General features: G+C 41.4%; 11 protein-coding genes, 2 long non-coding RNA genes and 1 pseudogene across 18 annotated transcripts; 7 read left to right on the forward strand and 7 right to left on the reverse strand.

Annotated features, from left to right (window-relative positions):
- The first annotated feature begins 35,658 nt into the window (after window positions 1–35,658).
- On the forward strand, window positions 35,659–51,530 carry slc26a1 (solute carrier family 26 member 1). The gene is given in 9 exon segments (XM_049559873.1): window positions 35,659–35,716; window positions 45,111–45,140; window positions 45,143–45,576; window positions 45,926–46,132; window positions 47,047–47,293; window positions 47,463–47,694; window positions 48,020–48,203; window positions 48,321–48,608; window positions 48,732–51,530. Coding segments are annotated over 9 exon segments (2,247 nt in total). The 5' UTR covers window positions 35,659–35,673; the 3' UTR covers window positions 49,314–51,530.
- A 3,128-nt stretch (window positions 51,531–54,658) lies between these two features.
- LOC125878591 (progestin and adipoQ receptor family member 3-like) lies at window positions 54,659–63,178 on the reverse strand. Its single transcript, XM_049559886.1, has 6 exons — window positions 62,982–63,178; window positions 61,391–61,553; window positions 60,531–60,686; window positions 60,168–60,365; window positions 59,908–59,998; window positions 54,659–58,189 (listed from the first exon to the last, which is right to left on the reverse strand). The coding sequence occupies exons 1-6, from the start codon at window positions 63,176–63,178 to the stop codon at window positions 58,044–58,046; spliced, it is 951 nt and encodes a 316-aa protein (XP_049415843.1). The 3' UTR covers window positions 54,659–58,043.
- LOC125878600 (uncharacterized) lies at window positions 63,089–68,242 on the forward strand. Its single transcript, XR_007447763.1, has 3 exons — window positions 63,089–63,221; window positions 64,294–64,409; window positions 65,980–68,242. It is a non-coding gene; the product is annotated as an uncharacterized LOC125878600 (long non-coding RNA).
- An 850-nt stretch (window positions 68,243–69,092) lies between these two features.
- Window positions 69,093–90,259, forward strand: LOC125878584 (anthrax toxin receptor 2-like). The gene is made up of 17 exons (XM_049559878.1): window positions 69,093–69,478; window positions 70,030–70,101; window positions 72,211–72,282; window positions 72,465–72,546; window positions 72,872–72,976; window positions 75,086–75,154; window positions 76,281–76,361; window positions 76,455–76,515; window positions 79,137–79,232; window positions 80,136–80,205; window positions 83,238–83,316; window positions 83,607–83,702; window positions 83,903–83,953; window positions 86,516–86,608; window positions 86,712–86,885; window positions 86,993–87,073; window positions 90,099–90,259. Exons 1-17 carry the CDS (start codon window positions 69,354–69,356, stop codon window positions 90,135–90,137), a joined length of 1,446 nt encoding a protein of 481 aa, XP_049415835.1. The 5' UTR covers window positions 69,093–69,353; the 3' UTR covers window positions 90,138–90,259.
- Window positions 90,260–90,469: 210 nt separating this feature from the next.
- LOC125878581 (ras-GEF domain-containing family member 1B-B-like) lies at window positions 90,470–108,540 on the reverse strand. Its single transcript, XM_049559875.1, has 14 exons — window positions 108,299–108,540; window positions 100,395–100,922; window positions 100,166–100,288; window positions 99,641–99,778; window positions 97,695–97,910; window positions 96,990–97,064; window positions 93,967–94,059; window positions 93,732–93,834; window positions 93,369–93,448; window positions 93,158–93,253; window positions 92,966–93,061; window positions 92,163–92,286; window positions 91,978–92,050; window positions 90,470–91,871 (listed from the first exon to the last, which is right to left on the reverse strand). Exons 2-14 carry the CDS (start codon window positions 100,914–100,916, stop codon window positions 91,838–91,840), a joined length of 1,773 nt encoding a protein of 590 aa, XP_049415832.1. The 5' UTR covers window positions 100,917–100,922; window positions 108,299–108,540; the 3' UTR covers window positions 90,470–91,837.
- On the forward strand, window positions 93,243–164,093 carry LOC125878574 (chondroitin sulfate proteoglycan 4-like). Of its 4 annotated transcripts, XM_049559863.1 has the most exons (24): window positions 108,734–108,800; window positions 109,439–109,513; window positions 118,335–118,470; window positions 146,776–146,939; window positions 147,629–148,747; window positions 148,866–149,276; window positions 149,360–149,481; window positions 149,672–149,780; window positions 149,889–151,217; window positions 152,261–152,353; window positions 152,490–152,987; window positions 153,349–153,495; window positions 154,833–155,018; window positions 155,161–155,343; window positions 156,620–156,796; window positions 157,005–157,206; window positions 157,310–157,441; window positions 158,771–158,946; window positions 159,050–159,245; window positions 159,343–159,514; window positions 159,612–159,927; window positions 160,291–160,443; window positions 160,829–161,410; window positions 161,985–164,093. In XM_049559863.1, the coding sequence occupies exons 3-24, from the start codon at window positions 118,419–118,421 to the stop codon at window positions 163,074–163,076; spliced, it is 7,611 nt and encodes a 2,536-aa protein (XP_049415820.1). In that variant the 5' UTR covers window positions 108,734–108,800; window positions 109,439–109,513; window positions 118,335–118,418; the 3' UTR covers window positions 163,077–164,093. The 4 variants fall into 4 exon arrangements, with proteins under 4 accessions (XP_049415821.1, XP_049415820.1, XP_049415819.1 ...); XM_049559864.1 differs by lacking the exons at window positions 108,734–108,800; window positions 109,439–109,513 and adding an exon at window positions 93,243–93,327; XM_049559862.1 differs by lacking the exons at window positions 108,734–108,800; window positions 109,439–109,513; window positions 118,335–118,470 and adding an exon at window positions 141,958–142,051.
- A 14,923-nt stretch (window positions 164,094–179,016) lies between these two features.
- Window positions 179,017–189,903, reverse strand: LOC125878582 (sorting nexin-18-like). The gene is made up of 4 exons (XM_049559876.1): window positions 188,629–189,903; window positions 187,846–188,139; window positions 186,651–187,033; window positions 179,017–180,059 (listed from the first exon to the last, which is right to left on the reverse strand). The coding sequence occupies exons 1-4, from the start codon at window positions 189,396–189,398 to the stop codon at window positions 179,833–179,835; spliced, it is 1,674 nt and encodes a 557-aa protein (XP_049415833.1). The 5' UTR covers window positions 189,399–189,903; the 3' UTR covers window positions 179,017–179,832.
- A 6,094-nt stretch (window positions 189,904–195,997) lies between these two features.
- On the forward strand, window positions 195,998–207,469 carry LOC125878578 (volume-regulated anion channel subunit LRRC8A-like; annotated as a pseudogene).
- LOC125878599 (uncharacterized) lies at window positions 201,760–208,907 on the reverse strand. Its single transcript, XR_007447762.1, has 4 exons — window positions 208,826–208,907; window positions 207,298–207,488; window positions 203,810–204,083; window positions 201,760–202,218 (listed from the first exon to the last, which is right to left on the reverse strand). It is a non-coding gene; the product is annotated as an uncharacterized LOC125878599 (long non-coding RNA).
- Window positions 208,908–210,783: 1,876 nt separating this feature from the next.
- On the forward strand, window positions 210,784–219,155 carry LOC125878583 (uncharacterized protein KIAA1958 homolog). The gene is made up of 6 exons (XM_049559877.1): window positions 210,784–211,117; window positions 213,392–213,700; window positions 213,921–214,398; window positions 214,513–214,686; window positions 216,896–217,090; window positions 217,230–219,155. Exons 2-6 carry the CDS (start codon window positions 213,401–213,403, stop codon window positions 217,535–217,537), a joined length of 1,455 nt encoding a protein of 484 aa, XP_049415834.1. The 5' UTR covers window positions 210,784–211,117; window positions 213,392–213,400; the 3' UTR covers window positions 217,538–219,155.
- Window positions 219,156–220,075: 920 nt separating this feature from the next.
- Window positions 220,076–222,453, reverse strand: LOC125878596 (ints3 and nabp interacting protein). Its single transcript, XM_049559891.1, has 4 exons — window positions 222,135–222,453; window positions 221,659–221,740; window positions 220,803–220,890; window positions 220,076–220,487 (listed from the first exon to the last, which is right to left on the reverse strand). The coding sequence occupies exons 1-4, from the start codon at window positions 222,157–222,159 to the stop codon at window positions 220,389–220,391; spliced, it is 294 nt and encodes a 97-aa protein (XP_049415848.1). The 5' UTR covers window positions 222,160–222,453; the 3' UTR covers window positions 220,076–220,388.
- A 2,219-nt stretch (window positions 222,454–224,672) lies between these two features.
- On the forward strand, window positions 224,673–248,446 carry snx30 (sorting nexin family member 30). Its single transcript, XM_049559879.1, has 9 exons — window positions 224,673–224,960; window positions 231,957–232,175; window positions 235,781–235,891; window positions 236,006–236,164; window positions 236,856–237,045; window positions 238,768–238,967; window positions 241,148–241,240; window positions 241,702–241,854; window positions 244,409–248,446. Exons 1-9 carry the CDS (start codon window positions 224,838–224,840, stop codon window positions 244,484–244,486), a joined length of 1,326 nt encoding a protein of 441 aa, XP_049415836.1. The 5' UTR covers window positions 224,673–224,837; the 3' UTR covers window positions 244,487–248,446.
- Window positions 248,447–251,887: 3,441 nt separating this feature from the next.
- Window positions 251,888–263,810, reverse strand: LOC125878601 (thymic stromal cotransporter homolog). The gene is made up of 7 exons (XM_049559892.1): window positions 263,179–263,810; window positions 261,979–262,149; window positions 261,018–261,233; window positions 260,669–260,840; window positions 255,476–255,559; window positions 254,021–254,177; window positions 251,888–253,140 (listed from the first exon to the last, which is right to left on the reverse strand). Exons 1-7 carry the CDS (start codon window positions 263,656–263,658, stop codon window positions 253,083–253,085), a joined length of 1,338 nt encoding a protein of 445 aa, XP_049415849.1. The 5' UTR covers window positions 263,659–263,810; the 3' UTR covers window positions 251,888–253,082.
- Window positions 263,811–267,492: 3,682 nt separating this feature from the next.
- On the reverse strand, window positions 267,493–396,375 carry LOC125878602 (A-kinase anchor protein 2). Of its 3 annotated transcripts, XR_007447764.1 has the most exons (17): window positions 395,848–396,375; window positions 376,952–377,003; window positions 359,459–359,539; window positions 350,400–350,521; window positions 327,328–327,442; window positions 325,828–325,849; window positions 324,876–325,001; window positions 321,651–322,478; window positions 311,432–311,517; window positions 279,293–279,514; window positions 278,704–279,066; window positions 276,958–277,056; window positions 276,746–276,847; window positions 275,113–276,571; window positions 274,849–275,024; window positions 269,800–272,173; window positions 267,493–269,516 (listed from the first exon to the last, which is right to left on the reverse strand). XR_007447764.1 is itself a non-coding variant. In XM_049559894.1 (16 exons), exons 1-16 carry the CDS (start codon window positions 395,889–395,891, stop codon window positions 272,045–272,047), a joined length of 4,026 nt encoding a protein of 1,341 aa, XP_049415851.1. In that variant the 5' UTR covers window positions 395,892–396,375; the 3' UTR covers window positions 267,493–272,044. The 3 variants fall into 3 exon arrangements, 2 of the variants coding, with proteins under 2 accessions (XP_049415851.1, XP_049415852.1); XM_049559894.1 differs by having other exon boundaries at window positions 267,493–272,173; XM_049559895.1 differs by lacking the exon at window positions 321,651–322,478 and having other exon boundaries at window positions 267,493–272,173; window positions 395,848–396,370.
- Window positions 396,376–404,844: the final 8,469 nt, after the last annotated feature.

The following is a 404,844-nucleotide window of genomic DNA, read 5'->3' on the forward strand; positions in this document are numbered from 1 at the left end:
TATTTTGAATTTGAGTGCAGTAACCGTTTTGGCCACATTCTTACATACAGCGCCTTTAATGGCTAGTTAATAACATGGATGGTCAAATGTATCATGCTCACCTGAGGTTATTACTGCATGAAAGCATCAGGAAGTAAAGTGCTGCATGCAGCAATTTGAATTTGGCGCTCTGCCTCTTGATGGTTAATCATAGATGTGTCTTCAAAAAAACTTGACTTGGTCTTGGTGTGTTTAGACTGCAGCTGATGCCAAACAAGGTCGCCTCACAAATCTGATTAGTATGTGTTCCACTTCCTTCATTACTCTACTCCTAGTATCAGCACACATTTACTTTGTTGCTGATATTCTCTTGTTTTTGTGTGTACTGTATTTAATCAGATTTGAGTCTAGATTGTTGATTGGATTTTAACAACAGACAGATTTTCTTTGCTGTTTTTTTTAAAACACATATTCACACGGCTGAATTTAGCCTCAGCCTTCTGCTGTTGGTCACTGAGCTGCTCCACTCTGTGGTCACACACTTTGCCAAACTGCACATGAGGTGTAGCAGCTGAGGAGACAAAGAGCACTTCTTATTTACTGTCTTCCTCCACATTCCCTCCTGCCTTCCTGCAATGTTCTGTGTGCTGTGAGCCCTCTGATGAACCAGACATTTAAAGAGATTTGTTAAAATTGTTATGCCTTCAGTGTTGTGTTTTTTTTTTACTATTTGTTTCCTTAGCAACAGCAAGCAGGTAGGAGAAAATGATGCTTTTTGTAACTCATGGGTTAGTCATCAAAATGGGTCACAGACCAACTTCACTCCAATGTACTGAACAGATAAGACAGAATCATTGTAGCCTACATCAGTCTGACAGCCTTATGTCTGTGGGTGAAAATGTGTTCATGTGTTAAAAGCAAAAAGTAAATAGCTTTAATGATAGTCATCATTCTGTGAGTCTTTTGAAGAATAGGTGTTGGGGTGTTCAGATGATGGTTAAAGGGGACCTATAATGCTTATTTTCAGGTTTCTACTAGAACATATTAACATGCTTTAATGCTTGAAAAACAGTTTATTTACCTCATACTGTCCATGCTGGAACACCTGCATTCATCCTCTGTCTGAGACGCTACGTTTTAGTGCCTGTCTCTTTAAATCCCCCTCCAGAAAAAGCCCAGTCTGCTCTGATCAACCCGGTCTCACTTTAAAGTCTAAATCCAGCACTTGGTCAGTGACTTCTGGCGTCAGACACCAATAAAAAAAATCCTTCCTTTCACATCGGCATGCCAGTCACCGTTATTGTTTGATGGCAGCCAGTAGCATCAGGGTGAAATGTGGCAGGACAACACTGAACATTAAGGCAGCAGAAGTCCGAGTAGGATGGGCAGGAGTGGTGGTAGATGGGTTCAACAACCACTGACTTCCACCCGGGAGGCTGTTGTATGCCTTCTGTAAGATTGTAAAGCCAAACCCATATTTTTTCCAAATTCCAACCATGTGCATTTTTCGCCTAAACCCAACCACGTGTTTGTTGTTGAAGGAAAAAAAAAACGATTTTATTCGGTAACCGATTCACGGTGTTGTAGCCTACCGATGTAGTACATTTATTTTGAAAGAGACTGTCAGCAAAGGGTACTTTGTATTTTGAAAACAGAAAATGCATGTAACAGGCAGAACTTGACATGGCGTACCAGAATATCAACAACCAATACACCCAGGGTACCTTGTATGTCTTATATCAACGTATAAAGTCCATGACAAAACTTCACTATGTGACGAGGTCAGAGTGAAAATGTATTGCTCTAAATGGTCAGTGTTTGCGGGTCCTCCATATCTGAGCTCTCTGCACAGTCATTGCAGTGGGGGGATGAATGCTACAAAGTAAAGCAGCACATTTTACACTGAAAAATCACCAATAAAAGCTTCTAAACCAAAATCTTCACAACCAGACATGTTCCAGCAGGAATACTATCTGAAATCAGAGAGAAATTTACCACATTGGCAATCAAGAGTACCTACATGTTAACATGTAGCTACATGTAGTCATGTACTTAAAGCCAGGGAATGATTTTAATGTATAATAGTGGCACTTTCTATCATAAAAAATAATTACCAAGCTTCTAAACCGGACATGTTCCAAGAGGACTGTGATCCGAAATTGTAGAGAAATTAACATGGTCAACCAAGATTATATGTTTCCCTGATGTTAGCATGTAGCTACATGTAGCAGTGTAGGTTATGTAATGTTAACACTTGCAGAAATATAAAGAAATCTATCATGAGTTGATGTCAGCTTGTCCCGAAAGTAGAGAAATGTTGGAGTATTCAGAACAGTCTGAAGCCTGAGGTTTTGCTCCCACGGATTACTTTTTACGTAAATTTACCTCAACATTTAAACTTTGGCCGTATTTAATATGAACATCCATCATTTGATATGACAGAGAATAGGAGAAAACATAATATGTCCCCTTTAACTGAAACAGAGGGTGTGCTGTGTACCTGGCATCCTGCAAAACATGGCAAATAGCTTTTTCCTCTGTTTTATTTTCTTGTTTTTTAATTTCAGTTCTCCTCTGCAGAAAAGATTCAGAAATTGGGGTGCAAATTGAGCAAGCATTTACGGTGGAAAAAAACTGCACAGAATAAGTGTAGTCCATTTGGAAAAACTGTGTTGCATGTCTGGAAATTTTGATAGAACAATTTTTTTCCCTTAGTGAAGCTGCTAACAATGACTCTAAGGAGCATTCATTCTTCACTCTTTTTTAAGAAGCAGATGCTCCAAAAAATATTGTAACAGAAAATTGCTAATACATAAATATTTAAAAGATTTAATGAAGGAAAGAACATGGGTGAAAGGTAAAATCTCGTCTTTGGCTTCACAAATGGCATAAATAAATGTTAACTTTCTTCGTCTTTCAGTTCCTTATTTGTAGGAAAATTAGGACTGTCAAAGAAAGCAAAAATAATGAATGTGACAAGCTCTTTCCTCTCTGTGGTCACGACAATTTTGCCACCTAAAATTGGTGTTTCAGAAACATTGACCTTTAAAGACTCGGATAGATATGGATGCCATCAGAAATTAGTGGCAGGCAGCTCGTCTGCAGAGACTGTGGATGCGCACTAAGACGGGACAATGAAAAATGACGGGCAGCTTGAAGTGAGGCGTCTCAGCCGCTGTCAGATCTGCCATAATCCATCAGCACTGATGTTCTTCTTCTGCTGCTCTCCAGATTGATTTTGGCTGCAAACAGCTCCTAACTATTTCAGCTTTTGCCAAAAGATTGAATCTGGATAGTCATATTTTTCATTAGTTAGTGAGTGACAAGGCTGTGTGTGTCCATGTGAGTGAGATTGTGTGTTTCTGATTGACAGAAAGATAGTTGCATGTTTTTGGTCTGAGGTGCACAGTAGTGATGGGCCAGGAGTTCGGCAGTCCTTAGAGCTCTGTCCAAAAACTCTGGTACAGCCAGATAAAACTGTGGGCTAGGCTGCATGTCGATCTTTTTTCTTTTTTCTTTTTTTAATTGAGTTTTATTAAATAAAAACAACTTTCACTCTTGGGTATAGATATAAATAACGATTGGAATTCTGAATCAATGGGAAAGGCTCACTGACAGCCAATAGTCCCTTTTTCTCTCAGTGTTATATGAACTTAAGAAAGAAAATACAAACAACAAACATTGTTGTGGACTGCTTCCCCGGGAGGAGAGTGGGCAGCAGCTCTGGAGGCGGGTCTTCGATTGGCAGCTGTTGGAGCTCAACTTCGGCCAACACAAACCCCCCCACACTGGGTCTCCCAGCGGGCTGGTAGCGTAACAGCAGCAACAGAAAGTTTACTGATGCCACTGGCTGGGGGTCAGTGTCTGGAGCTGCTGCCAGCTCCCCTCCCGGCAAGGTGGTCTATAGCCATGGGGACTGAGGTCAAGGACACACTTGTGATTTGAGGCTCCACGTAAATGTCAACTTGAAGCCGCAGCCATGAGCCTTTGGCTCCAGTTAGCAGAAACTATTAGCAACATTTTCCCTCCATCTCTGAAATGCTTCGCTAATATCAACATGTTTTATTTCATTTATTGTCAGACTCGGTTTTGTCAGGAATTAGTTCAGGAAGGACCCGAATGCAGAGCAGGGGGCAGGTTGAAAATTAAACAAGAAAACAAGCTTTAACGCTGATGAAAAAATCCTCAAACAGGCAGGCAACAAAACACAAAGTCCAATAGAAAGGAAAACCAAAAATAAACTGAAACAAATCAGGAAAGCAACAACAGCACGAACACTAGGATGATACACAGACGAAATGACAAGGATTAAATGGAAACACACAGATATATATACACAGAACACTAATCACAAGAACGAGACACAGCTGGAGTAGGTGGACACGAGGAAAAAGAAGGGAAATGGGGATTGGCTAACAACAAGGGTGTGAAGGGGAACACCAGGGTGGAGCACACAAGACTAATACAGAACAGGTATGAAAGGAAGATTCTGGGGACAGGGAAGGACTAATGAGACAGGTGTGACAGAACAAAGACAGGAAGTAAAATCAAAAAATGAGGAGAGAATCTACAAAATAAAACAGGAAACAGATTAAACGTGAATGAATGACATGAAACAAGGAACACAAACAGAACACTCCTAAACAAAGTCCATAAGATAACAGAATATAAACAGAAGCAGGATCATGACACCTTTATACTCTGTTTTTTTTTTAAAGTCTGTCTTCCTGTTTTGGGTTGTTTTACAGTGTAGGCCGATTTTTGCCAATGCTCGGTATGTAGCAACTTTCTCTGCAGGATTCTCTGTCACTGAATCAGGGTTTTACCATCTTAAGGCATATGCATGCGCATCTGCACTTGTAGAACAGCCAAAAGGAACGCCATCTTTCTCTGAAATGACCTGTGATTGACCAAAGTCTCCTTTCAAAGCCTACATTTTTTAAAGCCTGAAAACACAGCCAAAAGGAGATGCAGAAGTCTAGTTTTCTCAGACCACTTGATTTACAATATGCTTAAAGTTTATTGTGGGATTTTTGCCCAGTGATGCCTAAATGAAACTGCCTACCCCAGCCTTAATGTATTGAATTTGACTTACTACAGCAGATGAATGGAGCAGGACAAAATTACAGTAACTTTTGGTAAACATCTGAGCATCCTGGATTTCACCAATAGTCCTGACAAATAAATAAAGGCCATGTGATATTTAGTGATATTCAATCAAGCAAGTTTGGACTGTAGAAAATCAGTGTAACCAGTAGCACACGTACAGCCAAGGAGTTTATCCAAATAATTGCTAATATGCAATGAGTTACAAGGTTAGGTTTAATGATGGATCATGATTGTACCTGTCAAAAAAGTAAACAAATGAGATCATCTTACATTCTGACACACATGTGCAAACACGCAGACGTACGGCGTCTAAAATAGGAGCAGCGTCTCACTATCAGGTAGTCCATCTCTGAGCAGGAAGTGAAGTGGTTTAACCTCAAAACTCTGTCAGATGAAATCGTTTTCGATCTTCTCTAACAAAACAAGCTGTGTCTGGAGAAAGGAAGGGATTTTCTTTGTTTTCTCAAAACCAGTGCTTGCTTTATGATGGGAGTCTGAACAGAGTCGGCACTGAGGCTGGGTGATATGGACAAAATTAATATGGTATCAGTATATTGAAGAACCACGTTAAATAAATACACTGATCTCATTCCAGTGGGCTGCAGAGCCCTATAAAGTATGATTTAAAGGTTCCTTCTAATAATATTACCTCATATGTGTTCTCATTTTGTGGGATTTTGTGGGAACTATTTTCTTTTGATTTGGAAATACCAGTCTTTCAGCAAAGTATGACATAACTGAAAGATTAGCTGTAGATTCTAAGATCCAGATTTAGACGAAAGAAGGCTCTTTTTAAACTTAATGACCCATCAGACAGTCTATGTAAAACACTCGACAGTGAGCCTTATTTTCAGGGGAATAGTTGTACCTGGAGACCTCTGGTAATAGGTAGTAATAGAGGAGGTCGTCTATGATCTTAAGGCTGTGTGAATCTGCCATTTCTATAATTTGTCCATTAAAAATTCCACTGCAAATTACCTACCATATTTAGCCAAACACAGAAGTCATGTTACTAGAAATATTAGTCCCATGCGAATCAGCGTCTTGGTGATTTAGGGTCATGTATATATTTTTGTTTTGTTTTCTCCATGCCTTCTTTCTTCCTCTTTCCCAGTTGAGAATTGTGCAGGCTACATTAGCAATTATAAATGACAGTTTTTACAGCATTCTGGGTGCAAATTCAGAAGGCTCATGTTGCTTACACAGCACGAAGACCCAACCAATACAGCAATTAAACTGAGTGTCTCTTTGCGCACCTAATGCCTGTTTATCTTCATAGCAGCCATTGCGACTGTCATTCAGGAAGCCACTGTTAGGCCTTGACATCATATCTAGGGAATAATGTCAGTACATTCAAGTAAAATAAAGACTTTGCTTGTCCTTTACCAATGCGCCACATGAAACACAGATGTGGGGATAGCCTTTATTCTAAATAACATGAGATTCCCTGGTAATGCTCGTGCAATAGGGCTTTTGATGCTACCCAGTCACCAGAATAAATGTCAGCAGTGTATGTTTCTGCAAACCACAGGTAAGTAACATTTGTACGTTATTATGAAGCACATATGCTTAAACTTTACACTTATTACATTTCAACATTGCTTTGGTTAATGTATGATTATGTTTAGGCACAAAAATCACTTGGTTATGGTTGGGAATCATCTTTGTGCTTAAAATACACAGTTTTGTTGGCACAATTGCCGCTGGAAATGTTGCTGATGTGTAACCCAAGAACAACCCGTTTTGTGGTCTGCAGCTTTGCAGCCGTCCCCCCTGTGTTTCACACCATCTACCATCCCCTCCACCTTCTAAATTCAACTCATATAGATGTATTCAGGACTACGTCAACTACAAAATTATTTTGATATGATACGTATGAAATCTACAAATATAATGTATCCCTGGTTGGCAGAGATGTACAATGCCAACATTTTCGTCTAGTGACTGGGCTGTTTGATGCTAATAAAAATGACTGAAGTGCTGAATTTATTTCTTATTAGACCCTAATTGCACAGAAAGTATTTTAGCAGCTGGAGGCGGCTTTTTGTAATTGTGTTTCTGCGCTCTAGGCGCCTGGCATTTTTGCCAGAGCTCTCTGAACTCCTTTAGTGGAAAAATTTCGACTCAAAGTGGAAGAGCGCCCCACGTCATCTCTTTTTACATCATCTTTATTCCATTGTCCAATTGGATGATTTGAGAGAAAGGGGCAGAGACAACATGTTTACAGTTGGTAAACAATGGAGGAGAAACTGGTGGTAGCGGCTGCTGGATACCCAGAGCTATGATAGACAGCAGGTTGTCAAACTGTCCCTGAGTCATCCTAAAATATGCCTGGAAACGGCCATCATGGAGACAAAGCTCCTGGACCAACTGGTGGTACTCCCCATGACCCACCCTCTTTTTTAGGGTCTCATGTACCCACACAGATCTCTGTCTCCCTGTGCCCAACAAACTATTTACTGACAGCCTCTCACCCTCAACCACAGCTACAGCAAGTACCCTCTGCCTCAACACTTTAGGAACTAGACACTAATTGCCGTGAGAAAAAAAAAATCGGTCTATTGATAAAACGGGAAGGTTAGTGGAAGGATGTGATGGGGTGGTTGCCTGGCAACAATAAAAAGGTGCAGCAAGCTTTTTTTTTTCACTAGTGCCATTTAATTGTGAGATGTGCCTCGTGCTTTGCAACCTGCAAAATGCTTTCTGTGTGATTGGGGCCTAAGACCTGTTGAGAGGTGGTGTCAGGTCATTGCATGAAAACAGATTTTCTGTCCTAGAAACCCATACTGTGCTCACGAAGGGGCTGCAGGACACCAGTGTGGAGTGATGCTAAAGTGAGCAGTTTGTGGTTTGGTCAGTCAGTGTCAAAGTTTGTGCTAAAACTTCAATATTTAAGGAATATTTAAGGCATTTTTTTGGCCATGTGAATGTAGTTGAAGTCATCCCGGAGCACAGACTTCAACATAGACTCTCCAGTGGAGCATCTCAGGTTTCTCACAGCATGTTTTGATGTTAAGAGGAATGAACTTGGCTCAAGACCCTAACCACTGCTCATGTTTGGATTTTTTGTTGCGTGTGTTTGTGTACTCTGTGAATGCTCAGACTATCCATAGTTTTTGATTTGTTTTAGTGCACCGTCTATTTATAAGATGACGTTTGTGTTGTGCCCCTCAATATTTTCTTTCTGTTTGGTTTAAGGCAGAGAGATGAGAATCTTCACTTTGAAATGACTTGAGGTTTCGGAAAGAACGGTCCTAGAAAAGCAGATATCTTATGCATTGACCACCGGGAGCAAAACTAATTTCAGAGAGGAGGGAGGAAGTGACATTGTTTATATAAGTTCGCAGTAAGAAGCAGAAGAACGAATCTGGGTCTCTGAAAGCCTGTAATATATAATTAATAAGTTTGAGTGTTCACGATCTAACATGTCAATACAAAAACAAATCAAGCCACTGTAACACATGGCAGGGTGATACTTAGTAAAATGCCTTTTTGTTTACCACAAGAAGAGCTCATATATCACAGCACAGTCATTCTGCTTTGTTTTGTTTTGAGGATCGTGTTTTCAATACAGTTCAGCTGCTCCTACTATATAAACTAGATCCAGCATACCTGGATTTCAGGTCCCAAGTTGCATCCTTCGACTCCCAGTTGACCTGCCCAACATATTTGTTGTACTGAAAACACTGAAGCCCTCACTGGCCCAGATTCCAGCGTATCCTTACACATTCACACTTCCAATTAGCTGATGAATTTCCCTCGAGTGCCGGGAGCTGTCCAGGCAACGCTGCAGTCTGTACTTGTTGTTCTATTTATGTGCATGTGTGTGCATAGACACAACAGTTGAAGTGAGAGTAAAGACAGAAGTAAAAGTCTTGTTTATGTTATTTAAAGGAATACTTCACCCACAAAATGAGCGTATGTGTGTCTGTTACTCACCTTGTGTTATGCTGAATTTGAGAAAAATTTTTTTGCTTTTCTCACATGCCTTCATGGTGAACACAAGATCCAAAAGCTGAGAAAATTCTTGATGAATTGAAATCATAGGGGTCCACGTTTAACAGCTGCAAAATTATGTCAAAACATCATTTACAAACACTCACACAACTCGTGCAGTATCATCCAAATCTCATGTATCTAACTGTACGCTCAGTACTTCCCAAACACACAGCCCTTTTGGATAAGGACAAGAACAGTCACTTTATCTCACTGAATACAGGAGCTGCTAGTCTAACGCTGCCTGATCAGTCAGATCAGATTCACCAAAGTCACACATAACACAAAAACCCCGTTTCCACCAAGCATTTTCAGTATGGTACCTTTGGAACCAACAGTAACCCTTCAGACATGGTACCTAGACCCCAGCGTTTCCACCGCAAGCAGTACTCTTAAATGTGGGCAGGGTTGTTGTCACTCACTGCTCCGTCCAGCACTCACTGTATTTCTTCCTTTATCAGTCTGCACCTTGTTTATCGTCCACAGTACGGAATTTCTTACCTTACTATTTAAAACACATAACAGTAGCAAGTCTGGTCAAGCACGTGTGTGTTTGAACTCTGCTCTCCACTGAGAAGAATTCAAACGCTAGATGGTGTCTCTGGAGGAAATGTATAAGATGCATAGACGGAGCGAAACCAGCTCTTCCCATCATATCCTCAGCGATGCTGTGGGAAAACACACCTTATCTCCCTTCCTCATCAGCGCTCCCTCCTCGCTACTTCAGCTCCCAAAACGAGGAGATAAGACTGAAATTTGATTATTTAATGTCCCCGAAAGATATTAGTGCTAAATTAAAGGAACACAAACCTCGTCTGTATCTTGTGCCGATCTCTCTTAAGGTCACATTACAGATCAGATGACAGGACAGCGTTGTTATTTTGTGACTGAGAAGGAGACAAGGAATTTTAGCTATTCAAGTGGTGTACATAATGGAAATATTAAAGGGTGTGGGGAGTCTGAACTTTCATGGGTATTGACAGCAACAATAGGAGTGTACTTGAGATATCATAGTCAACAGTCGAGATAAAGTTGCTTGTAGGATGTGTGTATATGCGTTGTTATCTTGACATGATCATCATAAAACAAATATATACATCAGTCATGATTGCAGTGTGAACCGATTAATGGTTATACACAGACATTTTAAGCGTCAAATTGAAAATGAATGAATTAAAAGCTGATATTTTTTCAGTGTTTTGTTATTTTAAAAAATGCAAAACATTATTTGTTTGTCAAACATCCACATATCATCGCAAGAGCAGTACATTTACAGGGACAAATAAGTCCATTTGTCATCAGAAAACAATCAACAGCCTGAAGCAGTACAAACTGTTGACAGACAAGAGAAGAAGAAACAGCCAACATACACAAATGACTGCGTAAACAGAAAATAAAGCAATAAATACAGTTTGTAAAGCCTCATGTGCAATGCCCGCTGTCCTTCTCAATCCCCTCTTTCCCCTAAAAGTCTAAAAATCCCTTTGAAAATCAGATCAAGCAGTGTTTCTCACGATCTCGTCTTTAAGCATGTAGCTTTTTTGATGTGTGTTTTGATCTACTGTTTCAATTTGTCAGACTGGAATTCAGCCACAGATCAAACTAACTGACGGATAACTGCAGATCTGGCAGCGTATAGGCGCCAGATGCAGTCGTGGACAGTAAGTTGAATGCATGACCTGTACTGGGCTGTTTTTAACTTGGCTTTCTTTCCCCCTGCTGCGTCTCAGGAACTCAGGCACGTTTCCAGTGAACGATCTCAAGTTTGTGGATTGAAGAAATTATAATAAATTAGTATATAAAAGTTACAAGATGGCATTAAAAGTTCAGATATATGTCGATCCAGCCAGGTTTTTTTTCCAGCTTTTTGTCAAAAGTGCAACAGAAGGGCAGTTGGTGGGTCTGTTTACAGCACAGCCAAGCAAACTCACGTTGTTTTAATAAGTGAGTCAGTCAATAATGATTGCAACCGAGATCTTATTTCATGCTGCACTCGGCTCGATTAAGTTCCCACACAACAGCAAACAGTGGAGTTGATTATCTTTCGGAGGAGCTGGAGGTGTACAAGTGTCTCCATGTTGCAGAGAAATTGCCAAAATGACCGTTTCTTGTTTTGCAAACACATTTTTAATGAACGTTCATGGTCACTGCGAAACACAGTGAAGAGTACATTGCATTTATTGTGGCTTCTTTACAATGGGAGCCAGATAAATGCTTTTAATATGAATCAGCAGCCATAGAAAATGTTGGGTTTGCAATGTACTGCTGTGGTGGGTATCAGACACAAAATCCAAAGTTCAGGGTTTTTAATACACGAAAAGGCGGTCAGCTCAGGCAAACCAAATCAACAGGCAAAAACACACTGGTCTGAATATGAAAAAAGGTCAATCTCATGAGGAATACACACTGGGAAGAACACAGGAACGCTCACACGAAGGACAAGACAATCTAGCAGAGACAAAAGGGAAGACACAGACTTATACACTCTGACAGGGGAGATAATGAGACACAGGTGACAGCAATCCGACAATCAGGGTGGTGGGAAACTTGACAGGACATGGGAGACAAATAACAGACTTTCAGAATAAAACAGGAAACAGGGTCAGCAACAAACGTATCTTAGCCACCTAAAAAAAAATGTATGCAAGTTTAAGTGTATACTATAGTGAGAATATTTTCACTGCGATTTCTTTTTTTTAACCTTTATTTTAGGATTTTCAATGTAAAACAAACGCTCAGTACAGTTACAAATATCTTCACAGGTAGAAAAACAAAAAACAAGTCCTTCAACATTGCTAGTAAAATAAAATACACAGCGATAGAGAGAATACTGCTACTCAGTTAGACCATTAAAATTCACTTCACTTGAGATACTCAAGTACAGTGCTCAAAATTCTGACAAATATTTGAATCTTATTTTTATTAGAGAACTTAAACCTTTCTAAATAAAGTACATTCATCAGCTCTCTTATTCACATATCATATTGGTGCACAGTCTGACTTCCACATAAGTAGAATAAGTTTCCTCACCACAACCATACCAAATGAAACAGTGTCATACTTGTCTGCCAAAGTTAACATACTGGTGGCACCTAGGACAGCAACTAGTAGGTTAGATTCCCAGTTCTACTCAAAGGCATTAGAGAAACATTCACATAAATTTTTCCAATAAGTAAACAATTAACGAAACATTAATCAAATAAATTAAATAAAATAAAATAGAATAGAATCAATAAAATAGAATTTTTAAAATAAAATGGAATAAATAAAATAGAATAGAATAAAATAAAATAAAATAGAATAAATAAAATAAAATAGAATAGAATAAATAAAATAAAATGAAATAATAATCCATAGGGAGGTAGGGAGGGAAATGGTCCAGAAAGGATGAAGTACACTGAATTTAGACGTTATAGGCAGTTTTGAAAAGGGTTTTCTTGAAGATGGAGAGTGAGGAGGAGTCTCGGATGTCTTTAGAGAGTGAGTTCCAGAGGGTTGGAGCAGCAATGGAAAAGGCCCTGTCCCCCCCTGTTGTGGGGGGACAGAAGGTTTGCATCAGCAGACCTAAGAGTGCGGAGGGGAGTGTGCTGGTGGAGGAGCTCAGACAGGTAGAGGGGAGCCAGGTTGTGTAGAGCTTTGTAAGTGATGATGAGGAGTTTAAAGTGAATATGCTGGGGTATATGGAGCCAGTGGAGGTTATGAAGGGGTGTGGGAGTGTGTGAGAACATGAGCAGCTAAGTTATGGATATACTGTAGTTTCTTGAGAGTTTTGGGTGATAAAGCGTAGAGGAGACTGCTGCAGTTGTCGAGTCTGGAAGTGATGTAAGCGTGGGTCATGAGTAGGGTTGGGTACCTGTTACATGCCCCCCCCCTTTGCTCCTTGATCCTTGATCCTCATCCTGTGTCTGCCTCTTCTCCACCAGGTGTGGCTGCACACTAATCAAGAGTACTTATAAAGAGGGGGAGGGGAATGCAGCTGACTCTCTTTTCCTCACTCTGGCCTGGCAGCAGCAGCAGCAGGAGCTGCTGCAGTGTTTTTTGGTGAGACCTTATGTAGCTTTTTTGGTTTCCTTTATTTTCTCTTTTCTGGTGGGTCCAGTGGTTCAGTTTTCGTGGCTTCTTTTCATTGTTTAGGGTAGTTGTTTATGTTAGGGTAGAAGGGAGAACTGTGTTCCGCCGGCCCCATGTGGGCTGGGCAGTGGTGGCTCCCTTTCTTTTGTTCTTTTCAGCTGGCCCACCAGTAGTTAGTTAGTTTGGGAGGGGGGGGGGGCTTATTTAGTCAGGGTTTTTTTCTTGTATGACTTGGTCTTTGAGTTGGTCACATTTTGTTGATTAATAAAAAAAAACATGCTTTTCAATCGCAACTCCTGGCTCCTGTGATTATGTTCGATCCCACTGGCACGAGCTGATTCATGGGATCGTAACATAATTTGGGGCTCGTCTTAACTAGTTGGGAACTTTTAAGTTCTCAATGTGGTTTTGTGACATCTAGCTTTGGTGGCTTAGTGGCAGTAGGCCTGTGTAAGTCGGGATGTTTTGGTAGTTTATGGGTGTAGCCTTTTTGTACTGTGTGTTGCCTTTTGTGTGTTTGGTAACTTTGTGGACACAGTTTTGTGGGCTTTGTGGTAGCAGCAGTCGTGGCTGTACTGTGTGTGCAGTGATTTGTGGGTCAAGAGTTGCCGTGGTGTTGAGGCTGTGTAGTGTGTCTGTGTTTGTGCTGTAGGCCGAGTTGTGGAGACATTTCAGATGGAGTTCAAGTTGGCTGAGTTTGTTGATTCTCCATCTTTGGAGGTTTTTGATCAGTGTACTAAGGCTAATTTGGTGTTAATTGCTGACCATTATGAGGTAGCTGTTTTAAAGCAGGCTAAAAAGCAGGCTATTAAAGCAGTGTTGTATGCTGCCTTGGTGGATAAAGGTATTTTGCCCCTGGTGCAGAGTACTTCAGAGCAGTCAGGTCGGTCTGTTGATGAGGCAGTAAGACTTAAGGAGTTAGAGGTTGAGTTGCAGCGTCTGGCTTTGAAAGAGAAGGAGTTGCACTATATTAATGATCTTGAAACTAAAAAAATTGAACAGCAAACTAAGATCCGCATGCGTGAATTAGAACTTGGTGCCGCTTCTCCAGTTCCTAGTAGAACCACTGATTTTGATGTGAGTAAAAACATCCGCTTGGTTCCTCCTTTCAATGAAAGGGACGTTGATAAATATTTTGTCTTGTTTGAGCGGGTGGCATCAACATTGAAGTGGCCGAGAAATGTGTGGACATTGTTGTTACAATGTGTTTTGAGTGGTAAAGCGCAGAGGGTTTACTCATCTCTTCCAGCAGATGATAGCCTTGATTTTGATAAAGTAAAAGCTGCTGTGCTTGGAGCATATGAGCTGGTACCTGAGGCGTACCGTCAGAGGTTTCGTAGGTTGAAGAAGCCGGGTATCAAACTTTTGTTGAGTTTGCTCGGGACAAAGAGTCTCTTTTGATCGCGGGTACGTCCAGCAAAGTTGAAGATTTTGAGCAGCTTAGGCAGTTGGTGTTGATGGAGGACTTTAAAAATTGTCTCCCTGAGCGAGTGTCAACATATTTGAATGAGCAGAAGGTTTCTGATGTGTTTAAGGCGGCTGTCTTAGTGGACGAGTATGCTCTGACTCATAAGACCGTTTTTGTGGATCGCCCTTTCAGTAGTAAGCCTGTTGAAAACATGAATGGTACTGTGAGGGATAGTACTAGAGGTACGGCTATGGGGTCTGAGCTGGTCAGAAGTGTTGGTCCCTCAGAACCTGAGGTTAAGGTTGAGAAGGAGGACTTGAGGGAAAGAGATAATGTGATGTGCTTCTATTGTAAGAAAAAGGGGCATATTGTGGCGACGTGTCCTGTGTTGAAAAAGCGGAATTCTAAACCGGTGGCTTTGGTCAACAAATTTGGTGACGCCTTGGATGAGTTCCCTGCAGTGTCCGGTGACCTAGCAGATTTTGCTCCATTTGTTATGGATGGTTTTGTCTCCATGCCTGGTTGCAGTTGTAAGGTTCCTGTAAAAATTCTGAGGGATACTGCTGCCTCCCAGTCTTTTATTTTGGAGGGAGTATTGCCATTCAGTGACAAGTCTGCTGTGGGTTCTGATGTTCCTGTGTTGGGTTTTGGCATGAAAGACATAGGTGTGCCTTTGCATCGAGTCTGTGTGGAGTCTGACCTTGTTTCAGGTGAAGTGACTGTGGGAGTGCGTCCTGGTTTCCCAATTCAGGGGGTTTCCTTTTTACTTGGGAACGATTCGGCAGGAGGAAAGGTGCTGGTTACCCCTGAAGTGACACCAGTCCCTGTTAGGCAGTCTCCTGATGAGCTCGATGTGAAGTTTCCAAAGGTTTTTGCAGCTTGTGCTGTTACTTGGTCTCGCTCTAAAAAGGACGAAGCTGATGTTGATTTGAGTGACAGTTTTATGTGATCCTGGTGTTGATTCCCAGATTTCTCCAGAAACTGTTGAGAGTAAAGGTGTGGATGTAGGGCCTTTCTCTGAGGTTGAGCATTTGTCCCTGACTCGTGACCAGTTGATTGTGGAGCAGAAAAATGATGCTACTTTGTCTCCCTTGTTTGAAGCTGTGATGGCTGGGGATGCAGTGGATTCTGTGTCGACTGGTTATTTTGTGAGGGATGGGTTGCTGATGCGTAAATGGACGCCATTGACTTCCTCGGTTGCAGATGATTGGAGTGTTGTCACTCAGATTGTAGTTCCTGTTCCATACCGAGCAACAATTTTGAATCTGGCTCATGATAATCCCCTCGCTGGTCATTTGGGTGTTAAGAAGACATATGATCGCATTTTGCGGCATTTCTTTTGGCCAGGATTGAAGAGGGATGTGGCACGCTATTGTAAATCTTGTCATACATGTCAGGTGGCTGGGAAACCAAACCAGACCATTCTTCCTGCTCCGTTGTATCCGATTCCAGTAGTGTGTGAGCCTTTTGAACGTGTTTTGGTTGACTGTGTGGGCCCACTTCCTCGCACAAAAGCAGGCAATAAGTTTTTGGTGACAGTGATGTGTGCATCTACTCGATTTCCGGAGGTGTTTCCTGTCCGTAAGGTCACGACTCCTGTTGTTGTGAAAGCTCTGACGAAGTTTTTTTCGCTGTTTGGCTTGCCGAAAGTTGTACAGACAGACCAGGGTTCAAACTTCATGTCTCGTGTGTTTGCTCAGGTGTTAAAGCAGCTAAACATTAAACACTGTCATTCCAGTGCATACCACCCTGAGAGCCAGGGCGCTCGAGCGTTTTCACCAGACATTGAAAACCATGTTGCGTGCATATTGTCTGGAGTTCGAGAGGGACTGGGATGACGGGGTTCACTTGCAGATGTTTGCCATACGGGAGGTGGTTCAGGAATCTCTGGGGTTTAGTCCATCGGAGTTGGTATTTGCCCATTCTGTACGTGGTCCCTTGAAGCTCTTGAGTGAGAAGTGGTTGTGTGAGGGGACAGAGCAGAACTTGTTGGACTATGTGAGTAACTTCAGATTCAAGCTGCGCCGTGCATGTGAGATAGCAAGGAATAATCTCGAGGTGGCGCAGGTAAGGATGAAGGGATGGTTTGATAAGCGTGCTAAAAGCCGGGAGTTTCAGCCTGGTGACAAGGTTTTAGTGTTGCTGCCGATCCCTGGGTCTAGCCTGCAAGCTCGCTATAGTGGTCCTTACCTGATCCAGGAAAAGGTGGGTGATAGGGATTACCTTGTAGCCACTCCAGATCGCCGTCGAGAAATCGTCTCTGTCACGTTAATATGTTAAAACCTTATTGGGATAGGGATAAGGTGCAGGCGGAGTCCAGTTCTGAGGCAGGTGAGGTCACTGTGTCACCTGTGGTGCTGTCCTGAAGTTGCTGCACCATGTGTTAGTCTTGTGACAGGGAAAGTCTCAGCGCTGTCTAGTGCTGAAACAGATGACAGGGTTTTGTCTCAGGCCCTGACTAAGGGAAAGTTGTCAAACTCTGAGATCTTGAATGATCTTCCAGCTCGTTTGTCTCATCTCCCTGAGCCACAGTGCTCGGATTTGGTTGAGTTAATTGAGTCTAACAGGTCACTGTTTGCTGATGTTCCTTCTCAGACCCATTTGTTGAAGCATGATATTGATGTGGGGGATTCACCCCCGATTAAACAGCATCCGTATCGAGTGAACCCAGACAAGCGTCGTCGGCTTAAGCAGCAGGTGAAGTACATGGTGCGGCATAATATTGCTGAGCCCAGTAACAGTGCGTGGAGCTCCCCATGCTTGCTTGCTGATAAAGCTAATGGTGAAGATCGCTTTTGTACAGACTTTCGTAAAGTTAATGGTGTGACAAAGCCTGACTGTTATCCTCTTCCCAGAATGGAGGATTGTGTGGATCGTGTTGGGGGTGCCAGGTTTGTGACAAAGTTGGACTTGCTGAAAGGTTATTGGCAGGTCCCTTTGACTGAAAGGGCAAAGGAGATTTCTGCTTTGTTACACCTGATGACTTTTTGCAGTATACGGTCATGGCTTTTGGTATGTAATGCGCCAGCCACCTTTCAGCGTTTGATGAATGTTGTCCTTTCTGGTCTGCCGTTTTGTGAAGCGTATCTGGATGATTTGGTTGTCTGTTCTGAGTCATGGTCTGAGCATATGGAACATTTGCGCAGTGTTTTGTCGCTTGGAGGAGGCAGGGTTGACAGTGAACTTGTCCAAATGTGAGTTTGGGCAGGCCACGGTGACGTACCTTGGGAAAGTAGTGGGTGGAGGTCAAGTTCGTCCTGTGTGAGCAAAGGTGGAGTGCATCGAAGCTTTTCCTGTTCCGACCAACCGAACAGAGCTTCGCCGTTACCTTGCGATGGTTGGTTATTATAGGGGCTTCTGCAAAAATTTTTCTGCCGTTGCCTCCCCCTTAACTGATCTGTTGAGTCCAAAGGTAAGCTTTAATTGGTCCAATGCCTGCCAGTCGGCGTTTGAGCAGACAAAAGTCTTTTAGTGAATGCACCTATTCTTGCGGCACCCGGTTTGATCAGCCCTTTAAGCTGGCTGTGGGACGCGAGCGATACTGGCGTCGGCGCTGTCCTTCTGCAAGAAGGTTCGGATGGGGTTGAGCATCCAGTTTCTTATTTTTCTAGGAAACTCGATGTTCAGCAGAAATGGTACTCAACCATTGAAAAGGAAGCGCTGGCGCTTGTTATGGCTCTGGAGCACTTTGAGGTTTATGTCGGCTCAACTATAGCTCCTGTTATTGTTTATACCGATCACAACCCGCTTGTTTTCCTACATAGAATGCGAAACAAAAACAGACGTTTGATGAATTGGAGTTTGCGGTTACAGGCCTTCAATGTGGAAGTCAGACATATCCGTGGCAGGGATAATGTTCTGGCTGACGCATTGTCGCGCCTGTGAATGGTTGTTCCTGAACAATGTATCCTGTGAAGACTGTAAGTTTTTTCCTTGTTTACTTGTTTTGTTTTGTTTTTCCTGATATGCATTGTTCAGTAACTTAGGGTGGGGGTGTTACATGCCCCCCCCCTTTGCTCCTTGATCCTTGATCCTCATCCTGTGTCTGCCTCTTCTCCACCAGGTGTGGCTGCACACTAATCAAGAGTACTTATAAAGAGGGGGAGGGGAATGCAGCTGACTCTCTTTTCCTCACTCTGGCCTGGCAGCAGCAGCAGCAGGAGCTGCTGCAGTGTTTTTTGGTGAGACCTTATGTAGCTTTTTTGGTTTCCTTTATTTTCTCTTTTCTGGTGGGTCCAGTGGTTCAGTTTTCGTGGCTTCTTTTCATTGTTTAGGGTAGTTGTTTATGTTAGGGTAGAAGGGAGAACCGTGTTCCGCCGGCCCCATGTGGGCTGGGCAGTGGTGGCTCCCTTTCTTTTGTTCTTTTCAGCTGGCCCACCAGTAGTTAGTTAGTTTGGGAGGGGGGGGGGCTTATTTAGTCAGGGTTTTTTTTTTCTTGTATGACTTGGTCTTTTGAGTTGGTCACATTTTGTTGATTAATAAAAAAAAACATGCTTTTCAATCGCAACTCCTGGCTCCTGTGATTATGTTCGATCCCACTGGCACGAGCTGATTCATGGGATCGTAACAGTACCGAAAGTAGGTGCTTATATGGAACCGGTACCTATACAATCGATACCTACCGGACTGAAACAAAACGCACATTATGGTGCCTCCTTTTGGTGCTTTTTTTAATGCTATGTCTCTCTCTATTGGACATTACACATAACAGAATCATTCATCATTCATTCGTTCATTTGTTGAGTGTATATTATTATTTAAAGGTGCGCTAAGCACCGTTGCGCATCACTTCTGTTTACTTTCAACAATGTTATCAAACACAACGGAGCTATCTCGCCCCCTCATCCTCCGTGACTCTGTCATGAACGAGCGATAGCTGCTAGTTACCCTGGATTTACACACCTATTCAAGGGATAGTGCACTCAACATGAAAATTCACCCTTTATCTACTCACCCTCATGCCGATGGAGGGCCAGGTGAAGTTTTAGAGTCCTCACAACTCTTGCGGGGAGAGGAGGCAGCAACACAACTCCACCTCATGCAGGCTTAAGGTGCCCCAGATTCAAACGTCCAAAAACACATAATTGAAACCACAAAATATCTCCATACTGCTCGTCCATAGTGATTCAAGTGTCCTGAAGCCCCGACATAAGAAGTTGTTTGGAAAAACGTCATTTGAACTCTGTTTTTAGCCTCATTGTAGCCTGTAGCTCTAGCTGCCTCTCTGGGCACTGTGTTCGTGTGTGCGGCTGCTTTCGCTGGTCTCGCGCTGGCTGGTTCTGTCTGGACCCAAATGTTTTTGTTGCCATTTGCGGAGCCTGGGCTGCCTACAGACACCAGACTTTAATAAAGTTAATATTATTGTAGTGTTTATTTGTTAAGTGTCCTTTATTATATTTTAAAAGTGTTAAAATAAAAACATTGTTTTTATTATAATTTAAAACTGTTATACAAAATACTCACACACTTCTGAAAGGTGGCCCATTTGTGCCACTTTTCAACCTCCATAAAAAAACCTCATATTTTGAGGTATCAGTTCAGGCACCATTTAAGCACCGGTACCGTTTTAAAAGAATCTGTTTGGCACCGGTATCAGGAAACACCCAAACGATATTCAACCCTAGTCATGAGTCTCTGCAGCTGAAAAGGACAAATCTCATTGTCTAACTCTTCACACAACTCACTCCCCCAAGACTTAAGCATTTAAAGGGTTGATTTGGATTCACCCGAAGTCACAAAGTAAGACAAATAAACTAAGTGATTGAGGCAGCAGTAGACCAGCAGCTCCTGTGTTCAGCAAGTTAAAATTACTGTTTTCGTTAATGGAGTCTGGTGGCTTTGACGAGAGCATCCCCTGTTGGGAAGGGCTGTCTGTTGCAAAGTAAACAGTGAAAAATATTCAAAATACAGTGCACACATAAACTTTTTTAGGTGGCTTAAATTTGTTTTGTTGCCCCCCATCCACAGCAGTAAATTGCTTAGCTTCTGTGTCAGTACTCCTGCCTGCTTCTCCAAACTGGGGGTGTACCAAACGACAACTACCGTATGTTATACACTGACTATGGATAATGACCTCAAACAACCCCACTTCAAAAGATCCAAACAATCCCTTTAATGCGATTTAATTAAAACAGTAAGGCTGGATTACAAGAATTCGTCTGAATGTGTAAATGAAGGCAGTTTGAATCCAGTGTGGGAATGGGCAACTCTACCACCCAGGCACCATGAAAACTACTATATAAAGATGTTATTACTGAATGTATGGCTATAGCTGACAAAACGCAGACTATAAATAGCGTCACAAATGGCGTTTCATGTCATGAAAATCCTACACAAACAACCGTCTGCTGTCCTCACCCCTGCTGCTCACAGTGTCAGAATAGAAACAGAACATATTTGAAGATTCCCATGAGAGGAGTTAGCAAAACACCGCAAGTCGTTTCTGCTCTCTCTCCTTCTGACTGTGCACGAGGCTCCGCTGTTCCCTACAAGTTTTTATTTTTATCATAACGGACAGCTGACACAGCCGCACAAAACGTTTCACCGCCCTCAAACTGAAGAAAATTATGGAAAATGACCAAAAAGCACACACGACACCCCTCTCACCTTTTCCTTTTTTACCCCCAAAATTGGATGGCGAAGAAGCAGAAAGTGAGACAAATGAGAGGAGACACATGAGGGAACGCTCCATTGGGAGTTGACCACTAATATCTCTGGACAAAGCGTCAGCGCTGCGGTTTCTTCATGAAAGTGATGTTATGAGATTTGATTGAACATGTGGGAAAATTACAAAACACAGGGAATGTTCTCTTATGGGGGCAGGGGGTATCTGTTCCAATTTTTAATGCTATAGATTGAATTGAAGCTACACTCGTGGTCAAAAGCTGCTGCTGGACGTCAGAGGGAAGATATGTGCAGTGTGTGGGGCTCATATGTTTAACGTGTATATGTTTAAGTGTCATGTATCATCTGATATACGAAGTCAAAACATCTACTTGGGGCCTCACAGAGATTTAAGGATAATACGTCCGTGTTTTGCTTTTGAAGAACACCATATAAGTCAGTCCAGCCAAGTGACCCGTGTCTCAACTGAATGAGAATTCATTTGTGGTGATAAGAAGTATAAACATCATCTTTGCTCTCTAAGCAGTATATTAGTGTTTTGATCCAACTGCGCATGTGAATTTAAACGTGAGTCTTAAGCTGCTGCATGAATCCAAAATGCCCCCAGATGTTTAGGAAAGCATTAATTTAATGATGCTGAATCACATATTTGTTTATGATTGACTTAAAATGGTTTTTAACTTCATCCCTACAAAGATGTTGTATGTAGTTTTCACATAATGTCATGCGGGGTCATATCTCTGGAATAAGCAGGGCTTTGTTTTGACTCATGAAGAGCAATAGATGAAATAAATAAGTTTGCAGGAGGGTCTGTTTGAGGATTTCTGCATAACAATTCGATTAAAATGAACTCAATAAACTTGTAATCTTCCTCGAGGCAGTGGGGACAACTGTTGCTGGCAGACATTTGTTGCTGACTTGAATTCCCTCCTTACAGTTGTGTCAGGATGTCCAGATAGACGTCCTTATACCTTCAGATCTCAGATGATAATTGTCAGATTCAGACCTTGTCGTCAGTATCAGAGTAATCCAGGTCTGCACAGTGCAAACAGGAAGGGCAGCATGACTTTTACATGATGCAGATGTGCCAAAATGTAAACACATATGCTGAAAAAAAACAGAGGTTAGTTTAATATTCAGACATTCAGCCATGTTCATCCTCTTCACCAGGCTACTGTAGTTATGCAGTATGAGATGGAGCTTGGCTTGACGTTAGTGTTAGGGTCAAAGGGTACAGATGACTGTGGGCCCAAGGACGGGGAGGCATGAAAAGGTCAAAGGCTGACCTTTAAATTAGATCAAGTACAAGAGTACAATATCATGGACAATACAATTGTATACAAAGCTACAGTGAGGATAATATTATCATATTAAACTAGAGGATCTAAGACATCCACTGGTATCAACCATGTTTTGGGATCTTGAAGGAAAGGGGGCCAAATAATGCTCCAAAGCTATTTAAATTTTGGCGAGGGAAAAAGGAAGGAAGCCATTTTTCTTTTGTATTTCTGCACACTGAGGTCCTTTAACAGTCTTGCAATTTCATAAACTAGGTATGACTGGAAAATAGACAGTTGTCAGCCATGTAAGGGTTAATCCACTAGTAGGTGTGTTCCAAGCGGTTTTAATGCACGACGTGGGGGCGAAGAACTACCCGATGAAGAACTACCCGATGCACTTCGCCTCCGTGAAGTGCATTAAAACCGTTTTGAACACACCTACTAGTGGATTAACCCGCTTATACCATGGTCATTTGCCAAGAATATAGGAATGAAAGGATTCGACAACTTTTGGTGAAAGTTTCGTATTCAAAATCGAAAGTTTTTGAAGCAAGAGCTTACCATTGTCATGACAAGGAATAAACTAGTCCCTTTTACAACCACGGCATTTACAGTAGTCACAGTAGGACAGGATGAGGCTCAATCGCTTTAACAAAGCCAAAAGTATTAGTAGTAGGCATCCCATTCCTCAAAATCCTTGTACTCTCCAAATAAGTTAAAATCTGTTTGTTTTTCCCTCGAATGTTGTTTGACGGCTGCAGTGTTTTTTTTTTCCCTCGGCAGTTGACAGTTTGACAGCTGCGCTCGTTAATGTTGCTATGGTTACAGGCTGGTTAGCGGATGAATTTAGACAGCTATAAAGTTTAGCCGAACTACGTGTGCATTAAAGGGTTTTAACGCATACCTGCTGACCAATCAGAAGAGTATTCACCCAGACCATGGTATAAATAGTCTTTACACTGTTTCAGTTCTGCCCACAATTTGACTAATATTTGATTAAAGTAGTATTTTTTTCATGATTTGATCTCATGATGTAATAATAACTTTAGGGCTGTAGTCAACCACAGAAAATCTTGGTCGACTAAAGTCGAACATAATCTTCAACTAGCCTAATCGATTAGTCGTGAGGAAAAAAAAAATCTGCATGTTATTTTTACTTCTGCGGTGGTGGGTCTGTGTCTCTCTGCTGTTACACCTCCAAAACACTAGGAGAGAACTGGAGAACTGTGTTAAGTGCTGTAAAGTTTAGTTGATTCAAAACACACATTAAACTTTGCTTAAAGGAGCTATATGTAAGAAATCTAAAGCAAATAGTCGTAAAATCCTCCGATTATGTCACAGAGACTAAGGAATAATGTTCATATAACATACTGATCTCACCGACAACAATAGTACAGCCAGAATATTCGCATTTAAAAAAAAATAATTACGGTCCGCAAATCATGTTCATGTTTTGAATTTGTGTTTTGGCCTGTTGCGCCACCCACCGCCGTCTACCAGTCACGCAGTCAGTAGAGTCTCAGCATCAGTTACAGTTACGACTGAGCTACAGCAGCACGGCAAGCAGCATTAGCAGTGTCCCGGTACATAGCAATAGCAGTCTCCTCAGCTGTATCCCGGCAGCAGCGTTAGCAGCAGAGAAGCCGGACTTGCTCGAATGGTCCGCTGGAAAACCGAAGATCACGGACGCGGTGACGCGGCCCTGCCACGGCAGCTGCCCGTGGGCAAACAAATCAGTCTCCAGCGTGCCGCTGTCAGCAACCTCGAATCTGTAGGGGAGGGGGGCGGACCCTGAGGCTTTGGAATAACCTGCCCGAGGATATAAGGCTGTCTGAGTCACTGGCTTCATTTCAGTCTCTCCTCAAAACACACTCTTATCGTAAAGCATATCCTGAGTTTATCTGAGCTGTCTGTTTTATCGCTATCTTATTGATTTTGTTTCCCATTTATTATCTTGATTTCAGTTTTGGTCTTCCTTCTTTTATCCTTTGCTTAGATGAAATTTTATGATGTTATTTGTTTTATTCTCCTTGTGTTTTAAATGTTTTGAAAGGTGCTATTTAAGTAAAGTTTATTATTATTCTTATTATTATCAAAACCATGCAAGCTGGTTTGACACACTGTTGGCAGTTTACTGAAGGGTTTGTGGGCAATGAGTTGGTCAAATGTTGGGTACTGTAGTTTTAATAATGTGTACAAACAGGAAATATTGACAGAAAAATGTACAACCTACCGCAGTTTGACACCTCATTGCCCAGGGTTACTCTGTTTTCCAAGTCAAGACTAAAACCTTTTTACTGAGCACATCTGTAAATCGTTGATATTTTTAGCGTCCACCATTTGTTTTTCCTGACAAGATTCACCCTGGGCAGCTCAAACCACCAAGTAAAGGTCAAGGAAAGACTGTGGTCTGGGTTCAGTACTAAAGTCAGCCTAAGTTAACTACATCTTGAATCTTGAATCATGTTGACATCTTTTACTACAGATTTTTTTTTCTGACCTTAACCAAGAGTTTTAGCATCCCAATCCAAACCACACCTGGGACACAGGAAGCTAACCTCGCTCTCTTGTACTTTTTATTCCCAACAATCCACCCCAAGCGACACTTCCTGCATCGGAACAAAGTGCTGCCGCAGTTACATTTCCTCCAAAACAAATTTGCCAGAGCAAATTAGTTGTGCTTGAATGTAATTTGTAGAGGACAGGGTTTCATGTTTGTGGTGAGGTTTCTGACCTCAGACTCTCATTCCATGTTTGTTTGTAATCCGGATGCCTGTTTCCCTGAATTTCCTCCTCAGTATTATCTAATGCTGATCCTCTCCCCTGGTGGCTGCTGGGAGTCTCTGCCGCGACTGTGTGTGTGACAGACAGATGGACAGACAGAGAGACAGACAGACAAGAGTGTGTTTAGAGTGTAAACACACTCGCTGGACAGAAAACACACAAAACAGAGGAGCAGAAGTTACAGAACATTTCTGTTTATAGTTCCCCCCTGGCCTCCACACTCTGGATATGCCTCCACATGGGACTCTGTGTGTGTGTGTGTGTGTGTGTGTGTGTGTGTATGTTCCTGTGGTTACTGTGGTGAATGGTCTGCTAACAACAAGGTAATCGCAGGGACTGACCAGGGGGAATCCACCCGGACTTCCGTTCAGGTGTGTGTGTGAGTGTGTGTGTGTTTTCTAGTTGCGTGTGAGGTCCCACAGTCTTCACACTAAGGACACATTATTAAATTCTTCCACAGTCGAGGACTTTTTGCCACTTCAGGCTAGTTTAGGATTTCCATTTGTTCTTGGATTGAGTAAAAGTTAAAGTGGCCAGTGAGTATATTGTAATTCTGTAGCTGCAGATCAAATATTTCTCTCTCTTACAGGACCCACACAATGAAACATGAACCTGCAGCTGGATGGAAACAGCTGGAAAGCACCACGATGAGGCTGAGGAGACAAACCCTTCTAAAGAAAATGATCCTGAAGATGGATACCTTTGATCCTCAAATCTAAATAACACTTCATATTTATGATTAAATATATCCAACAATCTGTTTTGTAAACATTTTGGCAAACAATATGAATATGTTCCTCATTAAACATGATAAGCACATTGAGGCCAAGGTGAATATGAAGGTCTGATGTCTCTCAAATGACAAGACTTGTCTGAGTCTTTGATGGTTCGACTGTTTTACAGCTGCATTAAGTGGTTTATGACCACTAGAGGTCACTTTTCACTCTCACTTTAGCTCTGATTTGGTCTCTATTTTCTATCATTTTCTGTCTATTAGTTTTGGCTCCCTGCAGTTTTGTGTCTGGCATGTAGTGTATTCTAAGAGTGAGTTCATTTACAGGAGGCCTGTGAGAGCCAGGGCTTGGAAAAAACAAAATAATGAACAAACAGTGGCCAAAAGCCGCTAAATACAGTTAAAATCGATGAGGAACTGCAGAGCTGGCTGTTCCTCTCACTGGGTTTGTCAGCACGAGGGACCCGCTCACATTACTCAGCCATGTGATTTGAAGGTAGATTCAAAAACGTCCTTATTACAGATTTAATTCTCTGATGTTTGATGCTGAGTTTATATATTTAAATTCAGTCTGTCTCAATCTGTCTGTCTATCACAACACATTCAGGAGATCGACACACAGAGGTGTGATACCAGCCGCCTACACTCTGCCATCACATTTTCATTTCAGTGTCTCTCTGCATCTCGGCCTCAGAAAACAGCAGTTAACTCATCATCTTGCATTTTTATTTTCAATACGCAACCACAAAGTCCAGTTTCAAAGGCGACAAGCTGACTGCCACCAAGAATTAAGGAAGTTCTGAAGGCAAAAGGGGTCCAACCCCGAGGTACTGTACACCTAGCAAGGTGTACAGTACCTCGTAAAGTGGTATTGTTCCATATCATGACCCCCCAAAATACACTTTATGACCACCTGGAGGGTCCCAGTCTCTACTTTGAGAACCACTGCCCTGCACATGTCAAATATGGTGAGAACTTTCAACTCGTTTTTTTCTAAGCAAATACATTTTTCCCCCATTTTTGGCAGGTGAGTAACTATTTCAGTCTTTGCGCATCCTGTGTCATGGTATCCACATCATAACTTGAGCTCCATCTTCAGTAAGACAATATGAGCATCAAGCCCAGACTAATACTATACCGTGTGGGCCTGAAACACATTTTTAACAAGCCTTTATTGCTGTTGGCGGTGGCAGACAGCAATTACACACAAAGCCCCTCGTCAGGAAGCCTATTTGGTAACAGCAAACATGATTATCCCCGATCATTCCCTTCGCCTCTGAAAACAATCTTGGACTTGATTTGCTGGGTTGATTGGTGCTGACCCCCGAGTCTGCTTGCTATTAACCAATCAGGGACAATCCAGAGGAGGTTTTCATTATTCTGTGAGCCCTCTCAATACTCACTGACTCCAACACAATCTCCTCGGGTTTACTTACTGTCTAAAGCATGAAGATCTCAAGGCTTTGTCTCATAGCACAGCAGTGCCAGAGCTGGACCCAGGTTTTCTAAAAGCATCTTGGCTCGGAGATTATTCGGAAGTTAGAAGAGGAACAGAAAATTATTTTTAACCCCATACGAGACAGGGATGCCGTATTTCATCCTTCTATGGGCCGCTGGAAATTAGTCATGTTAGTTTTTGTTCCTGTGTGAATCCAGCATAATCTGCTTTTCTAAGAGATATGTTCACTGTAAAAACATTTTGCTGTAGGATTTAAAATATGATTTTTTAATAAAGTCCTTCAGGGGATTATCATTTATCGTCTTCCATGTGGAGGTAAGAGGTGAGATTTAACATCAAAGCAATAACCGTGAGCCTAGCCAGGTTCAAGGAGGCTAAAAAAAGGAGAAGTCAAAGCATCATATTATGTCATATTATTGATGTACAACACATGCGCCATTTGAGCACTTGCTAAAAGGCTAAATGGGAGGCACACAATCATAGAAAATAGGGAGATTCGTTTCATGGGGACAGTCGAAGTCAACTTTGGGTTGGAATATATTTTATATGAAAAATAAAGATGAGGAACACGCGTCATTAAATCTGCAAAATGTTCTGCAATTATTGTAAAGATCTTAAATAAAAGACCATTAACAAAAGCCAAAAGCTTTCTATTTAAAAACATTCTACTGTATACTTGCCACCATCCATTCGAGCATACCCAGAAATTTCAAGAGCACCTGAGCGTTTTTTGTACCAGGCTGTAAATGTGTTCATTTTGCTGTAGAGTTGGTCGCTTTAACCTTGGTGTCTATGGAATTTATTGGCTTCTAGAGCCAGCCTCAAGCAGCCATTTAAAGAATTGCAGTTTTTGGCACTTTCATGTTGTCTTCATTTTTTAGCCCTGGAGGCTGCTTGGTCATACCCCATAGATCCCATGGGGTCAGAGACCATGTCCCAGCTTCCAACAGAAAGTCTTAGCCAGGTTCAGGATTGGCTCCCATGGAGAAGCTTGAGGCCTAACCAACCAGCTAGTCCTTATCCTTTCGACCTTTTCTCTTGTAAAACCCCCCAAATACTGTTTGGAAACACTTCTGATAAAGCATACATCTCACCTTTGTGTCCCTCTTCCAGCTAAGTTTTCTAGCACAGTGTCTCACTCATTGTGGTGCACCAAGCTGTAATGGGCTCATTACTGCCCCCTGTGGCAACCTCTGAGGCTGAAAAATGAAACCATGAAATTGCAGTTCCTCAAATGGCCACTAAAGGCTGGCTCCAAAAGCGAGTCAAACCCCATAAACTCCTATGTTAAAACGCTTACAGCACAAATAAACATGTTCACAGCATGCTACAAAAAACAGATTTGGTCTCTTTACCTAATTTCCACATTCATGACAACTACAGTGGGTGAATTCAAAATATAACTCACACGTTTAAAATGCAATAAGGCTTAAATTTATGTACATGAACGTCATGTCTTTGAGTGACAGGCTGTCTGTGAGGCATCACCACAGTCAGTTAGTCAAGTCCACACCTCGCTCCTCCACAGTTCCACCCTCTTGTCCAAATTTGGTCACTTCTAGTGACAAAAAAACAACAATATGGCGACGGTCAAACTGTCAAAGTTGAGGCCTAAAAATTGGAGTCAACTGTATTTGATTTTCCCTGCTGTTCTTGAAGGCTGATTCGGAGCACCTGGGCTGAGGGCTCCTGGGGAACTAAATTACACTACACTATTTTCACTCACTCAATTCTACATCACTGATTTACTGATTAGCCACACTCCACATGTAGTTTTTTTAGTGTTTTACTTTGTTACAATTTTGATTTAACGTCATCCACTGTATCTTCCCGTATCTGTCATGGCCTAGGAGCCAGGTTATGACAAAACCAACAGGTGACGTCATGCTGACTACATCCCTTGTATTTTTAAACAATCAATAGGTGTGACACAAAGATTCATGCTTCATCAGAGGTGTTTCCAAACATTTATCTTCAGCGTTTCAAGAGAAAAGACGTCAAGGATGAGGATTAACTGGTCAGTTTGGCCATCTACATCTCGCAAAGTTCTCCATTAGCTCACCTGAGCTTCTCTACAGGAACCGTCAGGGTCTGTCCCAAATGGGTCACCCTGAGCCTGATGACATGCTTTGCTTAAAGACAATTCAGAAACAATGATTGCAATCGTTGTTGTGTTTTGGCCAAAATATGACTTAGGCTATGAGGCTAACAAAATGATACAACCTGATCAACAGAGTAAGCCACTTAAAGTGAGCACTGAGACTCACACCCTTCTTGCAAACACTATGTAACCACCCTGTATGAATTAGGCTATGTGTGTATGCTCAGTTACGGACTGCAGAGCGATAGAAGCAGCATCAGTTGCTGTAATTTCAGCTCTAACATCCTACATGTCTATCTCCTCTTTAACCACTAGATGTAGCTACAATACTAGCTATAAAAACTGTCTCGCTGTCTAACTGTCAGGTTGACTGTGACTTTATATTGTAAAGAGTTTCAGCAGTAGGCCTTTTTTTCCGCAATAGACAGTTTGACATGTTAGAGTAGGAAAAGCACAGGTGAATACATTCAGCTGCATTGGTTTCAGGGTCCCTGTGTTGTGCATGCTGGCTCTGTCACACTGTTGTAGCTCACTGACACACTTCAGTAGAACTGAGTGATCATTAATGTTACTGCTGACACCTGTACTTTTCCTGCCATGACAAAACCACTGCTGTGATACAGACTTGTTAAACAGCAATGGAAATGTTGTTGTATGATACATACCCTAAAGTGTCATCGTCACCTTTGGGTTTAATTTTAGCATTGTTTTGACATTCCTGCAGATTTATTGGTGTTATATGACTGTATATGTTCTTTTCTGCCCTTTTCCCTGCTGAATTAATTTGTTGTAAAAAACAACAACAACAACAACAACAACAACAACAACAACTTATACTACTATTTCCACACAAAAAATAAAATCAAGCAGCCTTAAACACTTCAAATATTTTTTCCTTGCAGCTTCATTGCATAGTGCAGACATATTGCATGCTTGGTGCACCCATGCACACTCCTTTGCTTACAGATTTCCTGCTTTCAGGTCACTTAAATATAGCAGGCACAGGTGCAGCAGCAGCACACTTGTTATAATGGAAAGAAAGAAAAGAGAGAAAAAAAAACAAGCAAGAAAAAAGAAAGAAAGCATTTCTGACATTTTTGTTTGGCTGTCAAACAGCTGTCAGTGACTGTTCATTGCTGATAAGCTATTAAAAAAATGTAGTTGCATGCCACATGCTTTACCAGTCCCTCAAGGTTTTCACAGGCTTTTTTTTTTGTGATTGTTGCTGCCTGAAATGTCTCATTTCATGGAAGCTTTTCCAAAAAATTGCGATGCTTGTTGCAATGTTATATAGGCTATTTTGAGAGGCTCCTCTTCTGTTTTATCTGTCTGTATAGCACAAGCTAACACAGAAACCCCGCAGCAGCAGTTAACTTCACACTGACAGCAAAATGGCTTGACTGACATTAAACCTAATGTTAGCCATGTAATGCTAATAGTTAGCCCTGTCACTGTGTGTCCGTGACTCCAGGAACAGACATCTGGTCCTGCAGCAGTAGTCTCATCATTAACAGAAAGAGGGGGACTGAGCGCTGCATGCAGCTATATAACTAGATTTTACCCCTTTTAAATTGTCAACTTTGCAGTAAAGTTGCGGTGATTGGACAAAATTGCAAGTTCGTGCAGAATTTATTGGGACTGGCCGAATTTGTGTTAATTGTTGTGATTGCAACATTGCAAGAAACCAACCGGATTAAGACAAACTTTGTATTTGGCAACAAGTTGATTTTTACCTTGTCAACTGACGGCATTCTAAGTCATCATATTTTTAGGATTGGGCAGAAGCAGTTTTTTGTGTTGTATCTTGAAGCAGAGGGGGTTGGTAGTTTAGGCATCAAAACTACTTGGTTACAGTGGGGAAAAGACTGTAGTTGACTGACTTGACAAAATAACTCAATGTTTACTTTTAGTTTCACACGAGACACAAACTCTAGGCTACTGGGTCAAAGTCCTGTGCTTGTTGGACCCATCCTCCTGCCTACCCTAAGCCGGCTTTCTCACTCTTCATACATCCATTGCCCAGAATGTCTAACAATTAAATGGATGGGTTTACATTGGAGTTTAAAGCCTGGTGCGTCTCACACAGAGGCTTAAGTGTGTCCCTGGTGTCACTATAATGACACTGGGAGCACCCTGTGTTGTTTATCATTTGTTTAAGCTGTACATGTTCTTTTTGTAACTATCACTTCGGGTAATTGGCACAGTTTTACATTACCAACCTGTTCACTCAGTGGGATGGCAGGTTTTAAACAAAGAAGATTAGGCTGCGGTATTTTCCATTGACTTCACATTGTCATGTTACGTAAATAAGTCTTGTCCTGTGTCACTCTTATTTTTAAATAAACATCATAAAACTCATCTGGACTTCAGCGTGGATTTTTTGAACGCGTCACAGGTAGAGCCCAATAGCCTTACAGCTGCTTTTTTCACTACTCTGCCCAAGCAGTGTATTTTGACGCCCTGTGAGTGACATCATTCTTACGTGGTTAATCAGAAATAGCTAACGCACTGAAGTGGTAGCTAACGTTACTATTTTTTCATGCTGCTGGTGACTTTTTAAACCAAAACGTGTACTCCACATCCTCATGGAGGATGTTGTGTAATAACTGTACCACACTTTCCTGGAACACTGCACCAGACTACATGGACATGAATGAAACATTTGCACACTCATCACTAAATTTAAACCTGGTTCAATGAGTCAAGTGGGTCATGTTCTGAGGAAAGTGACGAGTGCATTTTAAAGAGCCTGTGAGTTTAAGGGTGTGATTGATTAGTTCTGCTGAGTCAACAAGATGTCTTTTTTCAGTCACACCAAGTCTTTAACTTTGTTACAGGTTATCAAAGTACACAACTTGACGGCAGGCATTTTGTCTGCGTGACTTTTCTTGTGTTACAGCTAATCTTCCTTAAACATTTACGTTCCCTTCAGACACCTCAAGGAGTTAATCATATGCAGAATGAACAAACTCTTCTGTTCAGTGTCTGCTGAAGGACCCTTGTAATCCTTGAGAAACGTTGGGGGAGAAGAAAGGGTAATTTGGGGGCATGTCATGGGGTTATCAAGAGTTTAAAATTTCCTTCCTGTTTCTAGAGGTCTGACAAATGCAGCTTTTTCCACATAAAACAGTTATTTAGATCAGCTTTAAGCACTTAGTCACATACCACACATAAACAAGTAGTATTGTAGTAGAATTTTGCATTACTGTAGTTTTGAAGCAAACCCACAGGTTAATACATTACCGACACACAGGATGTGTTGTAACCTCTGTGTTTATATAATGACAAAAAGACAAGATGTAGGTGAGTGGAAAGTTACGGACAGACAGCACTATAATTGGTATTAAGCAGTTCTCCAACTCATTTTTGAAATAGGCTAAATTCCTGAAACAGCTAGGCACTGAAGTTTTTGACATACGTTACTCAAACAGGAGGAAACATTTATTAGGAACTATTTTCAGTGGAGGATTAATACAGTATCATGCAACTATTGTCTGTTTATCCAAAGCATGATACTGATGATATTTGTTATAATTTTATGGCATTTAACAACCCAGTCGCCAGAATAAATGTTGGCATTGTACGTTTCTACAAACCATGACTTTAATGTTATTATGCACTGCACTTGTATAGCACTTTTCCAGTCTTCCAACCCCTCAAAGCGCTTTTATAGTACATGCCTCATTCACCCATTCACACACAAACACACCGAAGCTACCATACAAGGTGCCACATGCTACTCAGTAACCATGCACACTTACTCACACACCAATGGAACAGCTATCAGGAGCAATTTGGGGTTCAGTATCTTGCCCAAGGATAGTTTGACATGTGGTCTGGAAGAGCCGAGGATCGATCACCAGTGTTCCAATTAGTGGACGACCCACTCTACCCCTGAGCCACAGTTGCACTGTTGTCACTGTACATTTTTGCAAACCATGAAAATCTTCCATAGGTTGTACATTTCAAATGTATCATTCTAACATATCTGATGTGACATAGTATATGACCTGACTTTATCACCAGAAGGTGGAGGGCATGGTAGGTGTGTCACTTAGGAAAGATGGCTGCCGAGCTGCAGACTAGTTGCAGACCACAGTTTGAGACCAACAAACAACAAAAACCCATTGTTGCCATGATGTCGTAGCTGTTTTTCCAGCAGCATTTTAGGCAATAAATGTGGGTATTTTGTAGCGTCCCCTCACTGCTGTTTTTACCAAGACATGGCTGGGTTTCCTACAGGGATAGTGCCCCCCCAAACCAGGTATTTTAAGCCAAAATATGATCTTTTCCTGACCATAACAGGTGGGTTTTGTCCCTGAACTTAACAACATGTGGAACACAGTGTTGTTGAACCATAAAGTCAAGTATCTGCATCATAATCAGGGCAGTAGTCACCATATACATTAAGGGGGACAGGTCCCCCGCAATGTTCAGATGTGCCCAAAATGCCCCCCCGCCCCCATATACATATCTGAAACTGAAAAACACCAACAACAAAAGAAAGAAGAAAGTTTTTTTCATTGCTATTCTACGATAGGCAACCACATACCACCATCTGAAATAATGTAATCATCATAATTATAACTATACATAACAAATCTTCATTATTATTACTATCGGTTCAAGTATTGATTGTATATACAGTTCTGCGTGTGGTTTGTCCAAGTAGAGTTGCCATAGCAGAATGCCAAGGCTGGTTGCCATGGTTCCAAAGAAACTAGTAGGCAACAGCACTCACAAAAGACTAGAGTCAAAATCTATGTTTTAATGTGTGTGACACTGTGATTGGTGCTAGAACTTTACCTATGTATATATATATAGTATTCAGTGTCTTTGCCTCTGTTTGATACACTGAAGAAGGCTTAGGCCGAAACGCATCTGTCATTTTGTTTGGCCGTGTGTTGCCCTATTAAAACATAGATTTTGACTCTAGTCTTTTGAGAGTGTTGTTGCCTACTAGTTTCTTTAGAATCCCTCTGCAACTTGCACCCATCACGATTGGAAATACTGGAGTTGTGCGTCGTCCTTCCTTCAGCTTCATGGTTGCCATGGTTGCCATCAATGTTGTTGCCAGACTGCCGTATGGGTAACGTTCCAGGCAGGCAATGTAAATTTGTCTCTCTATTCATTACTGAATAAAAGTGGAAAACGAGAAGGTAATATGAGCGTTACGTAGGCTATATTGTAACTGTTTATTGTGATTTTGTAAAGTGTTATGAAATTTTGATGTTGTGAATGGTTATTGTTTTGCAAAAAAGAAACATATCTCATGTGTTAGTGAATTTGTACATATTTTACTTTAGAATTTCAGTGGCAGGAAGTAAGTGTGTGTGTGTTTGGGGGGGTGGGGGGGCGTGCAGACTTGGTCCCCCTCCAATGTTGACTCCATGGCTCCAGCCTTGGTCATAATAATGTGCAAATGTAATGTATCCATGGTTAGGAGAAATGTACGATGCCAGCATTTCTCTGAAGCTTGGTTTGGGTTAGGAAAAGATCCTATTTTGACTTAAAATACACAGTTTTGGTGCCACAAATGCTGCTGGAAATGCCACAATGTCTCATTAAAAAACAACTGATCACCAACGTGCCACACCATCCTCTCCTCCTCATGATGAGACACTCAGCTCATATACATGTAATCAGAACTAGGTCACTTTAGAAATGTTGATATGCATATGAAACGTACAAATGTGGTTTGCAGAAACTTTGCAGAACCATACGATGCCAGAATTTTCTTCAGACAACTCAGATATGTTGATATCTAGAATAAAATCACCAGACTTGGAAAGTGTCACTGTTTATATTACTTTAAATACATCATCAATTAAGGCAGCAGCACTCTGACAACAGACACATGCACACTGGCCGGAGCTTAGTCACCATGGTAACCATCAACCACAGGCAACGGTCCCCCCTCCCTCCCTCCATCTCTTCCTCCTCTCTCCCCTCCCCCTCCGCTTGGCTCCAGTCCACAGACATTAACGATACAGGGGGCTTGCTGCTCCCATCATGCTTTGCAAAAGGAAGCAGGAAGAGGCAGAGAGAGAGGCAGGAAGAGGAAGAGCAACAGAGCTGACGGGTGTAAAGGAGACTGATGGTGGATGCAGAGGCACCAGTCAGGGAGGTATGGCTGATGTTGCCTCCTGCTTGCTCCTCTGGTCCTCTCTGGGTGAGTCCCCCCTCATTTCACTTGTGCCAGAATAACAAATAGTGTCCAAAAATCATGCTGGATGGGTGATGAAGCTTGTAGACGGTGGAGCAGACAGGCAGACAGATGGATGCTGCCGGTGCATTTAAAGGGACAGTGCAGTAATCCTCTCAGCCTGGGTGGTTTTTCCTTTACAATGAGGGGTTAACCAAGATGACAAGACTACCAACATCTTATGGTTTTGTCTGCTTTCGTCTGTGGACAGTTATACTCCAGTCATACTGTGGATATGGTCATGTTATGCACACACACGCACACACACACCCTCATTGTTTCTGTCGTGTGTTACAAATGTGCCGCCAACAGTAGCTGGCTGTGTTTGAGGAAGATGAAGTGAACTGCCACGTCTACACGCTGACAATGATGCCATTCAGTCCAGGCAGCACACAGACACACACACTTTTGTCTCAGACAGTGAATTTTAGCTCCGTTTATTAAAAAAAAACAGAGTCATAAACTCAGAGTCTCATTTCTTATTAGTGATAAAAAATAAATTATTCCCTAAACAATGACTCTCAGTCACAGTGAGTGGAGCTTCACTGCTAAAAACTACTGATTCTTAATTACCTTTCTTTTTATTGTTTGACAGGGACAATGCATGTTATTAATATTTCTGAAAATATGCCAGAGTTTGACAGTCTGCATAGTAAGTAATAATATTACAATAATAATTCTGGCTATTGTGGTACAATATGTTGAAGGTATATATTCATATCTGATAGTACACATATGTGACAATAATCACATGTGTATAATAACAGTAGAAGTATGACTAATGATAACAGCAGCAGCAGCAGCAGCAGGAGGCATCTGGCAGGACCACGGCAGCAGCACAACCACTATCCAGTCACCGCTGCAATATACGTTAACCTGCGAGACAGTGGAGCTTCAGAGAAGAAGCCGAGTTAGCAAGATGCAGTAACAGGACATGAGTGTTAGCAAAGGACAGAGAGAGAGAGAGAGAGAGAGAGAGAGAGAAGGAGAGAAGGTGCCCGGTGTATTATAGGGGGGTCCTCCGGCAGACTAGGCCTAAGTCAGCCTAACTAAGGGCTGGTACAGGGCAAGCCTGAGCCAGCCCTAACTATAAGCTTTATCAAAGAGGAAAGTCTTAAGTCTAGTCTTAAATGTGGAGACGGTGTCTGCCTCCCGGACCGCAACAGGAAGATGATTCCACAGGAGAGGAGCCTGATAGCTGAAGGCTCTGGCTCCTGATCAACTTTCGGAGACTTTAGGGACCACGAGTAACCCTGCGTTCTCAGAGCGCAGTGTTCTGGTGGGATAATATGGCACTATGAGCTAGTTGGTGAGGTGAGGTGACGCAACAGTCAGCCATCAATACCACTAGTTCTGTATTGTTGGTTTGGTGTGTCTGGGCTATAAAAACATTAAAAATACAATCAATGATAAAAGCAGTATGATACACAGGGACAGAGCCTGTACTACACAGAAACAAGACAGGCAGCTGTTATGCAACACAAAGAACTACGCAAAGTAATGACAAATAAAGCAAACATGTTCTAGTGTTCACACATTTGATTTCTAATAAACCAGGCTCCTAATGTTGTGGACAAGGAATGGTAATTGTCACAAGAGAAGCATGTGTGTGTGTGCTGACCAGTTCAACTTAAAGATTCAATGTTAAAAATTCACATGCCCCCAACAAGACCTACAAGCACAGGCTGATGTCCAACAGCTTCAGACTTTGTACCGAACATGCCAGACAGACTGTGCCAGTGTCCAAGCGCATTTATCCTATTAAGTCAAAATCATGTATAATTTGTGTCGCTGCTAAACGCTGTAGTATTTAAGACTTATTAACTTATTTTCCCTTTATGAAGTAGCTGCTGTTTTTGCCTTTATTAATCAACTTGCAGAGACTTGTTTTACTTTTCTTGCAGCAGGTAGTCCACAGAGGGCATCATGTTTTTTCCTTTTTGTTACTGCTGAGCTTTTCTCTTGGGTTAATTAATTATTTGAAAGCTGCAGACTTTTTACGCCTGTCTGAACTTACGGATGCACTGACTCACAAAAATAACAGACCTTTGACAGCTACATGTACAGACAAGATGTTCACTGGTCTCTCTCACGCACGTCTATGCCAGGAGATTTTCACACTACTTAGTAAAATGGTTAGCACTGATATTATTATGTGGGCTACGTTTTTGCATACTGGTAACTAGGATAGTGTCTTTTTTAACATCAAATTAAATAATGTCAAATGAGTCGTTTATTCAGAAGCAAAATATACACTATTTTGAAACTCAAATTGCAATTAAGTATGTTTTCGAAGTAGCAAAGTTTAGCTATATGACAAAAAGTGCAGTGTGTGTTGAGTTTGGCTCTGATTGGTTGAGTATGAAGCATTTAGTGAGAATATCAAACCACTTTTTAATTGATAACATGTGAGATTATTGGTACATTACTTGTTGGCTTTGTACGTTAATGGATAAATTACATTTGTACACTTTATATGTATCATATAAATGTCTCTAAAGTGACATTATCATCAGGAATTGGAGGGGCTGGTGGATGGCATGACACTACCAAGCTGCAGACCAGTGTTTGAGACCAGCAGACAATGAAACAGGTTGTTTTGGGTTTTTTAGTGAGGCATTGGCGGCATTTTCTGCCTTAATTGTGGCCCCAAAACCAGGTATCCCATGCCAAAACATGATCTTTTCCTAAAGATAACCAAGGGGTTTTTGTGCCCACACAACTAACATAACTACACATCAATAAATATGTTGTTGAAATGTAAAGAAGCGTTAAGTTTCAAAACTTGTGCTTCATATCTACACACTCTCCTGTACTCTTAGATCCTCTTCTGCAATCCAGCTCACATCACCCGCTTTGACTACCATGGGTTCTAGAGCCTTCAGCTGTTCTCTAGGAACCCCTGCCTCTGTCCCGCATGACATTCACAATTTTGACTCCCTTTTCAGCATGGTGGTGCAGTGGTTGGCATTGTCGCCTCACAGTAAGAGGGTTACTAATTCGCACCCAGGATAGGGGAGCTCTCTGTGCAGAGTTTGCATGATCTCCCCATGTCAGCGTGGGTTTTCTCTGGGTACTCCGGCTTCCTCCCACAGTCCAAAGACATGCAGACATGTGGTGACTCTAAATTGTCCGTAGGTGTGAATGTAGCATGAATGGTTGTCTGTCTCTATGTGTCAGCCCTGTGATAGTCTGGTGACCTGTCCAGGGTGTACCCTGCCTCTCACCCAATGTCAGCTGGGATAGGCTCCAGCACAGCTGTGATCCCTAACAGGATAAGCTGTCACGGAAAATGAATGGATGAATGTTCAGTGTGATTAAATGGTGACACACATATTGAGACTTGCCCTGATGATGACTTTATGATGATGATTTTACACCTAATTTTATAAATAGGATTTTTGCTAGTCACGTATTAACTTATTATTGTATATTACTGAACTGTTTGGCCTTATGATCTATGGATGTCTTGAAAGGTGTCCTTCAAAGCTTTGAAAGGCACCTATAGATAAAATGCTTTATTATATTTATCATTACTTAATAACACACAAATGTTACATATCTGTGGTTTGGAGGATGTGCAATGCCAGCATTTATTCGAGCATGGTCTCACTCCGGAGTTGTCGAAATCCTACGCTCGGGCAGTGACTTGTGGCATCAGAAACCAACGAAAAAGCTATCCGTTAACATCGGCATGATACGCAGCCAGTTGCTGCTATAGTTTAACAACGCCCGGTGGCATCAGGGGGAAACACAGCAGGACAAGGTCGAAAGTTCAGGCAGCAAAAGTCAGAGTGGGGCAGGCGGGAGGGGTGGTGGATGGGTCCAACAAACACAGACTTTCACCCAAGAGAGTGGTGTTCTCTTCCCGTAAGATTCTAAAGCCAAACCCTGTTCTTTTTTCCTAAACCTAACCAAGTGCTTTTGTTGCCTAAACCCAACCATGTTTGTTTGTTCTTGAAGGAAAAAAAAAACATCAATTCGCAGTGTTTTACCAAGGTAGTGCATTTATTTTGAAAGAGACTTGATGTAAACGTTAAATTGTTAATATGTGACGAGGTTGGAGTGAGAATGTGCATTTATTCTGGCAATTCAGTTGCTATAGATAGTTAATACCAAGGCTTTAGGTTGGTGGTTCAGTTAACTACAAGCCCAACTCAACAATCACCTAACAGGCTATCCGGAGTTAGATACAGCACCTTTAAAAGTAGATTAGTAGATCAGATTTGTATAGGTGCACGGCTAAATTTAGGATTATGTACTTAGATTTAATTTATAGACACTTATATGATACATAAGCAGATGCAGATCAGGATCATTACATCACAGTGTGAGTTTTTATTCACCCTGGCCAGTACAAAACATTGTGAGTTCCTCTTTTCAACACAACAATAACATCTAATCTGAGTGTGTTTGCTAGTAGACATATGTAGGTTGTTTCTGGCACAGTTCACACAGATAAGGGGGGCACTTCCTTACCTTTTGCACCTCAGACACAGTTTATCTTCTGTTTGCTATGTAGTTTATTGTGTCACTGGGTTGTATTTAAACAGTATATGACATGCTGACATACCAGTCTGTGCTCATTTTCACTTTGCAAACGTGATTTCAGGCCCAGGCGTCGTACAGGGCGCACACACACACACACACACACACACACACACACACACACAGTGATCTCATAAAAAGTTGACTGGATTTAACCTCATGCCCGGAGTTGCCTCCTCTACACACACTCACACACACTCACACACACAAATGCATTTATGTTGACAAGCCCCACCCACTCCTGGCGGCCAAACCAATAGAGAACAGGTTGAGGGGGAGCAAAGGGCTGCTCTTATCTCACTATTTATCCAGCAGAGATCGCACTCGCATCTAGTGCTGTCTGACTCCTCAGATGACATCAGACACACAGAGAGAGGGACATATCAAGAGACAGAGAGGAGGACAGAGAGACAGAATGAGAAGAAGTTAATGCAGTCAGCACAGAGCTGATTTAAATACAACGCATCAGAGACTTGTGGTCCTGTTTGTTCCTGTGACTGTGACTCTGCAAGTGAGTATGTTATCACATATTACTGACTGGAGCTGTGTGTCCAAGAAGTGATCACTGATGCTTTCAGAGTTGGTTTTACTCCTACTGAAAAGCAGCTAAAGAGAGCGATGAGACTGGAGTTGACTCCTATAGTTCTGCTGTCATGGTCCAATCAGGAGGATTGCCTGTGTCACTTTGACTTGATTTTCTGATAAAGAAAGGATATGGCATTTTGGAGAGCATTACTAAATTGGTGATGTTGATCTTTGGTCCTTTTTATAGCCTTTAAAGGAGCACGTTTTGTATCTTTTCTTTATGCATTTTCAACATGAGTCATCTTTTATCTAGTTTATGATCTCAAATTAAGCACTTGAGAAGGGCTTTTCAGAAATAACCAGTTTCCTTAATGATGATCATCTATTAAAAACAGTTAGATGTGCAGCTTTCGACAATGATAAGCATCTTCTGAAAAGCACCTGTTCCCTAAATCAAAAGCGGCAAAGCAAAGGTGGAAGGGGAATTTTTGTCTGGTTGTCAAACTGCGGAACTATCAGCTTTCATGGTTACGTCATGTTCTATCTTATTGTTGTGTTTAACAATTGAAAGTGTACTCGGGATAATTACTGTATTCCTGGCTCCAGTGGTTCAGCCGTGTTTTTAAAGACTCAGGAAATCATCACCCCAAAGAATTTGAAAAGTCATATTTGTCATAAAACTAGGATAACTTTATACTTTTGGCCAACAAAATTACATCATATATGCACATACCTATTTTGTTGCTGTCTGCTGCAGTAGATTGAAAAAAAGTTGATTTTAAGACCTTATGATGGTGAAAAATATTGGTGACAACTTCAAGGAGTCATCTCTGTGCTTTCTGTTACAGCTAACCTTTTCATCTGTGAAGTCAGTATGTAGTTATCTTTGCCCCTTTAAACTTCAAACGTCACTTGATAGAAAAAAGATTTTAACTTTACCTGAAAGACAAAGGAAGGCAACTTTCAGGTCATTTGTAAGCATTACTATCACATGATTAAAGGCGGAGAACATTGATTTGAAACACTTCACAGAAACAGCTTAAATGTAATGTCTCAGGGTTGACGCTGAGGTGACTTGTATTATTTGCTTCCAAAAGGTCCTCAGTGTGATTCCTGTCATGCTCAGCTGTTAATCAGGTGTCTGTGTTTCTCTATTTGAAAGAAAACTTTGTTCAGGTGGACATTATTTATCTGTTGGCAGGAGTGTTGAACACCAGCGTGAGGTAGTTCTTGTGTTCTTAGTCTCTTTTTGGAAATATTCTTGTACCTCAAAGCTGCACAGCCTCATTTTTTATCTCCCGTGTCTTTTATCCGTTCAGAAAGTCAGGCTGGATTTATAGGACCCATGTGAACATAGACTGGCCTCTGTATTGGGTTATTTAAAGGGTAATTCCAATGCAAAGTGAACAAATATCGTCCTGAAAAGTACAACTGCCTAGAAACAGTGAGCAGTAAAAGAAGAAAATGCAAAGACAATGAAATTTAAATCTGATTGAAACAACCGCAAAATGTCAAATCTGATGTAAGTACACATAAGAAAAAAATCATTCCCCTGTTACATCAGTCCGTAAGGGTTGCCAGTTCGGCCACAGGAAGTCTAAATCATAGCACATACCAGTGTTGTGATGGCACAGGCTGATAACACACCATTTAGAGTATTTATGGTTTTTGCAACATGATAATCTCTGCGGAGACACAGCTGCTGCTGCAAACGGCTAACCTTGTAAGAAAAGCCTTCTGCAAACCACTGATCACTGTAACTTCATTCATGACTGTCGTGTTGAACATTACCTTTAATTGGATAAAGTATAAGTTAAAAGATAGTGCCAATTGTAGGTTGTTAAGACCGGTTATGGTATAATTTCCGTGAAAACCCGCTGAAACAGAATTTAGACCATCGTGTACTGCTAAAATAAAAGTCTTATACAACTGTCCTTCCCACAGTTCCCCAGTTAGACACTTACATAAACAGTACTGAGATTTTTAGCATTTTTACTCCAAAAAAGGAGTGTTAAATAAAGATGGTTAAGTTAATTTCAGCTCCTTACGTGTGTGTGCGTGTGTATGTATGTATGCTCATAGAAAAACAAAAGAAAATTCCCACACATAAATTTCACCTCTGCAATGCCCTTTCATCATTTTATCAAGGTACAGTCAAACATAAATAGAGAACGGCAATAAAAGAGCTGAATGAAGAGAAATCTACATTTGACTTTTACTGGTCTTGTCTCGGTCTCGATACACTCTAGTCTTGGTCATGACTTGTGCTGTGTCAAATAGCGTACTTCTGTAGTTACACTTAATATTTTGAGTGCATAAGTGCGTTCACACTGAGAAGTATGGAAAAATGCAGTGCATTATGAGTACCCGGATGGTGCACTCAAAATGGTCAAGAAGTTGAGTGTGGAACTATAGACTCTTCTCGCCCTCAATGGTCGAGAAGAGTAGTGGAAGGGGAGGGACCACTTTTCAAACTGGAAATAACGGCCGAGGACTGTGCGACTGTGAACGTCGCTGCATTGTACAAATACATGTGTTTTTTGCACTAAGCACCACTATACTGTTGTTGGGTATAAGCCAGCAGCGTGTTTATTGGGTTAATTTAGCAGTCTGTAATGATTTGGTACCGCGAACGATAACGCGAATGCTAATGCTAGTTTGCTAACCAGCTAATTTGTGGTTGTCATTTCCAGTGAGTGCAAAACGGCCTTGTTTGGTTTGAGACAACACTACCCTGTCGAATTTCGCGCTACGCCAATGAGCAGATAGTGCACATAGTATACTACATGGAAGTGTACTAACAGAAGTATGTGATTTGAGACACACCATTGGTCTCGTTTAGGTGGTCTTGACTACAACACTGATAGTAAGAAGATAGTTTTAAGTAGTAGCAGAGCACAGCTGTGGCCAAAGTATCTTCCTCATGGTGGTACTAGATAAAAAGTCAAAGGATAACCAAAGCTGTGAATGTCTGTACAAATTTCTTGGTATTCCATTAACACACCACTTGTAGAGCCACACCACTAGCATGGCTAATAATGTCTCAAGACAGCATCCTTTTCCTCAAACAGCACCAAGAGTGACTGAACAATTTCTTTGCTGTTCGTATACAGAGGGTTTTTCTTCCCTCCCATTGCTCTGGCATACTTTTATAATAACCCTGTCCTCACTTAGCCTCAACCTACATATCAGACCACAACAAAGAGTGCGGCACTGGTACCAGTAGTAAAGAATCTATCAAAAGAAACAGTACAGGTGAAGGACTGACAGAGATATGGATGAAAAAAAGAGTAGAATCTGAGGCATTTTTCGTTAAAACCAGGGCTAATTGTAACTCATAGGTTGTTTTTTTAGCATATGGCTAAGAAAGCTTTTAGCCAATTGACTTCAGTCTTACTATCAATACTGCACCCATTGGATTGTACTCTTGTATGGAACAGGCAATAATACTGACAGCAGACTAAACAACCCAACACTGCATGTTGCTACAAATTGATTATTCACAGTGTACATAACTACAGTGCAGTTTTCCCTATGACTGGCTCACAACAGCACATCTCAGTCACTGACTAACCTGTGCTCTGGGAAAAGGAGCTCATTAACACTGAGCCAACTGTTGGTCAGTTACCTTTGCCGTGAAATATACTGACCAGTCTGTATTATTGCATAACTATTCATTGAAGTTTAACAGAACAGTTGTCTTGGGTAAATTGTTTGATTTGGACATTGGTTTGTTGGGAAATAAGAAAGTCATTCACTGCAACACTTAAATCCTGACTGAATATTAACACAAAGGGCAGAGTGAGGAGTTTAAAGGTGATGTGCCAACCTAAAAAAAAAAAAACCTGCACTGTCCCAACAGAGCAATTAAAGGCCCCAGAATTCAAACATATGGCAAACATGCTACTGTGAACAGGAAGATACAGAATACAGATGTATGGACACTGATATTTACTGTTTTATTTTGATAAATCTCCCTTGGCAGGAAGTTAGTCCGTAGGGATTTGACTTGGGAACCAGAGGGTCACCCATCAAGTCTCCATACAGACTAAATATGGAGCATGGACTGGTAGCTGGAGGGGTGCCTGTTCTCCTCCCTGGCACTGCTCGGGACGCCTGTCCAAGGCAGCCCCCTCACTATGACATCGGTCATGTTTGTGCATGTGTATTTCGGGCCTATGTGTATATGACAACAAAGTGTAAAAGAAATTGAATTTCCCCTCAGGGATTAACAAAGTATATCTTCTTCTTCTCCTTCTCGTCCTTTGTCTTGATAATGACATCCCAGGAGCACAGCTGACCACATTACCCACCTCCCCTGCCTCTTCCTCTCACCTTGCTGCCACCTCTTCCTCCCCACAACCATGGAGGAGGTCACCAAGGTTGCGCCACCTCTCCTGGAACGCCGGGCTCGCCAGCGACAGCCCACAGTTTCGGTCCTTAAATCCAAGCTGAGGCAGAGTGTGACCTGCTCCGTGCCAAAAGTTCGGTCCACCCTGACCGGGTTCTTCCCCGTTGTACACTGGCTGCCTAAATACAAGCTCAGAGAGTATGTCTGGGGCGACCTGATGTCCGGGTTGATCGTTGGTATCATCTTGGTACCACAGGCCATTGCCTACTGCCTTCTGGCAGGAGTGGAGCCCATCTATGGTTTATACACCTCGTTTTACGCCAACATCATCTACTTCTTCATGGGGACGTCCAGACATGTCTCTGTGGGGATCTTCAGCCTCATGAGCCTCATGGTGGGACAGGTAATGGATCACAGGTGCACAAAATAATCATATAATTTGGGTCTTAAATGAAATGTTGATGTACTTTTTACTGGTAAATCTCCCACAAGTGAAAATTCTAAAGTAAAACAACATTTTCTTGTTTAGTTTATTTTAGAATGTAAATCAAAAGGGTACTGATTAATTAAACATATAATTTATGATTAACATAAAAAAAATATTTATTGGTTTTTCAGTATGCAGGGGAAGAAACACAAATTTGCATACAATCACCCAAAATGTTCATTATTTTATTTTTGACTCATTATTTTACAATTGTATTTCTTGGCTTTCATTTCATTGATTAATTAAGATTTCGACTTGCCTGCAGGTGGTGGATAAGGAGATGTTCCTGGCAGGTTTTGACCTCAATGAGGACTCAACAGCATCTGGCCCTGATGTGTTTAATGCCACGCTGGGCACTAACCTCACAGCTGGTACATTTCACAGTGTGGAGCTAATGGGAATGCAGTGTGGAAAGGAATGTTATTCCATCGCCATTGCTGCTGCCCTCACATTCCTGGCTGGCATCTATCAGGTAAGGGATGCAGGTGCAGTTTGGGACCACGAACAGTGCAATGGAACAATGTCTTCAAACCAAAGCCAAAAGAAAATGTTTGCATTGTACGTTTTTGCAAACCACGAATATGATATTGGCACATATCATGTTTCTAAAATGTCGTACTACATGAGCTGACTTTGTCTTGTGGAACTTGAGGAAAAGGTGGATGGCGCAACACCTAGACGAGATGCCGTCTGCTAAGCTGTTGACCACTGCTCGAGACCAACAAACAACACAACCAGTTGTGATTCAGCAAGTCATTGTTATGTTTTTAAGCAACAAACAGGCTTTTTAGGCATGAAAAGTCATTGTTTTTTACATAGACATTGCTAGGGTTCACTTTTCCTTCAAGAAATTGGGCCCCCAAAACTGGGTATTTTAAGCCAAAACAATTTCCTTGCATAACCAAGTGATTTTGATACCTAAACCTAACCACACATTCATCACAACCTTGTTCAAATTTTTAAAGTTTCAACATATCTGCTACATAACATGCATAATATATCTGTGGTTTGTAAAAACTTACAATACCAACATTTTTTTCTGGCAATTGGTTTGATTAAACTCAGGAGATCACCAGTTACAATTCATCCTGTGGGGACATGAATGTCTTTGCCAAATATTCGGCCAATCGCTCCAGTGGTAATTGAGAAATTTTACTCTGAACCAGAAATGTAAACCGCATAGTGATGCAACAGGAAAAGTCAGAGAATCACCGAAGTCATTAGGATGCATAATCTGGAAACCACGAATGTCTGTACCAAACTTTGTGCCAATCCATGCTTCAAACGTTGAGATATTTCCTTCTATAAAGTGACTCATATTTTCATTCCTATCCATCTTTTGTCTCCCCCTTTCTCTCCTCCTCTACCTCCTGATCTGCTCACTAGGTCTTGATGGCCGTGTTTCGACTGGGCTTTGTCTCTGTCTACCTTTCGGCTCCCATGCTCGATGGTTTTGCCACGGGAGCTTCTTTCACCATCCTCACTGTGCAGGCTAAGTACCTGTTGGGTCTTAAGATTCCCCGTCATCAGGGCTATGGCACAGTTGCTGTCACATGGTTCAACATATTCGCCAACATTCACAAGACCAACGTGTGTGACCTCATCACCAGCGCCATCTGTATCTCTGTATTAGGTAAAGACATCTATTTTACATATTAACACCAGATGTTTAGTCACTGTTATGCACTAACTCATGCCCTTCTGGTTAATGATATACTGCACTTCCCAGAATGACAAGGGACAAGGACAGGTACTGCCCATACATTTTCGATGGATTAACACTATGAATTGTTTTATCACAGTGGCGGGGAAAGAGATCCAGGAGCGCTACAAGGATCGTCTAAAGATCCCTCTGCCAACTGAGCTGGTAGTTGTGGCAGGAGCTACACTGGCCAGCCACTTTGGGCAGCTGAACAGCCAGTATGGCACCAGTGTTTCTGGTCACATACCCACAGGGTTCATTCCTCCCCAGGTGCCCAGCTTTAGTTTGATGCCACAGTTGGCGCTGGATGCCATTCCTCTGGCTGTCATTAGGTAATGTACAACCCATTTTACAACATGTTTGCTTGGCATCAACATGTGTCTCTTATCTGGGCTGTCACAACTGCAATTTAATAGCCGTAAAGGTGCTCATTTGAATGATGATAACTCATAAATTAGCATTGTAGTACATCCTGAAACAGATCAAAGCGACGTCCTTACAAGACAACAATTGAGTCTTAATTTCAAAACATTTATGGATGCAAATAAAGTCATAAGTACCATTTTATTTACACTTTGTTGGATGCCTTAAAGCATGTTTGGATCAGACTGAGAACAAAGATTAAGTCACCTTAATCACCTTTGTTTTGTCTTGTAGCTTTGCCTTCACGGTGTCGCTGTCCGAGATGTTTGCTAAGAAAAATGGCTATACGGTTCGACCCAACCAGGAGATGCTGGCCATCGGCTTTTGTAACATCATCCCCTCCTTCTTCCACTGTTTCACCACCAGTGCAGCACTGGCAAAAACCATGGTGAAGGACTCAACAGGCTGCCAGACACAGGTGCATTTTATACTTAGAAATTCTTAACTTCTTAACTTGTCTTCCTTGCATAATGAAATTGTTTCTAGGAACACGACTGAAGTTTGTCCTGAGGCCATGTTTCTGTTCCTCCATCAGGTATCGAGTCTGATCAGCGCCCTGGTCGTACTCCTCGTCCTCCTCTTCTTCGCACCTTTCTTCTACTCTCTCCAGAAGTGTGTTCTTGCCTGTATCATCATTGTAAGCCTTCGAGGGGCACTCAGGAAGTTTAAGGATGTCCCAGCTAAATGGCGTGACAGCCGGAGCGACGCCATTGTTTGGCTGGTTGCCATGTCGGCCACAGCTCTGATCAGTGTGGAGATGGGGCTCCTGGTGGGAGTAGTTTTTTCAATGATCTGCGTCATCTTCAAGACCCAGAACCCTAAGGTGAGTAATGCACTTGATGCTTATAATGTTTTTTAAAATCTGATACAAATGACAGTCACTCCAGCATGTATAAGACAAATATTGGCCTTTAGTAATAACATCTAATCTGATGTCTGATGTCAGATGTCTCTCCTGGGCCGGGCCAATGACACCGATCTTTACGAGGACATAGAGGAGTACAAGAACCTCGTGCCTCCACCTCGAGTTCACGTTTTGCGCTTCCAGGCTCCTCTGTACTATGCCAACAAGGACGCATTCCTCAGATCCCTCTACAAAGGTGTCGGAGTTGAGCCTTTCTTGGAGCTGACTAAGCGACGAAAGGCAGAGAAGAAGGCCAAAGAGATGTCCTTGAAGCAGGCCAAGGTAAATGGGGACAAAATCAACGGAGAGGTTGTTCTTGGACTCATCCAACGAGAACTGGATTTCCACACAATAGTTCTAGACTGCTCTGCCATCCCATTCATAGACTCGACAGGCATGGCCACATTTAAAGGGCTGGTCAAGGAATATAAAGAGATCGGGGTGAACGTGCTTTTCACAAACTGTAACACCTCAGTCATTGATACCCTGCAAGAGGGAAAGTTCTTCGGGAAGAACGATGAAGACATGAGCAGCCTGCTGTTTCATACAGTTCATGCGGCAGTTCTCCATGCAAACAGCATGTTTGTAGCAGCAGAGAGCAGGGCAGAGGACTCCGTGGTGTAGAGCAGCAGGAAGGAGAAGGAAATTAGGTATACTATCTTGCCACCTATAACAATACTACAATAGGTTACGTCTTTTAGGAAGCTTCATCCAAGAAAACATGGGGATACCAAGAGAACCCAAGTAGGAAGTGTTTTGTAATACCAAGTAAATATCTGATGCCTTGCCCCTCTAAAAACCAGACCACTTAAAGCCTGATCTGCTAAATGAGCATTCATTTCAACATTTAAAATGCAATTTTATTGATGGAAAGAAGGTCATTGAATAAAACTAGGTCATCTATGTAGTAGAAAGGTGACATTATTTTTAAAATAGTGCCAAGTGACTGAACGGGGTCGTATTCCCTATAGCTCTTAAGTGGAAGATACTGCAACAACTAGGATTAATTGCACATGGTGCCTTCCTAGGCAACTTTCGGGACACTCCTTTCTAGAAACAGAAGCCCCTTCCTCCTCCAGCTTTACTCCACCGAGCTCTTGTTGTATAAAGTGCCTGGAATATCTGGTTCCAACATTGTATCGTAAAACAAGTTTTCTCAGTGGTATTTTAATATCAGTTTTTCTAGGAAGACAACAGACGGTTTTGCTTGCTTAGATCGGAGACGCTCCTTCTTAACCTTCCTCAATGGCAGACAGAAAATAAAGTACAGCATGTGGTTCAAGTCCTCTGCAACCATGTTTTCTGTCATCCAGTGGATTTTTTTTCAATACAGGGGACGCAGAAGGAAATTTAGTGTCATTCATACTGTATACATAAGCAAGTAAATTAAATTTTTTTTTTTATCACAGAATGACTTTTAGCTGCTGGTTACCAGCCATGACATCAGGGCTGGAATTTTTTTTTTTACCTTGTGAGTTTGTTTGTGTGTCATCATGGCAAAATGTGGTCCTGAAGACACCTGTTGAAACACAAAGACCACAGAAGTGGTTCTTGTGTAACGTGTTTATTTTCCTGTCTTCGGACAGACTGTGTCACCACGATAACGTCTAAGTCATAAAAGATGCAATCACAAAATTTTACAGGTGTGTATTTGAGGTCACAATGAAGGCCGAGTTCAAAGACGGGTGTGGTCCAAGCAACGGTGCCAGGAGTACTGGGAAAGGAAGTAGGGAAAGGGGCAATTGACCCTCTACCCCCATTTTACAGACCTGGTCCAAACTCATTTCACGATGCAGCTGGAGTGATCCCATTGCAGGACAGTCTCTAGTTAATCTGGGTCTGTCATATAGAACATTTGTGACGCTCTGTCGAAAGCAACGTTTGTTGTGATGAAAGCATTTTTCCCTTTCTATGTCATTACAAGCCTTTGGCCAAAGTCCATAATGGCTCTAATCCAGGAGTCCAGAGTTCAGACAGGGAGATTCATCCACTATGAACGGTATTTCCTGAGTTGCAAACTATTACCTTGGACCTCAAAATCATTTCTAAAAGGCCAGTTAAACCCTTTCAGATTTGAATAACGGTTGCTGGAAGAGACACTTTACATAACTGACATGGATTGAGAGCTTTTTCAAACTCAGTCTCACACAGAAAGAGCCTTACCTGCTAACCGGGGCTCATTACAACATGTTGTACTCTTGCCCTGGTCACCCACCAGTGACAACTATATCTGTTATAGATCTGTTCTCATAAAATAAAGGATTTATACACATCTGTGATCTCTTCTCAGGTGCTGGACAAGAGCAAGTTTTCATTTGATGCTTCTGAAATGTATATTTAAAGTAATGGCAGCAGGTGATGCCACGAATTTTATCAAAATACTTCACTGCCACTGATTTGTTCAATCAATTTTTCTGCCACTTGAAAAGTAAGAGCACTGTTTTCCTTATGTTGGAGCCAAGTGTGAAATTTTAATTAAAACAATTACAATGTTCTGAAAGTATCCTAACTTATGTATGTTCAAAGGGATGTATTTTTTACTTTCACATGAACATGTTCACGTCAAATGTCATGACAGTGTCATGTCAACTGTTGATGAACTGGTGTTTTAATAAGATGTAGACATTCTCATTAGCATTTTGTATTTTCATACACTTATTTTGTCATCAACTGTAATTTCCATGTATTAATTTAACTTTAATCATGATAATGATTACATCAAGTTTTTGAGGGAGTCTGTTTGACTTTCATTGTTGACATAGTGTTGACATTCAACACCTACATACGAATACTGCCTTAATGTCCAATACTTGAATTAAACTTACAAGTTTTTAGCAACGAGCTTGTGTCTGAGTTATTGTCATTACTAACAGATGTTTATCATATCAAGGGTGTATCGATTATCGATTTTCAAGTCAAATATGTTTCAAGTAAAGGTCCTCCAAATGAAAGCTTCCCAAAATGCTGATTAGTGTTGACAACCTGTGCAGCCTTAACCATTAACACAGTTCTGCTGAGTCAGGCTCCACACAGCCATTAGTCCATGGGGTAATGGCTATTGCTAACATAATTATCACATTTTCAAACACTACAGCATGTCTTGTTGTGGTCAAAGTCAACCTGAACAATAGTGCTACCTCATCATTTCATGTGACTGCCCCTCTCGCAAACAGAGAGTCAGCTACGAGCTTACATAGTCCATGTAATTATCCACAGCATAGTCACACATTCAGGTATATCTTTTACTTATTAACTGTAAAAATACTGAGTCAGCTGTTTATCCACACTGGGCTTGTCAATGATTAAAAAGGTTTAAGTATATGAAAATTTTAAGTCACGCACCTGTCACAGAGATAATCTATGGCTTATTTCACTACTGCAACAAAACTGAAAGACACAATCTGAAACTGAGGTGTCTCCTTTAGTGAAACTTATAACAGTGGGAAAAAATGGAAGGTTATACAATTACAAGTCATCTGAATTTATTTCTACTTTAACCGTGGAGGTATCATCTTATGCTTATCGGCTTTGTGGTGGACAGTAAGATGAGAATTTGATACCACTCTCATGTACATCCGTTATATATAAGACTGCAGCCAACAGCTGGTTTATTTAGCTGAGCACAAAGACTGGAAACAGGGCCTGGCTTGGCTCAGTCTGGCAGCACCTCTAAGCTCACTATTTAACACATCATATCTTGTTTGTTCAATTTGTACAAAAAATTGAAGTGTAAAAATGACAATTCGCCATTCTCCCAATTTATCAAATATGGCAGCTTGGTCAGTGGCCCTTCACTTCAAACTGACATTCTGCCTGCTCAGGAGTCAGAAGACGTGGGAACCAATGAGCAGAAACTTTTGAGAGCCAAGCTCATTCTTCAGAATATGATCTGCTCGCTCATGTGAGATGCCCAACCTGTCTGCTACTTGACGCATTGACGATCACCAATCTTGCATGATCGTGTCCAGGGCAAGGACAAGGTTTTCTTCGGTGGTGGCAGTTGGTGGTCTGTAGACCTTGGCTCATCTTCAACACTCTCCCTGCCACACTTGAATTCTTGTACCCAGTGTTTGACTGTGGCATATGAGGGGGCATTGTGTATTGAGCTTATCTTGGTGGGATTCAGATGGTGACATTCCTTTGAGATGAAGATATTTCATCAGAGCACGGTACTCCAAATGGTTAGGTTTAGAAAAAAAACACAATGATTTGAGTGGAAATAACTACATTTGTTACTTAACTTTACTTAAGCAAGTTCATCAGTATGTGACATAGTGAAGTGACACGTATGGCGCTTTTCTAGTCTTCTGACCACTCAAAGTGCTTTTACACTACATGTCACATTCACCCATTCACACACACAGTCACACACTCGTGGCTGAGGCTACCATACAAGGTGCCACCTGTGACTTACTAACCATTCACACACTCTAATATACCAATGGAACAGCCATTGGGAGCAATTTGGGGTTCAGTTTCTTGTCTAAAGATACTACAACATGTGGACCAGAAGAGTAGGGGATCGAGCCACAGCCACCACTGGAGTTAGTTGAAAACCCAGTGGGGATCATACAAATGCAAAAGGGTGCCATGTGGGTAGGAATCAGATGCCGATGGCCATTGACCAAGCTGCTGTATTTGACACTGTGGGAATGAGAATGGGCTGATGGGGTTATTAGCCAGAGCAGTAACTTCCTTAACCCCCTAAAGTAGGTGAAATTGTTTCTTCACTTTGATTTTTGTACACTTTAAACAAACAAGATTCAGACGTTCTGGTGGGAGTGATTTGTTACCTTTGGACAGAGCCAGGCTAGATGTTTCACCCTGTTTCTGGTCTTTATGCCAAGCTAAACTAAGGTAACCTTCAGCCACAAATTTAACAGACAGTGTCATCGTTTTTTTTCATGTAACACTCAGCAAGATAGTGAGTACGATTATTTATCACAATACTAAACGACTGCATAACAAAGTCATTATCTTATTGAGTTTTATTGAGTTTTATCTGGCACATTAAGAAACATTTATGGTTCTTGAAGTCTCATCTCAGAACTTTCACAGGTTGTTCCAGATGTAGAGATTCTCGGTTATGCTATAATACAGTATTTCAGCTCCAAAAAAGTTCTGCTTTTTCTCTGCACTTAACTGTCCTTGCATACCCAGCAAAAATCAATTATAAGCCAACTGTACTTTCAGGATGATTTCCCATCATTACAGTATCAGACGCTACTTGCACAGATATTCATTACTGCATGAAGTGATTTAGTGATGGTATATCATTTTCTCTCATAACCATCACATTTACAAAACCACTGGGGAACAATAGCAGTCATTCTGGATGATAGCGTTGCCATTAGACAGAAAATAAATCACAAAATGATTGCTCTTTTTATCCAAAAAATCTGAAGCATCTGCCAGTCTTCTTGCACGATAGTAAGGTTAGACAGAGGAGGCTTTACTGTATATTTCAGGCTTGTGAGAGCGACACTGAGAGCATGTGATTTGACCCATGACCTGCTGAGTCATCAGGAGATCCCTGTGGTTAATAAGCGTGTAATTTTCAAAGTGCTAACTGAGGTGAATCTCTTGACCCTGGCTCAACAGAAAGTCCTGAGACACTCACCTCCACAGAAGACAATGGAGGGGTAAAGTGGTCAAATGGGGCAATAAACATGGTTCCTACTTTGTGAAGTTACTTTGTTTTACCACTTTCTTGCTTTATTTAACTGTTTTTATTGTCTTGTGATGCACTTTGTAACATCTATTTTGAAAAGTGCTATATAATTACATTTATCTATATTATTTTTTATCAGGGAGAAATGGATTAACAGAATTTGTTGGTGTGATATGCAAAAATCAGAAAATGTGCACCCACAATTTCTTTGGACTCGTTCTTGTAGAGGCAATTTTTGTATCAAGGCCGCCCTCTTGTGTTCAATAAGGTGAACAGCAGAAAAAAATCTCAGCAACTATTTATTTCCCAGCATTCTTTTATTCATTCAAAAATGTTTAAAAATAGATTTTCACAGAGGCACTGATATAAATATACATCTCACAAATCAGCGCCAGTGCTTCATCGTACAAATGATATTCAAGGAAAACACAAACACAAGATTAACACAATCATGAGATCATTCAAAAATCAAAAGATCAAGCGGTTTTTGATAATTAGATATTCACGTTCGGGAAATAAAAACACTCAAAAAGGCAAAAATAAAGTCACTTTTTCAGCAGATCTGCAGCTCTAACTAAAATCCATAAGTTGTTCTATACATTATATTGCAATAAATAAAAATGACAAACAATACTGGCTTTGTGGTGTAACAGCAAAGATGATATTGGTCTGAGTTTGATAATTTTTTTTGTTCTGGTTTATGTTTGATTCAAGACCCAAAACAGATTTTAACAGATAGTGCTTTTACAGTACAAATACTTGAGGATAATAAGGCAAATGAAGTACAAACATAATTGGAATCATGTAAAAATAAAATACTAAACATTAAAATATCTCCCAAAGTGTGCCGTGGAATAAACATTGTACACTGGCCTTGTTCAAACAATCGATAGTAACGACGACACCCAGCCTTTGTGATAGTTTATGATAAAACGGCTGCAGTGGTGACGTCTGATAATCACTAATAGCAACCTGCCTTAACAGCCAATCAGTGAGAGCTTACTGTAAGTGCTACCGCTCACTGGACTGTCAGCATAAATGCCTTTTTGTTCTCTTCATCGTCTGTCTGAAGTTGCAGTTCAAGGGTCATTTCATCCAAATTACAATAAACATTTTTAGATAGTCTTGGTTTTACTGGCTCAGATTTATGCACAACTTTCTGACAATAACATACAATAGTCCCTAAAAACCTACTCGAATAGTTTTTTAAATGTCACTTATTAATCGTGTGAGCTCTGAAAATGAAATTTCATTCACCTCCATTGTATCAAAGAGGTGGCATGAATCTCAGAGCACATAAAATCAAAACCATGTTCATACCAGTGAAAGTCAAGTGCGTGTCTACTGGCCAGAATTGTATTCCACTTTCTCAAATTTAAGGAAATATCCTCTTAATGTCACTGTTTACACTTGTTTTCTACAAGTGAGAGCCACATTGCTGACCCCAAGACATCATGCTATGATCATCATCGTAGCATGATGTCGAGTGGAGATGGAGATAATGGATTTAGCCACAGTTAATTAGTCAGGAAATTTAAATCACTTGCCTCTTGAGGACACATCCTGTTTAGTGACATGATTAAATCCAATGCTCTAATAATGACAATTAAAGCAAACGGGGGTGATTGTACAACATTTTGTTTAACTCTGTTGCTCTGGAATTTAGGCTGATATGACATCTTGTCCTAACATACTGGCTTTGGCAACTGTAACGAGTTATTAAGGGAATACTTCACCCACAAAATGATCATTTGTATATCAATTAATCACCCAATGTTACATTGAATTTGTGAAGAAAATTTTGTTTTTCTCACACGCCTTCATGATGAATGCAAAATCCAAAAACACAGGAAATTCTTGCTGAATTGAAGTCATAGGGAGCCACATTTAAAAACAGCAAAACCAAATGAAAGTATCTGTTTACAACCTCTCACAGAGCTTATGCTGTATGATCCGAGTTGCATTTATCCACTTGCATGCTCAGTAGGGCTGTCACTTTTTCAAAAAAAATCAAGGTCGAACAAATGAAAAATGACCCGTAATTCGTACGAATAAATTCGAGTCGTGATTGTCCGTTCAGGACGGCTTTGCTCGCTATTGTCCTCCATTTTCGTAGCAAAACAACACAATAACATTAGCTTCGTTTAGTGATAGGCAAGTAGGGCATGCAATAGGTCAACATGATAGTGAATTCTTAGAGCGCCCTCTGTTGGATCACAAGGCAAACTACATCAAATTGTCTGATGCACCTGTAGAGACTGCAACCGACATTTCAAACAGGTAATTACAGCTCTAACTTTTCACCTCATGTCCAAACGAATGTCTGAAAGTTGAATAAAAAGTGACAGCCCTAATGCTTGGTACTTCCCAAACACACGTACTTTAACTAAAACCTTATTTTTAAAACACTTCCACATACGAGTAGCGCACCAGGAAAAGCACGCATTTGAACTTAAAACAAGTTAAAACGCACACTCTTGCTAAGGCTAGTCACTCACCCGCCAGTCTGTTAATGCAGTGTTTTTAATAAGTGATAAATAAGTGTTTAATAAGGGTTGTACGTGTTTTAATGCTAAGATTTAAAGCGAAAAAGCTTGTGTCTGGGAAGTACTAAGCATACACCTAGATAAATGAGACTTGGATTATACTGCATGAGTTGTGTGAGACTTTGTAAAGGGATGTTCTGATATGGTTTTGCTGTTGTTATACATGGACCCCCATTACTTTAATTCATCAAGCATTTTCTCTGATTTTTTGGGTTGTTCGTTCATCGTAAAGGCATGCGAGAAAAACAACAATTTCCTTCATGAATTCAATGTAACACAGGGTGTGTAACTGATACACCAATTGCCATTTTGTGAGTGAAGTATTCCTTTAAATATTCTATTTTCAAAACTGCCACCTTATGTGTTCCAAAGGCAAAACAGTACACACCAAAAACAACAACAAACCACAAATCAAGCAGTGCTAAGAAAAGAAATCACTACAACCTCAATATGGTTCCCACATTTTTTCTTAGATATTGCATATTGATCGTTGATTGGCCTTTAATTATTTGTTCAAATGCTCAAGTGTGGAGACGTCATTCCTCCCAGAGACATAGTTCACAGTGTCCATATGTGGAATTTCCAATCATGTCTTTGTTCTGCGTTTTCCACCTTTGATCAATACATTTCATACAATCTAATCTTGTAGGAACTCATAGAACAAAATCAGATGCAAAAAAAGGCATTGTTCACACATGCTAAAATATTTGATTCAAAAGAATCTGTCTGGATATTTTTTCAATGCTTCTGTACACAAATATTACAATCAATCATGAGATGACATGATCACTGATTAAAAACACCAAGCTTAGTCTGTTTCTACAAATTAGTTCCTGTTTCATGCATCATTCTTAATGGTTATGGTGGTTAAGAGAGAAGATTTACAGTAGCACTTAGCTTATATCTACTGTTGGAGACAGCAGACTTTTAACATGAGCCAAACAGTAACCAGCAGCTCAGTTAAAGATGCTAGCTACTGTGAGTTTTACACCTAATAGTCAGGAGTGTCTGGTAGTTAGTGGTTTAAAAACCTTTAGGCAGCACCTTCTAACCAGCAGCTAACTGGTAAGAAGTCTTTAAATATTAACATAGTGAGTTAATGATTGCCTTTCTGTAACATTATGTGATCAGTTTAACTTAGCTGCTGCTGCTGGTCCGGGTCGGGCAGGACTGGCTGTGCCTGAAGCGCATGATGTGTACAGCTGTCTGATGCCACCAGTAAAACATCACCACCACCAGTATGTGCCACAGCTGGTGGCTGGCGCCAAGGTAGTTCATCTGGCCTGGAAGTGGAGGGGGAAATGCTTAAAATCCTATTTACGTATTGCTTTTGTTAATTGTCATACTTTATTCACAATGTACAAGAATGAAAATATATTTGAGGAGGAAATTTAATACGACAGGAATGAGACCTAAACATGTCAGTCTATCCTCGTCCTCCTATACACACAGCTCACTGTCACACTGTGATGCTTTACTGGGACCCCTGAATGGAAAAGAGCCACCATTAACATTATGAGTAACACCTAGGATTTTCCCACCATGACAAGTCAAAATATCGGCATTAAAAATGGGCCATCAGCACTGTGCAATCACTTGTTAAGTGGCAATTAAGGAAATCATTAACAGTTCTTTGATTTTCCAGACCAGCTGACCTCACTCACTACTGCGGAAAGAGTGTAACAAATACTTCTGATGCAATATAGCGTGTGTTTTATCATTTCTAGTCTACTTGCACTACAGGGTATCACAAAATTGTATTTTTATCAGTATAAATCAAATGTAAATTGTATCGTACAACATTTTCCCGCTATAATAGTAACACTGCCTCCTTAAAATCTACTGCAGTGTAAATAATCTGTCAAATATATTTGACTTAAATGAAAATCACAGTATGAATCTGTCTTACAATGCATCTCTGAACATGTCCACTACCTTACCTTAAAATTTATTAACACACTGATCTTCTCAGTTTGTCAAAATTACAGGATTACAAAATGATTTGAGGTAGTTGTGACAACGCGGTTGCTTTATTTTGATGCTTATGGTAATGTAAGTGTTGCTTTCATACAATAATACATGGTGAAATATTTTTACTATTTACTTCTGAGGACAGATCCGTGAGGTTTTAGAGACGATGTAGTTTTGTTCCAGACAAGAAGGGTCTGAGCCACAGCTAAGCTCATGACAGAAACATAGCCCAGCCCCGATTTTCTGCTCGACAACAGTTTTTGGAACTACCCAACAGAACGCTGAGATCCAATTAGCAATAAGCAAATTGGCGCACACAAATCGGCACTCAAGCACTATGTGTTAACAGCTTAAAGAGACAAGCTGAAAGGCTCGTTGATGCATTGCAGACACTCCCCTGATGTCTAGCATGTTAGATACGAGGACCTGTTGGGGAAATTGTAGGCGAGCTACAGGCAGTGAGAGCACAAGACACAAGCTGTGGACAGAGAGAGCTGCGGCGCTTTTCATGCTGTGTGTGTTTGAGAGGAAGAGAAAGTTATAAAGAGAGAAGGAAAAGAGAAGGTGGAAGGTGGACTATTGCATGCAACATTTTTGTGAGTTACCAGCCTAATAACTTATAGCAGAATGCTGCTTTGTCACTTTTGGACATAGTAAGCACCCCCCTCCCCCACCCAGGTTTTGGTTCGAACTGTGCATCACAAGACATACTCATCAGGGACTCCTTTCAGTGAAACATCTTGATGTGTGTGTGTGTGTGTGTGTGTGTGTGTGTGTGTGTGTGTGTCATGTAATGTGAAAAACACAACGTCTTTCTTTAAGACCCCCAAATACAAGAAAGAAATTTGGTAGTGTGAAATGTATAGCAATATGACGTCTTGTTGTGTAGTGTGAACTTTGCTTTATTAACAGACATGCAGTCACCTCATTTACTTTTTAAAAAACTTTTTCCAGATATCTCAGTCGGTTTGACACTAACGCATCCTACTCCAGGCTCGTACACACAGAGAGACAGAGGAGAAAGACTCACCAGGGAAATAGCGTTCTGGTATCTTGGTGACGTAGAACAAAAAGGCAGATCCAGCAATCAGGTACATCACTATCACACGAGGCAGGAACAGCTGCACATACCATAAAAACAAAGTCTGTTAGGCTGAACATTAAACAGTCAGGAGGAGAAAGTGCTGAGATTCATGAGTGAAACTTGTTACATGATCACCTGAGGAACACTTAGTGCACATGCATAAGCTCTCACTTAGCTTGTTCTCTAATATAACTGTGTCTCCTGACCTTCACAACATCAGTGGTGTATCCTCCGTTGAGCCAGACCCAGTGGCATGCAGGCACCACGCTGATGCCAGCTACACAGCAGAAGATCGCCATTCGTATCCGTCGCCACTCGTTGCTGAGGTAATGAGGGTGGACTTGAGCACAGAAGACGGCCAGGATTAGGGACAGCACTGTCAGCAGGTAGACCTGTCGCCAAAACTGCACGACAGAAGAGTAAAGATTAAGTAGCCTAATCAAGAGCTTGAACATCTGTTTCTTTATCAATGTAACATCTTGAGAAAAAGAACAATTATCGAACAGTTTAAGTTTACGCATTTTTATCTGCATCACTGTGATACAAATCGCCATCTTGAGTGCACTTACAGCGTTACAGTAGAAAGCATAGAAGATCCCAGGTACGTAACAGCCCAGGATGCCAACAGAGATGCCTGCATAGTCCAGCGACAGCCAGCGACGGCAAGTCTTCTCTGATCGGTGGCATGAAAACAGGTGGTACCCCACAGAGCACAACATGCACACCTAAGAAGAAAACACACTGTACCGTTACAGAGATATTGCAAAGGAACATCCAACACAAATTTATTTTGTGTCAGAGTTTTTCATGGAAATAAATCTTTATGTGTTACCTTTTAGGATTTTAAGGTCATTCTACTAACAAGATCAATTTATATGGACAAAGAAATGTGTTTAAGGAGGAGGATGGGCAGGTAACACATACTACTCTATACACTTACTGTAAGTTGGAATCCACTGGCTTGTAATTCATGACATTAACAAGTTTCCAATCCCATCATCAGCTGCTACACAACCTACATCACAAACCATACACAGCTAACACAGACACAACTGAAACTGTCTCTACAATGAACCACTGTAGCTCTTTATAATATGATACACTTTGCTCCACCTATATAACAGTTACACCTACACACAGCTTACACACCTGGGTAGGTTGAGGTGAACTGATTGCACCTGTGTCAGGAAACGTGAACCTACATGAATCAGTTTGTTAGGCCATACATACTTTATTTATGTACAGTGCAGATACTCTGCTAATGAACATGTTCATTGTAAACTTATAGTTCAGTTCCAATAAACACAAGAAGTTTGTGCTCTAGAGAAAGGATCAGCACTAAGTGAATAAAAATACAGACACCTACACCTGTGGACCAGGCACATTCTTCTTGTGTGGATGCTGGAAAGACAAGCAAAGTAAGTTTTACCTGGAAGCAGAACAGTCCTATAGCGTAGATGACGTAGTCCTCTCTGTTCGCTCCGGAGGCTGGTAGTACTGTGGAGAGGTCGTTGACCGCCAGAGAGAAGAAGAGCAGGAAACCCAGAAGGTGGCTCCAGATGTTCACAGTCTCATTGGACAGCATAAAAATACTACAACAGAAAATAGGAAACAAAGATGCACATGTCAGCAAGGACAGTCTGTACTCACACTAACATGCACCAGTGTAATGCTCATACTTTATAAGTTGCAAGATGTTTACATGCAGCGACTCCATCTTAAATTCTAAAGCCGGCTGCACAAAACACCTTAAGTTAAGATTTTCTAGTAAGGTAAGGTTTCCTCAAAATAAAATCCCTTAAGTCTTCTTTTTAAGGTTTCCTTTAAATGTTCACTTAAGTATTTATGGTTTTATCCTTGACTTTGTCTTATACTTAAGGAATCCCTAGACCGTTGCATGAAAGACCTACCAAAGCAAGGTAAAAATAAAAACTTAAGGTACCTCTGATTCTATCTTAACTGCAACATGACTGAGTTTATGGTGATAAATGGGGGAGAAAAAAAAAAAAAAAACACCCGAGAAAACTGTTCTGTGACCAGGAAAACCCGATGAATACGCTTTTGATTTTACACTTTAGATCTGACTGACTTAATTTTCGTTGCAATTTCTTCCTGTAATTGTTTTGTTTTCTGTTACTTGGGGATCAAATTGACTTTGTAGTTTTTGCTTTCTCTGTTTGTATTCCTCCAGGACTATAATCTTTTTCTCCTCTGACGATTAAGGTTTTCTTGTCTTCTTTTCTTCAGCCATTTTTTCACTTACTATAAGCCAACTTTGTGAGACAATAACAGGCATCACAAGCGTGAGTCCAGGCCAACAAACTTTTTTACTTAACTAAAGAAAACTTTTAAGGGATTCTGTTCAACTGTGTAAGTCCCTCAGCTAGTCACCCACACTCTCATCTCCTCCTCTTTAGACTACTGTAACTCTCTGTACATCAGTATTAGTCAGACCTCTCTCTATCCTGCCTCCAAGTGGCTCCTCACAGGTACATGGACGAGAGACCATATCACACCTGTTTTAGCCTCTCTCCATTGGTTGCCTGTAAAGTTCAGAATTGACTTTAAGTTTCTCCTGTTAGTGTATAAAGCCCTTAATGGTCTGGCCCTATCCTACATCGCAGACCTCCTAACCCCCTCTTCTACCCCCTGGTCCCTCAGGTCAGCTGCCCTAGGGCTCCTGGCTGTCCCACGCTCCAGACTTAAACTCAGGGGTGATGGTGCCTTAGCTGTGTTGCCCCCTCCATTGACTCTTTAAGTCCAGGTTCAAAACTTACTTTTATTCATTAGCGTTTTGAGTCCTCCTGATGTGGCTTTCGCTGATGTGTGACGTATGTACCTGACAGTCATGTTGCCTCTCATGCATGTGTTATAAGCATCCTATCCTGCTTCAGTTAAGGTGACTTGTGTTTAAATGTGCTTTAAGAGAGAAATTAAGCCTTAAGTGTCATACTTAAGGAAAAAACTTAAGGAAGGTGTTTTGTGCAACTGGTCCCTGATCATTTCTGTATGACTCCCACCTCCTCAGGCAGAGTTTGGAGGGCAGGTGGGCCCTGTAGCCATCTGTGATGTAGGGGTTTTCTTTGAGAAACAGGGGGATTTGTTCGTAGGTGTACAGTCTTATCCTCTGAGGTATCAGCACCGGCCAGTGCTGGTAGCTGCCCAGCTCTATGTAATGGGCAGTCTTCAGCAGCTTCTGAGGCATCTTCAGCAGCATCTTGTGCTCGGCAGCTCCTCTGGTGCAAGGCAAGCTGGGGAGGGTAAGGCTGGGGAGAGAGGCACCTTCATGGAGGTCATTTTAAAATTAGCGTACAATGGTGAAACTGTTTTTGCAAGTGACATGATTGAGATTCAACGGCAGATAGCACTGCTAACATCTAGCGCTAATGACACAAATGCCTGTGTCAGTTAATCCCATTCAAAAACGTGTGTTTACATGTTAGCTAGCTAAAGCTAACGGTCATATTTACCACCTATTTGCTTACCACACACGCAACAGCATTTATCTAGTATTTCACTCTGAAACAAATATGTTTAAAAAGCAAAACAAAGATACTAACGTTTTTTTTTAATTCAGTGTCAGACCGCTTTGTTACTGCCAAGCTATGTTAGCTAGCAGGCTAAATTCCAGCTAGCTAACGTTCATGCTAACGTTGCTAGCTAGCCTGCTAACCTGCTTCACTGATTGAAAACAGGGTTACAGAGCTCACCATTAGTCGCAGTCCGACCGCCAGTATCCTTGTTCGCGCAACTCAGCCATATTTGGATGGCTATTAAGCTAGTGTTGCGATTAAAATATTACATTTTGGTAACAATAAACACACATCCTCAGCTTCTGGATAACACCAGCAAACCTGTCCTACTTTTTCTGATAGTAAACGGTGCGTTACCGCCGCCATGTGGTGAGTGTGGAGGATTGTACCTGGAGCCATTCATTCAATCTGAAAATAAAGTAATCTCAAGAGCTTTACTGCAAAATATCTCCTAAATCCTATATTAAATTAATGTCTCAAAGGGTTAGAATTAGGTCTCTCCTCTCTATTAAAGCATTAACTGTCCTGCAGTGTGTTTTATTGCAGTGGTTTGAGGCAGTTCCCAGTAGATATCTCCACCAAAGCTGAAATAAAAAATCACGCCCTTGATGTTGGCAGCAGTTTAATTACACTGCAGATTGTCTGCTGACAGTAAGAACGTTTCTCATTTCATACACCAGACTTGTGGCTACGCCCGAAAAGAAATTTAATTTGTTTTGTCTCTGATGAAGAGATTGACCAGTCGTAAACTTAACCAGCAGTGGCATGAAGAAATACTATCTCTGCTTTTGTTTTTCAGCTGAGGTCAAAGGAAAGCCTGGTTGCCATGTCTGGACTGCACTGCTGATGTCTCCTTTCTGCCATCACTCCATTTAGTCTGGAAGAAACGAGACTAGCCCTCCTTCTGGCATACAGGTATCCAACTTTTCCCGTTTTAAATTCAGGTCTTAACATCCCATATCATCTCATTTCCACTTTGAATAGCTTTAAAGGAATGGATCACCCCCAAATCAAAACAACATATTTTTCCTCTTACCATATTTATTAATCTAGATTGTTTTGATGTGAGTTGCAGAGTGTTGGAGATATTGGCCGCAGAGATGTCTTCCTTCTCTCCAGTGTAATCGGACTAGACGGCACTCAGCCTGTGGTGCTCAAAGCGCCAAAAATAAATGAAGTTGAATTACTCAACAGCAGTTTCTCTTTCCAGAAATCATGACCCGGTTACTCAGGATAATCCACAGACTGTGTTGTGAGCAGTTTCGTGTAGGAACTATTTTCTCTCTACCAAACCACACCCCACCTTGTGGTCTAGTTCAGGAGTGATGGTGGAATAGAGCGTGACATGGATCGCCTGTTATGTGTGGCATCTGCAGTGATGCAGGCGCTGTGCTTGTCCGTCGTGGTGAAGAGGGAGCTGAGCCAGAAGGTGTGACTTTTGAGTTATTGGTCCATCTATCTCCCTACCCTCATCTATGGTCATGAGTGCTGGGTAGTGACCGAAAGAATGCGATCATGGATGCAAGGAGTTTCCTCTGTTGGGTGGCTGGGCTCAGCCTTAGAGATAGGGTAAGGAGCTCAGACATCTGGAGGGAGTTCGGAGTAGAGCTGCTGCTCCTTCACGTGGAAAGGGGTCAGTTGAGGTGGTTCGGGCATCTGATCAGGATGCCTCCTGGGCGCCTCCCGCTGGAGGTGTTCTGGGCACGTCCCACTGGTAGGAGGCCCCGGGGCAGATCCAGAACACGCTGGAGGGATTACATATCTCATCTGGCCTGGGAACACCTTGGGATACCCCAGGAGGAGCTGGGAAGTGTTGCTGGGGAGAGGGACGTCTAGGGTGCTTTGCTCGGCCTGCTGCCCCTGCGACCTGGCCTCGGATAAGCAGATGAATATGGATGGCAAACCACACCCGCCAACCAAACCACTGCGCAGAGGGAAGAGTGCATCTGCTGTTAGCTTTACATTGTGCATTGTCACAAGCATTAGCCTCTCGTCCATTAGCAGATGCACACCTCCCTCTGCACAGTGATTCGGTTGGTGTGTGTGGTTCAATAGAAAGAAAATAGTTCCTACATGAAGCTGCTCACGACAAGGTCTGTGGATTAATTGGATCATGATTTCTGGAAAGAAACATTGCTGCTCTTCTTTTTGGCACTTCAGGTACCACAAGCCGGGTGCCATCTGGATCCATTACATTCAAAACAAGGCAGACATCTCTTACAGCCAATATCTAAAACACTCTGCAATTTACACCAAAAATATCTAGACCGATAAATAGCACTACAGGTAAGAGGAAAATATGTGTTTTTGATTTTACAGTGATCTGTCCCTTTAAATTTGGAAAAAACAATTTTATTTGTAATTGTCTTTTTGCACAGTCTTTGATTATCTGCCTTATGACCATTACTTGGTTGTCTCTTTTTCCTATATATTTTTCCTAAGTCTTTATTTGTTTTAAACTGCACACTTTGTGTTCATTTGAAAGGGCGAGAGATAGAACAATGATTGGAGGAGACATGCAGCAACTCTGCCTTCCAGTCCAACTGCTACACCCAAAAAGTAAGGCACAGATCACATAATCCGAAACAGCCATCCATGAAATATCCAAGGGGGATCCCTGGCTAGCACAGGATTAAACAGAATAGATACAACTTGCTGACACAATGACTTTGGTATGTTATTATTGGAGTTGTTTACTGTCATGACTTCATCTTGCTTCAAAGTTGAAATTAAATGTACTGGGAAGCCACAGGCGGTCATCACATTGAATTGCAGCGAACACAATGAAATATATAATTACAGCATTACACCACACACGAACTCCTGGAATGTGTTGATGATAAACATGTAAAGGTATGAAAGACAATTTTGCTTTCAACATATTCAATGCTTATGCCTGTAAACATAATATAGTGTGCGTTTGAGGACGTGGTCATGTTCCAGTGTTCAAAGGACATGCTTGGAAGAATCAGTAAGCTCAGTCCTTCCTCTTGAGACAAAGGAGTAATTTCCTTTGGGGATTCACATTTTGGATCGGACTCATGCAAAGCAGCAAATCACTCTGACATACCAAGGGCGTTGTGTTAGCATATTCAATTCTGCTTTCCATCTGCAACAGATTTACAGGAACACGATGCACTTGTTTATCATGAACAGAAAAAAAGACATCAGGCAAACAGTACAAAGTTAATTTTGCTCAGTGATTTATGACTCAATGAAAAAATTACTGCAATAAGCCACTGCTGGGTTGTTCATTGACTGACTGTTATTAAATCTTGACACATGGCACCCCCTATAACGACACTTTTAACCTATGAACAAAAGGGGATTCATTGTTTTATAGGAGGGATATGGCTTCCTTTACTTCTGTTTTAAAACATGGGGATATTTATGCCTCACATTCTTTCTTTTGTAGTTATAATTAGTCAGCTGAACCATCAGTCTGTCATTTTTTGTATTGTTATCTCAGTCAGTCGCGATGCCAGCTGCTCTAGCTGCTGAATGTCAAGTCTAGATGGCATCTGCCACACAGGAAGATGAATGAATTTGCCTTCAAAATAAAAGCCCGGTGGTGTGAGATATAGCATATAGGAATAACATTAGATGAGATTTTTTTTTTCATTCTTTTATCATTCATTCGTTTTCCGTAACAGCTTATCCTGTTAGGGGTTGTGGAGGGCTGGAGCCTTTCCCAGCTGACATTGGGCAAGAGGCAGGGTACACCCTGGACAGGTCGCCAGACTATCACAGAGCTGACACACAGAGACAGACAACCACTCACACTCACATTCATAGGAATAACGTTAAATCAAATAAAATCTTTTCATTCTTTATTATGTTGTTTTATTTTGTAAGGGTGTAGGTTTCATCTAAACATGGCGGAGGGTTACACATATGAGACAAAGGATTTGGGGAGCTGCCGTCAGAGAATTTTGATACTCAAATACTTAATTTCCTGCATTCTGATGAAATATAATGCACCAATTTGCGCCTTTTCTGCATCAAGTTATGGCATAAATGTCTTTAATTGTGTCAAAATAAAAGTCCTCCACAATTTCACATATTTAATGGGAGAGACAAACAGGTGTATTGTAAATATGTACCCCAAAATCTACACCTATGTTATTTTGACACCTATGGTATTTTGTAACATAACATGTATTTAATTAAATTACATAATAGGAATACATTTATGTAATTGCTTTACAAACTACAGTTTAAGCTTTTTTTGTATTTACTTTATTCATAGATAGATAGATGGATAAATGGATAGGTAGGTAGATAGGTAGTCTCGCTCACCAGACCTTTCTCAAGAAAAGAAAGGTCTGGCTGGGCCAACTCTCACTTTGAGATTGGAGAAAAAAAAACCCGGCTGCTTGTATTTCTTTCAGCCAATCACAATCATTCTGGGCGGTGCCACAGCAACAGTGCGCTTGCAAAAATATTGCCGGGGGGAAACAAGTTTTGGTGCAACACGCCCACAAAAATATCGCCTACAGGACGGAAACCATGGCAGAAAAATGGCTACATCCCCACAAGATCAAACACCGCAAAAGTTAGTAAAGGACGTGTTGAAAACTACAGCCGGAGGTGGTAGAGCAGGACTTCAGTGGCTGATCTATGCAGCGAACTTCCGCCCACTCAGACAAGTAGATAGGTAGTTTGGTAGGTAGGTAGGTAGTTTGGTTGTTTGATTGGTTGGTTGGTTGATTGGTAGGTAGGTAGGTAGGTAGGTAGGTAGGTAGGTAGATAGGTGGGTAGTTTGGTTGGTTGGTAGGTAGGTAGGTGGGTAGGTAGGTAGGTAGGTAGTTTGGTTGTTTGGTTGGTTGGTAGGTAGGTAGGTAGGTAGGTAGTTTGGTTGGTTGGTTGGTAGGTAGGTGGGTGCAGGCAGGCAGGCAGGCAGGCAGTGCAGTGCAGTGCAGGCAGTCTGGTTGGATTGGTTGGTTGCAGGCAGTAGTGCAGGCAGGCAGGCAGGCAGTTGGTTGATTGGCTGCAGGCAGGCAGGCAGGCAGGCAGGCAGGCAGGCAGTAGAGTTTGGTGGTTGGTTGCAGGCAGGCAGGCAGGGTAGGCAGGTAGGCAGGCAGGGTAGTTGGTTGGTTGGAGGCAGGTGGGCAGGCAGGCAGGCAGGCAGTAGGTGGGTAGGTGAGTGCAGTGTGATTTGGTTGGTTGGTAGGTAGGTAGGTAGGTAGGTAGGTAGGTAGGTAGGTAGGTAGTTTGGTTGGTTGGAAGGTCGGTAGATAGATAGATAGATAGATAGATAGATAGATAGATAGATAGATAGATAAAAGTACATATATAGATATACCTGAAAATGTAGACTATACTGTCCAATTAGAATCTGACATTGTAGCATTATACTTTTCTTTATTGTATCATTATTATTGTCTTTTTATTATCCCTCTGTATCTTTATAAACTATTATTATTATTATTATTATTATTGTTATTAACAGCTGTTTTACTTTTAGGTGCCATATGCAACTGTCCTTTATCTGCCCAAATGAGAATTATAAAAAGAAAATAACATGATGTACAATAATTTATTAAGGATGTAGTGGTAGTATTTTTCTGCACTGATGTTTACAGTTTAATTTGAAGGATCCTGGAGGAAGTCCTGCTCTGAGTGTGTTGCTGCTGTGTGACAGTGGTGTGCAGCAGCTGTAGCAGCCCTGCCCCGTTTATTTCATTATCAGAGTGCTGTCAGAGAACCCACATGTAGCCTACTGTGTTTCCACCCAGCAGTGATTCAACATGTGAACCACCGGGCTGATGCTGTGAAGATGATGACAGACTCACAGTTGCTGATTTTTGGGATTTCATTTTTTAAACAAACACACTGCTGATATGAAACACATGGAATATGGATCTGATATGGATATGTTGCAAAATCCTGCTTTTTCTAAGTGTTTGCGTGAATTCATCGTCGCATGACAGCGAGGACGCCTCTTGTGATGGAGCGTTTGATATTTATTTTGTCCTAGACAGGTGAGTGAATACAGTTTGCATTGCATGTGTTTATTTGAGGGAGCCAACAGGGACAGACCAGTATATTAACTTAATATTTGTTACCTAAGTGCAGAGACAGTCTTGACTCTGTCCTCTCCATGTATGGCTGTGTTTAGTTCCCATGTTACTCTGCTGCTTCACTGCAGGTTTGGCTGAGTTTACTTTAATATTTTCTGCTCTGAACATCAGTGTTTAATGTGTACACTTGGAGAAAGTTCACTTTTACAGCCTCCAGAGGCCCTCTCAGTGTACTTTGTTGTTAATTATTAACAAACCAAGTTCTTGATAGACTCTCCAGCAACAACAGAGTACATCATCTGGTCTCAGTTTATATGCAACAACAGAATATACTGGCAGAAATGCAGAAAATATAAGCCATACAAATATCTGGTTTACCTCATCCATACACCTCCCACTGTATACACCCTTGTTGTCGTCAAGGTCAGGCATGCTTGCTGTTAAATCTTGTTGTTGATGCTTCGTGTGTGGTTGAGTGTTATTTATCACCCTGGTGCTGCCTGTTTTTGCAGGTCAGGCAGTGTGTTTGGACACTGGCATGAGATCTATGGATTTGTGGAGCAGCTCACCAACAGGTTTGTCAGGTAAGCAAAAAGGCTGTTGTGTCCCTCTCTTCTCCTCTCATCCCCTCCTCCTTAGATTTTTGGGATTTTCATACCATAAATAGCCTCAGAAAAATGCAATAATACAAAACTTTATATAGCTCAGTTCAAAAACAAGTGAAAAAGCGCTTCACAGACATCCAAGCATATGGAATTTGAACTACTGTCATATTTAAAGTGATGAAAAAAAGACTTTTTATACACAGAGGAGTCGTAATAGGTCTTTAAATTATAGTACAAACAGTAGTAGCGAGTAGAAAGTAGGCCACGTCTATTTCGGGCAGCAGACATCATACAAGGCCACCAACTGCTCCAAAACCCCTCTGGGTAACGGGGCAGAGGGTGTGTGTGATATCTTTAGGTTTAATGAGGGGTTGCTAAATATGAGCAGAATCATTCAGCCAGATGTTGAAGGTGGTGCTGACCACAACAGGCAGTCCTTTACCCCTTCACAGTCTGGAGGGTAGAGAGAGGAAGTCACAGTGGCGAGGTTAGGGGTTCAGTTTTCAGTGGGTGAGAAAAGCATCAAGATTGCCCCGTGCTGTCTAGTGATTCGGGATCAGTAACAGAATATGCAACATTATCTTCTTCGTCATGTTATGTATTGTTATGTAAAGGCCTGGGGTGAGCTATTGCTTCTATAAAGTATTTACCAATGGCAATATGAAAATTGTAGACACATCCCAATGTAATCTGTTTTTATTAACATGTTCTTAAAGCATTTTCTTACGAAGAAACAGGCCCTCCCAGCTGCCTGTGTATAGACGGTTGCTATGCAGTAATGTATTCGATTATTTTCTTTATCACCCCACAGTCCCTCTGCCTCACTCCCCGCCACTAGTAGACTACTTTGCCGAAAGGAGAGCGGACAGCAGTTCTGACATACCCTCAGTTAACAGCTGTAGCAACTCGAATTTAGCCAGGAGATTTTTTTTCATGTAGCTAGCACTGCTCAATCTACTAGTTAGGCTACCATGGAGGTCAATGTTGACCTTAAAGGTGGGCTTAGGTGGACTATTCCCTCCTCACACATGTAGTTTACCTTTAACTTGATGAAGTGGGTGGCCCAGACTGCTTGATTTGATGTATCCATCCATCCATCCAGTATATATGTTGTGTCATGTTTTATTGTGGCGGCTATGGTTTGTCATGTCGTATAATGTCATTAGATTAGATTCAAGTTTACTATCATTGCAAACAGTAAGTACCAGAACAACAAAATACAGATTAAAAAAAAGAGTAAATACAGGGATAATTATGCATTGTCATTGTATGTCATGTTATGTCACTTTCATTGCCATTGTTATCTTATTTCATGTAATCCTATTACGATTGATGTTTACAACATTACTGGAAATGTATTTTTTGGTCCAGTCAAAAGCAAAGTAATACATAAGTGGTGTGGTCAAGACCACCTAAACTGAGACCAAGTCATGACCATGACCAGAGTGTATCGAGACTGAGGCAAGGCCAATACCAAGGCAGGGTGAGACTGAGTTAGGACCAAGACCAAACCAGTTTGAGTCCGACACTGCATCACACATTAACAATAAAATGTGGAACATGCACACCATAGGCACTCCTCAAAAAATTATCTTGAGGATCCCAAATTCCCATAAAAGCACCCAAGATTCCTCTTTATTGTTCTTTATTGTGGTTTGTCATACTGTATATGTGTGTAAGTACTAATATATCATGAGAAATGTCTTGATAAAATTATCAAAAAGCATTGCAGAAGTCAATTTTATGTGGGAATTTTCTACTAAGGATCTGGAATTAACATAACCATCTTTATTCAACAGTCATTTTTGTACAGGCAGTTAAGTGATATCCTCACAGTTGTGGTCTTGACCGGTCTTGTTACAAAATCCCAAGTCCTCTTTGTATGAAGCCAAAACAAGACTGAGTACAAATGTGGTCAAGTTCAGGACGAGACCAAGACTAGCACTTACAGGAATCCTCTCTGTTGACACGAGTACCTGACCCACTTATATTTTTTTACCTTAAAAGATACAAACCTGGTTTCAGATTTTACGTGCTTTTATACTGCAGATAAGATTTACAAGCTTGCTGTATGTGTGTGTGTTTCAGTCCCAGGATGAGGGTCTCCTACATCGTCTTTTCAGCCAAAGCGGTCGTAATACTGCCACTAACTGGAGACAGGTACGGTCCTTTATTCTTTGTCCTTCTCTGCCTCACTCCCCTGACCCATCTCCCTCCTCCTCCTCCAAACTGAAAAGCAAACAACCAAACACAGATAACCAGATCACACAGAAACTGGACTCGTATCGGCCTTTATTTTAACTGTGTTGTACTAACTTGTGTTTTGTGATGTGGCTTCACAGGTATAAAATAGATGATGGTTTGAAGAAGCTGAGCCAAATTAAACCTGCTGGTGAAACTTACATGCACGAGGGCCTGATAGCGGTAGGTACACTCATCCATCAGGAACCATTGTTAACCCACTAAATTTGCTTTTGTAAAAGCTACTCTAAAACATTTGAACAACCAAAAAACTTCAGTGTGTTATGATCCTTGAACCTTGTCATACTATACTGATTTATTCTCTTAGATAAAAAAGTAAAGAAGATGATATGTTAAGCAGATATTTCAAGCAGTAGAGGTCTGGCAACCGAGAATGTTTCAGCAATCCAAAACATACAACATTTTTAGTGTCAGTTTGATTTCAAAGCTACATGTGTGCACAGTGTGTGTGACCTGCACTGAGTGTGTGTCAACATCCACTCCTCAGGTGTCAGAGCAGATGAAGACACAAACTTCGCCCTCATCCACCATCATCATTGTTTTGACTGATGGCAAGCTGGAGGTTTTCCCCTATGAACTCACCGTCCAGGAGGTATTAAACACACACACACTTCACGGATGATAATTATGATGGTTCTTCTTTGTATTTTTTGGATGTGTCTCTGTGTTTTCTTCTCCATTATTGTTTTATCAGTGTGTTTCAGTGTTGCCCAATCAAAATCAAGGTTGTTTGACACATCCTCACGCTGCTCAAATTACTCTGTTGTTTTACTGAATTACAACACTCAGTGTCAAGAAATAACAGTTTCAAGGGGTGAACTGAGCCAGTTGCTGCTTGGAAAAAGAAAAATATCTAACCTACTAGTATGTTTTGGAAATGGTGAGTTTTAAAGGGACGGTTCATCCCAAAATCCAGAAAAATATATTTTTCCTCTTACCTGTGGTGCTATTTATCAGACTAGATTGTTTTCTCGCCAGTTGCCACACACCGTGTACACGGAGTAACACTCGCCAGTCGCCACATACCGTGTACACAGAGTAACACTTGCTACACACCGTGTACACAGAGTAACACTCGCTACACACCGTGTACACAATGCTACACAACGTGGCGAACACCAGGCTGCTAACATTACATTACGTTCATAGCACCATTTCCAAGAAAATAATAAAGTACTAGGTCCAATACATGTAACAGCAACACATACTACTCATAATATAATTATAAACCAAGTCACTTACTTATCCAACAGCAGCAAGGCAACATCCATGTCTGCCCTCAGCCCAATTTCTTCCTTCAGGATACCAATACAAATCCTTGTTTGCATTCTCCGTCGGTCACTTTCCTTCTTTGCTAACCTTCAGCCAAACGTCCAGGCTTTTTCTTTGTGGTAGGATCCACTTCTGAACCGTGTCTCGGCCGCTTCTCCACCATGTTGCTTTCACTTTCTACCTGCGCTCTACCTCTTGCTGTGACACTCTCCGCTCGTCCTCCCGCTCCCTTCTTGTTGTGAGGAAGCATTTCCTGTGCGCCAGCGCTGGAATGTCGCTGGTCGACACACATACTAAAAATGATATATATTGAAAAATACCGCAAGATGTTAGAGGAGCCAATCGGCTTAATCAGCATTGTGTCATCTTAATCAGCATTGTGTCATCTCCCCCCCGAAGCAAACAAATAATTACCTGTCCAACAGAAAGACAGCAACCTCTGCATCACTTTTCAGGCCCTTCAGCTCCCTCAGTTGTCGCCACTGTTCCAAAAGCTGCACCGATGTTGACGTCTGGTTTGTCCTCTCGCTTTATCCAAAGCCTTTTTCATTGCAGCCTTTTCTGCCTCCGACTTTCTCTTCTCAGCCTGTTTAGCGGGGTGAGCCGTGATAAGTAACACTGGAAGTGCTACTTTTGGCTGCATTTTCTCTGCCATTGTTCAGCAAACTCCTGCTAACTCGGTATTTCTGCTGAGGAGTGCTGAATATTTCCGGCAATGGTGACACGTGATGAGTGCACGCAGGGAGGAGGGAGGGAGGGACAGAGGGCGGCTCGGGCACGACGAGACATGAAGGCATCTGATTGGTTCTTTCCATTTGCACCGAATGGCAGGGATTGGTCATAGTTTTGACAGGCCTGCAGCTGCCACAGAGGTCGGATTTTTTTCGTTCCTTTTTCTGAACACATTATGTATTGACTACTCTCAGGGTGGAAGGACCATTTCATCCAATATAACAAGAAGTGTTTCTGAACAGGATTACCAACTATAGCTTTAAGTTATTTTTTCTCCGACTCCAGCTGCTTCAAGAGGCAGCAAAACATCCTTTCATTTTATAGTTACAGTTTACTAATAAAACTCTCCACGGTATGAACAGTGGTTACACGAGTCTCAAAACCAGCCACAACTCAGCTCTGAGCAGAGTGACCGTCCTCTATTGACCAATCAACAGACTGCAGTGTTCACAGCTCCACCTTTTAGTACCAGATCTGTGTGCTAGGTACCCCAACAGAGAGTGGACCAAAAATGGGGACGGTAGGGAACGGTTCCATTGGTACCATCCACAACTTTTCACAGTGGAAATGGAAATAAAGTGTACTGAACTGAACTGAACTTTAACAGTTGCTTCTTTGATGATAACTGATCGTAAACATGGATTCAGTGTGTCAGTAGCAGCACTTGACTCAGGACTTTCACTCTCTGTGTTCCCAGGCTGACAAAGCCCGAGGGTTTGGAGCCAGAGTGTACTGTGTCGGGGTCATGGACTTTGACCAAAAACAGGTAGTAGGACTTCATTTTTTTTCTCTCTTTATACTCACTCATTTGCCTCTGAGAGCCGTGCAGCACTGTGAGAAAGTACACATCTCTCTGCTGCTCCTGATACTGTTGGTTGTTCAAACACTGAGGTTTTATTTGGCTTTCTGTGTTTTGTGTGTCAGCGTGTGTTAGGTTGTGGTCAGAGCTTCAATGGGCTATTGTTCTTGGCCCAGATTTATTAACACACCTTGACCTCATTGCTTAGTCTGTTTGAGTCCAACTGAAACCTCCTAAGGACAGAGTGGTGAGCAGCTGGCAGGGATTTATAGTTTGTGGTTCATGCTGCATTTGGTTTATGTAAAAACATGGAATAATTTTTGTAAGGCGGCATGTTTTGAGTTATCATATCCTTGAAGAGACTTTGACTTCTTCCTGTGCAGGTATCAGGTTGTTGAAAGGGAGCACTGTGTTCAGAACAAAGAAGGATGAAAGGATGAAAGCAAAGGCTGAATAAGAATGAGCCCGAATGTCTTCTGCTCACTGTGTTGACACTAGGTCATCCATAATAAAATCGACAGTGCAAAGAGAAGGACTTTAATTACATTTGTTGAGAAATATGATACTACAATATTTCATTTAAAGTGGCAGTCTCCACCCTAAATCATCCCTGCATTAGTGCTGTTTGGTGTGCTGTTGCAGTAGCCTTAATGATATTATTGTGACAGTAATGATCTGTATAACAAGTATTAATAAGCATATCTGAATGGCTTCACAATTGTACAACTCATGACTGGGAAAGTTTTCAGTAGTCCACGGGTGCAGGCGTCCCTCTGCCCGGTTACTGACCGAGTGTACTCTGTGGTCTGAGGAGGAAGTAATTACATCACTCTCTAATTAAATAATGCCAGGCAGGCTTCCTGTTCTGCTATCATTAAAGCAGGAGATGAAAGCTTCAGCCAGCTGTCCAGAGCTTTCATCTCCTAGAAACAGACCTTCCCTCCCTAAACGCTGCTGAAGCACTGAAGTGAAACAGGCAGAAGACCTCCCAAAGAGGCAGTGAGAATTAACACCGAAATGTGAAGTTCTTCATATATAAGCTCTTAAAATTAAATGATTTTGAAGAAGGGTAAACTTTTCATTTTTGTCTCAGCTTGCTGACATAGCAGACGGCACAGAACAAGTCTTCCCAGTGCTGTCCGGGTTTCATGCCCTCAAAGACATCGTCAACTCGGTGAGGTCACGTCACATGTAATAAAAACATTAACAAGCACGCAGTGTGAGAGTGACATCACACTTACAACCTGAGTCTGTATCTTCCACACAGATCCTGAAGCAGACATGTGCAGATGTTTTCACAATAGAGCCGTCGAGTGTTTGTGTGAATGGTAAGTTGTAATGTTTGAATTCAATAATGCAGCAAAAAATATGATGTAAATAAGTTATATTACTATGTAAAATGCATTTAGCCACACTAGCAGTGTGTCTCCACAGCAGTGATGGAAATGCAGTGGTGGAATGTAACCGAGTACATTCACTCAAGTACAGTACTCTTTTGAGGTAACTGTACTTGAGTATTTCCATTTTCTATTAATATTTAATTCTACTCCACTAAATTTCAGATGGAAATATTGTACTGTTTACTCCATTCAATTTATCTGACAGCTTTAGTTATGAGTTACTTTTCAGATTCAGATAATACAAAATGGGTTAAGAAAAGACTATTTTTTTGTAGTGGGAAAAATATAAAAAGTAAATAAAGTAGTTAAAATTAGCACCACTTTTACTATTATGTAACATTTAAGTGTATTAATATTAGTATTGGGCTACTACTCTTCTGAAAAGGGCCACTCTGCATAATGAGTACTTTTACTTTTGGTACTTTAAGTATATTTTGATGCCAGTATCTTTATAGAATAACTTGGGTAAAATTTTAAATGCAGGCACTTTTACTTGTAAAGGGGTATTTCTACACTGTGGGATTGTCACTGAGTACATCCTTCAGTATTGTGGAAACACTCATGGTCCCCGCAGGAGGAAGCCTAATGCCTTTGGTGCTCCCTTGACTTCCTATTTTCACTATGAGGTTGACAGTGATGGCTATTTAGCGCCATCATCAGGTGGACAATTAGATTTGTCCATTAAATTGGTTAATGACCAGCTACCGGCAAAACTAATGACAGTCCGATTAGCCTCAGCTGTACATTTTGTTGAATGTTAATTAGTTTCGATTCTAGGATCAGAGGTTTAGGGGTGCTGAGCACCCAGAGAGCTGCCTGGCCAGGCGAGATAAATTTCACCGTTTTGTACATTTTAACTCAATTTCATTCCCACATTTGGGAAAGAAAAACACTTTTTGGGAAAGTCTGTGACTAAACCATCAAATCTGATAAAGGTTATTTAAATGCTGGATTGGAATCATAAAAGAAACATATCGTAACCCTAATTTCTGGTGGAAGACAACTCATTTTGATACAGCAGCTCCTCAACATGCACATAAACAGTATGTATGTTTCTGGAGTAAACCAGCCCCCTATAGTGAGCACCTTGGCTTTAATATTAACACGTGCACATGACACAACATCTAGCTTCTCTCATTCCAATTCAAACAGAGGACAGTGGTACTGGGCACCTGTAACGTTTCCTAGCTAGAAAAAATGTCAGCTAACTCCTACCTAACAACATTAACAGTGACCTACGATTAAATGCAGCAAAAATGAGGACTGGTAAAGAGAATAATGTGTTGGTTTTGAGTGGTAGAAGTTAGGAAATGTGCCACATATCCTGGTTTAAGCCAGGATACTTACTTACACCACTACTGCATATCACCCACTCTGGAAGGCAGCGCATTGCTCTGTGCAGATAGAGCACTCAGAGCCAGAGTCGGGGAAAGGTGGGAGGGATGGGGTGGAGCTGCTGTATTTTTTTTGTTAAAATATTATGTTTGAACCAAGTACTGTGTGGTTTTGACACTTTTCTAGCTTGTTAAAAAAGGTCATAAGTAAACAAAAAGAAAAAAAATCTCTCAAATTTTAGGGGTGCTGGGATTCAGTTTAGGGGTGCTTCAGCCCCCCCAAAAATAGGCTAGAAACACCTATGCTAACAAGCTAAACTTAAGTAGTGAACATGGTAAACATTTTACCCAACATGAGCATGTTAGCATTGTGAGCATTTTAACATGCTAATGTCAACTGCTCTAGACTCTTTATGTTATTGACTTTAATTGGCCCAGTCATCATTTTTGCTGTTTAAAGGTATATTTTGCAGGGTATACTTTGTTGGCTACTGTTACAGCAAAAGTGAAAGTGAAAGCCAACCCCAGATTCACTCTTTTTTGCTATAATTTTAATTTTGTGGCATTATGTCTGCGATATTTGTAGTTTCTCTACCGTGGTATAAGAGCTTGACATTACCTTTGGGCTGTGTGCAGGAACTTCCTGAACACAGCAAACTAAGAATAAAATAAGCAAATACAGGCAGAGGGCAAAGTTTCTGCAGATAAAAACACCACCACTACACACTTCTAGTGGGTTATAAGTGATTTAGAGGGATTGCTTTTGTATGAGACTATACACTGAACTAGCTAACAAATTATTTATACACTCACATGCTCTCAAATTTAGAGATTTGGTGGGTTTTAAAACTGCACAATTAATGTATAAAGTAAACAAATAAGATGCTCCTAGACTGTAGCCACAAGTTGGGGTCAGTGTGAAGTAAGAGGAGCTTGTATGTTAACAAAAACTAAGATTAGAACAAATGCAAAACAGATATATAACAGTTAAATTATTTAATTTGTGGAATAGTTTTAAAAAGAATACTTCATATATTCAATATATATCTTTCTTGTGTGTATCTGAGTTGTATAAAGACGAAAACGACCAATATAAACTGAACTGAACTGGACTGAACATTGTTTCAGGGTGGATCCCACATAGTAAAGCTTTAATGATTGCTGTTTTTATGTGCTGCTATGTCACAGTTGTGTCATGTGTCTGATGTTTCTTAGAGTCTTTCAACGTGGTGCTGAGGGGCAGCGGCTTCAGTGGATCCAAGAGGACAGAAAACATACTCTGCTCCCTCACTGTCGATCAAAACAGATACGGTCAGTGAATGCCACACACTCAACACACTCATGTCCTACACAGTTGTGCTCAGCAGTCAGCTGATACAGCTGGCCTTTGGATGCTAACGCTAAGGATGCACCTATTTTAAATGTTTACTTACCAATGAAGCTAAAACGTGTGCCCCTTTTACTGCAACACACTTTCAAATATTGTTTATTGTTTATTTGGATCCCTATTAGTTGTTACCAAGGCAACAGCTACTCTTCCTAGGGTCCATGTTACGATCATAATGAACAGCATAATCTGATAACAACATCTATGAAGTGAAATGCGATACGATGTGCAGATGTCTGTGCGGCAGTGGAAAGTCAGAGTCACGACGACCAGGAACAAACAGTGGCTGCTTTTTATTGACTTCAGCCGGAGAACAGAGGATGCATTATGAGACGGAGCAGAGGGAGCGAGGACATGCTCTCTGTCCCGTTAGACTATTAACAGATCGACATCCTCTGAGAGGACATGAAGGGATAACCCATGACTGTGTCTGAATTTCCTCTTCTTCTTCAAACCAGCTTGTTTTATCCGTGTTTATCTTCATATGTGTCGCTTTAACAGCTGTGTAATGTGTCTTATGGGGGAAAATGCACACATGAAAAAGTCTGAACATATATTGCAATTAAAAATACTTGCATAATTGTGTGAAATTAGATCATCCATCCATGAGCGATTGTCTTTAAAAAGTCAAAAAACAGTGTGTCAGAGTGCACAAAGAGGCTAAAATTGTTTTGCAAGTGAACGTGATGCTTTTTTGTTTCCTTTAACAACTAAATTATTAGTAACTTGTGTGTATTTTTTTAATATCTGTGATGTTTTTGTCGAAAAATCCTTCCTTTATAGGCAATAGCACCTCTCAAAGTTTGTTTATTTCTGTTTCTTCTCAGACCAGAAGCCAAAAGTAGTCAGAGACGGCTATCTGCTCTGTCCAGCTCCTGTTCTGCACGAGGTCGGACAGTAAGTCAACACACATGCATACACACAACGTGCTCATAACTGTGTGGAGCTGTAAACAAGCTGCAAGTCTTGATGTCAGCACAAGGGCAAAAAAACAATTAAAAAATGTAATCACAATTAAATTTTTGTACAGTCACAGTTTAGCATTCTGGTCCTTGTTATGTAAATATAATGGCGTATTGTTGCAGTTGCCCGCAAAATAAAACAGTAGCCACAAGAATTTCTTAATCCACAGCTGAGAAACCACGCTCGTGTTTGAACACAGAGAATAGTCATCCTCTCCGTCCTTGTTTTTCTCTTTCTTCTTCCTTTGTTGCGCAGTAAAACCCTCGTGATTAAAGTTAGTTATCGCCAAAGGCTGTGAGTTTGTTAAGTAATACTTGTAAATATCAGAGTCATGAGCATCTCCGTGCCTCATTAGCCTTTTCTCTCACCGGCAAGCCAATACCAAGCCTGTGTTTACCTTAAATAGAAGAAGAGATTAATTTTTGTGTAAGAAAAGTCCAGGTCGGGGAAATAATTCGGCATGACATCACTTTATAGCATCACTAAGAAGGCATTTCTCTGACAACACAGGCTCGCCCCAGGCCCATAAAGAAAAAGCATCATCAACTAATGTGAGGAAACATTTCACAATGCTGATGGATAATTAAGGCCTCCTTTGCAGTTGTGTGAAAGTAATACTGACATGTTGAATGGCTTTTCTGCAAGCCAGATTTATCAGTTTCAATCACCAGGCCTGTGCAAAAACAAGAGCTTGAAATTAGAAAGTCAATATCTGTCGTGTGTGTAGCAGAGAGAGACACAAGAACAATGTTTACAGTAGAACTATCAGCAGCTCAAAGTGTTGGATGAACTGAAGCCAGTCTGACCAGAATATCTCTGTGGCATTTAGAGAGTGAGCCAAAGCTACATTTACTTCACCGGCTTCAAACAGCACCCTCTCTCTCCCCCCACTCTCTATCTGTCCCCCGTCGCCTCTCACTTTCCATCATGCCTCACCCACTCTAACACTCCCTCCTCACTGAACCACTCAGGCATAGTTGTATCATTTCTCAGGGACAAAGCTCGGTTGAGTCCAAGTCTTAAAAGCTTGAAGCAAACAATAACTAAAATGGGAAAACAAGGAAGTCTGGTTTTAAAAATGATAAGAATATGAATGGCAAAGACTTCCTTTTCCAGTGAGTCAATGTTCTTGGCACTGATGGTGTAAGAGGGTCAACAGGGAATCTGACAAGATTACCAAGAAACACAGCTATGTGGCAGTGCTTCTCACACTTTGTGGCTGTTAACCATTTAAAGGGACAGTCCACCCCAGAATCAAATATATATATTTGCTCTTACCTGTAGTGCTGTTTATCAGTCTAGATTGTATTGGTGTGAGTTGCCGATTGTTGGAGGTACTGGCTGTAGAGATGTCTATATAATGGAACCACATGGCACTCAGCTTGTGGTGCTAAGAGCGCCAAAAGAAAGATTTAAAAAAAACTCAACAGCAGTGTCTCTTTCCAGAAATCATGACCTGGATACTCAAAATAATCCACAGATTTATTGTGAGCATGGGCAGATTATGAGACAATGGGCCCCTGAGCACAGACATGCAAAAGGCCCAATACCTCTTCGATATAGGAGCAAGACACACAGACTTTGTGGTGATTTTGCCTCTTTTTTTGACACATTTTTTGTGTCTTTGTGGTAATTTTGTGAGTGGTGATTTGTGTCATCTTGTGGAAGTTTTGCATCCACGTGTCATTTTGTGTCTCCTGGAGGTAATTTCATTTCAATCAGGAGAGACTAGCTTTCATAGTAAAAAGAATATTTATAACATGGTCACATAAGAATGAAAACCCCATCAAGATGGTATGATATAAGAAGGGTGATGAATCCATAGTCGAATAGGGAACCCCCTGGGGTCTAGATGCTGGTGGTGGTAGAGGTGAAGAAGATGGAGAAGTGCTGATGATCTGGATGAGCAGAGCAATGAGCCTTTGTCGAGCTTGTCCTGGACTCTGGATACGATGGCTGGAGGTGAACGAGGTGGAGGAGGGCATGACAGTTCAGCTGACAGCAGCAAAGGAGAGAGCAGCCTTAATTTTTTTGTGGTAGCATCCTGATTGGCTGATAGACATTGTGGCGAAGTTCGACTGGATAACTAGAAGAGCGAACACCCATAGTCAGCTGATTAGAGGAAGCAGTGGGAGTGGGATGGAGAGAATTGTGAATGGATGAGCACAAAGAAAGTCTTCCTGATTGATCTCAGGCTGAGCTTCATGTCTTTGTTTTTTTTGGTCGTTCTGTGTTTTTTGGTAGCTATTTTGTGTCTCGAGTTTGAGTCTCTTCTTGGTTGGCATGTGTTACTTTGAGGAACATTTTGCAGATGGAGGCTGCGAGGGGCCCCGACACCTGGGGCCATGGTTCAGAGCAGTTTATGGAGGAACTATTTTCTTTCAACCAGACTACACCACCATGCAGAAGGAAGTGTATATTTACTCATGTGCTGTAAACATTAGCTAGCTCAGTGGTGCTAGGTGAGCTAGCTGGTTCCCTCTGTGGTGTGATTGGCAGGTGTGGTGCAGTTGAAAGAAAGTAGTTCCTACATGAAACTGCTCACAACAAGATCTGTCAATTATCTCGACTAACTGGATCATGATTTCTGGAGAGAGACATTGCTGTTAAGTTTTTCAAATGAATTTTCGGGCGCTTTTAGCACCATCTAGTTCCATTATATACAAGAGAAGGCAGACATCTCTCCAGCCGATATCTCCAACACGCAGTAACTCACACCAAAACAATCTAGATTCATATATAGTACTACAGGCAAGAGGAAAACATGTATTTTTGATTTTAGGGTGTTATTTAATAGCAATAAATCATTAAAAATCCATATGTCCCCCATAAACAAACACATGCACCCTGTCACAATGATCCTCACTGTATTTACCTCCATGTTAAAGGCTTAATGAACACGATTTGCAGCTGGTAGTACGTGTGCAAGAAGTTTTTCTTCTTCTGATTCTGTCTAATAATTGCAGATCAATTGAAGTGCTGGTTAGCCTGAACAATGGGCAGTCCTACATCTCCAGTCCCATCACCATCTATGCTACAACATGTGTGAGTATCAGCCTTATAGTACCAAAAAAATGCCCATCTTCCTTGATAGGTTGCCAATAACTACAATAAAATCATGACAGTATTAAAACAGCTGCAGTTTGCCTTGTAGAGCAAAACAGTCTTTTACCCATCATGCTTTCCGTAATAGCTAAGGAGGAAAAGTATCTCAGAGTAAGGACATAGGTATGGCTCTGTCATCGGTGCCAGTGTAATGATAACATAAGATACATAACCACATCTCCAGGTGCATGGTGTAATGAGTGTAGCTGATTAGTGTGTGTTTATTGCAGTCAGATGGGACCTGGGTGCTCTGGTTGCTGTTGGCTCTGCTGCTGTTAGTGGCTCTGGCTTTATTTTGGTGGTTCTGGCCTCTCTGCTGCACAGTGGTGAGTTTACAGTCTATGAATGTGCATGTATATGTCCAACCCTGGCCTCGTGGAAGCATGAACCATAATCCAGTGCTATTGTTATTTATGGATGTAGCCCACAAGTTTAAGTGCTGCAATTTGACCTGGGTTACTGTGGTAACACTGCTACTCTCGTTGTCCATAGGCAGTGTTAAGTGTTTTCGTATTGTTTCTTACAGGTGATCAGAGACCCACCCCCATCTCGCCCACCTCCTCCACCTCCTGTCATTGTGAGTAAACCACATTTCTCTTATGTTACCACAGCAGGTTTCTGACGTTTGGGTTTTACTACATGTTGCCATTTTGGCATTGACTGCAGTGAAGAAGCAGAGTAAGGATTTCTGGCACAACCTCACACATCTGACGAGGTCAAACTCCAGCATCAGCAGCTATAAAGAGCAACTTTATAGAGAGACCAGTGCGTTTCGGTTTTTAGCCTTCATCGGAGTAGAAGTCACTCACTCGTGTATAAAGATGTTCTCTTGATGTTTGGTACAAACCTAAATTACAAACATACTCCCTCATGAAAAGCAGCCTCAGTGTAGAGCCTCGTGTGAAACACAGTTTAACCAAAATTCAATCATGCCTAGTTGAGTTCAGGCAGGTTTATTGTCTCCCTGCACAGAGGAGGCTTTGTTTGTCAAGTGGTTTCAGTGAGATCAAAGACAAAGGCCCAGTTTACACCTCGTGTTAACATGCGTCTTGGGTGATCTGATGATGGGTGGACAGCTCAGAGTCTGTCTGTTCACAACTGGCATTAGAATGTGTCTCCACATGCATCTGGAGTAACCGCTTGTGGTCGGATCTCACTTACCTGCTCTACATACAGGCACGCACAGTCTTTGTTTGCAAAGACCACGTGATGTTTTTAACTTGCGGGAAGCAGCAATGCACTTTGTCTGTCTATTGTGCTGGGAAGAAGAAGAAGAAGAAAAAGAAGAAGAAGAAGAAGAAGAAGGAGGAGATGATGATGATTATAATGATGATGAGTATGATAAGGAGGAAGATGAGGATGATGATGATGAAGATGATGATGATGATGATGATGATGAAGAAGATGATGATGATGAGTATGATAAGGAGGAAGATGAGGATGATGATGATGAAGAAGATGATGATGATGAAGATGATGAGTATGATAAGGAGGAAGATGACGACGATGATGATGAAGAAGAAGATAAGTATGATGAAGAAGAAGATGATGAGTATGATGAAGAAGAAGAAGATGATGAAGAAAATTATGCTGAAGAAGATGAGGAGGAGGAAGAAGATGATGATGATCATGATGATGACGAAGAGAAAGATGATGATGAAGGAGAAGATGGCGATGAGTGTGACAAGGAGGAAGATGATGATGATGATATGATGAAGAAGATGATGATGAGTGTGATGAAGAAAATTACGCTGAAGAAGATGATGATGAGGAAGAAGAAGATGAGAAGGATGATAAGCAGATGATGATGAAGATGATGAAGAAGATGATGAAGAAGAGGAAGAAGAAAAAGCAGATGATGATGATGAAGAAGAGGAAGAAGATGATGATGTTAATGAAGAAGAAGAAGATGATGATAAGGAGGAAGATGATGATAAGAAAGAACAAGAAGATGATGATGATGATAATGAAGAAGAAGATGACGATGAGTATGATGAACAAGAAGAAGATGATGATAATGAAGAAGAAGAAGGAGAAGAAGAAGATGATGATGAAGAAGATGATGATGAAGAAAAAGACGGTGATGAAGAAAAAGATGATGAAGAAGAAGAAAAAGATGATGATGATGAAGATTAAGATGAAGAGGATGATGAAGAAGAAGAAGATGATGATGATGAAGATGATGATTATGATGATGAATAAGAGCACTTCCCATGAAGAACTTTACAAAGACCTTGACACACTGTTCCTATGTGTCAAGGTCTTTGTCCCTCATCTTCATCAGTCTAAACACATGGGGTCTAATCCTTGGCTTGTTCCAGCAGAACAAACCACCCAAGATGTCTGACTCCCTTGTGACACATCTGTTGTTGTTTCACACTTTCAACTGACAGTCAATTGACATGTAATGATGACATATCTCCGCCTACACAGAGGCGTCAGTGTGGCCGCAGGCACATTAGCATACGGACTGCTGAAAGAATGTGGCCATGTGTGGCCTGGGCCACCTCTGAATGTGGTCTGAGTGTTTGGCTCTCAACCCACATTGAAAACACATCGGGTGACATCACAATAGGGTGATTTTCATTGTGCTAACATGTCGCCTCATTCCCCTCACACGCGTTTCCCACTCACATCTTAGCTCCACCCAGGTAGGGTGTGAGAAAGATGCGAGGAAGGGAGGTAAGGACGGAGTAGCTGAAGCTGCCAAATGAGAAATCCTTGGTAATTAGAGCTGTCCACTCTTAATCCGATCACCCAAGATGTTAATACCGGGTGTAAACAGGGACAATTTGTGTTTTATTGCCTTTTTATATGATGATGTCAGAGCTACATTTTTTAGCAAATTTGTTCTACATATCTGAGGTTGGATAATCAGAGCTGCATTTCAAGCATTAGGAGGGGAACCATTTCTGTGGTACTCTCAGGGTCTCGTTAGTCCATGTGGGCTGGGCACTTATGTATGTGCACGACACGATATAATAAATGACCTAACTGTCTAAGTAACTGCAGCTGTGTCTGATAGGCTGCAGCAAACACACACGCACCTCTTATGTGCTATCATTTAAAAGGTTAATAATATTACACAGGGCGAGCTAACTTCTTTCAAACTTTATTTAAATGTACTTTTGTTTTCCAGGAGGAAGAAGATGTTTCGCCCAAACACAGGTGGCCTACAGTGGACGCTTCGTACTATGGAGGCAGAGGTGCTGGAGGAATCAAACGCATGGAGGTAGATAGAAATACATAATGTAGTTAGGTGTTGACAAACAAACACAGATCATCTGCCAAGAACAAACAGTGTGACATCTGTCATTTGTACACGTGGTCTACAGGTGCGCTGGGGGCAGATGGGGTCCACAGAGGAAGGGTCACGGCTCGAGAAAGCCAAAAACGCTGTGGTCACTATGCCTGAAGGAGCGGATGAGCCCTTCATGCCCCGACCCCCTCCACGCCCTCCTCCAGTCTACACCCCCCCACCACAGTCTAAATGGTACACTCCCATCAAGGTGAGACTCTAACTTTATTAATCTCCACTGACTTTATCACATATGTGCAGATAAATGTAATGTATATCATTCTTTATCTGCATTTTGAACTTGTATTCAAACTTCAGGGGCGTTTTGATGCGTTGCGGGCATTACTGAGGAGACAGTACGACAGAGTGGCGATCATGAGGCCGACACCTCAGGACAAGGTGAGAAACATCTGCAGTGTTTCCCCCCAAAACAATTAAACCCCTTGAATGACAGAAAACACTGCTGTTTATCAATTCAGAGTACAGAAAGACTGTAGTGCCACCGCCTCATATAAAGGGCAGATGAGGTAGTTTGGCACCAGGAAACATTATCAACAAAACGTTTACTGGAACAAAATGGTAATGAAAGCTGCTGCCTCACAACAGGCTCCCCTCCACCTCAGTGAATGGCACTGGAATCTACCACCTGCCAAGTTAATTAGGGGGTGTGCACTGAAATCACACAAAATAATTAACAAACCATTAATGCAAGAGTTACTGTAGTCATCACAGTTTCCCTGTGGGCACCCATACATACCAATGAGCTCACCTTATGTAATACAGTGTCACTTACTGTGGGACTGTCTCACCTATCCTCCTTCATCTTAACAGTGCCCAGCCCCTCACTGCTCTCAGGACATAATGAGGCAAACCTGTTTTCACTATCCCTGATTAAGCAGCTCAGATAGTCCCAACAATCCAGGCAGAACGACAAAGAACTTCTCCCCACAGATCATAATCCAGTAAACCTATAAAACATACCAAACAAGCTTGTGTCATTTATACAACTTGGTTGATAGTGTATTAAAACCTGAAACATTAGACTAAGCAGACACAAGAAAACACTGTTAATGTTGGGAGCAGGGCCCAGTGGAAAGGTAGAAAGGTAACCGTCTCATAGAGTTGTTTATTCCTGCCAGACTGTCTGCAACCGCCAAGACATAATAATGTTTTTGCCAGTTAATTTGATTAGAAAATTGATCCACCCTCTTGACTGCACAGTGATTTGATTAAATAATTACAGAAAATAATACAGCCCTGTCTCCCCCCTCTAATTATCTACGCAACAAATAACAGCTCACTGCACACACAGAGTCGTTCTAAATAAATCTCAATATCAACACTTACAGTGTGTCGCCAAACTCAGCTTCAATAGGCCACAGAACCTCCAGTGTTATAGGATTGTTTTCTTATTACAATGGTTGCTGATTTGATTTTGATGATTTATCGTCATATTTTGTTCCTGTGGTCCTTCTGATGCAGGCACGATGCTCAAACATTAACAAGTTCCTTCATGCATAGAAAATGCCACTGTTTATTTTTCTGAAACACTGGTTCCCAACTGGTCCAGATTTCTTACTTACTTGCACTTGGACATGTCATAAAGCTAGCTTGCTGTCTCTATTAAGTAGCTATCCATTAGCCACTCCCTCTACATCAGGAAACAGCACTTCAAAATAAAAGCTCTGTGTCAGAAATTCACTCTACGGGGCGTCGGTAGTGTAGTGGATAGTGCCGGCGCCCCATGTACAGAGGCATTGCCTCGCTGCAGCGGCCCCGGGTTTGAATCCGGCTCGCGGCCCTTTGCTGCATGTCAGTCCCCACTCTCTCTCTGTCTCCCCATTTCACCCTCTGTCCTGTCAATAAAGGCAAAAAGCCAATAAAAACAATCTTTAAAAAAAAAAAAAGAAATTCACTCTACTTAAAAATTAAGTGTGTTTTTGACAAACTTGACACGTTCCTGAGTCACTTGCGGTCCATTCGAAATGTTCCCACGACCCACTTTCGGACTGTAACCCACCAACTGGGAACCACTGTTCTAAAACATATTCTTCTTGATGCTAACTGTATTTTGTTGGTTCTGTTTTCGCTTTCTTTTTCACTTATTTCTCCATGTTGTTGGCTGTAATGCTGCTACATTTCAACCATAGACAGTATATAAAAATGGACAACATGACAGCTACCCAAAAGTGAAGCCAAAACATCGCCCCCTGGTGGCTGGCTGCAAAAGCGATCATAAACCCCACCCCCTCTATGTTAGCGGACAGGAGAGGGGTCAACTAGTGATGGCCTCATGAAGCCTCATGAAGCATTTTCTTTATTTTCTGAGCCCACTAGATGGCACTCTTGGTTTAAAGAGAGAGTCTCAAAGAATGGCAGTTCGGTTCACCTTTTGGTGAACAAAAAGCGCCATCTAGTGTGCTCAGAAAATAAAGAAAATGCTTCATGAGGCTTCATCTGGCCATCACTAGGGTCAACTAAAACCCTGGCCTTTGCCATCATCTCCTGGTTTGGCAGCCTCTCACTAGGAGATAAAAAGAGGCTGGAACACATTGTTAAAGTTGCCAGCAAAATCATTGGTGTTGCATTACCTGATCTGCCTACAATATTTAGCAGGAGGGTAAAATCTAAGGCTCAGGATGTCATACAGTGTCCTGATCATCCTCTCCATGCCGAGTTTGAACTCCTACCCTCTGGCAAGAGATTCAGATTGCCAAAGGCTAAATCAAACAGATTGAAAAATTCCTTCATAACACAAGCCATTACCCAACTTAATTTAAATTTTAAAAAATGAACAGTTATGATGCACTCTACACTCTACTCTCAGTCGCCCCCCAGGGTATTTGTGTACTTACCCTTCAGTGTCGTGTCAAAACTTGTGTGAATGTGCTTTCTATGTTTTTTTATGTGTTTGTTTTTTACCTACCTGCAAAGCAAATTTACCTTTGGGGACAATAAAGTTGAAAGTTGAAGTTGAAGTTGAAAAGATCGAAGTACACATCAAATAAATTTTTCCCAGTGATGGTTTCTGAAAATGGGAGTCTGACATCATGATTGACAGCTGGTTGTGCCAGTTGATGTGCTCACGATTGGTTGGATGGCATTAACTTGATACTGCAGTAATCACTACTGCACAGACTCTCATTTTAGATGAGGAGCACAAGGAGGCAGCCGCTGTATCTGGGATATTTTGGCTTCATTTTTGCACAGTAGGAGGGAGTGGAAATGCATCAACCGTCTTAATATACAGGCGGTGCTTCTCAAAGTCAAGGAGGGATCCTCAAATGGCTCACATGGTTTAATTTAACACGTAACACATGCATCACCTCTGGTTTGTTTATGCTGTTTTATATCATATTGATTAAAATCTGCTGCTCAGTGTGATCATCATCTGACTGTAGCATCTGTCTTGTGTTGTCTCCAGGGCCGCTGCATTAACTTCACCAGAGTTCAGAGTCACTGATGTTCAAACACGAGGATCAACACTTCACTTTATTCCAGCTTATGGCCAAAGATGACTGAAATGTACACTCAGAGATGATTGTTTGGATTCAATGTCTATTGTAAATAAATGTCTTTACTTATTCCCTGCTGTTTTTATTGCATTTATTAATCTGTTGTTTGTTGTTTGTTTTGGTGCATCAGTCAAAACCAAACCAAAGACACATTATTCAGTTGTCTTGTTTATTTGAAAGAAAAAATATAATTCTCTTTTCACAAAGACCTTCAGTACGAGTACCCTGATCGGTAACACAAGTGATACACAAAAAAGCATATATGAGAAAACACTTAGAATATGAAACATACAATGAGCTTTATTATAAAACATAATAGCATCATGTTTGCTCGTAGGCAGATTTTAAAGGATCACAACACACTCATATCATCGCCGATGAGATGAAGAGGAGGGTGAGGTCCCTGTTTGCGCACACACAGACACACACACACACACACACACACACACACACACACATCAGACCCAAAACACTCCTTTATCATACATGAACTGGTGTTGTTTTAACAAAAATAGCTTACCAATACAGAGCCAGCCAACCAGCAACAAGCTCACGGTGAGATCTCAGATTAAGTACATAAAGAAAAACATATTTTTTAAACTTCTGATACAAAATACAACTTAATACTGTAAAGAAAGACGCCTTAAAATTGGTGTCACCAAATCCTATAATACAATACACAATACCCACTGAAGTGCATTTGATTTAACTTACATGACTAGCATGATGCTGCGGACACTCGCACAATTTTGCATCACCAAAGTGCACGCGTCACAAAATGCTTAGAACCAAATAGCATGATTGGTGAGTACAGTGTCGGTAAAATGTGTTAGGGAATATGTAGCTGCTTGTATTATGTGTTTCAATGACATCAAAGGCTTGAACGACATGGAAATAGCCGTAAATTGATGCCGTGTGCAAACTGAGAGAAAAATGAGTTGGATGTTATTGCTAACGATATTATTACAACCAAGCACTCAACAAGACAACACTGCAGACAACACCACTTCTAAAAGCAGCTGTTAGCCTGTTATTTATAATACAGGTCGATGCTCTTCCTCTCAGACTGCATCTCTCTCCTCTCTCTGGGGTTCCTGTCTGAACTCAGCCAGGATGTCCGCAGAGAAACACTGCTGATGTTGCAATATATCCAATCAGGTCCACATCCGTCTTATTTAGAGACAAAACTGGTCCTTCATGCTTGCTTAGCATGAGTCCTTCTACAATATGTTGTCGCCATGATGGAGGTACTGGAGATATGAAGAAAATCCATGTCTGACTTTTTCTGCAGTCGCCTGAAGTCCTCTTTGTAAGTGTCCTGGACAGAGGTGACGTTGAAGAAACACAGCTGATCCAATTCAGGGTGATTCAAAACTGAAGCATTGAGTTCCTTTGGCACCTGATCAGTTTCATCAAGGATTGTTCCACTATCTGATTTATAAATCATTCAAGCTCCTTGTAAACTCAAAGCCCACATATTGTAATATATTCTGTTTATCTGTGAGATTTTGGGCCCAGCTGCGTTCACTGTCCAAGACCTAGAGTTGTAAATTGTGAAAATGTATCGATGAGATAACACGGAGGAACCTGTAGCTTTAAAATACCTCATTTATTTACACTCTGCAGAGCAGAGGAGATTGTCGCTCTCTTAGGACCGATTCTCTCGATGGAGAAGGGACGATCTGCAAAACAGAACGTAGATTATTGTTATATTAATTGTTTTAATATATATTATTGTTGAGGTGGTTTGATAGGTTTGAGTGCCTGTACATCTATGTGCACACCCACCTAAGAGACCTACGACTGTCTTTCTCCATGTGGTTCTCAGGTCCTTCGCTCTCGTACGAGGCCAGGTGCAGCTCTGCAGTGAAAAAACAACAAGAGTTTAATTTGTTGCCACATTTCCTTCCTTCCACATCCTTGACTGCAATTTATACATGATTGGATTAATGCGGAGAAGATTGTGTACTGACCGTCTTCGCTGAAGACTGGTGTGGTGACAAGGTACTGGAGGATGCGGCGGTCTCTCTCAAACGGACAAATCACCTGACGCCAAACCAGGAACTCGCTCACCTGCTTTGCAAGCTCCCAAAGTTTCTGTTGAGACACAATGACATCAGACTTTATTAGCACTGGCACTACTTAAACAAGACGAATCTTTGTCTTGCAGATCCAGGAAATACACAAAAACCGTGTCTACAGATATAACCCAAGTTGAATTTAAGACTTTTTAAGACCTTTTTTAAAAGAAAACAAAATCTCATCGCTGTCATAAATGCTATTTATCATTGCAATATTCAGAGAAATACCACGGGTAAAAAAATATTTTTCCTCGGTCTGTCCAATGATTGTCAACACTCAATCTGAATTTAAGCCAATTTAAGACTTTTTAAGGACTTATATTAAGAAACTTAAGACATCTTAAGACTTTTTAACGACCTGTAGACACCCTGAAAAACCATTAGGAGCGTAATGCACGACAAACAACTGTCTTAGTTTCTTAATGTCATCTGAGGAAAGAGGAGAAGATGTAATACTCTTTTTAGCCACACGGGGGTGCCATTACATCACATGTGCAAGCCTAATCTCAAGGCCTTCACTGTTCTGTGTAACAGTTACACAATGTCACAGTCAGTGATCAAATCTTAATGTGTTTAAATCAGCTTCTATCTGTTAATATTTCAAACAGCAATCTCGTCAAAGGCACAGAGCTCTACCTGATTCATTTAATGCAATTTTGTCATTTTAAAACCAATTTCTTAAACTGTGGACTGACCTCAAAGTTGATGTGCCCGTTGGTCAGCCTGCTGGCACAGCCTTCATTCAGGAAGTAGATGTCTTTAATGAGGAGACTGAAGAAAGGAATCACAATCTGGAAGAGAGAGACGATATTAAGGTTTTATGAACATTTTAACGTCAGGACATTGTTTTGTTTTTCTTCCTACAGGACTCCTGAGTGCTCTCCTACCTTCTCTTGGCTGCTGTGTGCAGTCTCAGACCTCTGGGTGGCGCCGCGGAGCGCAGTACGGTAGTTGCTGAAGTTACTGGATGGGTCCATTTGGTGCTGAGTGAGGTCAGACAGAGCAGACGTTGATCAAACACATACAGACAAGCACAAAGTTTGCACACATGAACAAGGTGAGGATCCTACACTGACGTATGATGGGGTTTTTTCTCACCTCCAGGATTTCAAACTTGTCTGTGTTGACTTTACTCCAGGTTTTCTTTAGCCTGGCGACAGGACTCATGTTCATCCCAGCTGAAAGACAGAGACAGTATTGAGTATACAGAGTGTTTGCAGACACAGACCAAACACAAAATGACCAGACTAGACTGCGTCAAGACTCCACTGACTCAGTTTGTACTTCCTTGGCCTGTTGGCCAGCTGGCAGTGTATTTGTTGACTTTACTGATTCTGATTGTTGGCTATTCAACAGAGAAATGGTGGGAACTACAATGCACTGTCATTCAAACAGTGTATGTTTGCTGCTTTGAATTATATGTCACTAAAAGTTTCCATATGTTAATTGACAAATACTCACTGATGATGGCCATAAGGGAGTTGAAGTTGCCGATGTTGAAACACTCCTGAGCCACATCAATGAAGAACTCTATGATCCGTGCTCGGTGCTTCTTCTTCACTGGCTGTAGGGAAAGAACACAACAGGAAGTGAATCACTTGATCAATAGTCTAAATGGCCAACTGGGGATTCAAAATAAGGCATGGATGAAAACTGAAACTGAAACGAGCCAATGAACTACAAGACAACAACGTACCATACAGATCTCAGTGGCGACCAGGTAACTCAGTCTGTTGAACCAGTTGACGTAGGCCTCCAGGTTACTGGTTTTACGCTTCCGGAAGAAACCCTATGAAAACATGAGGGAGATAACGTGGTCAAAACACATGCAAGTCTGCAGAATGAAAGAGACACAGTGTGATGTTAATGTTTTTCATCATGTTTCTGTCAGTATTCTATTGTTTCAGGGACTTCAGTCTTTTAACAAGAGAACTGTGAATTAAGGGTGGAAGGAGACTGATGCAACGCCAAGATTTGATCCAACTCAGGTTTCTTTTATCTTTGAATAGGGCCACCCTCTAATATTCCACCAAATATTTGTCTCAGCACTTAGCACAATCATTACTGCTTTGCCGACAGCGTCATTAACAGGCGGCTCGCTCAGTGTGTGACGTGCACTTGTAGATAAAATACAGGCCTATATTAATGAAGGTTCATTAGTACGGTTTTTTATTTCTCTGTAACGTAGCACAGTGTTAACAATGTTACTGATACTATTCTTTCTGTGTTGCCCCGCCAAAAAAATATAATTTAATAATTACATTAATATCGTAAACATGCGGGCGACTAGTCAACTACTGGTCCTAAATGACGACTATTGGTCGACTAGGAAAATTTCTAGTCGGGGGCAGCTCTATCTTTGATTACATTCAACTGGATAATAAAAGGGAACAAAATACTCAAAGTACCGTACTAGCTTTTTATTTGGAGCTTTCAATCACATCTCATGGTTTTCCTCAGCAGATAGTGTTTGCTAAGAGTTCTAAGAAAAATTAATCATTAATAAATAATAATAATATTAATACATAAGAAATGCAAACACTGAGTAAACTCCATCCACTGTGAAAAAACAGGAAAATACAGATGAGGCTAGGAAGTTTTTTTTTTGGCCATTTAACCTTCTTTTAGCATTTGGGGCACGGTGTGCCCCAAATGCTAAAAGTTCTTTCTTTAAAAAGAACTTTAAAAGTTCTTTCTTTAAAAAAACCCGACAAGACAAACTCTGATTATGATATTCTGCAGCATAATTTTCTCAAGCATATCCAAGAAATACTTTCACATAAAAAAAGAGCTGCTGTAATTTCCTTTGCAGATGGATCTTGACAGCCCTCACACCCACACAACCTGTGGACCTGCTCAACAGAGTCTGTGACGTGTCTGTTAATATTTCCATCTCATTTCCATCTGCTTTTGGGCCTTTTGGTTTTTCTGCGAGACACACGGTGGTGAACCTGTTTGCCGGGGGGCACTTCTATATAAATAAACATTAGGAAAGCGCTGTATAAATAAACTTGACTTGCTGGTGATGATGTAATCCCACGGATTCACGGCTCTATTAAATGCTTACACAACACCGGCAGCCCACTCCACTCAAAACTTCCCCTTTACACTTCAGGACCCCTTACACTGACTCAACCGCTCTTTTATACAAAGTGGGTCTTATATAACTGGCGCAGCACCGGTGAGGACCGAGAAGCAGCTTGGTCACAAGCAGCGGCTGAAAGCTTGTTCTCAGCAGCGCTGATTGAAAGCGACCCTTCAGCTGACTCACAGGACCACTTAGGAGGGAGAGAGCCCTTTAGATACACTTAGACGTACGCAGAATGGCTCTTTCATACTGTGTTTGATGCATTTTCAAAAGCTACATTAAAAAAAAAAAAAAAGCTGAACAAATTCCCAAAATCTGCCAGAAGCATCTTTCATGTGGTTTCTAAAGCAAATTAACTTGAACTGAAGCAGACCACAAATTACACTCAAAGTAGACCCAAAACGAAGACGCTTGAAATCAAAATAATACAGGATGACTTTAAAATGACTGCAATCTGGGGCTTTTCTACATAATTTCTTTGATGCTGATAAGGTCATGCTGCTGTGTTCTTCAGCAGCCTTTATAGAAAGGTATATGCTGCAAGCCGTAGTAGAAAGCTCTAATAATTTAGGATTAATTTGAATCAGCCACATTAAATACTAGGGGGGAAAAAGCAAACAATCAAATGAGGGACAAGATTAAAGGAATACCACACCCCATTTATGACCATTAGTACTTCAAACATTCATCCCATGTTAAACTGAATTCATGAAAAAGACTCTTGTTTTCTCGCATGCCTCCAAGGTGAACAAAGGATCCAAAAATGGAGAAATTTCATGATGAATTAAAGTCATCAGGGGCCATGTTTGGGAACAGTAAAAATATATCAGTACATCAACTCTCACACAACTCATGCAGTATAATCCAAGTCTCATTTATCCAGTCATATGCTCAGTATTTCCCAAACAGACACTCCTTATTAACAGTGAACTGAACAGAAAGTGAAACGTATCGATGCTTCCCTTAAAGCCAGAGTCCATTGACAAAAATACTAATTTTACCTCACTGAACACAGGAGCTGCTGGTCTACCACTGCCTCGATCTGTAGTTTGTTTGTGTTATTTTGTGACTTCACTTATGTCCAAACTAACCTTAAAATACTCAAGTCACACAATAACACAAACAAACAATAAATAAATGTGGCATCGACAGAACAGCAGCTTCCGTATTCAGCGAGGTGAAATTACTGCTTTTGTCAATGGAGTCTGGCTTTGAAGAGAGCGATAAATTTCACTTTTTGTTCAGTTCCCCTTCAGAGAGGGCTGTCCGTTTTGGGAAATACTGATATTAATATTAGACTTGGATTATACTGCATGAGTTCTGTAAGAGTTTGTAAAACAATGTTTGGTTATAGTTTTGCTGTTGTTAAACGTGGTCCCCTATGACTTCAATTCATCAAGAATTTTCTCCGTTTTTGGATTCTTCGCTCACCAGAGGCATGCAAAAAAAAAAAAAAAAGTAAGTTTTCTTTGTGATTTCAGTGTCACCCAGGGTGAGTTGTTAATATACAAAATGGTCATTTAGGAGGTGAAGTATTCCTTTAAATCCAAGAATTATGTGTTCTGGTTGAGATGTCAGGGTTATGTTTTATGTCCTGATTGAGATAATACAAAACTGAAACTCAATAGTACCTTATGGTTCTCCAGAGGATCCTTCATGGCGAACGTCTGGATGAACTCTTCAGGACCAATAAAACTCAGTCTGTCCTGCAGGCAGAGAACAGAGAGAGGAAACAGTCAGTGCAATTATATATAAAAGGAGGATGTAGGATGTATTCAAAAATAATGATGTAGAAGACCAACAAGAAGGAGATTCTTGAGCAAAATATACATGACAACTAAACTGGAGATGATGATGAAAAAAAGGAGAGCTATAATTTTAATAAAAAGCCACTGCAACAAAAAAGCTATATAAAGAGAAACACACTGACAGCTACTTAAAGTGGGCTGTAAAACTGTTTTTTTTAGATTAGGATTGCCAAAAAAACAGCACAACTGAAAGCAATTTAGCTTCATATAAAATGAGTATTAATAAACTTTCTATATGTACCGCCACCGCAAAACAGACCACACAAAGGGATTTATGGGAAAACAATAAAACTAAGAAATAACAGTCATAAAACAATAATTCAATAACTTGACACATGAGCAGCACATAAGGCAAAAAAATAATAATAAATTCCCTAAATTTAGACGGGTAAACGAGCCTGTTAAGTAGTGATCACATGTCACGCTTCATCACAGACACACAACTGCAGATTTGCCTCCAAATGTCACAACAGATGGTCACACAGGAGACGCATGACACATTAATAAGACTCCCAAATCTCCTCTTACCAGTTCAATGTGTGTGAGCTGCTGGGCCAGGATGAAGGGGTCGTCGCACACGCTCATTACGTCACTGCGCTGGCCCGAGGCCTGTTTGCTTTTCAGGGAAGCGGGCCGCTCCAGTGCCACGGCGTTGAGAGCGGCGACGGCCTCCTCGTACTGGCCGAGGGCGGATAGCCGTTTGATGAGTCGCTGGGTCATCTGCTGCATGGCTCGCCAAGAGTACTGGAAGCATGACAGAAACGTAACACAGATCATTAGATAACAGGGCGTTTGACTAACACAGAGATCACTGTCATGATACATGTAGAGATTTTTGCTGATTACTTTAGTGTGGCAGCCTGGCATGCTGATTTTAGGCTGCCGTTAGGACAACAGAAGTCATAGACCTGTCACTTCCTGGTGGTTTTTCCTGCCACAAATCTTGTGGTCTTGTTCTAAAATGTAACTACGATGAATACTGTATACTACTGGTGTAACAATCCATTGATCTGGACTGATGTATCAGTCAATAATCAATGATCCAATATCATAATCTTTAATAACACCATTATTTTCAAAATTCCCAAGGCACCACTGCGTCACCATCAAACAGCAGCAGGCAGATAATGGCAAGAAGCCAAGGAAAAGACTAGGAGGATACCTTTTCCCCTCTGAGGAATAAATCAGCAGTCAAAATATTTTGTATTTCGGACAAAGGATGGGTCAACAGACAAAGCACAGGCTGTATTGTAACAATGCTGATACTAGATAAGATACTCAGGAAACATGACAAACCTGGCCGCGCTTACTCATCCTGCTAACTTGTTGCTCTTGCTACAGCAATATTAGCTGCTCTGTTTAAACAATGTTTGGCTGAAAAATGTGCACGCAGGCTAAAATTCGACCATGCTGTTCTGTCAGGGCATGCAGTGACTTAAACCAATGGTGAGTAAAAAAAGAAAAGCATAAATAATACATATAATTTGTTAAGCTATGAGTAGGGGAAAAGTCCCCTAGCCACTAAGCTAAGCTAAGCTAATAATGGTGACTAGCATAAAACAGTTGTTTTGTCTATAAATGTTGACAGTTTATTGAGCCTGATTTCATATTTTTGTTAAATGTTCTTGTCTTGCCATGTTTTATTTCTAAGTAAACGTTACTACATTTAACCTTTTACAGTTTTTTAAGATATTTTTAGGGCATTTTTGCCTTTAATTGATAGGATAGTGAAGCGTGAAGGGGGGAGAGAGAGAGAGGGAGAGACTTGCAGCGAGAGACCACAGACTGGAGTCGAACCTGGGCCGCTGCAGCAACAGCCTTGTACATGGGGCGCCTGCTCTATCCACTAAGCCACCGACGCCCCAACCCTTTACAGTTATATACAATTATTCATGTGTTGTTTTTTTCTTTCTTTCATGGCAAAATGCGAACAAAAAGGGGTGGCAGCTTCTTCTGTAACAGATTGTGTTAAATAGGCATATGATAATATCATCAGCATAAACCACCACACACTGAACTGAACTACTGTGATTTTATACGACCGAACGACGCGTTTCGACCGCAGCTTCTTCGTTGGGCTTCGCTCAACAGATTCATATAAGCACTCACAGGTGTGCTAAATATAAATGGGTCGCATGACTTATTATCACAGCTATTTCACTTTTCTTTTTCAGTATTTTGTCTTTCACATTCTTCAAAAACATCTTTCAGTCATAAAGAGTACAACAGTTACAAGAATATGTGATTTATCCTCATCCCATTGTGTAGATGACTGAGACAAAGATTTTATAAAGAAAGATAGACTTCGGGTCCTACTTATTATCTTATATTGATCCCAGGCCCCTGAATTATATCATTGTGGTACTATGGCAGGCTTTCTTTTATCAGCAAATATCATATCATCGTCCGAAGAATCAATATAATATCGTATTGTTGTGAAACTAGAGATCTACACCTCTTACACTAACACTGACCTCATCCCCTCGGGCCACATGGTGTGTCATGTCCTTGAGGCAGCGCATCATCCTCTCATCCCTGAAGTCATATGGAAAGGTCTCCGTCCACTCGGTCAGCAGTTGCACCAGCTTAGGTGCCACCTCACGGAATCGGATCTATAAAACATCATACTGCATGTTTATTATCACTGATGTAAAAATTATATATAACTTTATAGCATTTGAGGATCTAATCTGTTCTGAGGCAAAATCTAAGCCTCCTGACACAAAAGCAGTTTGTCTTTCTAACACAAAATGCTGCTATTATCAGTTGTTTACTTCATCGTCCCCATTAAATGTGTTCCCTTCATTTTTATTTCCCTCGTGTCAAGTTGAGCCATCTGTCTGCCTGGAAAATTCTTTGCTAATGAAATAGTCAACAAATATTTCTCTCCCAAAAAAGAATTACAGACGTTTGTGTCTGTGGGTGAGTGTGACGATGACATGGTGGGTGTGAGTTTGTGTGGGAGAGAAATAATAGCCGCTCGTGTGTCATCCGCCCACCTTATCCAGCAGGGCGTCTCCAGACCGCTGCTGCTCCACACACAGGTGACAAACCCTCGTCATGAGCTCGTAGGGGTGCAGAAAGAGGCGTGAACTCAGCAGGAAGGTGAAAACATACGACCTCTGATGAGCAGAAAACAAAACAGCTCTCAGGACAGGAAAGGACGACGCACACAGGACAGCTGACATCAATCCTCTGACAGTGTAGTTTGTTTAAACTGGTACTTACATCAGGGTAGTAGTCAACTGTGGGAACCAGGTGCTGGATCAGCGCCTCAAGCGATGCTGAAACCAAACTGTTGTCATGGTAACACATCTCCCCGTAGCTAGCAGTGACGCCATGTCCGTAACGTCGGCCTTTCGCCACCACAGAGTTGTTACGAGACGACTGCTCGCTGCCGCTGCTGCTGCTGGTGTGACGGTACGCACGTCCAGGACAGGAAGTGCTGTGCTGCCGAGGGCTGTGAGGCTGCGGTGAGGAGTACGGGTTCTCTGAAACCGCGCAGCTGCTGCTGTAGTGGTGCTCCTTGGCAGTCACAGAGGAGACCGATGAGCTCCGATACGAACTGTGAGGCTGCAGTATGTCGTAGGGGTTCTCCGCGGACGTGTAGGCACCGTTGTAGACGTTTTCCTTCGCGGGCTTTGGGGCGGTGCCATTGCGGTATGGGCTGCAAGGCTGAGGGTGGTTATTGTTGTTGCCGTAAGGAGCGCAAGAGCTGAACTTTCCGGCGTATGGGGTGGTGGGAGGCATGATGACCTGGGGGAAGACACAAGAAGGTTAGGAGAGGGTAAGATGGATAAAATCAGCTGTCATGGTGTATGGAATTTTAGGACAGGATGTCAGTATATAGCATGAGGCAGTTTTGCTCCTTAATTTGCAACATACAGTGGTTCCCAGCTTTTTGTCTACGTCACCTAAAACAAAGCAATGTCAACTTGTGACACCTTGTTCATGTGTTGGCAAGGATCTGGCGATACGATACGTATCATGATACAGGGGTTACGATTCAATACTGTACGCAAGGCAATATATTGTGAGGGTTTTTTTTAAATCTAATTTTTGGAAAAATGTCGATGCTAGCATTGCACACTTTGCGAATCTGCTTGTTACATAGTCCTGTGTTCTTTGTGTTTATGCTAGTGACAGGTTGTTATGTTGGAGTAGAGTCAAATGGCTACAGATAGATTACAGTATTGATGAATCTAGCAGTCGAGGGTTTGAACACAACACAAGATGAACAACTGCCATGAATCTTTGCATGTAAACTATCAATTAAAAAGTGATACTGTTGAGGTAGAGCGGGTCGTCCACCAATCGGAAGATCGGTGGTTCGATCCCCGGCTCCTCCAGCCTACATGTCGAAGTATCCTTGAGCAAGATACTGAACCCCAAATTGCTCCTGATGGCTGTTCCATTGGTGTGTGAGTGTGTTAAGAACTGAGTAGCAGGTGGCACCTTGTATGTGTATCTGAATGTGACTTGTAGTGTAAAAAGCGCTTTGAGTGGTCCCATGACTAGAAAGGCGCTATACAAGTGCAGGTCCATTTACCAATATTGCAACACTGAAGTGTATCAATATTTACTTACACCCCTAGTTTGCACTTAGTTATGAGCAATTTGAATCATTTTTGGCAGCCTGAAGGGGTAAAGCTATCCAGTATTTCACAACAAAATTGCAGTAATTATAGATAAGTCTGAAAAATAAACATGATTTTGCATAGCAGAACATTTTTGATTCTGAGTGAAGACAAATTATTAACGTCTCATGGTGAATTTTGTCATATGATTGTGCCTAAAATGAATAAGACAGATTATTCTTTTTCCTCGCAGATCCCAAGCTGACATCTTCAAACAGATTTTTGTCCAATCAACAGTCCAAATCTCACATTGATTCATTTTTACTAATTAAAAAGCAGTGAATTCACACACTGAAGAAGGTGGAACCAGCACATGCCAAACACTTTTGTTGATTAAGCTTCTGTTGACTAGCCAATCAATTATTCCACTTGTAGTTTCAGGAGTGGCGTTGATTATGAAACTGAAAAACAGTCATCATGCTTTATAGTTATGTTCTTTCTACATAAGGTATTTGGGCATCAAGTGTCTCCTGTAGTTTTCCAGCTACTATACTATGACACAACCCCCATCCTCGCTTCCCGTGGATGACGTTTAAGCTGCGTTAATGTTGTGAAAGTATTCGTTTGAGCAACTCAATCACACAAAGGAGAGACTAACAAGTGTCTGTGAAAGTAATTGCACTTAATCACATAATGTTACCCCTCCTCTGGTGACTGTTTTGGCTTTGAACTGTTGAAAGATGCCTCCTTGTGAAATTCACTTGCCGTAAAAGTAATTTGTTCGTCAAGTTTTAGTTTACAAATATTTTTCCCACTGTTTCCTGCTTTACTGTATGCTTCAATAGGTTTCTGAGATAATTTTTCAGCGTCAGGGTGGCATACGGGTAAAAAAATAGGCCAACAGATGGATGATCTCAAGAGAGCAACAATTTTTTTCGTCTTAATGGTGTAGATAATTGGATTTGGGGAAGGTAAGCTGATCCCAGATCACCACCAAGGCGTGCTTTAACTCTGGAGCCTTCTTTATCCTGCTACTGTTGTCTGTCTAGCAACCACATGCCAGCGTAAATGAAGCCTCACACACACACACACACACACACATGCCCCACACAGCGACGTATACGCATGCACGTACACTGTGCCAGAAAACAAAAACCCTACAGGAATCCAGCAGACTTTTGTTTGTCCATCGCAGCGCCGACAGAGGAGTGTCTGCCTGAGCCAACATCTTACACACACACCCATGGCGCCTAGCCCCATGCCGGTATAATCCAAACACACACACATGTCACACATAAACAAATGATAGCTTGAGCGACACACACATACACACACACTCTTGTACCACAGCAGCTGGCGTCATGCCAGTGTAAGCCAGTCCAGTGCCAGCCCGTCTTCTGAACTCTGTGATCTGTGCCTGCTGTTTTCCTTCTAACTTGGTTATAAGATTACAGTGGCTCTACCTTCCTTAAATTACAATATAATACAATCTGGTGGTCAAGCTAAGATAAGGAATCTATTGGATAATATTTACTCCAGTGTTTTGATGCCGTTCTTCAGTCTCCGAGCTTCTGTTTGCACTGAAAGGTGACCTCGCACAAATGGAAAACGCGTCTAAAAAATTTCAAAACCAATCTCGGTTTTTCCAGACTGACTTCCTGAAAAGTTGACCCTTTGGATAGTTTGCGGCTTCCATGCTCGCAGCACTGAAATTTTACTCTCTCTAAATCATAGGTTGGACTCTCTATGGACGCCCTAATGATGGCGTTGGGAGCATAATTTCATATTGAGAGCATTGTTTAAATTCTCTTGTTTGTAAACTTTGAAAAAATTGCAGCCTTACAACAGGGTTTGATGTGGTAATCAAAGTACAGGAAAAGGCAGAAATGTATAGTTTTGTCAGAACATTGTACTGACAAAACCACAAGGGTACGGTTTCATGTGAGCAGGCTTTTTAAAATACTTTACAAGCATTGCACGCTTTGCAGTGGATTTTCCCTGCAACTGGTATCCATCTTTTAAAGTGACACAAGTGACAATATTTCCTGTTTGACAAATGGCACAGACTGTAGTGTCTGGTGCCTAAAATGCCAGGACCTGGTTCATCAAAAGGCAAAAACTAATTGAGCGTTTGAAGGAGCTGCAGCCAAATATCATCTGCTAATGGCGTTAAACCGAGAAAATTTGTCTAAACTGCTTCAAAGAGACATCATTTGGCAGTTTTAATGGATTTGACAGTTGTCAAATATCCTACTGTATGTGAATGCTGCTTTGTCCAATGTTATTTTTTTACCCTGACAGGAATAAACTGATTGGGGGGAAGTGCATTTGTTTTGCAGCTGGACTGGCTTCCTCCTCGGATCCCTGAAGATTAACAGACGCACTGATGACTAACTTCAGTCCGGTTAGTTCCAGAAAACCACCTAAATCTTTCAACCTTTCTCAGACTGTTTTTCCCTAAATCACACAATGTGGTTTGAAAAAGGTACACCGAGCTACGCTGAGGCCAGTTATACCAGGAGAGGGGGAGAACGAGGGGGAGGTATTCAACAATAGAGGTATTATCTATCCTGTCATGGCATTAACAACCGCACAAAGACCCCCAGGAAGAGATCAGAGCAGATCACAGCAGATCAGACGCACACAGCAGCTTTCACACACTCTGCTCGCCACCGTCAGGCTGTGTGACGCCCCTGTCTCTGCACGAACCGAGGCCTCATTTTCACATCAGTCAAACCAGTATTAAACAGACTTTCTTATTCTTCTGCAAGGCGTGAACTCTCATTATACCTTGACAGATATCATCTACAGTGAGGTCATACGCCATAAATCCACTCTTTTATATGCTAAGTGCAATAAAAGTGCAAGAATCTACCTTGGTGACTTTGGTATAGGAGCATATCGAAACTCACGTATTGACATAAGCAGACATTACAGCACGTCGCTCAAGGACGTCAAGCAGCTCTCATGTAGTTGTGCAAGCACTCTGCAGCTAACTTGGTCAGCCAAAATTGTCCTTAATCATGGCCAACTGACCCCAGAGAGCATCTAAGTACTCTGACCTAATGTAATCACTTGCCTAACCACGACAGGAGCCAGGCTTTGTTTGTGAAGACTCCTGCTTTTGGTGACGTCTAATCAAATCTGAGGCCTTTAAGCAAAGCTAGAAATACAAGCACGTAGGTTAACATAATGTGGACACATGGTGTGACAGAAAAGCACCTGATAAGAAGAGCTGTAAAACAATTTATCAGTTAAAGGTCAATGCGATGCGATGCTATCTTTGTTCTACTTTGTACCTTATGTACTTTGACACTAATAAGTCACATCACGTAAGGCATGCGAGCAAGACAAGTGTGTAGTCTGTGGAAAACCCTTCACAGTCAGCTTTATTTGTAACAATAAATGAGGTTAAAGTCCACGCTGTGCATATATCACTCACTCGTGGTTTTGTCAGAGCTGCACACTAGACAAGTTTTATATGTACAACAGTTAACCCTTTAACAGAACTCCTGTGAAGCCAGTAACCTACACAGGAGCACTTGTACCAAAGAAAAGCAAAGAAAGTCCATCTTTCTTAGGAAGGAGGACTCTCAAACTTCCATTTGTTACTTCCTGATGGAGGAGAAGTGACTACACTTGACCTGAGAATGCCTTTAAGCCAAGTAACATAAATCTATGATGTCAGTCTTATCTTAATTCTGTGAGGACATACCTCAAACGTGGCTGAAGGAACTTTCAAATAGCCTACTATCAGACCTGACTAATTTATTACATCTTCTTGGTAACTTTGCCAACACAAATTCTAGTTTTGATTAGCCAGTGTATCATCCCGCTTTGTTACCTGTCACCTAGCAACACCTTGCACTGATTCTGCTATTGAAATGCAGCTGGGTTTTGGTGCATTTAATGCAACACCCTTTGTAGTTGGTCAGAATTTGACCAAGGATTCTTACATTTTTCTGCGCAGGAAAACTTCTGAATATGTTGGTAACAGGCATCATTGTTTTCCTTACCTTGAATCTTAGTCTAACATGGGATACTTGAAGTTTTTTATCGTTTCACAGAAGCAGAAACTAGCCAACAAATCAGAGGGCTAAAACAATTACTCAATAAATCAATTAGTCGATTAAAAAAACGTAATTGGTTAATTGGTTTCAAATTTCTCATGAATTTTCTGGTTACTGAACTGTTGACCAAGCACAGCAAGACATTTGAAGACTTAGGCTAGCCCTGGAAAAAAAGGAATTCGTAATGGCCATTTTTCACTATTTCCTGACACTTTTAGGGCCTCGACACGCCAAGCTGACGATTGACCGACAGGCCATCGGTGAGTGTCTGTCTCCCTTGTTTTTGCAATGTATTCTGCACCGTTGGCACTAGTTGCCCTTTGTCAGCTTTTTTCAGCCAATTCAACATATCAAATTGCCGTCAGCCTGTTTTGGCAGTTCAGCTCAACTACGAGAAAAGAAATGGAAGTGAGGAAAGTAAACAAATGGCTAAAATCAAGAGGGAGTGAGATTGAAACAATATTGTTATAAAAGATAAGGGTTTTTTTAAGCAACTGAGCTCTTTAACAGACAAGGTTCGTAACTGTGCTGTTGTTCATTAGTTTTGTCAATATCAGGTTGTGTTGATAATGTGCTAACTGGCTAATTAGCGTCTTCCGGTATCCCTTTTTGAATGATGAATACAGACTGCCGCAACCTGCTGGTATGGAAAGTAAATTCCTCTCACGGCGGTGCAGAATGTACGTGCTAATTGGCCTTTAGCTATAGTCTTTGTGGTGTGCTCATGTGCAACTTTTTGGCCAAGACATAGGCAACCTGAGGTGACGTAATAGGCCAGCTTTTGTCAACACTAGTTCGGATGTCGGTTAGGTGTCTGGGCCTAATCAAAAAACATTAACTGTAAATGAATCAAGCTTGAAAAAAATTCTTAGTTGTAGCCCTACCTCAGTCCATATACTTAATGGATTTATCTGTCTCTTCTTCTGTGTTTAAGGTCGGTCGAGATGTTATTTAATTATAGTTGGCTGTCCAAGCAAAAGAACCTGCATCCCCATAATCCTTTGTGTTTGGGGGTTGTTTCCCTTTAATAACACTGGTACTTCTCTTGAGGTCACCATTACTACCACCCCTAAAGCGTCATCACCACCTGACCAAACTGCTCCACTCACACTGTCACTGTCAAAGCACCAGACGCTGGGACCCACTGACCACTTTAAAAACATGCACCTGCGACTAAATCTGATCTACAGGCAAACAGAGCCGGATACAGATACCATGTTCAGATTGACTCAAGAGATAGCTGGATTACAATTCACCCACTGCTTGTCCTGTTTTTATCTCATATTCCCACTCACACTACGCTCAAGCACGCATTTCCTTGTGTGTAGGCTCCACGCACACACCCACAGGGTGCACACAAGCACACACATACACACTCACACCTGTCCCTTGTATGATCTGGTAGGCTAGTACAGTATTAACCTAGTGTCAGAAAGGATAAAGACCCATTATCTCCTCTGCTGCTGGGATATAATAAACCCAAGCTTGTGTAAGGGGGCTCCCACACGCACATTTTTTCTATTGTCTGTAAACCTACAGATCTCACACGTTTTTTAAATTAGGATTTAAGTTAGAAAAATGAACTTTTAGATCAGTTGAAGCCCAAAATGCTGCTTGTGGTCCTCACACTGCCTTTGTGTTAATCATTAAATAAGTCAACCCATTTAATTTAAGGTTTATTTAAGCAGACTGTCACGTCAGTGTGCAAAGTAAATGGAAAACTGAGGCGTTCATTTCAGCAAGTTAAGGGACCACTGGTTTATTTAAAGGTATGCAGAGGGAATAAGGCTGTTTTAAAGTCTGTTTGGCCAGAACTACACACACTTTCTCATTCTTTCTTCTTTTCCCCACAGACACATAGACAATCTGTTAGTCTCTCTTACACACTCACATACACACACACACCAGGCCACCATGCCTGGTCTACATTATGGGTTTCTGACTGAGTCATAACACAGTAAAAGTAAAAGCTGACTGTGAAAAACTCATGCTGTGTAAACCACAGTCCCATCACAGGTGCTGGTGAGTAACGTGTGTGTGTGTCTGACAGCCAGCCTAATTATAAACACACATGGGTGATAAACAATAACAACAACAAATGGAGCTGAGAGGGAGAAAATAGACATGAGGGAGGATGATGATGGCAGTGTTGTTTCTTTTTTTTCCCCAAATATCACAAGACTGAACAAAAGCTTTTCATGCAATATGGTTTTAAGTTATGAGATAGAGTTAATTATACAAGATAACGAGAAATTAGCGATGTTAAAAAGCCTACATGAGTATTATGAGGTAAAATCTTGCAAAAATGTATGACTATAAATGTTAATTTTGTACAGCAAAATGTCTTTTAATTATATTAAACGTTTCAAAGGGTTTAAAAGCAAAGTTTAACACAGTAAAAATTATTTTCTGATGATAAAGCTTAATTCCCACAACTTTATAGTGTCTGTAAATATCCCCATCATCAACACCCTCACTAACTTACCTCTGCGGTGATGCAGCCAAATGTCTGAATCTTTTTCAAAGGCAGAAACAGTTAAAAAAAAAAAGCGATGAAACAAAACTATCCAGACTCTTTGTAATCTCCGCTGTTTGTCCTCTGCACGGTGTGTAACACACAGATAAGTGTATCAGCAGTGTGTCTGCTCCCTGCTCTCCTCCATTGTGTCTCCGCTCCTGATATTTGAGTCAATTTTGAGACCAGCAGCGCTGTGTTGAGCCTCAAAGCAAGGCGTATTCAAATGACTTCCATATAGCCGGGAAAACTGACCAATCGCAGCGCGGGGGCGGGTGCCTCTAGGGGCGTCACGGACCAATCGTAGCGGAGGAGGCGAAAAATCGAAATCTCCGGGGGTTGTGATTGGCTGGCTCGCATCCCGTCGACTCCTTTCTTTTCAACCGCAGCCAGGGGGCCGTGAATGTTTTTGTTGGAGAGCTGGAGTATGGAAGGTGTAAGGTTTCCTCCCGGAATGTGTGTGTATGTTGCCGTAAGTTGGTCCCACTGACTTAAAATCAGGAGTTTGTGAGAATATGAGCTTCTAAGCAGTTAAATTTTGTGTTAATAAGATTTAATATCGTGTATTACGTCATTAAATACACTCAGTATAAGTTGCTAGTGGGATTCAGGATGGCTGCACACAGCTAACCCTCCATGTAAAAGAATATTTGCTAGCTATTCTGTAGTTCTGTGGTTCCCAACTGGTCCAAAAGTCACAGGGTCACAGGTCCATTCTTATCAGCTTTGTAAAATAAACACACTTTATTTTTAAGTACAGTGAATTTCCAGCACCAAGCTTTTATTTCATTATTAAGTGCCATTTCCTGCTGTAAATTGAGTGGATAAGGAGCATCTACTGAACAAAGCTTGAGACATGGCCAAATGAAAGTACGACGTTGAATATATTAAACTGTGTGGACCTTCAACCAATGACTAAGGAGAAATCTGGACCCTGTGGGTGGACCAGATGGGAACCATTGCTGTAGTCAATGGCTATTGTTAGTCAGATGATAGTTGTGAATTAAAATGGGTTCAAAAATAGTCTAATCATTGTTGCATTGCTTTTGCATATCACAAATCATCAGCCTACTGCAAACCTGTACAGTTTTTTTCTTACCTGCTTTACAGGTTGCCATTTATTTCAGCCCTGAATGGAAGTCAGATTGCAGTGGGCGGATGGCATCTTGAAATCAACCCTGATAGGTAATCCTTGACAATGGCTGTTGGCTTAAAGCTGCATTCATTTATACATTTATTTAGCCTAATTATTTGTGGTGAACTGTGACATGTGGCGAGCTGCCATGCAATGGCCATGGGAAGCTGCTGCAGCCATTTTAATTCTTTGAAACCAACACGTTTTGACGAAAGATTCTTCATCAGCCTGATGAGTCGAAACGCGTTGGTTTATCCATGTATTAATGAAGGATTTTTAACTACAGTTAGAGTACCTAGGATGCACTTTTCGACGGCCTGCCTGTACTATGGACTTTGACACTGACTGAGCTGGCTGGTGATTGTTTTTTTTATCTTCAAATCAACTTTATTTATTAATCTTTATAATTTATCTTATGTGACTATTTGCCCCATCCTTGAAGAGCACCTGATTTTTTTAACAACTAACTACACTGGCTATTTTTTCTCACTAAAAGTTGGCAACTTTGACTTTTAGCAGTGAATTGCGGCTTGGAAATCCCAGCAGCCAATCAGTAAGCAGAATCCTGTGACTTCTCTGACATGTTGATTTATGTTACAAAGCATTTCTTCCTACCTGAAACACATTAACACGCCTCTCAGCCACAGAAATATGTTATTATTGTGGCGAGCAGCACTGCCAAGCCACTGCTTGGTGTGATTTTAGTGTTGTCTCATGAAGGTGTTATGGCAAACATGTTAGCAAATAAGTGTCTCCAACAAGTGGCAACCTCCAGGACTGTAAAATTAAGCTAACATGAAAGAGACAAAAAAGTGAATTACCTGGAATGGCCACTTGAGGCTGGCTTCAGAAGCGAGTCAATCCCTATAGACCCCTGTGTTAAAATGCCCAACTTTACAGCAGAAATAAACATGTTTACAGACTTATACAAAAATAGGTTTTGGGAAATTATCTATAGAGGAGGACGAACTTTTATATAACTCACCTGAGTACATATTAAAGGCTAGATTTATGCAAAGTTAAGGGCGGGTCGCTTTGAGTGCTGTCTGTCGATAGTGTCCTCAGCTTCTCAGTGACATCCAGCCTTCGCTCCTCCACAGCACCAGTCTCTCATCCAAATATGGTCACCTCTGGCTCAAAAAACCCAGGATATCAATGTCCGCAATACCAAACTTGAGGCTATGAAACGGGAGTCCACAAACCAATGGGTGACGGTACAGTAGCTGTCACTATATCGCTCTATAGAACTGAGAAGAAGTGCAGAGTTTGTTGATAATTCTCTGTGGGTTTGTCACCATGAGCAGTGCCTGTCATATTACATAGTCATTTGGACGATTGTTAATATAAAACGTACTGGTTAGTGCAGCTTTAATTTTTTTGCTATTTGTTATTGTTGTGTGGTAATGTAGTTGAAAGCAAGATTTAATCAACTGTTGTAGGTTGTGTGTGTTTTGGTAGAAAGCTCCAACATCCAAGATTTCAGTTCCACATATCCCATAACATACAAATGTTTGTGTGTAAACGTACGAACACACTCGCAAACTGCATTTTGTCACACAAACCAGACTGTTGCTCACAGGTAATTACACCTGGTCATAGCTGTTCACGCAGGTCCTAAATCTCTAAGTGTTTATTGGTAAACCATCAAATTGTACCTTTGAGTACATCTATAAACACAGTTATTGACTCTCGGTTGTAGTGTGTACACTGTTCAACGCAGCAGGCAGCGAGGGCAAAGTGGTAATTTACTGGAGTTTTCTTTATTTACAAGAACTGCATTAATTACATGTTGTCGCATTAACCTTTTTTATGCAAGAACTAAGAAAAACACTCTTGGTGACGGTGATTTTCTTGATATCCGATGGAGTTTTGAAAGGATTTAACAACCCCACAAGGCTGGAGGAATTACTCCACCCATAGCACAATGTTATCCTTAAATTGGAGTGAAAACAAGAAGATTATCTAACGTAGGTTTTCATGTAACAACAGGAATATGCACACTTAATCCTGTTGTGCTTGTGTACAGCGTTTCTGTCCTATGTGGGTCTTTTTAGGAGGCAGGTTTAAAACAGGTTTCGTAGGAGCAGAATTCAGCTTATATTTCAGAGTACGAAACACACCTCATCTTTTTCTCTAAATGTTTAGAACATGCGCTCTAAATATATATACCATGCTCCCTCCAACAGTCTAATTTGATCTAAAATATGGTAATTAAAACAAGGTGGGTGCACGCCATACCCACCCCCTCAACTGCCACCGCACCGCTGCCATCCACCTCAGCACAGTCCAGTCCTTTTTCATTGCATAAACATCAAATTACATAAACACAGCGTTTAGATTTACAGCACAGCCAGGCCCTGGCGTTGTGGGCGGCGCTCATTTTTTGATCACTGACGCCTCTTACATTCTGACACATCACCGTTCGGGCGAGAATAGCTGATCTCTCAGTGTTACAGGCTGCGGGGTTTTCTCATTTTCAATAACCCAACTCCTACACCAGGCGCCCAAGCACACAGCTTCCGGCTGTGTAGTAAGCCCATGCACACACACACACGCACCTCCTTCCGGTGATACTTGACCGTGGCGACGCTTGGTGAGGGCCCTCGTGAGATTTGGCCTTTCGATTGGCTGCTGGACGCCCACGACTGCAAGAGTGCTGCTGAGGAAGAAACCCTGTCAGAGTGGCGTATGAGTTAAAGGATGTCAGTGTAAATAAGATTAACCTCAGCTGGTGGTCACCATGACAATAACACCACCACCATTACCCAAATATTTCTTTTATGGATGTGTTCGGCATACACTTACTTTTGTTTCTTATGTCTGTTCATAAGGTCACCTGTCTCTTTCTGTTAAAATCTTCAAATGAGGCCAAAATGTTCACGAAGTAATGGATGCAAAGATTTTATGTGACCTTTAAGACCTTTAGAAACCATTTTAGAAACTTTCTCAGGCTTAAAACGGCTCCCAAACAGAACAACAGAGTCTTACACATTTTCTTATTACAAGAAAGACTGTATTGGAGAAACAGGAGAGGAACTTCCTGCAGGATTCAAACCGAGACTGCATGGTTCCAGAGGTGTAATTGGTGAAATGAAAAGGTTTTTAATTAAGTCAAGGTTGTTTCTGCTTCCTGTCTGCCCACATTGTGTAGCTAGACGACCGTTAGTGAAGTGAAGGTAGTCACGAAAAACTAATCTGTGTCTAAATGCACAGAGCAGTGCGGGTGTTTAGTACAAAGGTCGCTTTGTTTTAGTCCTGTATTTATGGAAACTACGCCAGAGAAACACTCATCAATTGCCTACGCGTCTTACAAACACTCAGACAAGATAATGCAACAGATGTTTTTTCATCTGATGCAACGCAACAATAAATTCACTGTGAATCACCTAAAATTAAGAAATAAGTAAGGAGCAGGTGTTAGCTTAAGTGAGAAATGTTTGTGATTCTTTCATTTCACTGGAGATGCACCCACATAGGTGTAAGTGATTATTATATGTCCCATCTGACAGTAAATTAAGGAGGTAGTAGTAAAATCAGTCTGACACCACTGAGCAATGAAAGACTGCGCTCCAGAGAAGACATTTCCCAAACCAATTATAATCTCTGAGAACTGTGACTCACTTGAGATAAAACAGTTAGCAAAATGTGAGGAAAAAAAGCACAGAAAAAGGTGCAGTGCTGGCGTATGTCTATCATCCACTTTAAGTTTATAAGGGATAATGTACAGCAAGCAAGTTATCACTGTAAAATAAAGCCTGGTCCAGAAGGGTGAAGCAGGTCTTACATTACCCTGAGGGGGTTTATTTCCCTATAATGGGCCGCTTGCTGTGCATTATCCCACCCATTACATGGCTACTCACTAAAAAAAATCAATAATTTGACACAAAATGATTTTTTTGCTTCTGCTAAGCATCTGTGATCAGACTGTCATCATAGCAACACCCTTTTTTCAAAGCAGTTGTCTGCTATTCAGAAATCATACAGTGCTGTAATTACAGTGTTACAGTGTTTTAGGCTACCAGTTTATTAGGAATTCAGTGCAACCCACAATACATTAGTGTTACTTTATCAAAGTTACCATATTAAAGTGGCTGTAATTCATATTTTTATATTAACAGTGGAGCACATCACTGCTTGTGTGTGAAATGAGTCATGAAAGGAGAGGTAACCCCTCAGAGAATCATCACTCTGCATTTTCTCTCATTTCTATGGCGCTTCTTTCAGCCAATGAAAACACACCAAGCAGTGGTGACGTGCGGCTAGATGCAATAATTCATGTGTTTCAGGCAGGACGAAATTCTTCGTAACATAGGTCAACATGTTGCAAGGGTCACAGGACTCAGTTTACTGAATGGTTGCAGGTCTTCTATGGCTTCAGCTTGCCGCCATATGTCAAACCAGTGGTTCCTAACTTGTTGAGCCACGGGATCCAGATTCGGCGGCACAGTGGTGTTGTGGTTAGCATTGTCGCATCACAGCAAGATATTCCATGGTTCAAACCTCTGGGTAGAGTAGCCCCTTGTTGTGGAATTTGCATGTTCTCCCCGTGTCAGCGTTGGTTTTCCCTGGGTACTCCGGCTTCCTCCCACAGTCCAAAGACATGCAGGTTAATTGGTGACTATATTGACCATAGGTGTGAATGTGAGTGTGGATGGTTGTCTGTATCTATGTGTCAGCCCTGTGATAGCCTGGTAACCTGTTCGGGTTGTACCCCGCCTCTTGCCCAATGTCAGCTGGGATAGGCTCCAGCCCCCTTGCAACCCCCAACAGCACAAGCGGTTACAGAACATGACTGGCAGAATTTCACTGCACTTAAAAATAAAGTGTTTTTTGCAAACTTAACCTGTTTGTGAGTCACTTACAGTCCATTCATAATGAACCTGTGACCCACTTTTTGACTGCGATCCACCAGTTGGGAACCTCTGAGGAAAACTATTCCTAACTTTAAGTTTGGCCGCGCTTTACCGCAGAATCAATGGCTGCAGCTTGGAGCAGCCTCCGCAGCTTTCGATAGCTATTGCGCGACGTCTCGCCGCAGGCCTCACTTTGCCACTACTTGGTGTGTTTTTTGCATAATTATTTTGGTTCTTCGGACTGCAGCGTAACAGCTTTAGTTCCCTCTCCCCGCTCCAAAGTGCCTAACGACAGGCAGCTTTTATTAACGAAAAATCTGTAAATGCTAAGCTCTAATGCTATCTGCTCAGATATATGACGTTTGCAACTAAGTAGTATAGCATTTAGCAGCTAGAGAGTCAGATGTCTCTTAGAAGATGGTAGCGACAAAAGGAAGAGCTTGAAGTAGAGTGAATATTGGACTTACTTTATCAGTTGGCCTGAAATACAACTCTACTTTCTACTCAACTTTACTTCAGTTTGTCTGTGGGATCAATAGGATTTCTACTTTCTGCTTTGAACCCTGTTTGCACAATATAATCCTGTTTATTCCCATCTCTACAGTATAAAAAGGTCACACAGCTATTCCTTTAACCTACATGTTAGAGCCTTTACAATGAATACATTTAAGTTCAACCAAAATTCCAAGGATCATTGTTCAAAAGCTCCTGACTGGCAGCATGTTTTGAATTTCCGGGAAATGGTGACACAAAACAAATGATGTCAGCCGCCGCCACCACCAGCAGAAGCAACAGACCTATGTGCTGTAGCAAGTGTGGGTGGGATTACACAGTGACAGCTGGGTGAGATCATTACGGTTCGGGAAAGGGGGGGGGGGCAAAGAAGGGGGGAGAACCCGAGAATCGGGGGAAGGGGGGGGGTCGGGGTATAATGGTGCTGGGGCACAGAGGCGGGGGGCTTTTGTGGTGACATTCTTTTCTCCGAGGAATGCCTGCACTTGTATATTGGAAAAGTTAAAGAGAAGAAATAATCCAGAGCTGCGTAATTAAACCAACCTGCCTCAAATCCCAACATGTGCATGTATGTGCGTGGAGGACCTGAAGGAAGAAACATGCTTGTAGACGGCTCAGGTTTAGAGGAGTAGTTGATATGAGGGATATATCAGGGAGTAGAGGGGGGAATTAGGGGGGAGAGGAAGACGGGTGACTCATGGGCTTCCAGTAAGAGGTCTGACTCAGCTACTGGAAGCCCCCTGACCCTGTCTGGAGATAATATGCAGCCAATAATAAGTGTTTTTTACTTTGATGGAGAAAAGAGAGATCCCAAAGGTCATAAAATATGGAAAGTAAGGGATTATGTATGGTAAACCGCTCTCACTACTTTCACTACTCTTGGGGTAGGGGTGAAAAAGTGCATATAAACTGAATAATGCACAGTATTTGCATTATTTTTACGTGTTTTAATGACATCAATTTCTGTCACTGGAGAGACAACAAAGAAAAAAATCCTCTGACAGATTTTTACACATTTGTCAGCCAACTCAACAGGCATCAGATCAGTTGTAACGATGCTTTGACTCATGTGCATTGAGCTTATGTGCATCGTTATATTCTTCGTCATCACCGTCCCTGTGAAAAGAACAGGAACAAAACAAAGCACGCTATTCCCTATTCACTTGTACCGCTCTGCTGTTTCTTTGAAGGGATCCAGCTTTCTGTTAAATCTTGTGACCCGTGAATTGTGTTGCTATAGCGATATTTAAAAAAAAGAGACAGAGAGTGAGAAAGGGGATCACTTTCACCCACGGCAACAGCAGCCATGTAATGACAGGAAGTGCTTTTCAGGTGCCCCATTATGAGTTAGGTTGGCAGACAGCTGATCGGTAGACGTACGCCAACTTTTGTAGCATTTAAAAATGTTCCTCTTTTTTTCTGTTTATTCTTTTGGTTTGGCTTTTATTTAGAAAGACAACAGGGAAAATGCAGGTGTTTGATTATGTAATTGATGACTAAGGTTTGAACGTCAATTGTCAGCTGTGTGTGCTTCCTCCTGCTGTCAAGAGCTGATACGAACACGTGAGGAGGCATCGAATAGAGCCAGTGGAACTGTCGCGTATCAGATGTACCCCATAATGCTTGTTTTAGTGTTTTCTGTATTTGGTTTTGGTTTTCACTAATAGAAAACTGCACCACAGCTCACTAAGAGAAGGACCATTGTTGTCACCTGGATATGTGCCCTAAACTAAAAGAAGAAACAGAATTTATTTGGTGCAATCGCACCCTTAAGGCCCAAACACACCAAACTGACATCAAAGAACTAGTAGCAACAAAGGCCAGTTGTTGCGATGCCTCATGCTGCCTGTGTCTCAGCCAAAAAGTTTCACATGAAAACACCGCAAAGCCTGCAGCCAATGGCAAACTAGCATGTACGTTCTGCGCCTCCATGAGAAAAATTAGCTCTCCATTGTAGCAGGCAGCGGTAGTCTGTATTCATCATTCAACAAGGGAAACCGGAAGACGGACAGGATGGATTCAAGATGCTTGTTAGCTAGTTAGCACATTGACAACTGAACTAGATGTTGAACGAACAAAGGATATTTTCTGTGTGCTAGGGAACAATAACACGAAGAGTTAGATACTGTTTATGCTGAAGAGCTCAATAGCCGAAAGAAAACTTACCTACCCAGCCAACATTTTAATGTGGGGCCCAAACTTGTAGTAAATGGACTTAAAAATGGGCCCAATATGGAATTGTCCACGGGTTACATAATGACCCTATACCGTTTGCCCACATGGGTTATGCTATGGTTACCTGAGTACCAAGTGAGTATGGGTCTTATCTTGGGCCCACTTGGGCGAAGTCACCCATGTGGGCAATTGGCATAGGGCCATTATGGAACCCGTGGATAATCCCATATTGGGCCCATTTTTCAGCCCTATTACTCCCCGCATGGGGCCCACATGAAAATGTTGGCTGGGCTGTTTAGATCTCAAGCTCTCTTGACTTAAGTTAGTTGTTTGCTTTCCTCACTTCATTTTCTTTTTCCATGCACTGAGCTGAACTGCCAATCAGATGGCTTTCTCTCATTCAGCATCTTTACATGACGTTAAAGAAATTGATTTGTGTTAATCCAACTAAAACCAGACTTTTCAAATGCATGTTAACATGTTAGTCCAACTGAAATCGTACTAAATCAAAATTCTTAAAGTCAAACTAACACAACCAGATAATGTGATTGGGAGTCGAATTACTCCTGCAATTATAAAGTCAGTCGGACCTGAACTGGCCAAGGCGCTTGGCGCATGCTCCATAGTTTCCGCCCGGCCCTTGACCCGAAAGTCAAAAGCATTAAATGTGTAACAGAAGAAGAAGCCGGTAACAACATTGTGAAATCTACATCCAGAGCCATGTATTTTTGTACCAACGAAATATACAGAGCTGTTAAGTTGTCAGCCATGGTACCAGTATGCAGCTAGCTAACCACAGCTAATTCGTCTGTTGATTGTTTGGTCTTTGACGTAATAGGTCAACCGGGAAAAGGTCTAGTACTAACAAGCTGAACAGGGGCATATTGCCAGCACCAAAGTCAGACATACTCAGGTCAATAAATCGATTCCCCTCCAGTGCTTGTATACTGGGACAAGGACAGTTGTCCAATTAATTACCCAATACCCATAGCTTGACTTAACTATGCATGTAAACGTACTGATTGACAGGCTCCAGATCCGGGTTTTTAGTCAATTTAGTATGCTGAAATTGCAAAAAAGCCAAAAAGGGCAGAATAGTGCCAACAGTACAGGACACACCTGAAAAACTAGGGCCAAACACGCCCACCAATGGTCCAACATTGACCAACGGCTGACCATTTGTTTGCTGGGTCAGTGCCCCTAGTGAGACAAGTTACTTGAACTGAAAAATAACTGTTGAACAATACAACAAACTTAAGGGACTATTTGAGTGAAGCCAAAAAGAGACAAACTCCTGTTTTTCATCCTCTTATTCCTCCTCCTCCTCCAGTTTGGCCCCTCCGCCTCTTCGTGTGGGACTCCTGTGATGGTTGCTGTTGATGGATGATAGTCGGACAGAGGGCCTGTTTCCTGGATGTGCCCTCAACTTCCATGTCACAGACACAGATATCCTCTGAGGATGGGAGGTGCGCACACACATGCGCATACATGACCCATATTCACACACACACACACACACACACACACACACACACACACACACACCTTACATTTTCTCTGTATATAACAATCTTCCTTTCCTTACACTGGCATAGACTTCAAGTTTTTGGAGCTTATTTTTCCATTTTTTGTTTTTTCGCCTGAAGTTCAGAGGTGTCAGGCACTTCTTAGAAACACCTGACACCTCTGTGCATCCATGAAACATTTGAAGTCACATTACAGCACAGTGAGCGTATAAAATATGATGAGTACCTGTGAAAAGACATCAAGCAGGTGAACCCTTTCACAAACCCTCCTCAGGCTAAATGTTCTGCCAAAAACTACAAACTTGCTTCCAACAAATCTATGAAAAACAGTGTGAATCACAGCACAGAAAATTCCAACAGAGATGGAGCCTCAGTTAAACTGTAGTGTGCTGACGGCCAAATGAAGCAGAGAAGAAGAAAGACAGTTTTTTTTTTTCAATTTTGTGGATGAAACTTATTTCATACTTGTTATGTAAGAGCTCCTTGATTTAGAAAGAAGCTTTCTCGTTTCTTGTGTAAGTGAAATATAGAACACAGAAAGTAAAAATATTAGGTGACATCTATCTTGACTTTTTGGAAATGCAACTTCTTTTTTTTCCTCTTACACTTTTGAATTTTGGTGACTAAAAATACAACCTATTAGTAACACTCGTCAGAATTTTGTTTTGAAAACACGTGTGAGCAATTAAATTGTTGTCGTCAGAGTTTCACTTCTTTGGAAACTTGCACAGTCATGTGTGGGTGAAATGGCAGAACTTTTTTTGTTTCCAAAGATAGTCACTTTCTATACAAGTGTGGCTTTATTGTTGAGTTGTAATACAAAGGTCAAACACTGGTTCACGACTCCTCTCTCCTGTGTCCTTGCCTCTTGGTCTCAATTATCCCTCCTCTCATGACCCTATTTACTGTCTAATTAAAGCTGACAACTCATGAAAAGCAAATATTTAAAAGGAGTCAGTGAAAGAAACCCATGTAACTGTTATTTTTAAAGAAGCGGCGTAGGCACTCTCGCCTTTCTTTCAGCTCTATATCTGTATGAAGTGCCCACTCTGCTGTTTCCCAATCCTTGCAAAACACGTTCAACTCAATAGATGTCTGAGGTGGGATGTGAGCCGCCCACGCTCTTACTAAAAACAAAAGTAAAGATACATCTGGGAGTGAGCGTAGACTGTGAGTGTTTTGATTTACTTCTGTAATTTCACTGCAGCTCCGGTGGTTTTACTGTAAACCACTCCTACACTGTCTGCAGATGTGGCACTGGATTTAGTGGGAGGGAATCCGTGTGTGTGTGTGTGTGTGTGTGTATGCGCGAGTGTGTTCTGCAGCACGTCCAAACCATATTGGATTCTTTCAAAGGAATTCTGTTGGTGTTTTCCAAGCAAACTGACTTGTACTCTTTTACAATGGTTGATCAATCACTCCGATTCTTTTCTCAAAATGCAGCAAAACTAGTTTTTGTCCTTCTCCGTTCCTCACAATGAGCAAAACTCTGCACTCATTAGTGGTGTTAGCAATGTAATTGTAGACATCCTGTAGACATACAATGACTGATCAATCCCGCTGGTTTGGAGAAATCTCAAAGTGCAACAAGGTCTGATGCAAGAGACAAAAGGAAGCCAGGTCTTCTGTCTTTGAGTTATTAGCAGCACAACCTTGTCGCCAGTAAAAATGTTGGCATTGTATGTTTCTACAAACCACAGATATGTTGCATTTGTAGGTTATAATGGAGAGATTACATTTAACTTTATGTTTCTTTACATTTCAATAACGCAATGGTTAACAGGTGGTTATTTTGACGCACAAAAACCATGTAAGGAAAAATCATGATTTGTCTTAAAATACCTGGTTTTGGTGCCACAATCCTGGCATATAAGGCCGTGATGACTTGGTAAAAAAAAAAAAAAAACACTCTTTGTGGCACTATCCTAGTTGGAAAAACAGCAACATGCTGCTAAAAAATACAGATGTTTAGTCGCTAAAAAGCAGCTGGAAACACAGCAATGACTTTGCTATTTGCTGCTGTTATGGTCTCAAACAATGGTCTGCAGCTTGGCAGGTGTCATGCCATATACCCTCCTCTGCATGACAAAGTCAGCTCATATACTACATATAGGAGCCAAATATGTTATTGGGAGGTTTGCTTCTAACTGTGTAATTCACTGTGTGGGCATTGGGGGGCGCTGTACTGTCACCTGGTGAGTTCAGGTATTTTAGGATGTCACTATGGTCATCAGGTGTTTGACCCAGAAGGGCAAAAGGTTTTTGACCGCTGTGGCGCTAACTGCCGGCGCTTTCTTTGTTTGATCAGTTGTCAATAAATCTGAATAAATGTTTGTTATAATGCATCAGGAGACCAGCGTCCGGACTCCTTTACTGAGCATCAAGAACGGTAACGTTAGGGTGAGAAACCAGTAAGTTAGCGAGGCGCATCAACCAGGTTACTCTGGGTCAAGCATCTCAGTAGCTTGAAGTATAAGACTTAGCTCCTATAATACTACATCATTTTATAACCCTTAATATGGTATAAAATGTCCATGTAAGGTATTTGTGGTTTGGATAAACGTATAATGCCAACATTGTCTTTTGGCAACTGACCCAAGCAGCGGTGCATAAGGCCTTTACCCACAACAGGAACCAACACATTCTCACTCCGACGTCGTCACATATCGATGTTTGGTCATGGACTTTCCACAACCAGATACGACGTGAAAGGTACCCTAAGTGCGTTGGTTGTTGACGTTCTGGGACGGTGTGTCAAGCTCTGCCTGTTACATGCATTGTCTTCTTTCAAATTACAAATATTGCGGGCGGCTGTGGCTCAGAGGTAGAGCGGGTCGTCCACCAATCGAAAGATCAGTGGTTCGATCCCAGGCTCCTCCAGGCTGCATGTCGAAGTGTCCTTGAGCAAGATACTGAACCCCAAATTGCTCCCGATGACTGTTCCATCGGTGTGTGAGTGTGTTAAAACTGAGTAGCAGGTGGCACCTTGTATGGTAGCCTCGGCCACCAGTGTATGAATGTGTGTGTGAATGGGTGAACGTGACTCGTAGTGTAAAAAGCGCTTTGAGTGGTCACTAGATGACTAGAAAGGCGCTATACAAATGCAGGTCCATTTACCATTTACCATTTACTTCCATTTTCAAGGAAATTTATCGTTATTTAAACGCACTACGTCAGTACAACACTGCAAATTGATGGTTTTTTTTGTTTGGCAACAAAAACACGTGGTTAGGTTTAGCAAAAAAGAACAGGGCTTGGCTTTATAATCTTTTGGGATATAAACACGAACACCTCTCTCCAAGTCAGTGTTTGTGGGCCCATCCACCACCCACCCCACTTGGACTTTCAATGCCTTAACTTTTATTCTTCTTTATTCTTTTATTCTTCTTCTTGACACACCCGGTTCCTCCCTGACACTGCCCAGCGCTGTTAAACCAGTACGGCGACTGGTCGGGTATCGTGCTGATCCTAAAGGACTGCTTTGTTTGTCAGTGTCTGACACCACAAGTCACTGCCCAAGTGCTGGATTTCGACGACTTCAGAGTGAGACTGGGTTGTAGGAACTCATCTATGATTTCACATAGAAGAGGAAAAACAAAACCAAATTTCTTTGCTAAGAAAGATGTGACAACAGGTAAACAACACCACATACATTTTTCTGTGTTCACCATGTTCAAATAGTTTAGTGTAGTAAGGTTTTGGCCACAGTTTAAACAGAAATCATGTTCATGATAATCCAGGCTACATTTCAAACATTTTAATGACTGCTCAGTGCTCATGTCATGACCCTTATGTAGACATTATTTACACATGTCCATGACCTCATTATTTCCCAGAAATGGGGAATTTTACCTCTGACTGTTTTTCTTCTTATTCTTGCATTATTTGTCTAAAACCTCCTAACTTTTTGTGGATGATTTCATATAATGGATTCAGCAGAGAGCAGAGTGGTAGTCCTTGTCCCCACCTGGTCCTCTTATTCGTCTACAAGACAACTGACAGTTGCATTTTATTGATTATCACATTGTGCAGTGAAGCCAACAACATGAAGTTCCTAACTAGTCAGCTCATTTCCTATATTGCAACCCCATGTTATGCCTAAAACATCAGCCCAGTCACCAGAAGAAAATGTTGGCATTATACCTTTCTGCAAACCACAGATTTGTCACAGTTGTATGTTTCATATGACGTAATTTATGAGATGGCTTTGTCATCAGGAGGTGAAGGAGACAGTGGATGGTGTGTCACCTAGACGAGAAGCCTGCCTCGCTGCAGACCACTGTCCAAAATCCAACAACCAAGAAAACCAGTTGTTTTTTAGCGAGTCATTGCTGCGTTTCCAGCAGCTTTTTAGCCACCAAACATGGGTGTTATTTAGCCCCCCATCGCTTTGTTTCCATTGGGAATAGGGCCATGAAAAGTGGTTGTTTACTACCGAGACATCTCTACATTTCCAACCAGGATTGATCCAACAAAAGCAGCTATTTTAGGCCAAAATATGAACTTTTCTTAACCATAACCAATGATTTTTGTGCCTATATATAACCACACCTTAACCACAGAACTGAATGTAAGGAAATGTAAAGTTTCAACATATTCGCTGCATAATAACATACAAATACATTATATTCGTCATTTGGAGAAATATGTTATAATGTTCTGGTCATTGGGTCGAACATATTGTTATACAGTAATATTGTGATTTCAATCAGTTTGTGCCATTTTCAAATCACATAAAATAGTTAAAATAAAATGTGTTGCATTTCATATACATTTTCAAAGAACCTCGTACAATAACAGCAGAGCACTTCTATTTTACCACATCCTTCACTGTGACCCAGATTTCTTATGTTTAACCAAAGACTGGAGCAGCTGGTCACATTCCTTTCATTCCTCGACATAATAAGATGGATGTAACATCTATATTCATCTCAGTGACCAAATGTAAACAGTTGACTCCAAACGAACAATGCAAAGGAATCTGAGGGCATCCTGGACTTTGTATTCACTCTGTCAAGGATCACTGAAAAACAAACTTGTTTTCACCCAGAAGCCGCATTGTTTCTCCACATGTGTTGTTGTGCCACTGATGAATTCAGCGTCCAGTGGAGCGCCAAGCAGCTGAAAGTGTTTACGCTGGCCTTTTAGGTGCAGGTGCACAATCGGACCCAAGGGAAGGAAATGGAGGGGAGGGGTTTGAATGTGACACAAACAGGAAACCAGCTCTGTGTTCCCTCCTGCTCAGTGGTGCACACGAGAGGTTTATTTACCCTCGTGCAATCTGTGTCATTGGCTTATCCAACACAATATGCTCCACCAGGAGCTTACATAACACACTGGTGAAAGACATTAACCCTCTAAATCCACTTCTGTCATTCTGAAACCTTTTTAAATCTCTTTGATTGATCATATTTATCACACAGACCTTTTTGTGAGGCCAGATCAGAGTTAGGATTTAATGGGAGGTCTGGGCAAAATGCCAGTGGAAGTTCAGGAAATGCCTCTTACAGTCAAAAAAAAAGTGATAACAAAACCCCCTTTTTAGCATGTACCCATTTGTATCTGTTCATATATGGGTCAACTGTCCTCTTTGTCCTATATTTGGCAAAAGATCAGACATGTCTTTTTTAATATGTTCTTGTTGGGAGAAATGAAAGTAATTCAAACCTATAACAAGCAAAAACTGCTCTTGAACCCGTGAAACTGTTAGAGTCACGTAGCCAGCAGTCAGGTTGCAGCAATAGTACATAAATACCAGTTAGTGCAAACTAGTGGATATCAGTAAATCATAACTTTCCAGCAAACAACAGGAAGTTATAAAAAGCCTCAGAGCTACAAAGTTTAAAAAACAGACACTTCTAAGTTCAAAAGTTTACTAAAGAAATGAGCGAAATACTCATACGGTTTGTATGATAGCTAACAAATTAGCACCCCAGGAATACTGTTGCATACTAAAGTTATGTAGGTTTAGGAAAAAAGAATGGTGACGACGTACCTTAAACTAACTCATAACCCCCAGTTTTACGTTAAACTAACTCATAAGCCCACTTACGGTATGGTACCTTTGGAACCAATCCGCTTAGCGTTTCCAACAAAACAGTACTCTTTAATGTGGACGAGATTGTTGTCACTCACTGGTCCGTCCAGCACTCACTGTATTTCTTCCTTTATCAGTCTGCACCTTGCTTATCGTCCACAGAACGGGGTTACATGCTGACATTTTCAGAACAAAATAGAACAGGCTGCAGTGAGAGTTGAGTGTTTTTTTTTTCCAAACGCTTGAAGATCTACTTATTACTAAAAGTGTACGTCATCCAAGAGAGACAATAAAAACTTAAGTGATGGTCCAAGTTGTCATATTGAAATTTAAGGTGAGCTGATGGATTCACCTCGTCAAGGCTACATGAGTAACGTAACAAGTAAACGTTCCAACTTGAAAGTTGCTGGCAGTCAGCCCAGTGAACTAAGTTATTTTTTCTCCAAAAACATCCTTTCATTTTATAGTTACAGTAATGAAACTCTCCACAGTATGAACAGTGGTTACATGAGCCTCAAAACCAGTCACAACTCAGCCCTGAGCAGCGTGACTGTCCTCTATTGACCAATCAACAGACTGCAGTGTTCACAGCTCCACCTTTTAGTACCAGATCTGTGTGCTAGGTACCCCAACAGAGGGGGGACCAAAAATGGGGACGATACAAAACGGTTCCATTGGTACCATCCACAACTTTTCACGGTGGAAACGGAAAAAAGGCATACCGAACTGAACTGTACCATACCATACTGCTTGGTGATGGCCGGGCAAAAATTTACTGGGTTTCACACAATCTTTAACAGTGGTCTCCTGGGGGAAAGTCCTACGTTGTTTGACTCATTTATTACACTTGCCTCCTTATGCAGGCTTTTAGACTTTATACTATGTCCTTCTTTAGTCCTGTCGGCGCAGTAGTCATGTGGTTGTGGCCTTCCCGATTAAATGGGTTATACACAGATAACTGGCCCATGATCACATGGGTTATATACGAATTATGGTGCATTACTTTTTCGTAGGTGTATGTATGAACAATACATGAGAACAGCCTGTTTTCATTTTTAATGATTGTTTGCAGTGATGATTGAGCTCGTCTTCAAATGTTTAGAATTTAATCCTCAAGGTTTATGCTGCACGTGAAGTATCTGTTCAAACTGCTACCATATGTAGGAATATATGCACAAAGAGAAGGGTGTGTTTTCTTTGTGTGTGTGTCTGAGGGGTGTCCTTAACGGTGTGGGAACAGGTCCTACCCATGTACAGGAAAGATATTAGGAACAACATCAGTGGTGGGAGGGTGGGAGAGAGACAGAGTGAGGGAGGGGCCGGGGTAAGGGGACTTTCAGGAAAATGAGGAAACGAAAGGAGAACACCCTCGACTTTTCATTCTCACAACAAAACCCCTCCCCCCTGTCCCCTCCCCACTCCCCTCCTCCTCCTCTTCCCCCAACAAGTGTGAAGTGTCCCTCCTCAACAATAAGTGCACTGCAGTGTGGAGCAACAACAAATAGTGCGTCACTAACGAGTCACGGCAAACATTCCTGCCTGTCTGCGTTTGCATGTTGTGCATGTATTACGCCTCTTCATCCCTTGAGACTTGAGAAGTGTTTTGGGACAGACAGTTTGTTATGGGAGGGGTCATCTGAATGTTTAGCTCTAATTTTTTTCTCCAAACAGTACAGAGTGTATCTGACTGACTCAGGCACAGTTGTTTTTGTTGTGATCCAGCTATCATAAGATCCCATAAAATAATTTTGGCCTGGAGGATGATTGGTGTAATCCTCCTAAGTAACTGATACCAGAGGAATAGTAAAACAGTTTGTGAGATACGCAATACTGCAGTTTGAGTATAACAAATGTTTTATAAGTGGTTATTTTATAATCTTTTTTAAGGAATATAAACAAAACAAAGCATAAAAAGCCACCTTAATTCCAGTCAGACTGCAAATCATTTCTGTGTTTATCCAACTTGATTTGAAAGATGTTTCGTAAGATTGAAAATGGCCTCAGTTCTTAGATGACTGTGTAATCCTTTAGTTGGATGTAATGGTTTTCACGTGAAGATCAGTTATAAGGGATGTAACGTTTTCATAAATAAACAGTAATTTGTGACCTGGATCTGGGCCACAAACAGTCATTCTGTAAACATCAGCGTCAAAAGGGAGGGAAGAGTTTGCTTGTTATTAGGGTGAAGTGCCACTTCAGCTCCTCTCATGAGAGTGATTCATTCCTGTAGAGAGAGCAATCAAACAGGAATAACAAAATTTACAGTAGCTTCCATGAGGTGTAAAGGAGCAAATTCAGAATAAATAAGAGCAGTATTGCCTATGGGCTATAGACACGTTTAGAGTTTGTAAACAGTGATTACATACATAAGGGTATACATGCAATATGGTAACACAAGTGTGGCGGACTGCAATAGCTTGGCAAGCTATGTAAGGACATTCACCACCAAAGATCCCAAATGCTACCAAAACTGTGTGACTTTGATAAATTGTACCAACTTCCAGATCTGTGTGCTTTTAGTGTGTTTAGAAGACAGTAGCAAGTAGCAGATACGTATACACATGTATTTGGAGGAGAAACCTTAAGTGTGCACCTGCAAAAAATTACGTGCATACAAGTCACTAGATTCTTACAACTACATTGTCTGTGGTCATGTACAGATCCCTCTTGCTGTGAGGCGACAATGCTAACCACAACAAATTTTCCTAGTCAACCAATAGCCATCATTAGTTGACTAGTCGCCCGCATGTTTACAATATTAATTTAAATGTTAAATGATATATTTTGGGCGGGGCAACACAATGGTTTGAGTCCAAGGTGTGAGAAAGAATAGTGTCAGTAACATTGTTAACACTGTGCTACATTACAGAGAAATACAAACCGTACTAATGAACCTTCATTAATATAGGCCTATATTTTATCTACAAGTGCACGTCACACACTGAGCGAGCCGCCTGTTAATGACGCTGTCGGCAAAGCAGTAATGATTGTGCTAAGTGGCTAATGGGCATGTAGCTACTTCCATGTTTCAGATGATACGTCATGTTTGTAGTCGACCAATGAAGATGAGTTCACATATCACCTTGGGTTCGTCCTTCACCTTCTCAAAATGATCCCACACTTTGGATTTCCTGCCTGACATGTTATTAACTAGCCTGTGGAATAACCGCAGGTACCAGCCCTGGAAATTAACGAGACTCCTGTCTGACTGCTGAGTGTGGCCACTTCCTGTGTCTGTCCTTTCAATTAAATTCCCACATGGTCAAGTCATATATTTCTGCAGTTAAGCAATCAATGAAATCTTACCGATGAATGACATTTCTGGTCGACTAACGTTTAGTTGACTATTAGGGGGCAGCCCGTAAAACATACACAAGAGTTTATCTCGCAAAATTTCCAAACAACTCAACAAGCAGTAACACTTTCATAGCCTGCTGACTTAACAACATCTTCATGTACAGCAACTTTCAGTAAACCAGGGATGAGAAGTGATGAGAAGAAGGACAGTTCACATGATACCATCTGATTCATGCAGAGAATGCTTTCTGGGTTTAAGTTCATGTAGTGAATGACCTCTGTATTAGAGTAAAACTCAATTACAAGCCCCTCAAAATTAGACCGTTCGAGAGACAACAATAGCTGATTTATATCTAACTCACTTAATGATCAGGTTGCAGTTTAACCTTCTGCCCCCAGTTTTTGTCCATGAGTCTCTTTGGTGGCCTCTTAAATAGTTCAACTTTACAAATGGCTCTTTCATATATCCTTCAGACGGCCTGTCCTCTCAGGCTCACTGTTGTTTTTTAAAAAAAGACATGACTGTCTGGAGTTGTTGTACTGGTTGTGCTAGTTTGGCTGGTGACGATGGAATCTCAGAAATCCAGGTCTGAAAACTATCATGAATGGATCTTGTCAACGTGGTTGTGTTATTGGTGTAAAAGAATATAAATAATAACATAAGCTGTCAACAGTTTGGTGTATTTATTTACTTAGATCAAATTAGTCATTATTTATTTCATCTTTGCATACTGGTTAATAACTGTGGTGATAAATTGGTTGTGAATATGATTGAATTACTGATGAAAAATAGTTCAACTTTAGGGCTGGGATGACTTCTCCCAATTTGATACAATCACAATACCACACCAGGTGCCACTCCTGTCAGCTAACAACAGGAAACTGAGGCTACAGTTCACACAGGCTCACCAAAACCGGACAATAGCAGATTGGAAAAACGTTGCCTGGTCTGATGAGTCTGGATTTCTGCTGCCACATTCAGATGGTAGGCTCAGAATTTGGTGTAAACAACATGAAAGCATGGATCCATCCTGCCTTGTATCAACGGTTCAGGCTGGTGGTGGTGGTGTAATGGTGTGGGAGATTTTCTTGGCACACTTTGGGCCCCTTAGTACCAACTGAGCATGATTTAAACACCACAGCCTACCTGAGTATTGTTGCTGACTGTGTCCATCCCTTCATGACCACAGTGTACTCATCTCTATCATGTCAATATGGACCAAAGTCTCTGACGAATGTTTCCAGCATCTTGTTGAATCTACGCCACAAAAAATTAAGGTAGTTCTGAAGGCAAATGGGGTCCAACCTGGTACTATCAAGGTGTACCTAATAAAGTAGCTGGTGAGTGTATACATTTCCTGAAACTTTAACTGCTGCATTTAACATTCCCTTCTCATCAAGCTATTGCAGTGTTTCCCATACACCACAATATCAGCACTGACTGCCACATATTGATTTTCCTTTTCTTTTTGTACTATTCAAAATGGGTAAAATCTTTTTCATTGTAGAACTGGATGGATTTGAAAAATTCTTTATTTTCAAAAGTGTGATACTTATCCCTGCATTTGTCAATACATTTTAAATGGAGAGGTCCAGTGTGTAGGATTTAGTGGTATCCACTGGTGAGGTTGCAGAACTGAAGCTTGTCCTGTGTGCCAAGCGTGTAGGAGAACCATGGAGGCAGAAGTATAATCGTGAATGGACCTATCTAGAGGTCCATAGAAGAGGACCCACTCAGTATGTAGATGTAAATGGTTTATTCTAAGGAATGAAATACAACAATTTTGATTTTCAGGTTTTTATAAACTAATGAAAACATAGTTATATTATTATATACCACTTCTGCTAATAGATGCCCCTAAATCCTACACACCTGACCTTTAAGTTAAGATGGATTTTCCACACTGTGTGTTCATTTGAAACACACTGTGTGCTTTTAAATAATGTCTCAGCACATTAAATATTATGATCATGTTTTTAGCAGCACGCTGTTTTTTTTCCTGGGATAAAAAAAGCACCATCCTCCAATGAAAATAGCTTTTAGTGAGGGAGCTGTACACTGAGAAATTCTATCACCATAAATAATCTAGTTAGACGTTGCATGGGAAAAGATCACAGGGAGAGAGCAGATATTAGCGGTGGGTACAGCACATGACGCGTAACGTACTTCCTGTTTTTAAACACAAACAAGTCTGCTCTTAAGGCCCACTGGCGAAACACAGGAAGGTTTGAAATGTTAGATAATCGACCAAACAGGCAAAGTTGTAACAGCACGTCACACAGATAAACTACCGTGTCCCGTGTGTGTCATTGGTCACATGTATGAATGGAGTGTTGTCTGTTCAATGCATGCAACAAGCATCTTGAAGTCCAGCTTAGTGAGTGACACAATGAACCTAATCTATCATATCTTTGTCACAGTTTGAGCACTTGTTGTTTTGACTAAAACAGAAGCAGTGACTCAGATAATGTTTTGCTTAGAAGTCTTTAACAACATTAAATCGTCTGATAAGCTGCAGGGTCAGATGGCTTGGCAGTGAGTCAGGCCGCCAGCTGCTGGCAGCCATTGTGTTTGGGGACTGACCTTTGTCACGATGATGGAGAGGAAGAGTCAGAATAAGAGCAAAACAATCCTCAGCTGAAAGCCTGACATTGTGTCAAGGGAGCAGTGTGTGTGAGAGAGAGCGTGAAATGTTGCATGTAGCTTGTGAGGATTTTGTGGGAGTAGGTGCATGTATTTGTGCGCCTTTGCTTGTAAGCTTTTTTTAAGTGTAAGTTTTCAAAGTTACCCTGAAAGTTAAATTCAAACAAAGATTAAGACATAATTTCCTCATGTACTTGTTTTGGACGAGTGTTGGAGGACAATCACGACTTACATGTGTTGATAGAGCTGATCATTGCAAAAGGAAGCCAGGCTTCTTCCATTTCTTCAACTTTCCATTTTGGACAAAAAAAACCCCCAACCTAAAACATTGTGAGACAAGCACAGGTCATTTCCTCCCATCCGTTCCCATCCGTCCTTCTCTGCACTTTCCCTTCCTGTCACTCATCACTGTAAGTGCTGATCTTGCAGATGTCGTCCGTCTTTGTTTTCTCAGATATCTTTGTTTTATAGCTTGGTAAGAAGGAAAGGAAAATTTAAGTAATTGTAAGACGACAGTTGGGATTTGACCCTCTAGACCCTTTGTTTTTGTAGGTGTGCACACTTTAAAGTCTTCCAAATTTTAATCTCAAGACTATTATTGAGGTGTAGTGTTAAAATGACCATATTTTGTAATCTTAAAGGTAACTTTTTCAATAGTAGACATGTGGACATGTATTAGCCTGCAAAGCAGCACAGGTGTAACTAATAACATAAATGATATCTGCATTCCTTTCGGTCCAGCCTGTTTAAGGCCCTGGTATCGTGCACTCACCAGGAAACTTCCATGGAGCTGAGCCGTCGTTAATGTTATTAGTTCCACCTGTGCTTTTCCTGCAATGAAAAATCAAAGGCCTCGTCCAGACTGCCAGCCCAAATCCATTTTTGCCATATCCAAATTGTATCCAGATTGATTTGTGAAAGTCTGGACAGAAAAAAAAAAAAACATTAGATGTTATTTTTGCAAATCACTTGGAGGTGGTTTGAAATCAATCTGCCAATTGTTTAAGTGTACATGGAATCATACAAGGTACAACTCCAGTGAAATGCAATCGTGTCAGCTACCGCTTCAACTTGTGCATTGTAATTTAGTCCTGTTTGCTTCCTCCTACACTGTAGGCTGCAGCTTTATAACTGTCCATGTTTCCAGACTGGCTGCAGTGCGTGAGTTAATTGCATCCTAGATGGTTCTGGTGTTTCATGGTTTCTGATTGAGGAATGATTTAACCGTCGTTTTGAGGGCTGTTGTCATTGGTGTCATTGGTGTCACTGGTGAAGTCGACAGTTGTGTCCTGGAACATGCTTCAAATTCTGATTGGCTCCATCTCTCATGTCACTGGGGGGATGCATAGTTGTTTGTTTATGTATTCTGACCTCAGCAATGCAAATCCAATCAGATTTTTCCAGATGCACCTTAGTCTGAATGGTCTGGCTGCTCAAATCGATTTTCAGTGTCTTTTCATTACTGTAACACTGAGCAGAGCTTCTCCAGCTGAGCTGCGTGCACAAGTCTGTCTCATCACCAACAACTGAACAGTACTGATGAGAGAAAATCTGACATACTGGGCACCATAGAAGTTAGCTCTGGGGTTGACGGTGTCATATGTGACATTAAAGTTACTATTGTTAAATATGTCTTTAAAGGGATAGTGCACCCAAAAATGAAAATTCAGCCATTATCTACTCACCCATATGCCGAGGGAGGCTCAGGTGAAGTTTTAGAGTCCTCACAACACTTGCGGAGATCCAAGGGGAGAGGGGGTAGCAACACAACTCCACCTAATGGAGGCTTACGGCGCCCCAGATTCAAATGTCCATTGAAACCACAAAATATCTCCGTACTGCTCGTCCGTAGTGATCCATGTGTTTGAATCTAGGGTGCCCAGCCTCCATAGGTGGAGTTGTGTTGCTACCACCTCTCCCCTTGGATCTCCTGAAGTGATGTGAGGGCTCTAAAACTTCACCTGAGCCTCCATCGGCATATGGGTGAGTAGATAACGGCTGAATTTTCATTTTTGGGTGCACTATCCCTTTCAGGCTGCATGTGACAGATGTACATTTTTTTTAAGTTGTTGAGAGGCTAACATTAGCCTTTGTGCCATTCCAACAAGGGCTCTGGTGCGATTGTGCCCCTATCAGTAGCTTCATAATCCAGCCTTAAACTGCGGTGTCTTTTTGGACACTTTGTAAAAATGAATGATAAATTCAACACTGAATGTCTTCTGTGATTATTTATCCATTTTTTGCGTTGAAAACAGTTGTTGTTAGCCTTTGATCGGGATAGAGGCAGAAAAAAGCGCAAAGAAAAGAAAAATAGTAGGGAAGTTGCAGTGGGAATTTTTACTCGACCAATTACAGACATGGCAGATGATTAAAATCACAGACGACCTCCACAGTTATTACAAATCACAAGACAGGGTCAGACAGGAACAAAATCCGGCCATTGCGTTTTTCCTTTTGATCGGCCCACTGCTACTAGTGTCACTGTCACTGGTATCACCTGTTGGGAGGTCTTCAGTAGCAGCCTCTGCTTGCCTCAGTTCTCCACTAGAATCCTCAACGGCCTGCAAATGCTCATCTGCCTTTGACGTAACTCTTCCCTTCTCTGGTGCTGCCGGCAGACTGTTGTGATTATTATCACTGTTGCTTTCATAAACAGTTTCACACTATCAACAGTTAGATTTTTTTTAAATAGCAGCATCAGCCTCAAGTAGTTCTAGTTTCTTTTGGTACTCTAACCTTCTCTGCTCAAGCTTTTTGTTGTTTGGCTCTGTTGCTCATTTTATTTGTAGCCTATTTTTATTTCAATTGGCCCTTCACTAAGTCCTGCAACCCTGGACGCAGACTGACCAATCATAGCATAGCACTGGGCTAACTCAGACCAGGTATAGCCAACTGAATGCCAAACACTGTTCATCTGCACACACTGTGATGCCACACAGCTGGTTCAACATCAGCAAAGTTTCCCTTTATATTCATTGTCTTGTGTGGCGAACTATCTTTGTCTTTTTAACCTGTTGTTGCTGCTGAGTCAGTTTGACATCCTGGATATATCCTTCAAACACAGACTGTAGACCCCTCTGTCTGCTTCTCTCTGGAATCACTGTTTCAGTTTTCCATAAATATGATAATATTTCTTCAGGGAGTGCAGTTAGTTACAGTGTGGGCTCCATGCTTACTCTGACAGCTTGTTGGACCATCACAAAGGGGCGGGGCTTAGCGAAAGGTCAGTTGATCTGCTCTGTCTGCCTGGATTTCATCTATTTCCTGCATCAATTCTTCTGCTTGACCTCTGACATTACATGATGGACCGATCCACTTGAAGGTGTGGGGGAGGTGACAATGGTCGTTACAGCTGCACCCACCTTACAGTATAGAGAGGCTATTGACAATTTGGGGACTATGTAACCCCTAATCAGATAGGCTGCTCCAACATCAAGTGGATCACAGCTGGCAGGTCTCTCTTTTTAACCCTACAATTTTTTTTGTCCAATATTGCAGGGTGTGGCCTGGCAAATGCCACACGGTGGGCCGGCCCATGTGGCATTTGTCAGAATTGCCCGATGGCCAGTCCAAACCTGTCACTAGAGGTGCCCAGATAAACCTAGTCCCATGCAAGTATGGCTTTAGCTTTATGTCTAGGAGCCTGAAACACCTGCGAACAGTCGAGAATAAATCCCAATCAAGACTGTCTTGTTGAGTCTGTGGTTGGCAAGAAGGAGAGGATGGGGAGTTGGTTTGTTTTCTGCTGGACAGTTCTGTTAGCTAAAGACACTCAGCTATAGCACTGCTGCTGTTTGTCTTTATTTCTTTTCTTTGGCTGATGATTTAATTTTAACTACTTTATATATTTTCTTGTCCTGTCTGTGATTATTATCACCTCTTCTCTTCATGTGTCTTATTATGTCTTTTCTGCTCTTTCAACAAGTGAGCTAAATAAAGTGGCTATGACTCAAAGTGACTCACACCTCAATCACTTTCGCATGTGGGCACACAGACACAGACACACACACACACACACACACACACACACAGAAACACACACAAACAAAGACTCTAAGGTGTCCCCAAGCAAAGTAGCAGCTGGTCCCAGCATCGCGTTGCATGTTTTAGGAGAGAAATATCAAGTATCTGAAAAGTTCCCCGAAACGTTTGAAGAGTTGCCTCTGGAGATGGGATACACACACACATACACAAACACACTCACAGAACAGCTCACTCTGACTGTGACTACTGTGGTGTGCCTTACAACTTAATGTAACTTGTAGTTTTCAGGGATGGAGAGAGTACACCTAATGAATGGCTGACCAAGTTCTGGCCTCCCACGCACATACGCACATGCACTCCCGCACTCGACAGGATCAAATGTCCCAAGCTGCTCTTTGTTGAGTTTTGTTAAAATGCCATGATATTTAAACTAAATGCTAAAAATGCCCAGAGCAAAGAAAAACAGCAGCTTGTTAATTATCTCTGTCCTTTCTGCTCGAATGTCTGTTTATAGATCTCGACTCTCTAAACCTCTCCGACAGCCTCTTTCTGAAATTCTTCTGTGTCTCTTTCTCTGAGACTCTGGCCTTTCTCCACAGCTCTTTTCTGCCGCTCTCTCTCAGTCGCCTCTTATGCAACCAGCTCATAAATAGAAAATGGATGTGTCACTCAATTACTGTATTTATGCTGGAAATGGACTACAGGCTTGGGCCAAGGTTTATACCGGAGCCCACACAGGGCTTTAAGCCTTCTTCCATTAACTTTATTTTTACTCCAGTATCAAAACAGGGTGACTCATTCATCTCGGCTGCACAGGTGGGTAATGTGCTGCGCTTTTTGTTCTTTTTTTAGTGCCTGTTTAGCAACTCAAAAATCGATAGATCCGTATCAGACGCCATGTGAAAATAGGAACTGACACATGAGCAAGCATGAACATGCGCCAAGACGTGGGATAACGAAGGTAAGGAAGGAAGGAAAATTCTTTTCATCAAGAGGGAAGCAGGTTCTGCTTTCTTTTCTTTATATGTTCATTTTAGCACACGTAGCAAAGTGTTGGTGACAGGGTACGAACACGTAGGGACCCTTTAGGCCTGCCCAGCAGCTGTGTGGTGTGTGTTTGTTGTTTTAGCTGCTGCTGGAGTTAAATTGGTCCCAATCTCTTCCTGGTTTACGCTGTTTGGCTTCTCCTCAGCCAGGTGGTTCCTGTTCCCTACCTCAATGGTTCTCAACTTTTTTTTAGAATTATGTACCTCCTTTGAATTTTTTTTTTCAGCCAAGTACTGCCTGACCAGTGCAAAACAATTTTGGTTAAAAAAAAAAAATTTGATTCAAGCCTGCGGCAAGCCTAATGTCAAACGTTAAACTGTTTAGTAGTGTTGCGTAGTAGTTTTGATAGAAAATTTTTGAGGGCAGATGGGCCTTTCTTGTCTAGAAACACAAACATTTGTTGCCGTGTCACTGTTTGAAAACTTTGCATTTTATATTGTTTGGCTCATGATCCTTATATTTATTTTTATTATTATCATCATTTTTTAGATAGGACAGTCTAAGTGTGAAAGGCGATGACATGCAGCAAGGGGCCACAGGATGTAATTGAGCCCGTGGCTGGTGCAGCAAGGACACAGCCTTCATATATGGGACGCCAGCTCTACCCGCTAAGCCATTGGCCACCCCTGAGTTTATCATATATACACATTTTTATTGCACTTATTTAAATAAAATTATTTAAGGAATTATGCATGACTGATATGTTTTAGTTAACATTTAAATAACATTAAAATAACATTTTAAAAAAAACTCCCCCTGCAGTACCCCAAAGTACCCCTAGGGGTACCTGTGCCCCCATTTAAGAAACATTGCTCTACCTTTAACCATTCCAGTTACATAGCTCTAGTTAGGGTTCTGTAGAGGAAGAAATTCAAAGGGTAATGATCATTACAAACAGGAAACAATTTTATTCAGCTAGATGAACATGTTACATAATTTTCACGTGTACTTTGTGCATGGAAAAAACATCTACACACATGGCTAGTAACCTACATGTGTAAGTTAAAAGCTTTATTGATTATTTGACTAGTCTCAGTGTTGTAGTTTTGGTAATCATCTGTAACTGTAACATATTACTAAATACAACCTCCTGAATTTTGGGCAGTGACTTCATTTGTCACAGCTTTACTACTGTGTCTAAGAGGGCAAGCAACATAGCGAAGACAGTGATAACTAACTGAATCAAATATATGCTTCATATTTCTTCATTGCACCCAAATAGTAGAGTTTGTTCCAACATTGAGGGGGACACATATGAAACAGGGGATTAGGGGGATACTATACTAGAAAATTATGAGCACCAAACACTGAATTTCCTGCATCCTGATCAATTTTTATGCACAAATTTGTGTATTTTTCTGCAACAATTTATGGCATATGGTGGATTGGTCCCCTACATCCCCCTGAGATCTACGCAGATGATTGTATTGAGCATGCACACACAGCTACAGCACTTAAGAGTGGAACCAGAAGGTAGCTCTGCAATATCAAAGATAATTTGAGGACTTAAATGTATAAATGATTTAACAGGTTACACTAAAAACCTGTCTGATCTCTTGTGTGGTAAATCTATGTCTAGCTGAGTGTTACTCATAAAAATGTTTTCATTAAAACATTTAAATTTCCCTTTAAAAAGAGGCTGAGGCCTTTATTATTTACAGCAGTTCTCAAATAGCACCAAATGCTAATAAAATATCTACTGGAGTTTATAGGGTTCTTTAGCAAAACCACTTTACCCACAACCTTTATGTATGTGTGATTAATTTGTTTTTATTAGTGGAGAAAAACAAATGATTTGCACTGAGCACCAGGAATAACCCTTCAAATTGGTCCTGATGCACAGAAAAGATTAACTCTTGTGAAATGTATAAATTAGAGCTCAATATAAACATTCGGTTGTTTGATAGTTTAGCTCGAGAGGTTAAAAAAAGAAACTTAAAAAGACTTTTTCCATCCCAAAAGACAAGACGCTAATCCTCTCAGCGTGGGATCCAAGCTCATTAAAACACACCACCTCTCTCGTCATGAGAGGACCCGCCACCAGCTGAACTGTGACCCATTTAGGGTGTGACCCCTCCGTCTAAGAAACTGGGCTGCAGAGTCTTTTATTCAACACACCCTGGGAACTAAACCTAAACCCAGCTCTCCTCTCATGTGCGAGCCAAGCGGAGTTTGAATCAGCAGCTGAATAAAAGCCCTTATGTGTTCTTTCAACATTTTAATGGACCAAACCCTTAAGCTACAGCATAACAGCACATTTCAATGTGTGTGTATGTGTGTGTGTGTGTGTGTGTGTGTAGAGGTGGTAGGTTAAAGGGTGGGAGGGGTGCAGGATACAGACAAGGGAGTATGTCCTGCAGTTTGAACAATCACACCCAAGCTTCCACTTTACCTCAGTCAGCCACAGGACATTTCCCTCCTTTAACCTCTCGTTCCCTTTTACTTCCCCTCTCCCTCTCTGCTGTTGCACACTCCTTCCCATTCTTCACGTCAATGTTTTCTCTGTCTGTTTTCCATTTCTCTGTCTCTCATTTTTGCTCTGTAGGTCAATTCTATCGACACTGTCGTTGCTGTATCTGAGTAGGTTGTTCATGGGGGACTTGAAGAACAATTTAAAATCCATAATTGTCTTTTGTCTTAAGTATCTGAATGTATCATTAAAGCCACTAAGTGCTGACTTTGAAAATGTCAGACTTTGTTGAGGTGATATGTCAGCGAGGTAGGAAAGATGTCGTCTTGACTTGCTTAGTTCAGCTTGGTGAAATACTGTTATTACTACCACCACTACCCAGCGACGCATGCTAGAAATCTCTTGAAAGGGTGGTGATTTAAGCTTATTGTGACATTCCTTAGACATGGTGGTGGTGGGTGTTCTATGCACAACCCGGTCTCTCTCCAAAGTCATCGAAATCCAGCGCTTGTGGCATCAGACACTGATGAAAAAGTCATTCTTTAATGTCAGCATGATAGGCAGCCTGTTGCTGTTATAGTTTAATGGCGCTTACCAACATTAAGGGGAATTTAAGACAATGAAAGGTAGGTGGGAGCGGAGGTGGATGGGTCCAACAAACACCAGCTTTTACCTGGTAGAGCAGTATTCGTGTCCCGTCAGATTATAAAGCAAAACCCTGTTCTTTCTTCCTAAACCCAACCACGGGATTTTGTTGCCCAAACCTAACCACTGCATTAATTGTTAAAGGCAACAAAACATCAATTTGCGTTGTTTTATGGTCGTAGTGTGTTTATTTTGAAAGAGACTGTATGTAAACGGTAAATTTACTGTAAAAACAAGTGTATTTTGAAAGAAGACAATGCATGTAACAGGTAGAACTTGACACAGCGTCCCAGAACATCAACAACCAACACACCCAGGGTACCTTTCATGTTGTATCGGACATGGAAAGTCCATGACCAAATGTCGATATGTGACGAGGTCAGAGTGAGAATGTGTTGCTATACAACATACAAGGAAAGGACAGAAACTTTGACATTAGTCAGGAGGTGTGGTTGATCTCATTGCTAGGTATGAGACAATATTTTCCCAAGTATGATTTGTTGTCCTTTAGTAAGCCTTCCAAGTGTGGACTCTAGTGAAATTAAATGGACTTCGTTACAATATGAGACGGCGAAAGTGTTGTAATTGTTAGTGTGATCACTGCTGATGGGAGGTTGAGACAAACCCAAGTCATCTCTGATGCACTGTTACATTTTTCCAGCTGCAAAATATCTTAGTGTTGCGGTCACTTTATTCCTGTCGTTATATCATAGTTGTGTTGGGTGGGAGCATCTGTGATGAAATCAGCCACAAACATTACCACTCAGGGGCCTAAATATGGACAGTGCAGGCAGTGTGGTTGCACTTGGGCCTGAGAGGTGGGGGGCCCATAGAGAAAATGGGCTATTCAACAATGTGTTGGGTGGACAATGGGCCCTCATGAGTGATAGCCTCCTTGAAAATATGACTGTGTTCAAAGAAGAACTCTCTTTAAATTAAAAACAGTGTTATATATCCCCATGAAAAGGAAAACCCATCTCTGTCATGTTTGTGTTTTCTTTACTTGTAAAATAGTCAATAGCATCTATGGCGAAATTAAATGCTCATTCTAGGGCCCATTGTAAGTACGGCACTGTTACCATTGCACAGTCTAATCTGTAGCATTTTATTAACACACTGTCATTCAGCGTTTGGAGAATATTTCTCTTACCTTTTTGTCTTTCCAACATTTTCTTCAGCCTCTTAAAAGTCCTCCTCCCTGCTATCACAGCATTTTGCCTTAGGACATGGATCGACAATCTTTTCTATCAAAAGAGCCATTTTTGGCCAAAACAAAACAAATGAATACATAAAAAATAAAATGCCTGAAGCTGCAAAAAAACATACTTGAGCCTTATAATGAAGGTAAAAAAAAGGGAAAAACGCCAGCACTCTCAAATGTCCTTTTAGTTCAGTTTAATAATCCATCTTATAATGAAGGTAGCACAGCCTATTAAGTCTAAATTAGCCAATAGGTCTAAATGAGCATTCATGAATATGTTTTCACACATGTGGCCACTCTGAATTTGGCTTTTTATGATATTTTGGTTCTTAAACTTTGCAGTGTTGGTGGTGAAAGCAAATGAACCTGTCCACGCACTATTAAAATCAAATTTTTTTCCCCCTTGTTTGGATTTAGAATCCATAGCTAGCTTAATGAGGGCCACTCACTACCAGCCATTGCTATTGAGGTTTGGCACAATTTAGAGGAGAAGGCACCAGGCCGTAGACTGACAAATCACATTTTAGATGACAAAATGTTAAAACATTTTTATATTGAGTGTATAGGCTGCGCAGTTTAAGAATCACTTTTGACCTTCAACAGTGATGAATGATAATAAGAATATTAAAAAACAACGTTATTCATTTCCATATCATTTTTATGAAGTCATAGGGAGCCACTGAAGAGGGGCCAAAGAGCCCCATGTGGCTCGGGCGCCATAGGTTGCCTACCCCTGCCTTAGGAGCTCTCTTAAGGGCCAAGATGCTTTGTCAGTAACTTGTATCTTTACCAGGACTTAACTTAACTTAACGGGAAATTCTTACAAAACGTGATAACTAAGAATTTTCATAGAATTTTGTCACCTGGAGCAACTTTTTGTTCTACAAAGCTTTGTGAATACGGCCTATCCCACTTTACTCCTGATGAGAGGTGGGGTACAAACTGGATGGGTTGCCAGTATATCACAAGGCTGTGTCAGATTCATTTATTAATTTTTATGAATTTATTAATGTTATTTAACCATCATAAGACATTGGCTGCGAGATATAGATCATGAAATATGCATAATGGAAATAATTACCTTCTCACTTCACCTACAAATGAATAGATTTACGAAGTTACGGTCAAACTGGATCCCATATGTATGACAGTCACGGCCACATTTTTTGGAATTGACAAATTAATAGACCCTTTAAAGAATGCCTGGTCTCCTAACCAACTTAAAAATAATGTATTGGAATGTCTCCCAGTTTGATAACGTATACCTCTGTTACACATCCCTTTTTCTCAATGTAAAATAGTTAAAGAAAGCTTTATAGGGAACACACTGTGGACCAATATCATAATAAATTGATTAACATCATTAGGGTATGCAGGAATTGGCAGCTACTGATTGTCAACAGTGTCATCAGCTTGGTGTTTTGCCTCATGATATTTGGGTTTTTCAGCACTGTGTCTGCATTTTTCATAGCATCCTCTTGGATGCATGTTGCTTGTGGTCTGATACGTGGTACTTCTTTATAACTTTACCTGAGCACTGTGGGGGTAAACAAACTTCCCAAACAGAAAAAATAACTAGAAAATAAGAATGAACAGACAAAGGGCAGAGTCCCTGCAGAAAAATACGCTGCTAAACCCCTCTAGTGGGTCATTAGTGATGACTGAGAGGGATTACTTTTGTGTGAGTCTATACGTTGTACTGTACTCATTTAGAAGGACAATGATGACAGGGTGTCCAACAGATCCCTTGTTATGGAGAGGTTGCCATGGGTAACACTAAGGATGCGCTCAATTCAGAATAAGTCTCATCCACACTGACAATTGTCTAACAAGACTTAAGATCCAGTCTCAGTCTCCCCATGAATAGGAACACAGACAACCTGCTGTACTATCAGTACTCTGTCTCTGTGTGTGTTATGATACCTCCCCCTTGTGTTCATGTTTGGTACTAAACCCTACAAGCTGAGGGGAGGATCAGAGGGTGGAGCTCCACCTCACTGCCCACAGGCACAGGTACATTTTTTTCAAAGGCTGTAAGCCAAAGCCAGCAAAGCAAGTGGGGGCTGTCTGGAAGTTGTCAGTGGTGGAAATGAATTCCAGTGCTGTGCAGTAATGACAATGGACGGCACGATGAAGCAGCCAGATGTTGCTCTTCACTAGATGCAAGTTAGATCATAAGGGCCTAACTAACAATGGGGAGTTTTGTGGCTGAGGTGTTTCTGCTCCTGCTGATTTCTGCAGGACACGTTCATGGAGGTAAGACGCTGCAGAGGCAAAATCACTTTTGCTGAGAAGGATTCTGCAGCAACATTATGGTTATGATTTGTTGCATTGCTGTGACAGGACTGGTGATGCTGTAAAATGGTTTTATCTACAGGAGCAGGTTAAACTATGGTTTTTAATTGTCATTTATTATAGTTAACTTTAACATTCTCACACGAGCTGTGGGATCCCATCCATCCCCTTTTCATCCATAGACTTAGGACATAATGATATTGTTGTAAATGCAGTATCATTTGTACAACCTGTGACACTACAGGTGAATAAGGTGTATTTTTGTATTTTCCTGAACTCTTATGTTTAGATATGCAAATAAGGGATTGTGTAATTTGATTTGTGCTAATTTTCATAAATTTCCAAAACATATAACTGCTCACTGGATAAAACCAGGTTCACATTTTTATTTTTATTTATTTATTTATTTTTTTGTTGTTGATATATTAGAGTCAAAAGCAATTTTTGGATACCAGAAAATACTGTCAACAGCCATAAAAAAAACCAAAACAAATTTGGCCATCTTTTTAGGAAAGAAATGTTATACAAATCAGGCTTTGAATGGTATATGAACAAACCCCTCTGTAAAAAAAATATATATAATTAGAATTTTATAAAAATATAAATAATAATACTAAAGCTCTACAATATAGATATAAATAAAACTGGATTTTTGAAAAACTAATTTCAAGAAATTGGCCTTTAAAGATATGTACTGTAAAATCCCATACATTTGTAGACCAAAAATAAGACACTAAAGGTGAATAGGGTAAAAAAAAAAAAAATGTAATAATAGCTATCACAATGAAACTTCCCCAGTTGATTACTTAGAATTAGACATTATATTTTCTAAAATTGTATTTTAAATATGACAAAATTCTTGTTTCATCAAAGGTTTTTTCTGATATTTTATGTTTAAATATGCAATTTATGCATTGTTTAATTAAATATGCACTTTTTTTAATACATTTTCGGAACAGAAATCTAGACTAAAACAAACACCTAAATGTGTATTTTGCACATTTTCTTTCCACTAGTCTAAAGGACAACATGGCAGCAAAACCTCAAAGTTGACCAGTGCATTAAAAAACTGCAGTGTCTCCCCAAGTTATAATGTGTCTGTGACAGTTGTCAGCTTAATGTTTAATCCAGTTTAATATTGTCTGTACACATATGGCAATATGTTGCAGGATACTGGATTACATTTTTGGGTACCTGATCGGATGTCACACTGCTCACCAAATGTCGTTCGAGACAGTTTGGTTTTGTAGGGTTTTTAAGTAGTGATGTAACTAAACACTATCATCATTATCAAGTGGCTCCTTGCTTTTCATTTCATTGCACACTCAAAATCATTATTCATATTATTCTGAGTGTCAAAATGAGCGTTTTATAAGTGTTTCTTAATTACACACTCAACAGAGTTCATTTACCAGCTCTGTATTAGCTCTGTAAGTGGACGTCTCAACCACCACTTCTTATCAAATCTGAATTATTAGCCCCTGAAATATGAACATCTCCTAACACAAGTTGCTGCATGTGCTGGAGCTAACACTCCAGGGCCGTCAGCAACGCCTCAGACATGCGTCTATCCTTACACCTGCTCATGACAGCACATTACAGACCTGCACTCACATTCGAGGAAGATTACTAATAATCCAATGTTCGCTGTTATCATAGAGGCAGATTACAGAGATGGACAGGCACGGGTTATACTGACAGCGGGCTTATAGGCTTTATGCAGAGCGGCATGCTGGGCCAGTCTGCTGACAGAGTGCTTCTCACTGGGACCAGTCTTAGAACACATAGCCTTTATAATAAACATTATTTTGCAGGCAGTGCATTTTCCAACCAGAGATTTAAAGACAATGAAATAGTCAGCCATTATTCCAAATGTTACCAACACAGGCATGAAATAAAAACAAAACAACTCGTACCCCAAATTGTTTTATCTGAAGTCAGTCAACAAAAAAACCTGTAATTTTATAATGAGCAGCATTGGCCGACTTGGCAGACCCCTTTAACCACCTGTCATAAAAACAATATTTAGAGGCTGAAAACTATGTTAAATGTTTAATAGTTATAATTTCCCCACAGGTAAAAAGTCTAGCTTGTGTTGCTGTCTGACTTTTTTCTGTGTGATGAGGAAACATAAATTATTGGTTGTCATGTAATTACACTGCAGAATCGTTGAGCCGTACACTGCAGCTTTTGTGAGTAAATTGTTCATAAAATGTTTCGGCTTGGTTTTTTATCCCCCTCAGGCCAATTCATTTTTTTATTGAGATAAGTGACGATAGAACGAGTTGGTTGTTTAAAATCATTTCTGTGTTTTGCGGATCCTTTTTTTCTTCATTAGAAACATTGAAATACCCCTTTAATTCCTATATTGTGCTCAGTCTCACTGCCAATCCATACTGCTGGACCGCTTAGAGAGTTTTTAGTGTGTCAGCCATCCCCTCCCACACACACACTATTTGACCTCTATTTGTCGTGTGTTTCTTTTTCCACAAATTGACAGTCATTTTAACAGAGTGCTCCATACGGCTGCTTTGTAGGTCAAATCGATTAAAGACTGCTTTACTGTGTTTTTCAGTTACAGACGGGAGTGGTGGGTTTACTGGCTGCACTACAAAATGAAATCACATTGTCATCACATATAAAAACAATTATAAAACACCAGAGTGGAAAAGGGTTCATCAGCTGTACCTAATTTGCACAGAGATTTAGACAAAAGCAGGACGGAGGGATAGTTGGTGGTTGATCCACCACTTTGGTCTAGACTGAAGTATCTCAACCACTAATGAGATACCACGATTCATGGTTCCTGGATAATGTGTCCTAATGATGTTGGAGCCTGACCTTACTTTTCCTTTAGCTGATAAAACTAAGGTTATGCATTTCTCAAATGCTAGAAAGAAGTCTGTGATGTTTTTACTGCTCAGGGAAGTTAGAGGTTGATAATCTTCTTAAAAAGTTGAGGCTGAATTAGGATTTTATTTCAGAAACAAGTCCTGTTTCTCCTTTGTGGCCAGAAAAAGACTTGTTGCTGCCATGTTGTTAACAGTTCTGGTTTATGGTGATTTGTTGTGCATTGTTTGCACATTTACAGTACTGCATATCATAGTGAAGTGAGATCTGTTACAAATTGTAAAACCCTCACTCATCACTGTACGCTTTATTCCAGGGTTGGTTCGTCATCTTTGACCTTTCGTAGGCTCAGTTACTAGTATTTGTTCATTTATAAAGCCTTTGTACATCTGTACCTTGATTGAACAGAGATCTGACTGTAGCTGTAGTCTGAGATCTCAAGACTTAGTTTTGTTGTCTGTTCCTAGTGCACGGACTGAGCTGGGAAAGAAAGCTTTTATGTGCTGTGCCATAACCATGTTAGCATACTTTGGTTTAAGACCAAATACCTGCAAGACTAATGACATTCACATCAGCCTCAGCGGTAGTGTTCAGTGCTAATTGGCAAATGTTAGCATGCTAACATGCTAAACTAAGATGGCTATCATAATAAACATTATACTTCAGCATGTTAGCATGATGATGTTTGCATTGCACTCCACAGGCATGGCTTTATAGACATATAATGTTGTTTTATTGTTCCAAATTCAAACTCAGCCCAGCCACTGGAAGGAAGTGTTTGCATTGTATGGTTCTGCAAACAATGCATATGTTACAGTTGTACGTTTCATACATGACATCAGACATTCCTAAAGTGATGAAGTTCTGATTATATGTATGAGTTGACTTAGTCATCGCCAAGCTGCAGACCAATGTCCAAGACCAACAGACAACCAAACTAGTTGTTCCTTAGATATCAGCCGGCATGTCCAGGTGTGATTGTGCCACCAAAACCTGGTATTTTAAGCCAAAACATGATCTTTTACCAACCATAACCAAGTGGTATTTGTGCCAAAACATAACCACACATTAACCACAGCACTGGTAAACATAAAGAAACATAAAGTTTCAACAAATCTGCTACAAATAACAAATATTACATATCTGTAGTTTGCTGAAACATACAATGCCAACATTTACTCTGGCGATTGAGTCATGAAACTAGCAGTATAGTTGGATAGTTGATATCCAGCATGAAGATGCAATACCAATATAATATCAATATGATGGCCATGAAAGAATTTTAATAGTAATGGTTTACACACTCTCATTTCTATGTGGATCATGGGTTCCCAGTTTGAGTTAGCTAAATGTGCTGTACGTGCAATGCCCACCTAAGTTTTACGTCAGCTAATGACACAGTTTTTCCTTTCAGAGAATCTCTGTCACTGAGTAAGTTTTTGCACAACTAAATGTCTAGTCTGCGTCATCTGGGTCAGCGGTGAAGTCTAATTAGCATCACACATTTCAGGATGGCCTCTCCAGAATGCATTAGTTGTCATTAATTGAATTCAGATAGCAGGTGTAAAGTGCAGAGCAGACACCACATTGACAAACCACTCAATACAGATTAATGGAATAACCTTTGCTGGGTGGTCACTGAGCATTCATTTAATTTTGCAGGGTGACTTAGCATACAGATATAACTGAGACAGTAAATTAAAAAATATATATGAACAAATTTCCAGCTTGCTCTTTTATGACTAACCCTCACTGCTCATTTGTTCTGCAAATTTTATCTTGATGGAAAACTACTCTGACTAAAGCTAAATCTGTCTTCTCCTTCATTTTTGTAGTGTCGTTCTATGGTGATGGCTACATTCACCTGCGGACAGTGGAGACATCCATTCAGACCTTACTCCATGTACGATTTAGAACCTCCAGTCAGGCGGGGATGCTGTTTTTGGCAGCTGGACCCAGAGACTACTTGCTGCTGGAGCTGGTCTCTGGGCGCCTGCAGGTAGGCTAAAGCACATGTTAGGATAGTAGCACTCTGGTCTAAATCAACTGACAGGACGTGTTTATTGTTCATTTAAAAGTACACAAATGTTATAACAGTTTTCTTTTGACCATTTGAACTTTAGTAATATGAATAAAATGTGTCAAAGTAAAAGCTGTCCAGAGGGTTTCACTCAAAGATACCTCACACCTCTAAATCAAGAGAAAATATTCGTCCCTTGGGCCATTTTAGCTCATGTGTATTGCCATTTACTATCCTGAGGAAAGACAGAGAGAAGCCTGAACACACACAGCTCGGTGTCAGATTGCTCACAGAGAGAAAAAAAAATAACCCCCCCGGCCCTTTCAGAACAAGTTCGTTCATGACCAAGGCTAAGAGAGAAGACCACAATAGTTTAATGAGAACTCCATTGCAAAGGGAGCTGCTCATGAAATAGTCTGGTTGCATTTGTGTGGAATAGCCCAATGCTTTGAACTGCAGTTAACAACGCCCTTGATTCTGTTCTCAGTTGCACACATTCAAGATCTCATCACCATGCTATGCCTGCTTTTATGTGTTTGGCTTTCCTCAGCTCTTTGTCTTACTTTATTAAAGTTTTGGCTCGGGAAAAAAATGGAAAGACTCTTGGTTATCACCTTTTATTCCTCATTTCCTCTTTCTCTCCTCACCTCCCCCTTCACCCCATTAAGGTACGTCTGGACCTGGGCTCAGGTGAGCGTTCACTACGCTCAGAAAAGGGCATCCATCTTAGTGACCTGGCGTGGCACTCCATGGAGCTGACCCACAACCACCATACTGTCAACATGACCGTGGACCGGAACTCTCATACCAGCCTCCGTATGCCAGGACCGGATCTGGAGCTCAGTGTCGAGGACGGGCTTTTTGTCGGCAGGATAGCCGGGCTGAACCATCCATACCTTCTCAACATCTCTACTGGATTTAGAGGTTGCGTAGATGAAGTTGTGTTCAATGAACATAACCTGTTGTCCAGCCTGAGGCCTTATTCTGGGTACAAGAGCATCCACGAGGTATCTCTGGGCTGCAATCCGCAGTTTTCTGCAACAGAAGAAGATCCTGTCAGTTTTTTCAGCTCTAAAGCCTTTATCGCTCTCCCGCCATGGGAAGGGCCACAGGAGGGGGTGTTTGAATGTGAACTTTACCCCTCTGCAAGAGAAGAAGATGGCATGGTCCTGTATAGCTCTGGCAACGACGGAGGGTTTGTTGCTGTAGAGATAAGAGAGGGTAACATTTTGGCAACGATAGGAAATGGAGAAGGTACTAAGACTGAGCTGCGTTCTCTAACACATGTTCACAGCAACCACACGTGGTATCCCATCCAGCTGCACCTGCTGCCCAACAGCGTCCAGCTGAAGGTGGGGGAGGAGTTGATCAAGGCCATGCTGAGTCTGGAGCTCCAGGTCATCCAGCTCACAGGGCCTCTCTTCCTGGGAGGGCTGGACGAGGAAGCCCGGGGCGAGGCAAGGCGAGCTGGGCTGATATCGTCTGTGTCAGGGGGGCAGCCGGCTGGGCGAGGAGGCTCCTTTAAAGGTTGCCTCCGGGAAATTAAAGTGAACACTCAAAGAACAGGACTACCTCATGCTGCCGTCACCAAGGACATCACTGTGGGCTGTAGGACAGGGCAAGATCCAGATGAAATCACCACCACCAACCCAACAGAACGTCCTGAGTCAGATGTTACGACCACACGACCATTTACCAACAATAAGAAGTACCCTAACTTTCTGTTGCTGAGAAAGCTAGACGTTGTGGAGGGAGGTCGGGCACCACTGGAGCCTAAACACTTGAGGGTAGGACTGATTGTCTCCTGCTGATACATAAATGTCAGTAAAAATAACATGGGAGTTGTGTAGTTTTCACATAATAACATAAATATATACGCCAGTTAATCTTTGCACTCCCCTTTAGGTGAATCTGGATTTTCGGAAATTGGGCATTCGCCCATCCCAGATGATGTTTCGCATCGAGGGGCAGCCTGTCCACGGCCAGCTTCGGCTAGACCTCAGTCCTGACACTACTGGGATATTGGGCAAAGGCAAGGAGAGGAATATCACAATACGAGCAGAGGACGTCGACCGAACTTTTAGTATGCTGGACCTGTGGCTGGGCCGGGTGATATACGTTCATAGTGGGTCAGAAGACGAGCATGATTTCTTCATGTTTTCAGTCTTCTGCAGCAGCAAAAAGGAGCTTCCTGCATTTCTTAGGGGCAACCGCCTGCACCGATTTGATATCAGCATCAGTCCTGTTAATGATGCGCCTGTGCTCAGCCTGCCGGAGGGAAACCTTTTCAGCATGCTGGAGAATTCAAAACGACAGGTAGGTATAGGTGAACTCTTGGATGCTACATGTAAGTGATTTAAATATAAAATAAAATATTAACACAACCACAATGTCCCCAGCTGACAACAGATGTGCTGAGGGTGTTGGACCCTGACAGCAGTCCTGCAGAGCTGGTGTTCAGCTCCTTGGGAAACCTCAACACTGAGGCTGGACACCTTGAGCACCAGGATTACCCTGGCAGGTTTGTGCTATGGCATGTGAGGACTTACAGTACCTTGCAAATCTTCTTACAACTAGTCATAGATGTCTGTTGAAGCAGCGGCTGAGGTTGTGAAGTTGTTATGTGCTATGCAGAAATGGTTAGCCCTTAGCCTAACAAGCAGAGGTAGGATCAGAACATGGAAGTTAACAGGATTGCATTTATCTTCCAGGGCCATTAACTTGTTCTCCCTGAATGATCTGGAGGAGGGTAAGATCAGCTTTGTCCACTCTGGGGTCTCCACCTCCCGGCTTGCACTCAGGGTCAGCGATGGGCTGAAGGTAAGTGATTTACTCCTTTTCATCTAATCTCTTCATTCTCCTCTCATCTCCTCCCTTGTTTCCTCTCCCTTTATCTCATCTTATCTTTTCTTCCCTCTCCTCTCCCAGTTGAGCAACACTGTAGTTTTGAGGATTATGGCAGTGCCACTCGAGCACAAACTGGTGAATAACACTGGACTGGAGGTGAACCAAGGCGGGGCTTCCATCATCACAAACGTTCACCTTGCAGTACAAGTTAATGTAGATGATCAGGCGGTGGAAATCCACTATGATGTTATAGAGTTGCCACGATATGGTGAGCTCCAGCGGTTGCACTCCAGCGGCGACTGGAAACCGACAACTTCCTTCTCACAGAAGCTTCTAGAAAAAGAACGGATCCGATACCTCAGCACTTACCATGGCCTTCAAACTCAGAACAACGTCACTGATAACTTCAAATGTAAAATTAGCATCAGTTCACAGGCTACTGAGGAGGTTGATTTCCACATTGCGGTACGCTGGATCCACTTTAAGGTCACACGCAGCAAGATGGAGGTTAATGGTGTTCAGACTGCTGCTATCACTCCAGAGGAACTCCATGTAATTTCAAAAGGTATTAAACTCAACGAGAGCGACCTCTTCTTCAGGCTCCTGACAGTACCAAAGAAAGGGCAGCTGTTCCTCAGTAACAAAGTTCTACAAAAAAACTCAACCTTCAGCCAAAAGAATATCACAGATGGCTTGATGAAGTACGAGCTTCTCAACAAACTGAACGACGACACAAGAGACACGTTCAGCTTTCAGGTGTTTTCAGCACATGCCAGCTCAACAGCTTACGACTTCAGAGTCAACATAAAAGCTGAGTCGACTGCAATCAATGTCGTAAACAAAGGCCTTTCAACGCTGGAAGGAGGAAGTAAAGTCATAAGCAAAGATGTTCTGTTCACTCACACAGCAAGTAATCGGGAGGTCCACTACAGTATTACAGTGAGCCCCAGGCACGGGTACATAAGGAGGATCAACCTCTCCAACTCAACTTCCATTAACGACAACATTGTGGTGTTCACAAATCAGGATATCATTGAGGAGAGGATCATGTACGTTCATGATGACAGCGAGACCAAACAGGATTCCTTCACGTTTCAAATTATGGTTTACAAACCGCACAAACGCAGTGGCAAGAAGGAGGATAAAATCACAGCCGAACACACCTTCAATATCTCTGTGCAGCTCGTCAACGATCAGAGACCTGTCAGGGTTGTCGATAAAGTTTTCCACGTGGCCCGTGATGGGCAGAGGTTGGTGACGCTGAATGACTTGCGTTACCGGGACGATGACTCAGACTTTGAGGATAGCTGGTTGGTGTACACGCGGAGGGGGATACCCATGGGAGAGCTGGTGCTGGCCAGCGATACCAGTCACAAGCTTTACGAGTTCACACAACGGGACCTCGAGCAGGTTGGCACAATTTATTTGTGAAAATTTTTGGTAATCCAGATGGTAGAATATTTAGAATCACAAAGTCAAAGGTTGGTCTTCACATGTCACACGACCCTCATGTGATCTTTAGTGTCTGACTGATCACAAAATAGGTTAAACCTCGTACACTCCCTTTCCACCAACATGAAACAGGTTCATCCAGTTCCTGCACCTGATTTTGAACTCTTCAGAGTGGGGATGCCCTGATCACGTTTTTTTCCCTGTGATCTCGATCCAAGTCATTTAATATTGAGTATCTGCCAAAACCAAGTCCCGATCTGATATTTCTGCTTTCTTAGATAATACAGCTGCACAGTACATTAAACTTATTAAAACCAGTCCAATGTGTATTCTGACAACTGAAAAGCTCTGCAATGCGTCAAGAGAAAAACACTGAATCCAGACTGTACCTTAATGTTTATCTCTTTGTTTATTTTTACAAAATAAGTAAATAGGTCTAAAATAACAAACCCACCCTTCAACCTTTTTGGCCTCAGACATTGTCTCAAGGAATGTCCTATTTCCTTTAAGAGAATGGCCCCATGGTGCTGCAGTGGTTAGCATTGTTGCCTCACAGCAAGAGGGTTCCTGGTTCAAACCTGAGGTGGGGTGCAGGAACCCTGGGGTGGGGGAGCCCCTCAGCGAGCCTGCGTGTCATCGTGGGTCTTTTCCTGGTTCTCCGGCTTCCTTCCACAGTCCAAAGACATGCAGGTTCATTGGTGACTCTAAATTGGCCATAGGTGAGAGCTTTAGAGACAAGGTCAAATCCTTCATAGTTCCTCGCCTTGTGCACACCTGGCCAATTGCTGCATAAAGTGGATGTGCATGTCAAATTATCGGTTTGTAAAGTTGCATTCCCCCAGTTTCAATGTTACAAAGGTGTGAAGAGACGCTGCACTTTAAAATAACACATCCAGCTGCCTTTGACCACTTGATCCTCTGTTGCTTTGACGGAATAATACTGGTGGTGTATGCTGATGTTTTTACTTCTTCTGTCTTCATCTCCTTTTCTTTACTCTCAGAAAAAAGTGTTGTTTGTCCACAGAGGAGTGAGTTATGGGCGTTTTGTGCTTTTCGTATCAGATGGGAAACATTATGTTTCGACCCTGCTGGAGGTGAGTATATTGTCTTTTATTTATTTATTCATGTTTCAATTGTGTGTGACCGTTTCTTTTAAGTGGTAAATTACAGCTTCTTCTACAAATGACTTGCTGGTAATTAAACATCATGAGGTATAACTGGTTGATGCAGGTGATGGCCCAGGATCCTTACCTTCGAGTCGAGAATAACACCGGCCTCATGGCCCAGCGAGGAGGGGTCACAACCTTGACCTCAGCTAACCTCAGCATCTTCAGCAACCTCGACATCCGAGACCCACAGGAAGTGACATTCGAGGTCTTCCTTCCACCCAAACACGGTGTGCTCTGCTTTAATGATGGAGATCGCGAGACTGTAACAGAAGCAGATGTGATTACAATATTCACCCAGCAAGATTTGTTGGCGGGGCGCCTGGTGTATCACCACGACGGCAGCAACGAGTTGTCAGATGGGTTCAATGTGACTGCAAGAGCGAGGGAGAAGACAACAGAAAGGCGCCTGGACAGAGGGAGGAGGGAGGTACATCTGGACATCGGAGTGGCAGTAAAAATCTACCTGGAGAGTCACCAGAGGCCACCAACGGTCATAAGTAACCGTCCGGTGGTGGTAGAGGAGGGACAGAGTGTCTCCATAACCAAGGAGCACTTAGAGGTAAGCCAATAACCATAAATTGCTTGGTCACTTTCAGCCTGTTTGTGTCTGATATTGCAAGATAAGTTTCTTGCATCTAGGCTTTTGCAAGATTTATTGTTTATTGTCTGTAACTGTGATCATATTTTGGGGATTTTATGCAGACTGGTTTCTAAGTCATATATTTTCCAAGTTCCAAGAGTCAGACTTCTCAATAATGATGAAATGAAAGTGACAGTTTCACTGTGTCTTTAAATGCAGTCCAGTGATGTCATCTATACAAAATGTCATGGGATTTTTCCAGATCTAAACAGACAAAATAATCTGTTAATATAATAAAGTCTTGTAATGCTCATAATTATGTCCTGTTTTGTTTGAACAGGTGGTTCATGAGGACAGCCAGCCCTCAGAGATAGTTTTTACTGTCCAAAGTCCTCCTGCCCTGGGCGTCCTTCAGCTGCTTTCCCCAGACGACAAGCACCAGGACAAAAATGGAGAACAGCAGCACGTCTATCAAGTACAGCCAGCTGTAGGTTTAAAGCTGAGTAGAACAGAAAGTTGGTGCATTTTTGTCACCAGCTACCTGCAAAGTAGTTTTTTGACTTAGAGATTTCTGCGTTTCCGTTTTAGTCCTCGCTTGTCCCTCTTCTTTAAAGTAGGTAGGGCTCAGCTGGAAAATAAATAGTAACTCAGGAGGTTTGCTTTCCAAACTTTGAAGGGATACTTAGGATTTTTTGAAGTGGGGTTGTATGAGGAACTTATCTATATTACCGATAGTAGATGTCAATCAGCACACCCCCAGTTTGGAGAAGCAGATGGAAGTACCGACAGGGAAGCTAAGTAATGTACTGCAGCAACAAAACATATTTTAGCCACTTAAAAAGAATCTATAAAAGCTTAAGTGTACGCTATATTGAGAAGATTTTCACTGCTTTACCTTGCCACAGAAAGCCCTTTCCTATGGTGAAGCCATTAATGGCTTCAGCTCCCCATCCATGCTCTCACTGCCAGACTCCATTGAGAAAAACAGTAATTTAAGCTCACTGAAAAACAGGAGCTGCTGGTCTACCACTGCTTTGATTGTTAGTTAGTTTGTGTTATTGTGTGACTTTGCTGAATCTAAACTAATCCTTTAGAACACCAAAGTCACACAATAACACAAACAAACTAACTGATCAAGGCAGCAGTAGACCAGCAGCTCCTGTTTTCAGGTATGTTAAATTACTGTTTTTCTCAATGGAGTCTGGCTTTGAAGAAAGCGATATTATGGCTCCAGTTTGCTGTTGAAAACAGCTGTCTGATGGCAAAGTAAAACAGTGAAAATATTCTAAATAGATGGGACTTAAGGTGGGACTTTTTTAGGAGGCTAAACTATGTTTTGTTGCTGAGCCCTCCTCAGCAGTGCATTGCTTAGCTTCTGTGGTTGTACTCCTGCCTGCCTACTATATGTAATACATTGACTATGGGTAAGTACCTTGTACAAACCCACTTTAAAAGATTAAAACTGTCCCTGTTGCTTATTTAGTCATTCATATTCAATGGTAAAAAGACATACAAAAGATTTACAGCCCAATTTTCAATGGCCTTAATGATAGCTGGCCACAAACCCACCCACAAAGCCCTGTAGTGTGAAAGGGAATGCACTGTTGGGTGATAATTTTTGGTTTTAGCACTTTAAGTTACCCCTAATCACATTCAGTCATTTTGCCACAACTTTAGAACCAAGAAAAAACGAGACTCATTTCACATATTTCTTTCTAATTCATATTTCCTGTCACTCTCCCCTCTGATCAATCAAAATAGAAGCAAAACTGGCCCCCAAAAGTTGCACACTGATGAGATGCTCTGCCCTATTCCTCCACACAGAGCACCAGAGAGCAGCCAACAATTTCCTTCACCCAGGAGGACCTCAACCAGGGACTGATCATCTACCATCAGCAGGCTGCAGGACTCACCAACGACTCTGTTCTGTGGGAGGCAACCAACGGGGTCACAAAGGTCGGACCAATCAGGCTGGAGTTTGACATCATCCCTATCCTGCTCCCTTTACAGGTACAGAATGTCTAGAAGCTGGATGACCTGGAAAAGAAAAGAATTGCATGAAAATGGAGATAAATTATTTTTTTCTCAACCAAAGGATTATACAGGAATCAGCTGATCAGGTAGCCAGTCAGTACTATCATCTGTTCTGTAGGTGTCTGACTTGACCCTTGATGAGGGGTCGTCCCTGCCGTTGACCTCTGACATCATCAAGGTGGCCAATCATCACTTCTCAGGGATGAACTTCCTGTACCAGGTCATCGTTCCACCGCGATACGGACACTTGGAGCACAGCCGGATCCCAGGGATGCCCATCACTGCTTTCACTCACACTGAGGTTTGACTGAGCTCACACACATGCACACACACATGCGCGCGCACACACACACACACACACACACACACACAGGACATTTTTTATTTTTTGTTTGGACTCTTGTTCTTTTGAAAGGGGTAATTAGGAAGATTTATATTCTAAAGAGTATTTAGATAAGTAGTAATTTTAGTGTGTATAAAGCCAGCGTATATTTACATCTAATTGGGTGAGTTAAGAATTTATTTTAACCAAACCAGAGTTAGTGATTGTTGGAACAGTGGAAAGACAACAATCTTTGTGGGGTTTGTTTTTTTTTTGCTTCTGTTGACTTTTAATAAAAGTGTGTTTCATGGTACTAAAATTATTGTTTATTTAAATGGAATCTGGTTGAAATGGCACTGGCATTTTCAGGGCTTTTTCTGGTTAAACAAAAAGGATCTTACCCAGGTAGCCAAAATGACCTGTCCCAGAATCAGCCTGAAGTGGGCATGCTGGATGAAATTAGCTAGGTCGCATCCGGTTGCCCAAATCAGCTGAGGCTTGGCATCAATGACGCCCCAGAATCAGGCCAAATCAGCCTGTTATCAAATATGACCTGGCCCAGCATTGGCCCAAACTCAGCATGCTGGATGAAATTAGCTGAGCCCCGTCCAGTTGCTCGACTCGGCTGAGACTCGGCATGAATGACACCCAAGAATCGAGCCAAATGAGCTGGCCCAACTTCAGATGCCGTCACAGCCATCACCGGGGACTCTTTAACAAAAAGTTCTATCTCTGAAGGGTTCCTTTCTATAAGCTGTCAGACATGTACAACAATAATCTGAATGTGTCAGTGGCAAAAACAGCAACTTTTAGTGGACTTATGTTGACAGAGCAAACATGCCCCGAATGGTTACATTGCAGACTGTTTTGCTGCTGCCATCTGCAGCGTTCTCACTCAATACTGGACCAATTTCAAAAAATGTTGGTTCCAGGTTGAAAAATACAGAACATACCTTTAATTTTAGTGTTTGTATGCTTTCAGGAAATGATATTCAGCTCTGTCAAAACACACAATTTTCCTGTTTTGTTTCTTCATTTTCAGCATTAGACTTCTAGGTCACAGGGAGTTACGACAATGACTGCTTCATGATTTGGAAATCACAAACTCTGACAGATTTTTACCATTAAATTTAATGGACAACACTCATCTCTGTGTGGTTACATGTTCACTGTTGATTTTCTTGCTGCTGTGTGATCAGGGTCATGCTAGAATAAATCTTAACAAGAATCTTCTTCATCCCGCTTCTTTGTCCAGGTGGAACGCGAGTACATCTCCTATATCCATGACGGCAGCGACACACTGAGAGACAACTTTACCATTGTGGCCAATCAGACAGAGATCAGGAAGCACAGTCTGCCCTGCACGGCTCACATCAACGTCACACCTGTGGATGATGAGACTCCTGTTGTTACAACCAACAAGGGTCTGAAGGTGGGGAGTGATGACATACAAACATAGGACACGTTCATAAGAAGCAGACACTGTGATTGTTTTGCTAAATGAAGCTTCTTCTGGCTCCAGCTTCATTAGTGCACAGACATTAACAGTGGTATTGATCTTGGAGTCTCTCAGTACCAAAGTGAATGAGTTTATATCCCAAACTAAAGTTAATAGCCCTCCTGTCCTCTTGTTTCCTCAGGTTTGGGTGGGTTCAGTGACAGAAATCACCACAGATGATCTCAGTGCAGAGGACCCGGACACTCCTGATCCTGAGGAGCTGGAGTTCATCGTCACACCGCCCAGCAACGGCCACCTCGCCCTGAAGAGCGCCCCCTCCAGGCACATCCTGAACTTCACCCAGAATCACATACAAACAGGACAACTGATGTTTGTGCACAGTGGTGAGTACATTTTGATATCTGCTTTTAGACCCACTGATGACTCTGGAATAAGTGAAGAAATAACCCCTCCTCTGTCTTGATGTTTGACCTCGTTGTCTTGCAGGTGCTTTATCGGGTGGCTTTCACTTCCAGGTGAACGATGGCGTGAACTTCGCCCCTCGTCAGATCTTTAGCACAACTGCCCACTCTCTGGTCCTCACCCTGCAGAGAAATCATCCCCTGGAGGTCTACCCAGGTAGAGTCTTACAATGAAAAGCCTGGTTTGACACTCTGTGTTTGTAAGTTAGCTAACTAAAGTATAGTGATTGGTGATAGGAGAGGTTCTCAGACCGGCTTTTCCCTGCTCAAGTACAGTACGTACAGGTGAAACCAGCCTGTAGATGCATCACTTCTCAACCTGGGAATTCAGACCACTCTTCAGGGTCATGACAAGATTTATTAGATGAAGTTCATTACCATCAATGTGTCCACTTTCTTGCCCATTTTTAATGAAAGTGTTTAATAGTTTGTAGCCTCATTCCTCTTGCAATTGTTGATGAGATGAAACCTGAGATGGAAAGCTAAATGTAGTGCAGTTATATAACAATGACACTGGGTGGCCTCGCTAGTCCGAGCATTATGTTGCTGCATTATGTTCCTGCCTACACAAACAGATTACAATACCTCTGTGCCCAGTCAGTGCCAGGCTGATAGTGCCACTTTCCACTCACTTATCAGTCATTTCTCTGGTCAAGGTTACATAAGCGAACCTGTTTATGAAACACTTAATGCTGTAGTTGTTGATTTCTTTTTTATATATCTCTAACAATATGTTCTTTGTCTGTTTTTAAAGGAATAATTTGTATGTCAGTCACTCGTCCTGTGTTATGTTGAATTTGAGAGGAAAATTTTGTTACCTCACATGCCTCCCGTGAACAAAAATGAAAAAGCGGAGAATATTCTTGATAAATTGAAGTCATAGTTGACCTAGTTTAGCAAAACTATATCAAAACTTAGTAAAATTTATATAAAAAAAAAATGTCCATGTCTGTAGATGATATTTTGGTATGATAGACATTCCTGAGTGGCAGCTGTGTCACAGTATCCAGCTCATGAATTGAACCACCCCCCTGAATTATCCTGCCGGTGCATATCCTGCTTTAGGCTCATGTATGGGACTTTCTTTTAATGTTTTATAATATTGTGTTTGGTGTCATTTTAAAGATGACCTTCTTGGTTTTCATTCAAGCCCAATTGTGAATCTCTGTGACAAATATTGTGGTAACTGTAGCCCTTCAAACAGTCACTGACTCACATTTTTCCACAATTTTCGCCTAATTTTTTCTTTTCTTTTCGCCCTATTGGCAAAGTTCTAAGCATATGAATGGATAAATGAGACTTGGATTATACTTCTTCGCTCATTCTTCACTTCCTCTGGTTCTGAGCCTGCCTGTCTTTTGTGGCTGTTTAAACTGAAGGCATGGTGATGTCTCCTGATAATACATTTAACCAAGATCATTCACTGCTTTCTCTCTGTTGTTGTGAGCTTTTCCTTTTTCTAACGGTCTCTTTGTCCCTTTTAAAGGCTCTGTGACACCCATCTCTGAACTGGAGCTTCAGGCTGTAACCAACGATGTCAGTGACATCAGGAGAAACCACTCTGTGGTGTTTGCAGTGACTGCTCTTCCTAAACTTGGTAGCCTGGTCCAACGTATGCCCGACAACTCCACACGAAACATTTCCACGTTCACACAGAGCATGGTAGGGACGTGTGTGTCTTCGCAACAAAGGAAAGCTTTTGTTTACTTCTCATATAAAACGATGCCCCTTTCTCCTTCGTCATGTCTTCGTCTCTGTCTCTCAGGTAAACGATGGAGTGATCTTCTACAGTCAGAACAAGCCACAGTCAGTGGGATGGTCAGCTGCAGACTCTTTCTCTTTCACCGTGTCCTCTCCTCCCGCTTTCCTTCCTCCACACACTTTCAGCATCTTAATCTCCCACCAGGCCAACGAACACCACGACAGCCCTCAACACAGGACCAGACTTCTGAACAACGCAGGTATCGTGTGACTGCGTGTTCTCTCTTTTTTATTTGTTATTTATTGTACCAGGAAGAGTAGAAGTTCAGGAGGATCTACTGAGGTGTTTGTGTTCAGGTGCCGTGGTGGCCGAGGGAGGCAGGGTGACAATCGACAGGTCGAAACTCGACGCCTCCAATCTCCTCGGGAAGGTTCCAGAGCCCCAACGAAAAGACCACCACATCCTGTACCGCGTGATTTCCCTGCCGCGCCATGGGACTCTGTCTATACAAGGACATAACCTCACCAGGTGCTGAGCTCCTTTCTCAGTGTCTCAATTACTGATTACTTACTAATCTGCATCTATTACACTTGCTAATCATGACTGTCAATTTGTCTTTTCTCAGGAACCAACCTGACTTCTCCCAGACCACCCTAAACAAGTTCGGCATCACATACATCCACGATGACTCTGAGACTACGAGCGACAGCTTCACTTTCCGGGCCTGGGTGGCACCTTTGGAACTCTCAGCCTCAAAATCCTCCCTGCCGTCACTAGATGCAGTTTCTCATCGCCATGCCAAGGACAGGCTGGAAGTGACGGAGACGTTCAACATCACAATCACGCCGGTCAACGACCAGCCGCCACTCCTCAGGAGCAGAGCCCCGAGTATGAAGGTCGTAATCGGAGAGAGAGTCATACTTGGACCAGACAGTCTGCAGGTGGGCCGGTGTTAAGAGAGCAGGTGGAGCTGTGGTTAGAGCTCCACAGTTATGGTTTAAAATGTTTTATTTTACTAGTACTGATCTTCCTATTTTCACAATTATTTACCGATTTCTGGAAATAAAATTTAACATTTTAATCTACACAACAAGCCAATACCACACCTGACTAAATGTATCCTAATAACAGAAGGGTGTTATGTTAATGGCAGTGTAAGGGGATTGTAATATTAAAGTGTATTTCTTCCACAAGCAGAGATCTAAATAAACTGGCAGCAGGACTGCTTGAATTTGAATGTTCACTTGGGATGAGCATTCCTTTTAGAGTCTTATAAAAACAATCCTATCAATCAATATGTCCAGGTTGAGGATCACGACACCCCTCCAGAGGAGCTGCACTACCTTGTGATCAGCAAGCCCAACAACGGCTACCTGACGCTGGGGGAAAGACCAGAGCCGGTGACCTCCTTCACCCAGTACGACATCAACCACGGGCGGCTGCACTTTACACAGCAGGTGAAGAGTCAGTCCGCCAAAGGAGACTTTAATTTTTTCTTTGCAAATGTGTGTGTTAGTGAGGTTTATTCGAAGCTCCAATTTGTGTAATTGGTTGTGGTTATAGAACTGTATAACATCATCTGATTGCAGAAGTAGAAAAATGTGCACACATCACTGTCCAGCAGTGCGTTTGGATTCTGCCAGTAGGGGTCGCCAAAATCAAATCCAACAAGAAAGGAGTTTAAATTTAGTTGTATGTTCTCTCTGTATTTGTCCAAAAAGTTTAAGGCACAAAAATAGAAATCAGAGTATTTTAAAGTCATCAAAGGTTTAAGGTTTTTAACTACACGTTTTAATGTCTTTATTTTTCTTTTATCCTTCCCTCCTGTGTTCCCTCTGTCAGGGAGAGTCCTCAACAGGTGTTTTCTACTTCAACGTAACCGACGGTCATCATCGTCCACTCTACAAACTATTTAGTGTCGAGGTTATAAAGCCCTCAGTCACCATGGTGAACAACACCGGCCTATCGTTGGTCCAAGGCCGGACCGCTGTGATCCTGACAACCAACCATTTTGCAGCTCAAACCAACAGCCGCACACCGGCCAACATCACCTACACTGTCGTCACTCACCCTCACCACGGACGCATTGCTATTAACGACCAGGAAGTCTCAACCTTCCGCCACGAGGACCTGCAGTTTGGCCGTGTTGTCTATCACATGACTGACCTCAGTGAATCCGAGGACAGCTTCCAAGTGTCAGTGTCAGCCTCTTCACCCAGTGTTGACTATGGGAGTGTAACAGCACAGACGGTGAGGGTGACTGTGCGGCCTCTGCTCTCTTTGAGGGAGCCGGTGAGAGTGCCCAGTGGTATTGCTGTGAAACTGGGGAAGTCCATGATCGATGCCTCTGAGCTGGCGAGAATCAGCCGAGCCGACCCAGTTTTTCATGTTCTGTCGCCACCAAAACATGGAAAATTAGTCAAGGTAAGGCCGTTAGTCATGAGCTTTTGATTAAGTTTAAAGATGTTAAGGTTTAAAGGTGACCTTTTATGCTTATTTTCAGGTTCATACTTGTATTTAAGGTTTCCATTAGAACATGTTTACATGCTTTAATGGTCAAAAAACCCACTTTATTTACCTCATACCATCTGTTCTGGAACACCTGTATTCGCCTCCTGTCCGAGACGGTTCATTTTAGCGCCTGTCTCTTTAAGCCCCACTCCCAAAAAAAGCCCAGTCTGCTCTGAAGTGTGGTGTACTGTCACAGTTTGATGTCATCTTGAAGCAAAAGTAGAAAAAGTGTTGGAAAAAAGAGCATTAACAACGGCCTGATGCCTGAAGTTTCTGCTAACAAGGATTGCTATTTCGTACATTTACATTGAAATATTAAATATATGAAAGGAAAAGCATAATAGGTCTCTTTTAAAGGAACATGCCATGCTGAATATGGATGCAATCGATAATAGAAATTGCAGAAACCTCAATGATTCATGTCACTGTGAGCTTAATCATACAATTTCAGTTCACCATCTCTCTGTCTCTGTGTGCATGTGTGCAGATGACGTACGACCCTAACCGAGCATCAGAGGTGCTGAAGTCATTCACGTTCAGAGATGTGGTGCAAGGCCGGGTCGCCATCGAGGAGACTCTCAGCGACGATGACAACCAGCTGCTTAAAAACAAATCAGCACTCACAACAGCTCGAGGCCACGCCCCCGCCAGGCCTCTGAATGATTCTTTCATCTTCCTTCTGAAGGCTGGAAACGTCCAACCAGCGAAGGGCGAGCTGCACTTCACCATCTTTCCTCACCACCAGATGCGTCATGGTCCGAGCGGTTCAAATCCAGACGGTGCAGGTCGTGAACACACGACAGCCCGTCTTCCCACACATAATAAGACCACCACTGGAAGAGGCGGCGGGCGAGGGGGTTCCACGACACTCAGCGGGGTCGGGGAGGGTTTGCCCCCCCACATTTTGTTACATAAGACCCACAACAGGACACAGCACAGGCCGAGGCCTCACAGCCGCTGGGGGAACCACACTCGCGGTCATGGAGGAAGATCAGGGAGTGGTGCAGATGGAGCAGGTGGGGGTCACAGTCATGCCCCGAAACCCCACACTCCTGTGTCAGACAAACATGGTCCAGTGCTCCCTCCTGAAACCCACCCAGTCCACGTTGAGGTCCTCCCCCGCCCTGCCTCTGACCCTCTCCTCATTATCCTGCCACTGCTGGCCTGTTTGCTCCTCATCATAATCCTCGTAGTTTTGATTCTGGTGTTCCGCCGCCGCAAGGAGAAACAGGCCCGGCTGCGACTCCTCCAGCAGCTCGCTGCGGTGGCGTTACCCACTGAGGGCAGCCCGTACATGGGCCGGGCGGAGCGGAGTGTGGCTATGCCCTCTGTGGTGGTCACACCACTGGGCCATGCGAGCTGCCCTACCTCACCCAGGGTACCCATAAGTCCCAGAAGACGGAGTCTGGCCCCTGGGATGACCTTCTGGGGACCAGTTGAAGCTGATGGAGCACGTGGTGTTGGGAATAGAAGAGGCAGTAACAGTAATGAAAGAGATAATGTGACTGCAGAATTCAAGACCCCTATTAGATCAAGGTCCTCTACTCCGACTCTGAAAGACAACCAGTACTGGGTCTGATGGAAGTAATCTAGAAACCTAGAAAAAAAACTGTGCCTTAGAGGTGTATTCGGTGTAAAGTGTATAAATAGCATGTGCTTACTCTCCAGGGGACAGCGGTAGTCATCTAAGGCCCTGTTTACACCTGGTATTAACATGTGACCTGGGTGATTGCATCACAAGTGGACTGCTCTAAGTGCAAGCATGAATGCATCCAATGCATTCCCAATGCATCTTGGGATCGGATTGCTCAGACCATTTTCAAAGGTGATTTAGGTTGCTTGTGGCCACATTCCTTCAGCAATTTGTACACTAATTTGTCCTGAAGGACCACCTACTCAGCTGATGTCCTCACTCAGCTGACACCTCAACCCATAAGAAATCTTTCTGTTGGTGCAGTTGCACAGACGCTGGAACCACTCTACTCCCAGCGAACGGTCAGTTCAACATCTGCCTGGTAAGCATGAACTAACACAGCACCAACAGCTGTCAAACAGTACCAGCATCCTTATACAGACACCGAAATGGCTTGAGTCTGTTGTCTATCCATCCATTTTCAACCACTTATCCAAAGTCAGGTCGTGGGGGCAGCAGGCTGAGCAAAGTATTCCAGACGTTCCTCTCCCCAGCAACACTTTCCAGCTCCTACTGAGGGATCCCAAACTGTTCCCTGGCCAGACGAGATGTGTAATCCCTCCACTGTGTTGTGGGTCTGCCCCAGGGCCTCCTACCAGTGGGACATGCCCGGAACATCTCTAATGGGAGGCGACTCTGTTGTTAAACCCGTTAATGACAGTTAGCCGATGCTAACAGTTAGCCCTGTCACTGTGTGTGTGGCCAGGTGGACTTTCACCAACTGTCCCCAACACGAAGCTCACACTCCTGCGGCAGTAGTGTCCTAGTGGCACTTGTCTCACGCTAAACAAAGAGAGCAGGGCAAGGAGGGGATGCTAATCAGTATCCTGTGCACAGTAATACAATTGAGATTTTAAAGGCTTTACGTATGCGAATAGAAAGACAAACCTGTCAGCTAAACAACAGAGCTCCAATCACAAGTGGGCACTTAAGATGCATTCCAGTGCCAGGTGTGAACAGATAGACTTCAAGCTCTCCATGTGTGATCCAATCACCCAAGAAACATGTTACTACCAGGTGTGAACAGGCGCTAAGGCACATCTGACCTGCTATGAACTTTTAAAATATGTGCACGCTGGTGGAAGAAATTGTTCCTTTTTTGTAGGAAATGTATAACAGCCATTTTATTTAAGTAATGTCACTGAACCAACTTGAATTGGACGCATCTTTGTTATGGTAACAATGTACTGAAAAACTGTTATTTCACCTGTAAAACGTTACCCAGCTACCTAAAAGGTGTGAGGTGCTATTCAAAGTAAACAGAATCCATTAGTACTGCTTAAGAGGCTTTACATGAGCACAACCACCATTGGTTGCTTTATGCAAAGACACAATTTTTCTAACACTCTGACTGCTTTAACTTTTATAACTGTGATGAATATAGTAGTATAATTTTGGAACTGAGGCTGAACAAAGGAAGTGAAATACAGACTTAATGTCGCTGAGTTTTAAATAAATTCAGAGGATAAACTAATGTAGCTGAAACCTCTCACTCTCAAAATTGTTACTTCACAGAGTTCAAGTTTCACTTCTTCAAAACCTTGGCTGTCAGTTGGCAGATACACTGCCTGTTTGTACATGTGACTACAGGTGCTGTAAGCGTCCAAGTCTGTGCATGCAAACTATTTTTTTTAAGCATTCACTGCTCTGAGCACTTTTCTTTTCACTTCTCCACGCACTGGTAGTTTCCTCTGTTCTCGATTAACCTCAATGTTTTTGTCCTGTTTGCCATGCACTGTGAATGATTTATTTTTAATAAAAGATATTTCTTAAAGAATTGTGTGTGTTAATCTCAAACACATTATTGCAATCACCTCAGTGAGTGGAGCAAAAACTAAGAGATAAGATGATCAGAATGAATCATCTTTGTCTCTCAATGTACAGTATTTTTTCTGCTGCACATTTTTAAATGTTGAGTACTTTACACATTAAAAACTTGAGCAATGTGTGACACTTACACAACCTCCCTTTAGGTTTTACGTAACGTGCAAAAATAGGCCTCAGCGAGCCATTCAGTAATCAAAGAAAAAAGGCTTTCAGGCATGACCTGCAGGTGCTGACACGTGATTTGTTATTTTAAGTCAGTATTGAAACTTGTTTTCAGTATATTGATGCATATATGCACCACAACACAGTATTCATACATTATCCAGAATAAATCATTTTTGGCGTATCATTGAAGTTTCTTAACCTTGTCATGTATATTAAGTCTGATTTTAATCAAGTTAATAAATGCAGCACTTCTGTTTTTGCTTCATGTTCACAGGTTTATGTAAAAAAATAATGCTTTTTTATGCACTCAATATTGCTCTTAAATTTTGTCACAAATTTGTTAAAATCTGTGTTAGTGAGCACGTCTCCTTTTCCCAGAGCAACCTTCTACCTGACAGGTGTGGCACATCAAGCTGCTGATTAACCAGCATGGTTACAACACAGGTGTGTCTTGGGATGGTCACATTAAAAAGGCCGCTCTAAAATGAGCAGCTTTAGCTTTACAAATAGGATTTCACATGACTTGCACTACAGAAATGCATTTCTTGGTCACAGATACCCCAAAACATCAGTTTCTGGTGTGGCGCCATTTGCCTCATGCAGTGTGACGTGTCTCCTTGTCATTAAGTCGATCAGGTTGACTGTGTCCTGTGGAATGTTGGCCCGCTCCTCTTCAATGGCTGTGTGAAGTTGCTGGATATCAGCAGAAATTGGAGCATGCTGTCAGAGCTTCCCAAACATGCTGGTGACTGTCTGGTGAGGATGCAGACCATGCAAGAACTAGGATGTTTTCAGCTTACAGGAATTGTGCACGGATCCTTGAAACACGTGGCTGTGCGTTATCATGCTGCAACGTGAGGTCATGGTGGCAGGTGAGTGGCATGACAATGGGTCTGAAGCTGTGTGTTCCGACACCCACACCACCATACTATATAGTATGCCAGAAGAAATATTTGGTACGTCCCGATACAATATTGAAGCATGCCAAAAATACCAGGATGTTCTACTACATCCTGTCTGATTTTGCAGTATGCAAGCCAGCATGCTTTCTTGGCTATTCTGACCCACAATCCTCTGCACAGCGGACGATACATCACATTGACTGTCAGAAATTGCAATGATGGATGACAGCACATTCTTTTGACTGATGACCAATCGATTAGTAATATTAGGGAATATTATTGTTTAATTGAATAAAATAATCATAAATATAACCAACAATGAAGGGGCTTAAGTGTCAAATATCAATGACAGAGAAATGTTTATCCTATGTAATTTTCTAGTGTGAATATAACATGATCTGTCCGCGTTGACCTCTGTCTCTAGTGAGCTTGGTGAACAGCATTTTGTTTTATCTCTGTGGTAAAGGATATATGAGTAAGAGGGTCAAAGTTAAGGTCATAACTTTAGAGAAAATAGTTATGTGCATACTGCATGCAAGAATATGTACTTTTTAAAGGCAGCTACAGCACCTACTAGAAGTAAAAAGAAAAAGTATGTGATTTAGAACACACCCAGGATCTCATCACGGTACCTCTGCCATCAATAAAACGCACCTATGTTGATTGTTCGTCGTTTAAGTCAGCATATATGATAACTCCAGCATCACCATGGGGCACTCTGTTCACAACAATAACATTAGCAAACTGCCTACACATCCCCCATAAATGCCATCTGCCAGGTTCAGTGGAAGCTGGGATTCATCTGTGAAGAGAAAACTCCATTAACAGTGATCAGTTGCCCAATCAAATCTGTTACGACAACAAATTGCTGTCAGGTTAAAAACCTGGTAAGGACAATAAGCATGTAGATGAGCCTCTCGCTGAGTTTCTAATGGTTTATGCAGACAGTGCGGGACCTTTCATATTGGATGCTCTGGTGGACATTGCTGTAGTCAGCATGCTGATGGTATACGGCCTTAAAATTTGTGACATCTGTGGCACTGTGTTGTGATAAAACTGCACATTTCAGAGTGGCCGCTGCACACCTGTGTAGTAATGATGCTGTTTAATCAGCATCTTGCTATGCTTGTCAGGTGGACGGATTATCTTGGAAAGGAGAACACAGATTTTAACAAATTTGAGGCCAATGTTTAAGAGAAAATTATTTTGTGTGCATTAAAAGACCTTTTACTCAAATTTGTGAGAAATAGGAGCCCAAAAAATTCTGTTGTGTCTGCAGGTACAGGTAGCTTCTGCTGTGATACCTAATAAATAGGTGCAGCATTTAGAGAGCAGAACAGCAGGAGAGCTTTGTTTTTTGTAATGAAGTGGAAGAAAATCTCTAATTAAATCTTTAGAATATCTTTATGAATTTGCAGCATTGGCTCAGAAAACCAAAAAAAAACATTTGAAATTATCAGGGGCGAAAAAAACAAATTAAGAATAAAAACAAGGAGGAGGAGAGAAAGAGGCAGATCTAAATAATGAAGAGCCTGCGGCTGCAGTAATCTGACCTGCAGTCTGTGAGCTCTGGTGTCAGATATCAGTGATTGGACTGCTGCTGCGTCCAAAGGAAACACTAGTGATAACAAGCCTCGCTTCAGGAAAACTCTGCACTGACAAAACACACAGAATACAGATTTGTGAGTATATTAGATTGACTTCATCGAGCATGTGTTTTGTTGAAAAAGACAAAAGTGAAAAGACATTTCATAACAAATAAGCGCTTGTAATACTGTTCTCCTGTTCTCTGTAATATCTGATAAAATAAAGCCACTTGTAAATGTTAGTATAATTCTCTCCTCCAATCACGAGCACGCATTCGCCCACTGAAATTTGCATAAGTATATCCAGCCAATTTCAATGTGCCTATACCAAAAATCCCATTTCACAGTTGGGGGGAACAATAAACAGTAAAATTTTAGATAATAATTTCGGGGGGGCAAGGAAAAAAAGTTGTAGCCTGTCTTTTACACAGCATCTTTTACCGCAATTTGATGCTTTAATCTTCTCTCTGTCTCTCCAACAGGCAGACCTTTCTTAGCACTGGCTGAGTCCACCTGCACATGTCCAGATTTAAAACAAAATGATTGAAATCAAATGAACATGTACACATCGACAACAGTCAGGTGTTAAGTGTGTCTGGAGCAGAGCAGGTCTCCGTCTCCCCATGCGCAGTAGTGTGAATATTTATGCCATTAAGTAAACGGAGAAAACATGTCTCTCCTTGTTTAATAGCAGCAAAACAATAAGGCTTCATTCACCAAAGACAGAAACTTGATCTCTCTCCTTCTCTCCCACTTTTTTCCCTGGCTCAGGTGTGTGGAATGGATCCTTCGTCTCTGGCTGGCTGCAGGAGCAAACCGTTTTTTTTTTCTTTTGTTTTTTTACCGGCAGTGAGATCATAACTTTAAAAAATGTTTTTGAAACGTTGAATTTTGAAAGCTGAAAAAGACTTCCTGTTAGGAACCTCTCGTGTTACCTTACTCATCGCACCTAACAGATCCCTCCTAACTCCTAACACTAACTTCTTACTGGCAGGAATAAGAGACATGAGACGGCCTTAAGGATGGCGGACCTCGAATGACTTCCGGTTCAAGTCAGGAGTTAGCAGTATAAAACAAGAGACTTGGGATGCAGCCTGTGTCTGTGTGAGTGTACATCTTACCCCGTGATGCATGATGTGGGCAGCCGGGTCCAGCCTAGCCCCGCCCGTTGGAAAGAGTGTGGGATATACTACTACTAGGAATGGGAGGAGGGGACTAAATCTTTTAAGATTTAAATAGCACATTATTGCGCGATTATAATGAGCACCGCTTACATTGTGCTTTCAATAAATACTACTGCATTGTTCAAAAATTATTGTGTCTCAAATTATTCTAGGGGGGTACAGCTTTACTTGAGAGGGGTGCATGCCCCCGATTTCCGCCCCTGTGTGCACCTTTGTATGAATCCAAAACAAAAATCATGAATTCATTTGGTTAGATGAATAAAAAAAAAAAAAAGAAGTTGGACTGAGTGGTAAAGTTTAAAGAGTATATTTCTAAAGCCTGGGAAAAAAGTCAAACTAGACCAAATAATACAGGCTCAAGTATTCATGGAAATTCATTTGCCTTGTACTGATCCTAGATACTACACTGATATCAGAATACAGACCCCTATCTGATTAGATTTTTGTTGTTGGACATGATTTAGTGCATCTAAATGTCAATATATTTCAGTGGTAATTATTTTCCAAAATAACATTATGATGGTCAGTTAGAGAATTTAACAGCAGTCAGGTAAAAGTCATTTGAAAATCTGCAAGGAAGTCCAACACAAGTCGTGGTTGTAGCCGTGCCAGCAGCACAGGGAGCAAATAGTCAAAGTCTATCTTTGTAAATCAATAAAATCATCTCAGCTTGAAGTTACAGTTAGGCAGGCACTCTCGTTATTGTAATTGAGTAGTTTTTTTCAATTCAATCAATCAATTTTATTTATAAAGCCCAATATCACAAATCCCAATTTGCCTCACAGGGCTTTACAGCATACGACATCCCTCTGTCCTTAGGACCCTCGCAGCGGATAAGGAAAAACTCCCCAAAAAAAACCTTTAACGGGGAAAAAAACGGTAGAAACCTCAGGAAGAGCAACTGAGGAGGGATCCCTCTTCCAGGACGGACAGACGTGAAATAGATGTCGTACTTGTACTTTTTTGAGTAATTTTTAAAATCAGTAATTTTACTTTTACTGAAGTACATATTGTTGAAAGTAATTTACTTCACTACATTTTAAATAGCTTCCGTTACAAAGTAAAAAAAAAAGTGCAAAAAGTCCAAAAGTTAATAACTTACAATTTATGGCGAAAAGGTAGTTTCTTGCAACTCTAGAATTAAGTTAAAAATATTCACAAACGAAAAAACACTTCTGGTTGCTGATAAGTAGTGTTTAACTTTTGATTTAACACTAAAAATTAAAACCCTCGGCGCAGCACAGCACGACTCAGAGTGTCACTGACACCAGACTCAGAGCGCAGTGGACCAGTGGAAAATGTCACCATCAGCATATTATTTTACATCAATAAAATCTATTCTATCATTATTTTGAGTCACATTGTTGAAAGAATTTAGTCGTCTGTGTTCAAGCAGGATAATAGGTCTCCATTCATTGCACGTAGGGCTTCCCATTTCCTTGTTGGAGATGGTGTTGCGCTCAAGGTCCCCCCAAAAAAACGGGAGGAAAAAAAGGCAGCATATTCAAATTTTTTTTTTCACAATCGAATCCCGTGCCATCTAAGGAAAATTCAAAGCTTTGAATTGTTTGGGTCAGCCCTATAACATACACTCTACAGAGCCAGGTGATGATATGATATGACATGATAGCTATTCTCCCTTAACTCACCAGTAAAGAATACCTTTGTCCATTTCAAATAACCCGTGACAATAATAATATCCCTGTTTTCTGATTTACTGTGAAACTTTTTTAGGCAATTCATGCCACTATCAGACCAGATGCCTTTATTTGTCAACCAACCAAAAACAATCAATCAATTAAAAACACAAACTGGAACTGGAACATGAAATCTTGTATGTCTAACAGACATTGCTTCTCATTCTTTGAGTTTACATATGGCTAAAAGGGAAAAAACAAGCATAAACGGACAGCATGATTAGTGTTGCGTTCAAGCCCCCCCCCCCCCAAAAAAAAAAAACAAAACAAAACAAAAAATCGAATCCCGTGCCATCGAACGAAGCTTCGAAGCTTCGAATTTTTTGGGTCAGCCCTGAATCCCACATGCAGGGGGCTAGCCATGAATAGCTGATGTTGAGCTGTAGAGCTGTGTTACTTGTTATGACCTAAGGTGTATTTTAATAAACCTGCCTTTGGTTTAATTTATTCTTTCAAGCTTTATTCCTCTTCCTATTCATCTTATCTGAGTTCTGTTGTATGTTTGTGCTCCACACATTTAATTGCAAACTACAACTGTTTAGTAAGTTAAAAATGTGTTGCTGCTAACGACAGCTTGAGGTGGTGATGAGGTCTGAAGGTTTTTTTGGAAGGTCTTAAAGTCCTAACACGGTATTGAAATTAACCTCAGGATTCCTGCATATACCCTGAAATAGCAAGTTCATTGAGTAATTAAGGCGGAACTGTAATCTGGATCTATCTGTGATCTATGTGTTTTCTTTAATAAAAAAGTGAGTTTGAGCTTTGTGTATGTTTTTTTTATTGCATGGGGAGAGATTATACATCCCCCTAAGGAGTAACTAAGTAACTTTTACTCTGAGTACATTTTAAATGAGCTACTTTTTACTTTTACTTGGGTAGATTTTTAAACCAGTACTTTTACTTTTACTTAAGTAAAATTTCATCAAGGTAACAGTACTTTTACTTGAGTAGATTTTTTTGGTACTCTTTCCACCCCTTCAGTTAGGTATGGGGTCTCCTGTAGGTTTAATGTCGGGGTTGAGGCAAAGATTAGGTTAATAGCATATTTTTAAGGTTGCAGTTTTGCTAGCTTATCCAAAAAGTGACAAGCCGATGAGAAGGTGCATTAGGCACATGAAACTGCTGCAGGATGGAAGGCACATTGCATGAACGTCTCAATGCAGTGTTGAGCAAATTTATGTTTCAGGGCTGTAGGCTATTTCCAGTAATATGTAAATGATTTTTAACGATAATTTCTTAATTCTGGAACAAAATCTTAAAGTTATAGTTTAGCTTAAGCTCTCTGTAGTCATAGTCAGGTCATCAAAGTCATTACAAGTCATTCCTCTGGGACTGTGAACACAACATGTATATAAATTTACATAATGAAATTCAGTTTAAACTATTTTTTTAAACTTGACTGTTTAAAGGATGTTAAGTATTTCTTTTTAGTAATTATTGTGCCTTAAGTTTCATTTTGTTTTGTACATGCAAGACCGGAAGGTGTTTGTGAAAGAAGTGTCTTTTTACAAAGGCATACCACTGAAATAAAATGAAAGCGTGAAATGAATGATCTAATCCATCCGTCTTTTAATCATTTCCTTCAGATTGTTCTTCTCCCTGTACCTGTGTTAGTTAGGCTCTCCACAGATGAGTATATAAAGTAGCTGCACCCAGGGGCGGATCTAGAAAAATATTTATGGGGTGGCAAGAGGGGGGCAGGAATTTTTGAGGGGTGGCAACATATGGCAGACGTATTTATGGTGCATTCCAGGCAACCCGTAACTCGTGTTTTCACAACCTGTAACCCATGAAAGTGCACTGGAATGGCAGCCAAACCCGTAACTTCCCACCCGTGAACTCGTACCAAATCGATGTACTCCCAGTTCCGACCTCTGACGTCACATAACCCACAAACAAATGTGGCAGCCCCTGTGGATGCGGTGATGCTGCGTCTGATACACGGGGAGAAATAGACTTTAGGACAATATAAAATAAATTTGCACGTTGCAATCATAATATGTTAACATAATATGTTCAACGTTAAACAGGAAGTAACTGGCAGTTTGCCGTAACTTTCCTGGAACGCTACAAAGTCGTAACTCGTGACTTGAAGTCGTGACTTACGAGTTCAGAAGCCTGCCTGGAACGCACCATTAATCACAGTTATCACAGTTTGATGAGAAATAGTATGTTCACACTACATAAGGGCACGGGCTGCCATTTACAAACTCATACAGACAAACTTAATCTCATGCAATCAATGTCTTGAGTTTGAGGTTTCATGTGATACAGTTCATATTAGGAATAAGTGTTGAAGGAGGTTCAACAAACTCTGAGTCTAACCCTGAACTCTGAGTTGATTTACCCTGAGATGGGAAACTCTGAGTTAGCGGTTCCAGAACAGCTGATCTGAGTTAGTCAACTCTGAGTATGTTCACTCACAAATAAAAGACAGCGCCTCCATTTTAATCCAGTGGATGTAGAGATATTAATGCATGTGTAGCAGACGGTGCACGTTTATCTTTAAAAGAAGAGCCTGAGTCAGAGCGAGGAAAGTGTAAATAAGTTAACCATAAAGTTAATAAAAAGTTTTATTCAGTGTTGTCCGTTTATTCATCATTTATCAGACTTACATTTCCTTAATGAAGATAAAGTGGTGGAATCTGACTGTGTATCAGGCTGTAGATACATTACATTATATTAATAATATATAATAATATATTTGTTCAGATTGAATCTGATGGGGAAAAACACAGGAGGCAGAAGATTTAAAACATATAGGCTAGGCTATAGATCAAAGACATAAAGACATGACTGTAAACTCACAGTCTGACCCAGTAATAATATGTTTGGTGATTTGCACTTGAAAAGACATTGAGGTTAAAATACAGTAGATTTTAAAATGTTGCACATCTATTTGTATCTTGACTCAACAGCATTCAGTGACTTTATTTCAGCTACAAATGTAGTAAATTTAAAGACACTGAAATGCTGCACCATTGCTCACTCAGAAATATGAACATATAATCCCCAATATTAGGCTATAGGAATTATGTTCCATCAGTGCGACCAATGACATCAGTGACAGAGATCATTAGTCATTGATACTACGTGTCTAAAGCTTCATACCGATTTTTAAAATTTAAATAATTAGGCCTACACATTATGTGCAATAAACATTTGGGAGCTGCTCTAACAGACTGACAGTCTGATCCTTGTGCACAGTGTTATAAAAAATAATGAATATAAAAAGGACAGAGGTTTGATTCTGAGCTGAGGATGAATTCTCGCTGTGTAATATTGGAATGTAAAGACAAAAACTGATGTCCAAAGAAGTGATTGATGTGCATAAATTCAGTAACTTCAGACAGTCCTGAGTAACAAACTAATATCCAGCAGGATTTAGACTGTGACAGACGGTAAATCTCCGCTAGTTAATGCGCTTCGACACGGACTGAATGAATGAGGAAATGAAACAGCGTGTAAGAGGGAGGAGACAGAGAAAAACCTAACCTGTTCACAGACTCAGTTGCCATGGTGATTGACTCAGAGTTTGATTTACCTCTCTTTCTGGAACTGAAGACCCAGAGTTTCCCTCATTTCAGGGTTAACATACTCAGAGTTTTCACTAAACCCGCTTTCTGGAATAGGCTGCGCCTCTGGCTGCACTCAGTTTCCCAAACAAAGCAGTCTGTTGCCGCTCTGCTTATCTCGTGCTGCATTCACTGCAGTCGGACATTGGAGATTCGCGCTCGTAAAAAGGCAAATTGGCCATAACTTTTCTTTGAATTCATTGCTGCCAACTGGGGTGGCAGCAGGGGTGGCATGGCTTTCTTTTAGGGTGGCAGTTGCCACCCTATGCCACCCCGGTAGATCCGCCCATGGCAGGCTGCACCTGCACAGCGCTGCTTTACAGCATGACTGCTTCCTCTAGCGGTAAACATGATGCAAATGAACACACACGCAGATTTGTGCCCGTCCCTAATGAGGTGAGACATGTCGCTGTCTGCAAGAATTGAATTGGGCTGTCAACTCATCTTGAGAATTAATGTCCCGACTCTCTCAAGGTACTCTTAGTGCAACAGGGGTGAAGAGGCCCCATGGTTCCTTGTGCTCTTCTTATCAATTTAAGTGAGGTTGTGAAGTAAACAAGTGTGGAAAAATGTCTTATTCAAAATGTATTCAAAGTCTAATTCAGAGAAAATGCACGTAATAGAGTTCATTTTATTTCAAAGCACCACGTCATACTTGAGAGAACTTCCTGTTGAGATCACCACAATGCCACGTGTGCTTCTCAAAACATAGCTTCAGTTTGTGTTGTCTGATAACATCAGCAGTACCAACTTTGCAGACTGAATTTGTTGTACTTCAGCAAGTTTTCCTTTTCCACTGCACTGTTTACATTGCCGTTTTTCACTAGAGACACTTTGCTTATGCCAACATCTTCAAAAAATAAAACTAGTGATGGTCTGTAGTTTTGTTGTTGTTAGAAAACTTTATAAAAGTAAAAACTAAATTAAACTGGTCCTAAGCCTGTTATGTCTTACTCCTCTGTGCCATAGAGCTTGATGTTGTCCAAAAACCACATCAGTGAGCAACACTGTTGCATTGGTTACATGTTCGTTCATTACAGTGAACACACACACTGTGGTTTATATCAAGAAATCACACATACACTGTGCTGCTGCTGTAAATACTGAGTAGATCACCGAACGCATATTATTCTGCAGCTGAAAATAGCCCCCTACAGATTCACTATTTACTCCTGTTTCAAGTAAGTTTCCCTCAAAAGCACAAGGCCCAGCTGTTTAAAGGAAACAACACTGTTTTGTAAAGAAACAAAACCAAATATCTGTGACCAGTCTGGACCTTACCATCGATCTGTTGGTTGATGTCTTCCATTTTTTTGGCGGTTCACATATAAGAAAACAGGCTTGTTTGGTACAAACCTGAGCAATAATCACATCATCTTCGTTTTTCTATAGATTTTTTTTTTTAATTAAAATGCAAAATTACCATTTCCACAATATTACATTTGCAATATGTCCCAATAATCACAGTATGATTTTTTTTTTTTTTTTTGCACATCTTGCAGCCCTTGTGCTAAGAGCTGCGAGCTTTCCTAGTTCTTGTGGGGCAGACACAAGAAAAAAAGGGCGTTTGTAGAACTATGGGTAAGTTCCTCTGAACTGAAAACCTCTACGCACTCCCAGACTTCCGGGGTCTGCAAGTGCGGACGTTTGGGCTGAATCCAAATGAATCCAAACTCCTGTATCAGTTTGTTCTCAGTCTCCAATCGTTTTAATTATGATAGATTAATTTATTAAAATGGCTCACAGGCAATCTGTAATTTATGTTCATGGTTCAGCCTCCATTTGACATGAATTCTCATGTAAATCAGCATCATATCAGTTTGACCTGTCGCCTCAACTACAGAAGCTAAATAAATTGTGCGTGTCCTATACAGTAGACTACATACAGTTTATGATACAGTTAAAATGGCCAAAAATGTGAATAGCAGCTGCAGGACGATTTAAGGTGTGCCCTTAAATTTTCTGCTTGTGCTCCTAAAATTTCTTAAAGCTTACTTGAACAACATAACCTACCAAACAATGTTAAATATTCAGAATCTTTTATTGCTTGCCATTGCTTTGAAATGATGATGTTATCAGTGACATCATTGTTTAATGTCACAAACTGTGATGTCGCTGATATCAGTTTGTGACATCATTGACACTTCTAGTCGTACAGGAGGTGTACAGCAAATGCAAACGACACAACTGAAAGATGTAGTTGTTATTTTATTTTATTAATTTTGTCCAATTACTTTCCAAATTTTGCCAAATTGATTTTGAGTGTCGGGGAAACCGGAGCATCCCGGAGAAAACCCGCCCTAACATAGCGCTCAGACGTTCAGTGCGATGAACGTCTGAGCGCTATGGCATGGTGCAGCAATGACATAGCACTCAGATGTTCAGTTTGTATTTCATCTGGATTGGTGTGGTTCTGCAGGATGTAGCAAGAGTTTTCCACTTTATATATGCCCTTGAAAAAGGTAAACCCATGTCTGTCATGTTTTTTTAAATTTTTTTTAAATTTTTTTTAATAAAATAGTCAGTGGCGTCTATAACAAAATTATGTGCTTATTACAAATAAACTACATTAAATTAAATGAATAATTTCTCTTTTTTTGGTATTTTTTGTGATTCTCAGACATGCAATGGTGATTGCTGGCTTATATGTATGTTACTGTTATCCAGTGTCAAGTCTCTGATCATGTGATGAGAAGATACGTACACGGTAGCATACACTATCAGGCCTGTCATGATAGTGTGCACTGAGGCCCGATGTACTACCTTACCCCGCTGCCTTCACCCTCTACCAAGCAGCGTAGGAGCAACAGGGCCCCTATAGAGGGCTGCGCCTGTGCTAATGGAACTAGTGGGTGGGTGGTGCGTGATGAATGAATGCCCTGATGGCTAAAAGTTAGTCACTGATTTGTACCTTTTCATATTCTGAATATCCTGAAGATGATTAAAACATTCATATCCATCAGAACACTAGCTGAAAGACACTGAATGGGTCAAGTGAAACTATATTTAGAGTTAACAGTCAACAGTACAGATGCGAGACTGAAATACATTCTACTTCCATTTATTTACTGAAATGCTGTTTCGATGTGTTACATCAAGTGTTAAAAAACAGTTTCATCGTGGTGAGTTCTGTGTTTGTGAAGAACACTGTTAACAACCTGGCTGGTGGTGTATCCTGTTATAAACCTTGTGAAGTACATGTGAAGGAATGTGAAGTAACACCTGATGTTATATTAAACAGAAATACTCTGTGCAAGCATCAAACTGACTGCACTTGATCCTGTAAACCATTGTAATTCATTCCATTGATTATCGCAGCGATCTACTGTATGGTCAGTTTGTAATGGTTAAATTCACCAGATCCTAAACTTCCCTCTGGATGTCAAAATATGTCTGTCAATTGGAGACGCAATTCTGTGAGCTTCCCTGCCAACATTTGAATGTGGGGCTGTGTGGGTAGGAAACATGCTGAAAAATGGGCTATAGACCCTTTTACTGTTAGTAAACAGTATGATATTTTTTGGTGGGTGGGAATTAGCTGGAGGCAAATTATGCAAGTGGTGCATTCAGAAATACTCATTCCGAGTGCCTGAGTGCACAAACTGGACCGTTTGTACATTCGCAACACTGTTGGAAACATTCGGTTATCCAAATCAGCGCACTCTCGGAGCAGCAGAGCAACGAGTAGAGTGAATGTGTGATTAACTTAACCGTTTGTTAATTCATACAAAAATATAACGCCCTGTTTCTTCGACCAAAAGGTCTCTCATTTTAGTGTAGCACGTCAAACCGATTTTATCCACCACATCAAGTCACACACACTCTGGGACTACGAATGTTACTTAAAAATGTAAACACTGACCAACAGGACCAGACTGGCCACCCCGATAACGTTATTCATCCCTACAACAGGAAATACTTTTCTCCTAATCTGATATGAAGTGCTCGCTGCACAAGTGAACATTTTTGATGATCGCCTTCGTCCAGTCCTTTCGTCTTATCACATTTAACCATAGTTGTCTTTTTTGTTGACGGGCAGTTGTGGCTGGTATGTGATAAAATTTACGTTTGAGCCATGACTCCTATTCTGGCTCCCAATAAGACGACATTTTAAGACTCCTACATAGCCTACAGCCCTGTGGTGGCAAGTGGTGTTTTGCCTCCAGCTAACAAACTGACATCCTTGTGACTTCGGCTCTTAACGGTCTATATATGGGATTGTTCATGGGTTATGTTTTGGCCCCATGCCAGTTGCCCACATAGCTGAGTTTATCCAAATGGGCCTTGGATAAGATGCCCATTTTTGGCCCATACCCACTTGGTACCCAGGTAGCCCTAGCATAAATGGGTAAAGCCATTGATGTGGCCATTGGTATGGGACCAATATGAAACCCATGGACAATCCCATATAGGGCCCATTTTTCAACCCATTTACAACCCACATAGGCCCCATATATAGCTGGCTGGGTTATTTTGGTCCGTATAAGAAGAATGTTTTTTAGCCGATTAGCATATTGAGAAGAGCAACCATCTTCAAGGCCACTGTGTAGGATCTGTCCAACTTTGTGCTTGTATCAAAAAAGACAGAACAGCATGAATGAAACACAAAGATTTTCACCAAGATTGTCTTTTACAATTAAAAAAATAACTAGCCCCCAGAAGAATTTAAAATAATAACATAAAAGCCTACACACAGTGGCTTTAAACTGGAGGATCAGGGCTCAAAGCTTTAACGCCTGGAAGCATCAACTGCGTTGAAGTATCTGTACCATGAGTCTGAACTTTTGACCTCCCCTGATTAAGGGAAAGCAGAAAGACAGATGTGGACTGAGGGTGTTAATAACCCCAGGCCTGCAGCAACCCAAAGAAACAGAACTCTGGAGCCTGTCAAAAAGTCAGATATCAATTATTATTTTAAGTAAAATGCAGAACAACACAGAGGTTCAAATTATGATAAAGTAAAGATGTGAGCACATCTGCCTCGTGAGAGATGTTAGACATCAGAAGTAGGTCAAATTTCAGCTGTAATGAAATCCAACTACCAAACTCATTAAGTAGATTACGCCTACTTTCCTCTTTCCGCATTCACGAATAATCACTTCCCCTCTGTCACGTCCCATTAAAACAATACTGAACAGGTCATTCAAGTAAAAACAGACACATATAGAGATAACAAAAATCATCAAATTCATGAAGTCTTTCAATCATTAAAACATCCAGTTGAAGTGATTTGGGGAGTTTCGTGTCTACAGCGGAAGGTTTCCATGAAGTGGTGAGGCAGCGGAGGCATGGAGAGATCACATGACCCTGAAACCGGGAATCAAGCCCCGTCACACTGAGAGCAGCTGTTTTTAATATCTGTCACAGTCCCGCTGAGTTGCAAGATGTGCCTGGAGCGTCAGCAAAATCCCTGTTACTGGTACATTCATCAGAGCCGTCCAGATAATCCAAGAAGTTGTCATTCCACAGTCCAGTGGCCTATATATTTTAAAAGAGTGGTATATTTCTTTCAATGCTTGCACCAGGCCCAGGTTTCACTGCATCAAAAAGTTTTCTCTCTTAAGGATGATAAGATGTTCTCCATTACTGCAGGAAGAACCCATCAATCATCCCCCGTCTGCTCCTCTCTTCAAGCTACCCCTCCGTTTCCTCAAGGCCTTTGTAGTCCAACTTCTCTGTTCTCTCTCTCTCTCTCTCTCTCTCTCCCTACTGGTCGTCATCGTATCTCTGAAGAGCGTCCTGCAGCTTGGCGGTGATCTTCTGGTAGAAGGCAATCTGCTGGCGGAGGTGGTGCTGCATCTGTGCGCGGAAGTCCCGTACGCGTGTGCGGTGGAAGTGCTGGATCTCTGCCAGCGTGGCGCAGGAAATGATGTTGCAGCGGTTGTGGAGCTCACCTTCCTGCTTTGGACAGTCTTTCACCTTGGTCAGTGCACCTGGAAAAAGGTGGTGGAGGGAGGGAGGGGACAGAGAGGAAGAAGACTGAGAAAGAGTGGCAGATACACAAAGCAGAACCTCCAGGATACACTTAATCATGCTCAACAGTGTGATAGAGTTTACTCCATCTGTCTGGACAGGGATGGTAAAATAACAAAGATTGTAATATTGTTGCTTCTATAATATTTCTGTTTTTAGCAGCCTTATTGCAAAGTTTTATATAGCTGAGAGTTAAATGAGAATTTAATACCACTCTTACATCTGTCTGTTATTTAAGATGCTACAGCAAAGAGACGCTTAGCTTAGTCTCTATAGGCAGATATCTGCACATGTATGCAGAATCTGAAGGCAATGGGACAAGATTTTGGTATCAGAAACGTTCTGGTTTCCGCCAGTAGTCCCTTTCTGGTCCAAGCAGTAATGACCAATCACATTTGAGCAGCAGGTACACAGTCCATGTGGGGAGGTGGAATGCATTGATCGGAGGGCAATCTCGAAAATCATCCGCTATTGTCTGACGACAAGTTACCTTTTTTTATGTATCTGCATTCATATGCAGGCAACTGATTATAGAGGTTAGCTGAAATAACTGGTGCTAGGAAGAGGAAGTCTTGGGTTGAGTATCCGCTTTCTACACCCAGATCCCCAGGAAATGTGCTTTGAAGCCAATTTTTGTAGTGTAATTACACCATATCGTTGCCCTGCCGTCCAAAAAAAGTTTTCCCCATCAACTTGCATGACAAAAGACCAACGTTTCAAAACGTTTCATTGTCAAAGCACAGCGCTGAACCTGATTTTTTTTATACACGACAGTTGAACTTTTTGGGCTTCATGTGTCACTGAGCAACTTTTATAGGAATGAACAGGGCCTCGCCTCCAACACACTATCCAATTCTCTTTATACATCAATGGCTATACCTGATCTGCACTGGCCGTTGCCCAGAGGCTTATTGTTGTTAGATGATAACTGATGGGTTCTGTGATTGCAGTTAGCTTAAATTATAATATATAATATGGTAATTAGTGAGCTTAAGAGTTTTTCCCTGCTTTCAGTCTTTATGTGAAGTAGATGGACTTGCATTTGTATAGCACCCTTCTAGTCTTCTGACCATTCACCCATTCGTTCACAGGGTCAAGGGCCAAGGCTACAATCAGGCCTTAACCGTTACACTCATTTACACAATTTGGTCTTGCTTTAACATACACACTGGAGGAGCCAGGGATCGAACCGTCAATCTTCTGATGAGCAGACGACCCCCTCTACAGCAGCCCCTAGAATATCCACTTCCTGTTTGTAGCTTCAAATCTAATGGAGTAAGAATGACCCTCTTATCTAACTGATGACGAGAGTAAATAACCAAAATGTTGAACTCACACATTTTACTGTAAACACCATCTACCAGAAGTCCAAGACAAGGGAAGACTGAAGAGACAAGAGTGAAGTAATGTCGTGACAGCACAGCCTACAGTTAGAAAGACTAAAGGGAGAAATGCAGGCATAGTCTTCAAGCTGACCATGGCATTTCTTTTCACGCTACAGAAAAAAAAGCTGGTTGTTGCATACTTTTTCCAAGATCCTTGAAGTTACCCAACGCCCAGTCATGACTCAGACAGTCTACTCAGTGTGACTAAACTTTCAGGGGGGAAGTAGTAGAGTTTGCATCTATGAAAAAATGGATCAAGAGGAACTCACAGTAATGCTCTATGTGAAGGAAATGATGACCTAGCTCATAGTCTAGCACGGCTCTCCTTCCTGACCTCATCGACCTCTCTTTCTAGATCTTTTGAAAACACATGCCATACCTGCGCAAGTACGCTAACGAACTGAAATTAACTCGGACTTTGCTCTCCGCGCTGCCAAGACGATTACAGAGCTGTAATCTGAACTCTTGTCCTGTTGGCTGGTGGGAAACTTGTTCAACTCTGTAACTATCTGCACCCCCTCTCATATACACACACACACACACACACACACACACCCCTCCCCTCTTCTTCTTCCTTCTCTTCAACTCGCTGTATCACCGGGTGGAAGGAGGAAAAGAGGGAGAAGAAAAGAGGAGGAGGGGAAACTAATCCTGAGGCTGCTCCATTTTGCATTCCTGCAGTCCCAGGGCAACACAGGACAAGAGGCCCAGGAATCTCTGCGTTCATTCAAATCAGATGTAGCCTCTGGACCTCACAGACAGAGCGAAGTCGAACGATACTGTACACCACACAACATTTAGGTCAAGAAAGCTGTCTGCATCGAGAGCCCGCAGTGGCTTTTCTATCTCATCTGTGCTGCAATGTTGCCATGTTTTTGTAATTTGGTTGTTATTGGAAACACGTTGAGCGCTATACGAGATAGATAGATAGATAGATATTTGTGGAATGTATTCCTGCGGTGAGAGGAATGACAGTTTATGTGAAATGTGAAACCTGCAGTCAGGTTTTCTTTGTGTGCCGAGAATGAAATCCAATGTTTTGTTTAGTTAGACAAAAGCAGAAAAAGACGTTTCATCTTTGCACCAGTGCAAACATTTGCCTCTCAGTTCTGTCACCAAATTGCCTGTTATGGAAACTTTGACTAAACCAATCATCTTTTGTTAAAGGTAGATCTTTTGCAACTACAACAGAAGTGCAGACTCTGCATTGTGGGGATGTGCTCATGGGTGTTACTCAGAAGACAAAGTTTCCTGTGACGGCAGTGGTAGATTACTCAGAGTCTGTGTTTTTATCTCTCGTGAACTTGTCAATGACCTTACTTATTTAACTCATAAACTCCTTCATCAGTTAGTCTGCAGCTAAACGGTCATGCATGTTACAATATGGTTTTGGTTTTTTGGGTTTGTCTATTAGGTAGTGGAACATTTTGACATAATTCGGTGACATGTTGTGAAAGATGAGGCCATGTCACAAAGTCATGTCACAGTTTTTATTTGCTGGTATACAGTCAGTATTTTTTAAATAAAAAAGAGGAAGAAATACAGACTGCTGTTCCTCTAGCTAGCATCTAATTTTAGCGTTGCTATGTATGATTTCTGGAAGTCAAAACTGGCACCCACAAATGTCGACAGGGTTTTTTGTATGATCCTGTGAAAGCAGAAATGATATCATACCCTATGACATGGCTATGACACATAACACATTGATTTGTGTTTGGCTAAATGGTGAGTTTTGTATTTTCCATACTGGACCCTATTTTCCCACGTTGCTGTGTCTAAATGACTAATCGGAACAACATTTTTTGGAAGTAGTCAAGGATTGAGCAAGAGCGCTGCAGCCGTCAGCAGAACCACTTGGTCCATGTTCACACTGTCAATTTACATCCGCTTAAAGAGCTTGTATTTGTCACTGACAGGCTCAGATTGTTATTCTTAGTATCTAACAACTTTTGGGAAGACTCCCTACATATAGACCTTTTTGTTAAGGAGTAAGATCCTTTTTGTGTGACAAGAAACAGTCCCGAAATTGGCGTTGCTAATTCCACCAGGCTCCATTTAAATAAGGATCCCACTCTTTAACAAAGAAGTGTATCTTGGTAGGTGTTCTTTCCATGAGTTGTAAGACTCTTAAAATAATAATGTGAATATGTCAGTGGCAAACTCAAGCACTTTTAGTGGATGTAATGTGGCAGAGTGAACTTGCCCTGATTAAGTTACAATACAGGCTGTTTCGACACTGCCATCTGCAGTGGTCTTGCTCAATAGTGGATCAATTTCAAAAATTGCTGCTTCCATTGGTCACTTAGGGTGCTTTCAGACCTAGTGTTGTCTTGCTTTGGTCTGAATCAGGGACGAATTTTGTTGCAAAGTTGTATAATTGCCTAGAGTTGGTTCGTGTTCTCACGGCAGCATTTACAAACGGACCAGATCAAATGCCTTGTGTGAGAAAACTGCTCTTGATTGGTCAGAATTTCCATGCGAGAAAAATCCAGGAAGTAAACAAAACATTGAAGAAGAGTACACTTGCAAGATAAATGTGACACTTTCTAATGTCACAATGGAGGGACAACTACGCAGGTTGATTTTAGCGCTGCTCATCGTGGACTATATTGCTGTCATTGTTCATTTTAGTCAAACCATACAGTTTGAAAACGAGGCGCGGCTCCAACTAGAAAACAATGTTTTGATGCATTGGATGTGCTGAATGTGCATATTAAGGCACCACAGGAGGAGGTGCACATTAATACATGCTCATGCTTGTTGTGTAATGCGGCTGCAGTTGGTTCCGATCGAGCTTGGAACACGTTTGTTTGTAACCAGACCAAGACCACCTCTTCAAGAAGGTCTTGACCCGGTTGTTTTACTGTGCACTAGAATCCAATTGCTGTGTTAACACCTGCCCAAACGAACCACACTTAGGGGGCAAACAAACTTGAGTTCAATTGAACTGAACCAAATGGCAGGTGTGAAAGCACCCATAGACACAAAAACAACAGAAATAAAGGGTTGAAAAATACTACCCTTTAAGTTTTTGAACAGTTTTTGAGGGTTGAGATAAGGTAAACATGTTTTACTTAAGGTTATGATGAGATAGGTAAAGAGTTGGGTAAAGTTTTCATCTTGTTTCATTTAGCATCAGTTCCCCCTGCCTGTTTGAATCATTATGACCCATTTCTTTTTGTGTGCTGGCCCATTTCAAACTAATAAGTACAAACTTTTCATGAGCTCGTTCTCCACAGAGACACATTATTATTCATTTTACATATTACTAAAGTTAAGTAATCGATGTAAGCTTATTACTCAGATTTCATAATAGGAATGGTATCTTCCAGTGCAGCAGAGGTGATGGAACAGTTGTAAGAAGCCTGAAGCTCTTTGAGGTACACAAAACAACGTGTTACTTGTCAGTCAGCAAGAAGGTGGACTCCTGTCAGTCACAGAGACTATTGGCATTCAGACTGTGTTTCCATAGTTCGGAGCTGTGATTGTGTCTAGAGAACAGAGCTCAGCGGACTATAGAAACAGTGCCTCTAGGTTTGGCAAACGTCAGGACTTTGCGTGCCAGGAGCAACTCCCTCCTCCCAACCTGCAGGGAACTAACAAGCTCACTCCTCTGCAAGTCCTTTGTACACGTCTGTGTGAGTGTGTGTGTGTTTTTCTGTGTTTTCCTGTGAGCGAATACAGGCTCTCACAGTACTGTTACAATGGACCAGCTATGGGTTTCAGCTTTCAACCCAGATTGACAGTAAATAAAAACAGATGTTGAAACATTCAGAATCTGGGCCTCTGTGTATTATCTGCAGTTATGTTGACATGATTAATACACAGGGAGGCTGGACGGCTTTTGGAGACATCATTAATTATTTTGTAATCCAAGTAAGAATAAATAAATCTGAGTATTTTGTTTCAATAGAGATTATACAGCTTGTGGCGTGGAGGCTGAGAATGAGAGGTCTCATGTTGTTATGAATCAACCCTGGATTCAAACCTTCCACCCTTCAGAGGCATCCATGAGCAAGAGTCCTGACCACTCCTGACCCTTGACCTCCAACCTCCCTGTTAAGAGAAGTATGCTAGGTCCTGCATCTGTTTCATTTCTTGCAAGTATGGTGGGAAGTTTAATGTATTTTTGTCAGTAACTCCTTTCACATACTTCTGCACAATCTCCTTTTGGTTTTCTCCAGGCTTTGACATGTCTGGCATTTACATCCCACACTGAAAGATGGAGTGGATAAGAGTGGAAGTCATAAGTGTGTTACAGCTGGGGTAGGCAGTTTTCTATAAAAGGCAAAAAAATCTAGCAGAATTTGAAATACGCCCTCCTCCTGCGGCTGTCTCCTCTCTGTCCTTGGCCCCTAACACAAGACGAGCATAGGTACATGCACTTGTTTCATGCAGTAATCCAGTGTTTCCCATTCATTCATATTTGTTGTTTAAGAGCTGCACACAGCACATTTCCTCAGTTCCTTCTTTATCGGACCACAAGTAAGACAAGAATTAGCTACCTAGCACCCCACAATTTCTTTGCCTCACTCCCCGCCACTGTGGACTGCTCCGCCAGGAGTAGGAAAGCGGATAGCAGCTCCAGAAACGGACCTTCAGTTGGCCAGCGCAAACCCCAGCACCAGCTGTCACAGTGGGCTGGTGGCCAGCAGCAGTGCTGAGTCTAACCTGTGTTACAGCAGCAACAGAAAGTTTGCTGATCGGCTCTAAGCGCCGAATTCCGGTCAGTCTCCGGAACTACTGCACACTCTCCTCCTGGCGCGGTGGTCTATAGCGGCGGGGAGTGAGGTGAAGGGCCCACTGTGATTCAAGACTCTAGCTAACATTAGCTACATAAACATGAACTTGTATTAGCTTCAGCTATGGCTAAACTATTAGCACCATTTTCTCTCCACCTCTGGCTACATTTTCTAAAGCCAAGCGGAGGTGCGGAAGGCTAGGTTTCTCTCAGACCACTTGAATTACAATTATGCTTAAAGGTTATTAAGGGACTTTTGCCCAATGACACCAAAATAAAACTGCCTACCCCTGCTTTAAAGAGTTCAGACTCTGATAAAGATATAAAAAGAAAATTAGGAACTATTACTCTGAGTGCAAAATGAGCTTACTGTGCAAACAATGTGGTTCTGATTTCAGAGCACATGCACAAACACACTGTCCCACCTTTCTGCACATGGATGATGTCAGGAAAATTAGCCAGGTGTCCTCTGTAGAGGTCCAGCAGGTCAGAAATGGGCGCCAGGTCCTGGGGCGGCTGTTCAGCAAAATACTCCCCCACCGCCTCATAGGCTTCACCAGTGTAGGCGATGGCTTTGTTCAGGCCCACTGAGTAGGCCTGCTGGTCCATCTCAAACGCTTGTCCCAGGATCGTGAAGGCCTGCCCGACTTTCTGGTACTCCTTCTTGAACCCCGCCATCTGCTTCCGAGCGAACTCGTTGATGGTGGCGTTCACGACCACAATGTTCTCGTCCATCTTCTTGGTGAAGGTCTTGAAGCCTTCGATCTTGCTCTCGACCTCCTGGAGGTCCAGCGGGACAGACGGTGTGCTAAAGAAAAGAAACGTTCAATTTAAACCTTGTGGCTTTATTCTGAAAATCCATTATGCTTTCTTTTTTAATTGCAGCATTACATCATCTTTATTTATTATTCCTCCAATCTACTTATCTCACCCTCACTATCAGGCACTCCCTATGATGAAAGCCTTCAGTTACAGCAGAGTGAAACAAGGAAATCTGATAACACTGTCTCGCTAAAGGGCAAATAACCTCTACTGTTACTTTATACCGTTATAAAGTGGGTGGACAAAATAACAGGAACATCTGACGCAATACCATGATGTAACCCAGCAACACAACTTGATCCATACCTCTTTGATGTCCACCCTCTGCACATCATTCATTTGCACAGTATTTAACAATAAAGTGTTATAGGTTTGGTGTAACTTCTTTCCCTCAAACTACCACATCTTGTATTGTATCTACTAACTGCCTACATTTCCCAGAATGCCTTACAATCTCCAGAGACTAGACTGTAACTTGATACACTGAGTGGCTGGTTAGAGATGCAGACTAAGCCTGTAATAGTGACGACAGTAGAGCAACAAGAGTGATAGTTTTTCAGGTAAAGAAGGTCAGGACCATGGGCCTGATCGAAAACCTGATCTCTATTGTTGCAGCACTGCACTCTGGTCTATTTCCTGCTCTTACTGGTGTAGATGTTGACCTCTTACGCCTCTTCTACAATAGATATCGCCTTGTATGATTGTTGAATGCTCTTGGAAAAGGCTGACTCTAGAAAGAAGCTTTCTATAAGCTTGTCACTAAAACAAAGTGTCCAATCCAGGAATTGAACCTCCTACCTGATTGTGAGGAAGAAATTGGCCCCAACTAGCTCGTCCCTCTCGGCTTTCCTCTTGCCCTGTTTCCAGGCCTTCTCGTCTGCCCCGCACGTTAGGAAATGCTGGAAAACATCACAGCGTGCCAGCACGGGATGGCTTGTCATGTGGTTCATCCACCAGATCAGTCCCTTCCTCCGCTTGGAGATGAAGTCCTCCTCGAAGCGGCCGGTGGCCTGCTTCTCCGGCAGGTGGGGCACTGAGATGACCGGGAAGCGCTCCACAAGCCGAGCGTACAGCCAGTCGAAGTGCTTATACCTGCAGGGATGGAAGAGGAAGAGACAGGTGGGAGGGTTTATGGGGACATTTTAGGTGGACGTAAGGATAGAGAGATGGTTCTGAGAGTGGGAGCGAAGGAGTTTAGGAAGTGAGGTAAATGGCAGGAAAGTGCAGTGAGTCAAGAAGAAGTGGGAGCATGTGTAGGGATTTTTTTTCCAGCAGGGCTGAGTGGAAACTGACATGTAAGGGAGTAAGTGTTGGTTTGAAATGACCGACCTACTGACAGGGAAACAATGTGAAAGGTGCAGAGGGAATCTCAGAAAGGAAAGGGGAGATTCCTGAGGACTGCAGAGGGCAAAAGGCCACAGTCGGCTCTGTTTTTGCCATTTTGTGGAAACAATTGTGGCTACAGGAAAGGCCACTGAAACATTTATTTTAAGTGTATGGGGGGCTGGGGGATCTGGTGAAGAAATACGTTTAAAAACCCCAGGGAAAAGGAGAAGGAAGAGGAAGAGAAGGAACTTGTACCTGCGGTTGACTTGCGTGTTGGTGTGCGTTGGTGTCAGGCCATAGGACATGTAGCTCTTCATGCCTTTGAACTTGGTCTGCTTAGTGGGGTCGTCAATGGTGCACGTGAATGGATACGGGTCCTCCTGCCACTCCGGTCCATGCTTCCCCATCACCACACAGATCCTGTCCCCGTCCTTCACGAAAGCAGAGGCCTCCCCAAGCAGGAACGCCTCCCCTCCGGACTTGACAAAGGTGGAGAACCTGTTGAGGTTCCTCCCCACTGTCGCCGAGCTCTTGGCTTGGTGTTGATGCTGCTGGGAGCTCTCACGCCGCGCTGGCAAGGAGGTGGTCACCGGGTACAAGGGAGGCGAGGTGCCAAGACCCCGAGGCGCATCTGCCGCAGGAGAGCTGTCATCCCAGTCGTCGTCCCAGTCGTCATCGCTGCCCTGGCTGGTGTGGAAGCTGCCTCCGCCACTGCCAATGCTGCCAGCCCCGAGTCCTCTCTGAGACTGGGTGTCCGGGGATGTGTAGGGGGTGTGGGTGGGCGTCAGGGCTTTGGTTTTGGGCGAGGAGATGCCGTTGTTGTTGGTGTTGGAGGTGATGTGGTCCCTGATGATCTCCACATAGGAGGCAGGGAAGAGGCCAGCCTCCCCCCTGCTGTTCTCCCCCTCCAGCCAGCCCTCCAGCTCCTCCTCAGTGAACAGGGTCACCAGCTCATTCTCTGTTATGGAGATCTCTCCAGGGTTTTCAGAGTGGAAGTCGTACAACACTCTGGCCTTCAATGCCATAATTTAAAATATTACTTATGTTTCTCTCCCTTAGAATCCTGTCTTTATTGCTTCAAGAACTTTCCTTTAATTCTCGGATTAACCCTTTCAGATCTCTTTGAAACTCGAATAAGATTTAGATCACGCAACAGCAACAATAGGGACTATTTTTTCCACTTAAGTCAAACTCAAACAGGCTTGTATCCGAGATCCATGCATAAAAGAACAAGAGGAGAAACACACAGGCTTGTACCCGACACCCACCTCCTCTCTCCGCTCCTCTCAAATATCATTTGTTTCCATGCAGAACTTAATCCAAGTCGGAAAATACAGAGGAAACCCGCCTTCATAGGATAGTTTCTCTCCGAGGAAAGATGCCGGTTATAGAGTTTGAAGCTGACCAAGTCGCGACGGCTGTGCAGCAGCTTTATTCCTCCAGATAAGAGCCGGGGGAAAGTCCTTTTTTTCCTCCTCTCCCCGAGATGCTTGTAAGTTAAAGGCACCAGTCCTAACACGTAGTAGACTGGCTGACTAACGGAGGGTGGAGCCAGCAGCAAGTTCAGTCAAGTCACTGAATTCAGACATGGAAAAACACACACACACACACACACACGCACACAACCTCATAGCTCCATCATGTAAATGTATAGTGATGTCCTGTCAGCTGTAGACACGTCATCCCCTGTGAACATGCCTCAAACATATAAATAGCTTTTAATCATATCCTGATTATATTATAGATCATTTAAATAGTTTTAGCTAATTATTTAATGTGTTCAAAAATACACATGTCTCTGCATTAAAAGTCCAAGGGTATATTGTGTTCTAACTTATGTGTTTAATTGAACTTTTCATTTGGAGACATTTTGATTAAAGCAGTTTAACTTCAGTAATATTTGCATATATATAGATTTATTTATTCATGTATTTTAATTAGGAAGAGCGAGTAATTTTAAAGCCAATAATTGAAATTTTTTCAACAAGGCAATTTAATTTTTTTTATTACTGTATTTATTATTTATCTATTTATTTATTTATTGATATGTAGAGCCTATAATTTTAAGAATTTTAAACGAGGTAATTGGATTTTTTTTCCTATTTATTTATTTATTTATTACTGTATTTAATATCTATTTATTTATTTTTTATGTGTATTAATGAAGAAGACAGAGTAGGTTTAGAGCCTGTAATTTTAAGAATTTGAAATAAGGGTAATTGATTTTTTTTAAAGATATTTATTTATTTATTTATTTATTGATGTGTTTTAATGAAGAAGAGCAAGTAAATTTAGAGTCTATATTTCCAAAGAAATTTCAACAAGGTAATTTTATTTATTTATTTATTTTTTATTTATTACTGTATTTAATATTTATTTATTTATCTGTTTATTTATTTATTTATTTATTCATCTGTTTTAATGAAGAAGATTGAATAAATTTAGAGCCCATATCTCCATATGTAGCGCCTATAATTCCAAGAATTTTTAATGAGGTAACTGGGTTTTTAAATATTTTATTTATTTATTTGTCTGTTTCAATGAGGACGAGCGAGTAAATTTAGAGCGAATAATTTAAGTTTTTTTAAAGAGGTAATTGGAATTTGTTTATTTGTGTTTAAATGAGGAAGAGCGAGTAACATTAGAGCCTATAATTTTACTTTTTTTTTTTACATGGTAATTGAATTTTCATTATTATCTATCAATTTATTTATTTATTATGGGAAAAATCACATCCAATAAATAATAATTCAAGGAAAGTATTTTTATGTGTTAAAATATATGGTAGCATTTAATGGGCTACATTACCCAAGTGCATTTTCAACCTAAATATTAGGCCTCAGGTGAAGGCATTCTTTTGCAGTGTATTCCAAATTTGTGTTTATGTTTGATTTTTTTTCCCTTCTATGTTACATCTTCCTAATAAAGTGCTGCATTTGAAAAAAAAATGAGGTTAAAATTCCTCAGTTTAAATGAACCTAAATATCTATCTATCTATCTATCTAAATATATATTTTCTGTCAATGGTTTTCCACAAAAAAGATAATATTAACAAATTACAAATTCTTAAAAAGCATATTTACTCCCCTGCTACATTGAAAAACAAATATCTTTGAATATGTAAATGTCCATTCTCAGTGTATGTGCACTGGGGATTCAAGTCTGGTAATGTAATATAATGTAACATAATATCTGTATTGTGTATTGACCCCTGGTGGCCACTAGAGGTCAGTGTTGCACACACAGTGACTGGAGACTGCAGTTCCTCCTCCCGTCCAGCTGGTGGCAGTAAAGCGACTTTCACGTTGGATTCTGGCAGCGCGTGAAACCTTCCAGACAAAGAATGTCATACATACACAAACGCTCCCGTCTGATGTGATATTCATGATATTTCATCAAACATTATTTGCGTCATTAAAACATTAATAGTCGCGTCAGTTTGAAGCTTCGGACACTGCGGAATAAACAAGGAAGATGAGATGAAGTGAAAGCCTCGATACGCGCATCGCGGAAACACTTCATGGATTACTAGACGCACGCTTCGAAGCATCGGCACAGCACCTAACATCACTGCTGAAGACGTTTCTAACTTTAGTTTAAGTGTTTTGAACAGTTATTCACTTTGTGTATTAGCTCATTAGCCACCGATGTGTTGTTAGCATTCATCACTAGCAAAGTGAATGGACTTCTAGCCGCAGTACAGCCTCTATGAGTATAGCTAACTCAGTTTACTGAGGCTGCAGTTCGTAGTTTCCGATGAGGAGAACCTGAGGAATAAACGGACTGTGCTGTGAGTAACCCAGCACTGACTGCACTGCTCGGGCCCCGCTGTCATGGACGACATCGACGGGCCGTCTTCATCTTCGCCACTGACTGAATGAATGACTGAAAGGCTGTTACACATCGTCTGGACACGTGTGACATCTTGATCCTCGCCTGCTGGTTCGAGAGACCATGGAGTTGACAGGAAATCAGACGCAAACTATCTACTATCCACTACTACTACGAAACTATCGGACTACCAAACTATGTGATGACAATGGTATTAGTACTTTTACTTAACAAAAGGATCTGAATACTTCACCACTGTATGATATATGAATATTTATGATATGAAAATTGAAATTGAATGTACTGTCCAAAGTCAAAACCACAATGTTGTACAAACCAAACTGCTGTATTGCCCTCTCTTTACTCTTGCGAGCTCTCTCAATGTTTCTTCAGTTGGCATATTGCATATAACATTCTCGGTGGTAGCCAACATTAGCTGGCACACAAAGACATTTTCCTTTAAATCATATTTTTCTACAGCTATTGCTGCAACTTTGCTTTCTTTAGTGTCAAAACTGACCCACTCCAGAGAACTTATTACAAATGCTGTCCAACTTTCAGCTGAAAACTGTATGTTATTAGGAGCTGTGCTGCCTGCTACGTGCATACAGCACTCCATATTTTCCAGGATGCATCCTGAGCTGCAGATGTGCTAGCTAAGGTAAACACGTGTTTGGGTTTATGCAAATGAGATGACAATTTAAAAAAAATTAAATCAAGTGGAGAAAACGACTCAGACTCATCACTTGTTGTATATTGTAGTTTATTAGGTAATTCATTAGACTCTAGAAGCTTATAAACTAGTCAGTTTATATACATACAAAAGAAATATATACATACATATTAAAATTACTCTTTTAGTATTAGAACAATATGAGAAGCAGATGTAACATATGCCTCTTGCATCTTACATTAAATACATCAGTTGAGCTTTAAAAGGTCACTCTAATGGCAAAATCTTATAATATAGAATATAATTTTGCCAGTAATTTTACCTTTATTTAATAGTTGTAAGGTGTACATATTTGTGTTATTTTCATATTTTTATGCTGTTATCTTATATTTCAAATTTAATACTTGGCTGCACAGTATCCAAGGTAACGATGCAGCTATAAAGCCCATCACCGGGGGAACAAGTCAGGCCGGGCTTGCATCCCCCAGGTGAGTGTGTGACTGTTAAATGGAAACCTGTAAATATTAATGTATAGCTGATCTGAGAAAGACTTTATTACTAATTATAACTATACTGACATTCAGAGTGATTATCAATGTGTACTGGTTCATCTGTATCAATAGTGTCTTTTATATAATTTGTAATATAGTAAGTCTTTGATCCTGGTCAAGGTTAGACCGTTGACCGTGTAATTTGTTATTTAACGGTTATTAAGCTTCGTCACGTTGACATCATTTATTAGTATTGTAAGTTTCCTTTGGTTATGATTTTATTTATATTAAATAGTTTTACTGAGACTGTGTACTCTTATCGATGGAGACGGATCAACACGCCCCCCCAAGAGTACCTTGCTGCAGTCAAGATGGCCGACAAGGCGCCGCCATACATCCAATCCATGCCGGAAGTCACAACCGGAAGTTGGTTAATCGCCGCTCGATCCCGGAAATATGACCGAGCTAAAACAAAAATAAAAGCTTAAAAAACACGTACGTTTACCCATAACATAATTTTATGCATTTTGTGCAGTTACATGTTTATCGTAACGGTATAAGTGACTAGTTAATTGTCTCGCCACGACTTTATAGGCTACTGTAAAACTCAGAAGTTAGTTAAATATAATAATAATAATATCACTAAGTTATAATGCTAACGTTTCATGGATTTAACTTTAATATCAACGTTATGAATACAAATGTAAATATTATGTTTGTGTGGTGGTGGCCACACATACACACACACACACACACACACACACACACACACACATTCACAATAGGACTGAAGAATAACTAAAGTTAAATAAACGGAGAATTAATAAAAAATGAGAATTTACACAACCAAATAAACAGCACTTTCAGATTAGGCTGCAGTTGCAACATGCACACATGGTCACAACAAATGTCATACTTACTTTCACATTAGCACACTCGGATGATAATTAAAAGACTATTTTTCTTACCGTTCTCTCGTTCTCTGAACACAACCCGCTAATCAGTATGGCCGCCGAATAAGCAAAAAATTACACGAAGAAGGAACTTCCGCTTGGGACTTTCCAACTTTCCGGTATAGACTAGATATATGGCGGCGCCCTAGTCGGCCATCTTGACTGCAGTTGGGTCCCTCTCACAACACGAAACACACGTTCGGCCCACCGTCTAGAAGTCTCTGGTAGCCCAGTGGGCTGTCGTACCCAGCTCATCTTATAAGTGTACTGTTTTTCATTTTAACATGCATTTGCATGAATTTTTGGGCTTGACTACAACAGGGCCAGCACTGTAAGCAAAAGTCAAGGCGAACAAAAGTCTGTGACTAGGTATATGCCGTACCATACCATTGGCACAATATGTAATGCGTTATCTTTTGTTATAGTGGATCTTTGGTGTAACATTTACCATGCTCACCATCTTGGTTGATGGTGTTAGCATGCTAACATTTGCTAATCAGCACTCAACACAAAGTTCAGCAGAGGTTGATGGAAGTGTCATGAGATGTGCCAGTATTTGATCATAAACCAAAGTATTGGACAAATTAAAATTTTAACCTAATGATGATAAAGCTACATTTTTACATTTTTAAATTCAGGTTTACTTTATTTTCTTTCTAAAGGTAGATCCAGTATATACTGCGAATATATAGTACAGTCAGGATTTTCTCTCTCTGTTGTTCTGTTTGACTGTAGCTTGAGTTGAGAGATGCTTGTGTCCTTGATGAAACTTATAGTTGGCTCTGTAATATATGGGAACTGCTCATTGGTTCGACATCCCATTGTTCCGACCATATTAAACCCATTGTTCCGAAGTCCGTTCCGAAATCATGATGCCCTGTGGTTAAGGTCTGGTTAGGTTTAGGCACAAAAACCACTTGGTTAGGGTCAGGAAAAGATCATGGTGTGGGTTAAAATGAAAAAGAAAGTGACAAACACATAAGCCGTGAGCCTGCTCCGCCTCAAGCCAGTCGCGGCGCACCATACGCCGAACCAATGACATGGACCCGTAATATATTGGCTCTCACAGCAGCCAGGTTTGCCCGCACCTCTATCAGCCCATGTGTCAGGGCCTCATCTACAATGACTGCCTACACAAAAGCAGCTCTGTTCAGGGAACAAACTCAGGAGAAATTTACCGGGGTAGGGCTACAAGCAGGATGCCAAGAGCAGAGTATCTTTATAATCCAGCCTTGACCTTTTTTTTTAAATCCAGTTTTCATTTTAGTACTAGTTTACTGAATTCCTCTGGTGGTGGTGAGAGTGATCAGATAGCTATAGTCAGTAGGTGATTTGCTAATTTTTAACAGAGGTGACGAATCCCAGTCTAATGAATAACTTGTGATATGATTCAGTAATTCACTGCCATATTGTTCTCTGTGCACTCACTTAGGAGGCCAGTCAAAGTGAGTATGTGTGCAAGGGGGAATGGCGTGTCCCTCCTCCCCCATCAAATCGCCTACTGGCTTCAGTTCCACAAAGTAGAAGTCTTTGGTAGAAAGTCTGGAGGAGTGGTTTGGAAATACATGCAGTGTGATGCACAGGCAAGATAAGCCGCTTTCAGATTGTTGTTTATTGTCCTGTGCCAGGATATTGCGAAACTAATCTTGGATGTCCTAATGATGTCAGTGACTGCATGTTTCCTGTAACTTGATGCTGGTGATGAGTCTTCAAAAACTTCTATTTTAAGGCATGGTACATGAATCTTTGTTGTTACAGTTTACTTGATCTTATCAGTGCCCTCATGTGAAGGGCCATTATCTATACAGTTTGACTTTGGGAACACGTCTGCCGCTTTAAGTTTGTCTGCTAACTGTGCTTGGCACAGGAAATAGAGATTGTAAGCAGCCTAAACACATTTATTGTGCTGTTCTAGTTTGGATGTGTGTCTAATCTGTGGCCATAGTGTAATAGAAATTGCATTGGTGTCAGAGATTTCTGTCCCTAAAACCATGTGAATGCTCACAGAGGTGTTTTGGCAGCTTTGTGTGCTGTGATTTCTCAGTTGAAGTAAAGCAGCAACCTCACAGAGGAGGCCCACAGTGACTGTACTGCCATTCTGGTTTGAACTGGATAAAACAAGGCTTTTTTTGTGACCACTTGACCAGCTATCCTATTTCATCCTTTTCCTCTAAGTAAGGGGTGAGTGGAGTGGGCAGGGTGATACATTTTCAGAACAGGAAAGCAGAAGTCATCAGAACGTGGTATTTGGATGTTCACAAAGATAACAACTTAATCTGGGGGTAACATTAAGCATTGACACAACTTGATGAAAAAAAAAATTGGTGAGATTGCTAATTTTCTTGAATTATTTACACACATAGCGTGTGAGGAAGTAGCCTAGTTGTGGTTTGAATACTCAAGTATAAATGGATGCCTGGGAGAGTCTTGGTTTTGGGGTTTCTTTGTTAAGTTGTCATCAACCAAATCTCACTTGGTATCACTCACATTTTCCTGAGAGCCTTCAGTCAAAGTTTAAGTTGTTGTTCAGTATCCTCACTGATTCTGATAATTTAATCTGATCTTGAAGGAGAGAAAATGGAAGAATAGAAATAGTCACTCATGTTTGTATTTTTTGATATGTTAAAATCTGATTTGACTGATTTGACTGAAGTATTAGCCTGAAAGAAGAGGCTTTTACCACCAAAATGTTTGCGCAGAGGAATCACTGCACATCAGGTGATAGATGAAGAAACAGTGACTTGCGTGTGAACATGCATGCTGTGTCAGGATCTGTGGCACTTTTACTTCCAGCTAACTCTGCAGTGTCTGAACCACAGTGTGGTATCAGGGCACGTAGGATAGGCAGGATATCTCTGATGCTCCGTAGACTTTACAGCTAATACAATGACTCCCGGTCTTTGTGTGCTACTTGACCTTAAACATGCTGACTGGACTGTGCGTATGATGATGAGTTCAGTACCAAATTGCATATCTGTGTGATTATGTGCAGTATATTAGCATTGAGCTCGCAGAAGGGGGAATGTCTTTCTACATGTATTAATATGGTATCCATTTGAAGCTATTCGTAGTTGTAGAGGTAGATGCTTTGCACTACATACATTTGATTTTGTTTAGAAGCCTTAGCAAAGGTAGACTTGCATTGTTGCTCCAAACATAAAGAAGCTAGTGATACACAAGGGTGGAGGGTACAAATTAATTCATCATCACAAAAGTAATCGGCAGATATTTTGAGTAGCCATTCATAGTTTGGGTTATCTTTCAAGCAAAAACTTTACATAACTGAAAATTAAATGTCTTCAAGTTCTTGAATGTTGTTTGGAAAAATGTGTATATATATATTTGAAGATGTCACCGTAGGCTCTGAGAAATTTTAATGGGCATTTTTCACTAGATTCTTCAATTTTTTTTTTAGACAGACCAATTCATCGATTGATTTAGAAAATAATCAGAACAACAGGGAATGAAAATAATCATTAGTTGCAGTGTGTGTTGAAAATACACACATAAATCTTAAAATTTCTCATTTTGTGTGATCATACTGTAACCATATGCTTAGAAATTACTCAAATATTACATCAAAATGTTATTAATACATATCCTGTCAATCAACTGATGGACTGATTGACCAATTACCCTCCCAAATATCAACGGGTTCTGGCTGTTAACACCAGGCGCTGCAATAATAAGGCCAGGTGAATCATTAAAGATCCCAACCACTCAGATAACAGCCTTTCTCCTTGCTGAGGTTGGGAAGATAGTACCGGATACACTAGGCTAGCACTGAGAGGCTCAGGAACAGGCTCTACTTTCAGGCCACAAGGATCCTAAATAATGACACTGCCTAAGACTGCCCAATCTAATATTGACTGTTACAGCCTTTTTAATGCACAAATTGAAGGAACCAATGGGATTACATTTAATTAGAATAGAGGCCCACTGGAGTTTTAAAGAGTAGAGTTTATGGAGTTTTAAACTTGATAGATCACCCACTAATTTCCAGTTTTTTCTGTCTTTTTAGATAAACCATCATGATTCCCATCACAGAGCTCCGGTACTTTGCTGACTCCCAGCCAGCGTACCGTATCCTGAAGCCATGGTGGGACGTTTTCACCGACTACATCTCAATCGTCATGCTGATGATTGCGGTGTTCGGTGGTATGCTGCAGGTCACGCAGGACAAGATGATCTGCCTGCCTTGCAAGTGGGTGGTCAACAAGTCCTGCGAGACCATGCCCACCCCAAATGTAAGCACCGCCTATGCACTGGAACCCAAAGGCATTCAGTATGACCTTGACCGTCATCAGTATAACTACGTCGATGCTGTCTGCTACGAGAACAAACTATATTGGTTTGCCAAATATTTCCCATATCTGGTGCTACTCCACACCCTTATCTTCTTGGCCTGCAGCAACTTCTGGTTCAAGTTCCCCCGCACAAGCTCTAAACTGGAGCACTTTGTCTCCATCCTCCTCAAGTGCTTTGACTCCCCGTGGACAACAAGGGCTTTGTCTGAGACCGTGGTGGAGGAGAGCGACCCCAAGCCTCTGGGGAAGATGAACGGTTCGATGGATAAGAAGGCCTCATGTGTGAGCGAGGATGTTGAGGCTAGCGTACCCATGCTGCAACGAACAAAGTCCAGAATTGAACAAGGAATTGTAGATCGCTTTGAAACTGGGGTTTTGGATAAAAAGGAAGGGGAGCAGGCCAAAGCTCTTTTTGAGAAGGTGAAGAAGTTCAGGATCCACGTAGAGGAGGGTGACATAGTATACCGTCTTTATACACAGTACGTCAGACCATCATCAAAGTAATCAAGTTTGTACTGATAATTAGCTACACAGCCTACTATGTGCGCTACATCAGGTTCAGTGTAGTGTGCACAGTGAACATACAGAAATTAACAGGGTACAGCACGTTCTATTGTGCTCACCCCTTAGCCACTTTTTTCAAGATTTTGGCCTGTTTCTACATCAGCTTGGTGGTGGTTTATGGTCTTATCTGCATGTACACTCTTTGTTGGATGCTCAGCTGCTCCCTCAAACAATATTCCTTTGAATCAATCCGTGAGGAAAGCAGCTATAGCGACATCCCTGACTTGAAGAACGATTTTGCCTTCATGCTGCACATGATAGATCAGTATGATCCTCCCTATTCCAAATGCTTTGCTGTGTTTCTGTCAGAGGTGAGCAAGAACAAGCTGAGGCAGCTGAACCTGAACAATGAGTGGATGATGGAGAAGCTGAAGCAGCGCATCACCAAGACCTCCCAGTATAAGCAGGAGCTGCATCTGTTTATGCTCAGTGGAATCCCAGACACAGTATTTGATCCAGTTGAGCTGGAAGTGCTCAAGCTGGAGCTCATCCCGGACGTAACTATCCCACCAATCATCGCCCAGCTCTCCAACATGAGAGAGATGTGGCTCTATCATACACCAGCTAAAATTGAGGCACCAGCTCTTGCTTTCCTAAGAGAGAACCTGAAGTCTCTTCACATCAAGTTCACAGACATCAAGGAGATCCCACTGTTGATCTACAGCCTGAAGAACCTCAGTGACCTTCACTTAACTGGGAACCTGAGTGCCGAGAACAATCTTTACATCGTCATTGATGGGCTTCGGGAGCTCAGAAGGCTCAAAGTGCTTTGTCTGAAAAGCAACCTTACCAAGCTGCTGCAGGTCGTGATGGGTGTGGGCGTGCACCTCCAGAAGCTCTCCATCAACAATGAGGGCACCAAGCTGATGATGCTCAACAGCCTGATGAAAATAGTCAACCTGACAGAGCTTGAGCTTGTTCGCTGCGGCCTTGAAGACATTCCAAAGTCCATTTTTAGTTTGCACAACCTGCGGGTGATTGACCTGAAGGACAACAACCTGAAGACCATAGAGGAGATCATCAACTTCCAGCACCAGCACTGGCTGGTGTGCCTGAAGCTATGGTACAACCAGATCGCCTACATCCCCACTGAGATCAAAACACTTACCAACTTGGAGAGGCTGTATCTGAACAGAAACAAGATAAAGGAGATCCCCAGCCAGCTCTTCTTCTGTCACAAGCTGCGCTTCTTAGACCTGAGTCACAACAATCTGACCAACATCCATGCTGATGTGGGCTTCCTCCAGAACCTGCAGTACTTCGCTGTGACAGCAAACAGGGTGAGAGGCTAAAATTCCTTTAAATTTCTCATTCATGGTTTAACTTAAGTAAAAGCTTATTCGTAATTCCTGTGTTTTTGGAGAGGTAATTCCCTCTATCTTTGTATCATGTGTGAATAAGATTAGCTCAAAGGCCAGGAGCCGGACCACCTCTCACTAAGTGTTTACTAACCTTAGTAAAAGTGTAAGTGTTTACTAAATCAAGATTTAGTCATTACTAAATTAAAATGGATTGTTTTCCGTTGTTACCCTAACTTACCCTAACACTAATTCAACGTTGAATCAAAATGCTATCTGGGCGAATATTAAGTGCAACACACACCGCCGCTGTACGCCGCGCGTCAAAACGCCCGCCTCCATTATATTTTATGAACCAACCCACACTGGTGTCGCGCCGCGCCGCACTGCTTCAGCCCACTGCTCTATTTCCAGCGCGGCCGGCGCTGCGAGAAAAGCCTGTTATGTACGTCCCAGCCACCGTATTATCAACTCCGGCTGCTAGGAGACACGATATTTGGCGCCACCTACCGTTTCTATTGTTGTTTGTGGTTGTTTTTGGACAGTAGCAATTGGTATAGTAATGGATGAGGAAAAATTAATCACTGAGGTGGAGAAACACCCGGAATTATATGATTCACAATCTCGACATTATAAAGATAATACGAAAAAAGATAATGCCTGGAGAGCAATAGCTTTGGAGATAGGATCCTCAGGTGAGCTTGAAAATGGTTATGGATATTTTTTTATTCTGTCTCTGTCTGTCTATCTATCTATAGTCTGTCTTATCTATCAGTCTGTCTGTCTGTCTGCCTGTGTGTCTATCTATCTATCTATCTGTGTCTATCTATCTATCAGTCTGTCTGTGTCTATCTATCTATCTATCTATCTATCTATCTGTTTGTCTATCTGTCTGTCTGTCAGTCTATCTTATCTGTCTATGACATAAACTGAAAACAGTGGTTCTCAACTTGTCTGTCCTGAGGGCCCACGTAGTCAATAAGTGATGGCCCTCCACTCAAAACTATTTCACACACACCTCATTAAAATGTAATGACTTATTCATACATCTATTCTCATCTTTGTGATATAGTCATAAATTACATGTCAAATGTCAAGTACAAAACCGTTGTTTTGAGAACAAAGTCAATTTGCGAAACCAAATAAAAATCAAGCCACATTTCATCATATTTCTATGAAATTTTTCACATATTGAATGACATTTTTATCAAAATTATTCACATATTGAATCATATTTCTTTCAAAAACATTCACATATTGAACCACAGTTTACTATATTGTCCATTAATCTATAGCCACGGCAAATTTCAATTCTAGGATCTGGCAGCTCTCCCATAAATAAAAAAAATATGCCAAATTTTAACACACATAAAAAAATCCCCATTTTCTTTTTCATCGTGTCTTCTATTTAAACCATATGGTCCTGCCATGGGACACTTCCTTGTGGTGAGTTAAAGTACTCGCACAGCTTGTCCCTCACAGCACTGGGGTGCCTGTATGCAAATGTGCTTGCCATCAATAGCTCCAATGCAATTTGGAAAGTTCCATTTTTCAATGAACCTCTGTGCTACTTTTCTCCAAGCATCTTCAGTGGGCTGGGGCATGTAGGTGTCTATCATACATTGATTGATGGCAGCACAAGTGTCCTTTATAATGCTGGCAACAGTGCTCTCTCTTAGGCGGTAGCAGAAAGCCAGGCTGGACATAGAGTCTCCTGTTGCAATGTACCTGAAAGACAAAAATTTACAGTTATCACATTTATAGTTTCAGAGTGCAAAGTGGAAGTCACTGAGAGACTCCTATGCAAAATGGCGGAGAAAGCAGCAGCTTCCCAGTGGATCTGGGGCATCAAGTCAGCGGGATTGGAGGTTTGCCCCCCTCATGACATTTCTTTTGCCACATCTGGCAAATAGAAGGTTAGTCCTCTGACAAAAGCTTTTTCAGTTTTAAATGCATTACCATTACAAAATCTGTGACAAAAATAATTATTTTACTTTTAACATCTAAAACATTCACATTAGGTTAGATGTGAATGTGTTTAAAAATGATTTACAGTTACAATTGTTACAAATAAAGTATGGTCTCAACCTGCTCTACATGAAAAGAGTCATGAGATAACTTCTATTGTGATTTGCCTCTGTAATAATAAAATTAACTCTTGATTTTTACATCAAGCACCATGGGCAATTTGGAGGCCTCTGAGCCAGGGCAGGACACAGAGGGAGAGGAGACACAGGAGCAGCAGGAGGGTGCAGCTCTATCCCCCTCTGAGCACAACCTCACCAGGCCATCCAGCAGAAGAAACCGGAGCAGAAGCCCCAACTCAATTCTGAATGAAAAATTGATGGAGTACATCACAAAGGAGGCAGAGCCAGAGAAGGTAGCTCCAAAGACAGAGACTGAGCTGTTTTTGTTGAGTTTGGCCCCGCAAATGGAGAGGCTCAACAACAGAAACAAAACAAGAGCAAAAATGAGATTTCTGCAGATTTTAGATGAACTTGAAACATCCCAGGAGTGTCCACCTCAGGTTTATGACAGGCCAAGGTCTGTCACACCACAGCAGTGGGAAGGTAGACAGCCCCCTTTTAACTACACCCAACCCTATCATGGGTGTATGGGAGGTCCGTCTGCACAGCAGGATCCTTTTTATGAACAGCTGTGAAGGAGCTACAGAGGATAGCATTGTATTGATAGTATTGTTATAAATATTCACCTTTGTTGTTAAAGATGGTTTTAAATGTTTACCTTTCAAGATTGTTCTGAGTTTGTTTATTGACCCTTTGTTTGGAAATGTGTTTATCATCATATATCTTCTTCTATTTTTGTTTGTGAAATAAAATTGGTTTCAAGGAACCATACTGATGAGTTTTCATTTAAATATATAATTCTAACTAATTCATTCATTTTAAAACATCCAGGTGATAAAATACTTACTTAAAAGCACTGGACTTAAAAAAAAGGTTACAAACAAGATGTTTGTTGTTCATCCAAACACCATAATCAGTTGGAATAAATGCAGCAGAAAGTAACTCTGGCCAATGAATACATTTGTAGCCAAATACAGAGTTACTTCCTGCTGCATTTATTGCAACTGATTATGTTGTTTGAATGAACACAAAACGTCTTGTTTGTAACCTTTTTTAAGTCCAGTGTTTTTAAATTAATCTTTTTTTGTTTGAAAGTAATTCTCACTAGTCTTCCTAATATTCAATGGCATGCTCACATAGCGTTATTGTTTTAATGGTCCTTCCACAAACAAGATAACACAAACGGCCCTAAGATGTTTACCTTATTATTAAATTATATTTTTAAGTCTTACCTTAATGTGACAGCAAGCTTCTGTTTTGCTTCAATGGGACGTCTGGAATTTGTATTCATCCTTGTGATGTCTGCACCAATTATGCAGAGAATTTGCTCCATCTCAGCTGCACTCCGGAAGTCCGGAAGTATTTTCGATGCTTTTCAGGGTCTGCCTGCAGCTCCTTGCTTTTGCCTGCGTTCGTTTATGGGGTGCACCCAAGCCCTCCTCTTTGCCCGTAGTCTGCGACGCAGCAGAAGAAAGGCGACAGCCTTTTTCTTGTCCATTACTACTTCTGTTAAAAATAAGCAAAAAAATAACCGTTGTGTTAAATTACACAACTAGGCTAAAGTTAGCTAAAAGGCTGAAAAAAAAAAACGTTAGCTTAACGCTTTAAGCTAGTCAATTGTGGGTTTCATTTGCAGCTTTCAAAGGGGTATCTGGATGCTTAACGTTAAGTTTTCAAATTTATAATATGACGATTTTGATAAGAAACTCACCCGTTACTAGCAGTTGGCAACCATTGGCAACTGGTGTAGGTACAGCCACCTAGCGGGCTGGGGTGGGAAATACACTTTAGTGTCGAAGGTGCCGCTGCGCGCCGCTGCCGGTGTGTGTGTTGGGGGGCGGCACTTGACGGCCAACGCGCCGCGCCAGCGGCGGTGTGCGTTGCACTTTATGCATCCCAAAACGACAATGCTACACAGTTTGTATGATACATATCGTTTACAGTAGGCTACTTAACGACTGAAGAGACTGTGGAGTATCTTGCCGGGCTGCGCCCAGCTGTTCCTGTGTACATTCTGCTCCGCACGCTGATGGGGTAGCCAAGTTGTTGTCGCACATCATGCGACTAGTAACCACAACGCATCTACTAGATACGGGATTGCGTAAACTGGTCTGGTGCAACCGAAATTAGTAAACAACTAGTTGCAAACTAGCTGGTAATTCCTAAGGGTTTAGTAGTGGTTTAGTAATTACTAAATCCTGAATTTAGTAGAGAGATACGCCAAACTGGTGCAACCCCACCCCGATAAGGTGTTTATGAAGGTCAACGCTTATAACTGTTGTGATCTCAGGAGACAGGTTGGGCATTATGGCTTTAAAGATAACCACATGACTGAGGCTTTGGCAATTTTGCAGTTGTGAATTATCAACATATACACGATGCTTTATATTTCTGAGTTTGAAATTGTCCTTAGAAGTTTAGATTTGAAATCAGACAGAAGTCAAGTTGAAACATTGATATAATTTTGGTCTGTTTTACGCCTGGTTCACACTACACGACATTTCTGTCTGTTCCAACAGTCACTATGTCATAATAGCCGATTGTGGAGTCATAAAATCGTGCCGTGACCTGGCCGACAGACGTGACACACTACACGACGGTACTCACCAATTATCCCCAGTCGTCTTTCACAATGTGTGATGTCATCAGGTTATTCTTGTCCATTTTTTTGTCATTATTGCTATTATTTCGGTCACTGTGTCTGTTCATGTGCCAGCCGAAATGTTGTTGTAATAAGGTAAAAAGCCCCACCAGATGGCAGGAGCTACATTTGAAGTACCACATGTAAACATGCAAGTCACTGAATCCTCCACAACAAGTTCCTGCAAGTGTTTCACAATAAAAGCATGTTTAGAAAATGAAGGGATTCTTTTAACAGATGTTATAAAGGGGCTTTTAATTTGAAACAGATACAGGAAGTGTTGAGTTTGAAATGACGTTGAAATGCATTAACTTTATCAAGGCAATCGGGAACGGATAAAAAGTAAAAATAGAAGAATTTTAAAAAAAAAATAGAATCAGGCTGATATCATGTAGTGTGAACCTGGCATTAGGGATGCATGATATATATGGGGCCAGTAAATTACCAGCAGGTAATGGGAAATTGTTAGTGTTCCTAAAGGAGGAGGCTAAGAAGGAGGACCAGCAGCTCCAGGCGACGCAAGCCAACACTAAAAGATTTTTGGACCTTTTGGAAAAATTTGTTAAAAAAAAAAACAATAAGTTTATCATTTTGTATTTATTTATTTATTTAATGTTATGTTGTTATGTCTGACAGGAGAAAAATTCTGTTGTGTAAAACAAGTAATTTGTTATATTTATGTGACAGTTTATAATTAAAATGCTGAGCAAACAAGTCTTGAGTCTGTGTTATTCAAATCCTTGGTCTGAACTAGTTTAGCCACATAGTTAACAAATGTCTCACAACTTTCTTTTCCAGGGTAATGTTCTAAAGACAGGAGTGTGGCACAACTCAGCTTCTTGTCTCATGAATAGCTTTTATTAATAGTATTTCAAAAATTGTTGCATTTTAACAGGTAAGGAGGTGTAGGGAACAAACTGGAATAATGACAACTTGTCTACAGTGCAGAAAACATCACATGTACAGTACTAAAGCATACGGTAGTATAATGAAAAGGACTCCTCGTTACTTCTTGTTTCAGTGACTTGTGTATAACCTGTTGACATGTCTGGTTTGACAGATTCTGTTGAAGCATTTAGTGCCAATTCTTAGGCAAAATGCGCTTTAAAATCGAAGTATGTTTGGGAAGTTTTTTGATGTACTTTACTAGGAAAAACAAAGGACATTTGAAGTGTCAAAACTGACACAAACTAACAAACAACTAAGCTTGGCTTTGGCTGAAGTGGATCATTTAATTCTTAATAAAATGCTGTTAATTTGCTTCACAATGCAGGAATTTCATTCTGTTCACTGTGAGAAGTTTTCCTGAAAACATTGCTTTTCACTCAGGATCATGTGTTTTAAATAAAGGCTACTATTACTGCTGTTTTATTGTGTTTACTTGTGTGGTTGCGCTCTGAAAATAGGTTCCAGCAGGTTTGTGTACAGCCAAAAATAGTTCCATTAAACAGGACCCCTCTGGTGTCTCTGGTGTTTTTAAGGCCTCTCTTATCTAACTCCTCTTCACACTGTTGGCACATTATCAGTTCAAATTAGTTGCATAATTATGAATATTGTGTCCATGTAGGTGTTTAAAGAGGATGTGATTTCTTTGGACAATCAATGAATACAGATTGAAATTTATTTTTAGATAAACAAAAATTACATATAGTTTTGCTAGATGTTGGTTTTAACTTATTCAGTGACATCTTTGAAGCCATTTTTCCCCATTATCCTAAATTTGTTAATGAGACTTTTTAACCTTAAATCTAACAGCAAAGCCCAATTGCCCTCTGATCTTATTTTAACTAGAACTGAACCTTTTTCCACTACAGTGGAAACAGCTGCCTCGTTTTCTTAATGCCCTTTGCTCACATTGCAGATTGTGGCCTCACCTGCCAACGCATATTGATTAAAAAATTTGACAACTCAGGCTTTCTGTTCACTGTTTAACTTACAGCCCTTATTATTCTTTTCCTTATCCTCTCCACTTCAGATCGAGACTTTGCCCCCAGAACTGTTCAAGTGCAAGAAGCTGTGTACTCTGAATCTGGGAAACAACTGCCTGCAGACACTGCCATCACACTTTGGAGAACTCACCGGATTGACCCAGCTGGAGCTGAGAGGGAACCGTCTCGAGTGTCTCCCGGTGGAGCTCGGCGAGTGTCGGCGGCTGAAGAGGAGCAGTCTGGTGGTGGAGGAGGACCTGTTCAACAAGCTGCCGCTAGAAGTCAAAGAGCCGCTCTGGAGGGCCGATAAGGAGCAAGCTTGAACTAAACCCCAGTGGAAAGCTGCAGAGGAGAGAAGTTTGATTTAAGAAATAATTGAGTGGTGATATTGTTTGTATATGCAAACTAGAAGTTTGCAGCAGTGTCGGCCATAATAACTTATAGTACAACTGACAGCCAATTTGTTGAGGCATGAACATTTGGTCCTGTTGTTTTCTTCAGGCTCTCTGCACCCCCAACATGCTCGGAAGCATCTTTTTATGTGAACAAAATAACTCTGACGATCAACGGTCAACAGATCGTCCCACAGCTGATCTCACAGTTTAGGCCTTAACTCAGAGGACTGATGAAACAACATCAGAGAAAACAATAGGGGACAAACTCTACAGTGCAAGTCTAAATACCCTGCAGCTGTTAATTTGTAACGTAATGTAAATCTGCCAAGTAACTAGTAACTATCAAATGAGTGTTTTATTGTAAAGTACAATATTTGTCTCTGAAATGAAACAGCAGCAGCATAACAAAAACCAACAGTCATACCATTCACTACAACAAAAATGGCCTGCCGTCATCCTGTGTTTGCTGCAACACCACCTTCAGGTGATGCAAGATACCTCATAATCTCATCGGTACGTATTAGCAAGTGTATTTCAAATGATTTTAACTGGATAAACTGATTTTTTATTGTTTCTTTCTAATGTCATTTGTTTTATTCTTTAAGAGTTGTAGTCAAAAATGAAATGATAAGTGTTTTATTTTAGCTTCATTTCTTGCCATATTTTCCTTATACACAGGAATTATTTCACTCTGACAGATGAGTACGAGAGACAGAGGTACCGTCATGTCATTTTTTTTATTAACTGTTCATGGTTTCTTTATAATAATCCACCTGAACCTGCTTTTGCTGACTGACAGTCTGTTTCAGACGGAATCTTTAATGTGAATTATTGAAGATTATAGAAGTCATGCTGTATCTTAATGGCTTTCAGACAACCACACAAATGGTGAAAAGATCTTGCATGACTGATGATGAAAACACTGCATTACAAGTCGATACTCCCAGATACAGGTCGATACCCCCAACATTCAAACATGCTAGAATATGCCCCAACGGCAGTCCCCAGTATATTGATAAAAAATATAACAAAAAAATGTTGCTATGATATGACGGGCAATCCCTCCGTCTGTAATAATCATTAGCAAAGGTAAATAAGCCAGACTAATTGCTGTTATTGTTACTACTTTTTCTAGTATTACTGTGTACTGCAGTTCTGCATGTGGTTTATAAAAGTGGTCTTGCTGTAACTCAGCAGAAGCTATTGCTGGGCTACTGTTGGTAGGTACAATACATGGCAAAATAAATGTGTAGTAGTGTAGTGTAGAAGCAGATCTGATTGTACCTGTTGCTCCTTCAGCACTTGTTGAGGGTGATGGGGTGTCTGTCTGCAGGCTGTAGAGTAGAAGCAGAGCTGGTTGTGCCTGTTGCTCTTTCACCTGAAATACATGATACATGCAAATTTGATGTTAATCCTTAAATACAGATACAGATATATGATAGCATAAGACAATACACTACCAAATTTTGTCTTATCTGTATCCATGAAATGTGGCGAGATTTGTCACTGATCTTGTCAATGCATTGTTTATCTTTTTTTTTTTTTGAGTGTTAAGTTAAATAAAATAAAGATTATTAAACAGACTTACCCATTCCAGGCTCAGTGTCCCTGGCCGGTGTTTGTCTAGTAACTGGAATGCTACATGTGGTGCTAGATGTCACTTAACCTGCAGCTGAATACAAGTATTAAGCATAACCAAATCAGTGGTGTTGAAATAAATGATCAAGAATGTGGTTGAAATATCAGTTTTACAGAAGGTGGGAAGTATATGGTCATATTTTGAACATGTTTACGTAATTTTGAACTATAACAGATAATTAGCTGTATTAAAAATCATTCAAAGGACCTACCCATTCCAGGCTCTGTCCCTGGTCAGTGTTGGACTGATGCCAGGGGTGCTACATGTGGCGCTAGGTGTTCCTTCAGCTGTTGCTGAATTCAAGCACAGAATTTCTCCAGTTACACCTTTGCATTTAGTCATACAGTCCTACAACATTATAGCAATACACAAATAAAGTTTGACCATGTGCATTTAAAGCCTAAAAATACTTCTACTACAACTACTAATACTGCTACTACTAATAATAATAATGATATGATGACGATAATGATGATAATGATGATGATGATGATGATGATGATAACTAGAGAAGCAATTTCTGAAGAAATTGCGGGTGTGAATGCTGCGAGCTGAAGCCACGCTGCAATGCTGCCTTGAATACAATGAAGTTTGAATGATTTGAATGTTTGAAAGTTTGTTGAAAAGCTGACGCCACACTGAATAGCTGCCTTTAAGAAAATAAAGTTTGAATGATTTGAATATTTGAATGTTTTACTGAGATTTATTAAATCCAATATGGCCGCCCCCTCGTGACGCCACAATATGCAAATTAGATGAGTTAGTTTACTCCCATCACAAACTTTGGGTCATGATGAATAGTTTTCTCATTTACAGTGCATGTAACATGTAGACACACACACACACATCATGTTTCTGTGAGTTTCTGTGGCACAGCGGTTGCCATGGTAATAAACTAGGTGCACCTGGCAGAAGAGCAGAGAGAGACAGACAAAACACAGAGAAGAGAGCCCTTTTAGAGGAGATTCAACTCCTCTAACAAATTCTTCCCATACCCAAACCGTTGGTCCAATCATGAAAATAAAGTGATGGTGAGAGACAGCCACTTGTCGTGAACGCGCGTGTCAAGTTTTATATTTCTCGAGTCAAAAATGTGGTCACCAGAGCGAGTTTAAAATGTGTTGCACCTGTTTTCCAGAAATTTCTCCTCTCAGATTACATGGGAGTGAATGAGAAAAAAATCGGCGCTCCCTTCGCTTTAGAGCCGCTCAGCAAAAATGTGTACGTGTGACAGATTCCATGTCAATATTTCTGTGATCAGGACAAATTTTCCTACGTTTTTTTGGATAAATTGTGTATGTACAGTGAAAATTGTGGCCGTATGAGCGAGTTGAAGAGAAAATTTTTTGATGAGTTTACAACTGCTCTTCACTCTAGTGATGACATCACCCACTCTAGCTCACGCAATACACACCCATTATAAAGTCTGAGAAGGGCTGAAAACTTCATGTATTTTAAACTTTGTAGAAAAAAAAGCACATTTACTCCCCTGCTACACTGAAAAACAAAGATCAATAAATGTGCAAATGTCCATTCTCAGTGTATGTGCACTGGGGGTTCAAGTCTGGTAATGTAATATAATGTAACATAATATCTGTATTGTGTATTGACCCCTGGTGGCCACTAGAGGTCAGTGTTGCACACACAGTGACTGGAGACTGCAGTTCCTCCTCCCGTCCAGCTGGTGGCAGTAAAGCGACTTTCACGTTGGATTCTGGCAGCGCGTGAAACCTTCCAGACAAAGAGTGTCATACATACACAAACGCTCCCGTCTGATGTGATATTCATGATATTTCATCAAACATTATTTGCGTCATTAAAACATTAATAGTCGCGTCAGTTTGAAGCTTCGGACACTGCGGAATAAACAAGGAAGATGAGATGAAGTGAAACCTGCCTGAGTCACAGCCGGGATGTTTTAATGTGTAATATAAGAGGTAAATATGAGACATGTTGATCGAGTGCAGGAGCTTTGTTCTTGAGCCTAATGAGCTGTGGTTTGCCTGCAGATCTAATTAACATGTAGCGAGTCTGAGGATTTGTTTGTCCCTGCTGATGGTTTGATTGTAGTTTAAAGAGAGAGTTGCACGTAAAAGTCACTTATTACAGCTGTGTGTTGTTGTTGTTGTTGTTGTTGTTGTGTGAGTGTGTAGTGTGAGGGGGTTCCAAATTTGCAAACAAAATAAGTAACCAGTAAATGATCATAAAGATAGTAATACAATAAAATCACAATATTAAACTTAAACCAGCTTATTCTACATTAAACATATGTAAATGTACACATTGGCTGATTGTATAGTGCTAACCATAATGGCCTGTAATATATATACATTTATACACTTGAAAATGTTAGTGTTAAATCCTCTTTAATCTCAATGACTTTCATCTTGGCTTACATTAGCTAATCTAAATAACATTAAAGTGTAGGCCTGTTAAATACTGACTATGCAAGTGGTGAACCTGCAGGTTCATTATGATTTAAGGACAGTGAGTAAGAAGACCAGCAAACCATGTGACCATTTCTCATTTATGATAAAGTTACAATGATTCATTAATTAATCGACTTGTCGAGAAAAAATGACAATTGATTGACGAAAGTGCACTCTTTGGACAGTCAAATAATCTGTTTAGTTATTTTGTATCTCAAAAGTAAGGATTTGATGCTTTTCTTTATATATATACATATATAGATATATACACATGTATCTATATACTGTGTGTATATATACACACACACACACACACACACACACATACACATACACACAGCAGGGCTGCCTGCAACTAACGATTATTTTCATTGTCGACTAATCATTTTATCGAAAAATGTGTTAAAATGTTGAAAAATATCGGACTTTCTCTCCCAAACCCCAAAATGATGTCATCTAATGTCTTGTTTTATACTCATGCCAAAGGGTTTTAGTTCACCGTCGTGGGAGAGTGTGTAAAGCTGCCAATATTTGAACATGAGAAGCTGCAATAAGAGTATTTTGGGGTACTTTTACAGTACTTTTCTATGAAAAATGACTCAAACCAATCAGTCAACTACTATCCCTCCTCAGTTGCTCTTCCTGAGGTTTCTACCGTTTTTTCCCCCCCTTAAAGGGTTTTTTTGGGGGAGTTTTACCTTATCCGCTGCAAGGGTCCTAAGGACAGAGGGATGTCGTATGCTGTAAAGCCCTGTGAGGCAAATTGTGATTTGTGATACTGGGCTTTATAAATAAAATTTAATTGAAAATTGAACTAAAATAGTCACAGATTATTTTAATAGTTGATTAGTCGACTAATCGTTGCAGCCCTAATACACATTTATATGTGTATGTACACACACATTTATATGTGTGTGTACATACAGTATCTCACATAAGTGAGTACACCCCTCCCATTTTTGCAAATATTTCATTATATCTTTTCATGGGACAACACTATGGAAATGACACTTTGATATAACTTAAAGTAGTCAGTGTACAGCTTGAGTGAACTGAATCACTTTGGGTTTTGGACTGTTCGTCAGACAAAACAAAACAAAGTTATTTTATTGAATAACCCAGAAAACAAACGACAGATTTACCACCAAATAAAGTAATCATTAGCTGCTGTCCTGATGTATTATGTCTCCATCTTGAAGAAATTCAGTATTAATTTGAGCAAATCTTTACACACATCTTACCCCGTCAGTCTGAGAGAGCTATTGGAGCTGGACTTAACCCTGTGCAGATCTGAGTCATGCAGAGTTTTAAGCAAACCTTAAGAGCACCTTAGCCGAGTACAAGTCAATCTGAGGACCAGGCCCTGAGCAAACCAAGACAGTTTCCAATACGTACAGTTTATTTCCATAAATAATTATGGAAAGCTTCTTAAAGATGAGCTGGACTGTTAGAGGCCACACATTAAACAGTAGTCCTGGAAAGAAAAGACGGTGGACCAATTGAAGAAAACACATTTTTGAAAGTGTTTTTGGTGTAATGGGAAAAGTTGAGTCAGTTGAATCCTAAGTCTGCCTTCATGTGCATGTGCTGGTGAACTGGCTGCACAAATATCATAATCTGAAGTCATGTCAACTGTGCGAATAGGTATACCATAGAACTTCAATTAAACACCCAGTCTCTTTTACAAGCCTGGTGTGGCTACATAGTTTGACAAATACAGGCCTGTCTCAATTAGAAGCCCGGTCTGGTCTGTAAGCACTTCCTCCTCTCTCTCGTCTCCAGGTTTCCATCATGTCCGACCCGGTCCAGACCACCTCTGACAGTCTGAGTAAACTCGTGCGCTGGGCCCACAGCCACGGCACCATCTGCAGCCTCATCCCCAGCCTGCAGCACTTCACCTCTGCTTCTAATGGTAATCTGCTGACATCAGAACCTGGTCCCAATGCCAGCAGCGTTCCTGTCGCCGTGTGGGGTTGTGGAGCTGGACATGCCTACCACTGGCCCCTCAGTGACCATAGCAACGGCTGCGGAGGCTCAGCCAATACCAGCCAGAGCCAGGAGAGGTTTGTTGGAGGGCGTGTGTACAATAAGGTAAAGTAGGGGCTTGAGGTGTTTAATAGTTTCTCAATTTGAGATGTTCATCATAACTTTAGGTTACTTGTGTTACCCCAGTTCTCAGAGTGGCATGAGTGAGATTTCTTACTATGGGATGTGCCTGACTGTGTATTCATTACAAGCATTTATCTTCTTGTGCCCAGTTTGTAAAATAGATGTTCTGTCAAAAACTTATTCTCTCTTTCTCATCTTCCAGGTGACAGTGAGGTCATCGTGTGACCTCTCCTGTAGCGAAGCAGCATCAGAGATGGAGGACTTCAGCAGCCAGCTCTTTGACATTGCTGGATGCGATTCGTCGGCCACAGACGATGATGCAGACTACGAGCCCCCCCCATCCAGAAAAAGAGGCGGCACATCATTAGGAGCAGTTTTCGAGAAGAAGATCAAGCAGGAAGCAACCTCTGCAGAGGATAATGTCACTGCTGCTAACGTGGCTAGCACGGCACTGGCAGTGACCGAGGCTGTCTATGCTTCACAGGCTTTTCAGGCACCAAAGCCACTGTCTCCAGACAAGCTCCTCCCACTCTGCCCTCAGCTCCAGAATGGACACGATCCAGGGTGTGAGGCAGCAGTGGACCCAAAGATGGAGCAGCTCGGAGGCAGCTGCGTGACAGGGACCACGGAGCATGCAGAGAGTTGCAGCTCCATCTCAGAGACTACAGAGAATACTGCAGGTACAGATTTATTGTGAGGTTTGGAAAGACCTGCAGAGAGGGAGCCTGCAGAACCCAAGCTTATATATCTGTCGTTAAAACAAAGTGTAATTCTGTCTGTGTGCAAATGTGCAGGGGGTCAGGATGAGCTGGAGAAGCTGCAGGCGTTACTGAGTGCAGAGCGCAGCCGTAACCAGCAGATGACAGAGATCATCTCCAGTCTGAGGCAGGACAAAGAGCTGCTGCAGCAAGAGCTTACGAAGAAAGCCGAACTCATCTGTGACTTCCTGCAGGACAAAATGCGGCCAGGTAGAAAATCCACCTGTTGATGAATTCAGTGACCTCACCAGCACTGTTTACTGTACTCTACTGTACACTAAAGTTTTGCTGCAGTGAAAGCAAATTGCAGTGCTTTTAAAGTGACTGCAGGTTAGCAGGACGTAACTATTCTTGTGTATTGCCTCCATGCAAAATTGGCAATTCAAAGTACTTCACATATAAGTAGTGATGGCCAGATGAAGCCTCATGAAGCATTTTCTTTATTTTCTGAGCCCACTAGATGGCGCTTTTTGTTCAACAAAAGGTTTAAAACACACTGAATTGCCATTCTTTGAGACTCTCTCTTTAAACCAAGAGTGCCATCTAGTGGGCTCAGATAATAAAGAAAATGCTTCATGAGGCTTCATGAGGCCGTCACTACATATAAGTGATAAAAACAGATGAACAAAACAGATGCAAACAAAAGCAATAATAAAACAGAAAGTACTGATGACTGATTTTTACAACCACTGAACATTTAATGACCGTAGTAGTAAAATAAATCAGTAAATATTAAGTTTGTACTCTAAATGTCTACAAGAAATGCCATATAAAATCAAAAATGAAACACCTAACAATAATACACTAAAAAGTAGGGCTGGGAATGACCAGAGGCTCCCTGATACGATATCATGATACTTAAGTCAAGATACAATATTATCGTGACTGTAAATGTGTTGCGATATGCAGAATATTGTGATAAACTATGTTACGATATTTTGATTTATTACCTGTTTTCAGCTGCTAATAATATCCTCAAAGGAAAACTTTGTCAACATCTGTTTTATCCAATAAGACGAAGTTCTTATTCTGTTTATCTCATGGAAGTCTTTTTTTTTTTGCAGCAGGAAAATGTATGTAGTGGACTGAAAAAGCAACTGATTATATTATTCAAGTCGGCTACCTAAAGTTTAATTTGTATTTGTAATTTATATAATTTGAAAAAAAAAATCGACACTTGGCACCATGTGATGATACGACATTGCCACACAAAAATATTGCAATACTATGCTGTATCCATTTTTCCCCCACCCCCACTGAAAAGTTTCGGTAACACTTTATGTAAAGGTATCTACATAACTATGACATGACACAGTCATGAACATTATGTACATGTCTATACATGTACATAATGTGTGTACACATGTACTTTTATGACTGCTATCATTTGGTGTCATTCAGTTTTGTAATGACAAGTTGACATTGTTTGGGTTGTCTTGATTATGACAAGTTGACATTAATCAAAGTGACATTACCAGAGAGTGTCTTTGTCATGACAAGTTGACATTAAATTTGTTTGGGATGTCCTTATAATGACAACTTGACATGAACAAGAAATGCACCTCTTTTTGTGCTTATGATTGATACAAAGACATCTTTTGGTAATGTCACTTTAATTAATGTCAAGTTTTCATAATCAAGACAACCTAAATAATGTCAACTTGTCATTACAAAAACTGAATGACACTGAGCAGTCATAAACATTTATGACATGTACACAATGTTCATGACCGTGTCATGTCATAGTTATGACAGTGTCATGTCACCCTTATGTAGATACCTTCAAGTAAAGCGTTACCAAAGTTTCTTTTGCTGCACTATTTCACTTTTAATTGGAGCTCAAAGCCTTGAAACAAATACATCTGAAAAACTCAACAGCAATGTCTCTTTCCAGAAATCATGACACAGTAATCAGGATAGTCCACTGTTTTCTTTCCATTGAACTACAACAGCCAACCGTATCACTATGCAAAAAGAAAAGTGTGGCTAGCTCACCTAGCACCGCTGAGCTAGCTAACATTACAGCTCAGCCAAAAAGGGTGCCATCACTGTTGACATCTCGTGCTGTCAACAGCATCTACTCATCCATGAGTAGATGCACTCTTCCTTCTGTGCAGTGATACGACTCCTTTATCAATATCTTACCACAAGGTCTGTGGATTATCTTGAGTAACTGTGTCATGATTTCTGGAAAGAGACATTGCTGTGGGGTTTTTCAAATGCATCATTTGGCACTTTGAGCACCACAAGCCGAGTGCCATCTGGATACGTTATATTAGAGAGAAGGCAGACAACTGTATGGCCAATATTGCAAACACTCGGCAACTCACACCAAAACAATTGAGGCCGATAAACAGTACTGTAAGTAAGAGGAAAAATATGTGAAATGTGCCTTTAACCATCGTTTTTCTATTTCTAGTTCTAGATAAGAGGAGGCCCTGCTGGTCTAATCAAAACGAACCAGGAAGTTCACGCATGCCGTCTTCTGACGATGTGGCAGCAGTCGATTCGCCGACAATGTTTGACTCATTTGAGGACATGGAGCTTCACCCTCTGAACCACCACACGCTGAAGAGCAAGAGGATTCGGGATGGAGAAAACCCCCGAGTCAGGAGTAAGAGGATGACACGGACATGGAGGATTAACCACACTTTAATATTGATACCAGTGTTATTCTGCGGGTAGAAGCATCCTTATGGTTACTATATATTGCTTTATGTACTGATGTCTCTCACTGTCCTTCTCTTCTCCAGTGAAAAACGTGGCAGGTGTGATAGCACGCTACATGGCAGCCCTCCAGGAGTTTCGCCGCAGTGTTTCCATGAAGGTGGCCTTTGACCGTGTCAGTGTGGACCGCAACACGATCGCCCGTACGGCGTCCATAGCTGAGCTCAGCCTGGCTGCTCCAGAGGTCTTTCATGCTCTGACACCGTGGGATGAGAAAGAGGAGACGCTGGCGCATTACGCCCACCGCTGCCGACAGGCCATGGATGATAACATCAAGGCCAAGATCAAAACCATGAAAACAAAAGGTGAACTGCTGCCCATTGTGTCAAAATGACGGTAACAGTAACAGACTGACCGGATCAGAGGCTCATCATAAACACTTCTCAGGCATAGAAAAAGGAAAGCCCACCCTTGGATTCTCTGATTATACTGTTCAATACTGCACCATCAGGTCCTCAACTTATTCCAGAAATGATATTGCAAGGTTGTTGTAATTTTCTTTTTCACAAACTTGTGTACTTATGATCATCATGTGGGTGCACTACACTCTGGCCACATTGCTGCTTCTGTGGGTGTAAACTTTCTACCTTCTATCCAGTGGATTTCTCCTTGAATGGTTGTAAAACATTAAAATTGTGACAGAAAGAATTGTGAGTTGTGATAGAAAGAACAAGTCCTTGATCTTAGATTCTACTGGGACGATCACTCTAAACTGCAGTCATAGTAGCTCAGAGTTCATTATAACCAAGTTCCAACTTCTGAAATAAGTAATTAAAATTAAATAAAACTGATATATAATGACATACAATAAGTGATTGGTTGATTCGGTGGTGTCCACTCAAAGCAGTTGAAATGTAAGTCGCTCATGGAGGACAGAGAGAGAGGAGAGACAGAGGTACTTGAATTTTAACAGCTACTGAATACTTAATGTTGAAATCAAAACACCACTGATTTCATAGCAGTCATAGAAATATTTTACTTTGAAAACCACCTCATATGAATAGCAACATCTGGGCCACCCAGCACAGGCTGGTCCAGGGGGTAGGCAACGTGCGGCTCTGGAGCCGCATGCAGCTTTCAGCTTGACTTTTAAGATCTGAATTAGATCAATCAAATTTGAGTAAACAAAATCACTGTTTTTAAACTGGAACTAAATTTTTTGGACCTGAATCTATGAATATTGAAAATTCAGCTTTTAAAAATGCAAATCAAGAAATTTTATATTTTAACGTCAGAGAGGTAAATTCAGAACAGATCAATTCAGTTACGGGGTTTTCAAATTAAAATCTTGATTCTTGATTTGCAATTTCAAAAGCTGAATTTTTCAATGTTCACAAATTCAGATCCAAAAATCAAGTTCCAGAATTTAACAAAAAAAAAATTGGTTTGGTTTGAGTTGCTCAAATTCAACTGGTCAATTTTGTATCTAAAAAAGTCAAGCTGAAAGTTTGGGTTTAAATTTCGAGCCGCTTACTTGGGTCATGTGACTGACAGACCGTGCTCTAACAGGCCAGAAGTTGCATTCAGGCTCAACTGGCTAGCCTGTCGATGGTAGCCCGGTTGTTGTTATTTGAAAGTTTTTTTAATATAAATTTTGGATCTGAATTTGTGAACATTGGAAAAATTCAGCTTTTGGAACTGCAAATGAAAATTGTTTGTATTTTAATTTCAGAGGTTAATTCAGAACAAATCAATTCAGATAAGTGGTTTTCAAAGTAAAATATTTAAATGCTATGAATTCAGTGGTGTTTAAATTTCAATATTAAGTGGCTGATAAAATTCAATACTCACTACTAATGTCTTATTTGCTTTCATAGTGGCTCTACTTATGATGTTCGTCTGATCAATAAGGGAATTTTAAGTATTCAAGGTTCAATGACTTTTTCATGCTTGGTGATATGCTGTATGTTTCATGTGTTGTTTTGTGTTCCACCTACCAGTTTTACAATAAACCACTAAAAACAGTGAGCACTATGAAGTTAAGGAAGTCTGCTTGAATTTTAGAAAGGAAAAATTAGGCCTTTGTCCATGGGCGGGTCCATGTCATTGGTCCAACAGCCCATTGGTTCGACATCCCATTAGTCCGACTGTCCGCAGTGCTGAACGGCTCGCGGCGGGCGCATGGTGCGCCGCGACCGGCTCTGGGTCAGCTGGGAAAGGCTTGAGACGGAGCAGGCTCACGGCTTATGTGTTTGTCGCTTTCTTTTTCATTTTAACCCACACCATGATCTTTTCCTGACCCTAACCAAGTGGTTTTTTGTGCCTAAACCTAACCAGACCTTAACCACAGGGCATCATGATGATTTCGGAACGGACTTCGGAACAATGGGTTTAATGTGGTCGGAACAATGGGTTTAATATGGTCGGAACAATGGGCTGTCGGACCAATGGGCAGTTCCCCCATGGGCACAGCGCGGCATAAAGTCCTATTTCAGGTGTTTCAAAATATAAAGCATTTAATAAATGTATGCTAAAGACACTAGGGCTGATCAACATACCAGTTTTGTGAGAAATATTCGCAATGAAACCCTTTTATTTCTCTTCTTACTAATTTCTTGCTAATTTTTTGGGTCATGTCCTCTTTCATTGCTTATCGCCTTCTTCCCGTATTCTTAAAAGACATCAAGCCTATTTGCTCAGGTTTCAAAAGGTTAAAACATGGCTGTGAACAGTGAAGACAAAAAGATCGTAAGTGGAAAAAAGTAGTAAAATAGTATAATGTGAATGTAACGGTGCATTTGGACCTTCTGTCACCATGTTTCATACTTGCAAAAATAAAAACTGAAATTCAACATATACACTGAATGTAACAATTTAATTATCCAAATATCAATACAAATCCATTCATGTAAAAACCCTGACAGATGTGCATCTAATGGATCAGTGCAGTGAGGCAACGGAGCAGGATAGCATGTACAGCGTATTTCAGCCCCTGCACCACTTGGATGTCTCACAGCTATCTGGAACCTTCTTCCAACTGTTATGAAAGCTTTCCTAAATCCGGCAGCCAGCTTGTTAGTCTGGAAAATGTACAAATGACAGATTCACACTCCCCTGAGATTGTTTACAATGTGACAAACAACTGTCCATTAATCGCAGACTTGAAAGAGAGAAACTGGGAGAGACGTGGGTCTGACGTGCTCATGTGTTGTTTGGCAGCGGGAGGAGGACAAAAGGTAAAAAGGTCAGGAATCGGGCTCCAGGCGCGGAATGACAGGGAGGATGAGGTTCCCGAACGAGGAGTCCTGAGTGATGAAGAAGCCTGTTGAGTGTGTGTGAGCGTGCTGCAAGAGAAGACGCAGAGAGGCAAATGTTTGTGTTACTACTGACTGACCACATTCAGCACTGATTAAACACTGTAACGTGTCTTTAGAGGTTCTGGTAGCTGGTATTGTTTCCTCTGGAGAGGCTAAGTTAGCTGTTTCCCCATGTTTCCTGTCTGTATGCTAAGCTAAGCTAACCGCCTGCTTACTCTGTGTATGGCATAACATAAGACAGATATTTAGACACAGATTATACCTTGTTGTTGTACTTGATGCTGTATGGAAACTTGTAAATGATCTGACATGAAGATGCACTCGTGTTCGACCCTGTCTCACCTGCAGGGCAGCTTTCTGCTGGGCAGCGATGTGCTGTTGCTCTGCATTGTCCCTGAACTCCTTCAGGTTTGGTCTGGACAGCGAGATGCTGGAGGATGAGAGGGAATGAGAAAATACTTGAGTATCGACATATAGGACAGATATACCAATCAGCCAAAACATTAAAACCATTGGTGGGGGAAGTGAATAACATTGACCATCTTGTTACAGTGCAGTGTTCTGCTGGGAAACCTTACATTGTGGCATTCATGTGGATGCTACTTGACGTCCTCCACCCATCCGAACACCGTTGCAGACAAAATAAGTGGCCCCCCAGCAGGACAATGCACCATCCCACATCACCAAAACTACTCAGGCGTGACCCCAGGGACAGGACAAAGAGCTCAAGGTGTCGACCTGGATCCCAATCTGATTGAACATTTGAAGGACGTGCTGGTACCCCAGAGGTACCCCTGATCCACGGTGGGTGTTCCTTGAACTGGACTTGGCTCTGACCTGTTGGGACATGGACACAGGACCTCTGGGGGGTGTCCTTTGGTGTCTGGCACCAGGGCGTTAGCTTCAAATCTTTTGAGTCCTGTAGGTTGTGAGGTGGGGTACCAGCACGTCTCACAGATGTTTGATCAGATGGGGATCTGGATAATTTGGAGGCCAGTTTCTCAATTCCTTGAGCTCTTTGTCATATTCCTTGGACCATTCCTGAGCAGTTTTTGTAGCATGGCATGGTGCATTGTCCTGCTGGGGGGCCACAGCTACTGGGGAGTGCCGTTGCCATGGGGGGGGGGGGGGTTACCTAAACAGGTTTCTCCGAGGACTGAGACTCCTGTCACCCTCCATGGCTGGATACGGGCCCTACCTGGCTCCAGGGGTGCTCATCAGACGTCTCCTCTCCTTCTCCAGCTCGGCCAGGATCGCCACACGTGTCTTGTTGGGGAAGGCTAGACAGAGGAGAAAGAAAATGAAGACACAGAGAGATGGTGGGGGGATCTACAGGGATGTGACAACATGTATCAGCTAACATCACTTAATTCCTGAAATGACAGGCACATAAATATGAATGCAAATGACTGTGTTACCACAAAAAATATAGGAACCAATGGTCAATAAGGAGCATATATTCACGTGTTTGCAGTGACAGTAGATGACAGATAATTAAAGACCAAAAACCGAGAAGCATTTGGCTAGTTTTCTAGAGACTTATAACCATCCATCCTCAAAGGGAACCATGTTTCCGGGGGTCCCCATTTCGTAGTTACGCCCCTGCACTTACACCTCGATAACGACAAAAACCTTCAAAAACCAATGTCGTTTGTCCCAAAATATAATAATTACCTTGTCCAGGAGGATTAGCAGCCATGTTGGTGCTTGTACCAAGAGGCAGGTCAAACTAACAAGCTACAGAGAGGCTTATATTAGCTAGCTAATGGTGTGAGATTGATTTGTCTCCCTCCGCTCGGCAAATGTTGCCTTGTTGGGTTGCGGACAACGATAAAAGTCCCCCTAGGTGATAAATATGGCGTATACTTGATAAGCTACACAGAACTTGGTGTTGTAGCAGTGAAATAAAGTTTAAAATAACGATAAAACTCTCGCTTATGTGCTGATAGTGAGTCGCATTTTGCCTCTGAAGCCAAGCGCCGGTTTTCCGGATAGGTATGTTCACGCGAAGATGTCTCACTCTGCTCCTATTTCCGGTCACCAGAAAACGTTATCAAGAAGAGTCAGAAGAGCTGGTAAACATACATGATGAAGCGAGCTATGGTACGTAAAAATAATACTTTTATTTATTTATGTATTTTATTTTTTAGCTCTTTAAATTAATTAAGGTATCATATAGATGCTTACCTCAAATATACAAACACTAGAATTCAAATGAAAATAGTTTCCTCAAATTTTTTTTACTGTACATGCTCAGTAAACTTTCAAGATTTATTTATAGAGCACCTTAACAACGAACATTGACCAAAGTCTTCACAAAAAAATAAATAAAAACAGCCATAATTAGGAAAATGTAAGTAAATTAATAAGAGCCTACAATATCTTGACAAGATCATAACACAAAATTAGCATTGCACACGATTACTGTTTGTTCAGTGTTCTTACTGCCCAGGGGGAGAAACAGGTAGCCTACAGGTAGTGTCAAGCAGTGGTCAGGCATGATATCGTGATGATGATTAAAAGGCTGATGAACAGAGATGGATCTTAAGATGGGTTTTAAATGTATCAATGGAGGGAGGAGATCTAATCATAAGTGGGAGACAAGTCCACAGTTTAGGGCCAACAACTGAAAATGCTCTGTCACCTTTAATTTTTAACTGGGTGGGTGAAATGAAGAGCAGTGATTGGTCACTAGGAGTCTTGTTTATAAAACAATGCGCAGGGTCTACACTAAGAATATACGTACAGACAAAAGCCCAAAAAAATATGAAACAGTTTCTGCAATGAGACTTCCACCTCACCATCTCCGTCACCAATTTCCTCCTCCTTAAAATGTTCATTAAACATGGGTCAGAGTTTCTCCCATCAAGTCTGTTTAAATAGATCACAGTTTTTCTGTGGGAAGTGGCATACGTCTCTTTCAGGCCTGGTTTGTGCGTACGTAGTGTTTATATACGAGACCCCAGATCTGAGGGTTCGGGACAGGGGTGTAGCACCAAAGTCTGGGCCTGTACGCATGAGCAGTCTCTGTGGGCCCCTTGCCCTTCCTTTCTTGATCCATGTCTCTCTCATGCACCTTTTAATTTTTTCCCTTTACATAGTCAGTTTGCTATATTCCCTTTTCTTTCTTTTCTTGTCTTTTCTTTTTTGGAGCCCTGATTTCCCTTTTTTAGCTTCCACATTTTTTTAAATAAAGAGTTTAGTCTCTATACCCATTTATTCAGCCATTTTCTATTAAGTTTGGGCATTAATTACTTTAAAACTTGCAAACAAAACCAAACTTTTCATGCCAGGCTTTTCGAGCCCCCCTCCCTTCAGGTAATCTGTCCCACTTTTCCCACGACTACAGTGCCCCTGTCTCTAGACCTTGAGTAAGAGATGAGCAGTGCAGAGATGTAACCAGGTGCAAGTCCATGCGGTGCTTTAAAACAAATTAGAAATTTAGAATCAATGAGCACTTCAGTCATCACGTGCTTCTCATGTAATTACTTGGTCATGTGCATAAGTTATTTGTTCGAAAGCACAAATTACTATTTCAACAAATAAATACATGAATTAGGTTACTAACTTTTTTTCCAGAGGTTTCAACCACACCGGGGCAACTGTGGTTCAGGAAGTAAAGGTAGATTGTTGCTAATCGGAAGATCTGCAGTTTAATCTCTGGCCCTTCCAGTCCTCGTGTCGACCTTAGGAGCCAGCCAACTTATGGACATGCACATCCACTGGTGTGTGAATGTGTGTGAATGTGACATGTAGCATAAACATGTTTTGAGTGGTCAGGGGACTAGAAAAGCACTATACAAGTGCAAGTCCATTTACCATCTCACGATCTTGCACAGTTAACAATGACAGTGATATCTCAATGGCAAAGAAAAGCCCATCTTTTAACCATGAGATACAGTTGAAAGCCCAGGGGAAAAAGTCAGTAAGTAGACCTTTAGTTGGGAATGTTTTTTTCATTTCAAAACAGATCATTATTTTGTATTTGTATTAATATTTCATTCATAATTACTGCCTTTTACATGATGTTTTCCTTGTATTTCTTTGTAGTAATGTGGGGAAATAAGCAGGGTTAACAGTGTCATTAACAAGCTCACTGATCCTCTCAATAGACGATCTTTACAATTTCATTCGTTGCCCGTTGTCACGTGACGCGTGTGTTTATATCCGGGTCCGCGCAGTTGAACTTCCGGAGCTGCGTGGTGGGTGTCAGCTGACAGTTGTGACCAACCAGCGGGTGTAACATCTCAACCGAAGAGACCTGAACGGAGCGAGAAGCCTCCCTGTGTCTCCACCAACCGTTACCAGCTGCGGAGAACCGGACAGCCGTTAAGCACCCCCTCCGACACCCGGTCACGTCTTCCCGCCTCCCGCAGGATGAGTGTCGGCGCTCCGAGAGGCCTGGCCAGCTCGGGGCAGAAGCCCATCGCGGAGATCCTCCACCCGCTGTCCGCCGCCGAGGAGCCGCACTCCGTCACCGTCAACATCGGAGGGGACAAGGTAGGGTCCGCTGGGGCTGCTCCCTCACCGGGTTGACTGATAGGGAACAACCAGGCGACGGGAACAGCACTGCTAACCAAAGTATACTATGTAAAGTAACCTGTTCACAGGCTGGCACCAGTGTTTGTGGCTAAACCCATTAAACAAGTGGCAGCAAAGTGATGGAAGTTTAATGGAGATAATGGGATAAACATAAGTCAACGCCTTTCCTGGGTAATATTAATTAATTTTTGTCAGTTTGAAGATTTATCACCTATGACTGGAGGTTAAAGTTCAACCTGAGTTGCACTAAATCACTGTTGCATGCATGCAAACCCCCTAAACAGTGTCTTAGCTCCAAAAAGCACTCAAAAACAAGCAGCAGATACATAAAAAAAACAGGCAGAAAATAATCCAAATAATGCACATACATTCACTGATACACACATACTCAAAGGCTACAATGAGTCACGTGTTAACACCATTTGAATTAGATCATGTTGCATTACACTGACTCCAGTTTACACCTCTTTTGGTCTCCATTTTCTGTAAAGGGCCCTGACATCATTATCAGCCTCAGCGTGCTGTGTAAACAAGGATGGACCCAGCAAACAAACCACAAAGCTTTTGTTCTTCCTGCTGTTGTTTTACATAGAGTCCACACACTTAGCAGCCACTTTGGTTTGCAGTTAATTATTGCCAGTAGGAGATGATGTGATAGGTTAATTTTTCTTATTTCTGAGTAACCAGAGGCAAAAGATCGCACTAATTAAAAATGTGAAGTCTGTAAGAGTCCCTTTGTTTTCGCCCGTCACAGAGGAGCTAATGGTTCAGGTCCCAGTCGACCAGTCTGTCAACATGTTTCAATAAAAGTTGATGGATAGCTAGATCACAGGTCTGCGAACAAGTGGTCTCTTTTTGGGGTTGGATTAGATTTTTTTGGAACCATTTCTAACTCTGCATTCTTTACATTTTGTAACCTGTGCTATTTTCTACCCACGAGAATGACAAAATCTTGTCTGTAACTTTTTTTTTAATGCAGATCCAGTTGCAGATTTAACAATTAGACAGATTCCGTCTTATTATTTTATTTAGTGGAAAACAATACATATATCATCCAACAGAATATACAAACAAAACATCTCGGCTCACAGATCAAACAGCTATAAAGTGAAGACACAGTACAGTATATAAACCCTCTCATAAGAATACTTGAAATTTCCAATCGAATATCGGACATAAAAGACATCCATGTTTTATTAAGCACATCATCTTTCGAGTGCAGGATACATGTCAAGTAATCCAAATAATTATATTCAAGTGTGACCTTTTGCTGCTTGGTTTTAGTTGAAATCACTTTCTTGCAGTTCATAGACTTAACCATTAAACGTATTCATAATAAAATCATTTGATGTACCATGTAGCATGTCTTTTGGATCATTTTTTAGATCAGTGGTGAAGACTTTATTAATTTCTTGCCCTATAACGTCCCCAAATTTCTGTATCTTCCAGCAAGACCACAAGATTTCTTATTATTAGGATAATTAATTAAGTGTATTGTACCACCTTGGATAAACGTGCTATCGCTTTGTGTTTCGTCAAGCAATATTTTTCATATGCATCTTGCATAAAATATAATGCTCTGAACTTATATGATATAGCAACAAGTCGCTGAGGTTTTCGTTTTTTCCGTCCTTTTTTATTTTTTATTCTTCCCGGGGTCCATGTGCAAAAAAAAAAGGCAGGTCACTAATGTACGGAAGCGTATTGCATTCACTTGACAAATTAAAAAAAAAAAAAAGTGTTTTATTGAGTAATTTTTTCAGTTTTTCCGAGTAATTTTTTTATTTTTCTGTTTTTTGGTGTAATTTTTTCTGTTTTTCGTGGTATTTTTTTGTTTGTTTTTCGGGGTCATTTTTTCTGTTTTCTCAGAGCAATAGAACAACAGATGCTTTCATTCCTTTCTTGAGAGCTCGATATAATGGAAGCAAACATGACCCGCTTGTTTAGTTTAATCCAGTTTTACTTTGTTTTGGGTTTGAGACACTGGGAGATACTCTTGTCTTTAAGTCATATAGATGGTGTTATCATTAGTGTGTCGACTTTACGCAGGCACCTTACTCAAGAAAGGAATGAAAGCGTCTGTTGTTCTATTGCTCTCTTAACTCAGAAAAAAATACTCAGAAAAACAGAAAAAATTACCCCGAAAAACAAAAAAAAAATACCACGAAAAAGGAAACAAAATTACCACGAGAAACAGAAAAAATTATCACGAAAAACAAAAAAAAACAAACATGAAAAACAGAAACAAAATTACCATGAAAAACAGAAAAAAATTACACCGTAAAACAGAAAAATAAAGAAATTACTCTGAAAAACAGAAAAAAATACTCAATTAAACTGTTTTTTTTTAATTTGTCAAGTGAATGCAATACGCTTCCGTACTAATGTACACACAATATTAAACAAACAGATAGATAGATAGATAGATAGATAGATAGATAGATAGACATACATACAAACATACAAGAGAAATACACAGGAATGAAATAAAAATATCAAAATTGCAGGTGTAAAAATAGAGGATCAATTATGTTATGACCAGCAGTGCAAAGTAATGGTTTTAAATGACATCACTGACCTGCTGCTATGGTTACGGTCTTAGTTTCTTTACCTGAGAAAGCAAACAAGAATTTCCGGTCGAACAGACTTCTTTGAAAATCTGGAAATTGCAGTTCATGCACAGTTTATTTTTGACTCAGTTCCACAGTATCGTTCTTATGGTAATATGAGACTTTGGGTCCAACTATTAGAGCGCATGCAGTAACAGTCATATCCTTAAACAGAGGTTGGTGCCATTTACTTGGCCCCTTTCAGCTGAGATATTTTGGCAAGTCACAGTAGGCAGAGCACAGGTTTAAATAGTACACTGAATAATAGCTGAGTTCCGTTTAACTGCTTTGGTGTCAGGGTGCTGGTATCACGCATGCTGGCCCTCTGTCACACTGGGATGCTTGAATAGAATGGAGCCATCATTAATGTTATCAGAAACATCTGTGTTTGTCCTGCTCTGACACGTCAAAATGTCTGCCCACATATTTCTCCAAAAAGCTGTCCAGTATGTTCAGAAGATTTAAAGGAGCTAGCACACTCTAAAATGCAAAATATGAGCTTTATCGCAGTATTAGCAATAAGTAGAACTTCACATCTGTCAACTCCCATATCACAGCTTCCCAACTTTTCCATGTATTTGAAACAGATCTGCTTCGCCCAGTGTAATATTTTCAGATTCTTCCTCACTGTCTGTCAGGGCTGTACCAAATAGTCTGAAACTTCAGACTTTGTAAGGGTGACATTCAAATTCTGAATCAACATTCAAAGCTGTGCAGCCTTTGTTTGCATCCCTATTCACTAAACCTGATGTTTCTGCACAGTTGCAGATTAAGATTGAGCAACACTAATACTATCAGCATTGTACTATCTGTAGTGTTAGACTCCTGACTGCACAGGATTGTTTCCAACTCATGCCATCCAAACATTTCCACATAGTTACCTAGGTTGCAGCCTCCATCATTTGCACAACGAACTTCTGCACCAGACTTTAACGATAACACTTAAATTTGAAATAATGTTCTCATTTATTTTATTGCCTCGTTTATTGTAGCATAAAGTTGCCATATGTCTAAGGGTGTGACTGTTGGCCTCTTTCAGTGGTCTTCTGTGTTTATATCTGTGCACAACAGCCTCTCTAACCTGTGTTATTGCTCTTATCGCTGCATAAATGTTTGTTTTTATTTACTAATATTAACTAAAAATTGGCAGCCAACCATTACTCATGAAATATTTATTAACAAAATGATTCAAGAATTCATCTTAAACATTTTAAATGACATCAAAGCACCAATTAGACATCCATTTAAAGGGGAAATAATGTAAGATAATCCCTGTGAAGGTTTTTAAATTCAATTAAATTACATTTTTTAGCCAGAGTTTGCCTCTTTATTAGGAAATGTGTGCACACAACATACTGATTAAAAATTAAAATTAAATTAAATTGATTCATAACTATTTGTGTAGGTCGAATATTGCAGTAATAATAATGTATGGTTGTCACAAAATCCCACAGCACACCCGGATTGGTATCATGGCACACCGTTTGAGAACCACTGGTATATTTCATTGTTATTTTATGCCCTCATTAGTAGGGATGTCCCGATCCGAAATTCGGATCCGTATCAGCCACCGATATTAGCAAAAAAACGTGCATCGGATCGGACTACATGGAAAAATGCGGATCCAGAACTCCTATCCAGTTTTTCATTGAGTCCGATCCAGGTTTTCCGGCCAGCCCAGCGCTCCGCGATTCAAGCAGTCCATTCCAGTGACCGCTCCAGCACTTACTATCAATCCACCAGGCAAGCATGTAGACACTCAGGAAACAGCAGCACCAGGCTGGCACTGACACTACAAAAACAACTGAAAAGGAAAGGCTGCATTGTTTGTTAAATGTCAACAATGTTTTGTGGTGTTAATCTATTTTTTATTTATTAGGGGGCCAAAGCACAAGTGTGTGGAGTCTTGCTGCTATTTTAATTTCAGTGTTAGACATTTTAAAGATTTCTTGTGTTGATTTATTTTCTATTTATTAAGGGGCCAAAGCAGCCAAAGCAAACTAGCAATATTTTTTATTTAATGTATGTATGTATTTAAAGTTTGTTTATTTAACCCTGTTAATAATAAACACATCAGTTTCTCATACCAACTGTTGTGGACCATTCTAACTAACCCGATTAAGTAGTTGTTCTTGTTAGAGTAATATCGCTTGATCAAACCTTTTCTAACACGACTGACAACAAAATAAGTGAATATGTATAATACGCGCTTGAATCGGATTGGTATCGGTATCAGCCAAAACTCAAGGCTGTAATATAGGTATTGGATTGGAAGTGAAAAAGCTGGATCAGGACATCCCTACTCATTAGATTAGCTTACTCCCTACATGTATTTATGTTAAGAAAACTGATGAGATATATTCATTAAAGAAATTTGATGTAATAAAAACAAGATTAAGTAATTTAATCTGTTGAATCACTTTATTCAAACTGAGAATTTTGTTTAGATTATAATCTTTTTAGGGTCATGATGACGATGTAAAATATGATGACAGATGTTCAAAACTAGTTTTTTTTTTTTTTTTAATAATTCAAGCTTTTATTGTCTTGAAATGCTCGGTATGGCATTTATATAGTGTTTTCCAGGCGTACAAGAATACAAGGCACGTACTTTTTGATAATATGGAGTTGGACTCCAGTACATAAAGAAAAATTAACAAATAAGTCTAGAAAGAAAGAGAAGAACGCTAACTAACAAACAAAAACATGTCACACGTATGTCCCTTAAGCATCACTCTACAGGGTCACATAAACACTCAGCAAGTTCATAATTATGTTGGCTTATCCTCCATTTTGATATGAGTCCATAACCAGTCCCAAGGAGATTCTCCTTTCTCCTGGTCGCCATTTATTCTACTGAGCATGCATTTGTAAGATGCTACTTCCACCATTGCACCATCGTAGGATAACTCCACAGACCCCCATTCGATAGCCTCAATAGAAGCCTCACATGTGAAAAATGAATTTGGGTACAGCCCTGTCTGTCGAGGCTACTTTGCCTCGGCCTGGTTGTTCATTCACAGTGGTGTAATGATGCAACACAACGCAATTATCTGAAGTGTGATTACCAGTGCAGGTTAGGACCACAGTGTAAAAAGTGCTCACACAACGTCAGCAGCCTATCCGTGTGAGTGTGTGTGTATACAGAAGCAGAGACAGAGTGGTGTGAAAAATTATGTGTGTGTGGTCAGCGTGTGAACTTGCAGAGAGTGTGTGTGTGTGTGTGTGTGTGTGTGTGTGTGTAGGAGTGAGAGACAGAGGGTAGCACTTCTTGACGCCGGTCAAATTGGAAAGTTGCAACACAGGAGGCGATTAAAAGAAAAAGTGATTCAGGTTGACCGTTAGCTGCTTTTTAACTCGCGCCTTAACGTGGACGGAGGTCTGGTGTCCTCACGTGAGGTCAGATGGGGCCCTGGAGGACTCGTGAGAAGTGTTGTCACAAGAACAGGTTGCTGTAGTGAGAGATGTGTGTGTTTTACTTTCAGGGCCAGTTTTGATGACGCAGCCCTGCTGTCTCTGTGTTTTGCTTACCTTCCTGTAGCGCTGTTTACATTTTAGTCTTTGTTTACACTTAACATTCTGTTGCCTTCAGCCTGCTGAGACACTTTCCACAGCCGACACTTTTGTCCAGTTATTTGCCTTTTATAGTGTTTTTTTTTAGCGCTCTTGTTGTTTTTGGATGGAGCCTGCGGGGGAAGTTTGTTGTTTGCTCTCCATTTGCTGCTATAGAAAACACTTGGAAAAACTGAAAGTGTTAGAATGAGTCTGACAGCATGTGTTTTGCACTGAAACAACCGTGTAAGAGCGTCACCTTCGAATAGTGTATGAATAGTCTTACATCAGTTTGATAGAGATATTTATTGAATCTGTTTTGTATGGATTAATGCAGCGAACACTTGTTTGTCCAGAAAATAGGCCATTAAAGGCACTACAGGAAAATGGATCTGTTTATATAAAGTAAAAGTCATCATCTGTTGATGGAAAAAACTCAAACACCAACGGTTTCTTTCAGATATTTGTTCGTTTCATCAACCTAGAGATAGTATACCTATCCACTGTTGTCCCACAGTTTGATTTTGTCGTACTGGCTGTGGAAATGTATCCCCAATTCCACAAATGCTCCATTCCTCTCCTCTCCTCCATCATTCAATTATAGAGACAGCAGTAGTGTCAGATGATGCAGGGTGTGTTCGCAGCCTCGACAACAGCCCCATTGACCGAGAGACACGACTGCATCACCGTCACCATCCCCATCCCCATCAGCATCAATCTATCAGCCCATTGTTTGCTGCTTTTTCCACATCATCTGAATTTGGTGTCACTATTGTTGTCTCTGTCCACGCAGGAAGCGGGGCTGACCAACGGCACGCCGGTCGAGACGTCGAGTCCCGCCTCCACGTCCTCGCTCTTCAACAGGCTGCAGCTGGACGACGACCTGGAAGCAGATGTGCGGGACCCCTATGCGGACGCCGCAGAGACCCGTGACCTTTTTGTCACGGTCGACGACCCAAAGAAGCACGTCTCCACCATGGAGACCTACATCACCTACAGAGTCTCCACAAAGGTCGGCTATTGGCTGGTGTCATGGTAACACCGTCTACCTGGTTCTCTTTGGGCATTTGGGGTCGTATTAAACCTCTGTCTAATTGGGTCACAGTGGTTGTTTAGCATGTTTTATGCTTGATGTTGCTCCGAACCATTTTTCTGAGCATACGGTGAAATTATCTGCGCCACCTGAAGTAGGTAATCCATCATAGAGAATACACATTAGATCGGCTCATTGTCTGACTATGGTTTAAGAGGCATCAGTCACTTTGTTGAGGTAAGGATAGTGATGTCAGTTGGGAAGACGGACTCCTTAAATACGTTTTTGGTTGCCAGAGCCACTATAGCACACTACTATATTGAGGCACTACTGCCACACTCTGTAGCACATCCTGGAGCTCAAGAGCTCAAACTGGCTGAAGATACTCCCAACTTTCTTCCTCGTCCTTTCTGTAAAGAGTTGGGTCAAGGGCTTTTGTGGCCTGCCAACTATTCTACCTGCCATTGTCACAACCCTAGAGAGTTTATTCTTGGATGTACAGTTAAGATGTAAGGTTTTATTTTGGGGAGGTCAGTCCCAGAGTCTGTTGGCTATCTGATAAAGATAAGCTTCTGGGGGGCAAAGGGCCAATATTTTGGGCCAGATATCTGAGCTAAGACATCTCAACTAATCTCTGTTAGCCTATCACAGGGGTCAGAAACCCTTATTATCCAAAGGTCTCAAATAATCTGCCTGGAGCTGTAGAACATATTTGAGCATTATGATGCAGTTAACAGTCAGTCAAAATTCGCCCATCAACATTACTAATAGATCTAAATGAGCTACATTGCAGGGTTGGCGGTAGAAGCAAACATGTCCACACACTGTTAAGTTCTCTATAGTCCTCCAAGACTTTTTAATCTGGAATCCATAGCTAGCTTAGTTTAGCTAGGGAGATCCAAGACAAGCCGTCAATATTGAAGTTTGGCAAAATTTATTAGGGATGCACCGAAATGAAAATTTGTGGCCGAAGCCGAATAATATTAAACTCTTGGCCGAATACCGAATATTGTTGTTTAGTTTTTCATTAGTTTTTGCAGATGAACCCCCTCCAGATTAGTGTTGTCACGGTACCAAAATTGGGACCCACTGTACGATACCAATGAAAATATCATGGTTCTGAGTAGTATCACGATACCACAGTGAAAATGAGGCAGATGTGCCTTTTGTCATTTATGAAAAGATAAATCACTTTTCTATAATACATCAATGATATTTCAATGGAATAAATTACTTATTGACTTATTCATACTTCAAAAACAGCATCAATAAGTGATGAACATAGGGGGGATCAAGATAAAATAAATAAATAAAATAAAATAATAAAATAAGAATCAACCAGCCACCCTCTTCCCCTGACAAGTCCCTTCATAAGTAACGAACAGTCCCTAAAGTGCGGTGAGGTTTGTGGGTCGTGAAAGGCTCGTTTCTCCTCTGACACGTCACATACCTGTGTTCGGTACCAGGAAGAGGATATTATTGGAGCCGACTTCTCCGTCGCGGTAAGCCTATGGCCGCCGTATTTAACAGGAATACATTAGACCACTGTCTGTGTCTGTGACCCCCGTTCAACCCACAACCGATGGGATTCGCCTTTCGTTTCTGCTGGTGGTTGAAATCTGTAGGCTGCTTGCACAGCGTGCTGAATGATCTGAATGAACTATTTTTAGTCGCAAATGCGAGTGTGGTGACGGGCGGATCGCCACACTGCCGACATTTTACCCAGCCCGTCACGGCACGCTGTTTGATTGCGTTATCAAAACACACCGCTATTATTCGGCCTTGCTTTTAGCTTATTCCACCGACTACCAAATGTGTGTTTTTTTGCAATATTCGGCCGAATATATTCGGTTACCGAATATTCGGTGCATCCCTGAAATTTATAGGAAAAAGAGATAGGCCATATCACGTACATTTAGTTGACGAAATGTAAAAACGTAATTTTATTCAGTGTGTAGGCTATAGGGCTGGACCTAACGATTATTTTCATTGTCGACTAATCTGTCGATTATTTCTTCAATTAGTCGACTAATCATTTCATCGAAAAAATGTGTTAAAATGTTGAAAAATGTTGGTCTGTCTCTCCCAAACCCCAAAATGATGTCATCTAATGTCTTGTTTCGTACTCACGCCAAAGGGTTTTAGTTTACCGTCATGGGAGAGTGTGTAAAGCTGCCAATATCTGAACGTAAGAAGCTGCAATAAGAGTATTTTGGGGTACTTTTATGGTACTTTTCTATGAAAAATGACTCAAACCGATTAGTCGACTACTAAAATAGTCACCGATTATTTTAATAGTCGATTAGTCATCGATTAGTCGACTAATCGTTGCAGCCCCAATAGACTACACATTTTTACAACTGAGAATGTAAGAGTCACTCAAGGCCTTTGACAAAAAATGAAAATCTTAAAAAATAGTCATTATCAGTTTCTATATTATTACTAATTTCTTTTTTTGCCAAACCCAGCCATTGGAGAGGGGCGAAAGAGCCACAGGTTGCCTACTCCTGGCCTATCATATCTGCATATAAATGGACATTAATTTAAATAAAGCTAATATGAAGCTAACTTGTCATGCTTTAAGACTCTGCTGCCGTTAGAATGTAATTGGTCAATCCCACTTGGGCCACAAATGGAAACCAGAACACTTCTGATACCAAAATTTTATCCCGTCATTTACAGATAAGTTTTTATTTTACATCCAGGCTTTGACTGGCGCTCCTTTTTAATTATGTTATCTTGTTCCGTCTTCTTCTCCTGACTGGAGAATTAGCACCACCTTCTACTTATCTTGATGAATCAACCCTCAGTATTCGCTAAACAGCAATGGATGAAAAAGTGCATAAATTTGCATTTTCTGTTGTTGATTATCTGAAAATTCTGCTAACATTTGTGCTATCAGTTCAAAGCTAATGTGCCACCTGCAGGAATGGAAAGTAAAAGGAAAGGCACCAATTTCAAACTGCGAACCCGCAGATGTTGCCTCCTGCAGGCAAAGAATGCATCCCAGGCTGGTAGAACAGATGCAGCTTCTGTTAGGAAAACACTTCCTCCAGCTCCCCATAAAAGATTTATACTCCAGCGGGGAGATGTATTCAGTAACTTATGTGGATCTTGTGTTCCATCATGACATCTGTCTGCCAGTAAACACAGCAGCAGGCCTCGGAGCCGCCGCGCTGCCTGACTCAACTTAATTTGCTCTGACTTTCAGCAGGGCCTTTCCGTCGTGTAATGAAAGAAACAGATTCAGGGGGAGACGCTGCCAGGAGCCGTCGGGTGGCGTCATGACGACAGTTGCTATGCGCACCATGGTGCCTTGGCTCAGAGGCCGTAGACAAATATCACAGCCCACTATGAGCACAAAGTGTTAATTGAGAGTATGTGGGGGCTGCCATTTAACACTATAGTGTGAAAGAGAGTGTGTGTGCGCAGTGTCAGCTATATTTCAAGGTCAGTAAGCATGTACAGTAATCCTGACGTGTGCAGAGACATGTTCCCCCTCCAGTATAATGTGTGCCTGTGATATGTGTGCTAATGCACTGGCTTTTAGAAGGTGATTTATTGTTTGTGTGTTTTTCCTTCAGACAACACGGGTAGAGTTTGACCTACCAGAGTACTGTGTGCGGCGGCGGTACCAGGACTTTGACTGGCTGAGGATCAAGTTGGAGGACAGCCAGCCAACCCACCTCATCCCTGTAGGTCAAATGAGCCCGGACGCAGCCTTGTGTACCGCTTGTCATCGAGAAACCCTCTATTTACATCCTCTAACTCTGCTTCTCCCATTTCCTCTAATCTCTGCTCATCTGCAGCCGTTGCCAGAGAAGTTCGTGATGAAGGGCGTGGTCGATCGTTTTTCGGAAGAGTTCGTGGAGACGCGGATGAAGGCTCTGGACAAGTTCCTGAAGCGAGTCGCCGACCACCCCGTCCTCTCCTTCAACCCACATCTAAACGCTTTCCTAACTGCCAAGGTGAGAGAACACAAGGGGTGGAAAGTTCACTGTTTGACTTTGTGGGACAGGAAAAAAAAGATTGCTCAACATGATCAACACACAGATGAATTCAGGTCAGTCAGGCAAACCGACAGAGCTTTTTCTGTCACATGCTTGTGTGCAATTCACTGTGTTATATAGCGTGTCGTTACACAAAACGTAATCTCAGCAGCTATCTGTCAGTAAAGTGCAGTACCACAAAACACACAGCTTCTGCTTCCGTGTGTGTGTGTGTGTGTGTGTGTGTATATGTGTGTTCTCCAGATCTGCCATCAGTCACAATTTTTGTCTCTAAGTAGCTGAGACACAAGACAAGACTTTATTGATCCCTGTGGGGAAATGAGGTTGTTGCAGCAGTAAAATAATTGGACTTGGTAAAAGAAAGTGGAGCATAAGCGTAACATCGACAGTGGTGATAAAATAGACAACCAAAGTAGCTGTCGGGTTCTTTTCAACATGCATGTGACAATTTCAGCCCGTTAGGTACGAGAGACGAACAGAATATTAACATTTTTGGATTAGATTGTATTATTTACTTACAAAATATGAATAGAAATCTGGTCATGTCTGTGTTTGAGTATCACAAAGTCCATGTTTTATTCCTGTTTGTCGATTCATGCCTGTGTACTGTGATTCTCAATGTCGGGGCCTGTTGTCACTCTGTCTGCAGGACCTGAACAAGCGTCAGGGTCTGGCCCTGCTGACCAAAGTAGGTGAGTCAGTGAAGCACGTGGCCGGAGGCTACAAGCTGCGGGCGCGGCCGCCGGAGTTCTGCGCCATGGGAGAATACCTGGACACCTTCAGCCAGAAACTGGGAACCATCGACCGCATCGCTCAGAGGATCCTCAAGGAGCAGTCAGGTTAGACCAGTGATAATGAAATGACCGGTGAAGAGCCAGGAAACACAGCGGATGCTTGACAGAGCAGTGAGTGACAACAACCCCACCCACATTTCAGAGTACTGTTTGTGGTGGAAACCCTAGGGTCTAGGTACCATGTCTGAAGGATTACTTTTGGTTCCAAAGGTAGCATACTGAAAGTTTTTGGCGGAAATGGGGCTAAAGGTCCAATACTAAGTCATCTTTTACATGTTATAGAGAACCCAGCAGGCTTGCAGATGGTTATAAACCAATTTATTGATTCATTATAATTTGACAATAAAGAGAGGGCTTTCCGCATAGACTCATACAAAAGTAATCACTTATGATCGACTACAAGTGTGGAGGTATATATATCTGCATAGACCTCTACCTGTATATGCCTTTTGTCTTTGTAAATTGCTGTATTCGGGATGATGGTGGGCACAGTGTGCAGGTGAGGTCGGGACTCTTTAAAGGTAGTGACCAGGTGCGAGGCAGTAAGGGTCAGAAAACCCCCCAAAAAACCCTGCAAACATAGTGCACTAAAATGAAACTGGGGTTGGCTTTCACTTTCACTGGAGTTGTTTACAGACAGTAACCAACATGTCCTGTATAGTATGCCTTTAACAAATGAGAAATTATTCCATTAAAATCATACTTAAAGGGTGTATAAATGAGCAACATAAAGCAATAAGTAACTGGATAAATTGAAATTATATTCAGTGTGAAAAAGAGAAATAAAAAGCTGGGTTCTGAAATGATTTTAACTGCACAGGTGTCTCCCTTTCATCCTCTTCTATTTACTGACTCTGTTATTGACACAGAGCATTATGCTGGTACACATAAGCCCTGGGATGTAACAGGCACTTCCAGTAGCGAGAGAGCAAAAGCCACTTCTTCATAATTTCTTCTTCCAAATATGTATTTGAGGCACCAGGAAGCAACATTTTGAAACAGTTGTGTGTGCTGCTTGCAACATGCCCTCAAATAGTACCCTCTATTTTCTGTTTCTTCTCTTAGTGGACTACTTCCTGCCAGCTTTTTCATATGTGCTACATTGCGGTTGTGGTTAGTTTATGTCATGCAGTGTTCAGTCGTCAGCCGGGTGGCTAACACTAGCTTGTGTGCAGTATTGATTCACTGGCGTTAGTGTTTGGTTGGAGAAAAACCCACAGCCTGTGGCCTTAAGGGTGCACGGTTGATAAGTGCAGGCCTAACTCATGCATGACAAGTGATCCTGTAAATACCTGACATCTGCCGTGTGAAATGCTCCCTGTCACCATCTGTTCGGGCTTTGGATGTGTTGCAGTGTGTGGCCTGAGTCTGCAGCGTAACCAAAGGTCCTTGTTTCCATATTGGAGGAGATAAGATGGAAGCTCAGGGAGCTGTAGATAATAAAGGCCTACGAGCTGACAGAGTGTGTGGAAAAGAAAATGCCTCGCATGCTTGACTCAGCGTTTAGCCATCACCCACCCGTGTGTAATTTACAAATATAGATTTTGCAATTAAACTCGTCGATCTCTCCGTATCGCCTGTGAGGAAAGAAAAAAAAACTTCTGCTTTGATGTTGTTACAGAATATTAGCTGCTCAAACTTAAAATCTAGAAACAGAGAATCCAAGGAGTATGAAAATTCAGCAGACATTCAACTGAAAAAGGAAAAAAGAAAGTGTCTTGTTTGTCTGTTTAATCACCTCTTTGTTTTCCTTTTACCCATCACCAGAGTACCTGACAGAGCTGCGTGAGTACGGCACAGTGTACTCCAGCTGGGTGGGGTCGGAGGATGAGCTGCGGCGCCCCCTGGAGGGCGTGGCTGGCTGTGTGACGACGTGCTGCTCAGCGCTGGATGACCTGAGTGAGAACATGACCCAGGACTTCCTGCCCGTACTCAGAGAGTATGTCCTCTACATAGAGTCCATGAAGGTGAGGGGGACGAGGGACGTCGTACAGGACGTGTTTTGTTTGTTTGCAGGTCCTAAAAAGTCTTAAATTTAATTTTAGAAATCATGGGCCTTAAAGGGATAGTGCACCCAAAAATGAAAATTCAGCCATTAACTACTCACCCTCATGCCGAGGGAGGCTCTGGTGAAGTTTTATAGCTTTTGTTTATGTCAGGGCTTCAGGACACTTGGATCACTACGGACGAGCAGTATGGAGATATTTTGTGATTTCAATTATGTGGCTTTTTGGGCGTTTTAATCTGGGGCGCCGTCAGCCATTAGGTGTGCAGTTGTGCTGCTACCCACTCCCCCCTCGGATCTCCGCAAGTGTTGTGAGGACTCTAAAACTTCACCTAAGCCCCCCTTCATTTTTGGGTGCACTATCCCTTTAATAGTAATTGAATAGTTATAAATTTGAATTTGTGGGCTCTTAATTGCCACAAACATTTAATCTAATTATATTTATCCATCTGTTAATTGTTTGTCAAAATGATTAAAGCTCATCTGCATAAAAGTCCACATTTATAATGTTACAAATCTTTAAACCTACCACTGAACCTGATACTGTCTTTTAACTTTATACTTGCACTTACCTGTTGACAAAATGTAGATTACCTAACTCATTCTGTAGATCCATTGATCCATATTCCCACATAAAATCTTCTTCTGGATATGGCCACATACATAGATCTTACCTTTTCTTCTTACCTAATGCTTTAATTTGACAAGGATATGTATCGTCCAAAAATCAGTCTTATATTCGTTTAAAAATTTATGTTGAAAAGGTCTTAAAAAGCATTAAATTTAAGGGTCTGATACCTTTAGACACCTTGGTTTGTTGTTGGGAGAGAGCTGGCTACAGAATAGCAAGTCAGCCTTGTGGGCCTAGTGGCTGGCTGCAGTACTGCAACAAAAAATCCCCTCGTAGACTTCATCATGAAAAATAAAGAGAAAATTATTATTTGATTTATAGTAATAAAAAAATCAGAGTAAATGCTTAATCAATGCCAAACACAAACACACACACACTGTGTCCCAAGTCCATACCATATACTAATTCTATTCAGGTTGGACTGCATACTAATCATCAAAGAATACTGTTTTCTATAGAAGTTGGGACACTGTCTAGAGTGTAAATAAAACACAATGTGATCATTTTCTGATCCTTTTTTTCTGACATGTATTCAATTGAAAACAATACAAAGACAAGATAACTAATGTTCTACCTCATCAGGTTCCCTTATTTTGGTAAATATATGCTTATTCTAAATTTCATGCCGGAAAAAATGTTTCAAAAGAGTTGGATCAGTGATGGGATGGCAAAGAGTTGCATTTTCAAAACTTCAACAATCAATGTCCTCAGTTCCCAACAATGATTGAGTGTTATTGAAAGAAAAGGTGATGTAACACAGTGGCTGCTTCCCTCTTTTGGAAAGTGTTGCAGCCATCAAAATAAGTGTATATTTACAAAAACTATAAGGTTTATCAGTTTGAACATTAAATATCTTGTCTATATAGGGATTGTTTTTTTTTCAATTATATTACTATACTATAAATATATTTACATTTTACATAGTGTCTTTTTTGGAGACGGGGTTGTACAAAATAAAAAAAACCCCAGCGTACGTCACCATTTTATACTAACAGGAAATGATACATGACACTGGGCGTTAATCAAACTGTCACAGACAAATAAGCATTAAAATGTTTTTCCTTATGATTTAAAACTGTTTTTTTGGTGTTTGTTTCCAAGGGATTTATGAGCTGTTTCACCAACAATTTGTTTCCTTTGTGCATCACATTGCAGGAGAATAGTGGGCATCAACACCACACTCACAAATTGCCCAGATTCATTTTGTACACTCTTATAGTTTGAGTATTCTTCACTCTGCAGTGTGAACTTACTACATACTAAAAATCTGATTAGAGTTAGTGTGCATTGTGGATTTCGGACACAGCTGCAGACTGAGCCACCTCTGACCCTGAATCGAGGAAGTAGCATCTGAAAATCTGCGTGTGTCACGTCCTGCACTCACAGAGCTCCTGAATCAGCATCTCTTCTTTCTGTTTAACTTTGTCTCTCTTTTAGAAACATTTCAGTATCAGTAAACGTCACACAAACTGTGCAAAATAAAACAACTGATGTTTTCTGGTTGATTACAGAATGTTTTGAGGAAGCGAGACCAGAGCCAGGCGGAGTACGAGAGCCGACTAGAAGCAGCCATATTGCGCAAACAGGAGGACAGCAGGACGCCAGTAAGCCTCCTTCTTCCTCTCATCTGAGTCTGAGGCTCCTTTTACACACTGAGGCCTTAAAAGTTGCTGTGTTCACTGTTGCCAGTTCCGGGATTGTCTGTTTTCCTGAAGTTCAGTTTTTCTTTCTGTAATGATTTTAAGAATGATCTTACAGAACAGAGGTTAATCTTTTTCAGAATAAGTGGAAAAATACTGTGAACAATCTCTTAAAATAAACGCCTTCAGTGCTGATAGGAATATCTTTTGTTCATGTGCCATACTAACACCACAAAGAAAGATTCTCAGAATTTTAGAGGGAAAAATAAGTCTTTTCTCGCTCTGTGATATTTCTCTAATAAAGCCCTTCTCTCCAAAACTCCTGCACCGCCCACACCCCCTCTGGCTGTAGCCCTGTAACCTGTAGTCTTGCATTATGTCCCCTGAAGGCCACTGTAGCTGTAGTTTCCTCTCTCTTGCCATAGATGCCGGCAGAGGTGGAGAAATGCCAGGACAAAGTGGAGTGTTTCAATGCCGACCTGAAGGCAGACTGGGAGCGCTGGCAGAGCAACAAGAGACAAGACTTCAAACAGCTTCTCACCGGCATGGCCGACAAAAACATCAACCACTATGAAAAGGTGCGTAGGCTGCTGTAAAGCTCTGTGTCTTGACTTTATGACACTGCAGTAGCGTGGAATTTAGATCTGTGTGAGAAGATTGAGTCGTTTCATTGATCAAAACATTAGCAAGATGACATTTTTCTTAAATTGTCATCACACAACTGAGTTTTCGCATAAGCTGTTTTAAGCATGGCGACTGGGTCACAAACGTTCTCATTTTACAGCTAAACTGTACACTAAAATGTGTTTCTAAAAACATTTGAGGTGAGAAACAGGCAATGCAGTAACAGTATCTTGATTCATATTTCATCAGCGCCGCCCAGTTTGACCGCAGTTTATGAGCAGTGACTGACATGTTTGACAGGTGTGCTAGAGGCTCTAATTGGTTGTTTTCTGTGAGCCGCGGTACATTGTAGTAAATACCATTAGAGGCAATAGGAGGAGGAGGAGGGACATATTTTTTTTCAAAGACTATCTGTCTCATATAATACTTTGTGGATGTAGTGAGCTTTAACTGTGCACAGAAACGTCTCTGTCCAGCTAAACTGATTTTTAAAAGTAGAGTCCCATTCCTCAGACGCTGCCTGGAGCCCTCAACATCTTCCCACACTCACACACTTAGGGTAATGTCATGTCCAGTAAAGACTGTGAAGTCTTTGGCTTCTAGATAAACTCGATGTGTCATATGGTTCAGGGCCAAACTGTTTTATATGCACATATGTCCTTAAGTCAGGCATTGACACAGTGTTTTTGTACCATTCTAGTTAATAACAAGTAGTCTTGTCACGGTACCAAAATTGGGACCCACTGTACGATACCAGTGAAAGTGTCATGGTTCTGAGTAGTATCACGATACCACGGCAAGAATGAGGCAGATGTGCCTTTTGTCATTTAGAAAAAGATAAATCACTTTTCTATAATACATCAATGATATTTCAATGGAATAAATTACTTATTGACTTATTCATACTTCAAAAACAGCATCAATAAGTGATGAACATAGGGGGGATCAAAATAAAATAAATAAATAAAATAAAAATCAACCAGCCACCCTCCTCCCCTGACAAGTAAAGAACAGTCCCTTCATAAGTAAAGAACAGTCCCTTCAGTGCGGTGAGGTTTGTGGACCATTACCTGCCACAAGGAGAGAAATGTGAACGGCTTGTTTCTCCTCTGACACATCACATACCTGTGTGCCGCCACGGCTCGGCTGTCCAGGTACTACTGGGCAGTCATGACACCGACAAAAGAGGAAATTATTGGACCTGAAGCTGGGCTTCTCGGTCGCCGGTAAACCGCATTATCTTGCGGTGGCCATAGTGCTCCGCCGTATTCCTGTTTGTGACCCCCGTTCAACCCACAACCGGCAGGATTCGCCTTTTGTTTCTGCTGCTGGTTGAAATCTGTACTTGCACAGCGTGCCCCTGAATGATTTCTTTTGCTCGCACAAAACTATTTTTAGTTGCAAATGCCAGTAAAATGCTCGCACCGTAGAGCTCTGAGGAAAACAAATCACTGTAGCATATATAAACAAATCTAACCTACAGGTAAAAAGAAATAAATAATAACTTTCACTGCTTAAAGATACTCAATAGCTCAGCTAATACCTGAAATGTCACTGGAAAACAAACCACTGCAGCAGCATATTGAGTGCCAGGTGGCCAGCATGCACCGTTATTGTTCGGCGTGCGCACTCACCCTCTTGCGATTGGACTTTGAACTTATCCCACAGTAGTGGTACTGTGAGGTACCATAGTACTACGGTACTCCAACATGATGGTATCATATGTACCGTGGAGTTTTAGTACTGTGGTCTACCGTTGGTACCAGTATACCGTGCAACACTAATAACAATTCTGTCTTCTCTACTTTATACTCACACTTAACTTGTTGCCGAATGTGTTTCTACATAAAAATCTGCCTCTATACGGGACCAGTAACCTTTATACTCACCTACGGTGCTTGAATGAGAAAAAGATTTGTCCAAAATGTTTAACTTGGGTCAAAATTTATCTCGAAAAGGTCTTATAATCATTATATTTAAGGGTGCTTTCAGACCTAGAGTTGTCTTGCAGACCAGATAAAATGCCTGCAAGAGAAAGCTCTTGATTGGTCAGAATTTCCATGCATCAACCATATTTCAGACAACAGGTCCACAGTGAAGCCATAGTAATACGTCAGTACTGTTGAATAATCTAGTTTGTGTAGCAAGCTGAGCTTTTGGGGCCAGATCCATTAGAGCTGAGCTGAAATAAGCTGTCAGTTGTTGACCTTTATTTATCTGGGTTAGATTCACTGAACATGAGGGCTCTTTAGCAGAAACACCCTGTTACCACTGACAGTCACAGACATTCACATTTAAAGTTGTCCAATACAACAACAAATGAGGTAAATTCATTTCTTAAGGGAGGAGCAAAGGGCGTCTTACTAGTGACCTTGAAGCTGCCAGTGCTTAAATATCTTGTATAATAATAATCGTGTAACACTGCTCTCCTTTTGTCTCTGCTTCTTTCCCTTCCACCTCCTTCTCCCCCTCCGCTGACTGACTTCATCCATCTCCACCCCTCCGCAGTGCCAGGCGGCGTGGGAGTCACTCATAACTCTTCTCCAGGACAAACAGACTGAGGACAAAACGAGTGAGACGAACTGAAACACCTCCTCATGTCTCTGCCCCGTATCTCTCTCCCTCTCAGTGTAACACACTCTCTCATGCCAAGGAAAAGGACCAACCGGGCGGCAGATGTGAACTGCTGGACTTTGCCCCCCCGTTCTCCTGTGAGATGGTTGTACGGAGAGGAGTCGTCTCTCTCGGAGATTTGACCTGTGAAGGAGGTAACAAATGGTACATTCAAGGACAGCTGGGAAAGAGGAGAGACCTACTATGTACAGACATTTTCCTTTTGTTTTGTTTTTTTTGTTCTTTGTTTGTCGTTGTTCCTATTGACTTTTTCTAATCATATTTCAAATTAACAGTTGGTTGCCAATGCTGCTTGTGTTTATTTAACCGCGGTCTCCGAGAGGCGTGTTTTCTGTCCATCCTCTCCGTGTTCGCATTGAGCCAGACGTGAAGGATACCTCCTCAGCATTGCAGGAAAGGGATACGATCAATATAATTTGCGTGAAGTATTCAGAGCATCCCCGACATATTTTTATTTTCTGTCAGGTTGCAAAAGCCTCTGAAAATGTAACACTGAAACAAGACTCGTAAATTGGAATCCAACGTCTTAAAATTAATTTAAAGGACCACACCTGTTATTTTTGCATGTTTATGCTCATAATCTTGCCATTACTGCTAACCATTTTCCAGAAGTTCATACACTTTATAGCGTTCCTATTTTCCCTTCAGCCATTATTATCAATAATATATTAAAATCAGCTTGAAAAAAGCCGTGGCATCAGAGCTTGGCATCAGCACAGCCTTGCATTCAACCAGAAGTTACTCACAGGCAGAGAAAACGCAGGAGGTGTAGCAACAGATGTCAAAACGAGATGTTATTAAAAGCCACCAATTGTTCATCAAAGGGAAACTTTAGGATGTTTTTATGATCCACGTCCTTACAGCTCAATAGACAGCTCAATAGACATGTTGAGTAATGTTGAGCTTCATCAGGGAAGTGATTTTGTTGGAGGTCATTTTGTTTTTTAAGCAGAGATACACAGAAGAGTTGGTCATACGGTTGTGTTTCCAGTGCAGTGTAGCAGCACCACCTGGTGGCTTCAACGTGTGCTACTTCTGCTGGTTCCTCTTGCTATCAAGTTGTTTAAGTTTTTTGTACCATGTCCATTTATACCTGCTGAAGGGATGTCACCTCTATTCTTCAAGCAAAAGCTCTAACTCAGTTTGAGGATGCCAAATGGTGCAAGAGGCAGATTTACCCAGTGAAAAGCACACAGAGGGAATTGAAGGTGTAATTTATTATCTTAAAACGAATGAAAGCAATCAGGTGTAGAGTCAAATGTTATTTTCTTGTAGTAATCCGAAAGAAACAAACACTGCATTGGGAGCATGTGGCATTATTGCACCCTGTTAACAAAATCTGTGTTGCTTTTTAAGAACAGTGGCGCTCACAGGCTAGATATGATCCAAAATATTTCGAAAGGAGTTGAGTTAGGAGCTGTCAGGTACGCATCTGTTCAAGTTGGAGTTCGTGAAGCTCTTACACATATCAGTGCTACGGGCCTACAGAGGAAAACAGAGCACTGAGGCTTCTGGGAAATCTCGGCTGTGTCATGTAATCATCTGAGGAATTGGTTAAACCAGCGCTCAAAGGAGTATTGTGTAGGTCAGAGCTAGAAATTGCAAAAACTCCATTCCGAGTGAGACACCGTGTCTCACTCGGAATGGAGTTTTTGCAATTAAAAACTATAGCTTTTAAATTAAAGCATGTACTGTACATGCTTTAATTTAAAAGCTATGGTTTGTTTTAATGACCCAGTAATGTGGAAATCATTTGCCGTTTACTTCTCTTAACCCCTCTGACTGATCAGTGTGACAATGTGACCTCCTCTGCTCAGCTGTGACTCATGGGAAACATTTGTTCCCCTATTTCAGATGCAGTAGCGCAGCAGCACATACGACCAACAGCAGTTTTGCGTCACACTTGTTTTGGCCTCAACATGTTGCTGATGTGGCGTTGCCTGAAAGGAAGAATCCAGCCTGAGAGATTCTGTTAGACGTCAATGCGTAACCTTATGTTGAACCAGCTTTATTGAGCTATTTCTGACTTTTTGACCACAGAGCAGAGATGCAGCCTGCTGAGTTTGTAACGCTGTGCCGGCTCATTTGAATATCCTTATTTTTATCCAACCTCAGCCGCACTGCTAGCTCATTACACTCAGCATAAAGTAGCAAAAAAACCTACCAGTGATGACTTGGGTCAGTGATATCATCCCAAAATGTTTTTTACAAAGACACTGATTTTATCTCTTGTTCATTCGTGGCGCAGATCCCGCTGTGTTGTAGCCTCGTAAACAGGCCATAACTTTATTTCTTCAACAAATGTAATCATTATTTTTGTTTGATAAAGAGTTTGTTTTGCGTAATTTTATTTATTTCAGAAAGCTGAAATAATTACGTTTCATTTCTACGTTCTGAGAGGCTCTGTGTTTTTATTTCTTTTAAATGCCCTGTAGTCAGATTGTCTTTGAATGGTCTTTGTCCTGTTTTATAGGCTGATGTCACATTACTGAGCCTGCTATCAGTGTAGCCAAATGCGAGTGCGATAAGAGAGCGACGAGATGAAGTAGCTGTGGCTGCTTGCAAACTGGTTTAAGTACTCTTGTCAGTTCTCTTTTTTCCGTCCGTCATATTTCCCCTTTGAGTTTTTAAAGCACGAAGCAGCTACTGTTCTAACGACCAGAAGTCAGCGAGGTGACATGACAGTTTTTATTTGGGCATGTTGAATGCAGCTAGTAAGATGGAGAGAAGCTTTCTGCGTCACTGTGGTCAGTCAGTGTCGAGGCAGCCACATGGGACAGAACTACAGATGCACTGATGCTAAATTATCTGGATCTTAGGGGCTGTGCACTATGATAATATGATACTGTAGGGTTGACTACTGGTGCTTTCACAAAATATCGATACAAGAGATTTTGATTAATAATCAACAGTCTGGTAAGTTCAGAAAATGACATTACTGTAATGCAGCCTTTAAAACTAGGAAAAGACAAACCTTATGATTTTATGATATCCAGAATCTAAGATGATATCTATCCATAGATTATGAATATATCGTCCAGCCATATTGTATCTATTTCGAAATATTAGAATTCACTATGAAGAACCAGGGGTGTTTAGAAATTAAAACAAAGCTCCTGTATCATCTGTTGCTCACACACAACCTGTAAAGGACCTCCATTTTTATCCCCAAATACTGCTTTAAATTAGCAGTTCCACTGTAATTTTAAGTTTTTTCTTATTTTCTGAGTTCTATCATTTTTATGTTAATTGCCATAACCTACATGAACATGCAGCAACATTAAAGAAATTTTAGAAATGGTTTATCTGGACCTCACAGATTGAGTCAATGTTGTTCATTTAGCAACAGCAGGAATTCAGGAAAGGTAATGCACTTTCTGTTTTTTGCAAGTACATTCCTTAATTTTTTTTTTGTGGGGTTAAAAAAAAAATACGCCTGTAGAGTCTTTGACCAGTAGCTGCACTATGGAGCAGTGTTTTTGTGTTGTGCTGAAACACACTAGGCTTGAGAGGTATAATGGTACTACGGTATATCATTTAGAAATCCTGGCGGTATGATTTTCAATACGGTTCAAAATACAGACACTCTTTGTACTCGTACGAAAATGCTTTTTTGAGGATTGATTGTATGTAGTGCACATAATGCGCCACCAGAGATCAGTCTCTGCTCGTGGAACAGGCCGCCGAGCTAACAGACATAACGACTAGGGATAATGTTACAGGAGTGTGAATGGTTGGCTAGCAGCAACAGAGAGAGGATGCAAAAAAGCTTGCATATTTTTTACATTTAGCCTGATAAATTCAGGGACTATTTCCAAATTTACCGAGCCGATTCTGAATTTACCGATCCAAACTTATCAATCCGAGTTTACCATCCTCAAAAAATGCTTTTTTTTTTTTTTTTTTTTTTTTAGGATCAATTGTACGTAGTACACAAAATGTCCCTCTAGAGGTCAGTCTCTACTGGTACAACAGACAGCTGAACTGACAAACATGGTGACTAGGGATAATGTAACAGGACTGTAAAAAGTTGTCAAGCAACATCAGAGACATCGTACAAAAGCCTGCATATTTTTACATCTAACTTGGTAAATTAGGGTTATATTTCCAATTTTTCCTGATTTACCGATCCGGATTTACCGTCCACACAAAAGCTTGCATGTAGTACACATCATGCACCACCAGAGGTCAGTCTCTACTGGTGGAACAGATAGCTGAGCTGACAGACATAGCATCTAGGGATTACATTACAGGGCTGTAAACAGTAATTCAGGGTTACTATTATTTTGACCAAACCAGTGCTGGTGATTGCTAGAGAAGTGGGCTAGATAACTAGACGACTAAGAAGACTAATGACGTTTTAACATAATATATATTTGTTTGTGTTGAGTATGAATGAAGTGTTTTCTGTTAAGTTAAAAAGGCAGTTAAGGTAGTTCTAGTCCAGTGAATGAGAGAAACTTAAATTCATAAGGTGTACGGTTGTATTTCTCGGTTTAAGTGGGAAAAGCTAAGAGAGCGTGGGGGACGTAGCAAACTTGCTGGTCGGGGGTGGAGGTGCACATAGAGAGCGCTGCACACAAATGTTGTCATATAATGTAAACTCTGGTTGAATTTTAAGAGGGTATGAAAATATGGATACCGTCCAAGCCTAAAAGTCATGTTTGGTACAAGCAAACTCCAATAGGCACTTTTTTAATCAGATTTTTTTTTTAAATCAGACTGTAAGGTTTTACATTTCAAAATCTGTTTACATATTGGCACTGTGGAAGTGGCATCTATCTTTATTTCCACCGTTTTTCCAACAGTAGCTACTGTTCACTGTACTCTAAATAAATTTAATATATTTACTTGATAAAGAGTTACTGAATAGGAGATGTAGCAGACATGCTCTGATAGGCCATGAAAACCAACTCTTTCCTTTTAGTTCTGTTTTATTTACTGGATCAGATCGGCGTGTTTGTTTCCTGCTGAGCGCTGTGAATCCCAGTGATTTTTTTTTTAGAGGCATCAGTGCATCTGTAGACTTTTCTGGTGTAGATGAAGTAACTCATTGAAGTAACCTGACTTGAGCATGAACAGGTTTTGGGATCATTCAGACTTGATTTGAAATGTCTCTTTGCTTTAATGACAATATACTGTATATCCAACATACCCCGATGTGCAGCTGAATTATAAGGTACAGCTGAGTCTATTTTTGTATAGAAGAAACAGGTGATTATTGTTGGGTTTCAAATGAGTATGTGGAGATTACATATTAGAAGGGGTTCTTGATTTGTACATCTTGCATAACCAAAAACATGACAGTTTAACTTCTTATTTTTGGTGCTCATTGGAACCCCAGCACTATCTCTCTGATGAATTAACTTCTTACTCATAGCCATTGTAAAACCTGCATCTTATACTGTGTGCCTGCTGATTTATGTTTGCACTATATATGTAGCTCAGACCCCTGGCAGATACGTCTGCTGAAAACAAATCAAACAAAGAATTAATTAGCTTTCTTTCAGTTGCCAAAAATGACAATTAATAGGCCATGGTTCTCTAATGTAAAGGAAGGCATCGTCTGCAAAGCTGATTCAGGTTAAATCCCCAAACAGGGATGATGATGGCTGTCCCTGTACAAGCCTGTAAAGAAGGGAGAAGAAGGGGAGACAGTTTTTGTTTTTCTTTAATGTACAAATCAAATGTTTCTAAGCCAAATGTCCCCATCTTTTCCTCCCGTCTTCGATTCACACACGAAGAGAAAAATCTGATTCGCAGTGCAGGATTAACCAGATCAGTCAAACCTGCACAAAAGGTTAAAAGTCAGACGACTTACGAATGTGTGAATCCAGCTTCTGTCTATTTTTGCTCCTTCCCAGTGTGTACTGTTTACGTTCAGTCCTCATTGTAAATTTGGATGTGAATAACATCTTGTTGTAATTATAGATAAGCTTGTATATTGATGTCGTTTTGATGCAATTTATCTTTACCTCAAATGATTTTTTTGGATATATTGGACCAATAATAAAAAGAAAGAATGCCTTTGATACTTGTGTGCTCAGGGCTGATTTCTTTTTCTTCACCAGTTTTCACTAGTAGAAATGAAGTGCACAAAAACCAAGTCGTCGTTCGATAAAAAAGATACATAGTAATTAGGGCTGGGTTAAAATAATCAATTCATCCGATTCAAATACATCGTTATTTGAATGACTGGATATCGATTCATAAAATCTGAGATCAGTCTTTTAGTATACGCTTTTTCCCATGGACGTGTGAAGCTTTAACTGGTAGTTAATGGGCTGTGGTGCCAAGTTATTAACGACCGTAGTATTGAAAAGCTCCGACGTTATTGGCTCTGTATCTTAAAACTTTCCGGTGGTAATGTGACTCTGCTCAGCAGCAGAGGGAGGAGCAGAGAGGACAGGAGCCCTGATACTGACTAATGTCTGTGTTCTTTATTCTTTCTAAACTGACTCAGTATTGTGATGTCAGCAGTATGATTTATTGTATTGACATTTTAGATTTTTTTTAAAGTGAGATATTACGTTTATATTGTGACTTTGCTGTTTAATATTACTGTTGCTGCTCTAGAAACATTTAGTTACAGAATATTTAGTTTTATTCCTGTTGTGAATTTATGTTTTGTAAAAAAAAAAAAAAAAAAAAAAATTCCTTGTAAAATTTACAGTATGAGTTCTCTGTGAATTACTTTCGCATACCAGCAAAAATTGGTATTGTAACTGAAAAATTTCCAGTTGAATCAATATCGGATCGAATCTAATGAAACTGGGACCTTGTGAATCGAAATTGAATCGTGTCAGGAAATCAGTGCCGACACCCAGCCCTAATGGTAATAATAATGATCTTACAAATACCTATCAAAGACATGAACTGGTTTGGATATGAGTCTTGAAAGCATTACCAAATAATTCAAAAGATACATTTTGTATGTTTAAAATGTTTTTATTGGCAGAATTAAAGTGAATTTCACAATACTGCATTCAGTTAGTCTCGTATAAACAAAACTAAACAAAAAAAACCCCCAAAACATACCTCAGGAATGTTTAGTTAAAAAATACATATATATAAAAACTAGACTTTTACAAAACTTGCAGCTTTATGATTCATCACTGCAAATATTTTACATTTTGTCCTAACCCTTGCACCAACAAAAACTATACCTTAGGGTGGAATAACTACTGACAGTCATTGACAGCAACTCTTCTGTGTGTGTGCTCTTTAAAAAATTAGTAATTAAAAGTGCAATTATAAAGAAATGCATCACAAAAATAATGCTTAATAGTACAAGGCTGTTTTTTCTTCCCTTCATATCAGCTATAAGTACCTTAAAGTCACTTGCACTTGCAGCCCTATTGTCTGAAATGCATAATTACTGTATTTATAAAAACGCATCTCACTGCAGTTACTCAAAAACATTTTTAATTTTTTTTTTTTTTTTTGTGCAAAGGCAATGTTGTGGTCAGTGAAACGAAATCAAACCATATATACAGTACCTTTCAAATCAGTAAATGCTGTTTAAAGTGCTTTTTAACCAAATTCAGAATTAACTGACATAATTGTTATAAGCAACAAAGACAAGTGAACAGAAAACATGATTAAATGCACAAGTGTTTAAATATGTATGGATAAAAAAAGACTGAAATAAAAGAAATTCAAAATATTAAAAAATACCCCACTAATGTCATATAAAAGGTCATTTTTAAACTAGTCTCTGTCAGCCTTTCCTGGCCTGCAGGATTACAAGTCAGCATATAACTCTTTTTGCACTCTAAAAAAATATTAAGTGCATCTATTTTCATATTAATCTATTTATATACACATATTGCTATTTTGGAGGACAACAGTTGGTATATGACAATGTTAAATTACTCCATATTTGTGTCTTTGGTGTTCGGCTGAATGTTTAGTCATTCATTATGGTTATTAGGTCTGTAAACCAGCCAGTGAATCAATCTACAGTTCAGGAACAGAGTCTGTGGAGGACTGAGAAGTAATAAAGCCAAAGTCAGTTTATAATTCCGATACAAAATGTGAACATTGTAAAATCCTCATTTACATCCGGACAGGAAACTTGTTCAAATGTGCGAGTCAGTCATTTTTAGTTCATTCTCCTCCTTTAAAAGATGCTTACAGGGGGACTTTTCATGTCTGACACATTAGTCACACATCTACACTATGTTGAAATCACATTGGGTTGTTCTTGAGTTTAACTTCAACAAATTCCACTGGCCGATGAGTTCTGTTGGTTGATGATTGCCTGTATCTGTGTCAAAAGTTGTTTTCATTATGTACATTTTTTTGCCAATTGTGTTTTTATTTAATTCTATCTGTGCATATACACGTCTGCGTAAGCCTTAAACCTGCCATCTGTTCCTCCTGTTACAGCCACAGCCTGTAGGAACTCCTCTCCTGCAGTGTCTGTAGTTATAACAATACAGGAAGTGAGATTAAAGGCACCGTTCTCCTTTTGCCCGTTTCAAGTCTCAGTTCCCCTCTGCCTCGTACAAATGCTGACACACTGCTGACGGTCAGTTTGGTGCCATCAGTCTCCCTGAATCCTCACATACTGTCGCCACCGAAGTGATCTGCAGCCGATGATACTGGAGGAAGGAGAGAGGAAATATTCTTGAGAAGATGAAATGTATTTGTACTACTATGTGTTTACTTTGTAAATGGTCTGAAATGTTGATATTCACTCTGATTCTGCTTTTTTAAACCTAATTTTCATACATTTTTAAGAAATGTTCAGACAAAAACAACATATACACTTCTGTTTTTTTAATTGTAACAGCCACTGAAGACTTTATATTTAAACATTTTTTGTTTTACTTTAAAACTATGTTTCTGAATCTCTTTGTTCTGAATTCGCCTTTTTTCAAAATAGAAATATTAAATTAAAAAATTAGAATTGAAAAAATGGAGACAAAATTTGAAATTTGCAGTTTCAAAAGCTGATTTTTTTTTCTTTTTTTTTTTTTTACATGTTTGTATATTTAGATCCAAAAATTTAAGTTTCAGAATTTCAACAAATTGATTCAGGTTGCTCAATTTCAATTCCGGTCAATTTCGGATAAAAAAAATTCAAGTTGAAAATTTTCATTTGTAATTTGAAATTTATTCGAAATGTTTCGATTTGAATTTTTGGATGTGATTCAAAATTGAGCCACCTTTTTTTTTTTTTTAATACTGAAACTTGAATTTTGGGATCTGAACTTGTGAACATTAAAAAAAATAAAAATAAAATTCAGTCTATGAAAGTGCAAACCACAAAATTTCATATATTAATTTCCAAGAGGTGAATTTAGATATATAAAATTAAATTATACATAAATTTAAATTCAGTGGTGTTTAAATTTCAATATTAAGTCTTCAGTGGCTGGTAGATTTTGAATACTTATGTCTCTTACTGCTCCCATAAACTAGCCCTAAACAACTACTGAGCCATAAGAATAGATGTTAATACTCCCAACAACATCCTACCTGACAGGTATCATCGCCAGTACAGTTATGATGCTGGCGAGCATGAAGACAAAGCCAGGGAACCAGTTCAGGGTTGCCTGATAAATCTTAGTAAAGGCAGGAATGTAGGCCAGACCGGCAAACTTCAGCGCCAACTGCAGGGAGGTGAGAGTGGTGCCTGATGGGAAGGAGGTCAAATAGGTTAAGGTGTAAAGGAGTATTTCTGCATTTTTGGGAAATAAACTTAGATACTAATACACCAAGAGTAACATAAGAAATTGATGCTGCTCTTGTATCTGTGCTGTAAATATAAAGCTTGCTGAGCTTAGCATAGAGACTAAAAAAAGGGGAAACAAGTGGTCTGGCTCTTATATATTTTTTGATTTCCTTGTATGTGTGCAGACAGAAATAGGGTTGAGGTTGCGATTATGTGTGTGTTTGCACTGCACTGACTTCTCAAACAGACGCCATGTCAAAGCAAACACAGGAGGGGAAACCCTGACAATGAATAACCCTGCTTCTCCAACCATCAATAAACACAGTCTGTGTGTGTGTGTGTGTGTGTGTGTGTGTGTGTGTGTGTGTGTGTGTGTGTGTGTGTGTGTGTGTGTGTGAGAGAGTGAGAGTGTGTGTGTTTCGACTGCAATATGATGTCACCCTATGACAGATTTCTTTATATGGTCATCTGCTCCAGGCATGCTACTGCAACATTTACATTATGTAGCCTACACTGCTACATGTAGCTACATGCTAACGCTAGGGAAACAAGTAAACTTGGTGGCTGATGTTAATTTTAATGAGATTCAGGTTAGTGTTCGGTTTAGGGAATGCATTATGTCAATGAGTGTCTTCACAAGTATAGCAAGACAATACGTTGTGTGTGTGTTTCAAAAAAAGGAAGCATGACAGCGGCAGAACAGGCTCTTTATGATGCGTCATCTTTTTGACATAAAGCAGCCTGACTGCAGGTTTCCGGTATGCACCACTCCTCCATGTATGCAAACCTGTCGAAAGGTTGCCAAACTCCGCACACACACAGACACACACTAAAGAGTGTATCTTGTTCACAATAAAAGACTGCTTCACAGGTGCCTCGTTTATTCCCTTGGAGATTCAAGAATGAAGCTTGAATGGGGGCCTCAAGTCAGAGAGGATCAATGGGATTTTTTTTCCTGACCTCTCACTGAACTTTAAACTGCTAACTCAACTTTCAAGAAATGCCATGTTGTCATCCTTCTTTCAGCACTTCCTCCTGTTCTCATTGTGACACACTGATCCTGTACTTCTCCATGATGTTTATATATGCTGAAACCATCACTAGCATGTGTTTGCATAATACTGCTGTGTATTTAATTGTGTTGACTGTACAATTATCCCTACTGTCATTGTAACTCATCTGTGGTGCTTTTACAAACCTACTCGCACGCACACACACACACACACACACACACACACACACAGAGGTTGTATACTCACCACATAAGGATGCTGGAACCTGCTGTGACAACAGAGATCTGATGGTGGGCATCGGGATGAGAGCAAATAGGTTGAGTGAGCGAGCTGCGGAGAAATGAACACTGATTAAAAATGTACTTCTCTCTCCACAAGGTTCTTCTGCACATCCCTTCATCCGAAACTGTCAGCTGCTATTTTCTCTCACCCACATCATGTAAAAATATTTTACAATTACTTTTGACTTTTTATGGCATAGTATGTTATGGCATATTTTAGGACATACTATACCATGACTTTTTTAATGATGATGTTAAGGCATACTATATTTTGACATTTTTTATGACATTTTTGTGAAACACTATACTAATAAAAAAAAATTTCATGGTTTTGGGACAGCATACTACACTATGACTTTTTTTCATGGTTTTGGACGACATACTATACTATGACTTTTTTTCATGGTTTTGGACGACATACTATACTATGACTGTTTTTCATGGTTTGGGACGACATACTATACTATGACTTTTTTTCATGGTTTTGGACGACATACTATACGATGACTTTTTTCATGATTTTGGACAACATACTATTCTATGACTTTTTTTCATGATTTGGGATGACATACTACACTGGGACTTTTTTTCATGGTGTTGGACGACATACTATACTATGACTTTTTCACGTTTTGGGATGACATACTACGCTATGACTTTTTCACGGTTTGGGACGACATACTATACTGTGACTTTTTTCATGATTTTGGACGACATACTATTCTATGACTTTTTTTATGATTTGGGACGACATACTATACTATCACTTTTTTTCATGATTTGGGACGACATACTATACTATGACTGTTTTTCATGGTTTTGGACGACATACTATACTACGACTTTTTTTTCATGGTTTGGGACGACATACTATACTATGACTTTTTTTCATGATTTTGGATGACATACTATACTACGACTTTTTTTTCATGGTTTGGGACGACATACTATACTGTGACTTTTTTTTCATGGTTTGGGATGACATACTATACTATGACTTTTTTTCATGATTTGGGACGACATACTATACTGTGACTTTTTTTCATGGTTTGGGACGACACTATACTATGACTTTTTTTCATGGTTTTGGACGACATACTATACTGTGACTTTTTTCATGATTTTGGACGACATACTATTCTATGACTTTTTTTATGATTTGGGACGACATACTATACTATCACTTTTTTCATGATTTGGGACGACATACTATACTATGACTGTTTTTCATGGTTTTGGACGACATACTATTCTATGACTTTTTTTATGATTTGGGACGACATACTATATTATGACTGTTTTTCATGGTTTTGGACGACATACTATTCTATGACTTTTTTTATGATTTGGGACGACATACTATACTATGACTGTTTTTCATGGTTTTGGACGACATACTATTCTATGACTTTTTTTATGATTTGGGACGACATACTATACTGTGACTTTTTTCATGATTTTGGACGACATACTATTCTATGACTTTTTTCATGATTTGGGACGACATACTATACTATGACTGTTTTTCATGGTTTTGGACGACATACTATTCTATGACTTTTTTTATGATTTGGGACGACATACTATACTATGACTTTTTTTATGATTTGGGACGACATACTATACTGTGACTTTTTTCATGATTTTGGACGACATACTATTCTATGACTTTTTTCATGATTTGGGACGACATACTATACTATGACTGTTTTTCATGGTTTTGGACGACATACTATTCTATGACTTTTTTTATGATTTGGGACGACATACTATACTATGACTGTTTTTCATGGTTTTGGACGACATACTATACTCTAACTTTTTTTCATGGTTTTGGACGACATACTATACTATGACTTTTTTCATGGTTTTGGACGACATACTATACTATGACTTTTTTCATGATTTTGGACGACATACTATTCTATGACTTTTTTTATGATTTGGGACGACATACTATACTATCACTTTTTTCATGATTTGGGACGACATACTATACTATGACTGTTTTTCATGGTTTTGGACGACATACTATACTATGACTTTTTTTCATGGTTTTGGACGACATACTATTCTATGACTTTTTTTATGATTTGGGACGACATACTATACTATCACTTTTTTTCATGATTTGGGACGACATACTATACTATGACTGTTTTTCATGGTTTTGGACGACATACTATACTATGACTTTTTTTCATGGTTTTGGACGACATACTATTCTATGACTTTTTTTATGATTTGGGACGACATACTATACTATGACTGTTTTTCATGGTTTTGGACGACATACTATACTATCACTTTTTTTCATGATTTGGGACGACATACTATACTATGACTGTTTTTCATGGTTTTGGACGACATACTATACTATGACTTTTTTTCATGATTTTGGACGACATACTTTTCTATGACTTTTTTTATGATTTGGGATGACATACTATACTATCACTTTTTTTCATGATTTGGGACGACATACTATACTATGACTGTTTTTCATGGTTTTGGACGACATACTATACTATGACTTTTTTCATGGTTTTGGACGACATACTATACTATGACTTTTTTTAATGGTTTTGGACGACATACTATACTATGACTTTTTTTCATGGTTTTGGACGACATACTATACTATGACTTTTTTTTCATGGTTTTGGACGACATGCTATACGATGACTTTTTTTCATGGTTTGGGACGACATACTATACTATGACTTTTTTCATGGTTTGGGATGACATACTATACTATGACTTTTTTTTAATGGTTTTGGACGACATACTATACTATGACTTTTTTTTCATGGTTTGGGACGACATACTATACTATGACTTTTTTTCATGATTTTGGACGACATACTATACTATGACTTTTTTTCATGATTTGGGATGACATACTACACTGAGACTTTTTTTCATGGTGTTGGACAACATACTATACTATGACTTTTTCACGGTTTGGGACGAAATACTATTCTATGACTTTTTTTTCATGGTTTTGGACGACATACTGTACTACGACTTTTTTTTCATGGTTTGGGACGACATACTATACTGTGACTTTTTTATGACTTGGGACGACATACTATACTATCACTTTTTTTCATGATTTGGGACGACATACTGCACTATGACTTTTTTTCGTGATTTAGGACGACATACTATACTATGACTTTTTTAATGCTTTTTGACAACATGCTATACGATGACTTTTTTCATGGTTTGGGACGAGATACTATACTTTTTCATGATTTGGAACGTAATGCTATACCATGACTTTTTTTCATGATTTGGGATGTATCGTAGGGTATAGTATGTCGTCCCAAATCATGAAAAAAAGTCATAGTTTAGTATGCCGTCAAAAAGCATTAAAAAAACGCTGTATGTTGTCCGAAAACATGAAAAAAAAGTCATGGTATGGCATGTCGTCCAACACCATGAAAAAAAGTCATCGTATAGCATGTTGTCAAAAAGCATTAAAAAAGTCATAGTATAGTATGTCGTCCAAAACCATGAAAAAAGTCATAGTACAGTATGTCATCCCAAATCACGAAAAAAAAGTCACAGTATAGTATGTCGTCCCAAATCATGGAAAAAAGTCATAGTGCAGTATGTCGTCCCAAATCATGAAAAAAGACATAGTATAGTATGTCGTCCAAAACCATGAAAAAAGTCATAGTATAGTATGTCGTCCCAAATCACGAAAAAAAGTCATAGTACAGTATGTCGTCCCAAATCATGAAAAAAGACATAGTATAGTATGTCGTCCAAAACCATGAAAAATGTCATAGTATAGTATGTCGTCCCAAACCATGAAAAAAGACATAGTATAGTATGTCGTCCAAAATCATGAAAAAGTCATAGTATAGTATAGTATGTCGTCCAAAACCATGAAAAAAAGTCATAGTATAGTACGTCGTCCCAAATCACAAAAAAAAGTCATAGTATAGTATGTCGTCCCAAACCATGAAAAACAGTCATAGTATAGTATGTCGTCCCAAATCACGAAAAAAAGTCATAGTATAGTATGTCGTCCCAAACCATGAAAAACAGTCATAGTATAGTATGTCGTCCCAAATCACGAAAAAAAGTCATAGTATAGTATGTCGTCCCAAACCATGAAAAACAGTCATAGTATAGTATGTCGTCCCAAATCACGAAAAAAAGTCATAGTATAGTATGTCGTCCAAAACCATGAAAAAAAGTCATAGTATAGTATGTCGTCCAAAACCATGAAAAAAAGTCATAGTATAGTATGTCGTCCAAAACCATGGGAAAAAAGTCATAGTATAGTATGTCGTCCCAAATCAAGAAAAAAAGTCATAGTATAGTATGTCGTCCCAAATCATGAAAAAAGACATAGTGTAGTATGTCGTCCAAAACCATGAAAAAAGACATAGTATAGTATGTAGTATATCAGTTCCTGATTCTTACATTTGCTAGAAAACCAACAAAACCAGCTTTTAGCCATTTGAGTAGAAAATGAAAATGAAAATGAAAGAACTGGCTCAGCTGACCTGCCTGCTCTTGTGGCAACTAAACCTGTTCCTTTGTTTGTAGTATAATGTGTGTTCGGTTCACTGGCTCACGTGGAAGACAGTGAAAGATGTTTTCCATTCCGTGGGACGGTACTGTCGGCATGTCAAGCCACCAAGAACAAAATTACTGAGTTTCTGCTGCCAACAGAAAACTCCATATTAGATTAAAAAAATGGCTCCATGGAAAGTATTTTGATACCTCTAAGCTTCTCCCTAAAATATGTTAAATAAAACTTCACTGAAATGATTAGTAGACATATCAACACATTACCAACAATAGAGGTTATTAAGTGATTGTTTAAGTAATTATCAAGTGACACTAGTTCCAGCTTCTCAAATTTGGAAGTGTTTGTTCCTTTTTTCTGTTTCATATCATAATGTAAACTGATCTTTGGGTTTTGAACTGTTCATCAGACATGGTTAAGACGAGATGATAGAGTATGTTCCTGCTGTATTTTGTTATTGAAAGTGGAACAAAGTGGTGAGTGTACAGGAAAGTTGTGGCTTTGGTCAGGTTAGTCATAAAACTGCAGGAAGAAAACATGGCCTGCAACGGCAGGATTTTCTGTTGGGAGGGGTTCAAATGTTCATCGTCCTCAGTCTGAGATACTCACCAAGGTAGAACGTCAAAGTTGTTGTGACGAAGGACATGAAGTAAATCCCCGTGGCAAATGACAGCATGCCGATCAGGATGAGCGCCACGTCGCTGGCACAGCGGCGGAACACCGTAACACCAAGGAAACTGGTGATGAAAATTAAACAGCCTGCTGCGTTCCCATAACCCACCTGGAGCAAGAGAGAGAGAGAGAGAGTGAGCAAAAGATAATTTCAGCTGATGCTAGTCTGTGTTAGTATCTGATCATTTTATTGGATCAATTTTAAATCAACAAAACCCTGTTATTTTATCTTTGAAGCACCAAAATCATAAATTCAAGACTGAATACAACAAGAGCAAAATGTCACCTGAGCAGCATTCCAGCTGAGTGGCTCTTTGAGCACAAAGATGCCCAGTATTTCTACGGCTCCACCCACTGCAGAGGTGTACAGCATGGCAGCTGCAAACAAGAGAGCCACGTTCAGCATGCTTCTCCCAGCAGGAGCTTCCACGGGAACTTCGCTGGAGTCATGAGAGAGGAGGTGGCAGTTGTCCTCTGGCTCGTTGTTGGATACTGGTTTGACCTTCATTTAAGATGGACACATGGTAACACATATTTAACATCTGCATGAGCTCTAAACTGATCAGCTGTTGCAGTAAAGGCTAAATTTGGGGATTAAAGGCTGAAAATGTGGCTCTGGTTGCTTTGCTTTTGCTCTAAAATACATAGAGTTGACAGGAGTGAGTTTATTCCAGTGTATGGATCCAAGTGTTTGAAATTAGAGGTAGAGTGTAGCTTGAGCAATGCAGGTGAACTGCACTTGCATCATTCACTCCAGTAACATACAGTAGGACATAGTTCCTTGCATGGCATAGGAGGAAACTGGTCAGGTGACTTATCATCAGCTCAAAAATACTTTTAAAGGTGGGGCAAGGTTGAGTGACAACAGGGACGCATTGTTCAGACTCTGGCTTTTGGAACTGTAGCGTAAAGCAAACAAAAAATAAAATATTTTTTTTATAGGGAACAGAAGCCAAAATATAATGGCAGCTGGGTTTTTGTTTCAACTTTCACTCTTATTAAACCGTCACTATGACTAAAATGAGTGGTTAATTATTTCTTATTGGTAAATTAGTCATTAAGTCAACAGAGAGTTAGTATCTTTATTTCTATTTCAAACAGGAAACAAAAGTTTATCTCAATAATAATTAGACTAGATTATAAAACCTAAATATAGTATTTTTATTACAGGTCCGTAGCTAGATCCCAGTGCACCGGTGCAGCCTTAGCTTACATAGACACAAATATTTAAACACACACACACTGACCTGCAGCAGGACTATGGAGTGTATGAGGCAGAGCAGGTGCAGCAGTGTGCTCACAGTGAGCAGGATGGTCCCATTTCCCAGACTGGAGCTGTACAGCAGGAACAGATGACCCGACATGAGGCTGCCCACCAGACCTGCTATCCCATACAGCAGCTCCACCTTCATCATCACCTGCATGGGACACGGACACACGTTATGTTGTTTAAATGTTGACCTCATGTCCTGACTAAATACAACGTTCACTGTCATTCTATGACATTTTTTTTGCAAACTATACTATGAGATTTTTTACAATATTTTTTTGACATACTATACTATGACATTTTTATAATATTTTTATGGCAATCTATTCTACGAAAAATTTGTATGATTATTTTTATAGCATAGTATACCATGACATTTTTTATGGCACACTATATTATTACTTTTCATGATATTTTTATAGCATACTTTACTATGACACATTTTTAAATGATATTTCTATGACATTTTTTAAGGCATATTGTGTGATGACATGTTTATTATAATTCTAAGACATACTATTATATGATATTTTTATTATATTTTTTAGCATACAATACTATGACACTTTAAATGATATTTTCATGGCATACTATACGGTGACATTTTAGGGCATACTTTACTACTGCTACTACAACATCATTTTTTTAATGATATTTTTAAAGCAAATTATACTATGACATTGTTTAAGGCATACTATACTAGGGACATTTTATATATTTTTTCATCATACTATACCATGACATGTTTTTATAATATCTTTATGACATACTATACTGTGGCATTTTTAAGGCAGGAACAGATGAGGCTGCCCACCAGACCTGCTATCCTGCTATTATAATGGCTAATATTATCGTTTTTGTTTTTGTCTTTCTATTTGCATATGCTTTTGTGTTTTAAATCAACATTTATGTGCATTTATAAAGGAATGACATGCAAGTTGGCTTATTAGGTCTGACTGTTATGAAAATACTTTATAACAAATGACAAACTGCCAAACATGGGCTAATATCATTAAAGTTGCCCTATGATGTAAAATGCTTTCTTAGAATGATCAAAGTTGGCTATAATTTTGTTGACTAATGATACTGAAAAATAATCTTAATACAATACAATCCTAAGTGGTCTTCATATTGTATTATAATTGAAAAGCTGGGAGCCCTATCTGAGAGCACTGACCTTGGAGCGGTCAGCAGCGGTGGAGGAGAGCGACACCAGCGTCATCACGCCGGGCCAGAAGGCGCAGAATCCCCCGGACAGCCCGAAGACAACCCCCGCGCCGTACATCACCTCCAGAGGGAAGCGGAATATCACCACCAGGAGCAGGGCGAGCCTGGACAGCAGGTACCCGCTGAGGGGCACTATGATGGGGACTTTCCTCCAGCCGCGGTCACCTAACCTGGCCAGCAGCATCGAGGGTATGATCGGAACCAGCCTGATGATGAGGTTGTAGATCATAAAGAAGTCCGTCATGAACTTCTGCTGGCTGTCCCCCGTGGAGAGGTGCGCATCGGGGTAGGTGGCGTTGGCAGACCGGTCCTTGGCCACCATCTGCAGGGCGGTGTCGAAGAAAGTGCTGCCCAGCTGCTCCAGCACTAACACCGGCCATATCTGCCGGAGAGCCGTGAAGGCGGCTTGACACAGAGTCGGCATGACCATGATCAGACTTTAACTCACTGCCTCCACTAAGACTTCCTTAGTAAAGTCCAAATCACACTGAATGCGAACTAATACAGAAGTAAATAAAGTTACTCTGATGCAGTGAAGGACGCGCTGGTTCTTCCCACCAAGAGTCAGTGTATGTGCAGTGGAGCCAGAGAGGGTGAAAATGAACACACTGTCTCACGCCCACTTCCTCAAACGCGCTCACACACCACGCCTGATGACACTGAACAGTGTGTGAGAGACACGGGAAACCACCCCGCCAAACTCTGCCATACAGTTTAGAGTTAACAATCTTGTTCATGACTGTAGGTATCAACGTTTAAAAGTCTTAAAGGGATAGTTCACCCCAAAATCACAAATACATATTTTTCCTGTCACTTGTAATGCTTCTTATCAGTTTAGATTGTTTTGATGTGAGATGCAGGGTGTTGGAGATATCGGCTGTAGAGATGTCTGCCTTCTCTCCAATATAGTGGAACCAGATGGCACTCAGCTCGTGATGCTCAAAGCGGCAAAAAACTACATTTGAAAAACTCAGCAGCAATGTCTCTTTCCAGAACTTATGACCTGGTTACTCGAAATAATCCACAGACCTTACTGTGAGCAGTTTCATTTAGGAACTATTTTCTTTCTTCAGAACTACTCCCGCCAACAATATCACTGTGCAGAAGGAAGCGTGCATCTACTCATGGATGTGAGGCTGATGCTTGTGACATGGTGAGATGTAAGCATTAATGGCATCCTCCTCTCGGCTGAGCTGTTATGTTAGCTAGCTCAGTGGTGGCACGGTTCCTTCGGTGTGGTGATATGGTTGGCGGGTTTATTTCAGTAGAACGAAAATAGTTCTGACATGAAACTGCTCACAGTGAGCCTAAGTGCTATATCTTACAGTATGACACACAAGATTACCATGACCTGGATGACTGAGAATCTCCACCAACATGCTCACAAAGAGGTAAAGAAAAATATGTATTTTTGATTTTGGGTTGAACGGACCCTTTAAAAGAAAAACACTTGACTGAACAGAGCACAAACGAGAAAGTAAAACAAACAAAAGAGCTGGTATTACTCTGGGTCTCTGTGGTATGGTATCTAGAAAGAAATGTCAGACCACAATGATCATCATGCGACAGCCAGAAAATCCATCTCAGAGCAGTTTTGTGCAGGAACTATTTTCTTTCTACAGAACTACTCCCGCCGACCATATCACTGCGCAGAAGGGAGTGTGCATCTGCTCGTGTTTGTTGCAGTATGAGATGTAAACATTAATGACGTCCTCCTCGGCTGAGCTGTTATGTTAGCTAGCTCAGTGGTGCTAGGTGAGCTAGCAGTAGATGCACACTTCCTTCTGTGTGGTGATATGGTCGGGGGGTGTATTTTGGTAGGAAAAAAAAGTTTAGACAAGAAACTGCGCACAAAGAGGCAGAGTAAGAAGAAAAATATGTGTTTTTGATTTTAGGTTGAACTGCCCCTCTAAAAGAAAAACACTTGACTGAACAGAGCACAAAAGAGAAAGTAAAATGAAGAGAACAAGCAGTATTACTCTGGGTCTCTGTGGTATGGTAGCTAGAAAAACATGTCAGACCACAATGATCATCATGCGACAGACAGAGAGAATCTCAATCTGAAACTAATTTCATTTTTGTTTGCTTTTCTATTACAGTTTTTCTCGATTGTTTACACACATTTTCTGAAAGCATGCCTCATACTCTCAGAGCTCTACACACAAATCAAAAAACACACACACAATGGGCAAAACCCCTCAATTCTCCTGCAAAATGAAACTTTACATTCAAAACAATGTTATTTCTTCTCAAAATGGTATTTTGTTTTCAAATGACACACACAAACCATCATATGAATAGACATTTATAAGAACCAGTTGAACACTGATGTGCTCAATGACTTCGGCCTTTTTTTTGTTCAGTGTTACACTTACTACAGACAGTACATACATAAGTGTGATGTAAAACATTTTAGAATATTGTTTTTATACTCAGAACACACAAATACACGGTAACAAATATATTTTATTTTTCCCACAAAAACAATGTACACAGTGTACATCCCAACCAACACAAAGTTGCACATACAGTGGTCTACATACAAAACAACAGATGAATTTACTGTATACAGTTACAGTAAAAAAACAAAAAACAAAACTATGCTGCCACATGGTCAACCAAAGTGGCTCGGATCTCATCAGAGATTATGGTCCTTGGCCTTCCTCGTCCTCGTCCTCCCCGTCCTCCTCCTCTTACTCTTAGTCCTCTGGCTCTGGCTCTGTTTCCAATGTTGGCATCCATTGCTCCAAAACAGAAAAGCTCACCTGTTGCCCCTTTATGCTAAAGCTCTGATTGCTAATTGTAAAACTGTGTGACAGGCGTTTGCCCATGTGATGAGTCAGTGTGCATAGTAGGGCAATTAACTTTAGAATTTTGAATGACAGTGTGTTCCTTGTGAAAACAAGAGATTTTCTTCATGAAAATTGTGCCAAATGCAGAGAATTGTGTGTAGTGTTTTGAAAAAAAGTGTGTTTTAGAACTGCAATTTGAGTGTAAAGGAGGAATTGTGCTTGTAGTTTAGCAGAATTGGTTCAGGGGGTTGGTGCATGAGTTACAAGTTGTGGTCATTGTGTCTCAAGTACCAGTATTTGTGTGTAAACAATTGAGAAAAACTGTAATCAACATGTTTAGAGTGCAAAATGTGAGAACACAGTATAAAAAAAAAAAAAAAAAAAGTCCATTACATATTCCCTGAGTCTTCCAGTTGCTTGATTTTTCCAACCATCAATCAAAAAAGCCAAAGAGATTCTCTTTAAATGATATAAAATAAGAAACAAACAGCAAATCCTCACAATGGAGGAGGTAGAACCAGTTTAGGTTTTGGACCATAAATGAGAGCGACAGTGTACACTTGTTTTTTGTTTTCAGTGTGCTTGTGATGGTTGAAAACTGATGTAAACTGTATATACATGAAACTAAAGAAGAGCCCTTCTGTTTTTAAACACAAAAAACCATATTATTCTCTCTTACTCAATTTATTTTTCAATCAACACTTGAATTTGTGCATTTTCATTAAAAAAAAATGAGAAAAATGCATTTTTGTCAAAGATAGTCATTTTTAAGTATAAAATAAACTTCACATTTACATTTTTTTTTCTAATTTCCTTACATCAGTTTGAATTGTATAAATGAAAAAAATAATATTAATAATACTGAAAATAATACTCTGTTTGGGGGCGGCACGGTGGTGTGGTGGTTAGCACTCTCGCCTCACAGCAAGAGGGTTGCCGGTTCAGTCCCAGGCATGGGAGCCCTTCTCTGCGGAGTTTGCATGTTCTCCCCGTGTTGGTAACTCTAAATTGTCCATAGGTGTGAATGTGAGCGTGAATGGTTGTTTGTCTCTATGTGTGTCAGCCCTGCAATAGTCTGGCGACCTGTCCAGGGTGTACCCCGCCTCTCGCCCGATGTCAGCTGGGATAGGCTCCAGCCCCCTAACGACCCCCAACAGGATAAGCAGTTACAGAAAAAGGATGAATAAAGAGTACTCCCACTAATATTCCATTAGCATTTGCCTCTCATGACATAGATGGCACAAAAAAGTGTCCATGAACGTAGAAGGTCAAGGAAACCCGTAACGTGATGTCCTCATATGAGGACACAGGGTCTCAGGAGGATAGAGGCTTGACATTTTTACAATTTGAGAATGTAAGAATTTCTTTAGGCCTACAACACTAATATATATGTGGCTCTAGAGCTGCAGCCCCTGAGTTAACTGGTAATCATAAGCTCATTAACATGAAGAACCACTCAGAAATCCCACATGTACAGGTTTTGTTTTTAATGAGAAAATATTCATAATATGTATAGTAGGTGTATAACTGTGAGCCTTACATGTGCTATAAAATAACAAAGCAGAGTATGAGCATACAAGTGGTTAACATAGGAAAAGAGGTTATACTGTATACTGTATAATAAGATTGCTTCAACACACACACACAGACAGTCCCACACTGAAGCTCGGGCGCTCCTGCAGGTGAAAACAAGCTCCCAGTATTTTAAAATGATAAATAAATCATCTCTGCACCATGAATTCAAACAACAAAAGCATAATAATAATAATAATAATAATAATTATAATAAATCACACAATTAGAACTCCTCTGAGTGTGCATGATGTCTGTTACCATTTCAAAAGCTTTGTATCCAATGAGAACTCAAATTTCAATTGTGTCCTAAAAGATGACATGAGGACAGCGTGTGTGTGTGTTTGTGTACAATAAAACAGTTTTACAACGTGCTGCAGCAGCTACAGTAAACTAGGGAGGAAGCCATTTGCTTTTGTTGCTTAAAACTCAAATCGTGCTGTGAATAAAGCTCAGATACAGTAGATGCTCAGCTGGCATCCAGAACAGGCCACTGTAAAACTATCATCCGTCACAAAGGATCTGTATCACCATGCCATTCATCCTGAATAAAAAATGTCTGTTCACTCTCCTCTGCAATCGAATATCTCTCACATGGTAAAGCAAAAAATACCATTTTGTTCATCCTTTAAGTCATGTCGCAAAATGACTCTCACATCAGCGTCAGCGGCACTGTACCTCAACACAATGTTCTGCTGCACCACCATCAAATCTCAGTCTCAAAAAATATTTTTCATCACATGTCCGAAAACAAGACAGAGGAGGATTCTGTGGAACCAATGTTGGTTTTGTTTCGGGGGAAATGGGCACATCGCATAGGCACGAGTCCTCGGTTCTTACTTCCTCTTGGTGGCTGCTGGCACTACGTTTCCCTCAGAGAGCAAATAGATAATTAAATAGAGTCAGATAAGTTGCACTCAGGCTGGGACTGTCCCAATAAATATAATAGAGAGTCATTATTGTCAAGGGTTAGTATGTGTCCCACAATTCTTTATCTTCTGTGCAAGTTTACCTCAGTTTTAATGATATAGAATTTATTCAGTGTGTTTGTGAGCAAACACAAAGGTCAGTGCCTGGCCGAAGGACACTTACAGGACAAGACACGCTAGCAGATGCTGTGATCGACCTAGGGTTTACAGGATAATCTTTCTCACCATCTTCCTGACATCCTTATGCCGAAAGAAAATCTCAAAGGCTTCAATAAACAAGCTAAAAAGACTGACAAACAAAATCACTTTGCTACTTTTCAGTTAAAGTGGTTCAAAAATACTGTTTGTACAGCCACGCTGACACATTTCTACTTTCAATTCTCATTTAAAGGAACAGTTCACCCCTTATCGAGAATACATATTTTTTCCTCTTACTTGTAGCGCTACTGATCAGTCTAGATCATTCTCGCTTAAGCTGCTGGGTGTTGGAGATATCCACCGTAAAGATGTCTGCCCTCTCTAGAATATAATGGAACTAGATGGCATTCGGCTTGTGGTGCTGGAAATGCCAAAAACATTTGAAAAACTCAACAGCGATGCCTCTATCCAGAAATCATGACCCTGTTGTGAGCAGTTTCATATAAGAACTATTTTTTTTTGCTACTGAACTACACCCACCAACTATATCACCACGCAGAAGGAAGCGTGCATCTACTGCTAGCTGCCATATCTTCACTTAGCTAGCTAACGTTACAGCTTAGCGATGAAGAATGCCATTAATATTTACATCTCGTGCTGTCATAAGCATGAGCCTCTTGTCCATGAGTAGATGCACACTTCCTTCTGCTTCCTACCCATAATCAAAAATACATATTTTTCTTATTGCCTTACCTCTTTGTGAGCAGTTTCATGTCAGAACTATTTTCTTTCTATGGAAATATATCCGCCAACCATATCACCACACAGAAGGAAGCGTGCATCTACTGCTAGCTCACCTATCAATACTAGCTAGCTAGCTAACGTTACGGCTTACCCAATAAAAACACCATTAATTACACTCATGAACAAGAGTCTCGTGCTGTCACAAGCACGAGACTCTTGTTTGTGAGTAGATGCACACTTCCTTCTGCTTCTGATTTAAAATCAGAAATATATATTTTTCTTCTTACCTTACCTCTTTGTGAGCAGTTTCATGTTGGAACTATTTTCTTTCTATGGAAATATACCCGCCAACCATATCACCACATAGAAGGAAGTGTGCATTTACTGCTAGCTCACCTATGACCACTAGCTAGCTAGCTAACGTCACAGCTCAGCTGAGGAGAGCACCCTTAATTTTTACATCTTATGCTGTCAAAAACAAAGCCTCCTGTCCGTGAGTAGATGCACTCTTCCTCCTGTGGGGTGATATGGTTGGCAGTTGTTTGGTACAAAGAAAATAGTTCCATGAAACCACCCACAACAAGGTCTGTGGATTATCTTGAATAAACAGGTCATGATTTCTGGAAAGAGACACTGATGTTGAGTTTATAAAATTCATTTTTTTTGCAGCACCACAAGCCTAGTTCCATCTAGTTCTGTTATATCGGAAATAAGGCAGACATCTCTACTGCCAATATCTCCAACACTCGGCAACTCACATCAAAACAATCTAGACTGATAAACAGCACTACAGGTAAGGGGCAAAATATGTATTTTTGATTTGGGGGTGAACTGTCCCCTTAAAGACAATCCTCTAGGCTACAGGGATTACTCCTGTTTCAATGTGTTTAGTTTTGAAGCTGAACTTTGCTTTCCACACCTGGACAATCCACAGTATCGCAGTAAATCATTCATCGTTCATTTAAAACAGGAAGTCACATCCTGTAAAATCAAAGCTCACAATATATTTAGTAAAAAAACTGACAACCCCAACACATGAACCTCCCCTGTTACGTTATTATCATACAAAATGAGCAGAAGTTGAGCCTGTAGTTAGGGCCTGTTAATGAGCCTTTGCAATGTCGGTTACCTTCTGCTTGTTGTGTGCTTGTGTCAGGTTAGGAAAGGAGTGTCATTCCATGCACACAATCAGAAACTTCTTAAATAGATTTTTTAAAAGCGTAGGCGGACTGTTCTCTAAATAACAACATTCTGTTTTTGGTAAAACAACTTTTTTTTTTTTATAAAACGCTTTTTCAATATTTTTCATCAAACTTTATCCTCAGCTAGCAAGGTATAGTAGATACACGGCAGTCGCCCTCACTGGAATCTTAACATACATGTTCATATATCAAATACACAATCCTACCTCAGTATAATACATGAAACAACTGCTTACATCAGAAAGCACAGGTCAACAAAGCGACGTAGCCAGCGAAGGTAAAATAAGTGATTTACTTTAGGATATAAAAGCCCTCGACCCAGCCCTTTATTTCATACACACTCTGACTGAAGTGACGCAAACATGACCCGCAGTTAGCTTCCCTCTTTCCCATGTGTCCGTCACTTAATAGACATGAAGTCACTGAAGAATAGTGTTTTATAGACAGACTTTCTATCTAATGTGGTATTTTCTCTAAGGTCTACTGAAACTGCAGAATAAGAGAAGATAAAATACATCATACATATCGTGCATCCAACAATCACTGACGATCTAAGGCAAAGTTGAACCTTGATGCTAGTTTTTCAAATTTCCTCGCTAGCATTCAACAGTTCAAGGACCCTCAAGTCGGCACTTAAGATTTATTGCAGATGCTTAAAAGGATTGCAAAAGCTCCCACCGACATGCCGTACATGTGTTATATCTGTGGTGTGTTGTGGCACTACAGGATGCAGAAGGTTAAACTTTACGGGCTCTGAAGGTGATGCTCCCATTTGTTTAAGTGCCTGGAAAACATTGCAGCATCATCAAAATCTGACAGATATCAGGCCTCGCTTTGTCTCCTCTCTTTAACTCCTTTCAGTTAAAAGTTTCTTCCTAGTCACTCTGCATATGCCTGTTGTCGTTTGCAACCCTCTCCACACATTTTGAATTGAACATTGGGGTTATTATCAAGCACCCACTGCCAAAACCATCATCAGCAAGTCTCAGGCAACCAGTCAAAATAAAATCTTTAGATTGATTCTTTAGATCTCAGCCCATATTTCAATAAAAAAAAAACAGGTAAATGAAAAATCCTATGAATATTTACGTCATTCAGCGTCTACCAACTATTAAAAACCTTCAATTCCCAATGCACTTCTGAGCAGCGCTCTTAAACCACCATCAAACCCTTTCAAAGTGTCTCTTGCATCATCTCAACACTTCAAATGTCTCTCACGTACTCAGTCTCTTCACATACTGTCGGCCTTCAATCCTCTAAAATCCACAACTCGATGCATCTCTTCGATGAGCCCCATTGGTCAAGCCAGTGGGTCATGTGATCAGAATACTATGAATGAAATAAATACTGTTTCCTTTCCACATCGTCGCTGCGTTTTTCCTTCAGTCTCTTCCTCCTCCTTCCCTCTCGGTCCCTTAACTGTCTCTGGAAGGAGCAGTCTACTCCTCCTCCTCCTCTTCCTCCTCCTCTTCTTCTTCTTCCTCTCCTTCCTCGTTGGCATAGATACCGGCTTCCCACTTCCGCGCCATGTCGCTTTTCCTCCTGGTGACGCGAGTGGCCTCCAGAACCTGTCAATCGCAAGACAATCAATTAGATCTGAGCACAGTCTGAGTTAATGGTTAGCATAAAGTGTTCACTGAAAAAAACCCATGCTTTTCCACGGCTCAAGGGATATAACAGAATCACAAAAACAAGACACACCACAGTGGCTTTAAAAAGGCATGCAGTGTATATCAAAAACTGAGGGAGCGCTTGGTTAAACCATCCAGCAGTAATGGAGTCCTTAAGACGTATCTATCACAATAAACCACCAAATGAAGCGCACCTGCAGTATTTGACGGTAAAAAACAAAAGTCACTTTACTCCATGTCAGAGAGAGTTTCATGCTTTATCACTAGATTTGCTCCATTAATATATGTTCCCCAATTACCGTTCCCCCAAGGCCCACACATTCACACACACATAAGCTCATCTACACACACAGGAAAGACGTCTTTGTGAGCAGGGATCCAAGGTGAAGGGAAGACTGTGGGTAGAAAATGATGGACGCTAAATGATTGCCAAACACTGAGCCCTACTTAAGCTTCTACTTGAGTAGTAAGTAGAAGTGTTGATGCTTGCTAATATGTCTACGACCTCCAGCTGATGGTGATCACAACACAGACATACACCACATATAACTAACTAACTTAGAAAAGCTTATCTTTTTAAAAACATATTATTTAACAGTTGTATACTGTTTGAATAAAACATGCTGTGTATTCAGAAGGAAAAAGATGATATATTTGAAACCATATATACATTAATTTGACAGAAAAGAATCATTATCTGAGGTTTATTATCCAAGAACTGGACATTTATTCAGTTTTGTCATCCAAAATAATGAAATAATAATAAAGCTATACAATGCAGGACCGTCTGTAAACATGCTCGCTGGTGAAAGTAGAAAATGCCAACCATGGGTTCACTCTGGATTGGCATTTCGCCTCACTATATTTGTGTTTTTTTAAATGCCTGCTGCTTACAGTCTGACAGCTTGTTGGTACCTTTTTGTAAAGCCTCAACTTCATCTGAGCGCTGTGGGGGTACACGCCCATAAATGATCCGAACACAGAAAATATAAAGAAAATAAGAAACTACAGGCAGAGGGCAGAGTGAAGACAGATAAAGGGATTACTTCTTTTTAGGAAGATCCTGCATAGTATTTCTTTAAGTAGCGCACATCTCCTATTTTATTTTATTACTGGTGCTGTATATGTGTTGTATACAAGGGGAGGCAAATGCATAACACTGTGCATTGGTGGAGGGGAGGTCAAAGGTCACACCAAATCCATGGACAAGCACATGCAGCACCAACACCACAGAGCAGAACAGTAATGCAGTGAGACCAGAAGCAGACCTGGGATCAGATAAGTGACGGTCAAAGGTTTCGAACTAAAACAATGCATTCCCATCTATATGGGTCGGACCACTTTCATATACGGGGGGCTGAGAGAAGTGACATAGTTTGTGTTCCTTCCTGTTGACTCATCTACAATGTTGTGACCATTTCTTGGGGAAGAAGAAAGTGTTTGCTCATGGAAAACTCCGCTCTTGCAGCTCTTCTGTATTTGGTAACTTTCTCCTCTTTGTCAGCTGAACTTAGGTCACCCTCTGAAACAAATAGCTTTAATATCCTCTCCTAGTCACTGTGTATAATAATTTCAAGGCAGCAGTAGCTCAGTCCAAAGGAACTTGGCTTGGGACCCAGAGGGTCACCGGTTCAAGTCCCTGTATGGATCAAGTATGGAGCATGGACTGGTATATGATATAGAGTGTGCTGTCTTGGTCTATTAACCCATAATGATCTTCAGCAGTTACAGAAACAGGCCAAATATACACGGGAATGCATCACTTTTTCTGAGACTTTACATTTTAGTCTGACCCAGATCTGTCAGTGAAGGCCGCTCATGGAGTGAACAGGTTTGAGGTGAGACAGGTACCTCATTGGTTACCTCGTTGGCCAGCAACAAACGGGCATACTGACCGACCAGCAGGAGGGAAGCAACAGTACAAAGAGTCAACACATGTGATGGATAAACAATAACAACATCAGCGGGTGACAACAACCCTTGCAGTATATGATCTGTTGGTGCCATGTCATTCATTAATCTATTCTCCTCTGTGAATATTAAATCAAGTGTATGGTGCTTATGAACAGGTGGAGAAGTGAAACGTCTGTGACATTTCCTGGTGATGTAACTTTTTCCCACCATGTGAGCCAATCATTCTTCACACAGTTATTATGACAGTTTAGTCCGCCACAATACAATACTTCTCAGCAGAGACCTAATTCTGAATAATGACACACTGCCAGACGTATTCAGATACAAAAAAAATGGGAAAGATGGAGTCAGGACAGAAATCCCCCAGCGTCTGTGACTTACTTTCAGTTTCACTTCCTGCTTCAGGCTGGGAAATTCCCTTTGGTGTTATACAGTATTAGCTAATGCCAGCAGGCTAAGGATGGAAGCATTCAGCCATGTTGACATTACCAATTCCCACTGAGCCACAAGAGCCAAACAAGCACGTAATGTGGGATGAGCTGGGGTCACTCACTACACTTTGGCAGCTTTGTTGCATGTGTCTTATGTCCAGACGTTCAACAAGAACTTCGACAGGCTTATTTAGTTACATTTCATTTACTGACAGTAAGAGTTGTCCTTCCTCTGCTAATCTAGTTTATCAAGGTTCAAACACTCACACTGTTGTCCTCTAGCTTCTCCCTCCTCTTGACTTTGTGTGTTTCATAGTCTTCCATTAGCGTCTGCATGAAGTTTTTGGGCCGTCCTCCAGAGTCCTCGCTGCCGGCGTCAGACAAGGCTCCGTCTGAAGGCGAGGGTGAGACAGGTGGTGCAGGTCGAACCTTCTCGATTTTTCCTGCACATCACGGAAAAAAGTTAGATATGTCTGTTGGAGCATGGGTGGCAAGTTCTACTGCAACAACAACACCTTAGTGCTCACTAACCTGGTGCTGTCTTTGCTGTCAGTGTGAGTCTTGCTGGCAGGCTGTTGCTCTTCATCTTATCTGCTGGGGAAATCTTAGTCTGCTGCATCCCCGACCTCACAGAACCGAGACTGTTGTATGAAGGGTTGCTGGGGCGGACGATAACAACAGGTTGCTCCTTCCTCTGTTTCTTCAGCTCCTCCTCCCTCTGCTGAGCCGCTCGGATCTCCTCTTCAATCATGGACAAAGTTCGCTGCTTCTTGGAGCGCAGGCGGAACGGGCCGCTCGCTGCCTCTGCCTCAGGGCCTCGTGTGGCTGCCGCCGTGCTGCGCAGTTCGGCTGCTTCGGAGTATTTGCTGAAGTAGCTGAATTCTGGTTTTTCTGGGCTCGGAGGAGAAGGGGGACGGTAGACTGGGGTCGGCCTGGAAACTGGAGCTGCACAGACAGGTGCAGGAGCTGGAGCCGGGGCTGAGGAGGCGAGAGCTCTGGCATAAGAGGACTGGATTTTGATTCTGGGGCCTCCGTCTCTGGGTCTCTGGGGTGGAGAGACAGGCTGAGAAGGAGGTGGAGAAGGCGTCTGGAGCTGTGTTTGCTGTGCTGGACTGGAGGGCTGCTGCTGCTGCTGCTGCTGCTGCACAGCATGTTCGGACTCTGAAGGCTTCTCTTGGGCAATGACTCTTACTTCTGGTCGTCTGTCTGGCTGAGGCGACACGTCGAATGGAGCAGGACTGGAGGACACTGGTGACTGGAGGCTGGGAGCTCCACCAGAAGACACAGGAGAGGAAGAAACTGGCACTGGGCTACTCGTAGAAACTGAGGATGGAGACACAGGGGCGCTAGGTTGGGAGGAATTCAAGTCAGATGCCTGCCACTCCCCTCCATCCCGAGCTGCCAGGGCATTTTGGATGGCATTTTGGACAAGTACCCCTGCGTGGTACTCCAGGTCGACTTCCGTTGGACTGCTGCTGGTCTGCCCATTGACTGGCGTGGTGGGCTGGGGGGTGGGCGGTGACACCGGGGTAAGCGGCAGCGGGGTAGGCGGTAGCGAAGCCCCGCTGTCAGAAACGTTATCCAAGCTAAACACAGTGGTGTCCTGAGAACGGACAGATAACTCGTCTAACCCTGAGTCAGACTCCTCTGGGTGGAAACCTGGATTGAAATGGCTCTTCCCTTCCTCCTCATCAGGCAGGATTGTCATTACAGCTCGTGCACAAGTGAATTCTGTCGCAATTCCTTCATCAGACCAGGTCACGTGACCCTCCCCGGTTTCTTCGACAATGTCACTGCTCCCCTGGCTGCCCCTGGATTTTGAAAAAGGTTTGGCGGAGTATATTTGAGGAGCTACGTCCCTCTTGGTTTGTCCCCCTTGGAGAAACTGCTTCCTGGCAGAAGAGAAGTCGATCTGCTCCTCCACAATGTCGTCTTTCCTGTTTAGCTCAGGATCGAAGGTTACCATGGTGGGAGGACCTGACACCTGGGGCTGCAAATAGAGATGGGAGGACAGAATACAAAGGAGAGTTAGAAGGTTAGAAGGAAATGTACAACAACAAGGATCACCCTCGCACGAAATATAAAAAGCTCAACAAATCTAACACTGATGATCAAACATCATCTTCATATCCTGCGTCACTGGTCCTATGTGTGTGTGAGTTACCTGTGTGTATGTATAAGTTTGACCCTGTTTCTGCTGTTTCCTCTCCTGGTATTTCTTGAGAGACTCAAGCTGCTCTGCATCCAGCTGTTCTTCCAAAGGAACCTAAAATTAATAATAATAATAATTAAAAAAATCAACCAAAAGACCAATGAGTCAGTTTGTCAGGAGGTCGATGGAGTCAAAATTGAAAACAAAGATGAAATGGAGGCTACCTCCTGGGGAGGGTTCCACCAACGCTGGGCGATGCCAGGGTTTTTCTTCACTGCCTGGTCTTTGATCAGCTCCTGACGCTCACGCTCCAGCTCCTGAACCTGGGAAAGGAGGAAAGAGGGCGATGAATATTCAGGCAGCATGGTGGTGCATGGTGTCCCAGTGGATGAGTGGGTGCTCTCCAGGTACTCCCGCTTCCTCCCACAGTCCAAAGACATGCAGGTTAATTGGTGACTCTAAATTGTCCGTAGGTGTGAATGTGAGTGTGAATGGTTGTCTGTCTCTATGTGTCAGCCCTGTGATAGTCTGGCGACCTGTCCAGGGTGTACCCCGCCTCTCGCCTAATGTCAGCTGGGATAGGCTCCAGCCCCCTAACGACCCCCAACAGGATAAGCAGTTACGGAAAAAGGATGAATAAAGAGTACTCCCACTAATATTCCATTAGCATTTGCCTCTCATGACATATTAGCAAACAAAAACAGGAGAAAGATTAGAAGTCACTTTGCCCCTGCTCCCATCCAATGGACTGTGTTCAGGGTCTGCTGACAGGTGTTACAGGAAATACCTGCTTTCCATCGCCTCACCAACCAGCTGTTTGCTAGAGATCAAGAGATAGGCTCACAAACACTGCAACTCGACTGATAATGATCTTGTTTTCCATGTTTTGTTTTATATTTGTTTCCACTGGTCATCACTGTTCCCTTATCTGTGATGACAATATGAACCACAACTAACCTTGTGGGCGGTCGCATCATGTGCTCGTGTTACACAGGATTAATACACTTTCAATTTGAAAACTGCTTTCCCTTAAACTCTAATTTCTCGATTTTATGAGTTGATTTTTTATGATTTGAACTGTATTGTGATGAGTACAGTATAAGCTGTATGTAAAGATGTAGATGAATCAAGTACAAACATATAACCTAATACCGTACCTGAGAAATAATACATTTTGTACATTTTTAACTCAACACTTTGGGACTATTTCCACACATATTCATATTTTTTAGGCCTGTGTTTTAATGCTGAAGCTGGTTTCTTAAACCTTAGAGAAAAGGCCTGACTTGTCAACTTTGAGTGAAAGCCATGAATATATACTGTACTTCTCTTGAGCAGGGTTGATTAGTTCATGGGCCACATACAGCACACCGACTTCCCATTAACCTCTGTGAAGAAATAGGATCTGGATCATTTGGACAAATAGACAAATAGAAACAGCAGTACGACTTCTGTGCAAGTTTTACACCTAGCAAAGTCATCGAGTGGGCCAGATTGGACCCTTTCTGGCCCACGGGCCATATGTTTGACACCCCTGCTCTTGAGAATCTTATTTTACCTACGAAGAAAAGCTCAGCCATCATGTTTTTTCTTCAAGATAAAAACCTGGTTTTGACATTTTTACAATAAAAAAGGAAGACTAATTTTAGGATTGATATGTATTAATACCATCAGTCATTAATTTGAAGCTTAAATTTTCATTTTTAAGCTCACCCTGTCACAATGTAGCCGCCATTTTATTGTGTCTCATGCAACAAAGCATGCAGTTTACATTAATGCTTGTTTACTTTATGTTCATTTGGTAGAACATTTACCAGCCTTCCTCTGCTCTCTTATTACAAGCACATGTCAATACAGACACAGAGTCTAGACTCTCAATAACATTACTGCTGTGTTGTTTGTGTTACTGCATGTTTCTTCTGTTACTGAGCTGTTACATAAAGCTGATGCATTATATAACAGCCATTTACCTCCTCCGAGGGTCGCCTCCTTGTCACCCTGACCTGCTGCTCCTCTCCAGGGGTGAAGAGTTTCGCCGGCCGCTTCTCCTCGTGAAACGATCTCAGCTCAAACCTCGCCCTGCTGCTCGCCGACTCCTCTGCCTGCACGTGACCGTTGGTCCTCACAGCAGAGTCGTCCTGATGGAGGAATGTGGTCTGTCTCTGACCCTCCACGACGACCGACTGGTGGCTGATGGGAGAGGAGGCGGACACGCAGACGGAAGGAGAGTTTCCGTCAATGCTGATTGTTTTGATGTGTTCTGGGGGAGAAGAGTTTCCGTTGGTGGGGGTTTCTGAGGCGGCGTCTAAAACCTGGTCCAAGTAGCGGATCTCCTGTGGACGCAGCAGATAAAAACATTGCCATCATGTACTACTATTGTATTATAATGACGGTTATATAAGAAAGTTATCATTTTTCATATTTCAACATAATTAAACAGTCTTAAAATGATTTATGACAAAGTTCTGAACAATTTTAGGGATCACATCAATTTTGAAATCATCCTAAAAGAATTAAAAAAATAACAAGAATTTGGTCTTTCTCAGAGAAGCTGCATACCTGCATCACCTCGCTGTCAGGAGTCTCCACTTTCACACCAACTGCATTGTGGGCTCGGTTACTGGGGCTGCTGAGGCAGCCATGTTGGATCTGCTGGCTCTCCACTTCCATGGTTGCAGGCCTGTCAGAGATAACGCTGACCGATTCCTGGAAACTGACGCTCTTCAGGGCTCGCTCTCGTGGCGTTGTGTCACTGACATCCTCGGCTGCCCGCCACGATTTCTGTGTCAACAAGCAAACAAAAGACAAGGTTCAGGGATACGGTATGGAGAGGCTGTACAACACAATGTTTGCTCAAAGTAAATGAGAACTTGCTTTACTGATCCTCAGAGACCAGACTCTTCCTAATCTCTAAATAAACACACACACATAACACATACAGACACACATCACACATATAAATCTGTCTGCATTGCAGCAGACATGTAAGTTAAACCTCTGCAGCAGCAGCAGCAGCAGCAGCAGCAGCAGCAGGGCTGTGTGCTGACTGCTTCCCACCACTTGGGGGCACCAACTCCCACTCTACTGCCTTACAACAGACCAGAAACATGACAACCTTCTGTAGTATTGTAACTACTCTATTTTTGTTCAAAGACCTTCATGGTTCTGTAAATGAATCAGTGTGCTGAATACCTGGCATTTAATTAAAATACAGCAAGTCTTCCTGCCTTAGATTTTATGTAATACTCTATTAATCAGCCAGATTGGCAGGTGGGATGGCAGGTTATCAATGCAATAGGTTTTTAAGAAATGAATATTCAAGAAGAGAAAGCATCAGGGAGGTATCTTTAGCTTTTACAACTGCGGGTGAAGAGTACCAAAACTGTATGTTCCTGCTCACAGTATGTATCGATCAAACAGCTTTTATCTTTTTTATCTAAGGATCTGAGTTCGACGTCATCACTTGACAGTGTCACATAACGATGGTTCGGCATAATGTTCGTCTGACGTGTATCACGAGCAAGAGAGTTGTCAGATAGTCCAGGTTCTGCAGTTTTGATATCTTCATATTTGCTGTTATACACACTTCCACTCTCTGTACCTTCCTGACCTCAGCTGTTCACAGAGCGGCGTCAGTGGTGCGTTTTTGGATGAAGTGCCTGGCTCAAGGCCACATCATCAGGAGTTGTTGTGATAGGACGGAATGTATCTTCCGAAACCTAAATTTCCCTGCCAAGGCAGACACACAGCCTGTAGAAACTGAAGGTATAACTGCTGGATGATGAAATAGGTATGTAATCAAATGATCCTCGAAATGAATTTAAACATACCGTAATGCACTGCATGCATTATGATGTAATCATATTGAGGGATATGAGTTAATACAGCTACTCAATATAATTCTTATATCATCGCTGGAGCAATAACCACAAATTAACGCAATACTGTGATGTTACATGAATCATCAGGGGTTCTTTGGGGGGTACTTTGACTACCTTTTTTTCCTACATTTTGAGAACTAAATTCTGATTTTAAAAAGTTACATTTATCATTTTCTAAAATATACAAATTTAAACCCATATTTTACTGCCTCATTAACTTGTGGAAGGAATCTGGGGGCATTTGGCATGTCAAATAATCAGAAGGTCCATAGTTCAAGCCCTACAGTCTATGTGTCGAAGTGTCCTTGGGCAACCCCAAATTCCAAATCCATGTGTGCGTGTGAATGGTTATCGTTCCTGACCTACATGGTAGTCTCCGCCACCTGGGTGTGAATGTGTGTGTGTGACCTGTGTAGAGGACACATTGGTAGACACATTGGCATTCAGGGATCAAACCTTTTGACCTTCTGCTTTTGTGAATCATCCACCCGACACATTCCAGATCCACTGTTAGCAAGAAGCTACACTTACAGACTCCTGTCTCTTTCTACACAGGCCGCTAACAAATACTCTATTGGCTTTCTGTTTTACTGCCTTGTACCAAGCACACCTCTATTCCCAGGATGTGTTTACTTCCGCGAGGGGCTGTTGACCCCCCCGTCTTTGTAACATACGAGTGTGTGTGGGGGGGGATTTAATGAGGACCACTTCAGTGAATTGGTTGAGTGTTCAGTTAAAACACACACAGCCGTAAAGAGGAAGTCTTTGCTTTGTACCCTCTCTTAGACACTCTACCAAACCGCCATTTAATGATATTCATGGAAATTTCTACTAATTTCAACTCTCAGCGTGAGGTATATCTGCTGAATTCAGTGGCAGATTTCAGCCAGACTTTGTACCAACACAAAAAGGGTGGCCTAGCCTTCATCTGGATCATTTTGTTCCATTAACTACTCCTCTTCTCTTCTCCCCCTCATCCCCTGTTTCCCTCTTTACTGCTCTTTTCGCACCATTTTCTTCCTCTCTCTTCTCTGTGAGTGTTTGAGAAACAGTGGTCACTGAAGTCACATGGTGATAATAACACCCTGCCTCTCCTCAAAAAGCCTTCTCCTGTCTTGACTGAAGCAACACTCTCCTCCTCCCTGCTATTCTCATGTCTCCTGTTTCTACTGAGAGAAAAAAAACATTCTCTGAGGGTATTTTGTTGACCCATCTGGCTCAGTCACATGCTCATACTGTCTCATACTGTCTGTGGCATATATAAATCAGAACGAAGACGTTCTCTTAAAGGAATACCTCACAGATTTTCAATTCAGGTCTGCAGATGTCAGAGTGTAGGACATTTTGGTGTAATATAACATCCATTTTGCTACTTGGTGTCTGAAGTTTGGGTCGGTTCAATTAAACTCAAGTTCGTTTGCCCCCTACGTGCAGCTCGTTTGGGCAGGTGTGAACACATCAATCACACCAAAACAACCAGGCCGAGACCTTCTTGAAGAGGTGGTCTCAGTCTGGTTACAAACGAAATCTGTTGTGGTTCGTTTGTGGTGAGAACGTGTTCCAACCTCGATCTGAACCAACTGCAGTCACATGACACATTGTTTGGGTTAAACATGAGCATGTTACAGTCCTGGAGGATTATTAATGTGCACCTCCTCCTGTACTGCCTTAATATGCACATTCAGCACATCCAATGCATCAAAACATTGTTTTCTAGTTGGAGCCGCGCCTCGTTTTCAAACTATGGTTTGACTAAAATGAACAATGACAGCAATATAGTCCACGATGAGCAGCGCTAAAATCAACCTGCGTAGTTGTCCCTCCATTGTGACATTAGAAAGTGTCACATTTATCTTGCAAGTGTACTCTTCCTCAGAGTTTTGTTTACTTCCTGGATTTTTCCCCACATGGTCATTCTGACCAATCAAGAGCAGCTTTCTCACACAAGGCATTTGATCTGGTCCACTTGTAAATGCTGCCGTGAGAACACGATCTAACTCTAGGCAATTATGCAACTTTGTAACAAAATTAGTCCCTGATTTGGACCAAAGCAAGACAACTTTAGGTCTGAAAGCATCCGTGAACAAACAGTAGCTCTGTGAGGCTGTACTTTGGGACAGTAGAGGTTTGAGCTAAATGCTTACATCAGCATGTCAACCGGCTCACCATGACAATGATATTGACGATGCCAAGCAGACTTACTATGACTATCATTTTAGATCTGTGTGTTAGCATGCTCATATTTGCTAGTTTGCACTAAACACTAAGTACAGCTGATAGGAATGTCATTAGTTTTGCAGGTATTTTGTCATGAACCAAAGCATTAGACAAGTTGAATTTTTGATTTGATGGAGGCACCAGATCAAAAGTTAAGACATCCCCAAAGCGATTACAATTTATGCTGAGGAGGATATGACTGTGTGTCACAGATTCTACAGCAACCCATGCAAGATTTAAAGGAAATTCATGGCAAACTTGGGATGGTGCTAAAGCAAAACTCAGGGGACAAAATTAATGGTGTGGTCCATTTGCACTGGAGGGTTGGAATTTCCAAGTTCCCAGTCAGATATATCAACTAGAACACCCCCTGAAGTCGGATTTCCAATTCTGAAAGTTGCAGCAACCTCACCAACCCTTCAACAGCAGTTAAAGCTGTAAAAATATATATGTTTATTAGCACTTCTGTCTTATTTTTGTCTCATTAAAACAGTCGTAAATACAGTCCTGTCCAACGTCCATCTGTAGACATGTGGCTCGAGTATTTGGATGTGCAAAATACATGCAAAATAAATGTACTGGCTAACAATGGCTAACCTTGCTAGAACTGGTATTGCTAAAGACATCTTGGTTTTGAAACTAATTAAACTGGGATGTGGTCAACTAGGCTGTCATGTCATTCCCACCGCTGACCTCTGAGGTAATTGGAATGCGGCATAAGTACATATGCCACTGTAAATATGTCACAAGATAAGGAACTGACCAAGGACCTTTCATCTTCTGGCCACCATCAATGTCCTTACAAAATACAATGTCAATTCACCCAGTACTTGTTGGGATATTTCAGTCTGGACCAAAGTGGTGGACCTATAAACTGAACACTAAGAAGACCCAGAAAAGAAGAAAGAATACATGATTGCCTGCTGTTTGACAGACAGGTAATCTCTGGGTGTGAAGTGGAAAAGTGCCCAGAAACAGCATCTCAGAAATGACAGACCCACACATCAATAGAATTATTTTGGGACAAATAATCATACTGTTAGTTAGCCACAAGCTACTTTATCAACTTTTACCTTCAGCAAAGGGAATTCTTTCTTTAAACCACATTAGATTAACATTGAACATTACTTTCATCTCAAGTTTCTTGTCAACTTCCTTTGTTTTCCTCACACTCTCCCACACTCAACAAGTCAAATGATTTTTCACTGACTTAATGACATTAGCAACCATGTGAGAACCAGATGTCACTTCTATGGTAACACTCACACAGACAAGGTCTTCTGTCTGGCTACATTTGACCCATTGTACTGCATGTGTATGTGAGTGCATGTGCAGGAATGTGTGTGTGTGTGTGTGTGTGTGTGGGAGTGTGTGTCCAGCAGGCAGGACAGTACAGAGGGGGAGGATATCCTGTTACTGCCTCAGGAAAACAGTGCTATAGTACAGGAATGTCTCATATGCAATGTTATTCTGCCACACACACAATAAAGGGAGTGTGTGTGTGTGTGACTGTAGTTGTGCAGCAGGACATGACACTGTGAGTGTGGTCTTTCAAGTGTGTGTATTTGTATCAGAGGTGTGTATTCACGTATGTGTGTTTCCCATTGAGGTGAGCTGACATTCCAGGCATAACTCGCTGTCCTCAAGGCTCGGACTCTAATACTTGTGATGAGGGACACTGTACACCCTGCCTGGCCAGCCAAGGCAGCAAAGAGTGTGTGTGTGAGTGTGTGTAAGTGCAGAGAGAAATGATGTAGCTGTAATGAAAAGCTTAAGTTCTTTGGGGTTTATTTGAATGTCTGAGACACCTGAATGTTTTATTTCTCTTGGAACAGCAAGTAAGTTTCCCTTAGCATGTAAACATACGTAAATGTCAATGCAACAGTTACATGAATGAAAAATAGTGTTAATAGTCATAACAGTCCCACACCCTCACCACCATGATGTGTCAGCTGTGTTTGCCCTTCGGCTTTTGCCAAAAAAGTCTTAGAAAGTTAAGGAAAATCCGACAAAGCAAAGACATTTTACCAGACTTACCTAATTCATGGATCTATTTAGGGGAGACATAGATCACATCGTTCCTTTCTACACAACCAATTGGCTAATCTCAATCAGGGCGCCCTATTTAAACTGCTCTAGCCTGTCTACTGTTGTTTTCCTTGCCTTAGGCTTTCCATGTAGGCACATGGAAGGGCAGGGAGGGCTGCTCTCTCTGCCACAGGCTTTCTTCATCTGCACGTGGAAGGGCAGAGAGTTGTGCTCTCTCCACCTTATGCTTTCCACATAGATACGTGGAAGAGGCTTTCTGCATAGGCCCAAGGAAAGGCAGAGAGGCCCTAGTACAGAGCCATACTGCCAAATATAATACTGCAAATGGAAGGAACGTTTTCTTTAACTAAAGTGTTCCAGACTGAACTGCTTTATTTGGTGTTTTTACCAAACACAAGGTTCGTTTGTTTTGGGGAGGAAAGGACCTCTACAGATAATTTGGCTCCTGGTAAAAACTTCCTGAATAATGAACACTAAGGGAATCCTAACCTGGAGCTCAAGCTTAGCACATGAGAGACATCTCAGCTGGTTGCAATCTGCCATCTAGGTGCCACTAAATCCTACTCTCTACTCCTGTTAAGCTTATTATAAATAGGAATTACTGAATTCAGTGGAAAGTCATGACTAGTATAGTAATACACTCATGAGTCTATCTGAGTCAGCCAACTGTAACTGTCTTATGCTCTGCCTAAATGCTGTCTCATTCTCCGCCTGTCACCATTCCTATCACATCTGGAAATGCTTTTGCTCTGACTGTAATGCACAAAAATCACACACACACATAAACACACACACACTAAAAAAAATACACACTGAGCTGGATGCCTGGGACACTGGGGGGTTTACCAGAATATGAATACACCCCCATACTCCCCCGGCGGGAAGTAAACACACCATCTTGACATCTCTCCCAGACCCATTTTCTGTGCCATTAATATCACGTCACAGGCTTCCACCGTAGCCATGGCAAACGTCAAAATGAAAGCCTGGCGATGTACGTCCTCGGACACACATGCACATACACTAAGCTCCTGTGTAACCCAGTGCAGTCAGCGTTCCAGGCTCTGTTTCCTGGCTAAACATGATCCCGTGTAGTAACTGGAGCCTGCTGCTGCTTTAGCATGGTGTTCGCATATCCAAACAGCCAACCCAGGCCAAACAGTGCTATCTGGCACTTATTCATGACTTCTCCACTTAAGGCAGTTTGGAGGTGCGGATTAAGGGTGGTGGTACGTCACTGACAAACGGAGGGTGGCGAAATTGACACACAGTGAGTAACTGGCGAGCGTTATCAAGACAGGTGGGCTGGGTGAAAGTTGGCATAAACATGTGGCCAGAAGAAAGGAGTCAATGGTGCCAAAGTGTGCAGATCCGTTCTCGCATTATTGTGCTGTAATATCTGGATAACCTTTGCCGCAACAACAGTCTCAACTTTGACATCAATACTTAATCTAACACTGACACTTCATCCTCTTTTACCTTTACAGTATTCCAGTTCCAGTTTGTCCTCTGTACTTAATATTTCAGATATTTTTTCTCATCAAACTAAATAAAAACCAGAAGTCCCATAAAAATACCTTAAATAGCAAAACAAAATTGCCATACAACCCAGAACAGACACCAGAACAGGGCTGGTACTCACCTGCTGCTCTTACAAGTAGTCTATGTCAGTGATATCTGTCACTCCATGGTGTCATTTTTAAAAGCAAGCTCCCTTTAGTTTTGTAATATTTCAGCAATTTCTACCATCCATATATGTGACTCCTTTAAAATAATCCGTTTTCCCTTTTAGCTCTGTTCAGTTCAGTCCAGCCTCGGTCCGTCCTGTTCCAGATAGTGGGAGTGCCGGACTTTTCCCTGGCCAAGCCTTTTCCTCCTCTTCTTCTCCTCCTTTTCCTCCCCTCCCGTCTCTTTCCTCTCCTCCACAAAGCCTCTCCTTTCTCAGTAACATTCCTGCCGGCTGCTCGGTAAGCTGTGATGTCATGGGCTGACTGTGTGTGTATGTGTGTGTTTCTCCAGATGCCCTCACCCACAAAGACCCCTTCTGTGCCGGCCCTCGTACAAACACACACACATACAGACCAAAAACATCCACCCTGTGGCTCCCCGCTCCTCCCTTCCTGTGTAAGACCAAGCCCTCTCTTTCCCTATGTCTCTTGGCCACTTTAACCTACAGCTCCAGTCAAAGTCTGAAGGGACTTAGAGAAGGAGGCAGGCGGAGAGGCGATGATGAAGAGATGATGACTGAAGAAAGGCAGAGGAGGTGATAAGGGGAGTAATGGGATTTTCTTCTGTCATCGTCAGAATGGGAGTGTTGACTCAGTCCCATATGAGAATTAGAGTGATGTACTGGTCACCTTTTAATAAAAGTTAAATTAAATAAAAGCTGCTGCCTCATCCTGCATACAAAGCATTTAATTATTAGTGGAGTAATTATTCTAGTGAAGCTTTACATGCAGCAGGCTAGTCTTCAGAGGCTTGTCCACCATGACAAAATAAAACTTGATTTAAGACATTATTTATTCATCATTACTTAGCTTAAAACAGTCAGTTCTTGGCGACTTCAATCCCAAAAATAAAATCTTTAGCTCTCAGGGTCACTCTTATTCTACTCATCCGTACTGGCGTCCTGTGGGCGTGTACCTGTTGGGTCATAGGATCAGGCCTGTGGAAACCAGAGCTGACATGAGTCACGGTTCACTTTCCCTGCCCACAAGCGCCACATCAAGATGCACTTGAAACACTTTCCTCGAATTTACAAGAGCAATTAGCAATATTGTGTTAGCAGCTGCTAAATGATGGAGGACGGTGCTACGAGAGAGGTACTGATGTCAGAATGCAAGTCAGCAATTAGGGTGATAAAAGTTCATTTTTAAAAAGCCAAATGAGCAAAGACTAAGCGGTTTTACTGAATTATTTGACAGAATGATATACTGCCTCTTTCCTGGGCATTATGTTTGCTCTAATTAGCTAGCTGTCTCTTCACTACAGTGAATAGTTGACCTTGTAGCGATGAGAAACTGAGCCAGGTGTTGTACGTATGGAGGGATTTTGATCTTCTTTGAATACCAGAGCTGAAATATCACCTTTTAAACCTTTTCTCTCTCATAATTGCACAACAAAATATGAGTTAGATCAAGCACAACTTCTCTTTGACCTTTTAACTTTATCTTTAATGACCCTGACATTATTTATCTAATTGAAAACAGATTCAAAATCAGGTGATAGTGCTGAGAACAGCAGGGTGGTCTAGAGGTCAGAGAGGTCATCCTGCTTTGTAGCTGCAAAGGAAGGCAAAAGCAAAAGCCAGCGTGTGCCCATTAACAGCTGAGCATCCTGTCAGTGTGATAACTCTCCCTGCTAACCAACTGTGAACTTATCGAATTAACATTATTGATAAAAAACAGAAATTAAATGCACACTGTGCCACTCAAGCAAATTCCTACCACTGTCCCTTTTAGGTGCCCCTATTTAAAATGACAAATCACAACATCCTGGTGAGTTCCCAGGCTAAGAATAACTCTGAGCCATATGATGAAGAGAAATCGGTCACAGAAAATTGGGACAGTAACCCAATTATTGCGTATGCGCTGGGGAGTTCAATCCCTGCTGGGGTTGTAACACACAAAGAGACTTGTGATGGTCATTCTGCCAGTGCTGGTGATTTATAGAAGAAAAAAAGCTGTCGGTTAGCTAACAGACAGGCTGTGAATGATGAAAAGAGAGGAGATAAAAGACAAAGGAAAAAGATACAGCAGGAGTGTGTGTCGGTTTATGCATGTGCATAAGTCTACATGCGTTAGCATGTATCTGGGTCAACACTATCCAATCGATAAAGAGTAGTGCCCACAGCAGTCTTATATCATGAAAGTTAATTGATCAGAAACTCAACGGATGACACACTTAACCATCGCAGCATGTCAGAAAGACACAAATGTCCATGGATGCCCGCTCAGTGAACAGTACAAGCAAACACAGGAAATTTAAGAAACCAAATTGTCTGCATCACGTACCACAGAAATCACATTTATTATTTTAGTAATTAGTGCATGTCCTACATGGCTACAGGGTGTGTGTTAATTAAAATCATCGATTTTGCACTTACTTTGCATTACAAGTCAAACAGAGGCATGTTTAAAGACACAGAGGCAGTATTTCATTGGTCTCTTGTGTCATTATTTGACACATTCTGGACTGAAACACCACATTCAGTTGTTCAGATCACACAGAAAGCATTTTAGCAGCTGGAGGCAGCTTTTTGTAATTGTTTTTAATGAGAATGAAGCTTTTTGCTCACTGTTTTTGCTTTGCAACTCGCCTCTCATTTTTGCCGGATCGCTTTGAACTCCTCGAGCTGAAAAAACTTCAACTCAGAGCGGAAAAATGCTCTACGTTATCTCTTTTTTCGTTATCTTTTTTCCCATTGTCCAATCGGATAATTTGAGAGGTGGGCCCTCTGTGGTGGTCTCAAAACCAAGTTTACACTTGGCAAACAATGGAGGAGAAAATGGTGGATACCCAGAGCTATACGGCCCGTCGATAGACAGCAGGTTGTCAAACTGCCCCAGAATCATCCTAAAATACGCCTGAAAACGTCCATCAGTGTTGCGAAGCTCCTGGACCAACTGGTGGTACTCCCCATGACCCACCCTCGTTATTAGGGTCTCATGTACCCACACTGATCTCTGTTTCCCTGTGCCCAACAAACTATTAACTGACAGCCTCTCACCCTCAACCAGAGCTACAGCAAGAACCCTCTGCCTGAACATTTTAGGAACTAGCTACTAATTACTGTCAAGTAACTAAAATAAGCTAAAAATAAAATAAATAAACAATAGCAACGAATAGCAGCAATGGCAACAATAAAAAGGTGCAGCAAGCCAATTTTTTTCACTAGTGGCATTTCACAAAAATAAATAAATTAAAAAAACAAGGCATTTTTGCAACCTGCAAAACGCTTTCTGTCTGACCGGGGCCTTACCTTCAGTAATTCAAAACAGGTTTTGCATGTAACCTTGAGCTTCAAAAATTCCATATTTTGAGAGCAGAAAATATCATATTATGCCTTCCTTCAGAAAGGAGAAAGCCTGGAATTTTGTCAGAGTCCCCTTTAAAGCCTAAAGGCGAATGTTTGATGTTGAAAATATAGGTTTTCAAAGCATTCCTTTAAGTCTGCGAACAACCACTTTACAACCACACATAGCCCAGCCAAATATTCACAATGCCAACATCAACATGGGATGAGACATCCTTAGCCTTGTTAAAACTAAGTGTTGAATGATTAATAAAGAGAAAGGTGGTTTGAGCAGTTTGAGGAAATTAAAAGAAATTATGTGGCACTGGGGTTTTGAAATGCTTCATTTCTCTTCATGTACTAAAATGGGTTTAAATGGAGCATTACGAGCCTCAAAATGAAGCACAATTCTGTGACTGCACTGTCCTAAAAACTGATTTTTGTAAATATTTTGGAGGCATCTGACATTCCAGAACAGGAGGGAAGGGTTTATAATAATGTCTGAGTTGAGGAGTAAAGTGTCAGTTTGTACAGTCTAACTGATACAATGTCTGAATCAAATTCAACAATGGACACTGTACAAGGGCTTTTCCACACTGTAAAATCCAATCAGAAAAGCAACCCCTTTCACAAAAATGCTGCCACTTGCTGAGTCCAGCAATGCCTGCAGTTGAAGGGCAACGCCCTCTTGGATCCCTCGGTCTCATACAGTTATTTTTAAAAACACTCAATTCTTGCTGGAGGCGACAGTGACAGTGTATTCAAAGATGGGTGGCGACCACTTTAAGACAAATGATGCCGCAAAGTAAAGGAAGCAACTGATTGGATAAAAGCCTATCGAAGCTCGCAGGTTATCTAAACAGGAAACCAGGAAGCTGCGCTAACTCCATGGAAATGGCACTCAACACAGGAAATAAACCAAAAACTAGAGGCCACCTGCACAAGAAAACACACACAATATCAGATGACAAGGAACATGCTGTGAAGGTCTTTGTAGGCATTTGGCAAAATAAGTCTGAAATGCAAAAACAGCCAAGTCAATACAAAATAATAATCGCTATCGAAAACCAAATATTTGCCTTGCTGACTGCTATCGGCCTATGGGAAAATGGACAATGTTTTTCTGTCGTGCCACATCAGCTTTCCGCAGGTTAAAAAGCAGGGCTCGAGACTAACAGCGTCCCATCGTCCCAGGGAAAATTGAAAACGTGTCTGGGATGAACAGAGATCTTTCCTGGGACGCCTTCAGGAAGGAAGGATGCTGTAAACTCACAATAATACATCAGAGGATGCACCCTAGTTTTTTTCCTGACGATGCTATATTGTGAAAAACAAATCTTTGTTGACATCAGCAGGAGGAGAGCTAATTAACGTTAGCTTTCAGCAGCTGGTGTACGCAACTAACTGAATGTGAGTGTGAATGGTTGTCTGTCTCTATGTGTCAGCCCTGCGATAGTCTGCGACCTGTACAGGGTGTACCCTGCATCTCGCCCAGTGTCAGCTGGGATAGGCTCCAGCCCCCCCGCGACCCTGACAGGATAAGTAGTTATGGAAAAATTAAAGAATGATGAAGCTCTAAGGTCACTTTGATGTTCTCATGATGTCTTTTGTGAAATGTAATCTTGTAAAATTTTGTTTTGGGTAAGAAACTTGAATAACTGTTTGAGGGAGAAATTTGGTGATGTTTTCACAGCAATATAAAATAGATATTAGAAAGAGAATTATGATATATTATATATGGTAAATAGGCTTTTGAAGCAATTGTTATTTTTTATAATGAAGATTTTCTTGTTTTCATGGTATAAAAGGGGGAATACATAGCAACAAAAACAACATAAACAACAACAACAACAAAAAACATCCATATCAGCTATCAGCAAGAATTGTTATTTGAAGCATTTATATTGGTACTGGCTCAGAATTTCACAGTTGGCGCATTCCTCCTTCATTGTGTTTGGAAACTGGCTAATTTGCCCTTTATTTTATATTTTCAAAGTGAAATATTTATGAGCCAGCTTAATCTAATGGGTGGTTAGCTGTTAGCAGCATTAAAACAAAATCCACAAACCCACAAGAGGGCTTCTGAGGAGTAAATAGTTTGCAGCCGAGCAGTACAAAATCAATAAAGCAATGTCCATCCCTGTTTAAGAAGCACTAGTGCAATAAGGCCTGTGACTCCACTGTGCATCTCCACTCAGCTTCATCCACAGACACACAGCCACAGTGACAGCATATTGAAGCACTGCAAAAGAATTACATTGAATGCGATTCTCACCTACCCATCGCCAGAGAGCTTGAAACAACAACCAGACTGGGATCATGTTAAAGAGCCTTTTGAGTTTTGAGTGTTACAGAGGAATGCGCTGCATGTCTGGACTCATGGCAGCTATTTGTGTCCCTTTCCAAGCCTCTCATGACACCACTCACCCACAGCCCCAGACCCCCCTAAGACCCCTCCATGAAACAACAACAAAGGGCCCGACAGGCGCTTCAGTGAGACTCTCGAGGCTGAATACTAATGCTACACTCCACACACACACTTACACGCTCGCAGATGGAGGACTCTTCTTAACCAGAAAGGTCTGTAGTCAAAGAGTGTGACCACTCTCTGAGCACAGGACAGAGAGCCAGATTAACACTCGGAGCACAAGTGCAGCACTAACAAAGCACAGTCTAGCAGTAACACTGAACAGCCATCCATTATTAGTTATGTCTTGGACCGAGTACAGGCACTGACTGTATTGCTTTTTATAACTGGAGCCTAGGTCTGTGATAATATTTCATACTGTGACAGTAAAACAAACTGTACTTTGCTGGGCGCGTTGCCTGGTGAAATGGTGCACTGTGAGTGTATTATGTGACAGTTAATGTACAGTGAGTCAGTCATTGCTGCAGAATATGCTCTGTTCAAGACCCCTGTGCATAGTAGAGGTCAACCTGATCACCTTAAACACTCATTTGGCAACAATCACAGTTCGCTGTATTACACGGCTTATACACAGTAATGTAGCTAAGACATTAATTACATGAAACAAACGACTGCATAAAAATAATTTTATCACGAGTAATTTACTGAGTTTGCCAGCAGGAACCAAGAAACAGCTATAAAGCCATGACGTGTAATAAGTTAATTTGATTACCATCTAATCAACGAAATGGACCAGACCTCTTACAGTAAATGAGGAGGAATGTGGTTTGGTATTACAGAGGCCTGCAGAGCTGTGACTATAGATTATGTGCAATATTGCACAGGGTATACCATCAAATAACCTTGTCACATATTGTCTCATCTCACCAGCCTACAGTTCATCTGTAGATAAATCAGCATTGTTCTTTTCTCGTCATCTTTTTTTCCCATTGTCCAATCGGATGACTTGAGAGGCGGGCCTTCTGTGGTGGCCATGACAACAAGTTTACAGTTGGTAAACAATGGAGGAGAAACTGGTGGTAGCGGCTGCTGGATACCCAGAGCTATACGGCCTGACGATAGACAGCAGGTTGTCAAACTGCCCCTGAGTCATCCTAAAATATGCCTGGAAACGTCCATCATCGAGGGGAAGCTCCTGGACCAACTGGTGCTACTCCCCATGATCCATCCACTTTTTAAGGGTCTCATGTACCCACACTGATCTCTGTTTCCTTGTGCCCAACAAACTATTTACTGACAGCCTCTCACCCTCAACCAGAGCTACAGCAAGTACCCTCTGCCTGAACATTTTAGGAACTAGACACTAATTACTGGGGAAAAAATGGCACATTGATTACACAGGAAGGCTAGTATAAGGACGTGATGGGGTGGTTGCCTAGCAACAATAAGAACTGGTAGTGGCATTCAATTAAAAAAAAAAACAAAAAAAACAAGGTGCTTTCTGTGTGATCGGGGCTTTACTTTTTAAACATTCAATGAATGGCATTGGTGCAGCCCTAAACCCACGCACCAGTTTTGGTGTGGACTACCCACGATTTCGGGTTCATAGTTTGTAGCCTGAGTAGTATTGATCAATCATGTTTTGTTGGTAGGTAAATAGTCTGTATGGAGAGCAAATGAGGCAGAACATGTTGGGGAATGCACTCTCATTCACACATCTTCCCCATGGCAACTGTCTGATGATGATTTAGCTTTTTAAAAAGGTATCTGCATTTATTTGCACATATCTGTTCATAGAGATTTGCCTTATGACTGGCACAAAGAAGGGAAAGTATTGGCCTGGAGATCCGCTGGCTATACCAGTATACCAGAACCCCCGAAATGTTAGCTTTTGCTCCCAGAGGCTTGTCGTCGTCAGGCCGACAGCCGATAAGTTACAAGATATTGTTTTATAAAAATATGTATGTTTTTATCTGGTTATTCTGAGGGTCAAAATATATATAAAAAAAAACAAAAAAAAACACTCACATTAAAACCTGGCCTTAGTAATGCAATTGTTTAGATAAACTTAGTATTAAATTCTATTGAATCTATGCTGAAAACATCTCTTTCTGTAATACTAGGTATGATTGTACACTTACAGTAGGAACAAGAAAATGTCACAGGCAAAAACCAAACTTCCTGGGAATTTCCTGAAAGACAAATTGCCAATAACTTTTTTTTTTTTTTTTTTAGCAAGCCTTGGTTATGTAACAGTCCAGCTCTCTCCTGCTGTCTGTTCAGCCTGACACAGAGCTTGCTGTCAACTAGCATTTACTTTGTTCCATATCACATGACGCACACATTGAACATGACAATTCAATGACCGCAACCATTTCAATACACCACCCTGCAGTGACAGTGATGTTTCCAGTCTCACAGGCAACAAAAACAGCACTTCTCCAGTTCATCTATTCTGGACTTCCCAAACAGACCTTTCAGGTCATCTCAAAAGTGAAACTAAAAGGACAAAAGATAAGCCTTGAATTAATCGAATTCAACAGGATGGTCGTGCAGGAAATAACCTGTGGACGGACACAAGGGAACAAATCTTCACCAGAGGAGGAGGGGGGACACATGGACGGCTGAGTTTGAGGTTTTCGAGGATGTGCCTGTTTCTCTGTGTGTGTGTGTGTGTGAGTGAAGAAAAAGCCACCGAGCATATAATTGTAATCCTTTCCCAGCATGAAGCAGCCCATTTTAGTATTTTGTCCCACAGGACTCTCAGTGCAGAGACCACACAGTGAGGCTAACGGGCCAAAGGGTTTAACGTTCTGAATAAAATTAAGATCTGTGGTCAAGGATGCAAACATGTAGGCTTTTTTGTGGATTTTATGTGAGTGAAAAGAAGCCATTAGTGTATAATAAATGCAAAGTGGCTTTATCGTTTTTCAGTTTCACACAAAAATTTCTGGACTGGTTGCTGGATTTCATTTCAGTTTCCAAGAAATGATTGAACACGCGTGCTACTTCTGCCTTTCGCCTGTTTTCTATGCAACAGTGTGGTCAACCTGCATCATCAGCCAATCACACGTGCCCTGACAGGAACCACCCAGAAGTGCTGATTTTATGGTGCCAACAATTAGCTCAAATCAGCAGCTCAAAGTTAGCATGTCCTTAAATGCACTGGTTGAGTGGAGAGAGATTAGATTAGTGACTTGCATTACAACACTCAGTCACACTCATCACGTCTAGCTATGTTTAGAAAGCTTGATGGATCTATGTCCTAAAAACAAACCCAGGCATGCTAGCTAATTAGCTGACTTGTTATCACCACATGTCGCTGACTGGATAACATAATTTGTCAAAGGCAACACACTTCGATTGCACGCAAACACTTGCATGCTTTGTAATAACAGGTCTAAATTGAATAGTTGAAATTAAGCAGTTCTGATGAAAAGGTTGTGTTCAAGTGTCAACTGTCATGTAAAACAAAAAGAAAGCTAGTCCCCAACAATACAACATTGCTAATATGGTGACTAGAAACCATTTCGGACCCCATTATCCATCACCAGTGCACTCATCTTTGAACCCTCTCAAGAAATAACATCCCATCCATATGTTTTGATGCTGCTTGGCTATAGCTGAGCCTGCCTGAGCAGCACATAAAAGATTCATTAAAGACCTCTAACACGAGCTTATTCCCAACCATCACACCCAGCATATTAACACTGTTATCCTAAGAGACTGGATCTCTTCCCACTGTTAGCTTATAGCATTAACTAGCTCTGCTCTGCCTCATACTGAGAGGAGCAGTGTGTTAATCACCTGTCTATTTCCGGAAACTGGCTCATTAGCCTGCAGTATTTAGACAGCAGGAGGAAGGAGGCTACACACAGGAAGGTGGTGACAGCAAACATGTCCGAGCCTGATAATTTTATTTAGAGAACGCCCCCCCCCCCCCATCAGTGATTATTTTCTGTGGTTCTCAAAGGAATACCACGGATTCAGAGGAACTCTGAAATACGGCAGCAACCATTTTGTGGTCACCACCATTCTGAGTAAAAATAAAGATATTTATATGTATTCATAGAGAGCGAACACACAAGAGAGGGTTAGGACGACATGACCTGAAATAAGACCTGCAGATCATCTACAGATTGTATTTATTCCTGCCTCTGCTTGTCTACATGTTACCACTGCATAAACAAAATGATTCCCTCCCAATAAATTCCTCCCTGCATATCAGCCAAATGAGTTAACAAACATGAAGTTTGTTGAGCAAAACTTAAGAAAGTTGCCCACTGACTTGGTTCAACTAAACACTTAAAGGACAGTTCACCCCCACATCAAAAACCCATATGTTTCCTCTTACCTGTAGAGCTATATCAATTTAGATTAGACTGTTTAGATTTAGATTGATTATCTTTTTAACTATGATTGCTCTAAATTGTCTAGATTAGTCTACAAATCTATTTAAACTTGAAGTAGTGTATCGGCATGAACTGATTACTAATCAGTCCAATCAATCCAAGGTTAGGTATTGTTTGCTCATACTAGCAAGGCTAGGGCTGAATATATGATGTACAGTACAGTATTACTGTATTTATATATAACCCCTGTCTCTTTGCTGCCAAGACTCCTACAACACAAAATACATTCAAATATAAAATTGGAGAAAGTAGGGCTGCTCGATTAATTGAAATTTAATCTAGATTATGATTTGGGCTTTCAACGATTATGAAAACAAATTAATCGACATAAAACGATTATGTGCTTCTTGTCAGTTGTCTTGTGTTGCAAATCAAACGCACCCCCTCCTCTCCTCTCCTCTCCTCTCCTCTATTCACTCCACGGGCCAGTCAAATAGGTGAAATTGAATAATTTGAGGGGCAGGTGATCGCCAAAGATTTCAAAAACAGTGTGCGGAAAATGGCAGAGCGAGAGCGAGGTTGTCTGTGTGGTTGGTCTGTGTGTGTGTGTGTGTGTGTGTGTGTGTGTGTGCGCACAACAGGGCCAAACTCTGCCGTGCACAATACAGAGAGCAGAGGAGAATTGTAAACGCGCGACCATGTGGAGACAGAAATGACAAGTCATCACATGTGCCGCATGATTGTTTGCATAATCGTGATTTCAATTTTGACCAAAATAATCGTGATTATGATTTTTTCCATAATCGAGCAGCTCTAGGAGAAAGTACTTAAAACTTACTCAAGAACAAGTAAAAGTTTTCAAAGTAACAATGTAAGTATCAAGGTTGTTATAAGCTACTTTAATCTACTTTCTGCCTCCTTCAATATACTATAATTAAAATCAATTATTGAAAGGACAGATGACCGCAAAATCAAAAAATACTTATTTTTCCTCTTAGCTATAGTGCTGTTTATCAGTCTAGATTGTTTTGGTGTGAGTTGGAGACTGTTGGAGACAGCCATAAAGATGTCTGCTTTTTCTGATTATAATGGAACTAGATGGTACTGTGGTGCTAAAGGTGCCAAAAAAATACATTCAAAAACACTCAACAGCGATGTCTCTTTCCAGAAATCCTGACCCAGTTACTCAAGATAATCCACAGACCTTGTTGTGAGCAGTTCATGTAGGAACTATTTTCTTTCTACTGCATTACACCTGCCAACTGTATCATTGTGCAGAAGGAAGTGTGCATCAACTGCTAGCTCACGTAGCCCCCCTGAGCAAACTAACATTACAGCTCATTACAGGAGGACACAATTAATGTTTATATCTCATGATGTCACAAGCCTTTTGTCCATGAGTAGATGCACGCTTCCTGCTGCGTGGTGATACAGCTGGCGGGTGTAGCTCAATACAAATAAAATAGTTCCTGCCAACTGTATCACCACACAGAAGGAAGCGTGCATCTACTGCTAGCTCACCTAGCACCTAGCTAGCTAACATTCCAGCTCAACTGAGGAGAACGCTGTTTATGTTTACATCTGAGCTGTCACAAGCAAGAGCCTCTTGTCCATGAGTAGATGCACGCTTCCTTCCACATGGGTGGGTGTAGCTCAGTACAAAGAAAATAGTTCCTACATGAAACTGCTCACAACAAAGTACGTGGATTATCTTGAGTAACCAGGTCATGATTTCTGGAAAGAGACGTTGCTGTTGAGTTTTTCAAATATAGTTTTTTGGCGCTTTGAGCATCACAAGCCAAGTGCTATCTAGTTCCATTACACTAAAGAAAAGGCAGACATCTCCACGGCAGATATCTCCAACACCTGGCAACTCACACCAAAACAATCTAGAATGATAAATGGGTAAACTTAAATAAAACAAAATGTATGGTCTTTAAGAAAAGAATAGACATCAAGCTGATAGTAGATCACATTGAAATAGAAAGAGTATATGAAACCAAATTCTTAGGTGTGATTTTAGACCATAAGCTCTGCTGGAAACCCCATATAGAGTATGTCAGGGCTAAGATGGCAAAGGACATTTCAGTAATAAATAAGGTAAAACATATTCTCAATCCCCAATCACTGCGCACACTGTACTGTGCAATGATCCTCCCATACCTGCACTACTGTTCAGAGGTTTGGGGCAATACATATAAGACAACAACAAACTCAATCATTACACTCCAAAAAAGAGCCCTAAGGGTGATACACAACACAGGGTATCGGGACCATACACACAGATTGTTTCTGGAATCACATATTTTGAAGTTCACTGATTTGGTTATGTTTAAAGTTTTGCAAGTTATGTGCAAAGCAAGATACAATCAACTACCTGGTACTGTACAAAATAAATTTATGGAGGGGGTACAACCTCAGGGGACCATTGAACTTTAAAAAAACCTGTAACGTATACAACCCTTAAAATAATGAGTATCTCCTCCTATGGTGTAACCTTATAGAATGGGCTAGAGGAAGCAGTGAAACAGAGCAAAAACATCATTCAATTCAAAAACAGACTTAAACAATCAGTTCTCAACAGGTACAGAGATGAAGCAGAAGGGGAAATGATCTAATTAATTACTTTACCATATCATGTTACACTGCATACACCAAAGAGTAGAATTTGATATTGTTATGTATCATATTAAAGCATCTATATAGATGCATTACCAATGTTCTTTGCCATCTAAGCTCAAATCTAAAGTTAGTATGCTGCTTATATAACTTTAAATATTAACTGGTCAGGGGTATAAACTAGGGGTAGGGCACAACAAGCTTAGTGCTTCTCCCTATCCCCTTTTTTCGGACATATGGACTCAAAAATTATATACAAAAAAAAAAAAAAAAAAAGTAGAGTTTTCTAAAAGGGGCGTCATGATAGGATTTGTATTTCCTTTTGCATTTTCTTTTCTTTTTTTCCTTCTCTCTTCATTTATATTTTCAAATGAATGTATTCTATTTGAATGTATTCTATTTTCCTTGTCCAACATCCAAAGAAATAAACTAAACTAAACTAAACTAAACTAAACTAAAAGGGAAAAATATATATTTTTGATACTGGGTCAAACTGTCCATTTAACCCTTATCACTTCACCTTTATAAGCCTTAAATGGCCTAGCTATGATCTTAACCCAAAATCCAAGCACTAACCTTTTGTTAACCTTTAAGGAAAACTCCCCAGATTCTGGTACACAGCTTTTGACGTTCGACACATTCCAGGAGTTATTTCATGATGAAGTGTTGTAATGTACTGTTTGGTGTTCCCTCTCTTACACCAGTCACCTTATCTTCTTCTGATTCACTGGCTGATTTGTTGTATTATATTCTCCTAAAACAAACAACCCGCAGGAACATCCTTGGCTTTATTTTATCTGGCTGTGACAGCAGTTGTGATCATGACAGCAGCAGTAACTGAAGAGAGTTTTTACAGTTGGAAAAAGTGAAAGATGCACCCCGGAGGTCTCCTCAGGACTATCTTTTCAATCCTGCTCTACTGCCTGAAAATATGTCTGCCTCATCCCAAAGGAAGATTTTTCCCGAAGCTAGAGAAACTAAAAGTGGATAAAAATGCTACGGATCATGTCCTCCATTCTTTGATAGTTGTGAGTCACTTCCCATGGACAAGATACTAAGCAGATGGTTGAACCTCAACCATGAATCAACATTCTTGAACCCCTTTGAAGAACAGTTGTCCAGAGTGACCTCATTTCCTAAAAATCCCCCAGCTTTGAGGGTCCACGGCTCGGCTGGCCTCTCACAAGGATAAGAAATGACAGTACCCACACCGACAACAGCACTCCGAGCACCCCTCACACAGTGCAACATGTAAAGCCCAAACGGCATTCTTACATTCCAGTCTAACGCTGGAATTTGATAAAGAGACATCTGCAGCTTCTCACCACGAAAACACAGCACCATGTTATGAGATGAAGGCCTGACATTAATGGTCAACCTCCCTCCTGATTTCCCGGAACAACAGATAAATACTCAGCCTTTTATTTCATCAAACTCTTGGGAGAAAAAATGAAATCCATTCAGCTCTCTCTGCATCTGTGAGGAAAATATACGCCAATTAATGTAGTTTTAAAAGTTAGGAATGTTCTGTTCAAAGGCAGGCTTTCTTAATTCTGTCCTGCTCCCTGTGTTTCTGTTGCCTTTTCATTGTCTGTGTCTTTGTTGTAAACACAGTATTCGTGCTAGCAGGTGGTTTGTGCTTCGCTTTGTGTTAAATGAATGACTTCTGTTGCACAGCACAACAATAGCCGGTGGATGTTGCAGACAATAGTGGGTGGCCGGGGGTTGTGTAATGGTGGCCATCACATGGCTGGGTTGTATTGTTGCGTTTCCTACATCCCTTCAGTTCTCTTCCTCTCTGGAACACAAATACCAAAACACGGGACAAAATACTTTGATAGAAGATGGAATGTGACAAAAAAAACAACTCTTTGACCTTGCTAGGTGCTTGATTCAGACATTTTTCTTTCATTGTTATTTTCAAAGTGGCTGCACAGAGTCGCAGAATAAGATGGCGGCAAAAACCCTTGTTCCTCTATGGTGGATACACTAAACAAAATAGTTTAGCTGAGCCAATCAGAGCTTTTAAAGCAGGATTAAGAATGAAGATCTTCTTGTGCCAGCGCCAGAATGACTTCCAAACAAAAACTGAGAAATTAATGCAGCTCTACAGTGTGTTGGCATATATCTTTGCCTACCATGAATAGCAATGAGTTAACTGCTCAACTACTGCTTCTGTGTCAAGTGAAAATAATTTAAAGGAGTCAAGATGGATGTCAGTCATTCTGAGTGATCAGACATTATAAACATGAAATTAGAATGAATAATGAAGTAAAACAAGGTGGGCTGCTAGAGCTTTGATTAATGCAACACCGTGTTTGTTTGCGAGAGACCGTGTTTTTCGGGGAGACGGCAGGAGAAAACTAAAACTGCACCAGTGTGGCAACATTTTGGATTTGAAGCCAACGAAAGTGGTGTCTTAACTGGCCGCAAGCGACGCAGTACGCAATTTAGAGCTGAACTTTTGTCAGATGCCCTGTTTCTATTCATAGGCTACCTGTTGCTCACTTTGAAAGCGCCACAATGTACTAGGAACGTCTGATTCATGAAGTTAAATTAAGGAATTGTCTACATGATACCTCCTTTTTAATGTTTTCTCATAATGGGTTTGTATGATATCAAAGAAAATGCACACGCAGTGTGTAACAGTGTGCATGATATCCTATGAATCAGCACCCAACGAACAATGTTACATCCTTAGACATACAGTTATGTAATTACTTAAATTACATAGGTTAGGTTTAGGTAAGTAAAGTTGCTGTGGTTAGGGTTTGGAAAAGAAACATGGTTGGGTGTGTTGAGGTTTAGGCATGTGAATTTACTGTGGTTAGGGTTAGGAAAGGAAACATGGTGGAAACATGCCTCTCCCTGTCTTTATGGATGATTTTGTCATATGGATTGAGGTTTCTACCATTTTTTTTTCCTGTTAAAGGGGTTTTGGGGGGAGTTCTTCCTTATCCGCTGTGAGGGTCCAAGGACAGAGGGTGTGTTGTATGCTGTAAAGCCCTCTGAGGCAAATTGTGACTTGTGAAATTGGGCATTATAAATAAAATTTAATTGCATTGAGGACATACCTTAAAATGACTAAAAGTCGTCATGGTTCTGAACACGTTTCCAGCAGAAAGTCCCGGGGAAAATTCAAGGTTTTGGTGACACTATCCACCGCCCCAACATGCCTAGTTACAATACCAATCAGGACTGCTTCCTTGTTTACTCCCATCAGCGCATTGTTCAGGTGATTGCTGCCTTTCAAAATCTGTCAAATACGTATAAATTTGGGTGCACCACTTTGCGTAGGAAAACGTGTGTACACTTTAGGACAACAGCCTGCCTTATTTTACTACAAAAAACCAACACAGGTGTCAGCGTGCTTGAGGGAGTTCGCCAATGACCTGAAAGTTTCTGCTAAGGTAAATGACCATCGCTAATAACACGCTAGGCTACTTGCTGTTGGCTACATTTTATGTCATTTTCCAGTACATATCACAAGACAAAATGGGTTTTATGTTTTAAAAGTGATGTTACAAACACAGTAAGATAGCAAAGAGGCTCCTCACCCATCTTGTAAGTGGTTACATATCCAGTCCGATCTTGAGCGCACAGCTGATAAGCTTAGCCTACGTGGTTGGTTTGCATGACATCACAGAAGCGCATATTTAATGTGGACAAAAAGCTCCGATGTTAGGCGATGCAATGTGGTAATAGAGGGACGCTTGTTTGCTGTTAGGACACGTGTCATTATGTTCTACTTGGGAGCAACTGCTGAGTCAAGTCCTGTCTAGCTCTTAATATTAAAGCAGTTTGAAAAGTTCTACACCAGCCCAATTCTAATGGGGACTCATTTTGATTTTCAGGCAATACCAAACCTACCATATAGCAACCTTTTAGTCTTAGTTACAGCACTTGTACCAATCAATTAGGAGGAAACCATTATTGTACATTACCTTTTCCTCTGACATGATGATTGGCTTCCTTTTAAAGAACCCATATTTTTAGCTGTTTGAGATTATGACAAAGATACTCTTGAAAAGTGCCTTCGTCTCTTCAATTCGGCTCTTCTTTTACTGTGTCAATGCAACTTCTTTCTGCTGTATTATGAAAGAAGATATGAGTACTAAACCACAACAGAAACGACTGAGTCCCTTCATCACTTTCAGCTGTCATCCATTCCCACGGGACAATCCAAAATAGCCACAACGTGTTATTCACAGCCAAAAGAACCACTTAAAATTCCTGCTACTTCAGACATGCACAAACATGAGGAGGCTTTGTTTAAAACCATTTTCAAGGCTCATTTTAACAGCTGGCCTCAGGGGCACTCACATGATTTCCAATCACAAACACCAACACCACCAACAGCTTTTTTTTTTCTTCCTCTATCCGTTTTTTCTACTCATTGTCAGCTGATAACACACACATGACATCTGTAAACTGAGACGTGACAGCATACCACACACCCACAGTGTCAAAACATACCACAATTGTCTATCAATGATATTAGCGTCCATCTGACCAGCGCTGATTTGACTGTAATGTTTGGGACTTCATCCAATAACACAAGGCTGAGTATCACTCTCTTCCTGGAAGACGGCCAACGGGGGCCCATCAACAGATCGGCCATTGAAAGGCCATCGGCCAGTTAATGTCAACAACACTTCGAGCTGTGTGAGGCTGAACAGACTTCCTACTAGCACCCTCCTCCACCTCCGTCCGTCACGCTCCCCTCACTCGGCTTACATTCACAGCTCCACCTGCCCCTGACACACACACACACACACACACACACACACACACACACACACCCTTTATCTCCCCTTGTACTCATTGTTTCTTGTCATCATGCCGGCCTCTCTCATCCCATCTCCCCTTCATACCCATTTCCACCTCCTGTGTGCTCTTGGCTCACCAAGCTTCAGCATCATCTACCACACAGCTGTTATATAACCTGTGATTATGTGTGTGTTTGTGTGTGTGTGTGTGTGTGTGTGTGTGTGTGTGTGTGCTTTCTGGGAAGAGGGAGAGGTTCGGAGGAAGAAGACATCATTGATAACTTTGTTGTTCCTGTCAGTGTTCTCACAGTCCACGGTGCTGAGCGGGGCAGGGACGGAAAATGTACTTCCACCAGACACACACACTGCACAAACACACAGAAACCTTGAGCTAACAGGCACTGACTGTCTCAGTGGGACATTCAGCGTGTGGCAGGTACCTCCTGTCATTGACTATATAATCAAACGGAGAGCTGGCTGTGATTTTTCTCTCCCCTGGCCGAGCAGAGGTATTGGCAAACGCTGTGTCTGAATTGGCAGTTTGCTGCTTGGCTTTTTCCAGAATCAGCTGGTAATTTCAAATGGTGACCAAACAAAAAGTGAACGCGGATGATGAGCTGCTCTAAATAGAGTGTAGACAATAAAAACTCCACCACAACTTTGTTTACCCCTCAGTTTTGAATGTCATGGACCTAATTTTGTAGATGCTCCGACAAACTGACCTTTAATGAGACATAATCAACAAAAAGATGAGATGAAACTGATCTGGCGCGACAATTCTGATGCTGCCTTTGCTTCCTCGCTTCTTCTCGCCAGGTGGATGTGTTTGCCCGTCTTAAAGGCACTGCTGTGCAAACTGTGCAAAATAAATAAAATCTGTCAAGTCTGAGACAAACTAGAAACGAGCACATCTCTTTTCAAAGCAATTGCGAGAACGCTCAAGGAAACAGACTTGATTTTCTAGACCCTGCATCGCCCCTTCGGTATTGACGTGGTCAGCTGCATTTAATCAAAATGTCAGTAACTCTACAGTGAAGTAAAATCAATCAGCAGGATCGGAAGTGATGGAAAACAGGTCAAGGGAAGTTGTTTTTCCCAACAGCTTCTTCATCTTAGGTAAGAAAGCATTTTTCAGAAAGGTTGTCACTCACACTCGATTTCATCACGTGACCCAACATGGGTTATTACCAACAAATAACTTTAACACTGAGCTCCACAGAAAAGGAATCCAAGGACCCATCAGCTGATTACACCCAGCAGGGCAATGTCCATCCCCTCGTCGAACATTGTCAAAGTCTGCAATCAAAGAATCGCAAGTTGCTTGGCAACAGCTACAGGCAAAGAAAAGAGACTGAAAACTCACCACAAGCAAATCTGGAGCAAACAAATGAAGTCTGGCTCCGGGTGGTTTGCTCTGAACACGTGCCAGCTCTGTCTTTGGTTTGACCGGCTACTCCTACTGCGTGACACACCAGCACATTCAAGTCCGCCTCTACTTTTTTTTTACCACATTTTTAAAATGTTAACACTATTCAAAATGAGTGGTTTTGCAGTAGGGGTGGGGCTAGAATGGTGTGCACTGCCATTTGGCCATGTGTTGGGGTTTTTATCAAGGGTTTTTACAGGAGCAGGAGCATATTAACAGCTTACAAGTGATGCCAAATGAACTCTACATGATGAGGGATGGGTAACTTAACCAGAAGATATTCAGCAGAAATCCAGCTAGTGAGGGACATAACACCACAAGATCTTCTCTCTGCCTGTCAAGTCATTCAGTATGAGAGTGATGAAAACCAGGTTAAGGTCATTTCTTGTCTATATGTAGGTTAAAGTGATGCAGAGGAGGAGGAGGAGGAGCACAAAGGGAGAAACAGAGACTACTGCAGCAAGCAGTCTGGTCCACTAACCTCCTTTGGATGTCTCTGTCTCCCTCCTCTCAGGAGAGGAGAGTGCAGTATCCTGTGTCCTCGCCACTTTAAAGCCAATCAGTGTAATTACAGGCTGTGTCTCTGTTCACCAGCACACACACACACACACACACACACACACACACACACTTGCAAAGAAACATGCAAAAAATAGCCCAAACTGGCACACACACACCTGCCACCTTAGCTACCATGACACTTTCACTTACTACCCTTAAATAAGAGTTTCTTTCACATGTAAACTTGAGCATTATTTTGTTTTAATTCAGTCTACCTGTGTGGAGGAAGATGTGTATCAAAGCGCTGATCCCCCGGAGCTCCTTACCGGACCGACTAACGGTTAATAACCGGGATTAGGTTTTAACGGCGACCTGCTGACCGCGACTTCTTCCTCTTTTTTTGTTCCTTAGTCTTTTATCTTCAACATTTACCGAGGTGACGTGAACGCAGCTGCTGCAGCACCGGCCGGCGGGACGTTAGAGAAACAAACGGACAGAAGAAGAAGTGGAGGACCGGATGCGCGCGAGCTCAGCACTGTAATAACGGTAACGGCAGGCTCTGACTGGGATGACATTGAGCTCCTTTTTACGCGCCAGCTTTTCCAACCGGCGCTTTCCTCCTCCTCCCCCTCCTCTTCCTCTCTCTCCCCTCTCTCTCTCTCTCTGTCTCTCCTCTTTTTTTTTTTTTTTTGTAGGCACGCGCGCTGAATAATGCAGGGCTCGCGAGGTCCCGGGAGTGTTTTCTGTCCCGTTCCAGAGACAATCAGAGAGCGAGCCGCCAGCGCGAGCTCCAGCCAAGCACAATGAGGCCGACCCGGACGGATCAGGTTACCGGCCGTACTGCCTTTCATTCATTTATTCAGCTGCAAAACAATCTGACCGCAGCCCCAGCCAGCCAGCAGCAGCCCCCCCCTCCATGCTCCTGTACCCCACCTCTCTGTCTCCCCACCTCCTGCTCTACCTCCCCTCACTCAAATGTGCTCAGGTGGCATTTTCAGAGGGACAAACACATACTCAGAACACTCCAGAACAGGCGGTGGTGGTAACTAAGTCAACTGGCCCACATTTACTCAAGTACAGCACACAATTTGCATGTTGGCCACTTCATGCTTCTTCACTACAATTAAAGGGCCACCTTACCAATTCTGCATAAAGTCCGATTTGCTAGCAACTTGCATCATGGGAAGTGTAGGATCCAGTGTTTTGGGTGTACGTGCTCATACTTTTGCTAAAAGTCACAATATCTTTGACTCTGCTGCACATATTTTGACCAGGGGCGTAACTATAGACAGTGCAGGTGTAGCCGAACTCAGTTAGGCCTCGCTGTAACTGCTGGTAAGCAACCCTTGGAATCTGCGTTGTGTGGACAACAATGAGGAGGTTCGTCATGCTTTTTACACCGCCATTTGTTCTCTGAACATGAACAGAATGTGTACTGGTCAGTCATACAGTTGGCTCATTACAGGTAGCTCACACACAGCACGCATCAAAGTCATATCTTACAGACAGAAAAAAATGTTTTCCAATGGATCAAATTACCTCAAAAGTGACTGAAAATCATGTTGGTGTACCTCAAGGTTCCACTTTGGGTCCTCTGTTATTTAGTTTGTTTATTAATGACCTACCTGAAGCTTGTTGAAACTATTGCTCAGCAAAGATAGGACATACAATGAAAATGTTTTATTTAAACCAGCATGAATTAGCCTGGAAATCCAGACTCAAATCTAGAAAATTTTGAGTCTGGCCCTCACTGATACACCCTTCCTACCCAAGGGGCAGCACTAACCGAGGCATATTAAATGCCACCGCACGCAATTGGATAGCACGATAGCCAATCAGAGCAAAAAACAAGGTGATGTATTCATTGCACTAAGCCCTATTTGTTTGCCGACCAGTAGGGCTAACTGATATGTTATGCTTTTGCCATATCCCCTCGGCAAAGCGGCAAAAACGTCCTTCCTGGATAGTCTCGCCACCAGACAATCAGAGATCTCTGCCTTCTGATAGTCTGGGGACACTCCTTTCTAAAGTGTGTTTAACACATCGGCGAAAACAGGCGGCAACAAAGCAACGCCTCTTGCATTTTTGAAAAGGACATGCCTTCTCGGAAATGTGCGCTCCTCCTTTTCTCGTCCGCAAGGAGACAAACACACAGAGAGCTTGAAAATGGATGCTGAGAGATTTAACTCCGTTTTATCAAATGTGTGCTCATCCGTGAAGAAAATATTTTTTCCAGCAGATGTCTTAGTTACAACATTATTGAGCTAACTGGAGTAGTTTCATGTCGTATCCGACAACGGGAGGCTTTTAACAGATGACGTCCTGTTACTTTTGCTGCTGCTGTTAGCTGTCCCTGTCAGCTGCAGCCACTGATGCTTTCTAGACATCGTGATTTCCTAAAACTGAATAAATACCACACATAGCAACACAAAACTGCTTTGCTAGCTCAATCATGTTGTAACTAAGATATCTGCTGGAAAAGATATTTTTTCACGGACCGTTTAATGAGTTATTACCTATTACAGACGCCGCTAACGGCTAACAGGGCTAACAGCGGTTAGCCCAGCTAAACGTGCACACAGAAATAGTAATGTTTGTTCAATCATTGTGTTTATAGACTTTACAAACATCGGATTAGTCCAAACGGTGATACAGTGATGTGAAAAATGTGATATATAGGCTATATATTTAGCTAAAAGCTCTGCTGGTTTTCTACCCGGAAGTATTTGTAAACAACAAGGCGATTCCTTCTATAGTCCGGCCGGACAGATGAGTCATGGCCTTGTAAAAGATTATGTTTGTGTCTTTTAATTGGCGAGAATGTGTCGCCGCAAACGTGAAAAACATCCACTGAACTTTGACAGCACTTTCTGCGAGCACGGCTGAGCCATTTTGTACCGCTACACGTGTTTCTAGTGGGACCATGTTTACAAGCACAAGAGTTCAGCGAGCCACCGAAGGACCGCCCTGCAGATTTACTATTGGTTCTGCAGCGTAGGGAGTTTTTTTAAACTCTGAAATTGTATCCGCCCATCTAAACACAAAATGAGGGAGAAAGTCATCAGTCTTTAGTTAAGCAAAGCGTCTAAAGACTGACTTATGAGTCTATTCCTGGAAGCAAAGGCTTCTAGGGCAGTCTTCTGTTCCTCTCTTAAGGAAAAAGATAAAGTGTAGTTGGCTTAGCGTTTCTTCCAAAGCTAAATTGAATGGATGCGGTCCTTCGGCAGCTGCCATCTTGGCTGTTTACTTTCCAACTCCTACGGTGCAGTGCTGTTGTCATCATGTTACACCCGTCTAGAGCCCGCCTCTGTCAGATAGACTAATCTGATTGGTCCGATAGGTGATTCAGTGGGCTCTGCTTATTGGGGCCAGATCCCTGTGCAGTGCAAAGTCGAATTTGCTTGGGGCCAGACATCTGGATTTCCAGGTTAAATATGAGTATTGCTTGTATAAAATTAGGCTTTTGATAACATATCAATTACGAATCATTCATTTGATCTAGCTCCAAGTGACATACAACACTTGTTTGACGGCAACTGAAGATTACAGCACTTGGCAAACCGACACAACGCTACTCTATCCTGTTAAAAGAATATTCTGACTTAATGACTGCTTCAGAGGCAGAAAGTCACCACTTTCTTTTCCTCATCTCTTTTGTTTATCACGCTGGTTAAATCTCAATGAATTACTGTCCTCTTTAGTGCTCATTCTGTAGTTTCAATAAAATGGACTGAATGATTGAATTGTGGAGAATCGAACTGAGCTAACAATATGTAGCGCTGATTGTATGTGCGACTGACGCACCTAACTAACTGTAGTGACTAATATCACTGAAAAAAGCCGCTAAGAGGCTGAGTAGGCTCGTAACTAGTTACAACTGCGATAACTAAAGCAAAATAAGACGAAACAAAATATTACGTGGCTTGATTACGTGATTGCGGTAACAGTCAACAGAAAATATCGCAGCCACAACTCACTCCCTTTGTCTGAAAGCCGCCACACCAGTGAATGAATGGGTAAAATAATGTGAAACCACACCCACACTTGTGCCAATTACTACAGGAAGTGAAAGTGACCAATAGAAAGTGTGCAGTCTAGACAAAGAATTAACAACAAGGGTTAAATACACACCCTGGCTCCTAGGGAGCCAACAACCTGTTTTTATACATTCAAAGAACTTCTATAAAAATGAATTCCTTGGCAACCAGACCAGGCTTCTAACTGAGACAGGAGCTAATTCATCATAATGTGTAGCCACACCGGGCTAGTAAAAGGGACTGGGCGTTTAATTGGGACTCGGCTTTTAATTGAAGTTTTACAGTATGTGGGAATAATATGGTTGCTATACCCTTGAAACTCACTACACCGTATGATCGGATATAACTCCCTGTAGGAATATTACTATATCATATTAAATGAATACAATAGTAGAGTAAAAAGAGCCCGTAAGTACAGTAAGGTCACTTTAAGCACTTATTCATTACCACAGGCTCATTACAAGTCCCCTTTACAGCAGATAAATATGCCACAAAGTACAGTAAGATCGTGTTACACTTACTAAGTGTTATAAATATACAATGTGTACATATAAAGATATTGTAGAGACAGTGTGGCGAGATATCTCAGCACACTGCAGAACAGATATGCACCTGTAGAGAGGAAACAATGTGGCTGAGAGGCATCCCAAACATGCACCCCCAGCAGATGTCTAGTTCAGCACAAACAGCACGCACAGTACACTGTATCATTTTCAACTTCTACTTGTGTTACATGCATTTTGTTGCACTTGAGTTTTAATTTTTGGTGATGCTGTCTTACACTTGGAGCATGATGCTCTTGACGTCTGATGTCTTTTGTTGTATTTGTCCGACAGTCGTCACAGAGAAAGTTCATTTCTAAAAAGCTGACGAACAAAACTGACTATGGTAAAGGTCATGTGTGATTTTGGGATTCAGTTACTTGACATGCCAGCTTTCCATCAATCTGCCTTGCCTACTGCATAGTCTTAAATTAGCAGCCTTAAATTTCTCTCAATGTACCGTAACAAGAACCTGCATGGTACAGATGTTTCCAGTTGAGCAGAACACACAGTCCTAACTTGTCCGCATTCTCTCAGCTCTGTGGTTGTCTTGTTCTTCACATCTTGTTTTTTCCCCTTTTGAGGTATAAGAAAATTGAACTCATACACACACACACACACACACACACACACACACACATAACACACACACCATTTCAGTGAATGGCAGTCCAAGGCTGGATGATGGAAATTGTCGCTCGGAGGCCTGTAATTCTCTGTAAAGGGTGAACAAATAGTCCCCTCTCTGTAACTGCACCATGAAAGGTTTCTGCGACCTCGCTTCATGTCAAGTTCTCTGACAAAAGTGTTGGTACATTATGTGTAGAATATCTGTAGATACTCATCCTGCACCTCGCTCTAACTTTACGTAATCGCACCTTTAGATATACATAAAAACACACACATGCATACAGAGTACTTACCATGGCAGTGTGAGGTTGTCTGATCGGAATGGGAGCTTGATACCCATTTTCTGTTGTCACGGTAACCTCTGATGGTGTGCCATAGCCTGTGATGAAACAAAAATTGAGTTATTGTTACCACTTACATCATCATCTTTCATTTTATTTGCACCCGTGTGTGACCTTTTGTGTCATGCAACATGCATCTGATCTCGAAATGTAATAATAATAGTGATTTGTTTTTGTGGTGGATTATAAATCAGTGAACTGCTGACATCTGGTCAGTTATCATGACTGTGAGAATTATTTTTAATGCAACCACAGCGACTGCATGACAGGGATGATAAATCCAAGGCATTTCCTGCACTCTTTGGCTGAAATATTATCTTGATTCAGGTCTTTGCTGCCTCGGTGACCCAGTTCCACCCCGAGGAGTCAAGTTCATCCGATTTCATCTTATCATCCTCAACGTCCTGACACCCAAACTCACTGCAGCTGAAGTAACACTGCTGTCAGAGCAGGAAATATCAACATGGATCTGTCGAAAGCAGGCTCACACTACTACTAGTCCTACCACTACTGCTATTGCCACTACTACTACTACTGCTACTGCTACCACTATAGCTGACAGCCAGCTGATTAGATCATTGTTTCTTATTTTCTTATCAGTCACACATCAATCACAGCCCATTCCCACACATTTAAACATGGCTTCCCACTCACTGAGCCCTGCTACACCAATGCTGCCACAGACCACTGCCACTGCTGGAAGTGCATTTAATGAAAATAATACTGTACTTAAATTACTGTATTTTAAGGTATGTGCAAATTGAATCGGTATTATCATTTTATGCTACTTAATACTGCAACTCTACTTCATTTCAGAGGCAAATACTGTAATTTTTCCTCCATTTAGTTGATAAAATGTAGATGAAACTACCCAACTTTAACACTGAATAATAATAATCCAGTAATTATACTGCAGTATTCATAAAATAAAACTCTGAAACGGGACATTCTGCATAATGATACTCCTTCTTTATAATGTCATTGAAGATTCTCAGTCATCCAGGTCATGGTAATCTTAAGTGCTATGTTGTAGGCCAATAGACTTGCTTGAGTTTCTTGAAGACATTTCACGTCTCATCCAAGAGGCTTCGTCAGTTCTAACCGGATCCCTCCCCAGACGACTTAACACCTGCATTCTTAACTGGACCCATCTTACCCTAACAACACAAGATGGCCGGGTGGGTCAACAACTCACATGACCTCAACGACTCTGTCAGGGTTCACACCCACACAGTTTAAAAGTCTGAGGAACTGAAGAAGCCTCTTGGATGAGAGGCGAAACGTCTTTAAGAAACTCAAGCAAGTCCAGTTGCGTACGGTATAGCACTTATGATCCTTCTTATAGTACCCATTTTTAGGTAGTATATTTACGTGCTATTGCTTCTTCTAAAGGATCCGAATAGTTCTTCCACCATTGGTAGTTGGAATAGTAGCGACAATGGTATGGGCAATGGTGTTAGTAATAGCAGTAGTGAGTGTATTAGTAGTATCAGCAGTGGTTGTAGTACATTACACTTACTCCCATGCAGCAGGGAAATGAGACACAGTATATGTTGTAATTCAAGACCACTGTACGTATAATGATACGGCTGAGTTGCATCTTTATTTGCTACCCCAAAAAAACATCTATATTTTTTGCATTGAATTTGATGTCCTATCGTATGTTTGTAAAGTCATGTGGAACCACAAATCCTGTGCAATGTCACACATCACAGTTCATTCAGTGCTGGTGAGATACAGCATGTGGCCTCGAGCAAATCACAATGCTGCGATGCATGCTTACAGTAATACATATTTCCACCTGCAGCTGACACGTCTCTTATCATCCCGTAATAATTTTCTGCTCTCATCGTTACTGTTAAAGCCACCGGCCTGTCATTGTCTTAAGATAAATCAGTTAGCGCTCATTATCACGGAAAACACACCCGTGCTGTGTGCAGGAAGAGAGTGTGTGTGTATGTATGTGTCAGCCCTGTGTCCAGATGCTGGTTGTCATGACATCTGTAATGTATAATCATTTATCACCTTGTGTTATGTCCTCCGGGGAAGAGTGTGAGTCATGTTTGTGTTGCTGCTCTCTCAAGATCATGTGTGTTTTAGATGAAAATAACAACACCCTGTCCGTCATCTGAGATAGACGCACTTTATCAGAGGGCAGTGACACTGTATGAATCTCTGTCTACTTATCCATGGTTTCAGAAGATGTTTATGTTCATGGCGTGTTGTATGTACTCTACTTGTCACATGTGAATGTGTTCCTGAAATGTCCTTGAGCAGGACTGTGAACGCCTCCGTGTTCATGCAGTGTGCCTCTGAATGAATCTTTGTGTGGTGTGTTTTTCTTGACTTCACTCGTCTTAATTGCCCTCTCGGCTCATTGCTGTACAGTTATCAGTGTGGTATCAGTAAAGTTAGCATGCAGTGTGGTCATTTCTTGCAGTACCTACTATTGATACCAGGGGGGCGCCTCAGGGCTCCTGCAGAACTGGGGCATGGGGGTATCTAGATTGATCCAGTTATCTATAATCCCAACTATTTACTCACCCATCTTCCTACTTTCTCTCCTTCAGCACCAGCTAGCTCCCTATTCCTCTCCAATCTATCATCTAAAATATTTACAGTCCTTATGCTCCTTCCTACTCCATATTTTCTGCAGTGTGTAAACTCATAAGATGCCACAGACACAGTATGAGTCCCTACAGGAATGTTGCAGTAATATAAGAGCGATTTCTCATAAGCAGTTGCTAGTCATACTGAAAGGGAGAGATTATATTAAAACTTTGAACTGCGTTTGCTTGTACACCCATCCCTTTTTCTGTTTTTAATATTCATAGTAAGAACAGACATGTTGCAGTTTAGCTGCTTTTAGAGTACATTTTCAGGCTTTAATCTAATTTCCAGAGCAGTAAGTGTTTGGCACAGAGCCTGGCACAAAAACACCTCAGTGCTGTTTCCCATTAGGCCACATTATCACATTAAAGCTACTTTTATGAAAACGACTTCTTGTCATTTAAATGAAACTGTCACTACATTCACACTGTAGTGCGTGAGACAGATAGTCTGTGAAATAAATAATGTTCCTCCTCCTCTTAGTGCTTCGAATGGCATTTGCTAGATCTGCCACAGCCAATCAGAGACGAGGAGCCTCTAGCTTTCATAAAAAAATAACTTTTGTCATATTTGCTGTCACTATATTCACACAGCACTAAATGAGCACTAATAACCTGTGAAAAAAATCATATTCCTCTGCCTATTCTATTTACTTGTAGTGCTTCTAACGGCCTTGCTGCGTGTGTATGAAAACAACCAATCAGAGCCGAGGAGTCTCTAATGCAGCTGTCAATCAATGCTTGTGAACTGCAGTCAACCAGTCAAACTAGGCAGCACTGAACAAATATGAATCAAGATTCTGTTTCTGCATTGCCTATATCTAGCCTCAGATGTTTTCAGAAACATATTTTAGTGTACTGTTTAGCTGTAAAATGAGAAAGTTGCTCAAGCTGGGAGGGTGGTGCTTGGTATTTTGCTCCTCAACTCCTCCGCTGTGATTGGCTGTTTTCTCTTTTCTTGTAAATGCCATTAGAAGCACTAAGAGTTTCTGTTAAACTTATCAACTACATCTTTAATCTAAATTCATGACTTAAAATTTAAACCCAGTCTCACTCAGTAGTCGTTGAAATCCAGTGCTTGAGCAGTGACACTGACGAAAAAAATCATTCTTTAATGTCGGCATAACGTGGCCATTTGCTGTTATAGCTTAACGGTTCTAAGCAGAGTGGGTGGGTCCAACAAATACAGACTTTAACCCAGGTGAGCGATGTTTGCGTCCCGTAAAATTATAAAGCCTACACCCAACCATGTGCTTTTGTTGCCTAAACCTAACCACATGCATTAGCTGTCAATTAGCGTTGTTGTACCAATGTAATGCCTTTATTTTGAAAACGGAAAAATATTTTGAAAGAAGACAATGCATGTAACAGGCAGAACTTGACACGGCGTCCCAGAACGTCAACAACCAACACACCCAGGGTACCTTTCACGTTGTATCTGGACATGGAAAGTCCATGACCAAACGTCAATATGTGACGAGGTCGGAGTGAGAATGTGTTGCAAATTTACCGCATTCCAGTAACGTTTATTCATATTTAGCTGGTTTTCAAGCATTTATTGCATCATGTGCTATTTGAATCAAGTAAACATTATGAAACTGTCAAAATATTCAGAGGTACTCAGAATAAAGACGGTCACAGTAAATCAAAGCAGTAATTAAATAATTTACAACTCACTATATCTGTGGCTTTAGTCTTGCTCTGGTTTGTTTGCATGACTGGTTTTAAATAAATGACACTAAATAGTTGTATTTATTATAATGGGTAAAACAGAACATACTGTAAAGCAGAAAGTTGCACTGGGAGTTGAGTTTGTGGTTAGACATTGGAAAGCAGTGACTGCTGTCCGTACCTTACCTGTATTTGTTTTGTCTTATGTGACAAAATATCCCCTAAATTTAAGTGTAAAGAATGTGTGTGCTTGTTAGTGGCAGTGGGTATTATCACAGATAGGGGTGCAGTGAGGAGAGCTCGTGATCTCTTTCGTCAGCAGCCAATGAAAAGTGAATGTTAGAGACAGATGGAAAGAACAACAAGCAAGAGACGGCAGGAGGGCACTGGAGAAACTCAGCTTTATTGACCAAAGATAGAGAGAGGATACAGACATCAGAGAGATAGAGAGAGCGAGAGAGATAGAGAGAGAATGTGACAGAGTGAGTTGTCATACCCACAGAGAGAGAGAGAGAGAAAGAGAAAGAGAGAAGTGTGAACAATAGAAAATGGCTCCTTTTTGTTTTTAACAGTCCATACAACCATGAGGGCAGGCAGACAAGAAAAAGAGAGACCCCTACAGAGTCAGAGGAGTACTGCAGGCGTGGCAGTGGGGCTGGTAAACTCAACAAGTCTGGCGTTCACATACAGCTCCTTGCATTACATCAAAAACACACACACACAAACCCACACAGGCTAACTGGATTGGTCAGGCTCCATTAACTTGAACTCAGCCTTTCTTTATATTTTTAATGCGTTGTGAGATTGGATTTCCTTTTGTAGATTCTTTGCTCTGTTGCACGCCGTGTGTGCGTTACACCTCGGGGGAAACTAACACTACACTTTTTGAGGATGCACTTCTCTGCGTATCCTCCTCAAAAAACAAGCAGGCATGCAATGAATAGTTCTGGCCAATCTGGGACACCAAAAAGGACGTTACTAATTGTTCCCAGCCTGCACAAGCCTTGCTGTCTGCAAATGATGAGGGGAAAGAAATGTGACAAACTGCTCAGATGGATCATCTTCTTTTTCCCATCAGATCCAAGAGAATAAATAAGGATGTGGTGAAAAGGATAATGTGAAATTGCTTGCATTTTTTCCAGTAAAATTGTTATTTTGCTGATGAATTTTAATCATTACCAGCTTTGATTGAGGGAAAAATGTAATTACCTGCCTCAAGCAAATCTAGTCAAGTAGATTTTTATGTTTAATTTAAAGGTATACTATGCAGGATTGCCGGTTACTGTTTGTAAAGTAAAAGCTAACCTCCGATTTACTCTTGTTTGGTGTTTTGCCTTGCTATATTTGCATTATTTCTGGCGCTGTATCTCTTGGGCGCCTGCTGCTTACGGTCTTGCACCTGGTTGCTACCTTTTAATAAAGCCCCAACCTCACCTGAGCACTGGGGGACATGCCCATGAACGTCCCAAACACGGTAATCAAAAGGAAAATAAGGAAATGCCAATAGGAGTCAGAGTCTTTTAGGACAATCCTGCATAGTACATCTTTAAATGAATGGAAATCAATGGCTGCCTAAAGGGATCAGCGTACAAACGTGTGATATGCTTTGGAAAAAGGTCAGCACTAATGTAACTTGAATGGTTTGTTAATAGGCTACCATGCAAATCCAATGGTATGGTTATTGAAGATGCTGCCTCTGCACAATTTAAGGTCCTCAGATGCCTCCGAGACCAACCGTGACACGTCTGGGAAAGGTAGCAGCCGCCAAGAGTTCAGACAAGGTTGTAGTGGTGATGGTGGTGGTGGTGGTGGTGGTCAGAAGACCGGGGGGAGGGAAAGTCATGTGGGGTTAATTGTGAGATTACACACAGCAAAGCAGTGAAGTTAGAGGATGAAAATATACAAAGCTCGCGCTTGTGCACTCATACAGTTGTCATATGGCATCGTAGGACATCAGAACAATGTCTAGTACCCATAATAATCAGAATTATCTCTAGATCTCTATATAGATGTGGAAAATAAAATCATCACTAAATAGAATATAGAGCGTATTTACATTCTTTATCTACACAGGAAACTAGACCCCGGCGGGCCCGGCGGTGGCCGATCACAGCCAGCTGGACTGACTGACAGCAGCAGTGGCCAATCACGCTAAAGCATGTATGCTTGAAGGGCGGCGTACAGTTCTACAGTGACAGGACAGTTGAGAGGTGGGATAGGGTAGCTGTGCACAGAGCCATTATAGGAGATTTACCTAGAGATGTTTCAATGCTGGAAATGTGCTGTTTGTTGCCAAAGATATTTTGTTTCTGTCTTTCATTTGTTTTATAACTATTGCCAGAGTTAGTACACAGTGCATAGAAAGATGTTATGTTCTTCACTTTAGTCAAACACATGCCTGAAGAGAGAGAAAGAAAAAGTGCTGCACTCTGGAAAAAGGTCGTCGAGGCTCTTCAGGTTAGGTTGGTGATGTGTTCACTGTCACTTTTTTTGTTTGGTCTATAAAATGCCAAAAAAAATGTAGGAAAATGTCGATCAGAGTTTCCCAAAGCCCTCAAATGTCTTGTTTTGTTCTCACCTCAAAGATATTCAATTTACTGTCAGAGCAGCCCAATTGCCAGAAGAAAATGCTGGCATTCTATGTTTAGCAAACCACAAATACATTATATTTGCACATTTCATATGTATCATATCAACGTTTCTAAAGGGACGTAGCATATGAGCTGACTTTGTCATCAGGTGGTGGAGGAGATGGTGGACTATTAAATCAATGTGAGATGCCTGTCAAGCTGGGGGCCACTGTTCGAGACCAACAAACAACAAAACCGGTTGTTTTTTGGCGAGTTATTGCTGTTTTTCCTGTGGCTCTTAAGCTGCCAAATATAGGTGTTTCTTAGCAACCTGTGGCCCTTTTTCCAGCTGTGTTTTGGCCCCCAAATATGGGTGCTTTTAAAGTGACTTGTTGCTGTTTTTCCAGAGGGGATTGTGGCCCCAGAAATTAAGCATAGCCTTAGTTCAGTCAGGACACGATGTGAAGCTCAGCTCACATCCCAGCTACATCAGCTGATCTCAAACAGCCCAATCAACTGATGGAGCAGCTGAGTGATGGAAGGGAGTCAGCTGATAGATCACGATTCCTTTCTATGTAGCCAACTGGTGAATCTCATTCAGGGTGCCCTATTTAAACTGCTCTGGCCTGCCTACTGTTGCTGCTTCCTGTGCAAGCTGCTTTGCAACCACCAGCTCCTGCTTTTCATGCTGTGTCTGACTTATCAATGTCATTTCTGTTTGTCACTGATGCTGCTCTGTTCTGTTCCCGGGGGTCTTTGCTGCTGCTCTCCCTGCCTTAGGCTTTCCATGTAGGCGCATGGAAGGGCAGGGAGGTTTGCTCTGTCTGCCTCAGGCTTTCCTCATTTGCACGTGGAAGGGCTATCTCTCTGCCTTAAGGCTTTCAACGTAGGCATGCAGAAGGGTGGAAAGGTGTGCTCTCTTTGCCTTAAGCTTTCTGCGTAGGCCCGAGGAAAGGCAGAGAGGCCCCAGAACAGAGCCATATCGCCAACTATAATGCTACAAATGGAAATAAAGTTTTCACTGACTTAAGTGTTCCTGACTGAGCTGGGAATTTCAAGCCAAAACATGATTTGTTCCTAACCATAACAAAGTGTTTTTTGTGCTAAACCTAACACAAATTGACCACAGCATTGTTGAAACGTAACGTTCAACATAAATGATACTTAACAATGTGCAAATGTAATGTAACCTTGGTTTGCAGAAATGTACAATGTCATCTGGTGATCAGGTTGCAAAGAAAACAAAAAAATATTAACACTGAAAATGCTGGAATCAGAGAATTTTGACTTTTTTTTTAACCTAAAAAATTATTCACACCAGTTAATCAGCCATCAAATTAGTTGGTGATTGATTTGATAGTTCACAACTAATCCATTAATTGACATAATGGCAACTTGATACACACCTGAGCCACACAAACAACAATACACTGTGTTATCTGGATCTGAAGAGCCTCTCTAACCTCTTTGTAAATGTGCGGACGTCTTCTCCAATCACATACGTGGCCCATATACCTTTATTGATCTCACTCTGACAACAGGTATTTCTCTGTAGCGTACAACAGCAAAGTGTAGTCACCAACTCTCCAAAAATCAATTCACCGGTTGCCTATTGAGCGCCATCCATCCTCTCTAATCCATGTAACATCAAAGACACTTCAAATGAAGCAAAAAATCTTTCCAGAGCATCCATTATCATTCGACAGAATGAGGATGATTACTGCTTTTGAGGGCTTTTTCTGAAAACCAGCCACGTCAATGACCTACAGTGTAATATATACGATGTTATAATGACACCCAGGCCACATTATTTGCAGCACCCTTGTAAACGAGGGCCTGGTTGGTGACTACTGCATGAGCTGGCAGTGTTTTCAGTCTCTTTGAATCGTAAAGAGTATAATGGATCTCTGGTGGCCTTCTGCAGCGATGAAGTGAATTTAATGGACAAAAAAGATGAACATAGATTGCACATAATCTTTCTCTAAAAGCTCCGTTGAGCACAGCTGTCATAATTTAGTGATAGTGCTTTTTTAACGTTCGTTATTTAAAAATTTGTGCCCTGCTGTGAGTGGTAGAAACCCATGTTTGATTTCATGGGTGGAAATACATGTTCTTTTGCTGCCAGAGTGTAGGCCTACTAAGCTGCCGTTAGCTTCCTGTGCTCTATAGACACACTGGAAAAGTTGGCTGTATAGATCCTACTGGCTGCCAGAAGGTGTTCCACTGCTTCGTATCGGCTGCTGAGTTAGGAAGTACTAGAATAGGAGGAAATGGCCTCAGCAGTGGAATAGCTAGAGTTAATGGACAGGACGACAGAGAGAGAGAAAATGATGAGAAAAGAGAGAGTCCTGTTTTTACTAACTATAGTGTCAAAAACCTCAAGTTTCCCACGGAAACAGGCGTCCCAACAATTCAATGGCCTTTTTAAGTTTCAAAACAAAAGGAGAGAAAAAAAAACTTTAAATGACAACGGCAAACTGAAATAAAAGCCTAAAAGAAACTTCTAATTTTCTCTATTTTATTTTTTTTTTTGCTAGGACTATCAATGTGGAAGAATGAAGAGGCACATAAAGAAACCAAGGCAACAAGTACGCTCCTCTCCATCCTGAGAGTCAGAGAGAGTCGGTACAAGGAAGGTGGAGGGGGTGGTTTGTTTGAGTTTGTGCGGTTGTTTATGTTTGTCCGTGTATTTTTGGAGACAACAGGAGAGAATCTGTCGAGAGGAAAGGGCGTGGGAGGTGACTGGATAGAGATATTTAAAAAACTACTGAGACTGTGTCCGTCTTTTTCAATGTTTTATAGACTGTCTTGTTAAAAGCGATGTTCTGGTTGATTGTCCAGACAGCATGGCGTCGTGACTGATTGTCCGTGAAGTCTTACTGACCACTGAGAGTAGTTTTATATTACCTGGTTGAAGCTGTTTGTCACAACGACAATTTCACCATCTGTTTTTATCATTAATATAGCAGCGTGACAACAGCTTAATTTTGTGAAATAGAGCCTACTGCGTTGTCTGAGGAGACCGCAGGCGTGAAGGCCGGGCCTCCATGTTGACAGAGAGGGTAACAAAAGAGCAGGGATGTAGAGGTAAAAACGTAACTGAGTAAAAAGTCAAAGGTCAGACAAGAGCATGTGTGCGTGCATGTGTGTGCCAGCCGATCAGAGTCCAGAGGAGGAGGAGGAAGTCAGGGCTTCTGTTAGTAACCATCCAGAGACAGAGGAGAAGAGAGGGGTGTTGTGGGTAATAATAAAAGGGTGGAAGAGGGAGAAGATTCAGTCACATGAGGATGCAGCACTCGCAGCGTTTCCTCTTGTCTGTACCTGTGGGGGGGGTGAGGCCGGGCGGGGGGGCTGTGTTGGCTTCGGGGTTGGCAGGGGGTGAGGAGGCGCTGTCGGGCTCGCGGCCGTCGGATGACAGTTCCGTGCTGACGGCCTCGGACGTGGCCGGCCGCCCTGACACGAGGTCAGCCGCCGTGCCGTCGATGATGGATAGGTCGGTGACCGTTTTCTCCCTCAGCGATTTCTCGTCGTCTTCGTCAATGAGGACCACCTCGGCCTTCACGGCGCCATCAAAGCCTAGCAGCCGCCTGCTCTCGCTCGTGTCCTCAACGTCCTGGTAGCCGAGGAACACCATGGTGACTGGGTGCTCTGCGGTGGCTTGGGGTGTGTTGGTGAGCTCACCGCCCGGGTGAGCTGAGGAGCCAGGTTGGGTTGTAATGGGAGCAGAGGGGGGCATCATGCCAAGCCGGGTCTCCCTCTGGAGGACGACCTGTGCTGGTGGGCTCGAAGGAATGGATGGCGGGGCGCAGGAGGGTGGTGACAGATCGTCAACATCTAGTGGGGAAACATAAGCCTGTGGGGCAGCTTGGGTCACCGTCACCTGACCCCTGCTGCCATCTACTCCGTGTACAGCAGGTCTGGCAGCACGCTGGATCAGCTGGTCCACCTGCGCCGAGCTCCAACCGTTCTCCATGGTGGTGGTGGACACGCCCCCAGAGGAACTGACCTCATAGACCACTTTCCTGCCATCGTCGTATACTTTGACGCCACGCGATGCCGCGTCCAGCGGGCTCACACGGTTGGCTGACAGGACGCGCTGCTCGCCGGTCTGTGGGTCATGCTGCACGTTGATCTCCATGGCAAACATTGCTGTTAGAAGGGGAGGGAGGGAGGGGTGGAGGAGTGAATGGGTGGGGAGGAGAAACAGGGAGGGTGGGAGGGGTTGAGGCAGAAGGGAGTGGGGTTTGAAGGAGCACAAATGAAGGGGTGGGGAGGAACCAGTGGAGGAGGTGGGGGGGGGGGGGGGGTGAGGAAAAAGTGGAGGGAGTGAAGCATGAGGACGGGGACACAGTGTTCTCTGAGAAATCTGCAGCATAACTTTCTTATTCAAAGTGCTGTATATGAAGTTAGTAAGCACAAAACTTTACCTTAACTTTGTCCTTTAGGGATGCAAACCACAGATGCAGGTGAGTGAACAAGAAGAAACACACAACTTTCCCTCACTGTGTCTAATCTAAGTGACGACATGTGTACTGTAGATATCTAGTAGACTACAGGTATTTGATATTGTGATATGAGGCTACTTATTGTTTTAGATTTTAGTTATAAAGCCCCGTTTCCACCGAGCAGTACGGTACAGTTCAGTTTAGTGCCTTTTTATCGCCACAGTGAAAAGTTGTGGATGGTACCAATGGAACCTTTCCTAACCGTTACCATGTTTGGTTCCCCCTCTGTTGGGGTACCTAGCACACAGATCTGGTACTAAAAGGTGGAGCTGTGAACACTGCAGTCTGTTGATTGGTCAATAGAGGACAGTCACGCTGCTCAGGGCTGAGTTGTGGCTGGTTTTGAGGCTCATGTAACCACCGTTCATACCATGGAGAGTTTTATTATTAAAATGTAACTATAAAATGAAAGGATGTTTTGCCACCTCTTGCAGCAGAGCTGGAGTCGGAGAAAATAATAATGCATGAGCTGACGATGAGAATCCATCAACACACCTTAGATTTTACTGTGACCATTACTCTTCATATGACATATACTTTTAGTAATGAGTGGGTCTTCAAGCTTTCAATAATATCTATTAATTTCAACTGGCTAATTTTAATATCCCATGGAGAGAGACTCTCACTGCAGCCTGTTTTATTTTGTTCTGAAAATGATGCCGCACAACCTCGTTCTCACCAGGGACCGGAGCAAGTGGAAGGGACTCGTCGCCCGATGTTCCAATAGGAGCGGGGGGAACTAAGTCAAAGTAAGTCAGCCTCGTTCTGTGTTGGCTAAATAAGGTGAAATACAGTGAGTGCTGGAAGGAGCAGTGAGTGACAACAACCACATTTAAGGGTACTGTTTGAAGTGGAAACACTAGGGTCTAGGTACCATGTCTGAAGGGTTACTTTTGGTTCCAAAGGTACCATACTGAAAGTGTTTGGTGGAAATGGGGCTTTAGTCATTACATGCACATTACTGAAGATTATTTATCAGAAAACTCAGTGTATAAATACTAGCACTGAAAGTTAAACCTATAATATAGCTGCAATATCAATATTGAGGTATTTGCTGAAAAATTTTGATATTTGATTTTCTCTAAATTGCCCAACATGATTTAGTCCTCACACTCTCACTCCATGCAGTGATTATAAAAACATTTCCTTCTGCAGTAGAGTATATTTTCAATTAACTATGCAGAGTAAATAATAATAATATTTTCTAATTTGTCTTCTTATTATTATAAGTATTAGTATTATTAGTACTGTTGTTATTTTACTTGAGGTTTAATTCTATTCCTATACTTTTCCTACTGCAGATAAGTCATAAGCACATCACGCTGCCCAAAAAGCTGAGCTTTTATTTTGTAGAGCTGTTCCCTACTGCAAAGTCAGCAGCACTAAATACAGTGAAACAAACATGTAAGGTAATGAACTTAGCAGATTTCCATTTACTATCAAAATATTTAGCTTTTCCTTGGACAAGAAAGTCTATTGTTATTCCTAAGAGTAAAAGCCAATACAAATATCAAGGGTAAAATTAATCTTTAATTCACTACTACCAACTAGTACCCATAAAATTAGAGATAAGCCTACAGCTAAAAAAATATAGTAATACTATTGTGGAGACTTAAAGTAATGTAAATGAATTAAGTGAATTCTACAGTCTGAGCTGTGGTCTTGTCAAAACTTTTAACTATCATGAATTTGGAGACACATTCTCTAAAGTCAAGTTCAAATGTGTATCTGATGTCCTTTTGCTTTCAGTACATAGTACATGGATACACACTGATTAAGTGTGTGTCACTGTGGGTTTATGGCTGTGTTCGCCTCCTGTTTTTTTTTCGGCACCCACCAGTGCGTAAGTGTTAAAGTCCACCTGAGATCTGACTCAGTTTGTGCAAACGTGTGCCTATCTGTGCCTGTCCGCCATCTATGTGCGCACCAGTTGGTCCTGGTTATAATCCAACTTGGCTGCAGCCCAAAATCTTCCCGTCCTCCCTCCCTCCCTCTCTCTCCTCACCCCTCCCTCCCCCCTCCTCTCCCCCCCCTGTCTTACCAGGTCTTGGTATGGCGTGCTCTCCGGAGGCAGGTGGGCCGGTCCTGGGCTGCGTAGCCAGGACGAGGTGGTCGGCGTCGGGGTCCGTGCAGTCCGAGAGAGGGGCGGACATGCAGCCGGTGGCATCTAGTGAGGAGGAGCACAGGGGGGGAAATGACACATGGTCGGGGGGGACGTTAGAGGCCGTGAGGGAGAGCCGCAAACACACACGTACACACTCACGCACCGGGCGCATGCTGATACACACACACACACATGCATGCTGGGTACACACACACACACCTCAGGGATGTGTAACCACACCCTGACACAAATACACACACACATACAGCCCAGCCCCCTGACAGGGAAACTAACCACACCCCTGAGTGACCCTGCCCGCCCCTCCTCCACACACACAAACACACACACACACCATCTAACTCTCCTCATCTCTGTTTCTGTGTCCACGGCAACTCTAGCACCCCTGAGGTCCAGTGCTTATGCAGCAGAAGCGTGTGTGTGTGTTTGTGTGTGTGTGAGTGTGATTGCAGGAACAAAGCTTTAGGGGCTTATGGGGCTTGTTGGTGAATAGGGGGGATAAAGCCAGGGACTGCAGGCTGCAGAGTCATGGCCTTGTGTGTGTGTGAGCTTCAATAGCTTCGCTGAGCCGGGTTCTATGTGTGTGTGTACGTGCACATGTTTGGCGCATGTGTGTGTTTGTGTGCAGGTATGTATATGTCTACGTGTGTGTCCGTGGGTATGGATGAGTGTGTGTTTCGGGGGGTGCTCTGGCCTGCATCCCTCCTGCCTCAGCGAGACTATTATTCCCACACACACACACACACACACACACACACACACACACACACACACATATACACACACATACACAGAAACAGAAAAAGAGGGACCCCACTGCTAGGAAACAACAATAACTCAGGGAATTGAATTTTTAGTGTGTGTGTCATACCTCCATCTTGGGTCATCAGGCTCTGAAAGACAAACAGAAGAAAATCAATATGAGCTATGACAGTGTGTTTTATTTCCAATAAAAACTATTATCATAAGCAGAATATGGAATATATTTAAAGAAATACTTCACCCCCCAAATGCCCATTTGTGTATCAATTATTCACCCTGTGTGACTTTGACTTCTCGAAGAAAAGCTGCATTCCTCCAGTGAACGAAGAATCCAAAAACAGAGCAAATTCTTGATAAATTGAGGTCATAGGCATCCGAATTTGACAACAGCCAAACTATATCAAAACGTTTACAAACTCACACACAACTCATGCAGTATAATCCAAGTCTCATTTATCCTGTCGTATGCTCAGTACTTCCTAAACAGACAGTCCTTTCCGACGAGGAACTGAATGGAAGGTGAATTTTAAATCTACGCCGTCTTCAAAGCCAGACTCCATTGACAAAATCAGCAATTTTACATCACTGAACACAGGAGCTGCTGGTCTACCACTGCCTCAATCAGTTAGTTTATTTGCGTTATTGTGTGACTTTCGTGTTTTGAAGGGTTAGTTCAGATTCACCAATGTCACAAAATAACACAAACAAACTACCGATCAAGGCAGCGGTAGACCAGCAGCAGCCATATTTAGTAATGTAAAATTGCTAGTTTTGTCAGTGGAGTCTGGCTTTGAAGAGAGTGTAGATAAGTTTCACTTTCAGTACAGTTCCCTGTCAGAAAGGGCTGTTTGGGAAGTACTGAGCATATAACTGGATAAATGGGAGTTGTGTGAGAGATTGTAAACAGATGTTTTGATTTAGTTTTGTTGTTGTCAAACGTGGTCGCTGATAACCTCAAATCATTAAGAATTTTCTTAGTTTTTGGATTCTTCGTTCACTGTGGAGGCAGGCAAGAAAAACATTTTCTTCATGAATTCAACGTAACACTGAGTGAGTAACTGATATACAAATGGTCGTTTGGAGGCTGAAACATTTCTTATATTGATAATGAAAAATAACCGGCTGTGTTTGAAAAGCAAATTTCAATGGTAAGACTTCTTCAGTGCGGACCACTTCCACATTCAGCATGTGCAGCCAACATGACTGCCAAGTGCATTTTTAATCATTGCTTTACAATGCAATTAAACATTAACTGCTCTGTTCTGAAATCGCAAAGTAATTCATCTCATTTATATTTAGCACACTTGTGTTTTTAATCAGCAGTAAAGTCTATACAAGGCTCCGTTTCATTTTCACTGGTTTTTATTTGCTCTAACAAAAAACAATTATTGCGCACACAAAAACAATGCAGTTATAGTGTCATTAAACAAGTAAAGTGACAACAAAGTGCAAGAACTGAAAAGCTCCTGTAAGGACGGATGGACTAGTTATTACACAACTATTGTCAGTACCAACCAGATACAGCAGAATGATTTCAGTATCAGCAATTTGTAGCTCTACAAGCAGAACACAAGCTCATACAAGTTCTCAGCAGGTAGGGTTCTCATACCTTCTGCAGGTCTTCTATGGAGCGCTCTGTCTCTTTCAGACGTTCCCGTAGAACCTGCTCTTTGGCTGATATCTGAGACTCTTCACTCTCGAGTGTGCCGATTTCAGACTCCAGCCTGCAAATACAAAACATACAGGAGGACATTTCCTCTCATGAAATTGGAAAAGCTGAAGAATCAAGGAGTTAAACAAGTTGAAAAAAGGTTTTGTGAGAGGATACAGCTTCCCAATAATGACCACATGGCATTTACACTTGGTAATTAGAGACATCTATGGTTAGCTAGGCAGCACGGTGATGCAGTGGTTAGCATTGTTGCCTCACAGTAAGAGGGTTCCTGGTTCGAACCCCCTGTGCAGAGTTCGCATGTTCTCCCTGTGTCAGTGTGGGTTTTCTCTGAATACTCCAGCTTCCTCCCACAGTCCAAAGACAGGCAGGTTAACTGGTGACTCTAAATTGGCCGTAGGTGTGAATGTGAGCGTGAATGGTTGTCTGTCTCTATGTGTCAGCCCTGTGATAGTCTGGTGACCTGTCCAGGGTGTACCCTGCCTCTCGTCCAATGTCAGCTGGGATAGGCTCCAACACACCCGTGACCCCTCACAGCATAAGCAGCTACAGAAAATGAACGAATATGGTGAGCTAGTCCGAGAAACAGAAACTGTTTTGTGGATCTAAAAAGGCTGCTGTATTTAATTGGATGTGCAACAATGCATGACCTTCGTATACATTTCTTTTTTAGGATGTTGCCTCCAGAAGGAGAGATGCATTTACATTGTAATGTCCAGTGTGTCTGGTTGAATGTGTCTCAGATCATCTGGTTTAAGTCATCAGATTTCTGTTTCTGGGGTGCATTTACACCAGCTGTTGGAAGTGTATAAAGCTGATCCGGACATAATGCAGTTGCTTCAAACATATGAAATGACCACACAGAGCTGGGGCATCAGTATAGTCTGACAGTTAATTGGGCAATCGCAAATAAAAAAACAAGTTATTTCGACATTTGCTGAGGCAACCTCTTGGATTATTTAAAAATCCAGTAGAATGTGACACATACGGCAATAAATTGCAGTTTATCCTGATTGAGTTGTTCATTGAGATTAGTGACGAGGCTGAACAAAGACATGATCCATGCAGTTATCCTGTGCTGCTAATCCTATTTGCAGAAGGCGTGAGTATCAATATGCCTTTGAGAGTGTACGTAATCACCTAAATCCTGATCTGAGCTGAATTTTGGATGTAATTCCAAGCAGTCAGCTCAATTTTACACCAGTGTGAAAGATACAAGTCTCAGGAATGTCCACACAACCAGTTCTGCCATTTTCTTCCTGTGAGGACATTCTCAAGACATCCCTATGATTCCCAAAACTGCACCCCAACTATCCTTATTTACACATACAGGCGCACACACACGTGCATGCTCACGTGGACATTTAAGAGATGGATGTCGCAACAATACAAGGAAGCAGTCAGGGAGGAGGACCAGGGTTGCTTCCTCACTCACTGCCAGCACTCACAATACTTCAGAATACACTCCTCTGGGACCCGCAAAGAATGTGTGCGTCAGTGTGTGAGCATGTGTGTGTGAAAGAAATATTAAGGTCCATAACAATGCCGCAAACAGAATCAATGGGGCTCGCTCATAATATCAGCACCAGTGACCATGAACACTAGTACACATCGTCCTGACTGGACATTTAAGGAAAGTGGTTGAGAGAAACATGAGTGCACAGGTTGTTAGGCCAAGTACAACTGTGAATTGTATTACATTTTCAAAATATCAGCAGTGAACAGGGAGGATATTTTTGGATTTGTTGGCACTAACAATTCAAAGATTGTGTTTTGCCAGAGAAACCTGGTGCTTTGGCTCTGATCACTGAGGTTTAACTAAACAAATCCACACAGTCGACACACATCACTTCACCATCTGCCAGCTCCTACTCAGGTTCATCTTCAGCGGTGTGATGTTTGGATGTTGTACAGCTACTTGAAGACTGATACTGTGGTACTATAAAATGCTTCAAAGCTTCAATGACTGTGAGGGCCAAGTACGCTTCTCTATTGGTATACATGCGCTCAGAAACCATAGCCAAATAGTGCCAATCATGTTGCAGCAACTCAATGCATTTGGGCATGCAGACATGGTCAAGACGACCTGCTGAAGTTCAAACTGAGCCTCAGAGTGGGGAAGAAGGGTGATTTAAGTAACTACTGATCTACTGGGATTTTCACACACAACCATTTCTAGGGTTTACAGAGGATGGTCCCAAAAAGAAAAGATGTCCTTTGAGCAGCAGTTCTCTGGGTAAAAATGCCAGAGGTAAGAGGAGAATGACCAGACTGGTTCAAGATGATAGAAAGGCAACAGTAACTCAAATAACCACTGGTTACAACCAAGGTCTGCAGAAGACCATCTCTGAACCAACAACACGTCCAACCTTGAAGCAGATGGGCTACAGCAGCAGAAGACCACACCAGGTGCCACTCCTGTCAGCTAACAACAGGAAACTGAGGCTACAGTTCACACAGGCTCACCAAAACTGGACAATAGAAGATTGGAAAAACGTTGCCTGGTCTGATGAGTCTGGATTTCTGCTGCCACATTCAGATGGTAGGCTCAGAATTTGGCTTCATGGATCCATCCTGCCTTGTATCAACGGTTCAGGCTGCTGGTGGTGGTGTAATGGTGTGGGGGAGATTTTCTTGGCACACTTTGGGCCCCTTAGTACCAACTGAGCATGGTTTAAACACCACAGCCTACCTGAGTATTGTTGCTGACCGTGTCCATCCCTTTATGACCACAGTGTACCCATCTTCTGATGGCTACTTCCAGCAGGATAACGCACCATGTCACAAAGCTCAGATCATCTCAAACTGGTTTCTTGAACATGACAATGAGTTCACAGTACTCCAATGGCCTCCACAGTCACCAGATCTCAATCCAATAGAGCGCCTTTGGGATGTGGTGGAACGAGAGATTGACATCATGGATGTGCAGCCGACAAATCTGCAACAACTGTGTGATGCTATCATGTCAATATGGACCAAAATCTCTGAGGAATGTTTCCAGCACCTTGTTGAATCTATGCCACCAAGAATTAAGGCAGTTCTGAAGGCAAAGGGGTCCAACCTGGTACTAACAAGGTGTGCCTTATGAAGTGGCCTGTGAGTGTATATTATATTATTAGTATATACAGCCTTTATTTAATTGAGTAAAAATTATTTGAAAGAGAGGCCTGAGTGTAGTGCAGTAATTATGAAAATATGAAGATGTGGTGTATTGCGTTGGCACTGCAGCAAGGTTGTTCTGCAGTCAGAAATAAAGCTTTTGTTGGCTGCATCTGTTACACAATTCTGTTATATGTCTCTGGTGAATGTCATAACGCATTACCTCAGATGTGAAATCTTGCTTTGAGCGGAAATCTGAACAAAACAAAGCAGTTTCTTATCATATAATTGTCCTTGTGTAACTGTGCCCTTAAGATATTGTCTGCATCAAAATAATCAGCACAGCTCGGGGTCATTCAGTTTTCCTTGAAATCAGACAATTCAAGGGTCTAAGCATTCAAAAACAACAGCGTATTGTCTCTTGCTAAGCCGAGAATATCACAAATATAGCAACATGCACACAAGCTATTTTAACACCACCTTCGATTCTGAAGAGAGCCAGCATCTTATCAGAGTGTATTGTCTATTAGAATGCAATATATCAGGGTCATGGGACACTGGGACTTGACAGTAACTTTGGCAATTAAAGTGACAGTTCACTCCAAAATCAAAAATGCATATATTTCTTCTTACCTGTAGTGGTATAGTGTTGGAGATATCGGCAGTAGAGAGGTCTGTCTTCACTCAAATATAATGGAACTAGATGGCACTCTGCTTGTGGTGCTAAAAGCACCAAATGATTTTGAAAATCTCGTCAGGAAAGTCTCTTTCCAGAAATCATGACCTGGTTACTCAAGATAATCCACAGACCTTGTTGTGAGCAGTTTCACGTAAGAACTATTTTCTTCTGCCAAACTACACCTGCCAACCGTATCAGAATGCAGAAGGAAGCGTGCATCTACTCATGGACGAGAGGCTCATGCTCGTGACAGCTCAGATGTAAACATAAATGGCGTTCTACTCGGCTGAGCTGGAACATTAGCTAGCTAGGTGCTAGGTGAGCTAGCAGTCGCTGCACAGTGATGCGGTTGGCAGGTGTAGTTCAGTCGAAAGACAATAGTTCCTACATGAAACTGCTCACGACAAGGTCTGTGGATTATCTTGAATAATTGGGTCATGATTCCTGGAAAGAGACATCACTGTTGAGATTGTCAAATGTATTTTTTTTTGGCACTTTGAGCACCACAAGCCGAGAGACATCTCTACATCTGATAATTCCAACACTTGGCAACTCACACCAAAACAATCTAGACTGATAAACAGCACTACAGGTAAGAGGAAAAATATGTATTTTTGATTTGCCATGAACTGATTCTTCAACAGGCTACAGTATATTGTACTGGGCATAAAGTAGCATAAAGTACCTTATAAAAACCTCGATACTTAGGCTGTTACTTTCAGCACTCTTACTTGTTCTTGAGTGACTTTCAAGTATTTTGTCCGATTTTATAGTTGAATGTATTTTGTGATGTAGGAGTCTTGGCAGCAAAGAGACAGTGGTTGTATACAGTTACACTGTACAATACATCACATATTCAGCTCTAGCCTTGCTGGTATAAGAAAACAATTACCTAACCTTGGATTGAGTTGCAGGGACTGCTCCACAATGTGTAGTAATCAGTTCATGTAAATGCACCACTGCTACTTGAAATTGACTTGTAGACTAATATAGACAAAATTTTTAGTGATGATGGGTAGAAAGGTAAATACATCTACAGACATGGGATCAATCTGAATGCCAAATGTCAACAAACAAAAGAAAAACACCCAACAGGTAAGAGCAGGAGGTATAGATGAGAGGGGCAGGGTTAGAGAAAGGGTAGGTAGTAATTGGTATTAACGATTTACATCACAACATTACTTTTCTACAACCTTAAGTATATTATTTAAAGTAGTATTTCCGCAGCAAAACAAACTCACTCTGACTCACACTGTGATCAGTGTTGTGCTGCCTTGTTATCCCTGGTCCTTTAAATATATCAAATGTTCACGTTTCAGGTCTTTGAGCAGCAGGTGTTGCACACCTTTCAGACCACAAGACTACAGGGCATGCTTCATTTACGCTTCATTATCCTTCCAAGATATTCAAATGCAGATTATCTATTATGTAACACTGATAATGTCTGAAATCACAAAGTATCTTGCTTTACTTATTGTGATATTGTGTTAATGCTAATAGCTAATTAATCCTCAAGTAACTTGTAAGACAGGAAATGCAGTAAAGATGATAAATGATTAATGGTTCCCAGACAGGTATGAGACAGGCGTCAGTGGCAGGGATGTGTCCTCTGAATAAACTAATGGTCTCTTTAGTGATCAAGTTAGCGCCTGTCATGTCAGACTTGTAAGACGTTTGTGTGCCCCAATACATGAAATGATTGACAATCAATCAGTCTGAACCCTGTGACACTAATTGTGACTGTTCTCTGATTAGAACAATAATGCTTAAATGACAGTGGTCTGCAGACCAGCTAACATCACTACATGCTGTAGCAACAGGCAGTGGGGTCAGACTATCCCACTTTACACATGTTACACTGGTGACAGCCATCTTGAACTCAACCACAAAACTCACCCTGATGGAAAGATAACATAAAAAATTCCTTGTCTTGTTTCACCTTCACCTCTCTGGAGCAGATGCCTGAACCCCGCTGCCTCTCATGTGGCTACTCTTCCCTTCCCCTCCCTATCTCATTTCCCTTTTTCCCCTGTCTGGCGGGAAATGGATTTTACTTCTGCATCCTGAAGGCGGCATGAGGTCATGCCAAAATTGGCAAGAAAGAAGATTTGTGACCGGAGGAGGACGCTATTCCTCACCCTATTACATCACTAATACATCAGTTACAGCACAATAAGGAGCATTTTACAAGAAATATATATTCACAGACAGGCCATCATGTCAGCATCTATTGTGCATAAATCCTTGACACAAGACTACTTATAATAAACTGTCTTATTTTTAAGCTAATATAAATCCTCTCTGTGAGTGTGACCTGTCATCGCTAATGAAAAACCACTCTGATATCACTGTTAAACTCCTGCAGGGACTCATACTGTGTGTGTGACACCTAATGAGTGTATCCACTGTAAAAAATACTGTGTAAGTAAGACAGTAGGTAAAAGGGTTATTTAAGAAGTGGATATTTGCAGTGTTACGGAGAAGTCAACTACATGGAATTAAACTACTAGTTTAACTATATTTTGCAATGGTTCAACTACATAATGCATTTACATTAGGATTTTCGTAGTGATTCAAGTAGTTAAATTACTTTTCTTGGCCATTTTTTTTAAAGTTGTTAACTTCTGAAACAACAAAAATTTTGAACGGAGCCCAGGAAGGAAAAAAACAACAACGAAATTTTCTGACAGTTCTTGCACTTATTCATTCTCATGAATGTTGGGGTATTTTATTTTGTTGCTTTTTTTCTTATATGATTTGATTTCTTGTAGGAATTGAAATGCACAACAACTCAAACAAGTATCATGACACAAAAATCCTAGAGGATAGCACTTAAAAAGCCTTACTAAAAACTCTTTTTCCCAAAGTGGTCCTCAGCAGATGATTAAGGGACGACCTGTGAACAAGTGGGTGCTTTTTATAATTTCGTATCACATGTGCATGTTCGTAAAGTAGCTTGAACTGAATTTTCTAACAAGGTTATGTTAACCAAACTAGATTTCTCCCAAGGGTAGTTGTGCTGTCGTTGAATTTACTCCAGCGTGAACTAAACCATAGTCAGCAATGCTCTGCTTTCGAAGTAGCTTCCACAACACTGGATACAGGAAGTAAGGCAGAAACGAAGTAAACATAAACAGAGGAAGGCAAGCAGTAGAACATCTTCATCACACAAATAAATACACAGTACATTATAATACATTCACTAAAACATCACAGAAAACTATGACCTAAAAAAATATACTAAAGTTGGACCAACAGCTCTCTCGCTGAAGCTATAACGAGACCATTTGTGTCTTTGAACGTGTCAGCTCCCTGTATGGTCTGTATGTTATGTGCAGAAGAGAAACACACTGGTGCTGCTCATATGTGTGTCTGGCGCCCTCTAGTGACCAAACCTCGAACATGACCACAACTGTGAGCACAAGAGGAGCAGAAATAAACATGATGGATGGTTTATTTTCTTGACCTTTCCTCTGATATAAACACTATTATAAATGGAGCCTATGACACATTATGAGCTGCCCTACCTCTCAACAGATGTCTCTCCTTGCTTTATCTCTCATACACTCCTGGGTCTTTTCAGAGCACGCAGTAAGTACACTGTTACATAATTAAATACTGTGCAATATAAACAGCTATGTATATAAACAGATGCATCAGAGACATCTATTAAACACATAATCATCCTGAGATTGTCTTTACTGCAGAATGGGTTATGTGTTTTTTCCGTGTGTGTGTGTGTGTGTGTGTGTGTGTGTGTGTGTGTGTGTGTGTGTGTGTGTGTGTGAGCTGGGGACATGACCTCACACTGTCCCTCCTTCCCCTCTACTTCCTCCTCGTCCTCTCTGTACACTTCTGCGTCTGGCAGTGTTACTATCTCTGTGGCAATCCTAAAAGAGCCCAGTGATGTCACTGTCACGCCCTGTCAACCAACCGCAGGCATGTTGCCATGGATACGCCCGGGGTGGGCAGCGACTGCTTTCCACATCATACAGGAGGAGGAAGAGCAGACATCTGGTTTTGCGTGCGGCAGGATGTGTTTGTGCTTGTGAACATGTGTCCACGTGCACACCGACGGTCAGAGATACAGAAACAAGAGAGGAAGTGGAACCACATTTTGTCTGATACTGTATGTGTGCTGTGTGTGAGCGCAGCTTTCTAGATACAGTTGTCTTCTCCTAGAGTTTTTTTAGCACACTTTCAAGAAGCCGAGCTGCTTGGAGGATGAGAAAATCTGACTGGCTGAGGTAAGCCTCAGTGGGCAGAGCTTAAGAGTCACTGTTTTTCCAAGCAGCCCATGAGGGGAAGCTGCTGATGTTTAAACCTACATAGGACAGTTTCATTTTGGGTCACTCTTTCTCTGCATATTTCTCCAGTCACTATTATTTTATTGTCAATTAAAGATGGAGTAGGCAGTTTGATTTTGGCATAATTAGGCAAAAATTCCATAATCAGTTTTGAGCATATTGTAATCAAAGTGGCCTGAGAGAAAACTAGACTTAAGTATCCCTCCACTGGTCCACTTTAAATAGACCATAATAATAATAACAATAATAATAATAATGATAATAATAATAGACCTAATAGACCTTTAATGAGTCTGCTCAGGGTCAGATGTGAGGCCAACTTCACCCACTAACGTCAAGGTCAACTTCCTTCACTTTAATCAGCCGGTGGCAAGCAAGACATGGGAACGTGGCTTGGGTCTTGTGGAGTTGAAGCATTTATTCACAGACAAATAACCTAAGCTGTTCACACATTATATTGCTATGTTTAACTTCATACTCTGCTCCGGTCGCCACAGCCTCACTGTCAGGAACCAGTGCCATATTGGCAATGGGTTTAAGTGTTCATACCATAGATTGTAACCAAATACAGGATGCCAAAACGGCGCCTATTCATTCCAACTGAGTTGCAAGCCTGGCGCATACGCCAAAAAAAAGTTTTCTAGCTTCTGGCTGTACTTCCACAGTATGTGGCCCACTGAATATGCACAGTAGGGTCTCACAGTAGGCTGTTGACAAATACTGTACACTGATCAACCCTTTAAAATATCCGTATATCTGCTTACAGCTACATTACAATGACCTATAAACCATTCATTAAATGTTTATATACTGCTCAGTGCTGAATGGGGATGTTACAAGTAAAGTCTGAAGTGCGGATATTATTGACAAATGCATCTTCCGATTTCCAGGCTTTTACAGATGTGATTGCCTTAATGGCTTCAAATAAAAGCAGTGTGCTGACTTGTAAAGATTTATCACATCTAACATAAAGCCAATAAACATCACATCAACCACAACCGCAACCACATTCAAAAATCAATGAACAGCCCAATGAACCATGATGAAGCTAAATAAAAAAGTCAACACTGAGGCCCCTCCGTTATTTACCCACATCTGCAAAAATTGAAATTGCAAAGTCGTTACTGAAGTTGCTCTTTTAGATTACAAGTTACACCACATCACACACACACACACAACCTACAGCTTATCTGCCACTGATCAGAGCTGTGCCTGGACTCTGTCCTTCACTCTGTCCTCTAATACACACACACTGACGCACGTAGACATTAATATGCTGCAACACGGGAGTCTACGTCTTCCTGTTTCTGTCCCGCGTGTTGATCTGTCTTCCAGATGACAAACAGGATGTGAAGAATGACACATGGCATAAAAACACATAAGGAGCTCTTACAGCTCTTTGCTCCTTCCTGCTTTTGTCATGGATGATGAACCGCTCTTGGCTCACACACAAAGCTAAAGATACTTTACATATCTCTTTCTATCTCCGTCCCGAGTCTTCATCTGTACCATTGTTTACAGTGTGAAGGGTACAAAGAGGCAAATTACAGCTTGTGTTGCAGGGAACATCACAGGGCAGGCAGAGTGGATACTAATCTGTACACTCAAGAGTACTCTGATAGAAGTAGCGGTGGAAGTTCCACAAGCTAATATGCTTATGACTTTAAATCTTGAGTTATAATCTACTTCAGATCAGATAAATGTCACATAAATACTTAAGTCCTGTAATTCACCTGTGTCAGTACTTACAAATTAAACTGGAGCAGCACTTTGTCATGTTGCACCTCTGTTATTATGTGCACTTATGCAGCTATGGTCACACTTGTATATTAATCATAATCCTCTAGTATATGATTAATAGAAAAGCTTCCTTTGAGTCAGAGCTCAGTCCTTGAGAAGCACTGTTGTATTAACTAAAAGGCCTCTGTTCAGAACATCGAAAGTCCTGTACAGTGTGCTCTGAGACTCAGATAAAGGAAGCATAAATATCTACGTAAATATTTGTGCTTTCTGAATCTTCCGTTTTTCTTTTTTCTATCATTTGTATTTAATGTAATCACTTAATAGTTCAGTAGGCAACCTGCAGCTCCGGAGCCACATGCGGCTCTTTAGCGCCTCTGCGGTGGCTCCCTGTGGCTCTGACAAGAAAAATTATATGAAAATTAATAAGAGTCCTTTCTTTTTGACATATTAATATTCATATACTCTTGTTGTAGGTCTAAAGCCCAGTTCAGAAACAGGCAACTACTTGCAATGCACCATTCTGCAATGTTCTAAACACCTGCCAGTTCACACCTATGCATACATGAGACCTATACATGAGATGGAGTATCATTGCTATGCAACAACTCTCTGTACTTCTGTTCTGATTTCTGTGTTTCAGGCTTGTTTTGTGGCTGAATATAATTTGTAGCTTCTTAAAATATGAATGAGGATAGTGACAGTGAGATACTGGCTACAGCTGCATTTGTAGTAGTTAAGGAAAGGCGAAAAACAGAAACAAAACGAGCATCAGATGGACTGTATTCATGATAAATATGCCACATTATTTTAAGTTAGAAGCGCCAATTAGTTAGTCAATGAGAATGTATGTGTGTGAGGTGGCATAGGCACATACAGTGATCAGCAGCAGTGACCCACCTGCTGACACCAGCACACTGTGAGGATAGAAACAGAGGGCTCGGCAGGGACGAAGCACCTTCTGCAGTAAGCAAACACGCCATCATGCGGTCATTAAAAAATAAAGCTTCTTACCAAATGTATACTAAGAGTACTGTTGTGGAAAAATTATTCAATATGAAAGAATTAAAATTTCATCATGTATAATAGTAGTAATTGTATGAATGTATGAGTTATACATGGTCATAGTTTGGGTACTTTTGGCCTCAGAGTCCTTCACTGTGTCTGAAGGTTAAGATACTATTAGATGATGTATGTTTAGACTCTAATATTAGATACGGCTGTGTGTGACATACGAAAAACACCAAAAAAGGCTGACTCATTCTTCTGGCACTTGTGCATGCATGTGTGCTGTGCCAAAAGCTTCTCTGATCAGATCTGTATTAAACACATATGTTCAAGTAAGATCAACTAAGATCATCGATATGCAGACTGACCTAGACCCACCTGTTTTTTTTTCTGTTTCATCACTACTACAAATACAGCTGTAGCCAGTATCTCACTATCACTATCCTCATTCATATTTTAAGAAGCTACAAATTATATTCAGCTGCAAAATAAGCCTGAAAAACTGGGGGGGGGGGACAGAAATACAGAGAGTTGTTGCATAGCGATGATACTCCATCTCATGTAGTGTGAACCGGCAGAAAGTAGTTTCATGTTTCAGCTTGTCCTGTCACAAATCTTTGGTCTGAACTGGGCTTTAGACCTACAACAACAGTATATGAATGTTATTAATTTCCATATAATATTTTGTCAGGTACAATGCCATTCAGGTTCTGAGAAGAGTCGTACTCAAAAGGAATTTACTGTGTATTTTATATACATAGTTGGCATCCTCATTTTGAATGACTTTACATGACAGCAACAGTTTAACACGCTTAGATTATAAGACTGTAAACCCCAAAAGGAGAGTGTGCAAGGATAAAAACCAGATCACAACCACTGTCCCCAAGGAATGACAAGACATTCGTGTTTTTTGTTCAAGCAAATGGCCGTGACAGAGTACCTTATCATTCTGTATACACAACCTATTTTGCTTGAAAAGATTTGTTTTGACATCAAGACGGATGACCAAATGCTAAATGGATTTTGTAGATGTGGAACATGAACAACTAAGTGTGTTATTACATAAAGTTCATTGTAAACTGGAACTCTGGTTTATAACTCAAAAGCATCAGGGTGCTGTGTTGGATCAGGCATTATCTACAGTAAATGTCCAAAATGAATCATGGGTGTCGTGCTTTGAAATCCAGTCTGTCCTAACATGGCGTCTTGGTCTCATTTAATGATTGAAGCAGTTTTGTTAGGTACAGTTTAGGTGTCTGCAGTTTGTTCTTCCTGCAGTTGTATTCAGCTCGAGCTGAACTAGTTTCTGAAATGGTGATAAGCTCAGAAATAGGCCTACAGACTGCCTCACACTTTCCTGGTCAGTTAAAAACTACAGTATGTGCTCTCATACTGCCACTGTGGGGGAAAAGACAAATATTCTTAGAACGTTATGTAACCTGATACAGCGCACTTCAATGGGCTTGTTGCAATAAGTATAGTTTGCTGTTGCCAGACTGCATACTGGACCTCATGCATCCCACTGTACAAACGCCATTTGTCTCCTCAGCACAGTTTAGAGCAGACATTTTCTGGTCTGGTAACTGATTGATAGTTAGACAAGATTAGATGAAACATTATTGATCTCCTGTAGAGAAATAAGGCCACTGCAGCCGCAGGAGTTAGCAGGGAAATTAAGATGAATAGTCTTAAAACACAGCCTTCATAAAGAAGAGAAATGAAAAGAAATCATGGTGTGAATATGTAACTATATGCTGTTAATCAGAGGTGTGGACTTGAGTCACAGATTTGATGCCTTTAGACTCAACAAAATCTGAAAGAGTCACAACTCCACTCAGACTTTAACACCAATGAGCTTTTTGACCTAAAAATACTTGACACCTTCCCAGGAGCCCAGCGGTTAAGAAGTATGTTATTTAAAAAGTGTGCCACACATCAACTAATTTGCCTTCATATCCTACATCAACTAACATTAACACTATTCATTCCCAGCAATTCGACATTTAACTCCCCAGATCCACTTTAAACCAATTTGACAGAATTCAGTCAAGCTGTAAGAGAGAACCATGAAGAACAAACGTTGCATTAGTGAGTGCTAGTTGGAAAAGATAATTTTGTTTGTGTACAAAAATCATACGGTAATAAACAACATACAAATTGCAGTATGGAAAACATGCAGGTTGAAAGTTACAGGTGGACACACAACATCTTCCAACAAACTTGTTATAAACAAATTTAAAAAGCATTCACATGATTTGTGTAGATTTAATATATTATTAGTCTGCTGTTAAAATGGCATTCTATTTGGTGAGATGCAAATTACGACTTCAGGACTCAAAAGTTTAGGACTTGGGACTTGTCAGTCTTGACTTAGGAGTTGAGTGCAAAGACTTGAGACTTATTTGTGACTTGAAACAAAAAGTTGACTTGGTCCCACCTCTGTTACTACATTTAAATACATAAATTAACATTTTGGGAAATCCACCTATTTGCTGTCTTCCAGGGAGTTAGATGAGAAGATAGATTTCATGTCTGTTCAGTAAAGTGTGCATCAGCTCCATGCCATAGCCTACGCACATGGCCTATGCCGTTGTGAGCATTTATACTGCATGTCTGTGTCACTCTGTAGTTACACCTCCAAAACACTAGTGGGCAGCGGGGTTTCTGTGAAGTGTTGTGAAGTTTAGCTGATTCAAAACACACATTAAACACGGCTTAATAGAAACCGTTTCAAACACAAGCACACAAATTAGCTTCACTCGCAGCATTCACAGACAAACACTTGTCTTTATCTGGACACATTTTCCCCACAAATACAACATGCTAATGTTATTAGCACAAGCCTATGGCAGGCTAAAATGTATAATTAGCCTAGCAGCTAGAAGACTTTTCCTCTACTCATATGAAACCAGGGACAACAGCAACATTTAACAAAGGTAACGTTACAAAATTAAGCTCCATCACTGACAAAATACTTAACATCTTTTCCAAACAAATATAACATGCTAACATTATTAGCACAAGCCTATGGCAAGTATGGCGTCGATCTGACACAGAGGTTTAAATCCTGCTTAGATATGATGCTTTAGCCAACAGCTGGTTAGCTTAGTAGTTAGCTTAGCTTAGCATGAAAACTGGACATGGAGTATGAAAGCTGTGCTGACTCCCTCCAGAGGTAACTCTGGTTTATTGTTCTTTATTATATTTGATTAAGAACTAATTTTAATCCCAACCAACATGTTGACTGTTGTTGAGGTAACTTAATTTCAAATACACGCACTAAAAGTATATATTAAGTATAGGTAAATACATAACAGGTTTAGTACTGCAAATATATGCTCCTCTTGCTGCAGTGGCCTACTTTTTATAAAAACTGCAAAATACCATTGTGCTCACTCAAATACAAACTTGCAAGTCTCTGAATGATTGTACACTTTCTAATTCCTGGAAAACACAAATCTTCTCCTAATGGCTCCCCTAATGACACGTCCTGCAGCTGTGGCAGGACACGCTGCATAAAAACCACCCTGCTCCCCTACAGTGATGTCTGCATTCACATGGAGCTCTCTCTTTGCGACACTGAAACGAGCAGTAACCAAAAGTAGCACGGTGTGGGTACGGGTCGGGTCACTGCCACATTGTGCTGCTGTATCCCTCTCTGTGTTTACTTAGCCTGTCCGTGTAATGATAGGGATATCTGTAAAACTACCACTGCTGCTGCCACGCTCTCTCATTCAGTCTCCTTCTGTCTGTTTGTTCTCCAGCCTCTGCTAAGTAAGCGTCTTCACCTGCGCACAATGGCTATTTCTTCATCGCTCTGTCGCTTTGTGTGTTCCTCAAGTTGGGTTACAACAGGAGCAAAAACTACCTTACAACTGCCTCTTTGTCCAATCTCTCTTTTGTCTTTATCTCTGTCTGTGCTCTCCAGGCTCAGTGGCCTTAGGTATGTGTATGAAACAGCCTATACAAAGATTGCACTGTTCGCTCGTCACTTCATATGATTCCCAGTTTAATGTCAACAGCAGGCAGCACTTACAACACCACACAAAGACACTGCTGTGGTCCTTATGTCTTTGTTTTCTGTGTTTTATGTGTTTTCCACTTGCTTTGCATAATCGTATGGATGATCTGAAGGGACGTTTGTTCCTTTCTGGCTTCTTTTCAGTTTTTTGTCATGCACTTAAGGCACAGTAGCAGTACAGTTGTTCTCCACAGACAGACAGATACAGCTGTTCCTCCTCTGTCTTTCACTCTTGTTTATGTGTCCTTGAGTGAACGAAACGATACGAGCATCCATAAAAGAGCTGCTGCCTCGTCTTTGTCACTTTCTGTCATTAAAATGTCCACCAGTGCATGCGTTATTAGTCTAGCAGCTATAAAAGAGGGAAGGACAAGACGTCTGGGCTTCTGGGCTTTTAGTTACAAGGGAGTGGAATCGGTTTCAGAAATGTTTATAGGTGGAGGTAGGTGGAGGTTTCATGGAAATCCAGGATTATACATGATTATAGGTTTCGACTCCCCTCCCTCTTTCTGTCTCTCTCTCTGTCCCACACACACACTGACACACACATGCAGATAATACAGTGTCCATATTCGTCCTGACACCTCTGTCCCTATCAGTATTGGAAAGACTCCGGTTGCCCGGGTTACAGGATATTCTGGGATGGTATCCCACAGAGTGTAAATATAGATGCCACACCCGCTGCCTGAAATACACAAACATCCGCACACACACACACACACACACACACACACACACACACACACACACACACACACACACACACACACAGACGTGAGCTGTCTGTCAGCGTCCTGTCACAGTCCAAACATCTAAATAGAAATATCTGACACCTTCATCACACCCAAATGAATGGCTTTCATAATTTCCACTCCTTAAGATCGATGTTTTCAGGTTACTTGTGTGAAATAGTTTTGTTAAGAGGTTTCAAGTTGAGGATTTGTGTGACTGCAGGCACTCCTTAGACTCCCACACATGTGCTCTGTGACTTTACTTTACCCACCGGAGAAGATTGTTTCCTGAAAGCCTGGAGAATTGAATCCCAGACAGCTGAGCTCCTCTCAAAGCATTTTTTTTTCAGCACACATCTGAGACCCTGGGTCACAAATGTAATTGCTTGAGAATTGCCTCTGCTGCATTGGTTATGTATAAACATGCAAGAAAAATATCAGGTTAGCCGATTCTTGCTAAACGTTGGGTCTCTGGAGAATATGACCTGTGACGTACAGTGTGTGTGGCTGGTTTTTTTAGGTGATAACTGGTATAATTTGGATATATCCGATCTATTTAAAGTAAATATTAGCCATAAGTGAAAAGGCTCTTACACAGAATCATTACCAAAACAGTTGTGTCACAAAGAATCCACCAACTTAGTGAAAAAGGGAATGCAAGGTTAAGTATCCTTTAAAAATTAAAATACCAGTACCAATACAGTTGCTTTAAAATAATACCGACACCCATACAGTACTTAAAATACCTACAGATGTCACAGGCCTGTAGTACAGCCATACTTTCGAATGTTTTGGTGGCATTTTGACATGCTAAACTGCCAGTTCCATCAAATATAATGCACTTGACTCGACCACACCACAGACTGTGTGGGTTGTAGCTGCTGCCGCAGTGGGCCAATCAAACCTCGCAATAAATTGAAAAATGCTTGCATTGATTGGCTGCAAACAAAACCTTACAAAAGCCCCATTTCCACCAAACAGTTTCGGTATGGTACCTTTGGAACCCGAAAGTAATCCTTCAGACATGGTACCTAGAGCCTAGGGTTTCCACCACAAACAGTACTCTTAAATGTGGACGGGGTTGTTGTCACTCACTGCTCCCTCCAGCACCCACTGTATTTCCTCCTTTATCAGTCTGCACCTCGTTTATCGTCCACAGAACGAGGCTGCGCGCCGACATTTTCAGAACAAAATAAAACAGGCTGCAGTGAGAGTTTCTCGCGATAGGATATTAAAAAATAGCGGCTTTGTGCATTTAGTCCTTCTCAGGCAAGCTCAGGGGTTTAGTGTTGCTGTAGCCCACAGGAACTACACTCTACGACACTTTTTTTTTTCCTCTGACAGAGGATTAGAATATATGCCGTTCACATAATCCGGTTGAAATAAATATATATTTTTTTAAACTCTTGAAGATACACTTGTTACTAAATGTGTATGTCATATAAAAACTAAAGTGATGGTCAAAGTTGTTAGCCTGGTTCCAGACCATAGACCCCGCCCACTCAACTGAGTAGGCTTGCATCTCTGGTCTGGCATACTGCAATGAATTTGCAATTTATCTCGTCCAAACGATGGACGGACCAATGAACGCTGGGGGTGGGAGCGGGTCTAGCGATTAGCCAATCAGCGCCACGCTGATGTCAAGCTGTACGCTGGTGGGTAACTGGTGAGGATAGCAACAATGGTGACCGCTACAGATCCTACAGACCACATTAACGGTGTTATCGAAGTATTTCGCCACTATTCGCGTTAATGAAGGACCAAATTAAGGAAGCTGCTAAACTGGATTTAACGGCGATCTCTACTGATTGGATAGGGAAAAATCTAATTCCCTCCCCCTTGTAAATTGCCTTCAATGGAGGCTATATCAGACTGAAGGTTCTGGGAGCTTCACTCTGACACTCAGGCTACAAAGTTGTTACAGTGAAATTTAAGGTGTGCTGATGGATTCACATCATCAACTCATGCATTGAGAAACATTACAAGTTAACGTTCCACCTTAAAATTTGCTGGCAGTCGGCCCAGTGAATTAAGTCAGCTGCTGCAAGAGGCAGGAAAACATCATTTCATTTTATAGTTACAGTTTACTAATCAGAACCAGCCACAACTCAGCCCTGAGCAGAGTGACTGTCCTCTATTGACCAATCAACGGACTGCAGTGTTCACTAGGGCATTAACGACTTTGATTTTTTTCAGGTCGACTTATCTGTCAATAAAGTCGAGTCGACAAGTCATTTGATGACGTCATCACATTGACACGGCGGAGGAAAGTGAAGTATCTCCACACATGTGATGTGTGTCTGTCAAGGCCCAAACATACTCTGTGGAGGTCCGCGCGGACTCAAAGCGGACGTCCGCAAGCCCTGTGCACGCAAAGCTCGGATTTTACGACCGCACAGACTCCGCTCTGCGTACCAGTGACTGCTCAGCATGTATTTTTCACATCGCAGGAATTTTTCACGGACATTTTTACAGGACACTACAACACGGAATGACTGCGGACATTCCTCGCGGAGTCTGCTCTGCTTATAGTATGCCGTCAAGGATAAAGTATCAGCGTAATCAGAGGCAGCGATAGCATTTCGTACACAAGCACAGAGAGAGAGAGAGAGAGAGAGAGAGGGAAAAAAACACACGACTTGTCGACTCCTCCCGGGGGGTGTCGACTTGTGTCACTGACGTCGACACGTCGACAAATCAACTTTTCTGTTAATGCCCTAGTGTTCACAGCTCCACCTTTTAGTACCAGATCTGTGTGCTAGGTACCCCAACAGAGGGGGGGGGACCAAAAATGGGGACGGTACGGAACGGTTCCATTGGTACCATCCACAACTTTTCACAGTGGAAACGGAAAAAAAAGTGTACCGAACTGAACTGAACTAGACCGTACTGCTTGGTGGAAACGGGGCTAAACTACATCTGGGTACAGGAGGGATTGAAAGCAGGCATTGTTTGACAGGAGACATTTAGATACTGCTTGGTACTGGGTTATTTTGGTTGATACCAACAAAGGGTGGCCTGCGGGCCAATGGTGGCCCTCAGAAACATTTGATGTGACCTCTGAACATGGCATGAATCATTTGCCGTCAATAGCGTACATTTAATACACTACTCGGCTACTACGTCAAACTGCACATCCTGAACAAGTGTCTGTCAGGTAGGATTGACAGCTTTCCATGGCAACTAGTGGCACCTGATGACTGTCAAGGTCACATTCTCCCATCAATGCAAGTACTGTGGGCTAAAGTTAGCAATTCAGTGGAAAACTCCCACTTGCCCTTTTCCTGTGCTACCCTCAGTCTTATGCTGGCTCCCTACATTGGCACTGCGTCATCAAAACTTTGATCACCCCTGCCTTAAAGGCATGGAGGACCCATATCCAGCCCTGTGGGAACCTGAGTCATTTTTCTTGTCAATAATGGGTGGTTTTGTGGTTGTGCAAACTGAAGCTTTAGTTTTATGTGGTACTTTTACTCTTTTAAATTACTTGTACTTAGTTTTACAAAAGCAGAATTTGGCGATGCTGTACGCTCTTAAAAACGTGAAACCACACCAAAAACACATGACAGTGTAGCACAGCTTAAAGTTATCTTTGTGGTTTTAATAGCTTTTGTAAATAATTGAAACCACAATATGTCCACTCTGAAAAAGAGTACCAGACAACAAGTCTATTCAACATCGGCTGAATGAGGTGACTCACACAAAGCGGCTCCACAATCACAACTGTACTTTGGTCTACAATGCTCTCTCTTTGACCATTCACTGCTGCTGTTTATACCAGAGCAAATGTAATCCCGGACAACGTATGATGTTGATGTTATTCCAGGGCTGGCGATAAGCTACAGTAGCTGCTGGCTAACAGAGTCTCTTTCATGCAGAGATTTGATAGATGAGGAGGTGGAGCGAGAGCCTGACTCACTGATGCCAAATTGACCCAAGGCCTCTTCACAAGCCTAATTTTTCGAAGCGTGCTCTGATCTCCAATCGCTTCAAACCATGAACTATGAAGTGCTAAATCTGCACTGCATGTTGTCTGATTAACTTCGCTCCCGCTGCTTGAAAGTGACAGAAGTCTGCCTTGTCTTCATGTCCAGTATTCTTTACCATATTTTGATTAAGGTTTTTGTCGCTGCAGTAGTTTGTGTGTGTCATATTTTCCTCTACTCTGTGCTGCATGGTGCCAGTAGCGTCTGCTGCTTCTGGCTGTGTTCTTGCTGTTTGTCTTGCCATAAACACACCAGGGAAAAATCCCATTTCAAGGCCTTTTCTCTTTACTTTTAATTTCCTAGGCATTTTGCGAACTTTCAAGGGCGTTCTCATCCATGCATACATTATTAGGCAAAGTCAGCATCTTTCAAGGGCCTGTCAAAACATCCTCAGTCTCCTTCGGTGCACGAATACGTGGTATAGTCCAGTCTTGCCAATCAGCCACCTCACTGTTAATTCATGATGTCAGTACAAATCAAATTTTCTTACTGCCCGTGGACAGCAACATGACCCCAAAATGCTTGTCCCATCTCAGAGAAGACAACACGCAGCCCTGCCCAATTCTCACACCCTCCAAACAGAGAACACTCACAGCCCAGCACACAAAGCATCACGATGGCAAGAGTTGGCTGGCGCTTTATTCATAGCAGTAATGATCTCATGCCCCAACTTTATCGGGGAATAAGTGACTGTCTCACAGCAGTGCTTGATGAGAATCAGGAAGCTCCTCCCAGAGACACAAACGCAGGAAGTGCCCACAGAATCACATCACTCTCCTTTTTTCCACCTTTTTGAACACTCTCAGTATCTCACTCTTCCTCTGGCAAGTACGCCCTGCTTTTACTTGGCTTTCTTTCTGTTTCTGCTTTATGAGTATCCCTGTCCTCTCCCCTCCCTGTCAGCTCTTGTCGTATCTGTTTTTAGGCAAGATGTGTACAGTCGCTCCTGGTGTTTGTTTCACACCAGTGCATGAGAAAAATGTAGATTTTGCTCTAAGGTTGCAAAACTGCTAGATTCCAGAGCTGCACTGCAGAATCCCACACCTCCAGTACTTCTCCAGTTACAGTGTGTGTGTGTGTGTGTGTGTGTGTGTGTGTGTGTGTGTGTGTGTGTTTTAACCACTGTGCAGTATTGAGTGTTGTGTTGAGCCACAATATAATCTCACAAAATTAGAGGTCTATACTGGGACTCTGGTTTTCAGCTTCAAATATGGCTGATGTAATTTCACTATTCACTATTGTCACTATGGCTCAGTGTTTGATGTAGCTATAAACTGAAGCTATTTAGAGTCCCAGTTCTTGATTTGTAGCATCACATGCGGTTCAGACTAAGCTTGGGTGGTATCTATTTATCATAACTTCCTGACATTACACCAGGGTATGGGTATATGACGGTATCAGGGTAAAAATAAAGAACGTTACGAAGTTATTGCAGCATGTATGACATTGTCTAGGGTTGGGCCATATGTTTCAGCTAGGTGATGTATTCACTATGTTCCACAAACTCTCTTATCAGTCTAATAAACTCACAAAATGTAAAGAAAGTAAATATTCGTACACCCATTAAAACACAGTTTATCCAAATGCAACATAAATAAAACAAAACTCCACCATCTTGCTTTCAACAATCACCAGTTCTGGTTAGTTCGGAATAAATTCTAAATTCACAGAGTTATGCCTGGTTCACACTACACAAAATTTTTGTCCCTTCCGACAGTCACTATGTCAGTTTAAGCGATTGTGGAACTGCAGTGACCTGGGTGACAGCCATGACAGACTACATGTTGGTCCTTAACCAATCATCGCTGCATCATCTTATGCATGATGTCATCGGGTTATTCTTGTCCCATTTTTTTTATCATGACTATTATTTCAGTCACTGTGTCTGTTCATGGGCCAGGTGAAATGTTCTTGTAGCAACGTAAAGCAGATGCAAGATGGGAGGCGCTACATTTGAAGTACTGCATGCAAACTATGACAGTCACTGAATTGTCCACAACAAGTTCCTGTAAATGTTTCACAATAAAAGCCTTTTTAGAATATGAAGGGATTTTCTCAACCAAAATTATCATGGGCTTTTAACTGTAAACAGGTACAGAGAGTGTTGAGTTTAAACGACGGAGCGATGCATTACAAATTATGACAAATGGGGGCGGATTAAAAGTAAATATATAAAAATACAGAGGAAATAACAAATAATGTCCCATTTCTAATATAGTCTGTTTCAATGAAGCTGGTACTCTCTGCAGTTGTGGTAAAAGTAAAAGCTCCGTCACTATGTTTTAATCTTATTATTTTATATGCTCCATTATGAAGAAATAACATTCTTTTCTAGCTTGATGCTAATGGCAGCACTCACTGGGTTGCTAAAGTGCCTCTTCTGTTTCACGCCATCATCCTTTTTATCCTGGGTGGTAACATCCCTAGAGAAAATATCCAAAAGGCTGTGATGGGGGAAGTTATGGATGACTAAAAAGGAACTCAAACAAGCTAGACTTTCTGTAAGGATGTCGTGAGAGACGTAGCATTGGTTGTCATTTACTATGACACACTATACGAGATGAAATGATGGATTATCTCATTGTCATTCACCATGCGAGCCGACACTGTACGGCGCTGCGTCTGGCTGATATCGTGTAGTGTGAACTCGGCATTAGATGTGAAAATATGCTGGCACTACTTTTTCCCTGCTGTCTCTCTCTGCCATTACTGGACGACTTTTTACCAGTCCTCCTGTAATGTTATCCCCACCACTTGTCAGCTCAGCTGCCTGTTTCACCCACACGGGAGAAGTATTCCTTCAGGACTCTCTGGTTGAAATCTATCCATTTTAGCCCAAACCATGTTTTTTTTTTCCCTAGCCTTAACCAAGAAAGCCCCTTTCTGACAGAAAGTCTTCCAGTAGAGTGACCTCTAGTGGTGCCTGCTGTGCACTACATCACCTCAATACAGCATCTCCATATCAGTTTAATAGAAAGAGAAACTACTGTAATTTTGATAGCACTAAAAAACTGTCAGGATTTCTACACACCCCTGGTATACTGTGATACCTTGATATCACCCAAGCCTAGTGCATACCGAATGTTACTGATGTAGTCACATTGATCTGTAGTATGTCCAATTTGGTCCATGTGGACAGGATGTAAAAAAAAATCAGTGCCAGAGCTGAGGACTAGATTTAAGACTGGAGGGGGAGCCAAACAGATGATACGACTGGTATTTTAGAAATAAATCAACTCAGTCAAAGCTGACGACTGCACAGTGCCGGACAGAGAAGCAGATGTGTAGTAACAAAAACAGATGTGACGACTTTTGTTATTGTCACTCTGCTACTCCCATCTGTTTAGTATATCAGATCTGATGATCAGCAATGCCCAAATTAGCATGAAGACTAAACAAAACCCAAAACAAGAGTCATTGTGGTGTCAGTCAATGTACCTTTGTATTATGTCCTCCAGCCTCTTGCCCTGTTCTTCATCCTGTTCCAGCTGTTTCCGCCGTGCCTCCTCTTCCTCCACTCCCATTCCCTGGAGGAGCCATCGCTCGCGCATGGCTTTGGACTGAGGAGGAAACAGAGACATATTAGGTGATGTTACATATTTCACCTCAGTTCAACAGTGAATGTGAGGAGCTGGGGAGCTTCTAAAACTTGGCTCGTAGAGAAAACTCACGCTGTACAGAATCTACTAGGTCTGTAAAGTTCTGGTCGATTGTTTGGTTGTTGTGCTTTTGTCGGACAATCGCTGTGTCTCCACCAAAGCATTTCTTTACGCAGTTGAAACATGCCAGCTGTTGTTGTTCAACACTTGTATTTGTCCTCTGTGATGGTTGGTCTTTGCTGTGTTTGTCCCACCCCTACTCCCTACCCGCACTTGGACGGCCGGTGACCGTGATGAGCGCTGCATTTTACCCAAAGCTTAACAGTTTTCAACCCTCATTTTCAATTGGAAAAATGGATAAATAACCACAGAGGACATTCAGTTTCAGATTTATTTTCTTCCAGACCTAGAGGTGTCTTGCTCTGGTCTGAATCAGGGACTAATTTTGCTGCAAAGTTTCATAATTGCCTAGAGTTGGTTTGTGTTCTCTCACGGCAGCATTTACAAGCAGACCAGATAAAATGCCTTCTGTGAGAAAGCTGCTCTTGATTGGTCAGAATTTCCATGTGGGAAAAATCCAGGAAGTAAACAAAACGTTGAAGAAGAGTACACTTGCAAGATAAATGCGACACTTTCTAATGTCACAATGGAGGGACAACTACACAGGTTGATTTTAGCGCTGCTCATCGTGGACTATATTGCTCTCATTGTTCATTTTAGTCAAACCATACAGTTTGAAAACGAGGTGCGGCTCCAACTAGAAAACAATGTTTTGATGCATTGGATGTGCTGAATGTGCATATTAAGGCAGTACAGGAGGATCAAGGTTGGAACACATTCTCACAACAAATGAACTGCACCAGTTCGTAACCTGACAGAGACCACCTCTTCAAGAAGGTCTTAGTCAGGTAGTGTTGGTGGGCACCTGAGTGCGATTGCTGTGTTCACACCTGCCCAAACGAACCACACTTCACCAACCATTTGGCCAAAGAGTAGGTAGAATTTCAGTCAACCAAGATTTTCTTTGGTTGATTACAGCCCTACACTCTACAGCAACACCATACCACTCTTCAAATAGCTCCTATTTTCTAGCCTGGCTGTGATATTCTTAGACATTATTAACAGCCAGTGGACCTCCATTATGGAAACTAATTTGTGAGATGACTGCCAAAGCGCAGCTACAACAAATAAATAAACACGTAGGCCCACACGCGCGCACAGTTTTTACATAACACAGATAGACTCTTAACTCAGCTGTTACTCACAGGAAAACACTGCTAATATGAATCCCAACAGGCAGAGAGAACTACAGTAGTTAGTAATATAGTGCAAGTTATTTTGTTACGCACTCTTCATAGGCCTCCTATGGAGTTGTTCGTCCACACGCAAAGCTGTTTTTCTTCATTTTTAAATGTTTTCTTTGAACTTCAACAGATTTATTTCGGTTAAATTCCAAAGAATTTGCCTCACGCTTCCATTTGGGACACTTCTGCTTCTCTATTAGATCATACTTTGATCATTTTGTGATGAGAGAGATGGCAAACATTCCTCAGATGCTGACTTCTTTGAAAAAGGGGGAAAAATACATAAATATCTGCTTTCCAGCTGCTGCCTGAAGACACTCCAAACTGTCCATCTCAACAGGGAAGAAGTACAACATAAGCCTCCTTCTCTCTTACACTACCTCTTTCCTGTTTTAATGTTTTAAAGATGAATGCCAGAGCTGCGTGTTTACGTCTCTGATGTCTCTTCTCTGTCTGGTACTCTGTTTTGTTACCACAACAGAGTCGAGCGGGAACACTTAGCTTCACCTTTGGCTGTTTGCTGTCAAACTGTTGCTTGGCTCTAGGGCGCAGAGTTGACAATTAACAGTATACACACACACACACACACACTCACACACCACACAATGAGCTCTGCAGATATACTTCCAAAGCATTTTACCACCTGCTGTCAGAATGTGGTGGCTGGGCTATTTGTTTGTTTGTGTCTACTTGCACACACACACACAGCCAAGCTAAGCTGACATAGCTCATGTGCCTCACGTATTCGGAGTTATCAGTCAGAAATATTTTGAGCGAAAGGTTGCACGGCCTGTTTGCCTAGACTGAATGAATATGCCTCTCTGAAATCCAGTTTAACCACTGAATTAAAATGTTAACATCACAAAAGGTGCAATACCTTTAGATGTTTGCAGTTTGCAGAGGCTAGCGTTCCCTGTCACACCTTTTCTGTTGTACATTTCTGAGATTGCTTATTGCTCATTTTGTCCTCATTTTGAATTCTGCTGCTGAACTTACTTGAAAGTCAAACTAACTGGTGCTTTTAGCTTTTATGCAGCATCAAAGATCAAAGCAATATTCTGCATGTAAGGCAAAGAAACCATCATTTAACCAGAGGAGTACGCTGACCTGTAGCTGACCTTGACATCTGACCTCCCCATGGAATTTTATCAATAAAATACTTCTGTACAAAGAAGCATCTTTCATGTAAATAAAGTTTTTCTGGACCATTTCAGCAGTCAACAAAACAGTGTTGAATAAAGTCGTGTCGAATAATTGACCAGTTGTTTCCTCTGAGAACCAGCCTGCTCTCTGCTCTCTCTCACGCTGTTTAACAGACTTTCCATTTCCTGTTGAGCTCTGACACACATCGCCTCCGAGCTAGTCTCTTAAAAGGAAGGCTACGCTATTCATCAGAAACCGAAAATAACCGAAATAACGAGAGCAAGCATAAAATCAACAAAATTCATAACTGCCAGAGGCAAAGTCAACCGGCATGGGTAAGGGTTAACTTTACTCTGAACTCATCATGTTTACATGGACCCAGACTCAGATCAACACCTCCATTCTGAGAGGCTTGAATCGTGTAGCCAAGAGGTTCTTATCAAATCTCTAGGCTCCAGTCTCCATTTCCTCTCCCAGGCCACTACGTCTCTGGAGAGCAGACTACAAAGCCAGCTTCATGCTGCCTGGCTGTGTGGCACTCAGAGGTAATGGCCATTAAATGAGACTGTGTGACCAGATGCTGATTACATCTGGAGTTCAAGCCTGTTGGTGTTGCATGCTAGAAAACTAAACAGAGCAGTGCAGTGGCTCTGCAGGGGCTCGAGTCCCTGTTTAGCTCAGTGGATGACAGAGCGAAGCGCTAACATGTCTGGGTTAGGGCACATGCAGATGATATGTGTTACTTCTTTTCATTTATCTATAGGGAGTATTTAAATTACAAAGGGAATAGATAAAAGACACAGGTCATCTCACATATGCATGATAACTGGAAAAGGTTTTGTCTTTTAGATTTTGGAGCTTGGGATCTGCAGGTGGTGCCCTTTGTTCACCTAAGGTGGTAACGTAAGCTGCACCCTTTCCTGTGCAACAGGAAGGAGCTACCGGACACCAAGTTGGGCGCCCTGGTGGCTTGGGTGTAAAACCCTAAAATGATCTGTCATTCCCCACAGGCTCTGTGCAGGCTCGTATCTAAGCTGTGTCTCACAGGCATAACCGCAACCTGAAGGGGTTATTTGCGCTTCAAATCATGTATTTTTTCAACAATATGGGCTTAAACTCGAGGTTAATGCCTAATTAAAAGGCAATGAATAGATATATTTATCTACATTTTGCAACCTAGGTGGAGCAGAGCATGCCCAGAATGTAATCCTACAGACTCTACCTTCATTTTTCCCAGCAGCTGAAAGTTTGGACTTATTTTGTGAGTTAAGTACCAAAAAAGGTACCTCTGGGTACCATTACCAGTATCAGACCAAATGTGAATGGTACTCCCTCCTGCCAGCTAATAAAGACATAAAATGCTCAAAATAACAATAAAAACAGACATAAAGTGTTCAAAACAGCAAGTGGAGAAGCTGTTGTGAATCACATACTGGCTAAATTATACAGCCAGAGATACAGAGAAAGAAAATAGGCATTTATTTGCATCAATATAACACATGTAATTACTTTATATTGACTTCCCTGGTGTTTGTGCAGTGCCTCATTGATTGAATAAAACAACACAAGCTAGTAGTCTTAAGTGTAGCGACTGCAGCGGTTTGAAATGTCAGCAGTAAACGTCGTATGCAATTTGTTTTGATTATTACTTTCCATGCTGAGTAACCCACATTAGGTCAGAAAAAGGAAAGAAAACAGTATCAGAATGACATGCATCAGCAGTCAAGACAAACACATGGAAACTTGAAAGTCATCTGTATAGTTGTGTATTGATACAAAATGTCTGCCTGCAGATGATGAACTTTTCAGGTTTAAATTAAAGCAGTGCGGCACTAACCTGACCAGTAAGGCTTAGGTTAGTTTAAATGTATGTTTTGCAGTTGAGTCCAGACTGCAGAAATCTGGACTCAAATCCTGGTCCTACAGCTGAACCCTCATTAATGGTTGTGCGCCCAATACACACAGTGCACATGGCTTTAATTAGTGTTTCTCTTTTGTCCGTACTTCTGTAAGTGGGTGTTAAATGCTGGAAAACAGCAGCATGTAGGAATCAAACTTATTTAATGTGGGAGTCATTCAAGCCAAGTGTGTTTAAAGGCTCTAATTAGAGAATGGAATGTATTTTTATTGCAAATATTAAAGCTGGCTACCATACATATTTGTAGCATAATGGGTACCCACCCACCCTGCATCTGTGCTGCATTTAGAGCTGCAGGGTTTTATGAACAATTCCTCTTAGCTATCAACAGTACAGTATGTACAAAGTGTAACTTGTATTAACTCAAATATGGCAAGAAAAAAAAATCAGAGTCATAAACCTCATGAGCAGAACATATTTTAAGGCACGTCACACGGTGCATCACTCATCACAGGATGCCTATATCTGTCTCCACCTGACAGGGCCGGTCATGTGTTCCTCTGAGCTCATGTGCGAGGTCGCGGGACCAATTTCTCATTGGATGAAAGGTTCAAGAACTCCACATGAATTACTGAAAGGTGTTTTTTTCTCAACCTCCCATTCTGTCAGCAGTTTGTGTTCCTCATTTACACTCCTACTTACTATTTGAACGTCAGATCAGTGTTTACTTGAAACACAATCTTGGCTTACTGGTAGCGGCTAGCAGCAATTATTAGGGAAACATGCGTATGTGTGTTTGGATTTGAGTGTTGTTCTGGGAGGAAGAAAACAACCAGGCCTGCCCTGCTCGGCCAAGGGAAACTCTAACAGGCCTGCACACCGGGAGCGCTGAGATTTTGGATGTTGCGATGGAATGAACTGCTACCTGTCAGCCAGAAAGTGACTCACACATTTATCTGTGCATGCAAGGAATTAAACACACATGCGTGCACGTGTGAAAGCAGGAATAGATCGAAACTGTAAAGGACGGCACGTGATGTGTCTTTGAGAGCGCACTGTCTCTTTAACTCTCTATGACATGTAAGGTCAAGGCTTAGGAAAACAGAGGGACTGAGTAGATTAAGAGAGATGAATGGGTAACACACACACACACACACACACACACACACACACACACACATTTGTAAAGCTTACTTGTGAGCATCATCACTGACTCCATTCGTCCGCCAACGTCTGACCCTAACCTGAACTCTCTGCTTTACCTCCACTCTAACTCACCCTTAAATCAATATCTGACCTTAAACTGTTACCTCAAGTCTCAAGCAACGCCTCATCTCTTATCACTCACATATAGTGGCTCACACTTTTGCAATGTTCAGTCCAGTAGTGGATCAAACAGTAAAATCTGGCAGTGAATTTACAGCTATAAATAAAACAAGTAAGCAAAAAGGTCCATAAGTACACCATAATGCAGGAGTTGTGTCATATATCCCAGCAGGCAGCTGGGCTAGGTATACTTTTAAATGCAACCTTTGCATCTCTGTAATCATTGCAGCAGCAATGCAGCACAGTGACTTTGACACTCCACCAGTTCTACTACTGACACTGCTGAGCACGAGCAATGATTTGACATTTTTACTTCCGCCGCGGAGGTTATGGTTTTGCTCTGGTTTGTCCATTTGTCAGCAGGGTTACTGAAAAACTGGCCCCATTTTAATGGAACTTGGTGGAAAGGTAGCCTGGGCCAAGTAGGAACCCATTAAATTTTAGGATGGATCTGAATCATGGGGTGAATATGAATACAGAAGTTGTTTGTCATCTATCTATGGGTCGCAGAAGCAGCAGGTTAAGCAAGGTACTCCAGACGTCCCTCTCCCCAGCAACCTTTCCCAGCTCCTCCTGGGGGATCCCAAGGTGTTCCCTAGCCAGATGAGATATATAATCCTTCCAGCATGTTCTGGGGCGACCCTGGGGTCTCTTTCCACTTAGACGTGCCCGGAAAACTTCTAATGGGAGGCTCCTGGGAGGCATCCTGATCGGCTGCCGGAACCACCTCAACTGACCCCTTTCGATGTGAAGGAGCAGCCGGAGCAGCTCTACTCCGAGCTCCCTCTAGATGTCTGTCAGTACCTCAATATCAACATTGTGATGATATTGTAGAGTTGACTGTGATTTCACTACATATTTACACAGTGAGATTTTTGATAAATAATCATTAGTAATGTGGATATAATAGATAATAAAACAGCTGGAACAGTCTGTGAAGTTCAGGTAATTACATGACTTTACTGTAACACAGCCTTTAAAACCAGGAGGACAACAATTATGATATTGCCATATCCAAAATCTACAATGATATCTGGTCTCATCACAATTAGGGTTGGGTACCAAACTCTATGCTTTAAAGAGTACAGACCAAAGTACATCAGTACTACCAAGTACCTATTCATGCTAAATCCATCAGTGCCCAGGAACAGAACCTGAGAGCCAATCTGGATGGGAACGGCAGTTTTAGACTAGAGGCGGAAGTGCCTTGAAGCTGAGGCTGGCAGCAGGGCTCTGTGAGAACCACCAAGTCCAACTTCAGACGGAAGGCAGAAGTGCTCTGAAGCCAATGGAGCGGCCACATCATCAGGTTCCCAGCAAGCTGTAACTATCGCTGCAGTGCCAATCTGCTGCAACAGTTTCTGTGTCTGGCCTATTTTCTTACAATATTACTTTAATAATAGCGTAGAATTACTGCTGTATGAGCAGACACACACACACACACACACACACACACACACACACACCCAGAAAGACAGAGAAAATTAGCTCTATGCGTGATCAGAAAAGAGCAGAGGAACAGATTTGCTTTTAGTCTTCTACAACAGCCCTGCAGCTGGTTCAAACATTTTGTTACTGCAGAGAAAGTAAAGGTACAATTAACTATGAGTACCAAATTCCAGGTACTGAAACAAGAACCAGGTACCTGGAATTCACGGGTACCAGTAGTCCCCTGGGGCAGCCAACACCTGAAGTAGCTTAAACTTCATACAGAAAGCAGTCGTTATGGGAAAACTATTTTGACATAATCTTACTATATAATGACGAAAACTGTGTCTGTCTGTGGGTGTGTCTGTGTCTCTGTTACATATTTTTCTCCTCACTGACTTGGTCAATCCATGTGAAATGTGGCACAGTGGTAGAGGGTCATGGGAGGATGCCAATGAAGCAATATTACATCAACTGGCCAAAGGGGGGCGCCATAGCAACCAATTGAAATTGCAAACTTTGAATGGGCATATCTCATGCCCCGTATGTCGTAGAGACATGAAACTTTGCACAGAGATGCCTCTCCTCATGAGGAACAAATCTGCCTCAAGAACCCATAACTTCTGGTTATATAGATTTTCCACCATTTTGAATTTTTTGAAAAACACTTCAAATCGATCTCTTCCTAGGAAGTTTGAGCGATCTGCATGAAACTGGGTGAACATAATCTAGGGCCCAATATCTAAAGTTCTCTCTTGGCAAAAGTTGGAAAACTTACTAAAACTGAGCTTCTATAAGGCAATGAATATTGCGGAGGGCATGGCTCATCACATAAAGGTGTATAACATCTCAAGGGTTTCACCGATCACCACGCAACTTTGTAGGCATATGACCACACATGATCTGAGGGGACTCCTCCGTTATTGACCCCATCAAACAAAATGGGGGCGCTAGAGAGCTAATTTCTTATCTAGGCCTAACCGCCATATTGATTTTTACTAAACTTGGTAGATATGTAGAACAGGACGCTTCAAGGTGACTGGAGAAATTTAACTCTAATTGGCAACTGGGTGGCGCTATAACAACAGAAAAATGCTTAAAAATGGCTAAAATGCGACCGATCGCTGCGGCTCCCCCGTGGACCAATGTTGTTGTTTTTTTCTAATTTTTGGTATGACTAAGTCATGGTATGGTATGCTGTACTAGCCATGGGTATGTATGGCTAGTTCTGATACTTTTGGGAATGGATCCAGACATTTTTAGTGGTTGTGCTTGCAGATTTGCATATTACTGAAGACTGAACTACTGGCCTTACCATATGAGCTCTTTGAGTTCTCCTCTAGTTCTTTTTACTTTCTTTCTTTTTACTTGTTTGTTTTTCATGTGTGAAAACCAGTTAAGCCTCAAAATTACGGAAAAAACCGAAGTGTGTATTCATATATGTTCAAAGTTATTGTCCTACCTGCAATGATAAACATGTGACAAGTATTTTTACAGTTGAGTGAGATCCAAATGCAGAGGTAGGAATGACCACCCTGACAAAAATAGAAGCCATGTGCAAACTACTACGTGCACTCAGTAAGTAGGGATCACAGTGAATGAAGACAGATTGTAGATGTAGCTGCTGTAATTTCACCAGCACCAACACTGTTATTTAGTAACTCCCTGAGTAGCTGGTTATAGTCAGTGCTAATTTCAAGTTAAATCGTAAACCCAGTTCTTATTCCTAAATACTGCTGCTGCTGCTAATTATACAGTTTACTTGCACCTGAACCTACTCCTAATTCTAGTATTTGAAACCAACGTCCCATGGAAACACACACTGACACACACACTGACCTTGAGATGCTGTAGTTGTAGCACCAGGTCATCGAGCTGGCTTCTTTTGTCTTCAATCTCAGTTTGTCGTTTTCGCTTCTCCTGCGAGACAAAAAACAGAAGAGAGGAACATCAGAACAGATCAGATTTGTAGTTTCATTAGATTCTTTTACTGGCGGGCAGTGAAGACAAAAAAAAAATCCAAGGCAAAAAAGTTGAGCATGATGATGCACTAATGCATGCTGTTGTATTGATTGAATGTATTAATATTGATGCTCATCATCTGCAGGAATCCCTCTGGGTCCATTAAGGGTTTCATACATTCAATTTAAAAGGTGAGCAGAGACTTATTGGCTTCTTATAAAGCATACTGTCCAACTAGATTTAAACCGACACAGTTTAGTCTACTGGGTGATGTCACAGAGGCTATTCCAAGATTCTGTCCTATGTATTGCTTCAACAATACAGCAGACTAATGAGAGAAATTAGACATTAACATAAACAGGCTTCAGCTCTACAGGATTCCTTTAAATATTCTACTGTCCTCTGTTCTGTACCCGGAGATTAGGAGAAAGATGATCCCTGGGCGTACGCAGGAAAGAAATTAAGTATAAGTGGGGTTGGAAGTCAGGGCTTATCGAGGGCTGAAGGGGCCAGAGGCCACGGGCTATCTAAAGGGGATGGATTTGGCCTTGAAGCCTCTGAATGACACTGAGACTGAACTTGAGGTGGGGCGAACAATCCTTAACTTCATGTGGAGATGAATGAGGCTGATGTTTGTAGGCCGGGCGCACAGCGAGTGGGAGGTTTGAAACTGGAAAAAACTCAACAGACCGAGGCAATGTGGAGTCGCTATCTTTGAATTTACTCAGAGGAAAATGCATGGGAATATAAACAAAGCAGATCCCAGTACAACCCTGTTTGAGGCTGAAGGGCATGAGACACTGTAGATGTGTATGCGGCTCGCTCCGTCTCAGTGGGAGCAGAACGAGGATTTCTGGGACGTTTCCTGTTGGCTAAATATAACCATCAGGGAAAACCCCAAAATGTGAATAAACGTCAGACCACCTCTTAAAAAGAGTGGAAGCAAGTGAAGAAAAAACGAGTATAGTGTAGCAGAACGGAAAGGGCAGAGCTGAACAGAATGGCATAGAAGAAAAATAGCACAGAGTAGTTATTGACTGATTGGAAAACAGGAGCAATCTGTTTTATTTTTCTTATTTTGAAGGACATTTCAAGGACACTTTTTACCAGAAGAGACAGTTCTCGAGAAAAATGACAGCACTGGTCATCCGTTCCAACACTTTCTAGAACTTTACATTTCTAGAACAAGATTTTGCCTCAGGATTCAGTGCCTTTACCCTAGAGTTGTACCTTTCATGTGACAAAAAATGATTTATTGGTATAAAGTATTTTATCTTCTATAGTCTTAGTTTAGATTTGAGCTGGTATGTTTGCTGAAAAGAGGCTGAAAAGTGGTTTGTCTCTAAGTGGTGCTTCAAATTGCCACTTATAATAGCCACTGTTGCAGAACACACGATAAGACACAATGGTTTTGTTAAGAAGAATAAACATGTAAAAGTTTGTCCGTTTTTTATTTAAAGCTCCGTTTTCATTGCCTACGTTTCTCTCTTTAGAACACACTGTGAAATGTGTTTTAACTGACTCACTTATTTGTCCATCTGTTGTATCTTGTCTCTCCTCATTGTGTATCTCACATGCTCGAGTTGTACTGTTCATCAGAATGCACAGGAGCATCATGTGAGATGATTAAACACATGCAATTGGTCTGTAAGTTTCCTGTTACAGATGCTGCACTGGTTAAAATAGAAATGCTCTGTCAAAATGTAATAATTCTCAGTGATTTCTTGGTTATAGATCTGGGTCCAGATAGGACAGTGTCTTGGTCTAGACCCTGGAGATGGAGAGGGATGGCAGGTTAACAAGTGAGATGCATTTTAGTTATATTGCTTTTACAAGGGTGATGGCGTTCCCCCTGAAATCGCCTACTGGCTGTTGTTGCCTTAACTTAACTAAACTGTAGAGGTGGCAGATCAGAAAATGGTCATATGAATTGTTTTGTAGAAGTCACGTTGGCTTGGATTAAGCCTTTATCACAGAGAGTGGAGAGGTGACAGGAAATGAGGCTGGGGTGCACACAAAGCACCTGATAGTGTGGTTCATAATCTGAGTACCTACAAGGGCACCCCTCTTTTGTCATTAAGGTCGGAGGAGGACCTGTTCAGAATTGCTGAGGTGTCCCTGCCACTTGAGGATCCTGTTAGTGGTAAACCAAGATGAACAAGTGCCTTTTGGAAGAACTTGACAAGACTTTTTGATGCATAGCAACACAAAATTTGAGGGAAAATATGTCTAAACACATCTTTCTTTAAAGAAATTTGGGCAGTACCTGACTCAGAATTATGTCAGTTGAATCAGATTTTGCAGTTCAATATGAATATTCAACCTCTTTCAACTTTTCTTTCCATATAGAGTTCGAGAGTTTGAACAGGGCTACGTGGGACATTCAGGGTGATGGCAAACTACATGAACAACAGATAGATATCACACAAAAGCCAGAGACCGTATCGTATTAAGTTGCTGTCAGCTGTAAATTCACCAGAAGATAATGTTAACTTAGAGCCTGGGCAGCTGTCTCCATCTCATTCAGACTCACCCTGGGTCTGGGTCGGTAGCTGCCTGCACTTAAGCGCAGCACAAAAGCAAGGAGCGCACACTCTGCAGCTACACCTGGGGACTGAAACTGAGATCCTGAGGGATCTCCAAATGATTTTTTTTTGTACTTTCAGTAGGCAGCCCTACTCGAAATAAAGCATCCTTACAGACACTAAACCACCGACCTGAACAACCAAACGGAACAGAGTAAAACAGTTTATCACCCTAACTGCGAGAACACTTCACAAAGCTGCACACAGGCTGTGATAACATCTGCACCAAACCTGAGGTCATCTCTCTTTCTCTCTCCGTCACACACACATACACCGACACATACACACACACTGCAGCAGCCAACACAGCAGCAGTTCCCATGGCTCGTGAAGTACAGTCAGAGAGCCCGAGCAGGGGTATGGTCACCAGATGTCAAGGACCGTTGAGGACATGTGGTTGAAGAATGGGCAAAACACACACACATATCCAAATACACATCCACAGAAACACACAAAAGCAAATACAGATAAGACACTAATATGTTCTCAAAATCAAGCAGATAAGTTGTGGAGAACGGGCAGTCCCGTCCACAGCGATGCTCTGCTCAAAACACAGTATTGTGCCATATAATTTATAACAGTGGTTGCTTAACTAAAGGGCCTTTCAGACTGACAATGGCTCTGCGGCAAATAACACAGACTCCTCATTCATTTCATCGGGCAACGCAGTGGGGGTGCCCACCGCAGAGGGACGTGGAAGAACTAAAAACAAAAGGAGGGTAGTCTGGCATAAAAAAAAAAAAAAAGCTGACAGTGGCTCTACTATTTATGTAGCGCAATGCAACATAATCTTGCAACACACTGCTGTAGCCAATCAAATACATGCAAGTAAACAGAGAGCAGGGGCACTGCAGGATACCTTGCAGCATACTTTTCAGCAATTTTTTCCAATCCAATTCCAATTTCATATACAGAAGACAATTACCGCTACCATGACAACTGTAGTGCAATCCTGCCTGACATTAATTGAGCCTTAGCGTTAGCAAAATCCCAGACAAACACAATCACTGTCTTGCTGTGGTATGAAGGCAGTCTTACTTGTCAAGACTCGAGCATTCGGCCAACCTACACTCTGGTGGTGGCTGATGAGAGTGTCTGGAAATGCAAAAATGTATTACACAGAGGATAAGGCTCTGCCGATGCAGCACTACTGCTTGTTTAGTGCTGTTGTAACCAAAGCAGCATCAATGCTTTCCTTTTGGAACTCCCTCCTAAAATTTCCTCAAGCGCTTCCAAGATAGTATCCCACATACTCACTCTGGCAATAATAATACCGAGGAAGTCAAATCAGTTACTGCTAACTCCTCCAGTATGAAAAATTGTCATATACAAGGACCCAACTTTAAAATGTTCCTCTCAAACAAAATGCCAGTTGACCCTTCGCCCACGCCCCGTCCCGCCCCCGAACGCAGAGTGGCCGATCATTACGTAGCATCTGGCCGGCTCAGACCAGGGTCCAACAACAACACAGCTGTTATTCATTTTCAGGTTGGTTTTGTGGATTTGGAGCTAAATGTTGTGCCTGGGGCACGTCATGTATTAATGATACTCGTTACCTGGAGAGGTTGGAAAAAGATATACGTTTCTTCCCTGTTCCAAAACCAAAATCAAACCCTGAAAAGTGTAGGGTTAGCTAGCTAGCTACTGAAGATATAGCCTACTGAATGTATACAAATGCTGCTTTTGCTTTTTAATGATTATAACAGTGAAACAAAGACCGACCCTGCTGTACAGGAACCAGTGAAGGGAAGCAGGGAAACTTTGCTGATATTCAACCAGTTGTGTGTCATCGCAGTGTGTGCAGATGAACGTTGTTTGACTTCCCCCAGAGATCTGACATCCGGCGGCGGAGATCCAGGTGTTGGCAGCAGCACGGGGGCGAGGCCAAACACAGTTCATCTGCACACACTGTGATGCCACACAGCTGGTTCAATATCAGCAAAGTTTCCCTTTATATTCATTGTCTTGTGTGGCGATCAGCAGTGATGTGGTGGTTCACTTTTACACTGTGATCTGTAGCCTATAGTTCGGCTTCAGCTTCTAACTATCTTTGTCTTTTTAACCTGTTGTTGCTGCTGAGTCAGTTTGACATCCTGGATATATCCTTCAAACACAGACTGTAGACCCCTCTGTCTGCTTCTCTCTGGAATCACTGTTTCATTTTTACTATGTATAATGTTGATAATATTTCTTCAGGGAGTGCAGTTAGTTACAGGTTACATGGTTATGTAGGACCATCACAAAGGGGCGGGGCTTAACAAAAGGTCAATCTAATTTATGTCTTCACACAATAAAACTTATTTACAAAGAACTAAAATCAGAATAAATAAAGATATTTGCAAAAACAACAAAAAATTGTGGTAAAACAAATATCGCATTGTTGAGTCACACTTATTCACCACAGGGGAAATTCCTTCACCATGACAGCCCTAATCTCTCAAGACAGATTCTGCAATTTACACTGTAGAATCTGTCGGCAGCCCTGTGTGAAAGACAACTACGGGGGGGGGGGCACTTTGAGTTTGAACGATAGGGCGTGGCCAAGACGTGCAGGTGTCCCCAGGAAATGTGTACCTACAGAAACAGCAAGCTCCGCGTCCATGGCGACCGCTCCACCAAAGCGCCGTCTCGTTAATGTGAAAAAGTTACAACATGTTACAACATGATTAATCTCTCAAGACAGAAGAAAACAAAGTTTTTTGTTTGTTTGTTTTTACAGATGGATTTCCAGATTGTGACAGCCTTAATAGAAACAAATCTGAATGTTGGCTTCAATTGGGTTTCAATGCCGATAGTTTAAATGCACCGACAGTCCCTCTATAACTGTGAAGGACTATCCAGCTCCCTGAGGTCATCGAGTTCATGTTAAAGTGCACTGAATCAGTTTGTGCCTTCAGCTATCACTTCTCAATCATTCATCAGCTGGAGGGATCGTCACTGTCCGCAAGAGAGGATTATAAAAACATGTTTGCAACTGAAACTACTAAGTTCATAAAAAGATGAAAGCCTTGTTCGATTGAACTGACAGAACTACCCCGAGCCCGGCTCTGTTCACTGTATTTCCCCCCAGAGAACACATCCTCCTCCTCAGGAAAATATGTTGACATTCTTGGCGACACACTCACGACTTCCCACACTCTGACTCACTGAGTGTTTGGCCCCACTTGGCTTGCTGCTAAGCTCATATACAGAGGACATCACTTTTCCCACTACTGCTGACACCATCCAAAAAGTTGGACACCAATATAGAATTCTGTGTTCAATATTTAAAATGGTTAAACCCCATTGGAGATTGTGTCAGATTGTTGTTGGTTTGTTTGGCTTCAACCAAAAGTCACATGGTCTACACAGAATTTAGAGACCTCTCATCGTACAGGGTTAAACGTTTTGGCAGTGGAGAGGGGGTCAAAACGTTTAGTATCTGATTACAGTTCCTATAAACTTGAGTTCAGTACAATGAACTTTCACTTTTCTTCTGTAATGTTTATACCAGAAAAGACTAAATTTAAGAGGCTAAAATGTCTGATGCTCCATCTAAACCTAAGCTCTATTTTTTTGGGCGATTTTCTGTAGAAGACTTGTATAATGTTCTGATCCCTAAAAAACTGTTCAACACTTGTACTTTCAGGCAAATGAATTCCATAATTCTCACCTGAAACCATACAGGACTAGACTTGAAAGCAGGTATACTTATTCTCACTTGGGCAAAAAACAAAACAATAAGGAAGGAGACAAAGGTGCCAATGCAGCCTATGAATCCTTGAACAAGTCCTGACTTGAAGCAAGATTCACAGTTGTTCATAAGGGGGTATCAGTAATGTTTGATTGGAAGTAAAGGGTGGGTCCGAAATCCAAGATGGTTTACTACAGTGGTTCTACAATGGTGTGCCATGATGCCAGTCCAGGTGAGCCATGGGATTCTGTGATAACCATTCATTATTATGACAATATTCATCTGGGCCTATACAAAAAAGTGATGAATGAATTTTTAATTGACTGCATCAGTGTGTTGTACACACCCATTTCCTAATAAAGAGGCAAACTCTAGCTATGAATTGTAGCTCTAAATGTAACTTAATTTACTTTAATTTAAAAAACCTTCACAGGGAACCTATTTGTCCCTGTTTGTGCGTGGGAATTATAAGTGTGTGACACTTCAAAAGCCCTGATTGGCAGCCAGTGTGAGGAATGACAGTATTTAAAAGGAGAAAGATGTGAGTGGGACAATGGATCACTTTATTGTACGGAGCAAATTACAACAAAGCACCAGCAAAGTCGACCTACCACCGAAAGAAGTAGACTATCAGCAGACAGTATTGTGACAGCTACCGGTCTTATTTTTTCTTATTTCTATTATCTTATGTTGTGATAAGAGTGATTAAGCTATTGTGCACAGATATAAATACAAGGTAAGGTAAAACTTTAATGTTCCCTGGTGCAGTCATGAGTACAACACAGACAGTACAAGACAGAACACAGAGTCCAGTATCACACACTGTCAGGGGTCAATCATGGAGGACAAAGGACGATATGTAACGCTTAGTGCTACACTTAGGAAGGCAAAACCTTCGCCCTGACGGATGCATCTGAAACTCAACGTGGAGTGGATGTTGAAAGTCTGAGACAATAGACCGAACTTTAGAAGTGACCCTCTCCTCATACAGATACTGTAGGTTATTAAAAGTAACTGGTGAAGAGCAGACTCGATAAAAGCAGAATAGAACAATTTCATGATTGTCCTATTTATATCGAAACAGCCTCCTTAAAAAGAATAGGCTTTGGTTTGCCTTCTTACAGATGCTGTCGGTGTTCACATCAAAATTCAACTTGTCATCTGAGACAGTGACCAGATACTTGTACTACTTGCTGCACTGCTGCCACTGGCTCCCCCTTGAGCGCACAAGGAGCAGGAAAGCAGGGCCTCCTCGAAAAGCAAGTAACATCTCATTGGTCTTAGACACATCGATGTGGAGCAAAGACTGGTTGTCCAAGACCGAGATCATATTCTGATCCATGAAGGCAGCTTACAATGACAGAGTCGTCTGCATACTTAAGGACAAATCTTGATGTGTGATTACTCTGATATTCATTTGGGTGTGCCTTGAGATTTTGGCTTGACCTCTGGTATGCCTAGGGTTTACTTCATGTGTTACTAATGTATGCCTCCATGCAAAGATTTTCCATGTACCAGGAAAACAAACAAAACTTAGCACAACTAGGTTAAAGTGCTGAATATGGCTTTTGTACAAACACACACGTGCCTATAAACAGCATCCTGCATTACTGATACGCATAAGCTCACACCCTGCGTCATGAGGTCACACTGACATGATTATAATGTGATGAAGGAGTGATGCAACTCTGTTGGATTTAAAGTTCTGCCAGTGTTGAGACTGCGGACAGAAGTGAGCTGCAGGTCAGATGAGTCGCATTCTGCACATGCCAACACACCCAGCAGAGACATCTCACAGTCAAGATCATCTTCCGTTCAGTGGGCAGCCATACCTGAGCGCTTAGAAAACAGAGACTGAAATGGACCTGTGGTTTAAATGTCACAAGTTTGATTCTGCACTTGCTGTAAAGATCATTGGGTCATAGTATGAACTCATGAGCCAAAACCTATAATGTGAATGTGTGCATTTAGTGTTTGATTGATTAGTCGATCCACAGAAAGTCAATCTTGATAATGGTGGAAATAATGAGTGGTTAAAACACCTGCAGGCCAACAGTATGACTGTGTCCACTTTGTGATTAGTGGTGACTATGTGAATGTGATGTCCTACTCAAACAGTGCTAATTTGTTAAGACCAAATCACAGATATGTTATATTTGTACATTATACATGTGTCATATCAACATTTCTGAAATGAGGTAGCTCTGATTACACCTATGTGCATGGGGTGACATCTCGGCCACACTGCTGCCAAGCTGCAGATCACTGTTTGACACAACCAAACAACAAAACTGGTTGTTTTTCAGCAAGTCATCATTGTGCTTCCAGCGGCCACAAAATATAGGTTTTACCTTAGCAAAATGCTGGTGACATTCCAGCATCCATGCGCAACCAAAAGCAAGTGTTGGAAGTGGCCATTGTGGCACCAACAGTGGGTGTTTTTCAAGCAAGACATTAGTGGCATTTCCCTTTTTTCGGATGATTTTTTTTTGGCTTTCATGGCTTTATAAGAGAGGACAGACCAAGCATGAAAGGGTGAAAGAAGGGGCATGACATGCACCAAAGAGCAGGCTAGAATCAAACCTGTGGCTGCCGTGGCAAGGACAGTGCCTTTGTACATGGGGTGCCTGCTTTACCAACTGAGCTCCCGGGCAACTTTAGTGCCATTTCCAGTGGCAATTGTGCCTCCAAAACTGGGTGTTATTTGGCGAGACATGAGCGGCATTTCACGTGGCCGTTGGTCCACCAAAAGGTAGTGTTTTTTAGCAAAACTTCAGCATGATTTCCAGGACCAATTGTGCCTCCAAAACTGGGTATTTTAAGTCAAAACGGGGTCTTTTCCTAACTATAAACAAGTGTTTTTTGTGCCTGAACCTAATCATGTTAACCACAGCACTGTTGAAACATGAAGATACACAGAGTTTCAACATATCCCCTGCATAGTTTCAGAAAATGCTACATATCTGTGGTTTGCTGTAACAAACCATGCCAACATTTATTCTGGCAATTAGGTTGCAAAACGCTAACCTGATAACCCCTTAGCCAATGGTGGTATCAATACGTGTAAAGTCAGCACATCACTAAAATGTCTTGCATGCCATCGTCATGCGATAGCAGCAGGTGGTGACTAAAATCATCATGTCTATACTGAGCAGAGACACAGGTATGCATACCTCTGCATTCACATGAACGCACACGAACAAAGCATGTGGCCATCTTTTGTCTCCTGATGTCTGCATAAGTCGAGACACACTGCCGCTGCTATTGACAAACCGGAGGGTATCTGTTATCAGGAGAGTAAAATTGAGACTAATAATGTGTTGCATTTATAGCTGCATCTAAAATTACCTTTGCTGCATGTCGGCTGTCTGCCGTCCCTACAGCATTTCTGTGTCCTGTCACTCTGCATTGTTTACTATCCAATTCAGCTCAAATGTCATGACAATAATTTCAAAACCAGCAGTGCCCACTAGAGCTGCATTCCAGTCTCAAGTCCCTGTGAACCCTAACCCCTCCTATTAGCACACACAGACACACACACACACACACACACACACACACAGGCATGTACACACACACAAACACGCCAGAATGTCCATTAACTCCAAGACAGCTGCTGCTAATTTTAGACAGCATGTAATGCCTGGCGTACCCCAGACCCCCTGCTACCCAGCAAACCACACCCCCTCTTCCTCCTTAAAATGACTTTGCCCCAAGCACACTCCCCACCCCCATAAAGTGCTGAAGTCTATAAACCAAGCCTCCCCTTGCCACCTCTCCACTCCTGCCTCTCCAGGATCCAATCTGCTGTGCTGGTAGGCGGCAACACCCACTCAGCCAAATACTCAAAACCTAAGACACTAATTCAGGAAGTCGATTGAGCAATCACATACAGGCAGTGAGTCCTTTATATACACTGGAACGATGCAGTGGCTCCTGTGACTTATCATAAACCCACAGCTGTGTCATAGTCTGCATATAGACTATTTTCACTTTAATGGAGCAGACAGGGGCCATCTGACAACCCCTTGTGTCTTTTCAGCTAACTAGACCAAAAAGCCAGATCCCCTTTAACTAAACAAAGCTATAAAGATGGCAAACATCTGTTATATAGGCGGAAAGTTGTGCAGTCTCACCTAAGACAGAGCATACGAACACCATTACAGGGATGTGTCCGATTCAGTCAAACACGTGTCTGATTGCGAGCAAATAACTGACAATTGGACAAACAGTCCTCTAACAGTTTGCTTGCCTGGGAACCAGATGAACCTGCGAGCTTATGTTTTATTTGCTCTGGCAGATGTGTCTGGTGTTCTTCCCTTTCAGACAGATTTTAAGCAGACCTGGCCCGCTTCGGCCCAATCCCAATCGTCCATCTAATATGGGGCAGGTTTGATGCGATAACTAGCAACTGGCGGAGCTTTCATGCTTAATGCAAAACACGCAATGATGTCATTTTTGGCTCGTACACCTTTATATGGAGGACACTATGGTGAGCATAGACCTAGCTTAGTGAAGAGAGGCGCCATTGAGGGAATTTCGAAAACAACCAAGACGACTGCAGCTGATGTGGAGCTTTCTGTTGAATCACAGACATATTGACGCTACGTCAGCTCATCTCTGCACGCTGTAGTCTGTTGTCTATCGCTCAGCACTACTTCCCATGTTTTGTTGTTCAGACTAGTTATAAGTCCATCCAAATTAGTCCAGAGGCATTTTGATCTACAGCCTTTGATAACACCCCTTGGCTGTTGAAAATGGCGTGGAAGTCTTCACACTTTGCAGCACTTCATCTAATTTCCATTACCTGCTGTAGCTGGGATAAAACTGATGCAAATTAAAGCAAATGACACAACGTTAAAAGCTAATATGTGACAAACCATTAACTGGAGAACTGTATGAACTGCTTCTTTGCTTTAGGGCATTCAAAATGTTTATAAGCATACTGTATGCACTCAAAGTAATGCTACAGAAACAGGTATGCTCAACTTGGAGCTCAAGTCAGTGCCATTAAACCTGAGTAGATCTATGATTGGACCAGTATGAACATGCAAAATTTCTGTCCAAGAGTGACCCAAGCCCACGCCACGGGAGCCGTTTTGGGCCCAAGCCCAACTAAGAACCCAAATTTAGACTGCAAAAAAATGTTTTTGTTTTAAATATTAAAACATTTTGTTACAAGTCAAAGTCAACTAAAGCCTTGTCAGTGTGGTGATAGACATTTGAGACATGATCTTGTGAACCCAATTCAACCCTTGGGGAATTTTGAGAAATTACAGCCCGGCCTGAACCCAACAGGTCAGACTGGGCCCAATCAAGTTTGGGCAGAGAATCAAATCTCAGCCACATGACTCCTATGTGATAGCCTAAGTGCAGAGGAGAAACCACCTACGGACTGCAGTGTTTCTAGCTCCACCTTCTACTACCTGATCAGTGTGCTATGTACCAGAACAGAAGGGTGACGAAAAGTGGGGCCAATAAGGAAAAGTTCTATCAACAGCTTTTCACAAACCGAAAAAAAATTTGTGCTGAACTCAACTGAACCAGACTGCTTGGTGGAAATGGGGCTTTAAATTTACAAAGAAAGGTGTAAGTGTGTTAAAAATATGATCACAACCTAAAGCTGTTATCAGAAACCCACACTGACCCCACTTTGGCAACCTAAATCAATATCTTCCATATTGTTTTCAAGGGTTCAATGCAGCCAATATGTCGATCCCTGAGTAAGTAAACTGCACAAACTGAAACTAGACATGCCTGCAGGGAGCCCAGCCCCCAGCCCCCTACTCTATTTACCTCTCTCAACGCAGCCCATTACTGGACCCTCCACTGCATGCCACAGTCACAAATCTCAGCATGCCAAGGTCTAGCTATAGCATCCCCCTCACCTTCACCCTGCCCTGATCACTTCCCTCTGTTAGACCTCACTAAGTGGATCCAGAGCACTGACCAGCTTCTAGAGTGACCCTGAGCCACACAGATTACTTCACAGAGTTCATCCTCAGAGATCAACCCCATGGTCGAATCCTGGAAATAACAACAATTCATAACGACATATTAGTCTTGGAGGATTGTTGTTGATACTCATAAAGCAGCCAGAGAGAGAGATTTAGATTTCAAGCTGATCTTTTTGCGATGAAATATCTCTGGATCCACGACTGTCCTGTTCCAAGTGGCAGCAGCTGTCATTTCCTCATTCTCTGTCTTTGCCACAAGCACACACTCATACCCACACACACCACCGTCATCTCACTCCTCATGCACCACTTCCTAATTCCCCTTAGACTTGGCCCCAGACGATCTGCGGCCTTGTGTGTGCTTCAGTGTGTGTGTGTTGGGGGGTAGCAAAGAGTCCAAAGGGCTGAGGTCATCTGTGTAAACATGTTACACACACACTACAGAGAACTCATTGAATGAGTACATGCACACACGCACATACACTTTTGTATATGCATCTTGCCATGCTGTATGCGGTCGGCGGGCCACATGGGCAACAGCTAATTAGAAAGCTGAAGCGCTCGCCATTCATTGGCTGAGCTCAAAACCACACAGGGTTTTGGTGAACACACACAAATTTAAAGAAAACACACATGCACACACACACCCGCATATATATGCACACACACGATTTTGGGGAACCCTGACCAGGCCATCCAACAGCTATAATTACATGTTAATAATATACCAATTACAGGTCTGGATTTAACTACATGACATCACAACTGTTGCCTAATCTAACCAATTAGTAACCATGGAATTCTGCACTGCTGGCAGCTGACAGGCCGTAATCACTATCAGACTGTGGGAATCTTTGTCTGTTAGTATGTGGCGGACAAATGAGCCAATTGACTAATCAACTCTTAGATTAAACACTGGCATATATCCCACCCTTTGATGTACCAAGTGATTAATGCTCTAAGTCATCCTATTTTACAGAAACCAAACCAATCAGGGATACATGTTTTCAGTTTGGATGGTAGTAACTCACAAAACTCAAATTCATTTTAAGTTTAGTTTAGTTAAAGGGGAACTTTGGTATATTTCAACTTGGCCCTTATTTTACCATGTTTTTGTGTCTAGGTGACTAATGGGAACAACAATTTTTGAAATTGGTAGATTCTTAGGAGAGAGGGCTGCAGTGTAACCACTTGTATGTGTGCCCTGCCAATTTACATCCATCAAAAGCGGTTGTTTTAACCACTAAAGCAGGCTTTGTACTTGTGCGTCAGCTCGATGCAGAGCCTACGCCATAGCCTACACACATGGTCTACGCCATTGTGAGCATTTATACTTGTGCGGTGGTGAGTTTGTGTCAATCTGCAGTTACACCTCCAAAACACTAGTTCGCTGCGGGGTTTCTGTGAAGGGCTGTAAAGTTTAGTTGATTCAACCACACTCAAAACACACATTAAACATGGCTTAATAGAGACAATTTCAAACACAAGTACACAAATCAGCTTCACTATAACTCGCAGCATTCACAGACAAAGCACTTGTCTTTATCTGGACACATTTTCCCCACAAATACAACATGCTAATGCTTTTAGCACAACCCTATGGCATTTTACATTGTATAAATTAGCCTAGCAGCTAGCAGACTTTTACATTACTTATATGAAGCCAGGGACAACAGCAACATTTAACAAAGGTAACGTAACGTAATGTAACATAATTCGGCTCCATTACAGCTCACAAGGTTCACCGACAAAACAACTGTCTTATACTAAACATGTTTTCCAAACTAATATAACATGCTAACGTTATTAGCACAAGGCTTTGGTATTTTACATTGTATAAATTAGCCTAGTGACGAGCGGAGATTTCCTCTATATGAAGCCAGGATAAATCACACACAAGACTTAAAATGCTATTTTTGTGGAGGCTTCATTGTCTTCACAATTTATTGTTTCTTATCTGTGAAATTAAAGTAAATAAAAGCTTTGTTTCCACTGAGGGAAATGGTTTCAGCTTACAAAAGCAGACAGGAGGTCTGTGTCGCCAGGACGTGTTGTCACATTTCTGGGGAGGTCAGGCTACGGTGTAGGGTACGTCAATGCAGAGCCTACGCTGTAGGTACGGCACTGTTTTGACGCATGTCCTATAACATTATGGAAAGGACCTTACAGTTTTTCATACTTTTCCAATGTTCTGACCTATTTTGTGTCCAAGTCTTGATCTGAATTCTCACGAGAGGTGACCTGTTGCCGGAGGACAATGGTAGAAACTCAAGTGAGAGTTGGAGAGAGGCTTGCTGGTAATAGTTTGTTCTGCTGGAGTACATAAAAGGTATCTCATCCAGTGTTAGCTGATTCCAATTCCAGAACGAGACTTGAGAATTAACCTGTATCTGTGCTGCAGGCTGCAGCCCCCTCTCTTGATAATGGACCAATTTTAAAAATTGCTGTTCCCACGAGGCACTTAAACACAGAAACATGGGAAAATAGGGTCCAGGGTGGAAAATACTGGAATTCCCCTTTAAGTTCAACACATGATAAGATGCGGGGGAAAAAAATGCAGCAGTAAAACTACTGTAAAAAACATTGTGCGGGAGGGGGAAGATGCCTCTCAGGGTTCATTGCTCTCTTGGTCCTTCAATAATTAATAAGTTACAGAAAAGTATTTACACAAAAAGCTACATATGGGAATGAAATCATAAGAGATACTGCATGAAACTTGAACCAAGTCATTTTATAATGTGCTTTAAGCATTTGTGAAGAAATATCCAAGTCAATGAATTGTAGGAAATGTAATTTCCTACTACACTAACTCACTCCAAATGCTGTGATTGAGCAGACAGGTATGCCGTCCTTTCTGCTAAGGTCTGATGATTCACAGCCATTACCTCCATGCTTTATTCATGAGCCACACAGCACATAGACCCGTCTTTGCGGTAAATTAATCATAATGACAGCTGTCTGCTACCTGACAGTGATCTCTTTTGGTCCAGTTCAATAGATAAAGCATGGCAAGGAGCCCCAAATTCAAAGTCCTTATGAGGTGATGTTTATTGAAATCAGTGTCAGATCCAGTAGCTGTTTGCTCAGACAGCTCAGACATGGAGAGATGACACTTGGCTCTGATTTTAGCGGAAGCTTCCAATTTGGCTCGAGATCTGCTAAAGTATTGATGAGGTCTCAGAGTATCAATTATTGATGAAATCATTAGCATGTCAGCTGCAGACCCGAGACAGTGTAAGTAGGAGTGTATCCCCCGTACGCATCTCTGCAGGGATTCGGTAGTACTTAGTCAGTCAGACAGAAGAAAATACTATACAAATACTATACATTTTACTTGACTTTTAATCCAGTGTTTGTTGTGTGCTGAAACTGGCACTGGTTTTGAAAATGCTCGCTCTTCATTGACAATCAGAAGAGGTTTTAGTAAATCCTTCCGCTTCTCTTTGAGATGCTCTGGGACTTTTCGTCCAGCTTCTGTATTTACACTGTTCCTGCGCTGTTTGGCTGAGTCTGTGGCTTACAGAGTGCTTAGCTGCCTCGGAGAGTTGTTAGCACTATTAGTGTAATAGTAACCCTTCTCTATTTAAGTGCCTGGTAGGGCTTGAAAGCTATTAGTGCCCTTATTGTCTTTGATATAGTGTATACACACACACAGCTGAGACAAGACAGATGCTCATTTGAAGGAGACAAACAGGCTCAAATGATTTACTCGTATTCAACAGCTGACTCTACTTTAAGTCGAAGCTCTTGGCACTTCCAGTAGGACCTACAGAGTTAGACTACATAGAGCGTGCTTTGTAGTGTGTGCGACAGCTGCCACCAGAATATTCTGCAACATTTGTTGTCATTCTTGGCCCTGTGCACCAAACCAAAACTCATTTACATGATAACTTAATGATTTTGTAGTGCTTTGCCAAATGTAAGAGTGATGCAAGAAACAGAAACGCTTGTTCCTCTCCTGAAAAGTGTGTGAGAACTTTCCACTCTTCTTTAAGTACATGCAGCCTGGTATGGCTGCCATGTCTCAACGTGGCCAAAATAGTTTCTCCATCTGCTGCTGCTGCTGCTGTTCACCCCACTTGTGTGCATGAATGTGTGTGTGTGTGTGTGTGTTCCTGTGCCTCTGTGAGTGTGTGTGTGGTATGCTGTGGTTACTCGCTGGCGCCAAATTTAGTCCCAGGCAGTGAATCCTGGTCTAAATCTTGCTCTGAAGTCCTATCAGCTCTGAGCCAAACACTTCCAACAGATGCCCCCGTGATCGCGAAACACAACGGCGAGTCTCCAAAACGTATTCTAGACCACCTTGCAGCTGAGATCATTTCACCTTGGAAAGCACATACACCTAAAAACCTCAGACATCTGGCCAAAAAAGAAAAAAAACACAGAGCTGGTTTTTCCACCAACTTTCCTCTGAGTTGTTTTACCCCCCCCCCCCCAAAAAAAAAAAACGAAATGGAAGAAGATGAAAGCTGACACGAACAGCAACAGCGCGGTGCAGAAGGATAGCGAGGGAGGGAAGCACATTACAATTGGTGCAACAAAAATCACTTTGTTTTGAGTGACGAAAATGGGTGTAGGGGGCTATGATGTCATGCTGTGTATTGGGCTTATTCACTTTTCTTATTTAACAACTAACAGCTGCGATAATGCAATCATGTTTATCAGAATGGAATGACGTAGTGGACAATGTTTATCTTAGCTTTCGTCACGTTGGGTTAGCATTTAGATCATGTAAGTTGATATGATTAAGGTAACTGGCTTAAAAACCTTAAAAAACAAGAGGTCAGCCAAGGGGTCACCATGATGTTTAGCACCTCTACTCTTGGTTGGTCAAAGTTCAATAAAGAGACACCCTCTGCATGTGTTTGAGTGCAACATGAATGAAAAATGTGACTAGGCAGAGGCAGCATGACAGAGAGTGAGAAAGACTAGAAGAGGCAGGGAGACTAGCAGAGTTGCAGGAACTCTGAGGTGCCAGACAGTGCGGCGAGATATTGTACTGTGAATGACAGAAAGAGTTGAAGTCAAGGTGAGACGGGGCGGCCATGAGAGCACTCACAAACAGACAGCAAAACAAACAGACAGAAGGTCAAAGAAACCCAAAGAGAGACGAGCGAAGTCAAAAAACACACAGTTTAAACACACTCTGACTTACCGCCAAGGCCTGCAGCCTCTCTTTGTGGAGCTGTGCCTCCTCACACGACATCCTGAAGGGGGGGAAGCAGGGGGGAGAGGAAGGGTGAAAGGAGAAAGGAGACGTGAGATCTGGGAAGACTGAGAGCTGGAGTCCCTCAGCGAGAGGTAGAGAGGCAGAGAGGGGAGGGAAGTAGAGGAGAGGGAGAAGAGGAGGAGTATCCAGACGAGGTCCTTCCTCAGCAGTAATCCAACCAGAGAGGGGAGACAGCGGGAGAAGGAGCTCGCACTGAGTGGAAGCAAAGATCTCTCATTCACTGGCCATGTGCCTCACACTCAGCCCGCTGCTTGCATATTCAGTCGCTCTCTCTGTGACTCTATCACCCACTCTTTCTTTTGCGCTCCCTGGTCTCTCCTCCCATTTGTCCCCTCCTTCCATCCCTCCCTCTCTCGCTTTTTTAGGCATGAGCCATGTGTGATTGAACAGCTGGGTGGAGCAGCTGAGAGGAAGGGGAGGAAGAGAGAAGTGATGGCATGAAGGTAAAGGAGGGGTGTGAGGAGAGAGGGTGAGAGAAAAGGGAATGAGGGAGAGAAAGAGGAAGAGCAAAGTAAAATTGCAGAAGTCAGGAAAAGGGAAGCAGAAGTGTAATTTGTCATATTTGAAAGCTGAAATGAGACAGTGGGAAATGGGACATTAAAGGAGACCTACTATGCTTTTCCTTATTTTCCGTCATGTATGTTACAGTGTTGGATATTTATATTAAACCAGGACATATAATGAGGAAGTAGAAGTAATCCCTCTGAGCAACAACTTAAGGCTTCAGACTGCTCTGAATACTATGTTTCCTACGTTTTTTTTCTACTTTTAAGACAAGCTGATGTCAGATGTTGACAGATTTCTTTATATGGTCATCTGCTCCATGACCATATAATGCATGTTTACATTATGTAGCCTACACTGCTACATGTAGCTACATGCTAACTTCAGGGAAACAAGTAATCTTTGTTGCTGATGTTGTTACTGCCACTATAGTCCATTACACTCTTGTCCACTACAGTCTTTCCCTGGCTAAAAGTAGTCTGCTACATGTAGCTACATGCTAATGTCAAGGAAAATTTGATTCTAGGTTGTCAATGATGTAAATCTCTCCCAGATTTTGGATCATTTTCCTAATTGAACATGTTCGGCTGTAATGACTTAGGTTTGGACAATTGTAGAAACACAGTAGAAAGTGCTGCTATACTGCGTGAATATCATTCCCTGGCTGCAAGTACACAGCTACATGTAGCTACATGCTAACATCAGGGAAACATGTCATCTTGATGATGTAAATTTCTCCCTGATTTCTGATCATATTTTTGCTGGAATATGTCCTGTTGTGAAGATTTTTGTTCAGAATTTTTTATTGGTTATTTTCACGATGCAAAGTGCCACTAGTGCACTACAATCTTTCCCCAGGTGCAAGTACACTGCTACATGTTTGATGCTGATATTGATTATTTTACCCTAATTTCTGATCATATTCTTACATGTACAAGTCTGGTTGTGAAGATTTTGGTTTAGAAGCTTTTATTGGTGATTTTCACGATGGAAAGAACCGTTATACTCCTTTACAGTCTTTCTCCAGCTGCAAGTAGACTGTTATATTTAGCTACATGCTAACATCAATGAAACATTAAATCTTGGTCGTCGATGACGTAAATTCCTCCCAGATTTTGGATCACCATCCTACTGGAACATGTCTGGTTGTGAAGCTTTGCTGGTGACTTTTCATGATTCAAGGTGCCACTATAGTCCATTACAGTCCATCCCCAGCTGCAAGTACACTGCTACATGTAGCTACATGCTACCATCTGGGAAATATTTAATCTTCACTGCTGATATTGATAATTTTCCCCTAACACACGATCATGTTCCTGCTAGAACATGTCTGGTTGTGAAGATTTTGCTTAGAAGCTTTTACTGGTGATTTTTCATTGTAGAAAGTGCCGCTACAGTTCGTTACAGTCATTCCCTGGCTGCAAGTAGACTGCTACATGAAGTTACATTCTACGTCAAGGAAACATTTTTTCCTCGTTGTCAATTATGTCAATTTCTCCCAGATTTTAGATCATTTTCCTACTGGAACATGTCTAGTTGTGAAGGCTTGGGTATAGACTCTTTTGTTGGTGATTCTTCACAGTAGACAGTGCCTAGACTGCGTTACTTCCATTTCCTGGCTGCAAGTACACAGCTACATGTAGCTACATGCTAACATCAGGGGAAAATGTAATCTTGGTTGCAGATGATGTTAGTTTCTCCCTGTTTTGGGGTCATATTCCTGCTGGAACCTGTCAGGTTGAGAAGATTTTGGTTTAGAAGCTTATTGGTGTTTTTTCACGATGCAAAGTTCCACTATAGTACAGTCTTTCCCTGTCAACAAGTAGTCTGCTAGATTTAGCTACATGATAACATAAAATCTTGGTTGCAGATTATGTTAATTTCTCCCTGATTACAGATCATATTCCTGCTGAACCATGTCCTGTTGTGAAGATTTAGGTTAAGAAGCTTTTATTGGTGATTTTTCATGGTAAAAAGGGCGCTATACATTGTTACAGTCATTCCCCGGCTGCATGTACACTGCTACATGTGGCTAGATGCTGATGTCAGGGAAACATTATCTGTGAATTTCTCCACAATTTTGGATCATTTTTCCTGCTGGGACATATCCGATTTTGGTTTAGAAGCTTTTAATATTGATTGTTTTTTTCCCAGTAAAAAGTATCACTGCACTCTGTTAAAGTCATTTCCCAGCTGCAATGACAGTGCAGAGACATTGAGCTATGGAAAACCCGGAAATGCTGACCAATCAGAGCAGACTGGGCCCTTTTTAAGATGGGGGGGTCTTAAAGAGAGACAGGCGCTAAAACAAAACATTTCAGATATAGGGTGAATATAGGTGTTCCTGCACAGACGGTATGAGGAAAAAGATATGTTTATTTTTATTTTTATAAGTAGTATGAAGTATGAACCTGATAATGAGCATAATAGGTCCTGTTTAACACTTTTAGTTGTTTCTCTCCTTTTTTTCCTTTTGCTAATTTTAAATTTAGCAAATTTCTTTTAAAAATGGTCAATAATGTAATATAGAAACTAACTAATTTGCCATGCCTTTGCTTTTTCATTGGCGCACTTGGAAATCTGCTTCCTACAGTCCCACAACCAAGTCTAAATCCTGAAACACGGAGTGTGTTTTTGGACACAAATGATGTCAAAAATAATATCCCTCAGCCATAAAATTATCTCTAGACAATAGCAGGATATGAAAATGACAACACCTAAAAAAGAAACCTTGCTGCCATGTTTTGGGACAGAACTCACTGGCAAACTGGGGCCACTGCATTATGATATAACAAACTCCTCCCAGCACCCAGCCTTCACCCATATGTTGTTTAGTGTAAAGTACTAGTGCTGCAAAGAACTATCGCTATGCCACACATGTACATTTCTCATGCTATGGGGTCATGCAATATATTCCTCTCACTTTAATTAGAGAGACAAAATGCCAAAAACCTGGACATCGCATGTTACTCGTCATTTTAAGATATCCTGATCTTCTATTAAAATTCTACGCGGCCGCATGCAGTGATGCCGCCCACAGAGACAACAATCCTACAGCTGACTCTTCAGGTTCTATTTCTGGTCACTCTGGTCATACATTTATTCCAGCGCCTTTCAAATCGACATCAATAGAAGCTCCTGCTTCAGAAAAACAGCAGCGGGATGGAGAAAAAAAGGAGGACTGTGTCACTTTGTGAACTGATGTATGTAGATGAACATCTTTCTAAATACAAACTGCAAAAACACCTCTTTAAAAGGCAAGACACACCTTCACACACACTCACACATACCAGACAAAAGAAGTGTGTGTGTAAATGGGTCACTGTTAACTGTGTCCCAATTTTCTTTCTCCCTATTTTAACTCTCTAGGTTCACCTGGGTTTCATCCTTTCTTCTTCTTGTCTCCTTTCATACACCCTTTTACTTTATTTTCTTACTTTCATCTTTCACTCTCTTTTCCATCCTTCCTTACATTCCTTACTCTTTCCTCCTCTTGTTCTCTCTATCCTTTGCTGCATCCCTGCCCTGTTTTCTACAGTCATAACTTTCTCCTCACTCCTTTCTTTCTAACTCATTCCCCGCAACTTTGCTGCATCCTTGCCTCCTTACATCACATTCCTTTCCTACATACCTCCCATGGTTCATCTCTGCCCTACATCCCTCTTTACATCCTCTGTCTTCTTCCCTTTTTAACCCTCACTCCTCCAATTTGCTCATCCTCCTTTCCATCCCTCCTGACCCCCTTCCTTCCTAACCTTCCTCCCCTCATTCCACGGCCCCTGTTCCTCAACATCTCCCACCTGTCCCCCTTCCATCTATCTATTCCTTTCTCACGCTTTTCATTGCTCCTCTTCCTCCGTAACTCCCGTCCTCCGTCTTTCTCTTTTTTCCCCATCCCTCCTTCCACAAGCAGACATCCTTATAAGGAGAAACAGCAGCAGCAGTCCTGGCCGACTCTTTGGGGAATACAGAAGCATGTAACACACACACACACACACACACACACACACACACGCTCACGCAAACACACACTGACATAACAGCCACCGCATTACTCGGAGAGAAAAAGTGTACAATAAATAACTGCAGCTGGAGAGTGTCTGTCCCGTAAAGCCACTTGGCAGCAGAAAGCAGGGAATAAATCAAAAATTTGTCGATATCCAGCGCTCAGCTAAAGTATCTTTGTGTTGTTATATTGTTTCCAAACTAATGCACGTAGACAAGTCTCCGCAGAGATGGACTCAGAAGTGCTGACGTTTTTATCCACTGCAGTTTTTTAAAGTTTGGTCTTTTAGTGCACGACAATAGTAAAAATGCCTTATTCAATATTCTTGATATAGGAAGCATTTTTTATTCTTAAGTATATTTTTTAAAGGTATATATACTGTATTGCAACAAGAAATGTTTCATGGAAGCAAAACCTTTTTAATATATATATATTTTTTTACATAACTACACCTAGTTCTTAACTGACTAATTAAAGAGTATAACATAATATTAATTATTTTCTATTTAGTTTAACTTTCTCTATTTTTATTTAGCCCCTAGTTTTTATTTCAGTTTAAGTTTACTAATTTAAGCTGTCAGATGTGATCCAAAGCTGTTTGATCATTTAACCCAGGAGTTCACAACCTTTACTATTAAAAGAGCCATTTTTGGCCAAAAAATTGGTGTATAGGCTTTGCATTTTTACAGTTAAAGAATGTGAGATCACTTTAAGCCTACAACAATAAATGAAAATTAAAAGGTTTAAAAAAAAATGGCTGTCATTTATTTCCAAATAGTTTTCTGTCAGAGCCACTGGAGAGGGGCCAAAGAGCCACATGTGGCTCTAAAGCCACAGGTTGTCTAATCCTGATTAACCCTTCAGCTAAATGGTGATGTATTTTGAGACTAATGCTGCATTAACATGGAACCAACATACCAGACATACCCAGAGAATACTAGGGATAGTGACAGTAGATGGTATTCCTGTCCGGAGTTAAAATATTTTCACTTCTTGCCGTCCTCTGCGATGGAATTTACAACCAGGTATTACGCAGCTCCCTCACAAAAGGAGTAAACATGGGAGATTACGGACATTACCATAATACCTACATAAAATAATAAACACAAAATAATTTTACTTAATATATTTCATTACATTCTCCTAAATGAATCATTATGACCACTGCAACATATCGTCATGCGTGATTTGTTTTACCGTCCTGCTATTTCATCCGAGTATTTGTTTGTTTTCCTTGTGCCATCCGAAAGCTGTTTTCCGTCTGCTGTCTACCATCTGCCTGATTCCATGTGACCGTAGTTTAAGTTATTAATCTGGAGTATGAGACTTTTCACACTTTTTTTGTGCAGCATTGGATTGCCCTCAAAATGTTGTACTTTTTAAGGCAAAAAAAAAAAAAAAATAGCGCAGTTGTTTACTGCACGCTGGTAAGGTCAATCAGGGCTGCAGTGATCTATAATTTTATATAACTAAAGAGTCCAATGACAATGTACTGTATTACAGAAGATTCGCTCGTAGTGAGGAACCCATGCAGAATTATAACCTGACTATGCAGTTCTCCTCAGCTCTATAAAGTGTATAAGCACCTTTCAGCTCATTGTTTTGGTTTTATGGTAAACAGCTTTACTGTTTTGGGTTAATCATCTCTGGTATCATCACTGGAGTTTGCAGCGCAGCAGGCAGCTGTTCTTAGTGGACAAATCTCTGATAAATCTTTGCTTGGTAGCAGTGAGCTATAATTTAGATAGATAGATAGATAGATCCTTCATTGCCATTGTATGTTATACACAGACGTTTGCTGGAGCAATCCATTTTGCAGCATATAAATGTTACACATGAACCAACACACACTTGCTCATCGCATCATTCTTACGGGCACATACACACACATTCATATCTATATTTTTTTAAAAGATATGATAAATATTAAGTACAACAATTCTTTACACGGAAGATTTATGCTTGTGTATAAGTCCTAATTCTGCTTAAAGCCCCTACAAAGAACTTTCATTTTGAGTTGATTTTGGCGACCCTGTGGACAAAAGCGGTAGCGTTTTGGCAGAATGAAGCCTACATTTCCCATGAGCTCTAGTGCGTATTGTTGTAAAGACGCTTACCTGGCTCACGCATGTGTTTGTTTTGGGGATGAATGAAACAACAAGACGGGAAAACTTTGCCCCCGCTCCTATCGGGGATCCCAACTCACCTCTGCCGCGCCCCAGCACCACCTCTCCAGCGTAAGCGCCACCGCCGCCGGGGTAAACGCAGCGGTCGGCTGGTAAGGCTGAAGGCCTGTTGGTGAGCACTTCCACAGGTTCTTGGACTGATTATGGAGCGGTGCCTCGCCTCTTTATTTCTCGGCACTCGCTGGACCCTGTCGACGCCTGGCTGGTACCTGTCGTCAGCCCAGATGAGGTGTTCCAGCCCCGCGGCCCCTGCTCTCCTCGTCCCCGCTGGTGCGGAGTGAATCTGCGCAACCTGCGGCCTCTGTGTGTAGCTCCCCGGACAGCTAATGCCGTGGAACCGCCGGCTCCTGCCAGGATTGGGCTGGTAAATGCTAGATCGCTAGCGAACAAAACGTTTAGCCTGAAAGATTTCGTGACTTCCCGAGGATTGGATTTTCTCTGTGTGACTGAGACGTGGCTGACTGTTAGTGAGTCCAGTGCTTTCACAGAACTTTTACCCGATGATTGCTGCTATTTTAACTCCCCGCGGACGTCCGGTCGAGGAGGAGGAATAGCGACTATTTATGAGAGTCACTAAATGTAAGCAGCTAGGTAAGATGACGTGTGCCGTCTGAGTGCCGTAAATCACTTCGTCCTGGAAGCGAGCTGCGGTGGACCCGTACACAGTTTCCTAAAGGTATGGATAAACACTATATAGAATTAGCTTATCTTCACACCAATGGTCTCATTTGCTGTTGTAGGTCACGCACAGACATCAGCAGAAACGAGAGACTTTTGCATATCCAGTTAAAAGTTCCTTGTAGTGGCTGTAAGCAGGGAGAGCTCCGGGTCGCCATATTGTTTATGTCATTCTCAGTTTTCCCGTTTCTTTTTGTTTTTTTTTAAAGTCAATTTTTTTTCGCCAAGATGTTAACTCGGCTTGGGTGTAACATGGTATTACAGTATACCAGGGTATATAAAAACCCCGACGGGGTTTTTTTCAATACTGTCAAAAATACAGACACTCATCTTTCTCCTGCCCCCACACTGGAGAGGCCGTACTGAGGATTTTTTGCATGCAGTGCACATCACGAGCCACCAGATGTCAGTGAATTGCAAGAGGCAGCTGAGCTGATCGCAAGTGTTGGAGACAAACCTGACCGGACCAACTGTAACAGATGGCCCGTGTCGTGCCGGCAACAGCTGAGGACAGAGAGACCACACAGAAAACAGCTCATTTTCACATCTAACTTGGTGAATTAGGGGTTTATTTCAACCAAATCAGAGTTGGTGATTGTTGGAACAATGGACTAACTAACTAAAGGGCTAACAAGACTAACCAAGATAAAAAAGATACATTTCTTTTGACATTTTACAAGTTTGTTCTGTGTAATTATTATACTGGAAATATGAAAGAGCATGGGTTATGTAGAGAATTTGCAGGTCGCAGGGTTTCATTATCGCAGGGTATCATAATATATATCTTATACCCCAGTGAAATTCCAGGAAGGTATGAAAAATTAGATGCCCCCCAAGCCTAATGCTAACATATCACACACATCTGACTTGCTAGTTTTTGCGATTGGTAATAAAATGTTTAATTATTTTGTGCTCAGTTGGATAAAACCTACAGGCTTATACAACAGCCTCACTGAGGTTCACCATCAAGACACAAAATACAAAAACTGGACTGTTGCACCCTTATTAGCAGCACATTGCTTTAACGTGAGGACATGCAGGTTATAGACCATGACCTGTTTGGGCTCTTAGTAATATATAGTGTATGTTATAAACCCAGGCTTAGCTCTGCAGCTGTCTGACTCTACAGCCGCTCCAAGACTTCTGGCCCGTCTCTGTTTGATCTGGATTTCCACCAATCACATCATTGCGTTGGCTGCTCAGAGCTCACACTGTCATTACAAATCATACGTTCTTACTTTAACAGGATTCTTCTCCTATCGACCCCACTTTGTCCCCCGACTCTTTAACTATCTCCTCGCCCCCTTATACGCTGCCACCTTCCCTCCCCCTCCGATCCCTTATTTCTGGCGTCAGTTATGTTGGTTGGTCGTCGTTGGAGACAACAGCATCATTGTTCCTCGGCATCGCCACGACGACGCGATGACCTCACTGCACAGCCAGCCCGGCCCCGCCTCCCCCCATCCCAGCCCAGAGGTAATGGCCTCCAGATGTGGGATCAGAGGCACACACACACACACACACAGAGAAATATAACAACATGCTAAGAGTGAGAAGGAGAACGAGCAAATATGGACAAAGAGTGTAAGTCAGAAGCTGTGCGTGTGTGTCTGCGTACATGTGTGCACGTGTGTGTTATTTTTTGCCTTTCCTGAGATCAGTCACAACATTACAGGTCTCCCCAAAATAACTGAAACACACAGATCTGGCGCAGACTGGCCTCTGCTGCATAGAGTCATTGTGTGTGTGTGTGTGTGTGTGTGTGTGAGAGAGAGAGAGAGAGATAAAGGGGGAGACAAAAAGCAACCCAAACATACAGACGTATTTCTGACTCTGGGAGTGCCAGACCTTGATCTCATTCATATTTTATACATCACTGAGGGGAGTCAAGCTGTGTTTGGGTGTCTCACTGTCTGTCTGTCTGCACACACAGCTAACTAAAAGCTATTAAACTTCAAGACTGCCTTCCTTATAACTGCTAACGAGGTTTTTTCCGCAGCAAAACCGGTCGTAATTTGACAAAATGATGCTGATGGCTGAAGTTATGAGAGTCACTGATTTCAGCAGCTAATCACATATCAGCTCTCCCTGTTGTTTTCTGACTGATATGACTCTGTTTCAGGACCTCAGTCTGCTGCAGGACAGCTACATATGTAGATGCAAACAGAGCCCCTCATACTGCCCATAATCATAAGAATTGATAATAGAATAACACATTCAATTCCTCACAGTATGAAAGGCAATTCAGGTAGCATTAACCCAATCGCCACCAAGCAGTTCAGTTCAGTACGCTTTTTTCCATTTCCACTGTGAAAAGTTGTGGATGGTACCAATGAAACCGTTCCGTACCGTCCCCATTTTGGTCCCCCCTCTGTTGGGCTACCTAGCACACAGATCTGGTACTAAAAGGTGGAGCTGTGAACACTGCAGTCTGTTGATTGGTCAATAGAGGACGGTCACTCTGCTCAGGGCTGAGTTGTGGCTGGTTTTGACGCTCATGTAACCACTGTTCATGCTGTGGAGAGTTTTACATATACTAGTAAAGTATATCTCTAAATTGAAATTATGTTTTGCTGCCTCTTGCAGCAGCTGTAGGCAGAAATTTTTTTTTTTTAATTCTCTGGGCCAACTGCTGGCAACTTTTAAGGTGGAACGTTAACTTGTAATGTTACTCAGTGAGTTGACAATATGAATCCATCAACACACCTTAAATTTAACTGTGACAACTTTGACCATTACTTTAGTTTTATATGACAAACACTTTTAATAATGAGTGGATCTTCAAGAGTTTATATATATATCAATTTTGACCGGGTTACGTGAACTGCAGATATTCTAATCCTCACTCGGAGAAAAAAAAAAAAGCATTGTAGAGTGTAGTTCCTGTGGGCTACGACAACTCTAAACTCCTGAGCTTGCCTGTGAAGGACTAAATGCCTAAACCCGCTATTTTCAAATATCCCATGGAGAGAGACTCGTTCTGTGGATAATAAAGGAGGTGCAGACTTCCATCTGTGTCACCGGTAATGAGGAAATACAGTGAGTGACAAAAATCCCGCCCACATTTAAGAGTACTGTTTGTGGTGGAAACTCTAGGGTCTAGGTACCATGTCTGAAGGGTTACTTTACATACCGAAAGTGTTTGGTGAAAATGGGGTTTTAGATATTTTTTTTATAGATACTTTAAAACTGCACAGTTCTAAACATCATGGTGAAGGTGTGCTTAGGTTTAGGCACAAAAATAAATTGGAAATGAAAAAAAAAGGTCACTGCCTGGCTTAAAACACCCAGCAATGGTGGCACAAAAGCTGCAGGGACAGGTTAGTAAAAACCACCAGGTTCCGTGGCTCAAACACTGCCAGGAAACATTGCAATGTGTTGGTTTTGGTATGAAACACCTAGGTTTGCTGCCACAAACGTCGCTGGGAAACAACGTGAAAGGTTGCCATAAAAAAAACTGGTGTTGTTGGTTTCAAACTGCGGTCTGCAGCTTGGCAGGCGTAATGCCTAAGGGGACACGCCATCCACCATCCAGATGACAAACGTCAGTGTGTATATTACATCATTTCAGAAACACTGATATGATACATATGAAACGTGCATATGTATCATATTTGTAGTTTGCAGAAATGTATAATGCAAATATTTCTTCTAGTGGCTGGGCTGATAAATTAGCAAGCCTTGTAGTGGTTAACAGTAAACTGAGCTGCTACATCTGTGTCTGTTCAGTCTATTGTCTTATGTCTCTCAGTCTCTTTTAATCTCTTCGGGGTGATTTTATGTTGAAAGAGAGGAATTCACATGCATGTCCATACATATCAATGCACGCATATGTGTGTCTGCATCTATACATTTTTGTTTTTTTTTATTCTGTAGAGTAGCTTTTAATCGTTTAATCACACTGAGATGCATTTTAAATGCGAAGCAGATGTCTTGGCCTGCAGACACTCAGATTATCACCACCTCAGCATGTTCTGTCTGCTCGCTCTTTCTCTGAATGCCATTGATTGTTTTTCCTCCCCTCTGTAGTTTACACATCTCCTCTTATACAGTGTTTACAGTTCATGTGCTTGTTCATTTTTATGGAGTGGAGATGGATAAGGGAAAGAACATTTTAATACTGTTGTGTAAAATAAATCAGAATCAAATCATCAGATGAAACCTACAAGACCCACACACTGCACATTTGCACATTTCATAAGCATCATATTAGCGTTTCTAAACTGACGAAGTACATGAGCTGACTTTGTCATCGGGAGGTGGGGGAGGGGGGCAATAGATGTCGTGTCACCTTGGCAAGATGGCTGCCAAACTGGAAACCATTTTGAGGTCAACAAACAATACAACTGGGTGGTTTTTTTTTTTAACTTAAAAGTGTTTTAAGCCCCGCCCCTTTGTGATGGTCCGAATTCTCCGTATTGCGGAATTTTGCACAGCAGCGACCGGATCTTTGCTCTCAAACTACAAAAAAATGTGATGGCACAACAGTCTCCTTCAGTACATTATTCTGTGCTTTCTTTTGATGTTCACATTGGCTAGTCATCCTGTTTAATTTGTCTTCTGATTAAATCGGAACCGTTAAAACAAGTTGTAGGAAGCCTCTGCAAGTAATTGGTTGCTGGCAGACACTCTGTGCTGCAATAAAATGGTTAATCAGCAGTGCTGTGCACTGTAGAGCCGATGCGCTGCTGGTTCTGCCAGCCTGAATAGAATATAATGTCTACTGTAGTGTACAGCCTTTATAGACTGAGCTGAGTAGTGATGCGCGGGTCGACCCGTAACCAGCGGGACCTGCAAATGGACCTGCGGGTCGGGCAGCAGTGATCGTCTGTTAAATCGGTCTGTAAATGATATTTTGACATTATTGGCTATTACTGTCATGGCATCCGAAGGTACTGATGCGTTGAGCAGGTGACAGTCTGTGGCCGTTTTCAAAACACACTTGTGTCACGCACTCCAAAAGAAACTTGTTGAAACTTTAAACAATAATTTATTGTACAAAACGGGGGAAACAAACATTGACAAAAACGGTTCCATAATCCATATTAAATTCAAAAGATAACGAAAAAACAGCTACAAGTTAGAGGGAATAGTGATAAAGTGGTAAAACTTGGCATTGATCCACAGCCTCAGACAGATGCGCTCAAGCGTGCCGTGCACACAAGCTCCGTTGGTAGGCGATACTATATTTTCACATTTTTAACAATGCAATTTAAAAGTTTTGATTTTTATTGATAACCTACATTTACCAACAACCAAAAGACTACATTTAGCACCAAAAAATATGTAAAAAAATAAAAATTAAAAAAGTAAATAAAAAAACCGAATATTGAATACCAAATTTTCATAACGAATACTTACCCATAGAAACGAATATTCGAATATCTGAATATTTGGGTACAGCCCTACACTTTTCAGGGTTAAATTTTGGTTTTGGAACAGGGAAGAAACGTATATCTTTTTCCAACCTCTCCAGGTAACGAGTATCATTAATACACGACGTGCCCCAGGCACAACATTTAGCTCCAAATCCACAAAACCAGCCTGAGAATGAAGGAAATCTGACACGCCTGCATTAGTGTAACCATTATATACAGTTTCCCACTCTGTAAAGTACTTTGACTGCATTTGTATGAAATTGTGCTCTATGAATAAACTTTAATTCGTTCCCAAGGTCAAAAATACACAGAGGACCTATGTGCTTTGATTCAGGGCTGCAACTAACAATTACTTTCATTACTAATTAATATGTTGATCTTTTATGTTATTATTTATTAATGATTTCATCTATTAAATGTCCACATAAAACTAAACATGCTCATCACAATGTCTCAGCTGCCAAAGAGACATTTTTCAATTGCTTTTTTTTGGTTTGTTTTATTTTTCTGGTTGATATATGATTAATTGAATAATAAATTAATTCAAAATGAAACCAAACAATGAATACTTTAAATACAGTGGTTGATTTGATGCTATTGTGGGGATATGCTATAACTGGATATGCTCAATTCATCCCATCACTGTGAAGAGTCTCTTTCCTGTAAGACTTCCCTGAGTGTGCAATAAATAGCAGCAGAGAATGGGCCATCTGCCATTGTGGTGTCTGCGCTCTACATGACCACAAATACTACCTCGTCTTTCTGCTGATTCAGTGGACAGCCCAGAGAGAGCACGGTGCGTACGCTGATTAAAAACGAGCCCACGGCAGAGAGGAAAACACACAGAGAGCCGAGGGACGACAGGATGTGATAGACTGACTAGATCACGACGGCACTGTCTCATTTTCAAAATTATAACATTAACTATTGATGCGCCAGTGAAGCATGTCTTCTTCATGCTCCACTGCACTGCTTCGTGGGTGCGGCTCTCACAGAGGATGCGGAAATCACTCCAACCTGTCACTCAAAGTGCCTGTTAGACAGCTGATTGACAATCTGAGCTTGTAGGTGAGCCACAAACTGCTCAGCATCCCCTAATCTGCACCATCTACAGGGATTTTAGAGCCAATTATGCACAGGCTGCATGATCATAACATGCACAAGGATACTGCAAACTGCACATGCTGCATTATGCACCAAATTTGCAAAAATACAAGTTGCACAAGCATCAAACAGACAGATGTTGAGCAGGAAAGCTGGCTGCACATGCACAGTGACAAGTCCCTCCAACCCTGTAGGTGCAACACTGTAAAATATCTACTTTACAAGACTCTCCTGCACCCTATATACTGTAAGGTACAGTCTCTGATTTCAATTTCAAAGGAAGATCCACCAGCACGTCTACACTGTCAAAAGTAATTAGTCATGAACGTCTGAATGTTCCACGTTGTAGTACAGTACAGCAGCCATATGACATGTTCCACCAACAGTAGTTCCAGCAGGATACAGTAAAACACAGTACACCCACAAAGCTTTGAATGTTAAAGAACAACTCCCACTCTCCTGTTCTCACTACACTATCACCGCCACTACTTCTCTCCACACCGATTCATGTAAGCAGCTGATTAAAACATGTTTGGGTGCAACAAATATGACAAGAATTTTAAGCATTTCCGTTTCATCTCAATGAGACTCAGGAAAAATTTCTTTTAATTTAACTGTTTGATGATTCTCAAAGCTTCTGACTTCATAACACTCCCATTTTACTCTGGCAGTGTCTGGAATTAGCATTTTTGGAGTCTTCACTGGAGCTGAAGGTTTACCAAAGATGCATCTGCCAAAAGTATTGGTTAGTCGTCATTCCTTGAAGCTTTTTTTTTCCTGTCATAGTTTGACATAGGTCACAGCTCAAGAGGCTTTTAAAAAGACACAAATCTCACCTTTGAGGACAACAGTAAGACTTTCTGTTAGCACTCTTCAGACTAAGGTCATTTACCATACTTTAAAGCAACTCTGTGATGGTTTCACCTGGTTGTGTCTAACTACACTGATGTAAAATTACTTCCAGTGTATTTAGATAGTAAAGACACCGAAAAACCGTGTGTCTCCAATAATATTATTTCCTCTGCAGTAACACAAGCCAGCAGAAAACTCTAAATTAAACTGGGCTTTAGGTTTGACTAACTAACAGCAGAACGTGGGGAAAACTTGCTAGCCTAGCAACTTTAAGGCTAAAACAACCAATAATGCAGCTCTTTCTTAGAGTGACAAGACTCTCTATATAACACCAGGGTCTGTTCAGCCCCAACAAAACCAAGCAAAACGCTAGGCTAGTTTGAGATGAACCGCACTTCACCTGGAAAGTGGATGAGATCAGGCAGCTGCAGCAGGAGGCGGAGAGAAAAAGCTGCGGTCAGGTCCGACAGTTTCCAGCAGCCTTTGGTCTGTACAGGAAGTCACAGACACACTCATTTCCTGTCTGATATGATGTCAATTTATTAAAAATGTTATCAGACTCATATATCAGTTTGTTCTCAGTCTCCACTTGTTTTAATTATGATAGACTGGCCTATTAAAATGTTGTACAGATGATCTGTAGTTTATGTTCATGGTTTAAATTCCATTTTACATTAATTCTCATGTAATCATATCAGTTTGCTGCTGCAGAGCAGACCTGTCCCTCCAACTACACAGGCTGAATAAATTGTGTCTGACTATTGGATTAATATTTCCAGAGGAAAGAAATACAAGACAACAGCTTTCATTAAGGCTCAGTCAGATACAGTCAGGGCTTCACATCTGTACAGATGTTATTTTAAGAATCCTCACACCCCACTGACCACCAGCCTCTGTGTTGCTAAATACTTCAATAATTAGAACAGTCCGATGATAATATACAGTAGACTCTGTATAGTTTATGATGGATGTATCTAGTCTCTGACAACTAAACGTCACCATCAGTCACACGTTTTCTGTTACAGAATAAAAGAATAAGTTGATCTAAAACATTATCTTGTTGAGTCAAAATCTAAACCAATCAGCTGTGAGATCAGGTGAGAGCCAGGCATTTCCCATCATGCTCTGGGTCTTGTAGTCAGTGGAGAGCAACTGCAGCGCCCAGCTCCTAAAACTGCATCCGCCTCACTCGAGAGATTATCGCTGTCTACTTTCGTAAGATGTCAGAGCAAGTCCGGATGAAGTCGGACACAAAACTAAGCGGCAAGCAGTGTGCGGCAATCGCCGGTGATCGGATATGCGCAGGTCTGGCTCATCTCGAACGAGCCTGGTGTCATCTGGCTGTGTCTAACTATACCATGTCTTGGTAACCTGACAAATGACTTCCAGTGTATTTAGGTGGTCTTAATTCATTTCGTCTGTGGCAACATGAGCCAGCACAAAACTCAAAATTAAACTGGGCTTACTGAACAGCTTTCTGCTGAAGGTGTGGGGACAACTCGCTAGCCTAGCAACTTTAAGGCTAACAACCCATTGTGCAACTATTTCTTAAAGCAACATGGCTGACTATACAACACCAGGACTGCGTTCAGCCGCGACGAAACTAGACATGCACCGATCCAGCTTCTTCAGTTTCGATACTGATCCCGACGCTGTGGCTTTGAGTAGCAGCCGATATCCGATACCATGGTTGACTTAAAAAGTGTGATCCGGGGAAGTTTTTTGGCTTGCAGGACGGTGCTGCAAGGGGTGTGACTGGAGTCTAACCAGTGCACTGTTAAACTTAACAAAGACACAGGGCACACTTCCGAGCTCCAGATGTCGGTAGTGAAGCTCATGACATCTACATCTTGTAACTCTTGAGACAAGTGTTTGCTCACTTTCTCGTACATTTCCGACAGTGTGGTCTCAGAAAAATATTTGCACGTGGCTCCAGGTGATCCAGTAAACGTTGGAAGCCCAAGTTGTCCATCCAAAACACTGTACTCCAGCACTTGCTCAGAAATTTTCACAGCTTTTGCGCTATTGCTGGGGAATTTCTCTCTTCTTTGCAGCGCATCTGCTAACGTTAACTGCTGTGTAATATTACCTCCAGCTCCTTTCGACCTGCTCAACTGCTGGAACTCTTGGTACTCCGTTTGGTGAGGTTTTTGTAGATGCTTTATTAAATTGGTAGTATTATACTTAGCAGTACTACCACCACCCCATTACAAACTGCCGTCGACTAGTTGGAGTGTTCAATGTGAAATACCTCCACACAGCAGATTCTCTCGTTGGCTCCATGACATATCATGTAGCTCGCGTCGCAATAGATTTAAAGGGAAAAGATCGCCTCAGGTATAGGCTGCATTTTCCGATACCCGATCCATCTATTTTGATGATATCAGGGCCGATATTCGATCCAGATATCAGATCGGTGCGTCCCTAGACGAAACATAGCAAAACATTTATTTAAACAGAAATAGTGGTGCGTTAAACACCCTGTTGTGTTACGCAAGGGCACTGCCTTTTAATATTGAGGGGTTCAATAGAGTTCAATCTAAAGGGACTTTATTGGCATGGCAAACATATGTTTACATTGCCCAAGCAAATGTGAAATAAAAACAAAAATCATACGTATAATAAGTAAATATCCATTCTCAGAACCCATCAGCTGTGTTCGGCATCTGACTTCTGGCAGACGGCGATACAGCCTCTGGGGGCAGACCCCCAATTTTTTGGCATTCCGGTTTGATTTGGGCGGAGGAGGCGAATTTCCATTTCCGACTTCCATATATATATATTAAGTAAATATGCTGAACCATCGCGATGGAATCAGAGTTTGCAGTGACGCCAATTATGTTCCGCCTCGTTAGTTCACTGCACGGACCATTCAACCTGGCAACAACTGCAGCCGGCCAAACAAGAGCAAACCCGTTACACGCCATTTGAAGGACACATTATTCAACCTGGAAACTTAGCAAAACGTTGCACTCCGTTTTCAGATTGAACGTGCCCCAAATCTGGCACTTGCTCCAATCTAAAATCATGTCATGTTACAAAAAAGGTCCTTAACAACACTTACAAACTTAACTTTTCATAGAAAAGTGTTATATGATATTTGGGCCAATATGCTATGAAAATTAATCACAACATAATGCACCGAAAGTCACGGATTCTTGCAAAAAACTAGACTGTTGTTCTTTTTTTTCCTCTCATATTTTGTGCCTTTCAATGCAGCTGAGGGGTGAGATTGATGTGAAAATCTGCTGATATTGTGCATCTCTAGTGCTCGCGGGACACATCATCAAAGATCTGACAGTCAGCATCTGAACAGCAGCATTTTTCATCCAAACAATCTAACAAAATTGCACACTGCTCAACACAGTCATAGTTATTCATAGTCATGAATTCAAATACAAGTTTCAGGTCTTTTCAGGATTTGATTCTCATTCAGTGCTGACGAAGACACCAGGAATAAAAGGTCATGAGTGACTTATTAATTCATTATGCTTCTGTCTTTGCGTGGGCATTTCTTTCTCACAAGAGGAACACACACATGCATTCAAACACATAAAGACACACGAATCACACACAGGAAGAAGTGCTTTGCAGCATGGCGGACTGTACCGACACATGGAGGCTGGACCAAGCCTGCAGCCTCCGCATTGACTGTGCCACAACATGCTACACACACACACACACACACACACACACACACACACCCCTGCACATTCACACATCCTGTATGTACCGTGGTGTTGAGATTAGGAGCAGTGAGATGTTGAAGAAGTGCAGGGCTGATTTTGTAGAGACACAGAGGATAGAGGGAATAAGAGCAGGAGGGCTGATGTGCGCTGAGGTGAGAGGTTTGCAGAGAGAGTGTGAGGGTGTGTGAAGAAATAAGAAGAGGAGATGAGAGGGAGGAGTGTACAGGGTGTACGGCGGGTCTCCTCGCCAGTCATGACTGAGCAGCAGCCTCACCATGACGGAGCTCCCGTTCCCATGACAACCCAGCCTGTCAGATGGAGGGGAAGAGAGGTGGAGGGATGCAGGGAAAGAGAGGAGAGGAGAGAGGGAGAGATGGAGGCAAAAGATACACAGAAACACAAAAGATAACGGAGGGCTACTCACGGTGCTGTGGCGGTGCCGTTCCTCTGCAAAGGTGTGTCTGACATGGCTGCAACACCCCTCTGCTCTCCTTCCCTGCTCCTCTGCCTCGTCCTCTCCTTCTCCTGTCCTCCGCTGTCCTTTCGCAAGAGTTGTGTCCACCTCTTCTCTCTCTTCTTCTTCCTCCTCCTCTCCTCCTCCTCCTCCCTCCTCCCCTCCTCCTTATCTTCTCCTCCTCCTCCTCTGTCTTTTCCTCCTGCCTTTTCGGTGTGCGCTCGTCACGCCAGGATGTGTCAGAACAGCTGCTCCTGCCGCTCCTGCATCGCCCCGCTCTGCCAGCAGGAGGAGATGGGTGTAAGCATGTTTGCGTGCGTGTGTGAGAGAGAGGTAAGGAAAGACGGGCCACTTGTGTATCTGTATGAATAAATGTGCAGGTGATGATGTCAGAGAGGGAGAGAGGAAGGATTTGTAGCTGAGGTAAGAGAGGGTAGGAGGATGAGGCAGCCGAGATGAGAGAGCAGGATAGAGAGCAGAAGACGGCAGGGAGAAGAGAGAGAAGAGAGCGCCTTAGGGGAGTCACAGTATAATGAAAGGAGTGGCCAACACGCCTCATCCCCACTGCTACCCTGAGAACCTTTCCCCTTTGAGACTGAGGAGGGATTCATTTAAAGAGGCAGATGGGATACTCCAAAACCCTCCACTGTTGTGAAGGAAAGTGTATCCTCCTTAGGTGGCCTCCAGCGTCCTGCAACTTTAAATTGGACGAGCATCTACAGAAAATGTATATATGGACAGAGACATATAAGAGAGTCTGCTCTTAGTGAGAACTGGGGCACGTCACCACGGACAGACGTTATCTTATGCAGGGCTGCACCCTCTGACTCAAATCCTCCAGATCCACATCCAGACAAGTTGGGGCTGTCAAGTTAATGTCAAACACGCCGGATTTTTACAGCTGGATCTCTCTTTAAAGACCAATCTGCAAAGAGTCTTTAAGGAGAGATTGGAATTCTGAGCATGCAGCAGTACACTGAAAGATAACGCGCTGAATGTCAATGATGATCTACTTTTTATAAGACGAGTGTGAACCATCTACAGCCTCTAAAACCAGTGCCTGTGGCTGGATATACTGTAACTTATATCATAATCTGTCTGTTAAAATTCAAGTGTGAGGGTTGAGGGGGATATATATCTACATACAGAGCAGGTGTTCATCCTAATATCCCTCCTTGACTCCTCTATCCTCGATCACTTGACCCAGAGATCGATTAAGCCTATGTCTAAATGCGCTCGGAGGAGTCAAGGAGGCTTCCAGATGGGAGGGAAGAGAGGATACACGAGTGCAGCCTTCGTGGAAGTCTTTTACCAACCGACACACTCCCTGATTGGATATCAGTTTTTGATTAGACAGCACAGGGCTGCAGCTGATCGCACTGATCTGATACATCCCAACATCGCTGGAGTTTCATACCAGAGGGAAGACACATGAGACAATGAACTCAAGTGAATCGCTCCCAAGTTTTATATTTGATCTGTTCTCTGGTTCACAATCGAGTTAAAAAAGGAACACAAATGACTTTCTTCATTTATAAGACAGATTTTTCTCATCTCGCTCTGTTATTTCCCTCATCAACTTTTATTATGGATACAATCAAAGTCAGAGAGTCTGTCTGTCGGCAAGAAACACTTTAACGTCAGCGATCATCATTTCCATTCAGTTACTCGTGATGCTGATCATTCCTGAGTGTCGGGTTGATGAGTTACAGAATTTCAATTTTCCCTGAAACATTTCCGGCGCTCAAAAGACACCACAACTATATTCTGGGTTATTAAATAATGAATTCACAATCATAAATATAACTCCATTAAAAGTTTCTACAGCTGTTTATGAAGACTGTAAAACCCACTGATAGCTGATCCATCTGTAATCAGCTGCCTCACGTGGCGCTTCAGAGGAAAAGACGTGTCATTCCTCTACAGGCAGAATTCCTGGTTTCTTTTCTCCTCACATCACTCCCCGTGTCTTACAAAGGCGGAGCTAAGACGCAAAGAAGAGAGGCAAGTGAGGGAAACGTGGATGTGAGTTCAGGTATTGGGATGAACCCCTGGTCCTCTTCCATGTTGTTTCTACCATAGCCCAGGAAGGACAAGTCAAATACTGGTTCTACACAGCACCGTTTGTGTTTTTGTGTCAGCCACCATAGTTCTCCTACACACTTAACACACGGGAGAAGTTTCAGTTGGTCCCAATGAGCAACCTTACCTGCTATATGCCATTAAATCCAACACACTAGACCAGGGGTCAGCAACCTTAGCTATCCAAAGAGCCATTTTTGGCCAAAAAAGCTCTCATATAATCTGCCTGGAGACGCAAAACATATTTAGGCCTTATAACGAAGGTAACAGTGAGTCTAAATTCACCCATCAACATTATTTATAGATCTAAATGAGCATTTATTAATGTATTACCACAATGGTCACTCTGCAGTGGGCTATTTATGATTGTTTGGTACTTTAATTTAGCAGCATTAGTAGTAAAAGGAAATGAATATGTCCACGGACCGTCGAATTCTCTACTGTCCTCCAAGACTTTTTTGATCTGCAATCCATAGCTAGTTTAGCTTAGCTAGGGAGATACAAGACAAGCCGTCGCTGTTGAGATTTGGCAAAAATTTAAAGGAAAAGCTGATAGGCCGTATGATGCACATTTAGTTGATATAATATTAAGACATTTTTTTAAATTCTGTGTATGGGCTACAAATATTTACAATGGAGAATTAAAGAATCACTCAAGGCCTACGACACTGAAAAGTAAAAAACTTTAAATGTTATAAAACAGCCGTTATTAATTTCTATTTATTTTTTTCAAAGCCACTGGTGGGTGAAAGAGCTACGTGTGGCTCTGGAGCCACAGGTCGTCCATCCCTGCACTAGACCTTTAACCATCTGCAGCAGAAATACTCAACCTCTGGCCAATGTGCCAAATCTGGCCTGTGACAGGGTGCTGGGTGGCCTGAGGACCATTTTAGAATTCACAGTGAAAATAAGCTGATTCATACTGGGATTTTTTTTTTTTTTTACTTTAAATGTAAATAAGGTGTTTAAGTGCATTAAAAAGCATCAAAATAGACGCTCCCGGAGCCCCTGAAAAAGGTCAAAGCTAATGCCCTGAGTGTCTACGTACCCCTGACCTATGTGAGGCTGCTGCTACTGCTGGACTTGCCTCGTGGCATGAGTGAGGACAGCAAACATCAAAGAGCTTAAAAGAGGCATTTCATTTATAATGTATACTGATGTTTGTTTATTAATTGGCCCTTAGTCTTCTGTCAATCTGCAACAGTGGCCCCCGGGCAAAGCAAGCTGAGTATCCCTGATCTACACTAATATGTTCCTGACTACAGCTTGATATGGCTGATGATGGTGAATATTTATGCAAAGTTGGGTAGGATTTCAGAAGACTTCTATTTGTACACCACATTACAGAGCTGCAGATGCTAAAGGACTACTAGTCAAACTGCATACAAATATTTAATGTGTGAAGGAGAGCTGCGTAGAAATTAAAGTATGAGACAAACAGACAAAGAGCAGCAGCTGTCACAAAGTGAACACTCATCACAAAGACAGATGAAGCAGAGAGTTGGCGGATGGTTTTTGGCATTTGGCACCAAACCAGGCTCTCTGTCAGATTCAACTTTCTTATATATATATATATATATATATATATATATATATATATGTATTTATTATTATTATTATTATTATTATATTTAATTTTAATACTGTACAACTTATCTTGTTCGATTTAAAATTTGCTTTTGAAAGCTGTCATGACAAAACTTTCAGATGTCCCCACCTGTCAGTAACTATTATAAGAATTAACAATAAAAATGTTTTTAATATTCTAAAAAATATATATATATATCGTTTCATAGGATGCAAATCATGATATTGTCTGCATTTTCTAAGGCCACAGTGGCATAAAAACAAAACAAATTAAAAAACACAAAAACATCTTTACAGGTCCACAGTTTCTTTGTTAGAGACGTCAGAGCTAGTGAAGGGGATTTAAATGCAACAGCGAGGATGAGGAGGATGAAGCAGGCCTACCTGGCTGTAGGGACAGTGATCGCCTTGAGGAACACATCACAGATGAAACTGACACCGTAGCAGTTTCAGCATCAGACGATATGGACACAACCTGCAGCTGCAGCGCCACGTGAGGGAGAGACACTACTACCTCGCCGGTTTTGCGTAATCTCGCGAGATAACGTATTTCCGCTCAGGTAGTTGATGCACGTGGATTGAAAACGCAGTCGCATTTACACTTTTGCAGATTATCATAGACCATATCTCTAAAGACTTATCATAATGTGGTGTTCGGTTTCCTCAAATACTCCAAAAAATTAGACAGAACGTTTTTTCATAATTAATTAGATTTTCTATAATTCATTTTATTTATTTATTTATTTATTTTTATATTTATTTAATTGTTCATCCATTATTCTTAAATTTAATTTTTAATTAATTTGATAATTAAAGTGTTTTATCCATAAATGTAAGTTGGATGTAAGATGTATGTTTTCTGAAGGATGCTGAACACTATGAAACTGCTCTTTGATTTGACCAACAAAAAGGCTATTAAGACACTTGATGTCTGTACGTCATATAATATGTTTGTGTAATATGGTATCCCCTCGGCTCTGTGTTGTTGTTGTGTTTGTGTATTCTGTACACTAAGTCCTTTTTACACTGTGATGTTTAAATAAAGAATGATTAAAAAAAACTTTCACACTTGAGATCAATGTGGTCATAATGCCCCAGTCAGCCCACATAGGTGGGTTTCCCTAAGTCAGCCCCAGATAAGATGCCCGTTTTGGGCCCACACACAGTTGCTACCCAGGTAGCCCTAGCATAACCCACGTGGAGCCCACCTGTGTTAACTCATGCATGTGGGCAAATGGCATGGGGTTAATATGGAACTCATGGACACTCCCATATAGGGCCCATTTTTCAGCCTATTTAATATCTGTACCCCAGATACAAATGTTGGCTGGGGCGCTGACCTCCAGGGCTGGTTTTTGCCGTTTGGCTAAGATTCCATCTTTAGTGTGTTTTGGGTGCATTTACACCTGTACTTCCACTGATGACATGTATCTTAGACAGCATCCTGTTCTCTGACACTGCCACCAGAGAGTCCAGCTCCAGTGAGTCTCAACAAATCTTTTAAACTTGTTGTGTCAGAGACTGTTGATGTTTTTAAAAAGAGGCTCAAGACTCATCTTTTTAATCAGGCTTTTAACAGATCTCTGTATTTATCTATTTTAAATTCCTCTTATAACCGATTTATCCATCTATTATCTATTTTTTATTTATTTTTTATATTCTTACCCTTCCTCTTTTTACGTTCTTATCTCATTTAACCTTTATCTTTTGTTATTTTAGTTAGCCTATAGGCTTTAGTTTTGATGCATTTTATGTCACTGTTTTAGATCATTCTTACCTAGCTACTAACTCAATTTTATGAGCCAAATAGCTTTTTGTTGGGTGGGAGGGTTGGGTTTTCTCTTTTCTTTTTGTTTTCTGTTTGGATCTTTGTTGTTTTTAACCTCTGTGAGGCACTTTGTGTTACTGTTGTATGAAAAATGCATATAAATAAAGTTGATTTGATTTGATTTTACTCCTGGTTAAATAAAGGTTAAATAACCGATAAAAAATAAAGGCCACATTATTTTATAAACAGAATTGTCATATGGAAACATCAAACACAACAAGAATCCAGTTGCTGCTGTACAGTAGTATAGTGAGAGGAGTGTAGTCTATGATGGCTACCCTCAGTTATTTATCAAAACTAGGAGCTCAGCAGACTTTTATTGGGTGTATAACCTGCTGGCTGAGAGCTCAGCAGCATGTGGCTGCAGGGGACAGTGACATCTTATCTCCCATCCATCTCTCTGACCTTCCTGCCTTCTCCTATCCCCCTCTCCTTCCCTCTATACTCCCATTATGTCACTCAGTTCATTACTGTGTCTCTTCTTTTTATGTCTCTTTCTTGCTACTTTATTTAATCCCTTTTCTTTCCGTCCTCTTTCCCCACTTCTTTCATTACTCTTCCCATTCCTCACTTTGCTTTCTTTTACTCTCCTTTTCCTCCCTTCTTTTTCTCCCTCTCTCATTTCCTTTCTTCCCTCCCATCACCTCTCATCCTGCTGAGAACTTGTTGTCCTGCACACTTGTATCTCTCTACAGACCATAGTAGATTAACACTGAATGACGAGAGAAGGATACACATGGAAGGACAGGAAGCCAGATGAGTTGGACAGGAAGAAAACATGATGAAACTGAACGTAACTTCAGTATCACCAGCAAAAACAGCTGAATGTCTCAGCGGTTATTGTTTTGTACCAGCAGTGAAGCAGACGGCGTGTCACTCCCAGGCTCAGAGGAGAAAGTGAAGGTCACATCTCTTAAAGTGCCAAGACATTTCACATTCCTGCCTGTTACACATTTAGATGTAAACACTTATCTGCCTCCTGTTTCCTCCTGACAGTCCATGTTGGTTATCATATGTGGTATGTGAGTTATGCCGAGGCTGCTCCTCAGGTTGAGGTAGCAACCTTAAATGGGCATCACATGCTCACCCGTCTGCCCTCCACATTTTCTCACACACGCAAACACACTCCTCCTTAATCCCACACTGCTGCAGTAAAATAGATAAAGTGCAGATACTTATATCTAGTCATGTGTGTTCATTAGTGCAGCACAGTGAAATATTGAATTTGACACTAAAAACAGAGAATTGAACCTGATGAGGAATAAGTCTGAAAAAGATGTTCATTTTAAATTTGGATTCAAGTCACTGTAATGATTCCTCATGTCATTAAGTCATGTGTAAGTCATGTATTGTACCTCAGTGGACTGTATGTCATGGCTTTAAAAATTCACTATCTAATCCAGTATAGTGATAGTGGTAGTTATTAGTGTCCTTTTTACAGTAAAGTACGGAGTATACCGCCATCTTGTGGATTTCTACAGCCATTGAAAATATCTGGTTTCAGTGGTGGTTGTGTCAAAATAAATAGCCTACAAGGCAGAAAGCAATGACTCAGAACAAGGGTGTCAAAGTCGTTTTAGTTCATGGGCCAGCCATCCGGGCATGACCAGACATGTAACACAAAGTGACCACCCGTATTGTTTAAGATAGAAATCTGATACAGATTCTTTTGGATTGAAGCTGCTGGTTGACAATATTTTGCACAGTGTTCAATATCTTTAAACATGACCACAGAAAGTAGTCATTGTTATTTTAGACAGCCGTGTTCTGGTCAGGGTGGAAAAGCCTCCGAGGCAGCTTTTCACATTAAGTATCTACTCACTGTTTAAACCTGACACCCCTCAACCTTCACAGGTGCATCAGTATCAGGTGTGCAAAGTCATCCAGTGGGCCAGACTGGACCCTTTGGCGAGCTGGGTTTGCCCCCCAGGCCGTATGTTTGACACCCCTGACTTAGAGTGTCATTTAGTGAATTATTTAACATATGGGGGGTGGTTCTTATAGAATTTTGAAACATGTCCAACACACTCAACTATATCTGGATGATATCAAATTGTCTATATTTGTTTTAACATATCATAAGCATGAACGGCTCCAGAAAAACATTGTCAAATAGCCCACAGTTTTAGTTCTCTCCGGACTGAAGCTCGTAAAATGTCATTTGCATGTTTACCAAAACATTTTAAGCTTGTCCAGCATAAAAAAGTTTTTCTGCTGTCTCACCTTAGCTAAAATACTTAACTGAATACTTCAGCTTTCACCTTGAATCCCTCTCTTTTATAACTAGGAGTCACACTAGAAGCCTCGGTGTTATCCTGGACAAATGTGTAACGTCATCTGCCGACTACTGTTTAAAAGACATTGCTAGAGTCAAAGCAAGACCCTGAAAGGCTCACCCTTTATTTCAGTAGATTAGACTACTGTAATGGTCTGAATGTAGGACTTTCACAATAAGCTGTTGGGCAACTTCAGCTTTTTCAGAATGCAGCTGTTAGAGTCCTGATAAAAACTAGGAAATATGACCACATTACTCCGGTTCTAAAATCCTTACACTGGTTACCCGTCAGTCAGTGAACTGATTTCAAAATCTTGCTGCTTGTTGCTCAGCGCCCACATATATCTCTGACATACCCGAGGACATCCGGGGCTGACCTACTGACCATCCCAAGAGTCAGAACAAAACATGGTGAAGCAGTTTCATTGTCATGCAGCACATACACATACCTAGAGTAATCTCCCAGATAATGTAGTCCTGGGTCTGAGCTAAAAACATTCCTTTTTTACACTGCCTTCTCCACCCTGTATTACTGCAAGATTATTCATTCATCTTCATTCATCTTCTAACCGCTTTATCCTCTTGAGGGTCACGGGGGGGGCTGGAGCCTATCCCAGCTGACATCGGGCGAGAGGCAGGGTACACCCTGGACAGGTCGCCAGACTATCGCAGGACAGACTATCGCATAGAGACAGACAACCATTCACACTCACATTCACACCTATGGACAATTTAGAGTTATCAATTAACCTAGTCCCCAATCTGCATGTCTTTGGAGTGTGGGAGGAAGCCGGAGCGCCCAGAGAGAACCCACGCTGACACGGGGAGAAGATGCAAACTCCGCACAGAAGGGCTCCCACGCCCGGGATCGAACCGGCAACCCTCTTGCTGTGAGGCGAGAGTGCTAACCACCACACCACCATGCCGCCCTGCAAGATTATTTTTAAACTCAATTTTAAATTTTAAATAATGTTTTTATTTTTGCTGCTCTTGTCTGCATTTGGTTTTTTTAATTGTAAATCATGAAGTAATTAATGCTACCTTTTATATCTTTTTTTCCTCTTCACTCTTTCTGTATCCTTTATAATGTTTTATATCTTATTGCCCTTGTGAATGAAATGTGCTACACAGATAAAGTTGCCTTGCCTTCATACCTCAGACAACCTTTTGTATTTTAATTACTCACCAGACTTGT

The sequence above is a fragment of the Epinephelus fuscoguttatus genome, linkage group LG18 (assembly GCF_011397635.1).
Source record: "Epinephelus fuscoguttatus linkage group LG18, E.fuscoguttatus.final_Chr_v1".
Taxonomy (NCBI): Eukaryota; Metazoa; Chordata; class Actinopteri; order Perciformes; family Serranidae; genus Epinephelus; species Epinephelus fuscoguttatus.

Excerpts from the sequence above, each read along its gene's own strand:
- LOC125878591 (XM_049559886.1), bottom strand. The coding sequence starts at position 63,178 with ATGCTGCTGAAGATGCCTCAGAAGCTGCTGAAGACTGCCCATTACATA. Across the intron at positions 60,366-60,530 it reads ATGCTTTCTACTGTAACGCT|TTTTGGCGACAGGTCTACCT; the intron begins GTAAGTGCACTC and ends TCTGTCGTGCAG. Across the intron at positions 58,190-59,907 it reads ACCAGAACGCTATTTCCCTG|GCCAGATGAACTACCTTGGC; the intron begins GTGAGTCTTTCT and ends CTCCACTTCCAG.
- LOC125878584 (XM_049559878.1), top strand. The coding sequence starts at position 69,354 with ATGGATCTGATATGGATATGTTGCAAAATCCTGCTTTTTCTAAGTGTT. Across the intron at positions 72,547-72,871 it reads TGCACGAGGGCCTGATAGCG|GTGTCAGAGCAGATGAAGAC; the intron begins GTAGGTACACTC and ends TCCACTCCTCAG. Across the intron at positions 80,206-83,237 it reads GTTCTGCACGAGGTCGGACA|ATCAATTGAAGTGCTGGTTA; the intron begins GTAAGTCAACAC and ends TAATAATTGCAG.
- LOC125878581 (XM_049559875.1), bottom strand. The coding sequence starts at position 100,916 with ATGCCTCCCACCACCCCATACGCCGGAAAGTTCAGCTCTTGCGCTCCT. Across the intron at positions 94,060-96,989 it reads ATCCTCTGGAGAACCATAAG|GGTTTCTTCCGGAAGCGTAA; the intron begins GTACTATTGAGT and ends ATGTTTTCATAG. Across the intron at positions 93,835-93,966 it reads TCGCCACTGAGATCTGTATG|CCAGTGAAGAAGAAGCACCG; the intron begins GTACGTTGTTGT and ends CTTTCCCTACAG.
- LOC125878574 (XM_049559862.1), top strand. The coding sequence starts at position 141,988 with ATGGGGAGTTTTGTGGCTGAGGTGTTTCTGCTCCTGCTGATTTCTGCA. Across the intron at positions 149,482-149,671 it reads CACCAGGATTACCCTGGCAG|GGCCATTAACTTGTTCTCCC; the intron begins GTTTGTGCTATG and ends TTTATCTTCCAG. Across the intron at positions 152,988-153,348 it reads TAACCAAGGAGCACTTAGAG|GTGGTTCATGAGGACAGCCA; the intron begins GTAAGCCAATAA and ends TTGTTTGAACAG.
- LOC125878582 (XM_049559876.1), bottom strand. The coding sequence starts at position 189,398 with ATGGCATTGAAGGCCAGAGTGTTGTACGACTTCCACTCTGAAAACCCT. Across the intron at positions 188,140-188,628 it reads AACACGCAAGTCAACCGCAG|GTATAAGCACTTCGACTGGC; the intron begins GTACAAGTTCCT and ends CCATCCCTGCAG. Across the intron at positions 180,060-186,650 it reads CATCATCCATGTGCAGAAAG|GTGCACTGACCAAGGTGAAA; the intron begins GTGGGACAGTGT and ends ACCTTTTTCCAG.
- LOC125878583 (XM_049559877.1), top strand. The coding sequence starts at position 213,401 with ATGTCCGACCCGGTCCAGACCACCTCTGACAGTCTGAGTAAACTCGTG. Across the intron at positions 213,701-213,920 it reads GAGGGCGTGTGTACAATAAG|GTGACAGTGAGGTCATCGTG; the intron begins GTAAAGTAGGGG and ends CTCATCTTCCAG. Across the intron at positions 217,091-217,229 it reads AGAAAACCCCCGAGTCAGGA|TGAAAAACGTGGCAGGTGTG; the intron begins GTAAGAGGATGA and ends TCTCTTCTCCAG.
- LOC125878596 (XM_049559891.1), bottom strand. The coding sequence starts at position 222,159 with ATGGCTGCTAATCCTCCTGGACAAG. Across the intron at positions 220,891-221,658 it reads ATGAGCACCCCTGGAGCCAG|CATCTCGCTGTCCAGACCAA; the intron begins GTAGGGCCCGTA and ends CTCATCCTCCAG. Across the intron at positions 220,488-220,802 it reads AGCAGAAAGCTGCCCTGCAG|CACGCTCACACACACTCAAC; the intron begins GTGAGACAGGGT and ends CTTCTCTTGCAG.
- snx30 (XM_049559879.1), top strand. The coding sequence starts at position 224,838 with ATGAGTGTCGGCGCTCCGAGAGGCCTGGCCAGCTCGGGGCAGAAGCCC. Across the intron at positions 235,892-236,005 it reads AGCCAACCCACCTCATCCCT|CCGTTGCCAGAGAAGTTCGT; the intron begins GTAGGTCAAATG and ends GCTCATCTGCAG. Across the intron at positions 238,968-241,147 it reads TCTACATAGAGTCCATGAAG|AATGTTTTGAGGAAGCGAGA; the intron begins GTGAGGGGGACG and ends GGTTGATTACAG.
- LOC125878601 (XM_049559892.1), bottom strand. The coding sequence starts at position 263,658 with ATGGTCATGCCGACTCTGTGTCAAGCCGCCTTCACGGCTCTCCGGCAG. Across the intron at positions 260,841-261,017 it reads TCAGCTGGAATGCTGCTCAG|GTGGGTTATGGGAACGCAGC; the intron begins GTGACATTTTGC and ends CTCTTGCTCCAG. Across the intron at positions 253,141-254,020 it reads CTGGCGATGATACCTGTCAG|TATCATCGGCTGCAGATCAC; the intron begins GTAGGATGTTGT and ends TCCTTCCTCCAG.
- LOC125878602 (XM_049559894.1), bottom strand. The coding sequence starts at position 395,891 with ATGTCAGACACACCTTTGCAGAGGAACGGCACCGCCACAGCACC. Across the intron at positions 322,479-324,875 it reads GCACGCCATACCAAGACCTG|CAATGTTTGCCATGGAGATC; the intron begins GTAAGACAGGGG and ends CCCTTCTAACAG. Across the intron at positions 279,515-311,431 it reads GACAACCTCACACTGCCATG|AAATCGTGGCGGGCAGCCGA; the intron begins GTAAGTACTCTG and ends TTGTTGACACAG.